The sequence below is a fragment of the Anarhichas minor genome, unplaced genomic scaffold (assembly GCF_050575085.1).
Source record: "Anarhichas minor isolate MPS153535 unplaced genomic scaffold, ASM5057508v1 ptg000033l, whole genome shotgun sequence".
Classification (NCBI taxonomy): domain Eukaryota; kingdom Metazoa; phylum Chordata; class Actinopteri; order Perciformes; family Anarhichadidae; genus Anarhichas; species Anarhichas minor.
Genome location: NW_027466479.1, coordinates 9,313,126 through 9,884,470, shown reverse-complemented (window position 1 = coordinate 9,884,470; position 571,345 = coordinate 9,313,126). Strand labels below are relative to the sequence as shown.

The 571,345-nt window shown below is 42.8% G+C and overlaps 31 protein-coding genes, 1 long non-coding RNA gene and 2 other non-coding genes across 58 annotated transcripts; 17 read left to right on the top strand and 17 right to left on the bottom strand.

The window, feature by feature from the left end:
• Window positions 1-22,120: 22,120 nt before the first annotated feature.
• efna3a (ephrin-A3a) lies at window positions 22,121-77,572 on the top strand. Its single transcript, XM_076106230.1, has 5 exons — window positions 22,121-22,287; window positions 69,065-69,366; window positions 69,639-69,704; window positions 71,243-71,320; window positions 77,454-77,572. Exons 1-5 carry the CDS (start codon window positions 22,178-22,180, stop codon window positions 77,570-77,572), a joined length of 675 nt encoding a protein of 224 aa, XP_075962345.1. The 5' UTR covers window positions 22,121-22,177.
• Window positions 77,573-110,055: 32,483 nt separating this feature from the next.
• efna1a (ephrin-A1a) lies at window positions 110,056-122,574 on the top strand. The gene is made up of 5 exons (XM_076106271.1): window positions 110,056-110,591; window positions 120,959-121,254; window positions 122,052-122,117; window positions 122,233-122,328; window positions 122,447-122,574. Exons 1-5 carry the CDS (start codon window positions 110,494-110,496, stop codon window positions 122,572-122,574), a joined length of 684 nt encoding a protein of 227 aa, XP_075962386.1. The 5' UTR covers window positions 110,056-110,493.
• Window positions 122,575-131,393: 8,819 nt separating this feature from the next.
• Window positions 131,394-132,773, bottom strand: dpm3 (dolichyl-phosphate mannosyltransferase subunit 3, regulatory). The gene is made up of 2 exons (XM_076106164.1): window positions 132,712-132,773; window positions 131,394-132,463 (listed from the first exon to the last, which is right to left on the bottom strand). The coding sequence occupies exon 2, from the start codon at window positions 132,414-132,416 to the stop codon at window positions 132,138-132,140; it is 279 nt and encodes a 92-aa protein (XP_075962279.1). The 5' UTR covers window positions 132,417-132,463; window positions 132,712-132,773; the 3' UTR covers window positions 131,394-132,137.
• A 10,558-nt stretch (window positions 132,774-143,331) lies between these two features.
• On the bottom strand, window positions 143,332-156,410 carry trim46b (tripartite motif containing 46b). 4 transcript variants are annotated; one of them, XM_076105905.1, is made up of 12 exons: window positions 156,336-156,410; window positions 153,285-153,546; window positions 152,883-153,072; window positions 151,373-151,571; window positions 150,318-150,464; window positions 149,824-149,919; window positions 148,625-148,878; window positions 147,773-147,894; window positions 147,201-147,539; window positions 145,503-145,732; window positions 145,013-145,080; window positions 143,332-144,289 (listed from the first exon to the last, which is right to left on the bottom strand). In XM_076105905.1, the coding sequence occupies exons 1-12, from the start codon at window positions 156,393-156,395 to the stop codon at window positions 143,842-143,844; spliced, it is 2,415 nt and encodes an 804-aa protein (XP_075962020.1). In that variant the 5' UTR covers window positions 156,396-156,410; the 3' UTR covers window positions 143,332-143,841. The 4 variants fall into 4 exon arrangements, with proteins under 4 accessions (XP_075962020.1, XP_075962016.1, XP_075962017.1 ...); XM_076105901.1 differs by having other exon boundaries at window positions 152,883-153,028; window positions 153,250-153,546; window positions 156,336-156,395; XM_076105902.1 differs by having other exon boundaries at window positions 152,883-153,029; window positions 153,281-153,546; window positions 156,336-156,395.
• A 3,373-nt stretch (window positions 156,411-159,783) lies between these two features.
• LOC142965397 (protein S100-A1-like) lies at window positions 159,784-161,735 on the top strand. Of its 2 annotated transcripts, none has more exons than XM_076106319.1 (3): window positions 159,784-159,916; window positions 161,180-161,341; window positions 161,485-161,735. In XM_076106319.1, exons 2-3 carry the CDS (start codon window positions 161,201-161,203, stop codon window positions 161,641-161,643), a joined length of 300 nt encoding a protein of 99 aa, XP_075962434.1. In that variant the 5' UTR covers window positions 159,784-159,916; window positions 161,180-161,200; the 3' UTR covers window positions 161,644-161,735. The 2 variants fall into 2 exon arrangements, with proteins under 2 accessions (XP_075962434.1, XP_075962433.1); XM_076106318.1 differs by having other exon boundaries at window positions 159,811-159,931.
• A 3,739-nt stretch (window positions 161,736-165,474) lies between these two features.
• LOC142965398 (ictacalcin-like) lies at window positions 165,475-167,429 on the top strand. The gene is made up of 3 exons (XM_076106321.1): window positions 165,475-165,543; window positions 166,809-166,954; window positions 167,119-167,429. The coding sequence occupies exons 2-3, from the start codon at window positions 166,817-166,819 to the stop codon at window positions 167,257-167,259; spliced, it is 279 nt and encodes a 92-aa protein (XP_075962436.1). The 5' UTR covers window positions 165,475-165,543; window positions 166,809-166,816; the 3' UTR covers window positions 167,260-167,429.
• Window positions 167,430-169,219: 1,790 nt separating this feature from the next.
• Window positions 169,220-182,624, top strand: snx27a (sorting nexin 27a). The gene is made up of 13 exons (XM_076105478.1): window positions 169,220-169,623; window positions 172,087-172,312; window positions 172,433-172,625; window positions 172,945-173,009; window positions 173,573-173,677; window positions 173,987-174,065; window positions 174,341-174,504; window positions 175,388-175,477; window positions 176,139-176,288; window positions 176,551-176,679; window positions 177,023-177,082; window positions 177,234-177,282; window positions 178,266-182,624. Exons 1-13 carry the CDS (start codon window positions 169,298-169,300, stop codon window positions 178,334-178,336), a joined length of 1,707 nt encoding a protein of 568 aa, XP_075961593.1. The 5' UTR covers window positions 169,220-169,297; the 3' UTR covers window positions 178,337-182,624.
• A 7,521-nt stretch (window positions 182,625-190,145) lies between these two features.
• chrna11 (cholinergic receptor, nicotinic, alpha 11) lies at window positions 190,146-201,517 on the bottom strand. The gene is made up of 12 exons (XM_076106363.1): window positions 201,466-201,517; window positions 199,273-199,412; window positions 198,998-199,042; window positions 198,572-198,681; window positions 198,399-198,478; window positions 196,023-196,190; window positions 195,735-195,929; window positions 193,555-193,641; window positions 192,255-192,364; window positions 190,717-190,868; window positions 190,599-190,635; window positions 190,146-190,508 (listed from the first exon to the last, which is right to left on the bottom strand). The coding sequence occupies exons 1-12, from the start codon at window positions 201,515-201,517 to the stop codon at window positions 190,146-190,148; spliced, it is 1,539 nt and encodes a 512-aa protein (XP_075962478.1).
• A 5,720-nt stretch (window positions 201,518-207,237) lies between these two features.
• LOC142965138 (small conductance calcium-activated potassium channel protein 1-like) lies at window positions 207,238-214,184 on the top strand. The gene is made up of 9 exons (XM_076105907.1): window positions 207,238-208,095; window positions 208,678-208,773; window positions 209,365-209,664; window positions 210,242-210,363; window positions 210,828-210,969; window positions 211,055-211,165; window positions 211,792-211,919; window positions 213,049-213,118; window positions 213,255-214,184. The coding sequence occupies exons 1-9, from the start codon at window positions 207,250-207,252 to the stop codon at window positions 213,480-213,482; spliced, it is 2,043 nt and encodes a 680-aa protein (XP_075962022.1). The 5' UTR covers window positions 207,238-207,249; the 3' UTR covers window positions 213,483-214,184.
• Window positions 214,185-215,854: 1,670 nt separating this feature from the next.
• On the bottom strand, window positions 215,855-220,683 carry rps27.1 (ribosomal protein S27, isoform 1). Its single transcript, XM_076105906.1, has 4 exons — window positions 220,548-220,683; window positions 219,806-219,914; window positions 217,262-217,372; window positions 215,855-216,110 (listed from the first exon to the last, which is right to left on the bottom strand). The coding sequence occupies exons 1-4, from the start codon at window positions 220,551-220,553 to the stop codon at window positions 216,082-216,084; spliced, it is 255 nt and encodes an 84-aa protein (XP_075962021.1). The 5' UTR covers window positions 220,554-220,683; the 3' UTR covers window positions 215,855-216,081.
• Window positions 216,416-216,545, bottom strand: LOC142965546 (small nucleolar RNA SNORA35). Its single transcript, XR_012957698.1, has one exon. It is a non-coding gene; the product is annotated as a small nucleolar RNA SNORA35 (small nucleolar RNA).
• On the bottom strand, window positions 217,496-217,625 carry LOC142965547 (small nucleolar RNA SNORA35). The gene has a single exon (XR_012957699.1). It is a non-coding gene; the product is annotated as a small nucleolar RNA SNORA35 (small nucleolar RNA).
• Window positions 220,684-222,591: 1,908 nt separating the features above from the next.
• On the bottom strand, window positions 222,592-229,287 carry lrrc71 (leucine rich repeat containing 71). 2 transcript variants are annotated; one of them, XM_076106163.1, is made up of 17 exons: window positions 228,031-229,287; window positions 226,832-226,870; window positions 226,609-226,743; window positions 226,138-226,227; window positions 225,890-225,965; window positions 225,730-225,804; window positions 225,511-225,579; window positions 225,219-225,378; window positions 225,047-225,130; window positions 224,833-224,907; window positions 224,513-224,623; window positions 224,377-224,440; window positions 224,197-224,270; window positions 224,070-224,096; window positions 223,880-223,991; window positions 223,302-223,393; window positions 222,592-222,796 (listed from the first exon to the last, which is right to left on the bottom strand). In XM_076106163.1, the coding sequence occupies exons 1-17, from the start codon at window positions 228,098-228,100 to the stop codon at window positions 222,707-222,709; spliced, it is 1,443 nt and encodes a 480-aa protein (XP_075962278.1). In that variant the 5' UTR covers window positions 228,101-229,287; the 3' UTR covers window positions 222,592-222,706. The 2 variants fall into 2 exon arrangements, with proteins under 2 accessions (XP_075962278.1, XP_075962277.1); XM_076106162.1 differs by having other exon boundaries at window positions 223,880-224,096.
• A 150-nt stretch (window positions 229,288-229,437) lies between these two features.
• Window positions 229,438-260,830, bottom strand: ash1l (ash1 (absent, small, or homeotic)-like (Drosophila)). 4 transcript variants are annotated; one of them, XM_076106158.1, is made up of 27 exons: window positions 260,672-260,830; window positions 259,588-259,685; window positions 256,077-256,886; window positions 250,932-255,285; window positions 247,308-247,980; window positions 246,966-247,139; window positions 246,739-246,833; window positions 246,138-246,211; window positions 245,922-245,967; window positions 245,576-245,684; window positions 245,202-245,408; window positions 244,877-245,023; window positions 242,294-242,402; window positions 241,995-242,144; window positions 241,451-241,518; window positions 240,830-240,996; window positions 240,574-240,726; window positions 240,263-240,317; window positions 239,722-239,854; window positions 238,231-238,500; window positions 237,734-237,820; window positions 237,550-237,640; window positions 235,056-235,194; window positions 234,737-234,909; window positions 234,191-234,357; window positions 233,149-233,653; window positions 229,438-231,875 (listed from the first exon to the last, which is right to left on the bottom strand). In XM_076106158.1, exons 3-27 carry the CDS (start codon window positions 256,689-256,691, stop codon window positions 231,784-231,786), a joined length of 8,853 nt encoding a protein of 2,950 aa, XP_075962273.1. In that variant the 5' UTR covers window positions 256,692-256,886; window positions 259,588-259,685; window positions 260,672-260,830; the 3' UTR covers window positions 229,438-231,783. The 4 variants fall into 4 exon arrangements, with proteins under 4 accessions (XP_075962273.1, XP_075962276.1, XP_075962275.1 ...); XM_076106161.1 differs by having other exon boundaries at window positions 233,176-233,653; XM_076106160.1 differs by having other exon boundaries at window positions 239,722-239,848.
• A 1,187-nt stretch (window positions 260,831-262,017) lies between these two features.
• On the bottom strand, window positions 262,018-267,944 carry rnf115b (ring finger protein 115b). The gene is made up of 9 exons (XM_076105884.1): window positions 267,867-267,944; window positions 266,061-266,119; window positions 265,816-265,873; window positions 265,518-265,729; window positions 264,644-264,712; window positions 264,456-264,534; window positions 264,107-264,200; window positions 263,104-263,219; window positions 262,018-262,705 (listed from the first exon to the last, which is right to left on the bottom strand). The coding sequence occupies exons 1-9, from the start codon at window positions 267,942-267,944 to the stop codon at window positions 262,583-262,585; spliced, it is 888 nt and encodes a 295-aa protein (XP_075961999.1). The 3' UTR covers window positions 262,018-262,582.
• Window positions 267,945-268,092: 148 nt separating this feature from the next.
• On the bottom strand, window positions 268,093-275,517 carry scamp3 (secretory carrier membrane protein 3). The gene is made up of 9 exons (XM_076105883.1): window positions 275,044-275,517; window positions 274,640-274,720; window positions 272,279-272,392; window positions 271,828-271,948; window positions 271,578-271,706; window positions 270,542-270,701; window positions 270,323-270,424; window positions 270,110-270,227; window positions 268,093-269,434 (listed from the first exon to the last, which is right to left on the bottom strand). Exons 1-9 carry the CDS (start codon window positions 275,101-275,103, stop codon window positions 269,285-269,287), a joined length of 1,035 nt encoding a protein of 344 aa, XP_075961998.1. The 5' UTR covers window positions 275,104-275,517; the 3' UTR covers window positions 268,093-269,284.
• LOC142965125 (uncharacterized) lies at window positions 274,954-278,192 on the top strand. The gene is made up of 2 exons (XR_012957639.1): window positions 274,954-276,564; window positions 277,778-278,192. It is a non-coding gene; the product is annotated as an uncharacterized LOC142965125 (long non-coding RNA).
• A 1,423-nt stretch (window positions 278,193-279,615) lies between these two features.
• Window positions 279,616-282,650, bottom strand: crabp2b (cellular retinoic acid binding protein 2, b). Its single transcript, XM_076106010.1, has 4 exons — window positions 282,563-282,650; window positions 280,501-280,682; window positions 280,057-280,173; window positions 279,616-279,904 (listed from the first exon to the last, which is right to left on the bottom strand). Exons 1-4 carry the CDS (start codon window positions 282,648-282,650, stop codon window positions 279,854-279,856), a joined length of 438 nt encoding a protein of 145 aa, XP_075962125.1. The 3' UTR covers window positions 279,616-279,853.
• Window positions 282,651-288,036: 5,386 nt separating this feature from the next.
• mrps21 (mitochondrial ribosomal protein S21) lies at window positions 288,037-289,411 on the top strand. The gene is made up of 2 exons (XM_076106322.1): window positions 288,037-288,154; window positions 288,865-289,411. The coding sequence occupies exons 1-2, from the start codon at window positions 288,072-288,074 to the stop codon at window positions 289,043-289,045; spliced, it is 264 nt and encodes an 87-aa protein (XP_075962437.1). The 5' UTR covers window positions 288,037-288,071; the 3' UTR covers window positions 289,046-289,411.
• Window positions 289,412-293,336: 3,925 nt separating this feature from the next.
• Window positions 293,337-297,224, top strand: ciarta (circadian associated repressor of transcription a). Its single transcript, XM_076105484.1, has 6 exons — window positions 293,337-293,525; window positions 294,472-294,822; window positions 294,928-295,003; window positions 295,118-295,196; window positions 295,332-295,485; window positions 295,732-297,224. Exons 2-6 carry the CDS (start codon window positions 294,472-294,474, stop codon window positions 296,089-296,091), a joined length of 1,020 nt encoding a protein of 339 aa, XP_075961599.1. The 5' UTR covers window positions 293,337-293,525; the 3' UTR covers window positions 296,092-297,224.
• A 1,102-nt stretch (window positions 297,225-298,326) lies between these two features.
• Window positions 298,327-313,286, top strand: rprd2a (regulation of nuclear pre-mRNA domain containing 2a). 2 transcript variants are annotated; one of them, XR_012957605.1, is made up of 11 exons: window positions 298,327-298,822; window positions 302,519-302,648; window positions 303,117-303,268; window positions 303,570-303,622; window positions 303,780-303,906; window positions 304,026-304,201; window positions 304,928-305,270; window positions 307,036-307,335; window positions 307,688-307,852; window positions 307,962-310,034; window positions 312,778-313,286. XR_012957605.1 is itself a non-coding variant. In XM_076105483.1 (10 exons), the coding sequence occupies exons 1-10, from the start codon at window positions 298,648-298,650 to the stop codon at window positions 309,668-309,670; spliced, it is 3,330 nt and encodes a 1,109-aa protein (XP_075961598.1). In that variant the 5' UTR covers window positions 298,327-298,647; the 3' UTR covers window positions 309,671-310,679. The 2 variants fall into 2 exon arrangements, 1 of the variants encoding a protein (XP_075961598.1); XM_076105483.1 differs by lacking the exon at window positions 312,778-313,286 and having other exon boundaries at window positions 307,962-310,679.
• Window positions 313,287-317,834: 4,548 nt separating this feature from the next.
• celf3a (cugbp, Elav-like family member 3a) lies at window positions 317,835-340,581 on the top strand. Its single transcript, XM_076106294.1, has 13 exons — window positions 317,835-318,078; window positions 319,723-319,805; window positions 329,549-329,597; window positions 331,239-331,367; window positions 332,494-332,573; window positions 333,191-333,334; window positions 334,347-334,491; window positions 335,986-336,135; window positions 336,389-336,448; window positions 337,014-337,121; window positions 337,569-337,712; window positions 337,875-338,007; window positions 340,262-340,581. Exons 1-12 carry the CDS (start codon window positions 317,934-317,936, stop codon window positions 338,000-338,002), a joined length of 1,365 nt encoding a protein of 454 aa, XP_075962409.1. The 5' UTR covers window positions 317,835-317,933; the 3' UTR covers window positions 338,003-338,007; window positions 340,262-340,581.
• Window positions 340,582-343,625: 3,044 nt separating this feature from the next.
• Window positions 343,626-355,011, top strand: cers2a (ceramide synthase 2a). Its single transcript, XM_076106485.1, has 11 exons — window positions 343,626-343,983; window positions 348,535-348,708; window positions 348,853-348,970; window positions 349,219-349,337; window positions 350,111-350,168; window positions 350,482-350,532; window positions 350,733-350,825; window positions 351,745-351,873; window positions 352,181-352,287; window positions 352,984-353,137; window positions 353,230-355,011. Exons 2-11 carry the CDS (start codon window positions 348,536-348,538, stop codon window positions 353,374-353,376), a joined length of 1,149 nt encoding a protein of 382 aa, XP_075962600.1. The 5' UTR covers window positions 343,626-343,983; window position 348,535; the 3' UTR covers window positions 353,377-355,011.
• A 3,828-nt stretch (window positions 355,012-358,839) lies between these two features.
• On the top strand, window positions 358,840-365,701 carry LOC142965510 (histone-lysine N-methyltransferase SETDB1-B-like). 6 transcript variants are annotated; one of them, XR_012957682.1, is made up of 9 exons: window positions 358,892-359,035; window positions 359,438-359,527; window positions 360,263-360,601; window positions 360,751-360,924; window positions 361,437-361,638; window positions 361,788-361,861; window positions 363,389-363,555; window positions 363,843-363,894; window positions 364,059-364,147. XR_012957682.1 is itself a non-coding variant. In XM_076106481.1 (8 exons), the coding sequence occupies exons 2-8, from the start codon at window positions 359,443-359,445 to the stop codon at window positions 364,447-364,449; spliced, it is 1,170 nt and encodes a 389-aa protein (XP_075962596.1). In that variant the 5' UTR covers window positions 358,840-358,989; window positions 359,438-359,442; the 3' UTR covers window positions 364,450-365,701. The 6 variants fall into 6 exon arrangements, 4 of the variants coding, with proteins under 4 accessions (XP_075962596.1, XP_075962595.1, XP_075962599.1 ...); XM_076106481.1 differs by lacking the exons at window positions 363,389-363,555; window positions 363,843-363,894 and adding an exon at window positions 364,345-365,701 and having other exon boundaries at window positions 358,840-358,989; window positions 364,059-364,249; XR_012957683.1 differs by lacking the exon at window positions 363,843-363,894 and having other exon boundaries at window positions 364,059-364,197.
• Window positions 365,702-365,844: 143 nt separating this feature from the next.
• LOC142965509 (uncharacterized) lies at window positions 365,845-372,822 on the top strand. Of its 2 annotated transcripts, none has more exons than XM_076106479.1 (10): window positions 365,845-366,979; window positions 367,928-368,102; window positions 368,726-368,829; window positions 368,928-369,419; window positions 369,584-369,700; window positions 371,123-371,327; window positions 371,472-371,545; window positions 371,920-372,110; window positions 372,235-372,356; window positions 372,445-372,822. In XM_076106479.1, the coding sequence occupies exons 2-9, from the start codon at window positions 367,933-367,935 to the stop codon at window positions 372,352-372,354; spliced, it is 1,473 nt and encodes a 490-aa protein (XP_075962594.1). In that variant the 5' UTR covers window positions 365,845-366,979; window positions 367,928-367,932; the 3' UTR covers window positions 372,355-372,356; window positions 372,445-372,822. The 2 variants fall into 2 exon arrangements, with proteins under 2 accessions (XP_075962594.1, XP_075962593.1); XM_076106478.1 differs by having other exon boundaries at window positions 369,539-369,700.
• A 543-nt stretch (window positions 372,823-373,365) lies between these two features.
• clk2a (CDC-like kinase 2a) lies at window positions 373,366-383,185 on the top strand. Of its 2 annotated transcripts, XM_076105923.1 has the most exons (13): window positions 373,366-373,524; window positions 374,539-374,744; window positions 374,918-375,188; window positions 376,345-376,435; window positions 377,302-377,368; window positions 377,888-378,004; window positions 378,231-378,397; window positions 378,734-378,828; window positions 379,011-379,140; window positions 380,955-381,037; window positions 381,196-381,275; window positions 381,386-381,476; window positions 381,664-383,185. In XM_076105923.1, the coding sequence occupies exons 2-13, from the start codon at window positions 374,539-374,541 to the stop codon at window positions 381,850-381,852; spliced, it is 1,587 nt and encodes a 528-aa protein (XP_075962038.1). In that variant the 5' UTR covers window positions 373,366-373,524; the 3' UTR covers window positions 381,853-383,185. The 2 variants fall into 2 exon arrangements, with proteins under 2 accessions (XP_075962038.1, XP_075962039.1); XM_076105924.1 differs by lacking the exons at window positions 373,366-373,524; window positions 374,539-374,744; window positions 374,918-375,188 and having other exon boundaries at window positions 375,220-376,458.
• Window positions 383,186-383,322: 137 nt separating this feature from the next.
• On the top strand, window positions 383,323-388,189 carry LOC142965149 (uncharacterized). The gene is made up of 5 exons (XM_076105928.1): window positions 383,323-386,032; window positions 386,143-386,750; window positions 386,960-387,312; window positions 387,608-387,695; window positions 387,777-388,189. The coding sequence occupies exons 3-5, from the start codon at window positions 387,089-387,091 to the stop codon at window positions 387,930-387,932; spliced, it is 468 nt and encodes a 155-aa protein (XP_075962043.1). The 5' UTR covers window positions 383,323-386,032; window positions 386,143-386,750; window positions 386,960-387,088; the 3' UTR covers window positions 387,933-388,189.
• Window positions 388,190-388,662: 473 nt separating this feature from the next.
• dnajc8 (DnaJ (Hsp40) homolog, subfamily C, member 8) lies at window positions 388,663-392,220 on the bottom strand. 2 transcript variants are annotated; one of them, XM_076105926.1, is made up of 9 exons: window positions 392,080-392,220; window positions 391,424-391,525; window positions 390,835-390,891; window positions 390,640-390,706; window positions 390,367-390,461; window positions 390,186-390,257; window positions 389,816-389,907; window positions 389,204-389,279; window positions 388,663-389,110 (listed from the first exon to the last, which is right to left on the bottom strand). In XM_076105926.1, exons 1-9 carry the CDS (start codon window positions 392,149-392,151, stop codon window positions 388,988-388,990), a joined length of 756 nt encoding a protein of 251 aa, XP_075962041.1. In that variant the 5' UTR covers window positions 392,152-392,220; the 3' UTR covers window positions 388,663-388,987. The 2 variants fall into 2 exon arrangements, with proteins under 2 accessions (XP_075962041.1, XP_075962042.1); XM_076105927.1 differs by having other exon boundaries at window positions 392,064-392,166.
• On the bottom strand, window positions 390,856-400,500 carry LOC142965146 (heterogeneous nuclear ribonucleoprotein R-like). Of its 5 annotated transcripts, XM_076105921.1 has the most exons (18): window positions 400,326-400,500; window positions 399,469-399,629; window positions 399,261-399,379; window positions 399,052-399,159; window positions 398,833-398,946; window positions 398,508-398,684; window positions 398,153-398,288; window positions 397,826-398,031; window positions 397,397-397,546; window positions 397,187-397,308; window positions 396,559-397,100; window positions 394,630-394,690; window positions 393,643-393,703; window positions 393,520-393,539; window positions 393,203-393,343; window positions 392,893-392,991; window positions 391,424-391,525; window positions 390,856-390,891 (listed from the first exon to the last, which is right to left on the bottom strand). In XM_076105921.1, exons 2-12 carry the CDS (start codon window positions 399,623-399,625, stop codon window positions 394,656-394,658), a joined length of 1,866 nt encoding a protein of 621 aa, XP_075962036.1. In that variant the 5' UTR covers window positions 399,626-399,629; window positions 400,326-400,500; the 3' UTR covers window positions 390,856-390,891; window positions 391,424-391,525; window positions 392,893-392,991; window positions 393,203-393,343; window positions 393,520-393,539; window positions 393,643-393,703; window positions 394,630-394,655. The 5 variants fall into 5 exon arrangements, with proteins under 5 accessions (XP_075962036.1, XP_075962035.1, XP_075962037.1 ...); XM_076105920.1 differs by having other exon boundaries at window positions 393,203-393,539; XM_076105922.1 differs by lacking the exon at window positions 393,520-393,539.
• Window positions 400,501-400,913: 413 nt separating this feature from the next.
• LOC142965150 (ATPase inhibitor, mitochondrial-like) lies at window positions 400,914-403,061 on the bottom strand. Its single transcript, XM_076105929.1, has 3 exons — window positions 402,909-403,061; window positions 401,875-401,987; window positions 400,914-401,220 (listed from the first exon to the last, which is right to left on the bottom strand). The coding sequence occupies exons 1-3, from the start codon at window positions 402,978-402,980 to the stop codon at window positions 401,079-401,081; spliced, it is 327 nt and encodes a 108-aa protein (XP_075962044.1). The 5' UTR covers window positions 402,981-403,061; the 3' UTR covers window positions 400,914-401,078.
• A 5,987-nt stretch (window positions 403,062-409,048) lies between these two features.
• Window positions 409,049-428,192, bottom strand: LOC142965061 (adhesion G protein-coupled receptor B1-like). The gene is made up of 31 exons (XM_076105776.1): window positions 427,490-428,192; window positions 426,424-426,573; window positions 426,228-426,326; window positions 425,953-426,117; window positions 425,377-425,541; window positions 424,338-424,502; window positions 424,055-424,219; window positions 423,852-423,953; window positions 423,628-423,734; window positions 423,295-423,489; window positions 423,088-423,156; window positions 421,836-421,944; window positions 421,182-421,325; window positions 421,025-421,094; window positions 420,693-420,795; window positions 420,237-420,280; window positions 418,181-418,307; window positions 414,729-414,832; window positions 414,502-414,604; window positions 414,207-414,357; window positions 414,016-414,085; window positions 413,835-413,901; window positions 413,636-413,721; window positions 413,277-413,448; window positions 413,048-413,143; window positions 412,887-412,926; window positions 412,071-412,693; window positions 411,914-411,949; window positions 411,683-411,787; window positions 411,424-411,474; window positions 409,049-411,191 (listed from the first exon to the last, which is right to left on the bottom strand). The coding sequence occupies exons 1-31, from the start codon at window positions 428,190-428,192 to the stop codon at window positions 410,994-410,996; spliced, it is 4,584 nt and encodes a 1,527-aa protein (XP_075961891.1). The 3' UTR covers window positions 409,049-410,993.
• An 80,634-nt stretch (window positions 428,193-508,826) lies between these two features.
• Window positions 508,827-515,803, top strand: LOC142965095 (homocysteine-responsive endoplasmic reticulum-resident ubiquitin-like domain member 2 protein). Its single transcript, XM_076105819.1, has 9 exons — window positions 508,827-508,933; window positions 509,396-509,755; window positions 510,868-510,945; window positions 511,469-511,582; window positions 511,779-511,897; window positions 512,204-512,317; window positions 512,404-512,691; window positions 512,818-512,932; window positions 514,826-515,803. Exons 2-9 carry the CDS (start codon window positions 509,609-509,611, stop codon window positions 514,991-514,993), a joined length of 1,143 nt encoding a protein of 380 aa, XP_075961934.1. The 5' UTR covers window positions 508,827-508,933; window positions 509,396-509,608; the 3' UTR covers window positions 514,994-515,803.
• Window positions 515,804-517,333: 1,530 nt separating this feature from the next.
• LOC142965120 (sodium bicarbonate cotransporter 3-like) lies at window positions 517,334-555,040 on the bottom strand. 4 transcript variants are annotated; one of them, XM_076105876.1, is made up of 26 exons: window positions 554,877-555,040; window positions 542,898-542,979; window positions 541,421-541,570; window positions 539,330-539,468; window positions 538,783-538,943; window positions 538,408-538,596; window positions 537,059-537,442; window positions 532,924-533,039; window positions 532,039-532,196; window positions 531,240-531,327; window positions 530,905-531,051; window positions 530,438-530,541; window positions 528,452-528,626; window positions 527,560-527,693; window positions 527,118-527,363; window positions 526,560-526,665; window positions 526,118-526,279; window positions 524,824-524,937; window positions 524,439-524,600; window positions 523,567-523,818; window positions 523,307-523,375; window positions 522,698-522,871; window positions 522,302-522,439; window positions 521,390-521,514; window positions 520,374-520,490; window positions 517,334-519,840 (listed from the first exon to the last, which is right to left on the bottom strand). In XM_076105876.1, the coding sequence occupies exons 1-26, from the start codon at window positions 554,916-554,918 to the stop codon at window positions 519,759-519,761; spliced, it is 3,816 nt and encodes a 1,271-aa protein (XP_075961991.1). In that variant the 5' UTR covers window positions 554,919-555,040; the 3' UTR covers window positions 517,334-519,758. The 4 variants fall into 4 exon arrangements, with proteins under 4 accessions (XP_075961991.1, XP_075961988.1, XP_075961989.1 ...); XM_076105873.1 differs by lacking the exon at window positions 537,059-537,442; XM_076105874.1 differs by lacking the exon at window positions 537,059-537,442 and having other exon boundaries at window positions 532,960-533,039.
• A 7,057-nt stretch (window positions 555,041-562,097) lies between these two features.
• eomesa (eomesodermin homolog a) lies at window positions 562,098-566,750 on the bottom strand. The gene is made up of 6 exons (XM_076105943.1): window positions 565,030-566,750; window positions 564,469-564,623; window positions 563,652-563,773; window positions 563,257-563,415; window positions 563,016-563,077; window positions 562,098-562,900 (listed from the first exon to the last, which is right to left on the bottom strand). Exons 1-6 carry the CDS (start codon window positions 565,737-565,739, stop codon window positions 562,150-562,152), a joined length of 1,959 nt encoding a protein of 652 aa, XP_075962058.1. The 5' UTR covers window positions 565,740-566,750; the 3' UTR covers window positions 562,098-562,149.
• Window positions 566,751-571,345: the final 4,595 nt, after the last annotated feature.

The window sequence follows — 571,345 nt, the reverse complement described above, 5'->3', positions numbered from 1 at the left end:
CGGTGCGCTATTTGAATGACATCTCGTGCCGAACGCACCCACGATCTCACACGCGTACTCTCACGAATACACCTTTTGTCCGCTGAGACACATTCAAAAGCGTCCTCAGATACACGTGCACACGCAAGCTTATAAAGTTCACAGATTGGCATTAATGTATGCAGACATAAGAAAAACACACAATGCCACAGAAAAGCAAAATGCTATTGATTGAATTTACAGTTTTCGAGGTTGGAATAAAATGAGATTTTGCCCTTTTGATCCTTGATTGATGACAGAGTCCTCCTCATTATATTCACCTGTCAAAATATGAGCTTGCCTGATTTATATTTGAAAGCATTGATCTGGAAAGAATTAGGTGAACCAAATATGCACAGAGTAACACAAACAAGCAATTACTCCAGTGGCTGACATGACATTTCTGCGGTGTTGGTTTATTCAGAAAGCATATTTTTCTTTGTGTCTCCAATCAGCACATCGGTTGCCTCAGTGTTTAGTCTTAAAGGAGAGTTTTTATCTTTGTTTTTTTGCAGAGGAAGAATATGTGGGCCGTACGTGACAGTATAGTAGTATCACTGCCGTTGTGTCATTGTTTGAGTTTGTAGTGTTTTATCATTAACTGTGCAGTGCGGTGGCAGGCAATCTCTTCTAGCTCTTGATTACTCATCACACTAAGTTGGTCCCTGCAGGATGGAGATGGGCAACAGGCAGGATCCAATATTCCACCTTGGAAGGCAACCTGCTCTGTTCCCATCATCTCCAGCCGGATTAGAGAGCAGGGTGTTTTCAGAGAGAAAGAGGGAGAGAGGGGGAGGTTGCACTGCCAAGTTTCCTCCCCCTCCTCCAAATGTATTTGTTTGTTGCAAAAGACGTGCAAAGTGCAAAAGACAAACGTGGACAAGACAGGAGGCTTTTTCTTTTTCCTCCTGCAACTTCTGCTCAAAGGAGGGGAGCCAAGAGACGGGGCCTGTCCGCGGGGAGAGGGAGGATTAGCTGGATTAGCCGAGACGCACCAGTGATAGGACTGGGCCCTCCTGGACGGACAAGCAGACTCTGGCAGCTGGGCCTGTTTGCAGGGGCCAGATGAACGGGGCCCAGCATTGTCTCAGTGAAACATTGCTCAGTACTGAGATCCATAGACCGTGCAAGTGGGGGGGACCAGGGGGGCCTGGTCTGATATGATATTCTAACAAAGAAAAGCCTGAATTGTGTCTTTTTCTGTCAAAACTTGTATTTTAAACGAGCCAAAACAATATTGGTCATCACCACCCAGTCTGCTGCAATGCAATTTGACATTTACGGCGCTGTCCGTGGTCCTGAAACAGAGTGGAGGCGATCCACGGACAGACAGACGGAACACGTGACTTCTTAGCCTGCTGTGGTTGTAAAGAGAGAGATGGAGAACGAGAACAGCTGTTTCTAGCTGCCTCCCATGATTTTGACAAAGAATCGTTTATAAATTCAAATATAGATAGCACTTTGATAGTGCTACGTCCTTACGTGAGTTCTCTGATTAATATATTTATTAAACAGTAGCCCCATGTTGTTGTTGTTATTTAGCTTTCCTGGGGCTATTCATGGTTGAATTAATGTCATTCTCGCAGTTTTAAACGGCCCCCTCGGTCACCTCATCCAGCGCTTGGCCTGATGTTCTGGTTACTCGATAATCCTGCATGAGTAATATGTTCCCCCAGATGCTCCGTGGCCCGTGCCGAGTTCAAAACGGAGAAGCCTGCATCTACTATTTCCCTCCCTCCTGTGTTTGCTTTTGCTGTCGGGTTCAATGATTTCTAGTTTGGGTCCATAAGTAGGTCTTTCACCTCCCCTTCTTTAGAGGATTCCTGTTTTTCAGCTTTGGTGCTCTACAGGGGTCTCGCTGAAAAAGCGGTATGAATTTGCATTGCATAATCTTATTCTCAACCGGCGGTCCAGGTATTGAGAAGAAGCGCTGCTATTAATCACAGAATTATTAGAAATGTATGCGAGGATAAATAATAAATGAATAAATAAAGTAGGCGGCCTCAAACACAAACCAGTAATTCATTTGCTTGATCGGTCTTGTGAGACTGCATTAATGACACACTGTCACGCTCCTCTGATTTTAACACGTTTCCCTCTCAGGACGTAAGATTTCCCTTCTTTTTGCTTCTCTGTACATTTTTTACGCAGACCTTTACAGTGCAGATGCTTTGTTGCAGGCATAATCCCCATAAGTCCTCTATAGCGGCCCGGGCTGCACACTGCTCAACATAAGCACTGTATAGCTATACCATCTTGTGTGATATGGTCTTGGCATTCATTTCTCCGCATGTTGCCTCAAGGGCTCCCTGTGGAATAGCTTTCCTACAGCCTATCTATAACAGAAATCACAGAAGAGGGGAACAAAACAGGGAGCAGCAAAGAGGAAGCAAGAGAGCGAAAAAAGAGGAAGAGAGCAGTGAAAAGATGGGAGGGGAGCAATTAAAACGAGTGTGGAGAGAGAGAGAGCCAAAATAGGAAAAGAGAGAGTTGTGGAACTGTGAAGAAGGAGGGGGAGGGGGGGCTGCATGTTATTAGCGATGCTGGTGTCACATTACAGCACAGCAGAGTTTGTAAAGTGGCGAGATAACTCTCACCTGAGGCCGTGTGCCGCCGCCATCCGTCACAAGGAAAATCATTGGGCGGGACTAATGCTGCTGTGCCTATACTCTTACCACTGCGCGTGTGCATGTGTTCCTGTAGCTTTGCAAGTCTGTGCACTCATCCCTGTCTGGGTCGTCGTCGACGTGTGCGTGCGAATGAACGCGGCGCATGTCGAGGACCAGAACTACAAACGTTAGCGGGCCTCAGCTGCTCCGCAGGACCTTCGAGGAGCGGCTGATTAATCCTCCGGTCTGCACGGCGTCCGAGGAGCCGGGCCCATGCGCTGTTGTTTATCTGCTCCCTGGTTTGTCCGTGGGAGGTCTGCCCCCTTTGGGCTGCATGAGACGGGGCCCCCGTCGTTGTTCACTGCTGCCTTATCTGCAGTCCTGTCAGGACCGAAGGGAAGGGAAGGGGGCAGCGAGGGGCCGAGCTTTACCCCCGGATTGTCTTTACTCCAGCTCTGCAAAGAGATTGGAAGTAAAGGGATACCGCCCGATCCCTGGGCTCAAACACTCCCGGCTAATGGAAGCTGTCATAAATCTGAATGTAGATTACTTCGGGGTTTTATTTTTTCTCTCTCTCACCGTCTTGGAAGACAACTCGATGAAATGGTATATCAGACACTCCAGATGTAACACCCTGCTGTGTGCATGACGGGGTTATGCAGATTTCATACAGGCATATTATTGAGATTTACTAGTGGAGGTGGTTGTGAAGGCTGATCTTGCAGTTCAATCCCACACATGCATTCATGGTGTTTTACATGAGCTGCGTATCACATGTGTGGTATATATGTATGTCCGTGTGTGTGATTGTGTGGTTGAGGGAGACAAAGACGAAGCCACGGGGGAGGAGAAAAGAGACGTACAGTAGTAGAGAATATGTTTGAGAAATGTTTGTTACAGCACATTATGAAGCATTATGGCTCGGGTAGCAGAGCCTCGATGATAAAAGAACAACAGCAAAGGACACGAACACACACACACACACACCTCATCACCGTGTGCGATCACACAGCTAAAGGGTAATTGCACATGGTAGGAAAAGTGCTGCAGCTCTTTACGGTATGTGCAGCACGTACTGATACAGGAAAAATGACCTCTACGTTCCATGTTCAGTCTCACCTTTTTTTTGTCTTCTCTCCGCCAACATTATCACCTACCTGCCGTGGTAAAGGTGGGCTGTAACTGCTCGTGATTTTACACAGCGCGGCTCAGAGCACCCTGGAAGCTGCTCACAGTAAAAAGGGAAGGATGGAATCACTCCCCCAGCAGAGTAAAACTACAGACCAATCACAGAATTATGGAGCCCAAGGGAGCACGACCTGTTTTCTGCTGGTGTTAAAAAGAGAAGCGATGAGTGCGAGCATCCCTTCAATCCTTTTTTGTTTTTGTTTTGTTCCTCCTCCTTTTCTTTTATATTCCAAACAACCTGTGTCGTTTATTTTTTTCTTAATTCTAATGCTGAGTGTTCTCCATCTCCGACTCTCTTTGTAACACCTAGCCTGATTATAGTGATGCTGGTAAACGGTGGCCCAGTTTATCCCCCCCCCCCCCCCCCCCCCCCCTCTTCCCCCACACTCCCGCTAGTGAAATTACCAGTTGGTTACTATAGAGACGTGTTTATAAATGCAGTTTGTGACTCCCTTTCTGCCCTTTCTCTTGCTGTGTTTACCACCCCATTCTCCATCTTCCCGTCTCCTCTAAAATCACATCTTTCTTTTCCCTTAAATTCTGTTTCCTGTCTGTCTGTCTCCGTCTCGCTGCTTTCTCCTTCATCTGTCCCTTCCATCGGGTTCCCTTGCCCTTTCTCTCATTTGCCTTTGTCGAAATCTCATTATTTTGTTAATTTCGTCGGCCAGCCGCCGTCAACGTGACTTGCTGTGCAAGTCTCATTGCACAGAATTAATACCTAATTTACCTCAATGCTCAAATGGGCTCCACTCTAGCAGCTTCCCCAATCTAGGTGTTTACAATACCACAGGGCTTCCATCTTTCCCCGAGCTCGGTGGCTCTGAGCTCCTTTTTCTACCGTGATGAGTAAATGTAGGGCTCTTCTTTATGATAATGCTTCTGTGTGGGTATGCGCCATACATCACTGTTTGCAAAGCACCCTTCTTACCTTTGTGACCAGAGAGGTAAACGTAAAAGAAATAAAAAGCTGTGGGTTGTCTTTCTGCTCCCTCATGAAAGTCTAATGGTGTGCTGATTCATTCTTGTATCTACCCAAGAAGACAATGGACGTATAGGCGTATTTAGACCACTCAAAGCAAAGTGCTGCTGAGGCTACAGTTTTACTCCCACCGGGTTCAGGTGTGGAGGGGAGCTAATGCACAACAAAGGGTTACGCTGATGTAATTATGTAATAACCAACCTACCTCCACTGGCTCCGAGCGAAACACTTATCTCCGGTTTGATTTTTCCACAGATTCTAAGTGCTTGTTTAAAAACACATTTACTAGTCTTGCAGTGAGGCGTCCTCCACCATGTGTGTGTTTCTGTGTTGTTTTTTTTCAGTGATGATGATTGGCTATGCTCTGGTTATTTCAGTAAAATGTCCTTCTTCTCTGCAGATTTGGGAATTTGCAACAGAGAGGAGATTCTGATGCTTTCTGTCTCTTAAGCTAGTATCACTTTCATTCATGGTTATTATTACAGTTAACTAATCTGGGTCTGTTTTGAGTAAAAGGAAAAGCATATTGGATGTCACCCTATAATGTCATCCAAAGGAAAACCCTTCTTGGTTATTTACTTTTACTCTAATGTAGGTTTTGATGTTCAGCACATGTCCAGAATTGTTTTTCAATGAAACACTGTAAATTACCATTGATACCGTTTACACCGTAAATGATGGTGTATCTGCTTTCCACCCACGAGCATCTCTGCACTTCTAATTTATGGGTTGGGTTTCTTTCTGTTTCTCAGTGAACTTGCATGCATTTGTTTGTTTTAGAGGTATGTGTGGCTATTTTTACACAATTGTGGAATTATTGTACTGTGTCTGTATTTGCTACCATGGATTTTTTTCTCTGCAAAAGTGAACATCAGAAATGGTGAACGCATGAAAAGGAATCCCGCTGTTGATTCTAAAACCGTGTGATGTTCGCCAAGTTTGAGTGAACATTCAAACATGTCTGGTATCAAACTTTATTGTAGCAGCACTGCAAACGCTCTGTGTGATTTCATACGAATTATGTTTGGCCATTTATCTGCGAATATCCGAAAAAATACTCCACCAAGCTCCATAATGGATCTGGAATAAACCCATTCAACATAATTCAGTTTGAGATGGATATTACTGTATGCATGTGGGGGGATACAAAGCGCATGTCTGATGATGTCGGTTTGTGCATCTGCCAGCATCATGTCCCCTGTTTTTTTTTTTTTCTGCCTTGTCATTGCAGCTCCATTCCAAGAAGCCATGTCGGCATGGCAGAAAAAGCCTGCGTTAACACCCAGGCTGGTTAGATTATACCGCACGAAACAGCGGGACGCGCTGCCATGACATCGATGACATGACGCGTGTCACCCCTCCGCTGTCTCTCTGCCGTTTAGCGGTGTGGCACTCGGCGTGGGGCCCTTGCTGTATTTCTCTCCCTCTCTCTGCTTCCGGGGATGGGATGAGGTGCAGTAATATATAAGAAATGACTTGGTGGCAACTCATCTAATATGATTTGTGTAGGAACCCATAAAAGCTCGCCAAGCGTAACTTTAAAAGAATGAAATGGAAGGAGGGCCGTGTTGACTCGACTCTCCTCTGTCGCATTGCAGGGATCATAAATGCGTCCACAATCGGGCTGTGGGACGACGGTTTTCTGTGAATTTCTATCGGAGCTAATGACTGCCATATCATTTAGTCATAAAACGTGTAAGCGCCCAACGTGTGTCATCCACACGCCACTTTGATTACAAAGACCTCTACCTGGGTAACCCTCCCTCAGCCTGTGTCGTCCTGTAAGGAAGCAGCGAGGCGTCTGATCCCCCCCCCCCCCCCCCCCTTGCAACGACTCTGGAAATAATTAATAAACACATTTAATTAAAATGAAAATGCGCTGCATTTCTGCGTTAATCCTAATTTATTCGCCTTAATTGAGCTTCCATTTGCTTTGCCAGCGGTTGGCAGAAGTGTTAATAAATAAGCCATTGTCTCGATGCCATGAAGCATTTAGCCGAGCAAATCCTAATACACTGTAGCACTTCACCTGCTTAATAAGCAGGAAGAAAACTCCTCAATGTCAGAAAAACGTCATGACACACACACGCGTGTGCGCGCCTGAGCTACACGTATGCGTGCACACGCACGCACGCCCTGGCAATTTTTCTGCAATAATTACATCCTTTTCATATTGAAGACCCACCCCGACATTAATTATAACGGTATAATGCAATCTTAGCAAACTGTGTGTTGTATAATGTGCTGTGATAATATTTCCTCACTCATTTATCTTCTTCCTCGCTTCCTCGCCCAACATTGGGCGTGTGTGTGGTTGGACAATCCATCTGTTTGTCCCCGTGTTCCTTGGCTCTCTGTGGTGCTTGTTAGTGTCGTTTGGTAAGAGGACGTCTCCCCGACGGCAGCCTTTACTCCCCACTCATCATCTCTCACCACCGCGTCTCCCCACTTTCCTCTTAGTGATTAAAAGCTATATGGCTTTCTTTTTCTCAGGGCTAGAATAATCATTTTTTCTAAAGCGGGGATTTAATTGCATGTTAAAAGTCCTCGTCAGAGTCTTTCACTGTTCTTGAACTATGCTCCTTTGACTGACACCAAACCAGACTGAAAGTAAAGTCTCTCTCTCTCTCTCTCTCTCTCTCTCTCTCTCTCTCTCTCTCTCTGCTTCTGTGTCTCTCCTTCTCATTAGCGAAGTTTTCCCTTCATTCCCCTAATGTCACAATTGTGTCTCTTTCTTCGTCTTTTCAGGAAGTGTAATTGGGCCTTTGCGTGTTGGTGCTTGTCTCTGTATCCGCTGCATGTAAAATCACCGAGAGTGAAATTTCACCTGGGGCATATTTTCACCGTCTTTAACCTCCCTCTTGGCTTCCTTGGACTCCTGTTGGGAGACGATGAATAATTTCTGGGAGAGCCGTTAAAGTCGGAGAGCATGAAAAAAAAAAAAAAAGTTCACTATGGGCAAATTTCCATCACTCCCATTCTCTGGCCCCTCGGCTGCCCCTCCAAATGTTTCTCAATCGAATACGGGCAGGCCGGCAACATACACCTCATGCATTCAAATGAGTGTTTATCCGGAGCACCTGATTAGAGTCCATGTGTTTTTCTAGGGGCGTAGCAGATATCTGCTGTATATATATCAAGTGGCATGGTCCTCTTCCATGTGGCTCCAGGCGCAGCATCTGCACACATCTGTAGAGTGCAGAGTATCCCCCGTTGCCTCGTTATCTCCTCCAGAGCTGCTTAGTGATTTATTTACCTGCTCGCCACATGCCGCTCAGGCAAAAAAAGGATGAGGGGAATAAAGGGAGAAAATGGAGGGAAAGGGGGAGGGGGGGGGGGGGGGGGGAGGACTGGTTGAGGACAGGTGATGGGAGACAGAGGAGAGGGGAGAGAAAGGAGGCAATGAGCGAAAAAGAGTGTTGGGGCGACGATAACGCGCTGATGATGAGGGGAGCAGGTGGGAGAGGCACATTCACACGTCGTTTACGGCCTGATGGAGCCAATGACGGGCCGGGGAGAGAGGAGGGAGGAGAAAATGAAAACAACAGGACGGAGATTCCGACTCTTAATTGTATTCAGGAGATTTGGTTTGAAGAATATAAAAAATCCACGCAAACCCCCGAGGATGCCACTTCATATTAGTGTGTGTGGACCCCCGTCATCCACAAGAAGACACCGCCAACAGCTGAGACACCAGGTGGTGGCAGACAAAAGGTATTAGTCAATGGAAAGTGACTGGTTGGTGTCGGGAAGCAATAATAATCTGTGTGTTTTGAATATGTAAACATACCCATACACACATTCCAGAGACGATTTCCAGAATAAATGGATATTTCTAAAGACGCAGAAAGATGCAATCTGTGGTCTAAATGTAAACAAAAACCTAAATGTAAACATCCTCCCACCAGCGAAATCCAAAGCTCTGTCAGTTTCAAATTGATTGACAGGTATTTCAATACAGGGACCACAACATTATCTGAATTATTCATAGTTTCTGTTAAAAGCTTGTTAATATATGATGTTTTTGTAAAATTGCCAATATTTTCAATGATGTTCAGTAGACACTAAATGCAGTTTTTTTTCTTTTACTTGGGGGGGGGGGGGGGTCTATGGGGATTGGCTCTCCTTTGGAGGAAACCTCAAGTCACCATTTGATGAAGTGACACTTCCACGTTGGCTTCATCTCTCTGCACCGGAGGTTGTCGCTTGCCTGGAACACCTGCTGCCAAATCTTCAGTATTTCTCTCTGACATGAAATATTCATGACTTAAAAAAAGCAACAATTGAAAGTTTAAGTTCAGAGAAAAAGATCTTTTTAGTGTTTAACAGCTGATCTGCTACATCCGGACCGTGTAGGTAGTTTGATCACATTTGATTGGCAAAGACCAAACAAGCCACCAACTGTCATATTCAGATTCCACTGTTGGTGCACGAACTTCAGTCTGAACAGAAATCTGTCGTGTGAAATTGTTTCATATATCACAGTTACATTTATTGTACTTATCTTTATCTCTTTATCTGTGGCTGTTGCTCTCTCTGTGCAATAAAAGTTTAATCTAATTGAATCATATCCTATAGAAAGCCCCTTTGAGCCTTCACACAATTAGTGAGCGCAGTCAATGGAGAAGCGGGTGGATGCAAATGTCAAAATGTTGGCATCAAACCAACTTAAGATGACTTGTTTCCCTGTATGCTGTGAGAATATCATTGTTTCGATGTGTCAGTTTTGTGCATGCACCATTTTAAACAGATTTTCTGAATAACAAACATGCAAAAGGTACAACCGCCCTAACCGTTACATCTCTATAACAGGCAGATGGGCTGGCAGTGAGCGCAGGCATGCCAAGGTCAACCCCGGGGTACTCTGAGATCTCGGCGCCTGTGAGGCAGCACTTTCATCCACAGCCAAGGCTCACGCTGCTCCCTGGAGCTCTGCCTCTGTCCCCTCTGGATCTGCAGGCTTAGCCAACTCAACCGTGTAAGCACATCCCCCCCCCCCCCCCCCCCCCACCCCCCCACCCCTGGAACCAGCCTCCGTGGGGGCCCCCGCGCTTGCTTTGCCACACAGCAACGCACCGGGCGCGCGCCGCCGCCATTTTCACTGGAAGCCAGACTGACGTTCACGGAGAATTCCCCCACAGCCACCCTCCCCGTGCTCTCAGCCCTTTCCCAACCCAGCATGCCGGTTTTTATCCCCAGAGGTTCAGTGCCAGTCATGTCACAGCCAAGCCCTAAACCGTCTGGGGGTCTTAGATCTTGCTACCTCATTCCGCTGATCCCTGTTTGCTGCAGTTCTGGGAGGGGGATTGTTCAGCCCAATCAGGGTTTTCGGAGCTGTAGTGCTAAATGGCCCTCTTAATGTCACTGGGGGAAAAAATGGGCAATCTCTCAATTTGGCATGAGCCGGTCCGTGGCAGCGAGGCAAGAACTTGATAGAGTGTGGAGGTTTTAAGCGGCAGGAAACCTGGTGACCTTTCCCAGTTTTCTGACGGGCTGACTCGATTGCCCTTTTGAAAATGCTAATACCAAATGGTTCTCTACAAGTCCTCCGAGAAGGCCCTCAGCGCGTCGAATGAAAGGGTGGAAGACGACCACAAGCAATGTGTGTTCAGAGGGCACTGTGTCAAGATCCGGGGGTTAAAGCCCTGTGTGATGCCAAACTGGCTGCATTCATTATAAAGTGGTTGTGTTTTTTATTGCAGAAGAACTAAATAACTTCAAACCCTCAATTAAGTTCATGCACAAAACAGAACTTAATTGCTCTCTCCCAAAATTTCAACATCTGATGGGCCAATCTGGAAATGTTATAAAATCACCATAAGCCTGCAGTTGATGAAACTGTCTTGTGTCTCCACTGAGAAAGTATTTTCTCCTCTCCTTATAGCACCTGAGCAACCTTGCACATGACACGTAGCGGCTGAGTTTGTTGATCTCTGCAAAAAAAAACACATAAAGAGCAACTTAATTATTTTATTCATTCAACGGGCCACAGAAGGTGCGCAAAAGGCAATAGAAAGCATAATTATTTTAATGGAAGACTGAGATGCATGCCCTTTGTAACACAAGCACCTCTTAACAGCCAAATCAATAGCACACTACGGCTGTGCCCTCAGCCCAGGAGTGGATCACCTCCATCTCCACTATCGAGCGCTGATGATCATAATAAGCTGCTTTGATGCGATTCACATCACCACAAATAATGAGGCATCCTCAATCCAGAGAGCGCTATTACCTTTTCCGACTCTCTCTCTCTCTCTCTCTCTCTCTCTCTCTCTCTCTCTCTCTCGCTCAGCAGAGTTCAACGTTAATGTAGCTAAACAAGGTTCTCTTCAAACCACTCCGGGGCTTTAAATCCCACTCAATCATTTACTTTCTCTCTATCTCGTTCCGTCTTTTGCAGTTTGAGTGGCATTTTTTGAAAGAATTGACATTTGGGAAAATCATGCCGTCGCGAGAAACTGTGTCTGGCAGAGCGATAGAGGGAAAAAAAATAGAACAATAGAATCTGATGACCGTCTCTCCTCGTCGACTATCAGCTCATCGGAGAACGCAGACAAAGATGGCCTGCATGCATCGACATTGGGCTTAAAAAAAATAAAAACTCTGCACAAAGTCCCCCCGTGAGGCATGTGTAACCACATACTGTATGTGACCACACCAGCCGCGTGTCACCGGGCTACGCGCAAGTCCCACCGATTGCTCGGTTCATTACTCCCCCTCACTGGACTGCTGGCTAACAATACTCCTCTGAGGCGTTGCACTTGGCCTTTGTACAAGTGCTTACAGCAGAGCGGACTGCTTGCTGAAATAGCTCTCCGAGCATCGGCTGATCCCTCTGTGGCTCGTACTGACGTTCACAAGAACAGAAAAAAACAAAACGGGGTGTTCGGGGAGAAGCCAGAACAAGGGGATTTAAATGGAGGCAGATTTTTTGCTTCGCGACTCCCAGTTGGGGAAACGGTGCCAATAAGGTCATTCAGGAAGAGCTATCTTGACGTGCAATCAGGAGCAGAACTTAAGGCGTGAGACCTCTTCATGGGGACGATGTGTGATTGGTTGACCCCTCTGTCCAGATGAGTCCGGTGGCTGATTCATGTGTGAAGAGCCGAGGCGTAGTTAAACCGAAAGCATTCATACTGACAGTAAAAGCAGAGGTGTTTGGGTTGTTCGCCCCCTATGATGGTAGTCTGTGTTGGTCTCAAAGCACTACTTAATCAGTGAATTGTTTTTGATACAGGCTTTGGGAAAAACTATAACATTAACATACCACTTCTATCCAACATCCACAATGTGTTTATGTGGAAGTGCCGTGTGGAACAGCTGGCTAATTAAACCCAGCAGGGATCGCTCGCTAGCTAATGATTTAAATCATCAAACTCCATGATTTTGTGCATTGTAATCCGAGGAAGATGCATAATTTCAGATAACACATGATACCCTAAAATTGGAATTCCGGGCAGGAAACAACATAGTAGCAAGCCAGCAAAAGATGGTCTGCAGGGCGGCCCCGAATATGTGGTTTGCTTGGTCTTTAGCGGCCCCTGGTTGGCTCAGAATGTGAGCAAAACGCGAGGGTTTGATAAAGAGAAGTATAAAAGTGGAGCAGAGGCTTGTGGTTTTCACCTTCTGTTTTCTTTTTTTTTTCTTCTGAAGTTAAAGTGTGTTGTTGGAGCTGCTAATTACAATACAGAAGAGAAAACACGTCTAGCCGTCTCATAAAACTGGACTACATTTTGTTAAAACAGTTATAACCCTTATTTTAATGGCATTTGATGACTATATTTTCAGCGTGTAACAGGTTCTATCCGCTTTAAAGGGGAAATCCTTTACAGGCACATACTTTGCAGCGTTACACGTGTGATCGCAAGTGAGCGACGGCTGTAACGGCGGCTTGTCTACTGTTGCCCTCAACCCTGATTTGTCTATAGCAATGAATGAAAGCACGAAAACACGCATACATCCAAATCAGCCACATGCCGGGCAGTACGGCAATTATTCAAACGGCTAATTAGGTCAGTCAACTCCTTTCGGCCCTGCAGGCGGAGGGTTGTGCAAGATGGTGCGGCCTGACACAGTGACCTCATGACGGCTTGCCTGGGCATCGCAAGCTGGGATTGGTCCACAGCCAAAGGGATGAGTGAACCGAGCGTCAGTTGGACTCGTGACTGAAATCCCGAGCATCAAATACAGGCCTTCTGGGCATGCTGCCATGTGTCGCTGTGATGCTGCACGGATGCAAGGCGACCAGGAGTGAAGTCCCTTTGAACAGTTGGACGGGTTTTTTCTTTTTTCACACCGGAGACAAACACTTGAATCAACGGTTGATTTGATTTCTGGAGATAAACGCAGACACACACACTACTTCGAATTTACTTCGACTACGGTTAAATTGTACTTGCAAACAATTACAAGCATTTACTTAAACCTGCGTGAAGGGCCTGATGGGAGTTTGCAACCTGCAAACACAAAATGACGATGAGCAAGACGGAGCAATAAAAAAAAGGAAATCGTGTTGTCTTTGAATCATATTCTCTAACATTCAATTACAACCAAAGAGTGTTTCCAACATAAAAAATATTTTTTAAATGTAATTTCTTAAAAAAATCAATTTTGTTTGTCATTTAATTATTGACCTTGGAGGTCCGTTTATTGTTCCGCTCAGTAGCTTGGTACTTATTTCAAACCCAGTTGCTGTGTTTCCTGTCCTGTACTCGTCTGTGAGCCGGCGGGTTGCAGTGGATGTGGATCCCTATCTGCGGTTCGCTACAGAAGCTAATACAGGAGGCTGGTTTACGCCTCAGATTACTGGTGGAATGGAAAAGTAGGGCGGTGCATTAGGACAGGATGCTGTTATAATAATTGTGTGAAATAAGCTACAGTTACTTGTTGCATGCAGCGTGAATACGGCATGAACATGGTAATGAGTAAGAGCCTATAACAGGCTTGTATACTGTAAATGACACAACATATAAATAATCAAAGCATTAGTTCTCAGCTTGATGAATATTGAACCCTCTGTGTCGTCATCCTCCATAATGAGCTTGTCTTCCTCCTCGTCTGTGTTAACAGTCCCTAACATGAAGACATAATCCAGCACACAGGGAAAGGTTGCTGTCCAGGCCAGGCCTTGCTCCGGTAGTGATTGTGACATTTCTCCTTCTCCCTCAGGGCTTTGTTGACCCCCCCCAAATCCTCTGCACACCCCTCTCATCCAAAATGCTCCAATTCCTCCGGAGCATTATCTCCTGCTCGCGGAGAAAAAGGTCACATGCTCCATTATTTCAAAGTGAACTTTCGACCTAACATTTACGGAGGAGAGCAAAAAAAATAGCCGTCGATGGGAAGACGCGGCGGGGTTCAGTGTGGATGTATATTTTGGGACGAAGGACGGATGCACAGGTGAGTGGAGGCGGCGCGTATGGATTGTCATCGTTTGACAACACGGAGCTAAGTGTCTATGCAGAGACGAGGGACAACGAGGCTGAGTGGTCACACATTGATCTTTTGGTCCCGGCCGCGCCTACTCTACAAGCTGTTATGGCATAGTGCGAGTCGTTTCTATGCTAATAATATCTGTCCTCCTTGAGCATTATGGGGCCTGTACATGCAGGATGCAGCCAACCCCGGAGTGACTATCACTGTCTTTTTGATTCACGCTGCCAGTCACTTCTCTCTGCCGGTGCGGGTCCACCTCCATAGCTTCTCATTAGAGCAGTGGGCAAGCACAGCGATGAGATGCAAAGGGGCTTTGCTTTTCTTCTCACCATACAGGGTGTGACATTAAGTGTTTACTGATGACGCCCTCCTTGCAGCCAATTACTGGCCATTACAGGATTTCAGAGACGCCAGCTTTACTTCCACCCAGCAGAGAGGGTGGGGAGAGAAACCGTCCTTTATGAATACATTGAGACGCATACTTAATTGCTTCCTCAATCGATGCTCGTCCTGCGGTCAGTCCAGGCTGCTGATTTGAGCCTGGCTATTGACTCAGCTGTTGTTTGCTTTGTCGTACAAAACCAATACCCAGGCTTTTCACTAAGAACGGACCCAAGTGAGAGAAAAACAACAACTTTTAGCCAGAAATGGAGCGTATGGTGGTGTTGTTATTGCATAAGGCTTGTGTGGGCATGTTTAATGCTTTGTGTTCTGTTACAAAGGGCTTCAACTAATTTCCAATTTTGTCCAGAGTGAACAAAACGCTTGCCAACAGGATTTGCCATTACTCGTATTGATTTGTTGTCAGTCTTGAAGAAGCAGAGAGATTTTTTCTGTCCGTCTCTCGTGTGCTTTTACAGCTACAATATGAGTCACATCGATATACAGTTCATACATTTAATAGTTATTAACTCATGAGAACATATCAATTAGGCAGTCGGTTCTGTGTAATGAACCCATTACAGGGACTTTCTTTACTACAGATCAATCGGATGAGTACTGAATTGCACCTATTTCTATTAATAATGCAACATTATGACATTACATTACATTAGTCATTTAGCAGACGCTTTTATCCAAAGCGACTTACAATAAGTGTATTCACGTATTCACATTATGATAAAAATGCCAGCTACATCTTTTCTGAGCTTTCTGATTTCTTCTGTGGATGAAAGTGCAACAGTTGAATTCTTTTTTTTTTTTGATCATTTGTTTTCATTCAAGACTCTCGTCCCCTCTTTGTTTAGCATAATACACTAAATCAAACTATTTATTTACCCATGATATAAGAAGCTAAACCTTTCTAAAAAGCCTTTCTGGATTCTTGAGTCGCCACAAACATACGAATGTTCTCCACCGTTCTGTTTCAGTCTCCTGACGGTTCTCTGTGGTGGAAAATATTCCTCTTTTTGTAATAGTCAAGCAGAAAATTGTCTCCAATTTTTTGTTTGCTTATCAGACACATGCTGCTTTGCTCTTGTTTTGTCTCGCCTCCCCTCAATGTTATCGACACCGCTCCACCGTTCTCCACCGTTCACCCTGCGTGTGCGGTCTTAAAATAACGGGTTGTGAATTCAGCTTCTGCTGGAATATCATAACTGTTGTCCGAAGGAAACATTTCACAATCGATATTCCAACAGCGGACTCCAGCTCTACAGAGTTCTGAAGGGGGCCCAACAGCAACAGGTGCTTCGGTTAAACAAGCGACCGTGTTAACTGGTGACGTTCAGCCAAATGCGTTTGTGGTTGCTCGTAGTAACTTGCATAGACGGTTGGTGTAGATAGTAAACACAGATGAGTATGTCATTATAACTGATTGAAGGCTTTTACGAGGACACCCACATGTTCTGTTGGTGTTTTCAACAGCTGCCGTCTCTTCGAGCAACCACGGCCTCACTCGGCTGAGAGTCATCAGTTAACATAGTCACTCGTCAAACCAAAACACCGGCGGCGTCTATGACTGCAAGCTATTGAACGTGTTGTTGACTACGATGGACTGTGAAAAATGCTGGTGTTTGTACGGTGTAATGGAACATTTCTACTTAGTATATATTTCTACTTAGTATATTGTGTAAATGCTTAAGTACTTGTACTTTTGCTCTGAACTCAGTAGATCTTCATCCGTTGTGTTAACATACATGCTCAAATGTATCTTACTGTTTGGGTAATGGAAATATTATATTCTTATCATAGTTTATATTCTTATGTGTATTTTATATTCTTATGAAATAGAACTGTTTTCTAACTTGTTGTGAATCAGACTATCATAAGCTTGCATCATGTAACTTGTGATCCATGCAGCTGACTGCCTGCACCTATATCCTCTTCTTCTTCGTGTTGGATAACAAGTACCTATTGTATGTTCACATGTTCTATGCCTTAAGGATAAAACGTATGCATCTGTGTGTCTGTTGTTGCACAGATAAAGCACTTCTTATACTTCTTTGACAGCATGGCCTTCATGGGATAAAACCGGATGCTCCAGTGCAGGCCCCCACCCTTGATTGTTCTCTTTATAAATCTGTACGAATTTTGATCTGGAGTGCACACTTCTGCAGACTCCGAGTGACTCTGTATAACTGTGCCTCTTCTCTGGCCAGAGAATAAATACTTTTAAAAGACAAGTTCTGTTTGACAATATTCTTCATTTAAGCTTAAAAAGTAAAATAATTTTCCACCACAACGGCCCATTTCATAACTCAATAAACACAACGCTCTGAGTGTATGTCATGGTATTTGACGTTGTGTACATGAGCGCAGGTGGTGTAACGTTACACGTATTATGTACCTGACCACTAAATATTGGGCCACTTGCTAATGTATTCCACTCACTCACTAACAGCAAATGGACCTGGAGAGTCGATTAGTTTATGTTGCATTTGTGATCTTTGGTGGTTAATGCTCTTTCATAGCTGAGCCAGTTATTGCACTCCGCTGTACTTCCGTTGCCAAACTGCGTGCTCACACTGACGTTCGTCATCAGTTTACAAACTGTAAAAGGGTCTTTAGTGACATTTCTAAACTTCCCAAAGGTTTTTTATTTATTTTTTGATCAGTCTGCATCAAATATTGTACAGTGCACTTAATAACAGACAAAAACTAAGTTGCTGTGAGTTGCTGTGAGTCTGAGACCAGGTATGGCCTTTTGTTATGTCGATAACTTGTCATTTTATCCAGTTTTCACAATCTTGGAAAATGTATTTACCTTGCAGCAATTATTCCAGTCAAGACGTATTCCATCCATACCGGGGCTCCTTGAAGACATACATGGACTGCGGCAATTTCTGAACTTCTGTAACTTTCCGCAACCGACAATCTGACAAGCAGTTCAACACCGCAATCGGCCAGGCGTGCAGAGGCAAGAAAGAAAGGTTTGAACTTGTCTCTTAAGCTCTCCTCTCTTTTCTTTCTTCACACAATTACTTCCATCACCTCTCGTATGTCCAACGTAGGACGGCAGGCTGTTCACCTCGTCTTTCAGCTCCATGTGGTCGGAGAACTTACCACATGAACAAGTTTGTTTTTGTTACAAATCCAGTCTTTCAGACCGGTGAAGTTTTGGTATAGCCTGATATAACGCATACGATGGCTTTAAAAGGCCCAACCCAACAAAATCCTGCTGCATCGTTGTTATTATTCTGCTGGTTTTCCAAGCCCTCATATGGTGACCATATTTGTTTTCTTAAGAGGTAATGTGCCCTTAATCCATGACAATTTACTCCAAACATCATTTTGCTATTTCATTTCTATCTGTTCCCTTAAACAGATTGTCCTCAGAGTTCATGTCCCCGCTCTTCCGGCCCCTCGGTCCTTTACGACCGTTTACCAACACATCGCTCCCCTTCCCCGGAGGCTCGGCCCTTCATCCTACAGCATCCATTTCCGGGCGCTCCCTTTTTTTCATCACTGCCCGGCGCTGAGGAACATTGTTCTTGATTGCTTGGCAGATGCCATTATCCTGGGCTTATATCTTCACAATCACGTTAGCCATTTGCACAGCTGGGTACTTACTGAAGCGCGGCAGGTTAAGCGCAACACTCGAGGGGACGAAACGATGGAGGCCCACCTGGAGCCTGGGCCAGGACTCTCCTCAGCACCGTGCCATTACCAAAAACACTGTTGGCCTTTCTTCCATTTAGCTAATGCCTCCATGTGTCCCTCTCCAGCTCCCCTCCGTAAACTCCTCTGTTTCTCATACACTTTCATCTTCTCTAACCTTCTCCACGTCTGCCGTGATTCCTGCAGTGTCATTTCTTCCTTCCTCCAGCCTCCAGGCTCGCTCTCTTTCTTCCTCTCTTTCTCTTACACTCTGAAACTTTTTGTCCCTTACTCTTTTTTTTATCCATCTCTCACTTTGTCACCTGTATGGGTGCAGATTCACATGCAATTGAAGAAGCAAAGAAAAGAGGAGGATGATGGGAAGTTGACAGTTTGCTAACGTGATGCTGAGCTCGGGCGGCAGGCCAGAGATGCGTCTTTCACACGCTCTCACTTTCACACGGAGACGTTCATTCGTCTGCTTCTCCAAGTTCAGAGGGCCGTTGTTATTTTTGTCACAGCCACTTTATATTCACGTTTTGACATTTCACTAGATTAACTGATTCATCAAATACATTTGTTGTTTACCGACACCGCCACTGGACATAAACCTCAATCAAGACAACCTCATTTTAATCCATTAACATTAAAGCTGAGATTAGTCTGAAGTCAGACGTGGGGAGAAGGGGAACAGATGGGTTTCGGAAATTAGAGATTGCACAGATAGAAGCCAGGAGGAAGAATAAAGAAATCCCACTGAGGAAGAAAAGCAGCACATTTGCTCCTGGAATATTGCTTACGCCAGGAATGAAGTCGGTTAAGAAATCAATATGAAGTCAACAAGGACATATGAAAGAGTCGAGGCTGATTGATGATAACAAATTATCTGAATAATCAATATGCCCATAGCTGCTGTTCATGAATTAATCAGAAAACGGAGCCAGAGTCGAGGTAACGAGCCATGGTACCGTTAGAATAGTGTGCGCCTGTTGCAAAAAAAATCCAAGCCCTGCTGCTTCAGGAGCACAAACAAAGTGCATCACATGGTGCAAAGAACAACTGCGCTCAATAACTTCTGACACTGGGAAGCTTCATTCAGTCGCACGTTCAAAACGCACACTCAGTACACACCAAGCACGTCATAAATATGCATGTGTGCCTCTGCCGGTTGAGACGAGGTGCAGAAAACGTATTAACTGTCACTCTCTATATTTTGGGCGCACTTTCATTGTCACTGTACGGGTCGGTGCGCGCAACAGGAAGCGAGGGATCATCCGATCACGAAAGAAATGGAAGAAGATGCTCCTCATATGCAGCACTTCCCCTGTGAGCGCCAGGCGACATAAAGGATGACAAATGTTGGAGCGGATGGAGGCGAGTGATCCACTGGAGCCGCACAGATAGGTGGTGGGACGGAGAGAGGGAGAGTTGGGAGAAGGAAAAAAAAAAGTGATGGTACTTGCTCTTTCATCCGCGCCTTTACTCCAGTCGCCACGGCAACATGCCTGGAGGGCACTCAAGAGAGGCGTCATCGCTGACAAAAACAACAGAGAGGCAGGGAGTGAGTGAGAGCAAACGACAGTGTGTGTGTGTGTGTGTGTGCGTGTGTGTGTGTGTGTGTGTGTGTGTGTGTGTGTGTGTGTGTGTGTGTGTGTGTGTGAGAGAGAGAGAGAGAGCCGAGAGAGGACGGCAGCAGATCCACAGCTGACTCCGGCTACCTCTCCTCACTCACGGGAGTGTGCGCATGACCTTCAGGGACTGAAGTGTAATGAACACTCATTCATCACTGGAGGTCATTCGGATTAATGTTTGGATCGCTCGGCTAAAGTTTCACCAACAGCGTCGACGGCCACGTTTACGGGTGTGAATATCACTGATATCCCCTCTAAAAAGGACACTATTATGAGATATGAAATTGGCAGAGTTAATCAAACCGAGGCTAATGACTAATATTTGGAATTAACTGAGCCATTAATACTGCCGGCTGCCGTTAGGCTAGATAGAGTGGTTAAACCACCACAGGCGAAATTAAACAGGTTAATTAAAGTCTCCAAATTTCCATGCTCTCTCCCTCGGTCTGTATTTCACTGTGAGACACACGCACAATCACTCACACACACACACACACACACACACACACACACACACACACACACACACACACACACACACACACAATCACTCACACACGTGTGTTGTGACTATACTCGTAATGACTTTCCACTGACTGTATTCATTTTCTAATATTAATGTAAATCCTGGCTTTAACCCTTGACCCCCTGCTGAATAGGGAATTGGAAATAATAATTTCTCCAAAATCTTTTACTCCAACAGCCTAAAGAATAAACGCTTAAAAAAAGCCCATACTGGTGCATTAAAAACAACAAAATCAATTTTCCAGTGTAAAATGGTGCCAAATTGCTGATGCTGTGCTAGCATCTGCCCGATGCCCGATCGGTACTGAGCATGTGCAACTCTCAACAGAGGAAGACGCGAGATGGCTCACTCTTTAGCTACTTCCATCATCGATTTAGGACGCAGTAATACTTTTTTTTCAGGAGCTGATAATGTAACGAGTGACACGTGTTGTTGTTGTTCTTGTATGATAATGTGATATCGGATCGGTTCATATGGGCTCACGTAGACGCCGATACCCGATCCAGCATTTTAGGCTGCATCAGAGGCATTTCCAGATGTATCAATACTCGGAACGACTTTAATTAAAATGCCTCAGATAGCTGAACGACGTAGATTAGCGATCGCCGAGTCTCGGCCCTGTGATGAGGCCTGCTAGACCACGCGATGGGCCCTGACCAATCATAGCTTGCCGTCTTTCACAATCTCAAATTGGCCCATTATCGGGTTATCATGTAATCTGATCCCAGCGCTCTCCACCACCATGGAGCTGTTTTTTTTCCCTTTAATTTGTTAAACCTTTCTACATCAAACAGCTTCCTCTTTCTTCTAGTTGTTGACAAAAATGTGAACAGCGTGCTTGTAATTAACTACGGTAATGATTCAACATGTGATAGTGAGTCATTTCACAGCTGGTGAGGAATTGAGTCTTTTTAGTTTGTTCCCAGTTTAATCCCAAAGTAAACCCTGAACCTTATAGATAAAAAAAATAATAAACTTTGTAGTTGTGGCCTGTGTTGTTTTATTAAAATAATAACATACTACTAAATCTCACCTCAAACGAAACATTAAACTACTGTTTGTTATTATTATCTTCATCTTAAACCTAAACCCTTACCTGATGAGTCACGTATTTTGTATTGAAGAGGACACGTTTTCGCCACACAGTTGCTGAAATACACGCAAAGACGCACACGCACGCTCTCACGCGGGCCGCATGGTTTGAGGGGGCGGGGCCGCCGCACGGACGGATGCGAGCGCATCTCGGCCATCAGAGGGCGGGTTTGTAGCGTTGTGTGCGCAGCGTGAGGCTGCTGGTGATGGTGATGATGCTGATGATGAGAGGAGCGCATGGTACACAGTCCTTCCAACGGCGATCCAGCGGCTTCAAAGCTGCGCAAAGAACGATAAACACCGAGCTCAGCCGTCAGCTGTGAATGCGGTAGCGTCGCCTGCGTTGTTCCTCTCCGATGAAAGCAAAGAAGCGCCAAACAAAACCAGGAGAGACTCGAAAGTGCGCAGCGGGCACGAGAAAAGAAGTCCAGAAAGGTTTTTAGGTAAAGATGCCCAAATGGCTCACGTCGCAATGGGATTTGAAGAACACGTAACCACGTAACCACTCCAGAAGTCACCCCGGTTCAACTTGAAAAGGCGTTTTTCTTTATTTTTCAACCGCTGGGATGTTGTGACCGACGCGTCGCCTGGGACAGAAGGAGCGGGGACGCAGAGGGACGAGAGGGGAACCAGGGGCGGCGGACGAGCACCGGAGGGGATTATGGCTCTCGCAACGTTTTCTCTCAGCCTCGTCACGCTGGCGCTTACAAACTTGCACCTGACGAGAGCCAACGACCGGCATGCGGTGTACTGGAACAGCTCGAACCTACTGTAAGTGGCTCTCCGCAGCGCATTAACTCGTGTGCCTCTTTGTTCATGCGCACCTGCGCTGATAACTTGTTTACAAAGACGGTGGTCGTACCTTCTTACAGACAGACGATGAGTAGAACAGTCATTTATTTCCACAGCTTTAAGATAAGACAGAATATCATCCTGATTGCCATCATTCAATATTTTTCATCTGTAAAATAATTCTCCTCTCCATGGAGTCAGAGTACAGTAATGCATCTCCAGAGGGGAAGTGTTCTATCTCTGCGCCCTGCATGCAGAGTGGCTGCTGTATAAATATTTCATTTTTTTTTTTAAACCTCACAATCAGTGTATGCCTCATTGAAGCAGCAGCCACCTCTTCATGTGTCCTGCTTTCACTTCAGCGTCGTCCGTCACCTTACCTGCAGCACAAATACACAAATCACCCGGCACCTCAAACTTCCATAAATCTGTGTAACTGTAAATTCGTGTGCCCGCCACACGGTCACTCGTGTTCCTCCCACAGCGGTGAGGTTTGTTACCTCGGGTAAGCTTCCCCAGGCTCTCTCCCATCTCCCTCTCTACCTGCGAGCTGTGAAGCCAGCGTGCTGTGTGGGGGCAGAGATCGATGTGGATTCTACTGCCTTTGTCTTCTCATTAGCCAACAGTGAATCCATCTTTCTCACATTTTTTTTTATCTCCTCTCCCCACACAACCTCCCCCTTCCTCCCCTCTGTGTTCCCTCCCCTGTCCATTTGTATGCACCTCATACACGGGTCTCTCCTATCGCCTCTCTGTATCTCATACTTGGTTATTTTCTTCCCTCTCCTATTTTTGTGCCGTGTCCCACCAGCCGGCCTGTCCCCTTCAATTCCCCCCCCCTGCATCTCACTAACCCCCCCCCCCCCCCCATCTGCTCCTGGTCCCTCATTCACCTCCCAGGCTCTCAGCTGAAAGTACACACATACAGTAGATGATTAGAAATTGCATGAAAGTCATTTGAATGCACACGGACGTGTGGGTTTCCCTCAAGTCAAGCAGTTAGAAAACTGCCATAAAACCTAATGGGAACGGTGCAGCACTGCCTCCTCCTCATTAATGTCAGCGTGTGGATGGCAGAGTCACATTCTCAACTATTCCAGATTTATAACTGCAGCTAATCCCGTTAGTGTGACGCGAAAATAGAGGAGTGGCATATTAACTGATACTTGCGTTTAAGCTCTGTTAAAGTGCCCGGGTTTTTGAGTGTCACAATCAGTATTATTCCTATCCATCAATTTTAATTAGGCCTTCGTGGTGTGCTCAGTCTAAAATTATTTTCGCGCGGATAAGGTTCCCAGTGTTAGCACATTTTGTGGCTTTGAGTTGACATTTATGTGTTAAAGTGACAAATATGTGCTCATATTAATGAATTCAGAATACTGTGTATGTGTGTGTGTGTGTGTGTGTGTGTGTGTGTGTGTGTGTGTGTGTGGGAGAGGGAGAGAGGCGGTGGTGGGGGGGATGGGGAACAGAGAGGGAGACAAAGTGCAGGTGTGGGTTGCCATGCCTGCGTGTGCAGAACCTCTCCTTTCTCCACAGCGAGATACACAACTCTAAAATAATAATGCAAAAATTGACCCAGTTTGCAGGTAGCAGACGAATCCTCAGAAGCTGTGGCAAGAATACCGACGGGCCATCGAGATTTAAAAGGCCGCAGGCTCGGGCCCACTTCTCCAACGCCCTGGCCACACTCGTGGAGAACAGGCGGACGGACTCGCAGCTCCTTCCCTCCTCCGGCTCGGGTTCTAGAGACAAACTCAGGAGGGAGCTGTAAGAAATGAAGGCGGCGACAGAGAGCCAGACACCCAGAGGCCTTTGGGGCCAAACTCTGGTCGGGGGCCTTAATGTTTTCCCCTTGAGCGCAGAATTCAGCGCTGATGGTTACAGCCCAGCTGCAAGAAGTGGCATCGCTTGGAAGCCAAGCTGTTTGTGCCAAAAGCCATTTATGATAATGCGCATGCTAGAAATGTCTTTCTCTGGTGTATTGAAAGTCAAAAGGGGATTGTCACGTCGCCGATAGCCAGCAACACTGTGCTGTTTGATTCTTTGCAGCTTGTCTGAAGTAAACAACATCCGAGGCTTATTAAAGCTCTTTTTCCTCTGGCTCGGACAATTTAAGGCGTGATGTCTCGATTATCATAACCCAAAGTAATAGCTCAGAGTGCTTTGATTACCTCCCCGGGTCCGTCACAATCCCCCCCCCCCCCTCCTCCCATTAGAAAGTGTTGCTCTCAGCTTCCGCTCCCAGCAGTGTGCCTGGCCAACTCGTTACAGATGTCCCCGCTAATGGCTGACTGAGGCAGGGAAAAAAGGAAAAAACACACACACACACGCAGCCCATTAAATCATCTCGCATCTGAGGCCATCTGCCAATTAGAGGGGGGAGATGTGGAACATCTTGAGAGCACGCGGGAGCAGCGGTGCACTGCGGTAGCCTCGCCTATCCAAATGCAGCGTCCCGCGCTCCCGCCACCTCCTCCCATCAGGTGTTTGGCCTCGCCGGTTAGACGGGGCCGCATCTCCATAATTGGGATTCCCATGTCAGCATGATCAAAACAACAGCGCCGCTCTCCCACGTCTTCCACAAGTCGCCCAGTGTGTCCACCGATGCTCATAACTTCGCGGGACACCAGAGTAAAAAGCCTTTGCGCGGGCGTGGGGAAGGAACAGGGGAGTGAGTTTGAACATGTGTCGCACATCGCTTTGCTAAATTGCCATTCTCTTGCCTGCTGAGCGAGATGAAAGTCTTCTTCCACTGTTTGTGGCTGAGTTACAGATCTGCGCGCTTCATGCTACACATCACCACCCTGATTTAGAGCTGACACAGTGTCTGTCGGGCCCCTGGACCACATGACGGGAAAGAAACAACCCAATCCTCGGCACACCATATCGGGTGCTACGAAATAAATTATCACCTTGACAAATAGCCTCCCTGAGAGTTTGAGGTGCAGGGACCTGGTGGTCAATGTTGAGTCGAGGTGCCTTCTTACTCAACATGCTTATTACTGCCAGGTCGGTCTGTGTGGGTGTGTGCAGACCCAGCTAGAGTTGGAGGTGGTTCCCTGCAGGGCAGAGCAGAACCCTGACACCCTGCATGAAAGGTTTGTAGATATTTAGTTGCACTTAAGGGAATTGTTACTGAGAAAATGAAGAAGAGAGAGAGAGAGAGATGAGTGATGGAGAGGGAGAGACGTCAGGAAATAGATGGAGGGAAAGAGAAGGATGCGAAGTGTGAAGAACATTACTGCAGGGGAAGAGGTGGGCGTAATGGAGAGATTGGAAGGAGAACATGCTGGAGAGGTGGAAAGCGGAGCGGTCTTTCAGAGGAAGAAAGTGAGGGGAAAGATTGATTGAGTTGGCCTGAAGTCAGGAGGGGTGAAGGAGAGCGCCGGTTTTACCGGATGTGGAAGTTGAGGTTATTTGGCCGAGTGTGTTGCTGTTTTCTGACGAGATAATACTCACGGGAGTTGATCCGTGCTAATGCCGACACAAGGCCGGGGTCATCCATGTGGATGAGACAATAGCACCCGCCGTTCACCTGCCCCTCTGCCCCTCTGCCCCCCCCCGGCCCAACACCACGCAGACGGAGCGTCGGCTGAAACGAGACGAGGCGATTTGATACCTGATTACATGCGCGTCCGTCTGCCCGCAGCTCCGTCTCTGGGCCGTCTCAGCAATTTTTGCATACAAATGCGTTTTATTCACCGCCATTCAATTTATTCCTTCACATTCATTGTACTGCATTAGATAGCGTGTATTTTCTGTGGTTGCAGTTGTGTTAAATGAGAATGTGTGAACACCACTGATTGAAAAGCGCAAATTGATCTTTTTTTATACGTTTTTGAATTAGCCACGTCTCGCCATCCGTGATGAAGTATTCCCCTCTCGAATTATTCAAGTTGTTTGTGAACGTTTGAATGCTTCATAGTCTTGATCGGCCTCAGACATCCAGGAGATTAGTTTGATGAACAGCACTTTTAAATGGGTAGTTAACTTGACATCATCACCTGGCTTCATTATGCCGTAGTGGTCTCTCAAACCTGATTGGTCTGCTAAGCGGCGTGCTGGCCATTTTTAGCTCATAGGAGGCTGCTATGAGTCACATAAATGGATGGAGAAACACTGAAAGGAGGTTTAATGGTTCGTATGGATCCAAGAGTGGCTGAGCGGATCAATACATTTATATGGAGAGGTGAGTGGGCCCTGGCCAAACAGAAAACACTACACAGTGGCTTTTTGAGCAGCAATCGATACGAGTGCATCAGGTGATCAATGTCCAAATGTATTTTTAATTGGATTTCACGGCGTGACAGTAAATTTCCATGAAGTATTCTCATGGAGCTCAGGAAGCTTCGATGAAGTATAGCCTTGGACCAGCATGCTGGAGAATTGATTATCACGGGCTTGTCAGTCAGTGCTCCGGGGTTCACGCTCCGCGGAGGCCCTGACTGCGTCTACGCTATAAGCGAGGTCTCAGTACAGTGTAAGCACGGGGCCGAGCACAGATAAATGGAAGAGACGTTTTTGAATACGTCTGTTGGACTTAAACAAACTGTAAGTTATTCCTCCACAAGATACGAATGAAAGGCTTTCATCCCGGCATACATTTAGAATCTGCCTGCTTCACAGATTCAAAGGTTAGGGGAGAACATCGGTGCACAATACTAAGTCAGAGTAAACAGTGCATCCCATCACTGTAGGTGTGTTGTTAAGGGTTCTCCACACTTACAGTCAGACTTAATAATTTGAATAATTGCAAAGACAAAAGGAAAGCGCACGGAGGTATTGATGTTCATTCAAAGGGCTGTTGCTCTTGGAAAACACTAATTTGACTCTGCTTTGAACGCGGGTTCAATTAAAATATGGGTGCGGATACAGATAGAACCTCAGGAGGAAACATTTAATCAACCTGGAGTTTAACAGATGTGGACCTGAAGGGAAATGATGAAAACTTCTGTCACAATAAAATCACCCATCTTGGGGTTTTCTTTATCTTCTCTGGTCCCAGTGGATCTCAACCAGGGGTCCGGGGACCCACAGGGGTCCTTGAGGGTGTTTGAGGAGGTCCCCAGAAAAATGTGGAATAGTTTATTTTTCGATATTTAATTCACTATAGGAGCGAATCCAGCGTGAGTAACAATCACAAGAGTGACTAATCTGATCATAGGTTTTACTTAACGCGTTATCTGCTCAACAGTTGACCACTATAATTATTGTCTTAATTATACCTAACAAGTGAAATCTTCAGAATCAGATGGAAGTCCCTGAAGGGAAATCTTATCAATTGGCGGTCTGTGACCTAATGTGCACCACTTTAAGGGTTCTTGACAGGAAACAGGTTGAGAAGGAATTGACAGGTTTTGTGGGCCGTTCCAGCCAGTGCTCTGATTAACCGTGGCCTTAATACAGAATTATGTTAAATCATGTTCGACGAATGAGTTAGCATCTGTTGTTATGAGAATTATATATATATATATATAGATCCTCTTTTAGAAGGATGTTTACCGGTGAGCTTGGAACGTAACAATATGTTGAATGAAGGTTTTCCTCTGACAGTAGGAAACAGTTGAAGACTTAATTTTCCTCATCAGTCATTAGAAATGTAAAGTAACTTATCAAACAGACTTCACAGTTCACTCAGTTCTTCTAATGAATGTGTCATGTTTCACAAAGCAGATCTCTGATTTAATGGGATCACATGTTATAAAAATAGATGTGCTGACTGGCCGGTGTTTCAGGATGTCGAACAGTGACGTCGCACAACTTACTTTAGTTTATTTAACTTAGTCCTCAGGAGAGCTGTTAAAGTTGGGTACCAGTCGAAATGAGAAGCCTTTATTTAAGTCATGCTTTGTAATAAGTTCTGATTTCGGAGTATCGTATGTGTACCCAGATCTGTTCAATTTAGCAATATGTTAACAAAGTAGTAAGGCCGGCTTGCAGTTCCTGGAACATTGCCCTGCAGTCAGCAGAGAAACCGCCTGGGACACCATGGTCGGGTCACCGCAGGCAGTTTCATTCCGTGAGTGTTTTGGCATTCATTAATTTTGCTAGCTAAACATCGGTAGTAATGATACCCATCTTACTTGTGCTGTGCTCGATTGCTCAATTGTACTGTAAATCCAGTCTGGCGATTCTAAGTTCCAGGAGTCTGACAGGTCTGTTTATGTTATCTGCGTTATGGGATGGGCGACGTTTGCACCGCGTTGGCATGTTATGGGTGATTTTAGGGCAATGCTGCGAGGCTATCGGTGTTATAGTAGAAACACAAAATGGTTATTCACACCGGCTGGCTCAAAGGGAGCCCTATAGCTTGCCATGGCCCGATAGTGGAAAAGTGTCTATCTAGAGCTACCCCAGGTGAGGAAGGCACTACTTTCTTTTGAGGAGTCCAAAGAAAGCCATCGTTAGGCCCTTCATATACCATCAAAAGCGATTAGCAATCCTTGCGCTCCAAGGTTATAAAAACTGCACTTAACTGTCAGTGGGAAGCCACAGGAGATAGTCCTGATCCCAGCCAGGTAGAACCAATTTCAGACTCAATGATTTGAATGCAAATGCTTTCTACAAAAAGGGCTTTCCAACTTAGAATGGGAGCTCCACAGTACATTACACTGGGAGTCTTCACTCCGGTGCCCGTTACCCACTGGGAAATTACATTGCCGCTATGATGGAAATGGCTGCCATGTAGGAGAAAGATCAAAGCTGTTGATGGGTGGATGGTCACTGGCTGGAAGTTTGATTATTTGGGAAATTGGCCTTGTTACGCTACACGGCCTGGAAAATGATATGGCAGCCACAGCAGTGGGTCAAAATAATTTGTTTTGTTATTGAAGCAGAAGGCCTCTTCTGAGGTATGGCAATTGGGGTGATATTTTGCACCGACCGGCGCCCTCCGAAGTTATCAGTGTCCCTTCATAAAACAGGCAGCGAGTGAGGACACAGGTTTGTGCCCTGTCATATCTTGTTCTCTGTTCATTCCCTTCAGGTCTTGAGCCGTGACAGGTCCTCCCTCTAATGCTCCCGGGTGCTTAACAACAGCGGTGTTACGAGAAGTGGAATCTGTCCTCACAGCTTAGCGGATGATACGGCTCCGGGTTTTTCCTTTCATGCGAGGGCAATTTGGAATATGGGCAGCGTAATAATTAGGTATTCTGTTATAATTGAGATTTTTCTTTTTGACGACGTAATTATATGACGGTGTGAGACCCTTTGGCAGGCGTCGTCCCTGTAATGAGAATATTTGAAGAAAATGAATATCGCTCTCTAGTGCTCTGTGCATCTAGAATGACTACAGGTAATGTGACCCCTTCAGCGGCGGCAGCCGCCACCTCCGGTGCCTTAATATATCCCTCTTATATTGTTAGAGGGAACATTTAAATCAGTACATCTTCAAGCGAAACTGTTCTATTACAAATATGAGAACAAAGTCTGTGGAGCTTGAAAGTGTGATGTGAGTGGATTGGACTGGAAGCTGTACCTACTGGCAGCCAAATGAGAGTTGTATTTTTGTGATGAAGCTGGAGGGCTGCTCAAATTTTTCCATTTGCAGATATTTTAATGCTCCTTCCTGGTGCTGCAGCTACACAGAGCATGGAGAGAGCATGTACCGGTTGTTGTAAACTATACAGTATGAACTGTCCACACAAGCCGTGATGCAGTGTTTGAGCCAGCATCACCTGTGAAGGGGTCAAATGGGCCCATTACTAGGGGGTCACTGCTCCATCCAAGGGCGACAATAAACAATAATGTGAAAGCAGAACACCCGGTGAGTGCTTCAAAAATGATATTGAAATGATATTACACGTATTATATAAGACATTATGACTCATTTTGATTTCGATTACGCTGAAGAAATAGAGAAATTTATGAAATCATATGGATGGAAACTAATCATCAAAGAAATCAGACCAATTTACTGTCGCTCTCATTCATTGATTACAGCTTCATTCCTGGAATTCAAATTAAAATAGCATATAAACATTGAATTGCTCCTTTTGTCACAGATGCCTGATCCGGCTGTTGGAGTCAGTATCGGCCTTTTGTCGGTATCGGTTCATCCTTATTGGTGATAAAATGTCAATTTGCTGTATTTAAAGTTCAATTTTTGGGTTTCTAGCGCCTTTTAGCCATCCGCTAGCTTTCTAGCTGACTTTTTGAATATGAAAACAATACAGTACATAGTGGCATTTCACTGCCAACACTGGCAGGGAAGCATGCAGTGAACAGGTTCATTTTATAGTTTGCCTAACTCACAAACTAAATGTTGATACAGCTTATGAAATCTAAAATTGAGAAGCCTGCTTTGACTCTGCCCTTGATTTTATGTGGGACAATTGGGTGCTGGACAGTCGTAGCGTCGGGACATTTTGTGTTTTAAAGGGGGGCCACTGTGGCAACGGCACGCTCCAACTCTGAATATTTAATACAAAGTCAGCGGATCAGAGTACAGCTCCGTCAGTGGCGCCACACTCCTTTCCTCCCGTCCCTGTTTCCGTATCTTCACCTCATCATTTAATCAGGTCTCGTGTTGGTCTGCATCAAAAATCTATTTGGAATTCATTTGCCGCCTTGATGTGTAAATTCGGTTATGGTTAATACATGAGCTACGGCACATGCATAATCATGTCTTTCTACTCGCACGCGTGCATTTCTTTCTCCCCCACTTCCTGGTGTTCTCACCCATTGATTTCTATGGACAATACGTGACTCATCTCGCACTACTGGCATTCTCCATCAACGGGGAGGTTTCCTCTCCCCTTCCTCCTCTCTCTCTGGAGCAGTGTGTCGTGTTGGAAAGAGAAACAGCCCACCAGGCAGTCTGTTATTTGCATTTGTTACAGCAGAGGGGGGGTTGTTTGAGGAGGGGTGGTGCCCTGCTTGTTATCACTACATCTTGAATACTTCACTATTAATGAGCAGATGTGATGTGTAGAGCAGGGCCAGTTGTCCTGTTGGTGTACCGATCTGCTTTGTTTGTTACGGTATTTGTTTGGTCGGTTGGTTCAGCTGCTCTTCGCTTGCTGTGGGCTACGTACATCTGTGTGAGACGCTCCCATGGACTTAGTAGCCACATTCTGTTGGCTTACAGTGTCAGAAATCTGCTTACATCATGATTTTTTCCTCTGATGGTAGCAACCTGTGTAGTGCTGCGTGGGGACCGTGTCTAGACGTATAGTTTGTAAAACTAGCAGACATACAGAGACCAGTCCAGATCCTCACCATGCTGTGTGTGGGTGTATAGAATATTAATGTCCTACTGAGCGCTCTCACTCTTTGTGTGTGTGTGTGTGTGTGTGTGTGTGGCTGCTATTAACTGGCCCTTACGGTCTGTCTGGGTTATTTGCGTGTGCACGCACACTGTACATGTTTGTGTGATTGATTGTTGGTGGTGTGTCTCTTATGGTCAGTCCCTTCCCGCCTGCGCTTCCTCTCCTGTCGTTGCGTCGGCCTTGTAGAGCAGCAGCCCTCTCCGTCTTTGTGTCTATAGTGTTCCCGCTCAGCCTTCTGCTCCCGCTCCGCTCGCACCTTGTGTGGAGTCGATGGGAAGTCCCCAAAGGCCGCTCCGCTCCACCGCATTGCCGTGCGTGGGAGGAGAGTGGGCACAACCACCCATTCATCTCCCTTTAATTTATTGCACCGCCGCCATTGAGAGAGTGAATCACACACATTGCATCATTATTTAGAAATCCCTTTTTTGCTCGCTGCACATGCATTTGTCCTTCTAGTACAGTGGAGGTGCACGCAAGAGAGAGGCTGCGTTTTCCCTTTTTCTCTGCAGCCTGCTGTTTGTGTTTTTGTGTGTAGGTGTGTCTTTCAGCCTCGCATAAAGTATACGTACAGTAGGAGATAGATGGTTATGATAAATGGATTTGCTTTTTGCAGCACTTAAAGGGATTCTTTGCCACTTGAGGAAGAGAGAGTGATAGAAAAAGTTACGACAAAAAACAACCAAAAGGAAGAAGATGAACTGGTTGGGGGAGGGAAGTGTAAAAAAAACAAAAAAACAAAAACAGGAGATGGAGGAGGGAGATATAAGGCAGTGCAGAGATGTAAAGGCAGAGAGTGGAGTGGAAGTGGGGATAAGGGAGGCGGAGCAGGAAGGGGGATCTTCGTATATAGAGGAGAGGAAGAGCCTGTATGGAGAATATTAATGGCGTGTCAGGTAGTGGAGTATCTTTAAAGACCTCAACCTTTTCTTCTGCTGCTCAAGCGTATTGTGTCGGAACAAGCAGCTTGGAGGCACTGCTGTAAAACCAGGAAGGAGCGCAGAATACGGAACTGCATCAATGGCAGAATTTCACCCTCCGGCATTCATTAAACCGACAATATCACATTTGGTGGATTTCTTTTTTTCCCACCCCTTTGGTCTGGCATTAGGAGCATGTGTTTGGCATAATACAACCTGTTTATTAGAGGTGACTTGTTTGTTTTTCTCCGCTTGCTGATTTAGCAAACATTTACTCTAATCTATCTATCTACTGTATCCATCCATCCATCCATTCTCTTCTCTGTCTTTCTCGTTCACTCTGCATCTCTTCCTTTCTGTATTATACGCACGTACTCAAACACACTCGCCAATTTTCACCGTTGCAGCTGTGTCAGGACTTTGAAATCCCTCTCAACACCTGTCAACGGCCGCTCTACTGCGAGAAAGAAGTGTGTGTGTGTGTGTGTGTGTGTGTGTGTGTGTGTGTGTGTGTGTGTGTGTGTGTGTGTGTGTGTGTGTGTGTGTGTGTGTGTGTGTGTGTGTGTGTGTGTGTGTGTGTATGTGTGTGTGTGTGTGTGTGTGTGCACATGCGTGAGAGGAAAGGAATCAAGAGTAAGGAGAGAGAGGGAAGAAGAAGTGAAGCTCATTTGCCACATGATTCAAGGAAGAAACATGGCTGACCTGAGTGGAAGCCTGTGTCAGTCAGTGGCAGGGCCAGGAGGAGGCAGGAAGCAATACGGCATTCCTTTTATAGCGACGCCACATGGCTGCAAAAGGCATACACGCTGTATGGTGGCAGGGTGAATAACAGCTGAGCACATTGTTAAGACTTAAATGATGTAGTGGGGAGAATAACATATACAGCCGGAGGTCGTTGTTTATGATGTGCAACGCAAGTGTGACACACGGCGACGGCAAAAGATGGATTCTTCTCGTGGAAATTGGTTTAATACCAGGAGGTTTAATACCAGGAGGTTTAATACCAGGAGGTTTAATACCAGGAGGTTTATTCCCTGTGAGCCCCGACTAATGTAAAAAACATTGTCGGGATTTGAAAAAAAAAAAAAAAACAAGAGACTGCAGATAATCAAATTCACATCTCTGGCGGTTACTTTTTCATTTGATCCCGAGTAATGTAAATTAGAACATCAAAGCCCTCTCGTTCTCGTCTCCGTCAACATAAATCCCGGCGGCTGAAAGTTTACTCGCAGCATTGTCACGATTCCGTAATATCTCTAACAGCGTCTGCCTTGGCATTTGCAATTCATAAACCAGGTTGTAATCCCTAATTAGCAGGCTTTAATTTCCCTAACGGGAATGAACTTTTGGTCAAATTAGAGCTTCCATTAAGTTTTGATTCTAACCTCCAGCGCCTGCCTTGCAGGGCTAAATTAGTGGCAGGGAAACCATATCTCCAGCTAATGTGCATTGCCAGGAAGATAACAGCGGTTTCAAAAATGCCAGCGACATTAGCATTCCTGCATCATGCGTGTGTGTGTGTGTGTGTGTGTGTGTGTGTGTGTGTGTGTGTGTGTGTGTGTGTGTGTGCGAGGTCTCACTTTTTAAATCTATAAGAAAAAAAAAAAAATTGCTGTTCGTCAGCAAAAACCCGACTCCCCCCCCCCCCCCCCCCTTGCCTCCTCTTCATTAGACAGTTCATCAGCAATCTATCATCATATGTATTATTTATGAGCGGTTCATTCTAAACACGCAGCACGGGTTTCTTTAGTTATTGACTTCTGATGCTTTTCTGCTTAATGAGGCCTCGGTCCCTGCCAGCGTTGCCAACCCCCCCCCCCCCCCCACCCAACCTGAGTGGAGAGCCAGGGGTTTGCTGCTCTGCCAGCCCTCCGCTCACTGCCTTGTATGCAAATAAGCATTTTTCAATCAACCTTGTGGTTTCATTGTGAGGCGTTCGATATCGGTCCGGCCTTCCGCGAGGTAATTTCCACAGAATTCCTTTGACCTCCGAGGTCGTCCGGTGGAATGACACCCTTTAATCACTAACCCCCAGTCAGTGTTCACGGCCTCCGCAGAGACGGGCGAGGTCACCGAAAGTAAACTGGCCGTGCGGTTGGATTCAGAGAAGGGACATGATGGGGGTGTGGCAGCGCTGACTGGGTGTTAGCCCCACTGAATGCTGGGTAATAAGGAAACATCAGGTGCCAGAGTTCGGGGCTTACCGAATAGGTTAATCTGCATTATAATAACATAAGCCCTGACCTAAAGTTGATTGACTCACCGGGTAGCTTCTCTCCAGAGGCGGTAGAAACTCACCCAGGTGTCATAGAGCACACATTGTAATATTTGTAACAACATACTGCCCAGATTGGCAGCAGCTCTAATGAGGCAATTAAAAGTGAACTGAACTTAAAGTTTTTATTGTCAACATAATATTAATATTGTCCTGACTCTTACATTGTTATAACTATTTTGATATAAGGTCTTTTTTTCATTCAAAATTGTAGTTTGTGAAACTTTCACGACTGCCATGTGACACAACTCTCTCAAACCTTCACAAACATTCACTCCATCAAGTCTCTGATGAGGAACGAGCCACTAAAGTGAACATCCTCTCATTCAGAAGAACCAGTGAAGCTTCCTGATGCACAATAAACACACGAGCTGCTTATTTAGCTCTTTGAAATAAAATAAAAACTATAAGCTAAACTAAACTTTCATTATTTAAACTACTGACTGTAGCGCTGTTTTAACCTGGATTGTTTTTATTGATCTTTTCAAACTTGACAACATAAACATTCTAAACGGGCCCGTTTGTATTTCCTGCTGCAAAGTTTGTCTAAGCAGTAGCTGGCAGGAAGTAAACCTGGACCAAAGCTGTTGTCCTTAGCAACAGAATGGCAGTTATCATTTTTTTTACCCCTTTTTGTCAAATAAAACAGCCTGATAAGAAAACAATAATGACTTCAAGTTAATAACGGTACACGTGCAAGAAATCCTCAAAATTATTCCCAACCCTTTTATTTGGACATACTGTGTGTGTGTGTGTGTGTGTGTGTGTGTGTGTGTGTGTGTGTGTGTGTGTGTGTGTGTGTGTGTAAATATATCAATATGTCAATATTTGCCTGAACGTTTAAGGAATTATGTCCATATTTGACCATTCCCCATCTCATGATTTATGTCCAATACCAGCTCTCGGTACCAATGCAGGAAGTAGCGTGCCCTCTATGTGGAGGTGGTGGGTGGTAGAAGGCCAGAGTTTGAGTCCCGTCACAACAGACATTCAATTAATGTTCATTGTATTAATGATTTTACTAATGGTTGGTGTATTGTAGTATAATTTCAACAATATCTGGACCATAGTTTATTTGCCGTGACCACAATCTTTACCTCGTCTGTTATGTGCTTGCCATTCGCAGATATTGAAGTGATGGGCTTAAAATAACTGGTTTTAGTGCCTGAAAGATTGACATTCCACCCTCTTTCATCATTTACTGCCAAGGTGCCCCTGAGCAAGGCAATAAACTTTAAATTCATCAAGTAATGCTGTTTACTGGCCGGTGGTACAGGACTGGTTTTACTGTGTGTGTAACCTTCCACCCCTGTGACTGTAAAAAATGAGTTGCGGTCTGCGTAAACAAAAGTAGAGTGTGTGTGTGTGTGTGTGTGTGTGTGTATTTATGATATGACATATGCAAGCTACGATATGATTCAGATATGTTATATCATATTGGAATCAGTGTCGGTTATAGCCGCTGAGCAGTTTGCACAAAGACTTGACGCTAAATCTCAGTACAGTCGCCTCAACTCACAAACTCAAATGCCAGATCTTGTTCTTTCCTCCTCTAAGCCTTCGATATACACCAAGAGATACGCTGTAAATCCACCAGGAGAGTCTTTACATCCTCTGTGCGAGCCAACAGACGTGGTGTGGAATGGACTCGGCAAAAGACTCTTAATCGAGGAGTAATTGTAAAAATGTTATTGAGTATTGAGAAATTATGCAAATGTAATTGTTCCATTCTTTCCTCAAGATGCATGTAGAGCAATCATGACTAACTGATTAAAGTTTTGATTGGGGAAGGGTTTGTCCCTGCTCTTGAGTTATTAGGGATGTGCTTTTATAAAACAGCTAATCAACTGAAAAAAGTAATTGTACGAGCTGAATAACATAACGTCTCACTAATCAAGGGAGAAGGGGATTACGCACACACACACACACATGCGCAGGCAGGAAAGCCGGTAACTCTGATTCCTCGCCGCAAAGCCCTGCAGGTGTGGTCCACTCCTCCTGCGCTGGCTATTAGCACAGCCTATCATTGGTATTCATTCCCCGCTCCTAATTCCCCCACAGTATTTCTTTTCCCCCCTCTCACTTGACAGAGGACCGTGGGTTAAACGCCGGGGGGAGCGCTCCATCACGACGAGATCTGATCCAATTAAATACAGATTTAATCAGCCCCACAGTCGGCGAGTGAATACGCAATGTGATCAGGCCGGTGGTAACTGGAGGCCCAGCGGCGCGGGAGCTGGTTTCCATCCGCGGGGCTGGAGGACTGGCTTAGCGGGTGACGAGACGCCTCGATCCTATCCGCCCTGTCAATTAAGCACGTCCGCATGTCTGCCCACAGGCATGTTGGAAAGCTGGTCCTGACTTCTCCGCAGTGCCCACAAACCTTTGCTCCGCCGACCCCTCAACCCGCTGGTTTAGAGTCGTGAGATGCTGAGGAGGCGAGGCGACATCTGCAAGATTTACCGTTGATGTAAACACACAATTAATTAATGATTTAGGGACTGGATTGTATCTGTGGCAGGTGGGAGCGACCTGGAGGAGGTTAATCTTTGGCTTGCTGGCAGAGCAGCGGCGCCCGTCTACCCGTGGCTGCGGGGGAGAAAACACCTCCCCTGCCCCCCTCGCCAGAGAAGGAAGATTCTCCCCTCCTTCCTCCCAAATGGCTGCAGCTGCTGATTGTTGAAACCTTTTACTCTGCAGAGGAAGCAGTCCTGTGATATGAAGTACAGCTCCCCAGTGCCCCATCAAAGTCCACTGTAACTGCTGTGTCACCTTCAGAGTTCCAAGGGAGGATCGCACATGCGGAGCTGCTGCAGCGCCTACTAATGAGAAGTCATTGGGAAAGGGGTTGCTTTTTTAACACAGCCCGATGTCCGGGGTCACTTCAGTTACGACCCGAGGCTTAATTACAAATCCTGCTGTTTGCTGTGTGGTGGCGCGTGCCAAGTCTGTGACTAGATACTGTTGTGAAAAAGAGGGATTCTGGCTGTCACTCAAATGTGCAGCTGTAAATAAGTAATGCCTGCCTCAGTTAAGCTGGTCCCACTCAATGCAAGCGTAACACACCGTGGCATTAAGTGCACTGTTTAGCGTCTGAACCGAATCCAACCTGGCAAGTAGATCACTGCGACTGGCGAATCTAACAAGCATGCCAGTCATTTATGTTAATGCAAACAAGCTCCCCTCATCCTCCGTCTCTTTAATGTTTACAGCGATGAATTATGTGCTATCAGATCGCAGCCTTGCAACCCGAGTGCCATTGGCATTCAAAGCACTCCTGCAACCTTTTATTGAAAAGCCCACAGAAGACAGGTGCCTTGAATTTGTTTTTGCATTTCAGAAAAGCTTATCTCAGTCTATTGTGTGTGTGGGGGGGGGGGGGGGGGGGGGGAATAAACCCCTGCAATTAATACAGCAATGACTTGAGGAGAACTGATAGTGCTTCCCAATGAAAGGTCTAAAGAGGTGTATTTGTTAATTACACCGCGAAATGATTCCAATTCTTAGTGTAAGCATTTCCGCCACATTCGGCCCCTGGGATGGGCATCGGTCTCTCTCTCCTCTGCCACCTCAGATCAGTAGTCTTTAATTGCCTCTTGTGTTCGGAGGAAAAGCCGCCTCGCTTGTCATTTGCAGGTGTAAATGAGTTAAGCAGAGAAAGGTTACTCTCGGCCCCCACAGGACCGCGCAGTCCTTCGGGGTGGTCCTTCCTCACCCCTGGCGTAGTCTGATATCTCAAACAGAGCCGTGTTTGAAGTGCTTGGTTGGGTGCCTCCGCTTTCCGCACCGGCGAGAGTCGCGCTGCTTGTTCAACTCCGGCAGCCCCTCTGTAAGTTCCCTTCCTTTTTTTATTTGCATACCGAACACACAGGAAATTGTGTTCATTTGTATGCAAATGTGTTTGTCCCCAAGGCTGGGATTTTGAATTAAAAGTTTTACCGTCCCATTAATTCCAAATTACACACAGGCACTGACACGGGCTCCTCCGCCCGGCAGGAGGGCATCCGACTTACCATCCAGACGCATCTCTGTCAGTTTGGGCTGTTTAGTTTGCCATCTGCGATAAGGAGTCTGAATTTTGGATTGAATCTGGTCCACTGATTTGCAGACTGATCGTTTGCGCCACGTTGCAATCTCCTCTTAATTATCTCACGGAAAATATGCAGAGATTTGGATGTGATTGATATCCGGGGATACTACGAGAGACAGACGCGAGGAGGCCTTGGAGTGGTTGACTGACGGCTTGCGAGGAACACGGTGAATGAGGGGGGGGGGAGTGGTGAAGGCCGTCCACTGTGCCGATGCAGCACACCTCATCAGCCCTGCTCATTAGAATACATGTACAACCTTATGAAAAATGCATGACCCCATCAATGACGTGGGGCATGTATGGCCTGATGCTGACAGTCAAGGTAATATGAAAAATCAGCAGCTTCACACGGGCTGCTGGGAAAGAGACTTTGCATAAAGGGCCTTGTCATAGTGTTGCAGATCAAGCACTAACATTGTTTTAAATCCAGCCGGAAATCCTGGCTGTCATATTGAGCAAAAGATGGATAGAATTCTGCCTTTTTAAGTGTTTGTTTACAAAAACAATACAATAAAAGAAGGTTGCAGTTCACCCCGGATGGTTTTTTGCTATTTGAATTTACGCAAGGGAAGCCGAAGCAGCCAGGGACGCTCAGAATAATGAATGAGAAAGTGTGAGAAGAAAAGAGGAGTAAATGAGAGAATGTGATGGATCAGTGGATGTTCTGATCCACCTGTCCAGTGCCAAAAAGGCTAGCATTGTAACATCCAGCTTTTTAATCAGGTTGTTTCAGTCTGGACTTAATGCTATAACCATGAAGTGATAAAGGCATTTTATTGGGCTGTTCTTACAGTATAAATTGCTCGTGTTCTTTTCTCCTCGTGCTCTTTATTTTTACTGCAACGCTTGTTAATTATTTATTATGATTTGTCCACATAGATCAGGATTAGTACTTTTACGCGTGTGCTTCTTCATCAGTGCAAATTTGGAAAAATACAAATCAAACCTGATTTTTTACAAAATTGTTGCAGCTGCCGGATGAAAATCACCATCTATGAATGTGTAAAAATGATTAGATTTTGCACACAGAGAAAGACACACACACACACACTCTCACACTCACACAGCAATGTTCATCCATTAATAATGCATTGAGCACATCGTGTACACATGCAGAGTTTTGGCAGACATCTGATGTCTCTGTGTGATGAGCCAAGGGGGACACATCATTTCTGACTCTCCAGTCAGAGACTGATGGTGGCAGAGTCTGGGTGCCAGGTTTGCTAATGAAAGGGGGAATTTGGCGGTGTTGTTTCAATGACTTTAAAATGGCTTATCTTCTTTGGAGGTGGTACAGAACCCGACCTGGAAGGAGCCAACGCTAAAAATGAGTGATGACTTACAATCAGTAATGTCAGCTCAAAGGGGAATTAAACTCCAACAAATCAACTTATTATGGCTTAGACTAATGGTCTTAAGAAACATTACTAGATTTTTATCAGACCTAATGTATTACTTGAATGTGGTTTATTGCTTTTGTCTTGTTGAAGGTTGCACATACTGTATCGTAGACGATATGAGAACCTTTCATTTTGTTAGAATAAACACATTTAAGTCAAAAGTAAAGGGAAAAAGAAGAAGCTACCTTTTCAAAAACTGATACAGAAATAAATTGTATATTGAATGAAGCACAGCTTTCATTCTGTGTATAACAATCTGTTATCTCCAGTGCTGCTAATACAAAATGTAATTATAGTGGCAATACTTTATCTCAATCATGAAACAATTCAGAACATCTATTGAGAGAAATTGGTTTGCACATTCATGCAGTTGTTTTGTTTGTATTTGTTACGAAGAAAATCAATGTGAGATTTATCAACAGATGGAATCGCGGTTGTTTTTGCACCTGAACGAAAATCATTTTTCAACACTCGGAGAAAACGCCAGGCAGGTTTCGCTTTTCATTAGCAGAACTGGCAACCGCACTCCCCCACCGCTCAGCTCGCCTCACATCACTCTGATTGCAAAAAGGATGTAAAATCCCTCGCCGTCGTTTGTTGTCATGTCAGACGCCCTCCATCAAGCTGTATCTGTAAAGAAATGTCCATTTAAATACAAACTGCATTGAGTCGCTGCTTTCTCTATATGTACGAAAACCCTTTTTGATTATTTTTATATGCGACTGAAACACCCAACAAAAGTTGCAGAACAAAAGATCCTGAAACGTTCATTGGATGGATATACGAGTCCATGTCCTGGTTGCTGTTCATTTTTTGTAACAGCTGCTGGTCTGGAATAGATATGCAGTGGATTTGCATTCAGGTAATTGGAGCAAATATTGAACGTAGATGTGATTGCTTAGTCGTGTTTCGCGCTGCACCCCCCCCTTATTGGACTTTTTTTCAGAGGGCCCGGCTGCCTTTGTACCGTGTGTGACAGAACGTATTGCTTTGTAATGAGAGCTGTTGATACGTTTCTGCACCAATGCCACTGAGACAAATTAGAGTGTTTATTGTACTTAGTGGACAAGGTGAATCCGAGAGAGTGTGAGAGGGAAAAGTAGAGAAAATAGTGTGTCGGGATGAGTTAACAGGCTACGTACCAAACACTGGAGCTTCGCAGTGAAAGACATCGACTTTTTATTTTTATGGGAAGCCAAACTATTTCTAACATAGAATAAAAAGCCGCTATGATCAATCACAAGACAAAGCAAATCACAGCTGATTCATATTCATCAGAAGAGAGAAATCCTCAACTATGCCTCAAAACTCAATGCAGCAACAGCAAACTTGATTGGTAACTATTTAATCCGTTAAATGCTTCATGTGCCTCCTTGCTGGTTCAATACCCTCGCTATTGTTCTGTTCTCAAATAAACTGTCACCGAGAACAATACAGTCGACAGTGTACATTTCAGACGGAGAAGGTTGTCACAATTGCCACACACCATTACGAGTCATTCTCTCGTGAGAGTTGGAAAGAAAAGCGGTGACTTGGACTGGAGGAGACCTGCGGGAGGCGTCTGTGGGAGCTCGAAGGAAAAAAAGAGGACTCGAGGTTAAAGGAGGCGGCAGACGAACGTGGCACGAAATGTACCAGCGCCATTATGGCGGCCTCCAACTTGGACACCCTGTCCACCTGTTATTAGCGCGGAATTGGGAGAATTGAATTAGAACGACTTGTCTTTAAAAGCTCCTAGAATCTAGCTGCCAAAGCCTTTCTGCCTTTTTGCCCGAGAGCCAGCGCGGGTCAGGGGGGACGCCTGAGTGGGCTACGACCGCCAGTCACAGCCACTCAGAGATGCCCTGGAGGGGGGGGGAGAGGAGAGAGCCGACTGCAGCCTGGCAGCTCCACTGGAGTCTGATAAGCTTTAATGGCACCGCCACAATGATTCACACCATGGGAGACACGCGCACACGCTCACGCTCACACCTCTAGCAGGCTTGTGAGGAATGATTTTTGGACCCTGGATAAATTTGCAGTAGCAGGGAGTCTCTATTTACCAGTAATTGCATTTCTCTGCCCTCTTTCAGCCCTGCATTCAAAACTGTTCCGTGCCTCAGGAAGTTGAAGGTGTCGGGGGGGGAAAAGCAACAGAACATGTTGTCGGCCTCACACGGCGCCTTGCCACAAGTTGACAGCTTATAGGCCAATCTGCACCATACATGAATACAAGCTGTGTGCGGTACATAACCTGTCAGACGGACAGGTTGCGTGATCTGCATTTCACGAAAGAACCGCTCAACCGAAACCGAATAGTGTGTGTGTGTGTGTGTGTGTGTGTGTGTGTGTGTGGTCACCATACAATGACTTAATTGATTAATTTACTCTCCATCAGCAGGACTTCATCCCAGCAAAACGAAGATGTTCAAACACAACATCTGTATTCACCGCAGCTGTCCGTTGGTGTAAATTATGATAAGCGGTCTGGGTATTTGGATAGTTTTTCATGGTGGAAGGAGTTCAAGTCTGCCTGTTGGCATCGAGGCAAACAGTGAGGGGAATAGCATCAAGCAGCCCAGCGTCCCAGGGAGTTGTGCTTATATTGGACAGCTCTGGCGCACAACGTATATATCCGATGCCAACGTTCAGTGCCAGCGCAGGACGGATGGATAAGAGGGTGGGATGCGTGGATGGGTGTGTAGTGCATCTAACTTTCATACTTTACATCCTGTCACAGACCAACAATTGATGACCAGACTCGTTCTCTAACCTTGAAAGGGTATTCCAGTGATATAATGGTGGAGGGGCATGTGTGGGGAATACAAAATACAAGTTGCAGAGGTAAAATCTACAGACTTTAAATTGAAGAAGGTGCTGTCATATAGCAAAGTAGTTCTTGCTAGTTCTTTATTCCTGCACTTCTTTAGAAGTGCTGCCACATTACTTCATGACTACATAGTTGTAGCTATAACTGTTAGTAGGACATCGATACACCCAATAGTACCAAAATGTAACTGTCTTAAAAAAACACTGGAGCATACATTTCCCATAATGCCACTTTGTAACATGTTTCATTAGACCAACCTGATAAACATCCACATTGTTTTTCCGGTGTGTTCTGTAGTCTTCAAGTCCAATCAAAGGCGCCATACTGTTTTTTGGCTTTGGAACCAGAAGTGACACGCCAGGGTGGAGCTAAGTACAACCGAACGCTGAATAAGACATTTTTAGGCAATCCATATGTTACAATTATTTTTCATGAACTGAAAGTTAAAGTTCTAAGATGAAAACACGGACTACTGCCAGACCGCCGTGGTAGCGACCCGTCATTCACTAAGTAGCAACACCCCAAAGCATGCCCCGCTTTCTCATCTATTTGACTCTAAATGGAGCATCATTTACTAAATGAACATCATGCTGTATTGAAGAAGACCTGAAACTAGCGATTGAAAAACATAAACTCATGTTCACAATGTTTATTACTGAGGTAATGAATCAAGTGAGAAGTCATTTTCTCACAGACTTCTGTACAATCAGACTTGTTATTGCAACCAGAGGAGTCGCCTCCTGATGGCCCTCAGAAAGAATGTTGCAAGTTTAAGGCACTTCCACGTTTCAGACCTGGAGGTTGCCGCTTGTACAAAACACGATTCCAACCATGTGGGTTAAACTGAGCTGCACATGTAAAATTGTACGTGTGCGGTTGCCAAGCACACGCCTCATTACATGTAGGTGGAGGACAGGGCTGGCCATTAATCATAAGGGTTGACGGCTTGGGCGACCTTGGCTCAGTGTTGGAGCGGATTATCCTTTAACCAGAGGTTTTGGCGGTTCGATTTCCCGGCTCCGCTAGTCCATGTCGATGTGTTGGGCAAAACACTAAACCTCAAATTGCTCCCGTAGGCTGTGCCTGTGGTGTATGAATGTTAGTTAGTCCTGATGGGCAGGTGGCACGTTGCATGGTAGCCCCTGCCATCAGTGTGTGAATGGGTGTGAATGCGCTTTGACTGGTCGTAGGACTAGAAAAGCGCGATACAAGTACAAGTCCATTTACCATTTTGATCCCCAGCTCCTCCTTTCTATATGTTGAGCAGGACACTGAACTCCAAAATTGCCTCTAATGTGTGTATGGAGAAGAAAAAAAAACCTCTTTTGATAAAAGCATCCTCATGGAGTGTAAAAAAATCAATAATTTAATTATTTGACAGTGAATGCAATCTGGCATTTTGCAGAGTCGTCTTATTATTAATGTTCTGTCAGGCAATACACTTGAATTAACAACAACGGAGAGAGAAAGCCTTGACATACATATCCGCATCGAGTGTCTCTGATCAAAGGGATTGCGGTGTGTGTGTGTGTGTGTGTGTGTGTGTGTGTGTGGATCTGTAGGATGTGTGCGGATGGTTGGGTACAAAGATGTACTCTCCTGCTGCAGATGAGTGAAGGACCTCCACTTAATCTACATACGGCCATGTTGGAGACACACAGGGAAACACCACATGGACAAAAAAAAATCAATCGATAGTCTGAAACAGTCACTTGAATAAAATCCCCAACTCTGCCCAGCTCACTGCAGTTTGTGAAGCTTCACCCTCCTTTAGACGAGGAAAATATCTGCTCCTTGTTAGTAGGAAGTCACTACAATGCAATAATGTACTTGGCAGCTTTGCCTGTAGAGAGTGATTGCTGGGCAGACTGCTACCAAATGGAACAGATTGCAGTATTGCATTTGACTCAAAATGTCCCATCTGCCCCCATTATGTGTGCAGTGTCTTTTTTTTCTGCTTTCAGCATTATGCTGTAAGTGTGCTCACACATTTCTCTGCCTCTGGGAGTTAAGTTTATTTTTAATTTTTTTAACATGCGGGTGGAACGGCCTCGGTACAACAGGTAATTATTTGCAAAGAATGGAGCAAGTGCGTGGGGGGCAAATTGCGTTGTGGGATGGCTCTGCGGGACTGGAAGATGTCAATTGTAGAGGGCCGCCATTTTTATGCACACCTCATTCATTGTTCTCGGTGTGGAGTAGCGATGGGGGTGGGGGGGGGGTGGGGGGGCACTGTATTCACATGTACCTCTTAGAGCGTGGGTGTGTTTGTTTGTCTCTGTCAGAGAGGATGATTTGCCCCTCGCCGGAGAACACTAGCTGTGCACAAACAGCCGGTAAATGGGAACATGAGTTTAGCAATAATGTTGAACCCCTCCCGAGAGCGACGCCGAGGTGTGCGGCAAGCCTGTCGCACACCTGTCATAACCCTCAAAACAGCAGGTAGGCCAGAAGAAAACCACCTGCCTGTCAGAACTCTCTCCTATCTAATTGTCAGGATTGCTGGTTTAATTCTGCTCTTTTTTTTTATAATCACTGCTCATTGTTCCCGCTTATTGTTTCCTTGCTCAATTTGTTTGTTTGTGTTCACACTTTGGCAACACAAATGTTCTTTTGTCGTGCCAACCAAGCGGTTCGCGTGCAAGGCAATTGAATTTAATTTAAGAGGAGAGTAGAGTAGAGGAAGAGGAGAACGGGATGGGGGAATGAAGAGGCACCTGCAGATGTAAGTGGGTTACGCAAAGTATGGGATGTGAAAAAGGAAAATTGTTTTAGTAATTATTTCAGGATACATAGACACTGTTTTAACCGCCATGCCTGGCAGCAAATGAGGGATTGTTCGTTTAAAAGGACACAATTGCGGCATTAAGTGGTGGGTCGGTTTTTAACTGGTGAATCAGGCTGCTACGTGTGGTGCCCATTCGTCTGGAGATGCAATACTGTAAGAACAAAGCGGCCCTATCACTTTTGGCTGCCCAGGCTTCTGCGTCAAGAGATGTGTTTGATAATCTCAGGTCGATGCTGCGCTCTTATCCATTGAGATCAAGCTCCAGGATCCAGTAATCCTCGATAGGATCTCCACTTCATTACAGCTACTACGCCGACGATCATGTTACAGTGTTTTCCAGTTGCAAAAAAAAAAGAAGATACATTATTTTTTCAGCCAAAAGCATTTAATTACTTCATATACAGAGGGGAAAAAAAATGCATTTGCAACTGCAGTATTTATAAAATATATAATGCCTCTAACTTTGTGATGATAGATAAGACACCACTACTACTAGAGCTATTGCTGTGCGTGATGCCGCACGATAAAACAGTCCAGTTTAATTTCCAGTAACAATCCAGTCTTCACAGTTGAGCTCATGGCCCCGCTGTTTGACCGGTTTAGCTGAGCTCGGTAGGTGTTTTCTGAAGTGTGACGCTCTACCGACTGGAACATGTCCAGCTCGCTCTCAGCTGTGCAGTTGGGTGGTTCAAAGCCCTTTGCCCAGTACGTAGTTGTGCCCAGGGACAGCAGGAGAGGAGACTGATCGAATTGGTTTTACACCGGGGGTTGTCAGAGGTCTCCTAACTTCCTCACAAATCGATACGGGTCTTAAACTGCAGCCGACCGGCTGAAACTGGCTGCCGTTTCTTCCCGACTTCGAGATCTGTCCACGTCTCTCATCAGTAATGACTGAGCAGTTTGAATTGAGCCCCCCCCCCCCCCCCCTGCGGGCCAAAAGACACTGACTCATGTTGTTCGCACACATTAATAATGCATTATAGCATGTAGCACAGGATAATTAACTCTGCTGCTAATTACGAGCTCAGTCCAAAGTGCCATTCTTCCAGGATGCAGTGTGCCCAGAGAGAGAGAGCGCAGGGTGATGATGACTAAGCCGTCCATCTTTGTTGTGAATGATTATTGGCTTTACCGTTTTTTATTTCCGGGAGGGTTTGCATTTTGTTTCATCACTATGTCAATGAGAAGTGCTACAATTAGATGGATATTAATCAGCTGCTCAGTTCTGAGCCAGACAGAACTTTTTTTTTATTTCTTTAATCAAACAATGTTCAGTCTCAGTGCAGAATTACAATGTGTGCTATTACAGCTCCAGCTCTACAGCGATCGGTGCTTTAGTACTGATAACAAAATGCTACCTTTTTTGAACATGAAAGAAGTGTTGAAACATTTGGTTCATTAGTCAATTGACAGAAAAGTAATCGGCAAATATTTGTTCTATATTTATTAATTAATCATTTTCTTCGCAAGAAATCTAGATATTCTCTGGTTCCAGCTCCTCCACTGTTGCATGTGATAGTAAAGAGAACATGTTTGGGTTTTAAACTGCTGGTAAGACAAAACAAGCAGTGTGTAGATGCTGGGTTTGTGGCATCATATGACTTGTTGAATTGATGAATTTGTCCCTATTTTAACGAATCAAAACAAAGATCAAAAGATTACTAGATGATACAAATGCGCATTAGTTGCAGTCCTGTGTGAAAGTTTATTCCAGACCTTGAAAATATTAGTTTGATAAGAAAAACAAATTCTGACTTTTTCTTGAGCTTTCAACTGCATCTTACTGTCTTTCCTAAACCTCATCTTCTGAAGAAGACTGTGAGATGTGGTTGAAACCTTTGCAAAAAGCTAGTAAGTGGACCTTGAGTTGAGATCCCCCCCCCCCCCCCCCCCCCCCCCCCCACACACACACACACACACAGAAGTTTAAATACAAAAAGCCGTCCAAGAACTTGAAATACAGAGATGTCTGTTAAAAGTATAAATAGATAACACTAAGAATGCTACCAACCATTAGACGCTAACTTTCATTACCTGACAGATTCTACAGACACATTCCGGTCGATTCTTGGAAAGATGTGGGTTTGATGCACAGCACCACCTCCTTACACACAGCAGGCCTTTTCCCCAGCACACAGGATGACTCAGCTGTTTAGGCTTCTGTACTTCACAGCTCGGTGTAGTGTTGTTTCCTTGTGCTGAGTGTGAAACCCCGTCTCTTTCACTATCTGCTGCTACATTGGCTGCACATTACAAATAGACTGAGTCTGACTGTGATTTGCATTCTGCCATCTCTAATCCAGCCAATGTAACAATCTAGTTGATCACTTAAGTGTAATTGGAATCATTTGAAGCTTTATGCTCCAATCCATGTTAGCCACGCTTCATTCCCCTTTAACACTGCTTGTTCTTCTCTCTCTTTCCCTTCCCTCTCGCTCTCTATCTCTTCCCCAGTGGTTCCGGTCCACTGCTCTCCCTCCATCTCAGTTGCTTGTTATTGACTGTTGAGCGTAAGGCGGTGTTAGACCAGCATCGACGTAATAGTGCGCATTACCCCCTTTGAACTGCCCTTAATTTGACTGTAATAAAGCCACATTTATTTCAGTGGCAAAGTTAGATTTTTCCCACACACGTAAATATTTGTGGGTAGATATCTGAAGTGTGTGAGGGAGAAAGCTGCACAAATGGCTATTTCTATGGGGATGGCATACCCAGCGCAAAGCCTGTCAAATGCCATTCTGCGGCGCGTTGCTCTAGAGCCGCGCTCTTTAATTGGAATGTAATTGGAGAAGCACCATTGACCATGAATCACTTTCAGTGCTGTCTCCCTCCTCCCTGAACTATAAGGGCTGCTCCGTTTTCCACTGACTGACTCCTCTCTCTCTCTCTCTTTCCACCCTTCCTCCTGTACACCCCTTCCTCCCTAAGGAGAACGTCAGTCATGTGCAGTGGAGCGACGCACAGGAACAAGGTCCCCTACTGGGTGCAGAGCGTGTGGGTCAATGTGTGTCTGGGGCACAAACGGCAAGAAACAGGGGGGGAAAAAAAAAAGCGAGGGAAGGGATGGAGGAGAGGAGATTAAGAGAAAAACAGAGGGGGCGGGAGCGATGAGACAGAGCGCACGAGTGGAATCATTTGTAATAGCCTGCGCGCTCTATTGCGCCATTTCATCCAGCATTTAGTTAAGCGAGATTTGTTTTGTTTTTGCCTTTGTTGGGTGGAATGCTCGGAGAAGTCAATTTGTTGGCTCATTTGTCAAACGCTGGACTGAGTCAGTGGCATCTCAGCGGTGTCATGGAGCGGAGAAAAGTGCTCTCACTCAGTAGATGGGAATCAGGCTTGTGGAGATTGCCTGTGTACCATTTTAAATGTGGACTGGAAAACAGCTAAAACTAAGGGCACCGGCGGAGCGCCTCTGTCCCACATTGATTCTTAAGTGGAATAGGGCAGCGTGAGCGAAGAGGTGGGAGGCAGCTAAAGAGAGAAAAAGATTGCAAGATACTGTAGTTAGGGAGCACAGCCCAGCCACTAATAGTTCTTCAAGTGCAATTTGAGGGAGCGTTTTTGGATTCCAAATACAACCTCACATAAATAACAGCGCCTTAACAAGCTGTAGGCGGTCAAAGTTTCACTTGGCAGCCATTAACTCCCCAAACAATAACGACAACTGTTGATGGCGAAGTTATTCAGCTGTAGCTAATTGACGTCAATGGGCCGACCAAACGCACTATTCTTGGCCGTGGTCTCGTTATTATGCTCCGTACACACTCGTGCCCAAAGGAAGAAACGCCACTCCGTTTAATTTGGATGTCGGGGGGGGGGGGGGGGGGGGATATAGAGTTGGCAACTTCCTCGAGACAAACAATTTCACTGATCACCCCGTGTCAGTTTCAGACAGGAAGCTAGCAGTGAGCTCGTTAGTCATCGGGTGTAAACGACAGGGCAGCTGGCGAACAGAGTTGTGGGAACTCAAACTGTTTTTTGCTGTAAATCTATCTATTTATAGATCCTCTTTTTCTTTTTTTACTGAAGATATGTTGACATGTCGCTGTAGAAAAAGCACAGGTGTAAATAATAAATGAATGATTCCATTTAGCTGCTTCGGTTTCACGGCCTTGTGCATGCTGGTTTACTGTTGTGGCTTAATTGGACATTGAATGCAACAGAGCCCCTCGTTAATGTCATTAGTAACACCTGTGCTGTTCCTACTATGACGAGTCAAAATCAGTGCTGTAGCAATGGAAGACAAAATGTGTCTCGTACAGTCAGTTCAAGGATAATAAATAAATATGTCTCGCATTCGTAATGAGATTTTACATTTTTGGCGCACAGGTGAGACGGTTTCTATTAATATCTGGAATTTAGGAGGCTTCCATGCAATATATTGAATTCAATTAGTCTATGAGATGTGAACTGTAAGAGGGTTTGTGCTTCATCCAAAAGGTTATTTAAATCTGTATCATTGTACTGCAGCAACTCTCCAGATCATTTATGTTTTATTACAAGAGTTTTTTTTCATAATCAAAGCAGTTATTATCAGTGGTTCATTAAAAGCATATCATACCAACTCTTTAAGCTGACCTCCAGGATTCAGGACTGTGAAGCAGCTGATGCTGTCACATCTGAAGCTCACATGAAGTCAAGCAGCGACAGCAGAGCTGTCAAACCTACTATTATGGGCTGTCCGTCAGACACAGTATCTAAACATTACTGGCAGACTTATATAAATGATGCATATGCTATATCTTTATAAATGTGGGCTAAATTGCTCTTTTTTAAAAAATAGAAAACTTGTTTATGGTTAATGCTTGACTGTGTGTGACAAAAGAATAAAGGTCAAAGGTTGTTTTCAACCACATGTGACTTTTTTCTCAGTAGTATTACACTTGATTCATGTTTGATACTACATACAAGATGCAGTATGTTCAGTGGTTATGCATGATACAAATGCATCTTCTTTATTCTACGTGTTCTACATTAGTACGGGCTTGGTGTAATATTGCTCCTGTTTGCATTGCAGTTAGATATTCCTTCATCGGCTCCAGTGAGGAGCGAGGAAGAAGAAGAGAGATTCCGATTGTGCTAGAAACTAGAGCAGGGTCAGAGATCCTCCTTTGGTATTTATAAGACATAAAGAGTGACATGGAAATGTGATCAAACGGATGAGACAGAGTGAGAGATGAGCGTTTGATAGAGCAACAATTACTGATGAGGGGCTGAGAACTGCAGCGAGAACAAGAGCAAACAACAAACCAACACCGAGCAATCAAACAGACAAACAGAAAAAGGCGACGAATAAGGAGCAGCAAACGCAAATGAATGAGGAAGTGAAGCGAGAGGGAGGGGGTCGTGAGGTGTGAGGAGACTAGGCGAGAGGCCGTGAGGGAGGTTGAGATGGAAGGAAGGAAGGATAGAGAGTGAAAAGGAGAGCAAGCAAAGGGGGGGAGGTTGTTGTTTTAAGATCAGTACGGATGAGTGCGCTCCCCCTCTCTCTGGGGAGGGGAGGACCTTCATCTCTCTACGTCTGTCGCTCCACTCGTTTCTGCCTCGCTCCGAGGGAGAGGTAAAGGGCGCTTAGTCGGTGCCTCATGTGAGAATGGGGGCAATTTTGAAAAAAGGGACTGTAATGCTCTTTTCATCACTGAACGAGTCCTCCCTCCTTTCATTAGGTTGTTTTTCTTCCCTGTTTTCTCGCCTCACCGTCTCTTCTGTCCTGTCTTGTTCTACCCTTACAAATACAGAATGTGCTGTTCTGCTTGTGTGGTTACTTACCGTCTTGTCTTCTTGAGAACATAAAGTACACTTTCATATTCTGCTGGAGACAGGCTTTGAGGTTTGGATGACCACTGTTTTGCATTCTTTTAATAATCTATTCATCTGTTGATTTCAATTCATCTCTGTAAATGCCCATAACTGTTACCCAGAGTCTTTGAATTAACTGTTTTGGCCAAAGAACAATCTAAAACAAAATATTCAGTTGACGTCCTATAAAACGGAGGAAAGTATCAAATCCCCACATTTGAGAAGCTAGAAACCAGTAAAACAGTCACTGGTTCCAGCTTTCTGCTTCAAGCCTGTTGCTTGATAAATGACTTTGATTATCACAATTGTTTTCAATTAATTTGTCTGTAAACGAATCAATTAATCAACATTTGTTTCAGCACCACTTTGGTTGCTGTGTGAGGATTCTGCACGGAGAAATAAAGGGCTCAGATGACTCGCTTACTGATGTCAATGCCATTGCACCTTTATGATGTTCAATTTAAAAGTATTGAGTCTGTTGATATTTGTTGCTTAGCTCTTTTATTCATTCATTCATTTATTCCAATGCCGAGCCATTTCAGTGACTTGAACCATTTGCTCTTCAACTCCCCACTGAAAGGTGGAAAGAGGAGTACAACAAGCTTTTACTCAAGTGAAGGTAAAAATCATTGTTTGGTTTTTACAAAGGGAATTTGCAGCAGTGATGAATGGTAATTGCAATTAGTCACTTTCCACCCCTGCTGCCTAAAACTTAAAATAATCAGCTGATGAAGGTGATTTAGAACTGGCAGGGTCTCTGCATACGTACTGCTTTTAAATATAGAAATATATTTAACAACCACAAGGATGAATATAAAGTGAGAATAAAATAAATGTCACTCCTGGTTTTACGGTCTGTTATTTAGTGTCCACGGAGGGACGAGACCCCATTATTTAATTTTACAACACAGACTGGCTGACATCTGATTTTTAATTAAAGGCCAGTATCAGTCGAAATATATTAGCCAGACGATTTATCCGTCAAACGCAAGATATAAGTAATATCCTCCCTGTCGTAAAATTAACACTAAAATATGGCTCTGTTTCAACGTGATAGCGCTCATTTGGCTTAAATTACAACGTGTCAAACGCTCCATTTTTGGTGCTAATAATTGTATCAGGGTTGTAACTAGCTGGCAGCAGCCTCTGAAGCCCCCCCCCCCCCCCCCCCCCCCCCCCCCCAGACACAGTTATCATTGTTTTTGCAGGTAGGCAGACCTGTCACCCTGAATGTGTGTTTAGCCCAGTTGCCATGAAGGTTATCAGACCAGCGCACAAACTAGACTAGAGGTGGAGGGGAGGGGAGGGAGAAGAGGGGAGGCGGGCTCCCCACAGGTTAGGAGGCATAAGTATGCAGCACCAGTTAGCTGCTTATTTTTACGTGTGTGTATTTACAGAGCTGTCTGTCCATGTGTCTGTTTATCCGCCTGCCTCTTTTGTGTGTGCTCATGTATTATAGTGTGTGTGTGTGTGTGTGCATGCATGCACGCAGAACCTCGCAGCAGGAGCAGCCAAAGTGCGTTCTTCTAATGTCATCCCGTGGCCGTCCTCCAGCTAAAAGCCAGCGGCTTGCTCCCCTCCACACTCCTCCCCCAATGTCACCTTTCCTCCCTCCAATTTTTACTTTCTCCTCCTCAAACGCCTCCTCCTCCTCCTCCTCCTCCTCTCCCTCCCTCTCTTTCTCTCTCTCTCTCTGTTTGTCATTTTTCATCATCTGTCCGTGTTTGCTAATCTCCGTCCTTTCTCTGCTCTCCGTCTCAATTCATCATCTCTACTTGGGTTTTGTGCTGAAGGTTACCGAGTCGCTGATGGGGAGAAGACGCCGAATAGACGATCATAAAGACTGACAGGGAGGAAGGGAGGGAGGGGTTATCCTCTTATCTCTCTCTCTTTCCCTCTGTCTCTCTTTTCTCAGTTTTCTTCTCCCTCTATCTGCATCCCTCTCTTTCTTTCCCTCTCCCCCTCTCTGCACCACCTCTCCTGATCTCTGCCCCCTCCATCTGCTTGGTCCTGTCATCTCTACCCCGACGACGCTCACCTCTCCCTCCCCTCCTCCCGCCTACTGACAGCCGTCAATTTCCGACAGACGGACACACTTCAGGGAAACGCCATGTGAATTGTGTGTCAGTTGGTTGTTTGCGCTTAATATGATGTGAAGCCTAGTTAGTGTGACCCTTGCACCAGGTCAACACTTGGTGAGCCGCGGGTTTTTACGAGTTGATTTGTGCATGTTGAATATGGTCGGATCACCTTGCTCCGTCATGCTTCAGCCCATACGAATGCAAAGCCACACACACACACACACACACACACACACACACACACACACACACACACACACACACACACACACACACACAGCTCAGTACATTAGGCGGTTGCGAGTATTCTATCTTTACACACATATGGTCGCATTCAGAGCTCCTGTATGCCTCGCTTCACAGGCCGGCCGCATTGCGCCCAGGAATCATGGCAAAGCGGCCTGCCGGTCGCTATCTGAAATTCTAATCACCGCTCGCAGACATTACTATTCCGCCTGTGCTCCCGCCGGCTGCCTGTACAGCGGCTAAGCTTTGCACAGAAGTTTTTGGTTAAACCGTGAAGGCCAAAGCCCATTTCATAACACCCACATTTGTATTACATATTGATAAACACAATCTGTGTGTTACTTTCTGCCCCCAATCTGCCGTCTCCCTGCTTCCCTCCCAGCCGGACTCCCATCACCTTGGCCTCCGCCGGTCCAACTTCCAAACAGTCTTTGTCGTCGTCCCCCCCCCCCAACATTCACGGCTCATTCAGCGGATCCGTTGCCTTTGTCACGAGCTATTTATGCATTTCACATCTTTTCTTAATAATCTCTCCTCTCATCTTTCAATTTTCCCTCCTTTGCCGCCCTCCGTCTCTGCATCCCTTTCTTCTGCCTCGCTTAAAGCGTTTCACCTCTCCGCTATCTTTATGCCTGGGCACACTCCCCCCACCCCGTTCGACTCAATTCTTATCTCCACCTCTATGTTCCTTCATCTCTTCTTTTCCTATCCTTCTTCTCTATCTTTCTGCCCAGCTACCGCTCGCATCCTCACTTCTCTGTGCCCTCTACCCCGCTCCCTCTCCGCTGAAATGAAACCCCGTTGGCGCGAGCCTGGCCCGACCACGTCTCCCACCGAGGCCCAGCCACACGGTCCCAAGAAACAGACCTTGAAAAACAAGATAAAGCACATCAAACCTGCAATGGGTTCAGCGCTCCATGGGCAGTGTATATTTTTGGATACCGTTTCCACATTTTTGCACTCAACTCCTCGCCCTGCTCCACCCAGTCTGTCTGTTTCTCTTGCTCCGTCTACCTCGCGCCGTCTCTCTCCCTCCCGTCCCTTCCTTCTCAGACAGACATTGTCGCAGTCTTGACAGTGAGGCGAGTCTGCAGTGATTAACATTGATTAAAGTGGCTAACGAGTCTCCTTCTCATTCTGTCGGTGTGTGTGTGTGTGTGTGTGTGTGTGTGTGTGTGTGTGAGAGAGAGAGAGAGAGAGGAGAGAGAGAGAGAGTGTGCCTTTAATGTTTGTGTTTGTGTGTGTGTGTTTTTGTGTTCAGAACGTGTCCATAAAGCTGTCACTCATCTGGGCCGGGTGTGAAGAAAGAGAAGCCCAGCTGTGACTGCTTACCAGTTGAGGAGGTGTCTGTGTGTTTAATGGGATAGTACACAAGCAAATACGTGTGTGTGCGTGTGTGTATATATGGTATACAGCGCACATGAAACACACTCACCGACTCAGCTGCCTGTTTAGCAGAGACTCTCATCCTTTGTTTTCCTGCCACATGGACCATTTTACCCACAGAACTGCACAGCGGGAAGCAAACGCCCTGCAGCTTGATTCAGCTTCCAATCAAGTGACCGATCAAATCTGTCATTTTACTCCGAGAGCACATTGAGTGTGTCATGGTGTTTCATTATTTGAAAATGTGTTTTTTTTTTTTTTTTATCTGCATGGATGTATTTGTTCACTTTATTGTACTGTTTGGTTTAGACGGCATCAATTCGGTACAAAATAAAGACAGGCATTGTTAGATAAGTTATTTTTTAAATCGATATTGATTTGAAGCTGATTTTATCAATATTTTATATTACAATGGATACATATGTCACAGGGCTCCCAGTGATGAACCCTCAGAGAATGCACCTGACTCTGCAGTTACCCTCAGCTCTACAGAGCATTTCTAGCATCTTTGTTTTTGGTTTTTATGCCTCGCAACTTTCACGTCTTGTCTAATTAGCATTATTTCCAGTGGCAGCTGTTTTCTGCAAAAAACAAACACTGTACACTACAATCCCCGCACCACATGGAAGACAACGTTTGTGATATGTTGGTAACATTGAGCATTTAGCAGCAAGCGAAGAAAGAGACCGATATATTTTCAGGAGATGGTGGAGACCAAAACAGAGATAAAACAAGAGTGAATATTGAATCAGCCAGATTGCCAGAAACTTCAAATGATTGCCAAAGTTGCTCTGTATCTGCTATAAAAGCCACTTTCACACGTTTGTATTAGGTGACAATAAGTTCTTATTGTGTTGAAAGATGGTAATGCTGCCAAGTGGCCAAAAACCCAATTAATGCAGGTTTAATAGATATTTATCAATCAAATATACATCACAATATGGTGAATGCATATACAATCACATATAAAGTATTGGTGAGGTTCAAGCATTAAGCTCTTAATATGTGTTTAATACAAACTTCTATTTTTAGTGATTTTTGATTATAACCCGCACAATGAATCAAACTCACATATTTGTAAAACAATAAGATGATACATGAAGGGATTTAAATTTTTGCCCAGCCCTACTGTCAGCTGCATTTAAGCATAACAAATTGAAAAAAGGTGGCCTAGCTAGTGGAGAGATAAAGAAAAGCAGAGATTTTGCATGTGCCGTTTGTGCTGTACGACCGAGGCAGGATTGCGTGAGTTGATTTAGTGTTGTATGGTACCTGAGCACAGCAGCTCGAGCTGTAACCCTCCCGGCTGAGGCGGAGTAGGCTGGGTGAGCCTTTGAGGCACACAGATTCACATCCGACACGGCTGCCTGAGCCATAAGAACAACTCCATGAATTATGAAAGGGCACAAGCCCATCGCTGGGCTGCTCTGAGAGGGGAAGAGATGGAGGGAGAGATAACTACGCATTGTAGATGGACAGGAAGATAGTGTGGAGTGAAGCAAAGTGGGGAAAAAACGAGGGAGAGAAAGATGCACTGGCACACGAGAGAGGGAGATAAAGTGTGCATGTGTAGTGGAGTGAGAGGGTGTTTGTTTTGGAGCAAGGAAAGAAGTGTGTGTGTGTGTGTGTGTATGCGCGCTGGTCTTTGTGTGAATTTTTGCCTTGTCTGTGTATGTCAGTAAGATTGACGCTGCATTGTTCCTAAATCTAACCAGCTGCGTAACTACGCCATTGGATTTAGGCTGATCACTGGGTCCACAAAGGCAACGTCTTCACACAGACATAACATACACCACACAGGCTTTGTTCCAGCCCCTTCAAACCGTTTCCACTGCGGAGGTGTGACAGCACGCCAGGCGGGGATCTGCTGCCCACCATTTCCAAACCGCGGCAGAAAACAGAGGAGAGACGGAGCGGGGGGATTTTTAAAATACAAGTTTTTTTACACCAATTATCTAATGTGTGATCTGTGGGCCTCGCTGCCCGTCATGCGCAGCATCTGGTTTATTCTGTCTTTTAATCTTTCTAGTAATCTTTTCGCCACTGCTGAGCCGGTGTCACAGCAGTGAACTCCAAGACGAGGCAATTCCATTAGGAGATGGCATGAGGCGGCATTCATTAAGGCCCCGGCCAGAAGCTGCGCCGCATATCGAACGGAGGCAGGCGGGGTTGGGTGGGTTGGGCGGGGGGGGGGGGGTTTGAATTTGATTTGACTCCTCGGGATAATGTAGGCCTATTGTGCCTCATCACAAAGTTGTTCCAGAAAGGGGATTTCCGTATTCAGGAGGAGGCTTTGTGGCTACAGAGAGGCATCATGGTGTGGTGAAACATCCCTCTCTCTCTCTGTTCCAGGCCTTTCTCATCGGAGCCTGCTCAGTGCTCAATGCTCTCTGCTGTCCACTCAAATCTCCTCTCAATCTATCGTAAGAGCTTAAACAGAAAACGGTGCGAACACGAAGCATTTCAGCATCCGGTCCTCCCAGATGTGGTGTTAGAAGAATTGTCCTGAAGAAGTAAACAAGCTGAAAGATGGCTCGCCTCTGCGGAGATGTCTCACGTCGAAGCGCTTTCACAACGCTCCCCTCTTTATCTCCTCGCTTACATAAGTGCCTATATGCACCGGCAACCTTCACAATTCAGGGCCTTGGGAGACGGAGAGTGATGGAAGGTTGAGGAAAGATGGAGCGGGAGGCGAAAGGAAGTATAAAAGAAAACACAAAAGGCAGAGAGAGAATGGAAGTTAAGAGGGGGGAGGGGGGGGGGGACTACGAAGGTTGATGCGGAGGATATCGAGAGGAGCGAGCAAACGTGGGCTGCGTTCAGTCAATTATTCAGATAGAAAGGTTCGTCGTACCCAGGGAGCTGCTGTGAACATGCCTGCCCGGCATCACCTGCTAATGGGCCACAGATTGACAAGCTACCTGAGCAGACCCCACCCCCCCCCAGGTGGAACCTGTAAATAATTACTCCATGACCACTCTGCTGTGCGAGCTGGAGGGCTGTTTGCGCAAAGAAAAGAGGATGTGTTTTAAAAGGGGCGACGGGTTATTTTAAGAAAGTGGGTGAATTATTCACGGAGGCCCGCGTCGAAGTGTTTCGCGCATTTGTGCGTCTGTATGTTCGCCGTGTTCGGTGAGATCGCGAGCTGGGAAATAACGTAGCGCGAGAGTGTTTATTGGCTAAACGCCGCGTGCACGTTGATTGTATTTGGCCTCGGTCATAGGGGAGTGTGTTCCTTTCTTGCTTTGACGTTTCTCAAAGTGTGTGAGCGAGTGTGTGTGGTGGTCTTTAGGGGGGGCTGCGGTTGCCATGGCTCGGAGATAAAAGAGCAGATTATTCTACTTGGCGCTCCACATTAGGGTTGGCGCTGGCTGAATATCGTCCAGTCTAAATCTGACCCAGAACTACTTTCCTTCATCTTTCTCTCTTGCTTTCCACCTCTCCCTCTCTCCCTCTCTCCCTCCCTCCCTCCTGCCTTTGTTCTCTTCCCTCTCTCCCTTCGTTCTGACTGAGAGAGGGATATGTGTGCCAGCCCAGACCAGGGGCTTAAACACTGAGGTTGTTTTCTTTGAAAGTGAACACCCTACTGTGGTTGACTTCCTGTGAGAGCAGCCGAACTTCAAAGCTTGCATACCGCACTCTGCAGAGATAATAGCAGTGGCTGAGTTTTCTCATGGCGCGCAGGCATCTCTGCGGATTTACGCTTGTGTCATATTTTATTGGTGGTTATTATTATTGTGGTTATTTCCTGTTCAGTGTTGCGCTGGTTTAGAATTGGCAGAATTTGTCCATTTCTTCTTTTAGGTCCATGAGCTGTTTGTGAACCTGTGAGTCCTCCTTTTTTCTCTGTCAGTGGTCAGACAGTTGGAGGTGGGCGAGATAAGCACTTTGTTTTTGGACATGGCCACGGCGGGCCAGCGGGAGAGCCTGGCACCCTCGCCGAGGACGTGTGCTGTGGAGAATTCATCTTGACGAGAGCTTCTTTTGTGTGTCACAGCCCCTCTGCTATCTCGCTCTCTGTCTCTGTGCCTGTGCGTCTGACGCCGTCTCTCTCTCTGAGGCCAGCACCCGGACAAAATACTAACTGGTGTGTTCTCAAAGGTGATGTGTCCGGTCTGTGACAGAAAGGGGGCGGCTGCATTTGGCCTTGATTGCCACAATGTGTCCACACCTCCGCTCAGAATCTATTCCAAGGGAAAGGGTATTGATTGCTTATGTCGATTGTCCAGCTTCAGGCTCATTTCAGCTCCTCCAAGAATGTATTGTCTAATAGCAGATTTATTAGATAAGGTGTGAGACAGAGCAGGCTGCGTCCTTGATTAAGGTTGTGAAGATTTATTATTCGCTTTTTGCCCGTTTTACACTTTTTGTGTAATTTGCTCATGATTCATCACTTTCCATACTGCAGCAGGCACCATATGGGCATCAGGTCCATTAGGTGAAGGGACTTATCAGATGTTTAGGAAAGAGTTAGGTTAGGAGGGGAAAAATCAATTCAACTAAGGATTAAGATTCTTATCTTTTAAGATTCTGAATCGATCCTAAAGAGTAATCCTAACCCCCAAGTCAAAGTTGTGTCAAGCGTTATTGGTTGATTTGGTGAAAAATCTCACAAAATCTTTTACCGTGTTAGTTTGTGTGAAATTGGCTCATTTGTGAGAGAAAATGCAGCTAGCCAAAGCCGAGCCATTTTATTCATGTGACAGGCAACATGTCTTTTATTGATATAACGTGCTGTTCGTGGAGCCACTGAGAATTAAGAAATGCCTCATTTAATTTCAGTAAAAAGTAATATTTCAAATATAATAACTCATTAATCATATACACTCTTGTGCGACTTGAATTAGCACCCCTGTATATTGAATCGTGACAGATAATCAAAAAAGAGTTGAATCGTTGAATATGGTTATATATGGTTTTTAAATTACTTTTGCGTTGACAGAAACGATGCTGATTTTCAGTTTTTTTTAATCATAAATACTTTTTCAATGGGATTGATTTCATTCTGAAAAGGGTTTGATTTAATAAAAGGTACTAATTTGTCTCCAAAAAGGCAAAAAGGAGATGAAAAACATTGAAATGTTTTGCAAAAAAAAGAGCAACCTCTCCATCCTGTTTTAATTTAGAGAACCCCGTCATCAGAACACGTCAAACTCAATCTCGTTTGAAGTAACCCGGGTCGGTACGGTCCATTATCCATGTATGAATGCTGGAGCTTCTCGGGAGAACAGGCTGTGTCGGATGAAGGAGAGAGGAGAGAATGAGCTGTGCTTTTTCATGATCTTAGGATCTTAGGAAGCTGGATAAATAGTGAACGAGAGGCAGGAGGAAGGCTGTGTGTGAGGCAGCAAATGAGCAGTGAGCTCGCAGATGTGGGCGATGGGGCCTTTAATGGCGAGGTACAATTACAGCCTCACCTTGAGAGAGGTGGACCCTTGTTATCGCGCCTCGTCGCAGAATACAGCCTAATCACACCACGAGCTCAGCAGGGACGGATGGCTTCTGAAGAGTGGTCGTGACCGCGGTCTGACATCGCCTCATCATACCTCTGAAGACTTCCTGCCAATCGGAGAAGAGGGGTTCCCATTGTCTTTTCTCTCTTGTGTGTGTGTGTGTGTGTGTGTGTGTGTGTGTCATCCATCCAATTTCTACATGACTATATTTTTGGACATTGCAGAGACCGTGGCGCATATATGTTTCGGCCACTCAAAATCTCAGTTGCATCAAAGTGAACCATAGCTATGAAAATATGGGGTTTAATTGACGGATACGAGTGCTCAGTAAAGTGTAGGCCGCATCGCTGCCAGTCCGAGTTGCCACACCAATGCAAAGCCCAAAGAACAGGCGCCAACTACCGCCAGCAAAGCATTCCCAAGTGCTCCTTGGAAACGATTCACTGTAATAAAAGGAGAAAACAAAAGGCCACTGTTACATTTATTATATGCAGTCTAGTTGGAGGACAGCCACGGTTTCATATTCACATTGTCATCCATATTTCTGTTTGATATTTAAACTTCCTCTGTGGATGTCTAGAAAGTAAAGAGCAGTTTAAGCCACAAAGATTAATCAATGGAATTTATGCCGGATCATATTTCCTCTGAACGAGCTGGCAGCGGCCCATAATGCTTTGCAAGTGATTTAATCAGAGGTTGGCACCGTGGCGACGGTGTGATTATGGTGATCATGATCAGTTCTGTTTCCCTCACTGCAACAATTCAAATAAGGGAGCCCATTGAGCCGACGAGCAAACACAAAGTGCTCTGTGCGGCGGGCCGATGTCTCCAGACTCCTCTCAGCAGATCTGCGTCGACCCGCGACCAACAAGCGGCTCTCATATTGTTTTGTTTCAAGGGCCTGTGGAGGTAAAACTTTCCACTATTTCCACAAGAAAAACAATGAAAAATGCATCTCAGCAACAAATATAACTGTGCATCACATAGTAGAGGAACAATTGTGAGGATCTGCTGATTTTTCTTTGTTTTGTATCATTGTTTTTTTAAATGTATTTAAGGTTTTGACTGCTGGTCAGACAAAGCAATTTGAAGGAGATTCGGGATATTTGACAGACAAAAATATGCATTGATTAACAGAAAACGTATAATAACGGAGAGATGAAGCCCTTGTGTCAGGCTTTTTCTTTCTGAATTGCTCTCTTGTGACCCCTATATGGAGGTCCGTAAACCCCCAGATTGGGATCGTTGTGTGCGTTTGCGGTCAATGCTGATTTAACCACCAGCCGAGTGTGGAGTCCTGACTCATCTCTGCATCATCATCCCCCCCCCCACCACCACCAGCTTGGACCATAAATCCTGGGGTGCTGCCAGAAATGCTGTGTTCCTTAATATGTGACACAGCATGCCCCTCTCATGCATTCGCCTCAGATAAGTTGGCTAATACTTTACATTTCTGAACGGGCCCCTCCAGCTCCTTCCCACCCACTTCACTAACGGCACGCCCGGAGCGAGGCTGGGGGAGACGGAGACACCAAGCAACTGAACTGCAGCGCGGAATAGTGAGCAGGTAGTCCGTCCTTTAACCGAAAGATCCATTTCTCAGCCTCTGTGTCGGCGCGCTGCTGGATGCTGTTCTTCAGCTGAGGCAGCACTGTGACCTCCCACCGAGAGAGGAAAGCAAAGAGAATCCGCTTATAGGAGATCAATAAAATATCACTTTTAAAGCTGAAATCCATAACTTTCTGCATGTTCAAACAACAGCAGCAATTGAGCCTTAAAACGCTGCTCGCATGAAGCTCGTTCACCTCGCTGTTGTTGGCACGCAGTGTGAATGTCACGACATCAACCCAGATGTACGAGTTACTGAAGTGATTCCTTCATTTAAACGGCACACTGTGGCTGTGGTGACAAATGAGATTAATTTTTTTAACAATCGTACTTTTACACCGTGCGGTTTTTGTGAGCCTCGGCCTGCTGTAAAGGTGACCGCCTTGAAAAGGTAATTGCTGTCAAGGTGTCCTTGGGCAAGACTTGTAATTTCTTATAGCAGAACTATATTCTGCAGGTGAGGTAGATGTGCGGAATAGCTCCCAGGGTGCGGGTTTCTGTAAATGTTAAAAAACCGTTATTGCAGAGCTTCCCTGAATTAGATAAAGGCCAGGAAAGGAATGTGGCAGAGCTTCTGGAACGAGGGAGGCAAAGGTGCGAGGGCCGGGGGAGGTTTATACAGCAACGGGTAAATATAAAAAAGGTAATGTTCCCCAATCTCTGAGGTTAGAGTGGACAGAGGTTTGCAGAGGGAACCGGTGGATGACTCCCAGTGGTCTAATAGTAATGGAGGAGAGTTGCAGCGTTTGCCTCTTCCCACTGACTGGCTCAGCACTTGTTTCCCCTTCAACCCTCCATTTTGGATCGAAACGTTGTAAACTGGGCCGTTAATTGCGGCGTTAACTCAATCAGTGACGACTCACAGGAGATGTTGTGATTGATTGTGCGTGTGTGTGTGTGTGTGTGTGTGTGTGCGTGTGTGTGTACGCTCGCATGCATGTCTGATTGTTTGTCTGTGTCCCTTTTGTGCGCATGTGTGCGTGCACAAGTAATGAGTTTTGGTGCTGAGGTACAGAGAAAAAACAGCAGAGCCCAGCTCGTCCTCGCCAGGGGACTCGATTGGACGAGTCGTGCCGGTAGTAAACAGATGATTGGTGAACGGCTTTTAAGTCACGCCATTTAGCGCATCGGTAGTTTATCCTCCTGACGAGGCTGGTGTTGATTACCCCAGAGAGTGTGTCTTTAAGGTCGTCAATGAGGATGCCGCGCTGACCTCATCTGTGCTGAGAGCAGCTTTCTGACAGTGACGCTGTGGAGGTACTCAGCAAGTACAAGATCTGAACGTCATTACATTAATAACAAGTTTAATGAACTAACTTTTCGTGGCAGCCATCTTGGAAAGCAGTAATGACAGACAATGCAGACATCAAAAAACAGAGTACTGTCAATCAGGCCGACATTACTTACTGTTGCTGCGGTCTGTGAAGGCGAGGAGAGAGTTTATGCCAAAGTCGATTCTTTAAATTGAATCGTGGCTCCACGTGTGTTGTCTTTGACACAGAAAAGCACATAAAGGAAGTTGGAGGACAAATCTTTTGTATCTTTGGAAGGAAAATCTGGCCAAATAAAAGTGTGGGAGGTAATAAAAAAAATGCTTTTCAACAGTTATCTGGCTTTCATTTCCCAGAAGGCACCTATGATGCTATTCCATAAAAGCAAGCCCGTAAAAGTTGCTGATATTTGCAAAGTAAACTAACGGAGTCATTTTATTATTTACAGTAGGTACACTAGCTATCGCTAAAAGCTTAATATTTAAAACACTTTGGCACAAACACACGTGGACGAGTCAGCACGCCTGACTAAATGCATGTTTGGGAAGAAGTGAGCCGAGGACTGGATAAACAAGACTCGATTAAACCGCACGAGTTGTGTGAGAGATTGTAAACGGATGTTTTGATATAGATTTGCTGTCGCTAAACGCGTCCCCCAGTTACTTCAATTCATCAAAACCTTTCTCCGTTCTTGTATTCTCCGTCCACGGTGGAGTTATTAGGGAGAAAAACATTTTCTTCAAGGATTCAATGTAACTTGAGGTGAGTTACAGAAATACAAATCACCTCTTTAGGGGCGAAGTATTCCTTTTAATACCTGAAGAGTTGAAACCCACGAGTGTTTTATTTATTTTCTCCAGTCAGAAGCCATTACCGTCTACTGCAAGGTTGGACTATGTTTGTCAAAAGCAACAACTTGTCTCTTCCAGCTGTTTTTAATGGATTTTTGAAAACAGTTGGAGCCTCTGGCAGTAATGTAGGGCGAAGCTGCAGCAGAACAAACAGCACTACCTCCAGACTGTGAAGAATACCTTGGTGGGTTTACACTTTTCATATCCATTCACGTCACTGAACAAAAAGCAAAAAAGTACAATTCCACTGCTATTATATTCCTTGAAAGTCAGTGCGGCTTATTCTTCTGCTTTGATGCTATCCAGCAAAATTACTATTCTGAAAAATGACAGAGGACATGGATTTGTTTTTGTATTTAGCTCAGTGACGCAAAACAAAATTTCCTCGTAATTCCTCACTTTTGTTACTCACAACAGACTATTTATGGTTGTGTTTTTTACTACAGGAATTATAGATTTTCTGTAGCTGTAGAAGTGTCTTTAGCTGTGGCGCTACCTCACCATTGTTATTTATTGATACCGCCGGTATTCTCCAAAGGACTCTTTTTAGCGCAGATGTGAAAGGTGCAGTGTTGCTATCTTTGTCTTCTTCTTCTTCCTCCCTACCTCCCCCCTCCCCCAGCTATCTGCCTCCCCTGGCAGTCTTCACCCGCTTGTGCAGCCTTTACTAACTAGCTGTGCACTCCCACTCATAGGAAAATGATGATGAGACAGCAAAAGCGGCGCAGAGACGATGCACAGCGGAGAGAGAGAGGAAGGGAGTTGGATGGAGGGGAGCGGGCTGCAGGAAACCGAGAGAATGAGAGCCATCGCTCTTTTCTTTTCTTTTTTTTATGCACTTTTACCACATATATGTTCATCCTCGGGGAGCACTATGTCTCTGTCTTCCTTTCTGCGCCTCTCTCTTTGTTGTCATCATTCAACGCATTTTCCTTCCTCACCTATCCCCCCCCCCCAACATTGTACGTTATTAAGTCTCCCCTCACCCCCCCTTCCACTGCTTCTGCTCTCCTCCCTCCGTCCCTCTCTGCCCTGCAACCTTTCTGTCTTGTGCCGCTAAGTGGACTGCTTATATAACGGCGTCCACCTAGAGGGACTCCTCTCACCCAGCCAGCCTGTTCTTCTCACTCCACCCTTTTAGTCTCCTGCTTTTCTCTCTCTCTCTCTCTCTCTCTTTCTCTTCTGCACCACTGTACCTTCTCTTCTTCCTCCGGAGTTGTTTTTTCCTCCTCCTCTTCCTTTCTTCCCCTGCTTCTCCTACAGCTGACTTTACAATTGGAACGAATGATCCTCGTGCTGTGTCGCTGCGTCTGCTGAGGCTCAGTGATAACCAAAACAGTCCGCAGTAAAGGAACAGGGTCGTTTGTCCAGGGTTCAAACAATTGGTTACAACAATTTTAATGATTGATTAGTTATTACTGAAGTTATTTAACAAGCAAAAATGATGAAACAAATCCCAAGTGTGATGCTGAAATGTGAGGATTTTCTTCTTTCTTTCAGTCTTTACACTATGACTTGAATACCTTTGGGTTTTGGACTGTGATTAAACACAACAAACCAATTGAAGAGGTCACTTTTGGCTCTGTGAGATTGTAACTGTCATTTTTAACTATTTCATGACATTTTAAAAACTAAACGCTAAATAGATTCATCAAAAAAATATATTTATTGATAAAGAAACTGATCATGGCAGCCCTAGATTCACCCCCACCTAGGACACTCAAGCCACATGAATGCGCCAAATAAAGTGTCCTCTTCATCCATAAATACTGTTGAGTGCTCAGACACAGTCTTCCTCCTGCTCTTGCTTCCTTGCATTCAGCTCCTCTTGCTCGCAGACGTCCTCTCACCTATTTCTCAATCACTGCATCACTCTCCGACTTTTTACACGCCACCCGCATCCAGGATTCTCCTCACGGCGCCTTTTCATATTCAACACAGCCGCTTTCTCCCACTTTCATCTTCGGTCTATCTGCTTACCATTCTCTCTATCCCACACCCATTGTACTGCTTTATCTATCTCTGCCCACCCCCCCACCCCCCCCGAATCTCAAACTTCCTCCCCTCCTCCTCCACCACCAACCCCCCCCCCCCCTCTCTAAATATAGTCCCTTTGAAGCATAGCTGTGTTGTCTCTTCCCGCAACACTGCAAGACAAAAGTCTGTCATCTGACATCTGAGCAGCGGGGATAGAAAGCACAGATAAGATTGATGGCCCCAAAAAGAGCAGTGGTTAAGAGAACTGATCTTCATCTGCCTGTGTAAACGAAGGGAAGGGGTGATGGGATGAGAAGGAGGATGGGAGTGGAGGAGAGGATCCAGGAAGAAAAAAAGCAACGGTTGTAACGCCACAGAGAGAAAGATGGCGAGATGAAAGAGAGAGAGAGAGAGAGAGAGAGGGAGGTGCTGTGACATTTCTGATCCACATTTTGTAATTGAATAAAAAGCTCTCTGGAGGCCTGACCTAGTAAGGTATGCATGTGTGCGCATTAAAGTGTGAGCCGCTTTGTGTGTGTGTGTGTGTGTGTGTGTGTGTGCGTGTGTGTGTGTAGGAACAACGTATACACAGGGAGGGATTGTTGTGTGTATGTGTGTGCTCCTCTGTGTTTGTGTGTAACAGAAAACGTGTAAGAAAGGAGACAACCAGGAGAGGAAGAAAGTGCAGAGGTTTGCTTTCCCAACACAAGACGGCACCATACCTCCACCTAGTGGTGCAAATGAGTCATTACAGCGGCTGTTGACGCACGTTACACATCACTGCAGCCAAGGACAATTCCCATCTCATCAGCTCACCTGCAGGAGCCCTTCTAATGACTTCTACTTTGTCTAATTACAGATTGTGTAATTTACATAATAAGTATATACTTAGTATTACAAACAGTGAAGATCGCAGCGTGGCAGCCGAGTGCGAAATCACATCACATCATCATCCCAGTTGTTCAGTGAGGAGCCTTGATTCAGGGTTACTGTACTGTCGTGTACATCACACACACACACACGCGCACACACACACTCAACCTCAGAGTGGCCTTCCTCACCAGCCTAGTCGTCCATCAGCGACGGTTGCCAGGGGAGCTTGGGCCATCATACGTACCGCGTGGTCGGTTCCCCCGCGGCCAGAGCATACATCGCCCCTGACAGGATCTCCTTCCGCCTCAGTGACCCGGCTTGTGGCTGGGGGCGGAGACAGGAGTGCAGATTATCATTCTCAGCAGCGTTCTCAGCACTCGCCACAAGGCGTTTAGTGTGGAAATGTGTGTTGTTATATGCAGGGGGGGGGGGGGGAGAGGGCGTTAATGTGCGCTGAGGGAGAAGTCTGCTCCTCTCTGGCCTCTTTGTTTTGCTTTTACGTTGAGAATTTGCGGCTTTTCTCTTTTTGTAAATGAAATAACTTTGGGGTTTTGGAGTGACATCATCGTGGGCTTTGGAGACTTGTGGTTTTCACTATTTTATGATGTTTTATGGACTGAAGACGTGTGTGTGTGTGGGTTTTAGGGCGATTTATTGGCCGAAACTGAATTTATTATTCATCTCAGCTCAGCAGTGTGTGTCAAGTTGTTCATTGTGATGATAGTATATGGTGACCATGTGCTATTGTATTGTAAACGTTGTTGTAGGAACTTTTGGGGATAATACCATTTGTTACACTGATTTGGTGCGATTTGGATTTTATATTCTCAAGTTGATCAAAAAACCCTCTAAAATACCTTCTGGAGATTCTTCTGCGATTGCAGGGTGAGCACTTCTGTTTTGTAATCTGCTCAGAAACCCCCACATTGTCCATATACCTGGGAAAGCCTCTGAATGGCCAAGGTCTCTATTTTGTGGTAGTAACGTTTCATCAGGCTGTCACTATCCTAGAGGTCACAACAGGTCACTTTATACAGTGACGTGAAGTTTAAAAAGAATGCTCTCACTATGTGAAACGGCTACTATGGTGACTAACGTCATCACACATGAATACAAATAGCTCATTGGATCCACACGAGTCTCAGCTTTCCAGTCAAACCCCATTTATGTAATTCCAAGACTGTTTAGGGACCCCAGTATGCAGAAATATTCAAATACCCATTCAAAAAACACATTTATAGCGCATGCAAACAACTGCATGGTTTTATCATGAAGTCTGCAAAGAGGAGACTCGTGGGTCCAAGGGGACCCCTCCGAAAATCGCCTACATTTTGCCTATGCTTTGAGTCCCTTCTCGACAATGGATTCATCAGGTCGTCTAGTTTCATATAATAACAGTATCTTCACTCCACCTCTAAGGCTTCGACAGCCTGCACTCCCGCGGGTCTCAGAGGGTCCACAACAAGTTGCAGTTTTATGGGGTGGTATGTGCGGGACTATTTAAGTGATTTTCCAGTGTCTGCTTGCCTGGCAGCCTCAGGCTGATGATAAGGCTTCAAACATTTTTTTTTTTTTTTTTTACCAGATAATAAAAAACAATTTATTATTTGCGGCCCTAGTTACTTATCCTCATTTCTTCCTTCTTTTCCTCATTCAGGCTACGGAGGGAAGGCTACACGGTGCAGGTCAGCGTCAATGACTACCTGGACATCTACTGCCCGCACTACAACACCAGCCACCGGGGGACGTTGGAGCGCACCGTGGCCGAGCAGTACATCCTCTACATGGTCAGCTACCACGGCTACCACACCTGCGACCCTCAGCTGGGCTTCAAGCGCTGGGAGTGCAACCGGCCCCACGCGCCCCACGCCCCCATCAAGTTCTCTGAGAAGTTCCAGCGCTACAGCGCCTTCTCGCTGGGCTACGAGTTCAACGTGGGTCAGCAGTACTACTACATCTGTGAGTCAGGCCAGCAGACACTGGTTCATTGTGATGGATGGGGGAGAAAAGCCTGAGAGTGCTGAGCAGCCAGTATTTTAATATCGTCTCCTCATCTGCTGTCACCCACATGTATTGATGGCATGTGGGTGTTGCTAATAGATTCTGGAAGTTCGGCCGAGGACAGGCGGCTGCTCAGCTGCAGAGCTGCAGTTTGCACAGCTGATTGTCGAGGGCGGTGTGGCCTGCAGAGGGCACAAGGTTGACGTGTGTGTGTTTGCTCTCTGTTTTAGCCACGCCCACCCACCACCACGGCCACAGCTGCCTGAGACTGAGGGTCTACGTCTGCTGCTCCACCGGTGAGACGAAACAGCTCCGTCTTACCTCGTTTCAAACCATTTCCTCACTTCATCGCCACTTTCTTCTCCCCTCGTATGTCTTTGCATCGCCCCGAACACACCGAGACACAGACAGAGAGACAGAAGAAGTAAGATCTGACAGTCTGGTCTCAGAGAGAGAGGCTTTTACTGCCGCGCGGTTTTGATGATGGCGTCTTTTCCCTCGGAGCGGCGCTTCGAGAGTGACGGCTTAATGTTATTCTCTGTCTCAGTGCTATTACAATAATGCTCTATCGCTCCCTGTGAACGACATGCTCTCATGAAGCCGTACAAAAGATGTAAAGGAGGGAAACTGATTCAGCTGCGAGATTCAGCTCTCCCTCTCTCCTCTAGCTCTCTTGACCACCCCCCCTCCTCCTCCTTCCTCTCCCCCACTGTCTATATCTCTTCTGTTCTCTTTCTGACTCTCTGATGCTTGCTGCCCTGTATAGTGTGTGTGTTATTTTTACCCTGGTAGCCTGCTCTCTCCCCTGCAGGCCTTTGATCAGGGAGCCCGCTGCCCAAAGCCTCCCCCCTCTCCTCTAACCTTGTCAGCTCTAATACATCCCACACTCAGGCCAGTGTCAGCCCCTGTGTACACATCACCTTAACACCCTCCCCTCCCCATCCCAGTGTCACGGCTAATCTATTGATGTGTCCACCACGTCTGCTTCTGTGCGTGTTTGTGTGTGCATCGCCGTGTGTGTTCGAGGTGTATGAGTTCGGTTGTGTGTCGTGTGTGTGTGTGTGTGTGTCTGCACATGGTAGTTTGCCGGCCGTAAATCTTATTATTATTATTATTGTGTGCATTGGTGCATTTAGTCTAGTTTACGATCCACAACCTTTACTCAGCAAGGTCATTTTAACAGCTTGCTATCAAGAAGCTGTTGATTTCAGCCGCCTCCAGACCGTTTTCATTTGTCTCTGCGTGTCTCCCACCTTAACCCGTACCAGACTTTAAGATAAGAAAGAGATGTGTGAATATTCATGACATATGCTTTACATCTGCAAAGAGCTGCGACTTGATTGCCGCCAGCTTTCTGTAAATTCTCCGTAATTCCTATTTCATCCTCCTAACCGTGGATCAGAATCACAGCTTCACTTAAACACACATATTTAGTTGGAAAATAAAAAAGACGCGTACACATCGACAAACCCACACATCTTTCATTCATGGTTAATTTGGCAATGCGGTCTGAATGTAATTCTGTGTCTAGACGAAAGGCAAATGTGAAAATGATTTCTGTCCACCGGTTCAGAATGCTTTTAATCTTTAGATGTCTGGATCTTCAGCCCAGGATTTCTTCATGCTTTCTCCGTGGCAAGGGCACAACTGCTCCATGTTCTGCTATATCCGTGTACAATTAAGTGGTGCCTAAAAATGCACATTTCACCCAGTCTTGTCATTTTAATGACGTGTTTTCTCTCCCTGTCTGTCCTCCCTCTCTCCATCCTCTGCTTTTTATTCCGCCCTCTTCTGTCTTTCCCGTCTCCGTGTGTATATGTGGTGTGTTTCTCAGTTTCCCAGGCAGATGATGACTCCAGTCAGACCTCTCCCGACTACACAGTCAGGCCAAACATCAAAATACACAACATCGGTGAGTGACTCTGAGTCGCTGAAAAATGCAACAGCAGCCAAATTGCCAGATGCTGGTCAATATTTGGCTGTGGCTGCACAACCTGATTTGTGTCCCAATCCTTGTGGAAAGGCACCAACCATTTGTTGGTTTTTTATTTCATGTTTACCAAAAGAATATCCACAGGCCATAGCTGGTTGATGAGTAAACACATTATTTTCTGTGTAAGGTCACAAATATGTAAACAAACGACGACACTTAACCCAACAGCAGACCCATGAACTATTACGCAACATTAACGGGTAACTCCAGTTTGTTACAATGTGGGTCTTATTTTCGTAGTCTTTTGATTATGATAAGAGATAATAATCACCAGAGTAACACGGAAGCACCGGGCCCGTATGTTGAAATGGTACTGACCTCATTATACAGTTCATTTGTCAGTGTCGTTGTTACAGAAATTCAGTCATGACGGAACGCTTACTCAGTTTTTAGTCCCAAAACAATCAATTGCCTCGTGTTGCCTTACATGAAACATATTTTAATGAGTTGCACTCAGTGAGGTAAACAGATCACTCATTTGGGGAGAACTAGAAAAGACAAGCATGAGTATCGGATTGATTCGATACTCAGCATAGCAGATACACAAAGATAAGTTTGAATTAAACCAGAAATACCAACAAAAAACAAAAGCTTTATTCCTTACAATGCATCTCACACACACACACACACACACACACACACACACACACACAGCAAAACCTCCACAAGGTCAGTAGATGTCTTGTAAGGAACAAAAGGTCCATGTCTACCTAAAGAGAAAGCATGTCAGCGAGCAAGTCGATTGTGCAGCTGAGTGGTTACATAAACCCTCTATTTTTCTTTCTCACAATAGCCTCTTGCCGGGAATCATTTAGTGTGCTTGTTTCTGGGAGCTGTGGGCAGTCTGTGACGAGGGCTGAGACAGTGTGACCTGCCTGAGATAGAAACTGAGACCAGCAGAGACGGAGCGTAGAGAGCTCTCGAGCTCATCAGCAACGAGTACCTTCAGAGAGAGAGAGAGAGAGTGAGAGGGCAGAAAAGAGAGACGGACAGGGGGGGTGAGACAGAGAAAGTCAGTGGGATGAAAGACAGGAAGGAGGCAGTGAGAGAGAAATGCGGCGGGAGAAAGCCTGACAGAAAGAGGGACAGATAAGCCAGAGAGAGCGAAAGAGAAAACCAGAGTGGGGGCAGAGAACGGGGGGTGCAGAGAGAAGGGGCAGAGGAAGAAAGAAAAGCTCAGTGGTGGGCGAATTGCTCAGCAGTAACTCAGGCTCGAGCTTACGTAGAATTTAATATAGAAGAAACACACACACACACACACACTGGCATGGAATCATAAAAAACATAGCCTCGAGCATTATGATGCATTTTGCTGAATACATTTGGAGGAATAACAAAAATCAGGACACACAGATTTATGCATGCACACACACACACACTCGGGGAGAACTCGTAGCCCTGATGGCCCTGCTGACCGCTGGACACCCACTCTCTGACTCACCCTCAGGACCAGACCAGCCCACAGACTGGCTTAGCATCAACACATCTCTCCCTCTCGCTCCACATATGTTTGGACTTGCTGTCAGCCTCTTTACTTTATTATTAGCTTTGCTTCTACGTCACACGTTCCTTATTTAACAAGGTGTTTGGAGGATAATCCCTCAGGTCTTGTTTTTTGTAGTTACGGCCATTGTACCAATGGGTAATAGCACGGCTGTTAAAGCTACTGTGGGGAACTTGCAACTGGTTTAATACTGATGCCTCTATTTGACCTACATAAGTAAACAAGACCGCCAGAGAGAGGATTTGCTATTTCTATATAGTTATTCTTAATGCTTGTAATCGATGCCACCGGTCCTGATGCCGCGCAAACGCAAATGAAATCATGCAGGTTCACCAGAAACTCCCTCAGCTCTGACTCCAGCGGGGCCTTCGGCAGACCCAGACCCGGCTTCCCGGCAGTCGGAGCTCCGGCGGGAGGTGAATAGCTTACCTGCCTGGCATCAGCGTCTCTTCTCCTCCGACCAGGAGCAGAGCTTTGCCTCGCTGCCCCTCCGGTCCCCGCTGGGAGCCAACCCACACTGCTAAAGACCCAGCTGGGCCCTCTGGAGGGAAGGGAGGCCCGGGAGAACCAGAACAGGACTTAGCGGGGCGGACTGTCGTACCCCTGCTGCAGTAAAATGGTGCTTGGAAACACTACCGCTATTGTCCACAGGGACCCACGCAATCTACACAATAAGTTCCTCTCAATAGCTTTCAGTTAGTTGCTGAGATCTGGAAACATGGTGACATTGCAGAAGTCCGACAGGGCAAGAAACACGAGCGGTAAGATGATTTAAACAAATCCTCGGATCAGCCAAACTTACTTGGAAGTAGAGGCCAAAGATATTTCTCAAGCTGTCTGCTGTAATCATCACAGTTTATCATTTGTGAAATGAGACGCTGTTGGCTTGTTTACAACCTGCCGGATCGCTTGTCTTTGTTGTCCCATTAGAAAGTGTTTCCATATCTCAGCAATTACTTTGGTGAGCCCGCTATGTAACATAAACTACAGAAGCAAGACCCAGGTTGTAATAAAGCAGAATCATCCTTTAAATGTGAATTGAGTTGATTTACCTTTGTTATGATTTTAGTTCTCTAAACCCTTTCAAACACACATCTGTTCTATATCGCAGAATAGCTGAGATTTGCGACAGTAGAGCGTCTCATAACGAACGGCTTGTTGCCACAAATGTGCTACAAGAGTTCAGCATCAGCCTTGCTGCTTGAATTAATCATAACCTTATAGTTTCCTGCAGCAAAGCTTAGTACACTCTGTTGTGCATTCGTCCAACTGTGACTTGCCCTTAAACACTGTCCTCCTACAGAGAGTGTCTGCAGCAGTAGGAGGGCTAAAGCCTGCCACATAAATAAGGTCGTGGACCGGAAAATGCAACAATAAATAGATCATTTTAAGATGCATGAATAGGCACCGGCACCCAAGACTTCTCTGTTCCGAGTGGCTTGTTATGTGCAGATTTTCTCAAAATCAGTGGTAAGATATACTTGTGATGCACTGTGCAAACCAAAACGCTTCATCCAACATGTGCAGTCTGGACACTTCGGCCAATTCACAAAGAATGGATTGCAGCCGCTGATAGCGCCGTAAATTGCACGTCACTTGCAATCGCTTAAGATCTATTACATACAATACGGGTAAATAATGGGTACATATTACATACAGTACATACAATATTACAGAGCAAACCAAGTTTTGCAAGTGCAAAGCCAGAGTGCAATTTGCCCTTTTTCTGCATTTTATTGCAACTGCCTTTGTGCCAAGAACACAGTTGGCAGAAGACACAAAGACAAAGGAAATGTTCAGACAACGAGCTGACTGACGAGGCGTCCCTCAAACCTTCAGGCAAACAATTTGAGCGTGACTGAGAGAAATCATTTGTCAATTAGTCAGTGCTGTTTTCAAATGCATAACTTCAGACTGCAAAATAATACTAATTGTAATGATTTGTATTCACAGAGCTCCTTTCAGGCTATAATTTCAATGTGCTTTCCAAAGTGAGGGAATTCAAAACCATAAGTAGGGACAATTGCACGAGGTAAATTACTTATTAATAGAACACAGTTTATAAATGTGCTTCACTTTGTTGCCACCAACTCTCTGAAGAGGCTAATAATTTCGCTTTAACTGCGTGTTAGCGCTGATCTTTCTTAATTGGACTGTTGTTTTCAAAGGGAAAGCCAAATGTGTGCATATGACCTAATTGAGATACGCGCAAATAGCACAGGAGCACCGAGACGCTATTTGCTTAGCAGCGTGCTTATTGGTGCTCTTTGAGAATGAAGTGGATTCTTTTTGGTCTCATTTGTGCAAAGTTAGCAGCTGTAAAGGCCGCTCAAAATCACTGGTTCAAAAACATGTTGGAGGTGCAGCCTCCTAGCCATTTTCAGTATTGGGGTGGGGGGGTTATTTTGTTGTGTTTGTGTCAGTAAGGAGCAATGTATCCATCATGGTATTTTAAACTGACAAGAAAGCCACCTTAGCGGTTGGCAGGTGCAATTAAGTTTAGTGTTTTCCTAGACATTCAAATACATTTTCATAGTAAAGAGTTGCTTGTTCTGTTTTTCTGGGAGTAGCTCCAGGCAGCTGTGGGGCAAGATTGCATTAAGGCACGTGTTAGCCAGTTGAATGGCCTCCACACTCTCACACCTCCCCCACCGACCCCTAGAGCTGTAACCGTGCTCGATGGGTCCGTCGCCTCATGCAGTTCACGCGTCGCTGCGAGTCTACCATCGTCGCGGCGCAGCTGGCACGAGGACTTATCAGACCAGACAGCCTCCCTCCCACTCATCGACCGCCTGAGAGCCGATGCTTCTTATCTCACTGTAAATGCCTTGGGCGGTTCGCCGTGGACAGGAGAGCTGCCCCGCGTGTTGTTATACCCCATACAGACGAGACTGCACAAGATTGCGCGCTCGGAAAATTGATTGCTGTATCCCACAATTGTACTGTGATGTTCGCTGTCATACTGTGGATAACTTGTTATGGCCCGAGGCGCCCGACGTCCCCCACATTCATCTTCCAAGGGCGGCCTCCTTGAATAGCGAGGGCTTTTGAAGAGCTGCATCCTGTGCAGCTTTCTGATTGTCGAAGCTCTTGGCGCCCACAAATAAAGTCTGCACCATCACACGAAATGAATCGGTTCACAACGAACGCGAAGCAACCGTGGAAAGGGAGTCGTGGCTGCATTGTGTAAAAATAATAGGAGAGCTCACCTCTTCTGCCGGGACGGGGCGTCTCCTCTTCTGGTCACTGAGTTTTCATTTTATTATCTCTGGTGAAATCTTTTTCTGGAGAGACAGACTGGGTGGTAAGGTGACCTGTGGCTCCACCTGAGGCAATGCTGCTTTATACTTTACCTCTTCGCCGACTGTGTTCCGTTTGAGTTCACCCCGGTGCGCCGCGGTGTTAATGTCAGTGTTGTGTGTCATCGGCACAGACGGACGCCTCGTGTTTGCAAGAGCCGCACACGACCAGGACAAACGCAGAGCGGTCGGATGGTTGACTCTCAGACAGAGACGGCCACAACACGATTCCGTACATTCATCAAACATTGAGCTGTCATGTGATTGTTGTCTCTATCTGTTGTCTCTTATCACACCCCGTGTTTCTCACTTGTAGACAATTACTGTCTCCATTATATTTAGCAAACCCCGGGCAAGGCTTCCACATCACGGCGAAACAGCTTTTTGAAGACACCTTGCCTCCTCAATTTGATGTATTTCCTGTTGAAAGCCACTTTGATTGGTTGGAAAACGACATGCCGGCTGCAACTTTTACACACCGGGACATTATGATGACAACATAATAAAGTGAAAGTAATGGGATTTTGATAGACAAACACAAGATTGTTGTCGGTGTTTGGGCACAATTTGTCAAAGTACAGCTTTCTTCTGCACTTAGTTGGATTACTTTATTGAAAAACACATCTCAATGCAGCCAGCGCTGGTTGTTCCTATAGTTGTGTAAGCAACAGAGCTCTGTTTGGTTCCTTTGGCTTTATTTTGGCATGTAATAACCCTCTAGATATAATGGGAAACATTATGTCGAGGCGGAGCATAATGGCTCAGTTTAATCCACTTTTTACATTATTAGAAAATGTGTTCTCCCAGCTCTTTCTCCGTTTTTCCCCTCCGGCTAATGTTCTGTTGTGTCTAATCAATAGCGAGGCCATAGTAATTTGGTTTGATTGAAATCCCGCTCGGATAAAAACATCATTAGTGTGAAAAGAAGAGTATGTGACAAAAAAAAAAAAGCCAGATCAGAAATAACAGTGTTTTTAAAGTTTCATCCCGCGGGAGAAATGGCCATATGTAGCAGTGCTGATGATAATTGGTGGTTTGATAATTGCATCATGTCTTTTTCTCTGCATATGTTAAAGCACAATTAGCATGCATCACACATTCCCTTTTAGATTGATGAATTAATAATGTAGTAATGGTTCGTTTCCCTCTGTCTGGCGCACACCATCTCTCTCTCTCGCTCTTTCACACTCGCGTTCCTCTCTTTTTCTCACTTTCTCATTTTCTCTTTCTGTGACTTTTTTTTCTCCAGATGAATTTAACCCCGAAGTTCCCAAACTGGAGAAAAGCGTCAGCGGCAGCAGCCCCTCACGGGACCGCCTTCTTCTCACCGTGGCGATGCTGCTCGTGTCTGCCGTCCTTTTGTCCTAGCGACTTGTCACCGCAGGTGACACTTCATGCAAAGCTGGGACCGCCTTGTCCGACGGGCTTTGTGTCCACCAAGCTGTTGTTGTGAGAGTTGGCAGAAAACACAGACGGAGGTAGAATAGGGGTGCAACAGAACCACAATCAAAAGGACACGGAAATAAAAAAAAAACTTGAACTTCACTTAACTAGACTTTTAAAATAGGAGAGGCCTTTTTGCTGTCATATTTACACCAGTGCATTTTGACGCTCCATGTGTTGTTGGATCGTCATCGTCATTTCATGCAGGTGCGACTTCCGTGCCACTGTCATGCCTGTCAGCCAACAGGCGAGTGAGAAAGTGGACTTCTAATGAGTTGGATATTGTAGCATGGATGTAAAAAAAACACCTGAGGAATTTAAGCCGCACTGTCTTTTGACTATACGCTTTGAAGAAATGTGGACTTTGCAGTGGATTTCTTTTAGGCCTTTGGACCACGGATGGATGCCGATGGATAGAACTCAATTTAGATGTAGTAAAGAGCAAGCTGGACTCTGGAACTGTACGGATCTCACCTGGGCCGTACAGGATATTTATGTAATCAGTCAGCGATGAGAACTGCTGCCATTATCCTGGACATTGAAGAATGTTTTCACACCGGTGCGTTGGAGCTGCTGCTTATAAGAGCCCGATGTGTTTCTCAAGAAAAGTGAAAGACTTTGTGAGGATATCCACGGGCCTTTTCAAGAATCCATTTTCAGCCGACATCAAAAATACCCCTGGCTTTTGTGAGATACAGATGCAAAGCCCGCGTTTCTTAGTGGACAGCGAGTGCCCTCTTAGAACTAGTCCTTTGTCTGCTTCCTGCCTTCTTCACACTGTAACAACCCGAGAAAACTACAGACCCCGGACTAGTAATTTGACGGCACTTAGGCGTGCTAGATGTGTGTTTTGTTCCGATGCGTTTTACCTTCAGCACTCTGCGTAGATTTTCCGGATGTCAAACCTTTCTCCTTCGCAGCAATCAGCAGTCATTCAGAACACCACTAATTTACGATTCTTAAGAAGCTCTCTCCGCACCGAGTTCCCATTTAATCCCAGAGAACGCCATCAATTCCTCTTCCACTTCAGAGGTTCCCAGCCAATCAGTGCTGATGGCCATTACAGCAGTCACGGTCACCATGGAAACGACCCTAAACAGCCGCCAGAGTGCGGCAGGTGCCTGAGGAGAAATTGTGCTTTGAGTCTCAAAGTAACGCTGCCGCCATTTTGTTTAAAAGGAGAAAAAAAAAAAACCCACACGTGTGAATGTGCAAATAAAGAGAAGTTCACTTTTTTTATATTGTAATACAGGACAACGTAGGATGGCATTAATCAGATTACAATGTTGTGCTTTTTGAATTTATTTACTTTTCAAATGTATTTATTTTAACATTAAAGTATATTATTTATCTATCTAATTTATTAATGTGTAATTGTAGGCCTTTGCTCAATAAGCTGTTGTGCCATTTTTTTATTCTTTTTTTTAAAACAGTGGAATTTTTACTGCAGCATTTTGCTTGTATAGATAGATAGGCAGATGTAGTTCAGCCTGACAAACAGAGGGGGTTATTGGTTGTGACTGATCAGTAGGGACGCACACTCAGTAACCCTACTCCCATGTAACAGACACTGATGAGCAGATTATGTTGCTGAAGCGCTCGTCATAAACCAACTGTGAATGCACAGACGGAGTTGATGAAGGGCAGCATTCCTCACTTGAGAAAACGAAGGAGTCTGCATTGTAATGTATATTTATAATACATGCCGGTTATTGAATGTGCGTGCGTGTGTGTGCACAAGCGTGTATGAGTGTGTGTGTGGCTTTATCTGCCTTCTTTCCTCTGTGTGTGTGTGTGTGTGTGTGTGTGTGTGTGTGTGTGTGTGTGTCTGAGAAAGAGAAAAAAAAAAAACGTGTGCACATCTGTGTGCGTGTGTATGTCGAATGTGTTTGTCCGCGCTTCTCGAGTATGTTGCATTTAGAAATTCCGTACCCGTTAAGGAGTCGTTTGTAGGATCTGAATATGCAAGTGTGTATGAGAGAACGTGCTCTTCTGTAATGTTGGTTTACGTTCCGGGGTTTGGGAAGCGGGGCGAAAAGCATTTACTGGTGTTGAAGACAACCACAAGAAATGTGTTTACCTTTGACGAGAATGATAAAAAAAAAATAAAAATAAAAGAACTGTAAATTGATCCAAGAATGATTAAAACAATGCCTATTAAAATCTTTTTGCAAATTTACTTGTGTGTATTCTTTTATAACTGTTTCTTTGCACAGAGGTAACATGCAGCCTTCTCCTTCGCCTCTGCCCTTTCCTTATCTCAACAGTGACTCCTTCACCTTCACTCCCGCTGCACTCACCACTGTTTGTTTCTCTTGAGCACCACTTGGAAGCAATGCTCTCCCTCCTTCCCTCACACTCCGCTTGTAGACACGTCGGCTGTGAGCAGACGGCACACAGTCTTGGTGTAAAATGATCACCCTTTCTCACATGGCCCATCCGTGCAGCACCTCGCGTCGGTTCTTCTTCTGCCATAAAACATAATGACAGCATGGGGGGGCGGAGTCATGGCTCCACATCTCCCACTCTATCCATCTCTCTCTGGGAAAAAAAACAAAACACCTGCAAGCCATTCATGTCGCCACAAATCCGTCTCTCCACGTCGCTCTCCTTTCCCTTCGCTCCTGTCAGCTTCTTTCTAATCTGTGTACGCAGAACAGACAGGAGCTGACAATGGGGAGGGACACCTCTCCCAAAATGCACCAATGTCCACGTCAAAAGGGACAGAGGGGGGCCGGATAAGATTTGTGTCTTTGATGTTACACATCAGGCCTAAAATCACATTAGAGAGAAAGAAGTAGAGCGCATTCTGCTCTCGGCTGTCAACTTGTCCCCTTCAGTCCTGTGTCAAAGACTATATGCAAGTGTGTATGTGTGTGTGTGTGTGTGTATGTATAGGGCTAGTGCCAACAAACTATTTGCGTTAATTTAATGTTCTTTATGTGATTGACAATTTTCTTGACAAAATGTGAACCATACTTAACCAAGCAGGTTACGGCGAAGTGATCGCGTCTGTTAATAAATGTTTCACAGCTGCTCGACTCTCCTGTGAGGGAGCAGCTTCTGATCCGGCCTGACGTTTGTGCGTTTAGCTGACAGATTGATAATTGTTGATTATTACTGTGGGACTTGGCTTACAGTCCCTCGCCTACTTCTAGGTTTGGACTTGCACATACGTGTTTCAGTGAACAGGGGAAGGGCTTTAGCTTCTGCTCCAGGCCCCGAGTTGACAACTTAAACCATCCTTTTTGCAGGAAACCGGCCTCCTTGGTTTTTGGCAGCGAGGCTGTCTCTGGATAGTTATGTAAGGGAATTAACGCTGTCATATTTACCCCTTAATTTCCTGCCTGGAAGGGCTTATGTTTTGCTTGTGCCTGAATCAAACATTAATTGATGCGCTTACTATTTAAATGAGAGAATCAGGAGTGTTGCCAATGAATTTAAAATGCCCACCTTTCCCTGAGCAGCTGACACAGAGCCTCACATTTTTAGCGTGAAATGGAGATCCCCCCCCCAAAAAAAGGTGCTCTGTCCAGACTCTAACTACGAAAGACGTTCCATTTGCAAAAGGACACGACCTCGTCTCCGTTTGGAGGCATGTTATCGTTTTCTGAATCATTTACTGTGAGATAAGCCATCTGTAGCACGGGCAGGCCCCGTGCCGTTGAGAAGAATTCCCCTGACGAGCAGCACCGTCTGGCCCAAACAATGAAACGGATGCCTCCTCCTCAGAGAACCCGTTACAGCTCAGGCCATCAGCGAGACAATCACGGGGACCGGTGCTGCCTTCAAGTGCTTTTTTTTTGGAAACGCCCGTTTTCAAAGGTTGGGAATCGTCAGAAAATGACTTGTGTTTTGTTCAAGATGCCTCGGGGCCCCAAAAAATGATGTCATTGACATAATGAAGGTTTTATTTTGGGAATCGTGCAGCACAAGAAATACATTTGGCAGAAGGTTTTGTCCAAAGCAACACATTTTCCTCGTCCAACACACATATCAGGGGGTTGCTAAATTAATAGAAGGGAGGCGGGAATCAAACACCAACTCTACAATTCATGGCTAGCCTGAGCAACCAGCAGCAAATGTATGAAATGCGTAACTCTTGTAGGCTCAGTGATCACTTTAACATGGTTTGCAGCTACACATTAAACAGAGTGCACATGAGAAGAAGGTGTGTCAAGCTATTTACTCACTTCACAGTCTACTTTCTTCGGTGCTCAGCTTGTATGATTGATATTTACTTTCACTGGAAATGTTTACCCTCTTTCTGCGAATCTTACTGCCATTCAGTGCATTCACTCACTGACACATTTAATACGCCTTTTTTTTCCCCAGTTCGTTTATGGATTCCTGATTCTTGACAGTACTTTTGTATACTGCATGTGCAACCATGCGTTTTTTTTTGTATATAACAAGTGAGGTTCAGTTTCATGGGCTCTCTTGTGTCAGACGCACGCACTGGTTTTCCAGCTACACTTTCAAGACAACAATATGATGACATGGGAAACATCTCAACCAGGTATCTTGTTTCCAGACAACAGGTTTTTATGAGGATGTTCTACTTAGTGTAACCACCTAATCTACCTTCCACCTACAGGTGTCGCCAAAGCTTCCTTTCAGCCCGTGTCTCTGCTGGGGAAACTGCCGGTGAGATGGACTACAGGACATTTGAAAAACATTATGCAACAGATTTACATTGTTTACCTATAGGATGAAATATGAATTTAGACGAACAATGATGAGTTGGTTTATGTATAAGGTCACCTGTGTACCCTGAACAGATTTTGCTATCTTTATTCTAAGCTGGTCTGAAAACATGTTCAAATGCTGAAGTCCAGCGGGACCAAAAGAATAATATCTCCTCAAACTCAAAAAAGTTTAGTGTGCCGTCGTAGAAGGCTGCCAGTGAGGCTGCTCAGGGACTTCCATTGTTGATGAATCGGTGAAGAAAGGCCATCAAAGGCAACATTTGCTAAACACGTCTCTTATGTAGCTGTTGAAAGGATGAGCTGACCTACTGTACCGACCATTTCTTTCAACCTTCAGGATTATATTAGTCCAGGGGTGAGTCATCACAGAGTGGGACAAGAATAAACTTTCCATGTAAAAGAGCTATTTCTGTTCTAACATGGAAATCTAAGTTTGTTAATGACTTAATCTGTGCATCCTGAGGACAGGTTTGTTGGTTGTTGTCTGGCACGTAATCCCACTTCACTTTGTGTACGGATCAAAGAAACACAATATAACATATCAATTTATGAGCTTTAGAGGTGCTAGATTATTTTACCGTGAGACAGACTGAGGGCAACTTGTTTCCCTCTGTTTCCAGTGTTTTTGCAATGCTAAGCTAGGCTAATTGATCACACTGTACTCTTACTGTCATATCACTGAGTGAACCCTAATAATGATGATGATCTCAGATCCATAGCTGCGGTATGTATCCGTTCACCTGGTCCCAGGTGGTATCTCAGATGCGTTTCCGCTGGTCTGAAAGGACCCTGATGGGATCTCCTCCAACCTTCCCAGGATTCTGGATGTGACTCGGCACTCCTCCAGCTTCAGGAGGAGTGTCACTGTGAGTCAACTCTCCTCCTCTGCGGAAGGAGACAAACCCAGGTGGGGGGGTTTTGAGCTGAGCTGAGATTAGGTAAGGAGACATTTTGGGATCCAAAATGGCATCATCTAGTCCCCTGGGAAATATGATGCCGGCTCTTGCGACTAAGATACTTGGCAGGATAGGGAGGATGACGTGACAGTCCACTGGTGACGTATAAGCAAGCTTTCAAGGCCGCTAAGACGTGTGATAAGCAGGTCTTCATTTTATTATATTTCACCATTAATGAGCTGATACAGAAGGAACAGTGGGGTCGGCATTCAATCTCGTTAATAGTCCCTTTTGAGCCTATAATTGGCCCTCGGTGGAACAAGGGTCACGTTAAAGTCAAAAATGTCAAATCTGCAAGCAGGAACAACTCTGCTTCCGTGAAATAGGCACAAGCTTGCATTTATTGAATAGTCATAATGGGCCTAAATTAAATGAAAACGTCCAATTTGTCAATGACAGCACACTGATTCCGGGTTTTATGAGGCAGACTTTCTTGGACATGTTGTTAAGAGAGGCAGGAAAATGTGAATGTGCATCTTAATTAGAGCGGCGTTAAGCTTCCTAGAGGGCTTTGCTTTTGCGCACATTAATTTGGGCTCTTGCCAATCCTCTCCAGATCAGTTGACTAATGTGTTGACAACTGGAGGAAAGTTATCGCAGAATATCAAACGTTCGCCGTCTGCAGCAGCAGCCTCTTGTACGCGATGCAGTCGCTCGCGCGTGTGAAAATGTGTTGAATATTAAACAGGGCAGGAGTTGACTGTAACCCTGGGCTGTAAAAGAAATAGAGGTAGATGTCAGGCTGCACAAGGACAAAGATTGTATGCCCTTAGTTGAGGTCTTCATAATGTATTTACATTCATAAACATATCAGTGAAGTCAGACAAAAAACGTTATCTATTTTCCCATTTAAAGCATCTTATGAATTATAGAAAACACATCTGATCATCTGCTGAAAGCTGCACTGTCCCACAACAGAAACTATGTTCGCAAAAACATCCCAAAGTCTCCGGTGTGTGAGTATATTAATGGATGTGAGATTTAAGATGCTTTAACTACAGCGTATTCTTGCCTGCATTAACACAGCCTCTGTAAATTGTGGAGAAAGTTGAAGAAATCAATGAATTTGTAATCAAATGGACTGTGCTCCAGCTTCACAGATTCCCTCCATGGAATAGTTTCTTTTTCCTATTTCTATTTTTTACGCCCTCCAGCTTTCACTTGTTAAAATTCTCATCTCTTTTGTCCTTCCTGTGTTCTTCCTCTTTCTTAAATGTTCACTACTGTACATCTCGCCCTCTGGCCTCTTACCATTTGTGTCTAATCTCTCCACCATCAGCTTGCATTTCCTCTGACCCCTCTTAACCCTTTTCTTCATTTCAGACTGTCGTACCTAACCTCCAGTCACCACATTGTTCCCTAATCACCTCACCCTCCTACTCTTCCCCTCTGCCTCCAGATTTAGCTGTAATCCCTCATTTCTGGTCGCTACATCTGCACAGCACTCAACAGCTGGGGACCCACTCACACAAACAGCCAAAGACCTTGTGCAGTGTGTGTGTGTGTGTGTGTGTGGGGGGGGAGGGCAGATATGTACATGTGCCCACACTTTGGACATCTGGTCAAATCTTAAACCCAGGAATAGCTAAATCCTTGTCTCCAAAAAAGATGTTGTGACGGAGTATTCGGAATCAAAGGAAAGATGATACTGTTTATAATTTACAGAAAGCTGCAGAGAGAGTACATCTAGTCTGGTTCGTAAACAAATCTAAAAAAGGAAAACCAGCCTAGAGATGACAACCAGGAAGCTGGATCTCTCACTCTGTGGTTCACTTCATAAAGCCAAAATCTGGAGCTTCTTCTCTCACACACACAATGAGAGACCTTCTTAGAGTTAATGCAAGTTGTTAAATTATTTGGTATTGATTTATTATTAAATTATGACAATTCTTTTCTAGACTGATGCCAGCATTAGGCGTAGCAAGACTACGAGACTGCTGCATGCTAGCAGCTCTGTGAGGTTGTACTCTGTACTTTGCACTAAATGCTAACTTTAGCATGCTAAAATGCTCACAATGACATTGCTAACATGCTGATGTTTGGCAGGTATAACATTTACCATAATAGCCATCTTAGTTTTGTGTGTTAGCACGCTAATAATTGCTAATTAGCACCAAAACCAAAGCACAGCTGAGGCTGATGGGAATGTGGGATAGTTTTGCAAGTATTTGTTTTTACCGATTAGTAGTATTGAACAAATTAGAACTTCTCTCTGATGATAGTGACAGATGAAAAGTCTGGGGATAAACCAGGTTCATCCTCTGGGGACCATGAATGTTTGTATAAAATGTCACGCTAATCCAACACAGCCACTAGAAATACGTCTGTCCAATACGAGCATAATGTTTTACAAGTGTACAGATATGAATTACATTGAGTAAGATCCAAAAGCATGAATATTTCATGGGGGATATTTGCACAGTGATTTTGTTGACACCCATTTTGAACATTTCGACTGCTGAACTCCTCAGTCTGATGACGAAGCACTGATGTGACGGGCCAATTTATTAAAAGGTATAACGTGTTGCACTTCATAGCTATATTCTGTACCTTGTGTGAGCAGGTGTCAGATCCACTCACTTCAACTGACTGCGTCAGATGTCACAAGGTATCTTAGCTCACTTCGCTCGGGGGGGAATGTTTCCCCAAAATGTCATATTGACAAACTAATTTTGCAAATGCCTTTCAGTTTCAGTATGCCTTCTATTTTTTTGCAGACGTTGATGCAAACTGAGACCGACATGCTGTGTGACTTAAAAATATATCTATAAATACGGAAACCGATCTCATGAAAACATTTGTGATTTCACAAACAACCTTTGTTCGTGAGTTGTCGGTGTTTTCATCGTCTTTCATCGACAGCTCTGCATCGGCCTCGACAGGGGACTGTTTCTCATTCTGGAGCATAAATAATCTTTGAGGCTGAAGCCAAATACCCGTTCACAGCACATAAGACTCGTGTGAGCGCTACAGTACACCAGCAAGCTGCAGAGTGTTAATGGCCATAATGATAGATGAGACGTTAACACAGAGTGGTGAAGCATTCAGATGAAGTGAAAGGACAGAGTGACATCCCGCGCTAGAACTTGAAGGTTTTGGAAATGCTCATTGAGAGTTTATATTTTTTATTAATTAACCGTATAGTCTAAAAATAAAAGCATTTTCATGAGTTCATTGTTTATTACAGTAGGTTATTTTAAAGCTGGACTGGCAACATATGTAGATGTCGTGTTTGCAGACATCGCATGTCCTACTTTCAATTTATTTTCCCCCAGCTGGCAGCTCGTGTTTACGGGAAACCCAACATCACATAAACGCAGCATGACTGTTGGTTGGGAGCCAGCTGAGGTCCAGCCTTTAACAAGAGGCCTAATCAAACCCCTCGCCTTTATATCTGCAAGTGTCAGTAAACACTGAGGGAGGCTGGGACTGAAACAATGGGACTGAAACAATACACACTACATGTAAAACTGTGGCACGCGTTGTATGTTTCACATGGTTCAACCCCTCCACACTCAGCCACATTGGACTGTTACCACGAGGCTTCATGCAAAGCAATTAACCAATAAAATCAAAGCAAACATTTAACGATCACTCCCCGCGAATCAGCTCCTTTACTGATATAATAACTTTTATTTGCATTTCTTAATCAGACAAAGTGGATCATGAAAGATGTGATTAACAGCCTGTACCTTACATACAAAATGAAGGCAACACTTCCCATGAACACCTTTGTTGATACATTTGCACGTGTGTGTTTTTGTGCCCTTTCACTTCCCTGTAGACAATTCAGATTTCTGAACAATCTGACATCGTTAGCAACTTTCATGCTGGAAAACGGTGATTTTAAAAATAATAATTTAAAACATTAATGGATAATAAATTGCCAGTTTGCTCTTCTTGCAATCTCTAACGACTTTTTTTCGTCTTAACATATCTTATTTCAATTTTATGAAGAATGATAATGATTTTCAAGTATTTCTTATCCATTATATTTCTGTGCGATTTAAATAAAACAGACGTCCCGGTTCATTTCCCCTTAAATGACCCAGAACAAACCGCACTCCCGCTGTGGCATCGAGGTCCCACAATGGGCACAAGAGTCAAGTATTGACAGACACTGATGACTTCCAGGCACAGCCTCAGTTTAATGCTGTTGTCCCCAACGACACCCTTTTAGCAAGAACTTTAGAGCAGGTTTTATTTTGTTGTTTGAATGGAACCCTAGATGTAGAGAGAGAGAGAGTGATTAAAAGACCTCAGCTGTCCTTTTAACCATTATCAACCAGCCCATATGAGGGAGGTGACCTCTACCCGGACACGCATGGGACTAAGCCCTCTTAGGCCATCAGGATGTGTTATGAAGTCCCGTTGATTTCACTGAGTGGGCTCAAGCGGAGCGGAAACTTACACACACACATACACACATCTGCAGTATCCGTGTTTAAATCTATAAATGGATATTGAAAGAGCAAATGAAGTCGATGCAGGATGAGTAAAGAACAACGACGTGTGTGACGTCTGTCTGTGTCAGCGAGGGCTCGTTTGAGTGAGTTGAGTGCAAATGTGGATGTGGATGTGCGTGTGGATGCATGCTGAAGGCAGTACTTATTCAAGAGAATGAAAACAAGTCAGAACATGGTTACATGGTTCACCTGTCCTGGCAGAGCTGTTACACAACCCCTGTTCAGTCAAAAACACATCACAGTGAAGCAGAATAACAATGACGCAGGCTTCCTGCTGATTTTCTCCTTAAGTTACTGGGCTTATTCATATTATATCATTTCCACTATTATAGTCCCTAATGGCAGTGGTGAATGGAAATTTTGTTTTCGCCTCACGTAACAGATGCCCCTCCTTGCATTGTACTCTGTCATAGATTATTTTGTCGCGCACAGAGGGAACAGATGATGTTTTTAGGCGTGTTTATTGTTATAATGCAAAGACCTACATTTGCTGTAAACGACTCACTGACGTGGTATTCACAATTTCGTAAGTGGAAATTTTCCGATGGCTCCAATTTGTGACACACACTAGTGTCAGAGCCAATGGTAGTTATTTTCTTAAATCCTCTTTTGTGTTGTTAATGACTTTGTTTTTCCTAAAGTTGGGGATGAAAAGCAAAGAACACCAAATGAATTACTTCTGTTTTTTTTTATTCTCCAGTGTTCCCTAGAATAAATGAAAAATGTGAACTTGACCTCCCATGTAAAGTGAGATCGGTTCATTTTGAAGGCAGCAAGACACCAGATTTAGCTACAAGACAACATTACCAACAACTGGTAGGAGTTCAACACAGTGAATTCAAGGCCAAAATGGAAGAAGACAGGAAATTCTTCTGTCTCCCACAAGTCACTACACAACCAAGCCTCCTGCACCACCTATTCTTTTCACGAGCACACACAAATTCATTCTGCTGTGCCACTCTCAGCTGTTACTTGGCACTGTCTCTGCACCCTGCTGCTCCAGACAACAGGCTGTGCTGCAGCGAGATCACCAATCCATTTATAGCGGATCACCAGCAAGGAAGGTCTTTCAAAGCTTCATAGTACCCACTACCCCACTGGCCAACATGAACACTCCAATTAATCCTTCACTAATACGATTTCTTTCACTGGAAGAGTGAAATTTGCCAATAGCAGCGGGATGATTTAGAGCACCCGACTGGGCTGAGCCCCTCATATCTCCTGAGATGAACATAGCTTACTGTGCATGCACTAATGCCTCCTTGAAGCCCATTGGTGGAAATCCAATTGAGGGCACATCACCCCAGATAGTATCCATATGTATCAGCCGACCAAGAGGTCCAGGAGAGGCTGCAAACAGACCATCCAGCTGTTGTGCCAGTTGTGTGGTAAACACAGCAAGGATTAGCCCCTGCTCTTAAGCTTGGAGATAATGATTTGAAATGCATGCGTCCTGTTCTGTGGGCAGCCCAATATGCTCCCTGTATCCTGTCTGCATTCAGAAATAGAAAGACCTCTGGTCCGGGTCGGCGCCCGAGCATCCACCGTCACACCGCAACTGCCAGGCTCACTGATGGACATTTTGGAAGCACACAGATGATAAACTAATACCTATGTTGCAGATCACACACACACACACACACAAACTGACATATGTACAATATACAGAACATAATTTGCACCTTTTCTCCCTGTTGATGAGCGATAACAGCAGAGAGTGACCTTACGGGCACTCTAAACCTCAGGATAAAGTGTAGCATTTTCACCGGGTCATAAGAGGTCTTCACTGCCATAATGAAGGTTAATGAGTGGTCTAATGTATAAGTACAGTACAGCACAGCCCATTAAGGTCGTCGACTGATGAATATGACCTTAACTCCCCTCAAATATTAAATACTATTGCACAATATCAATATTGGTGATGTTCATGTCCACCTTCAATGGCACACCTTCTTTCATATTATCACGTGTGCACAAAATGAACTGTTGACTTATCACATCCGGATAGTATAACGATTGTATCTGCAGTGAGGGGTTATAAATAGAGCTGTTAGATTAGTGCTGCATTACCCATTTAACATCACCGCTGACACAATTCACTGCAATCTGTCCCTGCTTTAGCTCGTCAACCACGTTTGATTGTTTCTGTGAAATTGGACATCTTGTCGCTTTCCTCGCCGGTGAGGTGCTTCAATGCAGAAAGCTACTAATTCAGTACACTCTGTTCAGCTTAAGGATTCAATGATTGGTTTGTTTATGTTCTGAGCACCTCTAGAATGCTAAGAAGGGTCAATTATCTCTTCCTGAAACTGAAACAATCCCAGCTCAAGGTCCACTTACCGGCTTTTTCCTTTTCTGGATGGAGTGTCCCTGGTTGTAATGGAGAAGGATGTGTTGTCATGCTAGCTTGATGGTTGTCATCAATATCACTTTATCCTTGCTGCTTAAAAGTCAAACATCAAACTTCATTTTTTGACCCTGGGAACAGGAGTTTGACAAAAATCCATTCACCTCCTGATCATCTCCATCATGTGGAGGATCATGTGCTTTGGTCGAAAACTCTGGAAAAACAATAGTATTAATACTTTTGTACATTTTACCTGCTTAACGTCAGCATATTAGCATCTTGCTACCATGTTAGCATGGTAGCACCATTTCCCCACTCCGTCACAGAAAAACATTAACAAGCAATATAAATAAGAGATAATTAGGAAAATATGAATGAGAATAGAATAAACCAAACTATGTTTGTATTAAAATAAAAATAATGGCAAAAATAGTAATTCATAAGTAGGCTGCCATATAAACATCGTTTTTTTTATTGACTAATCTGCAGATTTTTCTCTCAATCAATCTGTTGACGCTTAATCTTGTTCAATCATTTTTTTCTATCTGTTACCGTCTGCTTGCTACATTTATGTCCTACGTTTATGGACCTCCGGAGGATTAGCAATTGCATTTGCAGAATTGAATGTGAATCCTATATAAACAATATAAGAGTGATCAAATTCAGGTCATGTTTGTTTCCAAAAGGTGTTCAACATATTGCAGTACACCTCCTCGACAGTGATGACGGACGGGGGAACAGATGATCTCTTTGTCAACGCTGTCACGTCCAATCATTTTCTACTGAAAAACCTCAGGACTCGTCTCGCACTCCGCTCACACTTGTTTAGCTTTCCCTGCACAAACATGTTTCTTTTTAAAGAGTCTCCTCCTCCTCAGAGGAGGCAGTGAGTGAGCATGCATATTCATGACGGGAGCGTGTATTGTCAAGTTAGCCAAAGACAGGAAAGCATGTACCTTCTAACCCTTGCCCGGTCGAACGGCTGAGGGCTTTATACGCGCTAACAAACATAAGTTCACGATGCACATGGAGGCCATGCAGAAAGATAGATTTCCTCAATAATGAATATGGTGGTTCCAGCAGCAGAATGCAGCCTGTTAAAGAATGATAGCTGAAAGCCAAGCCATTTTAGGGGGGCGGATCCATAATACAGAAATCCCGAGAGGCAGCACCTGCCTGCTTGTACAGGCAAGAACACACACACACTACTTTCCTAAGCATACACACACACACACACACACAGACACAGCATGCAGGGCCAGTGGAGGCTGCTGCTGCTGCTGCGTCGGTGTGAGGTGCAGAGTGGGGCCCCTCTTGGGCAGAAGGGTCTTTGTTCCTCTTTCATGGGCTCTGCTTCCCTCTGATGATGGGCCCATTGTCCGTGCCTCCAGTGGACCTGCACCATTCAGGCCTGCTGATAAAGCCCCCTTTCACAAAACCGAAGCAAGGGAACAAGGAGGGAAAGGGGGAGAAAGGGGAGAGAAAGGCAGTGATGGAAGTGTGGAAAGGCAAAGGAGATGGGAAGGAGGAATGCAGCGAGAAGCAGAGAGGGTCAAAGGCAGGAAAGAAAGGATAGTGATGGAGGAGAGAGTTCTGGAAGGGTGAGCAGGACTGCTGAGATTTTTAGAGGATAGAGTTAGAAAAAGAAAAGAACAAAAAGGAAAACTGGATCGGAGTGGAGTATTTGAAGGTGGATGAAAACTGGCTCCTCATCTGCTGATCTGAGATTAGCCATCAGGCGAACAGGAGATCTTGTCTCTCCAGTTATTTCCAGCCCGTTAGATCACACACTGTGCAGTCAAAACCCAGCACATATCCAGTAAGCATTGCATGACTCTGAATGTTTTTCCATCACAGATTTTTTATTTTTTTCCCTGAACTTTGAGGAGAGCTTTGTACCACCCTTAATGAGAGCTAACATCAGCGCTTGACTCGCAATTCTCTTTGGCTGCATTTCAGCAAAACACAGATTACGTAATTATGCAGATTTGTTTATTTATTGCGTGTAACCATGCGACCGAACCAAACACGGGCTTATTTTTGCTCGGAAAGGCGGGCAAGGACGAGGAAGAGGAGGCCGAAAAGTGACCGCTGTCGCTGTCATGTGGAGCCGGAGGGGATGCTGCTGAGAATGTCACACAGCGTTCGGTCATACCAGCAGGGCTTGGCCTTGAGGCAGCCTCTCCCCTTTCTCCTCCACAGGATTAGAGGGGTGAGCAGTGAGCACTCATCGTGGTCATGTGTTTTTTACCAGCTTGCTACTACACAAGCGCGCACAGGGAAAAAAAAACGCACACTCAGACAGCAGGCAGAGGTAGTAAACAGTGGCCAAGTACCACAGGAAGACATGGATTGAGGGCACAGAAGGACAAGGAAAGAGGGAGGCAGCTGGTCACTTCAGATGGTTAACGATCCAGTCGCCTTTCACTCTGACTAAAAAGCAGAAATAACAGACTCGAGAGATGTAAAAGCAGATTTGCCCCAAAGATTTACCGAGATCTTTTTTTACCAAGAAGTCCATTAATCTGCCCTGAAAAGTAATCATCTAAAAATAGTTGCAATAACTATGATAATGTGTCGGAGCAATTCTGCGTACTACTTTTGGTTAAATCCTCGTGACGTGATGCATTGCAGCGGAGGTGGTCATCATAACATAATCTGTACTGAGCCCGTCCACATCGCTCTGAGTCGAAGTGTCATAGCTTGAACTGAAGCGTCACGTTTTTTAATGCTCATCTCCGGCCGTATAAACACACTCTTTACGTATAATGTGAAGTAGGAGAAGTAGAAGAGTCCCTCTGAGAGCAAGCTGGTCTGTGTCAACACACAAGATGAAGATGCCCTTCCAGACACAGAAGAGAAAAAAAAAATCAAAGCTGGTGACTCAGTTTGACAAGTCGAGCGCTCTCATTTGGGCTTTTTAAAGCTCGAATGTTCCCCCACATCTGTGAGAGAAAACTAACAAATTGCTTTTGCCATATCCTCATCAGAGGGAGTTCAAAGCCAGCCTGGTACGTCATGGCATTTAAGGGCAAACTTTCTGAAATGTTAAAAATATTCAGTGATGATTACAAAGGACTGCCGAAAGCCTCAGAGGGCGCATTAGTGTGCCAAGGCAATGAGCCATTGCAGAGGTGCAGTGTCCGTAGAGTTTGAATTTATTTTCATTCTGTCGTTTTAATCCAGCGACTGCACCATGTCTGATATCTCACAGACGTGTGTGTGTGTGTGTGTGTGTGTGTGTGTGTGTGTGTGTGTGTGTGTGTGTGCAGGGGTCATTCAGGGGGCCAGAATAGATTTAACAGGTATCCGAATGGAGCTGAGCAATTATGTCAGCAAAGAGGCCCGCTAAATGAGCATTTGCATAAATCCCTACACAAATAGACATCCTCTGAAAAAAACAAAAATATATCGCTGTCGCTCCGACTCAGATAAAAATAGCCGTTTTGTGAATGGAAAGGGGGATGCAAATCCATAGGTTACGATGGTAATTACAGGCGGTCTGGAGGGGGGAGACAGGAAGTGCTGAAACTGAGCGGCGAGTAAAGCCACAGGGAGGATATGTTTTTAGGAGAAGACGTGGATGTGTTCAGGACTTCCATTCGCACAGCAACAGGCACTGGGACAAATCAACAAGAGGACAAAAACAAGAAATGTGGCGGGAGGAGAGGAAAAGGACGAGGAGATGGAGTGTGAGAGGGGAAGACAGAGAGGAGCGTGGAAGAACTTGTGTCTTATGACTTCGATATGTCATCCTGACAGTTGTGGTGCTGTGTGCTACTTGGATTTAAATTGAATCACATTAAACAAATACGACTCATTCAAAGCACATTTAGATTCAATTAACGAAAAGCAGAATGAGGAATGCAAAGTAGAGAGACAGAAAGATTAATGTCATTTGAGCAAAGGGCGGTATAGAGAGATGGGAGGGGAAGTCAATGAAGGCAGAGGGAGAGGGACGGAGCAGGAGGGGTAGGTTAAGTACAAATCTGGAACCACACAAGCCAACCACACGCTGAAAGACTGTAATTTGGATTTTCCCAGAATAGCCAGTAAACGAGGGAGAGAGGAGGGACGGAATAACATAAACTCTTTAGCAGCACGCAACACGCACAACAACAACACACTCCCAGGGACGGCCATCATATCTCACACACACACACACACACTCATGTATAGAGGCATACATATAAGCAACTGTATTTATCTACAACCCTGTAGGATTACAGAGTTAACATGTACGGTACATGCACAAAAATACATGTGTAGATGGTAAAACTCTCCTCTCTCTTTTGAAAACATTCCAAGGAATAGTTTGAAATTCAGAGAAATTAGCTTATTGGCTTTTAGAGAGTTAGATGAGAAGATTGATGCCATGCTCTTAAATATGAAGCTACAGCCAGAAGCCAGTTAGCGTAGCATATCACAAAGACTGAAAACTTTGAAATGGCTAACATGGCTCTGTAAAAGGTAACAGAATCCACCTAGCAGCACCTCTGAAGCTCTTTCTTCTCACCTTGCAGACTCTACAAGTACGCGAGTATGAACCCAAAACTTCAAACTATTGCTTTCATCTTTTGTTTAACTCCAATGTGACTTTGGACTGGATTATATGGAATATACATAAATGTACCGCTACATTAGCCTTCGGCTCAACAGAATTTCTCCACACTCAGCCCCGAAAGAGGAAGTGATGTCATTATTGAGGAAACACCTCAGGTAGTGTTATATTGTACAAAACAAGTTAACGATGCGCATGTAAAATAATTTAAACAAATTAGATATACGTTGTAAAATAGTGATGCCTTTTCTATGTTTTACATTTGGAAAGAATCAGGCTAGCTGTTTCCCCCTGTTTCTAGTCTTTATGCTAAGCTAAGCTAAGCAAAGCTAAGCTAAGCGGTTGCCTGTGGTTTTAGTGTGTACACGTGTATGGTATCAATCTTTTCGTCTAACACTTGCCACGAAAGTGAATACACATATTTCCCAAAATCTAAAACTAATTCTTTAATGTTAAAGCCTTTTCTCTTTTCTGTTCCGAACTCCCATCAGGAGTTGGAACAACCAAACAAAATGCTCAGCTCCTCTCCTCCACCGTAATTCCAGCCTTACACTTTCCAATGGCGGTTGCTGTAAAGCTAACAACACAACTGATTAATTGTTTTTGTAGTTTCTTCTTGCTGGGGTCATTGTTGTTCTTTACTGTCACAAATGTCTCTGTAAGCGATCATGCCTCTCCAACAAGTAATTGATACTTCTGGTACGTCCTGAAACAGCTGAAAGCAATAATCTCATCAGCAGCAGTAGTGTCATGGCTGATTTATGAATCCGCGTTTAACACTTCCACACTGGCCCGCAAAGCGCCGCACACAAGAAAGAAGATATCCATCTCTGTGGAAGTCATGTGCTCGTCCAGACCCTTTCAGCTGCACGTCACTTACGCAGACAATGCACAGACATGCTGTCTGTCAAACTTACCAATAGCTTTCAATACACATGCATTCAGCATAACTGGACACAGATGTGAAAAACTCTGCAGGACCTGCCAAGCTGTCTAAAACACTAACAGCATGGATTGCAGTGAAGTATAAACAAAGTGTCATTCACCACACAGCACTGAAATAAGCTGAAAAATTACTTCTAATATGTCAAGCCGTTCCATATCGGTTCTTCACACAGCTTTATTTCATTATCATGTAGGGAGGGGATGTTACGATAGCACGATTCTGACTGGAAGATAGCTGGTTTCAATTCTGCCACTGCTGGGAAAATCGCAATGGGGAAGAATAAAAACTGCTCACTTTACTTTCAGTAACTGCTGCTAAAGTTCCCTTGAGCAATGTATTAACAGCGGTATGCTGTGTGTGAATGAGGCAGCTGTGTACTTGAAGCAAGGCAGCGCAGAAGTAGCAAGCTTTGTGGCCACGGACAAAGGAGTAAAACAAAAAGAGAGCTTTAGTGTTAGACTCGCCATTGTGAATTCTTTTTTTTTTGCTTTATTCCACGATGACTCCTCAAGGTTGTACATGGACATAGCTGCACATCGAAAACAAAAGAATCAGTCGGAAAGCGACACTTGGAATTCTATTCTATTCAAAAAATCTGTTTCTCTCAACGTCAAAACCAAAACAAACTAGCATAATGATACTTGAAGATCTTGATCTCTTGTCAAACATTAATTACATTTTCTTGATACATAGTCATGTTAATATGTCTTTAAAATTGGCAGACTACACGTATACATTTAGACTGATTATTAAGCAAAAAATAGTAAGCAGAAGATTTTAAAAACAAAACAACCGATAGTCATAGTAACAGAAGGTTATTATAAACCTCACCCTGCTAATCTTTGAGATCCATAACCTTGAGTCTAAGGTTAACCTGAAATTTAATGTATTCCTGATTGGTATCTCCACGTCCGTGCCATAAATGTGATAACCCATTCATTAAGATGAAGCCTGCTTATCTATGTTCAATGTTTGTGTTCTCATACCAGCAGAAATATGTACACAGTGACTGCTGTGCTCTCTCTCTCTCTCTCTCTCTCTCTGCAGTACAACCTCTTTATTTATTTCCACCTTGTCTGACTTACTGTGCATTCACAGTTAATCACTAGTTTGGACAGAGGATGAAAACAGTGAACAAAGCTGACGAAGGCTGTGGCGATGCCGTCAGCCCTCCGCACCATGCTCTGTTACAGCAGGTCAAGCGGAAGAAGCAGGTCAGCTGATGATTGAAACTGGGTCAGGTTGGCCTATTGCTGATGGCCCTTGGGCCAGCCAACGTGGGTATTAAGTGAACGCGGCCCTCATTAACGAACAATAATGTTCACTGCAGGATTATCACCCTGTGATCCTACTTGATGACTGTGTCATTTTGACTTCTAGAATTAGAGACTCTCTCGAGGATGGAAGGAGATTAAGGTTCATTTACATTTCTTGATTTTAAGCATGTAGCAGAAGCTCTAAAGTGCATCAGTAGAATAAGCTTCAATTCCTAAATCAGCATAATGACATGCAGAAATGAGTATTTCCTCACAGTATTCTTGGCTGGGTTGTGCTGTATTTATAATATTTATTATATATATATACAGTATGTATATATATATATATATATGCATATTTATTTTTCTATTATTAGCAGGGATCATATGAATGAACGACGTAGGCATAAATATCTCACCTGGTCCTGAAAAGTTGTGTAGATTTATACCACTTTCATGTCTTTACATTTCCATATGAAGCTACGGTCAGCTAGCTTTGCTTAGCTTAGCACAATGGCTGGAAATAGGGAAAATGACATGGCTCTGTCCACGGTTAGCAACAATGTTTTTGTACGGATTAAACAAATGTAAGTGAACTTTAGAGGTGTTTGTAGACTGATTTAACTGCTTCCCCGTTTCCAGTCTTTATGCTAAGCTAAGCTAACATGCTGCTGTCGGAAGCCTCATATTTGCTATACAGACATGCGATTGCTATCAATCTTCTCATCTTAACTCTCACCACGAAAGCCAATGAGCTCATCTCCCTATCTACGATAACATTAACACAAATGTCAAAGGAATCTTTAGAATAATTATCTTTCTGCCCTGAGCTCTGATCAGTGAAGATACAGAGTGTTTTCTTTGCAGTTCAGATGTCTTACTTCATTAGTGACTTCAACCACTGAGGAAAGCCTTCCTTCCTGTGGGATAGTATTCACTTGCTTAAACACATTTGTGATTTTTTTTCTTGGCACGGAGTGTGTGTATGTTATTACCGCAATGTTCTTCTTCTCTATGGTTTCTGAAAAAGCAGCTCGGAGTGCTAGTCACTGCTGAGATGAGTCAGCCCATCAGAGAATACCAGTAACACCACCAGCCATTTGTCATTATGTATTCCCTGAGCTTCCTCTCGTAGCTCCACGGCTGTCCTTCAAGGTGTTTCCAGATTTTGAAAGACATTTAACACATCTGTGATTTCCATCTTTCGTTAGGCAAAAAAAAAGCAAATAACTTAGAGCACCAGAGTTAAACCGCAAAGATATGGCTTCACTGGCTCGGTTGTGATTAGATGCAAGATTGACTTTCTTACCAGCAGCAAACAAGCTGGAGGGCACAGTTGACATCAGGGCGGAAAAATTAAAACTTTGGTTGTCATGACAAGTCATGGAGATCGGCTTCATGGCATTGTTTTCTTCCGCTTGGTTCTACATTTCTGCGATAATTGCTCCTTGACCGTGATGCCAAAATCAGTGAGGGGGTGCAGCGGATGAGCTCGATCACTTTTGTTTTATGCAACATGGCACATTTAATAAGGGCAACATACACCCTAATTGTTGATGAGGAGTCTTTGTTTTCATGTGGGACATCATTTTCCTCCTGTAGATTTGATCACATAATTTTGCTGTCTGTGAACGCTGTGACATTTTGCACTTGTACTACTAATAGTACAAGTGCCCCGTACACAACCAATTATTTCAGTTCCCAAGGTCATTTCATTCTCCAGTCCAGAAATTAAGACATTTTTGGCAAGCCCTGAACCACGCTTGGATGTGAATAAATCATTGTAATAGTGCGCACTGACGGTCGGGGTCTTTTAACGGCTTTCCTGCAGCTTTGAGCCAAATGTCCCGGCTAATTACACTCAATCCAGGGATCTCCTCATCACACTCTTTCTCTTTTAAATAAAAAGTGAATAGGGCTTGATGAAAGATTGTTATCACCAGGTGTGTTTGTTCTTCATTCTGCGGGCCATTAACAAGCCCATCAAACGCGCACGCATGCAGGCACAGCTAAATCTAATCACGCGAGGTGCATACATGTTCATACACATGCATGTCTACATTACACAGAGGCACATGATTTATCATCAACGCTCATGATTACATCTATAAATATACTTTTCACTTTCAAATATCACTTTTGCCGCAAAACTGTTTAGCTTGGTGAATACCTACACCGTCACCAAGAACAAAATACGATTATTCTTGGCAAAGGAACAAAACTCCCCTCATTTTTCCCACAGAGCACACACCAATGCATCACGTCCAACCCGTCGTCAAAGGTCCTGCCAGTTGCCTGTGTTTGCTCGAGTCCTGCTGTATGTAACCGTTGGCTACAGTCACACCCAACACTCTCACGGAATCAAAATTGACAGATGAATTGAACCGGTACTCATTTCCATCCATTTCACTTCTGCTGACTCCCTGCCACCGGCGATGCTGAGTATGTTTAATGGGATAGGTACAGTCTCTGTCGTGTCAATAAAGTTTTTACAGCGTTTTAAGAATAAATCCCAGCATGCCTGGGGGGTCTTCTGTGCCAAAACAACAAGATATTCTAAAAGTCTTTTAATGATGCCTCATCCATTGAAGCATGCTGGTCCTGTTTTCTAGGAAGACTGGATATGGACTGATATTCCAGGAGATTCAGTTTTTGTTTTGTCTCCTAGTGACACTCTCATGACTTTGTTGTTTCGGATGAAAGTCATTTAGCCCTGACCCATGACTGTATTTAGATAAGTTGGTTTCCAATGTGTTGTGGTCTTTTATGTTTGGTACTAAACAGTGAGTGTTTTGTTTGAGCATTTGTAATGTGGCCAGCACTCACACGAGAGACATGTCCAGTAGAGGGTGGATGGGTGATGTTTGCGACCGTGTGAACTGAGCTGGATGCTGCTGAACAACCGACTGAAAATTTCTGCATTTTTGTGTTTAGGTTTGTCCAAAATTGATGTGTCTCTATGTTTCTAAATGCATGTGTCTCTGCAGTTCTAGGAAAGCCTGCTTCTGCTCTCTGTCTCTCTCTCTTTTTCTTTCTCAAAAATTTCCATCCGCATGTGTTTGTATATGTGCATGGGGAGAACAAACCTGGGTAGGGCCAGCGTCTGGAGAAACCGGGCAGACAGACGTATGAACATGCCAAAATGTGACCAAGAAAGAGGAAGGCGATGTTAAAAAACAAGGGAGGACAAGAGGAAGACAAGGCAGAGAGGTCTTGGACACTGGGGAAAGTGGAGAGAGACGGGGCCCCTGACTTGACCACATACTGACACACTCGGGTCCCTCTCTCCCCGCCAGCTGTGCATTGTGGTCGATTCGGATAGGACACACTCGCGCACACATATATTTATCTACGCATGCTGGCGATGAGGACATACTTGGCCTGAATGCATGTGTGTGTTTGGATGTGACAGCCTATCCATGCATGCTAAAGAGAGTGTGGACGCTACCAAAAAATCCTCCCGTCTGTGTTTGTTTTCCCTCCAGCCTCTATGTCCCTGAACCTGTATGCACATCTGTGTGTGTGTGTGCACACGTATATTTACACGTCTGCTGGAGTGTGCTGGTGCTCATTTCCATCTGTTTTTCTTACTCGGCAGCCTGAGTGGGCAGGATATTGGCGTGTAGAGTGTCCCCATGTACCACTCCATCATCTCAGCCTCTTCACTGTGTCTCCACATGTGTGTCACGTCTGCGAACCATTAGCGATGTCGAGCACAAACGGAGTAATTAGGAATAAGTGCTCAAAGGTGCCACAGTTAGACCACGCAACCCCCCCCCCCCCCCCCTCCCCAAATATCTCTTCCCACAATCCTATGCTGCATTCGCAGGCAGCCGTTCCCACCACTGGAGTCTGTCTGTTACCCAACGCGCACGTCTCTGCAAATAGAAATGGTGCTGCTAACAGGCGATGTGGGCACCCTGTGTTTTCAGAGCGGGCCCCAGCGAGTGCTGACTAGCCCTCGGAGGGGTTATTTTTACTGTGTGTGTGGAGCTCTGCAGGACTGGCAGCGGAGAGAGGTGCAGGAAATGCAGCGTGGTCAAAGAGTCAAGGAGGGGAAAGTTCCCTCTCAACACAGCAGTTTGTCATGTCTGCGTGTCGTGCACATGGTTATGTTTCTGTGCATCTGTGGCTGTGTGTATGTATGTTTCACTGTAACCAAATGCGGGTGGGCTTTTACAGTATGTGTGCGCTGGGTTTAGACAAGGAGAACTGCCTGTGTGTTTGTTTGTACGAGTGTTGTGTGTGTGTTTGTCTCCCCATTTTTAGGAAACAGGCTTTCCTTGGCAAAGCCAGCAGATCTGCTGCAACCTCTGTAACCTCCACCCACTGCAACCATCACCACCACCTCCACCCTTCCTCACCCTCCAGGAAAGAAGCTGGGAATCGATACTCCGCAATCTGAGGGAGTGAGCGTGCCAGCATCCGTAAACTGAGGTTTTCGGGCATGGAACATCAGTCAGATACGCGCGCACGTCAGCATCCTAACAATCGCACATAAACACACACACACACAGACACACACATGCATGCACGCGCACACACATGTTGATGTTTGCGTGGACGTGGGGACTTCCCAAACAAGCTCATCATGACATCTTAATTCGGCAGCGCCAAGCGCAAAGTGGTGCTCAGCCGAGGGGAACAGGGATGGAAAAACTGTGTTGCTCCAGCTGAGGTCAGTTCTGGAGACAAACCCCTTGATGATCGAGCAAAGTAAAAACCTGAACTATGTGCTTTAATCGTTGTCCTCACTCTGCCCTCCAGCAATACGTGCTTCTGCTGGAGTCACACAAAGGACGAAGAGGGAAATCAGCGTGAACATATTTGCATATGCTCACAGTTTACTCTTGAGCGTGTGCAAATGTTGCATGGAGAATGGTTCCAAACAATTGTTGATGCAGTTTAATTATGATAACGCTTTTTTCTTTTTTTTTTATCTCCATCGGTTCCAAACAGTTGCACACATAAACAAATCTGCCAGCTATGCATAGCTTTTATGGACGAACGCATCTACTCATACACACACTCCCACATACACACAAACGCAAACACACTGAGGCCACCGTAAATTACAGTCATCCCATCTGGGAGCATTAAGAAGCTGTTAATGAATAGGGTGCTGGAGCAGCAGCCACAAGTGGAGCAAGGCAGCTGGAGGAGGGAGGTGTGGTGGAGGCAGGGAGGATGGGGGGGGGCTGGGTAGCATCTGGGCAGCAGATATGTGTGTAGTCATGTAAAAAAAAAAGGGCTTGCGGTAACATTGCACGTCTTGGGGGAGGAGAGGAATCAAAAGATGTGTTTTGAAGCCAGTGCTCTCTGTGACCTGCCTGGTGGAGAACGCTCTCTGTGAGTGTAGCAAATGCAAATAATACCCATAATCAAAATAATGTTTTTTTTTTGTAAAAATAAATTCTGCGGAAGGTCAAACGTGAGTGCTCACATTTTAAGCTGAGACGTTTAACGTTGTATTAACAAGATCAAGAATCCAGATAAACTCAGTAACCCTGCGCACTCCCCCGTACTGCTGAATGGGTTCACGCAGAAGTGGGGCTGCAGGGAAAGGGCAGCTCAGCTCCACACTAATGACTGCACCTTATCTATGGGAGGTGTCGGAGGAGGTGTGGCAGCAGAAGGGCCGGCTATCCTAAGTGACCCTTTAATACCCTCTGCTCTCTCACAATACCTCCACTGGCGGGCGTTGAAAGTGGACACATGGGCAATATACAGAGCAGAAGTGTGCCTCAGAAGGAGACAAAAGACGCCACCTGTATGCTAATGCATTGTGAGGCTTTCAGAGAGGATGAAGAAGGATGAAGCGTGCCGCTCCTCTGGAGAAGGCCCGGGGCTATAAAACGGAAGCAGAGGCCCAAAAAATAGATTTTGGACCCTCTTTTTTTCAGCAAGTAGAAAGGGAAGAAACAAGAAAAATCTGAAGGGTGCCACTTTATGGGGGAGAGGGGGCTGTAAAATTGATTTTCTCCTTCTTTAAGGCTGCAAAGGAGAGAGACAATAAGAGCAACGTGGATGAGCGACTATAGGACGGTGCTGAGGAGAGAAGAAAGGGCATGGGCAGTAAAATTCATTTCCAATCTTTGTGTTAAGTAATGAGAAAGAGGGAGAGTGGCGGAGTGTGCCACTTCGGATGGGAGGCGAGGGGGGGGGGGGCGCGACAGAGTGAGGAGACAGATAGGACCAAAGGCTGTAAAATTCATTTTCCCTTCCTCTCTTTAAGTAATGGGAGAGCAGAAGTCGCTGAGGGTGAGTGCGGTGCCTTTGTCAATAAGCAGAGGGAGGGAAATGGGGTAATAAAATTCATTTCCTCTCATTCCGTATTTTCTTAAAGAAAGAGAGAGGTTTGGCTGGCGGAGTGTGCCGTGGCAGAGGGGCGGCTGTTCATATGGAAAAAAGGAAGGGAGGTCAGAGGCTATAAAAGTCACTTGTTTCCTCCAGTAATAAGGCAGAGTGGTAGCATGTGCCAGCTTGAATGGAGGGTGGAGTAATTGCTATTAAGCAGATTTTTATTTTAGCAAGGCACACATGGCAACAGAGACAATTCCTCCCTTTGGAGCCCTAGACCACATGTGCCTACTCTTGGCTCATTCATAAACAGACTTACGTAAACACATCTTCAGCATGCACACAGGCACTGCATTCGTGTCAGTAGGATTTACCGCTATCTCTGTGCTCCTCCAGACATCGGAGCGTTTTTTTCTTCTTCACACTATCTTGTTTCTGCTGAAAAGCCCCGAGCCATCTATTTACCACACTGTGTCTCAGTGTGTACACACCCAGACCTCTTCACTGCATCTTTTTCACACCATCTCTTGCTATGGTTCAGCTGCAAAGCCCCAAACCAGCTTTGAATATATAACGCACACGGTTTTTTCTTTCTCTGCAAAGCAAGTCGCGAAAGGCAACTTCTGAAAGTTGCACGAATACTACTTCCCATCTGTCAGCAGCAGTCAGCGGCAATGCCACTGCCAAGCCGTTGAGCGAACGTGCATGTTAACTATAACTTCTTGTTAGCAACAGTGTCACTTGCTGTCAGTGTGACCGTCAGGATGGCGCTATTCTGGGCCTGCCAACTGCCCATGTCTCCTGTCTCCCTCAAGGCTCCCCAGGGCCTATCAGAGCCGGGGAGGTCTGGGCTCTCCGGACAGACCGCTGCTCTTTGGGGGGGCCGCAGAGCATGTCACTGTCATTTGGACCTATTTCAGAGGGTAATGAGCGAACGTGGACGGCTTCGGCATCCTCGGGATTGACAGCGTGAGAGTACATGCTGTTCTTTCCTCAAATCTGGACTCTTCTCAGGTGCATCTAGCCTCCAGCTTCTTCCAACAACAACAACAAAAAGCATGGCCCTGCAAACGTCATTACTATTCAGCTTCCCTTCCTCCTATTTCCTCTGGAGAAAGGTGCTCAGCTGGCCCCTGTGAGATTGGTAGAGCTTTTCTGTTTAAAACTCCATAGTATAAGTGTAACGTGGTGCTGGGTTGTATGCATTGTGATGATGTAATAGTGCTTTGGTCAGTCCTTGTAATTCGGCGGGCCGGATATACACACCGAGCCGCCTGTGCCATGCCAGGCTGTTGTGTTGTTGCGTCGAGGGAAAGCAGGGGATGGTAAACAGAGCCCCTGGGTGGTCCCCTTTCTCTGGACTCCCTGGACACACTGTAAAGTCTGCTGACAGGAGAGCAGCTCTTTCTTTTCAACACAACCTGCTCTGTCGCTCTCCTCTCCTTTCCGTTCTGTCGCTTGTTTGTGGCTGCCGCAGTCTATGGAGCTGCCCTCATACATATTGAAGGGGCTTTTGAGGAATCCACCAGTGTGCGTCTTGTTTCATCCAGCCTACCCTCCTCTCCCCTATTTACATTTGAGTGTCAATCGCACCCTCTTTTTTTTCTCTCTCTGTGTCTGTCTGTATTTTTCTAAAAAAAGTACTTTCGTATTCCACTATTCAATTTCTGTTTTTCTCACTCTCTTCCACCTGCCCACTTCGATGCAACCCCCCCCCCCCCCCTCACTTTCTCACACCACTTAGCTCCAAATTTCTCTCTGCCTACATTTTATTTGCTGGCTTTTGTTTTGTAGATGAAAACTCTTGTGTGCATCTCTCAAAGCCTCTCTACCGCAACTCACACTGCTCTCCATCTTTTTTCTCTCTAAATGTCTCTCCACACTCCAAATGTTTATTTCACTATATCTCTGTCTTTCCCAACGCCTCTATACCTTTTATGCATCTTTCTTTCTCATCTATCAGCTATTTTTCTCAGACTGTCTCTCCTCTGCTCCAAATTTCCTCCGGTAAATACAGTGATAATCTATTTCTGCTTAGCTAAGTCATACTCCTTGCTGCTGCCACTACATAGTCCTCTCTAATATCTTGTTCCATCTCTCCAGCATCACTCTCGTATCCTGCGTCCATATATTTCTATGTTAATCCTCATCTGACCATCTTATTACATCTTGTGCCTCTCCTCTCTCTCTCTGTCCTTCTTGTTTGTTTCCTGTCTATTCCTATCTTTATCACTCTCTCGCCGGCCCCCTCTCATTCATTTGGCATCCGTCCCTGCTTCCGCTTCTCCTCTGCACTCACTTTCGCCTCAAATATATTTATGTTTACACATTAAGTCGCTTTTCACCTTTATTTCAAACCTTCCTCCTTCTTATCTCCTCCGCGTTATTAGACTTCCTGCAGATTTCCGTCTCACATGGAGACATTTTGGTGGTTTTTTTTGTGCCGCTTGAAGCTGTACTGGACGGATGAGGCGGACTCCCTCCATTTGTTGCTGCTATCCAAATGACTCTGCGTTTCCCAAGAGACGGCCCGGCATTGTTCATTTGTTTGTCTCTGAGTCGCCTGCAATATCTCACACACCACTTACTAGATTTTGACAGTGTAAGGGAAATGATGCATCGCACCTCTAAAAATTCAATTTGCCCAAGGGAGGGAGACATAATTGCAGGTCGGTAAAGGTACCATGTTTGCTAATAACAGGCCCAAAGGTTTTCCTGCATCATTAATAGGTGAAAACATGTTCATTGTTGCTTTATGGTGTATCCCTCCTTTGCACTTTTTCTCCTGCGTCTTTTCTACTTTCCATATTCTCCTTCTTAAGAGCATCTTTTTTTAAGCTCTTCACTCTCATCTCGCACGCCTCCTCACTTTTGCTTTCATTCTTGGTCTTACACTCTCGTTATCTAACATTGTGTTTGCATTTCTCCTCGATTCTCCTCCTCCTCATCCGCCTCCTTCTCAGCTGCTCTTTGTCTCTCAGTTTGGCTTGCATGGTGGGTATGCAGGCGTGCATATTTGTGTGTCTGCGTGTGTGGGTGTCTTCCCTCAACGTCTAAGCACAGCGACTGCCTGGCCGTCAGCAGGGCCACTCGCTACGACGTCGTCTTAATAGTCTGAACTCCAAATCTCTCAGCCGACACGCCGATCATTGGATACGGCTACGGATAATCAACCACCTCTTTGTTTACCTCTGGTAATTAACTACAGCTAATTAAGAACTGGCATTTACCACTTCATCACTTTGCTGTAACGCTAGGGTTACTCACTGATTACCTTTAAAATTGCTCCACCTAATCATTAACTTTGCTTCCATTGCCTCAGGAAAGCCGAAGGAAAATCAACAATTGTGCCAGAGAAAGCAAAAACAAGACCATGAACAAACTTGTTCTTGGCAAACCATTTAGGGAAGGATGGCGATGCTATCTTTACAGTGTCAGTATTTCATAAGAGGAGGTAGACCTGTGCATTGCTAATTACAGGAAACACTTCTCTTCCATTGTTTGCTAAGAAAGAGCTCACAGGTTCAAGAACACCTCCTGCAGAGGAGCTATATTGACAAACAATGGCGGACACAAACCAATGGAGGCCGATGAGATGAGACACACACCGGACCGAGCACTGCTGGGCTGCTGCTCAGTTCACATCAACACAGTTCTCTTATGTAAATAGATGGCGGGGTGTTGTTTGGGGATGGGAACATGATGATAGTCTGTCGTTAAACCTAACATTTGTATTCACAGTGAAGGGGCCACACACTTCTCCTTAATGGCCATGCTGGAAGAGCCAGAAGGAGGAAAGTGGCAACAAGCTGACTCAAGACGACTCTCTGCACATTATATATGGTCTGAGATGTTTCTATGGATGTCAGTTTTTTAGCCACGACAATGGCCAAAATGTCGACTGCAGCAGACGAGGTAAGGCTTGTTTTTATACAGCCGATTGTGTCTTTTGCTTCTAAAGCATTTGTTGGTTACATGCTGCCCCTACCAGCTCTTTAAGAGTAGTGAGCAGTCAGTGAAGGTACAAAACAGTCAAGTACGTTTTTCAAAAAGTGTGAATCACCGCAACCACAAGAGGTCTTTAAACATACAGTCATAAATGAGCACAGAAAGATGTTAGGCTGATGGTACCAGTAGTATGCAATATTGACTGTGGACAGAGGCAATCACACACACACACACACACACACACACACACACACACACACACACACACACACACACACACACACACACAAACGCATGATCTTCCTACACGCTTACGCCTGGCAGAGAGACAATTAAAAAAAACATGCATGTAGGTTGTTCCCATACAGAGGAAGATGTTCTTTCTACTTTTTCGAGGTAAAAGTCCTCCGTGTTTTGATTTCTCTTTTCAGGATCACAGAAAGTGCAACTCTATGACATCATCTAATTACTCTGGTTAAAATGGATGGAAAAAACAAATTATGGACAGTCAGTTCCCATGCCATACTTGAGACCGTTTCCCCTATCATTTTCCTATATCTTATTTTCATGCCACAGAAGAGGCTCAGTGCAAATTCTGTCAGGATCTGAGGTGGATGGGGTTGTGTTTATGTGTGTTCGTGCAGAGATCCATGCACGCGTGTTTGTGTGTCTGTCTGTCGAAGAAAATATAAATATCAGGGCTTGAGCTGCAGTTTTGTCCCACTTCATCTTTCTATTTACTCATTCAGTATTTCAGTTTGAAATTAAAGGTCTACTCATTTGGCTCCTGATAGAGTTTGGACATAAATGTCTGTGGCGCGGCGAAAGCTTTTCCGCAACAAATTTCCCATTGCAATGCAAATGACAATTATGTTGGCAGTCCCTCTCACCCTTTTATCTTCCCACCGAGCCACAAAAAACAATTGGACTCTAAAAAATTGATCCACCGGGATGAGCGCTCTTCATGAATACAAAACACATTATTTTGGATGACCTGCTTGACACTGAGTAGCACAAAATTACCATATATATGTGCCTTTCTGCGTTTGTACTATTAGATCTGAAATGGTTTGTCAGTTTGGTCTGCATTTTTAAATGCAGATTGCTTGAACTGTGACTACTCAGAACCACTGAACATAGAATATATTGGCTGCAAGATACAGAGGACTCCACTTGAGTCTGCATAAAGTAAACAGTAAAAGTAAAGGCCTTATGTAAAACACTTGACAAAATAGTGTGGGTGTCTGTTTGAGGTGATTATTAACACAGCACAGAGTCGGACCGGGGTTAACAGGAGATGGAAATAGATATTAGTCTGTCTAATCTGCTTGGAGCACCAGGTGAATGGTATGTAATTGCGCCGTGACAATTAAACTGTCAGATAAACTGTTGATTTGCAATCAGTAGTATACTTGACAGTTTAATCGTCTTGCGAAACTGTCAGGCCCTCTGTGACAGCTGCCACCGTCTAAAATTTCATGCACCGTCTCCTCTGGCTAACCTGATCTGAGATGACTTTAACAAAAACATAACATCTTAAAGGCTCTATCTCAGGGCTGCACAGAGCCTCTTGTACTGTACGAATGCCCGATTTCAGTTGAAGTGTTTGCTTACATCCGGAGAGTATACTGCTCTCTCTGCCTTCCTTCGCTCTCTTCTTGAATATGGACCAAATACCTGCTGAGTTTATCCGATCACATCAATGAATCGTATCTATGTCTTGAAATTGAGTCAATGCTCCAAACTCTCAGCTGTTTGAATTTATTATCCACAATGGTCGCATCCCCTTTTTTCATTTGTTTGTTGTTTGCTGTGATACATTTGAAAGCTGCTGTTCTGCTAAGCAGACATAGCTAATAAAGTGCCATGTCGAGCAGAAGAAGCAGGCTTGAAAACCCCCTCTGGCAATTTGGCTCACTAGACTGAACAAGCAGCTCGCGGTGCAGATTATCCATGTCAATGGAACAGAAAATGAGAATCGGGATTTGCAATGTATCTGACAGCATGGAGGTTATGAGCTTCCAGCTGAAGGTAGAGTCTTTGTATTTGACTCTCTCGGTTTTACGTTTCATGTGGCCTATCATTTCAACGGCTGAAAAACTCATCGCTTTCAAAGTCACGGTGGAATCGCTTCCATGTTGATATTACAAATGAACACCCTTAAAATAAGATTCACACATAGTGGAAAAAGAGCCCTGTAAGATAAAAAAAAAAAAAAAAAACTTCCCTCCAAGAAATCACTGTACAAACAAACCAGATGTTGCTCAACCAGTACTCAAGCAAGGGTGGTGCATTTCAGTGATAGATAAGAGCTCAGGAAAAAACAGTATGAATGCTTTCGACATTGGACATAATAACTTATTGTGCAACAACAAGGGTGCAACATAATGCATTAGCCTTGCAACAGATACAAGAAAACAGTGTGTGGCAGCTTTTAATGTTCAAGTTTCATTTACAATGTGTCGTCTGTGTGTGCGTGCGTGTGTGTGTGTGTGCGTGTGTGTGTGTGTGTGTGTGTGTGTGTGTGTGTGTGTGTGTGTGTGTGTGTGTGAAAGCTGGTGTTCATTTATATGTTGCAAGTGCAATGAAATAGTTTATTTGACATGCACGCAAGTAACATTAAAAAATATATCATGAATAAATGAGCGGTTTATATTGTAGTTTTAGTTCTCATGAACTGATACCAGAGGTATCCTTATCCTAAAGGAAATGTTTTGAACGTAGGGTACTATAAAATTGTAGGTATACTATAAAATCTGCAAAAAGTAACATTTTATTAGCTACATTAAAAACTACCATGAAGTATGATAAGGTTTCTGTAAGCAGACATGTGACTGCTTTCAGATATTAAACTGCAAACATCTAGCGTAAAAATCCCAGTCCGCTGTTTCTGAATGTTGTGTTGTAGACCTACTCGGATATACTGTACATGATGGAGTTGTAATATTGTGCTCAACGCGTAAACATACAGCAGGCCTACATAGTAGAGAACGCTGCGGAGCTCGCGTCTCTCGGACAGCCCTCTGATTGGTCCCCGCTGGTACAAAGGCGGGGCTCGCGGCTGTGGGCATTTCACAAAATCAGCCACCACGCCGCTCGGGCTTTCATTGACTACGGATCTGTCGAGTTAACCTGACCTCTCTACGGTTTTTTTTTTTTATTGCTGCGCGTATCTACTTGCGTTTTGTTTTTCTTTTAGATTCGCTACATGCGTAAAGTGTTTTCTTAATCGTGCAGTCTCGAGGTGCGCGGACGAGCTCCTCTCGCTGAACTTTTTTTGTTGTATTTTTTTTTTTTTTTTTGCACAACCTACCTGAGTTGCGTTTCCTCTTCTGCACGCCTCCACTCCTCTCCACCATGGATTTGGTCTGGATTGTGGGCTTCGTCGTGAGCGTCTGCGCCTGGTTCGCTTCAGCGGAGCGGCACAGCGTCTACTGGAACAGCACGAACCCCAAGTAAGTGTCTCTTTTCCTCTGGGTTTTCCCCATGCTCATGCAGCGCTCCTGAACCCACCTTTGCGCTCACTTCTTCCATTTGCCAACGCAAACTAAAAAAACAAAGATTGGTTTGGCATCTTGGACATAAAATAACTTTAAACCTAATTCTCAGTGCAGATTACATCATTGTGATCCACACTCGCATGCGTTTGGATAGTTGCAACTCATGCATATTCAGCGAGCTACTTGTGATGAATCTGTGATGGAGGACAACTGGCTGCTGTTGTCATGATAATGCAGGACAGTTGGGGGAGTCTCTCTCTCTCTCCCTCCCCCTCCCTCCCCCCCTTTCTGGACTCGAACCTGTTATTACGGTGCTGTTTACCTGTAATACTTTGTCTAACCTGTTGAGATTTAATCCGTTTCGCAATCTGTGTACCAATGCTGCGGGATTAGTTACACCATCTATTTGTCTTTGTGACGTGACAGAGTAAACAGCTCGTACCTCTGAGGGAGAATGGATGAGCGTGTTTCATTAATGCACCGAGAAATGCATTGATTGTTTTTTTTCTTCTTTATTTCAGGACTTTATCAAACTATGATCTATGAACACTAAAATACATTTCCATATTTGGACTCTTTATGCACACGTTTATGAGTTTATTTATTGTATGAGGGAAGCAACTGTGTATCATTTTGATAACAATTAAAAAGTGAGTGAATTCCTCTTCTGTCTGATGCTGTTGTATCTTCATCCAACGAGCTGACATCCTATAGGGGAGGGTGTTTTTCCCTTGCAAGGGGTTATATATATATATATTTATATATATATATATATATATATATTTATATATATATATATATATTTATATATATATATATATATATTTATATATATATATATATATATATATATATATATTTATTTTTTTCCTGGTCTGACTCACAGCACAACGTGTTGAAATATCATATCCTCCCCCATCTGACAGAGAGTCCTAACTTTCTGTGTGCAGTGGGAGGCTGCGGTGTCTCCTAAATCAAGAGATATCACATGGGGTTTACGCGGCTGTCAGGGAGACATAGGGGTGTTCATATTTCAGGTGGTAAGACGAGTAATAATGGTGTGTGACAGAGACGGAGGAGGTAACTTGAGGCCTGACCAGTAGGTCACACTGTGGGGGAGAGAGATGGATTGCTCAGGGGAGGAGAAATTGGAGCTCAAATTGTCGGGGTTAGGGGCCATTCAGAATAAGTGGGGGTCAATTAGAATTGTGTTCGATGGTGGCCGGGTGTACGGGGAGAGTTAAATTTACACGCCACAAACTAACTTCTACACGCACCCACATACAAACACACCCACTTGGGACGGGCAAGCATCAACAGGGACTCCTGGCATACAATCCCAGACCAGGACACTCGATCACACCAACTGACAACACCATCTAAATCAATCAGTGTTTGGGCTCTCTCTCCAGGAACACATGTCTTGTCTTGGTTGCAAACAAGCAGATATTCAATAACTCTCCCACCAGCTTACATTCAACCGCTGTTATCCTCCCGATCTCCCCTGTGGTTGAAACTACAGCGTTCACTGTTGTCAGAAAGGTCACAATTACAGCGTCAAATGCACTGAAAATCAGAATCTAGTCCCAGATGGGAAGGCGTTTTGTTGTTTTTTTCCCCCCGCTGTGGAACGACAGTGATCATGCCTGTGTATACATAGTAATCCGTCCTTTTGCACTTGCTATTTTTTCTCCGGATGACTGTGCTAAATCTCCCCCTTTGGCTACTCTTAATCCTGTATTTGCGGAAAAAGCACCGAGCCTCTGAGATGTTTTCATCATTCCCAGCAATCTGCTCTCCCCTTTGACCCGTCACTTGATACAGCGTGTTGACGTCCATCTTTTCTCTCGTGAGATGTGTTTTCCCCTCTTTCTTTTTCCCTTTTTATTGTTCCACCTTGTTGGTTAGAAAGCTGTCATTAATCAAATTGATCTCAGTTTGATCACTGGGGTGCATGTGGTGCAGGCTCATTTCCTTTTTCTCCATGAGTTTGTTGAGGGATTTAGCCACACACACACACACACACACGGGTCTATACATGCACATGTGTGTGACTGACTTCCAAGGTCATCCCTGCCTGTACTTTAACGACCACTTTGTTCCAGCAGGAGTGAACTCTATTCCTGACTGCGTGTCTTTCAACACTCTCTGACCTTTTCACTTGTTAGCATATTTGTAACCTTTTGTGTGTGATTAGCAACAGCTTAATCACCAGGGCACGGTTTATTCCCAGAAAGAGGCTCACCAGTGTGCCCAGTCAGTTCGGGCTCCTGCATGCCAGTGTGTGTACGTGTGTCTTGTAAAGGGAGTGTCTGTGCAGAAGAGTGTGTGTGTGTGTGTGTGTTTGTAAGCACTCACAACATCACCAGATCTGTGTGACTCTTATACACATTAACCTCAGTCATCCACTCACACACATGTGCCACACAGTCGTGATTGATGTTAACATCGTCCCAGGAGCCCTCTGGACTCCAATAATCTGCTCCTTCCTCCCTTTCCCCCCTTTTCCCTGCTGACAGAGCATGAGTACACCCCCCCACCCCCCCCCACCCCCCCCCCCCCCCCCCACACACGCACACACCTCCTCCTCCTCTGCTTTGTACCTGTCTCTCCCTCTCTCCAGCAGCACCTCCCTCCCCCTCTTCTTGGCCAGGTTCCCTTTTCAACTTGGTTCTGTGGTCTCCAGTCCTGTGAGTCTGTTAACCGTTTCATGGCTCTCTCATGCACATGTTTATTTTGACATCATCATCATAATGACAAATTTTTTTAGCTAATCTGTTCTAACTCTGAAGTCTTGACGTGGCTCTGCCTTTCTAACAAGCTTTTTTTGTTTTTTATTTAGTTAAAACGGCAAAATACGCTTTCAAAATGTATTTCGCAGACCATCGCTGGCACAGTGGTTTAATTCCTTTTAATTGAATAAGCTTGTTGAGCTGTGAAGGCTTAAATGAGGGAGTTACTCAAGGTGTGTTTCATCCATGTGAATGTTTTTTTGTGTGTGGCATTTAGCCAGTCAATAAGGGTGTTTTGTGATGCTTCCCATACAAATTGGGGAACGGTCTTCACGGTGAGCCACAGAAAGAGAATAGTAACTGGTGTGACCGATCGGGGGTCAGAGTTCGCTATGTGATGAAGTGGCACAGCCTCTATCAATCTGTCAGTCATTCTGTCACGGCGGTGGTCCCTGAATGCTGGCTGCCACTCAGGCCGGCCCCTCTTCACACGGCCGTGGCTCTGCCTCTGGGAAACTCTCATTCTTCCCCCCCCTCCTGTCTTTTCGGTCCCTTTCGCTCCTTCAACCGGCTTTTATCTCAACTTTACAAGCTGTCCCTTTTCAGTCTTTTATTTCCTCACCTCCAACTCTGTCTCTCGGAGAAGGAGGGAAGCGCGCTAAGAGGTGTGGAATTTTTTTATCATTCTTGGCATCCATGGCGATCCGACACAAGGCACTTTGCCCTTTCCTTCACGCCCCCCCCCCCCCCCCCCCCTCCCCCTCCTCATCAGCCCTCTTTCTTAAAGCTTCCTTCTCCAACCTCCCTATGAAAAGCCACTCTAGTCTTCCCAGCAAACAGGTTTATTCTTTTACTCTTTTTTTCCCACTAGTCTGTCCGTGTGTGCTTCTCCCCTCTTGAGTCTGAAGCGGTGGGTATGGAAGTGGTAGAGCCAGTCTGAGAACTCAAACCGTGAAAGGGCAGGACTTTTAAATAAAGAACAAAAACAAAGGAGTAGGTTAACGTGTCTGTTTGACTCCCGTGCATGTGAGCGTGAACATGCTTAAGAGATGAAAGATAAGACTTGGTAGTGAGCGGGTGTGATTACGTGGACGCAATAGATATGGGATTTCTGCGATTTCCAAGTATTCTGAACCGAAGCTAGTTTCCTTGAAAAACATCCCCTTTTCCCATTTCCCTTCCTAATCCAGCTTTTGCTCCAAACACCCCAGCCCTTCTCTTCAGTAAATTCCTACGTCTATCCCCATCTTCTGCTCGCATTGTCTGTCCCCTCCCACCACCCATAATCTGACCTTGTAATCTGTCTGGTGAATTCAATCTGGGGAAAATACTCGGAGATTGTCAAACCGATGGTAATCGCCTCTTATGGGCTCAATGCTCATTGACGTGTTGACGTTTCCGATCTTAACAGTCTGTAATCGTCTGTAAGAAGACTTTACCTCATTGACCACATTTACAAGAGTCTCTTTCCCCCCCCCCCCCCCCACACACACACACACACACACACACACACACACACAAAAATCGCTGTTTTCATCCTGTTCGATATTCCAACGTGTTGTTGCCATTGTCAATGGCTTGTTTTATTGCCTGCACCAGATAAAGAATTGGGCCAAAGGTTTTACCTTCCTGCAGGCATGCTCTCTGTGTGTTTCCCTGTGAAGTGCCGCACTTCCTGGCTACGTCTTTTCCCGGGAAAACAGCGTATCCTGTCTGCACACTAAACAATACAGTTCTCACACCAGCACACGTGGACTCTGGGAGTTGCTTGACTTTCCCAGGCTTTTTTTGTGGAATGAATATGTTTGAAGAAGGAGAATAAGTATATTAGCGGTGATTAATTGTTACCGTGAGGGTATGTGCTCAACTGTCGAGCCGTGAGGATGATTTGGGATCCGCCTCCCCGTCTGCACTGCTGTCAAATCTCTGCGTCTCTATTTTGGATTCTCCTCTGATCAAAGTCAGCCCAGTCAACCCTGCCAGTGTTTCTCTGCCCCATGCCCATCCTTGTGCCTCTTTCTTATCTTCGCAGCAGACTTCCCCTGCTCCTCCTCAACCCTCACAAAAATCACAGAGGATGAAAAAAGCATTAATACGCTGATTTATGAGTGGAGCCTGCACTTTCTTTCTCAAAGTGTGTGTGTGTGTGTGTGTGTGAGGCAGAGATAAAGAGCATGTGTGTCCTCCTCCAGACTTGTTTGTCAAGTCTTGGTGACACTCAATGCACGACAGTGTCTGTGCGTTTGGATGAAGAAGAATTAGTCTGCAGGAGTCAGATATTATCTCTGAAAACGAAGCATTGTGTTTGTTTGGTTGTGTAAATAAGGCTCATTGTGTAAAACTTTTGTTTTTCTCTGGCCTTTTTTTCTCCCGTTTGTTGGATGTCTGGGTTCAGAGTGTGTGAACATGTCCACACAGCAAATACTGCCACCCCCTGGAGGTCAGTTGTATTATTACCATTGGTAGTACTAGGTAGCTGTAAGCTGCTACTACTACTACTGCATTAAAAAGAACTGTGGCTTGAGCTCACATCGTTTCCCCGTGGATTCATTAAGCCACCGGCTCAGAAAAAAAGAACATGAGTGTGAACGTTTTGCTGTGTGGAAATCAATCCAGAAAAATCAATTTTCTTGTACAGATATTGGCCTCCTGAGAAATGTCATGTCAGTGGTGACCTTTGTGTTCTGGCCCTTTATAAGATACAAATGGCTCGGGGGACAGCGTGAGACAGTTGGAAAGAGCATATTCATCTAAGCCTTCTTAGTGCGGCGGAATCAGCCAATTATTTCTCTGCTGGACTTAAATCTTTGTCACTTTGCCGGGTGGCAAAAAGGAGCTTTGGCAAGTTCAGCCGGGAACGCCGGCGGAATGACCAATGATCCGGACGGACAAAGGTTGAATGACGGGACGGGAGACAGCTGATTGAGATGGATGACAAAAAGTCAAACGGTGCGAAGAATGAAGGTTGGAATATTATGTTTAAAAAAGGAGGAGCCACATGAGTTGGACCATATTCGTTTCTATGACGACCCCAGCGTACCCACGCGGCATTGTGCTCTGCAAACGGCAGGTCAGGAAGTTGCATATTTGGAATACCATCTTTGTGATTGGTTCAGCAAGTCTGGGGTTGGGGTTGGGGGGGGGGGGAGGGACAGAGTTGACATGAGGATCTGGTTTCCTTATTGAGTGATGAAAGACGGACAGAGAGTGGGAGGGGACGGCTGACATTGATGGATGACTAGATAGACGAATGAAACAGAGTTTGAGCAATAACGTTAAACCCTCCCGCTTAACTTAACTCATGATGCACCGCCGAAAGGCTTTCACCTCTCTCTCTGAAGTGCCACCTCCCTCGTGGAGTCGCGTAGCTTCAGATATATCTTGAACGAAATGGCTCCCTTGTGTCTAGTGTCTTTCATTACTCTGTTAACGCCTCTCACTTTCCCCTCTGCAACCAGGGACACACACACACACACACACACACACACACACACACACACACACACACACACAAAAGTCACTGTGTCTCTTCTGAACTCCAGAACTCCAGTGTAGAGTAATAATACCCTCTCTGTGTGAGAACAATAGTAGTGTCCCCACCCTGCCTATCTCACCCCTTACTCTGTCCCCAGCCCCTCTGCCACGGCTCTGGGCCTCGCTGTCCACTCTAAGCCCCCGAATTAAACAGGGTCTGGTGCTGATGAATGGACCAGAGCTCAGCCTCTGCTCCACCATATAATCCAGGCTTGGATGAGCCGATTAGGTGGTCCCTACATTCTGGTTCACTCATCTGTGACGCAGGCCAGTCACCTTTTGGGTCACATTACTGTCGTGCACAAAAACCCGGGAGGAAAATAATCATGTTTATGTGGTTTGGGTGACCGCACAGGTCAAGTAGACCAGAGCTCCTGGTTTTAGACGTGGCCTTCGTGGACCTTTTTTTTTTTTTTTTTTAAAGTAGTTCTGCATCGATCTTTAAAGTGTGCGATTCCCGTCTGAGCAGACGTCGCTAGAATTTTAAATTGCACAAGGCCCCTCCGGTGCTGACTTGGAGATTGTCCGACCTTTGATCCACATTGCGGCCTCTTCGCCTCAGAGGTCCAGCATTCCACAGGGCGATAGAGTGCAGAGATGAGAGGGTGATGGATGGGTGAGAGGAGGGGGTAGAGGTGGAGAAGAAAGCCAAACGCTGGCCAGAGATTAAAGAAGAGAGCTTAGACTTCTGCTGCTGAAGAGGCTCCAGTAAATCAGAAATTCCTTCTTCGGAAAGGAGGAAGAACAGCCTGTAGTCTATTTTTTGCCCGATTGTACATACACGCATTTCCACATTCCCTCACTGCTATCATCGCTGTCCGTTATTGGCATTTATCATCCACCATATCCCGACTGAAACGCACTCCCAGATTCCTCAGAGCTCTTCAGACGCGACACACACACGGATCCAGTCCAACACAAACAATCACACAAGTCTCTGGCTGAGACGGACACGCATGCACACGATCCCCGCTGCATATCTGCCGTTGCTCCACAAATCATCCTTAAGTACAGAATGCAACTCTTCCATGCTGTTGCTTCAGCTGAAGCTCCAAGCGGCACCGTCGTAAAGAGAAGGCATCTACGGAAGAACAATGGGAATAAATCAAGACCGCCTATTGACAGAGAGAGGGGAACAGTCTGGAGGAGGGAAATAACAAGGGACACACACTGGGGGAGACGGAGCGGGACTTTGTCTGCTAAAGTGAAGGTGGCATGATTTGACTTTGTTAGCTAAACCTTTTCACACCGAGGCCTAAGCTCCCTTTGAAGTGTGTTACTCCGATCAGTTAATTAAGCAGATGATGTGGAACGTTTCGATGCAGAGGCGTTGGAGGGGAACAAAAGGCAGCAGGATAATTAAAACTATTTGCCATCAGTAAAAGGGGCTAGCCAGCCTCCCCGGTGTGCGTATTCAACCACTGTTTTCTCTGCTAAGTGAGGTATTCCATCAGTGCGGGCATGTTGTGAATAGACGCACTGTATGGAACGGTGGCATTGACAAACGCAACTGTAGCACTCGCATAGATACTGACTCTGACTGAAAGAAACTTCAAAAGCCATTTCCCCCAGCCCACGCCTATTCATTCCCCCCCACCCCAAAAAAACTCTCAGCCTGAAGGGACTGGGAAGTGGGGAGCGGGAGGACATAATTACCCCCCTCCGGGGCAACTTTAATACCCCTTTTTTGTGTTTTAATTGCACCCCCCTTCGACCCCCTTTTGATGAACACATTGGGAGCATACCACAACTGGTTTGAGGGAGAGAGGGGGGGGGGATTGGCTTTCGGGAGTTTGTTTGTGTGCGTTTTCTGTGTTTGCGGCGGGATGATAACTCTGTCAGGCAAAAGCAGACAAGAGTGTTTGTTCAATAGTGTTATCGATTCGACTGGAATTGAAAGTGGCAGGGGGAGAAACACTTTAGCGCCAATCTGGTAAACAGAGCGTGGCGGGCAAACTGCAGATAAGCACACAGCTGTCTGGACCATGGCAAAATGATAATTATTGCCCCCCCCCCCCCCCCAAAAGTTGGCAGGGGCACACTATTATCAGCACAGTTGGATGTAAGTTTCATCAGTATACTAAAAAGGTGCTTGTTTTCCAACGTGCCTGTGTTGCTGTTATAATGGCTAATCTGCTCATCAGCATTGAGGGAATGCAGTCAGCCGGCGAGAGGTGTGGGGGTGGGGGGAGGCAGGCAGGCAGGCAGGCAGGCAGGCAGAGGGGGAGCAGGAGTCAGGACCCGGTGTTTGGAGCCACAGCGTCTGTCCTTTTTTTCCAGGCGGCACCAGAGAGACCACTGGCCAAAAACAACAACAGCAGCTAACGAGCGGCGGGGGCCTGTGCACTTTGATCGTTCGTCACACATATGGACCTTGTCACACAAACACAAAATCCCCAAATGCTGCTTGTTGCATTTAGGTGTTTTATGAGAAAACGACAGAATTCTCAAAGAAAAACCTCCTCCAGCGGTGAGGTCTTTTTTTTCTGTGCTAAAGGTGTCTGATTGGCTCCCTGTAGGCTTTTGGGAACTCTTTGAGATTTGCAGATCTGATTTAAAAGCAGTCAGAAACTCACACTGGCTGTCTGCCTCTGTCTTGGGGTTGGTGAAAGTATCATGAACCAGCCATGTATTCATTGCAAAAGCAACAAAACCTTATATTAGACACACATTCTCCTTGTGTGTTGTGAAAATATTGAAGTCTTGTCAAATTTCATCCATTCTCAGAGAACCCCTGGTGATCTAGAACAGTAGGAGACGGTAAACTGATAGGCATTGCTTTGGAGATCAGTACCGGGGGAGGACGTGTGTGTGTGGGTGCAAATGGTAGGTAGCTACTGCTTTAGGTTGTTGATAGATGGGAATTACTGGGGTGTGTGTGCTTGTGTGTTGCTAGCGGCCAGCTACCGCTCCAGGCCGGTGATAGATGGCTTTGGCTGAGACGAGAGCATTAGCTGTGAGCTGCCCCCCCCCCCCCCCCCCCCCCCCCCCGAGCAGCCACTCAGTCAGGGGGTAGGGGACAGAGCTGGAAAACCTTTAATGTCAATTCCCTGGAGATAAACTCATAATATCTCTGATAAAAAGGAAATCCATGAGGGGGAAGTCATCATGGACAGTTGAAATAAGGCCAATTCAAACGGCTGCTAAATTGTTGTTTTTAAGTGTTTCTGTAATAGTTAAATCGTGTTTATGGGGCCATTGGAAGCAGGTTGAAATGCTAAAACGTTGTCTGCGATTGCTCCTTTGACCTACGTCCAAGGGGAAGGGAGGGAGTTCAGTTTACTTTGAGGACCCTCGTAAAGAGGGTGGAGGAGTGGCGGGAGGGATGCAGGGAGGAATGGAGGGGAGGGGAGGGGAGGCAGACAGTCTGACTGTGTCTCTGTGTTTGTAATGAGAGGGAGTGCGGTGGGAGACGGTTACAGGCCGTCACCAGGCTCATTTTCTACGTGTCCGCCCGTCTCTCTCACCCTAATGAATGGCTTAAAAACACACGTGACCTTCATTTGAATCCATATCGCTAGTCGACTCCGGTGTGTGTGTCTGCGAACTCGTCATAATGCATTCTGCCTCTTTATGCGTGTGGGTGTTTTGTGTGTAGCCCTGCAGATGTCGATACTCATCTCCTGTCTTGACGGGCTAACTGACTGCTAATGTTTCTCTGTAAACATCACTCGACTCCTGAGAATCGTGGGATCAATGTGCACTCAGTGCAGCGAGCAGCGGCAGATACGCTGGCCTCGCGTTCCTCCATATTTATGCACATGTTCTCTGCAGATCATTCTTCCCCTTATTGCGTTTTCCCTCTTCATTCCACTTCAACACACACATATTTCGTCACTCACAAACACTCTCTCTCTCTCTTTCTCCTGCTCTATACGTCTCATTGCCAGGCCTCTCAGACTTTTCTCTGATTTCCCTGTTGTACTGTGGCGTGTAGCCGATCAATATATAATCAGAGCTTTTGAGGCTTATATTTATTACTGCTCCGACGCTATAAGCACGGTTATCAGTCTCCTGCCACTTGAATAACCGTCCTCCTCTGCCTCCTCCCTGCAGGTTTCTATGGGACGACTACACCGTGGAGGTGAAGCTCAACGACTACCTGGACATCGTCTGCCCCCATTACCCTCAGGGTGAGGTGCCACTGCTGGATGCCGAGCGATACGTGCTCTACATGGTGGAGCGCGAGGACTACGACTCCTGCAAGCCCCAGTCGTACGACCAGATGCGCTGGGAGTGTGGCCATCCGTTTGCTCCTCACGCCCCCGAGAAGTTCTCGGAGAAGTTCCAGCGGTTTACTCCGTTCACTCTGGGAAAGGAATTTCGGCAGGGAGAAAGCTACTATTATATCTGTGAGTGTCAATATAACTTTCTTTTCAGAGTGTTTTCTTTGTATCTTGTATTTCAATCAATCCAACATTTTCCAACAACGCGGAGAAAATGGAGAACTTTGAAGCCTGGTTATACTTTCTGCGAGGACGGTCGCACAACTAATTTTATATTATTTTGTATATAACATTTTCAAAGCACTTCATTTTCTCTGGCCAACTGCGTAGTTAGAAAATGTTGAACGTGAACGGACAGGCGAAAACCTGTCGCTAACATCAGCACATTAGCATATCATATTTTGACTAGATGATGACTAAATGAAAAGATAAGTGACCTTCAAAATTATTACAATTCATCTTGAGAGGCAACCCATCCAAAAGTGAGATATTTCAGTCTGGTGTCAGACTGTCCGACTGGAGGAAGTGAGGGCAAACTTCTGCAGTTTAGTTTAGTTCTTCTACTAACCGAGCTCGGTGGCCTGCTCATTTAAGCTCAACGTGGACATTAACTGGGGTGTTGGCTCAGTTTGCCAAGTTTATACAACACTTGCCCTGCTAGAATGTAACCACAAAGAGCCAGCAGTGTTGTCGCCCTGACCACGGCTGTAATTAGATAAACTGCAGGACAAGACCCACTTCGCCTGGTCACAGATGGCCTCCTAAGCTTTGTCCCCTCGTCTGTCTGTTGCCAAGTGTTTGTGTGTGTGTGTGTGTGTGTGTGTGTGTGTGTGTTGGCGCATGCATGAAGGTGAATTAAGGGGCCAGTGGAGGCTAAGTGCATTAGTTAGGATTTTAACGCCTGTGTTGTTTCTTCCCGGCAGCCAAACCTTTGCACCACCATGGACAGGAGTGCCTCCGGCTCAGGGTGGACGTCGTAGCTGCTGATGGTGAGTTTAATCGCCCCTCCCGGCTGTAAGGAGAGCAGCACAGTTCTGATAGTCGTGCTAGGCTTTTTGTGAGACCCAAGCAGAGTAATTGATGGTATTTTTGTTTTTCTTTCAGGCTCTCAAGAGGCCAGAGTGGCTAAAGGAGGCACAGCTGGGGCTGAGGCCGGAGCCGGGGGTGGGGTTCACAACCCGTCCAATAGACTGCCTGCAGGTATGTTTACCAACCCTGCGTCCTTTCTAATTATCCCTGATCTTAAAACAGGATTCAGGATTACGTCCGAGTGTAAATATGTGGTGCTAATGTGACTTCTTTATCTCCAAACTTCAAGCAGATGACCCAGTGGTGATCCTGCCAGACGTCCAGAAGAGTGTACGGTCAAACTCTGTGGCGGCGGCTGCGTCCCTCTCAATTCTCTCACTGCTGGTCCCATCTTCATTACTGCTATTTTTGCACTAAGAGTACATGAAAGGACTGCTGTCGGCAGACTTTCTATTCAGGGACTACAATGAAGACAGTCCGTGGGGATGAGACCACTGACTCAAAAAGACAGTTTTCCATGCCCAGTGCTGGCCACCGGGAGAGACTTTTGAAGCTTGTAAAGTACAGATGAACTCGCTCGCCCTGAACGTGCCGAGTAACTCCTGAGCATTTGAGACGAAGTACGTGTGCTTCATCTTATTTTTCAAAAAGGGTTTTTTTTTTTCTTTCTTGGAAAGACCAAGCTCTCCTTCATTTGTATTTCTTTAGGGCTCTCTCCAAAAAAACATAAAAACATGAACTTGTTTGGAGGATAACCCTAGAGCAAAATATGAAGACGATAAAGAGGGACCTAAAGTGGCCGAAGAACAATCGGGAGCAAAGACACCAACTCTGTTTGAATTCTATCAATTTAGATGGGATGAATCCACATTCTGTGGAAAAGTAATCTCTCACCTTTTTGAGCCAAAGATCAGTCATCTCTCCAACTTGTACACTATTCCACCCTTGAGTACTGTGTGTTACTTGTTGTATTGTTATCGTAATGGTATCGAGTGGCATTTGGTGTCCCAAGTGATTACTTTCTCTAAATGTAGCATTGACAGACTTGGGGGGGACCGTTCTCATGACTACCAATCCTCTGCGAACTCGACCATGTGCTTATATACTGTAGCACTACTGCTGCACAGTACAGACACAACAACATACACCCCATTACAGTGTTACACAGACACACACACACACACACACATCGGATGACATGAGACATGAAAACACACTACATCGAACTGTGTTGCGTGTACATTCTGTGAAGATAATTTATACCATTTGCAGCTGAGAAGTTTTACTGTATATACCATGTGCTCACAAAGACAAATGTTTACTGTTGGCTACGGGAGAGCTTCTCTCTCTCTCTCTCTCTCTCTCCGTCTCCTGGTAGAGTTAGTACTTGTGTGTGAAAGGGCAAACGTGTGAGAGTAAGGAGAAAAAAAAGGGAGCGATTGATTGAAAGAGTGACGAGACAAAATGTTTTTCTGCCAAAAGCGAACACTGAGATGTTGTGTGTTGCGGAGAGGCTGGACTTCTCTGTTTGTTGGATCTTGCCGCTGTATTGGTTAAGCTGTCTAACATGGAGTGCCGGTATCTTTTTATTACTACGGGACCCCGACCCTGTGTATCATGGTGCTTTCCTCTCATGTTTTAAACACAAAGTTCAGTTATTTCGACCTAATAATTCCCACAGTTTTGGATGATTTGAAAACGTTCTAGTCACCAGTTCACAAGAGACGAGACACGGCATCAAACCAAGTTGCCCGAGCACATCTTCACCTGACAGGCTGGCTTGACCAACAAAGCACAACGGTGTATGACTACCATTGAAGTCAGTCTTTTTTTAATCTGAATTCTTGTTACCTAATTTTGTACATGTGTAAGTAAGAAAACTGTGTATATATGTATATATTTATATATATATATATATAGAAGATTATATAAAAAATGTTTGATAACTATGCTAAATGTGAAAATTTCATGTGAAATAAAAAAAGATATTTTTGGGAAACCCGAAAAGCTTTCTTGTGTTTATTTTTTAGCCACGCTTGCAAGTCCAGGCAGCCATCTCTCCAACTTGTTCACTATTTATTTGGTGATATTGGTCAGTTTTTAGCCTTTTTTGTGCTTTTTAAGGGAAATATATTTGATGGACTGCTTAAGTTTGGTTCAGACATTCATATCCACCTCAGGATGAATTGTAATAACTCTGATTATGCCTTGATTTAACATCTAGCTCCATCATTAGATCAAAATGTAAATTTGTCTAGTACTAACTAGCAAATGTTAGCATGCTAAGCTTTAAACTGCTAAAACATCATGTTAAAACTGCCATTGTAAATATGTTGACACGGTGGCTTTGACTTAATGCTGCACCAAAGTACAGCCGTAAAAGGACGAGGAGTCTTGTATGCACATGATTTAATTATCTACCCTTAGAAAACAATTATCCAGTTTCCCCAGCATCATCCTAAATTAAAGATCACACTTGCCTCTTGAAGTAAGGAGTTTTGATGCTGAAAAGCTTTCAGGAAACCCAGCCCATTTCTACTCATGATTACACTCCAAAGATATCCACAGAAGGAGCCAATAGCTCAGATAATGAATCACACACACGCCAATGTGACAGGAGTTGAATATAATCAAGGCCAAGGTGGCTGGAGACCAGCTACAATGGAGAGATAAAGGCAAAACGATAAGAGGACTATCATTACCGTTAAGGTTGCCTTTCGCCATGAAGACTAAGCACACAGGTGTGATCCCTCTACTGTCTTTATCTCAACCTTCTGTCGAGCCTCCACCCTGAGCTACAACACCCCCGTCCCAACATACACCCACAGCTCCTCTTTTCTCCAGCCGTGATACTTTGCTCGTGTGCAAGTTGCATGACAAGCGATTGTTCCCGTCTCTCCTCTTTCCCAGGGGAGCTTTACGGCCGTGACAGTGAAAACAGCTGTTGCACCAAAAAAAACTGGTGCAACTCCCTGATGTTTTCAAAAGGATGGTCATAAATTAGGGCCCGGGGGACAGGCCCCTTAACCGCCCGACCCCGAGAAGAGGCTCCACTGAGTGGTAGTTCGTCAAGAGCAGACAATTCATTTTATTTACTCGCTCGTTCTGCGTACCAGCTTGAGTAAATGTGAACAGCAAGTGTGAAACCTTTAACGCTGTAGTAAATGTTAAGGGCAGTCAGCAGATAACCGGAACAAACGTGGAGCACAGAAAACCTCCCGAGGGCAACATGTTCACAGGCCTGAAAGAAGAAAAATCTCCATATGATGTTCACACAAGATTTAAAAAAGCCCAAATTCATAGATCACACGCATTGCAGGCGGTAGCAAGGAGAGCATGAATCAAAATCTCTGAATATTGGGAATATGATCAAAGAATGCTTCCAGGATACTGTATAGTAGAATGTATATTAAACCAAGCCTCAGTTTTTGCCTCATGTATTACCATTGCATTACATTCATGCATAGAAGAGCTGTTCAGAAAGTATTTCTGGAATCCTCAAAGACTCTTTCAATCATCTTAATGAAAAGGAAATAGCCAGCAGCATCATGGAAGATATTTTTCTCCCATTGCTCTAGCTGTTGCTATATTTCCAATTCAGGTAGCCAGAAATGACTTATCTCTTTGCTTTCTTCTCCCTTTGTACAATCAAAGAAAAACATAAACATGTTTTGCATTAAAGTATAAAATGATACAGCGTAACATCAATAAACTGTGATTATTTCACTCTGTACAATTTAAGCATGGTGTTACAGTATGTCATTTCCAGCTGCCTTTGACTGGATTTATTAGCAGAAATGGAATATAATATTCATAACTATGTTTTCACAAGTGTATCAACACCTGAAACTAAGAATCATGGTGTTTTTGTCAGCAAAGAACGAGCAGCTTATATCTACATCGGGAGCGGGTCCTCTTCATGGAGTCAGCCGTGTTGTTCCTACAGTAGCCCAGAATGGACAAACCAAACACTTTTGCATTTTTATGGCACCTGAAGGCCACCGTAGTTCTCCAACATGCTTGTGAAACTGCGGTAAAACGCGAGCCGCAGAGCGCAAAATCGTGGTACCGCCAGCTGCCATCGGACTTTTGCTGCTCCTGAAGTAGTGTCAATATAGTATGGATGGCCTCTGAGCGAGCCGAACGACGTTACCACAGTTTTGCACTTGGAAAAGGAATAGTGAGCGGAGGGGTATTCAGTTGGTTGCAATAATCTGTAACACAATCATGGCACAATCATGGTCACAAGAAGAATCTGATTGGATAAAAGCTCAGTTTAAAACAAGCTGCACTGGAAGCAGAGCAACGGAGGAAGACAGTAGCTGTGCAATGAGAAAATAAGATAATGGGGGGAAAAAATTATAATACATGTAGTGTATTTATGAAAAATTATTAAATTATAAAATAGCTGTAACTTTGTGATTCTGTCTAGGCCAGCAGAGAAGGCCTTGACGGCCCACCACTGGATGTTTGTATGCAGATGTTAGCATTCAGCAAAAAGCACGACTGTGTCTAAATAAAGCCTGACATAGCCGCTAGACTGGCTGTAAATTCAGACTTTATGTTTGGCATGACAACTGGTCTATCTCTGCATCTCTGGACTGATTCATGCCTCACTATCAGCAGAACACATGATCCATGATCCACAGGACAAGGCCCTCAAAAGACTTCATAACCTGACTTCTGTGGTCTTTTGACACCCTGCAGTTTGCCTACAGAGCCAACAGGTCTGAAGGCGAGGCAGTCAACATGGCCCTTCACTTCATCCTCCAGCACCTGGACTCCTCAGGAACCTACGCCAGGATGCTGTTTGTAGACTTCAGTTCTGCCTTCATCCCGTCTCTGCTGCAGGACAAGCTCTCCCAGCTGTACGTTAACCCGACTCCACGTGCAAGTGGATCAGGGTGAGGTGAGGTGTTGATGAGGGTTTAGAGATGTCCCACTGTCAAATCGTTGCGTGTTTGAGGGCTCTCTCGCAGACATTTTCAGCCCTTTATGAACCCTTTCCGTAAGTCATTAGATACAGACATTGCCCAAGGGATTTACCCACAATCCATTGCAATGGGACGTTAAACAGGGTAACCAGTGGAAGCATGGAGACGTAAAAAAAAAAAAAGGGTAAACAAAGAGGACGTCCTGTCATTAAATTTACACAAAAACATTATGGATTAAAGATGGAACAAAAAAAACCTCATGAAATCAGAGGTTATTTATTTATTCATCAAATATAAAATTTTGGCATTGAAGCTGTTTTGATAAAAACAAGTAAATAGATTATCTAAAATTACCTCATCTTGTGAGGGAAGAGCCTGGAAGACGTTCAAATCAAGGAGTAAAAAGTATAAAATAAATACCCACAATTCTACATCATATTTTTTGACGTCACGGTAACGTGATATGTTGCAGCAAAGTGCTGTCCATTCGTATTTACATCATTTCAAGCCCTCACAGTCTCTTACACTCAACCATTTACCAGGTGACGTCAGTAAGTCCTTGAGGGTTCAGGGTTTGAGGCTTTGAGGTTTAAGGCTGTGTTCTGTCCCCTCTGCTCTTCTCCCTGTACACCAACAGCTGCACCTCCAGTCACCCGTCCGTCAAGCTCCTGAAGTTCACGGATGACACCGCCCTCATTTGACTCATCTCTGGTGGGGATGAGTCCGCCTACAGGTGGGAGATTGACCATCCGGTGACCTGCTGCGGAGTTAACAACTTAGAGCCCAACGCTCTAAAGACAGCAGAGAGAGTTATGGATTTCCGGAAGAACGCAGCCCCACCAGCCCCTATCGCCCTGTGTGACTCCCTCGTCGACGCTGTGGAGGCCTTCTGCTTCCTGGGCTCCATCATAACCCAGGACCTCAAGTGGGAGCTTAACATCAGCTCCATCACCAAGAAGGCTCAGCAGAGGATGTTCTTCCTGAGTCAGCTGAAGAGGTTCATCCTGCCACAGACAATAATTTCTACCCTGCCATCGTTGAGTCCATCCTCTCCTCCATCCATCACCGTCTGGTACGCTGCAGCCACAGCCAAGAACAAGGGCAGACTGCAGCGTATCATTCACTCTGCTGAGAGAGTGATTGGCTGCAACCACCATCAACCAACCATCAGGACCAAGACCTCACGCCACAGAAACCATTTGCAGTTGGGTTCATCAATAAAGCCTGGGACCCCCACTGACTCAGACACTTGAATCCCCAGGGCAATTTCTTACAGTTACACACCCATCTTTTATCTGTTAATATACACTTGCCACTTTAATAATATACTTGTTTTGTACTCTTATTTGTTTGTTTACCATATATTATTGTAAATTTTCATATTTTTAAATTATGTCTTATTGTACTGTTTATTGTTACGCGTCAATCACCTAGCCAGGTTCCTTGTATGTGTAACGTATACTTGGCAATAAATAGTTTCTGATTCTAATTCTGATGGGCAGTCCCTGTCTGCCTGCCAGCACGTGTTACTACTCGGAAGAGCCAGGACTATCTGCCTCACAGGGCCTCTGGGACATTACCTAATGTTATTGTAGCTATTTGTAGCATTTATAAGCCTCCATGCTGCCCTAGACCGGGAACCTGGGGTCCTGTAAGTATCAAAGCAGCTGTTTATGAGGAGCGAAAGAAGAATAGACCCTCACCCCTCAACTCACTCAACCCATGAGTGACTTTCTAACCTCGTTCACATTTTTATTCAGCGATGATGCACGCTCTGATTACATGCCGTTTTTATTAAAGCGGCATATTTGGAAGCTCCTTTTATTCCCTCTTTAGCTTGAGTCCAGCTTTAGAGCCTGTAAAAGCTTTAGATGACAGCCGGGGCTCATTGGAAGGAAACACCTTGGTTACACAGAGGAGGACTCAGCCTCTGGGCCAATCAGGACACATTTTGGTCCCCTGCCATCTCTGGCGGTCAGGGTGTGGTCTGCTCTTCCCGAAAAAGTCCTGTCACACACTCTCTGCTACGGTCATTTGTCTTGTTCCAGCTCATGCTTTGGTTTCCTGTCCGTGTCACTCGGTCACTTTCCCTTTTTCTTTTTTTTTAATGTATTCTCACTTCCACACTTCTTTTGTTCTGCCCCTTTTAAACCATTCACTCTCTGTATCCATCTCCTGTTTTTGTTCCCCCCCCCCCCCCCCCCCTCCCCTCTTTTGTCACTCTCTCATCTTATCATTACTGCTCACCCTTTTCTGTATATGTATCAAATCTCCATCTCTTTCAGCTCTGGGCCTCGCTTACAAACTCCATCTCTCTTTCTGTGCGTCTGTAGATGGGTTTGAGGTTTTGCTGTGAAATGTGTGGGTGGGGAAAAAAAGAAGAAGTATTTTCTGTGCAGAAAAATGATAGGTTTTCAGTTTTGGTTCTCAGCCTGTCGAGATGAATTTGCTCCGAGCAGTGTCACCGAGTGTCTCTCCAAATGTTTTTTATAGTGTCTGAAGGTCTCAGTGAGGCCATCCTGCGGGCACAACCCCGTGGCCGCTCTCGCTGACTCTATCTCCATTAGGTTTCCTGCTGTTTTTCAGCTCCTCTCCCAATTTATCGGACTCCTCTCACCTCACCACTTCGCAACAGAACACAAAGAACATTCTGTGCACGTTTGCCATCTTTCTCAGCCAGTCGAAGGCAGACAGAGCAATTATGATAAAAAAAAAAAAAACAAGTGTGTGGCTAAGTGGCTCTCATACTCCAAAACCAGAAAAAAGAAAAGAAAATTGCAGCGAGAGGATGTTGAAGTTGCCACTTAGACATGTTACATCACCAAGAGATTTTAGATGACTTTGACACGAGTCAAGTCGACAGAACTTACCACTTTGGGGCACAAGAACGGATAAATAATGTATGGCATTCATAACAAAGCTTCATATTTTCAATAGGAAAAAACACTGAATCTCAACTTTGGTTTTGTATTATTTCAGGTAATTTTTTTTAGCTCAAAGTGATCTTAATGATATAAAGTATGAAGGACCGTGTGAAGGTTTGATTTCTACAGGAACATATGAAAGATCGTCATGAAAATCTTGACAGGCGGGGATACAAAACTGCCATGAAATTATTATTATGGATTTTGCTCAGTGCTTCAAGTCACTGTACTCTATCAGGTGCACCCTCTCTTGTAAATGCTGCCACTCACTCGTAAAAACAACAGCAGTAGTGATGTTTGTTGTCTCACATTTGCTGCAAAAGAAATGCACGGAGATTTAAAAAAAAAGAAAAAAAAAAGCTTGAGCATTTGAGGTTGTTTCTGATGGGACGGCTTTTGATACATCTCTGTCTGTACATCAGATTATACTTAATTACATTTGCTACCATGTAAAGGGATAAGTCTGCAATGAAGCTTACTGTATGTTTGAAACAAAGGATTAAAAGGACAAGACACAAAACTACTTACTGCCGTAGCTACAGATACACACGCGCTGTTTATGGTCTGGAACATGTTTGGCCCATTCTCATTTATACTTGTGTCTGATAGCCTGCAGGATACAAACAGATGGATGTCTTCAAAGTTCGATATGGGCAGAATGATGACAAAGAAAAGCGATTTAACTATTTCACATGTGGTTACGAGTGAGAACATAACTGCCTACCAAGGGAAGCCTTTGGTGTAATTGCCAAAAGTAGAAGATTTGCTGGTAGATAACGGGTTGCCTTTCATCCAGTCTGCTCGTTCACAGACGTTCACAGGGGAGGGGGGGGCTGACGTTGCAAGGCATGATGGGGCTGCAGCCAAACGGCACAACAGGCAGCGCGTGCACACAGAGAATCGCCAACTCTTTCGCATTTGTTCTTAAGTTATGGGAGCTTTTGAAACCCTGTAATGAGGCCTTTGGCCAGGCTACGCTTTGTTTATGCCCAGCGGGAACTCACTGAAAATGAGCATAGGCAGCATTTTAACACGCACACAAAAGAACTGTACTCGCCAACATCAGATTAGTTCAGGACTACATACTTTAGCTTACATTGTCTGATTGGAGCAAACCTCTGCAAGGGAAGCAAAGGAAATGCTGTATAAAGTACATCGCTCGTCGTCAAACTACAAAATGGGACAAGAGAGATCTGTCTGTTCAACAGAAGGAGGCATTGAGAAGTTGATATAAAGCCCTCGGGTCATGTGGGTAATGCTCGGAGAAGGAATGCATCATATATGTAAGCAGCCATGCACATACTCGCATTCCTCCTGGCCCTTTGCGAACCCCCAACCCACACACACACACACACACACGCACATCTGTAGGCAGAAAAACTGAAGAAAAATAGACTCCAATTTAATTAAGTTCCAGCAATAGCCGCAGGGCACAAGTATGAAATTGGACAATGGAACGTACACTTTCCTACAGATAAACTCTCGTCCATACAGACGAGCAGCAGCCTCCAGACAGTATTTAATGAGATTGTTCCAGTGTGACCTTTTGGTTTCACTTGTTGGCGTTTCATTGATCGACAACTTGTTACAGATGATATTTTAGCTGACCAGTGACTCTCAGGGGTATTTAACTGTGTGCAGTTAGCAACAAAAGACATCATCATGTGTGTTAACAGTTTTTCTTATTTTTACAGAATCTGGTTTGGGTTTAATCAGTAAATAAATGAGCTATAAACTGATTCAAACCAACTGGTGATGTTTAATATCTTTCACTTCATTAAACATTTATCTTCATGGCGCAAATTGCTGTGTTGTCACTTATAAGTAGCCCAGAGAACATCCATCAGGCCGTTCATTTCTAATTTCCTGAAGCACATTTGATCGATATCTAATCTGAAAGAGGCGACACTGGATAAGAAACACGGCTGCATAATGGCTCATTATGATTGATGTTCTGATCATGTCTGCTGGAAACTAAACCAAAGAAAAAAGGTGCCAGTTCTGAGAAGAGTTTCATCCAACACATTTCACACATAAACAAGAACTATTGGACACTTGGTTGCTTGTAAAACTAGTCCGCGCATCCCTTTCAGTCGCTCATAAGTTTCTAAATAGTCAAGTGCTACATCTTTAGGCCCTTTCTCCTCAAGTCCTCTTTGGCTTCCTTTATCTGCCCCTGCAGCTCCTTTGCCGCCTCCTCGCAGTCATTGAAGGTGGCGACCCTGTATCCCACCGTGGCCAGGGAGTAGCATCCGAATGAAACCAGCAGGTACAGAGGCATCGGCCAGGCGACCTCTCTGTAAGTCTGAGGCAGGCTCAGGTCCAACAGGTCGAAGGAGACCAAAGCCCAGACTGCGCCCACCAGCGACACGCCGAACAGCCACTCCAGAAGTTTGGTCATGATGAGAGCTGCCGCGGGGGATTTCAGGTCAGCAGCCGCAACACAACCTGAGGCAGAAACGGACGGTTACAAAGGCTGTAAACTCAATTAGCTTAGCTTTAGCACACCAAGGTAGCACCGTGTTAGCTGTTGAGCGTTATCGTTGGACACAACACACGAGAAAGACAAACGGCAAAATAACATTACGCAGCCGGAATAAAAAGTCGTACGACAGATACTAAAGAGAACGATTCATTCGTTTAAATAGCATTTCGTTCGATAAATGCATTTAGAAGAAAGTATCCGATGTGTTTACCTCTCGAAAGCCACCTCAGCGCAGCGCGGTTTTATGACGTAAGCCGTGACGCCTTATGGGAAATGTAGTCTGTGCTGTGTTGCTCCAGAAATTCCAGCAAATCTACTGAATTGTGATTAATTAAGGTCATATTTTTCGCAAAAGTCCTTATTCACAATCAAAAACACCTTTTATTAAAAGCTTAAATAGTTATCATTAATAATTAGTTGATCTCAAATCAAATACAATCTTTGAGATCTAATAAAAAACATAAATAAAGATATTGTTTCACGTTTTTAAATGTGTCGATGATAATGTTTACATGTAAGGCCTGACGTTTTTTATCTATCTATATACATATATATTACTGTGTTTATGTTACTATTGTACTACTAAATTCATACTTTATTGAATGTGTCCTGTTTTGTTGTATATTGTCCTCTCTGTAAATTGAGTGAGAAGAAAGTGGTCAAAAAAAATGAATCACTACATTCCCTCATTATACTTCTCTGTAAATCTCAACGTTGTCGCTGTTTATGTTTTTCATTAAAACGCTGCCCTAGACTGTTGGCGGATGTATAAACAACACTAGCACCCTGTCAGCTGAGAGACAGAAAACAATTTGTTTCAACTGAGTCTATAATGAGGCCCCCAGTCAGGCTTTAAACTCACAGTAGACCTTTAACTGTTTCTCTGTGCCATCCTCTTAATTTAGAAAAGCCATTTTGGAAATTAATTTACCATTAGCGCTTGCTGAAAGCTATCCATAAATACTAATGTTATTCCAAAGCGAGGAATCCAACAACAATTTCATTAGGGGCCTCAGGGAGCACACTGTTGTTTGATCTCTGTGTCTCTTTAGGTGCTATGGGCCGCGTCCGTTCATTCGGGGAGGTGAACTGTCCAGGTGCAGAGGGCACAGACCTCTCCAGGGTGGAATCAGGAGGAGTGGGAGACGTAAACATCATTCAGTTAGCTGGGGACAGGGACGCAGTAAAGAGTCACTGAGAAATAAACATCATTCTTTGGGGAAAAATGGAGAGTTATTCTTAGGACGGTGGTGTTTATGTTTGTCTGCACCAGTGTTAATGGTGTGAGTGACGATCTGTGCGTCTGCCAGAGGGGTAAAGCCTGTTGCTTCTGTTTATGGAGACTGTTATATGCAAGACTGGAAGATAGTCAGGGTTTATGTCTGTTTGCTGAAACATAAATCTTGAAATCCTGAAATCAACAATTATCTTTCCAAGTCTGCAATGTTGTTCAAAGATGCGTTATCTTGTGAATGGCTTTGTGTAACAGCCAAGATATGTATATGCTGCGCCCTAAATGTTTGCGACCGTTTACTTCGCTTGAGTTTCCTCACAAGCAGCTGCGACACAAGAAGCTGCAGCTAATGATTACTTCCATTATTGATCGATATGTTGCAAGTGTTTAGGAAGCTTTCAATAATTTCCCCATTTAATCAGTAAGGAAGGAAACATCTTCACATTCATAAACATCCAACACAGAATTTAAACCTGGGAAAAGAGATCGCAAAATATGAGAAGTTGAACTCAATAAATGTTTGGCATACTTTTGCTAGATGAATTGTGGTAATTTCTTTTTCTGTGAATTCTATAATAACCTAATGCCTAAATGCTCATTTATGTCTATAAGAAATATATTGGTAAATTAAAAGGTGGAGACTTAATATGTTGTGATATGATAAATATCATCCTGTGATGGTCAGGTTACTCCACTGCATCGATAGAATAAACTGAATCCAGACGGGATTACCCATGACATGCTGCATCATGACATACATCATAGCGTGTGCTGTGTCCTGCCTGTGCCTCATCACTATGAGACGCTCAGTGGGAACAGTCGAGCTGGCGTTTCTCAGTGTATCTCCCTGCCAGCTCCCGTTCCGTTCCAGAACTCAGGAAACCTGCGCTCCAGCCGAGAAGGCCTGGCAGACACAACACAACAGCCTGCGAGCGGTAGGGGCATTGAAACAGAGAGAATGAGAGAGAGAGAGAGAGACATACAGATAGAGGAGGGAGAGACAGATAGGGAGACATGCAGAGTGAGACAGAAAACGAGACAGGGATGTAGGGAGGCAGAATGAGAGAGAGAGGAGAAGCAGCAGCGGCAGCAGTTACTCCCGATAAAGAACCAGAGAAGAGAGGGGGGGCGGATTTCATAGTTGACAAGAGCGAGAAAGCTGAGAGGGCCAGAAATGAAAAAGAAAGGGAGAGCTGAGTATTTGGACGAAAGAGGAGAGGGCATCAGAGAAAAGAGGAGAGGAGGGAGCAGACAGGGGAGAGAGGTTTAGACAGGGGGGTGGGTGGGGGGGTGGGGGTGAAATCAGGGGATTTGCAGGTGCAGCTTGAACAACCAATGACCTTAATGGTGCATTAAATCCAGCTGTTGCTTATCCAGACTTTTCCTCAATCCCCCTAACACCTTCGACTGCGCAATAGACTGAATGCAGCACCTCGGTTCCCACAAAGGAGCGAGTATGGCAGCAGAGGCTGAAGGAATGAGAAAAGAGCATGAAGACAGTGAGGGATCGGTGGCCGAGGAGATACTTGATCCTCAAGCGCAGAAATACGATTGACTGTGTGAGACTCCATCCACAGAGCGAAGATAAGGCACACAGATAAAACAGGAAAAGTGGTAATGGAGGGTTGTGTTGACTCTCTCTCTCATGGCTTTGTCAATATTAGTAGAGTGAAAGGTCCAGATAAGAATGTGTGCTACTAAAGGGCTGTATGGGAATCAAGATTTGGCTGGATAATAACTGGGTAATATCTCAAGGGTGTGAAGCAAGAGCTGGGGAGGCTGAGAAAACCAGACAGAAGGAGAGAGCGAGAGAGAACATGTACGACTGTCAAAACGCTGTTCAAGATAACAATGGACCTTGGACTCAAAAACAGGAACCCTCTGTTTCCTGAGCTGGAGACCATAGCTGTGTTGTGTTGTCATTAGATGTGTGTGTGTGTGTGTGTGTGTGTGTGTGTGTGTGTGTGTGTGTGTGTGTGTGTGTGTGTGTGTGTGTGTGTGTGTGTGTGTGTGTGTGTGTGTGTGTGTGTGTGTGTGTGTGTGTGTGTGTGTGTGTGTGGATATGTTTGGGAAAAGGAAAGAGTGACTAAAAGTGCGTCACAATGTCCACGTTCCAGGGGTTTTGTCGCTGGTGGAAGAGAGAGAACTGATACTCGTCGGGTGCCCAAAGCACAGGAAGGAGACGTGAGCCTGGCAAAACCAGCCGAAATCTTTGAAAGGTTCTTCTGGGAAATTTTGGTCTGGGAAGAAATTAAACAGACTGAGCCTGGCAGCTAAATGTCAGACCAATCGGTGAACTAAAAAGTAATGTTAATGGCCTTTATTGTGTCAGGCATAATTGTTCACAACGACAACCAAAACTCAACCAGTGGCAGGCTCCCTTCCTAATGCATGTCTTTAGGTCGTGTGTGTGCCTGTGTGTATTTCAGCCCTATTGTGTAATGAATTATAACAAAGTGTGAAAGATGTATTTCCCCAATGAGGGATTAATAAAGTACTTCTTTTATAGAAAATACACTAGAAATAAACATGATTCCATCACATAATGAAGTGCCCAACAAATAAAGACAAAACCGCTATCAAACGATTATCAGGTCTGTCAATGCTGAACACAGCATTTGAAGATTTTCCCTTCAAAAGCTGTGTTAAAAGTTTCCTTTTACGACATCAAAACTTTAGACTTGATTGTCAAGTTTTTGCATTTTGAGTTTGACAGTCTCATGTCTCAAGCTTTGACTATTGATAGCCCAGCAAGTCCTTTGTTCTGCCAATCAAAGGTTAGGTTTGTGTTGTCTCCTTGAACGAGAGTACTTCTCAACACTCTTTTGTGTGTCCAACTTGAAACGTCACCTGGCCCTCGCGGATTCCTTTTGTGCCTGGACGGACCATGTTGAGTGAAGCAGAGTTTGTGGGATGACTTTACAAGAGGCTCCTCAGACAGGTGAGGTGACCACAAATCAAACTAGAAGCATCGGCCTGGAGCGGCCCCGTGATACAGCTCATCAGGGGTCCCAAATTCGAAGCAGAGCTGCCGAAAGTCTTGACGTTGATACACCGCTCATGAATATCCTTGAGCCAAGTTTATATTATGGACAGGGAGAGTCTGTATTAAATTGCAGAGATAATAGTTGTGAGACCCCTGCGCTACTTAGGGCCTACTTAATGAAGTCCTGGGCTACGCAAGTGGGTGCAAGGTCAGAGTGCGGTCAAGTGTGACCAGTCTGAACCATGTGAGAATAGCACTTGTCTTGCCCTCGGTGCCCCCCGAGTAAAGACACGCACCTGTTTCAGCTGCCGCAGTGAAACAACAGAGGAATGCGCCCCCCCACCTACCCTTCTCTCTCTCTTTCTCTCTCTCTTTCTCTCTCTCTCTCCACGCTGTCCTAATGAATCCCATCACACGGCTTGTGTTTGTCCAACTAGTGCTTTGTTTGTTGACCTTTATAAGACGTCATTACTTATTATCTTCATGGGTTGTGTAATTCTGCCCCTTAACACAACCCCCTCAACCACGTCCACGGACCACAATGAGTGTGTGTGTGTGTGATCAAATGCTTCTTGTCAGTGTAACAGCCATTAACAATGAACAACGGGTATAAGCTTGATGATGTCTCCCTCCTCCCTCCATCCTTCCTCCCCTCTCACCCTGGAACACAATGTCCTTTAGCATTACCATTATTGACAGTGGAACTAATTGGCACATGGTTATGGAAGTTCCCCCTGGGCCATTTTAAATTGGACTGCACAATTTCCTTCGAAGTCTGATGGGCGAGTCTGTGCACGAGACCTGGGGAGGTATTGATTATAAATGTATTAATGTGGGTCAGTGCTGTGTGCTCGGCATGGGGCGGATGATGTAGGGCTGCATGTCTAGACTAGAACAAACTGACTTTATCTTGTGTTTACATCACGGATGGTAATGGGAGAAAGAGGGGAACGATGTCCGGTAGTTGTGTCTGCTCACTACATTGTTTTCCTTTGATAGAAGCGTTGCACACAGGTGTTGGGGAGAAGTAGCTACTGTATGGGTGAATCTGACTGCTTGCCGTATGCAGCTGTAAACCATCAACAGGGTAACACATCTCTTGCCAATACCACATTGATTTCAGGGCAGACATTGCCAACTTTATCGCCTCATTTCACTGATGTAATGAAGGGGCTCTGGAGAAAATGGGCCACGCGTTAGATAGCCAAACGCGGCAAGCTAAACATGAAGTTACATACAAAAACTCATTAAGTCCAGTCAGCATCACTGCCTGCATTCAATAAATTGCCTTTGGTCTCTCATTATGCAGACGATGTCCTTCGCTGCTCCACTAGATTAGGCCTGGCGTTCAGGGCTGGAGTCATGTTGCTTTGCATGATCAGAGGAATCATGGGGGTTCAGTGATCCGGGCACACATCGATATGCTGTTGATTGATTCTACAGGCTAATTACAATGCAATTTGCATTTAAATAAGCCACAGAGTTTAATGATTGAGAAGTATGTCAATAACCGCCACTGAAAGGATTACAGGTCAGTTTAGCAATCGGAATCACACAAATTCACTGTACATTTGTCGATGCCCTCGTGACTGTCATCGACTTTATGTTGGGAATGCAAAAGGTCAGGGATTATGGATTTGTGGTGGGCAGTGGGTAATACCCTGAAAGCTGATTGTGGTCTGTGTGTGTCTGTCGATGCCCGTAAATGAAGTTGGTTTGGTGAGACTATTGCTCTGTGGTCTCGTCTATCTCCTGCTCTGGACACTAGCCATATTGTCCCCCCTCTCACCCCCCCTCTCTCCCCGCTCGTTCAACTCCAAAGTCTGCGACTGCTTGACCTCTCAGCAATCTGACCCCTGAGGCTCCTTGCCGCTCCCCCCAGGCACCTGCCAACCTTTCACCCCTTCACTGCGTGAGCATCTGGAAGGTGAGGAGGGACAGACGAGGCGGCCGGGGTGGGCCGTTGTCAAGTATTGACATGGTAACAGATAGGACCATGGAGTTGTCAGACTTCAGAGACATGGTTAGACTGTTTTTCTCTTCTCACAGATCAAGTACCAACTCCCCCTCCTCCTTTTGTGTACGCCTGTCGGTATGTGTTGTTTCACGTCTGTTTCTGTCTTTGTTTCTGTCTCCCCCCCCCCCTGTCTGTCTTTTATTTCTTTCTTTCTGTACACACGGATCATGCAGGCTATGATGTATGCACAGCTGGTCTTGACAGAGCCGTCCAGGAAACGTGTGGTTTACGGATCCCCTGTTGACACACTGATTTGACTTGCCTTTCACTTTTCAGAGACCTGGAATTTTAACAGTGCAGGGGCTATTGAGGTCCGACTCAGCATGTTTTTGACCACGGTGGAGAACCACACAAAATATGCTGCGTCCTGACTTACTTACTCCCTGAATGGATCTGTCACATAGTACGTAAAGCTCAACCAGAAATCATGGTTTCTAACCACACGTGCAATGGTCCCACACCTGCTCACGCCATTTCTTACAAAGAATTTTGTGCCATTAGTCTGGCTAAAATGTTATTCCACACCTCGGTTTTATGGAAACAATAATATCCTACAGACAGACTGTAGAGATATATATCTGAAGTTACGCCAGCCTTAAAGGTACACTTTAGGGCCAAAAGCTGTGTAATATAGTTTGGTCCACTTCACACTCGTGATCCAAAAGACAGATTTTAATGGTTCAAACCAGTGAACCATTATTTTGGGTTCAGAATTAAATCGTTTCTAAAGGATAACATCCCCACATTGCAGACTGTAGTTAAACCTGAGATAGCTTTCATTTGAGTCACTTGGAGGCAGCGGGAACATAACCTCAACATATCATGACCTTTCTAAAAGGTAACTTTGGTATTTTTCAACCTGGACCCTGATATGGAAAGGAAAGGAAAACGAACTAAAACGTTTTTCTATTACGTTTGGCTTGATCCGGTCTGTTTGTTATTGTGTCATGTGAACAGTGGAAAGTGAGAGTTGAAGAGAGAAGTGTTGTGGGGGTTTGTTGTGTTGGAGTACAGAGAAAGCGTAGCTTAGTCTGAAAGATTTTCAACGTCATGGTTGAATATTTAGGTGATTTCGACAGCGTGACCTCTCCGAAGGAGACTTTGTTAGATACAAAAACAAACAGACCGGATCAAGTAAAAGGTAAAGGTAAAGAAAAATGTTTTATTTCTCTGTAGGGTCCAAAAAGGTCTCTCTCTTGTCCGCCCACTTTCAGCTTCACAACGACTCTTCAGAATGGGACCACGTCCATATTTTACACCATCTACGGTCTTCATGCTAAGCTAAGCTACCCAGCTGCAGACCAAACGACTCATATTTAATGAACAAACACGAGAGTGGCATCGATCTTCTCATGTAACTCTTAGCAAGCGGGCGAATAAGCGAATTTCCTGAGATGTCAATCTATTCCTGTAATGTGGCCTTTGATGTCAGAGGGCACTCTAATTGTCCAATTGTGCACTGTGTGCAGTTTGATTTATGCAGTAAACTATCAAGCATTGCATAATACTCATTGCATCATTAAGCAGAGAAAAACAAAGTGCAATCCAATACAGGAGGATATGCCACTGGAGCGTAAATGTTAAACTGAATTAGCCCTGTGTCTTCTCTCACATTTGCAGTGCACTAGGTTACAGTATGTGGCCATATGGGCTCAGTGTAGCATTACTGTCACCCTTCATTTATTATAGTGAGGGAAGACGGCCCAGCCATGCCCCTCAAATCCTCTTTGCCAACATTTAGCTGATTGATTTTTTTTCCCCCCCTTCTACCTCTATTCAGATTACCAATGAGATAAAAGCAGGAAGTAGTATATTATTCATGCCGCTCCGTCTCATGGGTGGATGGATGGACGAGAAAGAGAAAAATAAATGTTTCAGCTGTGGCCACGTCTGGAAGAATAATATCGAGGCAGCGTTATTGAGTTTTAAGGCATGAGCAAACCGAGTAAGAGAAATGAATGACGTGAGTGTGATTAAATTGCTCCAGAAATAACCTGTTTCATATGGAGAGGCAGAAATTAAGAGACGCCACCTCTTGTGATTGTAATGTGGAGGTTTGTGCTTATGAAGATGAATAATTAATCTTCAATCGAATGAAAAGTCCTCGGCTATAAAGGGCAGGGAGCAGCTGTCATGAACTGAGCTTGCAGCGGAAACACATTTCCAAATTTTATTCCACCCCCTGCCTACTTAATTCCTACTGCAGGCCTCCACCGCAGAGATCCACGTTAATGGTCTCAACTCAGCAGAATAGTTTCAAGCAGGTTCCCCGTAAACAACGTATTCCTCTTCGGGCTGTAGAAACCACACAGCGGATTCAACAAACAAATCAGGTCTTGAACATGTGGTGTAGCTTCATGTCGCTTAAGACAGTTGGGTTAGAGGATTCCGACAGACTTTGTCTATGTGTTCTCCAGATGGCACCGCACACTGTCTCTCACAGATTGCATACAGCTTTTAGATCCTTCATATATTGCGATGATTCCCCCCCCCCCACGCTCTCCCACTAAACCATGTTAAATGATGATCATGGAGATTATGTATTGGTAATTCCTGCCAGCTCTTTAAAAGAATGCCCATGCTGTGTGCTTAATACTTCGTGGAGGGATTATGCAGACCCCTACATGTGGTGTTGTGGCTGCATACCTCCAGTCAGACTAAACCCAATCTGTTACAGATTTGGACTAAAGAAGAGAGGTGCAGCAAGCTCAAGGGGGTGGGTGGAGGGCTGTGCCGTGCTGTATTCATGCTTTACTGTACATTCCGCTTCTTCTCTATCATGGGGGATCAGAGCTAAACCTCCCTTTGGGGGCAGTACTTTTATCTGTGTGTATTAGGACGTTAAAAAAGAACCTTGGCTTGTGTCAAGGCTGTGCGCTTTAGATATATTTTTTCTCGATTCAACTCTTTTTTTTTTTTCTTCTTCTTCTACATTTTTATTTTCCCTTTGTGGTCGAAGCAAACCCAAATCCCCCAACAGTTTCCCCTTTAATGTTGGTCCAATTAAACACACATGTGGATTTTCATATTGAAGCTCATAAAAGGTAAACGCCAGCGATTTACATTACATTTACATAAGGAATGCTAAGTACCTACACATGTGAGGTGTTAATATCTCTATCAAAAGCAGATGGTCATCACTATTCATTATCCAAGGTGTTTCATTGAGCCAGACTCTCTCCGTCAAGTCTGTTTCCTATTTTAAACTGTGATTAGCCAATAGGTGGCGTCTTTTGCAATTTATAAAACTAAACTGATGTTCTATTCAGTAGATCAGAGGCCATGCAGGACTCAAGGACACGTATGTTACGTCTGCTGTTAAGTGAACTTTTTATTGCATGTGTGTAAACAATAAAGTTTGATTCATGGTAATTCCTACACATGAACTCATACATTCATACAAGAGACCTTTTGGCAGGATATGCTATTCTGTATATATCAAGACTTGGCATGAATCGTCTAGTTTTACTTTATGATGGTTGTCCAGATCGGCCAACAAATGTAAAGGTTTGTGTGCTGGTATAGAGTCATTTGTTATTATGGCTATCAGTGACAATCAATCAAAGCATGGCAATGCATATATGGTAATAGTTAAACATATTTATTTTGTCAACGACTTTAAATTCTCCCTCTTTTCTTCGTATCATTGTCTCATATTGCACCTTGTGTTATACACAGTACCTTTCAAAAGAATAAATAACAAGTGAACTGTAAGTAAAGCCAGAAACGGTGCTGTTAAATGAGAACGTAACAAAAAAAGGCAGGTAGTATATACTCCCACTAAAGTAAGAGATCCATAAAAGCAAATGTATATAGTTTTAAGAGGAGATTTGGAAAACGATGCCAATTTTTCCAGTTTCCAATTTTTAACAGCACATTTCAAAGTGTGAGGCTGACAACATCCTATAGAGAAGGACCATTTGATTGGCAAATGGGTCCAATTATTTTTCTTTCCAAATATAAATATTCTGACCATTACAATAGCTGCAGTGTGTTCAGATGAGGTTGGAGATATCGGTCTTCTACAATGACCTGCTGCACTCTAGTGGTGAAACAGGAGAGCGCCATCCTCTCGGAGAAGATTGCAACTGTGAAAATATGGATGGAGCAGAATTCAAATCAGGCAAAAGCAACATCAAAAGGAAACAGAAGGTGTTTTAGTAATTCAAATTTGCGTTTATTTAGTGTGTATGTACTTAGTTCATTTTTCTTTTGCAAATATTCTGCCAGCAGGTGACGTTCACATGGATTTAATCTACTAATCGTTTCATAAGAAGCACTGCTCATTAACTTACAATCAAGCGAGGTTGAAAAAAACACCAAAAAAAAGTATTGTTTGCATGAAAACAACTTTTCACTGTCAATCAATGCTGTTATCAGTCAAACCACACGCACCCATGCGCATAGGCAAGCAAACACACACACACACACACACACACACACACACACACACACACATCAGACTCATGTCTTTGAAACACAAAACAGCAATGCACAGAATCGCGGGAGTGATTAGCTGTGCAGCAGAGGTATAATTGGAGCTTCTAATTACAGTATTGTTCTTCTCTATCTCTAATTTACCACATTTACATCCCAGAAAAATAATAACTTTGGTTGGGGATCATAACGGGTGAAAACTGTGTCGTTAAACACAAGTTTAGTTATAGATTCAATAGTCAAGGCCTTTTATTTTTTTTACACACACACATATATATCTCTAAAACATAAGAGTTCTTAAGCTTTAAACATTAAGGGCATGAAATAACAGAGTAAAAGCTTCTACAGGGAGGACGACATTGTGTGGCGCTGTATCTACATTAGCTTTATAAATGTATGCAATATAGCCTGGCTACAAGTGCAAGCATCAAAGATATAACGTAATAATAAGTAATACTTAAGCAATAACTCTTGCAAAACTTTATATAACAAAAATGTTGGAAACTTAATTACATTGCATATTTGTTGCTATAGAAACATTTTCTTGTACAAAGAAAATTAAATACAAAACAAAATCGCTGAGATTTCTAGCTTTTCGCTCTAGCTGAGTAAATACTTCACAATTACCAATTACATTCCAAATAACCATATGACTTCAGATCAGCCGTCAGTTGTTCTGTGAACTAGAGACCCGGGGTTGGATGGTTACCCTTCTGACCGGAGTCTGGTCCGCATTGCGATTGGCTACCAGCTCCTGCAGCTGCAGAGCCCCCCCGCCAATGAAGCAGAAAGCCGGGCACACGGGGCCGGAGCAATCCACGTGGCCTTCCCACAGAGGCCGAAGGGAGTGGGCGTCGTAGTAGGTGACGCGACCCTTCTCAAAGTCAAGGCACATGCCGAGCCGAGGGGGCAGCGGGTAGGTGACGCCCGCGGACGAGGAGGGGCCGTTGCCGTTGGTGATGGGGTCTCGGATACCGTTCCCATGGCTACTGTGGTGGTGGTAGTTGTGCTGGGGCAGGTAGATCTTACCCATCCCCATCGTGAGGAAGCAGAATGGCGGGGCGGAGTCCAGAGCATCCTCTGCTCCGCTGTCATGACCACTGTCCGGGTCGTAGCTGGAGGGAGAGCGCAGTTTGAAAACAATTATTATGGATGAGTCATCTGCTTATGTTACACTGCTTATTCACTTGTATCTGTTGTTACGGACAGTGGCAACGAAACATTCAGTTCCTTTACTTAAATATAAGTACCAATACATCAAGGTAAAAATACTCCAATACAGCAACGTAAAAATATTCCAAAACAAAAGTCCTGCATTCAAAGTCCTACTCACAAAAGTACTAGCAGCAAAATGCACCTAAAGTATCAAACAAAAAAGTACTCGTTCTGCAAAATGGCCCTTGTGAGTGACAAGTTATTCTATGTCTTTATTGCAGAAATCTGTAATTCAAGGGCACCGTCTCTGCATCCAGCTCTCAGTGCCGCCCAAGACGATTGTGATTGAGTGCTTTTGAACCTTGCCTGATATTTTTGAACTTTAGATTTTCTTATACCCATTTGGAATTGTTTGCCTGTTTGGACTGCCTTTCCAGGTTTTTGACCAGTTTTCATGCCTTAATGTGCTTTGTCTGCATTTGGGTCGTATCCCTGTTGCCTCATACTCACCAACTGTGACAAAATTCAATTTCCTCCAATGTTTTTTTTTAAAATGTAAAATCTTAATAGGAAAAGTTGCTAGTAGCTCAATCTGTCAATTCAAATGTAGAGAATATAAATGCATTATATTCCCCCCTGAAATACCCAAGTCAAGTACCTGAGCTACTACTACAGGTACTCACCGGGGACTGGCCATGTCTTGTGGAAGGTGAAACCACTCCTGCAGTTTAGATTCCAGACCAACTCCCACCTGTTCAAAAAGAAAAAAGCAATCAATTTGTAATTAACTAAACATTTATCTTGTCGAAAATCTTTACACAACAGATTGATGTAGTTCTCTATTTCCCTATTTGGTTATTTTAGGGAAGCAGAAACACAAACATCATCGTTCCGTTCTACTAATAGTAGAAACACTAATTTTAGAATGTGCAGTGGTACAATGCAGGCTAGGTTACTGTCAATCGAATCTGATCAGTGATGGAGTTTTAAATTTGTAAAAAGTAATAGTTTTGTTTTAAACTTCAACTATAATTGTTGCTTATATTGTCAGAAATATTGATTATCATCGAGAAAAACTTGAAACCAAACCTTCCACATACTGTCAGTATGCACTAATATTGTGTAGTATTCAGTACATAAGATATGTAGAATTTACTACTAGACTTGACTAACCTTCACGAGGTAAGACCCAGGCTCCACTGAGCATGCCCAGTAGTGCCTTCCCTGTGTAATAGCCACATCCCCCACTAGGAGGTCTGAGGTCAGGTGACAGGAAGTGAGGGCGTGGTCAGCGGCCTGCAGCAGGGACAGACCGGGGACGCTGCGAGCACAGCGCTGCTCTTTACTGACCACCAGCCGGTCGGCATGAAGACCCCAGCGAGAGTCCAGGTAGAAGTTGAGCACTGGGAGGAGACAGGGAGGTAGGACACAGCAGAGAAAAGGAAAAGGGGGGGGGGGGGGGAATAGAGAGAGAAGGGAGGGGGGAAGAATTAGACGTGAGGGGAAGGGGAGGACAAAGAGACAGGTGCATTCAAAAATGACATATAGGGGTTTTAGTAACGGCAGGAGACGTTTGGGAGGCAACAAAGGGAAAGTGGTACAGATTTACAGTCCGGAAGCAGCAAGGAGAAGAGAAATGAGGAGAATAGGAAGCAATTGAGAGGAGAGACTAGGGGGAGAGGGCAGGCATGCACCTCCTCACAGCAGCACTGGAAGAGAAAGGGACACTCCTCTATAAATTGATGACTCGGGGAGTACAATACAGAAGGTATCACAAAGAAGCTCCGGCTGTGGGGAGTGCAGATTTTTCCAAAGTAAGTACAATTTACTGAGGGAACATACGCAGTAGCAGGGAGGAAAAACAGCCTACTGGGGCACAAGGAAGTCACCAATCACTCAACTCAACCAATCAAAAAGCCCCGGATCGGATTCCGATCCATGTTGTTAAGCCTTGCGTCTTAACAAACTGCAAACCTCATCAGCGCTCTGACAGATCTCGCCATAGAGCGGGAAGCTGAGGGGTGAGATTGGGGTTCTAGATGGGGGTGGAAGAACAGAGGATGCATGGGATGACCAGGAAGAGAAAGAGGAGAAGAGCATGAGGATACAGCGGGGTGGTCAAGAGATATGAATGCACTTCTTACGTTCTGTAGGAGGCATGTAGGTTGGCAGCGTGGAAGGAGCGCGGAAGAGAGTGACAAGTAAAAAGCTGTGAAATGGAAATAAAACATGAGAGAGGGATGAAGTAATAAAAGAGTGAGAAAGTGAGCATGTGAGAAAGTGGTGGACGAAAAATTGGAGAGAATGGGCAGAAAAAAAGAGAATGAATTATTAACTGCTCATCATGGAAACCATCCCATATGCTTTTAAATAATAGCAGGTGTGAAGAGATGAATGGCTCCTGGGTGACAGAAACTACAGCTTGCTGTTTGGTTATAATGACATTTTTTGTAGCTATCATACACGTGTCACTGACCATTAACCAAAAATAGAAGAAATACTCTTGCATAGTTGAGTGGAAGATGCAAAAATAAATGTATAAATAAGACATTCTGGACACTTTATGGTGGTGAGGGACGATCCCGTCTTCAAACTCTGTCTTCATTTGATCTCAACTACACACCTGTAAAATTTCATGATTGAATCTTGTCCGGTTGTGACGCTATCGCAGTGACACAATTTGTACACATACAGACATACAGAAATATAAACGCCTGGCAAAGTACTCAAAACCGCGTCGTGGTAGTTCCGCTACAGTAGATGTCTGCAGGACCACATTTTGCCATAATGACTCACACACACACACAGTGGGGTACTACCAAACTAGGGCAGAGTTTGACCCCTTCTTAGACCGAAAACGTGTTCTCTCACCTGGTGCAGGAGGGGTGTGCAGGTACACCTCCTCGCTGTACTCCCCGTAGCCGGCCTTGTTGCAGCCTCTCACCCGCAGCACGTACACGCTGTCCATCTCCAACCTGTCGATCACCGCGCTGGTCCCGCTCACTTCATCCAATCGCTGCCAGCCCCAGCGGGCGGCGGACAATCCTCCTCTGACGCCGCCTCTAGACGCTCCTCCTGGTACCACACCCCGGCGGCGATACTCGACGGAGAAGTGCCAGGCAGACACAGAGTCTTGGGGCAGTCGCCAGCACAGAAAGAGCTGGTCATAGGCCAGGGTGTGCTGGGTATCAATCACTGGAGCCAGTGGAGCTGTGACAGAAATAGTTTTAATGTACACGAATAACTCAAATCTAGAAGTTTAACGTGTGATAGTAGGTTAATCAGTGAAGTGAAGGTGGTAGTACAACTATGTTACTCTTCTTCATAAGACAGTTTAAGAGAGATAAGAAAGCTGTCAAAAAGCTCCTGTCGTCTTCTACTCCCTTCCTTTCTTATCGTGTTCCCCACCCTTTCCCTTCCGCTCCCATCACTCCCTTCCTCACCCTGGATGAAGTTCAACTCTGTCAGGAGTTTGAGTTCTTTGGAGACGTCCAGCTGGAAATGTCTGAAGGATGGGTCAGCAGCCAGAGTGAAATGCTCGAGATTCTCAATTGCTTTGCTGAACCTGATGCGGGGGGGGGGGGGGGGACAGGGAGAGCAGTGTTAGAATAATAAAGGAGGAACAGTGAGGGCTGAAACAGACTGATGAGGAGGAAAGGGTGTATGATTACCTTTAAAAGATTAGGCTGACGTCGTTCTTTGTTATTCTTAGTGTCAACAAATACCAAAAAAAGATTTTAAAAACAATAATGCGTCTTTGTCGCTCAATCACAAGCCATTACATTCTACTAAAGATGGGTTACAAATGTATTGTTTTATTAAGTCGTTATTTACAGCTGGGCACTGTAGTTCTTCGCTAACGTTTCTCAAACACAAGTACATCGTGCATTTCTTGGGGACTATTTTAAGCTGCGGATTCATACATATTTGGTGCACTAGTGAGTATTTATGTGAGAAACACGTCAGCCAGTGACACGGTGTGGCACACTGATGTGGAGAGACGAATGAGCTTTATTCAGGCTTTGGCTACAGAGGCGGTACTTGTTAGTAGGATCAGTTTATTGCTGTTTTTATATGGATTTGTCGACAATAACAAATATATAGATTATCATTTAAGACTATTTATTTTGTTTTTGAATGCAAAATAATCACTAACTAGGTGTGAGTAAAAGCTGTACGAATGGGCGAACAATAGAAAGGAATCTAACAAAGGAAGAAAAACTAACCTAAGATCGGTTCAATGGCAGCAGAGAGCTATGCCAAAACAAATAAGATACGACAAGCAAATAGAAAACCTGTTATGGGTCTGGCGAGCGGCCTGCACAAAGCAGGGCTGGTCTGTCTCTTTCAGCAGCTCCTGGGTAAACGCCATGAGCCCCGTGTGTTCCATCAAGCCCCGCCTCTCCGCCACTTGAGCGGACAGCGCCTCGCCCCGTTTCTTGCGCGCCACCTCCAGAGCCTGTGTGAGCGAAGCGTGGCGCTCGGCCAGAGCAGCTGTCAGATCCCTGATGCTCTGAGCCAGCTGCTCTCTGGCTGACACACTGTTCACCTGTTGAAGAGCAACGCAGACGGACCGGCTCAAACGTTTGGCAACATCCAGCTTTCATTGAGTGAAAGTCGGATGCTGAGGTGGACTGTCGAGTCAGACAGGTTCGATCACACATAAAATCGGACGATGACATGCCATTGACATTTTATATTCGCCTATCCTATGCAGCACTTATAAGCAGGAAATAGACAATTAATAAAGATTTGTAAACACACTAAAATTTAGTTGCAGTCAGATATAAGGACATTATCTTATTACTATTGTATTCGTCAACAATCACGCCACAACTCCTCCTGTAAAACATCAATTACTGGCATGTAAATAGATAAGCAACAATGTAACATATAATGAATATAAAAGGTACAGTATTTCTACACATGTATTAATATTAAGTATTTATGCAATATATTGATTAATTGAAATCCGTTCTTTTATTCGAGACCCTTCTTCACTCTCATGACAACTTAGCAAACCCAACCAGCAGATGGAGGCCATGATTTAAAGCTTAAAAAGCTCCAGCAGGAAGTAAGTTACTGTCCTCGTGAGTTTTGAAAACATTTATAAACCATATTAAGCTGGCCTATAAATTATTTGTACATACGTAAAAACTTTGTTATCAGTCTATAATTAAAGGTTAATACTCCAGTTATGGGTGCTTCACAGGAGGAGTCACAGGCTTATTGTTGATAAATACAATAATAATACAAATACAATAATAAAGACTTCAACAAAATCCATATATATGATTAAAGCTATGAGTAAAGCTTCATAATATTGTGTTATAAACAATGTATGAATTTTCAAAGGTTGTGTGCGAGGTCGCAAAGAAAAGACAAGTCTGTCAAAGAAGCTGCTAAAAAAAACAACTCTGCAGTTTTATGGTGTTTAGCTGCTGACTGGTGTTACAGTAATTCCATGTTCAGCAACATTTTAAGAATTAATCACCTCAGTCTGAGTGATTGAGCTCTCCAGCTGGGTAATCTGAGCCAGAACTGTGTCCTGGTTGGACAGAATGTAGTTCATCTCCTTCGTAATCTTCTCCTGTCAAATAAACAGCAACAACACGAAATGCATACAACAAATACGCATCAGACGGCTTAATGGTTACACATTAACTCTGCAACACTTACTGCACTGCTCTGTAGTACTGTACGATGCTCGTCTCTCATACACTGAAAGCTGTTTTTCAACATTTTGAAATAAAGCCTTACTCATAAAAAAGTATTGCCTGGGTCCAGAGGCTTTGAATTCCTCCACTCCAGCGAGTATGTGCCGACAATTCTGTCTGATATTAGGCAAATACAAGTATCAATTTCAATCTTATATGTCTACTTCTATGTTTAGCTGAGTTTGTCAGAACTATCCTTTGTATCAAGCCTTTCATTTTGCAGAGCATTTAGAGGAACCCAGTCCAGACTATGTGGGATTCAGAGTCGTACCTTCAGGGCTTGGTATGCGTGGGCCACTGGCAGGATCTTGTGTCCTGTGTGGACGCGGCGCAGTTTGCAGAGAGGGCAGAGCAGCCGCTGACAGGACCGGCAGTAGAACTGCAGCTTCTCCTGGTCATGCTCCGGACAGGTCAGAACCTGAGGACAAGAGCTAAATTACATCTCAACGTATTTATCTACGGCACATTTTACCTCCAGGGAGAAAGAGCCGATTATTATAAGGAAGTGTGTATGTGTACGTAACATCACAGCGCCACATGGCCCAACAGCAGTCAGAAGGTCCAGAAAAAAACATAGTTAAGAAGCTAATTTTAATTTTAAAGTTTTAATGTATACATACATATTTTTGTTCTTGTTTGTTATTTCATCACTGTGGTTGCTGGCCCAACAACCTGCCGCAAATCTATTACAAAAATATCAGACTTTTGTGTTCAAGTCAGAAAATAAGATCTGTGTCATATTTCGAGTGTACAAAAATCTTGGAACCGCTTTCTAATAATGCACCGTTTATAAGTGCTTTACAAGTTGTGAGAAACTGGTTCATTGTGTTGAATGCATCATTTCTGACGCTTTATTGATCTGCTTTTGGTCGCCAGGTTGTGAAAAATGATCTCACTTCAGGATTACACTTTATATTTTCATCTAGCTCTTTTATTAATCAGTAGGACCCTCAAAATGCATGCTGAATGGCTTATTGGAAAGTGAGGAATCCATGAGTAGTTATTAAAATATTACCATGATTTGTACTTGGATTATTAACACATAGAAAGGATCACAACACCAATCAAAGAAATGTCTTCACAACCTAGCAAATTGTTTTATGTTTGGCATACAACTTATCTGTGAAGCATGAGTTAAGGATACATCAACCACAATTGAAGCCAGTAGTTATGACTTATACATCTGTATAAAGGGTGCCTTATTACAAAGTTGTACCAAAGGTTTTAAAATGTTTTTGAAATAATTGGTTTAATCTCTGTAAATACAAGTTCATGATATGTTATTATTAAAAATGTAGATTAACAGTGATTGTTCCAAAGTCTTACCTTTGGTCTGAAGTTGAGCGTCGGCTGGATATGTTCGTGTTGTGCTCGTGGCGTCCCCCACGGGTGATACAGCTTGAAACACTCGTTACAGAAATTGGCCCTGCAGTCAGCGCAGCCCTTGGTGGCCTCCAGAGCTTGAGGAGGTTTACAGAACTGGCACATCACAGCCACACTGCCCAGACTCACTGTGTGTCTGTACCTGGTAGTGATAGAAAGACGGATTTAACCTTTAAGCAGGCTTGTTCCATTGTGATCTCATGACTTTTTATGAAGAGAGATCTGCCAACAAACAGAAAGGTGCACTCAGTGCAGATCTACTCCAGGTGTGTCTGCAACAACCACTGCTGTAATGTTTGATGTAATACAACCCACAGACGGCTAAACCCCCGACTAGACTGAAAGTTATCTAGACGCGCTTTTCACCTGCGTTTTCCACCTGTATGTCTCACACAACAGATACACTATCATTTAATCTATGCAGATGTCTGCACCGGCTGTGTGCATAAGCGCATCTCAGCTTCATCTCATGGAAGCATTTATTTAAGCTCCATGTCTATTTTTTCGGCAATCTGCCTGTAAACGTGAGGTTCATGCCCAATAAAACAGCACAGCATGACTGTGTCTCTGGCTGCATAGCAGCTGCATGGCAGCCGCAGAGCGCCGGTAATGCAGTCAGCTGTGTGTGTAGTTCCGTTAGCTGTTAGCCAAACACACCATCCAAAACAAAGTGTGAAACGGTTTTCCCTCACTCTGTCTCTGGCCGCAGAGCAGCCGCAGAGCAGCGGTGATGAAACCCTACTGCCCAGGGGCCGGTTAAGAGTAGTGATCGAGCAGACAGCAGTCCAATCAATGTCAGTATCAAACAAGCAAAGAAAGGTGTCCTAACAAAGTGTGAGTCACTGCAACACCGAGACGTCCTTTGAGCATGCAGCCATAAACGAGCATCATAAAATATTATGCAGTTTGGTGCAGCGGTATGTGAGATTAGCCATGGACAGACACAGAGATGCGCACTTACATTCTCTCTCAGACACACACACACACACACACACACACACACACACACACGGGTTAAAGTCAAAAGCTTAAAACTATTATAGACATGAGTAAAATTCTAATCAAAAGAAATGTAAAGGTTTTGAACACAATTAAATGAGAGGGCAAAAGGCCCACTGTGAGAGAGAGAGCCAAGTAGTATTGAATGGGTTATAAAGTGAGCACGAAGCCACTGGACTATGGAAGCACACAGTCAGCCTTGGTAGCTACAATATGTTGCAGTGCACACTCCGCAGGATTCATCAACAGCTGAGTTGCTGCTGAATAATTACAATCCAAATTGGACATGTTCCCACACCCTCTGTTTTTCACACCCAAATCAACTACTCATGTGCATTTGGCACAAAACACCATAACCACTGAAGGACAAGATCCCTGTGTGGGTACTTTTGTGCATATTTTTGCATTTCACTTTTTTGGCTGAAAAGGGTGTGTGTGTGTGTGTGGTACCTACCTCTCCACTATACGCTCTAAGGTGAGGTTGCGCAGACAGTCAGTAAGGCCCTTCTCTCCCAGCTCCACATCTCGGCCGCACGGGATACAGGGGAACATCATCACCAGGGGTGGGCCCTCCTTACGGCGCCGCCCCGGATACGTGCCGTATCCCGGAGACCGGGGCATGGATGGCGAAGACGGGTGGGGACCTCAAACCAAGAAGAAAAGCCAGTTAGGAGCAGAGGGAGACAGAAAACGACAGTGGATCAAGGGACGGTTTGCGTGTAATCACATGGTTTGCATATCAGTATGCAATCCAAAGCACTCGCATCAAAAAAAGCCTTTATTTTTATCCACACAAGACATAAATATCCCCCTCGACAGATTAAATTGATATGGCGGAAGAAGAAGCACTCCAAACCTGCCCGCAGCACGCGGTCAATAGGTCGCTGCTCAGCTTTAGGTGTAGGCCTTCGGGCCTGACGGGGGGAGCGGGTGTTGGGTGTGGAGGCTGGGGAGTTTGGCTCTGGGGGGAGATCCGGAGGCGGGTAGCCGTTTGCCACCAAGACCTCCGAGGCACACATGAGGCAGACACTGTGCTGGCATGGCAGGACCACGGGCTGTTTGACTATGTCCTTACACACGGTGCAATGCAGCTCATTCTCCAGGCTCTTCATGTTGGACTGTCGGAGGCAAAGAGGTGAGGGGTTATGATCTGCACAATGTAAGAGCATGTAACACACAGAGAGGTAGAAATGTGCACAATTAGCCTGTAAGGGGAAAAGTAAAGCTTGCAGGTATCTTTTTAAGTTTTTCACTAATTATATGTTACCGAATACCGAACAATATTTGTACGAGAAATATAAATCCCTGACCCTTTAAAAAATCATTTTCATTTAACAAAAACAGCAAAAGCTTTGAAAAAAATCTAATTTTGTGTGAACAAGAAAATCTGCAACATTTTGATTTAAATCAGAAAACTATCTGACAAAAGACTAAGCAAATTGTTAAGATTTTAGGAATCTGACCAGGCACTCAAAGCCAATTTTCTGTACTTGACAGTTTTCTGTACACATTCTAGTCGGTACCACCGAGGAGGTTCAACATCACATGAGATAGAGAGACTGAACTGAGAGAGAGAGAGAGACGTGGCAATGGGAAAAAGCTGTCCCAGGCGACATAGGGCATCATTCTTGTTAAATATAGAAAAAGGCCAGGCATTAATTATTGAACCACTGCAGAGTGCATCCCTTAAACCGCAGCTCTGCATATCAACATGAGCTCTTTAGCCATTAGTCACATATGCTTTTGGATAAGCAAGAGATGGCCTTTTCAGTCTTCATGGCATATTTTTTTTACTCTGTATTTACTCAGAAGTAAATACTGACCCATGATGAAATCGATAACAAGGAATAATTCACTGTACAAAGACACATTTGTCATATAAGATTTGCCACATAATGTACAGATTATTGGAGTTGTTTCTTTGTATTTGGGCGAGCTTCTCAAGTATACCTCTCTGCTGAATCAGCACCTTCAGTACTCGATGTAACCACAGTGGCCAGAGGTGGGGATAGTTGGGGGGGGGGGGGCGGGGGGTGTGAAAAGCTGCACCTCTGAGGCAGTAAGCGTGTTGAAGTCCTGCTCAAGGACATTGGATAGAAAAGGACACTCTGGCTGTTGCAGTAACCTGCACAGACTTCACAGCTACAGTCGGTCCAACCAACAGACTACCGCGCCTCATTAACAATGAGACGGTTGAAGGGACCTGTTCCTTTAGCCATTTCTCCTCGCTGGTGTTATAATTACTCAGTTTTAGTGTTCAGTCAGCATCTATTTGTTGCAATAGGATGCCCTTGACTCACAACCTCAACCTGCAGCCCATAGTGTTTGCAGGGCCAGAGGCAGTAGGCTCCATCACTGTCACTATGAATTAACTTCAACACCAGGACAAGACAAACTGACAGACGGTGCTGCTGCTGCACAGACGGGTTTGGGGGGCTGTGATGTGATGAGATCCAGCATCGGGACAGCTTATCACAGCACACCAGAAACCGCTGTTAACACCCCTGATTCTGGGGATGTGGATGCAGAATTAGGGGATAATACAGAGGGGATCATACAGTAAATGTATATTTGATTTTAAGAAGGCCAGGAGCTCACACAGTGTTACACAGCTGGACGAAAATTCACAAATCGGACTACAAGTGGATTGTGGAAAGTAATATCTTACTTTTACCAGTTTACATAGTCGAATATAATAACAGCTGCCGATACGTTTGAGACAGAATTAGTCTGCAGCGGGAGGAAAAAAAACCCTCTTAGACCTATATACCCTATACTGAAGCGTTACATTGGAGTAATTGGATTAATCAAAATAACCTACATTCCTCCTCAGTGAAGCTCAGTCGCTCTGTGTCATTCTCCAATGTCAACTCCGGCCTGCCTTTCTCTTCTCTAGCAATCGCAGTTTCAGCCTATTACAATCCCAGCAGGCTACAGGCTATGCAGCACGACGGACTGTGGCTTTGTTGTATACATCGCCGGTGGATAGTGCGCACTGCTAGTGCTGAGCCCAGCGCGGTGAAGGCGTGAAACAGGCGATGCGACATCCTTACCTTCACCTGGAATCTAGGCGCCATGGCAGCAGACTACGTGTGTAACTCCAGCATCAACGGAGCGCTGCGCGTCTCTTGGAAAGAAGGGGAGGGGTTTGAGGCATGATTTTATCGCGAGCGATGAGCCCTCCGCGCCGGTTAGATGGGTTTTGCACGAAACGACCGTAGTGGCTGATTCGACAACACCAACAATCATGCTTATTTTCTGAGCTGTTTTAATGTGGTATGTGCTGTAACATAGGGTGCTGCAACATATAGTCGGCCCCGGTGCTCTATTTGTAACCATCTGCTACAACACGCTCAGAGCCTTTTTTTTCCTCCCCTTAATTGCCTCAGCATCCGAAGGTCCTGCATCCCGTCTCCATGGAAACGACCATCCCGCGAGCCCCCAAAAATAGAAACGCGTCTTTTCACTCTGCACTCACGTTGTTTTGACATTTAATAATGGAGCACGCTGTTATATAATTAGAAAAAGAGCATGCTTTCCTCCATTTCTGAGGAGCAATTTAGTCTGGTGCACTGAGGCATTTTAGGACCTCCGTTAACGTGAGTTTCAGCATCAAGACAACATAACGAACGATTGTGTACAACGATTGAGGATGGACAATATGTTATGGCTATTTTAGAAAATGAATAACATTTTATTTCAACAGCTTTTCTCCTGGATGCAGAAAAATATATGGAAGGCCAATTTGACATAAATGGATGCGGCAGGTGAAACATGGAGACGTGCCATCCAAGCGGTTCTCCATTTCAAAATGCAGGCTGTATTCGAATAAGAATTTCTTTAAAATATGTATCGTAATGTGATTATACAACCAGTGACAACACATACGCAGTCATATTATACTCACACTTATACGAACCAATGCTTCCATCGTTGATGTGGCTGTTTTTAAATCCATCTCTGCCATTTTAAGAAAATAGCTGCCTCTTGGTTTTATCATCTGGACACAAATCGCGATGTATCTAGGCCATACACCATACGGTACATATACAAAACTATTCCCTATAATAAAATCTTTTCCCGTTTACCGTGTGGTAAATTCCTTGTTTTCTTAAGATTTTTTTTCAAAAGACACTCGATCTGGGGTTTTTACGCACGAAAAACCAAAAAGCAGAAAAACATCTTCTGAATAAAAAAAAACATATGAAGCCACCGTTTTCTAAATATGTTGTTATGTATATCCACTCTAAGAGATGCCTGTGGCTTTATTCCTCACCCAGACATCCTGCCCCCCACCCTTCCCATCCCGCAAACCGACGCCTTCAAATGATGTGGCACACAGCGGGCTGGAAGCTTGATGCCATAGCGGTCTGAATCCAATATTATAAACAATAGTGAATCTCTCATCAAGCTGCATATTGTTTCCTCAATGACATCTTCGACTGTTACAGAAATGTAAAGCCGTGGAGACGGAAAACGTTTTCAGGATCCTCAGAAAAGAATCTGTTAGCCCCGCACAGCTGTGGGGAAGAAATGCCCCATGGGTGTGGAAAAAATACAGTTTGGCCACCATGTGGCGCTGCGCCTCGGGTTTAACTGTAAACACAGAATGTCACTGGCAGCATTACCTGGGATGAAGCGTTATGTTAATAATATATCATGTGATTATCACTACTGATGCAGTAACATGTAAACAAGACTTTACTACAGCTGGTGGATGTGGAGCGAATTTGAACAAGGTTTTAAAACTCACATGCAGTTTAATCATCAGTGCATCATGCACTATACAATTATGGCTTGTACGCAAAGTAAGATGTCAATTAAATTGCAAAAGGTCTTTTTCATATTTATGTATTTATATTTATTTTATTTTATTGACTTAATTAGTAGACATTTGGATGTTTTCCTATATACTGTATAGCGGAACAAGATAAACAAAGATTACTGGGGAAAGTAGAGTGTGACATATTCAATGTTCATCCTTTCCAGCAATGTGGGGTCAAGTCCACATCAGCATGTGTGGTTACTTTTTAACTTTCACAACAAAAATCTTTTATGGTAAGATTGATCAATATGTTTGTCCACATTAGGAGACTAGATAGCGCTTAAACACTGTATGCACATAACATAACATTACGATACTTAATATTGTGTATTCTTTTTTTTTCATAGTTTGATGCATAATAGACAGTAATCACAGCTCTTCACTTGAACGTGTAATTCACGAAAGGATACATTCAATCAAGCCACAGCAGACAGATAGTACGAAGGCCAATTTGTGGGGAAACATTGCAATAGTTCTGTATTAAATCATACTCTCTTGCAATATCAGAGCCAGACTGCACAGAATGTAGAAACTCAACGAAGAAAGCTTCGTGTGAGTGGAAACTGCTGGGTCCGTCTGCTGGTTTAGCCCAATGGACACCAGAGAATACAAAGACACATTTGTGTTCTAGTTTGCTAGTTCAGTTAAGCTGCTGCTTGTGCAGTTAAGTTGGATTTCATTGACCGTGACACAAACAGAATAGCTCTTGCATGAGTACGGCTTAATTCATCACAAGACTCCTGTGGAAGAAGTACTGAGACTTCACTTGAGTAAAAGCAAAACCATACAAATATCAACAATGTTTTACAAAGTAAAATTCCTGCTTTCAAAAGGATACTTAAGTAAAAGCACAGACATATTGTCAGCAAAATGAACTCAAAGTATCGAAAGTAAAAGTACCCATCATTGATCATGGTCATTTACAGTGTAAGCAACATTTTAATGTTGTAGCTGGTTGAGGTTGGGCTCATTCTAACTGCTTTATATACTGCTGGGTTGTTCAATCTTTAACAATGCATCATGTCATATGAACTCATCATATGTAAATGTTATATCTTTAAAGTGTCTGTATAGCTGTCAGATAAATATGGTGCAGATAAAAAAATAGCTTTTTCCTCTGAATTTTAGTGGAGTTGATGTATAAAGTAGCATCAAATAGAAATACTCAGATGACATACAAGTACCTCCAAATTGTTCTTAGATTTGAGTAAATGTACTTACATATACATTCCACCGCTTGAGTTTGCATTGCAGAGAAAAACAGCAGCAGCAGCAGCTCTGGGTATTTGTGTTTTCAATATGGGAACAAAAACATTATTTGTCATATAAACACAGAAACACATCCATTGACCATGATGTTGTAGAAACTAAACAGTATGCCGGTCCTCAGTCGTATTACTAATTATATCCACAAGGTGGTGACAAAGAGCTCTATTCAGGCATCTCCTCAATCCATTGCAAAAGCAATGTAAACGTTTACCACTGCTCTTGAGTTATCTGACATATTTATTCACTTTTCAGATTCATATTTTCCAAATTAGTTTTCAAAGATATAAGTTGAGGCATGGATGTAATTGTTCAAATTAGAGACATTAAAAACAAAGCTTGCACATTAATGCATCACCAATCCAAGATTAAAATATACAAAACATAATGCTGACAGGGCTTATTATTGATAATAAGTAGCCTACTTTTACTTGGGAAGTATATCTTACTGATAATAGGTTACTTTTGAAGATCTTGAATACTTTTACTTGTAATGAAGTGTTTATTTTATATTGCAGTATACCTAAGTTAAGCGTCTGGATACTTCTTTCACCACTGCTAAGGTCCACATCTTATCGTTACATTTGACATTTCTCAAATCACCGCTCAGTCAGTCCATGAGCACGAGAGGAGAATATCACTCATTGGACAAACAGACCGCAGTGCAGAGATACTAATACTGAAGTAAGAGCCATGCATTTACATTTTCCACTTTATTAAAAGTACCAAGCATTAAAATATACTTAAAGTACCAACAAGTAACAACACTGTCAACTATTATTGACTTTAGCACACTGTGTACATTGTTGCATGTGTTGGCAGTCACTGAGAGACTTTGTGTGGTTAAAACAAAGCTGCTGATTACATCGAGCCCCATTCATTAACTCCACCAAGCTGTTGTTGAGTCCAGCAGGGTCTCTATTTGACTCTTTGCTATTTTCTGCAATTCATCATTAGTCGACTGAACAGATAGCTGATAGTATTGGTCTTGTGTTGCAGCATACCAGTGTAAAAGGGCGCGGTAAATGACTTCTAGCACAAGAACACATTTCATGTGAAAGATGATTAATCGATTAGTAATCATGTTGTGATGGCATTTTTTCTCCTCTACACCTTATACATGATATCTTCAGTTGAGTTTCTATATTCAGTCGTTGTAAGTTAGTCCAACATCTCCCAAAACCTAATATGAAGTTTATTACTATATGGAGTTACCGCCCACCACCGTCTGCACAGCCTTGCTTCCAGTCGATAGGGTCCACTGTCCACACCGCAGGTTGACTCACTGCTCAGCAGTCAGGGCGGCGTCTCACTATAAAACCTCTGCTGCACTTTTTCCCGACCATTACACATTCCCTCCTCTCCTCTGCCGACGACGTCCAGCCCCGCCCTGCACGGTAAGAACTATATCGGTATGTAACGGTCCTGTCTAACTCCGGGAGGATTTTCATAAATCCTGTAACTCTTGCAGCTACACGCAGCTGGGTGGGGAAGATCAATGAGGATTAATTACTTCTTTTAAAATCTGCCAATCAAAGTTTGCCTGAAGGGAAGCATGTCTGTGTATTCTTAATACAGTTTCTGTTACATAATTATTTTACTTTTTGTGCTATTATGTAGACTAGTATTCTTTATTTCTATCTATTGAAAAATGTTGCAATGTATTGATATGATTGTCCTTTTTTTTTTTTTTACTTTTGAGCTCACACTTTTTTTTAATAATTATAGAAGATTTATACATTTAGCTGATACAATAAGCACTTACTGAAAATTGGCTCCTATTTCTCTCCAGTTTATCACATTTTACTCCTCTTATTCTTGTGTAATGTCAACACATACACATCACACGTCCCTGTAGCCTGTATAGGTGCTCTACAGAGGGTGTGGTTGGACTGTGGACATGTGGCTATAGCGTCTCCTCTCATTTGCTGCACAACCACCATTTTGTCTATCCGCACATTTTTCCCCTCATTCAGCTAAAGTTTTCCATTCCCTCTAACTCACATAACACTCAGCCCCTGTTTTCCCTCCCACTTCTCCTTTTGTACTGTTGTAATCACAGCAACAGTTGGAGACAGAACAGACTCTTTTGAGTTTTGTGATTTCTTTTTGTTGTTGTTATTCTAACAACCTAATAGCAGAGCTCACACTCCCTGTGAGTATTACACATTGTGTGGAATGGCGTTGGAGTGAAGAGAAAGGTGTTGCATTGAGCTACATGACGTCCTCATTAAATGCAATGTCCACTTTTGCACAACAGAATTTGACCTTCAGTTCACCCATAGGTGATGCAACTAGTAGCCAGTATTTTACTGTGAATTTACAGTGAAGTCGTTTTCAGTGCAAGACACGGAATATTTTCTTTGCAAGATCCTCTGATGAAGCTCAGTCTCACTACAGGAGGGGCCGATTGTAAATCCAGCTTTTGTTTCCTGCAAATAAAGGAGACTGTTTACACTGAGGGGATCAGCTCCCTGGCTTTTGAACCCTCCGTGCCCTTTCATATCCTTAGCTCATCAGTATCATCAAGTGTCACAAAACAAACAACCTCTTTTCCATTTTTTTATGAAAGTTGATCCAGAATTGTCCGCTAAACTCTACACTATCACCGATCATAATCAACAATTTATTCTCTGTTTGGACTTTTTTTTTTTTTTCAGTCCAAACACACGTCAGCAGCCATGCCTTCAGAACTGGAGACGGCCATGGAGTCACTCATCAAGGTGTTCCACCGCTACGCCACTAAGGAAGGCAAGAAATACGGACTCAGCCGGGGACAGCTCAGACAGTTGATGGAGAACGAGCTGTCTAACTTCCTCAAGGTGAGACGGGACCAACGTGTTAAGTGCATAATCACAGTGTCCACGACTTAGACATGATGATTGTAAAATAATTCATCACATAATACGGTATAACCCAGAGTTTTCTTGTTGAAGCTCACCTCACGACCCCTTTTTTAACCCAGTCTCAGAAGGACCCTGCTGCTGTGGACAAAATCATGAAGGACCTGGACAGCAACTGTGATGGCCAGGTTGACTTTGAGGAGTTTGTTTCCCTGGTTGTTGGACTTTCCATTGCCTGTGAGCAGTGCTACCAGCAGGAAATGAAGATGGGGAAGAAGTAAACGACAACAGCTGGAGAAAAGAAAGAAACCAAAAAGCATGTCAAGTTTTGTAAAGATAGTTTTGTTCATTAAATACACTGAAGAATTTCAAACCTGTTGTGTCTGGTGGTTATTGTATGTGTTTATGCAAGTTACATATGTTTAAGTACACGTTTGCCTGCAAGTTATCATCGGCCTGCATTTTTTTTCTCATTCAAACATAAAAGCACAACTGCCCCTCTTTTAGTTTCTAGTGTTTTTTACGCGTATAAATATAAAAAATGGACACAAAGCCCTTCGTTATTGCTCTTCCCCATGCGGAGCATTGTGCTGAATTCATGCCCTGGAGAAGCTCATTCCAGAGATCACAAGTGGACTGACTCCCTTGGCAACTGTACCATAAACACTAGGTGTGATGATGTAATTCCCACCTGTAATTCATGCTTCCCTGAGTGTGAAAGTCCTCCCTCACTGCTCCATAAAGTCCTGCTTATCGCTGCTCTGAGGAATCTGCAGAATGTTCAGGTCGTGAACGCGCCTCTCTGTGAAGCAGGCCGTTGCAGTTCTCTGAATCATGATTCTCATGAGCAGATAAATAAGGTGATCGGGTGCTTTGTAACTGAATAAAGTTTGTTGCATTCTTGTAGATTAGATTTGATTGAGCCGGACGTTCTTGGACACGGTGTGGAAATGTGGAGTAACATGGCACAGCGCGACAGTACACCACTGTTTCCACCAAATTCTTTTCATTTTGTTTCATGTCTGGTGAAACGTGGATAACACAAGAGATGACCAGGATAACCCCCTCCTTCTGACTCTTCCTGAACTGAAGAGTTTTTCTTTCTAAAATAAGGTTTCTCAGGCAACACTTCCTCTCAGGCTTTGTTCTGCCACTGACAAGCTCCTCCCATCAAATATTTTAGTCATAAATGATTAAGATATGACTCCTATAATTATGGGTGCAACTGTTGAGGTCAGGGTCTGCCAATCCCAGTGACTCCTCAGAGCCTTTACTGCCTGAGGAAGGCCTGCCTCGGAGGCAAAACTCAGGGGGAAATGGTCTCCTGAGCCCTTCACACACACCCTTAAGGCAGAGCCTTGCTCTGTGGCCTACCAGAGTGCATGGTTACAGGGGAAACACTCAAGTTGCTAGGTTACAGGGGAAACACTCAAGTTGCTAGGTTACAAAGCACGAGTGTGTGTGTGTGTGTGTGTGTGTGTGTGTGTGTGTGTGCGTGTGTGTGTGTCTGTGTCTGTATCCCCCCCCCCTTCCCTCAGTTTACAAAGGCACCACACCCATGTGACCTACAGCTGAGGCTACAGCCGGGATTTCCCACTTTGTTGACTGTTTTCCCTTTTGTGTAGTTAAGCAAAAGGTGCACTAAATTCATTGACGTTACATGATACGATACATGCTGTATGTTCATCATGCTGCCTTAAACAATGCAATCAGTATTTGTGAGGATAAATAACTCTCTTCAAGCATGAAGCAAGCGAGGTAAATGAAGAGGCCCATATTTGCTCACTTAGTAGACTTAATTATTACCTTTGTCACAAGTGGGATGAAGCCATGCTTAGTATGCTTACTCTCACAGTTTTAACATTTCTCGAACTGACACAGAGTGAAGGTGTGTATTGGTTTGACTTCAGAGATAAGCGAAAATTCGGGAATGAATGTCGCACCTTCCTTGGACACACACACAGGAAGAACAGCTCCTCTATGTGGACAATTCAATTTGTTAAACAATAACAGCAACGTTCTGAACCCAACAAACCCTTCCAACATCCGGTTTGTAGCTGCTGCCATGGAAAATGACATCAAACTATTGTGATCTGGTTGCAGCGGATGATATAAAAATGTGAGCCAACACTTTTTTCCTTGTCATTCCCAAACTTTTTCTCCTTGTGTCTCTAATAAACCCTTAAAATGCTGCCTATTAAAAAGAATGTCAAAGTCTTCTGAGGGTGGTGCGGGGAGTATTGTGGAGCCTCATAATGACCGCAGTATTTCTCAAATCCTGGGTGGATGTTACATTAAAAAGTGCAGTCGGTGGTAATATGAATCAAGAAAAGACTCATGGCCGCAAGTGAACCCTCTGAAAATACGCTTTCTTTTCAGTGTACTTCTGCTTGACCACTAGATGGCATAACAGTAACTATAATCATAATGTTGGCTGCATGTGAACATCTGATAACTGCAAATACTTTCATATGACTCACAGCTGGATTACAAAATGTGGTTTCCATGGATACTCCCCTCCCTGTTTGGTCAATCTGAGTGAGTAGGACGGGGAGGGGAGAAGAAGACAGGAAAAAAGTTTGACTAAAAGTTTCCACACAGTGAAAAAGAATGTAGAAATCCTAAATTCAGTTGCAGACTACATGAATGTTGGTGACTTGACTTCCAACCTATCATCAGTACTTTGATTGAAGTTGTTAATTAGAGACCAAAACAATTGCACTTTGCCCAAACAGGAGAGACAGGAAAAGGCCTTGGATATCTCCAAAGTCATGCGACGGACCACACACACATCGCACCGAGTTGCCACAGTGCTAATTCTTCTGTCTCTGATTTCTGGTCTCTGCAGCTGACTCATGAGCTTCGGGGACATGATTGTGAGTCACAGCCTCCACCACAAAATTGCAAGGAAGAGAGAGCCCACTCAGGACCATAACAGTGAGTCACTGTGCCTAAATGTTTTCATTTAGGAATCATGTGCATCTCCAACAATTAAATGAAAATAGAAAAAAATATCAATTATATACACAAAAACAAAAAGAAATGAGTGAGTACAATATACAATTAAAGTATTATCTGACACACATTTAACTTAAATGTACATAACTGTTCATTTCTTTTTTGTTTCTGTTTTTCAAGATTTTAAAGAAGGGCATTGCAGCAAAAGTCTCGTCACATTTGGTCTTCGTCTTTAGAAAAGTCAGAAAAAACTCACAATGTAAACTCAAACAAAGAGGAGGAAGTAGAATTATGATTGAGAATGCATGCCCAAAATATGTAATGATTAAAGTTAGTTCTTTGGGGGAGAAAAAAAACAACTAAAACTCCTCCAGCATTTGTCTCTTGACTCCAGAGTTGCGTGTTTTCTTTTAAAGGATTAACAAACGTGACCCTCTAAATAGAGCATGCTGTATGTGACCACATCAATACAAGTGGTGATTCAGTTCACATAGTAACTGCTGCATCCTTCCATTCATCAGTTTATAAAACTTCTTCAATGAACAAGAGAAAAATGCAATCTGGTTTTTGATGTTTCCCCGAAATTCATTTTTTAAACAACTAATAATAGCAGTTCATATTCCGTTAAGAGAAGTTTTTATCTGGAAGAAAAACTATGTACTTTAATACATTGCATCAAAAAGTGGAAAAAGCTCTTTATAATTTTGTCACGTGACTAAATTGGCTTCAATTATACTGTAGCTGTAAGAAGCATGAGGTAATACAAAACATCCCCTTTTTGCTTTGAAAAGGACGGTGCATCACACTGCTACACTTCCTCTACCTATCTAATGCTTTCTACAGTCTTAATAACAATAATCACAAGTTCAAATGTAATCTTGTGTTCATAACAAGAGAGATTGTTTTTGATGCTCAAAGCAGACTCCCAAACAACCAGCATGCATAATCATTAGCTGTTTGACGGTGATTTTCGAAGCAACAATAATAAATCCACTGTTTCTTAAAGAATAACTTAGGAAATGACAAAATTCCAACAGGCCACGAGAGGATAGTGGGAGTGGTTGGAGATAAAAAAAAAAGAGGGAGGGAGGAAGGAAGGGAGGGAGGAAGGGAGGGAGGAAGGGTGTGGTGGTCTATAAAGCACCCTTTGCATCATTTTCCATCACTACAGCTCCTCTGACTTTTACGCTCCGGTCTCCTTAAATCTCTACAAATCAGCTTTGGTGAGTAGAAAATCTAAACAATATTATTTTGTTTGTTGTTTGATTTCATTTACTGACTTAAAGAAATGCACCAAAAACTTTTTCCAAGAGGATATTCTTTTGAACTCAACACATTTAATGTCAGTTGTGTTAAATGCAACTTCAAAGTTACCGAGTTACCAGCTCAGTGTGCATTCCGGGGTTTTGTTTTTTCCTTCATTTCTTGTGAAACAAATGTGGCAACAAACGCTGCTCGTTTAGCTCTGAGGCCAGTTATTTGGCAAACTTCAGCCTGGAATGTCCTTCCACTGATGCATTGTTCATTCAGAGGTTAGCGTCCAGCTTTCGAAATTTGCTTTGAAATTAAAAGCAAACAGAAATATGATATTCGTTTCGCTTGCACAATTCCCCTCTGTTCGCAAACCCTCTGCTGCCACAGTCTCCTCCGCTTGCCACACCCCAGAGAGGGAGCGACACCAGGTGAGTCAGAATGCGACCACAACCAAATCTCTTGTGTTCATGGAGTCAGTGGAAAAAAAAATCTTCTTTATGTTTGACTGAGTTACCCGCAGCAACTAAGCTGCTGCCACAACAATGTCCTGTGTCAGTCGGCAGAGAGTGTGCGTTACAGGCCGTTGACAGGGGGAAAGAAGAGTGGCTGGGCCCCGGTGGAAACCGTGGGTTTATTTTTATCCAGCTGCACGGAAAGCTCAGAGAAAAACACTGGCAGAGACAAAACCAATGATGTCAGCCACTGCCTGCTGCTCAAAACATCTTAATCAATAAATTAGTTTGCATTCCTTTATATATATATATATATATATATATTGTCTCAACAATTATAGTATATTAATAAATTAGCCAGTTAAACTGCAGTAGGAGTAAAAAGTAAACAAACAATTGGCCAACACTGGCGCAATAGTGAAGCAGACTTCATGAACTCAGATGTTTTCCCTTTTCTTCCCCTCCAAACCATTCCCACATGTTGTGGATATAAATGTTGTCCTTTGTTAACATCCCATTTTTGCCCACAATGCCATGTGATTCCTTATGAGGCGTGCCAGTAAAAGTTACCAGACCTAGACTCTGCCTCTAGATGGAGTCACAGCAGCATTAAATGAGAGCATCATGCTCAAGCAACTTCTTCAGTGAGTCACCTGAAGATATTTAAGGAAAAATACTAACCATCTGACCTGAACCCGTGCAACCATACCAATGCAGAGACATGAGGAACGATTCCATGTGTCAAAATGAACTCTTTATTCTTTCTGTCCCTTTAAAACCAGCAATCATCATGTCTGACACCCAGAAGGCTATGGCCCTCCTCATTGCCACCTTCGATAAATACGCCGGCAAGGAAGGGGACAAGAACACCCTGACTAAGGGAGAGCTGAAAGAGCTGCTTCAGAGTGAATTTGGGGATATGCTGGGGGTAAGTGACCTCTGGCCTCTCTACTGTAAATGGTGGTGCATTGTGTGGTGATGCATTGTGATTGGTAAATGCTTGTGGTAGAATGTGTACATCATCACAGCCTGTAGAACTCTCCGGTCGTGCACATGCCCAGTGACAATTTTCCACGCATTTGTCACCTGTAGAAAGCCTCTGACAAGAAGGCTCTGGACAGCCTCTTCAAGGGCCTGGACGCAAACCAGGACAACAGTGTGGACTTCAACGAGTTTACCAACTTGGTCAGCTGCATCACCGTGATGTGCCACGACCACTTCTCCAAAAAATAAGGATCCAAGCGCCACCTTGGGGCCAGCATAGAGAGCTGCCTTCCCGTGAAAGAGATCCCGTGACAGCTGTTCTGTTAAGGAGTAAATATTAACTCCAATTAACTAAATTAACATAAAGGCACAAAACATTATATTGTAACGCACAATGAAATAAACTTCTTACTTTGAAACACTTTGTCTGTGACTGTGTGGTGAGGGGAACAGCTCGATTAACTTCAGGAAAGGAGCAATACAACCGCAGGTTAAAACAGAAAGGGTGTCATTGATGTTGCTTATCGTATTTAGAGCTAGAAGTGTAAAGTCATAAGCAATAACACAATTCGATACAGTTTTCTGTTACGGCCTTACTAGGTCTGGTATATTGCAGTAGCTTATGGTGGATAATGGTTATTTATTAATCATTATTAAATGGCAAACTTTAGGTGTTGTTGTACAAGCTGACCTAATCATACCTAACCCATTTTAGTTCAAGTAACACAGTCTTGCTTTATGGTTTTAATATACTATTGTAACTTTACTTGAATATTTTGTTTTGTTATAGACTCCATTATACATATATGTGATGGCTTTCTTTTCTAAAAAGAGGTTAAACACGCAGAGCTGGCAATAAGTAATACAAATAAATCAAATATGATGTGTCGGGCCAGCACCTCATGGGTCCTGGGTTCAAATCTGACCTGGCAGGCATGGGGCTTTTCTACATGGAGGTCTGCATGTTTTCCTGTGTGTGACTCTCATGTGAGTGCCCCAGTTCCACTGCGCACAGCCACAAGACATGCAGGTCAGATGAACTGTCAATTTATAGGTGTGACTGTGAATGCAGTTGTCTGTATGTGTTAGCCCTGTGAGGGACTGGCGACCTGACTTGTTTACCCAGCCTCTGCATGTCAGCAGGGGCTGCCTTGATGAGAGGCCGTAGCGTGGGGATGGATGGATGAATGGGATGTATATGGATTATCACATGGGTTGATGCAGGAATGCTTTAACATGATGAACAAATGAATACTTTTATTTGCAGTACATCAGTACATTTTTTGTTTTCTAGTTTTCTAGCAAAATGAATACGAGCTTCAAATCAAGTATTTTCAATGGTAGCATTGGTATTGTTACTTCTTTTTTTTAAATGTCCATTGCTGATTTTCTTTTACTGTACACTTTTGTCCTTGCAGCTTCTTCAATCAACATCAATGTTTTGGACTGTAGTCCAGGATCACTATCGGTGATGTGTGTCACTGAAGCACTGTGAAGCCTTAACCCCAATATTATTTTAACGCCGTGCATTTTGGTAATAATGACTAGCCATGTGCCTTGAGGACTGACAACCTGCATTCTTCCATTCCTAACAAACACAGCAGCTGGTGACTTCACAGATGACTTCTCCCTCTCTGTTTTAAAGTTTGTAATCAGCACCTGTACCCTGTACAGCACATGATTGCCTGTCCCAATCATATGGATTACTCAAGATCATTTGAGAAGAAGCAAAATGATATCAGTGTTTGTGTCTGTGTCACAAGGCAGCAAATCAGGGAGTGGGAAATTAAAAATGAGAGGGGTGAGAGAGAGAGAGAGAGAGAGAGAGAGAGAGAGAGAGAGAGAGAGAGAGAGAGAGAGAGAGAGAGAGAGAGAGAGAGAGAGATTTCAAAAATAAAACAACATGAAGTTGAAAAGAGCCATATATAGGTGGATTACATATTATCTATAGTCTCCCTGAGAGAGTTCAATCAAAAAATGAAAGTTAAAAACAAGTTACTTCTAAAAAAAAAAATCTTCTTACAATATATAAAATAAATCAATAAATCGTGTCTTCCTATGTTGTTTTTTTTGTTCATTTATTGTCAATTGAATAACTTCGCATTGAAAAGATCAACAGACCAGACTTTGGGTGACGCCTCCGGCCAGTCACGTTGTGAGGCCGTGTCTCGTGACGCTGCTGAGGGGCGGGTTATCAGGACTGTGGTGCTAACGTTTACTGAGGGACAGAGCTCGAGTGTTGTTTTGAATTTACGATAAGACACCGATCGGAAGGGGGCTAGGGCCTATGGATAAGATGGCGGATGTAGAAGACGATGAAACTCAGTCTGCTCCCCCTTCGGCATCCCGTAACGGTCCGGTTGTCGGTTCGTCTGCGGACACCGCGGGCCAGAACATAGCCAGCATTACGGTTACGTCAGGTCCACGGATGGTGAGGATAGTCAAGTCGGAGTCCGGCTACGGGTTCAACGTTCGCGGTCAAGTTAGCGAAGGAGGACAGCTCCGGAGCATCAACGGAGAGCTGTACGCTCCTCTTCAGCATGTCAGCGCTGTTTTACCCGGAGGAGCGGCAGACCGAGCTGGGATAGCAAAGGGTGACAGGATCCTGGAAGTGTAAGTTCAGCCTCTATCTGTTCAACATGGCCAGGTAACGTTAGTTAGCAAGTGAGGCTAGCTACCTAATTTAGCCCGTGTTGATCCAAAGCATGCGTTAATATGAGCTATCATCAAGGTATAACGCTACGTCACATGTCTGTTATGACTGCACACGTAATGTAAGCCGTTTACCAAGCTAACTAGTTATTTGTCCAGGTTATGTGTTAACGTAACTAAACACTTGGTGTTGTAGCTAAAGCTAACGCTGGAGAGTTATCCAGAAAGCTAACCGTCTTACATAAGTTGGACAACAGGCTGTGCATGTTGATTAGCTGTAGCTAGCTAGCTAGCCAGGTAGCTAACGTATTTGTTGTTGGCTCACTTTGCGCAGTGACTGCTTCAGCGTGGTGGTAATGACGGGAATCGAATGACAATCTTGTTGAGGTTGTATTGTCATGTCCATAATAGCGTGGAGGTGTGTTTTAACCCTGTCCGGACACAGTGGATGGCAGTGTTGTCACGCACGATTCAATATCAAATGTTCAGTGTGCACGCATCTTGTCTTGAATATAAACACAACTGGCATGATGCTTACATGGGACAGTTCTAGTCTTTTGTTTTGACCCTTTATTTCAATAAGTGCACGTGATTGGCGTTAATGTACATGACTCGAAAATGCTAATGAACTGTTAATAGTAAATAATTATGTACAATTATGACAGGTATGTGAATCTTAGAAGTATATATATATATATATATATGTGTGTGTGTGTGTGTGTGTGTGTGTGTGTGTGTGGCCTATAAGCTGTAACATCAGGATTTGAACATGTTCATGTATTACTGTGACTGGGTCACAGGTTAAACTTCGACAAAGGGAGAAGAGGAACAGAAAAGAAGGATCTACATCTACTTGCTGAGGCACCAAAAGAGTTTCACTCAGCCTTTGTTTTCTTCATGTTTACTGCTACAGCTCTCTCTGGTCATGTGACTATACCAGTGCTTATCATGTGACTTATTAACCAGCTTGATCACTTCGGAGAAACTCGTAAGAATCCTCCAGTTAGTTATGTCCAATGTCAGCATCTTACTAGTTTTATGAACAATTAAGGGTAACAATGCTCCACCACCGCTGGTGATAACCGGCTAACTTTAGCTATTTCCTGACTTCACTTAGTAAACTTTACTGTGTATAGTTTGTGCAGAATCAGATTTTTCAGAGTCACCTTTATAAAGCAGATAATATTCTCATCAAGTTTTGATTATTGATTCTCACAATTTAAAAAAGAATGATTTATCTTATAGTTAAATCTTTTATTCAGAGAATATACCCAATATCTTTTAAAATAATATGAAGACTTGCTTTGCTCAAGTTCATGTTCACTTTTTTTCTGCTTTAGGCCATTGTAAATTGTTACAGGAATGCGTCAAGGTTCCATTCTTTCATAGACTAAATATTTCATTCAAACATATTAACTACACATTCACTTAGCCTAATTCACATTCATCCAACCCTCTTTGTAGCTGATCAGCTAGTGTGACACCTTTCTGGCAGACATTGCTTTGCTGCTGTTGTGTCTAATAAGAGGATGATGGGATCAGATTAGTGTTGAGACCAAAACTTCTCCTTTTATCTTTATCTTTTTGGTCGCCTCCTACTCCTTTGCTGTCTAGTTGAACAACTCTGAGGAATCCTGTCATGTCATTTTCTATTCCCATTCCTTCCATTGTTGACTATTTTTAACTACGCCCTCTTTATCCGTTAGACTTATTCCCACTTTGATCCACGATGCTCGACAGATAAACATTTATAAGCAACAAGAGAGGCATGGCATATGGTGGACAGACCAGTGATTGGACTCTTGCATGCTCCATCCTCTCCTGTGTCTGCCCCGCTGTTTCTCTTAGGACGATTAGCAGAGACACCTGATGCTGGGGCCATCTGGCCTCAGCAAAGCCAAGAAGGGAGGTGTCTCACAGCACCAAAGGAAAGAGAGACATCAGACCTGACCTGGTTACTCAGCACTCCCACCATTGTGTTTATCAATGGAGGACAAAATGCGCTGACATTACCACACACCGTGATTAGTAAAACAAGCAGGATGCATATTTGCAGCTCTAACAGAAGGACACTTTCATTGCAGATCTGCACCGTATCATTTATTGTTAATATATTTATAAATGCAATACGGACCTTATTGTGTGGATCGGTTATTGTGACACACATGACTAATCATTAGAAGTTCAGCGTTTGCACTATTAGTTGCATTCATTCAGTCAAAGCGGGCCGACAACTGAGTCTTCAGTGCCACAGCTATTCGTGGCCTCGTGTTAACTTTACATACAAATTGTTACCTGCTGCATTTCAAATGAGTTTTAAAAAACTGGTGGGAAAAGAGGGTTTTTAAAACTTATTGTCAACTTTACTTCTGTCTCTCCCTTCCTCCTCCCTCCACCTTTCTCTTGCTCTTACTTTCCCTCCAGTAATGGGGTGAGTGTGGAAGGTGCCACCCACAAGCAGGTGGTGGACCTCATCCGTGCAGGGGAGAAGGAGCTGGTTCTGGCTGTGCTGTCGGTTCCTGCTCAGGAGGCAGATGGCTTGGAAGGAGGAGATGAAGTCCAACTTAACTATGACTACAGTGACAAGCAGGCAGTGCCCATTTCCATTCCCACGTACAAACATGTAGAGCAGCACTCTGAGAGGTTTGTGGTGAGTACCAATCTGACACACAACTTTTACAACCTCTTGCGGCTGCCCCTCAAATTTAGATTGTTAAAAATGGTATTGAAAACCACTTGTTCTGTCCTGTCTTTGTCTCAATGACCGTAGGTGTACAACGTGTACATGTCAGGTAGACAGCTGTGCTCAAAGCGCTACCGGGAGTTTGCCATCCTGCACCAGAACCTCAAGAGGGAGTATTCTAACTTCAACTTCCCAAAGCTTCCTGGTAAATGGCCCTTCTCCCTGTCCGAACAGCAGCTGGATGCTCGCCGTAGAGGCCTGGAGGAATATCTCGAGCGAGGTAGGCTCATATGGAAGGTCACTGGCACGTAAACCCAATTGTTTGCTGATTTTCAATGATTGTCTCTTACCAATCCACATGTTGTTTAAGAAGAATTACAGCTTGATTTTCCATGGTTGAAGTATAAGTACGATGAGCTATTCAGCCCCATCAGAGTCCATAATAGTCCTACGAAGGAATGATTGAATGTGTACATGCAGAAATCATGTAGTTAGGATATAAAATAGTTCTGGCTGAGAAAAATAAAACAAAGCATGTTTATTTGATTTACTTTGACCTCCCCCTCTTTCTCTCCACCTGCTTCTGTATTTGTCTCTAGTTTGCTCTGTGCGGGTCGTCGGGGAGAGTGACATCATGCAGGAGTTTCTCTCTGAATCAGATGAGGTATGCATCTTATTTATTATTGTTCTGACATGGACTGTAATAGATTTGGCTTTTGCTATTTCTGTGTGAATTTTGATTCTGAGCTTTGAAACGTTGTTTGTCTTGTGAGGAAGAGGATCTGCACAGTGCCACGTTTATCCATCAACCTCCTTTTTAGTCTTTTAGTGCAAAAAGAAGTAGGCTATTTTCCATAAACAAGCATCAGTAGTCAAGTTTAATTCCTTCAAAGTAGCTGTCTGCCATCATGTCTGCCAGCATGGAGTTTAAATGTGAGACCCAAAACAATTTAACAGTTAATTGCATTGCCTTTCTAGTGTTGAATGAATGACAGCATCAGAGACAAATGCAATAGCACTTAAAGAAGCATAAATAGGAGGAGCAGGACCAAAACTGATAGTAGTTCTGGTTTAGTTGTGTCTTCTTTGCTTATTTTTTTTATAGTTCTGATGTAAATGAAGCATTCACCAGTAATTCAGAACAAACGCACACTCAAACAAGCAGGCACGCACCCTTGTTAAGCCAGCTCTACAGCTGTTCTCATTACGTGTTGCTTCGCTGTGCAGAACTACAATGGAGTGACAGACGTAGAGCTGCGGATAGCCCTGCCAGACAAGACCACCATCTCTGTCAGAGTACGCAAGAACAGCACCACAGATCAGGTGTACCAGGTAAGATCACATGACATCTGCTGGGAGGATGCTGTCATACACTGATATCGTACAGTATATTGCCCCGTTGTTTTTGGACATCTGAATTTGTCTCTGGATTCAGTTCTTAGCTAGAATTATGACACTGAGAATTGCTAAATTAAATCATATCTACTGGTAAATACATGATATTCCTTATGTGTAGAACATGCATTCATAGTGAAAGGACAAATAACAGACACACTTTATAAAAGATCAACTTTCATGGTGCAATAAAAAGTCTCAAACATTGTTTTTCTGACATACGTGACTGTATCGTCCTTTCTGTAGGCGTTAGTGATGAAGGTTGGAATGGACAGCATAATGGCGAGCTACTTTGCCCTTTTTGAAGTCATCAACCACTCCTTTGGTAAGAACCGTGTGTGTATTGACATTGTATGGAAATTCACAGAGCATTGTTTTTCTCTTGTTTGATTCTAAAAGCCTTGCTTGGGTGACTTATCACATGAGTTTTCTAAATAAAGACCTGTACCATTCCACTGGTTATTTGAATGCATTGGGCCTAAGGGTATGCACAGTTTTGGACAGCAAGGGCAGGTAATGTTGCACAGGAGGCCAGAATGAATTATTTTCTAGTGACTGAACGGACAACCCTCCCCCTCTCCTTTCTATTATTTGTTGCAGTGCGGAAGCTGGTTCCTAATGAGTTTCCCCACAAGCTTTATGTGCAGAACTACACATCAGCAGTGCCGGGGACGTGCTTGGCGCTCCGCAAATGGTTGTTCAGCTTCCAGGAGGAGGAGTTGCTGAGAGACAACCCGCTGGCGCTGCACTACTGCTTCCACCAGGTGACAACAATAATTTAACCCCACTTGCCACGGACGTCAGGGAACGTGGCTCAAACTGTGTTCTTCTGGGCTTTTCTTCTCAAGAGTTCATATACTCCTCTCTGAGTTGAAGCTGTTCAAACATGTTTTTTTACATGGATTATTTCTGGTATAATAACTGTATTTCTCTCCTCTTTTACTCTAAACCACTTAAACTGGTTTTAAAATCATCCGGTTCAGTCTAGTTCATTATTCCCACAGTGAAAATGTTTTTTTACCGTGGCTTTTGAATATATCTGCATTCAGTGTAAACACACGCACACAGGTTCACTCATGTAGATCAATGCGTACTTGTTATTTTATCCAGCTTTCCTAGACATTAAACACAATCTGATTATATAGTATCTTGCAGTCTAGGCTTTGAAATGCCACCACTCATGTCCTTAATCAGGACCAGAGAACCATAATAATCTAGTATAAGTATAACGTGTGAACGGAAATAATCCTCGAATGGAAATGCACAAAAACAACAGCAGCAGCAGTCTACAAGCTGTCCGCTGACTAATAAAGGTCACTGCCTGAAGCGTTTTAGGCAGGCGAGGTTCAGCAGTGACCCATAACAGCAGTTTCTGCTTTAAAGTCAGCCGACGAGTTTAAACTTGTTGTTAAGCTCTGTTTAGCTGATCTTAAGGCAGCTGCATGAATCACTACGAACACGACCCCCTTTCACAATGATCGTTGGTAATGTAGAAATATTGATTACAGCCACTTTAAGATGTACACATAAGTAACTGCTGTCATTGATTGAACGTGGTTACTTGAGGCATAATGTCCTTCTGCTCAATGTTTTTAATAGGATAATCATTTTTGTGCAGTGACCTTACATAATACCCGTCTGTCCTAGGCATTGGAAGATGTGAAGAAGGGATTCATAAAAACAGAGGACAAATCCTACCAGCTGCAGAAACTGGCAGAGCAGCGCAAGATGGCCACGGTCAGTGCTACAGACCACTCTTTGTTCGGGGAGGGGATTGGGATGACTACACTTTTTGCCTGCTGACCAGAGCCATCACCAAAACGTTACCAAATAGAAATGGACAGAGAAGTCAGAAACCCTTTTACTTCTGTGGTTTAAACGGAGATAGAGCCATTGAGTTAAATATCGATGTTTGTTGAACATTAACCGAACTGTGGCACGTGAGAGTCTGAAGGCTTCTGTGTGCGAGTCTAACTACAGTCATTGCTATGCAGCCACCCAGCACAACATTTCCAAATGTTAGGCGGTGTCTTAAATCAGGAATGTTCACGCAGATAAGAACATTTGCTTCATCCGGATCAACTAGACGGAGAAACCTAAATATTTAGAAATCGTACACCCTTACTCGTATCTCGGAAAAGGTCAGTATCTGCATGAAAGAAGCACAGGACTCTGAATGTGGCCATATCACAAAGTAGTGGAATAGAAATAGAGATTGTTGCAGGTTGCTGTTACTCAGCATTACTGCGTTATTCTTTCTGTTACAAACCTAAGAAAGTCCTACTTATAGGTAATTGTACTAAGGAGAGAGAAGTAAACCTCATCTTGTTTAGATTGCTACAGCCTGGTTAATTATAGGATTAGTGACGGATGTGTTTGCTCTGTAATACTCTGGTAGTACCTGAGTCTGCTGCGGACATGTGAGGGCTACAACGAGGTGGCCTTCCCCCACTGCTCCTGTGACTCCCGGAGGAAAGGACATGTCATCACAGCGATCAGCATCCATCACTTCAAGCTGCACGCTTGTACCGAGGACGGCACGCTGGAGGTGAGCGTTTGTTTTTGCTGGTTTGATATAAAAGTACAGCACAAGTACATCACTTTTTAGGGCAACACAGTATGTGAAAATAGAGCTTCTTACATTATTGTATAAAACAATTTGGGCTATAACGTGTATAATAAAGTACAATCCTGTATTTTCCTAAATGGATTTCCCAGATAGTGAATTGTGAAGCAAAGCAAATGTTGAGCTTAACATGTAAATGTCTGTCTGTGCACAGAGCTTACCTGCTGTGAACTCTCTCCCACAGAACCAGGTGATCGCCTTTGAGTGGGCGGAGATGCAGCGTTGGGACACTGACGAGGAGGGGATGGCTTTCTGCTTTGAATACGCCAGAGGAGAGAAGAAGCCTCGCTGGGTCAAGATCTTCACTCCATATGTAAGTCACCACGTGTATTTGCAGGTTGTTGTGTTCTTTGTTGTTTGGCTGTAGTCAAAAGAAAAGCTAGCTGGACTGAAATTCTTTCACCAATTCTACCAATAAGAATATCGACCAACCGACGGCCGGAAGGGGTCAATCCTACTTTGTTTGAATTTGCCGTTTTAGAGTGACATATGTTTTTTTTAAAGAACAAGTTCTAATTGGTTTGATAGTCAACACACTTTCCTTCAGATGCAATAATAACGGTAATAAAAAGCAAAACCTTGTCGCTGTGACTTTGCAGGCTGATTGTGGTGTATAAGAAGGCTCGCTTGACATTCTCTGTTTTTTTCTCTCCCAGTTTAACTACATGCACGAGTGCTTTGAGCGGGTCTTCTGTGAGCTGAAGTGGAGGAAACAGGTAAGGACCACTCCTTTCCTCTTTCCTTGGGGGAAGCGCATGACTCCGTGCCAAGTTTGATATTCTAAACATGGCTTATGTCTTACGTTTTTCTTTACAAATACAAAAAGATTTCACATTTCTTGTGCATTGATTTTTTTTTTGCTATCAGGTTGAGGAAGAGGCATCTGACAAAGACAACAAAAACTGCAGTAACAATGGTAAGCAGCAAGTATCTTTTTTTTGTCCTAAATACAACAGCGTTTGTAACACGCGTGATAAAACACAGCACCGACACTGAATGGTAAGAGACTTTATCTAGGGCAAATTATAAAGAAATATGTATTCAGGTGTGGTACTGAGTGTCACCCATCAAGCATCATGAATTATGCAAAGGACCCTGACAAAAAATAAAAGGGCAAGGGCAGGGAGAGGGGTTTAAGTATGCTACCTTCTTCTTTTTTATGTGTAATAAAGGCAAAAATATATGTGCACGTTTTCCTAGTTAATAAGTAACTTATGTTCAGTGACATTGAACCACACTTGGCCCTAAAAAGGTACTTTCAGATACGCTTGTGTTTCATTGTCTCTCTTGTGCAGCAGCTCTTATTGCATTATAAGGAACCGCACATAGTCGAGGAAAGTACGAAGCAGAGAGAAGGCTGCGTTTCATGGCCAACTCACTTCACAGTGTACTTAACTAAGGAGAGAGTAAATTCTGCTCCAGTGCTATCCGATCACTGTAAGAAGTGTTCAGATTAGATACATGCAAAAGACACGTGACTCGCTATCAGGGCCATCTCCAAGAGACCCACACAGTAGAAGGAAGTTGAAACTATTTGTTCCATGTGAGACAGCACAAGACCAGCAATACAGGAATGTGGAAAAGCAGCTTGAGGCTGAGTCAGCAACCTCTTGGAGATACAGGAACAGAGATTATGTCAGCTGAGGACTCAGAAAATGAGATGGCCGATGCCGTCTATATATTAGACGAAGGCTTCAGCGCGCCACAAAGGCACTTGTTGAATCACTTATAATCAAGCAGTCGGAATTCAGAGAATGTTCTTAGTGACGGTGCTGAGAAACTGACCGCTGTGTGTTGTGCTGTGGCAGCATGTTCATAAGTCACGTGGCATTCGGAGAAAGAAAGAAAGAAAAGCCCGTCATTCAGACTTGTTCCCTGAATCGTCTCTCTGTGTTCCAGAGTATCTGCCTCCTCTGGAGACGCAGCAGAAGGGATGGCGCCACCTAGGGGGAGAGATCGCAACTTCCTAAAAAGAAAATCATCTGTCATCACACGGAACTAGAACTGGTCCACTTGCATCATCACAGCCACCCCAGAGAGCGCCCATCGACAAACACAGAACCGAGTGGAAGACTCGAGGCGATCCACGCCCCCCCCCCCCCCCTGAAAAACAAACCGGAAGTGCACCGGAAATGGAATCGCCAGACTTTACCGACCCCCAGGGATGCACACACCGCAAGAAGAGCGATGCAGGATAAATCAACAAAAGCCAACTTCCATGTCATTCACTAGATCTCCATAGCGTGTCTGTTGTTTTCCTCCATGCATCTGCCCTGTGATGTGTGGCAGGACACCGGTCGAGATGTAACACACGCAGACGTGTGCAGCGCGTGGACCGGTCCGGGGTCACCACAGCGCTGCAAAGGGAGCTCTGCGATGAACCGCCGCTTGGCGCGAGAGCCAACACGTGAGATAGAATTGTCCGACGCGACGGGCTCAGCTGCAAAGCGTTCAGCCTGGCCCTCGTCTGCTGAACTGAGCTGATGAGAATACGACTGGAGACAAACAGGAAAATGGGGGTTTTCAGTTCTTTAAATGTTAGAAAGAAAGAAAGCAAAATCCTGCTTTACACGGATGATGGACAACAACGCAAACATGTTTTCTATCTGTAAGGTCGGACGTATTCTGTCTTTGTCAAAACAAACATAGTCGACACAAATGTAACTGAAAAAGGATGTCGGGGGATGTTTCATAATTGTGTGTATCTTACTTCTGATAAAATATAGATTAATATAAGAGCTATACAAAAACATTGTTTCCTGATCTAACACAACGAAACACTTACTGGATCGCATTCAGCGCTGCTCTAACAAATTTAAGTTGTTCCCCTTTTGTTCCGGTCTAACCCACGCGACCCACAGAACCACGTCTGTTGTCTGCCGCTGGTGTCGGTTTGTGTGTTCGTCCCCCTCGCAAGTGTTTCAATGTGGTGATTTTTTTGCAGAGCTCGTAAGTCGAGAGGAAGAGGTGTTCTCCGTCTCTGTGCAGGGAGGAACTCTTGAACAAAAAGTTGACGGGCCAAGCGTTTTTGAAACGGCACACGGTGTGACTGACTGATCGTGAGTATAGAGACGGGACAAGAGAGGTATTTCTGTTGAGTTGCAGTTTTCTGAACAGGCAGCAGAGAGCAGCAGAGTGCAAGACGTGTTTAGTCGTCGGCTTTGAGGAAAGAAATTGAAATTCTCAGCTTCTTACAGAGCGATCCCTCCGGCTCTGTAACCTACCCAAAAGTATCACTCCTCTTCAGGTTGTCCAATAACCATGTCAGGAAGACAGAGTGTGTGTGTGTGTGTGTGTGTGTGTGTGTGTGTGTGTCTAGAGTAGATGGTGCATACAGTTGTGTGACTGCAACTGGCATACATAGCAATGCAGGCAGCTGCCTGCCTCCTACTGCACCTACATTGGTACAGTATTAGTTGTGTGTATTTGCACATGACACATGATTACATGACAATTTACACCGATTTTTTTGTGTGTGTTTTTAGAGCAACACGTTTTTCTCTTTGTAGATTTTCAGTTTGAAACATTTTTGTCTCACTTTAAGTGTAGAAAGCAGGTTTACACGCCGGCGAGAAAAATACCTTCTGAAAGGAGACGATGTGTGTAAATGTATTGATTTCCTCTTGAATGCAATAGAGTTTTGTTCATCCCACTAATGGCGAGTAGTTTATTGCGGCTTATTAATTACTGACTCATTCTTAAGCTTCACTCGCTGTCTGGCAGCGACCAAAAACCTGAAACCAAGAGTAACGTTGGTTTGTTTTTTATTCACACCGACTTAGAGCACAAGTTCTGCTTTACTCAAAATATATATATATATATATATATCTACACACACACACACACACATACATATATACAGTTATTTACAGTTGAGCTTAGTTTTCGGTTCAATAGAATGGTTAATTCATGCCTAGGTTTAGTCCTGATTTGCGTGCGGCGGGTTACCTTGGAGCATGCGTGTTGGTGTGCGCTCGTCCTCTGTGTTTATCATTGACATTGCTGATAAGCTCTTCGGCTCTGGTTGGACGTGTCTGATGAGCTGTTGGTGTGAGAGCCAGCAAATGAAGATGGGATTTTGTACCCGCACGACAGCAGAGACGCCAGACAGATGGAGACAAATGGGAGGCGTCTCCTGTTGTCTACTTAAACATTCACAGGCGCTCACGTGCACAGAACACACACACACACACACATACACACACACACACATCCATCCCTGTTTCCATGTTTACTCTGTTTGTGGTTTGACAAAACTGTAACATTACAAGAGATTTAGTTATTTGTCATCCTGTTGCCTCTATGGACAGGCTTTTGTTATACAACAGCCTAAAGCAATACATGCGTGTGTTTTACACACACACACACACACACCACGGATAGCTGGATTGTGAAAAACTCTGCAATGTGCAGATTGCTGGACGGTCATTTTGACAGCCAGAGTAATAGCCAATTTAGAGATGGATGACATAAGAATTGGAGCTGTTCAACCATGATGGTTCTTTATAAGATGTAGAGGGAGAGGTGTGTGTGTGTGTGTGTGTGTGTGTGTGTGTGTGTGTGTGTGTGTGTGTGTGTGTGTGTGTGTGTGTGTGTGTGTGTGTGTGTGTGTGTGTGTGTGTGTGTGTGTGTGTGTGTGTGTGTGTGTGTGTGTGTGTGTGTGTGTGTGTGTGTGTGTGTGTGTACGTGTACTCTCTCCAGGTTGGTCTCCCGTCAGCCAAGGGGGATGTGGTTGCCGTGGCAGCACCACGTTGGCTCTCTGTTGGTTTGATTCCCGTCAGTCAAATGACTCACTCCCCCAATATTGTATTCAAAGCAGTGTGTTTTTTTGTGTTTGATGTTTGTTCTCTGTCCCCGTGACTCATGCTGCTGTGAATAGGCTTTTAGAAAGCTGCTGTTTTTTTTTTCTTTCTCTCTCTATATATTTTTTGTGTTTTTCGGGTCGTCTTGTCTGCGCCAGCTGCCGTCTTCCGCTCCGTCTCAGTCACAGGCAGGTGCGCGTACCGTCAGTTGTTGTGCGTTTCTGCCGTCGGTGAGATAAATGTCATTGTAGCGTGTGTTTAGGTGAACGCAGAGAGATGACGGGAATGTTAAGATGGTCGGCCCGTGTTTGTTCGTCCGTGCTGTGAGCTACCTGTGTTGGTGTTTGAGAGGCTGGACAGCCTCGGCTTGTCAGGGAATGATTATTTACAAAAAGAGGATTAAATTCCACACAGGACTTAACAGATGAAAGAGTGCTTGATGGTACAGCAAACAGGGTGGCAGTAGAATAAAAAAAAAAAAAAAAAAAACTCAGGCTCAGGAAGTTTGTGTTCATCACGACCGCCACTGAAACGCTCGTCTCGATGATGCTGTTGCTATAGTAACGCATCAGTTTTTGGAATCTCGTGCCAAATCGGCGCTGACTTCCATCACTTCATTCAGTGGCAGATGTTGTGCAAGATGTTTTACCGTTGGCTCGAATTCTACAGCATTTCAGAGTCCAGTGTTGGAAGTGGCCGCTCGGTCTCTTCCCTTCTGACGCCGTTGGTTCGTCAGAACCGCTACGTCGTCTCATCGTCGTCGTCGTCGTCATCATCGGCGCTTTTGTGTAGACGCGACGTTCCTCGACCTCTGGAACACACAATCCGGCTCGGAGGGCATTAGCTGCTGGTTCCTCCATTTCAGCTGACTGGTCCTCCCTATGACGAACGTGAAGGGTGGATGTACGTGCAGTTTTAAGAAGTGTTAGCCTCTGTGATATTGATTTCTGCTCATTGCTTTGAAACACGGGGCTGTTTTCATGGCAAGTAGGCAGTGACATTAATTAAAGACCTACGCCGTGTTCGTCTGTCTTCAGCTTAACCTGTAAATAGTTGTTTTTTTGAAAAGAAAAAGAGAATATCTCTTGGACAAAATGCACTCTTGTTTCTCCAACTCAAAACTTTTATTTATTTTAGCAGACATTCTAAAGATTGGGGAAATGAAAGTGTACACAGCTAGAGCCACCGTTGATGGTTAGTTTTGTGCGTGGGGAACGGCTGTACGGAGTATAGCTCACTACGAACTGTTTAAAAGAGTAGGCAGCGTCTAAAAACACCATCAATTAACACCTGATGCAGAAGTTGGCTACTAAATGGAGAGTTTTATATCTTAAAAACAACAACACATGAAGGTTTACTAACCAATATAAGAAAAAGGAAAAAAAAGGTTTGAAAATGTTGTGTAGAGTAATAAATTGTAACAATATTTTAAATAAAGTTATATATTGGGAACAAATGCTGACGGTCTGAATTTATTTAATCCCTCCATGACATAACATGTACGTGGACTCGGTGTCTTTATGGTGTTAGTAGTCTGAATCATCTTCCAGCTGGTAAACGATGGAGCTCTCAGGTTGTGGTTATCAATGTACTGAGTCTCTTCCTTTCCAGCGAGACGTGACCAATGTCAACACTGTCGTCCTATAAAGACATAAAGCAACAGCAGTGCTCATCTGAGACCAATTCACTACTTGAAGGGGGGGAAAGAAGAGGAGGAGGAGGTGTGCACCTAACAAGCTTTTAATGTATTTATATTTCAATTGGTCTAAAATGTTACAGCCATGCTGAACAAATTGCTTTTAATGAGTGCTCCTTTTGTGAGCTGCCAAGCAAGGAGATAGCAAAGTGTTGAGGTTTATTTATTTTTTATACCGCCTCGCGTTTGGTGAGATAAGTAGTTTGTGCCTGAGTGGGAGGCATTTATGCAAATGTGGTTCATATTGAGTCGCTGGTCGTAAAAGTTTCAGAGCTAAATAGTTTGTCACAGAATGTCTGAGGTAAAGCTAATGTGACAGCCATTTCTTTTGTATTTCTCAACACTTGTTATACAGCCGTGCTCGGCCTGCTGGAGGAGAAGTGACACGGGACAGATGTGGCACGGAACAGATGTGACGGTTTGCTGGCAGGAAACATTTCCCTTATGCACATTTCTGTAGCTTAAAGGGGTTTACGATGAATAGAAATGCAGAGTGCCACTACTTTTTGTGAGCTTAACCGAATGATGGAACAGACCAAAGAGACTGTTCTTGATTTAATTTATGGACAGCAGTGCTTTGCAGCAGTGCTTATCTTCCCTAGTATACCATCCACTCTTCCATTTAATAAAAAGCACTTTTTCTTCCTGAAAACAGCCCCAGGTCTGCAGGAAAGGGAGTAGTGCTGTGCAGTACATAAGGGGTCCCGTGGCAGGGGGCACGGCCGCTAATAAAAGGTCCACAGGCACCTTATTCTGGCCGAGCAACGGGAAAGGTGACATTTTGACGGTCGCATGCTGCACAGGTCTTTATGGCGCTCACTGTGCTCAACAGGAGCCGAAGCAGTCCAAGAGGAGGTAGGTAGCGAGGTGAGGCATTATTCAAACCAAAAATCCAGAGCCTGTTAATGCACCCAGTGGAGCCAAGCCTATGAAATGTTGTGTGCATCGGCACTGCTGAGGTGGAAATACTCATCTCATTAGTGCTGTCTCACATGGGCACTATGTGCTGACTGCAGGCTGCCACCCTGACGCTACCACCTGCCCTCACTTCACATTTCTCTTACGTCCAACTCGGAGAGAATCTAGAATTTAAACTCTCTTGTGTGCATACTCGGTATTTATCAGGTGTGACTATTTGAGGTGAACGAACAGTTTTTATTGTACTGATTTGATGATTTGCAGGTCAAAGAAATGTCAAGACGTCTACGTTAAAGCTAAAACAGAGGATGTACAATCCCTTGAGTACAAATTTGAAGTACTTGACATATACTTTCAACTTTGTGCTTCTTCTTCAAACTGACTTCAACAGTAAAACACCGCAAATTAATAGTTTTAATTATGATACTAATAACACATGCAAATAGTAGTTTTGTAAAAAGTCGAGTGGAATTAGGAGCTGCTTCACATTGAAATGTAGCCATTTATATGAACCTGTACCAAATCAATCCTCACTAACAGCTTGTAGTGTACTAAGTGATTCTTAATGAACAGTCTAAATAAAGTGAGAGCAGAGAATTAAGACCCAATAAGAAAACCTTTTTTTTTTTTTTTTTTAACAGTCGACTGATTTTAACTGTCGGGCTGCAATAATGTCCTCCGGCTTGTGGTCACACCTGAGGGGAAATGTGTTGAGTCCACTTAACGTCCACTTGTGTTGAGGCTCCAGTGGAAACGGTGTGTGTGGGACTCTCTCCCACATTCTCAGTTTAACTCAGAAGCAGCTGTGGTGGTCCTGAGCCGTTTGGTTTATTCTTTGTCCGTCTTTCGTGTCTGCTTCTCAGAATAGAAGGATGGATCTGAAATCTCCAATAACGTTATATAACAAAAACAACTCGCATAATTATGTAATGTGTAATTAAAAGGCACAACAGCTTCAAATCCAGACTCCTAACACCCTTCGTGCAGAGACGTCCTGGATTATCCCCGTTTGTTTTTCCTCATTTTAGCAAAGCCAATTGAGTTGCAGTGAATTGCAACATTCTCCTGAGAGGGGCAACTAAGGACAAGTTAGTTGCATAAGATATGAATATGTGCATCAAACTTCAGTAGCGTCTCATGAAATTTAAATGCGATTTTATGCTTCTTCCAGTGCTGTGGGTTGCATCGAATTCTAACACATTTTCATCAGGTATGCTTCACCTCAAGCAATTTCTGGGACATGCCTCTTTTCTTTCATATTTTGCTCACAGGCCTTTGATGTAATTTACTCTAGCGCTGTGATGGTGAAGGGTTGAAGAAATAATTACTGTCCGTTTAAAGCTGAGTGATGATTTTCAACCTGATTGCAGATCCATCACACGAAATTAAAAGTATAAAGAGCTGATTAACCATGACATTCATTTTTCCCCTCATTCTGATCATTGGAATTAAGCACCGTTTAAAGGGACACTCAACCTATTTTACACCCAAGTTTACTCGTCACAAGGATTTTTCCTCAGCGTGAAACGGTTGTTATCTCGGCCTCCTTTATGTTTTGATCATTCTTGTTTTTTTTTTATCTGACTTTTGTGAGTCCCCGGACTTCATGAAAGTGAATATAGCTTCAAAGAAATGAATGAACAGATGAGACTTCGTTCATTATTCACGCCTGCAAGTGAAGTGAAACTTCATTGATTTCCTCGTGTTGGAAAGTGAGTAACATTCCTCAATAACTAAACGTGTGCCTTTGCCAATGCTGGCAGGTCCTCTGGGTAGAAATCAGTTGGAAGGAACTTCATGAGGTTATTTGTAGCTTTCCTTGGCATGTTGGGTGCATTATATCCTAATATCAGCAACCAGTCAAGTAATAAACCAGAGTGCTGCAGCCAGAACTACAGAGAGCAACCAGCCACTGTTGAATTATTGTTTAAGAGGTCTGTGCTCCTCTGGTCGGACACCTCGTGTCCACTTAACCTTGTGACTGCGGCGGCCCAGGCCGGTTATACGGCGGTCTGTAAAGTGAATGAATGTGGCTTGGCAGGATTAATCAAGCCTAACGACACATCTGTAGGTAGGCTCGGTGGTAGGCGTGAGCATCAATCACCGTCTGGAGCATCTCCCTCTCTTTCTTTCTTTCTCTCTCTCTCTCTCTCTCTCTCTCTCTCTCTCTCTCTCTCTCTCTCTCTCTCTTTCTCTCTCTCTCTCTCTGCTTCTCGTCAGCTGTATCGACCAGCGCTTTGGGCCCTTTGTAATTAAAAGGCATTGATCGGCATCAGCCGCAAGATGTCGGGGAGCTTTCATGCAGCAGAACACACTGGGACCCTTTAGAGAGAACAGGTGTGCACGCACATGGACACGGGTGCGTCTGAATATGTGTGCGATGAGTGTGTTGTGCAAATGTTTAATGTAGATTATGAATTAATGTGCTTTCTTGCCGTACGGGACGGCCCCGTGTAATATCTCTGGCTGTGTTTAGTCTTTGCTTAGGTTGATGTGTCGGAGTCTTTCTGGTTCATTTGTATGCTCTGCAGTGATTGCATCTTTTTAGCTTACATATCGCCACCTCATGTACACAGATGTAGAGCTGTGTGAGGCCGAATGGGGCCTCCAGTGAGGTTCAGTTGAATTACACATCTGGTAAAATATCTGAGGCCTGCGAGAAAGCTTTAGCGAGCTCTTATTAAATCAAAATTGTGGGGTGAGAAAAAACAACAACAACTGATTGATTCTACGCATACGCAGACCCTGAGGCTCATCTTTCCCATGGACACACACACACACACATTCTCACATTCTCACTCTTCTTTTATTCCATCTGAGTGAACACAGTAAATCTAAGTGCTGCTAGATTGCTAACGCTGCACATTCTTCGACCTCAGAGAGGAGAGTCAGCCCGTCAAACAGAGGGGCCTTGGCTGAGCTGAATAAGGACCAGCACACTGCTATAAATACACCCTTGACTCTTTACTCAGTCTGGCACACTGACTGAGTGACACAGTGAGGGCCACACATCAACCCCACACAGCCCCCCGGCTTGATTGACATATAGCTGCATGAAAATGTGTCTCTAATTTCTGTTTATTTCTGTCGTGTATATTTTCCCTTGTAGTGTGATGTACTGCAGTGGCCTTTCGTTTGATGTCTGTGACTGAGTTATGCTTGTCTGAGCACCCATCTCCCCTGCCTCTGTCCCTCATAAATCTGATGAATTACCCGATATGCCCCCCCCCCCCCCCCTCCTCCATTTACCCTCCCCTCTTCTTCTCCCCATCTCATCCCTTCCCTCCCTCCTCTCTCCTTCCTGAACGAGTGATCAATTAAGGCCCTGTCCAGCTCTCACTGCGAGTCAGCACTTTCTCTCCTCCTCTTAGCCCCTCTCTCTCTCTCTCTCTGTCATTTTTCTCTTCTTTTTGGGTGTAGGGCCAGCCACTGTCAACAGAGAATGATAGGGAGCAGACCAAAGGTGGTAGAAAAAAGGGAGAATCCTTTATTTTCAGGATGAGAAATGTACAGATGTCAGGGTTTAGGTGTCAGTATGTGCTGGAAGGAAAACATCCTTCTACAAACCTCCCAGCAGGAAGTTTACTTTCCGCCTGCTGGGAGACTTGACTTCAGAGAGAAAGAGAGAGGAGACAAGATGAAGAGAGGTTTAGAGAGGAAGTATTTGTACATCTGTCTCTAAACTCTCTATGTGGATAGTAAAGGTGTCAAGCCACCGGAGACAGTGTAGGTCAGGAATGTATTAAACGTACTTTGTCCTGTTGGACTTCAGCAAACATTAATGAACTCCTTACAGGATCAGGCTGCCAATATTATATACTTTTCTCATTGTCATCAAGTCCCCTGAAAATACCAAAATCAACAACACACTTATCCTCCTACTAACAAGTGTTATCTGTGTAGCCATAGTCTGTAATCGCTTATTCCTCCGTAACCACATAGACCATTCTCAAAAACTATTAAAAACACGTCCTACATTGACCAGTTGTCTCCTCTTACACACCTTTAAGCAGGTAGCCCTGTTCTGTTGTGATGGAGATGCAAATCCCTGCCGTGCTTGACTGACGCGCCAAGTCAAACCGTGTCAAACCGTGTCAAGCCGAGCCAGCACGTGTGAGCTTTAGAGTCAGTCCTTCATACACCTGACTACAAATAACTTAACATGAAACTATACGCTTGTGACCTGATTTTAAGTATTGGAAACACGTAGGCATGAGGCTGTCTGTCACAGACAATGTAACAAAACTTATTCCAGGTTTAATATTTTTTCATAGGATATGTTGACGATATAAAATATATAGAGCAACTAGTGAGGGTTGTTTGGTTTTTGCACACTTCCTGCGTATCTCTCAACTGCAACAAAACACACTTCATCCAGTTTTTAATGCTTAATCATTTGTTTTCACCAGTTATGTGATGTGTGTGGGCATGAATCAATACACTACTATTTATTCTACCATTTTTGCATGTAGACATTTCCACATTTCTTTTCAGTGGCGGTGCACACTAGCTGTATCCACATGAAAACTTATACTGAAGACAATGTGACACTATCTTGGAATCAGTGAAGCATTGAGAGACTCAGCGATTACCTTTGCTGAATTGTGCAGAACAGAGTTGTTGTAGGTGCACTTTCAGCTGGATCTCTGACTCATGACGCATCCTTTTCTTATAAACTTGGGCCGTGTCCAAAAACACTCAATTATTGACTCTTTCACTATTCCAGTATTCAGTATTTTGGTATACTGGGATTGTTTGCTGAAATGTTACATGCCACAGACATTCCTCTCTGGTTTAGGGTTAAGAAACTCTATATAATGAAATGGGAATGATTTTGAACATTCTACCATAAAAGGTAGAAAAAAAAGTAGATTGGAAGTTCTCTGCTTATTGTAAATTGTGTAATACAGCTTTTAGACAGCCATCCTTGAATTGAGCTAAGCTAGGCTAGCCTTGCATTCAGGACACATTCAAACTGCTAGCAGACGACTCAAATCCTCTCAAACCCAAACTAATTAAAGACATATTTTGTCAAACCTTTTAATTCAACACTTTATCAACTGGACTCAATTTCACGAAAATACAGCTCCATTAAAATCTCATTTTTCATTTTAGATATGTGTGAAATCACTCTATAGCTATAACCTCTTGAAGGGATCGGACAGACATTTGATAGGCTGTTGCTTCTCCATATCAAATTGGGGATTTTGAACGATTTTTTTTTTTTTTGTCCCTCTCGTGTTCTTTCAAAGACCTGACCTCCCATTTCAGTTATTAAACCTTTAACATGAGATCCAATGAGATCTGTTGGTCCATTAGGACCTGCCAGATGCAGTTAGGTAACTGCTTCGTGGTGATTATTGGTTCAAGCCCCCACTGTGCTGCAGTTACTGGCCATTGCGTTGTTGATGACCGGTTAATTCAGTTTCCCGGTCGTAATAAGCGCCGCACACTGTGCCCGCTGCTGAGGAGCTTTTGATCTCTGCTGATTGTTGCAGATTGGCAATCGTCTCAAAGAGATAAGGCCTTTAAATTTAAAGTGGTTTTGCGTCGAGCTGAGAGGGGACTTCATCTTTTAAAAGCTTATTAGTCCTAAAGATTATCCAAGGTCTTTCATTTTGACGGTCTTTAGATGGATGTGATTGAATAGTTGATGAGATCCTCTTCTGTTCATCTCTGCTTCCTGATCTTCTGTCCAACTTTGTACATCCGAGCGTCAAGCTGTTTACTCCTCCTAACCAATGTCACAAGCTATGAAGTCTCGTTCATTCAACATCGCTCTTTGTCTGTAAAATTACTTTCGTCCTCTCCCCGCGCTCTCTTCCTTACACCACTTTAAATGATGCCGTCCGTTCTCAACATGTGGGAGTGACCAACTGTCTTCCCTCCTCAAGAAGAAAGAAAAAAACAGCCAAATATCTGTCTTATTTATCTGTCTCGATCTATCTGCCGTCTCTTACTCTCTCAATATCCCCATTGACTAATAATCTTCTCTTGCTTCTTCTTTCTTTCTCCTCATTTTTGTGGTTAAAGTCTTTGAATTAACCACAAGAATCCATTTCACCGTGTCAAGAATCTGATAAAGCACCCTGCTCACCCTAATCTCATTTTAAGTTGACTCTGTACCCCTTTCCTCGTCTGTTTTCTTCTTATAAATCGGTTACAAAACAAAAAAAAAATCATTTTTTTTTTTTTTTTTTTTTTTAAACTATTTCCAAGTTCCTTGCAATCACAAATCACAGAGCTTACAGTCCGCTGGAAATTGTGTTTCCTTGGATCCGGGCCCACTCGATCCTTTATCCTCTATTTAATTCCCGTCATCCTTTTCTTCACGCTTCTCCTCCTCCTTTTCCCTCTTTGCTTTCAAACAAAGTCTTTTGAAATGGCGTCCGCAAAGTTGGGAGCTGACATGAGGATAGAGATGGTGCATATGATGTTGAAAACGCTGAACGCCACCAGGCATAGACGATCGATCACAGCCCCTGCAAATTTCCACTGGTCGGCCACGCTCTCGTTTTCGTCCTGCTCCCGGAAACGGTCTGCCATGTAACGCACCTCCTCCAAGATGGCCTGTAGCTGGGGGTCTCCTATCCCCGCAGTCGAGCACCCACCAAGTCCTCCGGGTCCACCTCCAAAGCCCCCACCACTGGAGACAGTGCTGGGGCAGCCTACAGTGTCCATATTGGGGATGGGAGGTGGTGGGGAGCTGCAGAACTGAGATGGGAGGTGAGGAGGCGGGCTTCCTGGTACCCGCAGAGGCCCCGTGCAGATGTTATTTCTCTGGAGAGGCTCTGAGAGCATTGAAGGGTCCTCCATGCTCTGGTAGCCCATGTAAAGAAGGTTCCCGTTGTTGTTGGCGCTCGATTGGACGTGGAAGTGAGGATGCCCCGCATGGAGAGGAGCCAGGTACTGTGGGTGCAGTGGATGGAGGGTGGGGTCCGGTGGATTCGGGATGCTTCCACTCTGGGAGGCCGAGGAGCAGCGCCGCAAGTGGGGGGCACACGGGGGCCGCTCGGGGTCGTCATTCTCTCCCGGTCGCTTCATACGCAAGAACCATGCTACCCACTGCAGCAAGACGAGCTGTACCTGTAGAGAGAACGAGAGAGCAACTGAGATATGTAAAGATGAAAGTGGAGGACAGGAGGCAGAAGAGCATACGAGGAAGCAAAGGAAAATAATGAGAAAGCATTGAGGGCCACCAAACAATGATAACCACCTACACATTTTGACCTTCACATGACACCAGTTAAGCCGGGTGAATAGCCTCATTTGTCGTGGATTGATGTTCGTAATATTTCCAACCTTGCATCTTGTTTCAAAATGCAGCTGCACTTGCATAAATAGAAGTATGAGATCCTCACCAGGGACGCCCAGTTAAAGTGCCTGAGGCAGAGAAGATGTTTCGCTTTAACTGTATTTGCAGCAGAGAGGATACTTCAAAAGACAGCATTACATTCAAACGGTGGAATTATTGAGATTGACTGTCAGATTACAGTGTAATGAGCCTCCAATATTGTCTCCGTTAACTGCAGCATTGGAATAAAGGGAAGATTAGCTGCTTGCGAGTTGAGTTGAGTAAAGCTTGTTCTATTCTTCTCTTGTTTCCTCTCGTCTCCTGTTCCTCAACATGAAAACAAAACTCCCTTGGAAAGAGACTACATGTCCCCTGAAAGGGTGTTTTAGTCCAACAGCTGCCAGATGGGCATCTAATGAGAAGCTAATGTCCAGATGACTGCGGAATAAAGTCCCCACCGAGTGTGTTTACTGGCTAGGTAACAGTCCCCGTTGCTGCTGCTGTTGATGTTGCTTTTGTCCAGGCTGCAATTATCAACTGTGTTGGTTCAGTGCTCTCATCCGGACCATGTCAATTAGCTTGTTAATTGGCCGTCGGACTGTCTTAACAGGCCATTCATCAACAGAACGTCCTTCAATGTGTCGATAAATGCGGCATCTGCACTCTCATGCAGCCTGGCTTTTTGTGCAAATATCGAATACCTGTCAATGTTATCCTATATTTCATTTGTTGATTGAAATGACAGGGTTTTTAAACAATAGCATATCATTTGTATGTGTCATGTCATTATTTCAGACCTTTTTTTTTTTTATTTTTTTTTTTCACATTTCAAATGTTTTTGCGTTTAACAGAAGGCAAGAAAAACTAAGAAGAGGGAATGAGTCAAATCAAACCGCCTACGTATCCGGAGCGCTTTGAAAAACACTCCTGTTAAAGTCAGTGGCGAGGCCGTTGCAGACCGACACTGACGAATGAGTCATAGCCGAGGAAGTCGGAGAGTGAAAAGCGGAAAGGAAACTGGCAGAGGAGCGCAGGTAGCACTGACAGATGAATGTAGAAATGAAAATGGCAGAGCATGATACGATATTGAATAATAAGGATTAACCCGCTGGACAGCATGACGTGTGTAACTGATAATACACTTCAGGTTATGATGAAGAGTTTGAGCGAAGACTCACCCATTTTGGCATGTTGCCCCCATTTGGATCGTGGTGATGATACTGCAGTACCACCACTGTGGCAATGACTGACATCCCAACGATGACCATTATACTGGCGAAGTACTGACCTGGGCGGAGTAGATTATGGTGTTAGGTTTCATTTCACACACAATGTAATACCTACTTGCATTATTGACAGCAACGTTGGCCAAAGCCGGTTCTCATTTGACGGACAGACCAATAAAAAGTCCAAAGACAAAAAAATATTAGGTTATCATAAAAACATATTTTCATGTTCAGTTTCTCCACTATTTATGAATACATCCTTTGTAAAAATATCCTCATGCCGACCTGTGAGCTGCTACCGACCTGCACCCGTTGCCAGTCTCAACACTGTGTTTGTAAAAGCAAGATGAAGGCTGCATATGGTTAGCTTTTTAATTAAAGGAAGTATGCTAAAAGCAGCCCTCCAGGGAAGTTTTCTGAAGTTTTTAATGACCAGGATTTGTGTCTTTAGGCAAATGCGGCCTTGCATCTGTCTCTGGCTGCAATCTCAGCTGGCAAAATATAATATCCAGCCGTGTGCAATCAATTCAGCCAATTCAACTTTAAGGCGAGCAGATGGTGAAAATTATGTTTTTTTGGCATTTTGTAGCTTTGCCACTGTCTAGTAATTTGTTGTAATTGTGTTTTTGTGTTCCGAAGATGAGTCTTTGAATAGAGAACGTGATTCCCTGGAAAGATCTGTCAGCTCAGACAGAAATAACTCAACTACTGGATGGATGCAATGCAACCAAATATGGCAAAACAACTCTTGCCATGACATTTTGTACAGTCAATGTCCCCCTCAGGATAAATTGTAATAACGTTTTGTGTTGAGCCATCATCACAATCGCAAGCCATCAGAGTGTCAATCCATCCATTTTGGTTTATTAATTGATACCTGCAAACATCATCATTATGCTGTAATGCTGATGATATTCCCATTAGCCTCAGCTGTCATTTTTGTTTAGCGCTAATTAGCACACGTTATCATGCTAACACACAACCACCAGAAGCTAGTTCCTTCTGTGCACCTCTTGGAATTACTACGGGGAGAATTAACGCTCAAAGACCACACATTGATTTATGTTTCACTCTCAGATGGACACTTCTCTCTAACCAAGAAAACATCTTGATTTTATAACATTCATTAAATGTTGCTGTAGCAATGTGTCATATGTCGAGTTAAAGAACTTGCTCATAAAGGACCATGTGAACCACTCGTGAAAAACATGCACACACACACACACACACACCGACACCGTCTGTCACATACCTATAAGAGGGACGGAGTCAGATGTGGCTGGCATGATCTCTGCCACCAGCAACATGAAAACCGTAAGGGACAGCAAGACAGTGATGCCTGCAGATAGAGAGATAGATAGAGAGATAGATATATAGATACATAGACAGATAGATAGGATCATGTTGGAACTACATTTAGTTAAGCAATCAATATCGTGGTTTAGTCCCCTCCCCTGAGTAGTTCTGTAGCTCTACAACAAAAAGCACTTCCACGCAGCAAATAGACATTTTTTAAAGTTGTCCAAACTCTGCTTTCTATATGAGAACACACACACACACACACACCTCACACACTCCTGCACTGAAACTCATCTACATCTTCATTTATCCACCTCCACACTATCTGTCTCACTGAATTTAAGGAGTGCTTCGTTGGCATAACTGTCCCCCACACAGAAGCAATGAATTAAACTCCTTGGCCGAGAGATAAAATATGAACGTCATAATGGAAATTAAAAATGCTTCCTTTATGTTGCGTTCTGTCTCATAAATGACACTTCTTTTTAAAAGCGTACCCCTCTCACCCTAAAGGCCCAGCCGTTTGGTCTGGAAGGCCGTGTGTAGGCTCTCTCTAATCAATTCACTAGGCTTAATTACATCGATAGGTTAATTGGCCGTGTGTGTAAGGCTTGGCATTATTTTCTGTGGAGAAATGCCGCGTAATGCATCCTGTATTGAGGTTAAGGATATGCTTTGACAAAGCTGCCACGGCTTCCCTCTGAGTTCCCTCTCAGTCAGACATACGTATCGACGAAAAAGCATTTATGATTCATTATTATTATCATTATTATGGTGCATGGTGAGTGATCGGACTGGTACAAAGACCATGCAATATTCTAATGTCAGAAAAAGGACTGCAATTCACTTTTTTTGAATTATTATTAATCTGCTGACTATTATCTTGATAAAGTAATTCATTGTTTTGTGTATAAAATGTTATAAAATAGTAATAAATTCCATAGTAGTTTCCATAGCCCAAGTTGACATTAAAATGTTTTTTTTGTCTCACCAACAGTGAAAAAACCCTGAGAATTTTCAATAAACATTTGAGAGGACGAAACCAGATAATTTAGCTTTTTTTTGTTTTTAAATGGTTGAAACAAATAATTGATTATCAATATTGTTTCCAATTGTATTGCCTCTATATGATCAATGGAACTATCCTTTCAATGCAAGGTCAGGTAATCTGGAGTCTGGTGTCGGATGAGTTGAACATCATCCATCTTGTGCGCTAAACAGGTTGGGACGGATATTAAAATGTATTTGCAGCTCCTGTTTGACGGCGTCACTGCTTCCTCTCTCTCTCTCTCTCTCTCTCTCTCTCTCTCTCTCTCTCTCTCTCTCTCTCTCTCTTCCAGCGTATTATTGTGCAATTTGGTTGTCTCCCACCTCCCATCAGTCCTCCCTCTCTCTTTTGTGCTGTCCTGTCTCAACCTTTTCAAATTCCTCTCCTGTCTGCCTTCCCTTTTCTCTACCTTCCCACACCCATCTGTGCCTGTTCCTCCTCCTCGCATTTCTCATCTTTCTATTTCATCTTGTAATCCCTCTCCTCTCTCAGCTCCACCCTCTCTCCCTGTGCCTCTTTCATCCCGCCCCGCATACTCTTCAGCACCACCGCTTCCTCTCTTTTCGTCGGAAGGTTTCCTTTTACAAACCACGGAGCATGACAGCTCCCAAGTTGGAGATATATGGCCATGGACACTCCATGGGCTGGCTGGTGATGGAAGGGAGTGTTTTTGCCTTTTCAATGTAGATTTTACATTTAGTCCGTGATGCAACTCTTCTCCTGTACGCCATGTTTTATTAACCTCACCAAACTTCTAATAGTGTTATCTGAGGTTGTTTTCGGTTTCATGTGACTTATACAAGAGATCATAAAACACACACAGGGTACCTTTAACACTAATTATGAATGGCCGACGGACTTTATGTGATGAAACCGGAGACAACCTCAGACACCACCGTGATGAATGAAACATTGTGCAACGTGTTTTCATTTTGAAGCTCACATTTTGTCTGCACCTCGCTGTGTGTGCGTGTTAAAAACACAACATGTAAATCGAACTAATCTAGCTTTCTTTTCCCGCTTCTTGTGTGGTTGTTTGCCTTTTGTCCATTCTATTTCCTCCACCATCTTTGTGATCTACTCACCCAGGGAGATCTTCTCCCCAGACTCAGCTGGCAGCACAAAGATGAGCAGGGTCATCGAAGACAGCAACACACAGGGAATGAGCAGGTTCAGGGCGTAGTAGAGCGTCCGCCGCCGTATTGTCACGACAAACGTCACATCCGGGTAAGGCTCCTTGCAACAATCGTAGAAGTTCTCGCTTCTGGTGCCGGGAACTCCTGGAGGAACATTGACAGAGAGAAATGGACTCCTTTGCTCTGTGACTGGATGTTTTATATGAGGATGCGATGTAAATGTTTCACCGTTCTCACCAATTAAGTCCCACTCTCCATTGGTCATGTAGCCTGAGATGTCGGCGTCGTTCATCTGGAGGTCCAGCAACCAGCCGTCATACGTCCAAGAGCCGAACTTCAGCTCACACTTCTGGATGTCAAAAGGGAACCAGCGAACGTCCACGTTGCAAGTGCTCATAAAGATTCCTGAGAAGAAGACAAAAGAACAGGAGGCAGAGGGTTAAAGCGCTGCAATCAATGGACCAAATGACAGCGTTGACCTCTGCATTTTAATGCAGAGGTGACAAGGTGAAAAATCACCCGGAGGACCACTTGTAAAGAAAACCTGTCCTGAATATCAAGTAGCTTGTCAGAAAGAATCATTCACTCATTTCATATCCATCCAGCTCCAATGAACTCAAGCACCTTACATTGTTATATGGTGTGGAATGTGCTGCATCACAACCAGGAGTACCCACTGTCATAGGATTTGTATTAACATTCTGCAAGTCTACAGAGTTTGGAGGCTAGAGAGGTGAAAGCAAAGACTACATTACAAACAACCAACCATCAAAGAAATGTCTTTAAAAAAACAACAACTTGGCAGCAGGGTTGTCACCCGCAGGTTTCAGAAACACATGCTGTTTCTGCGCTCACAGCTGTTAGCTGAGCCTCGGCCATAGAAGGAAACATCAACAGTGACACTGCAAAATGAGATTGTGCACCCTGCTCTAATCATAATGCCGCTTTTATCATGCAAATCAAACGCCCTCACATGTGTACGTGTACACTTGTACGCTGGTGTCCAACCCACAAAAACGAAGAATCACAAGGATCTTCGCAGTGGTCGCTGGCAAACTGCAGCCCTTAAAGTAATTACTGAAATAAATGAATCACAGGCCTGTTGAGACGTTTCAGAGGCACGCAGAACCAAAATGCCATCGAGGACTTACAGCCAGAGACATTCGTTATGAAGCTGCCGATTATGCAAATCAGCCTCCAGAGTGGAGGTTAGCGGGTTGAAGGCTGCTCTCAAAGCAGAGGCTGATCACAAAAATGACACCGACGTAAGTAGTATCAATACATTTCCTTTTTATATACTCCTTGCTCTCTCAAATAAATCCAGTTACTGGCACCCAGTTGTTGTCTTTGCTACATGAGGACAGTGTCTTTATAATTACTGATGTTATGAGCCTCTGCGTCACTAAACCTGTAATTACACTAGTAGTTCTGTGTACCTTTCTGTGTACCTTTGCAGTCCACTGATCCGTTCTCCTTCATGCACAGTGTGATGTTGTACCCGGCCTCTCATCACAGATATCCGGTAACCTTGAAGCAACGCTCACAAAAAAGAGACACCTGGATTTTTCTGCGACTTAATAATCCCTCTCTCTCTCTCTCTCTCTCTCTCTCTCTCTCTCTCTCTCTCTCTCTCTCTCTCTCTCTTTCTCTCGCAGCACGGCTCCCAAAATAAAACTCCATCATTCTGAAAATCAAGAAGGCATTACAAGACCGGGAGACAAGGTTGCCCGTTTGCAAATGTCACTCAATCAAGATAGGAGCCAAAACCTGTTACGCCTTATCTCCCGGTATATACCATTAAACCCAAACATGGCGCCTTTACCTCTGCAGCTCGGTTTTTCTACAAATGATGGTGTGCAGCAGACACCTGAGATCCTTCACCTTTAAATTATTTACCGTTTGTCAAGCTCCTTCTCCATACCCACAGACCTGTTGCCTTTTATCTACTGATCATAACAGCCCAAAAAGACCTCACGAATTGCAACCAGGCTTGTGTGAGGGAGTCAAAAAAACAAGCTGGTTAGCTGCATATTCTCTTTCCCTTTTCTCTTCATTTTTTTTTTTATTTAGTCCATCTCTCCCTGCTCTCTTTCTCATCATCTTTTCTAGTAAAATCTCTTTTCCTTATTCTACCAAAGCAGGGCACTATCTCTCTATTCTTTCCCTGGTTGGCTCTGATCCAAATCACAGCATGAGGGAGCTGTATTTACATTCAGCAGCACCCTATTGATATTGAATAGAATTGATACGCTGGCTTTCTGAGCAGAAGTAAAAAATCCGTGTAAACCCAGGGGAGCCGCTATGTTACTATTACTGTATTATTTTCACACTTGCACAGGTCTTGCGTTTGGGTTATGACAGAAAACGGAGGAAGCGTGCGCCTCCTATTTATAGGTGTTGCTCACAGCGCTGAGAATCTGAAACCAGTGAGAAACAAGCCATGCTGTTTTATTCTAATAAAATATTAATGTTAAATGTACAAACAGTTGAGACATGCAGATATCGCAGAATGAGATGCTGCCTCTGCATCGGATAGGATGATAGGAAAGGGAGAAAGGAATGAAGAATAGTGAGAGCGTGAATGAATGAAAACAAATAAAGAAGTTACTTCACCTGGAGGCAGGTACTCGGCGTAGCCGCTGGAGTTCACCAGAACATTGGTCTTAAAGGTGGAGTCAAAGTCGTCATCTGCACTGAGGAAGGACAGGGAAGGAAGTGACACTACTTGTTGAAATGTAATGTGTGTTTGTATGAGGCAGGAGTTGAGTTGCTTATCCGTGTTTTACCTGTTGTAGAGCAGGATGTCTGGTGTCCAGACCTGGTCTGTGGTGAAGCGGAGGTTTTTCACTCCGGGATGTTCGCTCTGGTTCCACTGGAGATAGTGGTCGAACCAGCCCTTAAACACACAGAGGCAGATACGGTCCGTGTCCCAATGCACTGCAGTACAGGCAAGCTACTTTATCTTCAATCCCCTCAGTTTACAGGTAAGATTCATATTTATCAAAGACATAAATCACTTTTGTATATTATATATATAAAGGTGAGCTGTTTCTGAAAACAACTCCACTTTCTTCTACGTTTTAGAGATTCACATTTTGACCTTAATCTTGAAATCCCTCTTCTCTCAATCTCAACCATGATCTTAACTTACTGGTTCAGATAAAAATCACCAAGCAACAAATTCATTATCGTGTCTTTTCAGGGGTCCTTACCATCCGCAGCCACATGTTAGTGGTGAGAACCTGGTTCTTCTCATCCTACAAAATATAAATGAATAAAAACAATTGCATATTTATTTTTCGAATCATTTGTTCTCGAGCCAAAGAGTAGAAACTATTTTTGCATCCCTATTTAAGATTAAAGAAACATTTTTATCTCCAAATCCCAAAAAACACTGGAAAAAGTCTCCTATTATTATTGTTCTCCAGGAAATTCTTAACAACTTTAAAAGATCATCGTATATTTGATGGCGGCTGTAGACACCTACCACGTCCATGATCTGTACCATACTCAGGGTGAAGACGACGGTGAGCGGGTGGGAGTCGTTGCCCACCGGCCGCTCCATCCGGTTGTAGTCCTTCAGGAGGTTCTTCAACAGGTTCCTCTGGTGAGGACCCTGCAACGACACTAAAGAGGCAGAACAATTTATAATATTTATATAAATCTGGGAAAACAAGCTGCACTCCACACTATTGAAAACATAAACTCTGTATGTTAAAGTTGAGGTCCCCTATAAAGCCCTTAATAACAGATTAAGTCTGTGTTTTCTGCGTATAGCGAATAAAAAGGACACCAATCTTCAAGAAGAACCTCCATCAAAAACCTCACGAGGGAATCAAATGAGACTTTTGGGTGGGAGTACAGTCAGGCAGGGACGGATACTCAAAATAAAAAAATGAAAGTAATGTTGCTGATCAAATCAGAAGATTTAGCCCTAAGGAACTGAACTCCCTTATCTATGAGCAGCCGAAGAACAAGACTAAAAAGATAAGCGATAGATGAAAGAGAGAGAAACGGGATTTAATGATGAAATTTGCAGAAATATAAAAAAAAAAGATATTTTATCACCATTAGTCACACTTATCTTGACTTTTATGGTCAAAGGAAGAGAGATCCAGCATCTCAGTCAGATTTAATTATTAAACATTCATTTAAAAAAAAAAAAAATACAGAAGAAAATCGACAAACAGGAGAAAGATTCAGAGAGAGCGTGCAGAGCAGTCGGTAAACAAAAAGTAATTAGAAATAGTGGGAAACCTTATTTGGGGGTAATTGACACTAATGATTGTATAATGAGGTTAGTTTGAAGTGCTCAGACCTAATACACATACAATATTAAATAGATTCATTTATGCACTAATTGAAGCAGACTGCACTGTGAACCACAAATGTGCAGACCAATTCAGAATGAATTAAGAATGTTGCTGCAGCTTCTTCTATGTTTCCAATCAGTGGGTCCATCATAACACAGACAAGCTTTTAAAGGTTTCTTAATCCACCATTCATACCACGCTTAAGCACAGGGAAGTTATTATTAAATGATTTAATTTAATTTTTTAATTTATTATACTATATTGATCCCTTTAAGGGGGAAATTTGTCTCTGCATTTGACCCATCCCTGTATATAGGGAGCATGATGCTCAAAAGATATAAGATTTCTCCAGTCGGTGCAATAGTAAAGCAATTAAAACATGCTGTTATATAACCTCGAGAGAGTGCTTATAGCCAGATGCTGAACATACTGTGTGTGAGACATTGTTGAACAGTGTGGAAGATTCCTTTTGTTTCTGACTTTGAAGCTTATTTGTGGAGATCGTCAGGGTTCAAGGGGCTCTAGTGCAAAGAACATAACAGGTTGAAGTCGCGGTAGCAGTGGCAAAATCTTCATGCATTGAAAGATGGTTTCAGTCAAAGCAAAGTCATGGAAAAGCCCTGGAGCCCTGTCCTTCCATCTAGTGTCTTTAAAACTCAGTGTTCATCAGTATAGTCTGAAACTCTTTTCCCCTTGTCTCGTCTTTGCTGCACTTTCTGGTACGAAACCTCTTGAAAACACAAACAAAAAGAAAAGCATTTCATCGCTGGTACTTCTGCCTGTGGGGAAAGTTCGCCTGTTTTTCCTCTCAGCTCTGTCAGCCTTTATATTCACTTCTGTTGCTTATAGAGCCCCGTCAGCTCAGCTGCAGTAACGCGTCCTCAACACAACAAGGGAGGCAAGACAGAAGAGCCGATCTATGTGTGCAATTTGATTGATCTGTGAACTGCTTTCTGTGGGGGTAAAATCTCCTGTCACGCACACAGATTCAGACGGAAAGAGGCTTGTGGAACGAGGAAAGAAAAGCAATGAAATGTTAGGACTGCTCAGATATTTCTACACAATGTTTCTGTCAATCGGCCCGTTTAAACATCTCCTGTAGTGGCATCCATCCACGAGGTCATGTACATCCAAAAAAACAAGAACATCATTTTGGAACAATCCTAGAGATTTCAACAAAAAAAGCAACCAGGTGAGCCAGTTTTCACTTTTCTTCTCCTGGAGTCTTTTTTTCTCTACTTTGAATTCTTATTCCAACACAACTGACTCCAATTCCTGAATTCCTTATTAAATCAGACTTTGAGAAAACATCAAATTCTGAAAACATCATGAAAGACGTAGAGAGAGAGAGAGTCGTTCAGGCTCACCGTGAATCAAAGCAGAGAATCCAGAGAGGAGCAGAGCCACCGAGTGCCACATCTTGGTGGTGGGGAGCAGGAGAAAAGAGGAGGCAGAGGAGGAGAAGCTCCGGATGTTGAAGGAGGAGGAGGTGGAGGAGGAGGAAGAGGAGGAGGGGTGGGAGGACAGACTAAGGAATCTGCTGGAGGTCCCCCGGTCTGCATCCAGTCGGCATCAGAGGGAAGGAGTGTGAGCGTGTGCTGGAAGAGAGGGAGCGCAAGGGGAGGAGGAGGAGGAGGAGGAGATGATGGCAGTGGGCTCTCTCTCTCTCTCTCTCTCTCTGTCTCTCTCTGTCTCCTTGTCTCTCTGGGAGGTGGGACTAAAATGGAGAGCACGGGGGAGAAAAATGCCAGTGATGGGGGAGAATGGGGTTGAAGATAGAGCAGGAGGTGGAGGAGGGAGAGCTTTTGATTGGTCTGTCGCCATGAGTTGACCTTTTTTTTCAAGACAATAGAAACAGATGATGCACAACATTTTAAACGCCACCGGAGAATTGATTGAAAAAGTGTGATAAGGAAAAAGGTTTACGTCCAGAAGAACGTGGTAAAGCAGCTCATAGAAAAAAATAAGAGAATGTTTTAAATATGCTTTTGCCTCTCAGTGCCATTTTTTTTTGTGTAAAAACTGAGCACAAAAAACAGCAGTATTGGACAAAAATGAATCATCTCTGCATTTAACGTCTCCCATCCCCTTTTCCCTTTTAATATCGATGCGTTATGGCTGGTTAACACGTGCAGCACAACATGCATCCCAAATATATGGCAGCTGGTTACACACACGATAACACACCACAGTGGTTACGGCCACGCACTGCTAGACTGTAAATGTGTGCGTCTGTGTGTGAGCGGCTCCCACGGTGGGGGGTGAGCTTTGAGTCATAGGGGCGATGGACTCCAGTTTAATTGCGAAAGTGCTGGGCTCTGCAGGAGGGCATCAGGAATGTGCATAGTTAAACTCTACTTCTCATTTGTCCTCACGAAATGCTGATGCAAGGGCAGAGACAGCGAGAAACCGAAAGACTGGGAGAGTGAGGAGGGAGGAGGGAGGAGGGGGGGGGGGGGGGGGGCAAGGGGGCAAGAGAGGAGGAAGAGTTGGACTGTATAATAGATTACCCTATTACTTGCTCTGCCCTTCGGAATTACCCCTCTCCTAGGCAGCCTGTCGCACATCCAGGGCGCTCCCGAGCTACGGAGTCATGCTCGGCTGCACACACAGGATGGAGAGTGGCCCTCGGAGGCGAAGAGAAGGATGGCTAAGTCACCGGTTTAAAGCAGAGAAAACTGCATCAAGCCTGGAGTGAGGACATACATTGTGCATCAGCAATGTATCATGAAAGGAGAAGAATCCTGTTGCTGCTGCATCCTGGCAGTATATTGCTGCTTAAACGTGTGCAAAACTGACTTTGAGTTCATCTCGTGAAAGTCAAAAAAAAGAAGCAGCTCCTTGTGCTGTTATGCGCCAAGCACCAGTGTGACACACTGCCAAAATAACAAAATTCATTAGGCTTCATAAAAACACAGATTAAAGGCACTGAGGCGTGTGTGACATCTGGTGGTTCGTTTTCAGACTGCATGCTGGCTGGAGCTCAGCGACACTGGCAGAGAGAGTGAGGCCATGGTGTAAATTAACGAGGAAGAAACCAGGCTGAATGAAACGAGAACATGATGAGATCCAACGCTGTGAAGAGGCTCATTAGGACACAATACAGGCAGATGAATGGAAACACTGAGCGGGGTTGTGGACTGAAGCCATATTAATGATGATGCTGGACGGAGATAATGAGGATTGTGAACATCATGTGGACGATAATATGGTGCCACTCTCTGAACAGCTTTTTGTTGTTGTTGTTGTTTTTTGCTGTTCCTGATTGTGATGCTCATTGCACCGCAGCAGTGATGGCCATCACTCTGACCTGGCTTGACTGCAGCTCATCCCTCACTGGTCTAAATGCTGCATGCCGTCCCTGACATTGCAGCCATCAGGGCTGCTGTGCTGTGTGGTTTTAATTACTCTGCTGATTGGATTAGGCCCTCTCCTACGCTGACACGTCCCCTCCACTTAATAGGGTATTATCGACAAAACCAGCACATACTGTACATCCACCCGCCTGTGACGTCTGATTTGCCGAGAGTGGCCTTTTTGGTCTTGAATGGAGTTGAGTAGATGAAGTTCTCTTCTAATAGACAGCTATGGCCTCCTGCACCAACACGCCCTGGAGAAATTGGGAAAAAAGTGGACTGCTGTCCACCAATTTAGCATCGTACTGCTGTGTCAATGTGGATGAGGCAGAACCAGATGTGTTCCCTCTTTTCCTTCCACATTGTCTTCTTGCTTGGCAAAACCTGAACACTATAAAGCTACAGCCATGAGACAGTTAGCTTAGCATAAAGACTGGAAACAGGGGGAAACAGCTAGCATGGTTCTGTTCAGAGGTAAACAACTCTACCTACCCTTTAAACTCGGTAATTAACATGTTATGTCTTGTTTCTTTAATATGACGTTTAAAAAGGACAAGTTGTGGTTTTATGGTGGACTGTTTCTGGGCCGGGTGCAGTGACTTCCCGGAGTCTCCGCTGGTTGAATGGCAACCTCACAGTAACGGATTTCCTGGTTGTAGTTTTCAATGATAAATTAGACATGAAGTCATTTCTGTTGAGTCTGCTGGTTAATATTTGTTCTCCAATTTCTTGATGAATATTTTGCTATTGGATTCAAATGCAGATTTACTTTGAAAATACGTAATGTGAATACACTGTGTTGTGAAAGAATCATTAGTTGTTTACATATAGTGAGAGAAGGATATTCAACCTTTTACCCATTTACAGTATAGATTCAAATGAAAAAGTGCTTGTTTGAGATATGTTGACTGTAATGTCATACTCTCTATTTATGGTCATCGATATGTTCTTGCAATTTTTGTATTAAATGAGGGTAAATAACAGAATATTGTATTTCATTTCTGGTAAATAGCATGTGATCTTTTGAAAAACCCAAAAGTTAGTTTAGTTTAACAAAACTTACTGTTCTGAAACTTTTTCTAGAATTCTTTTAAAGACTCTTCAAACCATGTGAAGAAAAAAAACACAGTTCGCTGCACAATTAATACAATGTTTAACCAGTTCAAAAAAATTAACCAAAATGTAACACATTAATTATCAGTTGTATTTGTATATAATTTCTATATTAATAATACTTTCTATAACTGTGTATTTTCATGCAAAATAAAGCTTATATATGTGACTCGAGTGTAACGGTAATGCGCAAGGGGCAGACAGATATGAGAGTGGTACACATTGTCTTATCTAACTCTTGGCAAATAAGGACATTCCCCAAAAATGTCAAACTATTCCTTCAAACCTAATCGTGACGTTTGACCTTTAAAGCACAATCATTTCTTACTGCTGTTTGCATCCTAATGGGACGTTTTTTATCTTTTGACCGACAGATCAGACTGAAGCAATTAATATCCTGACCAGAAGATGAAACTGACACGCACTCAAGATTTAGCGCAAAGCAGATTTGCCATAGACCACCCACAGCAATTAGTGGCCCTAAAATACCAGTTTAATTTCACTCTTTTAGCTGCCAAACGATGATTTGCAATGGAAGATACTAATTGAAAACCTCCTGGCGATCGGCCACAGAGGCAAAAAATAATTGACAGACTTAGCCACCGGCCACAGCGGCCAGGATTTACAAGCACATGGCTGGAGGCTTGAATTAATCTGAAGCCTTGCAGATGTGCATATATCCTTTCAGCAGCTTGTTATTTAAAGGACAACTTAATTCAAGGAGATTTTGCAGTCTTTTCCACCACAGCAGAGTGAGTCTTGCTTCAGCAGAATGAATTTTAGGATCTAGTTCTCTGCAAGGATGTGAGACGTGGTCTGTATTTACCAGAGACCATCCGCAAGGGTTTAGTGTTGACAGTCACGCTCTGAGGCACAGACAGTTGGGAGCTTCCTGCCCGCAGAATATCAAAACAAAAAAATCGAGACAGCATCTGGCTAAGTCTCAGAGTGGAACATAGTAGTTGTAGCATAATTAATCTATTTTACATCTGGAAGGATGTCAGACTGTCTAATCAGACTACCACCAGGTTTTTGCTCGCCCACATCTGCAAATGAATACCCCCCCCCCCCCCCCCCCCCAACCAGCCTCCTTCACCCTCTATAGCTCTCTTTAAATACATGTCTTCAGATTAGATGATGCCTTTCTTTATCCTGCTACTACCCATATGCGCTCCGCCCACCCCTTTGCTTCTTAGGTCTTTCCATCCGGAGGGGGCCATGTTATCTGTAGACCCATCTGCCACAAGGATTTAGATAAATAAATGATGCTGAATGTCATTGTTAGGACTTTAATGCTTAATACTCCACCCTCCTCTGTGCATATTGTTCGCTTAAGGAGTGACACATTTGATATTTCATAAGCTCATAAGTATATCAGATCTCTGTCTCACTTGATTAATCCACAATACTAATCTGCTGAATTGATATTGAGTAAAGTTATTCTCTTTTGAAGGTTAGATTTATTTAATTAAAAAATGAAAAAGACTATATATCCTATAAACCACTTGCCATTGAAGAAATTACAAATGAAAAGTGATATAATAGCATTTCTTCTCAGAATGAATTTCAGGCAGAGTTTCCAATGTATAAGCGGATGTGTGCCCCCCTCCCCTCCCCCCTCCCCACACACACACACACACACACACACACACACACATACACACACAGGAAATCTGCCAATCCCAGCAAAAAAAAACAGACAGATGACTCATTCTTTGCCTTTGCTCAATGCAACATCTGCAACTTAGATGCTGTGCAGCCATTAAGCCCCTCCAGCTTTAAAGGAGGATGTCCTGATGGTGGACAATCGTACAAAGCCAGACAAGGAAATACATGCCTGAAAATGTAATGGATTTCTACAGGTATTTACCTCGTATGGCGTCATATGCAGGAGAAGTTCATAACCTGAGCTTGACTCTGTGGGAGGGGCTCCGTGATGCTGAGGCAGCTAAAGGATTGCTGGAAAGTTTATACACGCAGAGCAGGGATGTTTGAAATATTTTGATTTGATCCCACCGGGGTTCATTAGTGTTGCAGCTTGATCAGTTTTTGTGGTTCGACTTTGAATTTAAACTTTCCGGATGAAAGTGGTGTGTTTGAGTTCGCTTTAGGACAGATCTCTTTGTGACTCAGGCAGATGTGACCTTCAGGACCGTAAGAAGATTGAATACTAAAATACTTTCCAGATAAAACAGTTGCTGTAAGAGTTGAGGCCTTTTTTTTTTTTCTCACATACTGGAAAACCTGACTTGAGAAGGTAAGAATAAAAACAAAGCTGTGTTTGAATAGAAAATATTTGAACTGCTTTCAGTTTACACTCCAGTAAAGTTTGTGACTAAATCTTGATTACTGTATAAAACAAACATTTGTGAACATTTGAGATTATTTTGTTGCTCTACAGATTTTATCATAATTCGAAAATTATATAATAAACAGATAAATACAAAATAATACAATTAAGAATAAAAATGCACATCAGCAAACTTAACAAGTATGACACATTTTGGAAAATGTCTCTGAAGCTATTGATCACAGAATTAGTCTTGTAGCTGTAGTTTTCTTTCACAGTGTTGTTCTTATCTGTTAAACCTCACTCGCCACTAATATTGTCGTCTGTCCCTCTCACTCCTTCTCCGTTCAAACCTCTTAAAAAGATCCGGTGAACCTGGAGACTCTCTCGCCATGGAGCACTCACCCTCTATGAACACGTCAGTGGTGGATGGGGACGATGTGGAGGACCAGCGTCCCCTCCTCCCGCCGAGGATGGTTCCTCCAACTCAGACCTGCTCTCTGCAGTGCGGGATACACCGCACAGTCCAAATGTCAGCCGATCATACCGTGTGGCTGGACAGAACCCAGGCCATGGCCACCACACCTTTATACAACGGCCACCTTTATGTCACACCTTCACCTCGCTCCAACAGGAGGGGAGACAAAGGCAAAGAGAAGAAGTGTGAGAAAAGGTCAGGGGGGAGGAGGCAAAATCCAGCACACAAGGAGTGTAATCACCAGTGCCAAGCCAAAAACGCAGCAGCTCACAGACTCCAGGAGAAAGTCACCTCTTTCACTGACGTCCCCGTATCTCCCTGCGGGTCACCCTTTAAGGGCCCCTGCAGGTCCCACATAGAAGTCAAGGATGTTGAGTGCAGAGGGCGCCGCAAGTCAGGCAACATTTCTTTGGAGATGCACGACCGCCAGAGTCTACCGGAGATCATCATCACCAGCAAAGATGACGACTTCCAGCATCACAACGAGACGTTCCAGCATCGCCAGGACCTGACTGACGCCAAAGGCCTTCTGCCAGGAGTCGAGTGTCCCGGTCCCAATTCCCAAACCAGCCCGAAACACAAGGAAGACTCCAAAGATGACTCATTCTGGAAGACCCAAAACATCGGCCAGCGGCTGGTCCGCAGGAGGGCTCTCTTTTTGAGGAGGCAGCGGCTGAACGACTGCGCCTTGGCAGTGGGGATATTCGGGATGTTGTTGATGGTGATGGAGACAGAGCTCTCCTGGAGCGTCTACAGCAAGGTCAGAAAGACAGGAAACCCCACACTGAGACCCTGAGAAATCCTTTGAGAAATGTGAATGTAAAAGTTTTTGCAATAATCAAAAAAAGGATTTTTCAAGTAAAGAAATCAAACTGCATCAGTAGTTATCATCTTTTCTGAACAGAGTCTGCCAGATAACTAGTTTTTCTCAAAGCCTTACTGCCTAAGAAATTGGATTTTGAGTAATAACATAGCACACTTTTCACTTCATTTGTCAGAGAAAAAACCCCGTTAATTGAATTTTTGTTGTACTTTTTGGATCTTAATATCTGGGCCGCACTGGAAAATATGTTGAGAATTGATCTCCCACCAACTGCAGGAAAATGAACAGTGTGCCCATAAGATGGTGATTACATTATGCACATGGATTATCAAAATGTATGCAAGATTATAAGGTTATAGAGGGTCACGGATGCCATTTCATAGATTGAGCTTTGTAATGACAAACAGTTTGACAATGATGTCATGTGTGTGTGTGTGTGTGTGTGCGTGTGTGTGTGTGTGTGTGTGTGTGTGTGTGTGAGTGATTGTGTGTGTGTCTGTGTCTGTGTGTTACCCACAGAGCTCCGTCTACTCCCTCGCACTCAAGTCCATCATCAGTTTTTCTACGATCATCCTGCTGGGCCTCATCATAGCGTACCATTGCTGTGAGGTTCAGGTAACTTCTGTTCATAACGGTTCTATTAATTCTCCTCCAGGGACATCCTTTCAAACTGAGGCTTTCTCTGAAAATCTGTGGCTGAAGCGGTACATATTTGTAATGGAGGAATCACCTCCTATGCCTTCATTTTGGATAGTCATTTCATGGGGAATAGTACCATTGAGAGGCTTCTAGGTTTCTACAACAGTGGTTCTCAACCTTTTAGTCTGTTAGCCTCGTAAAGTTGAGAAAAGTCTACTTATGCCGACTCATCACCGGTCATGGTACTGTGAGCAAACCAAACAGTGATTTTTCATTCTCACTCTGCTTCATTTGATGGATTTTTAGAAGCGAAAGAGTGCAATATTTTACAAGCAGAAAGCAAACAATGAAAGGAAAGTCAGAGAAAATGAAAATCACTGTGTGAAACAGACACATTTTATTTTTTTAGTCCTTTAAAAGAGTACAAACATTGCCAGACTCATGTTGGGCAGTTTAAAAAGAGCCGAAGAACCAGAATTCTTTGTGACATCACTTCTTTGTGAAGCTCCCTCTGGATCCAGGTTAGATGCTCATTTTCACTGTAATGCACTCTTCCCATCTCTCTAGCTCTACGTTCACGACATTGGTGCGGAGGATTGGCGGATTGCCATGACAACCAATCGTTTGGCTCTGTTGGGCCTGGAGCTGGCAGCGTCGGCCATTCATCCGTATCCCGTGGGTCTGAAGGCGTACTTCCAGGAGACCTTCCAACACTCCACGAGTCGCCTGTCCCTGTCGGAGACGGAGCTGGAGATCGTCCTGGCTCTGCCCATGTTCCTGAGGCTCTACCTGCTGGGCCGCGCCATGATGCTGCACAGCCGCCTCTTCACTGACACCGCGTCTCGCAGCATTGGAGCGCTCAACAAGGTGGGAGGTCACCCGTAGGCTGCCTACAGAATGAAAGAGGATTTGCACTGTCAATTTTGATATCATTTTTAAAAAACTGTGCAGAAACCTGCTAAGGGACATGATTCATGGGATATTAAAGTTTATATTTTGGACAGTGATTTGGGCTGGGCTTCCTCTATGAACATTTCATGCACATCTGTTTATGTCTTATGTCTAGGTGGGCTGAGGGGTCTGTAGAGGTGTGGCAATTGAGGTGTGACTATGAGAGTTTCCCAGTGGTTTCAGTGGTCGATTATGTCCCTCGCTAGCTCTCCTTTGCTTGTCTGCTTTCTTTTCCACAGTTGATAATATGCACCTGGCTAATCCCTTCCCTTATAAATGTATTTAAGAGTGATGAAAATGACCTTTGTCTCCCCCACCGCAATGCCAAACCTACGACCCATGTCAGCCAGACTGACAACAAGTTTTCTTTTCCCTCATCTCCTCCTGTATTATATAATCACAATCTGACAGGTGCTATCCTGAATAGTCCGGCTAAGTAGGCCCCTACTGTCACAAAGTCATGACGCAAATGTATCCCGTGTGTTGTCTTTAGATACATTTCAACACCCGGTTTGTGGGGAAAACACTAATGACCACCTACCCCGGGACTGTGCTGATGATTTTCAGTGTCTCTCTGTGGATAGTGGCAGCATGGGGTTTACATGTTTGTGAGAGGTAAGTGGTGATCTGCCAACTGCTGAATCTGTAGTGGTGTCTATAATGCCCAAGGCCTACACATTTAATATTTCATTATCAACCAAATATTCGCATATACACAGCATTACTTCAATGTTTCAACTGCAGCAACAAATCCAATTTTCACTCTGCTGTGATATACTATATGCACTGGCTATATGGCATTGACAAGATCAAATATCACCTAATCTTGACTTGGTGTTGATAATATGAGGTTTTTTTAGGATGAATATTGGTGGTTTTATAATATGAAATGCAAAGTAAACTAGGAGGGGGTAAAGAAAAAATCTTCAGTAATGTGAAAGTAGAGTAGATATTAATTTTCCAGGTTCTAGGGCTCATTCCTGCGGCACTCTATTCAGCTACAGCAATCAGATAAGTTCATTTAAGACCAGAGAAAGACATGAAAATATAGTAGTATAATATCCTTTTAATTCCTACAGACACCACAACTACAGGGACCTGAGTAGCAACTACATGGAGGCCTTGTGGATGGTCTCTGTCACCTTCTTGTCCATCGGTTACGGAGATGTGGTGCCTCACACCTACTGCGGTCGCAGCATCTGCCTCCTCACTGGGATAATGGTGGGACAGAGAGTTGATAGTTTGTTGATAGTATCACAAAACGTCTCACTGTAAATCCTAATAAAAGTGTCTAATTCTGTCATAGGGAGCTGGCTGCACAGTCCTGGTGGTGGCGGTGGTTGCCAGGAAGCTGGAGTTGACCAGAGCAGAGAAACATGTTCACAACTTCATGATGGACTCGCACATCTCCAAGAGGGTATACAGTATATACCAATATCTCCCTCAGTGAGGCTTTATTTTCCATATTAATAATAAATAAATAGGCCCAAAAGTGAGAGAGATTTTGTACAGACTATGACTAAGTCTGTTTTTGTTATGCAACAGCTTAGTGTGTAGTTTTATCCTTGCACACTGACACTTCAGATACCACATATAAACTCAGATTATTAAAAAACATAAGGTTGTCTGCACTGTAAAAGTAATTTTGCATCTTCGTTGAGTTTAGAATATATACAGTATATACATGATAAAGAAAGAAGCTGCGAATGAAGTGAAACAGGTTTACATTGCTTTTAGACAAATTAATACGCATTGTTTACAGAGTACTCCAGCAGCATGTCAACTTTTAGAAACAGCCGAAAACCAGATCATTTCATTGGAAAACAGAAGAATTATCTCACCTTACAAGCAGATTTGTTTCTTTTGTTTTACAGTGCAGAACAAAATCCGGCTTGAAAGTGGAATATGGGACAAAAGGATTGTAGTGCACTGAGTTTCTGACGTTGGGGTTGTTCTGTATTTGCAGTAAATAACAGTGCTTTCAGGTCATATGCATAAACATAAAATAACAATCCTGACTGATTTTCTTCATCCTTTCTCTAGCTAAAAATTGCTGCAGCAAATGTGCTGAGAGAGACCTGGCTTATCTACAAACACACTAAGCTGTCAAGAGAGAGAGACGACAGCAGAGTCCGCATGCATCAACGGAAGCTGCTTCTGGCCATCCACCAGTAAGACACTTAACCCTGATATCAAGCTGTTTCACCTGCCTTTTCACTTTACTTTGCTCCATGTGCTACATGCATAATAATAGTAGCCTGTTAATCATTGAATGCCTGATTAGTTCTACACCCTGACAAATAGTGTACCAATGTAAACATGTAAAGGAGCAGTGTGTAGTATTTTGTTGCATCTAGTGGGGAGGTTACAGATGGCATCCAACTGAATACCCCTCCGCTCACCCTTCCCTTTCCACGCGTGTCGGAGGACTACGGTAGCCTTCAGGTACCGTTAAAAGGCGATATGCTCTTGCTAGAGCCAGTGTTTGGTTTGTCCATTCTGGGCTAATGTAGAAACATGGCGGACTCCATGAAGAGGACCCGTTCCCTCTATAGATATGAACAGCTCATTCTAAGGTAATGCAAACACAACAATTCTTAGTTTTGAAGATTACACAGTAATCTTATGAATAACAATATGTATATTATTTTGAAACCCCCTTAATCCTACACACTGTTCTTTTAACCAATTGACATGAACATATGTTTTTTGTTATTTTTCAAAGCTGTCATAGTTTATTATGCTGTAGTATTTTTATGCCATAAAAATGTCATTATGTAGTGTGCCATGAAAAGTAATCAAAAAGTAATTGTATAATATGCGATAAAAACAAAATGACTGTCATAAAAATGCCATAAAGACAGTGATTGTATCGTGTGTCTGCGTTGGTAACGTTGTGTTCTGACTTTTGTCTAGGGAAGTTCCCTTAACCGACATTCCCCAAACAGGGAGCACTGTTTGTGTACACTGTGAACCAGAATGCAGCTATGGTTATTGTGCAATAATGATGCCATATAAAAGTCATAATGCCATTTAAATATAATGAAAAAATTCATAGTATAGTATGGCATGAAAAAATCATAAAAAGTTACGGTATAGCATGCCATAAAAAGTCATAAAATTAGTTTTAGGCAAATTAATTCATTCATTTAATTAGAAATGTGTTAATCAACAGTACACTCAAAAATCGACTGAATGTATTTTATTTTTTATTATTTCTCTTCTCATCACATTTTTTACATCATAAAAGTAGCAATATCATACTGACCTCCTGTAGCACCTAAATAATTGTGTCTGCAGGCTGCGCACGGTGAAGATAGAGAAGAGTATTCTGGTGGACCAGGGGAACTCACTTGTGGACCTCGGCAAGGTGAGAGAGGCAAGTCAATGCATCGTTTTCCATCTCAAACTGGAAAAAAACGCAACAAAGTAGCACCTAATGGCTTTTCTTTTCTCTTCTCTATATGGACCTACATAAACCCCTACGGACATCAACCCCAATGTAGATGCAAACCCTGATGTATGACGTGCTGTCAGAGGTGCAGGGCTGTAGGGGGGAGCTGGACACTCACATCCACAGCCTGGAGAAGCACGTGGAAGAGTTGAGGGAGGGCTTCAGGAGCCTGATGCCGCTCCTGTCCAGCACCTTGTCTACGCAGAACTCTTCCATCCGCCACCTGCTCAGGGAGAGAGAGGGGAAGACGGAGACTGCTGGAGCAAACGTAGAGAGGTAGAAAGAGGCTTAGGGAGGTGATGGAGACGAAATAAAGGCTTCTCAAGTGCTCCTGGGGGAGTTATCTGCCTTTAATACAGCTATAGCAATGATGTTGGGACATTACTCTTACAGGAGGTGAACAGATACATGTATATAACAAAATGAAGACTGTACAGAAGTATGTAAATTGTATAAAGAAATAGGTAGCACCCATTTCTGTGGCAGAAATACCATGAAACCAAAATGTAGAAGTCAGTCATAATTCCCTTCCTATGAAGGCTTTTTACATATTAGCTGGACTGACAGAAAAAAATAAAAAGATGGTGGTAGTAAAATAACAACTTGCCACCAAACTGTGACCAATGAGTTGTTTAAGGACAATTTGATTTGCTGTTTTTCTTGGTCTTATATGTTAGTAAATTGATTATTTTGGGCTGTTAAAATAAAGATACAACTTGTGATGGCCATTCTTCACTGTTTTGTGAAGTTTTATGGACGAACTGTCACAGCCCTAATCAATACATTAGCTCTACCAAAAAATAAACCTGGACAGCTCAGGAGAACTGTTATCACTTCCATGTTAGTGAGTAGCTTTACCTGTAAAGACTGCACTTTCCTATTATCATGTAATGGAAATTGAATACATTGAAATATGGTTTGGTGTTGTAATATTAATATGTAATTTGACAGAATTATGGAGTTAATATGTAGTACTTTCTAATAAAAAATGATAGAATTACTGCCTTTGTATTAAGTGTTTCAGACAGTAAAGGAATCTCTTCCTTCAAATAGGAAACTAACCACAAACAAACCACACTTTAGCCAAAACAATATTTTATCAAGGGTTGGAGGGAAGAGTTAAAGCAAATAGTGGGAATCCATTTGCTGTCCAGTTTGTCTTCAGCTTTTATTTCAGATCAGAACGTTGGGACCGCCGCCATCTCGGGAGGAATAAGTTGCTGATATAACCCAGAGCATCCCTTCTCTCGCCTTCAGCACCGGGGAGAACAGGGAGTGCTGCTTCCTCCTGGATGAGCACCCTGATAGAGGAGACAATGACAGACACAAAAAAGACAGGACTTAAAATACAGAAATACTGCATACTATTCGGAGACTAAAAACTCATAGTATATACTAGGATTAAAAGTCATAGTATATAGCAATACTGTATATATACTGTGACTCAAAAGTCATAGTATGGTATGTCAAAAACAGTCATAAGAAGTCATGGTGTTCTTTATCAAAAACAGTCATAGTATAGTCTGTAGAAAAAAGTCATAAAAGTATTAGCAACAAAGAAACACAAAGAAAAGTGTCATAGTATCACTTGTCAAAAAAGTAAATAAAAAAAGTCATAGTATAACATGAAGAGAAATGTCATAGTCATAGTATAGCATGTCAGAATAAGTCATAGTATTTCGAAACAAAGTAATGGTATAGTATGACATAAAAGGTCATAGTATAGTATGTCGGAAAAAGCCAATCATATAGTATGTCAAAATAAAGCCATATAGTGTCAAAAAAGTGGTAAAAAAATTCAGTGTATTATGATGAAAAAGCTGTGGTATAGTATGTGGAAAAAGTCCTAAAAAACGTTTTAGTACAGTATGTCAATAAAGTGGTAAAAGTCAGTTAGTATAGTGTGTCAAAAGAAGTCATGAAAGTCTAAATGAGTACATCAAAAATGTCATATAGTACATCTCTAAAACACTTTAAAAGTCACTGTATAGTACTTCATGGAAGTAAATTATATAGGTATAGCCATGCAGATTGTCCCATCCAGAGGATTTTAGATATCCTCCAAAATGAACTGTGTTCCTCTGAAAACAGAGCACATCCCCTTACAAATGAGAAGCTGAACTCATGAGCAGTCAACACACTGCTGCTCTGTTCAGTACTAAACCTTAGTGCCGTGTCCCAAATCCTACATATAAATTATATTTTATACAGTATGTACTACAATAAAGATACAACATACTACATATGGCATTTTTACTGTCTTGTGACATTTTTACTGTCTTGTGACATCCTATAAGTGAATTAAAGGAGAAAATACTCCAATTTAAATATAATGCAAATAACTAAGTCACAGCCCTGAATAATACTTTAACTCAAACAGAATATACACCGGACATTTTTTGGGTAACCATTATCACTCCCACGTCAAACAGCCTTACCTAATAATTGTGCACTTCTTTTTGATCAGGTAATAGAAATTGCATTAATTGAAGTACAATTTGGTGTTTTAATATTAAGATGTAAACCAACAGAATTATGGAGATAACCTCCAGTACTTTATAAAATAAATGATGAAACTACTGCGTTTGCATTCATTGAATCAGAGTAAATAAATCCTTCCATTCAAACAGGAAACTGACCACGCACAGACCATTCCATTAGCCAAAACAATATTTTATTAAGAGAGACAGGGATGGAGGGTAGAGTTACAGAGACAACCGATCTGTCAACCGGAACAGTGGGAACCCATCTGCTGTCTAGTTGGTCTTCGGGTCTCGTTTCAGATCAGACCACTGGGTCCGCCGCCATGTTGGGAGGCAGAAGGCGGCGATATCAACCGGTCCATCCCTCCCTCTCCCCTTCAGCTCCGGGGAAAACAGCTAGTGCTGCTTCCTCCTGAATGAGCACCCTGATAGAGGAGACAAAGACAGTGAGACAGAAGCCTTACAGTACAGAAACACTGCATGTGGTGCACACCGCTATTGTGCTACATAGTGCTGATTCAAGAGCCATCCTTCCCCACCATGTGCCCGATTAGGTCAACTAATCACTTCCCAGTAAGAACTGCAGTAGCTAAAGCAACACATGGCTGGTGGAAGCGTCGACAGCAAAACCGACAATAATTAAATCATGAAGATAAGACGAGCTACGTGATGCTAACTGGGCCCCCAACAGTATCGGGGTTAAACTAAACAGTGGCTATAAAGTAGGTATTTGTGTTCTCCGTCTTCGAAAGGGGGGAGCCATGAGTCTAGCTCAACCCTTCTGCAAACGGAGGTTGATCTGGCACTGGAATGAGATTGGAAGACCACAGGAGAGGAAGTCCAGTCACTTGGCAGTGCGGCCAATAAACTTCAAAATGTGTCACATGAATTTAATTCATGCACTAATAATCCCTGTTTTTAGGAGTCTGAAGCACCAGCTAAATGCTGACAATCAAATGCTACCCGTCTGTCACACTGGGAGAGATAATAAATCACTGGTTCAGTAAGATGTATTCACTGGTTTCCCTTTGTCCCTGGTGTGAGTTCTGAGTCAAATGCCTCCTAAATACTACTGAACAAGAGAATGTTTTCACGAGGCGACCACTTCAATACATGAAAAACAGTCAGACCACATGATGATCAGTCCTATGCAGAGGACTAGTGGAACTATTTGGCTTTAAACTAACAAACTGCACATTCAGGTTTAAAGAAATCCTTGAACGCCTTCTAATAGAAGTTATTTTTTGGTTAATCTAGTGCAGATAAATGTGTCTATTGTGGAAAAACTAACTGTGCACTGTATTGTAAAAGTAAATTACAAGGCATCACGTTGGTACTGCATTATTTTAGGTTCTGTTGCTGTTGAAGGACACTTACCAAAAGATTGCCTCAATAAATTATTGTTGAACAAATTGAAAAACATACATTTGAGGCTCCTACAGGACATACGCCGTAGTTCTGCAACTTAAAAACGGTGGGCGTGCATGTATGATGCCTCGCCGCACCAATCAACTTGACTACAACTGCATGTGGGTGAGATACCCGTGTGACGTGCATGTGGTCGGTGAATACTGACCCTCTGTGAGACGGGCTTTGCCTCCAGTGGGCTGACACAGGACCGTTGAACAGCCGACACACAGCACGACTGTCTGAGCGTGGCTGAACACCGTCGTGATCTTGTAGCATCCTGGAAGGAGGCAAAACGAGACACAGGTTACAACTCACGGTAGAAGAATAGACAACAGTCCTCCCAAATGACTGGGCCCCCAACAGTATCGGGGTTAAACTAAACAGTGGCTATAAAGTAGGTATTTGTTCTCCGTCTTCGAAAGGGGGGAGCCATGAGTCTAGCTCAACCCTTCTGCAAACGGAGGTCGATCTGGCACTGGAATGAGATTGGAAGACCACAGGAGAGGAAGTCCAGTCACTTGGCAGTGCGGCCAATAAACTTCAAAATATGTCACATGAATTTATTTCATGCACAAATAATCCCTGTTTTTAAGAGGTCCGAAGCACCAGCTAAATGCTGACAATCAGGTGAATTTAGGCCATGTTAGAAAATGTTACCCGTCTGTCACACTGGGAGAGACGATAATAAATCAATGGTTCCTATAATGAACATGGTCCTGGTTGGCTGTCAAGCACAGAGTTGTAGCATCTGAATCAAATATTGGTTGACATTCAATGAAGTGTGAGGCTACTGAACAAGAGAACGTTTTCACGAGGTGACCACTTCAATACATGAAGAAACAGTCAGACAACATGATGTTCAGTCCTATGCAGAGGACTAGTGGAACTATTTGGCAGTGGTGTATAAAGTACCCAAAAGCCATACTTGAGTAAAAGTAAAGATACCTTACTGGAAAATTACTCCAGTAAAAGTAAAAGTCACCTATTAGAATACTACTTGAGTAAAAGTCTTAAAGTATCTGATATTTATTGTACTTAAGTATCAAAAGTAATTTTCTGATATTAAATGTACTTAAGTATTGAAAGTAAAAGTACAAGTAAATGCTGTTAATAAAAAAGCAAAGGGTCAGAATTTTGAGAATTATGAAGTTGATTCTTTTAAGTGCTGTGGCACCATGACCAAGGACATGGAGCTGTGTTGAACATAATTGTGTTGGCTGTGATCCATCCAGGAGCAACAATGTTCCACATAATATATTGTACATAAGTATACTTTTGCATCTACTATGAACTTATCATCATAATTCTCCGAAAAGCAATATGACACTATGAAGGAGTTGTAACAGTGCGTTTATAAGTATGCTCATTCCGACTAGAGGATGTAGAGGCCAAATGCATAATATTGTGTTCAGCAAAAAATATCCACTTGATGCATCAGGTCAGTGTTGTGAGAAAGGACACCTGCCTTGTGAACTCCTATGGGCCTGATTTGAACACAATAGGCAAAGGTTTTGCTCAAGCTGAATCTGCAATTGGGCGACTGCTACCATCATAACTCCATCTGATCATCCACAAAATGACTCAAATATCAAAACATGATCAATACTAAAGCAGCACCGAAAGTAACAACCCAGTCATTACTTGAACCTGAAAAATGTCCTGTTCATCTTCAAAAGACAATTCTAATACAATGTAGCTTCTTTACATTCTATTAGAATGTAAAGAAGCTACATTGTATAGAATGATTCTATTGAAGTTATTCCTTTTTTAAATGTTTTAGACGAGTCACTAATCACTTTAAAAGAGTGATTATAGCTGATTTAACTTACAGACATGAGATTGATCTTCTCATGTCACTCTCTTTATACAATGATATAAATTCATCCCCGTTTTATTGATATCTTACGAAAAGTTACTCCTCACTTTTCGTGCGTTTTTCCTGTAAAAGTCCAGCAACATGAGTCTGTTTTCGCTTGTTACATGCATACTGTCTTTTCAAAATAAACTTCCATCTTCACAGGAAACAACTAAGGTTTAGGCGATGAAACTACTTAGTTAGGTTTAGGAAAAGATCGTGGTTTGCGTTAAAATATCTACGGAAGTGGCGTTGCTTAAGTACGGAAGTCACGTCACAAATAAATCAACATTGGCTTCTCGTTTCACACACGGCACAAACTGCGGCCTCCTGGAGGAAACACCAGTGTTTGTTTGACCCATCCACCTCTCCTCATCCCACCGTCCTGTGTGGAATTCTACTCGTGTTGTCGCTTGCTAGCTATAGCATATAGCATCCTGGGCATCACTGGGAATCAAAACACCGCGGCTTTGAGAGCGCTTGTTTGCAATTGCGCATTAACGTGATTAACCAATGATTTAACTTGCAAGCTAGGACCACTGATTCACCAAACCTGCTTGTTGCAGTCTCTGTTCCACCACAGTCCCCGACGTTGGTCTCATGATTTATTTTGTTTCTAAAGATAGATTTGATTTTGTAGCGAGTAACGAAGGTTTCAGGGGAAATGTATCGGAGTAAAAGTATCAGTTTTCTTTGCAAAATGTAGTGAAGTAAAAGTCAATAGAAATATAAATAGTAAAGTAAAGTACAGATATCCAAAAAAACGACTTAAGTACAGTAACGAAGTATTTCTACTTCGTTGCTATACACCACTGCTATTTGGCTGTGGATCTGCATGGAGGAAAAAACCCGTACCTGGACATTTCACATCCATGAAATAAGAGTTTGGACTCTGAACAAGACGCTTCTTCTTGTGCCTCCTCTTCTCATCCTCAGGGGACGGATGCAACAAGTCTTTCGCGAGCTGCAAAGAGGAGAATGAACAAAGGGTTGGTGAACCTTAGTAGAAAACCGTAAACTGTTAGAGCAGTTAAAGGTTAAACTGTTAAACTGTTATTTAAGATAATGCACGGGCTGTTAAAGTAAAACAAATAAACACTGGTCATTCATATATATCATAATGCTTCAACTGTAGAGTAGGCATTGTTTTTATTCGGTAGGTTCAGGCTCCTCGGCCGGCCTACATGACTTGGATTAGGTAACGCAGGCTATGCATTTTACGTAAATCGCGGGTAATACTATAAAGCAGGGGACCAGTTGAACATTAGCCTAATCATCGACCTATCTACATCAAACGAGAGGAAACTACGACTGTTTATGTTAAATTCATGAGGTTATAAGCACGTTCAGATCCTCCGTTCAACTGGCTCCATGTCTGCGGAGTGCGCGCGGCCATCTTGTGTCACAACGCGCTCGCAATGCGCTCTAATATGCGGAATTATTTGTGTAAAACCGGGACCAAAACTGAACCAAAGCATCTGAAACTGACACCAGTCGATTCGGTATTTTATTACGTAACAATTGAGCCGTGGGGCGGCTCTCCAACGCGCTATTATATGTTAGAAATGTCATTTTACAACGGCCTGCGAATACTCACTGGCATGTTGGCGAGGAAATAGCCGCTGCCGAAAAGGAGGCATTACCGGAAGCGACGGGTTGATATCGGTGGATCCTTTGAGCACGAACCGGATGTGACGAATTCACAGGACGTACGCCATATTGGTGAGGTCCAAACTCCACCCTGCTCCCTCTGTACACCAACAGAGTGCTGAAGGTATATAAACGTTTGCGCTCCCTCTGCCGAGCAAACGTTTATCAATTTAATCCCCAAATGTCTAACTATGCACAACGACACACAACACACAACAGCTACTATTTTGACAAAAATAAGAAAACAATGTTTATAGTATGAAAAATAAAAATAATTTTAAGACACACTCCCCCATTTTGCGAGGGTAATCACAAATCACAAAATGTAGCCTATTATTGCACGTCCAATTATTTGCCAATATGCTCTGTAATAGTTTATGTTGTAGCTATTTATTTGATATTAATATTTTGTTATTTAATTAATAAGTATTGTTTAATTATGCTAGATGTTTGGTTATTTAGGTTAGATTGATTGTTTGATATATTAAAATGGCTTTTTCTCTTTAATAGTCATTTGTTTAGTTATATTATTTTTTGTTGTTTAAGTATACTTAGTTTTGGGTTAGTTCGTTTGTTAGTTCTTTGGGTAAACACTGTGGGCACCTGTGGCTATATAGGAGTAGGTAGATAGGACCAGCATGCACCGAGGTGGGCTTATAGTTTTCTTACCAGCACAGGAGAGACAGCGTAAGACAGGAGTAGTATTTGTTATTTTTGTTTGTTTGCTTGTTTTGTTTGGCTTACTTAAATAAAGAAGAAAAATCAGAATCCTGTATGGACATTTTACTCTTTTCTGCCTGCGTAAACTACAAACCATGGTGCATCAGTGGCCTTTGATTATTGTTTGTTATATTTTTGATTTATTGGAGAAATGGCCACTACAGTTTATGTTTATTCACTTAAATGAAAATGAACAGTGTTACCTACTTCATATTTGAATTCCCTTTAAGGCCCCCTGGTGGCTCTTTAAGGCCCCAGGCAGCTGACAAACTTTGTCAAAATTGAAAGAGTTCTGGTTGAATGTGTTTCTTTCTCCGGTTCACACTGGCCATGAAGCGATCCCTTCATAGCTCAGCTTCATTATAAGAGATGGGGGACAAAATAAATAGCTTCTATGAAAAATAAAGATATTTACAGTTCAACTGAAGTAATATCAGGCTATCAGCAGCCTGGAAACACAAACTATGAAAGTAATAATGTAACTTGACCTCACGCAAATGGCAATAAAAGCTATTTTACTTGCATCGAACCCCTAAAAATATCCTCTTTGACATACAAAAAGTGTTAATGAATAATCTCAAAGGAAAGTCTTGAAATCCAGGAAATAAAAAATGGCCAAGTGAAATTATTTGATATTTGCAAAGATTACAATCAGAGGTGGCCAGTATTTCTGTTACTTGTTTTTGAAATACAATTACTTTTGAGTGTTCTGTAATTGGTATTTGACAGGGCAGATCGGGGTAGAATAGGATCAGCTCTGGGTAGAACCAGACCACATCTGGGAAGAATAGAACCAAACCACATCATGGTAGAATATAACCAGATATAGAACCAGACTACATCTGGATAGAATAGGTCCAGATCTGGGTAGAACCAGACCACATCTGCGTAGAATGGGATTAAATCTGGGTAGAATAATACTCGATCTTTGTAGAACCAGACTGGGTAGAATAGAATCAGATAAAACAATAAGTACCTGTCACACTGGCTGACAATTGTAAGATATGATAGCAATGATTCATCGACTTGGTTCTTGGTATCTGGCAGTTCTCTTTGTCCTTGATGTAAATTCTGACTGTGAGCAAAACAAAGCAGTAAAACGGATCTGTAAACAGGGTTCTAATTAGCTGTCCTGGGCAAAGCATCTGGAATTTAATGTGCCACACTGTCCTTCTGTTCAGGCACTGCCGTTTTATGTACCACAAGGCTGTTTCTCTTGATACTTCACTTTTTTTATCTCATGTGTTACAAAAGCACAACAGAGGGCAAAATAAATGCATGTCTTTTAATGTTATATACCAAAAGAAAAGTACACAGTCAGTAGAATTAGATTAGTTCTCTCAGTACTAGTATACGCCCTAGTAACTGTTCCTCCTCTTCTGTCTGTTAGGAGCTGTTTTTCTTGAGTGGATCTCTGAGTGTTATCAGTTCCATTATCTTCACATAATACTCACACTCTGGTGGGAAGCGGTTTCTCTAAAAGACAGATCAGAAATCATCACGCACATCATCTTCATGTTCCTCTGCAACTGTTAGTTAACACTGTAGATTCCATCAAACGTGGCCGTGGTGTATTGACAGTATATGGTAAGTCACTGATACACCTAAACTAATATCTTGTCCAATATAATTGAAATAATCCACAATAATAAAATACTTTACTTCAGCAGAAATACCATTAAACAACGCACTAAGTGGGGCACTTTAGGTGCAGATTATTTCAGTGAAATTTAAATTATTCTATCAAATGATATGCTTTCATAGACAATAAAGGAAAGTAAAAACAGCACATTTAAAATGTACCTGAACCAATGTTCCCACATTCCCAGATCTCAGTAATTAACTTGGCAAGTACAATAATATCATTACCAATAGGAATGATGGCCATTTTAAAATAAAGCCCAACTATGAACTAAATTAATTGTGCACAGTTGCAGACACACGCACACAAATACACAAAGTGTTGGCATGAGACACACACCTGCAGACAGAGACGCAGCAGGCGTCGTCCCTCCCCCTGCATCTCTAGTGATGTCAGGAAAAGAGGCAGCGACTTCTTTGTAATTCTGTTTCCTACAAATACACACAGTACACAACCATTTCACTTGAATCCTCAATAGGCCTTGTGAGGTTTCATCATTTATTACACGCATAGTCCTGCAGAAGCAGCTGTTAAATAGCGACCAGCTTGTACAAAACAGATAATAAATAGATTTCATTAATGTAATGTGATCTGTAAAGAATGAACCTTTATGTGTTTTTTCTAAACAAATGACAAATATTACATGTAGGACTTCTGAAAAAAAAGAGTAATATATTAGTTAATATAAAGTAAACTAAAAACGATACCATCTGTGATAAAGGATTTTGAAAAAGAAACCTTTGCACGTTGATTCTGAGGAACTCTCAACATAATTGATGTTCAACATTTATGAGTTTAGCTGAAAATGTTCCTGTCGTCAAACCTAACTGTATCTGTGCTGGAAATACCTTGATGTGAAAGGGTTTCGGATTCAATGTCTCGTGTCAAGCTGAGAGGAACACCCCACAGTTACTGACCTGCCAAGTTGAGGGAGGCGAGAGCCTTGTTTCCAGGCAGAAAAAGCTCACCATCCCTGTACTGCACCGGCTCGTCCAGCAGGGGGTTCACTATCTCCACCGACTGTCCCTTCTGATGGAGAGGGTGAGACGTAAACAAGTGTGTGACAGGACAAGCTTTTTGCTCATCAGAAAATTGCATCAAACAAACCTCGGTCTGGGCAGTACTCAATGTATCCTGCCCCCAAAAACAAAGTAAAACAGCTGAATTATTAAAAGTACTGTACTGTGTCCATGTGCTGCTTGGTACACAGATTCAGAAAGCATGTCTCTGGTACCTCTTGTGCATGTAGTGGTTTCTCTGGCTCCCCTGGCTCTCCGGCTTTACTTTGAGTCAGCTTTATATCAGAGACTGGGGGAGATTTAAAGAGACAGCAATGAATGAAAATGAGAAAATAAACATCCCAGCTGTCAGAGGATAACAGCAAAAAGTGTTATTCTGTGATGGAAGCGATTACGTTTCTTGTTAGACTTTGGGTTCTCTTTGTTGGCAGCTGGTTTCTTGTCTCTTTTGGATGTTATCTGTTAGTTAAAAGATCTCAAGATTACTAACCACAGATACCAAATGAGTTACACAGATTTTTGGCTTGTTACCTTTTTTTTGCCTTTGTTCCCCCCTTTGCTGACGCTCAGTGAACTGCGGCTGGCAGTGGCTACTGAGAGAGGTTGGTCAGCAGGCGGGTCAGAATCCACACTTGAAGATGACTGTGAGAGTATAGTTTAATGTGTTTATTAGAATGTCTCATACATGTCCCTGCACTTCTATACTTGTGAGAACATGTTTGAAACCTTTCAAACCAGAGGATTTTTGCAGAGTTATGAATATCAATTTACTTTTTCACCCAAGACCCTTTGATGTTTAGGATTAGGATTCATTTTAAGGTAGAGTGGGTATTTGATATTGCTGCACTTACAGATTGTGTTCTTTCCAGAAGCATCTTCCTCCTCTCCACAACTTCTTCATGAGTGAGAGCGAACTCGCTAAGAATCTAAAAACGTTAGCGGTAAAGGGGTGGAGGCGTATTAAATTACGATATAATGCAATTATCTGAATATAATTTGAAACAATGTAATCACTGATTTAAACGCATTATGTGCCAGGTTAAAATCGTTCATGTAAATGGATACCACAGCCAGATGAGCAGCACCGGAGTCTCCAATCTGATTGTTGCACAGTGAGAGCATGAGCAAAGCACGGTTGAACCGCAGGCCCTGAGAGACGAAACAGGATGAGGACTACACCTCAGCAGTCATGAGGGGAACACATAGGTGCAAACATGGGGTCCGTTCTGGGTCATACCTGTGCGATATGTGTAGCACCTGCATCACCGATACAATTGAAAGCCAGGTTGAGGTAAATTAGGTTCTTGTTGGCAGATCTGGCTGTTGAGAGAGCCGACCCAATCAGATGAGCTCCCTTGTCTCCAATCCGGTTATTTCGCAGGTACAAGTGGGTGAGGCTTGACCAAAGAAACACACAACATGAATCAGGCATGTGGGTGCTTCTTTTTGTGTGTGCGAATGCAAGTCGGGGGTCTATTTGAACAGGTTCTATATTACTATGTGAGATGTGTAAACACTTGGTGACTCACACGCTGTCTTCAGAGAGAAGAAGGTGGTAGCTCCGCTCTGGAAGATGGTTGCCCTCCAGTGTAACAACTCTAACATAAAACAAAGAGGAGGAGAACCATCAGTAAACCCTCAGTGTGTGAATGATAATGTTAAAACACATTGGTGTAAATTTCCTGGCAGTTCTACAACCTTTTTTGTCAACAAGTCTCACAGTGTGAGTGCCAGCAGAATCCGCCCACCTGAGGTTGGAGCACAGTGACACTGTGTTCACGAGGGAGGTTACCATTTGATCTGTCAGTCCTGCCTGCCAAAACCTGCGACACAGAGGACAAGATTACACAAACAAACAAGAACAAAACAGGGACGGCTGTAACAGGAGGGTATCAGCTCATTACTCACTGAAGGCTCTGTAGCTTGTCCAAGGAGGGAAACATCTTCAGCAGCACTCGGGCAATCTGCTCATCTACCTTCCATCCTGTGTGTATTTGAAACAGATTATTTTATGTGTTCTCCAACATCCAGCAGAAATATTGGGGGGCATTGTTGGTTGCAGACTGCTCCCCGGGGTAGCCAAATGAGAATTTAAGAAGAGAAAGAATGTCAAATATGGCTGTAAATACTTTTCTGCTAATTCTTTTTTTTCTTACCAAAAACCGTCAGTTTCTTGGCGCTGAGGGGATCTTCATTCTCCATTTCCACTTGGAGGCATGCTTTAGACCACTTTGGTGCAGCTGAAGCTGAGATTATAAGAAAGGACAGTGAATGTACATTCAGACTTCCAACATGATGAGCTATACAGTACCGGGAGACATATTTCTAGTGTACCAAGTGTTCCTAGGTCGTCCGGTTTTCTTTGGTTAATATTTTTGGATTACTCCTACAAGTGTCTGTTTAGAAAATCCAAAATTAAATCAGATTCAAGGTACGTTAAACTAGAATTAATATAGAATCTTATCAATGTTTACTCAATTAACGTCCATTCACAGCAATTCACAATATCAGCTGCAGAGAACAAACAATTCCATTTATAAATTAACACTGGAAAACATGTTTCAACAGGGTGCAACAAGATAGTATGTGTCTGCCACGCGTTTAGATTAGGAGCAGCTCTGGTTTACCTGTGTACTCTTCTTCAGTTTCAGTGGTGGATGAGGCTGCTTGCTTGGTGCTGACAGTTGGGATATCCTTCATGTCCAAAAGAGCACAAAGCCCAGGGAAGTCAATCTCCACCTTGCCCGAGCACTGATATTCGTCTGTGTGATGGAGGGTTTAAAGCAGTGACAATACAACTCTCATTTGACAAAAAAACAAAAACAACAACAGTCTGATAATGTTACTCACCAAACTTCTGATCAGGCAAAACTTCATTTGGAGTACGCCCTAAAAACAACAGAATGAGTTTAGCAATTCTCCTTTTTATTGACCACTTGTGAATTACCATATCATACTTTATGTCAAGCAATGTGACTAAAGCTAGTGAATGTGCGAATGCTCAAGTTGTAGAGGCATTAAAGCAAAACAAAAGTTATTATTCTTACAACTTTATAAAATGTACAAAACATGATTTCATGATGAACAGACATAATAAAATGATTAAGATGACTTTGTTTGGATTATTTTAAAAATACTACTTATCTCCAGTGTGGAAAGTAACTACGTATCACACCTAAGTACCATTTCCAGATATGTGTACTTAACCTAATTATTTATATTTTAATGTACTTTATCATTGTGCTTCAGTACATTTCAAAGGGAAATATTGCACTTTTTACTGTAACAGGGGCCATTCTGCCACCACATGAGTATGCTAGGCCTAACCTTTGATTCTGCTGAAGTATGTTTTGCTTCTCATACTTTTGCTTTGTTTTACAAAGTTATACATGCTGGGCTTTTAGTCATAATGGAATGTTTATAGTGTGTTATTAACTACTCTTAGTAGCCTACTTCTGCCACCAATGCTCATTGTAAAAGCTGTGTATTTACCTAAACCTGTCAAAATAAAATCCCAGTTAAACAGATAAATAGTACCATATGCCATCTTTTTATTAACATATAATCATTGAAAGCCTATAAAATTTACAGAGAATCTACATAGAGAGATTCTAAAAGTTTCAATGACAGCTGACATAAATGAATAGTCTCGTCAGTGAAGGGGGCTGCTGCTGATACTTTATTGATTATACATATATATATATATTTATTTATATTATATTGCAAGCCAATAGGTATTATGGGTTCTCATCATTCTAAACAATACAATGCATCTTATCCATATTTACAATGTGCATTCCTTCAGCTCATTGACTGAAAGTGTTTAGCTTATATTAGCTTAGTTTAATCAAAACGATTAGTACATAATATTACAATTTGTCATTTTTTAACTAAACCAATTACAACCACCAACAGTCATACTCTCAAGCACCTTAATGTGTTGTCACATAATGTCAAAGTACGAAAAATAAAGGCTTAAAACAGGCAACAAGTCCATTTGAACCAGCTCCTACTTTATTCCTGACCTGCTGACGATCAACTCATCTAACCTGTATGTTTAGAGGCCTCGTCCTCTGCATTTGCCTCGTCTGTTTTCTCTTTGTGTCTCTCTTTGGGCATTGTTGTGTCTCGGAGTCAAAATGTAGTTAAACAACTGTAGATACGTGAGCTAACGTCGCTGTATCCTGGGCTTCACTGGCGTTACTACGGTAACCAACTAAACCCAACTTGTAGGATTCATCGCGAGACTTCTCGTAAGGTACTTGGAGGCTTTCCCTTCGCTCTTGGTATTGTTTGAAAATTATAATTTTTCAATATTTGCTTTTTGGGAAATATTACGTGTCCTTTACGTTTGTAAAAGTGCTGAAAATATCAACATTCATGATAGCGTGTCGTTGAACCATATTACGCCGTAATATCGCGAGAGTTGAGTCGTCAATTGACGGTGCCAAAACAGTGAGAATTCAGCTGACTGTTCCTCTTCAATAGCATCAACTGGACTGTCTCTGGGACAGGGCCGTGTGCAAGACCGTGCAAGGCCCACTTCACGCTAAACTTACGCCCACTTTCTTAAAGTGTATGGTCACCCGAGGGAATTCTGTGGTGTTCTGTGAAATTATTTTTGTAAATTATAGTTTATCACACAAATTAAATTGATACATTTTATAATCTTTCATAATTGTTCATTAATGGTAATTCATCAAATCATTCTTTTAATAATATTTTAACTATGTGTAGTGTTGGGATTATTAATCATATAATTATTTTCATAATATGTACAGTGGTTACAATTATTATTATATGTACTGATAGACTAACGAAGGGAATTAATATCAGAAATAATTGATGGAAAATACAAGATTACATTGAGGAATCTGCTTGGGAAGACATCATGGAATGTACGTAATCTTCTAATTAATCAATTGAGAGTAACAGAATAATATACTTATTATTCCTGCCAGTCTACAGTCCAGGAGATGGTGGTAATGCACATACAAGATGGTGATGAACCCATTAAAACTCAAAGGAGAAGCATGGTGTGGAATTAGCGAGCTAGCTAGCCCACCGCTAAATGAGTAGACATTTAACAACTTAATGTTTCATCCACACACTCTTGTCACAGTGTAGGGAAGCACATTGTTATTGCAAGATGAGTAACAACTTTGTCGGGCCCATTTTCTGTAACCGGTGTAGCATGACATCACGCTGTGGAATTAGCTAGCTAACTAGTTAGCAGCAGATGCAACTTCAAGTAACTCCCCTTTCTTGCACTCTATATCTAAAAAGTTGAATTCCTGCATAATGTTTCACTCTGTAGAGCTCACTGTCTCTAGTCAACCATCTCATGTCCAGCATTTCAAACGTCCTATTATACCTTAATTTTAGGATACAAGTAGCTTCGTTTTTGCATTTTTTGTGAACTATCTAAGGAATATTAAAAGCACAACAACATAAAGTGTATTCACAATAATGTAGTGCTTTTTATTAAAAAAACAAACAAACAAAAAAAACAAATATAAAACAAAAAGTAAAAACCAACAGCATTTTTTCATGACTTAAGAATCATAATTACAAACTTTTAACGAGTGGAAGAAGTTTTTTGACAAACTGTACACATCACAAAATGTCCGCCAGTCTGCCATTTACAATGCTTGCATCTTATTTTGTGATTGTCTAAAAAGAACTAAACGAATCACACAAAAACACACAAATACAAGTACAAGCATCATACGATGACCGCTATCACAAAACGGAACCATTTCCTATTAGAAAATAAAACAAAAATAATAACGTGATATTGGGTTGACAGCTTTACTTTTGTTTCCGTCAACGTTTAAAAATATCATAACATTTTTATGTTGGTTTGTTTTTTTAGTGTTCAACACTTTGCAGCAAAAAACAAGGAGTACATTTCTCCTTAAAAAGTAATATTATTAACAATATTCAGTGACAAAGGTGTCGTTGCGGAGTCACTGTGTCGTCCCAATGCCTTCTGTGTCCACTTGACATTCTTCTCGCTCATGCAGTACATAGACGAATTTCATTAATAGGCAACGAAAACTCAGCTTAAGTATCTATGTCGTCCGGACAGGTCTGGTGAGCTTTTTCTGGACATTAAAAAAATCATTTTCCTCCGAGCTTAAGTGTCTTCATTATAGTAATACAAACGGAAAGCAATTATAATATTATAATAATCATAATACATTTAGGGCTGAGTCCTGTACAGTACAATAATAAACAAAATCCATTTTTCAAGATATTGCTTTTGGAGACACTCCTCAATGTAAGTGTGTGTATTTACATAACTTGGCACTGTACAGCTGTCCGTTCCCCCGCTCTCCCTCCGTCAGTGTCTCGTTCTTGTTAACCGCACTGGGACATTGCAGGCTGTCCCTTTTCAGCAGAGGCATTTTGGGGGGAAAAGAAATCTCATTTCTTTTTAAAACATTCTCCATGGCAATCAGGAACATATTCTAAAGAAAGAAAAAGTCTCAAGTCTCAAGTCCCTTTGCCCTCCCAATATACACCGCCCCACCCGTCTCACAGGAGATAAGAAAATATGACCATCACGATACATTTCATGTTAAGTATTGTTTCTCCATAGTTTTCTTAAAACTGTTAATTGCCATCGAGCCCTTAATTTTTTTTTCTCCATTTTTTTTTTGAAAAAGGTATATCTTCAAGAAATCTGGCAGAGTACAGACACACGTTAAGTGTGCACGCGCACACACACACTCGCACACAAGGCAGTCGGAGAGCACGGCTGTGTAAGGCGTTACAGTTGAAGCCAGTGTCCCCCCGAAACGCCTGATTTAGTTAAGCTGGTGAATCATGTTAAGACGGGCGAAGCTGACTGCCTCGTAAGAAAATCAAAAGATTAAAATGAAAACCTCAACAAAACACTTTGACTGACTAAAAGCGCACACTCAATCTCCCCCTCCCCCTCCCTCAAAAAAAAACCCAAACACGCCCCCTCGGCTTCTTCTGTTCCTAAATGAGTTTCTACTGTATAACAGGAAAAAGATAATAGACTTTTTAAACTCGCTTTTTTTTTGTATTTTTCTCCAGACTGCATCATCTAATACTGTGAGAGTGTTAGTGTGTTTTCGTTATAGATACATTACACAGAGCGTCACAATATCCATGGTACCAAAAGTGCAGTTCACCACCCTCGTTCTGTCTTTCTCATGAGCAGCATGTGAGCACACCGCTCACCTTACATCTCTCCTATGCCATTCTCTCCCCCCATGTGTCCCGGCGCTGATCTTCTCTCCTCTGTTATACTTTGTCATTGCAGCTAGGTCCCACTAGGGGGAACAAATCTGCAGCATTCACGTCCCCACTGACTGAAACCATCACTCCCATCTATCCCTCCCTATTCAGTACCACTTGGTTCATTTACGATGCTTGATAGGGGAATTCATCTGCCCATGTCTGTAATATTCAATGCAATTAAGTGCATGGGTTATTTCTCCTATGGTCATTAAAAAAAAAAAAGGTTTTGCATCATACTACTTAAACAAGCAAGAAGTCTGGGTCAGCTCTCTCTCTTCTGGCTCCTTGAGAACTCTTGAAAAGCTGAAATTGCCATGGAGTCAGCGCTTCCAAACCCCCTCCACCCTCTCAGAGTTGAGATGACCAGTCTTGGAAGAGGTAACCTGGAAGGGGCCCCCAGGGACGCATTGTGGTCCTTAATGGTCGGCCAACCAACAATGCAGCGTTTCCCTTCTCGCTGTCTCTCCATGTTCTGCCCCTTGCTCACAAACAGGAAAGGCAGTGTGCTTGACAGGCACGTAGCAAAGTTATTTTCTGCCCACGAAATCACCGAATCCGAGCGTCCGTCGCCGTAGCCGGCGGCCTGCGCCCTCCTCCAGGAGATAGGAGACATCTATGGCTGTTGGAAGAACAGGAGGGTGGGGGGGGGGGGGGGATTAGAGCTAAGAAACAGCTGACACATAGAGTAATTTAATCAAAGTAATCAAAGGTAAAGGTAAGCAAAGGTGTCTCTTCTTTTACTGGTGTATCAAGCTTCAAAGTGCTCAAAAACTGTTTGTGGCTATCTGAAACCACCTGACAGGTGTGCTACGAGTAATCCACAAATAAGAAATAGAAATGAATTTGTTTCTTTGTCAGCAACCGCTACCTCAGTGCTTCAGGCAGCTGCATTAATGTGTTAGTCTGTTGCCTCGTCACACTCCAGTCTCTGAACCCATCGGCTATCGGTCGGAGGACGGATACGCCTCTTAGGACAAGGGTCTATATTTCTGAGGTTCTGGTGTAGCCAGCAGATATCTGGGCCAAGACTTCCTAATCCATGCACTGCTCTTTGTTTACAGTCCGATTAGCAACTTGAGATGCAAGACTAGAGTAGGAATGAGGAAACGTGGAGGACTGGGCTGTTTCACAAGCAGCTGTTTACAGGCAAATATTAAACAAATAAAAAGCTAAATCATCACCGGACGACAGCCGGTGATGATTTAGCTAGATAGTTCCAAGATTACATTTCGACCAATGCGTTCCTGCTCTTTTGCTCTCCAATCGGACTGTTAACCTGCATTCTATCAAAGACTGCTCGCCAGACTACAAACGCAAACGATCTATGCCAAAATGTTGTCCCATTGCCTACAGATTCAGCCACCGTTTCTCACAAAGAATAGTTTTTTGAACAACGGTAGAGGTCTAAGGCACAGAGGAATAAGTTGTATCAGGCATCGGCTACACCAGCAACACTTGTCAGCAGGATCGATTCATTGTTGGTTTTCGGTCACCAGACTATTTCTCGATATACTAAGATTAGCTATTGAATGTTAAGTGTTAAAAGTTGGTCTAGATTTAGATACTTCTTTGTAATACTGTCAGCAGATTGAAGCAATGACAACAGACTGACACACTGCATGGGAGGGAACTCAGAGAAAGCAACAGATCCGAAAACAGAGACTGCCATCTGTTAGATGAATGACAAAAAGAGTTTAACACAAATATGAATAACAGCTAAATGTGAGCTGCAGATGTTGCTCCCTCTCTATCCCCCACTCCCTCTAAAGCAGTTATTTGCCCCAACTTTGAGTTTAACCATTTAGAAACAGTGTAAAAGATGTTTCATCCAACATGTTTAAATAATGCAAGTGATGTGAAACTTAAAAACCCTAAATTATCTGATGACCTACCCCCCTGCTTTGTTCCCGCTCCCTCACCATTGTTGTTGGGAGTTCTGTGCAGCAGATCCAGCAGAATTTTGTTGAGACGTTCCCTCTGGGCCTCCCTCCTGCCCAGCACCGGGTGGTGCAGCGGCGAGGAGGCGGACGACGACGGGAGTTCGAGCATCTCTCCTATCCTCTCTGCGGAACTGTCCTCCAGCTCCTTGCACTCCTCAGACTCCTGCCCGTCCTCGTCGTCCTCGTCGTCCTTCTCGTCTCCGTCCTCGTCGGCATCCCCTTCCCCTTCCCGTTCCGCTCTTCTGGGCTTAGCTGAAAGAAGTTCAGGTTCGTCTGGATTCGTGTCCATGTCGTCCTCTTCTCCTCCTCCTCTCCCATCTTCAGCTTCGGGTGGGAAGTCGTCGCCCCGGTCGCAGGAAGAGCCGTCATCCTCGCAGCCTGCGGCTCCTTTGGGTTGTTCGCTCTTCCAGGCAGAACGACCTCCGTTCCTCTTATAGTTGTCAGGAACGTAGTGAGGCTGCAATAAAAAAATCACAATTAGTCCCGGGTCAAACAGTATTTGCAAGTATTTTGTATCTAATTTAGCTGACTTTGGTTTCTGATGGTTAGGGTTTGCAAATGGACAATAAAATCAGTGCATCATAGTTTATAAATCACAGGAGAAGTTTAGGAGAGTCGTCTTAATTTAGTTTTCTGTGAGGTTTACCCGACACAGCCCTGGACTAATTTAATGGAGTGAAACTTATCCATCCGGTCCTCCATGAAAGCAAAAACAAACTAAACTAAACAAAAACTCTCCTCAAGTCTATTAGCATTACAATTTACATGGGACATAATTAGTTGTCAACATAACAAAATTCACAAAACATTCCACAGATACTTGAATGTGGCTCACTGCAAACAACAAAAAGCAGTTGCAGGTTCTCTCATTTGTTTTCTGAGGTGCCGAAGGGAAATGTGCCCTGGGCTGTAATATTACCTCCACTCTTAAAATATCTTTCAGTGTTTATAAATCAGTAACCAGATCCCAGTGCAGCACCCCCACCACTCTCACCGAGAAGTCTCTTTTGGGTGCGAGCCGCTTGGGGAAGTGGTTGAAGGCGTACGGCTTGGTGCAGACTGGGAAGCGGTTCCGATGGATCTTATAGAACAGGTGAGCAGACTTGTCCAAGCGGTAATCACAGATGTACACGTCCTGCTCTTTTACGCTCTTCGGCCGTCCTGTAGGAAGGAACACATTTTGTATTAGCCAGGAACTCATGTCATTAGAAAATGTGAAAACAGTGTATAGTTGTTCCGCTATGTTTTTGTTCGAGCATGTCTGAGGTCAGTGGTGTAGTGGTTGTTGATAAGGTGGGTGTACTACTTGGTAGATAGGTAGGTTATGGAGGAGCAAGTGGGTATGCTCTCCTATATATTACAATTATTTTTTGGCCGAGGCGGGTATACCGCCAGAAAAAGAGGTGGGTATAACCCATATACCTGCGTGTACAATTTACTGAGCTTTACTCGAGCAACAAAGAAACCTCAGAAAGAATGACTAATTCAATCGGTAAAAAAACACTCCATCCAGATGGCTCATGTGTGAGTTTCCTCTCACCTTTGCAGTAAGTGTAGAGATCGAGGACACAGCAGGTTGCCACCACTGCCTCCAGGGGGATGATCTCGTAGAGCGGCATGCGGAATAACTCGTTCTGGTAAAATCGCCGTGATGGAGAGTGATGCGTCTCGTGGGGACGGAAGTAGTGGTGGCCAAAGGCAAATCTCTCACCCCTTTAGAGTTTGAGTGGACACAGAAGAGACCAGCGAGTTAAACACCGTAATGCAACTTGATGAGCACAATAATAATCTATTCTCGCCAGCAGGTATCTACAGTACTTCATGCTAGTTGTTCAAAGTCCTACATTTGATGAACTTACTTTTCATTCTTCCAGAGTTTCTCAATTCGGAAGATGTCGAGTTTGTCTCGGTTGACGTGAGACAGGAGATGGTAAGACTGTCTGACAGGCTGTCCCTCAGGTGAGCGCCTGCTGTCTCTCATCAGATACACACAATCACCTGCACACAAGACACAGACAGGTTTCTGGTCTGCAACGGTGAAATATTACAAGAAGTTGGCTCCTCGATACAGAAGTAAACTGACAGGTTGAGTGTTGAACGTCTCAGTGCAGTAACAATTGTTTTCCGGAGTTGGAAAGGATCACATTTCGGCACTTCAAAACGTTTATAGGTAAAAAAGGTTGCATAGGAAACATAAAATTCACTTCAACCCTGTGCTACAATACAAGGCCTGTTGTTTATAATTAAATGTAATTGAATTGACTAAATGGCAGTGGTGTATAGTAATGAAGTAGAAATACTTCGTTACTGTACTTAAGTCGTTTTTTTGGATATCTGTACTTTACTTTACTATTTATATTTCTGTTGACTTTTACTTCACTACATTTTGCAAAGAAAACTGATACTTTGACTCCGATACATTTCCCCTGAAACCTTCGTTACTCGCTACAAAATCAAATCTATCTTCAGAAACAAAATGAATCATGAGACCAACGTCGGGGACTGTGGTGGAACAGAGACTGCAAGCAAGCAGGTTTGGTGAATCAGTGGTCCTAGCTTGCAAGTTAAATCATTGGTTAATCACGTTAATGCGCAATTGCAAACAAGCGCTCTCAAAGCCGCGGTGTTTTGATTCCCAGTGATGCCCAGGATGCTATATGCTATAGCTAGCAAGCGACAACACGAGTAGAATTCCACACAGGACGGTGGGATGAGGAGAGGTGGATGGGTCAAACAAACACTGGTGTTTCCTCCAGGAGGCCGCAGTTTGTGCCGTGTGTGAAACGAGAAGCCAATGTTGATTTATTTGTGACGTGACTTCCGTACTTAAGCAACGCCACTTCCGTAGATATTTTAACGCAAACCACGATCTTTTCCTAAACCTAACTAAGTAGTTTCATCGCCTAAACCTTAGTTGTTTCCTGTGAAGATGGAAGTTTATTTTGAAAAGACAGTATGCATGTAACAAGCGAAAACAGACTCATGTTGCTGGACTTTTGCTGGAAAAACGCACGAAAAGTGAGGAGTAACTTTTCGTAAGATATCAATAAAACGGGGATGAATTTATATCATTGTATAAAGAGAGTGACATGAGAAGATCAATCTCATGTCTGTAAGTTAAATCAGCTATAATCACTCTTTTAAAGTGATTAGTGACTCGTCTAAAACATTTAAAAAAGGAATAACTTCAATAGAATCATTCTATACACATTCTGATACAATGTAGCTTCTTTACATTTGTAAAGAAGCTACATTGTATTAGAATTGTCTTTTGAAGATGAACAGGACATTTTTCAGGTTCAAGTAATGCCTGGGTTGTTACTTTCGGTGCTGCTTTAGTATTGATCATGTTTTGATATTTGAGTCATTTTGTGGATGATCAGATGGAGTTATGATGGTAGCAGTCGCCCAATTGCAGATTCAGCTTGAGCAAAACCTTTGCCTATTGTGTTCAAATCAGGCCCATAGGAGTTCACAAGGCAGGTGTCCTTTCTCACAACACTGACCTGATGCATCAAGTGAATATTTTTTGCTGAACACAATATTATGCATTTGCCCTCTACATCCTCTAGTCGGAATGAGCATACTTATAAACGCACTGTTACAACTCCTTCATAGTGTCATATTGCTTTTCGGAGAATTATGATGATAAGTTCATAGTAGATGCAAAAGTATACTTATGTACAATATATTATGTTGAACATTGTTGCTCCTGGATGGATCACAGCCAACACAATTATGTTCAACACAGCTCCATGTCCTTGGTCATGGTGCCACAGCACTTAAAAGAATCAACTTCATAATTCTCAAAATTCTGACCCTTTGCTTTTTTATTGACAGCATTTACTTGTACTTTTACTTTCAATACTTAAGTACATTTAATATCAGAAAATTACTTTTGATACTTAAGTACAATAAATATCAGATACTTTAAGACTTTTACTCAAGTAGTATTCTAATAGGTGACTTTTACTGGAGTAATTTTCCAGTAAGGTATCTTTACTTTTACTCAAGTATGGCTTTTGGGTACTTTATACACCACTGCTAAATGGTAATAAACATAGCTTAAAGAGAAACTTAAAGGCTCTCTGCGGAGTTTCTGACCTCTAGTAACACCATGGAGCAGATTTTTCCATGAGTGGGTCCCCGTTTTGTTTGGCATATGCACACTGTGTATTGCTTCACGTGGGTGATGCAAGACACAGTCCTGCCAATGGTTTCACACTATTTCACTAGTCTACAACTGGCTTTAATGTGCCAAAAAAATACAGCAATGGACCAGAAAAGGAAGATCACAGCAAGCTAGTAAACATGGATGTAAACATTGAAGGATTGAAGGACTGGCTTCTATACCTTGATGTAGCAGCAGATCATCTCGGAGGAGGCAGATGTAGTAGACAGAGCCCGCCTGGGCGTAGCTAGGCTGGGGTATCATGGGAACTTCCTGTAACAACAACACATATGAGTGAGATCAGATGGATCAGGGTGGTGAGACTGAGGTTCAGCATTCACGGCTGTTTTGAGGGGATAGACGTACCCGCTCTACAGGCCGAGGGTCACACTGCTCACACAGGTAGTGCTCCACCTCGGTCTCCAGCCGCATGCAGTCAAAATGCTGCCACACCTAGAGAGACCAATCAATTGGTGAATCACGTGAATGCAACAAAAATGCAGTTGAATCAATTACTCCCGAGCTGGTATCGACAGTGACTCACTCTGACAAGAATAACGGTTATGTTCTGAACCTGCATTACTAACAAAGAGAAAACACATTTGTAACAACCTCCTTGATTCGCAACTGTGGTCGTCTCAATCAATATCTTTAACCCTCGTTGTTTAATAAAAATAACAGGAGGACTGAATGCACTCTCTCCTCTAGAGAATGCGCTCACCAAAACAGGTGCAACTGATTAGCCAGTGAGACAAAAGAGATATGATGGGAAATCCGACTTTCTTTCTAAGCTACTATAAATGTAGATTTGTCACCCAATCTTTTTCAGTTATGTGCGTTAGACACCTCGCTTCGCTTCTTACCATGCACTTTTCACACTGGATCATAAGGCCTTCATCCTTGTACATTCCACAGATGCAGCGGATGACGTCGTCGTCCTTGTCGTGCGGCCCTGGACCTCCTCCTCCGTGGTGGCCATGGTCACGCTCCAGCGAGTCCGAGCTGTCGGCCTCGCTGGCCGTCTCGCCCACGATCTCGTCTATCTGGACAGCAGCTTCATGACGCGCGCTGTAGTAGGCTTTACGCAGGCGACAAACGTCCCTGCCGACCGATGACTTCCTGCCGTAATATTTCTGGTGGGAAAACAAGACCAGTTTTAAATATTGTTTTTTTTTTGCCAAAAACAATGAATTTACAGGAAATCATCTTTATTAATTTGTGTGTTCTGACGTACGACACAAAGACAACAGACCTCAAAACTGTATAAAGAGATATCATGTATATAAAAAAGCAGAAGCATGCACAGAGACATTCAACGCTGTCTCTGCAGCCGCCAAAATTTCACAGCTCTCAAATTTAACAATAAACCACTTTCCCCTCATGCTATTTTTAGTCTGGCAGGGTCTTGGAACCAAAGGGTGAATCTAATTTAGACGTCCACTTCAGACTTCTATGACTTGAAGAGTAAACTCCTCAGAGGTTTCAAGTGGCACTTGTTTAAACGTTTAAGCTATACGGATGTAAATCAAAAGGGCCTGTAACATATAAGCAGAGGATCAGCAGTCAGGAAGTTGTATCCCATTTGGGAGGTGTTTGTGTGCGAGGCAGGAAAAAATAAATGAACTGAGTGAGTGGGAGGGAAAATGTATTAGAGCTGCACAGTAACAGCTTGAATGATGCTTTTGATGAGGCTTTTTGATATTGATTGGGCTCTTAAGATTCTGGGATTAAACTCGAGAGACTCGAGTGTTCTTGTGATAAGTGTTATTAAATGATGAAGACTGGATGCTTCAGCAGCCTTAGCCTTCATGCAATTATCACACTGATCTTTCTAATGATTGTTGACATAAATCTGACAGGCAGAGAAGATCTATGACATCGATTAAGCATTTAGTTTGATAGATAACTTATAAATGATGACTCTCTAGGCAGTGGGTTTACCCTTTAGAGCCTTTTCTCTGTAGGAACTTTCCAAAGCGATCAAGATCATCTTGGACTCTAAACCTGGATCTAAAGCTGAGCTTTGGCCAGAGGAACCAGGGACTCAATTTAGTTCCTGTAAGATAGTTCCAACTGTAAAGTAAGCCCCTGCTCCGGGGGAAGTACTTTCTTTCTCACAAAAACAGCTTCCATTCACATGATGAATGATCTGTTGGTACCTGTATCACTTTAAGGGTACTGGTATTGGTACTGGTATTTTAAACGATACCCAGCCCTGCTAACTTCTAAAGTCTCCTTTCAAATATTCAGTTCTCCTACCAGCAACATTTGCAGCTCAACTGACAGAGCTATGAAATGATGTATGTAAACAGACACAAACAGCAATGTTAGCAACCGGTGGGACACCTGCCTACCTCAGCATTTCGGAACACTTTGAGCATGTCGGTGTCAAACGCCTCTACAGTCTTGTAGTGGCCCGTGAGGATTTGCTTCTCGATGGTGCTCAGGTCCAGAGGGTCAGACACCTTCTCATAGTACTGGCTGTTCCTTATGGTACACAAAAAACAACAGGATTAGTCTCTGCATATCTGGTTTGAAAACATTTAAGACCTTTTGTCTGAGCATCCACAAAATCAACACTACTTAAAAAACATGTAGTGCTTGTAAATCATTGAGTCTATAGAGATGTGAAGTATGGCTCAGTGGTGGCCAACCATGACAGTATTTGTACCATGTAGCCAAAGGAGCTGTTATTGTTTTGACTCAAAGTGACGCAATACTGGAAAGAATCAAAGCACAGGCTGTCACGGCTGAAATGTGTGGCTCGAGATAAAACTGTGTGGGTGCTGTACACTGATGGACCAGATAAAGCAACAACACTGCTGTCTGGTAAACAGTAAAATATTATGAATGAACCAGACAAAATGCAAGGTCTGCACTTTTACACACTCTTACCTCTTCCTGGATGGGAGGTTCACCAGCGGAGCAGCAAGTGTCTGGCCGGCTGAATCTGAGGGAAGACAGAAGAATAACACTCCTGTCATCGTGTTTTAATCACAGAGCCTAATCATTCAGTGGACATTAGGTATTAGAGGCGCTAACAGATGTGTTTGGAGGACTGATGAGACCTCAGATGAAGCTAGAGGTCACACTAATGAGAATATTTAATAGAATAGTACAATAGAAAGGGCTCTACTGGTGCTTACACACACACACACACCAGTGTGGGCACATACTGAATATATATCGACACTACAGACACTAACCCTTGTAGCTGGTGATCATGTCGCAAATCTCCTTAAAGATGTGTGCGAGGCGAGCAGTGCGCGTGACTTCCGTGTTTTCCTCAGCGGCGGCGAGTCTCCGCGTGCGAACCGACCGCGACGTCTGCAGCGCCGAGAACTGCGTCAGGAACACGTCTAGAAACAGGGCACGAGCATTATGGGTGACGTTTTTTTACACAATCTCACCTCATTTCAGACCACATGCTGTATGTTTACACCTCTAAGGCTGTACACTCACCTGACTTGATGTTGCCATCGTCACGGATCACTCCTCCCCAGCGCGTGTACAAGGACAGGCTACTGGCGTCCCTCTCTCGCTCACCCTCTCTCTTCAGCAGCTCCTGTTTCTCCCTCATCTTCTCCCAGTTCCTCAGGAGAAACACGCTGTGCTTCAGCACAAAGTTCCTGATGATTGAGGCAGAGGGGACAAACGTGTGAAGGTGGCATGTGTCTGTGAGTGCCAACATCAACTCTCACCACACTTTCAAAATCTTAATACCACTCCACCATTCTGTTAAGGAAGTACGGAGATTGAGAGCAAAAATCACATGCGTTTGATTTAATTGATTCAGAAAATGTAACCAAATGTTGTTTTGTACTAAAATATTTCAGAAGTAATAGTTCAACAAGTTATATTTTGCATTTAAATTGAAGAACTTAAGAAATGTGTCAGCTATCTACCATCAATGCGCATTTTTTAACCACTTTGTCAAAACGTTTGACACCTAGTAGACCTGAAACGTTAGCAACAGAATAGAATTCCCCTTGTGTCAAAATTTGAAACGGTTTAGTTTTGTTTCACTTATGTATTGACTGTGTGTGTGTGTGTGTGTGTGTGTGTGCGTGTGTGTGTGTTCACCTCTCTCTGTTGGACATGGGCTTCATGAGATGAGGGTAAAACTTGTTGCTGTCACTCGACTCCTCCTCCTGCAGAAAGAGACGGTTGTGTTACCATGATGTTTACTGCAGAAAGCATGTTGGAAACATACCATGGTATACTGTACATTTTAGGTCATACCACTCAGCCTCAATTCAAAAGACTACCCCGAGTTACTTTTTGAGACACCTTGTGGCCCATAAGAGCACCTCTGAGACACATACACATTCATGACCTACATAGGCACTGCGCCTGATATTTAATAAGACACTAGCAAACTCTTTACAGCCAGGCAATGGCTATAGTAATACAACAATATACATGAGTTTACAATCAAAGTCTTAAGCAAACCCTTATGGTGGAATCTATTCAGGTAGGTAAGAATAAAACATTCAGGACTCATTTTTCCTTCTTTAGAAATGAAAATGTCGAGGGTTGTTTGCTATTCTCTGGTATTATAGATCTATTATAGATCTTACGTAAGGGTGAACAGATAAGGATGCATTTAAGTACATTGATCACTCACTCGTTTCTTGAGCTGGTGTTTGGACTTCCTCTTCTCCTTGAGTCGACCCAGCCGCCGAGTCCCTCCGGTCTTCCCAGGCAGGCCGTTAATACGCTGGCTCTTCCCTCCGATGATGCCCCGGCAGCTCTCTGAGCCACACTGACACACTTGCTGTAAAATAAAATAAAAAATAAAAAAAGCATTAATTTGTACAAAGGTGAGAAAAGGGCCGAGCAAAAATAAAAGAAGCAGTGATGATAACTCCAAACATGAAATATACAAAGTGTTATTCCGTGAGGAGCTGGTTGCTGGTGATTCACCTGTTCTTCTGTGTTGAAGGAATGGAAGTTGTAGTCATAAGTGAGCTCCGTGCCGCTGATGACGTCCTTGAGAGCAAAGAGACCTATTCTGTACACCCCATTCACGGACCTGAGAGAGAGAAGTCACAGGGAGGCGAAGTGAGTGGGCGCAGCATTCTTGTGATAATAAAGCATGAGAGTTTATGAAAACAAACAAAAAAACAGGATTCAAATTAACAACTGTAAATATAACAAATTGAAGTTAAAAGATCATTTATTGCACAAGACTTGGGAGTGTTTGGACCTGTCAGGAGGTTGCTCTTTGATCTTACGGCGTTTGTTTAGAGTAGTATTTTACTGATAAATGTTCAAGATGACATCATAGAAAAACTATGTTTTATTCATAAACAAAGATAACACGGGGTGAGTAATTGATATACAAATGGTCATTTTAATGGTATTCCATTAAACAACGTTATAAATGTAAAGGGAGATGATATTATTTTCAGGTCAAGCTTTTAACCCTTTGGTGAAGTTTAAAGTCAAGTTTCTATATTGACTTAAAACAATGTTAAACTAGCCCCGTTAGAACGACAATTAAATTAAGGCATTTTAAATCCATGAAAAAAAAAAGAGAAGAGGACTGGCCCCGGTTTTTATTTGCTCGATTTGGCAACCGCTCAACACGTCCGTCCTCCCCATTATCCCCTTCTCCAAACCAAAGCTGTGCTCCAGCTTTCCACCATTCTTCTAAGAATAAAGCACACTATTCTGTTTGCCAGCCACTTGATAATTTATTCCTTCTATAGGGGTAAAAAGCTGGTTCAGCGCATTGTCTTCAGGCACTACAGCTGTATCTAAGGCCCGGGCTCCATGTAATCTCTCTTCTGTGACAAGATGGATGACTCGTCAGGCTTTGTGCTGAAAATCCTCCATCCTTGTGGAGTCTTTTATTTCAGCCTGGCCACTCTAAATTATACACACAAGCAGTCACACACACACACACTTGGACCAACCGGTGTCCTAGATTATGAGCTCGTCTGTGCTGGAGGGCAGAGGGTACGGTTTGATAGTGGACTCTCTGGAGCTCGTTAGATGTCCACAATCAAACCCTCTAAACTGTGCTGACACATGTTGCAGATTTACCGCACGCATGCAAACAACATCTTAAAAGAAAAACCCAAGTAGGTCTCACATATAGAAGTCACACACTCAAGAGGCCTGCTCAGCCAGCTCTACAATAGCAGTGGATTTAGCCATGCTGCGAGAGCAATCCCTCAGGAAACCAGTGAATTGTTTTGGCCTTTAAGCCATTTAGGTCTGTGAACACTGGCAGAGACGGACCGAGTTGATCTCATCAGATTACCACCACGCGGCCGCATGAATAAGGTTGGGGTTACAAGGCAGCGCTTTCTCCTTCACAATGAAGTGCACCTGCTACACGTGTCCCTTGTAGGGCTTGCGTAAGATACCCAAACAAGGGCAGTCAAATATTGGCAAACGTACACTCACTGTGTGTGGCTACTTATCATGTTAAAGTGGTTTAACTGTAATAAATCCACGAACCTTCAAAAAAAAAGAATTTCTGCCACATTGAGGGAATCTAACACCACAACAAACACACAAATCTACATGCAGTAAAGTGCCCAAACTGTATTTAATAGCTATAAGATTACTAAGAACGCGTGGTTACTTATAATGAAATCCTTATTATCTGATAACATGAGTGAGAAATCATAAATGAGGAGGCCCTTTGGTGGCTTGACTGGCCTTGTCTCTGTTTGGAAAGATCATATCTTACCAAAATGAATGTCTTTCTCTCCTTTCTGTTTCATTCATTATACTCAGTTTGCCTCTCACAGAGAGAGAAAGACATTACCCAGCTCATCCAAATCATCAGGCACACGAACAGAAAGCAATTAACTGAAACTATTAAAAGGTAATAGGCTGGCATTTTCCAGTTTGTTAACCATAAGTGACGAAAGCATTTCGAAAAGAAAACACTGAATTATCAAGCTGGAACATTTTCCAATCAGCTCCTCCCGCTCTCCAGCCTCCTTAATACACTGTGTGACTGTTGATGCACCGGACAGTCATTAAAGGCTCCCTGTGGAGTTTTAGATCTCGAGCAGAGCCACAGAGCTGCGTTTCCAATGCGTGGGTCTGTGTGCACACAAGGACACACATGCATGTGGGTGACGCAATACACAGTCACATCAATGGTGTCACACTATCCCGCGGATACATAGGTGCTGGTAACACGCCAAGATATACTGAACTGTGCCAACGAGGATAGGAAAGAAGACGACGGCAAGCTAACAAACATGGACTTAAAATACTTAAAGAGGACATGACACATGCGTGTTGTGACACTTGTAGTGCCCAGATATATTAGAAAAGCCACCTTGCATAACATCTGGTAACAGTGATTGTTTTGGTAACTAATGCCGAGTCAGTAGCTAGCTACCGGAGGCTAATGGCACGTTAAATGTTTACCAGCGCTATAACTGGTGCCTGAAAAGCCAAATCTGTGCTTTGGTGAGAACCCAACATCACAACAAGAACATCAGCAGGGAACTGGTTTGAAGTTGCCATGACACCCACCACTTCTGCATTTCACAGTTGGGTTCACAGCTGTGGTTTATGAAGCGTGCCTCATTGCCCATTCTGTAGCTGTCGATCACCATGCCGCTATCCAGGTTCAGACAGTACTGGCCACTGTGGGAGAAGTACTGCTCCATCATCCGGCTCCTGGAGAACGGTAGGAGAGATTAAAAGAGAGCTTTTCATTCATTTCCATGTCAAGATAAAGTACACCCTGAATGGAGGAAGCCTAACAGGCAGAACTGCAGACGCAGAATATTCTAAATCTTCTGAAATCCACATACCACAAGAATTTCATGCATCATAAGTGATCCGACGGTCTCACCTAAACTCCTGTTCGCTAACCACCTCGCCCAGGTACTCGATGATAAACTGTCCAGAGCGAAGTGTCTCCTTGGTGCGGATGCCCCAGCCCTTGCCCTCAGCACGGAAGCGCTCCAGACACTGGACCCAGTCGTGTCTCTGGATGTGCTGGTTGTCACAATGTTCACCAGTTGGACAGGTGCTGGGAGAGCACTCTGCAAAACTCATCCTGCAATGTACAAAATGAGAGTGAATGACTCTTTACTAAACAAACGTCTTTGCAACAACGGTCGTAAACAAACAAGACTAACCCGAGGACTGATTTTTGTAATATAATCAGATGTCCAATGGGAAACCTTTCGAAAGTGGCCATTGCATGGTGAGGTTTGTCTTTACCTGTTCAGACATTCATCCAGGCAGCCCTTTTCAGTGGAGTCCTCACGCGGTTTACAGCTGCACGTAGTTGTTTCATAACCAGAGAGAGGCTTCACATCCACATAGACATCTGTGACACAACCGGGGGTTTACAGTTTTACATTTACAGTTATTGACACCCTCGTGAAGTGTGACCGGCAGTGGGAACATCAATCATGTTTAATTCCTGGTTTGCAAACAATGCATATCATTGATAACAAGGACTTCAACAGTCAACACAACCAATGTAGTACAACACATGTACAAAAATTGATCCGGCTCCAAATTACACTCTGGCTGAGTCACTGGAACAAAGCCGGATACTCACTTGATCTGATCTTTTTATAAAGGGGGACATCCGGCCTCTTGTAAAGCTGAAACACACAAACAGAATGGTAAATATAAAAAGGGCTTTAAAGGCAGAAACAAGTACTTATGTGGGCCTCCACTGGGGCTGTACATCTTGAAACTACCTGTCAATAATAATTCACTGTGAGCATGGGAAAACCCTAAAAACCACTTAGTGCTCAACACAACTGCTCACCTGATCATGTTTCCACAGCCATAAGATGTCGTAAGGCAACTGGAAGTCAATGCGCTTCTGTCTCAGGTACTTCCCTGAAAAAACAGAGCAGGGGAAATTTAGGAAGGAGAAAATGAAACTGAAATGTACGAGAAGAGGGGAAGCAATGTTTGACCATATACATAAATCACATTTATATTCACATACCATACGTAAATGAGAAGTTTGACCTCTTGATGAAACATATTGTGTTTTTCATCTACCATAGCTGGATATAAAGGCCTGTGGTTTCCTTATCCCAGAAGCGGTTTACTGAGTTATCTGGGGAGTTTTGATGAGTAATCCCTGAGGCCCTTCAGATGTAGAACATGGACTGAAGTAGAAAGAGTGGTTGTGGCTTCTATTCAGCAAAAGTGACTAATCAAGCTTCACGAGACAGGCCAATGTAATACCTCCGCATATAGAAACATGACTGATGCTGTCAATTCTTTAACAGCATGAAGAACATAAATAACTTGGATTAGTTTTAAACGACTGGTCAGTTAATTTGGTTGTAATCAAATGAAATTCTGTGTTTTAAAAATAGGGGGGAGCAAAAAAAGTGAAACAATTTGAGACTCACCAACATGTATGGGAGCTGGAAACAATCCAAACTCATGTTCCCCAGGTATGTATTCAAGCTTCTCTTTCTTTAGCTGCAGAAGCTGACTCCGGGGGCTACAAGGTGCGGTATAGAAATGGTGAAATGTAATGGTTTACAAGCACTTCAGAAAAACTGTTATTTGGTGCGTTGATCTAAAATAAAAGTCAATATCAGGAGATGTAGTTTAAGATTTCTTTGCAACTCACTCTTCGGTCTTGTACACATCAGAGTAAAGTCCCGCCTTCTGAAACTTCTTCTTTGGAGGTCTGGCTGCTCTCTTCTCCCGTTGGGTAGTTATGGGCATGGGCGGAGCTTGTTCCTGGGGGACAGTGGCTGGGCGGTCCGGGGAGCAGTGACCATCTGGCTTGCTTTCCATCGAGCTAAAAATAGAACCAGGACTTGGTTTCTAGTGAGGACTGGATTTAATAATACCAGCATTGAATCCTAACATGAATACTCAGTATAAATCTGTGTCAGTGACCCAGAGCTGAGGTTCTACAGAGAAGTATAAAGGTTAATGTGCAACAGTGTAATTAAAATTGGCTTACCCACGAAAGTGCTGGAGCTCGTCCTGGGTAAGCCAGCTTCTTCCTGTCCCAGCTTTGGAGCTTGCTACTAGGTTGCCGAGGTTCTCCTCTCTGTCTGGCAATCGCTCCTCAGTTTCTTCTACCTCCCCGTCCTCTTCTTCTTCCTCTTCTTCTTCTTCCTCATCTCCATCCCAGCGCTTCTTCTTCTGACTTTTTCGACGCAGGCCCTGGACTACCGCCTCAATAGCATCTGTAACAGTGTCGCCCTCCCAACCTCGGCCCCCCGCTGGCCGTTCAGTCGCCCTGTCCCTGTGCCGGGTCGGATTCAACTCAACCACTGGTGGTGGGGACGGCGGCGGGGAGGGTAACGGGTGCTTCCTGGGACGTCCGGGGCCCCTCTTCTTCACCACGTTGTTTCCTGTGCGCGCCTGTCTCTGGAGCTTCTTGGCACGCAGGATTTTGTTGACGTGGTGCAGGCTGTGTTTGGACGGCTGTGCCCGATGGGAGTGGTGGGGCAGGGAAGCATCTAGGCAACAGTCCTGTGAGGGGGAGAGGCAGGAGGAGGAAGCAGAGCCGTGGGAGTGAAACAGGGAGGTTTGGTGATGGTGCTGCTGCTGCCGGTGGTGCATGGATCCTTCGGGCCCTTCAGGGGGCGAGAGGGCAACGCCTCTCGTCTGGATACCTGATGATGACCCTAGTCAAAGAAGAAGAGAAAATGAATAAGTATCAAAGCACAGAGTACACATTCCTAGCAATTCTTAGCATTTGTAAGTGTCATTAGAACAGGTGAGACGGTCAACAAACTGTGTGATACTGTCCTATGGCTGTCCCTAAGCTGAATGACAAAGTAGTCTATCACGGATGTTAATTAATTACAAATTTTACAACAATTTGGAGCTGAGGTAAGAATGTTTGAAAGAGTTTCACACCTCCAAATACAAGTAATTGGCTAACACACCATCAAAGACCATGTTAGCCCTACCAGGCTGGTATTTGTAACACAAATTAAATAGTAAAAGCGGCCACAAGTACATAGAGTAGTTTTCTCTTAATCTATTCACCATTTCCTAGCTGCTCTCTCCTCTTGCCGCTTTACATCTCTTTCCATTCTCACATCGCTCTTTAAATCTCTCCTGTTTCCTCATTTACATGATTCTTAAACTCGTATCTCACCCTTCCTCACCTTCCTACTTCCCATCCTTTGACATTACAAGATTTTCACACATCTTCCTCTTTCCTCTTCTTGTCTTTTTCTTCATTAACATTGTTCTCCTCACCCTCTCCTTCTTTCCTCCTCTTGCCTGACCTTAAAAGACCTCTTCCTCCCGGTATAATTCTAAATCTTTGAATTCATCTCACACTCAACCTTGTGACCACCTATTCCTCCACAACTGCAAAATAAAGATGCACATATCAATCGGCTGCCAAATCTTTTTTGCACTGGTTTCCGGGACAGTGGTGAAAAAAAGCTAGTCTGGAGACTTGTTGTCAATTATAGTTTTTAGGAACAAAATCAGAGTCAGCAAAAATCTGAATCAGCAGGTAAGACTTTTAAAACTTTTTGCTGCTTGTTAAAAAAAGTTTCCATGCAAATGTTTAACTTTTAATGGAATAAGATTCAGAACGGAAATGCCACAAATTCAAAGGAATACTGAATATTACAAACACGTCTAAGGTGGAAAAGCCGCAAAAAAGCAACTGTAACCGACTAAATCATGACAAATAATATAGATTAATACATCTATACTATACTAGTTGTACTACTGGCATACCACATGCATGTGTGTCCTTGTGTGCACATAGACCCACGCATGGAAACACAGCTCTGTGGCTGTGCTAGAGATCTAAAACTCCACAGGGAGCCTTTAATGACTGTCCGGTACATCAACAGTCACACAGTGTACCTCAAATACGAGACACGGTGGGATCAGGGATCCTACTCGTGACCCAAGTCACCAGGGAAAGACCGGGTCAAAGTTGGATGACCGATTAACTAGCTTATCAGAGAGGACAACAGTATTAAACACTGCATGACCCCTGCGCCCCATTACCCTGTGTTGTGTGAACAGCTTGGCATGTGGTCATAATGGGTTATAGTGCCTGGTGTGAAACAGGCATCCAGAATGAATATGGCTCAGTTAACACTGGCTGACATTTTGCTTTTTCTCCTTTTGATTTGGGCATTCACTTAGAATCTGAACATTTGGATGTATACCTATTCACACCTGCTCTTTTATGCTACGTCTTATCCTCGCCCTCCCTTTACACCTTCACTCTCAAACCTTCAGACGCTACGCATCGATCTACGTCCATCATTCCCCACTTGTCTTGTGTGCCAGCCCGTTCCCCACCCTTGGCCTCCTCCACCTTCACAGTCTGCAACCGCTGGGTGACCCCGAGTCCTGAGCTGTAATCCAGGATTACCCTGCTGTGGTTTGAAACGGCAACCATTATGCCTCAACTGGGACCTTACAGCTTCACAGCTCACTAGTCAACACGCACATAAACACTAACACCCACCCTGACTGGTGCTCGCACATAAACCCACGTAAGCACATCGGTCTTTGTCAGAGGACATTCAGAGTCACACTGATGAAGGCCATTGCTGCGGCCGCTGTGTCTTACATCAGCAACATTAGCTCAGCCCAGGTGCTGGGTGTACTGAAGGATAGGACGAGGCCTCGCATTGTGGGCTTTTGAGGGAAATGTCTACTAAATATAGCATGTTAACAAAACACTCCACCCCTTTTGCTCTGGCAGGAATGCTATATCAACTGTGGTCAACTGCGACTATCCACTCACAGAGGAGCCAGTTTAAGTCATTATTTTTTTGCCAAATCCGTAACCGCTAGTAAGAGCTACCAAATGTCAGACAGTGTAAGCACAGGCGATGTCGCTGTCTTTCGAAGGGGCTTTTTTCACCAAAATATAAGTGGCCTATTCCACTTAGTGTTTTCTTTGTACAGAAGGGAGAAAGCTGAGAGGCATACAGAGACAGAACAGATCATTTTCTTGCGTTGTTTGATCTAACCATGACTGAGGTATGGATGGTTCCACTTGTAATCACAAAGGAACTTCTCAGCACTGTGAGGGATTTTCAGGAAATATACAGGCTTCACTGAGCAGAGATCAAGCGAGCTTTGAGAGCACACTTGGTGTGCCATATGGCAATGTCTGAAACGGTTATTGCCCAAATACATAGTTCTGGAACCAGTGCTGGATCTAATGGATTGCCCGCTGTGCCCGTTTCACTATAGCTGTGCCAAGCCATGAGGCTCATCAGACATCAGCCAATCATATTCAGCCACAGGATTCTTGATACAACTGCAGACACAGAACTATTTTTGGAAAATGAATTTGGTGCACAATTGACTCCAATAACCTTTAACAATGTCGAATTTAATTTGGGTCAAAAGATTTTCTGCGCTGAATAGCTCGTCAAACGTACAGGGCTATAGGAACAAAATGGGATTTAATGCAACTACTGAATGCAAATAGGTCCCTGCTGCTATTGTTACTGGTTACTATACAGTCTTTTCTTTGTTCAAAATTAACTATGCATATGCTTTTGTCCCCTATATCAGTTCAATGGAGCCTCTGCTGTACAGATCCCTTTCAAATTAAACTCAATAAAATTAGACTTACCCAACTCTCTCCTTTCTGCTGATGTTGAGCGGTCCTTCCTCATCGGCCGGTCAATGCGGGAGAAGGTGGAGCTCTCTGAGACTACCTCGGTCTTTCTGTTCCTGCCCCCTTTCAGCGTAGTGCGGGTGAGAGCAGAGGCAAACAGGTTTGTAAGGTTTGGAGAATCATGGGCTCCGGGCTCCGCATCCTCCGTGGGACTGAGAGGCTCCTCGTCGTCGCTGTCTGAGCAGCCTGCTGGGTCTTCAGCCTGTCCGTCGGAGAAGGGACCCTGTCCAGGTGCCACGTGACTCCGTGAAAGCTTAGAGTAGCTTGCCTTTGAGCTGCCCATCCTGAACCAAGACTCTACTGGGTGGTGGCCTTTTGAGCCGCTACCCAGTGCAAGCCTCGAGGGGCCTAGACAGGACATGGAGCTCTCTTTGCGCTTGTACCTTTCTGCAGATGAAGATGAGGAAGAAGAAGGGGAGTTGGCAGAAGTGGAAGCAGTTTGCTTGCTGGCACTGGTGCTGGCGGTATCTCGTCCGAAGCGGCATCGTTGTAAAGACTCTGCCATTCCTAAACTGCCAACTCGCTCACCTTTCCCTGATGTTCCACTCTCAGAAACCCCTGTACTTGCCCGGCTCGCTGATCCTCCTCTTGCCGCCTCCTCTCTGTCCTCCTCAGCACAGCGCTCTCTGTGTTTGTGTCTGTGTTTGTGTTTGTGGTGCCAGTTGAAGGAAAGCTCAGAGGACATGGGTGGATACAGGACAGGGGACCTTCCTCCTCCATGGTAGTCCTGCCTGAGAAGCTTGTGTTTTTTCTTGTGAAATTTAGAGGGGTTCAGCAGGAGATGTGAAGGGTGGTGATGATGCATGTAAGATGTGGGGGGAGGAGGGGGGAAAGACGGCGAGTGGTGAGAGTGGTGGGATGGGGCTGTGTGGGGTGACTGGTGGTGTGGGTGGGGATACAGAGCACTAGCTGGGGGATAGCCTCTGTAATAGCCCAAACCCAGGGGCCCAGAGGAGTAGGGGACGCTGTAGGAGGGGTGGTAGAAGCCTCCACTGGAGAGGTGGAATCCAAGCCCAGGTACAAAGGGAACGTCGGACATGGTCTCCCTCAGTTTGGGAGGCCGCCCCCGTTTCTTCTTCATGTCTGGTTTACGAACATAGTGCAATGGGTCACAGGAGTATGCAGGATGGGAGTAGAAGCTGCCGAAGTTTACCCTGAAGATTGTAGGCAGTAGATCCCTGTGGACATAATGGTGTGGAGGAGGGCCACCTGTGCTTCCTATGCCACCACCGGGCCTGCTCCCCACTCCTGGCACTCTGCTTGTTCCTGCTGCCATGCCTATTCCACTGCCGAGCCGGTGCCCAGTGGTACGGTGTGCTATCCGTATTTCACTCAGTCTCACAACAATCTCTTCCAGCTCAGCAAGAAAGTCTGGGTCGTGCCGCCGGGAGCGCAGCTGCAAGTACTTCTTCTTGCGTTTCCTTTTCTGTCTCTTTAGCTTGTCATAGCCGGGGCATCCATGGGTGCGGCGTTTGCACTTGTGCTTATGTTTGTCCTTATGTCCTATTAAGGAGGAGGCGGGAGCTGCTGGGTGAGGTCTCCTGGGATCTGGTGATGACCTTGTCCCTTGGGGTGATGGAGAGGGTGAGGGATGTTCCATAAGCACAGCGGAGTGACGCCGCCTACCTCTGGAATTAAGGCCCACCCCTGGACCCATAGCTGAACCAATGACCCCCGGCATTAATAATCCACTGCCCATTCCAGTCGGCATCCCAATTCCACCCAAGCTACCCCCAGCTTTCTCACCACGGTCAGAGGTGCTGTTATTGTCCGTTCCTATACCACTGTCACTGGGCACGGTCTCCTCACTGTGCGACTCACTGACTGGTGACGGAGTGGCTTCTTTGAGCTCACTGAGGGGAGCAGGGGAGGTGGGATGGAGTGGCCGAGAAGGTGAAAGCTTATGATAATGGTAGTGCTGCCTGTAATGGTGGTGGTGCTGGTATCCCCGGCAAGATGACTTTTTCTGGGAAGCTGCCGTGGCCATAGATGATGAGCCGGGGTTGCGAGGATTAGGGGCGGAAAAGGTTGGGGGAGGGAAAGAGAACGTGTTGTGGCTATGATGGGGGTTAGAATAGTGAGAGTGACCTGCAAAGTGCACTGAGCCTGGCTCCACAAAGCTGGCATCGCTGATGGGACTGTGGCCTCCGCTAGACTGCGAGAGGGAGGGGGAAGGAAAGACCTCGGAGGAGGAGAGCTGATGCTGTTGATGGGACTGTGATTGATGGTGATGGAGAGGGGAAGTGGTGTTTGGAGATAGGAACGGTTCTGGTGGGGATGTTGTAGCTGTTGCATTATTCGCTGATTTTGGTTTGCGGCCTCGTCTCTTACCCATGTATATTGTGCCCTTTTTACTGACATTAATTTGTGGCCCTAGTTTTCCCCCAAAAGAAGCAGCCAGGGACGACAATGATTGGGTTGCAGCTTCCACAGAGCCGACCACCCCACTGGTGGTGCATTTAGGGGTGTCTTCTGGTCTTGGGCCTAACAAGATTTGACTGAGAATACGCTTCCGTTTCATACTTTTCATCTTATTGATCTTGCCTATAATAGTTTTCATGATAAGCTGCCCATTTCCTTTGCTGCGGAACCGTTTGTCTCCCATGTCCCCTGCCTCTGGAGCCAACGTGGGAGGCTGACCCTCTTGGGGTAAGGTAGGAGGAAGCCGCTTGGGGCGTCCACGTTTTCTAGGCATAGGTTTAGGGGGGTTCAGGTCCACCTCAGGGTGAAGAACAGGGGGGTCCTGCTCTTCTTTAGACTTCAGTAAAGAGGAAAAGACCTTGGAGGGAGCCAGCTTGTTAGGAAGGCACCCACGGGCCGGAGCGTCAAGCCGTGGCATTATAGACTTCGGTCTTCCCCTTTTCTTTGGCTGGGGTGGGAAGAGCTGAGACATTGGACCTTGTGGCACAGGATTTGGTTTGACCTTATTTGGGTTTGGAGGCCTGCCCACAGGTCTCTTAACTGGTGGCAACAGGGTTTCCAAGCTTGACGATAAAGGCAAGATGGTTTTGCTCTGGTCGAAGGGACTGTCCAGGCCTGCTCTTTGACCCTGCATCTTGTTCATAGGACGGCCCCAGCGGGGTTTCCTTCCCCTGCGTTTTTTAAGGGGTTTGCTGTCCTGCTCTGCTGGAGAGTCTATGGATGAATCAGGAGAATCATCTCTCAGGGGCGTTAGTGGACCTTCGTCATCATCTGGCTCTGGTGAAGGAGATGCCCTTTGTCTGTAAGGCTCAGCGGGACTGCTGGTCCGACCGGATCGGCTACTATCCCGATTGGGACTGCGCTTATTTGGACTAGAGCTCTTCACCCTCTCAACTCGCAGTGACTGATTACTAGCCCCCTTGTCTTTCCCTTCTGGTTTTCCTGGAGGAGGGCACTTGGTTAAGTCTCGAGGGCTGTCACTGCCCTGCTCCCTCTTATTTGCATTGCTTTCTTCTGCCAAGGCGGGACTCTCTCGTGCATGGTGTGCTTGTGAGAGAGCAGGGGAGCACAGGTGTGTCACTGCACTCACTGTCCTCTGCTCAGCTGAGTTGGTGGAAGAGGATGAAATGGGACAAAATTGCAATGTGTTGTGTGGTAGGCAGTGACCTGGACGTGACTGGGGCTTAGAAATGCTACTGTTGTCGTTGCTGCAGTCGTTTGACATGGCTGACAGGCAGTTATTGCTGTTGCCGATGCCGTTATCGCTGCTGCTGCTGCTACTACTAGCTTTCTCATCCCCGTCTGTGTCCTCCTGGCCCAGTGGTGTCAGAGCACTTGAATTTTCCATCACACTGTCTTTGTTCCTCGAACCATAGGGCCGACCAGGCGGTCGTGATACAGGAGGTGGTGGAGAAAGGTGTACCATTCTTGAATACGTGTTCCTATTGGCCATAGCCCTGTCTCGTTGCTTGGCTGTGGGGGCCATAAAGCCTGAGTTTGGGGGAGGAGGAGCGGGGTCAATCTTTGTATGTTTGGCGGGCTTAGGGGTCTTTGATGGTGGGCAAGTTGCTATGAGTTGAGCCAATTTCTCAGTGATTTTGGGTGCTACCCAATTTTGAACACTCTTGTCCTTGTCTCTCTGACTTTCAGTGCTGAAGGTGTATTGAGCAGGTTTAACAGCTTCAAAGCTGGCTTCCTTTGATGCAGGTAGTGGTGGAGAAGGTGAAGATGTCCGGGGGTTGGGTTGTGGAGTTGGTGTTTTCTTCCCAGATGGATGCGTTTTGCTGTCTGGTGGAGGGCGGTGAAGGTTGAGGGGTCTCTCAGATGTGGTGGTGGTTGCTTTCATGTCTGGCTTTGTATCAGACTTGCAATCCATCTTTGGTGAACCCTGGAAAACAAAGAACGAGATGGCAAGTTAATTATGGCGTAATAATTTATTTATTACATTTAAGAAATACACTGTCAAATGTCTATATTAAATGTATGCATGCAAAAAGTGTTTTCCTCTAAATGCTTGAACACATTTTTAACTAAAGTGATACGCTGATATCTTATGACAAATTTGAGAAAAATGTGGCAAAATTTAGAGCAGCTATGGTGCTATTGAACCTAACACATCTGACCAGAGACAGCCCCAGCTAGAAATACAGTCTACCAATCAGAAATACGTTGCTGTACCCCCTTTACAAAATGCAATTCATTGATAAGATTTTCTGTCTGCTGCTTCCCGGGCATGCCGAGGGGTGAAGTTAGACTCGGCTCAATAACACTTATCAGGGTCAGATTGGGGACAGAAGGGGAGAGCTAGAGAGGGGGGTGGAGAGGACATGGCCGTGCAGAGACAGAGGATAGATGACACAGACGAAGGGAGATTGGAGGGGGCGGTGCATGATGAATAGGGACACGCCAACAGAGAAAACAAAGAGAACTAAAGAACAATTTATGCTCTGCTCTTTATCTGTGCAATAACATGGTCATTACAGCGGTAACCTTTTTGTGGAACGCTGCCTCACTGACGACTGACTGATAACATTTTAAGGAAGTTAGGTAAACGTCCACAAGTATGTACATAAAACAAATATAATACAGTGAACATGCTAGCTGTCAATACTGAATATTTACTTTTGGCAGAGAGTGAATCCATTGCTGAATCAAAATACATAAAGTGACTGTTCTTACCCTTTTTGCCGGAGTGCTCCCGTTCACTTGGGCGGGTGACAGGGTGGTAGTGCTGGAGAGAGGAGGAGCAGGAGGAGGTGGCGTAGGAGCTTTAGCAGAGGGGGTTGATGAAGACGATGAGGCCGGCCTGTTGACACTGGATTTCTCTTTCTTATCTTTTTCCCTGCCTTGTAAAGGACTCTGGCTCTGAATGCCTGCCCCATCACCTGTAGCCGCGGCACGGTTTCCACGAGCACCGCCTCCTCCGCGTCCCGTATGCCTCACAGTGGCCCTGAAGGCTGGTCGGCACACGTAATTCTCCAAGATCTTAGGGGGCTTCTTCATGCGTTTCGCTTGAAGGCCAATCTTAAGTTTGACATTGCCCTCGGAGAGGCTGCTCTCTTTGATGGAGAAATGGGACTGGTCACCGCCGGCACCTCCTGGCCCACTTGCTCCTGCCCCTCCTGCACCAGCAGAGACAGTGGCAGCTCCTTCCTTCTCTCTGTCTCGCTTCTTCTCCTCCTCTTCTTCTTCTTCTTTCTTTCCACCCCCTACCTCCTTCTCTCGTTCCCCCGAGGGGACTCCTGAGAGAGGAGGGGGTGGAGTTGCAGTCCCCACCTGATTTTTCGGATCCATAAGAACTTTACGGGGTGTGCAGGTTTACTAGGGAAGGGGTGTTGTGGATACCAGGTAGAGTTTTTGTTGGGGGATGGGATAAGGGTTAAGGGGGGAAAGGGGGAGGGGGATAACGGTGAGGGTTGAAGCTCTCCTTGTTTTGTGGTGGCTTCTATCCCTTCCTTGGCAGTCCAGCCCTCTTTCTCCTTCCTTCAACTGTTGGAGTAAAGACAGGTATAGCAGGGAGAGAGAAGGGAAAAGGAAGGACGGAGGGGGAAAAAACAAATTCCACATTAGTCACCGCAACACAGAACATCAACCAAACAGTGACAGTTTTAAACATCACCCTACAACTGTATAAAATGTCTTATAATGAATGAATGATGACGGAGAGCAACAATTTGTATCATCTTTTTGGTTATAGGCTGTCCTTCATCCTGTCTGGGTGACTTTTTAATGGTGTGTTCGTCCTCAGTCTACAACAATCTGTGACCTATTTACACAAGCACGGCTCTTCTACCTGAAAAATGTAAACTGTGCTGCCACATCCTTCCAAGGCGTATCAGGATAAGATGCCAAATGAGCAATCCCTTAAGTTCCCTCATTAGTTGCAGTGAAAACTGGTGCCTGTGGTGGTGGCAAAGTGCTCATACCCTACGTTAGCACAGCAGCAGCATAGAGCAGCATGTTTCTTAGCTGTGCACCTTAGAGGACAGCCCAATTCAATGAAGTTGTCTACCGCTCCCCATGGTCACTGAGTGATTTAATGCGGATTCACCCCCAAGCAGGTGCTTTCTCTGGATGAAGTCATTTGGAGGCAATTCAGAACTGTGACCTCAGCACATTGGGCCCCTCAGGGACTAGACAGAGGATCCGGCCGCCTTTCCCAGCCTTCGCCAGCAGCAACAGAGAGTGAGTGATAGAGCGTCAACGTGCCGGCGGTTTCTCTGCGCCCTACATTAGTGGAAAGCACTAAAGGAGCCACTTAATGGAGCCTGAGGAAAGTCATCACTGAAGTGTCGCGGCAAGAGAAAAAAAGAAATCTGCCCTACACAGAGTCTTAGACCGTTTGTTTTGGATTATGACTGTGCAAAACAGTAGTAGTGATTTTTTTTTTTTTGTTGTTGAACCACAAGATTCACGCAGCCTGATTTTTTGAGTTTGGCCAATAGTTCTCCCACGCCCTCCTTTTCTGTGTTTACTTCAATTACTCACTCTATTTCGCCTGAAAACGGCAGACTCCTCCTCGCTACACATACCACACTCAAATCACACCTCCCTCCTTTCTGTAACACTTGATCAATCTCCGTGTTCTTTCGCCGTCTTCCTGAAGCTTTTCCGTCCTCTTCCTACTCTATTTCGCAAACTTAGAAAGCAGTAACAAGAGCACAAAGACTAAAGTCACTGTGTTCCTACTTTAATCAAAAACACATTTCAGCCCGCCCACCGCCCTAAACTCTATTCCCCGTGTCCTTCTCTCACCGAGTGACAAATGTTCTCCTCATTCTTTTATACTAAGCGCTCACATTGATACTAGCTGCTTCCGCCTCGACAGCAGCTTTGCCAAAAAGTAGTACCGAACTCTTTGAAAAGGCTACAAGTCTTGAGAGAAGCCGCCCGGGGAGTCAAAACATCCCCCTCACCTCCAACAAGCTACGCCAGGTAATTTACTGGCACTTGTTCTCCTGTAAATGATCCGACACCGGGCCAAATCGCTGTCTAATTCGTGATTGATAAGTCGAAACCCTAAAGCATATCACTTTCATGTTTAGCATCAAGGTGCTTTTGTATTTACAAAGCAGTTAACACTACTCTGCAGTCATTTCGTTGTTTCACAGTCATACTGAGAATGACAGCGCTACTGGTTTTAAAAGACAGATATCAGTCATGCCAGGAGTTAAAGAAGACGGACATATAAAACACAAACAAATGTCAGAAATTAAAACAGTAGAATCGATAATCAATATCAGGCCACCAACCTAAGAAATGGCAGAGCAGGCAGAGACGTAGTAAACAACTTCCCGCGCCCCCTCCAATTTCTTTCCTCCCCTTACTCCCTCCCTCCTCACTTTTTGCACACGTTGTTCATAACTGCCGATTTCCCCTTTGGCCATAGCAATAGTATCCAACCAACCCACCCCCAACATCATCCACATGAGGGCTGGTGTCCGCCCTCAGAGCTCCGTGTCACTTCAGGGGCTTTTACTCCATCGGTATCAGCTACAGAGCCATGCTTCGGGAGGGGGGGAAAGCAGCCACATTCCTTTACTACTACCATTAATTTGTATCATCTAACTGAAGATGCAATAACCCACCATGGCCTTAAACTAAAGAGGCGGATGTAATGTTTAAACCTACAATAAATAGGTCCGGAATGAATGACAGGTGTCAGAGCAGCATCATGAAAACATGCCAAGTCTGTAGCAGCCCGGGGAAGTTCCTCTAGTGTTTTTAACTGCTTTAAAATAAACACACGGCATAACATGTGTGTATTACATTTCAGTTAGTTACACTTTCCTTCATATTATGCAAAAACGTGGCTGGTTGTCGGAGGGCTGAACAAACCCAAAGAACCGTTATATCTGCTCTCGGTTTCCTGTACAGTCAACACTGCCCCTAAAGGACCCATCAGCTCTTATTTACTCGCATTCACTCAGTAAATTCATCCGTTTAACCACACTCATAATTACTGACTCAATCGAGAGGAAATCCGGCCTTAGATACGCGCTGCTGTGGCTTCTGGAGCCGTGCAGGTGACACACTGCAGTGCATGCAGTCAAGAAGCAATTTAGCTTCCGACACGTAAACATCAGATTGACACCGGCTGAAGGGACCGATAACAGGAACAGTGAGCAATCTGATTGCTAACAACAGCAGCAATAAATCAGCAAATACATCAAATCATATATTCACTCACCTCTGTAATTGTCCAGAAACGGTGTTCACATTATTTGGCTCTGTGTCCTCCCTTCGTGTGTATCAACGTGGTGGCCACATATTTTAATCTTTCAAGTCCTGAATTGCCAAAAAAAACAAAACATGCAAAATGTCAAGGCTTGGGCTACTTCAATGTTGTCTTTAATGATATCCTGACATCCTGAAATTAGAATGTTGTCTCAAATATTTAAGCTACAATTGCGTAACAAATATTGGTGCTATTTTCAGATGAGCCAAATAGGTTATAACAAAGTAGTACTCCTGCACGCAGACACAGAAATCACTGCACACAGCTCTTGACCGCGTACAAACATGAATTGTTAACCTTTCCACCTCCAAAACACAAAGTTGCGATGGTGTAAGCTGAGTGTCACCATGTAAAGCATCCCCCCAGAAAAATGTATCTCCAAAATGTAATAACAGACAAAGCGGTTAATAGGCATGGCGTGGTCACTAGTAATCTAACCCGTGCATTGTGAAAGGTTTATGTGTATTTTGTCACAAGCTAGTAGCTACCATCCAATAATAGACAGCCTGTGCTACGCTGTGTATCAATGGCACTGGCAGCAGCTAACTAGCCATCTATCAGCAGCCCGATTTAGGCAAATGTCGCGCGGCACAGCTTTGACTTACACTGTGTGCAGTTCTGCAAATGAGTAGCGAACACCTTCAGCTCTCAAACCCCGTCTGTAAACCGTGTGAATGTGACACAACAACGGGCAAGTGATGCACATAATCTTACATCTCCGTCACATTCTCGTATGCACTCGTGTTACTACATCTCAGCTACGACGGCTAGCGATGCACTAGCATGTCAGCTAAAGCAGAAAAACCCTTCCGACGTGGGTTCAGAGACAAACGCGCAATTAGGTCGACAGAAACACACGCGTACAAAATGTGGCGAATGAAATTCCTGTGGTTATAAAATAACAGACGCAGCGCCGTGTAGGTTATTAAAAAAACACTAACTGTCAACAAAATGGCGGCTGCGTTGAATCAACAGAGACCCGAAATGGATATCCTTCTATTTCTTCTTCCTTGGTGTTAAAATCCCTTTTCCTTACAGCAACTGGTATCCGTAATATCTCCCGAGATGCTCCAAAATCCACTCCCGACACGCCGTTAGCTAGGCCGGGATGTGTCAGCACGGGCCTCTCTCGTTAATTGGGCCTCCATGTCTACTCAGCCCGTATCGCTACTGTGTCAGTACAACACGGGCATTCTCAGTCCCAGAGAGGAGGGAGGGAGGGAGAGGAGGAGGACGGACCGAGGAGGGCGGAGGGGAGAGGAAAGGAGAGGAGAGCAAATGTCGGTCGGTTCCTGCGGTCCTCGGTCATTGACAAAAAAACAATGTTTGTATTTCATTCTTTCTGTATTTGTCGGTGACTTGGGCAGCTGTGTTCTCGGCCGGTTAACGGCGTGTTTGCTGGTATGCAACAACAGTCAACTGTCAGCCCGGCGGTGCCTGGTCCCAGCTGCTGCACCGTGTGTCAACATAACGTTACAGTATAAACACAGCACAGACAGGAGGAGGCACCGGGAGCACTTCAGCCTATAAATAAATAAAGTCTTCTCCATGAGGATGGCATTTCTTCTTTTCTGTTGAAGCTATTAGTCCGCTAATCGATCCGTGTATTGATTTTAAAAGTCTTTTCAGTCTTTTCAAATGTGAGGAATTGCTGCGTCTCTCGTTTTTTTTAATCACTGTACAATGATTTGGACTATGGGTCACAAAGAAAATGTTCACTGAACATGCCAACTTGGGGATTGGGATAAATTGATGGACATTCGTCAGTATTTTTTTGCCAGTTTATAAACTAAATGATTAATTGATGAATGATTAATAAACTGCTCAATAATTTAAAAAAATAATAGTTGCAGTGCTATATTCTATTCTTTGTTGTTGCATTTGTCTTTTGTTAGATGTAGAATACGATATATTCTACTGTAGGTTGTGCTGTATTAGTCACATATTATATCCCTTTAAGGCTGCAACTGCTTATTGTCATAAGATTCATTTGTCCATGTCTTTCTCAGACCAATTGACAAGTCTATGAAATAAGACAAAGCCAATCACAAGTCACCCAAGGTGCAAAGTGATATAATTTCATCAATTTGCTTGTTTTGTCTGATTAACAGTCAAATAAAATCATCAATTTACAGTGACAGAGAAAAGCAGGGAATCCTTACATTTGAGAAGCTGGAACCAACACCTGTTTTGCATTTTTGCTTAATAAGTGACTCAATCGATTATCAAAATTGGTGATGATTAATTCTGTTTCAGCACTATATTCTACACAGCTGTATTCTGCCCCATAACCAACAATTCCTCTACTGTATTGAAACAGAGGTGTATATTTTATATTCCTGTCAACTTAATAGTGCACTTGTCATTTTTATTAGTTTATATTTCATTGGATTAGGCTATATTGTACTGTATTTCACATATTCCTCCATATTCAAGTAAATGTTTCCATTGAGGTTCAAGAGTATTTAAGGAGAAGGTGCAGAGGGCGGGGATCACAGGAGGCTTTAATATAAACGCTGAATCAGACTGGGTGGAAAAACAAAATATTCAGCAGTAAGAAATCATCTTACTAAGAGCCTTAATACGAAAGCGTTACTTCATAACTCTGTGAATTCCCATCACTTTGACAAAGGCAGCTCAGCGGTGATTAGTTCATGACATCAAAGTCAGTCATTCAGAAAAGGAAGAAGAAGGACACATCACCTCCACGTCTCGTCTGCAAACTGCACGGCGCTCTTGTGTGTAGTGTAGCTTAAAAATGGTGACGATGTTGGGAAAGAGAACATAAACGTCCTCAGCAGGGATGAATAAAGTAAGAGTAGAAGCTGCAAGTTATGACTGTGATGTATGTAATGTATTTTATTTAAAAGCAGTGGGTGCGGAGGGAAAGGTCTGTGGTGAGAAGCATCTCTTGGAAACAGTGAGGTAGAGTTGCTTGGCCCGTGTCTCAGATCGCCTGCCTCTCCTGCTGCTCTGTCCTGATGGAGCGAGCTTCTGGGGGTTCTGATGTGGGCGGGAGGCTGTTGTCGACACCGTCGAGGCTTTTTCGGCACACTGGGCAGGTATCATGCTGGGGGAGGGAGAAAAACATAAGTGGTATAACAGCATCTCCAGTACAACCTGAGACTACAAGTGCACCTTGCAGTCGGGTGCCTCCGCTAATGTCTATCCAAAATGTCATCAGTTCATCAATTTATCCCATTAGACATTTGTGTGAAATTGTCAGAATTAGCATATGAATTATTTACTAAATAATTATTCACAAGAATGGACCGGAGGCCAACCCGAAAACACAAAGACTTCAGCCATAGCTCTCGCAGGCGCAGAGGCATAAAATCATTTGGTAACAAAACATTGTCTCTGTGTTGTCGTCACAACCCTCAATTCCGGATGTGTGACACTTCAAACCTTCATGACAAATCTAACAGACCCTCAAACCCTGAACCATCATCCACCCCTCGTCCTTACCAGCTCCAGCCAAGGCACTATACATTCACTGTGGAAGTAATGGAGGCAGGGTAGCTTCCTGACAGATTCACCTGATGAATACTCCTCCCTACAAACTGGACACTCCAGTCTGCAGTCTGAGGGAGACAAACAAGAAAAACAGAAAGTATGAGAATGTGTGCAAGAGAAACGGATACAGAGAGAAGCAGACACAGAAGACCCATCGTAACGTTTTCGACAGGTCTCTAGGCCTTCACAGTGTAACACAGTGATACTTCTCTGTCATTTTATGTAGCTAACCCAGTTAAATTATTTGTGAATTAAGAGTTAGAAGCTTCCATACCACTTTCACTACTTTTTAGAAGTACAAAACATGTATTAATTACTTACTAATACTCGTAACTAGGACAGAGAGGATGGAGGTATTATAGGAGGAGGGAATGAAAGTAGTGAAGAGGTAAATAAAAATGGATAGTGGACAAAAAAGATAGGAAGAGGCAAAGAAAAGATAGGAGAAGGAAAGGAAAGAAAGAGGGATGCAAGGAAAATTGAGAGGAGGCAAGGCAAAGTAGGAAGAGGAAAGGTGAGAGGAAGATAAGAAATGTAAGAGGAAGTTAGGAGAGAAAGAGGAAAGGAAACATAAGAGGAGGGAAGGATTGATAGGAGGATGAAAGGAAAGAAAAAGGGATGCAAGGAAAGGAAAAGTGAAGAGGAAAGTAAAGATAGGAAAATAAAATATATAGAAGAATAGGAGAAGGGGAAAGAAAGCTGGGATGAGGAAAATAGGAGGAATGGGAAGACAAGATAAGAGGAGGGAAGGAGAAGCAGGAGGAGATAAAGAGAGCTTAGAGACAGGAAGCAGAGACAGGACGAGAAAAGCACATACAAGGGGAAAAAGAGTGAAGGAAAGCTATCAGGAAAAGAGAGATAAGAGGAAAAACGGAAAGATGGAAGGAAGGAGGAAAGAGAAGGAAAATAAGAGGAGGGAAAGAGATGTGTGCAGTATGCCATGCTGAGTTGCTACCTGTCTGTTCTTGAGAGATACAAACTGTTGGCAGGGACGAGATCATCTCCTTTTCAGCAGGGGGTGGACCTGTGCACTCCAACTGTCCTAACAACTAGGTGTAGGAAGTAAGGATACATAGGAGACATGAGCGGCAGAGAGGGGAAACGAAGGCAACAGAGTTCTAATGGAATGGTTAAAAGAATAAGAAATGAACAGTTTGTAATTTAATAATAACAGACTTTGGGGGTTTTGTGTTTCATTATAAAAGGTTGATCGAGATGGAAGTAAAAGAAGAAGGAGGAGGAGGAGGAAACCACACTAAAACTAAACACAAAGCTTAGAAATCACCACCTCTGATGCCACTGACCTCCGTGATGACAGAGTCCAGACCTCCCTGACCCCACGCATAATCCCCGGGGTTTGAGTGCAACTGTAGCATGCTGGTTCTGAGACAAACAGAAAGAGAGCAAAGGAGAGGGAGGGGGTGTTGTCATCACACAACGCTAGATAAAATCAAAAGTAAATGATGTGAATCGAAAATTAAAAAGCGCTTACAGTGCAGCTGGTGCAGCACCGGGGTTTCCGTTGTTGGCAAACAGGCCGGCCAAGAACTGCTGCACAATCCTTGAAGGGGCGAAAACAGACAGCAAAGATGTCTGCCTTATTGTGCTTTGAAAACACACACTTTACTGTATTTACAGCAGTTTAAATTCATGCCAGGCCTTCATGATTTTATTTGGAGTTGGTATATAATATATTTATATATAATATATAATATATAATATATTTATATATATATATAATATATATATATATATATATATATATATATATAATATATATATATAATATATATATATAATATATATATATAATATATATATATATATTATATATATATTATATATATATATATATTATATATATATTTATATATATATTTATATATATATATATATATATATATATATATATATTATATATATATTATATATATATATATTATATATATATATATATTAGTCTGATACTGATACTGCATGACTGCACCAAATGCAGAGTAATGATTTTACAGAGATCCAGCCGTAGGTATGGAAGCTTACTGAAGCTTTACCGACTACAATCACCCTTTGAAGCAAATCAATCACATAAGGAAGTGCTTACATTATAAAAAAGAATGTGTAAACTTGTTGAAACTTATAAACATGTACTATGAAAGTTGTTTCTGTTCACAACAAAAATATAAAAGAATATCTGTGCAAAAACACAGCTGTTGTATGTGTTTAAGCTGTATATGTTGGTGGTTCTTCATTTATGCCTTTATTTCCTTGTACTGCAAATGACATGACATAAATAGAAAGAAGTATTTTTTGCACAGTCAGAGTCAGAGTACACACTGGTGATGGTTCTGTGTACCATGTCCACACACCCTTCCACTGCAGGCCTTTGCTCAGGCCTGGGCAACCTCTCTTGCTCAGGCTGGGGAGGAGAGTCTGGTTCCCCGGCCTCAGCGGCGCCCGGCGACACTGGGGAAGGCCGGCTCTGACCTGCAGATACCTGCTCGCTGTCATCTGGGTCGGACTCTGAAGACGGCGGATGTGACAGCAGAGCAGAGCCCTCCATGAACAGCAACTGCCATAACTTGGAAGAGAGACCAAGTAATATGTCAAACAGAGCTTCAGAAAAAGAGGAGTGTACGTTTTAAAATGCCATATGTAGGGACGCACCTCTGAGAACAACGAGTTGGAATCTTCACTGGCCACCGATGTGCTGTTCTGCAGAAGACTAGGCAGCAAAATATAAATCGGTTTTAATATCAGTGGTGTAAAATTAAAACCATAACTCTTAAGAGCCTGACACTGCCGCTACAGTGACCATCATGCATTTTAATGCTTAGGAGCATGCTTTAAAACATTTTATAAACCGTATGATATAAAGCACAGTAAATATAAACACCAAAACGGAGCTGTACCTGGAGTCTTCTGTCACCTCCTCAATGAAGTCAGAGTCACATCTGGGGCAGACGAAATCCTAGAGAAAAGAAAAAAAACATGCACTACAAGACCAAAAGAATGCGGGAACTCCAACTTCTGAGTTCAATCCAAAACGATGATGATTAATCTGATGCTATAACCGCCTACATTCTTCTAGTAAAGCTTTTGATGAGATTTTGGACCTGCACTGTAATGAATTGCTGTAAATCTACGGTGGATTTACAACAGTATCTTACAGTATTTCACAATGACTGTAACATACAGGTAATATTCATCCTTACCATGTATATTAACAGTTAGTTAACCATAGCTGCAGATAACTGTATTTTATCAGCATACAGTATTTTCTGTTCAGTGAGTCACTATAATATTCAGTGAGTTCAGTGAGTCACTATAATATTATCTGTCTTACAAAGTCAGCGGTATGAATGATTGAGGACAATTAATCATATCAATTAATCATATACAGCAATATTGTACTGTATATGAATTCTTGTGTTTTCTACTTTTTTGTTATTGTTGTGGGGAATTAAATGCAAAAGTAGCAGATTTTATTACCCTTTGTAAATAAACGGTAACATGCTTGTATATACTGTAGAATTACCTTAAAGCACAGTTATTCTACTATCAAATACTGTTATCCAATATACGACAAGATACTGTTAAAATAAATTACAGTAGCTGCACCGTAAAAAATAACAGTAAATTACTGGCGTCTCTGCTGCCAGTATTTTACTGTAATTTTATGGTAAAATTGTGTAGAGTGTGGCTGCAAAAGTTTGCTTTTATTTTACCACAAGAGCATTAGTGAGGTTGCCCACAGTAGGAGCTCCAGTCAATTTCTGCAACAAGGTTGCAAGTCAGAATCAAACCAGCTACATTGAATTGATATGGTATCTTAACCACCAGGATGGAGCTACACAAAAGTACAAACATGAGACATGTGGGTTAGCGGTGAGGCACTCTGTTATTGCAATTTCCCCGGTTTGATTCCGGCTGGGGGCCTGTTACATGTCATCCCTTTTATCCTATGCCAAATAAATAAGCTTTAAAAAATAGAATACAAATGTATCTGCATTAGGGTGTCCACATACTTGTGAACATGTTGGCCTAGTGCAGATTAATCTCTCTCTCTCTCTTAAACACAGACACACACGTGCTCCATCATGACAACATGCGTGCGTTAAAAGTGGCAGCTGCACAACAAATGCGCACCAACAGCGTCTCTCACAGCGCGCTCCGAATCGAGCAACCAGGAGAAATGAATCTCCAAGTTAACGACTCATCTTTCAGTTGGGCTTTGCTGATGCAATATGCGGACATAATAAATCGGGCTGCAGGGGTTAAAGGCACATTTGCGGCTTTAGGATCTACCTTTAGGAAGCCCTGCAAGCGCTGCTGGCGCATGTGGCGTCACCCAACCAGCCTACGTCTCACACGCGCAGTTGACAGAAGACAGCTGGACACAGATTGTTGCCAACAGTGGTGCTTCTAAATATGGCAACGTGAATCACCAGATTGTCTGTCTCTCTGTCTCTCTGTCTCTCTCTCACTGTTGTAAGATCCTGGCGCATGCTTTACGCAAAGAAACAACCACAGGCAGGCTGTCATACGTGTGCTTTTGTGGTCCCACTAATTTAAATTCGAGAGCAAAGTGAAATGTATCACTTCACACAAGTTTATAAAAAGAAAGAGCTGTAAACATCTTAAGATGTCCCTCAACGTCCGCATGGGTGATTTCCAGCTGTACGAGTTGAATAAAAACACGCTCCAAAGTGACTCACCGGGAGTTTGGGGTTTGTTTCACTTTTACAGCAGTGACAGAAAAACCGGTGTTGTGGTGTGTCCGCAGCCTCCGCCATCTTCACGGTGACGCCCAGTGCCTGACGTCGGTGAGGCAGCCCATAAAGGTCTCCGACGGGTCAGAGCAGTCCCGGACGGTTTGGTGCCCGTGACAAATGTCAGAAAAGCGGCACATCAATACCATTAAAGAGCAGGCAACACTATCACTCCTCACAATGTCATTTTTAATAAATAAAGTTTATACAGGGTAAAAAAAACAATACATTAACCTGCATCTTCATGATCAGATTTGCTTCGGTCACCGCTTCAAAGATCAAGTTGCTAAAAGAAGCCAAGAGCTCAAAAAGCAACAAGTTGGATCACGGATGCAGTTTCATTGGAGCATGGCGGGTGTCGCCAGAGAATAAAAAACGTTCAAGTAGGATCCTCTTTTTTTTTTTTTTTTTAAACACAAACTTGGTTTCGAGCAGCACAATCCAAGTTATAAAATGCAATTTAACGACATTACAGGATACTGAACTTGCTGAGGTTTGACTCATTTAAACATGAAAAACAACATCAAAATACATATCCTGTTACTTAACTTGACAATGAGCTACAGCAATAATAACTGTGTACGCATGACAATATATTTTTTATTAAAACCAAGACAGTGACGTGTAATAATCATAAGAACCACAAGCAGCACCAACAGAACAGTGACAGATATATTGTAACAGAAACACATAATCTTTACAGTATGAGAGGTTTTGCCAAATAGGTATCGAGGCATTCTCATTTGAAATGATAATAACAAAAACGTGTTAGTTTGCAGTAAAGCAACAAAAATATTAGCATTGAGCCACTCAGTTATGGATCGAATGTTAGAATGGCAACATTTTCAGTGTTCAGCTCCAACTCAAGCACTGGCTCTTTGTAAACACATCCAGGTCATTTAAAAATGGGAACTATCCGGACCAGAACTTTCCTACTTGGCACACAGCTCGTCTTGTTATTAAAAAAAAACAAAAAAAAAGAAAAAAAAAAAAAACAAAAGTAGCATTTTCCCTGCATTCACTGATACTGGTAACGAGTGCGCTAAATTTCATACAGCGTCAGCATGTTATTGTTTTCACACCATCTTTCTGTTTCCTGAATCAATATTTAGGATTTTGTTGACTCCCGGTTTGGCAATGTAGCTAACTTGTCCTGTACATGGATAGAAATTACAAAACCCCACCTTTGTCTCATGCACATGGCCTGATGTTCAGTTGCTCAAGGGGTTACTATACAGACAAATCCCCCCCCCCCCCAATCAAATTCTAATAACCTGTGGGGAAATAAATACCAAACAGATCCTGTATCAAGAGGAATGGGCCCTCCTTCACGTCTTACCCTCCCCATCCCCTCTCGTCCCGCTCTACCGAGGCGCGGTGAAGGCCCCCTGGGCGGCGCTGGTGGCGGCGCTGGTGGCGGCCTGGCGTACGGCCTGATTGGACATGACTCCGGTGGCGAACTCGGCCTGGGCCTTCTGAAAGCTGGCATCGGTCTGCCTGTACAGGCTGTGGACCTAGAGGAGGGGAAGAGCAGAGCGCGCTGACACCCGATACATGCAGCAATTCATCCTCATACCATGCACATTGTGAGGGTGAATACGATACGCAGAACCCGATACCGGGGCCTATTCTTCGGACCGTTTGTTATCTACCGACTGCTTCGTGGTAGTTGGACCACCTGGGCACAGCGGGTGCGAGTATTTGCACAGAGCAGGTGGAAAGTGCGAACACAGCATGACCATTTTGCTTTCGCTTTCTTCCCTTTGACTTCTTTCCAGAAATGTGACCCACTCATGTCACAGTATCTCCCGACAGTCTACCATTCATTAGTGTACATTCGTATTCAAGTCGACTTAGACCTACGTGTCCTTTCCCTTATTAATTGGATTTAAATGAGTACTTTACATGGACTAACAATGATATTTATTTTTCTGCCTTTTGTGTGTGATTGAGATGAGATGTTCGGGATTTCCGACACATCTGCCGTCAGATGATCAGAAACCTGGATATGTTCATGATCATGTGTGTAGGGATGTGTATAACCAGATTTCATGTTCCATGAAAATGCCACATCCTGAGTTAGATACAGGGGGAAGTGTGACTGACACCATGGCAGAAACTCAACCCTAATCTGAGTCACTACCTGTAAACATTTTCCCTGCACGTAAACAAAATGATTCAGTTTTCACCTTCTTCAGCATGACGAACCCCATGGCGGCTTGGGCAGTAAAGAGGACGGCGTTCATCATCATGATCGCACCAACGGGGACGCTGGTTTTCAGAGCAGCCAGGCTCACGATCCACCCGCTGAGGGGAAGCGACAGGGGAGACATAAACGGAGGAAAGAACCTGGATAGAGTCATGCATCTGTTTTGAGCGGTGGTTTTGTTTATTCGTCATACCTGAAACCCCATCCAGGGATACCAATAGTCATGATGACCGAGACGACCACTTGGGCAAAGAAAACGAAGAAGAAGACAAAGAAATTGAAGGAGCTGTCACTCCTACAAGGGAGAGAAAAATATTGTAAGTGAGCATAATGAAGCAACAGCTCAATGCCACGTATGCTTTATGCAGCTAGCGAGCAAACGGGCCAACACGTTTCAAATGGCGCAACACACCTGAAGGCTTTGTACACGGGACGGTACCAGCAGAGGAAGGAGCAGGGGGTGAAGAGGAGGGCCCACAGGATGGCCAGGCCCAGGCCAACGCCACCCGAGGTGTCCACGCAGAACATGGCCAGGGAGGAGACGAGGTTGAGGAGCAGCGCACAAGTGCAGACTGGACATTGACGAGATCGGGTAAAAAGGAGACAAAAAGGATGAACGGGAGCGGTTGGACAAGAATGAACAGCGGTGCAATCTGAGTGGAGGGATCAACTCTTTGTTGCTGTATTACAGAGCGGTGGACTAGAACACACATCCAACGCTCCCCTCCCCTCTCTACAGTGGGAGCCAACTTGTCAGGACTTTGGCTGATGCAATATGACGCTATTTATCCTTTTCCTGCTGCGAGGTTTGGAGTTGGCTCTTTTGGTATTTCCCTCGGCCCAGGCCTCAAGATTTGTTCTGTTTTAATTCATTTTTTATGCTCGCCCACTCCCTTCACTTATGCGGTGACTTTCTGCCTCACTTTCTCGCCCTCTCTGTCATTTTTCATAATCAGTATCAAGGTTAATTTCATGCCATAACCCGGACTTAATCCATGTGAACATGCTTGGGACACAGACACATTTTAGACCCCTGTAACGTTTTTCCCCCCCAGTGTGCATGCTGACGCCTGAAGCTTTGGGTCGTTTAATAAGAACAACTTAGTTACTTCCAACAATTTGAAATGGTTGTTGGGTGCAGCAGATGCCCCGGGCGAAGACCTCTGAACCATCTTCACCTTTTGGCAGACCCTGATTTCAGTTGGTTCCTCAATCTGGCAGTAAAGTGTTTGTGCAAACATTCCAGCTCTTACTCCAGACAGTACAGAAGGAATCCCACAGACATGAGTCAGGAGTGCACGAGTTAGTGACATCTGGTGGTGAGGTTGCAGATTGCATCCACCTGCTCTCCCCTCCATTTTTTTTAAAATGGTGCTTAATGGTAATGATGTTGCCAAAACAATAATGGGAATTCATACATCAGCGCGTAGTGAGAGACAGGAACTCACACATCCAGAAGTAGTACATGAAGGTGACGGTGCGCTGGAAGTGCTGCGTGATCTCCACATTGATGTCCTGGTAGAAGCAGGGGCCCACGGGGCAGAATGAAGGCAACGGGGGCCAGTTATTCTGACGGGCTGATAAAAAGAAGAGTGGGGGGAAAACGTCACTCGCGGCAATGTCTTACGAAATCATTAAATCTATAAAACATTCATGTATCTCAGATATTTATATCGCCTCCTATCCTCCATCTCTTACAGGCTCCAGGTCCCAGGCTGTGTAACTCGAGCTCCCTCTCTCTTCTCTCCAGCTCCTGAGCTTTCTTCTCCAGCTCCTCCTGCTTCCTCAAGAGCTCTGCTGTGGTAGCATTCACCGCAGTCTAACACAGCAAGACACGAAGTGAAAGGATGTATCAGAAATGCAAGTCAAGTTTAAAAGAGAGAGGGTTGTGTGTGTGTGTCATGAATAATGAAAAGGATTATAGAAAAGACCTGTTATCATAAGAGCTCCACAGAGGACGTGCTTTCAACGTACATATCTGAACATATCGATATTGGCATCTAGCGCACATTTCTAATTTTAAAGACCCAACAGTGTGCGAGTACAATCCCATTTTTGCAGCTGAATGCGCCGATATTATAAATCAGATGGTAATCACTAGTCTAAAGTGAAGCATGCAACAAGTGTCTCCGCATTGCAGCACGTGTACCTGCGAGGTATAGGAGCCATAGTTGCGAGGCTCAGTGGGTGTTGTTCTACTGGGTGGGGTCTGTGCAGGCACAGATGGAGCAGAGGGAGAGGTGGCTTCATACGGAGGAGGAGGCTGGTGAAAAAAAAAAAGGAAACAGACATCATACATGAGTTTGACCTCATCCTGTAAGAAAATCCAGAAAAAAAAGTACGTGCACCATTTTCCACATTGAAACTAACTTATTGTTTTACATACATTCACATAAAAAAACATTATACTGAAGCTACAATAATGTGGCATGAAAAGGATAATGCCAAAAGGAGAATTTTATGTAATGACATAACATTTACAGATATGCGTGTGAGCTTCGTTCACTCTAGAACAGGGGTGTCAAACTCATTTTCACTCTGGGCCACATCAGCATCATGGTTTCCCTCAAAGGGCCAGTTGTAACTGTAAGACTGTATAACTGTAAATACTCCTAACATATTGTTAAATAACTGTCTCTGCTTTTGATTATTGTTTATTCAAGTGTAAAAATATTGTACATGCAGTTATATAAATGTAAAATGATATTTAAGCACATTTCTAACATAAATCATTTTAATTTAGGGTTAAGAAACCCACATTACTCTATCAAAGATCAAACTATTAAAGAAAATAACAAAGACAAATATCATCAAACACAAGTTATTACATTAACTTTGTTCAAAGCTATTTTTGTCACCTCTCTGCATCACTAATGTCCCTCCCTGCCGTCGTCCCGCGCATGGCAGCTACATCCGAGAGCTCCTCACTGACAGTCAGGTCTGCCTTGAGCCTCTTACAAACATTGATAGATGATGTATCTCGTCTCTTAGCTAGCTGTGTTGTTAGATTGCTTTTGTAAAAGTCTGTATCTGGTCGGAGCTCACCTGCTCACATACCTTTAGCAGCACTGGGCTGTAGCTTCTGTAAATATATTCTGCTGTGATCGCAGTCTGCCTTTTAATTCTTGGACAATTTTATGTTTTCCTTGGAGGCTAAATTTAGCTCCGTGTTTGGTGTCAAAATGCCGACGTAAATTGTATCCTTCATCACCGACACGCATCATAACACAGAAGACAGACCCGTTTTTCTCCCTGAAGCACAGACATGTATTCGCTTTCCCATCTTAAATTACATCTTCTTCCCTCTGCATCAATTTTTCTCTTCGTGGACATTTTGGGATTATTTGTCGATCTTTTTCAACTCAATCACTTGTTGGAAAACCGCTTTACTGGCTGTTCCCTCTCCTGTCCACCTGTTGTAATGTCACAGACAACATGCTATCTCATAATTTCAATTTTCTATCTCATAATTTCGACCATGGGGATATTTTTATTTTCAAGTCTAACTTAATTATTTTTTTTTTGCTGGTGGATTCGCGGGCCACATAAAATGACGTGGCGGGCCTTGAGTTTGACACGTGTGTTCTAGAAGCTACGGCATGAGGCTTGTGGTCATGCACTCGGTCTGAGATTAAAGGGATCTGCAACTAGAACTAGACTCCTTCAGTTTCCATGTCCAAGTTTAGTTCCTGTTGATGCCGTATTTGCCAACAGCAAAAGCTGACAGGAAGTACCAAGGACCCAAGCCGTTTCCACGCAACAAAAACACTAAACATGCAACTGAGGTGTGAGATGTACGTCACAAGGCAATGTGTATATTTTGGTCTTAATGTAGTAATAATGAAGTACGTTTGTGTCCAGTCCTCAGTAAGGCTGGATAACTAAACGACTGACTGTGTGTCCAGCAAACACACATTTTATGTCTGTTGATCTCTTGCACCACTAAAGCACAATTTCCGCTGACATATTAAGGAGGGCGCAGTTTTATTACCCACTCTTTCTCTAGCCTGGCTCCAGATCACTGAACTGACACCATCATGTGTGATTTGATCATTAATTCAGATAAAATGAATGAAAGAAGTGAAACTAAATGGCAGTTCAGTCTGATCAGCAGGCTAGCAGTCAAAAATGCAGTCAGTTAATTTATCTGGAAAACATTTAAACAGACCAGTCTTTGACTTATTCATCACAATTTGTTTCAAATGCTCTAATTCTCTTTTAAGGGATGAGTTTATTCATTAGTTTATACAACAGATAACCTCCCTCAGATTGCAGCCATTTCAGGGAGCAGGCTGAAAGAAACTGTAAATATAATAAACATGTGATGAGTAGAAAAACATTAAACTAATTTTATACTTATACGTTTGTAACAAATCTTAAATGAGGCATTTCAGACAAACATGACTGGATTAAACGAATTATATGGGAATGTGTGTGATGCTGAATGTCAAGTATACATATCCCCTATAATATATCTATATACCCCATTGTATTTTATAGCAGTACTCACTCCAGTAGTATTATCAAAAGGGTTGTACAGGTCCAGTGTTGCATATCCTGTGTTGCTGCTGTGTTGAGTCACTGCAGGGTCCTAGCAGACAAAAACAAAGGCAAACACATCGCTGTTAAAATGATCACAGTAATACATTCCACTGTCTGCTGACACGGCAATCCACGTTTAACAAACCCGAGTGGCTTCTACTGATGTGTTCATTGTGAAGAAGAGCCACAAGTGGGCAAAGATTAAGGAGGGCAGGAAGGCCCAGAAAAAAGAAAAAAGCCACACACGTCACATGAGCAACAACACGCCCGCTATTACACAGATGTTGGCTACATCGATGACTTCCATCAAACACGCCGCGACGGGCTGCACGGACACAGGCTGATGTTAGATTCATATTTCATTTCACCCACTTGGAAAGGGTTGTGGTCGTCCGTCCCCGTCGGCTCGGCGAAGCTTGTGTATTTTGACATGTCGATGGCGGTTTGTTTTGGGGGAAAGAGAGCTAACGTCAACTAGCCACCACTTGCTGCTAATGCTAACGTGAGTCACGAAGAGGAACAAAAAAAAACGAGCAGCTGTCTCTGTTCCAGCAGATGAAGCGCTGCGTATTTTTCTAAATGTAAAGGGCGGGCGGGGTAGTCGTGTTATCCTGTCAACTAGCTACCCGCCCCTCCGGTGGGCATCTCCCGTTAGATAGCAGGTGAACACGATGCACGGACAGGTTGACGGTTGTCTTCCCCGTTTCTTTGTTTTTGTTCCCGTTCAGTCCTTACTGTCAGGTATCTGGGTTAACAGTCGCAGGGATAAGCGCTACAGATCCGTTATTTGCCTCCCGCAGAGAATAATAGCCGTGGTACAGGAAGTAGCCAGCCAAAGACTCGGTCATGTGACTGCTGCTGCGGCAGAGAGAGAGAACACGAGGGGGCGTGGCGTGACCTGGCTGTGCATGTGCGCTGCCAACAATTCATCAATAACAACAAAAATCTATGATAATAGATTAAAAAAACAACAACAACAACGCACAAATCCAAAACTGTAATAATATAAATAAATATATAGAATAAAATGTTTACACAATTATATTTTATCTCTACAAAATAAATTACCTTAAAGGAAACATTTCATAGGAACCTATAAAAGATGGATTGTCATTACATCACTGAACTCCCATCGGTGCCAAGCCCAATAGTATTCTACATGAATTTGATTATAATAGAGCGTCTTTGTTATCAATAACTAACCTACTATCAAACTGTTATTTAATTATATGCAGGAGCTCTCTCAATGATGTCTCATATTATTGTCAGGAGGTGTGGCTAATATTTATATACATATTTTATATGCCTCTTTAAATCTGGGCCGTTATAGCCTTTATATCTCTACTTGTTACGTTGTTTGTCAATTTACTAAATTAGCATTTGCACATTGTTTAGCCAACGTTAGCCGACAACAGTTCTGCAGAGAAGGCCTACATTCATTGTGAGATAAAACCGTTACGGTTGGTAAGAAATAGTCCTTGTGAAGGTGTAAAAGAAGCAGACAGGGAGCTGTGGTGTTGGCGAATGATGGGTCAAGTTTGAATGCCGTGTTTAAATATTATACCTTTAATAAAAGTACCCAAAAAGTTGTGTTAGGCTGAACGCACCCGAGCACCTGAGTGGACACCATCCCTTTATTACTAGCGCTGTCTGCTGAAACCCTCCATCATCCTAATTTGCACTCCACAGCATTTAGCTGTAAGCTAAAGACAGGCTGGAATGTCTGTTTGATCTCGGTCTATGGTTTCTTGCTGGTGTTTTATAACTGTTGGTTAATATTCATGTTTTGCAGTTATAAAAAGATACTTCCCTCCTCTTCCAGTAGATGTCACTCTTGTGTCTTGACAGAAGAATATCCCCTCACTTCTATGGGCTCAGAATCTCAGAAGGAAGGTGAGATTTAAACCTCAGGGAAATGTTCAGGTGCAGCAAAAGAAACATTGATCCTATTTTTTTTTTTGGGCATGTTTTTTGTTTTATTTACATTGGACACATTCAAAATTCATCTTAAATCTTTTTTTTTTGCTTCGAATAATGTTAATTTCCTGGAATTTGTTAAATGTGAGTTTTTTGTCTCTTTTTTTTGTACCGGCTTGTATGAATGCATGCTCAAAGGGCCTTTTCATAGGTTTGTCTTTGTACTTCTCATATACCCTTGCAATCACATGTTAGACTTACACCTTTAGTATACACACTTCATGGCCTCATGCCCTCGAACAATACAGCCTATAGTCTCTTTTCATTCTCTTCTCCTACAAGTCACATGGGGTCACGTGGGTGAGGGCAGTCATATGATTTCATTACATACACGTAGGTCACGCTCGCATACAGTACTCACACACTGCTGTTCATACTGTACATGCCCTGTTTCTGGATCCTCCTGTTATTTATGAACATATCTTCACTGTCTATTTATGCAGGCGCACACTAACTAACAATAAATATATATATATGTGAATAGGTTTTGGCGTGATGGATATCATCATGGAGTCAGGACTGCCTTAAAGGGTGACGAGATAAAGGCTTAGCATCCAGTATTCTTTAATTTCCCATTTGCTCTATGGTCAGAAAAATCCTCTTGCTCTATACTGTACGATGTTTACAGAAAGTGAAATATTAAAACCCAGAGCTACATGTTTCTATGGCTGTTATCTTATTAAATTTAAGCAATAAAAAAGATGAATCGAGAAAATATGACTGATTGATGAAAAGAATCCTTACAGCCCTATAATGACCATAGAACAGGTCAGATTGGTAACTGGAGGCCAAACTTCTGATTTGGACTCTGTTTAATATTACTGCCACTGAAAGTGGACTTCATAGATCAATGCAACCATTGAGACTAACTGATGTTTTTGCGGAGAACCAGGAAGAAACAGAGCTCATATTGCTGAGGTGGAAATGGATGTGGCATGGACAGCAAAAAATGAGCGTCCATTTTTACACCAAAAATCAGTGATGAAAGCTTTTTTAGCTGAACTGAGTGATTATGTATCCGTGCTTGTGTCATCTGTCTGAACCTGCTTCCATCGTTCGTCGTCTGTGTTTGTCAGCTGATTCCTGTGACTCATCGTTTCCTCTAATTGCCGCATTGTGATTGGTCCAGATGGCTCCGATTCAAAGGCTGGACTCGGGTGCCTCCCTGTCCTAAAACCACAGCATTCCAGCAATGCAGGGCTCCATGACATCACTGCCTGAGGAATGAACTGGCCTAATAAGAGTTGTGTGTGGAAAGTGACCCGGCTAACAAGGAGGGACTGGGTGGTTTAGACTGCTCCTATGAGGCCATTTCAACCATCAGTCAAAGGGGTCATTTAGACAGAATCAGCCGTCTCGTTTATTTGGTGTGTGTGTGTGTGTGTGTGTGTGTGCGCTCAATGCCAATTTTCTTTTGGAGCAAATAGCAGGGAACTTTCCATCCCTTCCAGAGTGCAGTTAAGGCTCTGTGGTTTTGTTGAGTGCTTACACAATTACATGGGTTTCTTTCTGCCGAGGAGAAATAAAAGCACATGATGAGTGAAGTTGTGTAAGTCATGCATACTTTCTATTACAATTCCCATCTAAACTTCTCACATGGTTTCATTCAAACAACTGTTTGAATTGCGCAATATTTCACCAAAAAAAACAAAGATTTGAGAGAAGTCCTAAATCATCAAGCAATTTTGTGATGCAGATCTTTTCTTTCCTTCTTTCCTCACTAATCATCTCCGAACACTTCACATTTACCTTGTGATCCCCTGGGAGGAGGCCCGACCCCTAACATATGTAAAGTAGTTAACAGTTACACCCCAACCTGATACAATGACGCATCATGCATCAGTGTCAACAATCTGATAATTAAATATATAGTGCTTTTAAGAAAAATGTTGAATGCCTGACATTTAATGATAATGGAGTATTTTTTACACGTGGTATTGATACTTTTACTTAAGTAAAGGTTCTGAATACCTCTAGACACACACACACACATAAACCCACAGAGGTTATTGAGAACATTCATCCCGGGGGAGGCCCAGTCCTCCCACTGCTTGCTCAGCACTGTATATAAACTGGGAAGCACTTCAGAGGGTCACTTGTCTTCACACTGTTTGAAAACCTGGAAAAACCATCACTGCCTGTGAACCGCAGCAGTTCTCTCCTCAGTGCCTGAGAGAACCCGAAGGACCATTTTTCACAGCTCACAGTGAAGTCCACCTCGGACTGAAACAGCAGTTGATTTTCGGTTGAGTAAAAGAACGATTTTAGGGAATTCAATTTTCAGCTACACATTTCAAGCCCGTTTGCATATTTTGTGTGCATCCATTATGTTAAAAAAGTGGGTTTTGAGAGGGAGCAGCTGGAAATATCCATGCACCGTGTAAGGAGAAGCACTTTGTACCTGGGTGCAAAGCCAAAGCAAAAGGGGGTGGGGGATTTTTTTCATCGAGCTCACTCTATAAGTAGGTGCAGCTGGAGACGTGAACATACAAAGTATAACCTCTCCTGATGCTATGAAATAACTTTCTCATGACCCTCTCTCTGGCCTTAACTAATTTTCCTTTCCATTCCCTGTTTCCCTCTTGTCTTTGCCAAATGTCCCTCAAAGCGAAGTTTATAAAATATGCATTGTCTTTGGGAGTTTTTTTAACTAATTGAATACATACTGTAGTGGGCTACGATGACACAAGAGCACACAGAGGACAATGTCGATTGCAAGTGGAAAAATAGAGGGGAGGGGGGGGGGGGGGATAACCAGGAGAATATGAATGGCAGGCAGTGATGTAAAGTGATATGCAGACGGACGACAAGGGAATGGGAGGTGCAGTGAGGAGGCAACATAAAGAGTGAGTGTTTGAGAAGGAATCATCAAACAGGGAGTTCATACAAAACAATTTATTAACACGTTGAAAAAAGATGAAAGCAAAGAAAATGTAGACACAGCTTTTAGAAAAGGAATGTGTGACATTTCTATATGATACATAAAGGAGCACGTTCAGGCATCTTTGGTGTTCTAAAAGCAACTACTGTGCCAACATACATTCATGTAAACCGAAGCCTTCTTCTACACGGTGCACTGTTTGAGATCTGACCAACATCTGACTGGCTGGGAGGAGGACGAGGAAGTTCAAGCAAGGCGAGTAAATGTAAACCATGCATGAGGCACAAAACAAGGGTATTGCATGACAGTCTTGAAAATGTTTCCTCATTCCCGCTCATAAACTCTGGTGCAGACAACATCTCCTGCAGTCATTGTCTGAAAGAAAACAGCGACAAAGGGACAGAATATTAACTTTTGGTGGCGCTTTCTAATACGGCACACACATTATAAAGGGGTTATGTATTGCAACTAATGGAAAAAAAGCAGCTATAAAGTCATGTATTGGTTGCTGTGCACAAAATAATTACCAGTATCAGTACTCCATCGTTGGTCAGCTCTCGGGTCCACGCTGTTCTGGGCCCGTCGCCTTTCTGCACAGTCTGTTCACAGCTGATCTTGCTGTCTGTTTCCCACTTAGGACAACTCTGCAGGGAAACATATGCATCGTTTTAGTGCCTTGGATCCTATAAAGTCATATCAAAGTTTGGGTTTTGTCACAACTGGAGCTCCCGTGTGCCGATCGCTGCATATCAGATTTTTTTACATTTTTTTTTATGTCCTTCACCACTCACTCAGCATGAACAGATGAAGAACAGATCCACATATTATCACCAGCACTGACTCTGGAGTTGGGCTGAAATTGTTTCCATATGGTTTCTCTCGTGCATAACTCTGGCTCGTTAGTCTGTCCTTGGCCAAGATCTGGTGCGCATGTATTGACGTTATACAGGAATGTTATACGGGATGTGTACCGTGCAGGGACGTCCATCCACCGTGGTCTCATTGAAGGACTGGCCCACGGTGAAGGAGACATGGGTGGTGCGGACGCTGGTGGATGTCTTGATGGACAGACTCTCATCCTCCTGGGTGATTTCCACTGCCGGGCTGGAGGCCGCTCTCACTGCAATCTTCCTCAGGAACACATTCACACCTGCTCACACACAAACAGGACTAATATCAAACCACCAAACTTTATCCAGGGCATGTTATGTGTTCTTACTCGGGTTTCCTAACCTTCCATGCAGCCGGTTTGAGTTCATTCAGTACAACATTTTCACTTTAGGGAATCCATCAAAATGAATCTTTCAGAAACTTTAGTTTTTTTGCCAATGTTACAGTATCACTGTGCGGTAATGCAGCTGCAAGCAGGGAATGTTTGGACTATTGTTCCTTGCTTGGCGGCCATTGAAACTTTGTCATCTGATATCTGAGAGTTACACAAGTATCAACTTCATGTAATCCTTGTAACAATGTGTGTCTCTGCTTATTAGTTGTCTTCTCAGTTTGATTTCCAACAACAAAGGTTAAGAATGCAATGCTGATAGTTTTCAGAACAGCCTGTGCTGCTGCATTGCCACACAACAACAACATCACGTTGATGAAAAGAAAAATAAGGCCGTGAAATGTTCATTGTGTTTCATTTCTCAGTTGCAAGTCTCATCACGCTGACATTTTTTTCTTGCTCTACTGAATGAACTTAAACCGAGGAAATTGATCTAAGAATTTATGGTATGCTTCAGAAAATGGTTGCCAGTAAAATGGAGCATACAGCATTTGTACTTAATGTGTTACAACATGCAAAACCACTGGTATGATCTTTTAAACCACTAATTACTGTGGCATTGTTAAAGACATAGCTCATCCTGAAATTAAAATTTAGTCGATATACACCCAACTCGAAACTCAGCTGGTATCGTACTTGTTAACCCCCAGCCTTATCCCAAGGCAAATTTGTAGTTCTTTTGCATCTCTATGAGGTAGTTTTGCATCTTTTGTGGTAATTTTGTGTCTCTTCAGTCGTTATGAGTTTTTTAAAATCTCTTTGCATCTAATTTTGTGTAATTTTCTGTCTCATACGTTTCTCCATATATTGGTGATGGGTCAGTAGAGATGTGACGTTTTACTAATTTAAAACAAACCACCTTTTGCCATTATTCAGGTGAACTGGACTGCCTTCAGAAACATCCAGACTACCCCACAAATCAGATCCAGATCAGACCGTATTTGCTCATGGAATGGTACTAAAGGAGGCAACACACATACATACACACACACACACACACACACACACACACACACACACACACACACAGCCGTAGATTGGGTCAGGGAGGCCCAGGGCACCGAAGGAAAGTCAGTCTCAGATCCGGCTGGCTGCTGGGGCCCATGTCAAGGCTTAGTTCCGTTTACACTGGCTCTAATTACAACCGCATGAGGAGGACCCTGCTTCAGATGAGTCTAATCTAGCATTCCTCCACAGGCTATTTGTCTTCAGATTTTTAATGGATGCCACTGGCTGGCCCTCGCCTAACCTCTCTTTGTCCTGTTGTCTCTTATAACTAGAGTCCATAAGCAAGACCGATATTCCCATGAACACTGGTTAGCAGGGCAGGAGCAAACCAATGGAACCACAGAGAGCCACTTCAGACCACTTTGGTTCTCCAGTTGACCTCTCAGCCAAGTGGATTTCCAGTAGATAATGCCACTGTCAACCTGATTGACAGGTCTTTGTGCAGAAGATGCCTGTCTTTCCTTTTCTAATCCTGTTTTTTGCATTTTCACAATGGAGCAGAATGGTTGATGATAAACCAGATAACAGCAAGCAGCTTGACTCTAAACCGGCATCAAAGCTTGACTTTTTGCATGTAAAGCATTTTAATTAAGGTAGTGGTGGTGGACGGGGGGAGACAAGATGCAATCCTTTCTTGTGTTGGACATTTTTTTAAAGAGAGATTAACAACTTTATTGGGTATTTTTAAGCAAATCAAATATATAATCTGTCTATTCATAAAATGCCTCAAATGCATGACTCACCCAGAGCTTTCAAAAGATCCTCGAAATTTTCCGAAGACTTCATTTTCCATTTTCCTGAGAAGTCTGTGCTTTTCTTCTCCATATCCATGTTTTTTCTTTTGCAGATTAGAAGCAGATTCTGACTGCAGACTCGCGCTCGGTGTCTCTCTGTCCCCCTCCGTTAACCGGTTTGCTCTGCTGCCTGCATCTGCGCCTCCATTGATTGGCCGACAGCTCGCCTGAATCTGATGCTGGTCCAGCCAATACAGAGGCCGGCGGCAGGGAGGGACTTTCCCCTTCTGACTGTTTACCCGCCACCTCTGTCAGCATGGTGAAAGATTTGGATATGAGCTGGAAAAAATGCACTTCCAGTAAAATCCTTTGAGCAGCTGGCTCGGATATTAAGTGTTAATTCTATTTCTTTCTCAAGTTGGTGTCGAGAAGTCCAGAAAAGAATTGGGTGCCTGAATCAGTGAGCAATTAAATGTTAAAAGAAATGGATAAAAACTATTATAAAAAAACAAATACAATTTAGACTAGACATGTGTTAAGTTTTCCAACATCTGGAATGTGAAATTAGATATCAGGGTTAATGTGTGGAGGGTTGTAAAAGCTGGTGATGAAAGAGCAAAAAGATAAGACTCACAGCTGGAGGCTTCCATCCTGGAAGGTGCCATCAGCATTTTCACTCTACAATTACACTTTATTCTGCAATCAGGGAGCACATCGGCTATCAGTTTATATACCCAACACATCTCATCCTGTCTTTGTCTGAACGGGACAGGGGTGGGTTACATGTCTTTAGGGCTCTTATTTTTGTAAACAAAACCTCCTCAGTGAGGCAGTGTCAGTGTAGGCTCTACAAGCATACATGTTAATGCCTCAAATACTTCCATTCTGACATACCTGAGTCATTTATATTTAGGCGGTTTTGTTTATTAAATGATACATTAATTATATGTACTAATAATGTAATTGCACATTAAGGATGTACAAGTGGTTAAGGAATGACCAGCGTATACGTTTTGGTACTGTGTTACTGTAAAAAAGAGAAATGACTAAACTTGTTACTTAATTGACTGGTTCAAAACTGTCCCTCTCTCTATTTCTCTCAAATTTAAGTTTACACTTCAGTCAAAATTGGTGAAAATGCAATAAAAATGAATAAAAAGAAAGAAGGAATTGGAAAGATTTGAGGGAAATTAGGTTAGGCCTTTAAAGAAACTTGCCTCTGCCCTGCAGTGAACTTAACATCTTGTCCTTGTTTGAGGTGCTGGTGCCTTTTGGAGAATTTGTCATGCAAATATCGGACGTATAATAAGGATTGCTGTGCGGTTAATTGTAAACCAGGCATCCTGCCTGCCGTTATGCGGGTGTTGGATGATGGACTGCAGCTGGATGACCTCTGTGCTGCCGGCATCAGTTTTCAAAGGGATAGCAAGAACTTGGCTAAACCCTGGAACAACTGTGACTTTTTTTCTATTCATCAATCTGACAGAACAGATGACTGTGGCCAAAATAGGGAGGAGGTGTGAGCTTTATGGTGAATAACGAACTTCATTGTTCTTTGAGCTTCATTTTGGCTCCTCAGAAACCTATGGGTGACGTCACAGAGACTATGTCCATGTTTTATAGTCTATGGTTTTAACTTATGGCCCCTACCTGAGAGTGGTGTGGGAGGAGTTAACAGGCAGCCAAAATGTGGACTTGATCTCAGCCCTTTTTTGCAGGCTGATTGGATGAAACCTCAGACGATTACAGAAGTGAGATGTGACCGTAAAAAACACGTGAGCACAAAATGGACGTGAAAGATTCCACGGTTGTTTCGTCTCCAGGTGCATGTAGTTTATAGGAGATCATCATTTGAACGAAAACGAAGCTTCCAGTGGCCAAGAAAAGTATTTTTAGCAAGTTTCAATTGACGATTTCATTCAAATTCTCGCTTCTACTGAGGACTTGTTGCATCCTGACAAAGACTAAAGACTTTGTAGCATAAGGTTAATGTTTAGGCCTATCTTTACAAACTACATTGTCCCTCATGCCAGGAGGAAATAAAGTATCAAGAGTGCAACATGCTAATTCATCTTTTATTATTAATCTAATCTTTAAAAAAAGAAATCCCCTCGAGTACTGTCAGGGAGATGTATTTGATATATTTAACTCCCAATAAATGTAATTCCACTTGCACCCATTAGTGGAATACAATGTATTGGCAGACCCTCTCAGTGCAAACTTAATTTTCTTTAGGTTATAGACTCTCTTTCTTTCTTTCTTTCACCCTCACATGCGCTCACACACTGCCAAGAATATTTCACCAGGTCTGGATCAGAAGGGATGCCTCAGGAAACATGATGCATTGCATTCACCCAACAAAAGGAGTCGTGATGTTATCAGCGCGGGTTGTCTCCAGCATTCCTCCCCGTGGCACCATGAAGCTACTGTACCCTATAGAGTTACAGCAAGGGGATTAACCTCATCGGGTGTTTTAGACAGAGAAAGCAAATATAAAAGCACTTTTGAATGCAAATTAGACATCCATTCACCGCTGGCTGACCTCAGACTGAGAACACACAGAGGACAACAGCAGCTCGGTGAAGAGAAGAAGAAGAGGAGAATGGCCCCGGTGAAAGGATAACACTGGACACCGCTGTCCCTGTTGCTGTGACAACGGATGTAGTTTCATTAATCTGTGATTCACCTGAAAGCAATCTCCCTTTAAACTATGATAACTGCTGGTGGGTTGCCTGTGCAGATGTGTGTTTGTCTTTCTATTTATTCAGTTATTATTATTATTTTATACATTCATTCATTTAGGAGAATCAGTTTTCTGTCATAAAATGTACTTTTACGCAGGCCTTTATTAAATATTGAAAAAGATCAGACCTGCAAACTTTCAAGAAGTGCAAAAGGTGACAGGGTACACAACTAAAATCAGGTGGAGGGTTCTGGGGGCATTCTCCCCCCCGGAAGAAAATATAAGTGATTTTAATAATGAAGCCTATTGGAGCATTTTTGAGATTTTAATAAAGAGAGATAAAGAGAAAAAAAACATGTTTCGATGAATAACACGTGTTTTTGCTGCATAATATATATGTATTAAATCATTGAACTTCAATTATTGATGTATTACTGGGTTCATCGCTTTAATGTTGCAGCAGGTAAATGTGGAGCCAATTTTAAATTATTTATATATTACTTAACATACTGCTGGGTAGCTTGTGCATTTTGCCCTGGGGTACAATAAAGCCTTATTGGTATAATAACATCATGAGCTATTTTTTAAATTATATTTTGCATAGGTGATATGAATCTGCTAAGTAACTAAAGCTGTTAGATAAATGTAGTGCACTTTTCTCTCAGGTGTAGTAAAGTACAAGTGCCTAGCTCAAACTTGTGCTTAAGTAGACTTAAAGTAGCCTACTTGAGTAGCCTAGTAAATGTGGGCAATAGTTACTTCCCACTAGTGGTAACTGATTTGTAAAAACGCCATAAAGATAGCTTAGCTAACATTACATATCAGGAAGGTGGCTTTAAACAGTCAGCAACGCTATTCAACAACGGCCTTCAGGTGTTAAGTCAAAGTTTGTTCCCTCTTCGAGTAGCAGCCCACTTTCCCTCATGTTGAAGATAAGTGAAAGTAAATTATAAGTAAATTAATATCCACGGGAACAGCTTTTCATTTTTATTTGATATTTTGTTATTTTTCCCAAATTAGCACCTTTGCACAATTACCAAAAACCACACAAACAGCCAAATATGATTTCAACAGCAATGCCATCTTGAACCTGTAGGAACATGTTCATGTACATGTACATGAACATGTATGTACCCTCTACGCACCATCACACTACAGATGTCCACCTTCTTCAGTACCACCTTGTGAGTTGGTGAGGACGAGTCCAGCCAGATGAAGATCGCCTATTCATGCATTCCGTTCGTGCCAACTATCAACTGCAATCTGGAGACGGTCTCTTCAAATCCCAGCCATCTGTATCAGGCCCCAAGGACCACAGGCCATTAGGGGCAGCTGGAAATCTAATGAATGCACGGCTCCCCAGCACCACAAATGACTGAGGTTGTGCAAACCACCAGAGTGCACATGTCTCAACAATGACCTGAACTGCACAAACTGAAAACATGTGCCAAGCAACGCAGTGAGGAAGATCCTGCAGCACAGCGGACAGACTCAGGTGTGGATGACAATGATGATGTTGATGATGACCAAGTCGTGGGTGACATGGTGTCTCAGGAATAGTAGATTGCATTGTCCTAACATTGTGCTGAACAAACTGAATGCAACTGTTCATGTACACATTAACACAAACTATTTTTGAATGAGAGACTGGCAATTTAGTAGACCCTATATAGCATAGTGTAGTGTGACATGTTTGTTAAACATGTTTCTACATGTATTACTCCCAAACAATAGTCACAACTAATAGTTGTTATTAAACACTGGAAAAATAGGGAAAACAAACTGCATCTAAAGGCTACGGGTACCTGTTTATAATTTATGGCCAATACTGTATTACATGAAACATGCCAAAGATTGACGTAGTCGTACTGCAATGAAGTAGCCGATATATCTCAATAATTTTGGGTGGCATGAAACAAACAACACATGTGTTAAGTGTATTAAAACAATTAAATAAGCAATAAAATGGTCAGATAACATACACACATATGTGTTCCCTTCACTTTCGTTTGGCTCTACAGAAAGTGAAAGAAAAATGTGAAAAAGTACCCTTAGTTAGAAAATACATGCAATAACTTAATTATCGCTGTGTATTATGATAGTTACTGCAAACATTACTCAGGAGCTTATTACAAGTATCTGTGGGTGGCCATAGTCCAGACACACCCCAGGGAAGGCACATTCCAGGTTTTGAACGACAGCCGATGGACTAATTATCATTCTAGGGTGACAAGTTTGCAGGTATAATTATAGTTTATCATCGGGTGAGTTCAGTTTATCCATATGGCACAGAGTTCAACATCAGTATGTTTTCTTTGTTTGTTCCATAGGTTGTGCAACTGTGTGTGTGTGTGTGTGTGTTTGTTTCCAACAGCATTGTACTGTTCTTCCAAAATACAGCAACCATCCACATAATTTATCATTGTTCATCCTCTTTTCTGGAATTAAACAAAGAGATAAGTTATAATGAAGGTTAAATCTAGCTAATTCAATTAAAGCCTAGACAATTAGAAAGAAAAACATATAGTTTAGACATTATTTGTATAACTGCTTTTCTCTAGATTCAGTAAGCTAATGTTAATTAATTAGGTTAATTTAATGTGATTTACTGATGTATACTGATGTATGTTATTTCTGTTTAAAATGCTGTGTACAATACCTGATATTTGTGTCACTCAACTAAACAATTCTCCAGAATACAAACGACAAAAGGCATTCACAAGAATAAAGAAAAGCGTCACCTAGCGTTGATTTATGGGCTTGAGCTTGAATCCGGAACTTCCTGTTGTTACATGTTTCCAGCCGGTCGGCAGTTAAGCAAGCACCGGTCACATCATGTCGAGGCACCTTCGCTTCATCGCGCGGACAGTTATGGTCCAGGACGGCAACGTTGATACGGCGTATAAGACTTTAAACAGGTGAAACTCTTGTGTTTAATAGAACATATATTACAAGAGTTGCTGTTATCCCTGAGAGGACAAGCTAATGTTGGCTAAGTTAACGTTAGCCTTCCGCTCAATGTCACAGAGCTGCGTCTGCGCAGTGGTGTCACAGCTTAACGAGCTAGCTAGTAGATAAACACTCATTTTGATGTTTTGGTGGTTCTCGGGATTTCGTTAGACGGATACAGAGGAAGATAAAATAACGTCAGCACCACATTAAAGGGTTTAAAGTCTGCAGCAACATATCATCGTATGTACTACTACTACTACTACTACTACTATTAAGTCCGGCCGGCAGTTTTGGGCAGTTAGGTGTGTTTTATCACTAACACAGCTTCAAAGAAGACGGATCACTTGCGCCAAAGTTGCATATTCAAAAAGTATTGATACAGAAATCAAGGGGAACACTCATCACGGAATAGGCCAAACAGAGGAAATGACAACAATCTCTAATTTAATTAGAGAACAGACTTAAACATACTTCAGGGATCTAAAACCTTATTTTCATGTGTACAATAACATAATTGCATGATTGGTTGTTTGTTGTTTTCTAATAGGCTCAACTGTCTCCTTTTTACTTAATGGTAAAAATGTGTACTTCTGCACCACTGATACTTTTTTATTTTCAGTTGCAAGTGGTCTGCCAGTGTCAATTGCTAGTCACACGTTTTCTCTACAAACTCCAGGTTCCTGACTCAGGATGGAGTTATTCAAACAGTGAAAAACAAGCGCTACTTCGAGAAGCCCTGCCGAGAGCGACAGCGGAAGAACTTCGAGAACTGCAGGCGGATCTACCACACGGAAATGGCCAGGAAGATTGCCTTCATCTCCAGGACCAACCGAGAGGATCCCTGGCTCGGCTGCTAGTGGTGCGATGAGACCGGATCTTATCAATGGACTTGTTGAGACACGGCCAGCAAAACATAAGAGGCATTCAAAGACCCAACACATGTCTCTGTCACATCTGAATGGACTTTGGAAATGCTTTGAGAAAAGTGGCTTTCATTGTTAAAAAAAGGAAAAAGACATTTGTAGATGTGCATTCATTGTTAAGTCAACGCTGGACATTTTTTCCACTTTATCCACAAAATCTGGCATGAAAAGTGCTCGTACTCATTCTTGGTTGTAATGTGCAGGCTAATGAATACTATGTTGATGACATTTTGTACTTTGAATCTTCCCACACAAACTTGTTGAGGAAAAAGCTAATAAATGTGTTGCATATTCTAAAAATCTCAAGTTTGTGAACATATTTAATAATACATTTTATTTATATATCAAATTTCTTTCTGGGGAGTAGTACAAAGTGCTTTACAACAAACCAAGCATTAGAACAATAAAACATGTAAAAGATTAAAACAAAGGAAGAGTTACAGCAGTAGAGGATTTAGAAGGCTGTAAATAATTATAAAGCAACAAATAATCTCAGGCCGGTACCAAACCATATTTCTGAAAGGAAAGAAAGCTGCTTCGGTCACCTTCTTATGTGGAATTTGATATTTAAGTCTGGGTCGAGGTTGATGCCCAGGCTTGTGACTTCTGATTTAACCTGTGGCGCTAAAACGTCCACATTTGGCCAGAACTAGCTCTCTTTTGTTTGTGGACCAACTAATAAAAATGTCTGTTTTCTCACCATTTAATTCAAGAAAGTTGGTCAACATCCACTTGTTTATTGCAGCCAAAGAAAATTGTTAAATGTCAAATTGTTCTGTCATCACTTTGATCCGAAAAAATAAGTAAATATTCATTTATAACAGTTAAACCTCTGTTCAAACACACAAACTGCTATCTAGTGTAGAATACGACATACAGTGATATTTTGCATGGACGCTTGGGAAGTAGTGGGACATGACCTCATTTGCTGGCGGAAGCTCAAAACAATGCGGGGGATGTTTTTGTGGGAATGGGGTCTCGGCTCAGCATCATCTCGCTCCTAATTAATTCAATGTCACGACTGCACAGTGTGGTGTAAATGTCCACTGACGATGTCGGCCACCTCCCGCAAACGCGAGACACATCGGCCATGCACATCTGTCAGACCCCGCGCTTTCACCGCGGGTGGACTTCAGTGTTTGCACTTGCTCTCGCTCCCCTCACAGGGAAAGTTAAACATTTGCACCAGGCTCACTTGTCTCAGAGGTTAGCAGGTCATGTTGATATCCTGTCCTGTGGCTTCAGTCAATGGGTGGCATTGTAAGGACGGAGGGAGTAGTCTGATAGATGACCTATATTGTTACACGGAAAGAAGCTGGCTGCTGTCTCTGATTCCTTTTTTAAAGGGTCAGTTCATCTACTTTTTAAAATCTCTGGTAGTTCAATAATGTCTTTCCACAATATGCATTGTTAATGTGGCTAATCCAGTGTGAGCAGTTTTCATAGGAACTACTTTTTGATGGACAAATATTCCCCATGAAAACATGAACATAACTTAAGTTGCCTAGCTAGTTACTAAATGTTACTGCGACAAACTGCGACTTTCTTGACTTGCCAAACTATCTTTTAAATTGACAAACATATCTGTAATTCATGGTGCGGGGATCAATAACTTATTTGTCTTTTGCCGTTGACCATTGTACATATTTTTTTCCGAAATAAGATCCCATGAGGGACACTGGAAGGGGAGGGACTATGTGTAGACTAGTCCGAAACCAAGATGGCAGACTTACTTACTTCAACTTGTCAAAGGCAGCGCACACCAGTTCCACTCCTTCCGTTCTTACCTTTCATAATAAAAGCCTTAGATATATACACTGAGCAACTGTTCACCAGAGGGAACTCATTCACTCAGCATTTCACGAAAGGGAAACTCAATAAGACAGTTTCCAGTAGTTTAGGCTATCAGACAGGCTGCCAGACGCTGCTCTGGGTCAATAGGAACCAGGTAGTAGGTCCTCTGCCTGCATGGATCTATTCACACCTTTTAGTGGTGTAGTATTTCACATTTGCGTGTCGTTCATTCGCCATGCCCTCTGGCGCATGAAGGCCTTAACAGGGATGTTGCTGTTGATTCTTTTAATGTAATTCTTCTGTGATGTGAGCTCCACAGATTAATTTTTCGTTCTGCTCCGCTGTATTGATCTGGCAGAGACAAATATCAAAAAAATATATGGGAGAATTGTATGGTCACATGTTAATGTTAGTGTCATTTAAAATCCAATGAGTATTTTGTCAGCACACAAAGGTTTTAAGTCTGCAAAACATATGTTGTGCAGTCAGTGTGCTGTGATTGTGATGTGATTGTGAAATATGCAAAGGTTTTTGTTGGCCCCTTCCCAGCGTGCAGACTCAAACACACTGGCACTTCCTTATCACAGGCGTGGCAAGACTTCATTGCTGCATCACAACTTTAAATATTCAGCCGTTTGCTGTTCAAAGCCCCTTTACATACCCCACAGCTTTAACTCATGCAACAGCATAACATATTGGCTTCTGCTAATTTGGATGATATCAACAGCAATAACCATGACATGAAATGTGCCTCACTTGTTCTCTAACTGTGTGAAGAGCATAATTTGTAATTTCCTAAAATATTTCCACCTATGTAAAAAAAAACAAAAAAAGGTATGTGGATATATGCGGCAAGATCTGTTTGATTTTCTTATCGATATAATCTGCAGCAATACAATCAACCAAAGTTGCTTGAACTTTTTTGTATTATTCCCACTGCCAAAGCCGTCCTAACAGCAGAAGACACGTTCAGGTTGACCTGCATCTTTGTAATTGTATGGTAGAACCAGCCTTTACAGACATACTTCTGCGTAGAGAGCTGATGGTATTGGCCACGACTGATTGTGTGGTTTCTTTATCACCTTCTAATAGTATTGGCAAATGCTTTTTGCTTCCGACAGGATTGACAAAAACAAATCTCTGATCTGCTTATATGCATGAGGACCCAATAAGACTGCTTGAAAAAAATGGGCTCTTGCGAGCTTTGTCCAACTCTAATCAAGTAATGTTGCACTAAGGGCAATTCGTTACTCTTCTGTTGAGCTGTTTCATACCAGTCTCCACCTGTGTGTTTTTCCGCCTGGCTGAGAGCCAAACTGAGACTGACTCCTCCACACCCACAATTGTGTCAACATCTACTTGTTCACGCGCTTTGACACTCCCTTTTTTATTTTTGTACCCTCAGCTGTCATGTGTACCCTAAATTAACCATACAAATTATTATTATCATCATTATTATCATAAGCACGTGGCTTTTGGTTGTCGTCTAATCAAGTGCTTAGTGCAGGTAACAACACCCTATTTATTTCATTAACTGAAATAAGTGATTCCCTCCTCAGCATATACCAATCTTATTACCAGTGTAAGACTGTGTGGCCAGCTTTCTGTCTCTAATAGGCCTATGATGCCACGTCTCATAATCTTGTCTGCCTTATGTGCGTTCGCTTCCAGAACAACATGGAGCTTCTCCTGCACAAACAAAAAAAATCCCATTTGGCTGAAGGTGTACACTATTCCTTAAAAACGCAGCTATGAATTAATCTTTAAAAGCTTTTGTATGCCCCTTCTTCTGCTGGGTTTTGTGTCGCAATTTGGAAGAAGGGGGAGTAGAAGGATGGTCATGTGTTAAAAGGGCTTGTCATAGATGAACACCTCGTGTCTTTAAGTATTGTGAAATTGGACAGATCTGTCATATTGTTTTATATTTGTACTTTGTCTCATACAACACCGCCTATACACACAGCCTGTGTCTTCCTACAGTAGGTGTCTTTTTAGAGAAATAGAGGAACACTTTTTATAAAGGTAAACACAATCATTCATAACAAAAATGACACAATGAAAAAGCAGTGGGGTCTAAGAAACAAATTCCACCAGCCAACACCTGTAGTTGCTTTGTTATTTCCCCCTAAAAGTGTTGTATCTGTGAACGAAGGCCAAATGTGACCCAATTTGCATACCAACATTGTATGCACATGCTATTTGCCGCGTGCTTCTCCTCTCGTTCTCCAGCCACACCACCAACACGTGCTGCAGATAGGCGTGCGGCGGGATCTACGCATTTAGCAGCCAACTGGCGCTGCGATTGCTGCCGATTGGCCAAGTCTCTGAGCCAATGAGGAGACGATCAAACCTCTCTTCAGCCAATCGCGGCGCCGCATCTCACCAGCACGTGTAGCGTCCGTTGGGCTCCGTGGGTACTGGTCGAGCGGGCTTGAAAATCTGACAAAGTAAACGAAACACGGGCAGAGATAGCAGCACCAGGGCGGGACAGCGCGTGTGTACACTTCTACTGTTGGCGTTTTAACGTTACTTCTTTACGACTTGAATTCGTTTGCTTCCTCTAAACGTTACCGTTTTGTTTTGACCGTTTTTGTGAATCCAGTTCTGCTCCGACTAGAAGGTAATATCTCTCTCCTCAGACTCTTTTCTGTTTTTAGTGAAAGTCTGCTGTTTGTCTGACTCCACTTATACATTGTTGCACATTAAATATGAGTAATGTGATATGATAGTAAGCTAGTTAACTTTAGTTCTTAACTTCTAACATTACGTATTTACTATTTCGGACTAGTTCAGGATCAAACCGTCGTATATTCTGTTTGTATTCATATTGTCTTTGTTTTTATTGCAAATATATCATAACGTCCAGTGGATAGCAAGTTAAGAGTTTTATAGTAATAGATTGATTAAGATGTAACGTCAGTAGGAGCTGAACGCGTCATGAAAACACGACTTCCAAAGCCAAAACACGCAGTAGGCTAAAGGTGTTTTTGCTGGTGAGGTTAGATGAGGTGGCGTACTTAAAGTAAACAGTGGACCAAAACATCTGTCCTCAGATGACCGACTTTATACACGAGCACTGAGCGCGCGCACACACATACACGTGCACACGCACACACACACACACACTCGCGTGTCTCTTTATAGGGTGACTATCGGAGAGTCGTGTCACTGCATGAGTTTGTTTGCTTCGTCATATAGGAGCAGGTCTTCCTCTGTGATAGTCTAAGAAGAATAGATCGGTTACCTTGTCACCATCTCCATTACATTGTGCTTGCTGAGACTTGGTGAACACATCACTCGCAGCTCTTTTTTTAATTACACTGCATGACATTGACAAAAGGATCGTGTTTGGTTGCTTTTGCTGTATATCGAGATCGCGATATGAAAACGGTTTATATACACTATGTTTAACTTAAGAGTAGGGCACTTTTATATAAATGCTTATTGCAATTGGAAGACATCAACAGATGTCTTTTAGTACACTGATAATATGATACTCAACCCTGGCTGTTGGATTTTGCCCAGTGTTGTTCTGTTTTGACATGATCATGTCTCTGTCTCCACAGATGAATTCATTGGGCAGTTCTTCCAAATGGCCGTCTTATGACTCGCTAAGCTCCACCTCTAGCCATCTCTTGAGTGAGAGCGAGCCGACTGAGGATGAAGCAGACGTCTTCTCAGAGGGAGAAGGCGACGGTGGAATGAGAAAGAGTCTCCCCGGTGACAGCGGGATCACACTCTCCGGAAAGTATCTGGGTTTCCCGGCTCATTCGGACCAGCTGCACTCGAGGTCCAAGAGCGAGCAGCCTGATCGCTGCTCTGACGATACCAAGCGTCCAGACCCAGCCTCCTCTCACGGAGCTGCCACGTTAGGCTCCTCTTCAGCGACACCCGGCGACCTGGCATTCGCACAGAAAGTGAGTGTCTTAAACCGATTTCCCAGGTCTTCCCTTATAGTATTTTTGTCAACCAAATAGCAGATCAGTCGTACTAAAACTAGATTTTTCTCCTTATTTTCTCAGTGCGCAGATTTGCGGAGGTTCATCTGTCCTTTGGTGGAACTTCTACACGGGTTGAAGACCGGGCGATTTGACAAAGGTATGTGGTTGAGCGATATCAAACATGATTTATCGTCGTTTAAGTTTTAGTGCTTGCTGTCAATGAAGCGTCTATTTGCCTTGACATTTGGGTGGTATCTTTTAATTGCTGCAGGTCTATCCAGTTTCCAGCAGAGTGTTGCCATAGACAGATTGCAGAGGATTCTTGGAATTCTCCAGAGGCCTGAAATGGGGTAAGACGAACACAAGTAGCGAGCCTAATATTGTGACAGTAGAGAAAATGGTGATATTGTAATGGTTATCCACACCCAGCTTTGTCGTTCATGCTTGTCGCCTAACTCCTTTTCTTTCTTTCTTTTTTCCTGCAGGGAGAGATACCTCCAAAACCTGCTGCAGATAGAGATGATGCTCAAGATATGGTTCCCTCAGGTGGCATTTCAGTCCACAGTTAAACCAAGCCAGACCAGCACTCCCAGTCTCCGACCACACTGGTGCCAAAACCAGCTCCACATGCCAGTTAAGGTGAGCTTCATAATGGATGTTCCCTTTGTTGACATATGACAGTGCCTTTACAAGCGTGCATTAATAACACCGTGGGCCTCGTGACTCTGAGATGTTAAAATACCAATACTAAAAGTTTAAAAGAGTGGTTTATGAGTAAATCTTGGGTTAGATTTCGTACCTCAACTCGGCTCAACTCAAGTTGTAATAAACTGTAGTTTTCTATTAAGGCCTTGGTTTCTTATGGTTGTTTTTTTTCCGCTACAGAAGAGAAAGCTGAGCTGGTCTGACCCCGAGGAACCCAGCAAAGTCCCAACAAAGCAGAAGTGCTATCAACACGGAAAACATGGGAGCCGCCAGGCTGCGACTCCACTTCCCACAGCTTCCACATGTCTACCAGGATCGCCTAAGAAGCAGAGAGCTCCAGAGGAAGGAACAGTTGAAGCTGAGCACGACTTTACATACAGCACTGTCACTTTAAGCAGGCCCTTATATTCAAGTAGCACGAGAGAAAATGAGAATCGGAGTCAGTCTGATATTGCTCTGCCCAGCGCTTGTGAAAGCCCGGCCACACAGGACAGCTCCGTGTCCTCCAGTGACATCATGACTACAACTTACTCGACTTAGCTGTCCTTAGATGCCCTCGCTACCACGTGGAGGTGCCACTGCATGAGTGAAGAGGGCGGACTTGATTACATAAGGATAAAGTTTGACGCAGAGCCAGTCTGTGATGGCTGCGAGGCATGTAAAACAAGATGAGGAGGAGGAGTAATGCAGTGGCACACTCGTTAACCCTTAACTCTCCGGTGTGTGTTTTTTGTTTTTTTTATATTACACCAGAGTTATTGCTCTACAATACCAGGAACTGTGTATTGTCTGTCTGTAAGAGTATCACTTTTTGTATACATTGACTTTTACAAAGTTAAAACCATGTTGGAAATACTTTTCATGTGTAATGTTTTAAAGCAGTCCGTGCTCTGTTTTGTATTTTTTCACATCATTGGAACGCACTTTGACAGTAATAGTATAGGGTTTCACAACACTTGTGAAAAACTTATATCGCTTTTATAAAAGTGAGGAAACACAGTTTAAGCTGAAAACATTAGTCAGTTGTCCATAAAATATTATTTTCCAGCAGAAATGCCCCATATTTGCTAGTTTCAGCTTCTTATATAAGAGGAACCGTTTTTTTTTTTTTTTTAGCCCTACTACACAGATGATTTAAAATGTAATTTAGGGAAAGTTACAACTGTATGTTGCCAGCTGACTGATTGTAACATATGGTGGAGCAAAGGCATGTAGCCGCTGCCAAAATGTGCCAAACCAAACCACATTATCATATCATATGCAACTTACTTCACTGTCACCACTTCTTTATTTATTACCACGTAACAAACATACACACACAACATTTTAGTTTCTATGTAAATAAGAATAAATGTAGTTGCACTTTTAGTTAAAGAGCAACATGTTGCACAGGAAATACCGCGACCTGACTGATCAATAAAGATTGAGGCAGTTGAGGAAATATGAGCTCCGTGGCTAGAAGTTAACATCAGTCAGTTACTCCATCAGTCAGTGAGTGAAAACTTAACATTTTATTACACAAGTGAGATTAAAGTGACTTTATTTTTATATTTTATGAACAGGCATAATATATTTGATCCCTTGTACATTGGAATGGATTTACCTGCATTTTGGATGATAATTTGTTAACATCAAAGAGTTGTGATAATACTTATTAAAGATGTTGAAGAGGATCAGTCCTTGAAAATGTTGATTCCATCGACAGGTGGATGCTTCACAGGTCCTTGAGACTTATTTAGATTCAATTTAGCTTATTGTTATTACAATTTCCCCACAAAATACCCCAAATGCAAGAACATTATGAGGGGAAGATCACTGACTTGCTGCTTCAAATTTGTATCACTCAACGCGCTTTACTATTATTTATATGCTACAGAATATCATGGGGATGTGATAAACTAGACTATTTTCATTCTCGAGCACATCACTTCTTTTCTTGATAGCATTTGGCCGCTTGCACCTCCACATTTTAAATCCGATATCATTCATGTTGAATGGTGTTTCATCTCTGGTGGTTTGTCACCAGTCAGCCTTACTTTTTGTTAGAACTCAAGGTAACCATAAACTTGCCGGAAAACTCCATCATTCGTCATTCAAACAGTATAATAATTATTTAATGATGGTAAAGTCTTTACCGTCATTCATCATTTCACCACATACGTCATTGCAAACCAAATGTGCTACTGTGTAGATGTAGCTGTAGAGTCATGTTATTTAAAATGGAAACTGTAGGTGGAGAACAATAGTGTAGTGTTGTTATGGAATATAAAAGGTGGAATCCCACAGCTCAGGTTTTGCTGTTCTATGTTACACAACTTTGATTTGTGCAATGGGAGAGAAACTGAACGTAGAGTCACAATATTATTCCCCAGTTGTACATTTTTCATTTTTCTTGTTTTTATTTTCATTTGTTTGATGCTCTTGCTTTGTTTCTTGTACTGAAATTGTCACTATTGGTGAGTGATTGATAAACACATATTTTCATATATTAATTGAATGGCGTGGTTCATATAAATACAGTATGTTTGTTGATTTCTGGAATGAAAAAAACACTGACAGTCCAAGCTTGTCTAAAGTCGGTCAGATTAATTACATTTGTTCTGTTTTTAACAATTAAAGTGTACAATAAAACATTTTTATTGTACATAAAAATAACTAAAAGTCAAAAAAACTAAAATAAACCAGAAGCTACCATTAACACGCAGCAGGTGGCGCTAGTAAATATCTACTTCCGCGGCACTGGGTGGCGCCATAATCATATCGTGTTTGCGGAAGTGTCCTTCATCTCTTCACTAGCACGAGTAAACAGACCTCCAGGATGTCGTTAGACGCTAAGTTTTAGCATATGTTAGGTTACATAAACGACTATTTATGGTACCGAACCTCACGGGGGATAAACTCTAGACCCACAAAGTGATTGGTAACACATCATACCGACTATTTAAGATTGTGTAAGCTTTCAATGTGCAGCTGATAGGCTGCTGAAGGCGATGATGTTCGTGCTACGTTCGGCTAGCATGCTAAGCTAAGTGCTAGCCCCCAGCTAACTTCGGTGGGTGTTTGGAATGGTAGAGCGCAGCGCGAGCTCCTCCGGACATGGCAACGGGAGCACGAGCCGCTTCTGGCGGCTCTCTGGAGTCAACTTTAGAGAAGAAGTTCAGAGGTGTCTCCAACACTATGGACTCGATCCAAGGACTCTCGACGTGGTGCATCGACAACAAGAAGTACCACAGTGTGATTGTGCGACACTGGATTAAGTGTTTGAGGAAATGTGAGTAACTAACTGACGTTACTGAGTGACCGGTTCTGAGGTTTGATTGTGGGTCCTTAGCTGCCCTCAACACTGGAGTATCAACCCGGAAAAGCACCAGAATCAGAACCGTTTATTATTATTTATACAAAGGAATCTGACTAGGTGACTGGTGCAGAACAATAAACATAATAGACATAATTTAAAAATATTACAATTTACGATATAATATATTAAACAAGCAAATAACAGTACGTTAAAACAAGTATATTATAAAAGTGGCAAGTGTATTTTATTGTCCTGTGGATGTCAGAGTCAGTCAGGGTCCCTAAACAAGCCCCAAAAGTCCCAGGTTCCCAGGTGTCAGTTGTGTTTTGGCAGTTTAATAGCTATACATTATTTTGCACCACTAAAGTGCAAAATATTTTAAAGCTGCTATCTGTCGTGATTTGTGCACAGGGGCCCAAAACAGCTAAATCCATCCAAGGTCCACTATTCTGTGTTGTGTTGTTCTTCTGAGCCGATGACCGTCACGTAGTTGCAATAATCTCATACTTTAAACAGTGTTGATGAATGAGCTTTATAGTGTACTGACTATAACTGACGGTTGAAGCAGATAAACCATGATCTAATTGTTTTAAATGTATCTCTAAAACAAAACATTTGCTGAAGGTGCAATAATCTTCAGTCTGGTAACTTATGATATCATCTGTTATTATGTTTTGGTATTTGATAGTGATGAATTGGTTGGCAATAAAGATAACCGATACACCAGTTGATGATGCTTTTGATGTTTTGCCAGGATGGTAGCAGAGGGAGTGATAAAGAGAGGCCGTTACATTTTATTTATACTCGCTAATCTAACCCAATTGAAAAGACTGAAGCATGAAAATGAATTCAATAGTCATTTGGCACTGCAAAGAGTTGGGAATACTGTTATTTTTCTATAACAGATGCAAATGAATAGTATATTTGGGATGTAGAACATTGCCTTTCAATATTTTCCGAATGTGAAGGAAGGAATTTGCCATATTACTGGTGGAGCAGCCAAAGTTGCCAGTTTAGATTTACAGATAATAAGTTAAGAAAATTGTACAAAACATGTAATTAATCTTTTAAGAGCAAGAAAAGCCAACATTTACCAAAGGGTATATAAAGATACAAATACACAGCTCTTCCCAGCGTTGTACCTTGTGTGGCGTTCACAAGCGCTCTCTCTGTTGAGTTGAGGTGTTGAATCAATCACCGTCTTTGTTTCTGCATCTGTTCGGTGGTTTGTCTTTGTGTCGCATGCTTCTTAATGTGGACAACACACGGTCCTAAAGACGGATCATAGAGTTTGTCACGGGTCTTCTGAGACGTTGTCTTTTTGTTGGCCTTGGTTGCATAGCTGTTTATTGGGTATGTTTTGTCATTCAAAAACAAATATTGAATGAGCCTTTACTACAGGATTTGGCAATATGTAACTTGTAGACCTTTTTTTCTGTGTATGTGTTTAAACGGTGTTTAAGAGGCCTGCTGCTGGAGTTGTTAAAGAAAATGTTTTTCATAACATAAGTGAACAAAGTCAACTCTTGAGATGGTTAAAAGTCTTCAACTCAAACATGAAGTCTGCCGATATAGTTGTAAAATATACATGTTGTTGCAATAAGTAGAGATTGATTACATGAAGAAGTCTACACTTAACAATTAAAATAACAAAAAAATCAAAATGACAGACAAAACGACAATGAACATGGTGGTTAGTTGAGCCCTTAAAGAATACAATACATCCACAAGAATCATTTAACAGAGTTCAATAAGCTTTTTGGTGATTAGTTTCAACAACATTCTCTGATGCTTTTTGATTTCCTGTGTGACGTTTGATAGAGGGTTAATGACCTTAAAGGGGGAAAACTGCTAACGCAATAGTTGTATTTTTTAATCTAACCTGAAGAGCTCCTTGTTGTTTTAAATTGAGAATCGTCTGGTTTCTGTCATAGAAACAGGTGTTGATTTTAAATACAATAAAGTAAATAGGTGATTGACCCACTTGCATTTATTGTGATTTATGCAGGAAACTATATTTTGTGTTGTGACTGAATTTAGTGTGTTTTGTTTTTATTATTCAATTTGTGCACTTACAGACGCCAAAGAAAATGGCCAATAGGTTTATAATACATTTTAACAGGTACTGATGCACAACATGAATATGTGTTGTATTGTTGTTCGTGTTAAACGTTGTTTAATGTCTCGAGAAAAGACATTTTCTTCTGCTCTTCTTCGCCGCGGTTGACCGTTGACTCTGGTTTTCCTCCCGTATGTTTGTAAAGAGCGAGGAGGCCGTGCCTCGTTGTTGTCTGTCTTTCAGATCGCGGTTTGTGTTTCAGGAGTGTGTTGTGAGTTTCAGTTTAAATGTAGTTTGAATAAGTCTCTGCTTCTGTTCTGCTGGATAGATCACACATGTACTAATATCAATGTGATACATATTTGTAGCTGTCAGATTGCTGTTCATTGACTTGATAGCGATGGTGTTTTGATGAACACTTGAACACAAATGACTGAGTACCTGTAGATGTTTGGTTTGTCCTGTTTTGTAGTTAAAAAGTTAAAACTCCTGAAGTTTGAGTAAGAAACTCTTTTTTTTTTTCTTTTTTTTTATCTCCTGGAGGATTTAAATGAGTCAACGGAAACTGTGTTTGCAGGGATTTACCTCTTTGTGTACATATACTGGCTGTGAGTTTCTCAATGGTGGTTTTTGAAGATGTGATGGTTCAACCTTCGGTCACAGTCGATGTTTAAAGTGCTTAGTTTGCACCGTGATAAAGTGTGTTTGTTTTAAACAAGATAGTCACTTTCCTTGAGGTCTTTTTTGCAATGTGTTGCATTGCAGTGCACTAATTGGATCTATTAATTGAGTTATTTATCATTTGTATGGTTGCTCGTTATTCCACAGTACTTTAAATGCACTGAATTATGTGTGTAGCACATTTACCAGTACAGATTACACAGAACGTTTGGTCCGATCATCAGGTTTGTTCACACATTCCTTGATGAGATAATTACATTACGCAGTTTGAGTTTGATTCTTTCTGTGAATTAAAGAAAAGGTTTTGTGGGAAAAGCTGTAGTCAGTCAGTAAAGTGTAAATAAAAGTATTGATTTGGAGTCTGAACCAGAACTTTAAATTTGTGTGTGTGTGTGTGTGTGCGATTATTTCACTCCCTCTCTTGAAATCTCTTTCTTTTTGTGTGATGTGATGGTGCGTCGTGTGATGCTGGTTTAATGTCATGTAGCCATTGATCTCTTGCATGACTTTCTCTTTCTTTCTTCTGACCACTTTGGATCTCTAATAAAAACAAGTTTATTGATTGATCAGTCACAATTTTAATAACTCATGAATGGTTGTTATCATATATGCGTCTGTCAGAGTGATTCATTAATTGTCATTTGTTAAGTAAACATACCAAACATTGTAGATTTACAGCTGTTTACAGTTTGCAAAATGAATTTGTTTTGATTTGTTTTTGCTGATACTTTGTTTAGGTTCTGGTTATAAGTGATGGATGCTTCTCATTTTGGACATTTTACATAGTAGACGATTAGTCGGTTAATCATAATAATAGTCGATATATTGCAGCACTTCTGATATCTACAAATGTTTGAAATCTGTTGAAAGATATTGGCCTCTTTGCCGACCAGTCAAACTAACCCGATTGTCTCTCTTTCCTCTAACAGCTGATCCCTCGCACAGACTCAACCTTTTTTACGTCGCCAACGATGTTATTCAGAACTGTAAAAGGAAAAATGCCATCGTTTACCGCACGGCGTTCGCCGAGATGCTCCCTGAAGCCTTCTTGCTGGTCAAGTAAGTCGTTGGTAGAGATGTGGTGTTGTGCTCTGTCAGCAGTTACTGTCATTGTCTGTTCCTTATGTGAGGAGTCCTGATACATGATGATACATGATGATACATGCACATACATGCACCTGATACATGATGATACATGATGATACATGATGATACATGCACCTGATACACTGTACATCTGATACACTGTACAGATATACTGATACACTGTACATCATGTACTGATACACTGTACATCATGTACTGATAGACTGTACATCATGTAGAGATATACTGTTTGTGTATTTTGCCCTCGTCTTTCTCTTCAACCTCATCTTTTGCCGTCGTTGTCTCCTCTGTCCTTGTTTTTATGTTTTATTCATTCAATGAATTGCCTCACACATAAAACACGACCGTCATTACAACAGCGCCATATAAATTGCTTCGCTCCATCCTTTCTTATTCTGTCATTCCTTCTCCTTTCTCCAGCAATGAAGCTGACCCCAAAGTAGTTAAATCGGTGGAGAGGATACTGACCATCTGGGAGGAGAGGGGTGTGTATGCAGGGACTCTTATCACTGAGCTCAGGAGCAGCTTAGTCAAAGAGGAGTCTCCTCCTGAGACACCTGTAGAGCAAAAAAGTGAGTCTCTCTTTATGAATACCTCATTACAACACCAATCTTGCAAAGTTTATATTTTATTTAAATTTTGTAAACTTCTTTAAACACATTAGATCCAGACTTTACACGCACTGTGGTTTCACTAGTCACAGTATGTTGTTATTCTATTAGCTACTATAGTTTATTCATATGTAACCCTGTTTTTACCATGTCTGACATTATATTTAATTATATTCTATTTTCTTATCAAAATACTAAGATTGCACACACGTGTGGGACGCTAATTATTTTGCTGTTTGATGTGATCTCTTATTTTTTAAAGCTCCAGTTGAGTCTAAAGCAGATCTACACTCCAAGATTGTTGCTGAGTTTGTGGTAAGAAAGACTTTAAAGCTGAAGCAAACTAAACTCTCACTGAACTGCAACATTGTTCATTTACAAATTAAGCTAATAAAATCTTTTATGCTTGCAGTTGCCCCTTTTTCTCTCTCCTTTAATCTAATGTTTTGTTGGTCTGCTCCCCCTGCTTTAGCCCCAAGCACTAGTGGAGGAGCTGTCCAAGTACAAGAAGTCTCTGGAGGAGGTGGACCAGAGGGAGAAACAGCTGGCAGCTATGAGGATCGACATCTGCAGCTCTGATGCCCTCAAGAGACTCAAAGGTTCCTGCTTCAGTCTTCTTCTACCGTTGTATCGTTGGTTCTACTGCAACACACAGATGAGTCCTGGTTTCTCTCTTGCATTGCCTGAATACTCATCCTTACATGCCTTATTCTCACAGATAAGGCCGGAGGAAAGAAATTCTCCAAGGACTTTGAGGAAGGAAGTGCACAGCTACAGGAGTTTGTTAAGTTCTTTGACAAACAAATCGAAACAGGGCCCCCTGTCATGGAGGCCCTCAGGAACGCAGATATCTTCTACGAGATGCAGTACAAGGAGGTCAAGATTGTTGCTAATGTGAGTGTATTTGTGGTCAGATATTTGTTGAATCACTCGACCTGGCACAGCGACACAATGGTGGATATGTAAGGAAAGCTGAAGACAGCGTTGGAGAGAGAGAGAGAGAGGTAGAGAGAGAGAGAGGTAGAGAGAGAGAGAGAGGTGGAGAGAGGTAGAAGTAGAGAGGTAGAGAGAGAGAGAGAGAGATGGCATATGAATAAAATTGAGTGAGAGGGGTTATAAGTGCAGGTAAATATGGATTATAGCAAACATACAAATTAATTTGTTGAGCACAGAATAGATTTGTTTTTGCTCAATTATTTAACTGCGTATAATTTCTCTTCAAATTGTGATTTATGGGCTTGCAAAATATATTGTTCTGTGCTCCAAATCTCCCAGTGCTCACTCAGGCATAAATTTAAAGCCATAAAGTTGGTGCATAAAAGCTTTTAGTGGACAAGGACGATTCAAAAGCAGCACTCCATGATATATGTACAGTAGACACATCATAAGTACAATAGTTTAAACTTATTAACTGTGACATGACAGGAAGGTCCACAGAGGAAGAAATATACAGAAATATAATTAAAATGACTAATGTGCTGACTCGACATGAGAAATAACAGTGATATTTAATCATTTTCTGGGTTGTGAGTTGACTTGTAAGCTGGCTATAAAAGCTGTTGGTGGGCCGTGTTTTGTTTTGCTTTTCACGACTGACGCTCCGTGACTTCTCCTCTCAAGGCCTACCAGACGTTTGCCAACCGCGTGTCCCATCTGAAGCGTAAGCTGGACACCCTGAAGGCCAACCTGCCGGACCTGGATGAGTCGCCCATCCCCTCGCCCTCTGCAGACGCACCGTCTCCGAGCGGATCGGAGTCCCCTTTCCGTGGTCTGGAATTGGCCCATCCCGATTCAGACCTCGATGGCTGCGCTATGGACGATGAGGCCGAGCCGCCGGCCCCGAGCCCTCTGTCCTCACCGGGAGGGTCCCCCAAACACACGGCGACGCTCGGGCAGAATGACAACCGCGAAGTGGAAGACATGGAGCTCTCTGAGGAAGAAATTGACGGCGGTGGCATTATAGGTGAGGAGTGGGCTGCTGATTAGCGACTTAAAAGGGGCAGTTCACCCCAAAATCTAAAAATACATATTTTCCTTCTTAACTGTTCTGGTGTTGAGTTGCCTTGTTTTGGAGATATCGGCCAAAGAGATGTCTGCCTCCTCTCCAAAATAATGGAACTTTAACTCAACAGTAATGTCTTCTTCCAAAAATCATGACCCGGTTTCTCAAGATAATCCACAGACCTTGTTGTGAGCAGTTCTATGTAGGAACTATTTTCTTTTTCTACCGAAGCCAAGTGCATCACCGTGCAGAAGGAAGCGTGCATCTACTCATGGACGAGAGGCTTGTGTTTATAGTCTATAGCTCACCAATACTGCTAACTCGCCTAGCAACAACTGAGCTAGCAAATGCTACTGCTCAGCCGAGGAGGACGCAAGAAATGTTTACATCTCGATCTGTCGCGAGCTCAAGCTTCTCGTCTGCGTGGTGATACGGTCGGCGAATGTAGTTCGGTAGAAAGAAAATAGTTCCTACGTGAAGCTGCTCACGACAAGGTCTGTGGATTATCTTCAGTCACCAGGTCATGATTCCTGGAAAGAGACATTGTTGTTGAGTTTTGCAAATGTGTTTTTGAGCACCACATGCTAAGGGCCATATAGTCCCATTATATTCTAGAGAAGGCCGACATCTCTATAATAATAATAGGCAACTCGCACCAAAACAATCTAGACTGACAAATAGCACTACAGGTAAGAGGAAAGAAATGTATTTTTAGTTTGAACTTTCCCTTTAATGACTGACCGCACAGTGAGGGCTATTTAAGCGCAATATTAATAAATGCTGAATGTGTCTGGCAGTGTTATTATGTGCAGAGAATGTTTTGAAATAATGAAAATGAGAAGCACACAACTAAAAATAGACGAGTGAATCATGCAGAAAAGTCGCACAGAGCTCCGATCACAGCCTTCACATGTCAACGAAGACGATCCAAGTATTCCTTCCAGTGTGTGCTCCAGCCAATTTGGCTCCAGCACTTTCCCCACCCGTAGAGCCATCTAATTAAAATCAGATCCAGTTCCACCACTGCAGACCGCCACGTGTCTGCTGTTCTAGTACATCTTGTGTCCAGGTAAACACCTGCTGCTTACCTTATATATGATCTTTGTTAATAACCACACTCAACTCTGATGGGTTGAATGTATTAGTTTACCAGTATGTATGTATGTATGTATGTATGTACATGCACTTACATTTTGTATTTGTTAAGGATTTACACGTTTGTTTAGCTTTGAGCTGAAACTGGACATCTAGTATTTATCATCTCATAGAGGAAAACAATCAATTGATTACTTGAGAATATAATCAACAGATTAATTGATAGTGGAAATATGTATTTTTTGCTGCCGTTCATTATTTAAACATTACACATAATATCTTACAGACAGTACAAGATTGTTTTTCATTATGATGTCGGGATGTTAAGAAGTTTTGTATTTGAACTTGGTTGCTCTTTTTCTTAATCTCATTCTTTTGATGGATGACTTGTGTATTGCAATTTTGTTTTCCACAGAAAGCTGGACTGTTTCATTGCTTTTGGCAGCATTATCCACTCTATTCATTTATTAGCATAGACTTCCTGGTCTCATAAATTATCTGCGCTTGTAGAAAAACAATGACAAAATAAATTGTGTTTCATAGAGTACATATCTAATAACATCAAACTCTCTCTCTCTCTCTCTCTCTCTCTCTCTCTCTCTCTCTCTCTCTGCTGGATTTTTCTCCTCAGTGGAGGAGCAGAGTGAATGCCGCACCGACCAAAAGCTATCCACTTCAAAAACAGAGACATCAGTGGCAATAGAGCAGCCTGTCACACAGGTCACGGCCCCCGTAGCGGTCCCTGTAGCGGCCCCTGTAGCGGCTCCTGTAGTGGCCCCTGTAGCGGCTCCTGTAGTGGCCCCTGTAGCGGCTCCTGTAGAGGCCCCTGTAGCGGCTCCTCTAGTGGCTCCTGCAGCAGCAGTGGAAAGTGTCGACCTGGGTAAAATTGGCTCCATCCTCAACAGTTTAAACTCCGTCATGAAGAACACGGGTGAGCTGGTGGCTATTCAAGCATCACAATTCATTTTCTTTCAAAAGAAAATGAATTGCAAAAAGAGTATTTATTATGCCATGTACCTCATAAGAAAAAGAAAATCTTAGCCCTGGTGACTGAGAGGTGTTTCTCAACGCCTGCAGTGAACTAACTTTGCAAATGAGCCTTTAAATATCTGCAACATAGAACTGAATAAGTCTGAATTCTGATTTACCGTTGTTGTCCCACACAAAAGATGATCCCAGCATCTTCCTGTAATAGTTCTGAATTCTCCGAAATCAAAAAGCACTTCCCGTCTAATTGATCAGTTATGATGGTTTTTAAGTGAGTGTCCCTCTTTGTCTCCCAGGACCATTAGTGGAGAGTCCTCCTGCAGCTGCTCCTGCTGGCCCCTCAATGAAGACTACACCTGCTGTCTCTGTGGCCCCTCAGGATGCCAGTTCACTGGTTAAGCTCCTCTCAAAGGTGGACGTGAGTCCTTCCGACCTCATCGGCGCTCTCTCCAAAGTCCAGGGTGAGAATAAGGAGTCCTTTGTTTGATTCTAAAAACAAAAAAAAACGTTATTTTGTGCCATGCAAGGTTGCTTAAAATAGATTTCTATACTCTCCATTTCTTCACTTAGGCATCACTTCTCTTCTGAAAAGCCCCGCTGCAAATGTCTCCTCAGACTCCTCCAGAACAGGCAAGGTTCCTCCTTCTCCCTCATCCACATCTGCTTCAGCAGTACCCTCTCAGAGCCCGTCTCTCTCCTCTGTCGCACCTGAGCCTTCTGCACACAGCGCCACTGCTCGGCAGAGTACAAGCTCTCAAGCCCCCTCCCAGACTCCCAACCCGGCCTCTGCCCTGGTCCAGGCTCTCCATAGAGAAATGGATTTGACAACGGAGACAGAACCGTCCCTGTCTTCTAAGAGTTTAGAGTCTAAAATCCACAGCTTCCTGCAGGGCAACCCCGCTTTCAATGCATTTGGCATCGGTCTTTCGACTACAAACCCGGCGCCGGGAGGAGATAACCTCAGCCCGGTAACTGGGACAGACACCCAGGGTGGGACTCCGGTGCGGGATGAGGGCGGGGGCACCCCAACTCAAGATGAGATCATGGACAAGCATTTACCGGTCCCATTCACTTCCAACGCAAATCAGTCGTCGATCGGAGAAACTCTTAAAGCGGCTCCTGTCCCATACCAGAACAGCAGTCAGCAGAACCGCAACAATCCCCAACAGCCGGCTCACCTGCAGCCCGGCGTGGCTCAGAATGGGCAGCTCTACCAGCCGTACCCGTACGGCAAACACAAGATGTCCGAGCACGGCATCACTGCACCTGTTGCACATTACCAGCAGTTTTCTGCCCAAACAGGAGGGCCAATGCCTGGAGAAAGAGCCCCAGGCAGCGCCGGTAGCACACAGACAATGGAGGACTTTCAAAGGGTGAGTGAGAGGGGTTGGTATGGTGACGCTCACCCAGAGGGGAACTCTCAGCAGCCCAGGGGCTACAACGTGACGGCGCCTGGAGGGGCTGGAGAAAACAACAGGTCAGGACTTTATCCGTACCAAACGGAGAAATTTCAGGAACCTCAAGAGTTTCCCTGCCAGCAGGGCGCCTCCGCTTCCCCTGATTTCTTCAGAGGCAACCTCCCTCCTGTCCCAAAGTTCCCTCTCCCTCCTCCCGCGCCCGGCGGTATGATGATGCCGCCGAAGCAGCAGCAGCAGCAGCCGGGGCCCGGCGCAGACCGAGGCGAGGGGATGGGGGCCAGAGGCGACAGTGTCATCAGCGGGATGGTGGTCCACGACCATCAACACAAATCCATATTTCATCCCGATCAGTCGCTGTATGAGCACGACCGACCTCCTCCTCCTCACCCTGAGGATTTCCCCCCTCACCCAGACGACCTCCGTTACCAGGACGAGCACCATCACCGCGACGCACTTTTCTTTCCAGACGACGCTTACCACCACCCAGAGGATCCGTACTACGGACCAGGCAGCCCGCCGCACCACTTCCCCAGAGTTCGGGGGCGCCTCACTCCCCCTCGCTCACCCTCAGAGGACCCTTACTACACCCCTGACTACCAGCGGCACAGCCCCCCTCCTCCGCACTACACTCCGAGGAGGCCTCCACCTCATTTTGAAATCCGTCATCCCGGTCTACGGCCTCCACATCGGCCTCCCCTCCCGGGACACCACCCGCACCCCAGAGGCCCCCCACGCGCACCATTTCCTCGGTTCCACGGCCCCAACCCAAGGTTAAGAGGCAAGCGTCCGGGTCCAAGAGGAGGCGGAAATCCGGGTCCAATGTTCCCCCCGAAAAGACCCTTTCCACCCCCGCGGTACTGACCGGACATGTAGCTTTGAGCTCTTCAGATCTCTGTGGACGTCACGAGGGCGGGGCGGGGCTTTTTAAGACTGTTCAGTAACTTGCTAGTCACTCAGTGTTGAAGTATATACGCTGCCATGAGAAACCTGTGAACATCCGGGTGCAGATACTGAGGGGTGGGCATCTGGAGACGAAGCAGACTGACTCATACTGAAGAAGAATCCATTCAGCAGCTACCAGATGAAACGTGTGAATGGCGGAGAATTTAAGGACGTTGAGGAGAACAAGAGACAACAAGCAGGAGAGGGAAGAGAAATGTGAGGCTCTGAGAGGGCTGCTGAGCTGAAGAGTGAAGACCGAAGAGAAGATTAAAGAAAATAAGAGGTGGATATCTATATAATTCACTTTTTGTGTTGTTTGCCCCAGTAGGAAGCATTGCATTCTATATCTGTAATTTGAGCGTGAGTTTGGCAAAGGCCAGAGTGTGTGCATGGTACGCGTGTGCATGTAACAAAAGAATGTAGTTGGTGCAATGTTTCCGCTGCTATTTAGTTTTTCAGTGAGCGGTTTTGACTGCTTCTCTTCATATCAGCAGCCCCCCCCCCCCCCCCCCCAAGTAGCTTTTGGTAAAACATCAATTTCAATCAAATCACTTTGGGTATGAAGAACTGAGTGTATGTTATAGAAATTACGTTTCTTCTACAATACTCGTGAACATATTCAGGGAAATTTATATTTCATTGTTCCAACTCCGAATGTGATCTATTTGTGAAGCGATGCTTTCTCGACCAGTGCGTGAGATCCCTGCGGCGATATTTTCACGTCTCGTTAAGTTTCCTCGGAGGAGAGCGGCACATGTCTACTCAGAGTGAGAGGGAGAGAGAGAGAGAGCGGTGTGAGAGGTATTTTTTATTTTTTTTTCTGCCTCCAACACCGATGCAGAAGAAGTGCATTTTTGGAGGGGATGAAGATGCTCGTCTTCAGTTTCGTTTTACTTGTACTGATTAATAAAAATCTGAGTTTGAAAAACTGTGTTGTTGTTTTTTTCCCCTCTTTCATCCTTTGACTGTTGCATCACCGCCCTGAACTATTAGTCATCACCTATACATAACATTTAAGTGTTTTAATGAGTTTTATGCAATCATGCTTTCTATTTGAGGCAACAGTTAATCACTATTTTGAGACTAAATTTGTCAAAATTCAAAGTGTCACTTTCCTATTGCGTGTAACATACCAGATAGGTCAAAGAATACAAACAGGCCTCACACTTATGTTCATTTACCGTATTTAAATGGTAACTAGTTAAATATAAAGGATTATGTTTTAATGAAGACGCTGCCGTTTGAAAAGAAAAGTAAAAAATTTCACAGGTCACATTAAAATCCCTAACAAATAGTTTTTGCTCTATTTATATAGTGAATGTTGTTTTAAACTAGAGCCACGGGCTGATTAACAATTCCCTTAAATGTGTGAATGTTCCTGTTTGATATCAGCTGATTTGTTTAATTGGTCATTAGTTTCAACGGCTTTCTCAGACCACAGTCAACTGAAGTGACCCTGAAAGTCTTTATAGCTTATTTAGTAGTCGATAGAAGACAGACAAGTCTTTGTTTAGCTTTTTATTTCTTTTGCAATTTAACATTCGTGGTTTTAATTTGGCCAGAAAACCATAATAGATTTGCTGACTGGTACTTTCAGTGAAGTCTATTACGGTTGAACTTATTCTCCAGTGATTTCATTGTTAAAACATTTCTTATGTTAGTCTTCTCTTTGAAACTCTAATGATTTATTTATTCTTTGAATTATAAATCATCTTTTCTTTCAGGCAGTTAAATGTCTACCAACCGTATCTATATGAGGCTTCACTGCCTCTGTGAATATGAAGTATTCAAGCTTGGTCCCACTTTTAAATCCTTCCCCACATTCTCTTTACTGTTTTCTGTGCCGCTGTTGTGATGAACACATTTCCAGTTGAGGCGTCACTGTTTCCCTTTTGGGAAAACAGATGTTTGTTTCCCTCGTGGCACTAGAAGGCTTCCTGACTCCCAAATATTCCTGTCTCTTTAATGGAAGAGGGGAATGTTAGGGACTTTAATCCGCACTGACTCCATATGGGGAACCAACAAAGTGATTATCAGTAAGATTGATTAGGCAATTACCAAAGAAGTATTAAAGTTCTGCTTGATTAATTAATTTGCACACAAAAAATCTAATGTTAATTAGATGTTTGGACTTGAACACCCGAGTACCTTGTTGCATATTAATCTATTTTTTATTTTATGCTCTAAAAATAAGTAGATTTCATGATTTCTTCTTGGAGGCTCTAAATTAATTGAAACATCAAATCAACCCAATTAAGTTAATCTTATTCTCCCAAACTTAGATTGATCTGGATTCGGTTAGTTTAGTAAAGAAACAAATAGTAAACCTTAACAAGTAACCCGCAGGAATTAATGTTTTACGTTCACACTTCAGCTTTGATTGCTTTAATTGCTTTAATAAGGCTCCAACTGATTCATTAATTCGGCTGAGATTGGCTTTAATTAAGACTAATCATTACAGCTTTTCGTTGAGGAAAATTTGTATGGATTTTAACCAGACTCGTGCAACTTTGCAAAACCCGTTGTTAGATGAAATGATCAAAGGGAAATACAAGTAAAATCAACACATTTCAGTTTATTCGACTTTTTTTTTTTGCGTAATAAAGTAGGGCGGCATTATTTCGCGGAATGTATTATTAGGAGTCGGGAAGCGGTGAATCAGATAAACATGATACATGTTACTGGTGATAAACAGCGCAATAAGTTCAGGTGAGCCAACCGTCGCCAGATGTCAGTAGATCTTTCCAGGATCACTTTCACTTTACCGGGCTGCTTTGAGAGGCGAGGAGCAGCCATAGCACCAAATGTATATATAGATATCTATACATATATAGATATACTATAGAGCGAGATTGTTGATGTCATTTATTGCGCTAAAAACACTGAAGTGCGTCATGATAATTCACATTTTATTTGTGTATCCTGAGTTAGAAATAATGTGTTATTTCTTAGACAAATCGTCTCTTCCCTTGAATTTTAACCTATTTCCTGTTTCATCCCCTCCTTCCTCCTGTCGCTATCCTCAGGGACCCAGAGCTTCACTTTGATGTGTCTGATGTGATGGGAACCTTTTCCAAACGTTAACTGAGAGGAGGGGGGGTCGATGCTGTGGTGGCTCACCCCTTTGAATCCTGCACAGCTCTCCCAGTGATGGCTCGTCTCTTCATGGTCTGACACCAATGAGTAAGCCCTCCAGTTGAATACATAAGAAACGGAGTGCCACCAGCAGGAAATGTATTGTACTAAAACAATCAGTACAAAGGTTTGGGAAAATAAAATGTTTCTTTCTTTCTCTGTTTGTTTAGGAGGAAGGAGGGGGGGGGGGGGGTTGGACAGAGAGGCCCATGTGAGTAAGTACATTCAGTATTATTAGATATACTTTTTTTTAAAACATATTCTCTCACTCATATACAATCACCTCAGGTTGCTCTCAACAAACCCAGGTATTCACATGTCTCCAATATGTAGCCTACAAGATGTCCATTAAATGCACGTTGTTGTGAAATAAAGAATTGTTGTTCATATCAAAATAAAACGAGGTTGTGTGTTTATTTATTCATAATATCTCATAACAAGGCATATGCATCAGCTGTGTCCTGTCAGAGCCATTCATCTCCGCAATGTCAGCCTCTCCTGGAGCTAAGAAAAAACGTTCTGACAAATTTGAAATTGGAGACACATTGACTTCACTACAGAAGAAAAAAAGGAAGACCCTTGATGACCTCGATCAGGCTGTTTGTGGAGTATTTTACTGCTCCAGGAAACACTTCATGTCATTCAATTAAACCCAGTTGTGGAATCTCAAGTACTGTACTTAAGTACAATGTGAGGTACTTGTACTGGACTTTAGTATTTCCATTTCATCTAATCCATTCTAAGAAATATATCGTACTTTTTACTCTCCTACATTTATTGAACATCTGTAGACTTGTGAGTTTATTAAGATTTTTCATACAAAACATATGACCACTTTTTAAATTACGAATCATTTGTTCCCTTAAAAAAATCTTCTTATACTCCTATAACTCATTTCCAATCTTGTTTCCTAGATTTAAAAATAGTCTGCCTGCAGTTAAATGCAGTATTTTCCAAAAATCAAGTTTCATTTTTCATGAAATGCGCCTTATACATCCTTGTTTAAATGTGTTCATTTTAGAACTTTTAGGACTCAAATAAAGGCAGACATGCACTCAAAGAGATTGAACTTCCCAACAGGCCTATATGAAGTATAGTTAAGTAGTAGTTAAGAGTAGCTGCACCTCAACCAGTTGCAACAGTAAAATGCTCCTTGCACATGAATCCACCAGTAATAGTAATCCAACAATAGAGTCCTTATATAAAACGATGACACTGGTCCTTCTACAGCACTATTACTGTTGATACTTAAAGACAATTAGCTTTTTATTGGAGTTTTTTTTTTGCATTGTTGTATACTTTTACATCCGCATTCTTCCTCCACCACTGTTTGAATCACGAAACCCCATTTAAATTCCCAGATATCTTTGTCATCGTCATCCACATTCTTAAAGCAATAAACACGAGCACCGGCATCAACTGTGTTGCACCTCGTCACCAGATGTCGTTGTTGGTCACACGAAGAAATTAAAAAATTAAAAGAAAACGACATCCATTGTGAAAGAGACACAGATACGTTTTTTTGAATCGTCTAACATTTATTTAAATGAGGTTAAAGTCAGATGAATGGCTGCCTGCGCTGTGGGTTTATATTGGGGTTGGAGGGCGGGAGGCAGATAGGATTTAGTGACTGCTGGCAGATGGCCGCCTTAGAATAAGAGACAAGCCGAGGAGACATTCTGCTGTTGGAAATAAATAAATGAAGGGTTCTGTGGTCGCAGGTTTGACGTGTTTTCTTTTTTTAAATAAACGCTCTAATGTTGCTGGAGCCGAGCACGACCAGATCGTGACTCCTTTGAAGTGTCACCGTGTGCGCAAGTCGGGTGTGTGCAGCCTCCTGCGTGTCATGTGGGCTCATTGTTTACATGCTGTCGAGATTTCACACAGAGGGCGTGTGTGTCCCAGATTACGGTCCGTGCATGTACGAGCGTATTCATTGAAAACATGTTGCTGTTTCATTTTTTGTTTTGTTTTTTTACTCGGAGAGAGAATATCGTGGCCGTGATAGTGTGTCACGAGTTGAGTATAGACCCATTTCAGCACCATGGCCAGCTCCACGACGAGAACAAAAGGCGGATTTGCGTCGCTTGATGTCAGGGACCGTCTGCTTTTTAACCGTCCATAGGAAAAACGAAGAATTAGATAAATCCCTCAGATAACCCCCCCACCTCCTGCCTTCTTTAGAGATCTATCTTTTTAAAATCTTTTAGCCACATTTGATTACCTTATATCTAACATTACCTGACATATAGTGTATTTTTGCTGTATGCCTCAAGCTTAAAGTGCCTTTAAGCTTGATTTTAGTCTGCATGTTTGTGTTTCAGACGGTGGTAGTCATGTAACACTCTTGCAGTGGATCCATTCTCTGGTCACTGAACATTACAGACTTAAGATAAGATATCACCTAGACACTAGTTGGCCTTTGATGGGTCCACCTCAGACAATGTCTTTCTGTGTGGAGTTTGCATATTCTTTTGTTGTTTGCATTTTCACCCTTCTTCCAATTAATTGCTTATAAACACATAAAGTATTAATTAGATGTTACGATTAGCCGTCCACTAAAGTGAAACAAGGTATGAAGGTGGTGCACCCTGTTAGCTCACCGGATAGAGCACGGACTACCAAAGCTGAGTCTTAGAAAAGCGGCCCGAGTTTGAGTCCGGGCCTTTTGCTGCATGTCATTCCCTCTCATCTGTCACCATCAAATAAAGCAGAAATGCCCCCAAAAAGTATACAACAGGGTAGAAGTAAGAAGAGCAAGATGAACCAAAAGATATTTTCCCTACAACAATCATTACAATTTGTCTTGGATATTAGGGTCCGACAAGTTAGGCTAATGACTCACATCCCCAAGTCTGATAAGACTGATATGCAGTTAGCCTTTTCTTAAGCAGAAATGTCAAAAATCACTAATCTTCTATAATATTAAATTGAATACCATTGACTGTCACAAATGGGTGCTGTCAAAAAGCCAGGACTGTAATACATATGACAGTCATGCAACAGTGATAACAAGATAATATGAAAATTAGGTAACGCTTTAGAATTCAGCCAGCAACGTACAGCATCATTCTGCAGATTTACAGTGTAATTTCATTTCAGTTTACAGTAGCAATTGGGAAAAAGTTAGGAAATGAGGGGGTAACAATCACCATGTGTGTACATATGCATATATATATATATATATATATATATATATATATATATATAGGTACTTAGTCTTGTAGTATAAGAGTAGAAATGCCTTTATTGATCACCAGAGGGAAAATGTGTTTTTTGCAGCTGCACAAGAACAGAAATAAGTATATAGAGAAATGCAGCATTACCTACTGCATAACAATGGTGTTTTGGGGGAATTATTATAATATTTGTTTTGGATATTGGGCCATCAAAAGATATAGAAACAGTGCACAATCTCCAAATCCGCAAGAAGTCAGTAAGAACAAAAATTGACCTTAATGTGAAAAAGCTTTCATTTCAAATTGGCAAAAAAAAAAGCCCTAATGTACACAGGAACATCCAGCATCACATTTTGCAGCCATGACTGTGTTTTATGTGCTGTCTCTTTCGTTACCTCTTTCCAGCCTCTCCGCCGGTCACAGGGCTGGTAGTTTAGCGACGGTCCCTGGCGGCAGACATCACGGCTCGTACAGCCCAGGGGAGGAGGGATGGAGCTGAGATGGACAGGGAGGGAGACACCGGCTTACGACGTCAAAGGAGTACAGACACACACACTGGGAGAGGGAGAGGAGAGGACAGCCAACCAGACTGCCAATTCCCCACGGTCTGCTGAAGGAAGCCTACATTCATCTACCACAATACTCTTCATTCAGCCTAGCTAGAGAGATAGAGAGACATTTCTTTATTTTTGTATCAGATTTATTTGAAAGGGAAAAATCACGGAGCATCTGTCAGAGGGGGAAAAAAACAAAAAGCAGGTCTAGAAAAACACGCTCATGCCGAATAAAGGACCGTCGCCGGATGCTACTTGTGTTGTTATAGTGGAGGTACAGGCCTGACTTGTTACAGGATCCAAAGGCGCTCTTACAGACAAATGAACTGAATAATTTAAATTCAACAACTAAATAACAGCGGGGGGAAGAATAAGGCATCCACTCATCGCGCCGATTTTTTTGCCACGAACAGCACCACAGGTATGATTGTCTTCTCTTTTTTTTTTTACAACTCTTTGTTGTTCTGTGTTTTTTTTGGGTGTTTTTTTGGACAGAGGTGTAAAATCATGTTCGGGTCATTGTTGTTGTCACCCATGTTTTGACAAAGAGAGCGCGGGTCTCCAGCTGTGTTGACAGACACACTGTCATGTTTCTGTATGAATACAGGCGGCCTAGACCGAATACCAGTGCATTAAGGATTGTGTGTAGCCGACTATTATTTGATGGACTTTTAAAAATAATTTTGATGTCAGGCATTGATAATATATCTTAGCTCTGTAGCTATGAATCATGATAATAATATATTATACATAATGTTCATATAGCTGCCAATAATATGAACGTCATGAGATTATGATCTCATTTTCTGTGATTGATATGTTTTTAGTATTCTATGCAAATGATACACAACATGGTGGCCTCAGCTGTTGAAGTTATATTGAAAAATAAAAAGATGTGTAATTGCAAAGAATCCCCACTAAAATAGAATTGCATCACTCTCACTACTATCACTATTCCTATAGGATTCATAGTGCTTAGCGCTGACAATGTATCTGTGTCAACAGTGAACTTAGGTTATTTTGTAATATTTGTTATTTGTGATAATCATGTGTGTTTTATTGGGATATCTATGTTCAAAAATCTCAAAAAAATCTCCCACGAGATTACTACCATGTCTACCAGGGTGTAGATAGTATTTCTGCCTCCCATTCCCACTGAACGCTCCCATCTGCACCTCCATCCCCGGCCTCCTGTTTGCACCTCCTGTGCAGTGTGAATTTAAGCCTGCAGGCTCCTGTCTGCTCCTCCTGATCGCCACCTCCAATCTGTGTGTGCGTGTGTGTGTGTGTTATTATTCCTCCCCAGACTTCTCAATGAAGGAGCCTGACGCAATCAAGCTCTTCATCGGGCAGATACCCCGAAACCTGGAGGAGAAGGACCTGAAGCCCATCTTCGAGCAGTTTGGCAAGATCTATGAGTTGACGGTGATAAAGGACAAATACACAGGGATGCACAAAGGTGAGGAAGGTGTTGCCAACAACTCCCATTTGATAAGATGTTGTCTCAGGGAGCTCATATGGGGGAAATATTGTCAATTTAGTATTAGTTATGATGAGAGCGAGGCCTGTTAATCGTATATGTCCTAGCTCGGTTTTAATTCTCAGTAAATACCAGTAGTCCTCATTCAGCCATGGTCTCTCTGGAGCCTCTGTGAGGCCAAAACCTGATGTTTAACACTATTGATCTAAAAAAGAAAACTGATTCACAGTTGGTGATAAGTTTGAATCGTCACTTGGACTGACTAAAATATTTAAAGTATTGAACAACCTTGAATAATGGTAACTGGTAATATCCTTTCTTTCATTTAGAGTCGTCCACATATCAGAGTGCTGTATCATATTTTCACAATGCCATACTTCTACTTTCAAGAGCAGTTTGAAGTTCAGTGTCCTGACTGAGGAGGAGGAGCCACTGCTTTCTGCCTTAGATTAATGTTTACTGGGCACTCACATTGTGGAGCTAACTAACTCTATAAAAACAATTGAAATGTGGAAACATTGTTGAGCACAGTGCAAAACACAAATCAAACACATGAAATGAGGATTGTGTTCACGAGACCCCCTGATGCATGCTGGGAGGTTTCCCTCCACGCCTACCTCTGGATGCTACATAAAAAAAAATGCAAGAAAAAAAGCGAAGAGATTTCAGGGTGTTGGTATTAAAAATGTTGCACAGCACGCTGCATTTTTTTTCAAATGTTCGCAACCAGAGAGCTAGCCGTCAAATCGATCTCACAAAAAGTATTTTGTCAGTTCATAATTGGACTCACATGGTGATGTCAGTCACTTTTTAAGAGTTAAGTGTCACCCACTACTAAGTAATGTCCCAGCACATTCAAAATCAAAATCCTGCTTGACAGATGGACTAGAGCTGGCCAACGTGATCTAAGCTAAACAATGATCCTTACTGTCATTTCTAATGCAAATCTGAGCACAGAAAACAAAGGCCTTTGTAAATCCACATAAACCATCAACCGTTTGGGAGACGTATAGGCCAGGTGGTATCAGTCCTCTAACACCTATAACACCTATTCTGCATACATTTGCATATTCATGATTTGTGGGAGCCCTAAAGGTTAATGAAGGCCTTTCTCTATTATGCGGGACTGCATACATTTGGCCTTAGCAGCGTGATATTAAATACCCATTCAGAGTGTTTGTGTCTGAATAGTCTCCAGGCATTATGATTTAATAATCCCGTAGATCTCCAGTGCTGCTGTGAGAAGTATTTAGCAAAATGTTAGCTGTGCGTTGTTTTATTTGAATTCTTGTCTCTGTTTCATGCCGACTTAAATACATTTTAAACATGACGGCCTGATTAAAGGCGGGAGGCATTTTTTTTTTTCGAAATGTTTAACGCATGCTGACCCAGACCAGTTGTTAAGATAAAAGCAAAGCACATATATCAAATGGAAGGTTAATAACAGGACAATAAACTCCAGCAGCATGTTTCTGCCTACAGGCATTCAGGGGCAAATGGCCAATTAAGATTAAGTTACAATAACATTGCACTGCCGACTCCACACATTATTTGCAGCATATGAATCTGACATTAAAAATACATAGACTTATGGCTCTCTGATCTTCTAACACTTGTCTCCAGGATGTGCCTTCCTGACATATTGTGCTCGTGAGTCCGCCCTCAAAGCCCAGAATGCACTGCACGAGCAGAAGACACTACCAGGGGTGAGTCCGTATTTTTAAGATCCTTGCATCTATATATATATATATATATATATATATATATATATGTATGTATAGAGGGAGCAGAAAAACTGGCATGCTGGGCTATCTGAACGCACCACGCAGACACACAGTGACGCCAGAAAATTAACCGAGTTTGACATGCAGGCCTGACTTCCCCCTTTAGCTGATATGCTCCAATAAAGGTCAGAGGCTGCTCTCTCTCTCTTATTTCATATGTGATGCATCCAGACACATCCATCCAGTTAAGGCATGAGTCATCTTGCTGCATGTCACGGGTCGAAAGAGACAGCTATGAGGCTCGCTGCTGGAGTGACTATTCCAGCTCTTATTCTCTCTGATGTTTCTCTTCCTTTCTGTGCCCCCCCCCCCCCCCCCCCCCCACCCCCCTCTTTCCATCCATCTCTCCCTCTGAATTCTAATCAAAGTTAAACCTAGCTTTATTAGCATAGCCAGGCAGCAGGTGTGCTGCCAAATGACATTTCCAGAGCTAAATATGACATGACAGCCGCGTCTCTATAATAACCGGCTATATGAGAGACAAGGCGACAAGGCAAGGAATTACTGAGACAGAGTGTGCTCCCAGACTTGCTGCTGCTTCCTCTTTGACTAACAAGGCCTTACCCCAGTTTCCTTTTGGTTATTTTTGTTGAAATCTACATCATTCACTTCTTTCTTTTTCTCTCTCTCTATCTCTCTCTCTCTCTCTCTGCCGAATGGCAGCGCATGACCATAGTTTTTGAGGAAAGAGAGGAGGAGCAGGAGAACAGTGTCGGGCTGCACCTTACGATTCATTTCAGTATTGATTTATCCGATGAATCATTCATTCAGCTTTGTGATGTGATCAAATTGCTTGTTTTAATCCTACGAACAGGCCGAAACCCGCTGGTATTCAATTGGGTAATCTTTCAGACAAAACTGCAAAACATTCTCTGGTTCCAGCCTCTAAAATGTGAGCTGCTTTTCTTTGTCTCGTGTGATAGTGAACTGGACATCTTTGAGTTTTAGGCTGTTGGTACGACAAAACAAAACAAGGCAGATCGTGATGGGCATTTTTCACAATTTTCTAAGACATTTTATAGACAACGTAATTAATCGGTGACACCCTAAGGCAGACAAATAGCCCCAACCCTCACATTTTGAGATGCTTGAGCCAAAAAATGTTTGGAATTTAAGCCGTGATAAATAAACAGTTACTCAACGATTAAAAATGTTGAACACTGACTTATCGATTGTTTCAGCAGAACAATGTCGTAATGGCAGGCAGGAGGTTATCGGGGGACATGGAGACAATTGAAGGAGCAGGCTGGTACTAGGGTGGCAACAAAAGAAATCTCATTGTTAGCGTGACAGTAGCGTGACCTTCCTGACCTCTCGTAGGGGATCAGCAGGGCCCAATGCCCCATGGCTAAAGCCCTATCCCCCCTGCGTTTCAACCCCAGCGGCTCTCCTTCTCACAACCTCTTACCTCTAAGCCGTGTGGAACAAGCTAAACCCTCCTGTGCTCTCTCAATCCTCCCCTGCCCTCCCCCCCTCCCTTTGCCGAAAGAAGAAGAAGGGAAAAAAAAAAGGCGAAAACCATATTATTAGCTCCACACACACCCACGCGGACTAGAACTGCCTCCCAACCCTGCTACCAGCTGTGGTGTAATTGTCATCTAATTGCACCTGCACTGCCAACGAATAATTAACTTTGGCATCTCATGGTTCGGCCGATACAAAAGAAATAACATGAAACACTCAGTGCTGCTTTTCTGGTAGCATTTCTCCTCTCTGGAAAGTAAGAGTTGGAGCTTAAGGCTTTTTTTTTTTTCTCCTCGCTATTTTACAGATTTTTCTCTCTCTGCTAACAATGGGAAAGAAGAAAGAAATAGAAAGAAAGAAGTCAGGCAGGGGCGAACAGATGGTAGTTTCGGAGTGGCACCTGGCCTTGTGTTTAATTTCAGGTGAGAGAGGCCGTCTCTAAGTGAGAGGGGGAGGAGGAGTGTCAAAAGCACATTGAGCCGAAAGTGAGAGAAAGATGGAGTTGGAAAAGGGAGGAGAGAAAAAAAGAGGCAGGAGTAATATACCAGATTCACTCCGAGAGGAAGTGTGGAAATGGAGGTGGGCGGTACTCGCGTTCAATCCTGTTTGGACATCTTGTACTCTTGTCCCCTCTGTTCACTTTATCTCTGCGCTGTCTCAGGTCAGTTCGTCTGGCTAAGTCAGCTGCTGTGAGGCTCAGTAGAGACAATAACATCCAGATATGCCACGTTAAAAAGAAGCCATTTTACACCGCCACCCCAAACTTATATTTCAACAACTTCAAATAGATAACTGTTGAATGAACTGAATGACTGAATCTCGTTGCTATCTGCCATTAAAGGTCTTCAGACACAAAGGGATACAGCAACTATTTTCATCATTCCTTAATTAATTAAGCATCCAAGTAATTTTTCAAGACAAAATATCAAATATACACTGTTTCCAGCTTTTTAGGAGAAAATGTTTTCTGGTTTTCCTCTGTGATCGTACACTTAATGTATTTGGGTTTTGGACTGGTAACATTTCAAGTTGTCCCCATGGACTTTTCTGGCATTTTTGGAGATGATTAATTGAGAAAATAACCAGTTGGTTGAACGAAAAGTTAGACATTTTGGGAATTTTGCTTATTTGCCTTCTGATACCACTCTCATGTATGTCCAGTAAATATGAAGCTGCAGGCTGTTGGCCTAGCATAGCATAGAGACTGTAAACAGGGAGAAACAGCTGGTCTGGTTCTGTCCAGATTTACCAAAATCCACCTACCAGTACTTGCTAATCAACACATATCGTGTTTGTTTAACAGCCAGCCTAACTGTTTCCAGTCTTTATTCTAAGCTAAGCTAACATCCTTTAGCATCATATTTAGCATCTAGACATAGAAGTATTCTCCTAACTCTTGGCATGAAAGCCAATTAGCGCATTTCCCAAAATGTCAACATTTTCATTTGATCGATAAGGAAAGGAATTGTCAGTTGCAGCCCTGAAGCTCATATCTGCATCAGTAGAGATACTCTAGACTACCCCTCATAACACACTGTCTTGAATTAATATTTGCAACAATGCCTCACAGTTCATTTAAAATGCAATAAGTATTTAATAGTGCCACTGTGCCCAAGTGAGAAAGTAGCCGCGCGGGTGTATGTGTGTGTGTGTGTTTTGGTGTATATTTGCATGTGCAGCGGGGGAAGGGAGGGCAGGTGTTCGCACTAACGCGGTTTAATGAAGGGTGCGTGTGCTTTTGTGTGCGTGCATGCGCGGCTGTGTGTAAGTGTCTGTTTGTCTTTGTGTGCACGTGTTTCCATGGAGAGTACACATCCAAAGATATGGATGGATGGAAGTTGTTGGGTTTATTGTAGGCTGCTCTCAGGTTTCTTCATTCATTATCTACCGTGTGTGTGTGTGTGCGCGCGCGCGCGCGTGTGTGTGTGTGTGTAGAATCTGAGCGACGAGGCCTTCTGTGTTTAAGCTGCCCATACGAGAGGAAAGAGCCCTCTTTGAGTGGAACATCTGACTAAGCCTGACATTTACTCAGCCATAAGGACTCAGACGGAGCAGACAGAGGGGTTTTATCAATAGTCTGAAATAAATACATATGCTAAATATAGCTCAAGCTTTTCACGCAGGATATGAGATGGGAAGTTGTAGTGCCAGTTGTGTCCTTAATGTCTGAGCAGACGTTCTGCTGTAGAGACACATGTGGGCCATGAACAGTTGCAGGGTGATGTTAACAGTCACTTATTACATCTTTGCATTTTAGTCTCTTTTCTGCTAACTAGGCAGAAACTGACATTTTTGCGCGCAACGAAGGCAAAAAATTACACAAAATAGATTTGTTTCACTGCGGCCCTTAAACATTATGATGTGAGCATGAGCATGTAAACCTGCTCACATGTCGTTTCATGTATCTGACTATAAGCAGATAAAGCAAGGCCTCCATATGTCCTGATGTCAGTGAGTTGCGGCGATGGTGACGATGATGATAGCAATTAGCGCGGCCTCGGAGCAAATGTGTTCACTTGATGAATCTATCTGGAGTTGAGTGTGCATTCAGGCGTCGGTTCATTTACATATGCATGCATATCAATGCGCGGCGGGGACGACGCAGGACAGGCGGCGCTGACTGACAAACAAAAAAAAAGGGCCTCTGTACGTCACTCTGGGGCGACTGTTATGATGAATGCAGATTGGATTTATAAAGGTGGTAAATGGGTGTGAATTAGAGAGAAATTGGATAAATGAAGGGGGGGGGGGGCAATAAGGGAGGGAGGGGGAGGGGGAGGAAGAGATGAATGAAAGTTTGAGATAATGAACAGTGGGTGGCAGTAAGGGTGGAGGGGGTTGGAGGTGCATTGAGGCAGTGTGTTTATCAGCTTAAATACAGACATCTGTTACTGAGAAATAGTGTGTTTTGGGGGTTAGGGAGTGTGCGGTGGTATGGGAGCACACAAAAGTGGGAAGAGGCTGTTGTCTCAAAACTCATTAGTCTCTTTGAACTACATATACACTGGACTATGGTGGAGTTAAAAAACAACAAAAAAAACAAAAAGAAAGTAGGACATGGACCCTATCTGTACCCCCCCCCCCCCCCCCCCCCCACACACACACACACACACACACACAGAAATGTGTCCTGCGATTCAGTTCTTTTCCCCTTCTGCTCCACTGAGTCGAGTCAAACAACACTTGACATGAATATTTAACAGTCAGAAGAGACAAAACAATTGAGAGTCAACTTGAGTGTTGTTAGAAATTTACTCTTTGATATTCAGTTTCTACACTTTGAAGGATTTTTGTTGGCTGTCTGACAAAAAAGGCTGAATGTCAGCTTCAATAGCTGTCATCTTCGCCTTGATACTGGACAGACTACTGAACCCTGTAGGGGAAGGAGACAGCACTGGGAAGCAGCTTTGACACCGAAGACTGGTTCATTGATTAAATATTATTGAACTGTACAGGCGTGGAGCTGTCAGTCTCTGTGTGTTTGATTGACTTAGCGACTGGCTGAATTTAGGAGAAGGTAGGCTTTCTCCCTGCTTTCTGTGCTTGCCCGCTCATGTGTGTGCACATCTGTGTGTGCATCCACGTGCGGAATCATTAACAGACCGTATACTTGTGCATCCCTACTTTTCTTTTTTTTTGTCCCTGCCTCTGTCGCTTTGTTCCAACTCTTTGTGCGAGCTCATAGTCATCTGCGTCTCTTAATCTCCCCTTTTTTTGTTTGTTCTTTTCGTTCTTTTTTTTTCCTGTGAATATACCAATTTCCACCTGTGCTTGTTCTTTTCCCCCGGGTGAATTCACAAGTGCGTCCCAGCGTAAGTGCATTTGCGGCGAGGTGGTGGATGGAGAAGCGAGGGAGCAAAAGCAGCAGAGACGGGAGAGGAAACGGAGCAGGGAGGGGAGGGGGGGGGGGGGGGGGGGTGGGGGTGGGGGGGTGGGGGGGCGGGGGGGGGGTTGCCTGGAGACGGCGGGGACAAGGGATGCCAGGTTGCTAGGCGACCGGTGCGATGCAATGACCAGCCCTGTGTGATGGAGCGGAGGGGAGGCAAAAACAGAAAATTGTCTTTGTGCCCCCCACCCCCCAAGCCCCACCCGACTACACCCCAACCCTCCACCTCCAACTCTGCCTCCCTGCTGTAAATGTTGTTGAAAGAGCAGCGGAGATGGTCTCTGCTGATAAATTTAACATTCAGAGTGGCTGCTTCTCAGGGCAGAATTCATGGATTGAAATTGGAGAGAAAACAGACGATAGAAATGTGTCACCCTCACGCAGCAGCAGCAGCAGCAGCAGCAGCAGCAGCCTGCTATATAGACTCAACAACACTGGCTGCGTTGAGCTAAGAGCGCAGAGATTATCATCTGCTCTGCGCGCATAATGGAGAAAAATATCATCATCAATATGCCTTACTCGCTCCGGCTGTAAACGGTCCTCTATCTAAAACACATTTAGGTTGTTGTGGTAGACGAAAATGGGAGCCTCTCCTCGGTGCGTATGGACGTTGACGTTCTCAGGGCTTCATGCATGATTTGATTAAATGACCTATGGATTTAATATCTCATAATCCCAGGAAAATCCCCCGTGGCATCGCAGAGCGAACAGATTATGTGTCGATGTTGCTGTGAGCGACAGGAGCAGACAGAGCGAGTGTGTGTGTGTGTGTGTGTGTGTGTGTGTGTGTGTGTGTGTGTGTGTGTGTGTGTGTGTTTGTGTGTGTGTGTGTGGGAACAATAAATGTGTGTTTAGTCGTAGGATGATTGTATGTAATATCTGTGTGTTTGGAGATGGAGCACATGGGGGAGAAACAAATCAGAAACACACTAGTAAAAAGGGCTGTAGAAAGGTTTCGCCTTGTGCTGTCTGTGCACAGTATGGGACTGTTTTTGTAAACAAGCCTAAGAGAGAAAGGGGAGGGGAGCAACAGGAGGGGGAGGAGGGGAGAGAGAGCAAATTACTGTAAAGTGTGCGTTAGTGGTTTAGGCTTAGAGGGAGATATTTTTCTCCCTGCTTCTGCATCTGCTCTCGAGGCAGCGCCAACATTCAACAGGCATGAGCGCTCCCTCCATCATCCTTTTTTTTTGTTGTTTTGCGTGCGGTGTCTTTCATTTTTCCTCTCCTCCTCGCCTCACCCCTCCTCCCTCACACGTCTAATCCCTCTATCTCTCGACCTAGAAGCACCCTTTGTCCTCCTCGTTTGTTTTTCGCCCGTCTCTTCCGCACGTCGTTCGGGGCAACCTTGTTTACCTGATGTGGAGTTCTCATCACCGGGGTTGTCATGGCGATGGCCATGCGAGCGCCGTCTTCGTCAGAGGAGTGGGGCCGGTTGCCGTGCCGATGTGAAGTGGCACAGCCTCAATGGCCTCCACTTCTCACTGTTTTCCCTCTCGTATATATTCTAATTCCAATCTCCCGAGCCGTCATCTGCTCTTCTCTCGATCGCCACCGCCGCCGTGGCCTTCGCTGTGTCCTCCTGCAGTGAAATATGGGCCACAGCATGTTCTACAGGCGTCATTCAACCATAATGTCAATCAACGATGTCACACAAAGCTACTGCCATATGGTTGTAGCATCAACTTTGACTCCTTAACGCAGCTCAGGGATTAGACAGGATACTACACCAAGACTTATCTTTATCTTTGCATTGAAAAAGTAATCCATCTAGTCTCGTTCTGAGTCTGGTTTTGCAGTAGATGGTCTGTCATTTTTCATATTGAAAGAATTTGCGCGCGTATTTGCTGTTAGTGTATTGCATGTGGGGCAGGAGCAACCACAGAGGACACTAAGCTCTTGTTGTCAGTATCGTGTTTTTGACGGCTGTGCCAGCAAGAATAAGATAGATTTGTTAAGTTATCCAACCGGTAAGTTGGTGCAAGGGCAGAGTGTGCAAGGGCAGAGTGTGCGTCAGGGAGGCAGCTGAATGAATTGATTGATTTTTCTTTTTTGTCAGAGCATTTGATTTATTGATGGCTGTCAGGATGTAATACAAACAAAAAAAGGTTTCTAACATACATTACCTACCCAAGCTTTAAATGTAACTTTGATGAATACTATGCATGGGGAAAAAAACACAGGAATAAATGGATTTGAAAACATTAACCAATATTTTAAGATGTAGGCCTATACTGTGTGTCACATCTTATTTGTATGACCATATCGGACCATGCACCGTGTCTTGGTCATGTATCTTTTGCTGTGGTTAAAATAAAACTGTCCCAACTGCCTGCATCCTTCACCATCAGCTTTGATTAGAATTTCTTTGTTTAAAACTGCCCTCTTTGCGTCCCAAAGAAATTTATATTTTTAAAAATACTTTCAGGTCAACCATTTTTTTCATAAAATATGGAATGCATCCTCAACTACTACGACCTCTAGTTGATGACCTTTTGATGAAAACCAGCTTCATATTTGACCTGATATCCACATACAAAAATCCACAATTAGATAAAAGAGTGCAAATAAAGAGTGCAAATAAAGCAATGTGTAGTTTGATATTCAACACACTTAATATACGCCTCAACGGGCAGCAAAACAGAAATGATAAGGTAGTAAATATATATAACATTGCATGTAGGCGTATACAAGTGCAAATAGCATAAGAAATGATTGGTATCGAGGTAACCGGTGGACAAGATGCAATGAATGAACACTTTATAATAACATAAGTCATTGTTGTTGAGTGCTTTTTTCCAGAGCACCCTACAACTCCACGAGTACCTGACGTCTAGCTTGTGGGCCCTGTCAGGATGAAGTTCTCTTTGCTGCCAACAAAACTATAATTTAAACAAAAATTATTATTCACTGACTGCAGGAGCAGACGCCCACACTTGCTTGACTGATTGGAAGATGGTTTTGAGACGTTGCCCCTCCATCTACTCTATCATCCCATTAATTGGTGCAATCAATTGGACGCTCTCAGTGCAGGGGGGCACAGGGGGCCTCTGCAGCAGTGGTTGGCGGTATCTCAGCCGGTGTTTAGGTACAATGGTGGCGACAGTGTTTGTGCATGCGGGTCCTGGCGGCAGAGCGACCGTGGCCCCAATCGATAGTGTCTCCTGGTGACCGATCACAGCGGATCAATCAGTGACACAGGATCAGTGACTGGCTGAAATGTCACCGGCTCCATAATTAAGACCTTCATTAAGCCACAGCTAACAGAGTGTCACTCTGTTGCTCTCACCTCGACTCCTCACCGACATCACCCTTCATCCTCCTCCTCCCCTTCACACGCACTCACATCCCCCCACCTCCGTCCTTTCCTCCATATGCTCCTTCCCTTCCCTCTCAATCCCTCTCAATCCCACCCTTCTCCCTTTTTTGCCCTCTCTTGTTCGCTCTTTTCTTCGTTTCACTCAAAACCTCTTTTCACCGTGCTCGATACATTTGAAAGACGAGGCACTGATGTGTGCACAATTTCATATAGGGGTTTTGTTAAATAGTGCCGAGGATAATTAAAAAAAGGCATTTCAGCAGCTTGTCTTTTGATGAATTATGAAAAGGTCGCCTAATCCCTCTCTGTGTCGTGTGTGCTCTCCTTTTTCTTTGTCATTCTTTTATTCTTTGTTGTTTTTCTACTTATAATTCCTTCCTTTCTAACCCTGTGTACCCTCATCTCTGTCTCTCTGTCGGCCTCAGAATCTCTCGCTATTCTGATGCTGCGTGCTCCTGTGATCCAGATTAGCCGGCGAGTGTTCTTAATCTTATCACTTCCCCAATCCTGCGTGGGTGGGTGCTTTTCCTGGTTTTGTGTGATAGGGGGAGAGGGAACGATAGACGGCAGGATTAGAGCAGATTCTGAGAGAGACTTGGAGAGAGAGAGAGAGAGAGAGAGACACACACACTGTACGATAGTGTGAATGTAAAATCACACATATCGGTGTCAGCCGTGTTCTGCTGGAGTAGAGTTGGAAAATAAGAAATTAGTGGGGGATCGTAGGAGGCTGGAGCTCAGCCCAAATTCACTAACATCTGTACATGCATGCATGTGTCACCAGCTTACGTCATACTAAAGCATTAATAGCATTTCTAGGTCGGTTACAGGACGTCGGTACACATGCACGTCATCTTTTGCAGTTTACATGACAAGTACTGGCCACATTGTGATGAAGTGCCATGGGTGCATAGATTCAATTGTTTTTCTTGTGTTCGTGATCACTTCTGCTGTCCTGTATTTAAAGCTGACCCTGCCACGTGACCGCTTTCTTTCCAGATGAACCGTCCAATCCAAGTGAAGCCGGCGGACAGCGAGAGCAGAGGGGGTAAGAGACACCTGTCCCCATCTAGAAACACAGCACCTGTTCAAACAACACCGTCACCGTGCACACGACCGACACAGTCATTCAGTCTTGAATCCACACGGAAACACTTGCAACGAGTAAAATGCAATGTTTTTTTTTTGTGTACAGCTCTTAAGACTGTGACGACATCTCAAAATGTCACCATCAGAATCTAGACAGTGCCAGTTAATGATTGAGGGGATTTCTACAAACAAGCAATTGCAACAACAATTTGCATAGAAAATATGCAAGAGGTTATCAAACAGCTCAAAACTATGATTCAAGGTTCAGATGTTAAAATGGGTGTTTTGTTGCAGTCAAACCACACCAGTGCCTCAACAGCCTCAACAGCTTCAAAGCTGCAGGTTTAAACTACCACAGGTGTGCTACACTGGTCGATCTGACTCGATAGATGCCATTAAAGAGCCTTCAGCCCTAACATCTAGTCACCTAACCACAGCTAATTTTCACACGTTTGTGAGCACACTTATAAATGTAAACTTATTTTGTATTCATTAACTACAATTCCTATATACTTTACGTTATTCTTGCCCATTACTGGGACACTTGAATAGAATCTGTTCTATTCAAGTGTCCCAGTAATTAGCTTTCGCTAATGCTATTAAACACTTATGTAATTATCACCTTTGCTTTTACTACTATGAAGTCAGAATGTCAGATGTGAAAAGGGCCTTTTCATTTTCTCCAACATTTTGAGTACGCATTTGTTTTTCTCTGAGAGTTTAGTGAAACATACTATAGTTTAAGAGGGCCATTCCTTTCCTTTAATTTCAATATTGTATGACAGTGAGTTTGCTGACACTTGAAATTAGCTTGATCCATCACAGTCAACATAATGGTAATGCTTTAGTTTGAAATGTTTGCCGTCAAACCACAACTTTACAAGAAATACAAGAAACGAGTTTGATGGCATTACAATCATAGCTTGTGAATTTGAATGCTTAATGGCAGCCAGCTCTCGAATCCAAAACATAACACCACATCTGTAATCTCAAAATAACAGAGCATGACATGCTCACTGTGATTGATTCTGTACCTCAAGCTTTTAAGTCCCGGGATTTACATACCATACCAACATGAAGGCCAAATAAATTACAATCTCATGTTATGGGAAAAAATAAATAAAGAATTAGGCTCTCTAAATCTATTGGCATGTTTTGGAGAACGGTCCGCGGGGATGCAACGCGCGTGCGATTGGTAGTGAATGGGCGGAAACACGCAGAAACACTGGCCTGATCCTTCACAGACGGGGACAGACGGAGCAGCTTCTCTGACAACACAGAGGGTGACAAACATTTGAGTCACGGCCAGATGCTGTTTGTCTCTTGTCATGTTCGTGCTGCTGCACTCTGGTGGCGCTCTGAAGCATAGCAGGCTGATCCCTCCCACGTTGTAGCTGCTTATCACACAGTTGTCCTTTATTATTCATGCATGTACGGTGACATGGCACCCCCCCCCCCCCCCCTCTCTTTTTTCACTGCCTGTATCACCTCTCCCATAAAACATCTGCTCCCTCTTTATTCCCTATATAACCTCACTCACACCATCCGCACATTGTCCTGTTTCTCTCTCTCCCAATCTCGGCGACCTCCTTCCCCTTAGAAGACAGGAAGCTGTTCGTGGGCATGCTGGGGAAACAGCAGACGGACACCGACGTGAGGAAGATGTTCGAGCCGTTCGGCAGCATAGAGGAGTGCACGGTGCTCCGCGGGCCGGACGGCACCAGCAAAGGTAACGTCAACGTGTGAGAAGCACACGAAATAGGTTCAATCCATTGAACACGTAGAAACACAAAAACGTTGTTATTGTTGTTCATGTAATCAAAGCATGGCACGGGGTAAAAACAATAGTAAGATAACTTATTTCCTTATTTCCACTCAGGATAACAACAAAGACTGCTGTGCCTCTGCTACAGTGCATTCAACAATCACTTCTTTTAGATTCTTTGAATAAAAAATATAAAAAATTTAAAAGCCCACACATTAAAGGGATGAGAGGCAAAAGCGCCACATCTATGGATTTTGACTACTATACCCATGTAAGCCTGTAGTCCACTCAAACACCTGCAGTATGGTGCCTGGACATTTTTATACACAGGACTGAACAAAGTTAGATATGTTTAACCATTTGAGTGATTTCAAATGTCCTATACTGAAATGGATGGAAAGCTAACTTATTCCTGGTCTAAATTACCCACAGTGATTAGGCTTTACCTAAAATCCTAAAACACTACATTTATATTTGTTCCAGTGAATGATAATCCCCCAAGCTTTACTTGCCACTATTTCCAAAACACCCGTAACTCAGTTTTCCTTTAGCTTTTACAGATCTCTAAGATAAATTGATCACAAAAAGAGTCCAGATCACGACTGTTAGAGTGAAACTCAGTGAAACAAACTTTGGTTGACTGTTTGTGTTTTTTCCAGCCTTGAGAATTAAGCCTTCAGCACATTTACCACCACGTGAATGTTAATTTATATTGTCACGAACAACAAAGCTAATGATATTTGCCATGTAAATCAAAGTCCGGCGACAGTTCAAACACAGATGCTAGATTTTTTTCTGCGTTTGGTGCATGAGGCATGACTAATGGTGCAATAGGTTTTATGGGTCATGGCTAATGATGCGTTTGGTGGTTTACGGACTGTGATTGATGAAGCAATGAATGTTTTGTGGACCATGTTTAATGATGCCACGGTAACTGATGAAGCGCTGGATGTAAGACGGCTCCTAATGTATTTTTAAAGGGAAGTAGTTTCTGTATACCATGAGTGAGTGTGTGTGTTTTTCCTGTTGTCTGTCTGTCTGTCTGTCGGTCTGTGTGAGGCCACGTTTAACGGTGTGTTGTTTCATGTAGGGTGTGCATTTGTAAAGTACCAGAGCAACGCAGAGGCCCAGGCCGCCATCAACACTCTGCACGGGAGTCGCACTCTACCAGTGAGTCCCCCCCTACACACACACACACACACACACACACACACACACACACACACACACACACGTGTGCACACGTGCAGAGAAACACATGGTCACACACATACTGAAATACAGTATACACACTTTTAGATGCTCCAAATCCAGTCATTTAGACACTCAACGTGGTGACTCAGCTAGCAGTCACCACTTCTCATTTATGTCCCCCTCCTCCACACACACACACACACACACACACACACACACATACACACACACACATACACACACACACACACACACACACGCACACACATACACACACACACACACACACACACACGCACACATACACACACACACACACACACACACACACACACATACACACACACACACACACACACGCACACACATGTCTAACTAATATATTTAATTCAGTAAAAACAGGAATTATTAAAACAGTAAACAGACGTTTGCATTTATTTCGATGTCAGACAGTACAGAACCGCTAAGAAATGAGAGGAGACAGAGGAGAAAAATGACTTTCAACAAAGGTTGGAACCAGGATGCAGTGATTGTCTTGATCCTTAGACCACCAGGATGTCCAGTTATATTGAAGTGTTCCATTTCCTCCGCAGGGCGCCTCGTCCAGCCTGGTGGTGAAGTTTGCCGATTCAGAGAAGGAGCGAGGTCTCCGGCGGATGCAGCAGGTGGCCTCTCAGCTGGGAGTCATCAGTCCCATGACCCTGCACCTCGGGGCCTACAACGCTTACACGCAGGCTGTGAGTATCCACAATGAAACACAGAGAAAACAACGTTTCATGTTCTTTGTGCCTACTGGTTGTCTGTGAAGAACAATTACGCGATTGAAGATTAGTCCAGTACTGCAGTAAGAGCTGATGTAAAAATAAAAAGTAAAAAATATTTGACTCAAAATCTACAGAATGTTCTGGAGAGCAAACTTTACTCAGTGTGTTCCATGTGATTCTAATAGAAGCGTTTTAATGTCATACAAGAGGATTTTGACAGGAAAGATTTCGAGTGAAGCCACATTACTCCCGTTGTTAATTGACCGTTTACTGCAAATGGTTTCAGATTTGGCTCATTTACAGTCGTTCAGTTTGTGATGCTTAAGGAGGCCTGACAACGCTTTTTTTTTTTTTACCTGTAATGGATGTGTTGATTTATAGCGACATTCTTTTCTTCAATAAAAAGCTAAACTAAAACCCCAAATAAAATTGCCATCTGAAACTATTTACCAATTAATACCAATTCTAACCTGATTCAGCACACTGACTGATTAGGAATATCATGAAGCGTCTGGTCAGGTCTGAAAAAACGAGTCACCAAGGACAATTTGACGTCTGTGTCATGTTGCAGCCGCAGCGTATACAGAGCTGAGGTCTTAAAATATATTGACTCATGATTGAGGTTCAGACGGGAGCCATTATAACTATATTAAATATGTTCGACTTTTATGACGAGTTAATAACATAAATGTGAACAAAGTGTGTCCATCTGCAATTGTAATCTACAGAAATCACTCACTAAATGTCTGAAGTTGAGCCTTTTCACAATGTCTTGGATGTGTAAAGTCTCCTGGTTTAGTTTCTCTACTTTACAAGCCTGAGATTACACTCAGGGAACACACACCTAAAGTCTGCACTCTGCACACAAAGAAACACTGTCAGATCCTGCACATCATTCTCCTTACTCTAAACACACAATAACCTGACTCCCTCTCTAACACAACCTCTCTCTCTCTCTCTCTCTCTCTCTGTCTCCGGCCTCCAGTTGATGCAGCAGCAGGCCCTGGTGGCGCAGTCGGCCTACCTCTCTCCTGTTGCCACCGTGGCGGCGGTTCAGATGCAGCAACTCGCCGCCCTCAACCCCAGCAGCATCATTGCCACGCCGCTCTCATCCATCACCCCCTCCTCAGGTAATGAGAGGCAGTGATGTCTGGGCCCGTTCGGCCCTGATTCGATTTTTGCCTGAAATATGAGCGCAGCTACACAAAGAGAGGTGGACCTAAGAGGACAAAATAACAAACATCTATTTTGTAGTTTTTCTTCTTCTTCCTCAGTCTGCCATGATGTTAGCCATGTCAGGTTTTACGTTTAATGTGGAAAAGGCAGTAAAACGGTAAATGAGTTAGAGTACCTGCATCCTGCAAGTACTTGGATAGTCTGTATTATAGCCAGATTAACACTGGCGATGCCAATGTTGATATCTGAGAGTTTGGAAAAATACAACAACTCAGTACTCAATTTAGTATGATATGAAACAGACATAAGCAGCAACTTTTAACTAATGAAACTGTAAACAGCAAAAGTACAGACATTGATGTCCCCCTCAGGATGAATTGTAATAACTTTGGTGATCCCTTAGCTAATTAATTTAGTGCCATCATCAGGTCAAATTTGATTGTGTCCAATCCTGTGATTCATGACCAAATACCTTGCTTTGGCTGTATTTTAGCAAATGTTAGCATGTTGAACTAAGATGATGATCAGAGTAAACATCACCTGCACCCTGTGGAGTTTCTTTTTTGTAAACAAGCAGAAGTTATATTGAGAGTGAATGTTACTCACCACAACGCACCGTGTTGTCTCCTTTAGGTCTACAAAAATAGTGTTGAATGCATTTCCTCTCTTATAAAACATTTGCAAAGTTGATTGATAGAGAACATTTTTAAATCCTGCATTGTTTGCATCCATGTTTACTAGTTTGTTTCTTTGCATTACAGCCACCTGTAGCTCAGTGGTGTCGTGTGAAACCGTTGGCAGGAACGCGTATCACTACTCTCGCGTGCGTCATTAAAAAAAATATGCTTCATAGCACTACTATAGGTCAAAAACTCCACAGGGTACCTTTAACGTCAGCATGTTAGCCTCGTCATTGTGAGCAAATTAGCATGCTGATGCTAGCATTTAGCTCAAAGCACCGCTGTGCCAAAGTGCAGCCCTCTCAGAGCCGCTCGCCTGGCTGTGAACTCTTACTCTTGTTAGAGCTTAGTTTTTCTTCATACATGTTTACATTCAATTTTTTTGTCTATTGCACATCTGTTCATCGTGGGAGAGGGATCCCTCCTCAGTTGCTCTTCCAGAGGTTTCTTTCTTTTTTCCCCAGTTCAGTTTTAGTTCAGTTTTTTCCTTTTCTGGTTCAATGGGTTAAAGGACAGAGGGTGTCATATGCTGTACAGATTGTAAAGCTCCTTTAGGCAAATTTGTGATATTGGGCTAAATAAATAAATTGGCTTGACTTGAATTTAATAAATGACTAAAGAAACAATCATCAAAAATGGAAGTCAAATAATTTTCTGTTGATTGACAAATCTATTGATACCCAGCACAAATCTCCTCTTTGTCTTGTTTTTAATTCCGTATTCCTGCTGTTGATTGGATTTATTTGAATAAAAATAAAATGTCTCCAGGTACCAACACTCCACCCTCCATGGCAGGCACACCTCTTCCTGCTCTGCCTCCACCGCTCACATTGAACAGCTACGCCTCGCTTCCAACTCTGTCCAACGGCCAATCAGCAACCGAGGCCCTGTACACCAATGGCGTTCATGCCTATCAAGGTATAGCCACAACGTCCTTAACAGCAGCTACACAAGAAAGTAGAGAACAACTGTGTGTTGCTGTGAAAATTATATTCATCCACAAATTCACAGGCTTCCCGTTTTGATGTGCAACCGCGAGGGCCTAATCAAGAGGAGATTAAATTAAAGCACTAAATGTTATTTGGAGCGTGCTGATGTGCCCCAAATAGCATTCAGGATTTTTTTGTGTGTGCATATAGCAGTTGTTGACGATGTGTTTACTCTGCCACAGCTCAGAGTCCTGTCCTGGACCCCATGCAGCAAGCTTATACAGGCATGCAGCACTATACAGGTGAGCCTCACTGTCTCAGTGTTAGATGTGTCCGATGTAGCGCCATAAAATGTGACATAAATTGCCATTTATTCATATGAATGTATCGCTATATACTTGCCTTACTGCTGCTACTGATAATAAGTTTGCATATCTTTTTTGAAGTATCAATGTTTGTCGGAGAAAAAAATTAAATAAAAAATAATCTCACAAATATACATTTCACATAAAGTTTGACTGGACTTCAGATTTTGATTCCTAGAAATATCCTTCCAGTCAGTGTAACCAGAATGCAAAACAGTTTTATGTAACATAATGGGATGCGGCTACATTACCCAACACGGCATGTGTAAAGTAGAAATTGACATCCAAAGTCAAAACATGCACATATATTACAAATTGTAAATACCTGCAGCCCTATCTGTGAGTCACAAACTAAATGCAAAAGCATCGCCGTGTTTTCAGCAAATCTGTAGGTGGGAATGCAGCTCTGTCAGATGTTGTTTTGAGGAGAAACTGATTAGTTTGCAGTCTCTATCGTGCCTCACCGCTGCTCTCTGCTCACCTGTTCCTCCTCCCCCATCAGCCACCTACCCTGCTGCCTACAGCCTGGTGGGACAGCCGTTCCCCCACCAGCCCACGCTGGTGGCTCAGCAGCAGCCGCAGCAGCCGCAGCAGCTGCAGCAACGAGAAGGTAAACTCAAAGAGCTGTGCACAAATATTCATATCTTAGAGAAACATTCCAGTGGTTTGGCATGTTTTAGCCCATTCACCACAAATCACACACACACATGCTTAATGTCACAGATAACCTTTCTAGGTATCTGTTAGTTTTCATTCGTGGTTTTCATGATGTGAAAATGTATTAGCAGACTTTTACAACTCATTTGAATGATGCCATTTACCACAGTGAAGATAAAGACTGCAACGACTGATTATTTCCATTACTGACCAAACTATACAGTATTATTTTGATTATTTTGTTACTGTTTAGCGTATAAAATGTCCATCACGATGTCCCAGAGACCAAAATGTATTATTACTGTTGTACATTGTGTTACTCACACGAACTCACTGATTGCCTAACTTGTCTTGTCGTGTCATGTCACGTCTGTGTCGTCGTGGCTCTATTTGTGTACAGGTCCAGAGGGCTGTAACATCTTCATCTACCACCTGCCACAGGAGTTCACTGACTCTGAGATACTGCAGATGTTCCTTCCCTTCGGAAACGTCATCTCTGCAAAGGTGTTTGTGGACCGTGCCACCAACCAGAGTAAATGCTTTGGTGAGTCACTGGCATGGCTGAAACGTTCTTTCTTATGTAAAGAAAGATGTGTTTTCAGATCATTTTAGCTTCATCTACTTTCCCCTCTTTCTTCCCTATAAATGCTGCTGCTGTTGGCGAATGTTTGTGTTTGATTCCTTCATCCTGTTACTTCCCCCTCAGGTTTTGTAAGTTTTGACAACCCATCCAGCGCCCAGACTGCCATCCAGGCCATGAACGGCTTCCAGATCGGCATGAAGAGACTGAAGGTGCAACTGAAGAGGCCCAAGGATGCCAACAGGCCTTACTGAAGGAGGTTAGTTATTGTGTATTGACATGCTTGAGGAGATGGGGCGGGCTCGGGAAGGGATTGATAGACAGCCGAAAATGTGACTGGAAGTTAAAGAGACAGAGTGGATGTAATTGGGGGGCTCAGTGCTTAAATGGCTGTCTTTCATGTGGAACTGAAGAAGTCAATAACCCTACAGTAGATTAACTTTAATGAGGTGGCAGCACTCATCAATTTGAAATACATTGTGTGCTCAGTATGTCGAGGGACAGTTTGATTGAGAAGTAGACTTTCACTCGGTTCAAATGTTCTGTCTAACCAGTGTTCTATCGCAGGGTTGAATGCCAACTACTGTTCGTCATTAATTTTTGTTTTACTTTTCGTTTATTGTTTTTGTGCTGTGCCATATGCCATTTTTCCCGAAAAAACATCACACCACTCTCAAGACTGTCCCGTCCATACATATATCGTGGAGACGTGCGTCGCTATGGCTACGGTTGCCTAGCAACCGCTAAAACCTCCCCCCCTTCCTTCTCACTGCGTTGTAAGTTAATTGGCCTGTGTTGGTTGCTGTGGCGATATTGCCTGTGATGGTTGCCATTAGCGATTTTTTATTTTGGGCCGTTGCCTTGATTCACCATGCTCCAACTGCATGGCGGGTTACTGTGGCGACCATGAACTGTGTTTGGTGCGTTGTGAGTTTCCTCTTATTATTTTGTCCTGGTTTTATTCCTTGCAAAGACTGATCAATAACTGTCACTTTACCTCAGCATTTGTAAGTAATTGATTATCATGACATGCTGTTTTTTTCCCCCAAGACCTCTAAAAGCTTCAGTGCTAAGAGCTAAATTAGCCTGATGTCCATCAATTATGGATACATTAGATTTATTTTTTCCTTTTAGACTTTTTGGTTTTTGATTAGTTTCCTTTTTGTCTGTCATGATTATCATTCTTACATATTCCCTCTGTTTAGTTGGTTGGTGTGGTAGTTTTCGGTGAGTGCGGGGTTTTTGTTTGGTTGTAACTCAATTCCAAGTGACTTTGTGCCTGAACTTTGTTGTTTTTTTGTGAGATTGGAAATGTACTGAACGTGCCCCTGTAAATGGTTGACAACATAGTGTTTGTGTGTGAATGATGGTGCATTCGTGGGAGGCCCGAGTGTAAGACAACGAGATGGTGCGTGCATTTATATATCCGTGTTTTGTATTAAAAATATTCATGTACGTGTGTGTGTGTGTGTGTGTGTGTGTGTGTGTGTGTGTGTGTGTGTGTGTGTGTGTGTGTGTGTGTGTGTGTGTGTGTGTGTGTGTGTGTGTGTGTGTGTGTGTGTTGTACCAACTGAGACACTAACCTTACTTTAGAAGGTTTTGGGTAAAGCTGTTTGGTTCCTGTGACACGTGCTGCTGGCTGAGGATGTGCATTCCTCTGTAGGAATTCTGGGACTTCAAAACCATGATATGCAACACCAAAAAAATACTCAAAGTGTTATAGTATTCAAATAGTGCATCCACAAATGTCCACTTAACATTTCTAATAACCAAAAACACACAGTAAGTGTCTTATGCAGGGTTTCTGCAGTTCACTGACCAAGTTTGAAAAGGTTAGATATTGATTATCAGAAATAAATCAGAATTATAATTTAGAGAAATTTAAGAAGGTTTGAACAAAGTTTGAGGATTAATGACTGCTTGTTAAGGAGTTTTTAATTTAGTCAATATTTATAAGGGACAGATGATTCACATTTTTGTTAAATTGTTCTATTTAGATAAACTGCCATTAGGTCTTAAAATGTCACAAATAGATTGTTCTGGTACCTGCTGATGCCCTGTTTGCAGCAACCTGCATCACAAATGGATGATTTGAATACTCTTACCTCCCTGAGAAACTACAGTTTGGTGAATGACATGGTTCTGAATACATTAGAATAAATGTAAAATGAGCTCCAACTGTTTTCTAAAAATTTGGAGGTTATAGTTATCCCCACCAGAATTCCTGCTGTGCATGTTCTGAATTAATTTGCCTGCCAAAAGAGATAACAAACTATTTTCTAAGAACGTGCATACACTTGCAGCAGTATGACTGTCACTATTTGAGTTGCATGGACACTATTTGATTACCGAGACTCCCCTGAGGCATCAGTGCAAGCAGTGTGTATTGCAGACACCACTCCACTTCCAAAGTCTTACATTTATGTGTTTGATGTGTGTGATTTGGTTTAAAATGCTCTGTGCTTTTTTTTCTTTTTCTCTCTCCTCTTCTTCTTCTTCTTCTTCACCTCCAGGAAAACCTAAGAGTTCAATCAAGAAAACCACTTGGGATGTCCCAGCCTTTTTTGGTTGTTTGACCAACCGTATAGCACAGGAGCAAGACTTCACAAAAAGCAGTATCACGTGTATGCGCTTTCAAACAACAACAAACAACAGCAGTAATATCGGCAACAGCGTACATCTACAGAATCCGCATCCGCAATATCAGAAGTGCTCCAGATTTCCTATCATTCCACAGCTGGATTCATTTATATTATGTACATACTCTATTGTCAGCAACAAGATCTACATGTTAAGAAAAAGCATATCACTGATGTTATTCTTCTGAACAGGGTTCTACTGTATAGTGTGATTTGTGGTCTATGGCATTAACAGGAGGCCAGTCTACACAGTCGGAGAAAAGAGAAAATACTATTCTGTATTATTACCATTGGTAATATTGTTATGTAGAGTTAGTTTTATTATTTATACGTAAATTAAAAACATGGGGTAATTAAACTGGAAGAGATTTGAATTTCCTCTCACTGTACATACCTTGGTTTAAAAATGGAGTTGAAGGACTTCACGAGTTAAGATTCTCTGCTGCCACTACTTTTCAAATTAACAAAGCTGAAGGGATGGCTGGGAATTTTTCTATCTTGATTTTTTACGTTTAATTTATTTGGTAATCAATTTGATGAGGGTGGGGCGGGTTGGTGGGGGATGTGACAATTTCTTTTTTTAATTTAAGAAGAAAAAAAAGAGGATTTCTGTGGTCTTCAAGACAATGAACACACTTATTATAGAGTTTTTAATTGCATTAATGTACCTATGGAAGTAAAAAAAAAATAACAACATAATGTTTCTTTATTTATTCTCTACAATCGCTGTTTTAAAACATATGTCTTTAAAAGAAAATAAAGTACAATTTAGAATTAAAATGTGTGTCTGTTCACATCATGTGATTTACCAAAAAAATCCCATCTTTCCTCTGCATGATGAATCAACAATGTTAGAAGAGATGAGAGAATAGACGATGGTTGTGTCAAAGTTTGGGTGTTGGATCATAAATGAGCTATCCAGTGTTTGCTGCTCTCTATAGGCCTGAGGAAGTATTGCGCAAAGTGGAAAACATCTGGCCTCCTGTGTTGGTTGCATGTGAAACTGTGGACCAACTTTACCAAAGAACAGGAAGAAAACTATTTTTGCTGATTTATTGTTGCTACTTGAAGTGCAGTATAATTACAAGTCTGTACAAAATGTCCATTATAATGTCACACAATGATGTTAAATGATTGATAACCCAACCTTGGCCATGAGTTATTGATGACACAGCATGCAAAAATATCCAGGCCAGGTATGGAGAGGATGGAAAAGGCTGAGGTGTCTGTCACCACATTCGGGCGTGCACTGAGTCCGTCTGCACGCAGCTGTTTGGTTTAGATCCGACCCGTCCAAACATGTCTCGGCCTCCTTTGGCATGCATGAATGTATGAAGGGTAATTAATGCCATAAACAGATACCAGGATGAGGAGAGGGAATCTCTTATCTGATGAGGAAAACAGCGGCAAAAGACTGTAGCTTGATGATATACAATTATAACTTATGTTGCAAAATATAAGCCAGATACATGACAGGGTATAGGTGGAGATACAACCAAAACCGTTGTGTGAAGTTGACGGATCCTATTAAATTCTATGGAGAGCAGAAGAGTCGGCCCTACGCTGCACGATAGACGACGCAACGAGTTGACTGACCATTTGCCGAATCAGAATTTGCATAATTCTGACTTTACCTCAACTTTATGCAAATAAAGTCCGTCCATCATACACAGATCATACAGTCAAATTGGGCAGTGCTTTACAGAAAATAATCAATATCCGGTTACTCTATTGTCTATTTCCTATTCAGCTGTAAAATGAGAACATTTGTCACCCGGCCGCCATAAAACAGTCGAATCAAAACTAAGCACCGGCCAAAGCCTGGATATAGTGAATGAAGTCTCCCTCTGTTTGTGTTGTAATCCGAACTTCTCCGTTCTTTGTTTACATAGTCGAGGTGGCCACGCGTGCTTTTATTGCATGTGAGCGTGCCCCACAGGTTATACAGTGGTTACAGCTGATAACGCCGTCACAATGTCGCGGAAGCATAGCACTCAACCTCAGGTTGTCACTCAGGTAAACACTTTTAGCTCCGTCAGCCCTGTTGCCGTTGTTTGCTCTGTTAGCACCGTTAGCTGCGAGCTACTGGAACAGCCGTCGCCATGTTGAGAGCTGTTGAGAGACAGTCGTCATGCTCCTAATCTTGTATACAGCACCTTTAATGTGTAGGCTAAGTAAACCACTTAGAGACACTCTTCACTTTCAGTATGGATATGACCATACAACAATGTTCAGTAGAGCAAGAAGAAGATAACAACAATTGTGCATTTACACAATGGGAACGATAGGAATAGCTACATGGTTAAGACACTTGTAATGTATTTTTATTTATTACATTGAAAGTTGACCTTTTAAATCATAATGATGCTGATGAAAAAAAAAGAACAATATGTAGAGTAGGCTCAAGAAAGTAGCACATTGATTAATTAGGCCATCTAGGTAAGGTCAAATGTATTTGGACTGGGCAGCTTTCCAAAATAATGGGCACAGAAGACAGAAAACAAGGATGATTATGCTTATTACATGAACATGTCCTCTGTGCCATCTAGAGGTCTTCATCAAACCTCTGGCAACCTACCTAAATTCAATGTGCTTAACACATTTTTTTAAAACAGTGACACCATATTTGAAAGGGATTCACGATATATAATTGAAGCCTTGTTCAACTTGAGTCATGGCAACGAGCACAACTGCCTGGCTAAACACGACTTAAAAATATATATATTCATAACATGCCCAACCCTCTTGGCTTTATAAGATACCAAAAATACAGCTGCAGTGGAATCACATTTCATTAAGTTTAATTCAATAAAAAAGTACAGCGGTTACTTCACCGCTCGATCAACCTTCTGCCTTCTCTCCCAGGCCTGGCAAATAAAATCTGCTTCAAAAACCTGCTGCCATAAACAATTCTAATAAGGAATAGCTCACAAAAATGACGTAATTATTCTCACTTGTTGTATTTCAACTAATTATATCAGGTCCTGTACTTGACTACAGTCAGGTTATTTCTGCAGTAACACTGAGGTAAATGATGTGCGAGTATGTTAATGAGTGAATACAACATCCAGTATACATTACACATTTGTAGTAATTCCAAAATATTAACTCCACTCTTTCCACTGGAGGACATGTCTCTCCTCGTCAGCCGCCCTCTCGTGGCACTAACCACCCCTCATACATCGCTCACGTCACTTTAAGCCCCTCCCCCCTGGTCCTATCCTAACATACTACCCTAATATCCACTATAACCGACCAATTGAACGACCCGGCTAAACGGCAACAAGCCGAGGTCCACTGAGATTACTTTGATAGGACGGAAAAGTGACAAGCATTTGTCCTCGGTGGACAAAAGTGTTTTCGGGAGAAAGTGCGACACAGTTAGAATGTGGCAAACCTGAGGTTGTCGGGAAGAAGGAAGACAAAAGGGGGTTTTGCAGCTCAGTTAACGACCGACAAGTTGGAGAGTGGTTTTTTTGATGGCCAGAACTAACGCTACATGAAATCCCCTCCGCGACAACCGGAACAGAGGACGAGCAGCAGCTGCGGGAGAGAGGAGACATTTTAAGAGCAGCTACATTACCGGATACAGTGAGGTGAGTCTGCTGCACCGTTAGCTCACGTTACACCAAGGACGTGTCACTGGAGGCTGTTACAGCGTCGGTGCACGCTACTTAAACGCAGTTAAGCTGCTATGTGTTAGACGGAGACGGGAGGGTCTTCCTCTCTGGAGGGTTTATGTGAAGTTTAACCGGAGCATAACGTTACGCGTTCAACTTCGCTGACATGCTCTAACGTTGACTGAAGCTCCGTCGGATTCAGCCGTTGGCAGACGTCCGACTCGCTCATCAGAGTTGAGCTAACAGGCCTTGCCCTGGCGTCGGCGGTGTTTGTTTAGGAACAACCGCGATTAACGGAAGGTCGTGAAAGCATTTCACACTAAAAAAAAACCCAGCGGAGCACAGGTCGCCCCGCGAGGAAATACAGAAGTTGTGTGCAACAGATAAACGGCCGTGTATATCGTGCTGTGGTGCAAGTTGTGAATGCGCTAAAAAGTTTTCCAACGTAAACTGTGCAGATGTCGCCAAGAAGAGTTGCCCCTGCGTTATGTTGTTGACACTTGTGACACAACATAACGAGTACACGTGTCCCTCCCGTGAAACTAAAGCATACAACGTGAGTTAGTGGACGATTGTTGGGACAGTGTTTGGGGAAACTTTTTTTTTTTTTTTTTTCTTTTTCAAAGCTCCATCTCACTGAGTCAGGCAGTCTGTTCCGCTATGTCCGGGAGACTCCCCGCTTGCGCCATTCATGCGCACTCAGCCACTCCCTGCAAGAGTTTACGCAAACAGCGTAGAAGGCCGTGTGACTGACTTAACTACTGAGTTGTAAATTGGGACAACAACCCTGATGTTGAAATCATACAAAGGCTGAAGGACGCTGTCTGTCTGACGTTGTTTTAGATATTAGATACGAGTCCTTCTTTTTGTGTCCTGCTGTAGTCAAGTCAGTCTGATCTTATTAACCTCTCTGTACAACAGGAGGAATAATCCTTCACGGTTTTATTAAAGAAAGAAAACCAACGTCATACAGATCCCCTTTTTAAAGCCCCATTCCACTCGTGTTTACACATGCAGTGTGGTTTACCTCTCCTGAGGAGTACTACTGTTATGTTTGTGCCTCGGGACAGAGCTTTCCAAAGGCTGAAAATTCCAGGCCTGGGCTATCTTGCCTGGACTTGCGGCTTTAACACTTTTTAAAGGTGCGTCTTGTAATTGTTTTGGAACATTATGAAACCTGCAGAGTTATGCACATCTATCCAAAATCTATTTAGCTGCTTCATAATTGCATATCTTGGTGCATTACCACCACTTTAACCGCCACATTTAGTTGTGTGAACGTATTGTCAGCTATTGCATCAGCCCATGCTCAAAAACCACACATTCTACCTATTTCACAGGAAACCGTGGGTGTAGAGAAGAAGCGGGCATAGAGTGGTGCAGGGATGACATGTTTTTGTAGGCCATCCGCGGTAGTTTGCATCATACCGTCACGCAACGGTGTATTTCCACTGGAGTTTGAACTATTGCAGAAAATAAACTCTAAAGCAAACAAAAGTTTCCTTGGCAAGATAATGTTCACAAATAAACACCACTTTTAGGATTTCTGAAGCGTGAATCGGCAGAAGTAAAAAAGTGTTGTGTGACGTTATGCTATAGACGAACTACATCACAGGTGCGTGAGAACGAGTGTCCACAACGAGGCCGAAAAGGCGGACTAGACGACGTGCTGATGTGTTGTAGTCTTATTTAGCAGCCGCCTTTTTAAAGACGTAAAATTCACGAGAGGGATATTTACTGAGACGTTTTATGTCCTCGAACAAAACGTTAAAATCTCTGAAGCTTGTGTTAACCACAGACTTGACTCATACTAGGGACTAACAGTCAGGATATCTCGGCCTCTGTGCACATAATTTGACCATTATGATTTAAATCTGTGTCTTGTTAGTCCTTCAACTAAACAGATGTTTATTACTAACATAGGAAAACAAATATATCTATTTGAAGCATAGTTATCAGTCAAGACATTGCTCAAGGATGGACTGTAGATGGCCAGCAGTGAGTTTATTAAGTCTTTCTAGTACAGTACATACTGTTGCTGAGATTGGAGAAAATAAATGTGAATTAACATTATTAAGACAAAGTCACTCTTCTTGGTGGCTTTCCATAAACACCACTCCTGTTCCCTGACATTGTACCATCAGTGGCACAAGTGCACTTTGGTCTCTCCAAGCACCGTCATGAAAATGTGGCGATGTGCATGCACTAGCTGAGTGGCGAGTAATGATAATGGATTAGCTGATAATGCCAGAGAATATATGAGGGACAGTACAACAAGCCAATTAATACAGAGTGCAGTAATTGCTTCACTAATAGAGTGTGCACATGCCTGATGTTTCGTTTCCAAGTGGAATAGCATAAATGTTCAGAAATAGCTTTTTTCCCCTTCTTTTTAAAAACATAAATTCCAGAATGTGACTCATTTGCAGGTCTATGCTAAGCTGTTTGCGCCAGTCTACAAGTCTTACTTGTTTGTAGGGTTGTCCTCGACCAAAGACATTCTTTAGTCGACAGACTAATCGATTAGTTGATACAATAAACAGATCTGTAAAACAACAAAGAATCACACAAAAGCACCACTTTAAATCTAGGTTTCTTTAAAATAAGTCATTCGACCAAAGCAATCACACTCGACTAAGACCAAAACGATCGACTCTGAGGGGGCAGCCCTGCCTATTTGTTACTCTTCATACTGGATGATACGTTAACACAGCTTAGTTGACTAAATTAAATGGAAGTTTACTTTAGCTTGCAGCAGTTGCAGCTGCTAAACCGCTGGTGCCTGACCTGTTCTTCTGTAAACTAAAAGCAGCAGCTGTTAGATAACGTACATTTCTGGCTGGTGCTGCTTCAACATCTCGCAACACAGTGATATTTACTGCGTTATAACCTGTGCACACTTTACTTCTGGTTGCTGCGGTTTGGGGAATCTTCATCTGCTGTCACATGCAGTGATGGTGAACGTTTTAGCTTAGATCAGCTACAGGCAAATAAGTACTCTGCATGTAAGAAGTGGGATGTACACCTGAGAGCTTTTGCAGCCCCAATGGGTGGTTTCCAGTTCCCCTCCTGTTAGACAGAAAAGAAAAAATCTGTTTGTTTACCCAAATCTCATAATTCACTCCAGGACTGAATACAAAACTTCTACTCATTAACATACTTTAACACTATTCACAGAGAGCCCGTTCTCTTTGACGCATTCAAAAGAGTTAACGGGGTCTTCTGTCATCTAAGCGTGATGATTGGACACATGAAGTAAAGTTAAGACATGTTCAATTTGACAGTTTTGTGGAATAGAAGTAAGAGCTTATGGTAGATCGCTGACATGAGAGGTGACACAGGAGGCAACATCCCCACACTGATTAACTTCCAAAGATAGGAGACGTCGACATATCTCCGCCGTGGTTTCAAGGTTGAGGAGAATCCTGTCGAAGTGGAACTCCTCTGCTGACAAAAGGCAGCCTGCGTGAGTTACTGTGCATTCGTGGTGAGTTTATAACGGGTTGAAGTCCACACACCCACACTCATTACTAACAGATCTGTTAGGAAATGTGTGACAAGCAGAATTTCCCCTCTTAAATGATTTGCCCCAGAAAGACGGTCATACTAAAGACACAAAACTTTTACTGAAAAAGGGGGATACGGGGGCAATGTGACGTGATCTGATGATCAGACTCAAAATCAGCTGATCCGACATTGTAAAAGGTCACATGTGACTTAATGTACGATTGAGGAGTTGCCAGTGATTATAGCATCACTAATGTCATCTTCGGTCGTTTGATTGCGGATCTTGTTGCTCTTTCTGCACTCTCGGTAACAAAGGAGTAAACAAGCGTGAGGCTGTACTTAGGAACCTTGAATTACCCTAAAAGATAACGTTTGCTAATTAGAGATAAGCCCAAAGTACAGCTGACAGGTATTTTGTCATAAATATTGGTCAAAGTTGAATTTTGACCCGATGATGCAGCATGTGAGAAATCATTAAATCAGGTAAAAAGACATAATTGCAGCTTTTTGTTAGCTTCTAAGGCCCCTTTTTTTCAGCTGTTCAGCAGCTGTTTACTGCTCCCCATCGAGGTCACCGTTGAGCGTTTATTATACACGGAGTGATTTCAGACACGTGTCTGAGTAAATATGTCATCCAGCTGCAGGAATTTATCAAGGAATGGGACTTGGTGCCAAGCTGCAGTCTGGTTTAGAGGGCCTAATAAAATGCTCATGGGCTTTCTGATTACATTGTGTGCAGCATAGCCAAAAAAAAAAAGAACTTCATCATTCCTCTTCATCTGGAATAGGAAGTGCCCAGATACGGCGCCTGTAGCAGATGCCCACTGAGATTCATCACCTCCAATCAATACTCATTCCTCTCTGTTTCCTCTTCTTTCTCTCAGGATATTGTCACAGCTGAGAGTGAATTGTTATATTTATCAAATGGGGAAAATCTGAATGGATACGAAACATGATGATGATGGACATGATACGAAAAAAACCACAAATCCTTTTTCTCCCCCCGTTCCATCTTTTTAGGATGTTGTCCCGGCTTCGTGAGCAGATATGGGCGGACTGGATTTGGTTTCCTGAAGGCCACGGCTGGGCTGACCTGAAGGACCATGATGGCCACGTTTTCCCTAAAATGCAGGACCTGTGGGTTACTATACCCATCGCACTGTGCTTCCTGGTCTGCAGACAGATATTTGAGAGGTGGGTCGTCTCCAGCGGGGACTGTTTTTTAGGATTTGTCACAGTGTCGTTTGCCCGTTAATCTGCCTCTCTACCTTTCTGACTTGCATGTTTCTTCCTGACAAATGTGAGCTGACGTTTAAAGCGCTGTTTTTCTCTCTCCAGGGCGGTAGCGACTCCTCTCGCCTCCCTGTTGGGAGTGACTGACAAGCAGCGTGTTCATGCTCCTCTAAATCCCGTCCTGGAGTCCTATTTCTGCAACACATCAAAGCAACCCACACAGGTGAGGATCCTGCCTACTTAAGGAAACTAGCACTGCTTCATACATACCGTGTGTCCTCTGGCAATAGCACAGCTTGAGCCTAATCACAGAATTCAGAGATGTTTGAGGGGTAAATGGATGAGAGAGACGACATGAAATATCCTAGATCTTCAAACCCCAAGCCTCGTGTAACCACTCATCATTTTCTGACTCCAGACATTAAAGACGGTGCTGACTCTTCCTTCCTTGTCCTGCTTTTTTGTTCTTAGAGCTCCGTAGAGAGTTTAAGCAAACACACCGACTGTTCAGTGCGACAGGTCCAGAGGTGGTTCAGGCGGCGGAGAAACCAGGACAGACCCAACAAGCTCAAAAAGTTTCGGGAAGCATGGTAGCTAAACATCCTCCGCCACACAATACACCCCCAACCCCATTGTCTGTCTTTCATTGAAATCTGTGTGCATGTAATAGCCTGATTCTATTTCATGAATTGTTTTGATTGAACAGTGAAGTCACAATGACACAATGTCTTTCTGGGCCCAGGCTCACTGAAGGCGGACCGGCTATCGTTTTATATATTTTTGGACGGATAGCATTAATGTGTCAAAATAATTTTTTGTCGGTTAACGATTAAACGGTTAATTATTCACTACCATTGTCATGACCTGCTTTTGGGTTAGGGTTAGGATTCTTTAAAGCAGCGTTTCGCCAGCTCGGGGTCAGGACACCGTCAAGGGCTCGCAGGTTAGACTTCAGGGGTCATGAGGTGATTTAGAGCGTTTAGCTCTTTTCACGGTGGTGTGAAAGCAGCAACAAAAAAAACCCCTTTGACGCACCGCACCCAAGTATTTTTTTTGTTGCAAAACAAGGATAGGAGGATGCATGCTGTGCGTTCAAGCAGGAAAACGCTGCAAACTGTAAAACACATTGATCAAAGGGATTTATTTTCTGCCCAATGCGACTCAGTATTGAGTTTGTTGAGGTTCAAACTCCAGTGACGTGTTTGTAGTGATTACGGTTTTCACTTTGTCTGTGACATGTGGTTTTAAAATGTTAGTCCGTTCATCTTTTCCTTGTGATATAAAGTAAAAGAACTGTATCGTCCTCATCTGTCTCTCATAACCCCACATTGGATTTCTGAGACCGCTGTGTGTTCTCTTACAGTTGGAGATTTACGTTTTACCTTGTTGCTTTCTTTGCTGGCCTGGCGGTCCTTATTGACGTGAGTACTGTGTCAGAATCACGAAAGAAAATCACTACATGTGTCACTTTGTGAAATCATCTCGTGTAATAGTCATACACTCGTCAATAACTTGAAACATATTATTGTTCTACCGGCAACTTTTGTCTCCCTGACTTGTTGGGATCTGTTTGCTTCATACAAACAAAAGTAGGAAGTTGTATGTTGGCATTGTAACTGTGGTGGATGCCACAAAACCGCTGTTTTCCACTTTGTTCTAGTTTGCTGTTTGTGCTCGTGGTGCTGTGTGGGACACTTAAACCCTCATTAATATTGAGTATCCACTTCTCCTCAGAAACCATGGTTGTATGATATGAAGAAGGTGTGGGATGACTTCCCGAAAATGGTATGTCAGTACAATAACCTGGAACATCTTTTCATTGAGTTTAGATTCAAATCATTTTCACATTTATTCTAAATTTAAACAAGCCGAGAGAGCACGGGAATTGCAGAACCTTACTCTTGTTTAGCAAATGACTGAACTAATAGATAGAGTTATTAGTTGCATCATATTCTAACAGCTTTGTTCTTCCTGTTTTCTTCCAGCCACTGTTGCCTTCACAGTACTGGTACTACATGATCGAACTAGGCTTCTATGTCTCGCTGGTTTTTAGCGTAGCGACGGATGTTAAACGTAAGGTAAGTGAGCTGCATCTTAAGCTTTGTTATCCCGTGTTTGCATCTTTACAGCCCCTCAGAAACCTTCCATCAGGAGCGATTGCTCTCAGAGTGCATGACATAATGAGAATGACCTGTTGTTGGCAGTGTATTTTGAGGTTTGGATATTGATTTCCCCATTAAGAGGACCTGACTTTATGCATCGTACTGAGTGGAGCTGTCAGCGTTCGGAACATTATAGATAATGTTAGATAGATAACTCCACTTCGTCAGTTTGGTAAAGTCGGAGTGATTGAGCAACAAAACTAAACTGTCTCTCCAGTCGGGGCAAGTTGCATCAGGAGGCACCCTGTGGGTTAATGTGTGACCGGCTCTGTGTGGTGAAATCACACCGCGGAGAGACGGCTGCACCGCTTTGTCCACAGGTCTTAAGCGCTGTTGTGAAAGGTGGCTGACCTTCGAGCCCGCCACCTCTGTGCCACCTCTTGTTTTCTAACTCAAGCTCACCAAATACGAGGAACTAATCTGTTAAACCAAAACAACAGTTTTCTGGACTTTACCAGCGATCCCCTGTGTTGAAATCCAACGTCTAATGTGAGGATTTGCTTCTGTATATGGATTTAGTTTCTTTTTATAGCCTTGAAGCCATATAATCTGCAATGTGCAGTGTTAAGCATTTGTAAATCCAGCGTCAATCAATCAGAACACGCACTGGTCGATCAGTGACCAATGTCTACAGCTCGATCAATAAGTGACCAAACGGGTTTTGATTTTTGCCTTTAAACCCTCTCTCTCTGTCTCTCTCTCTGTCTCTCTCTCTGTCTCTCTGTCTCTCTGTCTGTCTCTCTCTGTCTCTGTCTCTCTCTCTGTCTGTCCCTCTGTCTCTCTCTCTGTCTGTCTCTCTCTGTCTGTCTCTCTCTGTCCCTTTTTCTCTCTCCAGGATTTCAAAGAGCAGATAATTCACCATGTAGCCACCATTTCCCTCATCAGTTTCTCCTGGATGGTGAACTACGTCCGGGCAGGGACTTTGATCATGTTGGTGCATGATGCCTCCGACTATTTCATGGAGGTATGACAACATGCTAATATGACAGAAAGAAGGGGTATTTCACTCATAAAAGTTGGCCTGAATGGGTTTTTATTTTACACATATTTGTTTTTTTTTGTTTTTTTTAGTCGATATAAATAATTTAATGAATTGTTAGTGTTTTTCCACATGCCAATAACGGGGAAAGTGTCTTTTTATTTTGAATTTAATTACAATCACACAGCAGTACACGCCATTAAAGCAACACTTTTGCTGCCCTCCCTGCGGTGCCCTCTAGAGGAGAATGTATGAACCGGTGAAACTCTGATCTCTCTGCCTTTCATTGCAGTCAGCCAAAATGTTCAACTACGCAGGTTGGAGGAAAACCTGCAACTTCATCTTCACGGTGTTCGCTGCAGTTTTCATTGTCTCCCGCCTCGTAATCCTCCCCTTCTGGTAAGAACGATGTTACAGGATTCACCGTGTTAGTCACTGACTTTACTGTATGATGGGAACATTTGAGAAATGTGTGCATCATTTTGACACACATTCTTTCAAATATGTGATTTACAGGCAGGAATTTGAAGAAAAAAATGACATATCTCAAAAAGGCTTTTATTCGTGGAAAGGCTGGCATATCTATCTATCTATATATATATGTATATGACATTTTAGCTGGTAATATGAAAAATATAGAATAATACCAGCATTATCCTTTATAATATTTAAGATTAACACATTCATGTTAAGCTGACACTATTCAGAAAACCGTGGGGTGGATGTTCATACAACAAAGTCCCCCCCATCCCTCTATCACAATAGCAGCTCAAAGGAGAAAAAAAACATTCATTAAGAAAACAAAAATGCCATTGACCTGCAATGAAAGGCCATGATGAGTTACTTCTGCTCTATTTTAAGTATGCAATTTGATCGTGGCCTCTTGACTATGTTAGCATACAGGTAGCTGATGGAAACATGCACTGATTCCTTTTGCAGAGATGTCATGAATTAGCTTAAAGCTAGGGCAACAAATTAATGGAAATGTACAATGGACACATTGTGTACAGTTCTGGCTCCTCTCAATGGGCTTTTGATGAAGACTGTAGGTGGCTCTGACTGGACTCTCTGTTCTGCCTTTGTCCTCTCGTCCAGGATCATATATACGACGGGTGTGTACCCCCTGACCCTCTACCGCCCCTTCCTCGGCTTCTACTTCTTCAACGGGCTAATGCTCGTGCTGCAGGCTCTGCACATCTTCTGGGCAGTGCTCATCGTGCGCATGGTCGTCAAGTTCCTGCCATGCAACGTACGAACTGCCACTTTCGCTCGTTCCGCCACATAGCACGTTCACCTGAAAGCAGCTACTGTACACCTGTTGTGTCTTCTTTTACCCAATAGGAAATTGTCGAGGACGAGCGGAGCGATAAAGAGGAGACCGAGTCGGAAGATGAAGACAATGCTCACGAGCAGAGGGGAAAGTTTCAGAACGGCCACGTGCAGAACGGCCACACTCTCCTGAACAACAACCACAGTAAGGCGGACTGATTGGACTGTGAGCGCTGGAGATGAGGCTGCGTGAGGAGTGATGATGGGCCCTCACATGTGGCCCTCACCTGAAAGCCAAAGAACGGGAGCGTGGCATGTTGACAGTGCAACAGGCGGCAGCACACACACACACACACACACACACCTACTCATTTCTTTACCCTCCTTTCTGAAACCCTAGTAGTCCAAAGTGGATCATTTCACTTCTTTGTGGACTACATTAACTTAAATGGGGAGACGAAGACTGTGGTGCAGAACCACAATGATCTGCTTAGCACCTAAGCAGCAGAGTGGTCATCTCATTACACGCTCACACCTTCTCCTCTTTTCTCACCTCTCTTGTCTCCTTTTGCTTTATGCTAAGATTTTGTGCTGCTGACCAAGTTGCCACATGCCAAATCTAGCTTTATGTTTTGTGCAAGGGAGTGTTTTAAAGAGCTGCTGTGGTTAGGACGGGCACTCCCTTCCTGCACAGTCAGTTAAAACTCTTCTGAGTATTAGCGCCCATAAACCTGACTGAATTTTGGTCTAAATAACCACGCTGAAGTCAGTGGCATGGTGAGGAGATCCAAGGTGATGTCTTTTCATGGACCATACGCTGATTTAAGTCTATTTCCTTACGGTTAATAACAAATTTGTGCGATTCAGTTATTGCAGCTGCCAGTTTGTCATTTTGTTTTTTTCTAAATTTCATTTGTTTGGATGTTTAAAACAAAATAATCTGAGGTAAATAGTGTTTTTAACAGTCTGAGAAACATGCGATAAGGTGCTACATCTGCATTGCGTGTTGAAATGTGCCTTAAATGGAAGTTTGTCTTGAATGATTTGCAATTTTTGAGAAGCAGAACGCGCCGAGATCATTTTAAATGTTTTGTTTATGTTTAATATGGTTTTTAGTTGTATGATTTTATTTTGTTTTGTTTTATTTGTTTTCAGTCTAGTCAATGGTTTCAATTTGGGAGCAGTTTGTATCCCAAACCAATCGGTAACTGTTTATGAATTCTTTATAGGCTGAAAGAGTCGAGAGCATTTCCATTCAGTGTTGTTTTTTCCCATCCATCCAAAGATGCACTTTATGGTTCCCTCTACAGATCCTTGGCTAAATATCTTGTAAACAAGTTTAGTAATAATGTTTGATGTCAATTCAAACCAGATTGCCTTTTTAGTTTAGAGGGTATGATTTAAATTTTTGTCATATTTATTCTTGTTATTATCTACCCAAGATGTTTCTCGTTGCCAGTGTTTTGGTACATTTTGTAAAAAGAAAATAAGTTGAATGAAATCTTAAGTAAAGAGGTAAAAATGAAACACCAAAGTATGGTTTACATTATTTACTACCTTGTGATTTGCAAGTGCCTTCATCATTTCAAGTGTTTATTGTGAAAAAACATGTTATTTCTCTCCCATTTGTCTTTATTTCTGCTGTCTTTGTGCCCCATCACATCCAACACATCCAACACTCCATGCACTGTAACGCTCTGGGCCTCTAACTTTCCTGCATCGGCTCACGACAACCAATCACCTGCAGCTCCCTCTAAAGAGCTTTGCTTCTACAGAAATGGTTTTTAATCTGCATTACATGTTGCTGAGATGTAACATCATAATGACAATGATAAAGATAATTGTGGATAACAATTCTGTCTTTTACGGTTTTCTTTTCTCCGCCAAGATCTGAAATGACAATTTTAACGTTCAACGTCATTATTAGTGCTTCAGGAAATCCAGGTTTGCTTTTTTAACCAATTGATTTACTGAGAAAATAAAGGATGAAAAAAGTGTTAATTCCTCTTAATAATGAAGGAGATGCAATCTTTGTCAACAACTAAGGGCTGCTACTGGTGATTTCATTGTCAACATCTGAGTGTTGTTTTTATGTTAAATAATTTGTTTAGATGTTAAAATGTCACACTAGTGAAACTTTTGCTTGTTTTGTCTGACCACCAGTCCAAAACCCCAAAATACAGATTCACAATGGTTTAAAACAAAAAAAACATGATTTAAAAAGCTGGAGCCAGAATAAGTTTAGCATTTTTGCTTGATATAAATTACTAAAATGGTGAATTGAGTATTGTATGTCAACGAACTAACTGATTAAAACATCACTATAGCAATTTAATTCTTTAAAACCAGAAAAGGCTGAAGTCATAATGCGGTTATAAAGTGGACTTTTTTGTTTTACTCTAAATACTAAGGACTTTTTAGTTCCGGTTATGTCTGTTGGGTGTCTAAAGGGTAATGCACATTTCAAGTGAAAGGCTACAGCCTATAATTCAGGAACTGATAAACGCGCCTCTCATTGGCTACGCCAACATAAACGCACCGTCTTGGATTAATTGCGTCACTGCGGAAGTGGAGCAAACACAGTCTGGCATGAGCACCATCAATCAGTCATAGCTTCCGCTGGTGTAGAGTGGCCCTGAAGGCACCATGGAGCGATTATAATATCAGATGGCACAGTGTGGCGACACGCTGAGCCGCACCTGGCTGGCACACTTTTGGGAGGCCCACTGCTGCCAAACATGTCTCGAATGCTTTTTATAATCATCCTGAGTGGAGCAGTTGGTCTTCATCCAGCTTGAAAGTTTGAGAGAGTTCATCAACTTCTTTTTCCATCCATCCTAAAAAGAAACCAGTTCTCGTTTCTTCCTCCTTTCCTCTACCACTTTCCTCTACAGTAGTTTTGGCTTCAGCCGAAAAGACCTTCTTGGCTAATTGCATATGGAGCGGGATCACTTTACCCTGGTGCCTCCACGCTGTTCTTGTCACTGGCAGCCTCACTGTAACAATCTCCGCTCTAAAGAGGCAGGGTCAATTTCCACCCTGCTCTCGCATCTGGCTCTGTAATTTAATTGCTAATGCGTGTCCTGTTTCTGCTGTTCCGACGTCTGAGCTTTCCTTAACACGTCCCCCCCTTCTGTGTCCAGTCTTCCTCCTCCTCTTTAAATCTTTACCGTTCCTTTCACATTACGTTTCCCCTCCTTCCTCTGTTCCCTTTTCAGCCGTGTGTAATGAATAAGCTCAGTGTCGCCTAAGGTGCTTGAGTTCTCGTGGTGTGAAGTCTAATTGGTGACAGCTATGGAGGTCCTTGTGACAGGAGAACAAAGGCGCTGGGGTGTTTGATTCACTTGTGAACTGTGTAGACTGTTATTCAATTCCTGTTTAAGTATTAATACAGGCTTTACATGCCAGGGGGAGGTTGGAAGGTGCAAGTGTATGCTTGGGTGTCTCACATGTGCATGTGTGTGTGTGTGTGTGTGTAAGGCTCACACATACTCTGCTCATTTTTCCTGTGATGATCATGAGAGGAGGGGGACAGTAAAGTCTTTGGTAACCGATGACTGTCTTGTGTAACTGGAGTAATGAGGAACCAGAGGGAGCCCAGACGGAGATGCTATGAAAGCTTTTAAAAGCTTTGGATGAGACTGCAGCGACAAACACCTGATGACAATGCAGAATGGTGAGTTTGACAGCTTATCTGTAAAATGAAGTGATAGTATGTTTCATCAGTTTTCACTAATCTGGTTCTCTTTAAAATCATGTGCCGCTGTCAGCTGTTACAGTGATTAAAACTACTTCATGACCCTGTGGTAATGCTGAATGTGTCTTTAAACACATTTCAAAAGTATGAGAGATAATTGTTTCTCACCATCAAGCCGTCATTTATTTTGTGATCTAATCTATCTGTTTTATTAAAACCTGAAAAGCTTTGCTGTATTCCTGTAAATATGCAAACAGACAGAAAAATATGTTATGGGTGTATTAACTTGACGAATATAAAAGCAGTAGATTTAAAAAGATTAGTGGATTAATCTAAGGGTAAACTCGACAAAAAAGGTATAAAGCACATATTTTGATAATCAATTAAGCATGTAAGTCATTTTTCAAGTGAAAATATCAAACATTCTCTGGTTCCACGTCCTATAAATTGAGCATTTGAACTGTTCTTTGTTTAATGTGATAGTGATCCAAAACTGTTTGGGGTTTGGACTGTTGATTGCACAAAAACAAGCAATATAGAGACAATATCTTTCCAGGATGTTGTGCTGGTAATTTTACAGACAAAATGATGAATCATTTATTCAAGAAAATAATCTGAAGATGAATCTGTAGTTGTTAATTACAACTTTAAAGAAAAGAAGAAGTGAGAGATGAAATGCAACAAAAGTCCCTGACCAGAATCAAACTAGGGACATAGATACTAGCCCACCAGGATGCTGAGGACCATGCTTTTTAAGTAACAGGACTTCTGTGATGTCTCTGCATTCAGAAGCTGTAATTTCTTTAATCTTTGTATGTTTTTCTGATTTGTATTTCTGCCATCAAGTAGCCTAATCACCATCATCTCAAGAGCAGCCATGCACACGCCTGTCCTTCTCCCAGAGTGGTGGTGCTGAGCTGACAAAGAAAACAGTGAAAGAAGGATCAGCAGTCGCCATCGCCCACATGGACCAGGCTCCTCACGCCGCACCACAGTTTGAGGTGGACGTGGACCTGGGCTTCGCTCTCTTCTTCCTCTTCCTCCTGTGTTTCTTTCTGCTGGTGACGGTGGTGCGCTGTGCCCAGACTGTGGTGGATCCCTACGGCTCCATCTCCACCTCCAGCTACCAGGAGGAGCAGATCACCTGAGAGAGAGAGAGAGAGAGAGAGAGGGGGAGGGGGTGGTAGTCCTGCAGGACTCACTCTCACCGCTATATTAATACATGTTTTTAGACCATGCAGTTTTGAATGGATTTGAAGTCTACATCACAGACAGGAGACAGGCCACTTCTGAACAAAAGGGAGTCATCGTTAGGCTTGCTCACGGTAGTCACAAGACATGTATCAGGTTTTGTGTGAGTTTCTGCTATACCTTTCAAATAACCCATGGGTGGATTATTCAATGGACCTCCCAGGGGTCCAAGACGTCAAGAGGCCTGAACCAGCCAGAAAGTCAAAGAGCTCCGTCAAAAAAGCAGTGTCCTTATCACGTTTGTTTGCTCCTGATAATGATCTGAGTCTGTTAATATTAAGCCAATCTTAAGAGCAATCATATATCCATTTTTTATTACATATTTCTTATTTCTTTTTTTTAAAATATGTAATACAGCTGCATTGTGCATAGGTAGGCAATACACCTACATTCCTATATTTTGAAAAAAGTTACAAAATGTACATGTCTGTGACCACTCACTGTAAATGTAATCTGTCCAGGGAATAGGAAACAGCAGCGACTACTAAATGTGGTTCTCTGAAGAGACCTGAACCATCCTCTTCAGTAGCAGGCCTACACACATCTGTGCAGCTATCCTGCTAATCTTACAAATCCTTTGTCTGGGAGGAAATTTAACCTGCATTTGCTGTCTTGCTCATAGAAAAAAACATCAACAACAGAAATTACATTTATTATGTTTCACAATAAACTGTTTGCATGTCATGTAACCTAGATATTTGTGAGATATTATTTTTGACTGTTTATAATCCGGAGCCAGCCATCCGCTCCCTACCAGCTGGTGGCGGTATTGCGCCATGTTGGTGTTTGCTACCGCTAGAAAGCACAAGAAAAAGAAGAAGAAGAAGAAGAAACACCAATAGATGCGGAAACCCGAAGAAGAAGAAGAAGCAGCAATAGCTACGGTAAAAACAGAACAACAGAAGTCCAAAATGGAGGAAGCTGACGTGGGTGTGTTAATCTTGTGTAATTGACTTTATTAGCAGAATCTATTTTCGAATCATTTTGCATTTTTTATTTCTACATTCGTCACACAAAACCAATACAACGGTTTAACTGCGAGCTTCTCAAGTGAACCTGGTGTATTTTCTAGCTAGCGGTGTATGCTATCGTTACTAGCCTGAAAGCTAGCTTCTGCTTCTGCCACATTTCACCTTTATAATTACACAATCACACAAAACAATTCGCTTATCTGCACTGTGCTGCGAAGGACACAACATCAGGTGAGTTGCGAATGTTTTGTATCGTATTGACCAACGCAAAGTCGGAACACACCGAAGCTCCCGTAACGTTAGTTAGTAACAAATTAACGTAAATGTCTCTTATTTTACACCGTGTGATTGTGTGTTGCAGCTATTATGGAGGTGGACGAGATGGAGCTCCAAGAGTCCGACAAGAGGGTCGAAAACCAGACAAAGAGAGATGAAGAAAGAGACGATGAAGGTACAACATAAACGTTTTAATTAAAAATGAAACATGGTAGCCCTTTACCAAGTTTAACTTCAACCTTGATGTCCGAAAACGACATTATTGACAATAATTTGTCTCGTCTATGACGAAGGTGTCCTTAATTTGTAATGGAAAAGTTAAAAACAATATATCTGAGATGCAAACTGTGGTGGAAAAAAATCTTTTTAACCTCTCTGTGAGAAATAATCACGATGGAGCTTCTTAAAGTATTAAAACATATTTAATGAACAGACACTTCAATCAAAATTCAGCTGAATGGATAGAGCTCTTTCCCCACGAATGGTTCGGAGGTCTAACCACGATTAAAAAGACAAAACAGAGTATATATGCGCGTTATCTCGTCTCCTCTACCTTCACCCTCCCCCTCGCAGATGTTGTTGGCCGCTGCACCCATCAAGGCCAGGTTCCCAGCCTTTTCGTGGGAAGAGGGTTAGGGTGGTATAGGCAGGTTTAAGCGATACAAGTTATAACTAAAAGAACCATATGATAAATTTCCACAACACAAACAAGTTCTAAATTCTCATATAGAAGAAGCCGAAACCAGCAAATATTTGGCATTTTTGCTTGAGAAATGACTCACTCAATGAATCGATTATCAAGATAGTTGCCACTAATTTACAAATCAGCTCAAGTTAGAACACAGTAATTCTGCTCTAGGTTGTTTTGTTTCAGCAAGCCGCAATTTCATCAATGCTCTTTTCTTTTCAGAGAATATGTCAGATTTCCCATGCAAGTCTGTTTCCTCCACAAATGAATCTCCCAGCAAGGAGACGGAATTGAAGGACGGTCCCGACTTGCTCAATGTAAAAAGAGCCGTGGTGGTCTTGACCCGACTCCCTGACTATAAGATCAGCGCTCTGCGACCACCAACGCCTCCGCAGTTCTACAGCGAAGACGACTCCCTCAGCAGCTCTGACTCTGATATGCAGTGGGAACCAGAAGATGATTCTAGTGACGCTGAATTCTCGCTTTCACACAACAAAAAGAGAACTGGAAGACACGCTACTGCACACACAAGCAGGATGAACAACAACAACAATGTCAATGGTAATGCCCTGACCTGACCACTGTCATTTATTTAAATGTGATTTTTAGGTCATAATTATTTCCCTGAAAATTCCCATGACCACTCATTCATATTTTACCATCCCTCAAGCTCATACATTTTAATGTACACATTTTGTGTTTTTCCACAGCGCCAGAACAAGCCCCTGTAATAATATCATCGGTTTTCGCCCATTGCTCCAATGAAACCACGAAGGTCCGCCCGAACTTGCCAGAAGTAGAGGTCATAGTGGACACGGTGGTCCTGGCCAGGAAGAGAACCATGAGATGGCAACGTGGAAAAATATTGGATATGGTGACGAGGGGTAAGACTGTGCATCTTTTTGACAGGAAATTGTGCCTTATATTCAGTGTGTATCTAACACCTGAGTTTTTACTTGAGTATGTTCGACAGACTTACTGTTGGTTGAACTTAGTACAAAGGAACTTTGCTTTGTGAAGACTCTAATGTATAATTATTTGTGCTGAAATCAGTAGCTAATTTACTGGTTATTTGAATATCTTTGAGTTTTGGACTCTTCAAAATACAATTTTGAAGACATGACAATGGGGAAAATGTTGTGGGGCCTTTTAAAAACTATTTTATAAACTAAATGACAACTGACTTAAAAAAAAAAAAAAAAAAAAGGGCAGGTTAGTTGACAACACAACTAATTGTTAGTAGTGGCACCAAATTATTTTAGTTTGTTTTCTTTATACACACACATGCAGATGCAACACTGTATGTTCAGAGAGAACAGTGTTCACTTCTCTAATTAATTTGAAGCAAAGAATGAAACACTGGTGGTTTAACTCATTGATGTTTTGTTATTTGCAGAAGATGGACGGTTGAAGTACAAAGTTGGTTTTGATGAAAAGGGGAAGAGCCTGGTGTCTGGCCACCACATCGCCTTTGACGTCACACCGAAGCTGGAGCAGCTGTATGTTGGTGCTCGCGTGGTGGTCAAGTGTCAAGATAACACGTTCTTCTACCGGCCTGGTATTTTGGCAGAGCTCCCCAGCAGAAAGAACCGCTTACGGTGTGTGTTTGAATGAGTGTTTGTCCCTACATCTATGAACCACCATGTGTTTGGGGAATTTTTAGAGGAAACTAATGCCTCTCTACAGAAAATCAAAATGCTTTAGGTAAGATTTGATTTGATGAAAAACATACTTTTGTGTTTTCTAGGTTCTTGGTCTTTTTGGATTGTCACGTGGCGGTCTATGTTGGCTTGCCTTTATTCCACCTGGTGTGCAGACCGCGTAAGTTTGGCAGTTTTCGCACTCACTTTCTTTTCACACCCAAATACAACTGTCCTGTGCGTCACTGTAAATCCTCATCCCGTCCGGGGCCTTTATTTATCTCTACTGCAGAGAGAACAAGACTTTACTGACCTTTATTTATATTTCCTTGTTTTGTTTCACTCGTCCATTATTTATATGATGTCAGCTGGTGCTTTTAAGGTACCGAGGAGAGTTTTTGATCTTTAGCAGTGTTATGGTGCAGGTGCCTGTTTTGTACACATGTAATTGCTGCGTCCCGACGTGTGCGACTTACCTAACCAATCACTAGAGACCAACGTATCTGGCTGAATCCAATGGCATTTTAAATTGACACTGATACTAATTTCCCTGTGCTTTTTGTTTTTTTTTGGAAGAGAGGAGCGACGCAAAATTAAAACAAACTACAATGTCGGCGATATTGCAAAAACAAGTCCTTCATAGTACTACAGGACACGCCTACTACAGGACACGCCCCCGACACGGTCTCAGTTTGGTTAGGTTTAGGCACCGAAACCTTTAGGTGCCCAAACTACTTTTTTTTAAATATCCGTAACTCATTCGGTCTCTTCAAACTCCTCAAATTAGCTCGTCCATCCAAGTGTCATGTTTCCATCACTGCCGATCAGCGCTGGAGCTGATAAATACCTGTGACTCTACCAGAGTCCTTTGTCCCGGGAATGAATGCAGATGGTAGCCTTTCACACGGCAGACAAAAGCCCGGTGTTATTGCGTGTTAGTGTTTTGTTTTTGGTCAGTGGGAACAGGGTTTAACTTCTTTAACACTGGCCCTATTTTTAGGCCTCTGGTCGAAAATTGCATACCCATACTAAAGAGAGTGTATTTCTGCAACTACAAGGTCTATTTTAATAATTTTTTGATTGTATAATACAGGTAACACTTGGAAGATGTGCTGATATGTGTAAATATTGTGTATATGTTACTGGTTAATAACATATTTTCACATATGGCACAGCTCAAATTGAAAAAGTTGCAGTTTCGCCTGAAAAAAAGCACTTGTGTCTAAAATATTACTTGAAATAAGGCCTAAAAATGTTAATGGCATAGCCAAAGTCATAGCACAACAGGTTTTACAGTCTCTAAACTGATTTGACTTTGATTGAGTAAAGCAGGCCAGCATAAACCAAGCAACGGCATGCAAAATTCTCATTTTTGGAAGCAGCAGTTGCATTGCCGTATTCTAATTGTATATACTATATAACTAAATATTAACTATATATTCACTTTTCTTATCACTGAGTGTTCAATAATCCTAATAAATCAGTTTGATACCATTTTGAATAATTTTGAGCAGTTATGATGTGTCATATCTGTCATTCATAACAATAACTGGCTCATAATGTGTGTCTATGTGACACTGGTAAGGCCTGTGATCGGCCGATTTACAAGTGTGAGACCATTTTAGATGTGGGATAGTCCAACGGGAGCCATGCGGGGGTGTTTGAGAATCTCCGTTTCTCTTTACTGACTAAAAATCGCAAAATGCAGGGCAAACCCCCCTCTCTACATGGATTGGTCCACCTCACAGAATCGGCTGCCATTCATTCCGCCCGCGCATTGATACCAGTCACAGTCATGCAACATAGGATGGAGGACACATGAGCGTCGAAATCAGTTGGAATAAATCCATTTTACATCGCCAAAACCGTCAAAACGTAAGTTTTTTTTTTTTACCCAATTTATTTTCTCGTGACCAGTGGCTGATGTTGGCATGTATACCCATAACCTTTGAACGGTTTGAAAGAGTAATTTCGACGCCGCTGCTCGTTTCCGGGTCGAATCACGAGCCTGCTAGATGTGCTCATCCGCCATGTGCGATCCGTGCTTCGTGATGAGAGATCATACAAAGAGCACAGTTCGTCGATTTTTGGCCAAAATTGTGGCAAATCTTCTAGATATCTTCCAGATATGATCTTAGTTCATGTATAATTGTGTTTTGCAGTGTGTAAAATGGCTCCCATGGTTGTTTCGCCCAGAATGTCTTTGTTACACAGGTATTATTTATTTATTTTTTTATTATTTTATTCCTTTCGCAAAAGTGAATTGTACACATGTACACCACCCCCCCCCCCCCCGCCCCCCTCTAGCCCCCTTTAAAGGGGGCTCTCGTGTTCAAGATGAGTTTCAGACTCTTTCTTTCTTTGTTTTTTTTTGACAGTGGAAAATGTGGTTGACGACATTCCAGAATGTCCCCACAAGTCTTTCATGACGCAGTACCTGAAGGACTGGCCGTACCCACATCTAACCCAGTACAGGCCTGGACAGAGCCTCAATGTCGAGTTCAGTGGAGTCCAGCAGAGGTGTGAGGTGCAACTGGTCGACAGCAGCTTGATGCAGGTTCTTTTTCAGGTCGGTATCGTATAGCACTGCTGTTGTTTAAACTACTGATGTTATATTTGTTTAAATTTCTGTAGTAAAATGTAGTTTTTTTTTGTCACTCTCAGGATACTCAACACAAGGAGTGGATCCATCGAGGCTCCATGCGACTTGAACACATGGCAAGATTTTTGGAAATGAAAGCAGAAGAGCACAGAAATGATTCTGACTAAATGCCCACCGACAGAAATCATGATACACGATAATGTGGCTAACACATTTATAGAAAAAAAGAAATGAATTTCCCGTAATATCCATCATTATGCTGAAGGAATGTGCCATTGTTTTTTGTTTTTTTGTTTTTTTTAGGCATCATTAGCTGATCTGTTACAGCCCAAAGTAAGATTTGTAAATTATGAGGTGACTGACTCAAGAACGACATATATTCCAGTGCTTTGTTTTCTATCGTTAATACTTTCATTTGTTGTACATATGTCAAGATGTAGCTACTTGGTGGATTGTTGCGCTTCTAAGTAAAGTTGTCCACCATTAAAACATAGTGAACAAGTTTGTCCAGAAATGTAAATGTATCTTAAGAACAGTTAAAGGTAAGTAATATTTAAGGGAAACTATCCATCATCGTCCTCCTACACGTTTGATACACAGGAGATGTTGCAAGCTAGACGACGTCAGATCCTACAAACTGCACCTTTAAGTTCAAACAAGCAATTTAGCATGTCGCAGACAAGAATATTAGCTTCCTATTTTAGTGTTTATTTCGCTTTTTCACAGTGTGACACTCCCAGATTGATGATTTAAATAATGCATTTAATGCAGACTTTGTATCGGTCAAATATTTGTAGTGATATTTGTTTTGTAGATGTTGATGAGTTCCGGGAAGCTGGAAATATTTTTGCATAAAATTCTTCAGTTGTATAATTTTATTTGAGTATGTCACAACACATACAATTCATTAAGATGACATATTTATCCAAAACGACTTACAATTGGTGCGTTCGACCGTGTGGGTACTACAACAAAAATGTGCAAAAAAAATATTCAGGTATATCAACTTCATCAAATATGCTAAACTGCTCCATTTATTTAAAATGTTCTGGGTGATGGTGCACAGTGAGCAGATGTGTTTTCAGTCTGCGATGGAGAGGTGGAGCTTGTTCCATCATTGTGGAGCCAACACAGCAAAACGTTTTGAGCTTTTTCATCTGCATTTTCTTTTTTTAACCGTTTAGTTCTGGGCCCCGTTCTTAATACGTAAATAACCGTGTTCCAGTTTAGAATGTTGACAATTTGGCTTGAGTCTATTTTTTTTTTTTTTTAAGCTGTTATAATCTATATCAGGGACACGTTCTCTTAAGGCTCAATAATGACCCAGACGGTCTACTGTGAAGCATTCATGAATGGATTTTTACATACAAATGGCTTACCTTGTTAGATTCATAAATAAAGACTACTCATGTAATGATAGATTAGAATGTGCAGGTTATTGTAAACCCACCATCTGTAATTATCACAATTACGATGTCATGTCACTTTACCCATACTTACACATGATACAACTAAGTAGGAATAAATACAAGTTTGTAAGCAACAAACACAAATTTGACAACTTTTTTATAGACCATATCAAATTTTCTGATTAGACTGCTGAACTCACTTTTCTGAAAATTCTTTATGCTTTTAATCTGGATTTATTTTCATATCAGGCTTATGATTCACACCTCGTGCACCAACATCACTCAGACATGAAAGCGGGAGCACAATGTAGAACATGATTACACCTGAACTGATGCAGGAACACATAAAATGAGATTATGAATGAATCTATTGCCTCAGTGTAGTTGTGGTTACCTCATGAAAAAACACCTGGGCCTCACAGAAGAGCTGTAATGATGCACTACATACACATTAGATGAGCAAATACATATCAGGAGCGGAGAGGACACATTTATTGAAGCCCACTGTCTTAAACAAATTAATATTTATAAACAATAACAAATATTTACCTGTTGAAGTGACAGTAAACTGAGTGAGACAAGATCATTTTTAATGTTCAGTTCTGACACTGTGTTAAGAGAGGTGTGATAAGTTGTGGAAAGTAACGTATATTTACTAGAATACTGTTCTTAATTACAATTTTGAGGTATTAGTTATTATTCCACTATATTTAAGATGGACATATTGTACCTTTTACTCTCCAACATTTATTTCAGAGTTAATAGTTTCCAGATTAAGGATTTACTTACAAAACATACATTTCTAAAATATGATTTTGATATGATGAGCGTTGTTTTACATTGAACTACCCAAGAGTACATAAAGCATTTAATTAACTTCAACCAGCTAACAACCAATATATTGATGCATCTATTATAATGATCCAATACTATAATAGTATAGCATAAAAATGTTATATGCATATTGAGTCTTTTTACTTTTGATACTTAAACTGGCTAAGTGTTGCCATTCTATATTTTTACGCAAGCAACATTTTCAATGCAGCAATTATACCTGTGGTAGAGTACGCCTTTCTCTACATTGTGGGATTGCTTTTTTTAAATTATTTGACTTCAGTTCTTTTGATCCCTGGTTTTGATTTATTTTGAATAAAGTGAGAAAAAAAGCCATGTCGAAAGCCTTGTCTTTCCTCTGGGGGCAGCAGTGAGCTAACGGACTGCTGCAGCAGCACGAGACGAGGAAGACACCGCTCTCCAAAACCTATGTAACGCTGTTCATGCTACACAGGTATGGTTTTGTAAACATTTTGTTTACTTTTACAAGAAAAACCCATCAGCAGTCTGTCTAACCGTAGTCATGTAACGTTAACGTAGACTATTCCTGTGGACATCTGTGCGTTAAAACTGATAGTATAGCTGATAGTATAGCTGAGAGTATAGCTGAGAGTATAGCTGAGAGTATAGCTGAGAGTATAGCTGAGAGTATGTCCTGAATTGTTTATTATAAATGCCATCTGAAATACAGGCCCGTGGAAATTAGATTTAAGTTATGGGCTGATGTTTTTGTTGCCCCATGTCTACATGAGACAGTGAGTCGGAATTTCGAGATAACAGGATCTTTATTTGTTCTCACAGTGGCGGGAATGGGCTTCCATAGGTCCCTCTGTCGTCACACATTCACAAACATGACATTAGAGATTTTCAGGCTGCATCTCATATCAACTGTGGCTAATATGATTCTAAGTGAGCACTTGCATCACAGAAGACATTTTAGAAATATATACATATTTTTGCATTCATATATATCTAAAGTTACATTTTGGGTTGGGCTGATCTTTAACAACTGGTTACCTTGAGCTTATCTTAGAAAACATCAGACCATATTTATCAATGTTTTCTGTTCCTCTCAAGGCTACCGCCCTATTAACCACCTTACGACGCATTATGACGAAGAAATACTTTTTAAAAGTGGCAATGTGTTAAACTTTGTCCAGAAACATAAGCTGCTCATGTGGATAATGGCATGTGAGCTGGTGATGTCACTCTACAGGTGTGCCCGGAGCCCTAACTGTCATGGCAAATACCGGAAGATTTATTATTCAAATTTGAGTGTTTAGTTTGGCAACGTGCATCATGAGCAACAGAATGTCCTTTTGTAAGAAGAATTTAGGAACGACAACCCCCCCTGCTGTACACTGTACCATTGGCACATGATTTCACACGTTGTGTGTTGCAGTGATCATGGAGGGGGATGAGATTGAGATGAGCACAGAGGAGCTCCAAATGTGGATCAGAGAGAAGGTGAAGAAGAACAACCTGATGTCCTCAGGTGTGCAGGAGAAATGCAACCTGCTGCAGTCTCTGCTGGACAGGAGGGAGAAACAGTCCGACCACCTCCAGAGGCTCTACCAGTGAGTGTTTGATCTACTCTATGCTCTTGTTTCCACCTCTTGTATCGGCCCTTTGGACGATAATCAACCATTGTGTCCTGTGTGGTTATCCCTGTGGATAACGACTTCTCGTGTGTTACCACAACTGTCTGTGTGTTGCTTGCTCTCAGTGTAGAGTCGTCTGCTGTCGTTCTGATTTAGATTGCTGGATATAGCAAACTGAAAGGAAAGAACTTCTGATCAGACAATTGCAGCACTAACTAAACGAAAAACACCTCAAACTCTTAAGAGTCAACATGGGACTGATAAACAGGAGAAACGACTACACCCTGGAATATAAATGCAGCAAATCTGGCTATCCTGAAGAAGACACAAACCGTTTTCTTAACATTACTTAACTGTGTTCTTATAATCAAAGACCCAATAGTCCAGACTGTTGTAATACACCCTGCTTTCAAATTCATCTATCCATTCTAGCTAGGCCTAACCAAGTCATCAAATGTGTGTTTTAAAGAAGAATATATTTGTCTTAAAATGTCAACTTGATTTCTTTTATTTACTTATTGGTCCCTTCTGTATGAAGTACAGGGTTCCTCTATGTTCTTCGCTTGGTACATGTTGTCTTTGTCGTTGGTGTCTTTCAGGTCTGTGTCAGCATGTGAAGCGATGGTGAAGAAACAATACTCTTTGCTGGGGTGGGAATACAGAGACACTGATTCTGATGATGACGATAATACAACAGGCTGCGGTAAGAAAACACCTACTCTTTGTACGTCTGTGTTTGCTATTGCAAACTGGTTTATCCTACTTTGTTTGTTTGACCTGTTCTTTCTTTTTCCTTTGTAGGAAATGCTGTTCCCAGCCCTCCAGCTACTAATGGCCTAACTTCTCTGTTACCAAAGCTCCATGGAGAGAAGGGCAAAAATAGCTCTATCAGTCTAAAGAGAGAACCAGTTGTGGTCTTGACCAGGCTTTCTACACATGAGATCCAATCTATTTATCCTCGGACGCCTGAGAATCACGACAGTGAAGAAGAATCCTCAAACTATTCGGATTGTGATATGCAGTGGGAACCAGACGATGAATCAAGTGATTCCGATTTTAGTTACTCAAGTAAAAAGACTGTGCCCAACAAGAGGATAAAAATAGATCAAAAGAATATAAAGCGTGCTAAGAGTCGTGCAACGCCCAAAGCTGAAACAAATACTAGAGCCAAAAGCAACGTAACTAAAACGTCAACACCCCATGCCAGTACAAACAGCAATGCTAATAGCAATGCTAATAGCAATGTGAAGAGCAACGTAACGAAAACATCAACACCACAAGCAACCACTAACGGTAATGGTCACAAAAACATGAACACCCCTACTACTCTAGAAACAACAGACATTTATTTAACTTATTTTAATCAATGTTGATATTAACATATTGTATTTATTTTTCAATGACCGGAGTAGGGCCCGTGAACATAACAACTGCTCTTTCCCAAACCTCTGACGAAGCTACCAAGACCCCTCCTAGAGTGCCACTAGGAGAGCTCAAAGTGGACATGTGTATTCTGGCCAGAAGGAGGGCCATGAGCTGGCAGCAGGGGAAAATCCTAGCCAAAGTTACAAAGGGTAAGAAAAGAAGAAAAAAAAGATCTGTTCTGCACAATACAGAATACAATGCAACATTCGTTGTCCACGTGACAGGTTGTCCGATAAAGGGATGTATTATGCAGTTGTGCCTCAGCTAGCAAAAAACAGGTTTGTCGAAATAGTCACCTGTGTATACACAACAAATGTTCATCTGTGGAATCGGTTAAATATAGTTCATACTAGCTAGCTATCCAGTTCCATGTTTCCGTGCACATCTAAACATACATGTAACTAAGATAAGATACCAAAGTACATTTGTCTTGGACACGTACAGCATCTGCTGTTTAGAAAATAAAAAAAACATAGCGCACACCTACTGTTCATACACAGACTGCCACCAACCAACAAATTGCACACTGCCTGTCATACGACACACCACTAGTCATCATAAGAGAGTGCATTATACTGTGCAGTCTAACTGCAGCCTAACTAAAAATATTGCTAAATATATCGGCATGCCCAACTTTGGCTCGTTGAGTAAAAAGGATTCTAGCATAGCAAACTGATTGTACTACATTTATAGGATTAAATGTGTATAATACGGTATCTTTGTTTGAAAGTACTTTCATGTGTAACCTGTGACTGAGGTCAAGTCCACACTAGTACGAATACATCTGTAAAACGCATATTTTTATGCATCTGCGAACCTCTGGTTTTCCGTCCCTCCGGTCCATTATTGTGAATGCAATATCTCAGGAAAAACCGGGGCAAATTTGGCAGAAACGTCCACCTGGAATTTGCCGGTAAAAGGTCACTGTGAGCTCACAAAACATGTTTTTGGCCATAACTCAAAGAACTCAAATGCTAATCATGGCAATTTCACACATATGACAAATAGGATAAAAATGATGACGTGATGGCATTTTAGACAGACATGGATGTAAACTGCAACGTGATTGGTTGGGGGAGGCATACAACTGCGAGGCTGTAATTCTAGCTTCCCTTTGTTTTTGGCCATCTATTTACACTGAGCTGTTTGTTCACCCCAAAAATAGACTGTGGGGGCAATGGCTGCACCACACAGTATCATTAATTGGCCGTCCTTTGCCCCTGTCCCGAACCAGTCAATCTGCCTCAGAACATACGAACACTGTAGACGGCAACCCTGTATAAAATGAGTTAAAACTCCCAGCGTAGATGTAAAACTTGAACTAAACGCTGTTCTATTGGGATGTGTTTGTAGGCCCGTAATGCACAGCCCTTTAATCAACTGAATTACAAAGTTCTCAAGTGTCGGCCAAGTTTAAAACATCACTTATCTTTTGCAGAGGGCTTCCGTAACACAACAAAGATGAGGAATTGGCTCATAAAATGTACCCACCACAAAATACAGGTGCAGAGATATGACTTATTTTAAAAAGGGCTTTGCTTATTAGAAGTGTTTTTTTTTTTTTTTTGCAGAAGATGGTAAGTTGAAATACAAGATCCATTTTAAGGACAAGGGGAAGAGCCTAGTCTCTGGTCACCACATCGCCTTTGACTACATGCCAAAGGTGGATCAGCTGTTTGTCGGTGCTCGTGTGGTGATCAAGTTTCCAGCAGAAGACGAGTGCCGGTATAGCCCCGGTATCCTGGGAGAGCTCCCCGGCAGAAGAAACTGCATGAGGTTCGTGTGTGTAATGGAGAACCGTTTAAGACAAAGTCAGTTTAAAATGTGGATGAAGTCACAGTCTCCTAGATAAAATGCAGTTACGTTTGTCCAAGTAGGTTTTGGTGTAAAAAGAAAAAGAAACATGTTTTTATTTTCCAGGTTCCTGGTCTTTATTGATGATCACAAGCCGGTCTATGTTAGCTTACCTTTACTTCGCCTGGTGAGCCGACCATGTAAGTGTGGGTGTTTTATTCACAGACAATGACTGTTTGGAAGATTTATTACAGGCACAAGATCGTCTGATCTGAAAGTTACATACATTTGGTCAAGTTTGAAAGCTGTTTGTTCTGCTCTACTCTGGTCTAGAACATCAGTTTGTGTCTGTTCTATTCAAATGTTCCAGTAAGCCATGACAGTGTGACAATGAGACGGCTTGTACAGCCCGGCTATGATCGAAATGATAAACTATGGACAGGTTTTAGACAGGTGACCCTGAATGGAATCAGAGCTCAAAATACTTGCACCTGTCAAACAGTTGTCCACTGTAAGTACTATTATACCGCCAGTAAGCAGAGTGACAGACATTTTTGACTTTTCCCTGTGACAGTGCAGGACCCTTGGGACGATATTCCAGATGGCTTCCACAAGAATTTCATCCAGGGGTATATGAAGGTCTGGCCTTACCCGCCCAAGACCCAGTACAGGGTTGGACAGACAGTTAATGTAGAACTTAATGGAGTCATGCAGAAGTGTGAGGTGCATATGGTCGACTGCAGCTTGATACAGGTCGTTGTTTCGGTCAGTATACGAAGAAAATCATTCTTTAAACTCTTTCCAACTGGATTCTTGGTGAATTTTTCCCTGTTATAGTTATTAAGACTGCGTGACTCATAATAGTGTGTGTGTGTGTCATCAATCTTAGACAGATCAACATAAGCTGATGATCTACCGAGGGTCCACATGCTTGGAACACATGATTAATACCAGGGGGTCTTTGGAGTTGAAAAAGGACCAAGACCAGAAGAAAAAATCTCCAAGTTGATGGTAAATTAAATTCTAACAGTATACATTTTGTTATTTAAGTTACTCCATACAATCGTATTTACCGCTTCTATATTTCTCTGTCTTGTAGACTTCAGAGTCATCACAGTCGGCACACTGATGGGACCGTGAATGTGTTCAAGAGAAGTGGATGCTCTGTTCCAAGATGGTGTCCCATGCATTCAGTGAAAGTTGCTCACCAAGAATACAGCTTGAGTTGTCCTCTGGCCAAGCCCGGTTGAGAGCATTTTTATTTTAGCTTTAGTATTTACATCGAAGGTCTCCTCTTAGCCAATATGGCTGTTTTTGTAACTCCAGAGGGGCTAGTATTATTACTCATCTGACTCGTTGCCACCTGCCACGGTCAATGCCCGTTCCTGAGCAGCGCAAAGAGAATGCATTGTTTTTTTATAAGTGTATTTGTATTGTTGCGTTTGTGTCTTAAATAAAAATGAATTGTTTAATTTTCACCAAAGTTTATTGCATCTTTTAACTAACAAAAACATCTACTTCAGATGTGTGCTACATGAGCATAAAAATGCAAACCATGGAAGAAATAATTAGATGAAATGTTGGACATGATGAAAACAAAATCATGGCAAATTATAAAAAAAACAGTCCAAATGATTGAATAAGTCAACTATAAGTTAGTAAAATTGTGAGATAAGTAAAAAATAATGAAATAATTTAATGTGCCCAACTTAACAGTATAGACTTAGTCAAACTTATGATATTTCTATTCAAATTTATTTGATGAACAACTCTGATTTAAGAACAAATTGTACGGAAGCAAGTTAAAATTCAAATTCTGACTAAATTATACAATAGAATACAAGTAACGTTAATGACAGAGTCTGGCTAAATATATCAGTCACATTTCACATTACTCAAAACTTTGCAAACTTTCCATTTTGATTATTAAAAACATGAATTAATTGTGTCTTCTGCAGGCTCAGAGTATTGCACTAACTCGTCATGTGGTCGTGTGGTTGTGAATGACGGAGGCGTTCCCACCAGTCTGAACCAGAACGAGCTCTACAGCGAAGGCAACAGAGAACTGCTGCTAGCAACAGAGCTTTGAACATCGAGCTAGCGAGAAGATAAAAGAGAAAACTGGATCGCCATCACGGATTTCTTGTGGGACAAACGCACAGGCCTCGCTGCTAAAACGGTAAAGTACAGTTACGAGCAGTTTTGTGCCGTTACGTAAGCCGCATTCCGACCATACGGTTAGTACGACAGCTAGCGAAAGTGTCTGTTGTGCTAGCTGATGAACGTAGCTAAGCTAAGATGGCGGTCAAAGTATTTACGTTAGCTTATGTTAGCAGAGCATGCTAACAGACAGTGAGTCGCCTGTTGGTCCGTTAGCTGGTTCGAGTTTAAAGCAATTGTGTCTGTTAATGTGCTGGTGTTGGAAAACGGGACATGTTTATTGACTGTACGTCATGTCTCGGTGTTAACAGACATTAACAGCGTCAACGGCAGTGTCAATAACGCATCGTCTTAGCGTCACCGCTGTATGTACGCTAACCTGTGGTGGGTTTTTTAACAGTTTGCTAAATATGATCAACAGGGTTTAAAAAAAAAATGCATCCCTGCAGTTGATCCCTCTTCTCTGTTCACATACTTTGAGGCCTAAAAGTTGTCTGTCTTGCTGCAGCTGTTCTTGCATAGTTTTGTAGACTGCATGCTTCATCTGTATGCTCGTAAGAGTTGGTGTTAAACGAGTGTTTCTGTGATCAGCTTATAACGCAAATGTAACGTTTGGTCTCCGACACAACCAGGTTTATTAAACCAAATTTGTTGAGCAAGCTATTGTCGTTAATCAGCTTATTTGATCTGATTTTAAAGAGCCATTTGATTTTAGCTTTAATGAACAATGTAGTACGACTTCTCATACAAATGAAAAGGTGTGTTTCAGGCTGGTTATTCAGATAACTTTTAATGAAATTTGTTCTTTTTTGTTTCCTACTATTGCCCACCTACTGACTACCACACATCACTTAGTGTCTGGCAGTGGACAGCTGTCCCACTGATGTCAATATTTGGCAGGAAGTAAAATGTGAACAGGCGTAAATATTAAAAGGGGTCTTCAATTGTTCCCTGTAGTTTTTAATTTAACAAGCATTTTATGAACAATTTTTGAATACTCAACAATGTTTTGCTTCTCCTAATAATCACCCAGATGCCTCACACGAGACGGTACTCGTCTTCGGACAGAGACAGTCGAAGCAGCTACCAAGACCGCTACAGAGACAGAGGACGAAGACACCGGCACAGAAGATCACCGTCTTACTCCTCCAGCAGTGAGCGAGACAGAGACCGAGACCGAGACAGAAGGGGACGGGGACAGGGACACAGACAGGAAGGAAGCTTTGTACACTCAAGGAGGTATGTTTATGTGTATCGTGAGACATATTTAGTTTAACTGTTACACTATAATTTTACTTACCATGATAATTATTTCCTACCACAAGTACAAACTGCAGATCTTTTTTTGGGGGGGGGGGGGGGGTTTGGTTGGTAGTCATTCTTACAATGTACGCCTCTGTCCAATGATCCAGTCGTAGCTATGACAATCGCTCAACGGAGCAACGGCCATTTGACCGAAGATACTGCGAGGGATACCGGCGCTTGGATCAGAACCGAGATCAAGACCGCGACAGAGAAAGGGAGCCGCACGGAGCTGCTGAAAGTTACTATCCACGCGACTTCTCCCCAAACATGTACGACTACCGACGTGGCCGCGAGAGGGAGTCGTACCGGCGGAAAGGCAGCAGGCGTAAGCACAAACGAAGGCGGCGTAGAACCAGGTCCTATAGCCCATCCTCCTCGGTGAGTACAGCCAGTCCCGAGATTGTGTTTTAACTCTCCTCATCCTCTTTCCTTCCATCTCTGTCTCTTCCAATCAGCTCTTTCTGTCTCTGTTTTTCTCTAACCATTTCTTCCCCACAGCCCCAGGAATTGGTAAGTAGTAAAATCTTTATGATTTGTTTTCATCCTTTCAGAGGGGTTTTGTTTAATTTTTTTTTGTTTAGGCGGGTTTTTGCTTAAATAGGCATTTCTTTTTGGCAGAGCATTTTCATTTTTATGCAGATACTTTTTCAGTAGTTCATTAACGATCAAGTGCTAATTCTTGATGCTCTTCAGATACATGCTCATCACATCTTTCCTAACTTTTTGTTTGACAGCCTAGTTACACCGGGTCACACTTCATTCCTGTCAGTGGCCCTACCTTTCATAAGATTTAATAGTGTATGTCGTCACTTCTTTTGTAAAAGGCCTAAATGCCCGTGGTAACAGTTGGCTGGCCACTTGTGAACGTTAGTGCAGATAGGCTGAAAAAAAGTGAAAATGTTCTACCAAACACTGCAACATTTAGGTTGAAATAGAATGCAGACTTTTGTTAGAACTCACTGACATTTGAAATGTCTTTGTATTTTTTGTGTGGGTTGTATTTGACCACACATGTGTTTGAAGTAATATAAATTTAAGTGAGCAAGGGGTTGAATTTGATTTAGTATACATGCTGGGGGTTATCTTTAAACAGTACCTGCTTGATTACATATGGTCCTCCTCATTTTATTTTCCATCTTGTTTGCTCTGAAAAGTCAACCTCATAAGTTTGCATTAGTTCTGTTACTGTTTTTATTGGTTTTTGCGTTGATGAATGGATATGCCAGTTGCTTCCTTGTTTGTAAGCAGCTGTGGTTTAAGATAGAGGGAGGAGAGGAGCAGAGGACAACATGTAATCTTTGACTTGTTCCCTTGCACTATATCCCTATCGTTATATATTTCCTTCACGTGGTGTCATGCGTGAATCGCCCCATGACCACCAAACCCACCTACTACTACTACTACTACCACCAACACCACCCTCCTCTTCCCTCCTCGTCCACCTGACGCCATTGCTGCGGCTGCCCCTGAAAACCCCCCCTGTTCCCTCCGGTCGTGTCGTGACCTGCTGATGGCGGTTTGGGTGTGAAAACAGCGGAGCGACAGCCGGACGCGGGCACTGAGTGTGAGGGACGACGAGGAAGGGCACCTGATCTGTCGGAGTGGGGACGTCCTGCAAGAGAGATGTACTCACTGCCACTACTCTATCGTAACCATTCTCCATATGAGTATTAAAGCATAGAGCATTTACATGACATGGGAGTGCCTGATGATGATGATGATGATGATGATGATGATGATGCCTTGCTAGAATGCTCTTCGCTCTAGCTGAAATAGCAGGGTGGATTGCAAGAATGTTGAAGATTTTGAGAGGGACTAGATGCCTTCTCCGTTTTGTTCTAGGATTTTAAGCTGTGGAGCATTTTCTGTGTTTCACAGGTTACTTGACTTTCCTAAACATAGATTCCCATTTGCAGGCATTGTCTCTGTTGCGTTGCAGATTAAAACTCGGTTACAGTTCTATATCTGTAACTTAAGATAGCTATTTTCCACTGTGAGGGTTCCAGGGATTTTTATTTTTTATTTTTAGTAGAAATCTAACATGCACATCACTTTTAATATCTTCCTAGTACAACCAGCGCACATTTAGACAGTGAATGTAACCCGTTTGTCATTTTCAGTATCATGCGACTAATCATGTTTCCTGTTTTACTCAACACCACCGTGTCCTTTTGGGGAAAAAACGGCCACATCTTATTTTTCGATGACTGCAAATTGGTCATGAACGGAATGGAGCGCTTTACATACGCCCCCTTATTTTCTTCACATGTATCATAGTGCAATGCATTTAATTATCATAGATTACCTCACATTGTCTCAAGCCTGCCCGATTGAATAGGCGGCCATTTGAGGAAGGGATGGGCGCTAGGATTGATACGCCTGTCTACACTTTTGCATTATGTATTCCTGCTTGAGGCCACATGTCTAATGCTTTCGTTCTTTCTTTTCCCCGCCCTCCTTCTCTTCCTTTTCTCTCTATGGTGTGTTGCAGATGAGATTGTCAACACTTTGGGCGAAGGCACCTTTGGGAGGGTGATGCAGTGCATAGACCATCGCAGGTATGTGTCAGTTGACATCAGTTGAAAAGCTGTCACCTGCTCTGTGTCTCTGTCTCATGCCTTGCGAGAAAAAAAAAATCAGCCTAATTAGATCGTGAAAAGAATATTTAACCATTATTTTCCATCTTTACAGTGGTTGTTTTAATTTAACAAATGGCTACATCAAGCAAGTTCAATTTAATTTTCATGGTCAGGGCCTTAAGAAAGTGACACTTGCAGATTATTTGTTCATGCCTGGTCACCAACTGAGTTATCCTCATTATCAAGATGCTTTTTGCAAGCAGGGAGTTCTCATATTTCCATCATATACTGAAACTATAAAGGATATCAGAGACTTTGTGGTCACGGTCATATTATTAAGTGTTATGTGTTTACTGTAAAGTGAAATCATACCGCTTTTGTGTCTGAAATTCAGTTAGGCCCTTTTCTGGGACTCAGTGGCTCACTGTTAAGTTTTTTTTTTTGTTTTTGTTTTTAAATTTCATTTCCTGTTTTTGGCTTCATTCATATGTTTCACAGGGGAGGAGCCTCTGTTGCTCTGAAAATTATCAAAAATGTGGAGAAGTACAAGGAAGCAGCTCGCCTGGAGATAAATGTCCTCGAGAAGATCAATGAAAAGGACCCTGATAACAAATTGTGAGTTCTGACTTGAGTATAACCAAGACCACTTTCATTATTAGAACTTGGCGACAAGCCATAGAATTTACCTGTGCTCACATTAGGTATCCCCATTCCAGTTTTGCTGTTCAATAAAAGCCTCATTGTTTGCTGGCAGCTTTCATCAGCCAAGAAGAATATTTGATTTAGTTGAATGACCCGCTACCTCACTGTACCACTTCCTGTATCTTGTTTATCTTTGCAGCCTGTGTGTACAGATGTATGACTGGTTTGACTACCACGGTCACATGTGCATCTCCTTCGAGCTGCTAGCTCTCAGCACCTTCGACTTTCTAAAGGAAACCAACTACCTGCCCTATTCAATTGGTCAGGTCAGACACATGGCCTACCAAATCTGTCTTGCTGTGAAGTGTAAGTTTTATGTCCTTTTATTTGGTTTTAGTACAAAGGAAACTTTTCTGATTTGGGAATTAAGAATGCAACAAATGTACTGTATTTAAAAGCAACCAATTTAGCATGTTCAGTGTAGACAAAGAGACTCTCATGACTTGAACTTCTGTGTTTTATAAGTTTAGTTTTGCAACAAACAACAATCTATTCCAGATCTTTTTCCTCATGCCCTTTTTATTTATTACACCATATCTATATTATTATTATCATCATTATACATCGTCTATTGTAATCTGAAATAAATTAAGATCAGCACACTGGATGATTAACCTCTTTACTCATGTCTCTTCTCTTTAGTTCTCCATGACAATAAGCTGACACACACAGACTTAAAGCCGGAGAACATCCTGTTTGTCAACTCAGAATTTATAATGACCTTAAATGTCGAGAAGGTAAGCAGCAATAGATAACAAAGGACAAAGGTGAAAGACATTCATTGTGTATTGACTTTAGTGGCCAGCAGTTTAATAAAACTTCCATAAACGGCACTACTTACAGACACTATTTACATAATACTTTGTAGGAAAGTCCATCAAAACAACTGTTCTGAGAAACACTGTCTTCTTTCTTGCAGAAGCGAGAGGAGCGGACGGTTAAGAGCACGGCAGTACGTGTGGTGGACTTTGGCAGTGCTACTTTTGACCATGAGCACCACAGCACCATTGTGTCCACGCGGCATTACCGGGCCCCCGAGGTCATTCTAGGTGAGGATGTCCACAGGCTCTGGGCCAGGAAACGGTTGTAAACACCACTTCTCAGAATGGATTTTATGATTATCTCGGTTCCAATTAAAACAGTCTCAGGCTGTTTGTTTCAGTCGGCACAAGTCGGTCGTCGTTCCTACTTTGCCAAAGATTTACCTGCAAGTTCTTCTGGAAACGTTCTACAAGTTGATCCAAGCACAGTTCAGTATTTCTCTGCTGAGTTGATGCCTCCTCTTTGCATCCATCATATATTCGCATTCGGTCTGCCGATTTAAAGAATCTAATACAGAAAGTGCTGCTTGAGAAATTCAGAAATGATATCCCATGGTTTCTCCAGCAGAGTGCACTACCGCTCACAATACAGCGACAGGCTGCCTGCTAAAAGCAGATACAGATTACAAATACCAAGAGAAGTAATGTTTACTCTTTGGAACAGAAAACGGCAAACCTAACCAACCGGCATTAGGCAGGCATGATGGGAAATGTGAGCCGCCCTGAACGCTAATCACCACGATGGCATTTTACTCTGCTTAAATTAGCCTACTGGCTAGCAGACCTGTCCTTACTCATAGCTCTTCTCCTCTTACTTGTTTTTAAGTCGACGGAACACCACGGTTGAATTTTAGCCTGCATGCAAGTTTTTTTTTTTTTTTTTTTTTTAAGCGTACCTTAATTGAAAAAGACCAGCTAGTATTGTAAGCGAGGGCAACAAGTTAAGGGAGTGCTAATCGTTTGAATGCTGTCGCTCTCACTCACTTTGTGCACAAAGCTGCGCCCTCAGTGAGACACAGAGGGAGGAAAGGAGAGAAACTAGCGTGACAGTAAAGACTCACAATGAGCTGAAAATAAAACGAGTGCACATAAAGTAGGTCATTAACATATTTCATTTCTTTCTGTCTGGCAATGTTAGGGGAAAGACTGAAGTTTATTGTCCCTCTATGAATTAATGCCCTCTAGGTTCCAATCTTTTCTTGGAAGCACATTCATGGTATTCATGCAATAAACAGGATTGCCTTATGTAGCCTAAAGGCTGAGTCACTTGAACAATTCTTTGTGATGTTGGCAAGCGTCGACTCCAGTCCGGAGTAGCCTCCACATATGACACATTTTCATGCCTTTAAGCCGGCGACAGCCGTATCCAGAGGCATGATGTATTCGTAGGCCTCGAGCTTAAGGACGTCCTGTGGTCCCGGGGGCCAAAACGATAGGATCGGGGAGAATAAAACACATTGTTGGGTTGAAATTCACATTTCAAAATAAGAGTTGAAAAGTTAATGAATGACAATGAAAGTTATATTTTGTGTAGCACACAGTTCTTATTAAACCGTGACAACATAAACACACACAAACACACCTAAGTCAACTCAAGTCAATGTGACAAGCTTGCTAGTGTTGATGGTAACGTCACCAGTTAAGCTAATCTTAGACTGTTTGATTGTAACTCTAACATTACAGTTAACACAAGCTGCCCAGTCAGCAGCCGATGTTTACCGTTACAGTGAGTGAAGTGACCACAACGTTGCTTTAACTATGAGGAGTCAAAACTCTGCAACAGCAAAATCATGTTACTACGTACTGACTGACTTACGATGATGATGATTGATGTATGATTTTAACTTGTGATGATATATAGAAAAACGTTCATTTCGGGACAGCAACAAATGTTCAATCGGATAAAACGATGAAGTGATGACGTTTTGGACAGACATGGATGTAAACTGCGACTTGACTGGTTGGCGGAGGCAAACGTCCACGAGGTGGTTATTCTAGCTGTTGGTGTTTTCATTCATTCAATGCGTGTGGTCGTCCCTCAGAGCTGGGTTGGAGCCATCCCTGTGACGTGTGGAGCATTGGCTGTATCCTGTTTGAGTACTACCTGGGCTTCACCTTGTTTCAGGTACAATTGCACCCTGCATGCAGCGAAGAGTCTGACTGTGTCTTTGAAACTATGTGTAGCAGCAGAACCAGCTGCAGTTAAACCCTGATTATCTTCTGAATCAGTCTTTACATCTCTGTCTGCTTGAATAATGGTTGTGTAACTCATATTTCCTTCAGACTCATGACAACAGGGAGCATTTGGCCATGATGGAGAGAATCCTGGGACCGGTGCCCTCTAGGATGATTCGTAAGACGAGGTGAGGGAACATACAAACTCAGCAAAGTAATAAAAGTGCCTGTAACGCACATTAATACAACTTTCTTTAAATACAAAACAACATGCTCACTGAACTCTGAACCTTCTCAGAAAGCAGAAGTATTTCTATCGTGGCCGTCTGGACTGGGACGAGAGCTCCTCAGCAGGGAAATACGTCAGAGAGAACTGCAAACCCTTACGGGTAAGAGGGATGGATGTGGAGGGGAAAAGGATGAAATATGTTTGGCAGGACTGAAACATGAAAATGGTGCTTTGTACTGTATGAACAAAATCTTTTTTTAAATTTTGTGCTGCAGTTCTTCTCATGAGTGTTTCTCAGTGTTCCTCTTACTCTGTTTCTTGTTACCCTTCCTTCTTCCCGCCATCAGCGGTACTTGCTGTCGGAGGTGGAGGAGCACCACCAGCTGTTCGACCTCATTGAAAGCATGTTGGAGTACGAGCCCTCCAAGAGGCTGGCGCTGGCCGACTCGCTCAAACACCCTTTCTTTGAGAACGGAGCGATTAGCGAGGCAGGAAGCGGCAAAAACTGGGAGGGCAACCGGGACATCAGCCGGTGACCCATGAGCCTCCAAAGACTGAATGACAGGAGAGATCAAGTCTTTTCTATATGGAGCGGGTGAACTATTAAATTATACGGAGCTTCTGGTGTTTTCTGTCGTATGTCATTAAAGCATGGACACCTTAACTTCTCGCTCCTCTGATGTCCACCTCTGCAGCCACAAGAGGCATGTTTTTTTTTGCAGCAGAGAGACCAAAATAACCCACAAAAGACTGCAGGAGAGTTGAAAAGAATAAATCTTTTATAGCCGTCACAGCCTGAATAGAGGACAATTATATGGAAGATTGTTTGTACCCAAAGTAGCCCTCTATGCAGCGCCTGTCTTCCTTTTGACTTCCGAACTACCTTTCTCCCTTCCGTCCGTCCGGCTATTGTTTTCATCAGCATGTAAAGAAAAGAATCCACATTTATAAGGAAATAAGCACTACAAAACCGGTTACACCAAAACTCACTTTCGGAGAAGAAATGTCTTCCTATTCTGAAGTCAAAGGAAAGGGTAAAAAGGAGAGAGAGAGCTGTATGCAGCGCAAGTCCTCACTCGCATTATTCTAAACATGGAGACATGCAAGATATTCTATTATGCTAACATCAGATTCAAATTGAATGTCATATTTCCTTGGAAATTGCAAGTATCCCCAGCAGAGACGAATGTCTCGGGTTTTTGTTTACGTTTTTTTGTTAAGTGAACACTTGCTTTGCATATCATTGTTCATGTTTCTGTTTATTTTTCTGAAAGGATTATCCCTTATATGGAGACTCTTAATCTTGGGTCGATGGGTCTGTTGTTATTCGCCGATGAGATGATGTTGACGGACACCCCGCACACACACACACACACACAGGCCTATTGTCTTATTGATAGTTATATGTTTCTTATGATATGCAATGCTTTGTGTGTGTGTGTGTGTGTAGGGGTGGGATGGTGTGAGTGAGACGTTCATGTTTTGCTCAGTGAATAGTTCAGCATTAGTCATGGGAATGTTCTCGCATACTTTTAAACACACGAAACATAAACTGCCTTTTCCGTGTGTGATTTGGTCGGGCCTGAAGTCTCTTATTTAGGTTAAGCACACAGCTCCTGGTTGCAGCCAATGAGCCACACACAAGTCCTGTTGCCGGTATTTATTTGATTTATAATAGGTCATATTGCCCAACCCCCACCTGTACATGACTTGTTTTTTTTTTGTATGAAATTAAAGCGTATAAAAATGTATATATGTACGATTGTGTAGAATTAAAGTTAAGTCCTCCTGACCAAAGGCTTTATGGTGCTCTGAGTATCGGTTTAGGCCTCTGGTAGCTAAAGGGAGGCGCTCTGTCTTTACATACCATCACTGTGTCTGAGTCCGTCTCTGAGCTCTCTGACTAACACCACTGCTGGAGGATGTTCAAAAGTCAGGTGTGTCTGAAATGTGCAAGTGAAGGTGGTGTCTACATTGTTCTAGTCAAAGTAAACTCATTAATTGATCTTTAAAATCAATACAGATCAATATATTGCTTGAAGAAAATGAACATTACTTAAGTAGTATTGAGAAAAACATTATTTTTCACTACATTGTCTTTCTTGGAAGCAGCTCAGACATGCAGACCAGTATACAGTTAGGTTAAGGTATTTATTGCCATATTTCTTTCCCCTCTTATTGACGGGTCTTAAAATATTGTTTTTTTATTAGTGAAACTACTTTTGATTTTGTTGGCAAGTCCCCCTGGTGGTCACATGTACAGGTATTGTATGCTTCCTCTTATACTTCATTTCTTGTTAGTCAATTACTGTTGGGAGCTTACTGATCTCTCTCTCGCCTCTTTCCAAAACTTAAGTTAAGCTGTCGCCCTGTCATTACAGGAGTGTAAAACCCAGAAAATCTGCTGCAGCAGGTGTATCGATGCCTCGTTGCGTAAGCTCGTCCCATTTGTCGGTGAAGCACCGTTTCTCTATTCGCCTCAGTCACTGTCCCCATTCTTTCTCCCTCCACTGTCCTGTGAATGAATGGATTATTCTAGGCTCTACAGTCCTAATTATTATCTGCGGCTGTAGGGCATTAAGAACAGATATTGTCAAAGGACAGGACTTGAGACTGAACATTTTTTTATAGGGCCCCCACCACTGGGTCAAAGGTGTACTTAAATTGGCACAGTAATGCTGGGAACCTTAGGGCCCCTTGAGGTTAGTGGTCTGGGTCAGACTTATTTTATTGCATTTTCTTACAACATACTATACTACACATTTTTATGACATACTATACTATGATTTTTTTAAAAATACTTTTCTATGCTAAACTATATTATAACTTCTTTATAACACCATGCTGGCTGGAGTCATTCTGTTTTCAGGTTGTCGGTAATAACATCCCATTTTGTGAATGTGATATCTCAGGAACGCCTGAAGGAAGTTTCTTCAAATATTAAACATCCACTTGGCCTCAAAGATGAACTTCACAGAGCAAGTTTTTGGCTATAACTAAATAATGAATGTGCTAATTACAACTCTTCGCTAATGTCTAACAGGATACAATAATGACTTTTTTGGATAGACATGGATGTAAACTGCAGTTTGACTGGTTGACTTTTGATGGCCCACTATACTATCAAGATGACGCACTAAAGAAATGTTTGACATACTATATACTGTCTTTTTATGACATACTGACTAATTTGACATACTATACTATGACTTCATTGGCAGACTAAACTTTAACTTTTATGACTTTCTGTGACACTATACTGAGTTTTAATGTCTTTTGTCAACATGACATACTATGACTTTTTAAATGACATAATACAGTGACCTGTTTGTCCTGTCATGACATACTGCATTTGCATGACATTTTCGACATACTATACTGTGACTGTATTTCGACATACACTACACATTTTTTAGAAATGTTTCGAAATACTATATTATGACTTTTTAAGGACTTTTTTTAACATACTGTACTATTACTTAAAGAATTCACTCTTCTATTACTTTTCTTCGACATACTATACTGTGAATTTTGAATTACTTTTTTCGACGTAGTATACTATTTCATTTTTATGACATTTTTCAATGTACTATACTATGACTTTTACTTTAATATGACATTTCCGACTAACTATACTATGAAATATTTTGACATATACTATGACTTTTTGTCTTTTTTTGGATATACTATACTTTGATATAGTATATGCCTTTTTACGTACACTACTACAACACTATACTCTGATTATTTTCCGACAAACTATGTACTATGACTTGTTTTTTTAACTTTTTTCGACATATAGTACTATGACATATAGTACGATACCAAGAATTTAAAAAAAGACTTTCCGACATTCTATACTACGACTTTTTTTTAAACGTTCATCTACATTCTGTACTATGACTTCTTTCCACATACTTTGACTTTTTTATTTTTTGCTTTTCGACTTGCATTACTATAATTGTTTTGATATACTATACTATTACTTTTTCCAACATATAAACTATGAATTGAAAAAAACTAAACTTTTTTCAACATACTATACAGCATGTCGAAAAGTCATACTATAGCATGTCGAATAAGTCATAGTATAGCATGTGGAAAAAGTCATAGTATAGCATGTGGAAAAAGTCATAGTAGGCTATAGCATGTGGAATAAGTCATAGTATAGCATGTGGAAAAAAGTCATAGTATAGCGTGTGGAAAAATTCATAGTATAGCATGTTGAAAAAGTCATAGTATAGCATGTTGAAAAAGTCATAGTATAGCATGTTGAAAAAGTCATAGTATAGCATGTTGAAAAAGTCATAGTATAGCATGTGGAAAAAGTCATAGTATAGCATGTTGAAACATACAAAGTCATAGTACAGCATGTGGAAAAAAGTCATAGTATAGCATGTGGAAAAAGTCATAGTATAGCATGTTGAAACATACAAAGTCATAGTATAGCATGTGGAAAAAGTCATAGTATAGCATGTGGAAAAAGTCATAGTATAGCATGTGGAAAAAGTCATAGTATAGCATGTGGAAAAAGTCATAGTATAGCATGTGGAAAAAGTCATAGTATAGCATGTGGAAAAAAGTCATAGTATAGCATGTGGAAACATACAAAGTCATAGTATAGCATGTTGAAAAAGTCATAGTATAGCATGTGGAAAAAAGTCATAGTATAGCATGTTGAAACATACAAAGTCATAGTATAGCATGTGGAAAAAAGTCATAGTATAGCATGTTGAAACATACAAAGTCATAGTATAGCATGTGGAAAAAAGTCATAGTATAGCATGTTGAAACATACAAAGTCATAGTATAGCATGTGGAAAAAGTCATAGTATAGCATGTCGAAAAAGTCATAGTACAGCATGTGGAAAATACTATATTATTACAAATTTTTTATTCAATTTGTATACTATAACTTTAATGACTTTTTGACATGCTATGCAATTTTTTTCTGTTATACTGTGACTTTTTATAACTTATTTAGACATACTATACTATGACTTTTTATGGCAAATGATACTATGGCTTTTTCTGTTCAGCTTTAGTGTTCCCCGCCAAGGAGTGCACTTGTTTGAACTTTAACCTTTTTTTAATACTGTACTATAAATTTTGACTTTCCTGAAGTTGAGAATGTGACTTTTGAACTAAGACCAGCCAGCCTATTTGAAGTCAAACCTGCAACTGTAAACACAAGTTTATGAGAGCTATTTCAATGGTCTAATTTAAACAAAGTGGCTGTTTTCCTGCACAGCCGTTAATGAGATAAACTCCTAAGTCTTCAGCTAATCTTGTTTGTTTCAGGGAGTCATCAGTCAAATCCCCATAAGACCAGTCGGTGACAGCGGTGTATAGCCTACATGTACTGAAGTACTGGAAGCAATGCAACGAATGGATACTATCAGCTGATTGTGTCTACAGGAGATACCACTTGCAGGTGAGTCCCATGGTTTTATTATAGGCATGTACAGTGAATTGTGTTCATTTGCACTTTTGCACAGAAACAAGACGGATTTGTAGAAGACTATAAGTTGATTTAAGGTGCTAACTGTAAATTGAGGTATATGACGTTCGGGTACTTTTACTTCGACATGTAAAAGAAGAAATGAAGGAAACATGAGAAAATATTGTGATTCTGTGTTGCAGATAAAAACCTCATTCCTGGACTTTGAAAGAGTCAAGGCATCAGCGTATAATCCCGTGAGCTGTCACAAAGCCTGGGAAACCCCACCTGCTACTCCACACAAACAACATCCGCACGGGACAACTCTTGAAATGGATTCCCTAATGGCGCTGGGTGCCCCTCTGAAGCAGTTCACCAGCTGTGTGTCAGGGAAGCGCACCTCCACCAAGAGAGCGGCCAAGGGTAGCCAGTCTGTCCGCAGGCTCAGCTTCACCCGCAGGAAGAGCGTCAGTAGGAGGAGAAGCCTTCCCTGCAGCAACCAGAAAGTCCCCGACTCCTGGCTGAAACTGTACCAGGATGACCTGAAGAGAGAAAGGTATAGGGTAACAAGTATATTCATAGTCATTCGCTTTGAAACAGGCATTCTAGTCTCAAACTGATATTTTGTCATCCAGTGATTTATCCATTTTTGTGCTAATTGTTAAAGAATGGGTTTTAATACTTTTCTGACAGTCTGACAACTCATTAAGAAATTCAGTTACTGTCTTGTTATCCAGCTGAGACTCTTGGCAAGGACACATTTGGATTAATGAGGATAAGGCTGTAACTCACATGAATAAGCTGCTTGCCCATGTGCTGTTCTTAACGTTGCTCTGTGCCGTTTGCCAAAGGAAACGTCAGCAAGCCATACTGGCCAAGAAGAACGCAGAGAGGACAGTTAGAAAAACTCACTTCAGGAGCCACCACTGCCTCCCAAGGGTAAGGGAACAATAACATCAAAGACATTTGGTTGTCAGTATATAAAATCTTTACATTCATTACCTTCTCTTCCACGTGCAGCAGACCACCACTGCCAGAAAACCAGCCCCAGTGAAGGACGAGTCCTTCTTCGGAGCCTTCCAAGGCCTCAGTCTGGATGGACTGCTGGGAAACGGCAGCGGGTCTCCCGCTGCCTCGATGCCTGCCGTTAGTGGAGATCAGTGCAATGTTATGTGAGGAACATTTAAGGACAATCAGACTGTTCAAATGATCCGAATGCTCAAGAGATTTGAAGGACAAAGGGCTCATGGAGGGAAGGTGTTTTGAGTTGAAAATAAACCTGTAACCCAAGACAAAGGGGATTTGTCTACCCGTCTTCATTTCTTTTTTTTTAGTAGACAATATTGCTTTTTGTTCTTGATCCCTTGGTTGTTTTGCGTTGCACTCTGTATTAGTCTTTGTAAAAATTAATACATAAAATTAAGCAAATGGGACATGTTGGCCTTGAGTTTTATTGATCCAGTGTTCTCACTGAGCTGCTTTCATTATGTGTTATTTGAAATCCAAAGCAGAAACTTAACAGGTAATTGGATTTTATTCAACATAAATAGGAAGCTCTGTGCAACAAACACCAGTCGGATGTTTTCATTGACAGTATTTAAATGAATACATTCAAGACATGCAGAACTAAGACACAGAATGCAAAACCTGCATTTATACTGTTGGACTTATATTTCTGTGAACTGCAGGACGGTCCAGAAATATCTTCCTATTCTGCTCCGATCTGACAGCATAGGTGGTGCGTGTAAAACCGGTCAGTGTTGCATCTGCTTGGTAGTATCTGTAATTACAACCAGATTCTCAAAATGAATGCCTCATACCTTTAGACATCATCTCCCAAATCTAGTCATACCTACCGGTTTGACTCCTACACATGTTAGAATCAGCTTTGAAGACCAGTGTAACGTAGGCTTTTTAACACCAAGCTTTATTTAGTTAAAAAAAATAAACAAAAACAAACCACATTTTTCTCATCAGTTATGGAAGAGGAAGATCCATAATTTCTCTTTCTTACATGAGGCAGGTGTGATCTCTGGGTCCCGATCACAAATATGTACATTAGAAAAACCAAGTACAAAACTACGTTTGTCAGGATGAGGAAGTTTTCGCACGACAAGTATCCCAATGACTGTGATGACGACTTCACAGTGGACTGCAGACGACGAGATGAGGACACAGAACTGGGATTTTTCATAACAGTGGGTTTAATCTAAAAGTCCCATTTTACGGCATCATTCCCGCTGTTCCATCTTGACTTTCGGGGGCTTGAGGAAGGACCTGTTCTTTTTTTCCTTGCTCTTTTTGCCTTTGGCCTGGAAGCTCCTCCAACTGTCCACACGCCCATCTCTCGTTTCCTGACAAAATGTGTTGCCAAAAAATGGTCATTTAAGGAATGCCAAAAGCAATCATGTTTCACTTTAAACGTAGCCACAGTTACAAGAACGCACCTCAAAGTTTTTCTGCCATTCTCTGTCCCGCTTTGCTTTCTCTGCCGTCTCGATTTCTTCCTCTCTCGCCCGTTTCCTGGTAAATGAAGAGAAAAAAAGAAAAGAATAAACTAGAGTTTCCGCCAGCACCAACCAGTTAAGTAGCAGTTTAAATGAATGTCTGTCTAAAATGCCATTACTTCATCATTTACCCCTTAACGAGACATTTGTGTTAAATTGTTGAATTATGGCCAAAAACGTGTTTCATGACGTCAGGACCTTCAGGACCTTTGACCCAATAATCGAATCGATTCATTCTCGAGTCCAAGTGGATGTTTGTGCCAAATTTTAAGAAATTGCCTCCAGGCCAGAGGTATCTCGTTCGCACGAATTCTACGTACGCACAAACGGACAAACGGAAAACATAATGCTTCCGACCACAGCTGTAAGGGTTAAAAAAAACAAACAAAAAAAAAAACTCATGACGTTCTGAATAACGTGCTTTTCTGTTTCAATAGTGAAGTCTGTGACGGCATTTTGATCAGATATTAGAGTCACAATTTACATGATTCAGACAGATTAAATCCTAAAGGACAAGAAACAGGTTGTAAACATACTGCGTGTGTTATTTACCTTTCGTGCATGTCCTTTGCTTCCCTTTCCTTCCTCTTGATTTCAAGCTCTGCGAACAGCTTCATGGTCTGTTTGTACACAGCCTGCTTAAACTGGAAAAGGACAAGTTAAGTCTTATAAAACCCTTATTTAGTAGCATGACAAATATTTGCTATATTACCATTGTGAAAATCCTATTAGTCTAAAATAATCCACTGATAAAAATACACGATGCTTTAATAGTTTGACCGCTATAACCAGTTGCATGTCCAATAAAACCAATTACTATCTTGACTGAAATGATGTCCAATAGATATTATTTTTAAAAAAAATTAAATTTCCTTCACTTTCAATTTATATTCAACACTAATGTCCCAGTACGTTGACTTACCATGTCAGGGTCGTCCTCCTCCACATCCAATGACTTCCCATCCTTCTTCAACTGTTTCTTTTTCTCCTTTACCTGTTGGCATCACATGTTGGCAGAATATAAAATGTTAAGACAAATACAGCTCAGGAGATCCGAGTAACGTTGAATGTTTGAACGGTGAGGATAAGTGTTTAACACTCACGTTATGCTCCACATATTCCTGTCCCGCATGGACCACATCTAAGGCTCTCTTCCTCTGCTCTGGTTCCAGGAGGAGTTTGTATGCTTTGTCCACAGCTACAACAGAGAGACATTCAGGGGAAATTAAAGTTCATTTTTCCATCTACTGGCAGCAAAGGAAGGAGCTGGATGTCCTATGTTACGATGTCGATTAACATTGGGCAACATGAAACATGTTCCTCGGTTTAAAGACAGCAGATGTATATCAACAACATAAATGTAGTCAGGGATGTACCTTCAAAGGATTTCTGTGCTCTGAGTTGATCATCCTGATTTTTGTCTGGATGGACCAAAATGGACAACTGCAGAGTTAAAGGAGACCAAATATTAGGAATTAGGAAACAAAATAACATTATGGCACTATTACCAAATCAGCAGGCAAGCCAGAGGAGAATGATAAAATGTTTTGGCGTTTTTCTTTTTCACTCACCGCCCGAAATCTTTTCTTCAATTCATCATCTGTTGCCTCAGGATCAATTTGCAGCACCTGGAAATGTTGTGAACATTGTTATGTTTATTCAACAAAAGGTATATTATCCAAAGAGAGAATCTAATAATGATTATGCTAGAATCAAAATAGTTATGAGAGCAATAAGGGCTCGTACTTTCATGAGGGCTCAACAACAGCATGTTTGTCAGCTTATTGTAAACCAAATCCATCCAAAAGATCAACACGTGAGGTATTTATTTCTCCGAGACCGTTCTGGGAAATATACATGGTTGCAAAATCATGTAAGTAACAACAAAAATAAAGATTTTTGAACGATTAAGTCAAGAATTTAATTTCAATCAATATAATTTTACTGCATTGATAGTCGTTTATTAAATAAGGATTAATTAAGGATTATTATTATTATTATATAGACATGATGCTTGTTTTCCTCACATTTGATGTCATAAATCAGTACTTGAGGTTATTCGCCTATTGTTACCTTTGTGTCTAGTAACTTTGTGATCGGCATCTAACAGGCAAACTTACAAAATAATAACAAAAACTACTTTATTGGTGGCACACTTACCTCAAAAGGATTGAGGTTGAAGTAGGATGCTCCAGGTCTGAGCAGTCGTTCAATCTGCTGCTTGGAGGTTAACACGGAGTCTCTCTTCTCGATCTGCTTCACCTGTTAAAGACAATGACAACTTCCAAAATACAGCCAAAGTCAAAATGCAAAGTCCACCTGAAGCCGCACTTACTGGTGCTGCTGCTAATATCACTTTATCCCGATGATGCACTGGTTAAGCCAGCATTCAGGAGTGACATCTGATCAAAAAGCAGGTTGCTCTGCATCTTTTCTGGGAGTCAGACCTCATTCATTTGATATCCATGAAACTGTGACTAGCCAAAGCGTAACGCCAGACACTCGACCCGGCTAACGTTAGACAGAGGGCTGAAATCACCTGCCTCGAGACGCATTTTAAGTTAAGTGACTTGTGGGGGTTGAGAAAAGGAAACTAAAAGACATAGACGAGCTTTGGCGGTGTCCTTATAACCCCAGAAAGACGTGTCTGCTCACAAAACATCTCTGGGTAAACGTTAGCTCCTGATCGTTAGCTGAAGGTAATGTCTGTGAGGCCTGTTGGTGCTCAGCGCGAGAGCTGTTGCGTAACTTCAGTTGATGCACGGAGAGCGAGCGGCACTTTAAAAACACATAAACTCACATAAGATGTATCGTACCTCCGTGTAAAAGTTTTGAAACAATTCATCCGACACATTTTCGGTAGAAGGTTCTCCTCCGGCGGCCGCCATCTTCCCCCCCTGATCTACATGTGACGTTGTAGCATCACGTGACCATGCGGTCTCCTTAACGCTAATCGTCTAACAGTGCACGCTCTACTACACAGAAGACCATCTTTATGAATGCGTTTAACGTTATCGTTACTCGAAAATATTTAACTCTCGGTTTAAGCTGGGATTAATATAAACGGAAGGTTGCGTTAGAATGGCTCGTTATTTTCGTTTCATGGTGTTAAATTAAGAAAAATGCAGGATAATAAGTGTGTTGTCATGCATTTGTTATCAACTTAAACTTTACAGACGATATCAATTTGCGAGGCTTGCATTGTGTTTTCTCTGGCATAAATCTATTACTGCATTTTTTGAAAATGTAATCCGAATTTTAAGGCCCCTAACCCTGTTATACAGCTTTAAATAAACCATGATTATGCAGGAGGGGACAAGCACAGTGAACAGGATCGGTACAGGTAGACCACTGACCATTAGGTTTACATGCCCACCCACATCTCCATCTGTTTGACTGGTGAGAAACATGTTCATCATTTACTATAGGAACCACTACTGAACTTCATAATGAACTCCAAGACATTGCATTTTGAAGACCAGTAGAAGTTGTGCCAATGCTGTAGTTTTTAAATTACCAATCAGTAGGTCCATGTGAATATAATAATAAAATAAACATACATACACAAACACACATTTTTACTTGGGTAATAACATGTATTGAACAATCAGGAGCAACAGATCATTTACCTTTACATGAATACTGATTTAAACTGGATAAGGAAGGAGCAGTCTGCTGGATGGAGCTCTTGATTATGACATGTCCATCAACTGTATCCTCCTACGCTTCTGGAGTAAGTGGAAAGACATTAACCGTTAGAATAAAGGCATTTCAAGACTAATGCACTACTCTTCACACCTCTTATGAATCCCAGTTATGGTTGTTACAACTTTTGTTGAAAAATCAAATCAAAAAAAGGTTTTACGTTTACATTGATTGAGACTTGGGAAGTTTCTCCTACACATACGTAGCTCCACTAATCCAAAAATGATTCCTCACCTGTGCAGTCTGCTGAGCTGGGAACAGGGTAGCCAGTTGGTGTTCCCATGAGTACCGGACCTCAAGTGTACAGTCCAGTAAGTGTGGACCCTGTGACGACGCTGGCTCGCAGCTCGTTGAGGACGGTCTCCTGACTCGGAGCTAGAAAAGGGCCACACAGACATGTTGACAAATCTTGGGTCAAACAGCTTCCAAGCATCAACATGACCAGAGAGACAGACTGTATTGTCTTCAACATGATGTAATGCATCTGTAACTGAAAAAAAGAAGAAGCCAGACTTGTGACTCGATGCAGAGTTAATATTCTGAAAACTAACCTGAACAGAAGGAATTGGCTCTGCGAAGCAAAGAGGTGGTAACATTCTAAATCATATCAAAAAGTACAAGTAGAAACATGTTGAGACCTTCTGAGCATTAGTACAGATAATGAACAATCTTACCAATCAGTCCCTTCCATTTGTATGAACTCATTGACATGGATGGGGGCAGCTCCTTTACTGCCTAGTGACAAGAGGCAACATATAAAAGACACAGTTCTGAAGTGAGAAACTGTAAAGGAAACTCCAGCATTTGATGGCACTTCAGTACAAACCAAAATGTGCGATACAATAAGCTTTCTGATGCAACGCTGTGCTCCCTGTTTCAGTCTTACCTGTGCAATATGAACACTGTAGCACTACTACTGCCATCGTGTGGCGTTCAGGGGTACAGACATCTCTTTTGATGCACAGCCATTGTTCCAACATCAGCCAATTTGATCCGCTTTTCATTTACTATCCCGACTACTATTTAAATCAATGTCAACAACAGCTCCTCTACTTAATATATGTGTATTAATTTACACCGTTCCAGCTCAGAAAATGTCCAATAAAAGCAGCGTTGGATAAAGGAACAATGGATCTCTAGTCGTGCTCGGTGTGGAATTGGTACCTCTAGCGGCATTGGAGGGGAAATGCCCACCACCACCACCACCCTCCATTCACAGAATGTGTGCAGACAGCTGAGGTGTGGTTTTGGTGCAGTGAGCAAAGACAGGCAACAGATGTTTGCAGGGTTTTGGGGTTTATAGCGCTTACCAAATCCTTGGCTTGTATGCCTTCTGGCTGCTTAATCCAATCTAAAGGAACGGCCATTTGGCTCTAAATTAATGTTTGACTTTTCAATTGGCTTACAGGGACACATATGCAGCAGACACATGCTGGGAACACAATTAATTTGAACATTTCCAATGATTCTCGGGTGAACTTTAGTGACCCGTGTTCTTCGTATCCTGAAAAAAGAAGATCCCACTACTAAGCTTGATTCGCAGTGCAGTAAATTAGGAAGGAAACAATAAAAAGAACAAAGTATAATTATGGCTAGTGTTTCTCGAGTGATTACAAGTAGCTACAGGAGAGGAGACAGTACTCTGTGCAAGGCTAGCTCACCCTCGAGCACCGTTCAGGTGAGTTCCTCATTCTAGCGGTGCCGCTCTCATTGCTTCTCCACCTAGGCAGGTTGGAATAAGAGGACAGACACATGAAACAAAATACAATGATACCATGGTACCAAATGACAAAAACACTATTTACAGTAAACACATTCTGACAGGTGGTCGCTTGCTATGGCAGAAGGCACATTTTTTAAATTTTAACCCCTTTGGATGGTCAGATCCTTGGTGTCCTCGAAAAAGGAGAGCAGATGGTTGAGATGATGTGCAGATTCTTTTTTAGAAATTAAAAAAAATGAATTGGAAACAACTCGGCACACAAGTACAAATCCATTCAAAGTCAAATGTGTTGTAACTGTTAGGGTGTCCGTATCAGGACCATACCAGTGCAAGTGACATCTCACCATTATACAGGACTGTCCATGCCTGTAAAGTTTGTGTCAACAGGTGAACATAGTATATGCTTCAGTAAACGTCTGCCTTAATAAACACCATTCAGGTTAAAAAGGTGTAAAACAACAAACAAGGCACAGCGACTTCACACCTGTGGCAAGAATCCATGGTTTCTTCTACTCAGTTACTTCTCTTCTTGAAGCATTCTCAAATTTAACAAAAATAAATCACCCACTCGGTGTTTTCCTTTTCTTCATGAACGGTGGAGAACCGCATTTAGTGAGGGTGAGCTAACATTTACTAAAGCATACACTGTTTACCTGTGCACACAGATTTTAAAAGACAGGTACAATCTTGAGTAATTAAAAGCCAAAATTGCCAAAAGTTTGGTCCTTTAACAGTTGTTTGAATTTCTTTAATATTCACAATTTAAATTCTGAGTGCAGGAAATGACAGTAGTCTGATGTAACATGCACTGGAAATTAAAGGGTTAAAATCCTGTGTTCATCCAAACACCTTTCAAATTCTCTTGTGCAATTTCAGTCTTTTGTAATTATCCGTTGAGAATTTGACTTGGAAAAGAAGATCTTCATCCAGATACGGGAATTGATAATCAAATAGCGAATGACAACACTGAATTTGAGTATCTGACAATTGACTGATGCTCAGCTTAGTTTTATTGAAACGGAACAAACGTAAAAGTTATAAATACAAAGAACATCAGAACAAACTGCTATGGCTCTTAAGGTAAGCCAAACCAAATGCTATTGGGCAAGTTCAAAGAAAACATAGGAAGTTATGGTATCAGTTTAAAAAAAACACAATTTGTCTATCTCTAGAAATACTAGGCATACACTTTGAACATTACAAAACTTTGATTTCTTCCTTCCTGTGGATTCTTTTCTCCACCATTGCAAAAAATGAAGTATGAAGCTCTAACCATATGCATTTATTTACAAGCAAGTCCCTAAGCAACTATGAGAAACCACAAATAAAGGGAGTACAAGAAGGGGAAGGAGGAAAGGGGCACGGGGCAAAAACTTCCTGCTAGGCAATATCACTATTTAATGTCCTCTCAGACTTTTGAGAACGAATGTCCACTTTTTTTTTTTTTTTTTGTAAATGTTCATTGTTGGCTTTAAAAGAATCAGGAACAAAACGTAACAATAAAAGTGTTTTGTGTGTTTTTTTTTTTTTTTTTTTTAAAGACACATGTCTTTAACCGTAGGAGTAAGAAATGATTCACCACAACGGTTACGTTCCCTTCTTCAGCCAAAAGGCTTTCCAGCCAATCACATCGAGCCAATTCTGGGGTCTGTCCGTTTTTTCTGACATATATACAGATTTTTTTTTTCATGAGGGGTGAAGAATAAAAAGTCAATCAAAAAATTGTGGCCAATCTTTTTTTTTTTTTTTACTCTTTTTTTTTTTGTTGTTGTCACTTTGCCAAATACCTTTGGGTGCATCTACTTCCACTGCTGCCCATAAGAATCCTGTGAAAACTCCATGGTGTCATTACTGTAACCATAGTTACCAGAGTAGTCGGCCCCTTGCTGCAGGGGCTGCTGGGCGATGGGCTGGGACCCCCAGTTCTGTTGGTTGTTGGTCTGGCGGCGCTTGGAGTCAGGCTGGTTAAACACGTCTGCCTTCCTCTTTCCGCCGACGTTACCGCCACGATTGCCCCTGGCCCCACGAGGACCGCGACCCCTCTGCGGCTGGAAAGGGGATCCGCGCCCTCCTCGGCCGCCCCTCGGTCCACCGGGGGGGGGCCCTCTTTGGGCATAGCCCCCACGACCTCGTGCCGGGGGTGCTCCCCCACGAGCTCTAGGCGGAGGAGGCCCGCCCCTGCTGGGACGAGTACCACGGCCCCTCATGCTGTACACATCTTCGTAGCCGTAGTACGGGTCTTCATAGCCACCACGGTAGTCGTGATAGTCATAGCCATAGTAGTCATCATAGTAGTCATCGTATCCATAGTAATCTGGAGGATAGGCATAGCCCCCTCGGCCGCCACGACCCCTGCCTCGGCCAGGTGGCGGCATGCGTGGAGGTGGGTAGTAGTAGTAGTCGTCATACCTGCAGAGGAGAGGATAGAGTTACATTTAATGCGTTCCTTATGAGAGAAGAAGTCGGGCAGTAGACGAGTCACACGTCTCCCTCACCCTGAATTCCTGGTGGTCTGCCGAGCTGCTTGGCGCTCTTTCCTCTTCTTGTCTGGGGGCTTTGCCAAGACTATCTCAATTTCCTCTCCCCCTAGCTCCTTCCCATTCATCTCATCCATTGCCTGGACAAATAAAACAATCCATAACTGTAGCGTACATAACAATCAACAGACATGCAAAATATCTCGTCCAAAGCATGAACACACTCACCTTTACGGCAGCATCCCTTTCTTCGAAATGGACAAAAGCGTAGTCTTTCAATTTCTTCACTCGCTCCAGCTTTCCAAACTGAGAGAAGGTTTTTTCAAGGAGCTCTTCAGTCACTGCTGTGGCCAGTTTCCTTACGAAGAGCACCTTGACCTATAAGACAAAAAAAACAAACCCAAAAGGTTTGTTACCCTGACCCACTGGGGCATGCTCACATGCACCAACAGTCACTAACTGTCACAGATGTGCACCAACATGCACGCACGGCCCGTCAACACAGTAAGGAAAGCTCGGATAACAACACACACAGAGGGAGAACAACCTCATTCTCTGCTCAGTTAGACATAACTCCACCATATCTCACCATAAATAGTTGTTTGCGGCTACATTAGTGTTTAGAATGTTAAATACAGCTCAAGACATAAGACGAACCTTGGCCATCACGTCCGGGTCTGGCTCAGCCACAGGGTCGGCCCACTCAACAGTGACGGGGTTCCCCCACACCTTGACCTTGCCACTCATTAGGCGGCGGCGAGCCTGCGCTGCGGACTTGTGATCCTCGTACTCCAGGAAACAGAAGCCACGGTTTTTCTTCTTGTCATCTGGCTGGTGGTACAATATCACCTCTTGGAGACCCTCTGTGCAACACAACAATATCATCTCCAACTTCCAAAACAGTTGTCGTGTCTATCATCCTTTAATGACTGAGGATTTGTTTTAATGGGTTTCTGAGACAAATTTGTCTCTTTTGAAACTGACCTGTAACTTTTCCAAAGTCTTCCAATATGCTTTCCCTTGTCTTGTTCTTTGGAATTGATCCAACAAACAGGCGATTGTTTGCAACAGATATACACACTCCCAAGTACTTGCCAGGGCGGATTTCATGGTTATCACACTGAAAATAAAACGGGGAGGCCAAAAACTGTGAAATTCATTGTACATGAACAGTACAGTAAAGCATAAAGCAATTTGAAGCTTGAATTATTCTTGTTTTTAAAGTTACACTCCAGAGATCAAGTCAGACTCATTTCAATGTCTAGAGTAGTCCTTTAAAACTAACTCTGTTGTTATATGGTTTGAGACGCTTCTTCCAAAGTCGTGCTATTCTACTTACAAGCTTTACAGCCTTTTGTGCATCATCCTTATTGCAGTAGGTAATGAAGGCATAGCCTCTATTCTGACCAGAGAGAGGGTCCATCATTAGCCTGAGGTCCCAGATGGGACCAGCAGACTCAAAGAGCGGCACCAGCTCATCTTCATACAAATCCCTCGGGATTTTTCCGACAAACACCTGATGAAGAGGAGAGAAACAGGTGAACAAGTGTAAGGATTTGTTAAGTCCAACATGCAGCATGTTCTGCAGGACTCTGAATGTTACTGCAGCACAGACATATATATATACACACACACACATATATATATATATTTATTTTTTTTACCTCAGTTCCAATCCCTGGTTGTATTCCTTTGAACACCTCCTCAGGTGGGGGACCTCCATATTTTCTCTGCCCTGTGGTGACATCCAGGGTATATCCAGTCCGCTCCAACAGAGCCTGAAAAACACAAACACACAAAACATTAGCTGGGTTGCATGGCTGCAGAGGCATGCTTATATGACATTCGTGCACAACAAAGCTCAGTCACATGACTTTGTCTACCTTTATTTTTGCTTCATCTGGGCCCTTGGTTGACTCTTGCACTTTACTTCCTTGTTTTTCTCTCTGTCTGTAAGTCTTCATCACTCCACAAAGGAAAGCACTTTTATTCTACATTTAAAAGAAACAAACAAATGAGGTTACTTATAGTGCACACAGACATACAAAACCAATCAAATCCCAAAAAAGATGCCATTGATCCATGTGGTTACCTGTACGTGGGACAGGTCGCTCTCTTTGAATTGTTGCAGCACAGTAAGCGCTCCCTCCTCATTGAATTCACGCAGTGCATCAATGGCCCTTTCATCTAGGTCAACATACTCCACCAAGCCTACAATTACAAAGCATGTTCACCACCAGGCTCAGCTACAGAAGTGACATCTCACAGCTCCTCTTTAAATCAAAACAACTATCACCCACCTGTCTGGAAGATGTTATCTAGACTTTCGGCTACTTTCTGGGGCAGCCCAGCGTCAACGAGCGTCTGGTAGTTCTCTGTGTGTGTTGTAGTCACATCCATGGGCTCCTCTTCTTCCTTAGGAGGAGCAGAGCCACCGTTCACCTCCGCAGCATCCATCGTCCTGTAATACAGCAACGAAGAAATACAATGTATTTAGTAAACGTTGAACAAATTAATGTATTATTCTTGATAAGGACAGATCAACAAATACTGGCATTTTCATTGTCATTATCCTAAAATAAATGTGTTTAAATTAATCTTTATACAACGGCTATAAAGCGAATTGTTTTCAAACGCATGGATGTGATGTTTATTTGATGGCCCATATAACGTCACAAGCATTGTTACTGTCAATAAATAACAATAGAGGGCATTTCTAAAATCCGTAACACCTGTCTAGCAGTAATAGTATTAGTATTAGTTAAAAACACAGTTCCTGATAGATTGATGTGATAACAGCTATCGCGCGGTAACACAACACGGGCACTTAAAGAAAGCGCCAACAGCTAACGTTACCGTCCCGCCCCCCTCACATGCAGCTAGCTAACGAGGACACATTTATCTCCACATCTACATGCACAGGGTCTTATATGGCGAACGCAGCTTTCAAAAGTCAAATGCATTTAAAAGAAAAACAAATTTCAGAGCAAAATTGCTCTCAAGCATGTTTTATGTTGAGCTAACAATAACAGTGGTTAGCAGGCTAGCTGCTCATACTTTAGGCCTCATCGGGCAGAGACAGCTTTCATGCACACACACACACACACACAAACACACGCTCCGTATAAGGTGCAAACAGATAGTTAGCAAAACTCACCGGTCTAATTCGGGACACTAACAGTGGCGTGTGTTAAAATGTGGAACGATTATCTTGTCGCGCGTACAAAAAATTGTCCTATATGAATAATACGTTTTAGTCTAAACCACGAGACAAATTTCCAGACAGCTATGGTCTCGTCGTCGGCTCGCCCGAACAACGCAACCGCTTAGCAAACATCGCGAGATGTGAACAATACCGCGCTGAGGGGCGGGTGTGTTCGTTTTGACTCATTGTTTACACACAGTGCTCGAGTCTGACTCATGTGGCTTTATGTTGAGCACGTAGCTGATCCCAATACAAATACAATCCCAATCTTAACGGCTACACAAACACATCTTACAAAATGTATGAGACATACGCTTACTTTAAAGATGCATCCCAGCTAGGTGGCTGCCACATTCAACGTGAGCGGGAAGCGCGGTGATTCAAAGCGAGCGCCTCATCAACTACATATATGCAGTCTATGTACAGGTCCAGCCTAATTATTCTAACAACTAGAGCTACTCAAACCCCAATACACAACTGACATTTGACGATAATCAAGAGTTATACAAAGATGCACAGACATGTTCAAAAGTCTTCATGAAATATCAAAAATTAAGGGCTTTATTGGTTTATTGATATTCATGATGTCAGTATGAAGTGTCATACAGGACCTGCCTTGACAAGCAGTAAATAAATCAATATTGGATTATGATTGACTTGTCAATCAGATGGTCGGAAGGAGAAATTACAACAGGCTTCCCAGCTTTAGTCATCATGTTTCAGCTTTCTGATTTTGCCCTCGTGACGGTCAATCTCCTTTTGTAGGCGCTCAATCTCCTTTTTGTGGTGCTCAATCTCCTCCACATGATGCTTCCTCAGCGCCTCCGTCTGCTCCCTCTCCTTCTGCCTGCAGGTGGAAACACAGTGATGAAAAACTCGGTTCAAAACATGTGGAACCTGTGGTTACCATCTTACTACTAATATAATGGCATGCTTTTCACCAGTGGCAATTTTAGACTCTGGGGGGCTCTATCGAGGCTGGGTGTTTTTAAATGGTAAATTAAGTTGCATTATTGAGCACTTTTCTAGTCTTCTGGCCACTTCATTCACACAGCCGAGGATGTCATACAAGGTGCCACCTACACATCAGATTTTAATCTCATCATTAAAACACCGATGGTGCAGAACAACGCTTGGAGCAATTTAAGGTGCAGTGTCTTGCCCAAGGACACTTCAACATGGGGACTGGAGGAGACAGGGATTGATTAGTAAATGACCTGCTCTACCTGCTGAGCAACATCCGTGTATGTGTACGATAAAGTTGTATGTATGACAGTTACAAGTAGCTATCTGACTGTCCTAAAGGTATCCAGCTGTCATACACTGTACAGTAGCCTAAAAGCGCTGGTGCACTGTATAGAGCCTTTATGGGAGGTTTAAGGGGGTTTATAGTTGTCATTACAAAACATTACAATGAGTGGCCATCGGGGAACCCTTTTTTTGGGGGGCCCCAAACCTTTACCTGGTTAGCCTCTCCTGACGGTGCGCCCCTGTTACTTACCTGAAGTACCGCTCCTCCTCTGCCACTTCTCGCTTTCCAAATGCACCGCCTGCCGCCCTCACAGCGCCTCCTCCGCCTCCACCTTTGCCTGCGCCCTTGCCCAATTCGCCAAGCTGGAATAAGCAGAATGAATCCTCACATTTCACATACAAGTCACCGCCCGCCACCATCAGTGTATGAATGCGTGTTTGAACAAGTGAATGAGAGGCAAAGTGTAAAGCAATAAGGTGGAAAGCTGTCACATAAATACAGTCCATTTACCAAACATATTTAACAAATTAGAACATATAAAAAAGGTATTTCTCCTGTTCGCTCATTGAGTAAACCTAAAACAATCAATGCATTTATTGTTGTAAAAAGGTTGTGTCTCTTTGTTAGTTGCTTCAGTAAACTCATTCATTTATCTGGATGCATGGTATTGTTTCTATCGGCTCATACTGACAATAAAACAATTTAATGACAGTCTGAACTTCTTTATCTGTTAAGGAAATATATCTTATAAATGAGAAGTTTGACTCTTTATTATGCAATTAAAACAATCTCTGCAACAGCACAGGAAACAACTCCATCGCTCTTATTTAATGTCTTATTAATTCATTGCGTGTTTACGCTGCCTGTGCTGAAGGTTACAAACCTATAACCGATAGTTAACCTATTCATTGGTCGGCGCGAGACACTTTGTTTGCTCCTCGTTCAGATAGGACTGTGTATGAATACAGCCAGCAGACCGTGACGGGGATTTTTCATAATTTACCAGTTACCAGTAACACAGAAGCTTTCTTTTTTTTTTGTTGAGAATGATGATTAACAACGTTTCTAACGCTACATTGCATTCAATGCAACATGCCGCAGTCCCGACGTGCATACGCAGAAAAGTCATCAATGACCCCGTCGATCCCTGACAGCTCACGTCAACAACTAGCTCTCCGGGCTAACTTCGTCCCACACCAACAACTTTACTGGCATTAGCAAGCTAACGCTAACATTCAAGAAGTCATCTGACACCAGTTCACCACATTTGGACGTTGTGTTACCTGATCAGACGCCATTCTAATCTGAGAGGCGACGCATCTCCTTATGTTTGTTCTAAGAAGAAACCTTGACATTGTGCTGATATTATTATTCGCAGCTGCAGCAGGGCAGAGACCACTGTGGTGTTTCTTCCGTCCGAGCTCGAAATGCGGAAATGTTAAATAGACGTCTCCCGTGGGTGTGGAAAGCATGGATTTATAGATGAAGACTCCGCCCGCCTGTTGCTGCCGCCAGGCGGCGAGGGGTGAGAACAGCAGGAGTTATGTGCGGTGGGCTCTGCACAAAGATATACTGTGTAGGCTACACTTGAAATTTGCAGCTGGGATCATGCAGCAGCACTTGCCAACACGCAATAAACTGCCAACTAGTTAAATGTAATATATTAAACCTCACGCTCATGCAGATTAGACACAATTATATTTGTAAATGATCTTTGTTATATTGTCACATGCTAGTAAATAGATTTTTTTTTCTTTGAAATACAACATTCATACTTAAGTAAAATGTCCATACTCATTTATTGTTGGAAAATGAATTATTTTGAATGATTTGCCCAAAGAATAAAAATCATATTTTTACATGTTCAACTGACCTGCTCTGCACTGACTTAAATGCTCTCTGGCTATCACAAGCAATTCACCTTTTCAACCAATGAATCCCGTTTAAAAACCTAGCAGCATAAACAGATCTTCAAAACAGGTCTAAAGTCCAAGACAGATAAGTGTGGCGCCATGCAAACAGTAGGAAAACAAGCACACGCCCATAGGCTTTCACTGATTTAAAAGCCCGTCTTATACAGAACATTACCTAAGCTTTCTAACAATACATAACACAAAAAAATTATAGTAATTTTTATCTTTTTATCACTCCCAAAAAGCTGCACAGACCTATCTAATTAATTTCATGCTCATATATTCTGTCTGCAGACCTGTGACATCGTTGTGTTGTGGGCTTATTACTTAAAAGGATAAGACCCGGTGCTCATCTGTGGAGTGCTGGATGAGGCACACTCAGCAGCACAAAGAGAAGCTTTGCACAGTAAAGAGAGGTCAGTGGGTGTTTAGTACAGATGAGTCATAATGGAGTCCCATTGAAAAAGAGTCCTCCCTGCTAGACAATGCACAGCCCAGCACAGTGTCGTACGAGCTCACCTTTGGTGCCTGACACTCCCCTTTCATCGTCTGAATCCTTCAGAGCTGATGGTCAATGAGCAAATGTAGGAGGGGTGCTTTTGTGATGACGTGTTGCGTCCTGTCAAGCTGTTTGAATTCGGCAATGACCATGATGATCCGGAAGCTCCAGTGAAAAGAGAAGCATATACTTGTTGAGCAACTGTGTTCTGCCATGCAACAGCCTTAAATAACATGCAGGTGCACAAAAGAGTAAGGACAGGGTCAATGAGAAAACACTTGCTTTTCCAGGTTAGATTTCAACATTAAAGATACATTTTGGACATTACCTTACATGTTGCACATCAGTAAGAGAAAACTGCACAAGAGAGGTAGTAACACCCTTGCAACAAATGGTGGCAGTATACTCTCGTACAGAGGGAGACCATCCGCTTTTGCAGAGAATATGTGATAAGCTTCATATAGCGTTCATGTATAACAATTCCCTCTTCACTTGTAATGGATGTGCTGCACTCATTTTGTTTCACATAGAACATTGAATATATATGTATCAAAATAACAGAGGTTGCTGCATTAGAAAACAAAATTACAGATACATCTTTCAAAAAGGAAAATACGAATAACGAGGGCTGCATCCTTGATCCTAAACTGATTGACACTTATATTATTCCCATTTGAATAAATTTTAATGTAAAATTACACCTGAGTATACAATTAATTCTTCTTGAATAGAACCCAAAGTCAATTTGTCGTGTCTGGGAGAAAATATCAGCTAACACACGAAGGCCAACTGAACTTTGAAGGGACTTTTTTTGTGTGTGGCCGTGCACGTTTGGGCATGTTTTTCTATGGTCATGTATGGACATTAGGCTATTCACCGGATTCGCAGGCAGCCTTGCAATAATTAACAGTGAATTGACTCATTTAGTAAACTGATTACAAGGTGTTTAAAGTGAGTTAAACAGACAACCAGTTCTTTTGAAAGTTAAGGTGGCCGACATCACTTTTTCCCCAACTTGGCAGCACAGACTCAGACTGCTCCCTAAAAGTGCTGCTGTAGCATTTACTAATAGATTTAGCTTTGCATCTCATAACATTGATAATTAGCCACTTTGTGCAATCACAGAATTGACTGTAATAGTAAGACTCACATGTATATCAAGTTGCTCTGTTTGGCTATAATTCGGCGCTAAATGCTAGTGTCACTATGCTGACATGCTTATAGCAGGTATAATGTATACCATCTTCAACGTCTTGATTTGGCGTGTTAGCTCAGCATGCTAATATTTGCTGATTAACACTTTACGCAAAGTAGACTACACCTGGGGCTTGTAGCATTCCCTAATAGCTGCATTATAATGTTAAAGCTTGCACTCTAATTACATTGATACTTGGCCATGATGTACAATCACAGAATTTTCTGGACAAACAATTAATAAATTAAATTATAATATTCTATATTCTACAGCAATGCTTTGTGACTCTGTTACTTCAGAGCTAAATGCTAATGTCACGATGCTGGCATGCTTATAGCAGGTATAATGTTTATCATATTCACCATCTTAATTTGGTGTGTTAACTTAGCATGCTGCCGGTTGCTAAATAGCACTACACATAAAGTAGGCTATAATTGGGGCTGATGTCAACAGTCTATGGTAATTGGTCATCTTGACCTGAAAATGGCGCTATATGAAAAGTCAAGGGATTAGAAAGGTATTACCAACATCCTGAAGGGAGCATGAATATGTGTGGATTAACTGCAATTAACTGTGGACTGCTCTTGCAGACTCACTATTGTCTCTTGTGACCACATTGAGCCTCTTTGTTCCAGCTGATTTTACTGGACAAAATGTCATCCACAATTCATTATTCAAGCTGTCTGCGTTCCAGTTCAACCCCTGGGGTTAGCATATGGTCTGAAGGTAAGACTAGTGGTAATACCCTACAGAAAAAAACACCTCTCAAGAGGCTGCTGGCATTTAGCTATGACGCACAGACACAGCTGTAATCCACCATATTTGACTTCTTGTCATTCAGAGGTAAAGGAGCCACATCAGGAGGGAAAGTGTGAGAAAAAGAGAATGTGTGTGTAAGAGAGAGAGAGAGAGAGAAAGACACACCAATAGTGTTAGATATATAAGTGCTTATTTCAAATTTGTGAGTGACCGTATAAAATCAACCCCACAGTCCTTATCATTCCTGCTCCCTGTGCTGATTTCCTGAGTGGTCCGTGATCGCTTTAAATATGTATTGGCAGTCAAGAGAAACAGACAAGCCTTGCTTTCAGGTCTGTTGTGCTCCGAGAAACAAGAGTATCATTTGAGCTGAGAACATGCTGTGCCACAGCTGAAAACAATGGATGTAGCTCATCTTCAGAGCTCAAGTTTTGTTCTCCAGCAAGGATATGAAACTCACAGTTTTGTAACAAACACAGCAGGACACACAGTACCTTGTTATTAAGACTGGTCATCTCTGAGTACTTCTTTGGGGTGTAATTATGAATATTATACATTTTAAACTCATACTTTCAATGTTAATAATATGAATATAAAACCTTATAGGATTATAAGATAGTTCTTATGATATGGGAGTATGCATTACATCAACACCACGAAATAATTCAGAGTCAAGAAAACTATTTCAGTATTCTATTTAGCAGCGGTTCATATCACATGATCTTCTTTTCCCAGTTTTGTACATTCTATTTCTCTCTATACAAATCTTAAAATCAATTAATTTTGTTAAGGGACCAGAATTGATGATGTCTGATTATACAATTCCATGACAATGCTGACGAACTTGTGTGTCATGTGATTAAAAGCTCCAAAACAGCTACTAAATGGACCTTGTGACGAGAACCTGTTGCTGTTTCCAAGTGTTATTGCTGGAATCGTGGTTTGTGATACTTTTATTGTGCTCACACCTCCATGTAAATAATAGTGTATTACATAACATATACAGGCATAAAGCTGATGTTGAGTGAGCGGGTGGAACTTTAGTGACTTGCTTGTCGACAGGTTGCACTGATACTACAAAAGACATGACTGGTTCCAGAGATTTAATCCATAAACCAATCCATAACTGTCTCTCTAATTACTGATTCTGTCCAGCAGCTCAGATAAAATGTCACCTCACAATGTCATACAGGTGACATGCAGATCGCAGCATTAATACATTAAAAATACATTAAAATACCACCTATGAAATTAAAAATTGTTATTCAGGGTTAACTAAAACGATAAAATCAAGTCATCTCTTTTTCATTGTTTTTCATTTCCTCAAGTTTAATAACTATATTAACTACAGGAGATGAAAACAATTCAGAATTCAACTTTGCTGCTGCGCTCTACGCGATGATTATAATAATTTCATGTACTGCTGACAATCATTAACAGGACATTACTGCCGGTGGAAAGAAATGGCGCCTCCTCTGTCTGTTCTTTCACTTCTCTTTGGGAGTTTAAAGACCTTCTCTTCTTCGCCCGTCTTAAGGATTAGCATCTGCTGTTTCTATAGCAACAGCCTTCAATTAAGAGACAGCCAGCACCTCGCTGTTACTGCCAGCAAGGTGCTAATTGATACTGGATTTCACATCGCGAGGGGTAGGGGGTTGAGATGAGAAGTAAGAGTTGTGTGTATGTGTGTCGGATGATGGGGGGTGGTTAGTCATCAGCTTTAGGATGTTATTAGCATTGGGACTCTGTTTTTCACACACACACACACACACACACACACACACACACGCACACAGAGAAAGAGAAAGAGACAGTATTTGCATATACTAATTATTGTGATTTTGATTGGATTTGATTTTCTAATGGCTGTTGAGGAGAGAGAGGCTGCATCCGGATAGATATTAAACATGCAATAGTCTAGTCCTCTTTGTAGCTGCATACAAACTGTCTATGTGTGTTTATGTTGGTATACACTATAACTGACAGCTGCAACCAATTGTACCTATTAACATGGGTTAACAGATTATACTTGTAAATTCCCTTTTTCTGCATGTTATCTATTCTGTCTGTCTCCAGTTCATCCATTTTCAGTCAGTCTGTCTTCTTGCTCACTGATTGCAACTTCCTTCAGGTCATGACATGAAGAAAATACAAATAATGAAGGGCCACTGTCACTCCGATGGTATCTTTTTGGAGTCACATTTCAGATGCTGCAAAATTGACTCCAACACGCACAATAGTGCTCTGATTTGCCATGAGCAGGCTGCGCAGACTTTACACTTTTGGTGTGAAAATAAATTAGCACAAAATGTTCCATAAAGCTTTATAAATATAGCTTCATACGCAGTGAAATGCAGTGAACGATGGCATCTACAGTAAAGCATAATTTGCACACAAGCCAGTCTGCTCTCCAGCTGACCTCACAAAATGAGCAGCGCTTAACAAATGGAGGATGTAAATCTCCTTTTGCGTATGCCTTGCAGCAGAATTACAGCAAACTGGTTCAATTAAAACGAAGAATGAGAGCTGATTATATGGAGGAGAAGGAAAGCAGAGTGGCAATACTGCAGACAAAACTAAATTTATACTGTCGACAACATGTCCTATTTTTAAAGAGATCAGGCCTCTGTCAAATTTGTTTGTTTTTTCATTACTCAACTTCACAGGTTTGCTTCCCCTCTGTAATGATTTGCCTCCCTGCAAAGCATGAAAATAGAACAGAGGAGAATTGCACTTTTATCATCTTAAGAGATTGCTGTTTCTGTACCTGCAAATCACGACTATATTTAGACAGCAAAACGTTTGCCAGAGGCTTTAAAACAGCGTGGGTTCAAATTCCATTTCTACTTGTAATGTCTCCAAGCATATTGCCATATGACATTTAAAGTTAGTAATTTCAGTTCGTATGATTGTGATTTCACTTTTTAACTTCTACTTTTAGGTGCTGATCTGATTTTCGTGCTTTAGATATCTGCAGGAGAAGTTGTTTGTTTCAACTTGTATTTCATCATTATAATGAGTCTGCCTACCAATAATCAAGGAGTCTTCATGTAATATAGTTTTGTTTTTATTAGAAATAAGTCACATTCATTTTGTGCTGTGAAAACTGTACCAATACAGGAGGTAAAACAGAACACAAACAATGTTGTGACAAGGAAATACAAATGGGTATTCAGTACAAGTAACTCGAGGTATGATTGGGACACAGGACTTTGATGGGGAAGGGAATTTGGCTGGTAGTACATACTATCGAGTTACTGACAGGGTTATCAAAAACATACTGTTACAGAGACATAAGGTTCAATTACTCATCAAGGCGGAGAGTAATAACAAATATCCTGAAGCACAGTTTATATTCATAGGCTATCATTCATTCTATATAAGTACAGTTATCTACCTGTCACAGAGAGCTCCAAATATGGAGTCTTGTGCTAACAAATCTCTAGTGAATAAATTCCTTGAATTACTAATACAGATTTGTTATACAATATTCTCAGAATGCATCTATATGCTCTGTAAATATGAGGAAGATGGTATAAAAGTGTTGAAACATTGGTAAGAAACAATTCTGCCTAAATCATTAAATCAGTCTTGCTTGAGCATCAAGCGGCCATCATATTGCGTTATTTCACACTGATGGCGGAAAACACAAATGTGTTGAAGTCTCGAGGACCTGGCGCTGCAGTGGAAGTCATATCAGCGCCAGGAACCTCTGCTCGGTCCAGGAGTCCTGCAAGGCTGAGAAACCAAAAGGGCACTGATGAAAGGTCTCGCTGACCCCTTGAATCCACATGTATGACATGGAAGAGCCTGCATCTTGTGCCAGCTGAGAGGGGCTGGGTTTCCAACCGGACCACACCTCCTCACATTTCGACCCAGCGTTTCCCCAGAGTGCACTGCTCTTCCTGTGTGAGAGTCTGTGTTCATCCTGGTGCTGGTGTTTTGGTATTGAAGCAGAATGCTGGAGAAACCAGGACATTTTGGGTAACGAACCAACTCCATCACCGCTCCGTATGTTTGTCCCGATGCAGTCCACATGGGCTCACAACACATTAAAGATGCATTGAATCTTTTTTTCTTTTTTGGAGCCTAATGCTGTGGGTCACAGCACAAAAACAATATAAATTGTGCCTGACAGTCATGAAGGGGAAGAAAAATCTAAATATAGACTATAAAGTCAATAATGACAATAACAATGCTAATCATAACACTGAAAATAATCATTGGAATAATAATAACCAAGGTGAAAACAGCGGTGAGACGCTCCACCAGTATGATTACGCCTGCTCTCCAGAAGAAGAGTCATTTTCTCAGTACAGAGAGTCTCATGGAAGAGGTTCATTTTAGTCTGTTTGAAGAAGTTCCAGGTGTGAAGTAGAACAAACAAACAAATAAACCAAAATATGTGTGCCCTTGTACCAAAGTGCAGTGTGTTGGACTCCAAGCATGAAACTGGTCCCTTATGCTCTTTTGCCTTGTCCTATTTTGGAAGGTGAGTTGGCTGGAAGAGGAGCAGCCAAGAGTTTACGGTTGTTCCTCCCGAGAAGCGGGGAGGACACGCCGCTTTACATCATCTACTTTTTCTCCAAAGTTCAGTTGAAGGAAGAAAGAAGCAGAGACATGTTAACCACATCTTCTGAACCCTGGCTGAAGAGATCAGGAAACTCCCAGTGAAGTGGTAATGGAACCATAGCCAGTCCCGGTCAATGGAAACCACTGATCGCTCTGCTAACCCTTTGACATTCAGAGCACTCTGACACAAGATGCTCTAAGTCCGCACAGAGACGCTACATTAAACATCCCACCACTACCACCACATCCACTCCTCCAGCACTCCTTCTCTCCCTTCCTTCCTGCTCTGGTTGAGGGTTTGAAGACATTGATTCTGGGACCTACTATCTCCCATCCTCAGTTTCCTTTCTATCCATACAGGATCCAATTCCTAAACCAAAAAGTTGAACGAGGTGAAATCAGGTGGCTTCTCTGGCCCCCCTCTTCCCCCTCAGACCTCTGTCTGCAGGTCGATGATGTCCTGCCCCACCAGAGGGATGGTGGTGCCGGCCTTCTCCCACTCCACAGAGTGCAGCTCCAGAGGCGAGGCAGCAAGGGGCTCCAGGTCTTTACGCACCCATGCAGGGGGCGACTGCTGTATTCCCCGGACTCCCTCCCACGGCCTCTCCAGAGGACCCTGCTGTTTGTCCTGTTGAGGAACAAAGAGGAGGCACTTTAACACTGGTGTCAGCCATCAGCCCATAGAAAATTCCTGATTTAATCAAAATGAAATGGGATCCATTACATCAGAGGTGATTTTCTAATAATGAAAGTAATTTTTGTGATTTGGGGAAATTATTCCTCCTTGAGGCAAAGTGTAATATCTGATTATGTGTCTGGCAGTAAAATTTGAGATTGTGAGTTTGTATATAAACACTCACGCTGTGGTTCGTTTTGTCACTTCCTCCTGAAGACACACTCCATCTCACAGACTGTAAGAAGGAAGGAAGGAAGAGAATACATCCTTAATCAAATGACCTCAAAGTAATGACAACCATAGTTTAATACACAAATCACTGGTTGTTTTATAAGGTCATTATTACAACAAAAAATGTTGTTTAACGTTAGAATTGCCTCTGTTATCTCCTGAAAATGAACGCCTATGCAAATGGATGATCAGCTCATATAATGATATGTTACCTTGCTGTCAGAAGCAGGTGACTCCCTGTCTTTCTCAGCATGATGCAGCTTCCTGTTTAGGTCCTGGAACATGTTCTGGTGGCGTTTCTTTGTGTGCATTATTTTCTGGAGAAGACAATGAAAAAAAAACCTGTTTTACTCTCAAAATATAAATGCTTGCTATGAAACATTCAATATACATCACATTCCATTCATAATGTTTTTAAAAGCCAGATTCTAAACAATATTTACCTCAAAGTCCAACTCAGCATAACGGGATTTCTGTCTCTGCAAAGACAACAAACGACAAAGAAAGTTGGTTTAGCTTCAGATAGATGTTAGAAACATTGCGCACAAATGCATAAAACAAGTATTCTGCAAGAGGTCACACTATTCCATCTCCTCTTACCTCCAAGGAGCTCATGGACAGCGTGGAGATGGTCTCACTCTTGGACATCATGGAGTTCATGGACTCAAAGGTGTTCTCCAGGCTGCTGTGGGTGATGTGAGACTCACTGGACATGTTGTGAATGTTCTGGATGGGCGAGTCTCTCTCTGAGTACGACACGCTGACCTGGTCAAGGGGGATGGACTTGATCCCGAAGGCAGCCTGGGGCTCGGCAAAGGGCCCGCTGAGGTGCATTAGCCTGGCCTGTGGCAGCTGCTCCACGCTGATGTTGTATTTCATGGGGTCATCCTTGGGCTTGGACCTCAGGGTGGAGGTGGTGTTGGGCATGAGGACGTAACTGCTGCCATCGGAGATGCTTCCCTCGGCCTGAGCCCGAGCGAGATCGGCGTCCAGCTGCTTGAAAAGCTCCCCCTCGCACACGTACACGGGTTTCCCGCAGGATGGGTCGACTCCTCCCGCCAGTCGGCTCTTCTCTCTCTTCAGGGTGAGGGTGTGGCTGGAATATTCGGGAAGTGCCTGCATGTGGCACTTACTCGGGTTGGATGGCAAGGTGTGGAAGTTGGAGCCCATGGGAAGAGGCAGCAGAGGTGGAGGCATTTTCTCTTCAGAGGAACTCTTCATTCCTTTTAAGAGAAATGGTACGAGAGAGTTAAAAAACAATAAAGAACCACGTCACACCTGAAAGATTGGTCAAATAAATATGTTCTCTTTTTATGCATGATCAGATGTTTTAAGTGCAAGGCTGACAGAAATTTAAATGCAAATGGCAAAATGGTTAAGAGCATGAGGAAAACGCTGATGTTAAAGGGTCTTCACCTTGTCTGCTTGAATCTCCATCCTTTTCGTTGTCAGACTGCTGATAAAAGAATAAAATAATTCTATCAGTGCATGAAATGTATTCAATTTTCATATTCATTTTGGGATAAAATGCAAGAGGCACTCAAGACATTAAAAAGGCAATAAGCCAAGAAATTTACCATAAGCTGATTGTGGCCATTGTGAACGGAACTGCCAGAATCTCCATTGCCGTCGTCCTTGCGGTCGACCACTCTGCACTTTACAGCTTCTTGAACCTAATGGACGGAGGGAAAACTTCAGGAAATTGCACTCTGATCACAGCTCATGTGACATCATCAAGAAAAACAAAACAACTACAAGCAACATTCCTTTTTATTTACTTCATCTCGTCTAAATGTTTTTCCTTACCTCTCTGCGCAGGATGCAGTGAACCATGACAATGATGAAACCCTCCAGAGAGTCGAAGACGGCAAAGAGGATCTGGAAGAGGGCAGAGCGGCGGTCGGTCATGGCCAGTACGGCAGACATCCAGGTGAGGGCCAAGAGGGGCAGAACCACGCAGGAGCTCCACAGTGATGCTCTGCAGGAAGAAAAACAACAGATTAGAATCAAGGCACTTCTGTTTCTCTGCTGCCAGAGCTCTATTCCCTCCTGTTGTTTGATTGTGAGGCTTGATATCAAAGCACATCATCAATATACCAGTAATGGCACTGATGAGGGCGATAAGCGCAATACTCTGGTGTACAGAGAAGATCAATAGGACCTACCCTGCTCTCTCCTTCAGCTTCACATCGGTGATGCCGTCCTTGGATACCAGCTTGTTGAAGACCAGAATACCAATGACCATATTCACCTGTGATTGCAAAAGGAAAAAAAATGGATGAGACAATGTAATAATAGGTAATGCATTTATACAAGCAGACTACGTATTGTGATGGATTGGGACGTGAAAGTCAGAAAACGTACCAAAACAACAGCTGCAGCAGGGCCAACAAAGGAGTAGAGGAGTCCGCCCTCAAGAGACAGCCAGCAGCTACAAAAGAGAAGGAGGAAGAATGTTAATGCTTGTGCTAAGGGAAGAGCTTTTCAGAATAAATGCAGAGAAAAGAGACAGCCCGAAAAGGGAAAAGGTTGAGACGAGACTCACTAGTTGACAGTGCCGTATCCCTTGGCTTTGGTGAAACCCACAGACACAGCCACCACCAGTGCAGGAAGGCCTGCAAGATAGAAAATATGCAAAGAGGAGGGAGACAGTTAGAACCCGAGAAGATAAAAATCCTGCGAGAAAAATGATGCAACAGAGGTGGGAAAAAAAGAGAGAAAGACAGATGCTCTTACCCCAGCCTAAGCATAAGAAGCGCTTGCGGATGATGCGGTTGCGCAGACGACCAGTGACAGCCATGTAGGACTGCCAAGCTTCTGTCAGCACCCAGCAGAAAGAGGAGAGGAAAAAGAAGTGCAGGAGAGCAGCAACGAGAGTGCACACCACCTGTAGGATCCCAGAGGGAACGAGGGATAGAGAGGAAAGATGAGAAATCTGTGTCATTGGCGCTGCTGCTTCCAAAATCCCCAAAGCAGTGAGTTTCAGAGAGGTTTAAAAGAGAGGTTAGGATAGGCTGGAAGAGTGCCTTACCTTGTTGCGAGCTTGAGTTTGTCCGATGAGAATGAGGGCATTGGAGCATATAATGGAGAGGCAGAAGTTGATGAGGATAACGGAGCGCTCGGAGCGGATGTACCTGGGGTTTTGAAAAGGGAGAGGAAAAGGTTTAGGGATGAGTGGGTAGAGGAGAGAGAAACCAGAGTGTGCAGCGTATAACATTAGAGGCCAACATGGCGGACTTTGCTGGTAGGGTTACTTACTTCCACACGGAGACGTAGATGATGATGAGGAGCAGCAGGGTGAGAGAGGAGACCCCACAGCCAACGATGAGAGTCACGGACGGGAGCAGTGACTTGTCCATGATCTACAGAGAGGAGACAAGACCAAATATGCCGGTTAGAGCTGATTACAAACACACACGCATTCATTCAGAGGGGAAACCAACACTGAGATCCACACACACACACAGACACACATGCGTGCACGAGCGAAGCCTCTGGGTGTGCGCTATCTGGAAGAGCAGACGGCTCCCTGTAGGCAAACCGTTGAATGGCACAATCAGGCCACGGCTGAGGCAAGGTGACCCCAAGGTGAACGTGCCAGAAAGATGGAGCGGCAAACCAAACAAATGGTCAGGGTCACTGCATATCTCCAGCGAGCTTTTGAGTCAGCAAATGAGGCGAGGAGGATACCGCACATATATCTCTCTCCACTAAGCAAAGAGGGGGGTTGTTAAATTCCCAGGGGCAGTTCAGGGGGGGGGGGTTGCTGTGGCCAGTCATTAGTATGAGCTGTAACAGCAGCCGTCTAATCATAGACGGACATCGTGAATGCCTCTTTTTCTCTCGCCTTTAGCTGTGTTTCAGCATTTTCTCGCTAGGCTGGTGTTTCTGTGCCGACCAGCGTCTCCTCGCCCGTCTCTGCAGGAGTGGACAGGTGGACCATTATCACCTGGGCATTAATCTGCCACCACCTGCCCTCTTGATCTCTGACAGCAGCTTAGCGCCTGCCACTGCCAGCGGCGGGGACCGTCCCATGTTTCAAACAGCCGTTGCACCGAATCTCTGGGGGAGGAAACCGAGGAGGGATTGTCTTTTGCCCGTCTTCCCTGCTGCTCAATCATCTGGAGGGCTGATGGGTCACACACAAATCTCAGCTCCTTGAGACTTCACAAAGCCCTCGCTGCCTGGCTATCACACCTACAATCCCCCAGCAGCTAATTGTGTGGTTTCACTGCGCCCATAATCCTCATCCGTCTCACACCTACACTCGCGGTTTTAATACGGTTTTGAGTTAATCTAACACCTCTGATCATGTTGTCATCACCGCAAAACGTGCGAGCTGGATGAAAATGGTTCAGGCTTCAGATAATTGACAAATGTCTGATTATATTTTTGATAATGCATTGAGGGTGGAAAGAGTGGTAAAGGGCTAAGTGGCTCCAAAGGTGAGTGAGAAAATGTCCTCAGATCTAATAAATCTGCAGGTATCAAATTAGCACGGATAGAGGGGGAAGGACCAGACACTGCTTTGGCCTTCATTTGATTCATGACGGCCATAAATCCTCATATTGCAAGCGTATGTGAAGCCTGGCTTCAACTACGTTTGCCATTGTTAATAGAGAATGGTGCAACTCTGAGCCTCAAATGACTGTTTCTCTCCACCTCCATATGTGCTCCACATAGGCTTTTCTGATACCCAAGCACAGCTGGTGAAGTCCGGCCGATGGCAGCCAAAGACTAATTTAGTGTGGCAAATTTGTTTCAAAATCTATCCAACAACATCAGAAGCGCCCCAAAACAGATGGCAGATAGCAGTGCGGTGAGCTGTCTTTTTGCTTCAGCCTTTACTGAGTCTGGGGAGAGAAACAAAATAACAAGGGCGATACAGTATGTTCTGTTCCCTCTCTTCCCAATCTCTATATCTGGGTTGATGCTTGCACCATGGGCCTCCGAGTGAAATTCAGACAGCCAGTTTGACCTAAATATGAAGCCTGTCTTCTGCCTGTCCTTGACCGAATCACATGTTCTCATTTTAAACAAATGTGCAGAGAGACCCGTAACCAATACAGATTTTCTGCTGTTTTTTGTTTTTTTAATTGATTAACTCAGTGGTCAAGGGCATCTGTTGTAACTGTGTGGGCTGCTCCCACTGGACCATCATGCTTCCAACACACATGAGGCTACAGGACTCCTGAAATCAGACCATATCGAATGAGCGCTAACACACTGCAGTATCTGACTGTTTTTCACACCTCCTTTTTCTCTCTCTCTCTCTCTCTCTCTCTCTCTCTGTCTCTGTCTCACGCGTCTCGCTGGTGTTCTTCATACGGCTTGTAGAAAGACGTTATTGAAAATGTCCCCGGCACACATCAAAGGATGGCTAGAGAGGTGGTAGGAACCATCTATGCATTACCAGACGTCTGTCTCTCATTGGTCCGCCTCTCTGGCATTTTCAGCCTCTCTGTTGTGGCCGAAGAGGAAGAATAAGTAAGGGGGGGGGATGTAATCGAGAATTCTGAGATACTGGCAGACTGGAATGATTGGCGCAGCCGCCTTTTTACTGTTGCAGGAGGTTGAAAGGAGGGGGTATGTGCAGCATATAACAAATATGGGAGGAGCTGTCCAGACTGGCAAAAGCAAGACAAATCAAATCTTACATTTAAACAACAGGTTGGGGAGAAAGAAAAGCAGTAGAATGAGCTTAGCAGCAGAAAAACACTGCAGTCCATATTCATGAGTTGTTTTGCCACTCACAGCACACTAAATAAAGGAGACAATTAACAAAATGCACATTTAAAATGTACATTTCCTCAAACTAACAGACATCTGTTGATTGTATTTTGTGTGTGTGTGTGTGTGTGCGTGCAGCAGCAGTCAGATGCACGGCGGAGATAGACAGATCATTTCCTCTGTGCTGGGGGGCTGTTCGTAGATGGTGTGTGTGTGTGTGTGTGTGTTTCTCCTCAGACTCAGTTATCAAGAATCAAACAGGCCGACTTTGCGCTGCAGAAGCCGTTGCCACGGCAACTGGAGAACGAGCAGCTCTCGAGCCAACACAGTCTACGGGGAACATTACACATTGTCTTTGCGCATGAAACACATCGATGCGTAATGACAAATTTCGGTAATAAAAGCATTCGGAGCCCACAAGTTTCCCCTGCACTAACACTGTGTACTTAATTTGACATGCATTAGTCAAAAAGCATGCATAATCAGACATTACATAGAAACCCTGATTGCACAATCATTTAAAAAGTAATTTTGAGTGATTGAATAAAACAATTGGGGTTCAATGTTTCATATGTTTCATGCAAGCAACTGCATTCGTTATTTCCCATATGGTCCGATAATATGTATTTAGTCGATTATGCAGCTGATTGCAAGCAAATAAGCACCAATTAACGCGCTCGTGCACAATCGACACGCCAATGTGCAATTCATTACGTCTTCGTTTTAAAAAACGAAATGCAATTCTTCCATATCAACATGTTGCTCGGTTGTTTCCCCTCAATATATACATTCAGGCTGTAATTCTCCGATCGGCAGAACCTGCACGGAGACAAAGAGCTGCTGGCAGGCAGCGCTACAGCAAACCGCTCGAAAACAACAAGTCCTGTCCGTTCACAATGCACCGCATTCACACGCAACACCGCACGAAACATTAAGACAAGAAAAACACGATCACTTTTGTTAAAAGACAGAAGACTTACCGAGTCGAAGTTGACGCGCGCTAAAATGGCGAAGGTGGAGAGGCTGTCACACACGCATTTGGTTCTGAATGAATGAACGGGGACCGCTCTGCAGCTCCGAGCAGACCAAGACCCAAGCAGAGAAGAACTGCACAGGGAAGGAGTGGGAAAGGACGGGTTAGGAGAGGAGAGATCTCACAAATCTCTCATGTGAATGTCACATTTTTCTCATAGGCTGTATGGTGGAAAACATATATTTAGAGCATGGCCAATGAGAGTTGAATGTTAATTAGCCCAGCGCAGACAAACACACATTGTTATATACAAATGTAATACTTAAATATTTGTGATCCAGTGTGATAAAAATAAACATTATTTCCAATTAACTGCATCTCATGCAGGAAAGCCTTGATGATGGCTTTTCACATTTATGTGATTAATAGCCACCTGCACCATGATTAATGATGATAGGCCTCCATAAATCTCATTATTAGCATAATCTGGATAATTTATTGACACAGGCAATCTTTGCTCAGCAGACATGAGATGATTGGCAACACTTGGCCTGTGCACTGGGGGGACAAAGGACAACATGTTCCCTCTTTTGAAAAAGATGGTGGGGAATGTGAAGAGCATCTAATTTCCATAGGTCTTCCATAATCTACACTCCAACTGATTCATGATTGTATTTATGCAGTCTATAACAAAATAGAAATTACTTTTCACATAATACAGCTGCCACGATTATCCTCAATAATACTGTGCCAAGCCCGATCAGACAAAATGATTACCTTACAAGCAAAAAGTAAAATCAATAAGTGTTTCAATTGAGGCCATCTTTTAAATGACATGCACTTAAAGTCTGACATCAGCTTCTACAAATCACTGAATCCAAAACATTTTGTTCAGAACTTGTACTGAGATCTGCCTTTGTGTGTGAACAGCATTGGCAGCAGATGCCAGTGAGCACAGAGGAGGTCGAGGCCATGAGCGGCACCCTCAGGCTCTGACTGACTGGTGAATACAGAGGGGCATCATAGCCAGTAGGTCCAGCCTGGTGCAGAGTGTCATGGGGCGCTCAGCCTCGGGGCAAAGGCGTCGTGGCGGTTAACTGGAATGGCGTCTAAGCAGGCTTGGCTGCACAGTTTAATGTGTGTTATGTTCGCGCTGTCGTATCAGGCAGATGGGTTAAATGTTGCGTGATGCAAAGAAAGCCAAAAGAAGCAAGTGTGGCCCTGTAAATGGCTCCATATCTTTTGTCACAAAAAGCTGCGGAGCATTTTATCTGTATCCATCTGGTTAAAAGTTCATTGGCGGAGGAGATAATGGGGCACTTCCTGTTATCAGACATATGCGGCTTCAATTCATTTTTGCTTTTGCTTATGTTTGGACTCTGGTTATGTAAAAAGGTGTGTGTGTGTGGGGTGGGGTGGGGGGGTGGGGGGGTTATTCAGTTGCATTTTCATTTCTTATCTGTCCTCCACAAGTGTACAAAACTATCTAAATGCTAACAGTCCCCCTGTGTATTCTTCAGGAGGGCAGAGTGGACCTGGGGCTGATTGATCCAGGCCAGCAGGAGCTCCTGTCATAAGTTGTTCAAATGCATCTAAGCATCTTTAAAAACTCCCACGTGACAAAGCCATTAACCCCGGCGATGAGATATGAACATGACTTAGAGGCGAAGGAGGGAGGGCTGTCATTGTCTTTAGATTGACACTCTGCAGTGTGACCTATACGTACGCTGCGATGGGTTTGCATTAAGTATGTCAGACAGCCGAGGGAGGCCTAGTGCTCCTGGCTTGGAGAGATGGGTCAACATGTTGTAGCATTGCTTTGTCCTCCTTGTCGGCAACGATTGACATGAAAAAAAGGATGAAACACTACTGCTCTCTCTGAGGTGAGTGTAGTTCTGGGGGGGTTTACATGTTCACATGCAGTGACAGATGCATGACTGATGTCAGCTACAAGTGAAGAGACAAACAACAACAAACAAGTGTGGCTTACAAGGCCACCCGGGACAAAAAATAGATGGTTGGACGTACGTTCAAGAAGAAAAACAACTGTGGTCAACACTTACGTTTCACTGTCGTCCCATGAGAGGCATGTCTCATTCATGGTGCCCTAAAAAAAAAGAGAGGCAGATGGAGAAGTCAGTTTGAGGAGTCTCTGCAGAAAAGGGAAACGAGTAGGTTGGGGTGGTGTAGAAACGTGCTAGATGCAACAACTTGCTGCCAGCCACCTGCCCACAGTTCTCGTCACCCTAACTGTAATGCACGCACAAAACTAAAAACAGCTCGTTCTCGGCTGCAAGGACTAATTACTGCGCATGATTTCTCATCATCGTCAACTGGCCGTTTGGTTCAGCTGTGATCTTTGCCGGGTTTCAACCGACACAAGTATAAGTAAAAGTCACAGTGTCACTGCAAATGTCAACAGAATGTCAGGCTCCGTGTACCGCGGTGAGCAAACACCCAGAGGGGGGTTGATATTTTTCATAGGGCTCCATTAGATTGGGTAACCATTTGGGACTTACATTGAGGAGGTGGGGGAACTCGATCTCAACGGGGGTGGACAGGAGAGCCGGGGTGGGGCTGACGATCACTGTCACCACCTTGGAGTTGAGGAGGGTGGTGTTGCTGCAGAGAAAGAGAACATTACACAGTCAGCGTCGTCCATGTGAGTCATCGTGGTTGAAGGAATATGGTCATGGTGTGACATGAGCTACCTGCAGGGCCTTACAATAAAAAAAGTGTAAGCGAGAGCACAGGAGTAAATGTGCAGTGAGTGAGGCGCCATCTGGTGACGATAGAATATATTTCATGGAGGGCCAGTTGCATACATGTAAAAGCAGAGTAATCGAATTACCTCTGGAAGGACAGAATAGAGCCGAGGTTTCTGTAGAGGACGATGCCGGTTACAAAAGCCTCGTTGCCATCTGGAAAGACCAAAAAGTCAGCTTAGACTCAAATTCACAAGACTGCACATTGGTTGACGCAGAAAAATGATATCTGTCTAATCTTACCAGCCTGTTCAATGGACAGAGCATCACGGGACACTGAGATCTTCTCTTCAGAGGTCCTGACCCAGTCTAGCATGCCCCTCCAGCCCTTCACGGGGAAGGTGAAGTTGGAACTTGTGGTTGTCGGGCGCTTGTGGATGCTCAGCACTGAGAAGGACATAGATAGAGAGAGGGGGGGGGGGGGGCTTTGTTAGTGAGCAGCAGTTAGAGGTCACAGCTTTTTTGTACACTGTGTTAGTTGAAGAGTCGACTAATGCCAAGGACATTTTGGTTTGATACGTCATGTGTGTAGTCGTTCTCAATTACATCCTGTGAGAATGTCACCTTCACTGAGATCAAACAGTCACACAAGTCACAGAGAGTGGCTCAGAGTGTGAAGTCTACAGTTATTTGCAGTATTTGACAGATTGATAAGTTTGTGTAATAGCCATGTTGTGCAATGCAAAAGATACTTGCACAACATTTTTGGAGATGGCACAAGTAATATGGTGTTGCTGATGGACTGTCAGAGTGATAACTGATGCATTCTGCTGCTGCCTATATGGACTCAGATTCTCAAGCGAGATTGAGATTGATGCATTCTCCGGCTGGCGAGGGGACAAATCATCCTGACTAGACATGAGCAGAGAGCAGCTGACAGAGGAAGTTAGGGCTCACCTAAATTCTCGGTGACTTCGTAAATGTCCTGAAAGCCGCTCATTTGATTACCAATCATGTTCACAAAGTCCTCAACAAGGTGGAGGAACTGCTTGATGTTGGCACCCATCTGGATAAAGGAAAAAAAAGAAAAGAAAGGGAAAGGAGGAAAAGTCAGAAAGAGGGAAAATGGGTAAAAAGCAATAGGGGCTCATGCATGATATGCAATTTACACAATTAAGGTAATTAATTAACGTAACTGAGCCCTTTGGCAAGGCTCCCGTATATTAATAACATGCCCATATCTAGATTTCCTTTTCTCATGTCAGTCCAGCTTGTACTTTCAGTGCACTCAGCAGTGGAGTGAAAAAATAAAAGCACACCGCTTGCTGCTATGCAACCTCAGAACTTCCTTGAGGCCATAAATGGGCAGACTGTTGAATCATACTCGTTTTTTTTTTTTGTCCTCTCCCTCTCGCTCGGTGGAAGGGAGGGCTGCCTGACGTGCATGTCTGACGCAGAACTGCAGCGATGTGGGCGCAAGGTGTGTGTTTGTATGCGATGTGCTGTCCGTGTCCCCTTACAACAGCCATCGGTATGTGGGATGACATGGAGACTCACAGATTGCAAAGTGGGCGTAGTGATTCTCCAAGATTCAATCTCCCTCTTTATCTCTCTCTCTCTCTCTCTCCTCCCCCCTTTCACCTTGAAGTGTTCTCTTATCGCAGAGGCCTTTGAAACTCGCAATCCAGTTTTCAATTTGTGCACAAATATGTGTTTACCTGCTGCAGTGGGAGTTTTTTGTTTGTCTAACTTTTCTACACTTGCTCATCTTACTCAGGGAACTCAATTAACTGTTAGCACTGAACGTAAGTCCTAACCTAAGTGAATTTAACACTAATTTGATTTGAAGAAAGTACATCAACAGGTGGTCGAACAAGTCAAAGTGTTTAGTCTGTAACTATAACTACTGAACAAATCTAAATAAAGAGCTAGAACTAGATAAGAAATGGTGCTTCAGACATGTAATTTAATGGTGTACTTGTCTATTCTGAGATCATTTTAGCTCTTGGTGGAGCGTTAATCATTGCAAGTGTACCAGTATTGATACTCTCACATTTTTCACACAAACTTCGCATGCACACCTTGACAGTTCTCTCCCAGAATTTGTCCTGAACACAGTCATCCCATCGCAGGGACGGTAGCATTAAAAGACTCCCCTGCTCATATTCACTCTGGATCACTCACTCACACACACTCTCTTATCACGTACCAGCTGTGCCTGTTCCCATTTGTCACGATGCTCCTCCTTCAGTAAGTTGCTGATTGTCTGGACGTAGTTCTGCAGATCATTAAATGGAGGCAGAGGTGTAAGAAGGTACCAAATCTAGCTTAATTAGAAACTATTTTTGGTCAGAGAAGCATGTTTCAGAGACTGCTGCATTATATTATTCACTGATATGTACACATTTCAGCTTACCTCGACATCAGCGTTACTCAATCTCATTCTGGTTCCCTTGAACTGTTCAGTGGTGTTCTTCAGGATCTCCATGACAGCCAAGAGGTCTCCGCTGTACTTGGCGCCCTCATCGGAGGAGAATCTCAGGCGTGAAATCACCTCGGCGACCCCGTCCACGCTCTGCCCCATCTGCGCTTTGGAGTTGTAGTCCCTTGACTGCAGAAGAAAGGTCGAGAGGTTAATCTGAATCTTTGACATTTGCTGGTTTGACTTCACTACTGGGAAATTAGCCGTATGAGGACACAACAGATGAGGCATTTAGCATTTTAATTAGGCTCCATATGCGGGGCTTACCAGCATCTGAATGTTCTCGTAGTTCTTGGAGACACACTTGATGTGAGTTGGGCTCTCCCAGGAGGCAAGACCTACAGCGTCCAGGCTACACCGGCGCAAAATCAGACCTGTTAATGAGAGAAAGTACAAACTTGTAGTTGGCATCATGGGGGATGACACAAACAGTCTCACATATACAAATGAAAAACAGACAAAGTGTAGCCCTATCCTTGCTGTCTCTGTACCTGAAGCATCAGCAGGGCAGGCAACGGCGGCCATGTCTCCAGCGGGGGTTTTCTTCCACACAACATCTCCGGTGTTCTGCTCAGGGCAGATCTCATGGGGCTCTGTAAAGTAGCAGGGATAAGTAGAAGGATAAGTACTCTCTTTCCTGATTGAATAGTATTGTGGTGCCGCCACCTTTATGCATAGTAATGGAGTCACTAACCAGGGCATCTCTTCTCATTGCAACGCTTCTGCTCTCCCTTTTCACCGGGGCAAGGCTCTCCACCAGAGAAGGGCCCCTCGCAGACTCTCTGTCTCTGCTGGATGCCGCCACCGCAAGTCTTGCTGCAGGTGCCCCAAGAGCTCCACGCATGCCAGCGTCCATCAACTAAAGAGAACATTTCACACCATGAACTCTGCACTGTGATATGTCCAATTAATTCATCTTTTATTTGGAGAGTGACTCTTGAACAAGTGAATTTTTTTTCTTTTTTCATTTTTCTTACTAGGGCATTCTTTCAGGAAGCAGGTGACTGACTCTTTCCAGCCACCGTGGCACTCGGAGCCCCCGTAGGACGGCCCGTTGCACTCCCGTATTCTCTGCATGGTGCCGTTGGAGCAAGAGGTGGTGCATGAGCTCCATGTAGACCAGTCATTCCATGATCCGTCCACTGGAGGGAAGCAGAGGATACACAAATACACAAGAGCGTTACAGCGAGCGCCACTACAAGACGGACCTTCAGGCCAAAGGCATCACGGCACACTCACTAATGCTATTAACGATTCAAAAGACCCACATAAGCCGAGGTTATGTGAAACAGAGAGTTAGAACTTGGTTATAAGTCTTAAAACAAGTCAAATTGGTCAGAATTAATAAAATTCTATCATGCTAAAAGGGCCTTTATGGACGACTCAATTTTTTAAGCCTTTCAGTTTCAAATGAAAATCGTAATCATCCCTCAGTAATGACTTTGCAGATCCTCCCTTTCAGACACTAACAGTAATTCAGCTGTAGCGCAGAGAGACACCTGTTGATGGTAACATGCAATTGCAACAAGGAAAGATACTGTTGGATAGAAAGAGAAATCCCTTTTTGGAACTACTAAACTTGGTGTGGAAAAAGCAGGAAAAAAACTAACTGCAAAAACTGCAGCTGTGACTTCAAAATGAGTCAAGTCCTTTCTGCACATGAGTAGGTGGCAGAATATGAAAACTTCTAATATGTTGGGTGACCATGAGCACAGCATGAGTCACCTGCTGTTATTACAAAGCCGCTGACTAATACCCAAAGAGGCTTTTATTCTGTCAATGCGTCAGATGTAATGTCAACCTGCCACTGCAGTTGCTGTTTGTGATGACGGGGATGCCAATGCGTGGCTTAATTGTCGCTCATTAAGAATCAGTTAGCTGAAGTCAGTTGTCATGGATTTTTAAACAAGAAGAAACTGGCACAATATTAATATATATATTTTTTAAATAATGTGATTTTTGATTCTGTATATCATCAAACCACAAGTCTGCAATAAGAAGAATTTCATGGCTCACCTGGGCAGACAGCGATGTTGCAGAACTTGGTTTGTCTTGTAGGGCCGCGGCAAGGTTCTCCTCCATTCTGGGGCTGCTTGCATGTGCGGGTACGATCACGATAACCACGACCGCATGTGGAGGAGCACAGGCTCCAGGGGGTCCACTCATCCCAAGCACCATTCACTACACATTGGTAACACAGAGGGATAATATGAAGATGGAAGTTAAGAAGTGCAACTGCTTTTTTTAATTTACAGGCTGCACACAACAGGTACGTACATTGTTTAAACTCTCCACTAGGCAGAGCAGTCCTTCACACAATCTCTGTTATCCTCGCACAATCTATACAGGAGATTTACTTGCTTTTGGATTGCAGCCTTTTTTCCCACAATCCAAATCTCAGTTAGTGAAAGCTCAAAAATGCCTCTCTGAGTGCTTCTCTTCATCTACTTTCCCCTTTTGACTGCTGCTGGGGAAATCATTAAGGGATAATGGCTTTTCCCTCCATTGTGTACTTCAAAGACTGTCAAAATTGTTTTTCTCTTTTTCTCCCCCTGTCATGCTCAAATCTGAGAGGAGGAACCAGGCACTCACCGGGGCAGACGACTGTGTTGTTGCAGGGCCGGTTCTCACGCAGTGGTCCCGTGCACTGAGTGGTGAAGGAGGAAGTGGCGCAGACGCGGGTGCGGCTCTGCCAGCCCTCTCCACAGGTGATTGAACATGCGCTCCAGGGGGACCACTCATCTGTCTTAGAATCTACTGCTGAAAAAAATCCCCAAAACATGAATTACAGGGTCAGCAAACCAGGCCCTCAACAGTTGCATTGCAGATATTGTGTAAAACATCCATTAACGAGACCTTCCTCTCACCTGTTTGGGTTGCAACAACTCCATGGTTAGAATCATCAGCATTGTCTCTCTTCAAACCGACGATGGCTCGCAGACCCTGGCTCCTGTTGCGCTCTTTGCCTGAGAGAATTGGAAAATTGCACGATTATTGCACTGAATCGGAGCCACCTGCAGCCGAGTGCTCCCAACCTAATGACTAAATGGCAGGTGGGCTTACCAATGCAGGGCTGAGGGTTGCAGGCCCGACCCTCTTCAACGGTTCCCTCGCACACGCCGTCCTCGGGCTGGCAGGCTCGGCTGCGCAGCTGAACTCCACCATCACATTCCTGGCTGCATACTGACCAGCGGCCCCAACCTGCCCAGCCCTCTGCGAGAAGGGAGAAGAAGAGGAGAGATATTGAGCAAGGTTGGAAACTGACATTGTTGCAAGGAATTACAGTTACCCAGTTAAAAAGTAAAAAAATACAGTTTATGTGTACAAAAGAGTGACTCAGCAAATATCCTCCCTCTATAACCTCAAATATAAGAGCAGGAAGTGAGTTTAATCTTTCTTATGTGCAGAGAAAGAGCAAGGATGATTCTTTGTGAGCAGAACGAGCACTCGATAGATGATGCATTTGAAATGGTGATTGTTTGCTGTTAACCACTTGGTCTGAACCGGTGCAGAGCGGTGTGTAAGGCTGACAGGTGCGTTGCTATGACGACCACAAGTGCTGCACTTAGAGTTCCGCTGCCAGCTGACTGTGAGGTCTTTGTGCTCTTTCCCGCTCCCCCGACCCGACACACAGACATGCCCTCTATATCCCTCCCCAAAACCCAGACTCCTTGCCAAGCGTTAAACGAAACATGCATGCCTTATACAAAATGGAGAGCCGATGATGTGTGCGGTTCAGGCGGTCTTGCCAATGAGGCCCGAAGACGCACAATTACTCTAACGCCTTTGATTTACTTCTCATTACTTTGTGGCGGCGGAGTGCACATCCTCCGCCTGTGTCTTTGCTCTACAGACATGGATCATTATCCTCAGCATCTCCTAACACTCAAACGCGGAGAGAAAACAGGGCTGGAGACCACCTGCAGAGCCGTGGTGACCTGGAGAACATGATCTCCCTTATCCAGCCTAATGGATGTCATTACAATAACACAGCAAATGGAGAGGGAAAAGACTTTCTGTTTGGTTCTTTAAAGGTGAGATTTTTGGAGAATTTAGTTTTTCTTTCAGTCTTTCACATTTTACTTGGGTTCACTCTACAGGTAAATAACCAAACATGTTACAAACTTACTGATGATCTCAGCATCGCGTCCGATGTCACGGGGAATAGGAATGCATTTCTCAACGTAGACACCACCTCTGTAGCAGCTCCCTGGCTTCCTCTTTGGGGCTTCCCAGCACTGGCAGGGTGTGTTCATGATGCCACAGGGATAATCATGGGTGCTACTGGACAGGCACTTCTCCAGCCACTGGCACAGCATCTGGCAGGCAGGCATGCTTGGGTTCCTCTTCCCCACGACCAGAAACTCAGCCTTGAACTCACTGACATCATTCTGCCCCTCCAACATCTCCACACCGTTTCTCGAGGCCACTTTGCGGATCTGCAGGAACTGCTTGCTGGACTCCAGGTAGGTGACAGTGGTGGATGCGTCGCACAGCTTCACAACCTCGTCGAAGCTCTCCATGCCCAGATAGGTGCGGGAGGTCTCGATGAAGGAGTCGAACTGGAAGGTCTTGATCTGGCGGGGCACGCAGGAGTCGGTCGGCTTGGTGATTTTCATGTAGACGTTGTAGCGGCGAGGATCAGGGTTCTGCAGGGTCCAGGAGCATGGCGTGGAGTGCAGGGTGGTCGTCGAGGAGAATACGCCAAAGAAGCGACTCTGTTCCAGGGTGGCGCAGGTGGCAGAGGCTGGGCCGGAGGGAGTGCAGGAGGCCAAACCGAAGAAGAGTAGTACGAGGGCCACACAGGGGCCGGTAAGAGCTGACCACGCCATTGGGTCGGCTTATATGGAGGATGCTGTCGTTCTTGTTTCTTTGATTGCTGGTTTGACCAGGTCTTTTTTGATGCAAATCTGTATCAATGAGGCAGCTGCACAGAAACAGGGGATGAAAAAGAGGAAACAAATCTGTCAGAGTGCTCCAACATCTCAATAATCCAAACAAAACTCTTCACATCAGTATGAGCCCTGCAAATGAAATGCATTTTTCCCCCACAATATTCATGAGATGCATTTTAATTGGACCTGTTGTTGAACTGATATTTATGCATTAGGGATTTGCCGCTGATCAGTATCATAGCGTTTCGGGGCAGATTCAGTGATCTGAAATGCCCAGTTCTTCGGGACATAATTGCTCTAGCACTGCAATTACAGTCCTTCACAGCAGGCTGGTATTTCCAAGCTCTTGCTCTTTCCTCCCACACACCGAACTGCGAATCATGTGCGTCAGTCTGACGTCCACAGAAGCATTGCCACTGGCAACCACAGACGCCTATTAGTTCCACTATTTGTGCAATGCACTCCTCCTATTGAGCAGTAAACTAGAGAAATAGTTACTACGTATCCATGGCGCAGTGTGAGTGAATACACTGCAGTGGCACCTCAAATTACTTTGGAAATATTCCCTGCATTGCATTCCAGAGTGCAGAGTTAAATGAAACATGCATCTAGAGTGACAAATGACAGTCACTCTTGCATATTAACTCAAATGCATGCAGGGTAACGAAGATGCATCACTAAAACCTACTCAAATGATACATATTAATGCACGAAATTCAACCTGCTAATTTGCTTTATGTGAACTTCCCTTGATCTCAGAGAAACTCTGAATGACTAACCCTGTCTGGAGAGAGAGAGCAGAGTCAATATCAGGATCTTTGTACCTGACTGGACTGGCTGAAATTATGCTGGATGCTCCTTGGAGCACAGAAGAGAGGAGGAAACAGTGTTGCTCAGCAACATCTTTCACAGGCATTCAGTATTCTTCCTTCTCGTGTTTTCTGTTTTATTCTTTCCTTCGTCACTGATTTCTGTCAGTGAAACAGAGAGTGATGTCTGCATGAAGGAAGAGGTCATTTAATGCTCAGCAATAAATGCCTGCGTGTTCTTATTGTGAGGCTCGATCACAGAGAGGGGGCATTGCACACAGCAGAACAATTGATGCCTACAGCGACATTCACTGTGAGAAGCACCTGCACTTTTCAGGCAGAGAACTCATAATTACATTCCTCACATCTCTCCCTCCCTCTGTGCCTCGCCTCTCAGTGAGCAACACAGCAAAGACCTCTGCTTTGTGTAGGTGCTCACCCGCCTCCCAACAACCGGAAGCTCCATGAATGGGCATCCGATGAGGCACACAGTGACAAGAAAGAGGTCCAGCTGTCGTAGGAGAACTCTGTGTTGCTCATTTTTCCTCTCGCTTTTCCCTCCCTCCCTCCCTCCCTCCCTCCTGACCTTTCTGTCCCTTTCTCTTGCTTATCCATTTGCTGTCGTCAACAACAATTCTGCAAAGCAGGCAGCCCAAAAAGTGGGCCGTTTGTTGTATGGAGACAGGGTTTCTTTTTTTGCAGATTTGGTTTGAAAAACAGTAAAGAACTGCAAAATTGTCATCAGCGGCATGCTCTCCATTTAAGCTGCCGTGCACAGTTTTGCAGTAGCCTGTCTCAGCACAGATGCACAATTCATAGTAGGTGTATAACTAAAAGAAACAAGTTGCAAATTAGAAATGTGCAGGCATTTGATGAGATGTGACATTTTTTTCTGGCTGCAGATAACTGTGTGCAGATTGTTAAGTAATGTGCATGACCGAACGAGAAAGCTGTGAAAAGATATGACAACCTGAAGTGAAAGTAGATTAAGACAAACTGAAACTATTCGTCTGATGCATAGGCTGATATGAGTCGTATGATTTTCCAGCCTGTAAATTGTGACAACTAAGATAATCTATCCGAATGACTTCATTCTTTTCTTTGCAAGAATGCTCTCTTTTTTTACTGAAGCAAACTTAAGAAAAGACAAGTTTACAGCCATTACAGGTCATCCTTCATCTACAAATTGCTCACGCTCTCTCTTCTACTGTGCCCGGTGCAGATACTTGCACATGTGTGCAGGAAACTTGGTAGCTTTGTTGCAAATCCAGTAACAGCAAAAACAACAAGCAGTAAAACTAAACAAATCACTGCAGATTGCTGACAGAGACTCCGTGCCTCTTGAGACAAAGTTTAAAGAATGTGTGTGTTTGCTTAGATTCAGATTTCAGTACAGAGGCATTTAAATGAATCATGGCTATCTCTATGGTGTATGCAGGATTCTTTCCCTCCTTAACTACAAGGGAAACAAGCAGAGGAATTAAAATCCAGATTGCAGTGCAAGTTTGTGAAAACCTTGATTAAAGCAGTGTTTAATTTAAACACCTACAAGGAGAAATGTTCGAGGTTGTTCCAAGACATCATTGCAAAAGCATCCTCATTGGACAGCAGATGCCTGACATGAAACTTTATGGATTCATATCATACAGCTCATAACGTTGTAGCATCTTCCACAAACACGACCATGTCAAGTAATCAAAGTGATACGAGAAAATCATAAAGTTCTAGACAGCAACCTGTTGCTGCATTCTAACTCTCTGCTGCAGAGCTATGAGATCGTCACAGATCGGCATCACTACGTACTACAGCACTACAGTAATGGTACGATATGGTGCTGAAGCTATCGATCAAAAAATAATAATTACAAAAAAATGTGAAAACAAACGGACGTTATGGCCATCAGATAGCTCAGATGTATGCAAAAAGCAATGCAATAGATGCACGCTGCTCGAAGCCGGTCGAGAGAGTTTCAGCACCACGGACAGCGACAGACGAGTTCACACAGACAAATCTGCTGAAACAAACTCCGAAGCTGCAGGACAACATGCATACAGTCATCCTCACTGTGTAACTTTCGATGTTCCGTCCATCAACACTTAAACATTCAAACCCGTATTCACAGGAAACAAACATTTACAGGTAAAAGCAAAGACACAAAATACAGGCTGGTTGTCTTTCCTTACCTTAAAAACGTTTCTTGGACGTCTTGTCAGTGGTTCTCTATCCGGTCGCCCGGTAGCAGCTGCTGAGCGTGTAGTCAAAAGTCTGACTCGACTCGAAGTCTTCAGATCTAGCCAAAACTTTCGCAGTGTTCAATGCCGCAGAAAAGATGCGGCAGGTCCAGGTCCGACCCCAGACGGGTCGATCCCAAGTTTCAGTGCAGTCCACTCTCACAAGCGAAGAAATAATAGTGACTCTAACCAAACTCCAAAGAGTTTACTACCAACTTTGTTTAGCTGCTATGTCCAGAGAAACTGGTGTATAGCGGAGTGACAAATTGGTTGTATCGGAGCTCCAGCAGACAGTCCGTGAAACCAAACGCCGTGGTTTCGCTTGTCTTTTCTATCTAGGCTCCAGAATAAATGTTGGTAATTCTACTCCCGGCTTCGGAGTCTTCTTGCTTGAGGTCTTTGCACTGCAAGTGGGTCCTGTCTCAGTGTAGCTTGTGGCCTCCTCTCCGAGGTTTATATATCCAACCCCGCCCCCCCTGCTCCAAGTCGGAGTCAGTGCGTGGATTGCGTACTGAAGTGAATGAGACAGCACCAAGACGGGGGGAGTGTGCGGGGGAGAAGTGTTTGTGTGCGCGCAAGCGCGCGCGTGTGTAAGTGTGAGAGTGACTATGTCAGCGCACACGGAGGAGGGAGGGAGAGGAGGGGCTTTGAATGTGATGAGAAGGGAGGGATCTGTGCATGGAGACAGAGACAAACGATTATGAACAGCAAACTACGCAGATATCAACGCAGAGCCAAAGGTACCGGAAAGAGGATCAGCGGAATCGGGGAGCAGTCAGTGCAAAGGGGATGAAACAAGGGACTATTCATTGTTCAAGTGACATTTACATTTTGCGAACACTGCACAGAAAGCTTTGCTCAGCCTTGGCAACTTGATGATATATTAATCGTGAAATATGAATAGCTCATTTGTTAATTAATAAGCAACAGTTTTATTTCCAAAGTGCATTTCATTTAATACACACATACATTTTGAGACACTGTTGGATTCTGGCTCACTTGCCAGTTAATTGTGGGAATGAAGGGATTCTGTCCTTCGGGTTAATTAAAAGGCAATCAGAGTTATTGAATAGTCATGTTGGGGTGTTTCCTAAACTCGGCTGTGCAGAGAGCATGCCTTGTTCCGGCGGCTGTCATCGTGACCGTATCTCCTCGTCCAATTGAAAGAGGCGAGGCGCAGACGGTTCAGTAATGCAGGAGAGGGAACACACTCCCTCCCTCCGCCTGTCTGTCTGCCTGTCTTCTCTCGCTTTCTCAAAAAAAAACCCATACACACACACACACACACACACACACACACATACACACACACACACACACACATGCACAAACAAACACGTGCACACAGGAATTATGGTGACACTCTCCATTCCATCCCTCCCTGTTCCTCTCTCACCCCATACTCTCTCTCCGGGGATGTGGGCGGATCTCTCAAAGTGAGAAAGGGATAACCTAATGTGGGCGTCTGCCTGTTGGTATAATGTTGGCTCGTTTCCTCTTCTATCTAAGCTATAAGAGAGAGAGACAGAGAGAGGGAGAAAACAATCTAGAATTAATACATAACTGTTGAAACAACGTGAGTCAGAAAAACAGAGGAACTGATTACAAGCGATCATCAGTCATTGTCCTTCCTCATTACTGTCCCACCGTCTCCTCAAGAAAACTGAGCCTGCTGGTAGTTAGGAGTCATGCTGTGCTGTGCTGTCATGGGAATTTTTAGATCCTACTTGTTGGGGAAATTACAGTAGCAACATCAACATGAAAAGAGTAATTTCCTCCTCCAATAATTAGTTTTCCTGGTGCATTTAAAGATATGTACTTTTAGATTCAGAGCATGTACCGGCAGGGGATTTTTCACCTAATAGCTTTGTACTTATGGTGACTTCCAGGACTGGAAATTATGCTCTATTTTCAGCACATTTACCAAATGTGGACACTCCACACAGTGTCAGGATGCTATTACAGAGACTCAATTGTTTCCTGATTGAACTCGGTCAAAATAAACATTTATTTTTCCAGAAAAAAATCTTTGCATCTGTTCTTGGGGAAACGTAGACTATATGACAAAGCTGTAAAAGTCGTTTGGGGACAGTTGCATTAAGTGCCCTTTAAGACTTGCTATATTTTCAGAAGTTCAGCCAAGTTAGTGTCCACTTAAGCTCTTTTAAAAAAAAAAAACTTTATGAGTTCCCTTCAGAAATAAATAAAATGTAGAATTGTGTGTTCTTTGACTGCTGAAACAGATCGTCATCAACTATTTTGATAATTCGTTAGATAAAGATTTTTGCTTTCCTCTGCTTTATATCATTGTTAATTGGATATCCATAGTTTATGGACTGCTGGTCAGACATAACATGAATATATGCGTTTTAAGACAAATTGTGATTAAAGTCCAAACAATTAACCAAGCCCCCATGGTATTATCTTTGAATTAATGTCGATTTGTATCACATCACACACAAAGTATTATTGTTATGATACTTTTCTAAACATTAAGAGGTATCACTTGTTCTAATCATTAAAACTGCCACTGTCACTTTAAGCAATGAAAAGTAATTTCAAAGTTGTCTCTTTCACACTGGTGCAGTGAATGTGTCTTGTAGAGTTACTACTCCATCTTGTCGCCTTATTGCCACCCTCACAGCGTGGACATTTCAGCGTGCAGACAGCCAACCCAAATCCCCTCAGTGAGTTATGAGAACAGCTGCAGCAAAATTGCATTCACCATTTGGATTGGAGCCAACAAGCAGGGTTATGACGTTGGCACCATGATAGAAAAAGAAACTGGTAATACTTCACACAGCCTCAGAGTAAAATGTGTCAAAAACAACTTCCACAATAAGTAATGTCTTACTGCTTGTCGCAAATAATGACTTGATCCCACACATTTGTATTGTACTGTAAAATAATTTTCAGTTCATTCTAACCCTGCTGGTGATGTGTACATTAGTCATTAATGTACACATCACCATCTCTGTTAGTGAGCTGGGTGTTTCTTGCAGCTTGCGGAGTGGAAAAGATCTATCAATCAACAAAACAGTGTGTAATCTGGTAAGCGACTCCCCCCATAAACTGGTTCATGCCCCTAATAATATCTCTGTAGCATGTTTATTTATGTAGATTTAACTCACAAACTAGCAGGCATCATCTGTGGCCCCAAGAAGAAATCCTCTTCTCTAAATTTTAGCTCACATTTAGCTCACATTTCTTCCGCTGTTTCAGCAGAGAGCTTCTCAATGGATGTAGGTCCAGTTCTGTAATCAGATGAACTGACACCGGGGTCACAGGTGACCAGGAGTAATAACGAGTTGTGACGATAAACTAATGTTTATTATGATAAACTGGACAAACGGTGGTAGTCACTCTGGGGGCAAATGAGTCTCTTTGTTTACCGTCTACTGCTAAAAACCAGGGCTGCTCAGTAGCCAGAGCTGCTGACTGGTGTGAGCATGTAATGCATGAAGCTAATGTGGGTGTAATTACCAAATACACACAACATGCATATAAACATTAATATAATTCCAATAAAACCGACACCCAAGTTGTTGCACCTGCTTATTTGAACACTGACGGCCTTCTGGTTTGTCAGAGCTCACTTTAGCGGGAGGCGTGGGCCGCTGCAGGCACAGTTACATAAACAAATGCCCATATAAGTGAGTGTAAGAGAAAAAATGTTTCGAGGAAGCACCACTGACCCTCTTGCCTCCACACTCCTTTCCACAGGAGCCAGGACAGCCCTCTCACTACATAAGTATTTTGGAGGCAGGATGAAGCGCTCAAGGACCCAGAAAAAAGGCAAATCCCCACATACTGCTGAATCACAGGATGTAGTTTCCTCACATGAGGTGGGAGAGACTTTCTGGGATTGTTTGATTTTGGTGTAAAAACGGCAACAGGCTCATACAATCATAACTGTGACTATGACAAGTAGTTGTTTCTCCATCATTTCATTTTATTTTCTGACAATGTGCCCGTGTCGTTCCGTCTGTGACACCTTCAGTACGCGTTGTGCTTGAGTTATACCAAAATAAGTGATACAATTTCTCATTCTTGCTTTGCCTTCATGGACCACGTTCCTTGCAGCTATGAGGGTATCTGGGCCCTAGATGGTGCTGTTTTTAGATGCTTTATGCTTCCCGAAGTGATGAGGCTGCAGCAAGTTGTGCCTGTGTTCTGCTCATGTGTAAACCAGCAGAGAAGAGAGGAGAGTTACTTGATCAGAGAGAGAAACCAATATATAGAATATGGAAATAAATTGTCGTAAAGCAATTAACAAATATGTATACTGTATATAATCAGACAGTTATAGTAACATTTAAAAACACACAGTTGGCTGTTCCCTCACATGTATACTGTTAAGTATGGAGAAAAAGAAGAATATTGAAATACTAAGATGTACTAATTTACTTTTACATGCAGAATCTAGGTCACTTGCATGGCGAGTATAGTGAGATGGTAAATGAACATTTGTTGGGGGGATTATTACCAAATACGTTGCACAATCTGATGGCTGCAGTTTGACACAAGAGCATTTGAAGCACTCTATGCTGCACTTTAAGGGAACACAGAGAGACTTAAAGAAGCTTAAGCCTCAATTTTGAGGTTGTAGTCTGCACTCACATTTTTCCATTTGCCGTTGACTTAATGGTAGCACATCTAGGGTAGCAAAGTATGTATTTTACAGGTGCTTGCATAACCGATTCAACTGTGTCAGTGTGTTGAACCCCTGTGATGAAATGTACAAGAGGCAGATTGTTTTAAAGTGTTTCATACTGCACACCTGCTGCAGCTTTAATATGACCGGTAATCTGCAAGAGGGAGACAGAGGGTGAGTCACAGGAAGAGTGATTCAGAGGACTTTTTAAATTCACATTTGATATACATTTCTTTTCTCACTTTTCAACAGTAAAGAGCAGAAATACAGCAAACACGGTAGAGGGGGAAAAAAGGGGGACAAGTTGGTGCTTGTCCAAAAAACAATTACCTTGACCTGTGTCTGCAAATCACTACTCACCAACAAGGCAGAGCTCCACTCTGTTAAGAGGTCTCAGTCCAGTTGTCAGTACAATAAAGATGAACTGCAGCAGCTCATCAACCTCCTCCTCTAAGGCATCCAAGTTACCGGCAAAACGTATACCTGGGATAAAAAGTACAATTTAACAGTAAAAGTTTGAGTAGTTATTGTAAAATAAGGTACAGCAGCTAACAAGTAGTTCCTGGAATCCTCCTAAAAAGGAACTAAATAATGATGACCCACTTAAGTGCAGACTGTTAGACATCATAACGAACCTGTGTCATTTCCCAGACACTGCATACTGACCAATCTCCTAACAAATTTATTCTGATTAATGTCATTAATATTTAATGTCATTGATCAAATTAACCACAGCCTCTTCATTATGTACATATTCAATACACAGCTTCATCCAACATCACCCCATCCGACTGGCAAATAGCTACCGAATGTTATTGACCAAATGGCGTATGAATGACACAACAATTTGTTAGTCATTGTGTGTGCATTTCAGTGGTGCACGAATGAGTTCGCTAACCTTGAAATTTGTTAACATTTTTGAATTTCCGCTTCCCTTATCTTGAAGTCAATGGGTTATTTGATTGGGATTTTGGTTAGATGCCTGGAAAAAGGTCTGTGGTTAACACCAGCTTAAGAGACTTTAATGTTTTGTTCTACGATATAAAATACGTCAGTAAATACCCCTCTCGTGAATTTTGCAGCTTGGATATGTCAATCAAACACAGGACTTGCAACCAGGAGACTGGTGTTTGAGACCGGTGTCTCAAAGTCTCGTTCTTTTTTAAGTTAAATTAGTGTTTTCCTTTCTTATGTTTAGTTGATTACGTACGTATTTCACTTCATGTAGGTTTTTTAAGCCCAACCATGATATTTTTCCTAAACCCAACTAAGTGGTTGTGTTACCTAAACCTAACTACGTCTGTTACTGTTGTTTTATTGACGAAACATAACGGGGACAATTTTGCGCTTACAACGTAGCGTTGAGTGACACGCAATTATCCATTTCCCAACATTAACCACGTGGGGTTTAAATGACACGCTAAAAGCCTAAAATGGACACTAATGACATGCGGAAATGTCGGAAAATGTCATGCTATTTATACGCCTTTCCATGAGATTGAGCTCCAGGACGTCTAGTTTGTGAACTGTCAAGGTTTTGCAGAACTATTCTGTGTTTCATGTGTATATGTGTGGTTTTATGTTAAGTGCTGGCCGACGATCATAGCAACGATTTAAGACAAAGTGTGAAACAAAAGAGAAAAACAGAATTATTGGGTGGGTGTTTGCAGGCGTGAGAGATCCTGTAGTCCTCCAACTGCTTTGCTTTGCGTTGCACGGATTTATAATGCTGCTAAAACATCTTTTGTGATATTTTTTTATGTGATATTCACTTTTGAAAATTAATTTCCAATCTTGTTTACTGTCACTGGTGGAGGCTGAAAAAAACCCTAAAAACTAGCTCTTTCCATCCCAAGAGACGGGAAGAAAATTAACCACTGCCTAATTTCACTTACAATTACCTGCTCCTCCTTCCTCTGTTCACCCGCAGTCACCCTCAATGAGGCAGGAGTCTTCGTAACAGGTTTATAAGTATGATTAGGGGTACAAGATGCACTCTTTCTTCACTCCAAGAGCTCTCCTGAAAGAGCAGAACGTGGGGAAAGGTGACCCAATTTCATAACTACGTTACATACAAATAAAAGGGAATTGTACAAGATAGAATAGAAGGCACAGTGTGTTTACAAATACAAGCTAAAGGCATTTTTTTTTATAAATATGGGATCATACTTTCAGCGACGAAAGGAGCCTTCTTAACGACTAAAGCTGAGAAATAGAGAGAGAGAGAAGAGAATATCTTCAAAAGGCTGTCCAAATTATATCTTGACACCTTCCATCTCTTATCCAAGTGAAGCCACAGTCACTGCAGGGCAACTTAACTTCTAGGGGACAGAGGCATAGTGTTTAAGCATTAAAAACATTTTAAAGGTCTAAAGATTCATATATTTTCAGACTCACTCAAATAGTTCAGACCCAGCTGGACAGACACTGAGACCTATCTCTTATAATCAATGTCCCACAGGGCTCATCAGCTGGTAATAACCTCTGCCACTGTCTCAGTTTCCCATGTAATGCTGCCTCTGCTGAACATCCTGGGTGGCAGTGCAATTGTTTTGGCGATCAATACGGATGCATTGAAAAAAAACCAAAAAGAGCCCCGAAATGCTGCCATTTGAGTTGAGGCAGAAAATTGATTTCTTCTGAATACGTGAACCCCCTGACTTTTTCTTAAGAGCAGGAATGAGTTTACCTGGCCTGTCATGCCTGTCAACAGGGCAAATCAGGGCTGCAGGCAAATGCGTCATATCGGGTTGTGTTGGTTCATATCAGGACGTCAAGGGTTCTGCCAAGAACACGAAGCCCATTTTAATCCAGTGGAGGCTTCCCTGCTGATCATCACTTCCCTGCTGTTCACCAACAACAGCAAGCTAAAAACACACACTGTTCTTAGTCACTGTCACGTCTATGAAAGTGACAAAATTTATTAGCAATTGATGGGGTAGGTGTGGATTTAATAAACAACAGAGAGAGAGATATAGGCATGTAGCAGAATGACTCACAGGAGATTCGATACAGTGAGTGCCAGAGGAAGGCCTCTCCACAACAGGTTCCCATGAAATAAACTGATATGGCTGCAGGAAAGACATACATTGTGTTACCTGAGGATGAGTCCCTGGAAACTGAAGAAAGCAGTGATAAGCTGAGCCAGGCTGACCTCGATGCTGCGACTCTATAGTTCTTGAAAAGAGTGACACAAGTCTTTGGGACCAAAGAGACACTGATGAAAGAATTTTCACTCACGCTCTAGAAGATCACGTTTCTTCTTTTACTTCAAACACATCATGAACAGACAATAAAACTGGAAAAAACGCCAAACAGTAAAAAATGACACACCCCAACATTAAAATGAATACCATAATGCTTTTGGAGATATGCTATTTAACTTTCTGGTGGAGAGTTAAGTGAGAGGATCGATATCCCTCTCATATCTGTCCATTAAATATAAGGCTTTATGGTTAGCTTAGCTTAGCATAAAGACTGGAAATAGGGGGAAACAGCTAGCTCGCCTGGAAAATTGATTTCAAGAGGAATGTGACATGAACAGCCTACATTACTACCAGTATTTTGTAGAAGTACAGTGGAAAGTAACAATATATAAAGGTTGGCATCACTAACAGGAGGACAGGCTAAAAATATCACAGACATATCTAGACGTAAAAGTGTGGAATGAATGTCTGTAGCGAGACAGCGTCACCTCTCTCTGGGTATACCTGTAGGCATCAAAGACTAGAATTGGCACTCAGTCCCTCGCTGCTTGGCTTTCATCCCCAAAGACAGACTGTAAGAGTGATAAAACACAGTGTACCTGCGATGACCAAGTGTCCCAGCTTGGTAACATTCTGTTAACAGTATAATATTGTACAGAGAAACCAGCGGTTCAACAGGAATTACACGTATTTTCTCCAAAATGAGGTCTATGGAGTTAAAACATGACTACTGACAATTATTGATTGTGTAATGTATCACTGAATTTCATAAAATAATTTCCTGTACTGATGCGAGGGTCCTGAGACAGAGGATGTTGTATATGTACAGATTCTAAAGGCCTCTGAGGGAAATTTGTGATTTTGGGCTCTTCAAAATAAATTTAATTGAATAATAAATACTACAGAGCGTCTAACCTTCTGTTTGCATTTGGTTCCATCTAACTTTGAATCAGGGAATCTCTGTCTGTCCGTATCTGGGTATGTCCTTCGAAATTCTCGAGAACCGTGATCTATTTCACACCTTGCCATGAATTTTGGTGCAGACAGCCATGGTTCCCAGATAATGGATGTTAAAGCAACAGTTCGACATTTTCGATATATGTGGATTCACTGTCAGATGAGAGGATTGATATCACTCTCATGTACACATACACTGGAAACGGGGAGAGACTGTTAGCCTTGCTCGGTTCAAAGTTAACAAAATCTGTCTTCCATGACGTCAAGCTTCCTTATCCCTATCTTGTCATCACTGAGAGGTTGCCAGGCAACCAGGGAGACCTCAGGAAGTTATTGCTTCAAGCCAAGAAGTAGTCCGTCACATAATCCTCTGTAAAACTGTGGCTTGTTCTTTCTTTGAAAAGCTAAAGAAGAAAAGGACTTTTCTTATGAAAGTAAACGTCTTAAAATGCTAATTGTTAGCATGCTAGTTTTAGCCATTCGTCTCAAACCCCTAAGTAAGAAATAATGAGCTTATTTCTCTCGTCACTCAGGCCAAGATTGAATGTTTCTGTCCCTCTAGTTGTTGGCTAACCATCTAATAAAAGAAACATCTTCATTTTTTTAATCCTTTTTGTTTTACAGTGTGTACAGACTACCATTCTCACACAGCTGCTAGCATGGTACACCTTTTATCATTACTGCATTTGGATATCAAACTTTAAGTTTTAAGAATCTATAGTACAGGGAAAGGTGGTAAAACTGAAAAAAATGTCACTCTGAATGATCATGAGATTTTTAATTTAGTCTTGATTGCACAAATGGCCAAAGACTTTTCATTTTCTATTCTGCATAAATGCATGACACATTAAAGTCAAACAAAGGACCAACAAGCAGCTGTTTTGTGTTTCGGGGTAGAACAGGAAGAGGGCTCATATCACAGAGTGCAGAGAATAATGTTATTCACAGTCCTTGCTGCTGTTCTCTGATCTCGTTATTTCCTCAGTGAAAATGTGCGGATGTCATAATGTGAACACCATTACTTGGTGTGCAGGTTAGCCCCACACAGCTGTTGCAGAGCTTTTATTCTTGTATTGTCTTGCTGTCTCACTCTGCGTTCTCTACCTCTCTGTCTTGCACACATGCAAGGCCGGGTACTGTGGGAGTCTGAAGGATGACTCATCTGTTGCACACCTCATCGTTGCCTGGCCATATTTGGGCTGCCCGGAAATCCATTTTTCTGCACATGTTTAGTGGAGAGAAGCAGACAGAGCGGAGACAAAATGAGCTCCTTTCTACTTTCTCTTTTCTTCTGTGCGATTTTTCAGAAGAATGACCTTTATTGAGGGAACATTTGCAGATTTTAGATCAGGCAGGATAATATGCACAAGTGTTCTCTCTCACACACACACAAACAGATGTAAACTCATGCATGCATAAATACAGTGCATGTGCTGTCTCTAAATCTATCGCCAACATAAACACACCAGCTAAAAACTGATTGAAAATCAGAATCACTCCATTCATTAGGCAGATAAGCAAAACATAAACAACAGGCTGTCCATATTAATGTTCCTTTTTAAAATAAATCAGATTTACTGAATCAATTTGTTCCAACCTGATTTTTTTTGTTGATGGTAAGCCATATTTCTGATGTTTTAAAGAACAACTAAAACTAAAACACATTTTGTGCGCACACACAGTGGACATAACAAATGAAAGGAAGGAGAAAACAGAGAACTAAATAGACCGACACATTTTGTTCAGTTACAGGGAAACATCGAGTATTCAAAGCCTTTTGTAGCAACACGTCACATGTTCACATCTTGACTCACAATGGGACGAAACCGTTCTGAGCACTAAGGTCATACTGCTCTATCTGCTTCATTTGATATAATTGTCCACAGATAAAGAAAGCTATATGTTTACACACAGATGCACACAAACAAGACTCTGTGTGGATTTTTCGTGTCCGGTGATATGTTTTCTCCCAGCAGCCCGGTCTCCTAAAAATGACGTTCCCGTACAGCACAATTGCATTTTCTAAACAAAGTCTTCGTCGGGAGGCGGTCTGAAGGGTCAGACAAACACGGGGCTTTCATCCTCCAGACCGCTGTTTGCGTCCCGTGTGAAACCACTTACTTACATATCAAACATATTTGAACCCAAATCATGATCTTTTACATTAACGTCAAACTCGTGTTTAAAAGTACGACCGTGATCTGTTAACAAATACATTACCCTCAAAATGTAATTGACAGTGAAGTTTTGTTGTTTGGGAACATCATTTTTAGAAGAGAAGGTTGCTTCAAGCAGTCATTTCAAGTTATCGCACCTTTGGGTTATTGCTGTATACTGTAGTATAGATAGATAGATAGAGCGATAGATGTCTTTATTTTTGTGTCATGCACATAACATGCCCAACCCTCATGGGTTTATAAGACACCAAAAACACAGCAGTTGACACACATTTCATTAAGTTAACAAAATGACTCAAAATGTCTCCCCGCTCGATCTTAAACAAAGCATTCCGCTTTCTCTCTCAGGCCTGGCAAATTAAATCTGCTACAAAAAAGGTTCCTTTCTTGAAGCACAACTCAAGTTTTTCATAGTCATCCAGCCAAAAGAAATCAACATAAATGGAAGTCATTTTACTAAAGAGTACATCCCTTATGTACTCGTAGATAGGAGAGTATCCCCAAGCTCACAAAACAAACAGATTCTGTCTGGAATTAAACCTACCGGTCTCTGGGGCTAATTTGTTCTTACATCTTAGAAATTATTTTTCAGCTGAATCTTGGTTCCAGTAAGGTTTGTAAGATATGCTAAAGTCTTTATTGCTATTAAATCTTCTCTTAACACATTAATTAAACGCTGTAGAGCCACTCAATGTATCATACCAAGCGTCCAAATCCATTTGGTTGTCTTTAATACATCCCAACTGCTCAATTATCTCCAGCAATATGATGTTAAATTGGTTAGAGGACAACACTTAATCAGGGAGTTGCCTTTGTAATGCAGTTTCTCTGGTGTATGGTAAATGTGAATCATCTTTCACAAAATAAAGTATTGCTTGAAACTTTAACGTTATTAAAGAATGGTCAGATATTTTACATCTATCACCAAGTAAAGAGAAGCCCGCACCTCCTAACCTCTGGATTAACTCGGGGCAAAGACACAGAACCTGACATAATTGTTTAAGCCCTCATGTGGGGCAATAATGTCAGACAGAATAAATATCTGAACTGTTAAATGGTCAAAAAAATAAGTGAGAACTAGTTCCCTTCTGGGAGTAAATAGCAGCTAAAAATAACAAAACATAATCCTGAACGCCCTTTCTTAAATTTTAGTGCTAGTATCCCTTCAACCGTTTTATCCTTTATTTTAACTTCATACGACTCAGTTTGTTCTTAACTTGAAAACCAACTCCCCAGATCCCTTAACTGCCTTTATGTGCATTGCTCGATTGAATCCAAACCACCCTGTAAGTGAATGACTTCCTTTCGCTTTAAATGCATTTCATTAAGTGAAATAATATCAGGGTTATGGTCAAGTAGTGTTTGTTGTCTTAGCTCACAGCTCCTCATCTTTTGTTATCCCTCAGACGAAGCACAGCCACTTTATCCTGCTGGGTTCAAAATTCCCCCTTGATTACATCTGGATTTGGACGTTGTGTTCCTCTATGCCTCATCCGTTCCACATTAACGATCTCCGGTACAAGCTCACAGTGTAACCCGTCAGAAAGTAAAGATTTCACTCTCTCCAAAGGGATTTCCCCATTGACTAAAGGAAGGCCCACAATGACACACACATCTGACTGGAATTTGAAGGCCGGGCGCTTTGCTTCATCCAGTTTAACCTCCATCCTGTCCATTCTAGCAGAAAGCTGATCCAAATCATTGTCTTGAATTTGCCTCATTTTGTTGCCCAACCTCTCGGTTTATTGGTGTTTCCTGTGTGCACTATGAGGAGCATTGTGTCAAAATGACATTTGATTAAATGCTTTCAATCTGCATGGTGTCCGACTTCCTGCAGGTCAACAGCTCGGGGCGCTCTCAGGTATCCATATCACAGAGACAAGCTGCTGCTGTGACAAACAACCTGCAGCGGAGCAGACAGCAACAACGTCTGACTGTGGCGAATAAACTGATGGGCATCAACTCTTTGTAGGAATGAACGAATCAGATAAATGACAGTATTACGTCTATATCTTGATTCATTCAACTTGGGCCGACAGCGGCGGAAGTCACAAGTCCAAGCCAAGGTCTGAGTGAAAAGGGTTAGCCAGCACAGCGGACAGCAGAACAGGTGTCTTGTTTCGAGACGTGTTATCTGTGTGCTCCAAACACAGAGATTTAAAAAACGATAGCAGCAGTTAGCAGCTAACATACCGCAACAGAGAATGGCAATGAATTGGGGAGACAACGGTGTCCGAAGTTCCTTACCCTTCGAGCAGAGGACAAGATCTACCGGCATATAACAGGTTGGGTATGGACGGATAGATGTAAGTAGTTGCCTGATGCGTATGTTATACTTATACATCACACTGGACGTCAACGCTGTTGTGTTAAACGTCAGCCTCCTTGGCTCCCGTGATCCCAGCGTGCTCTCTGAAATCCCACTCTGTGGCGGCATTATGCCACCGTTGTTTAGTTCTGTGTGAAAGAGCAAAGCCAGCGTAACGGCTGCTCTTCTTTGCAGCAGTATAGTCAAATCCATATCACAAATGTTCATATTTTTATTATGTCTTTAGACAAATGTACTGTGTTTATTATGCATCAATCACCAAGTCAAATTTCTTGTATGTGCAAAAATACATGGCAATAAACTGTTTCTGATTCTGGCTCTGAAAGGGGCTACTGTCTCCTAACGGCAAGGTGCAAAATGATTTTCATGCAGAGTCTTGGGTTTTTACCAGGTGATAAACTTAACTGACACAGTCTAAAGACTTGCCAGGGGGTGAAATAAGGCCTCTTAATTGGCCATAATGCATTTGCCTGGTGTGTCAGTCCCAAACCACAATATTTTCTTAAGAGAATAGTAGAAGGCTGTTCAACATGTAGGTTACTCAAAGCTGTACTACACAGTATTACAGCCTGTAACAAACACATTCACAAAGTTGAAGACCTGATTGTGGATTTTCACCCATCATCTTACTCATAAAAATAACGCATTTAGTCATCTGATCATATTACGTCTGTGTGGTAAAAATATAATTTGGTTTGGCCGCTTGCCGAACCCACCCACCGAGACTGGTGTGACGTGGGTGGCAGAGAAAAGACTGCTGAAAAAGCCAAACTATTTATTTTCCTATGATGTTCCTGTTTTGTCTTCCCCTCCTCCTTCTCCTGCTCAGCTGGGTCTATTGTTATTGTGGCTTTCTCCTTTTGTTCACTAGATTGATTTGACATCACATGTTCTTCCCCATAAAGTTCCTTGATGCCATTTTTAACTTGAGTTTCGATGCAATTCATCTTTTTTTACAAAGACAAAAATAAAATTGTGTATCAAACTCCACACATAGCTTTAAACAGCACACATAGGGAGTGGAAAAGGGAAGCAGGGTGCATATTATAACATAAAAACACTTATTTGTCTGTTTTTACCATTTATATGTGAAAAATAAACTTTAGGAGGTCTACTTTGAGTAGATTGAGTAAGATGCAAAAGTAAGGTTGGACTCATTTGACTTGTTTACATCTGAATGGCTCAACCTAGGTCAGTTTAGTCACAGTGAACTTGACTTTGCTATCTGGACTCCATAATCTTCTTTTGTCTATTTTCAGAAGTAAACACAAACATTACCACTGATGGCACAGAGTGGTGGCAAATCAATTACTCTGTATACTCATTTTTCAGAGCCAGACATTTTCCTTGAAACAGTGTTCTTCAAATAACATGTTTAGTTTGCAGAAAAGATGCAAAAACAACAAAACAAAGTGTCAGGACATCAACACAGCATCTGTGAGGTACAGAATATTAGAAAACAAACACCAAGGGGGGCCGTTGGTAGAAAAACAAGGCTGTGGCGGCTGTCTCTTAAATCAGCCAGTATTGGATGTGGAAATGTTGTGGCATCGTGGATTTATCCAATTTGAACAAAGGTCTTCTGTCTCTGTCTGATCCTCTGTCTCAGCATGTTGCCTGTGAAACAATAGGGAACGATACCCCTGCGTTTTGTTTGTTCTCTCTGGAGTATACGTTTTGAAGCTAATGAAAATGCTGAGAATAAACATGTATTTTTAACTTTTCTTTTAAAAACATGTCAGTCTTTTGACTGTGGCTCACTGGGTTAAGCGGGTTGTCTGGTAACCGCAGGGTCAACGGTTCGATCCTCGACTGGGACGTGTCACGTGTCGTAGTGTCCCTGAGCAAGACAAGACACTGAACCCCCGGCTCCCCGGGTGCCTATCATTGGCAGCCCACTGCTCCTCCCTATATACAGGGATGGGTCAAATGCAGAAGGCAAATTTAGTGTATATGTATATGACAATAAAAATGGTTTCTTTCTTCTTCTTTTGAAAGCCACCAAATTTCACTTGAAATTCATAAAATTGCATTAATGAGGTCATTACTGTTACACTCATTTCAAAACAGCTTTTCATCGCTCAACATGTTAGGAAGCATAAAGACACATTGTGAATGTAATATAATCACACCCTGCATTCAGGCTATGAGAACAAATTGAGAGAAAGAGTGGGAGAGGACATTTTTAATAGAAAATAGGGTTGCCAAAGCACATGCATACAGCAATGAAATCTAATAGATTAAGGTCTTCAGACGCATATCTCAAAGTGAATACTGAAACCCATGGTTGAATGAACCTGTTAAGTGGCTCCGGAGCAAAGATATGACTGATTAAGACAAGCTAGAGTTGAAATGTTCAAAAGCTACTTATCAATCAGTGTGTCCCTTTTTGTGTATGTACTCTGTGACCTCCATGTTCCCAGTTAGTTCAGTGCAACCACCAGTGCACTCCTATACTGGAGTACTTGCTTCACATTTGCACGATATAAATAAATATAAATAAAATACTAACTAAAATAATGCTCTAAAAATAATTTTTAGAAAATCTCTTTGATATACTGTGCTGAAGGTGAGTGTAATTCCTGGCTCAGAGGCCTTCTCATCCGTCGCTGATTCATCTAGTTGCTCCTACGTGCACATACTCTTGCAGAGAATGAGAGTCGCTACGACCATTAAACCCCTTGATTGAAGCAGAAGCAATAAGTACGATGACAGCATCTTTAAATGAGCCAAGAAGGGAATTTACCTCAGCACTCAAGTGTAGCTCACCATGACTGTCCCTATTTAAAGGTGCCGTTGGCTCTTGGAAATGTGCGTCATGACTTCCCATCAATTGACAGCCAGAAAAAGAGTACTCTCTGTGCAACTGATGTCATGGTTAGTGCAATTACATATGTAGTCACGTAAAAAAAGATTAAGATGCATATGTTAGAGTCCAAAGGGCCTTGAGAGAGCAGCACAAGGTGTGTTGTTACTGATGTGATGCAAGTTTATCAAAAGTGTGTGCGCGCCATTAAAATACACATTTTCTTTAATAAAAATATAATGTCACTCATTTCTTATGTCTTACTGAGGAATATAGAGTTAAGGGATGATATCAGAAGATAGTTTGACATTTTGTTGAGTATGCATATTGACTTTCTTGTCAGGACTACGATCAAAATATCGATGCTCCAAACGGCTACAAACCGAAATTTGCAAATGACAATTTGTGAGTTTTTTAGAATGCATTGTATGGTGTTTTTTGAGGAACAGCAGTTGATCCATCTATCGAGCCATCACTGCGCCCAGCTGTTGTTCACCAAGAAATAGTTACAGCTCTAGACTTCCTGTAAAACCACACATTTCTGTAGGTGTACAGATTTAAAAAAGATTGATATCACTTCTTGATTAGTGAGCTTCAGAGGTTTTGGTTGGTATATCTTTGAACTTCAGGCTGGCTCTAGTCTTTATGCTAAGCTAAGCTAAATTACCTCTGGCTCTGTATCTCCAAAGTCAACATTCCAACATTACAGTGGTGTTGAAAATCTCGGCAAGAAAGTGAATAAGTGTATATCCCAAAAAGTCTAAAAGTCCCTTAAATAACTGACATTATTTCCTTCTATTTAAGGGTGTTTTCACACCTGTTTTGATTTGGAAAGCTGAACTACAAAAAAATCCATCTGCTGATCGTGAAATGTTCAGGAAGCGATCTTATTGATCTGTATAAGGCCATGTAGTGTATAGAACCTATTTATGCAAATTCAACACGTATATGCAGGTCAGTGCGGGTATTTTCTCTGATTATTCGGTCAAAAGCAGTTAAAACTGCACTACCAGTACTCAGTGTACCGTCAGTTCATCAAGTCCAATAATAAAAAAAGTTTGTGACAGCAATTCCATAGTAATACGCCTCACGCACGCCGACGTTAGCGTACAAGAAATAATACTTTTAATGCTTATAATCAGATATTTCTTCATGAGCTTTGCAACACTGATTTGAGCAGAACCTGACTTCCCTACATGCCCCATCATGCAGGATGTCAATTGCTAAAACTGTCCAATCAACAAGTTACCTTTCAGTCTGTATAACTTCATGTTTACTCCTCTTGGTCGGTTGGTAAAAAGTCAATGTGAACAGGAACCAGACCGGAGCTAAAATGCAACCAAGTATAATTTTTTCCCCTTGGAAAAATAACCGAACTACAGGTGTGAAAGCACCCTAACAAATCCTAAAGAATCATCTGCCACAGCTTTGCTTTACACACACACACACACACACACACACACACACCATCAAAGATTATGAAAGCCTGACCAGCATGGTTATACAAAATACTTTTACTCTCTAGCACATAAAAGGTCACATGATTGGTCACTTGTCTCGCTAGGTGTGGGTAAATATCAGAGCCATACACTGATTAAATATCATTCTGACAGTTTCTCAGAGAGAGAACGTGCTCTGAACAGTTCAGAGTATCAAGTCATATTCCTAGACTCACTGCAACTGCGCAAGGACACTGTATATTTATGTATTATGTGTATCAAATGTGTTATATAGATAGATGTCCTTATGAAGAACAGAACATAAAACAAAACTCTATGTCCTTTCAGTTTGGTCTGAAGAAAGATAAAGAGGCCAAAAAAGACTTGTGTTAAAGGACCTGTGGACAAAAAATATTAAAAGTACAGCAGGATACCGTTGTTTTTCAGCCATTTCAATGAATTTATTTATGTGGTCACAATATTTAGAATTTAGAATGTTTTGTCAAGGAAATCAAATCCAACCACTTGAACCTTTCTCTATGAAAACCCTGAAGGTATTTAAATGTACTAGATGTGGCCAGACCAACATTTCATCGCAGGACTTCTTCCCCTCACAACCCCACGTCAAAAAAAAAGAAAAAAAAGAAAAGATTGTTTGTCTCTGTTTTGGCGCAATCGGTCAAGTGTTTCCAATCAGTGGACGCTGCCATCTGCTCCCTGCAGGGTCAAGGGGCAAATTACACACAGCTCATTCAGGGGCCGAGTATTTTTGGACTTGTTTGTGGTCCAAGGAACACATCAGAAGTTGTTCTCAACATATTTGTATTTATGTAATGTGCAAACAAAATGAGTGCCGTTTTTTGATCTAACTTTGATTTGTTGTGTGGTATATTTTCAGGTCTTGCACAATACAGCGAAGACCCCAAGTGTATTTGTCTTAGATGAAAACCAGATGTGCAGGAGACCAGGGGCAGAAGGGTGGATGTGTAGAATGAGGAGGCCACATACATTCTCTTACGTTCCGCCCAGATGTTGCATAACATGTACCCTATATAAAGATGAAGCGAGAGCCCTAGAAGCAGGGACTTGCAGATTCGACTTGAGACCTCCGGGCGATCTAGACGTCCGTAATGGCATGTGTTGCTTGTTTGTAATAAACTTTATTATACCAGCAAGAACAGTGTCCACGGAGCATCCTTCCTCATCACTTCAACAGCACTGTCGCATGAAAGATACGACAGTTGTAATAGATGCAATTGCTCTGCAAGCAACTGGTGAAAAATCGACACACAAACACACAAGAAATGCAAACACTTATACAAATAAACACATGAATCCAAGATAAAGCTAATAGTTGAGACCCAACTCATGGCAAAAAAAACATTAAGCTACCAGTTTGTTAAAACCCCTTTTGGCAGGTGTTTATCCTCTCCGTTTGGTAATAATTCAGATATAAATGCTGGTTTTTGCAGCTTCTAATATGCCATCAAGTCTGTAGTCATTCATTTTAACTGTTATTAGGTAGAGTACAGACAAGGGTTTGTGCTAAGCTAACCTTAAAATACATATTTCTGGGCCATAAAAGTAACTTTGTTTCCTTGATTTGTTTTGCCCACACTGTGACGTCCTAAGTTACTCTGACCCTCCTTACGCCATCATCCTACATGTGTATTCTTCCTCTTTACTGTCGTGTTCATTTACGCAGTATGTAAATGGAATATCCTACCACGGCCAAAAATAACAACATGGCCATACTGTGAGGTGTTGCTCAGACAACCAGTGACGAAGAAGTCTGCCCCGTGAGCCCCTGTGTGGTGACGAAACACAACAGTGGGGAGTAAATGTTTTCGTTTACACCTCTTCCCACACTGTCCAAGGCTCAGGCCTGACTCGCTGTCCATCTCAGCCAGAATACCACTTGTATGATACATCACATGGCACCCATCGGACCATACACGTGGTTTGTGACTGATAACTTGGCCAAATGCCCAGAACTGGATGCTGACGGCTGACAGGTCCCTGATACAAGGGACCACTCTAACTTAGTCGTATTCCTTGCAGAAAGTGCCATAAGGGCTGAATCATCAGTGGGTTTGGCACACAATGGCCGGGGCCTCCCACCCACACAATCACCAAGAGTGGGTCCAATATGGACTCCTTTGAGTAGACAAGACGTCATAGGGAGCCACCCACTGTATTTCCTACGGTTTATCGTACTGTTATTTATGTTCAGTATTCATGCAGTCATTAACGTGGTCTTCTGGGGGACCTGAACTGGATGCATTTATTGCTATTTCATTTACCACCCACTGCTCTCTCACTTTGGGACGCAATCAGGATGTAGAACTTTCTGAGGCTGCTATGCTAAGGAAAATTACACAAATATGAACATGAAATATCCATATTGATAGATGTTACATATAGAAAATAGTCCACGTACACAACTGAAAGTTAAATGAAACAGTTTCTGTAAACTTTCTTGTCAAGACTAAAATGAAAAGATCAATACCACTCTCAGAGAGTGGTACCAATCTTCTCATCCAACTCTCAGCACGAAAGCATAGAAGTGTATTTCCCAAAATGTCATACTATTCCTCTAAAAAGATGACCCTCAAAGCAGTCTGGGTGTCCAACAGTGCAATCAATCTTTTCAAAAGTATGTTTGAATTAACTGCAATGTCACGGGCATGATGGAGGACTCAAACGCTGACCAGGCAGAGTAGCGTGAAGCAGGTGTTTATTAACACAAATAGGAATAGTTACCAACACAACAGGGAGTCCAAGCACAAGACAAGACATGAGGGGGAAAAATCCAGCAGGAACTAGACAAGGCGGGGAGACCGGGAACAGGACAAGACAAACGGGCGGGTAGAACACAATGATCTGGCAGTGGGTGACTGGGAGGCAGGGGTTTAAATAGTGGCTAGAACAGGTGAGGAGAGTTGTGCTGATGAGGGAGTGCTTGATTAGTGATCAGGGGCAGGTGAAGGGAGTTGGACTGGTGCTGAGGGAGTGGCTGATTTAGACTGGTGCTGGGGGAGTGGCTGATTTAGACTGGTGCTGGGGGAGTGGCTGATTTAGACTGGTGCTGAGGGAGTGGCTGATTTAGACTGGTGCTGGGGGAGTGGCTGATTTAGACTGGTGCTGAGGGAGTGGCTGATTTAGACTGGTGCTGGGGGAGTGGCTGATTTAGACTGGTGCTGGGGGAGTGGCTGATTTAGACTGGTGCTGGGGGAGTGGCTGATTTAGACTGGTGCTGGGGGAGTGGCTGATTTAGACTGGTGCTGAGGGAGTGGCTGATTTAGACTGGTGCTGGGGGAGTGGCTGATTTAGACTGGTGCTGAGGGAGTGGCTGATTTAGACTGGTGCTGGGGGAGTGGCTGATTTAGACTGGTGCTGAGGGAGTGGCTGATTTAGACTGGTGCTGGGGGAGTGGCTGATTTAGACTGGTGCTGGGGGAGTGGCTGATTTAGACTGGTGCTGGGGGAGTGGCTGATTTAGACTGGTGCTGGGGGAGTGGCTGATTTAGACTGGTGCTGGGGGAGTGGCTGATTTAGACTGGTGCTGAGGGAGTGGCTGACAGGTAGAGTGAGGAGCTACATAAAGACACACACAAGCTGTGTCTCAATTCAGGGTCTGCATCCTTCGGAGGCTGCATTCGTAGACCGGTTGCCTCACAGCGCTGCGACTAGTGCTGTCCCATTTCGCATTTTTGTTGAAGAGTCCTTCAATGCAGCCGACGAATGCAGCCTTCTCGTCGGAGATTTGGAGGACACATCTGATGTATGCTTCGCGGCCCAGCATATCCCAAGATGCATTGCGTGCCGGTGCACTATTACCGGCAGCTCGGCTGCCTGCATCCGACCGTAGTTAAGCCTTGTAAAGTAACTTTTAATAACTTCAGTTTCAAACCTCAGAGGTTGAATAATATCTTACTGAGTTTGTGATGATTTTACAGATGATTTATACTTCATATCATGTACATAAACGGACCAACGTGAGCTCAGGTAGACCGGTTGTGAACCTGAAATATCACTTTAAGTCCGGTAACGTTTCAAACGTTGAGATTAACTACACGAACACACTGAATTTGAGTATTTTGCTGATTCTGTTCATGTTTTGTTACAGAGAGCCAGGAGCTGAGGGGAGAACGATGGACAAACATTCAGCAACCACAGCTTTGAATTAAGACATTAGTCCATTTGTAATGTCTCCATTTGACCATCCTGTACTTCAGGTTACAGTTACATGAGCTCTCATCCTGTACAAAGCCTTCACTAATAACACAACCAGTAGATCCTTCTCATGTGTTCATGTTAACTGTCTTGATTGATTTCCTCTGCCTTAGGATTGCTATATATATGTACATGTAAATATATATGTATGTGTGAATGAAATGAAATGAAATAAAGTTATTGATAAATTAATTTAATTACAAGAACTATAACTGATTGAAAATTAGTTATTAGTAACTGATTTAATTAACTGATTATTAATATAGAAAAACAATATTATGAAAAAGATCTATGAATTAATTATTGAATATATGATAAAAAACTGATTAAAGCACTAAACTAAAACCTTTCCAGTAGTTTAGTTTAGTTTAATGTATTTATGTGTGTGTATATATATATATATATATATACACACACTATAAATAAATATATATATATATTTATAATCCTGTTGAGCAGGGATTTTAGGGATGGGAGCAGCAAGAGGGGGGCGGGGCGGGAACAGCTGTTGACGCAAACAGGAAGTCCTCTGTGGCGTAGGCCGTCTCATTTCGTAGACCACACGGTCTAGCCTACGCGGTCCTCAAAGGACGCGGCCCGCGAAGGCTGGGTCCTCCGAAGGATGCAGCCCCTGAATTGAGACACAGCTACAGAACACAGAAGGCAAAGCCTGATCGTGACATGCAAGGGTCTACCAATTACAAATAGTCCACTTGTTTTACTTTAGGTGGGCCGCCCCCCTTTGCTAAAGGGACTAGCTGACTATATCTGGTGTTGTCGTGCTAAAATAAAAGGTGGTTGATGCATGCTAAAGTACAACCTGCACACCCACACCTGTGCACACCTCCATACTGACACTCAAATATTTACACGAATTATCAACACCCACTTGTGCAACGAACCACGCACACGGAGTACAAAGTAAACTCAAACACTGAAGCAGACATTCAAAGGCCATCACTGTAGAGACTTTGATTTAATTCAGTTGTTTGGAGAAGAAGCAGTTGTAATCTGTTTAATCCTTACGACTTCTTCCACAGCTGGTGGTCCTTGTTTGCTCTTCCTCTTGATCTTGCTCCGTGTCTGTTTTGTCCATCTGCCTTGCATTACTGTCTGCCAAAATCATAATTGAGATGTGGATCGAAGAAGCTTCCTCCAACTGTTCTGTAAGATGCTAATCGAAATAATGAAGCAGGTTTGGTTAATGTGCCTGAAAAACTGAAGCCCTTCAAATCTGCAACATCTTACTGCCTGAAATTAAATATTTTTCTTTTCTTTTTAGTGGTAATTACTGTACTAAATAACCTCATTTTCCAGGAAGAGAAGATGCAATGAATGTGAAGTCAGTGTATTCAGGACATTGAGAGGGCGACTGCCTTAGCTTTACACCAAGATTACCTGTAATGGTTTTGCTTTTCTGTGCTTGAATTACAGGTCGTGGTGCTGAAAACCAGCGCTTACATGACACCTGGGTACTTACTCTCTGCCAGACTCGTGACTTCTGTCCTTTTGTAATGCCCACACGCTCTTTTTGTCTTTTTGTAATGGAGTTGTTTATTACCGAATGGGAATCCACTTTTCCATGGGAAAAGCAATAATGTGCTCTCTGCATTGATTTTAGCTGAATTTAGTGACAGTCCAGCCTTAGAGCATTACTAGTGGTACCATCCCTCCTGTCCTGGCTGCTGTATTTCTCCATATTTGATATCAATGTACCACCAAACCAACTGCCAAGCCCTAATAAGTGACGTACAGTAATTGTGTTGAGATCTGTCCAATTGACAAAACAAGTCTGTCCTAACAAGAGCTAATGATGGAGCAATATGCAGCGGTAAACATGATAATGTGTCATGGACCAGTGCCTGAGTCATTCACATCTGCTGCCACCTTGACTCACTCCCAGCGTTTGACTCCAGTTCTGATGTACGGATAATAAGTCTGTTGTCCTTTATCACCCTGTTCAGGGTGAATTCAACTTAACCCAGAAGGGAAAGTGCAACAAATAATTGTAAAATCTATATATTTTAGAAGGATGACTTTACTTGTTCCAGTTTTGATAAATAGCTTCTCTGATCTCTAAATGACTTATGTGGCTCAGTCACCACACATTTGAAAATCATTTATGTGTATTAACTGACAAAAACAACCATAACTCTTTATTAAAGCATCAGGCTGGCATTATGTTATCTTTGTATTGTTTCATCAAAAAAAAAACCAAAAAAAACCTAAGTGGACCAAAACCAACAATAACTTAATCCTGGTTACACATATCCTTTGTGCAGCCAAAGCCAAACATATGTATGTGAAGCCATGGCCACTGCCATCATATTCCCTAAATACAATAAACATGGTCTGTGTTTTGTTTTTTTGTTACACTCTCCATCTTTGTCGAGCAGCTCTGTGAGCCAAATATCAGTGTGCTCAGGTCCATTGTAATGAAGCATTATGTCACCAGATGTGTCTCTTTTACGGTGGATTCTTATTAGTAAGATAGATTCAATGCAGGTTTCTTTTTCATGGGATTTGTTGAGAATAATAAAAGATAATGCATTAGCATGTAACCTTATTGACATTTTAGATCCTTAACAGACCTTTTTGTAATCAAAGTAATTTCCATGTGAATAAATGAAAGGTAAAGTGTGAAAGATCAAAACATAAATGGCCCATTCCATTATGTCAAATTAAGCAGCGGTCTAAAGCAGCACTGGGACCTCAGATAGGGGTCCATTCTGTGCCACGTTTATCCTTCTGCTAAGTTCCTCCCCAGTTGTGTCAGAAACATCCCACCTTTCACACGTGGGTGTAGAGAACAGCAATTTGCCGTTTGGGACAAGCGATGCTCAGACAAATGCACAGTGTTACTTCTCCCCAATCTGCTTAAACCAGCAGTAAACCACAGACTGTGGCAGGATGAGAACATGATGCGTCATTCTTTTAATGAACAGTGGGAGTTCAAATTCATTTGTTCTTGCCAAATTAACGTCTGATGCATCTGTGATTGGCAAATAACTCATAATGGGTCTGACTTTATCAAATGCATCATGGAGGACCCAAGAACAAACAGGGATGATGCACATAAAAAAAGAGTTGCTGAAGTTGTCCTAATACCAGGGTTTAGGCAGTACAGGCCTTATTCGGTCATCTCATCCAGTCGCTGAATTTCTTTCTTTGTGTTTTTGTCTCAGTGTTGTTTATAAAACCTCGGAACACCACTACCGGTTAATCTTCACAAAAGAAAAAAAAGACAAATGTTTTTCAGAAGCTGAAATCATTTTTGTTTTCAAGGTCTTTTTAAACTTTTCACACCACCACCCAAAGCTGTGAGCAATGCCCCTCTTTCCTAACTGCATTGCATGGTAGGACAATTGGGTACACCTACATACAGCACTGCTAAAAAATGAAGCATTTTTTAGGATGCATGATAACTGTTTCTTATGTATAGTCCGTTTCAACGGAATCGCTTTGCCGCTTGGGTCCATGTTTACTTCCTGTCAGCTGATGTCATTCACATACACTGACACAAGGAGCCTATGAGAGTGCAACAGGAAATAAACTGGGACACATTAGGAATGTTTACATTACGGCTGTGAAATGGTCTATACATACTACATTCGGTCAGTTTCCTAGTGTATGCTGCTTACCAGTATGCTGCTTATCAGTACCTTTATTGTACAACTTAGTCTATATATCACAGTCACACATGCACACCCCAGCTCTTTCTGTTACAGCCAGCTTTTTCTCATTATATGCCAACCGTAAAAACATGCATACATTAAATCCATCAAGAAAAATGAGAAATACATAAACTGATTTAGCACAAATAAACAAAATTACTTGAATTCTCAAGGAGGAAAAATTGCTCTTTGTCTTTGGTGTGGCCTGGAAAAAGCAAACTTGATTAAAAAAAACCACCATGTGCACCATTCATGTTTCCTTCATACTTCATCATACTTACTGCAGGTCAACAGATCATTTACATAACATTTATTTTTTTCAAAATATCATGTAAGGGAGTTGGTGATTTATCTGATACACATACCTAAAATAGTCACTTAGGAATCCCCCCCCACACACACTCACATGCGAATCATTCAAAAGCAGAATGTGTGTAGGAGACTCAACCATACAAAGAGATATCCGGCTCACACACATTCTTATCAATTCCAGGGTGATGCATCTTTTTTTCCCTCTCACCCTCCTCCATTCATACATTTATCATGAGGTGTCTTTATGTTTGTTGTGCGATTCGTCATAGATGTGTGCTAACTATATCTGGGCTCATGTGTGGGTCGCCTTCATGAGATGCCCACTATGCGTTGCGAGGGCAGGCAAAGTCCTAGCGGGTTGAAGCAGGCGGTAAGCGGAGGAGAAGAGGACAGAGGGCAGGTGACGGGGTCAGCTGGCACACACACTGAAGAGTATCCTATTTTTCATGCTGCAGATCCAGGATATTGCAGTATGGGCTTACAAGAATACAGGTTTTTAATCATATATCAATGTGTGGAGGTTGGACTACAAATGCGAGGGAGAGAAAAACAGGAAAACTGAGAAAGGGGGATTCGATTGTTTTCATGATGAGGGCCACATTGAGAAACAGTGATTACGCTCTAATGGCAATCAGCGTGGAGGGGCAGAAGTAGTGTGGAGCACCACTTGAAACAGAGAAAGCAAGACAGATAGGCTGTGGGGGGGGAAGACGAGCTTCATCAGTTTGCCATGGAATCTCCTGGTGATGTCATCTTCCTTAATGACATCACAGTGTGCCCTCGCAGCACTGGAACATTACAGCCAACAGCAGAGCGGGAGCTTCCTGGTGATTAATTCAAAACAACCTCCTTCGCTGCCTTCTGATATCAAGACAACAATGACATGTTTAAATGCAAAGCAGTAGTTCATCCATAGAAATAGAATAGGAGTAGTCTACGGTGCCTCCGCCTCACTCCCCGCTGCTCTGGAGAAGGAAAAGCTACCCAGCGGACTAGCCAGCCACCCTTCTCCTCGGAGCTAGGTCCGCTCTCTTCCTGGCCAGCTGCGACAACTCCTTACGGCCCCTTAGACATGTCACCATACCAATTATGAACAAACGCCATTTTCTTTTGTACTGGTCAAATGACCACGGAAAACAGTTTAATGTCCATTCTACTCCGATTCTATTTCTAAAAATGTTTAAGGAACTGGCACGTTTACAGTATGAATTAATCGTTTCTGTTCTTTCCGGCAGCCTGTGGTGGGAAAGACCCAGAAGGCATCTCAGAATAAGTTGCCTTCACAGCTCATATCTATCAGAAGGGGATCATGTGTGAATTGTTGTTTTCCTTTTGAAAACAGTTAAAAAGCCCCTGATCTGCTAATAGCAGCTTTCTTCAAAAGTGTTAGGCTGTTTGTCCCTAGAAGTTGTTGTGCCCAGCATTTGATGTGTTATCAAGTCATTTCTTACTGCTTTATGGTGTGCAATCACATCTCTGCTTTCATTTTTGCTTTGTAATTGAACTGCAACCTGTTAATTATGCTCACCAAAATATAATCCTTGTTGCAGCAGCAGGTGGAGTTATCAAAGTGGGGGTAAAGCTAACAAAGTTACTTTTTGTTGTAACGAGTAGCACAACATATTAGTTTACGATTAAAGTTTTCAGTTATTTAGTTACATTTTAATAAACAATAAACAATGTTCTGTTTACTATATATACAGTAAACAGAACATTGACATATTATCTGTCCACCTGACTAGTGTTAGAATATTTACTCTCCTAATGGAAATATCTTCAGCAGCTAAATGCTTCACTATTTACTCAATTAACCATTTGCATTTCAGTCATTGTAACTCTTTGTGCAGCACAGTTGACCTGGGATGCACTGATATGCCGATACTGACTAAAATAGCTTGATCGGGTACCAGTGGCAATGGGGCAATCTATTCAATTAAAGTCTTGTATACTATATACATTAAATACTTGAATTTGTATTGATCCGACAAATGAAAATGTCTGTTCAGTGCATCCCTACAATTACATAATCCACTGACTGGACAGGACTGAAGAGCCTCATCCTCCAATCAGCACTGGAGAACTTTAAACTCCCGCCTTCCTTGCTGGAAGTCAACAGTACTGTATGTAACAAAGCATCCATTTCTTCCGTTTCAGTCATCATAATTAGATAGAGTGTTTAATTTGGACTCGGAGATATTTGTCTCAAAAATGAATTGCATCAAAGTTCTTTCATCTTGGGTTTTCCATTCACAGAGCTGATTAGATGCACCGGTAGACACAAAAGAGTATCAATTGGAAACTTGAGACTCTTGAGAGATCCCATCTGGTGAGCAAAAAATGTTGCGCTGGCTCTTTTATAAACCTCTTGCTAGCTCAACATGATAATACCATTAGGGTAAGTCCATTAAAAATAACTGCTGGGATGTTATTCATAATCCAGTTGCTAAGCCAACCGGGACAAAAATAATGTAAAAATAAAACTTGATGACGAGGTGAGTCAGCAGGAGAGCTTCCTGGAACTGGAACAGCAAAGTTAGCTTATAAAAAAACTATGAAAGGTTCCATGCTTCTTACTTTTGAGCGGTCCAAGTAAACATGGGGACTGACGTGTCCAGCCAAAGTGACGAAAGCCTAGCCTCCTCGCTTCCAAATCAGAAAAAAAGTGATTTAAGTCTAACAAGATAAATGGCTGCAAGACAAACACACCTGCATTGACAGATTAATAGTGGTGGCCAGCCTGCAATGTTTTGGAAAGGCAGATATTACTCTGCAGTATTTACAGTCCCTGTAAAATGAAAAATATTTTTTGTTCTTTTGTTCCTGTGTTTGTTCATTTGTTGATTTATTATTTGATAATATGATTATCAAATATTATGATTTGGCATATAACAAAAGTTATATGCCAAATCATTGTGAAAAAAACAACAAAGAAACAAACATTTGAGACAAGAGTATTTTTACATCAAATTCTGTCTTTTCTTTTCTGTAAAACTGTTCCAAATGTTTGCTGAGTCATCCTGCACTCGGGGGCATTTGCAGAAAAAGTCATCCTATCAAATGAGACTTTGGCCGACTAGCTAGCCACGCCAGTCATATAAAGCTGCACTTTGTGGCTCGCAGTAGCTAACGGAGCAGTATGGACAGATAGGCAGAGATGTGTGTTTGGATATTGGTGGGCAAAAACGTTGTTGCCATTTCCAGAACAATGTGGCTGAGGACTGATTCTCAACCGCCTCTGTCACTGCAACACGGGCAGTACATGAAGATGATGCAATAAGACCGATGGAGTTTGGCCGGCATGGAGGGAGGCCAGGAGCCTTTCATCTGCATTTACTGACCCGCGTTGCAATGATACAGAGCCGGTTGAAAATAGGCAAAGTTTCCCTTTTCATCTCTCCCTCGTCCTCCTTCTGATCTCACAACAGGCGAGAATTGCGCTAAACTCGAAGCACGTCCACTTTTCAGCGGTCCAATTAAATGCGTCTTTAAAATATTTCACAGCCATCTCCAATGATGCAGTGGTTGATATGTAGTGGATCGTTAGCATCACTAACATATTCTTACAATATTGTGAAATGAATTGCCAGGTTAGTTTAATATGCTTTATCAGTTTGGTAGTTTGCACTAAATGTTAACGTAACGTTACTGTTTGGAATTTAATGAAATTTTATCTATGTGATGGAAAATTCACTTTAACTTAACTCTGCCTTCATTTATGTTTTGGCCAGAACAACATTGACATATTGTCATCTTATCGGATTCATATGACAAACATGTAGGCAACTAGTTGCCTATTTGGAGATTCAGCAGATACAGAACAACATTGGAAATGATTGCGTTCCTGGTCACCTGATGAATGTAAGTTCAATAATAACTCTCTTTAAACTCTGTTTTGATCTCCACCAACTCCTGATGGAAATACCTGGCTCTCTAGCTGCTAAATGCTCCACTGATGATAAAACCAACCAGAGTAAATCATGCATCGTACAAGATTGGTTAATGTTCATTCAAATAACAACAAACTGTCCTCAAATACAATTAATTAAATGTAGGCTTGTGTGTTTACACCAGGGCAGGACTGTGTAACGAATGGTTTACTGAGGAACCAAAGAGATATGAAGGTGTTAAAGAAAAAAGCAGAGGCAAAGCGAGAAGGCCTTTGATGAGAACACCAGGCAGAAAGACAGGCCTGGCCTCTGCCGGGTCATTAGTTGTTCTTGTGTTTGTAGAATAAAATGTCTGTGCCTGTGTGAGAGGTTGCAGACACATGTTTGGATTCACAGTCTGGTTTTCAGCATTTCTGATCTGCTGGCACCAGACATGGTGCTAACATACGTCCTGACAGGCACAAAGTCAACATCTTTGATAAACTCCACAAACACCGCCTCCCCGGCCTTTTAGCATACTTATGCAAGGCTGACAAATGTCACAGGAGGCTTTTTCCTCTGTTAAATATTAATTGATGACAAAATAAGAGCAACAGCAAAATATTTGGGGTTACACAGTCAGGAACGGTAATTGTATGGCCTGGTTACCAATTGTGACGTGCCAATAGATGGATTCAAATACAGAATACTGTATTACCATTTATTATTCAGAGTGACGAAGCTACTGCTACGATTTAGTGCTCAGAAATAGAGAAGAAAAATACTGGTTGTATCATCCAGCTGCATAACTCCATAACTTCCTGTTTGACTTAAGAGGATAGTGACTGCAATAACATTCTCTCTGAAAAGAGGGGCATGATTTTACAAATATAAAACGATCTGGGTTTTAGAATGCTTTGTTTTAGAAAGCTGAAACAAACTGAAGGTACTTTAGTCAGTTTAATTGACTGGACTTGAGAAATGAACTGCAACAACGGTCCAGCTATTGCATGAATACCATAGGTGGGGAGCATTGCCAGAGGGGGTACAACAAAAAAAATACTATTACAAGTCCTACATTTCAAAATCCTGTCAGTGTTATATTACATTATTAGATTGTTAGTACGGACTCAACACTGACAGAGACGGTAATGAAGGTACGTAAAGAAGAAAAAAAATAATTTTACTTCAAAATTTGTAAAGATTTTTTGCCTCTAGTTTTTCTTAAATATTGGATTCATTAAAATGTACCCTTTTGTTATGCTTAGAGAGAAAATCTCTCATTGGTAGAAGTGATAACTTACTTACTCACGTTACCATAAAGGTTGCACTGGTTTAATATTTAACAAAGCATGGGTGGCATTTTTTACTACTGGGTCCAAACAATCAAAATTTACAGCCATTGGTTATTTAAAAAGTCAACTACTAACTAACAGCAGGGCAAAATTCAACTAAACTCTTTCAACTAGAAACTCTGAGCTGGCCAAAATAACACCATGTGCTATTTCATAATCTTGGTGTGTGCCCTGACTCGGTTAATGGAAAACTAAGTGGATCGGACCGAGCCACTAGAGCTGTATCGAATGTCATATTTTTTTACATTCAAAGCTTCTATTGAGGTTTCGAATGATGTTTCGAATGTCTGTTAATACAGTAGTGTGCCTCCCTTTGTGTGTAAGTGGCAAGTGGGAGAGTAAACTGTTATGGATTGTGGTGAAAATTCGACTTTTACTTTCGTTAATACATTTTGAGTTGTGGATTGAAGACTGAGAAAGCGACACACAATGCGGGGTAACTCCCTCTGTGTGTGTGTGTGTGTGTGTGTGTGTGTGTGTGTGTGTGTGTGTGTGTGTGTGTGTGTGTGTGTGTGTGTGTGTGTGTGTGTGTGTGTGTGTGTGTGTGTGTGTGTGTGTGTGTGTGAGGGCTGGTGGAGCGCTGGGTCTAACCCGTGTAACAGCAGCAAGAGAAGTTTGCCACACGGTTTACTCCCGGAGACGCGGCCTCCCGGTGGCAGAGATGATGAGGCGGAGATGCGAGTCGTTTTTCTCATTTCTGCCACATTGGATGAAATAATGTCATATCATTTTATGTAATTTAATTAAATTTAATCTAATCTAATCCAATGCACACGGACCATGGATGTATTATCGACAAGCCCTCAGTCCAGCTGTACTTCTCCGTTCTTTGGACTGAAGCAGGCACTGCAGTGACTCACTATCACCTCTTGAGAAACAAGTAGTAAACGGGGCTATCTGGTAAGCATGCTCATTTCAGTAGAAATCTCTAGAACTGTCACGTAGGAGAAGAAAAAGTACACTCAAATTGTAGTTGAGTAAAGTACTTTCCTACACTGGCCTCCATAATTTTTTATGGAGTTAGATTCATATTTATGTATCACTTACGCACAGTACATGATGGCTTAATTTGAATTGCATCACTGCGTTTGTCTTACTTTGCAATTATAAGCACAACAGTGGGTACTACAAGTGGGTTGTTCTTTGTTAGAAGAGGTATCAGAGTTTACAGCAAAGTGGTGAATGATTATAATTTTTTTCAGCAGGAATGACTAAAGCAAAAGCTTACAAATAATCATTCAATGAATAACCCTCAGTCTTGCCAAACAGACTGCAGTGGGAGGAGGTAAGGTAATGCGCTCACGTCCATGACAACTAACCGGGATTGTCCATGTGTTGAAGTGCTCTTATCTGCATGTGAACGTAGGAGGTGACTTTCCGGGATCACCTGTGGAGGTGCAGAGCTCATCAGATGGTAATACGGGCTGTGTTCAGGAACAGGATATCCCTTTAGTGCCATGGCAACGCTGTGCACCTGCGTCGGAATGGCGTCAACGAGTTCCCTGAGCCTCACAGCAATGTTCTCTCCTTGTAAAATCAAAGAAAAGCTTGTCCTTCAGCTTGATTCATGTTATGACCTGAGAGTCAACAACAGGATGTGACAGGATCACAGTCCCTTTTTGCTCTGATTACTCCTCTTATCGCCAGTGGTGGAATGACTGTGCCCGGTATTTTCCAAGCTACTCGTTCAATCCTAATCAATAACAAAGAACTCAGCTACTCTGACCAGCTTTTCAAATTTAGATTTCTGAGTTAATAATGAAAAGTCAATTTGTTTCTCTATCAATCCCTTAATCTCCTTTAAAGTAATTTATTCCTAATTGGTTTACAATAAATGCAATGTGTGGAAGTTAAAGTGAGAGACGAGGGACCGTTGATTTATGTGAGACAGTGATTTTCCACCAACTTCCTTCATTATCCATCAAACCTGCTCTCGCCCTGCTTGCACACCTTAATTTGTGGACAGTGATTGTTACCAGGTGAGTTGTGGTCCCTGACAAGGAAGTCTCAGGGAGTCTGTAGGTGGACAAGGGCCTCTTTGACACCTTCGGCTCGGTAACCTTTTTCCTCAAGTGGATCCCTCTTAATTAGAGTCTCAGTAATGGCACAAAGGGCCATCAACTCTTATCCTTTTTGTACTTGGACATTCATGCTAATCCCAACAAACTACAGTACAACATGTTTTCTAAATTGCCACTGTCAGGGAGTGTTTTCAGGTAATGCCTTTCTTGAAATTGTGTGTAAACAATGACGTCCATGGAGTGTGAAACATTGCTTGCTTCATTTAGTTGTTAAAGTTATGGCTCTTTGTAATTCCGACAAGGTGACGTTTACATAAATATTGCTAATGGATTTATTTAGACGCTGATGGTATTTACAGAAATTTCCACATACTATTAATATTTGTCTGGAAAACAGAGGTGAGTTGATAAGTTTAATGATAGAGAAGAAAGAGTTGACTGTCCTCTCATAGCTGATGGATTCTACAACAATGTTTTGCCATTGAAGCAATGACAATTGTGAGTTTGAGGGCTTGCCTTATAGACACTTCTGTAATATGTTTTTCTCACAAGTGACTGACAATTTACAATTTACACATAGAGACTATTACATTAACACATCACGTTGGGATTCCAGTAAGTCTTTTTTAACATCTTTGTCCTGCAGAGCTTCTTTTTTTTAATTTGAAGATGTGCATTAAATATCTGTGTGTTGAACCCTTTTCTGCTGCAGCCGTACATGTTAATCTAACTGTATTAATTTCAGGCTGACGGTAAGGTAAGTGGGTCTGACCGAGTAAGAATGCCGTAATGACTCTTATGTAAAAGTGACTCAGGCTTCAGACGTGAGACGGACATGGAAAATTACCATGATTTTTACATAAAGAGGTGCATGTATGAAAAGGGCTATATTCAACCTATTTAATCCAAAGGACATTTTAGAAGAATCACATTTTAAATCACTATCATCATCCTTCTTTGAGAAATGCTTATTGGACCTTTGAATGTCATGCAAGTGGTGAGTTGGATTGAGTCTCTCGCAGTAACATCTGGACACTCCCACAAGACCTTCACACTCCGCCTGGTGACTAGAGCCTCACCGAATGTGCAGTAGACTCAACCTTCACACTCACATGTAGATCCAACACCCTTCCCACCCTCAGACTAATGCCGAAAACTCACAGTAAAGACCCCCTCAGTCTGAACTGTGGGTGAATGCAAATGTGATCATGCAATTTGTTATCTTTCATAACCCTCATTTCTACTCCTCATGTCTGACTCACTTGACCTCTTCATGCGTTTCATCGTTCTCTGCCTTTCAGACATGTATGGGTTTATGCTCACACTCGCCCTCATGAACATAGTCTTTCCAGCTGTACACACACACAAGACCTGTTTACTTTTTTAAGCTCATTGCAAAGTCTGCTCAGGCTGTGAGGGTTTTGGTGGAGATGAACAGAAAGCAGATGGCCTAAATTGAAGATGATAATCTCTCAGAGAGCACGGTAAGCATGGTGGTAAACAAGCGGAGTCGTGGGTACAGTAGCAAAATGTTAGATAATAACCGGGAAGTGGGTATGTGATGATTGGCAGGGGAAAAAAACTTTTGAACTTTTGCTGAAAGTGTAAAAAGGAGAAAAGCAAACTAGATGATAGAGTCGAATGCTGCAAGTACATCACTTAGCACTCACACTACTGTAATTTAGCTAAGTGGAGAAGCATCTGACACCGAGTGTAAACGCAGTCAAATCAAATCAAGATTCAGTGTAGATGCAAGTTGCATAAAACTGTTGGCCGAGTGTAAAATGGTGCTAAAACACGTGCCTTAGCAGCTTTTAATTGACGCACAACAGCACATTCAGACTGCAGAGGTGAGCGCATTTAATGCCATTAAAATGGAAAGAACTTTGCCGAAGGCTCCATGATTCAATGTTTGACTCCCAAAACATGCTCACTGGCCTGACAAAACAAAACACTAGACCACTACCTTTGTTTTATTGTCATGGTTATGTGTGTTTGGTCAGCAAACGCAGTGTGTGGGATAGATGGGCTGCCTTAATGTATTCCACTGCAATTTATATTCATTATGCCACTTTTCCTGCCTGATTATGATTGTGAAAGAGGGGCCACAGAGTGACTAACACTTTGTCTGACTATCCATCTCTTTCTCTCCTTCCTCTCAATTCAAATGTGACCTCTCTTTCTACCTATCTTTTTGAATTTGCATCTCTCTCTGCCTCTTTTTGTTGGTCTCTCTCATTATCACTTGCTGTCCAGCCTGATGAAACCCAAGCATCTCTCGGAGGAGCCCGTCGGTAATGTTCCTGCCGTGGGGTCAATAAGAGACCAAAACCTAATAACGAAGAGTGGGCAGCCATGTGGACTTCGTTGATCCTTCCCCTGACAGACACTTCATATGAATACTCACTGCTCGTACACACTCACACACCAGGCCGTGTGATTAGTCAGAAGCAGGGGAACTACAGTGCCCTCAATGTGGGTGAAGTGGAGAGAGCGGAGGGAGGGATGGGAGGGGAGCAACAAGGCGGATTGCAGGATCAACCAGTGTGAGGGGAGGGAGGATCAGCGGTGCCGAGATCAAAGCAAGAGAGTCCAAATGGTTGAACAAAAAGATCAGTTATCATTTCCTCATGATTAGCATTAGCACATGCACGGAGCAGTGAGGTGATATAATACTCGGGGCTCATCATAGCCGTGTCCACAGTTTGTCATGGACTGCTCCCTTGCACATACATCTGAAGGCCTGCTGTTCTTGTGTCTCATGTATGATCCATAGAAAAATCAATGTCTTCTGCTTCCTACTACTATGTTTGACTTTCTTGCAAAGAATTAGGATGACAAGATCAAGACAACAGGAAGTCACTGCTCCGGGCCAAAAAACAGTCCTGCACAAAATCAACTATGAAACCACGACTTTACGAATTAAACAAACAAGATATAACATGTTAATCAGCGAGCTGGTGGATGAATTGTGTTAACTTCAGATGAAGCCAGGCTTGCCGTTTCCCCGTTTCCAGTCTTACACTAAGCTACACTAATCATATCTTGGCTCTTGCCTCATATTTAGAAGACAGATATGAGAGTGGCATTGGTCTTTTCATCTAATTCTCAGCAAGAAAGTAAATATTTTCCAAAAATGTCAATCTACTCCTTTAATGCAAAACTACTAACCAGGCCTCTGATAATCTGTGCATGAATGTAATTTCTCAGTCTTCACTCAGCAAATTCATTCAGGACTTCTTGTCCATGTTGGCCCAAAGCCCCTTATGACTTTCCAAAGGTTGCAATACTGTATGTTTTCTGAATGACCTCCCACCTTCAAGGCAGCCGTTGGTTTCCATCTGTTTCAGGTTGCCAATAAATTCAACATGCAGAGACTTGACATTTGGTACTTTAACACAATCAGCAGTTTGTTGCCTTGATCATAACTGTTTAAAACTCTCTTGGCATTTTCCAATCCGAGTCCTTTCACCAGCACTTCACTGCAAAGTGTCACTCAACCCACCTCGCTCTATAGGTTCTCAAGGAGCTACATTTGGTGCGCAATGACCACAACCATGACAAGTGAATTCAGTCACCTGCTACTTTCCTACCACAAAGCAGATCGTGCATCTGGCTGTTCCAGTGGCAATGTTGATCCAGATTCCTGGAAATCAAACTGGGAGGATCGCCATCAACTGGAATCATTCTTCGATCGAAAAAAAGAATACAAAAAAAATTAATATATATATATATATACACAGTATATACACAGTATATGTATAGATCAACGTTTGGTTAATGAGGGTCCTTAAGCCCTGACACATCAACCTCTGTTGTTTTTTTTATTAAGGAATGCAATACTATTTCATTGTCTTACACATTTTATGTGGTTGCTGTGTTAAATTAATATCATCTATTCTGTTGAGCTGTCATTGAAATTTCTGTAGTCCTGCAAAGTGCAAACTGACTGAAAACGATGCAGGGGCGCTGTTCCAGTTACGAGTTTTGAAAAAAACTATAATTGACAACAATTGTGTATCATCTACCACCCTCCTAATCCACCCTATTTACTATTTAGTGTCTCTTTCAAATAGCAGCCAAGAGGATATTGGCTTTAGCCAATACCAGCACATAATATTGTCGCCCACATCTTTACATCATCTCCCTTAAACCTTCATACATACGCACTTTGTCTGGGTTTGGCGAGTGGAAACAGCGTAACATTTTACAAATCAGGCTACCGCGTAGAGCCTGGGAACCATCAGCCTGCCAACCCCCAACTGCTCTATGGAGTTTACATGCGTCATAGCGGGAGCTGGCATGCATCTAGTGATATTCATATTCCAATGGGAATGATAAAGACAAGTGAGACAAAAACAACTCAACTTAGTCATGCTTAAATTAAATCTCTATTTCTGTTTCTTTCTAACTATTGCAGATAAAGGCCAATTTCTAATAAGTGCAAACAGATTATTACCTCAACAGGATTGGTTGCTTGTCAAAACAGTCTAGATAATCCATAATTATGTTTTCTTGACAAACAACCTTGCAGCCCAGCGAATAGTCAAGGTCCTCAAAGGAAAAAGGGATCTTTGGTCACTTCGTTGGATTGAGAAGTAGGCTCACATTATGAGGCTCACACTATCAGTTTTGTTTCAAAGTAGTGATGTTTGTCTAAACTCGGCTAAACTTGAAAAAGAGTCCTGCGTTTTATGAATGGGGGACCGGAGCAGCAAAATGCAAAAATTTGTCATTTTGGAATTAATTGAGCTTCCAATACAGATGTTCAAATATACACTAAACCAACTCATTTAGACTAAAAGATCTATAACTACAAAATGACTCAACACTGGCGCGGGCATACAGCCAGACAAGTTGAAACTAATTTTACGCAAATCCTTCTTTTGGCAGATGTACTGCGACCTTAAGACAACTTTTCATGAAATATTTCAGAGTAAAGTAAATTATTTTACATTTGTTTAGATAAAGGGCTATGCAGTAATGTATGATTTATATCAATGACCGACAACAAAAGCTACAAAATCAGCAACACTTTCTCCTTCTACACAGCAACAACCTGTCTCATCTTTCACCTAAACGATTATCATTGACACCTAAAATAACACTTGCTGTATTATTTGTAGCGACTTTAAATACACACTTGTTCCAAAAGAGTGATTTTGCTGCAAAGGGCATTTGGCAGCTAATAAGTTGTATATTTGTGTATGAATAATTCACAATATTAAATGTGCACGTATCCAACATGACTGTGGAACTGCAGGCCACACTAAATTGTGGGCAGGAAACAATGCTGGATAATTACATTTGTTCACTTCTGTATGTTTTCTTGTGAGTGACATGGACGGACATTATACAGAAAATATCAATAAAGTAATATGAATAGCTCGAAGTCATTAAAGGGGCTAAAAAGGTCCCTGTGGAGACCTGCTTGCCGATCTAATCATCCCTCTGGAGCAGTAATTGAGTTGACAACTAAATTATCCAACAGTGCAACACGGTTTGTTTTATAATCTACTACCATTAACATAATGCCTGCCGAGCCTGCCAAGTGTCATATCTAAGCCGGATACCTTTAACGGTATTCAGAGAGAAAAGCAGCTTTTTTGTTCTTTGTGATACATTCAAAATGGCTCAGTGGAGCATGACAGCCACGTTTAATGGGATTACTCCCTCATAAATATGCATAAATACGCATGAATCACTTTGTGAGTGGGATATGGTCGATTTTTACCCATTGTCATGTCTTCTAAAATAACACAGGAAGGAACTGGATGTAGATGCCACTGAAATGTTAACGATTCAGCCTTTGAAATGTCAACTTCCATAACAACCATGCCAACGGAACTTACAGCTCGTCTCGTGAAATGAGTTTGAGAGTCATGCGGAAGGAATTTGTAAATGAAATCACGCCGCGAGTGCTCTGGACATTTTTTAAAAATATACATTTCCTTGAATGAGCAAAATAATAAGAGAAACATGTGAGTTGCATAAAGGAGCTGCAGTCTGTTTTGAACCGCTGTGCAGGATTGAGTGTTCTGGTGAGGTGAAGGCCGCTTGTAAACAAAGAACTTGTTTACCTCCTGTCCATCTGGGACCAACAACGTGAGGTTGCAGTTGTGAAGGATAGAAATGGCATGCAACCCATTACAGCACAATCTGTCCTCAACGTGTTATAGAAAACCTTTGAACGCAAACTTCTCACTAAACAATAAAAAGCTTTTAAAACAGCAATTTATTAAGACTTTCACTGTTACAGTACATGCAAAAGCTTACTCTCTGACACACACTAGCATTTGGGCCATAGATCACAATTATAAGCACACACAACACTCATTTAAAACACCCATTTACCAGCAGAGTATGAGAAAATAGAAGTGTGTATGAGCAAGGATTATATTGAAAGGTGATGTTGAATTTGTTCATATGATGAGGTCCCTGGCTGGCTTGCATTCTTGAAAGGTCGTGAATAAAAGAAAGAAAGGGATCCTTAAAAGCAGCTGTAGGTTGATTTAAGTGTTCATCTGAGTCAGGCTGTTCCCAGCAGGCTGTCGAGCAAAATGTCTGTGAGGAATTGAGAATTTGAACCTTCTTGTTCAAACAAACCACCCTTCGTTTTAGTTATTGGCGTCCTGTGGAGTTGTCTTGAAACGAACAAATGTTAAAGTCTTCATTGAGAGTATTGAGCTCAGTGAGATGTGGATAGGATGTGGGCACAATCTGGATGATGTATGGAACTTTGGTTTCTCATCATCTTCTCCCATCAATAGGAGAGGGAGAGGAGGAAAACCTGGGCTGAAGAACAGCTGAGACCTGTATACAATATGGACATATCTCCATGACGTCACCCATAGGGTTCTGAAGAAGCCTCAAGTTTGGCACCATTGAAAAGAGTGTAACCAGGGCCTAAGTTATGTTGAATAATTTTGTCTCACTATGCACTGCTATACACGGGTATAATGGCGTATGTGAAAGGGCAAATCTGTGTGTGGAAGGTATAATTTATAGCCTGAGCATTGATGCGAGAGTGTGATTGTGTACGTAAGTCGGGTGTGTGTGGGGGTGTGTAGCGTTGTATGTGTCAGATTATGATGGGTGTGTGTGAGAGCACGTATGAGCTTCACATGTATGAACATGCATATGTGCACACCAGCTTGTACTCAAACACACACACACACACACACACACACACACACACACACACACACACACACACACACACACACCTCTCTAACCCAATCTGCTCCCCCCAGTGAGTAATTCTTTGCAGCTCTCAGGCTGAACTCTACCCCATTTGTAAAAGTTCAGACGGACCGTATGAGAAAAATGTTGATCGCTTACTACGCCTCCTGTTCAAATTATGAATAGTTGTGATTCTATTTTCCAAATCAATATTCCATGATAGTACATGCACGATCATAAGAAGAACCCTCAGCTCACATCCTCTAGCACGATGAAGAAAAAAATCCTGCACACTAAAAAACGAATACACAGCTAACGTCTGACATGCAGACGAAGAGAGCCTTCAGTTCACAATGATCAAAACATCAACTTGTTTATCAGCTGATGACTCATCAAAGGTCAGATTTAATCAGACTGCCAGCCTACTGTATGTGATGTGATGTATCTAACAAAGACAAAAATGATCTTTGACATTTGAATAAGCAAACCTTCAGCCTCAGCTGCACTGTTATCATCCCGTACCATCTCAACTGCTCGTTGTTGTGACAGTGTTTACACAATCTCCCCGAACTTATTCACACATGGATTTGCCAGTAACAAGAAAAATAAATGAATGCATCTTGGACTTAATTGTGCTCTATTTTGAAAATTGTGACTCAAAATGTCAACCTTACTGGAACATGTTTACAGTCCCCAACAATCTGAGTCAATTGTTGCAAAAAAAAAAGCTGCATTACATACACAGTTACTAAAACTGGAGATGCCCACAAAGTTCTGCTCAAGGCAACTTGTCAAAAACTGCAAACAATGACTTACTTTTACAACTATTTTAAGATACTTCAGCAAGAGCAGCTGAGAAGGGATCCCTCTCCCAGGACGACAGCCGTTCACTAGATGTTAAGTGCGGAATAGACTGACATAATAACATTACAGTATAGACAATCCAAATGACCAAACTATACATCCAAGTAAAGAAGTACTTTCTCTTATTTCATGATATTATTGGTGAACTTGCTCTAAATATTAAAAGGACCAGGAGGAAATATTTCTAACTAATCAATAAGCTAATGTAAAACCAGCGTCTTTGATTCACAGTAAGTCGGGAACTATTGTTGCTTTTCGCATCCACTTACTGCAATAGTTTAATTGTTTTCCTAACAATGCAAAAACAGTAGAGAATGAAAAGCAAAACTTCTATGAAATTGCCTGTTAGACATGCTCACCATTGTGAAAATGTTGTAATATTTGCTGGCTATTCTGTTGAGCTGTGTACATCTACTTTGAGTACGACTGTGGCGACTGTGGCTAAGTGGATAGCAGGGCCGTCTTACAATCAGAGGATCGGCGGTTCAATCCCCAGCTCCGGCTCTGCTAGTCGCATGTCGATGTGTCCTTGAGCAAGACACTTAACCCCAAAATTGCTCCCGTAGTTGTGCCTACGGTGTAGAAATGTGATAGAATCTGAATTGTAAGTCGCTTTGGATAAAAGCGTCTGCTAAATGACTGTAATGTAATGTAAATGTAATGAGTAAATTAACTATAATTTCTCAAATAAGTTGATATGGAACTCAGTTTCAAAATCACAGGTATGAATAAAAGTAAACTTAACTTAACTCAATTTTCGGTCATCAACTCATTATTAATGAGACCAAAAAAAGGCCCTAAATAACTTCCAATGAACCTGCAATACGTCACTGAAAGTGAAGAGGTGTTTTGAGAATCATCTTATTTTCAATTTGCAAAATTATTTTGAAATCATGGCACATATTCAAACCAAATGTATTCATAGCCAATGGCTTAAAATATCAGACGAGTGAAATTGCAGTGGGTGTTGAATTGTTAGTGCAGTTGTAACTCTTCCAGTTTTAGCAGTTTTGTTTTTTTTATCTCGAGGTGGAACAGAGTCAACAGGAAGAGGTTCTGTGATTTCATGGAGAGGGTGTAAACTTGTTGTGGGCTCACCAAGACTGTGGTTGTGGAAAAGGCTTCACACAAGGGGAATAACTGGGGTATGAATGCCCTTCATATGGCTTATATATATTTATATGATTGATCCATACGGGTCAAACTAACTTTATTTAGCATTTACAAGCACTATATAAACATTTAATAACCGTTTTATAACATACTATATTGAGATATTTTTGTCTCTATGAAATTGTCAATAATTACAACTTACACATGTATATGTTTTACAATATTGTCATTCATTATCATTTTATCCAATAGTTTCTACTTATGGATGCCTTACAGGAGGAGTTATAGTTGTTGACAATTACATTAATAAACACTTGAAAATGTTCTAATATTTGCAAAAATAAATTATTAAATGCTGTGTTATAAAACATAGATGTTTTTAAACTACTTATGTAGTGGTTAAAGTAGAGTGTTACCGAACTACGTTTCCACTCTGAACTAATGAGGGAGACGATAGCAGCAGAGTGCATGCACTAAGAAGTGTGTTTACAGGCCTCCCAAAAAAGACCGAATGTCACAGTGTTGTCAGAAGATAACAAAACGTTTTTCTCTTACTTATTCTTTTTATATTGGTATTGATCTGCTCATCCCGACTGTCAGCAGGACATGAGAGACATTTGGGATCTGCATTCATTTGGTGCATCAACAATCTGCAGGCTGCAGTAGTTTGAGTCTTTCTGCCCTTTACAGCCGCCATCGCCGTCACCCCTCACCCCCGACAGGAACAAATCTACACCGGAACCACACATACACACTTCATGAGACTGTCAGCCACACCAGCAGGTCAGCTCATTGGTACCACAAGGTCGCGCAGTTTCACACCTGCACTGTATACATCTACCCACTGGCACTGGACCGTATTTTGTATCGTCGCCAAATTAGCCTCCTCCACAATTTTTCACATTATTTCATCAATGTACTATTTAGCCGTGCGGCTAGTTGTACAGAAATAGAGTTGTAAATCTTACTGACGTCAATCGCGCTCAGTTTTCCACTAGTGAACACTCGGAGACACAATGTGGGTTTTGTTCTTGAAGGGAAAGTGCGACAGAAGAAGAGGTACAGTACACAGCGACATGACTCATCTTCAGATGCTTTCTCAAAATAGATATTTACCCCCTTTTAGCAAGAGAGAATGTAAAGCAAACTATATAAATAAATAAAGGAATATGCTGTCATTCATTCATCCTCCTCCTCTACATGTCATTCTGTAATGTATCTATAACTAAAACAAGCCAACAAGTGGCTCCATTATGTCCATTCAGCTCATGTGAACTCTGTGATCTTACTTTCCCCCATTTGGCAGCCTGGGAAAGTGGTTTACAATGTGCAACTTTGTAAATTCACACCTTGTTGAGATCCATTAGGACATCAAAATATACCACTTCTGAAAATAGTGCAGAGTACGGATACAGGGGAGCTGCCACGCAGGATGATATATTTGACTGAAAAGCAAAGAAGACTGGTGATGACGTTTGGCGGAAATATGTCTATAGAGCCCTCTGCTCGTCCACTGACATAATGTTGTTGGTGTGCAGCAAAATGAGTGTGTCAGTACATGAGAAACTGCTCCTGCTGAGTCGAAATTACACCATTTCCAAAACCCCTAGTGTCACTAACACCAGCACAATAAAATGCAATCCACTGCAATGGTCCAACAGCGATTCCATTTGAAGCTTATAATGTTCAATTTATGTTGAACAGTTACAAAACAGTGTTGAGTGTTTTAGGTTATTTTTCAGACACATACTGAAAGCTCCAACCGATAGTCCCCCATCATACACACCGTTCGTGTCACTGTCTGGTAATTAGCAGAGATAATGTGGGGATGTGGGGGGGGGGGGGGGGGCAGAAGGTTCATTGTGCAACGCAATATTCAACTGTGTCACAGTCTCAAAAAAAAAAGCAACATCATTTTGCAAAGGCATACTTTCTTGCAGGTCTACTGTACTGGATTCAATGAGGTCATACGGGTGTTTGTAATATCATCAGTTAGCTGAAACATTTAGGACATCAGAGAGTGTTGAAGATCTGTCCCAGTGCTTCTGCGATGTTGTCCAGTATGGATGTACATGTTACAATATTGCTCAAGTTAAAGCAATATTAATTAATAAGCTAAAAACAAAGTGTTTAAGCGGCGGCTATCCTGCAGAATAGTGCTCAAGTAAAAGTACTTGTGTAAAAATGTTCTAAGATTAAAAAAAGAAGAAAAAGTCGGTCAGTTGAAATGTACTCTCAGTAAATATGACTACGTTACATTTTTATTTTTAAAAAGGGAGGAGGGAGGGAGGGAGGATAGGCCAACGCTGAAACAACATCAGCAACAAAAGCCCATTTATCCTTTGATGGCACTTTGCAGCCTTTTCATACAGCACAACTGATTCTTAGTTATAATTTAAAAAAACTCCCTCAGCTGTTTTTGCTTTACAAGAACTCACCAGAAAAGACAAAAGACAATTAAGCAAAAATGTCCGACCATAGCCTGTCACTTTTTTTTTTTTATAGAATCAAAAGCAGAATAAAACATCACCAAAGCAGCAGGTTCCAGGTTCAACTCCTCTGCTCGTTCACTCTTTATACATATAATCTGTCCACTAAGCCTCTCTGTCCCAGTAAAGCCAGTCCAATCGTCCTCTCTGTCCCACTGAGCTCCTCAAATTAGTCTCACTCCCAGTACAGTCTCAGACAGCAGCATGTTAGCTAAGCGTGTACCTGAGGACACATGATGGGTGTGTTTGATTTTGGTCACTTAGCATTTGCTTGATTGGCATCTTAGCTTAGATTTTGTGGCCGCAGGAGCTGCAAATATGGCGGCAAACTGAGACTGCAAAGAGAAAGCTTGCTTTGCTGCAGAGTATAATATAAAATCACTGTCAACATAACGATCTGTTCCGTCGTGTGAGAGACAGTGAAGGATAAAGCATCAGAGAGAGAAAAGTGAGAGACATGCCAATATAAAAGAGAATTACGGTAAAGCAGAAAGAAATGGCTCTCAGCTGTGGGTAGAAACAGCGTCACATTATGCTGACATCAACCTGGCTGTGAGACAAGAAGAGCCAAAGCAAAAGGAGAGCGATGCACGAAGGGAGGGAGAGTAACCGGGAGCGAGCGGAAGTGGTGGGCGAGGCAAAGGCAGACAATAGTGTTGAGTTTGTGCAAGACCGAGAGAAAAGCAGTGATAAGAGTAATGGGAGGCTGCTTCAGAGGAGGAAGTAGTGACATGCAGAGAGAGAAAACTAAGCAGGCAGAGCTGATGAGAATTTAGTGTCGGGGGATCAAAACAAAGAGCTCATCAAGGACGAGAGAGCAGCATGCTGGCAGGGAGGTCACTCACTGTAATAGATGCATTATGCACGGAGATCAATTGAATAAAGACGAGATGGGGAGGGAATGCTATGTCTTGCGGGCGTGAACGTCTCTAAATCCACTCAAGGGTGATGAAAAGACTTCAATACATGGTTTTGATGTTGTCACTTTATATAATATGTGGTTCGGAGCATTGTTTTGATAATAGTGTCACTGAGTAGATAGAACACTTGTGTCTACCTGCCACTGAGTGTAATGCGAAACAAGTCTTTCCTAATGACAAACTTTTCAGGTACAACATAGAATTCATCTTTTTTTTAACACAGACTTTAACTTTTCCTACAAATCAAATCAAGTGGTTGAGATGGAGGAGTTGCTTTCATAACACCAACACTGATGCATTACTTTCTCCTGATTAACAAAAGACAATAATAGGCTTTCATCATTCTTTTCACTCAATGCTGTAACAGTCTGAGTGAATGATGAATGAATTAAAAGCATGTGGGGAGAGACCCATGCCACGTCGGTGTTCTCCTTGCATCCCAAAAACAGTGTTCTCCCTCTCCTCTTTCTCCGTCATTCTCTTTGCCTCACAAACTGCCTGTTTCTCTCTCTCTCTCTCTCTCTCTCTCTCTCTCTCTCTCTCTCTCTCTCAGCTGTTTCCACAGCGACAAAATATCGTTTTGGAGGCAGGTGGTGAGTTCTTGAGGACTTGTATAAGCAGTGAAGTTTCCATTTCCGACAGGTCAATCGGATCTCACAGGAAGGAAAAGAGACCAAAGAGCCGGAGAGAAATTCATATAAAATGTTCTGGGAAACAGCTGTGTCTGTCAACATTAATGTGTGCAGCTGATGCACGTCATCGCTTGTTTTAATGTGAATTAATGTGCGCACTGCTGTCGCTGCTTGGTCCATGGTATCAGTGAGGTGCTTAATTATGCAATCCACTACCACAAGTAGGTTAAAGGACGAGCTCAGTAGTAGTAGCACTAGTGCAGACAGTCCTATTTGTAATTGTTTAAACATTGCAATTCTTAATTTTAGGTGTTTATACACTAATCAGTTATGAATATAATATTCCATTTATGCTAATTGAAATGCTACACACTGACCTCTTAGTTGGACACACAATTGGACAAGTATTGACACACATTGTCCACTTGGAATAGCGCAGTGCTAACACCTGTTGGGTTCATAAAATAAACTGAGATAACAAAAGGAAATTGAACCAGCTGGAGCTCTGTCCTGTCCTTTTCGATACTCAACAGCAAATCCAATACCTACTGTGCAAAAGTATTGACCTTTACTGGCAAGCAATCCAGTTTTTTGTTCCATTGACACACATTAAACAATGTGCAACCGGCAGTATGCATTTATGTGAAAGGGTAATAGCTGCTGCTGAAGACACCAGTGGTGCTGTAAATGTCTGGCTCCTATATATATCCCAGTATCTGCACTTTACTCTGTCAACCCGGAGTGCATCTCCGGGTTAAACTAGAGGCACATAATCATTGCAATTTACATTGCAAATAACATCAAAATTGCTCTCAAGGCTTTAAGTGTATCGTGATGATGGTGGAGTAACATTATTTTCATGTGTGAAAATGTATGAGTCCTCTTCCATCTTCCATCTTTGAAGATGGAAGATGACCCATACGGAGCATGACGCAGAGAAACAGACTGTTGAAATATCTTCACTGTAGCCTCTCTGCTGTTTTTTTCTCAAAAGTACAGTCGCTAAAGCTTTTTGCAGCCCTGTTGTTCAAGAATGCCACTGCAGAGATCCAATAAAATATCAAATAAAAGGATGCACCGAAGAGCATGTTGCATGTCAGCTTTTTAGAATCTCCCAGTCGTGTCTCCTTTTGCTTCTCACGCTCTCTTTCTCACATAGGAGGTTGAAGTTGGAAAAGTACTTCCTGACATGACAAGGATTTGGCTGCGGCTGCTGTTGGGCCCATTCTTCTGAATAATTCCCATCGGCCTGTCCCATTTGTGCTGCACCAATGATCCAGCAGCAGACTGAAGTCTCTGTGACTCACGGCGTTGAATTTATGCCTATGTATGCACGAGCAAATTACACTTTGATCCTGACATGATACCCAAGGCATCACAGAACATTTGCCTACCAAATGTATAATATGATTTTAGTCCAAATCCAACAGCTTTGATCAGATTCCTAAGAGAAAAAAAAGATGGTTGTCAGTCTTTTGTCTGCTTTTGATGAGAACCACAGCGTGCTTGCACAGTAAATGTTTATGTTTCTGGATCTGAAAATAAACAGCCTATCATTAAAACTCTATTCCTGTATGACACAGAAGTGTCTTGCTTGATCAGTTCGGGTACTGCCATAGCAACGACGGAGCAAAAAATAGTGTCAATTTATCAGACCAGGTTTTATGGGAGAGGGTTTCCAAATTCATGACATCCAATTACCAACAAAAGGACCTCTAGTATGAAGAATTATTATCGTAGCATAGAATAGCATCAATCTCAGTCAAGATAGATATAACATGATTGGTTGCGCTTTGAAAATTGAAATACAAAGTGCAGCCCATAATTTGAAAGCTATTTTTGCTTGATTCGCCATTTCAATATAAATGCAGAAAAACCAAAAGACAGGGAGTGTTTGCAACAGTTTAAAGTTGCAGTAAATAAACATTAAATAGCATGTTGTGAACTCAAATTACCTACTGTTGTTTCTTTGGCCGCCTCTTTATATAACTTGTAAGAGTTCATGTACCTCTATTAGAGTGTTTTGTTTGTTTATTTTGCTCATATGATGTTTGTTATTCAACCCAAACATGTATTACAGTAAATATATATAAATATTAATACTGCTGTTCGTTCTAAATGGAGAACAATGGATATTAACTGCAGCTCAAACAGTGACATATTACCTTATAAAATTATAGAAACTTATAAAGTTAGCAGACAGTATTCACACATTCAGCAGATACAGAGCTATATTAGCATGTACTGTGTTTGCAGTCATGTTTCTGGCCACCTGATTAGTGTAAGTTCAGTATTAATTCTTGGTTTCGGTCTCCACCAACTCCTGCAGGTAATATCTGCTTCTTTGGCAGCTAGAAGCTTCACCTTACTCACGGTCACTGACTTTCTCTGTTGCCATTTGCTTGATTGATGCGCGATTTGCAAGGTTGATGAGAGTAATGACATTAAAAAGTATAGTTGTGGGCCGTAAAACAAAATAAAGTAAGCAGATGTCTTGGAGGAGTCGTAAGCCATCTGTGTCCTCATATTGAGCGTGCCTCCTGGCTCATTCTGACTCCCTTTCATGTACCCCATGTCCTGACACAGTATATTTGAAGACTTCCACACAAACAGAGAAGGATGGCAGGGATCCCGCTGCATTGTTTCTAATCCCCAAAGTTGGCAGAATGTTCCCAGTGAACACACTCACTGTGCAACTTCTCAGAATATGAAGAGAAAGGAAACTCGATCTTCAGGCTAATTTCCCAGTATGTCATGACAGAAAGTATGAAATAGAAGTTGCTGTGTGTTCCCCTTGCTTGTGTATATCAGTCAGTATTTAAAGTCTCTTCCAGAGTTGTTAAGACTAATGTACACCTAGCTTAAATGTGAAGTGTGTCCTTACATGGCCAATACACATGTTATTGACTTGATGGCTTTTATTTTGTAATTGAAAGCTCAAAACAAGTGAATGGCAAGATTATTATGTCAACTACTTTTTCCATAATCAAAAATGTTCTTCCAATCTCAGCTTTTAAGGCAGCATGGACGGGGAGTCCTTAAAATTCTCTTCTTCTTTAGTTTCCTGACATCTGTTTAATATGACCGAGGCTTTCAGAACAGCTACTAAATCGACCTCAAGCTGCCATTTATTTGCCTCGTGTACACTCCTGGGATTTCCTGTGGTTGTAAGACATATGCGTTTGTTTTTTTCCTATTTGTAAAATTGAGTTTCATCACTACAAACCTCATTCTTCCAGCCCGCTGCAGTGTTTGTGTTCCCCTGCTCCTTGATCTCCCTCTTTTTACGAGGCTGTAATGCCACTGCCTCAGCAGCGGAATAGCTCGTTATCTCTGCGTTTGCTTCTGTGATGTTCTTCCAAGTAGCACTGACAACTGACAATACTCAGCACCAACTGTAACAATGTGCCAAAGCACCAGACAGTTTAACCCTTACACAGCCACTATTAATACAAACTCCAAACATTACCAGTGCCATCACTGTAAAAATCATCACGGAATCTTGAGTGCCGGATCAGAACACAGTTTGTAAAATAAGACAAAAGACAACCAGAAGTCATGTTTCTATTTGATTATTGAGCCACCACTACAAGCCGTCGTATGAGTAACCGCTGACACAACACCCACTCCCACCCAGAGCCCCGGTGTAGGCTCTGGAATGGGCAGGCCTGAAGCACGAGGCACCTGGGCTAAAAATTATTCCCACCTGCTTGCCCAATTGGCGAAAAACTGTCACACACCCCCACACACATACGGAGCAGTATTGCACACTCACCGCCATCACACACTCACTCCCCCTCACTGTGTCCTCCCTCTTTAAGTCAAAACCAGCTTTGTTTATTATATACAGGGAAAGAGGCACATGTTACCGAAAGACTAACAATTCAGGTACATTCAATTTCACATTAACCGGCAGATATTAGCAGGTGAACAAAAACATATTCGCCATCTGCAACAATACAATAAACTCTAAATATGAATTCAGATCAATTGTTTCAACAGTTGTATTCAATTGATTATTATAAACAAGTTGGATGAAGCTGTTGAGCATACAGTGCCACTGCAGGAGGCGACAACATCGTGAGCTGAGAGAAAGCTTTAATCTAGATTTCAGTTGTTCCCATTCCGATTGTTGAGGAGACCTTGAGGTGATGAATGTGAGACTTGAAAGTATTGATGTCATCTTCAATACTGAAGGAGATGTGAGTCATGGAATTAAGGTTTTACTCAGAAACATCCGGTGTGTAGCATGTACATGTGTCAATACATATATGTATATAAAATGCATGTGCACAGTGAGAAGATAATACCATAGACACTGCATGAAAACCTTTTACTTAAAGTAACTGCATTACATTAGAGGCTTAGCACCATTTTGTGTCTGCTAAATTACAGGCTGACAATCACCTCTGTTATACGAGGCATCTGAGGAAACCTGTAGAAGCAGTGCCTGAAGTCTAGTTGTATGAGCAGAGAGATGTCCTCTAGTAACCTGGCAGCCTGTACTTTCTTTAGTCAGCGTGCTCGGAGGTGATCTCCAGCTCTCTTCTGCCCCTCTCAGGCTGAACTGGGAGCAGCAGCACTTCCGGTCGTCCTCATCTTTTGTATTCCTCTTGTGGTGCAGTCCTCCTCCCTCTCTCAATTTCCCAGCTCTTTACTGAAGAGACATCTGCACACTCAGGCGAATGGATGCTTGCCTATGTTGTGGGTGTTGAAGTTGGTAAAGAGGGAAGTCATACTGGTGTATAGATTTACATTTTAGGGACTCCAGAGTTAACTTCAAAATGGGTGAGACGGTACAATGAGGTTATTCGATTATCAAAGCCATAAACTTTGCACATGTCAATGCATTTGAGTACCTTTGCAATGGTATTATGGCAAAAGAGCTGTCATAGCAGAATGAAAGTTAACGTCTCATTACTCTTCCTGCTGCTGGAAGATCCAAAAGGTCATCAGAGTAGGAATTAACTCAGAGGAGATGCAGCTGTCACATTGAGTGAATGAATAAAAGTGACGTGATGAACTGCAGGATTGGCTAAGGCAGACATATGCTTTGTTAAAAACAGTCCACTGGATTGTAAGTATCTTAAAAATGTGCTCCTATCCACATCTAAATGTATAGTAAATGTACAGTGCGTGCATTATGGTTGTGCAATGTGCAGATATTTGTTATCCAAACCAGTATGCATGAGGAAAAAAAGTATATGTAGATTAAACTTGTATGCTTGTAAATACATACACTGCAGATGCTCTGCAGCTTCCCCCTGAGCTCATGCCGTCTGCACAGGAAGTGTTGCACAACGTGATGGCACAAAGCAATACACAGAGCACTCCATGCGCCACCTTGAGGGGAATAGAGCCGAGCCTGATGGTGAGATCCATCGCTGCATTGGTATAGTGGGCGGGAGGTGATTAGACGGAATTCACTGTTCTCCCTGTTTTCAGACTCAGCACGGTGTCAGAGCAGTCTCACTGCCTGCCTCACTCTAATGCTACACCCTGTAAGCAGACTTCTGCAAGCACCACAATGCAGCAGACACAATGTCAAGCCCAACAGCCCGGTGTTGTCGTGTTGAATAAACAAGAAGAAGAGGAGGAGAAAGTTGAGGAAGAAAAGTTTATTCTGCTATAAATCCCTCGGTTCTACTTTGCTGCTGACGTACATGCATCCCCGTGCACAGTACTGGTAGCTGCTGCCTCATCTCCACCTCCTCAACCCCGGATGGTGACAGGCGTCATCGGCGTCCAGCTTTGTTGGGAAACCACGACCAGCTTCTTGGTCTCACTGAGCTGCAATCTGCACGTGGTGCTTTGCAGCTCATGTTAAAGATATCCACAGGATCACGGGATCACGACATCCCTCCTACTCTCCCTCGCTGATATGGACTTCAGCACCAAAAATCTAATATTTGCCTTGTAGACAGTGCGCAAGAAAGGTGATGGATGTGGGCGGCTGGTGTTGCAATTTGAACAGACAGACAGAGAGAGGAGGACAGTAAGACGAAGAAAGATACATAGAGAAAAAGTAGGAATAACCGGAACATAGTGAAATATCAGATACACATGCTCCTTGGTGCCTGCAGATAAATGAACTGTACATATTAATATCTATACTAATGTTGAAGTTCAAGTAAGTTACAAGGAAATGTTTCTCACACTGTTTAATTTGTATGATTAGACTCAACTCCCTGTCTCTGTGGAGATTATGAGTCTGAAAACTCAACGTTGAACATTGCTGGTGGCAATGGTTGGTATGAGAGATCTCATCTGCTGTGCTCAGTAAAGCTGAGCAGTCAGAAGTGTGAGGGCTCAGTGGGGGATCGGTTCAGAAAAGAAAACATTTTACAAACTGGTTCAATAAAATTGTCGTTTGCCAATAATTATCCTTCACAGCTAAACTTTTAACCACCAATAAAGACTTTCTAGGTGCTGTTTTTTAATTGATGCGACACACATTTTTCAAAATTAAAAAACAACCTTGACGGAATTATGTCAACAACTTTTGGATGGATTGCTATGAAACTTTGTACAAACATAATAGAGACAGAATGAATTCAGCCGTTGGTATTCAGTAGTAATCCTGTAACCCAATAACAGATAATCGTATAATTTGTAATCTGATGCAGTAAAATTCTCACTAATGGCCTCTTTTAATTAACAGGAAATGATAATATTTGCACATTACACTTTCGTATGCAGAAATGTCCAAATGGACATCTTGAATGGCACAGACATTACGAACAGTACTTCTTACCTTTTCTTTTAATTAATGTCTTTCCCCGATTTTGTGTGACATTGTTGTTATTCATCCATCTTTAGCACAAATACAACAAAAACTAAATAATACAAAATCTTCTTAGTCTTTCACGAATAAGAGATTTGGTTTCCATAGACGTGGTTCTAATGTGTATAGGATCAAAGCAAGGACACAGGCTACTCTATCTGAGAGGCCTGTTGCCTTGATGACGACCTGGTGACGTTTGCAAAAGGCCTACGCAAAAGAAAATCTTTGATACGGGATTTTCTTCTGAATTTATTAAATTGTCCTTTTAACACAGTGTAAGAATGATGGTTATTATCAGCAAGGGGACAAGTCCAACTTGTTTCTCCTTTAATGACTGCCATAAACCTGGAAAGACTCAGCAGCCCCCAACTATTATTATCACCTGTTTTCCCCTCAGGGTTGAATCACTATAGGCCTTGCTCAACACTTACAGCTGCAGGCAACAGTACGTACGTAAGAATAAGGGCATTTTAAATGATTGAAAACATAGAATTCCCATTCCTTAATTAAATAGTGATGTCGAGCATCACACAAAATAAAGCACCACCTTCTTTTAAACCGATATGTGGTCTAGTAACTTTTATACACTGTGGAATTATTCCACGTTGTTTCTTTCATTTGCATACGTTTTCTAGTTTTTTTATGTATTTCAAATGATCAAATTGCTTAAAAATACAGCACATTCTTACAACCGTTTACTGGCAATTAATTATGAGCAGCCTTCATCTTAATAGCAAACATTAAAGAGCATAAAGTAGATGCTGTATGCAATAGTTGATCATATAGGGAAGTAATGCATTCAAGGTCAGAGACATACGAGAGTGGAGGGCGTTGTTAGCCCCGTTTAGAGCTGTGTTGCTGCAGTGCAACGTACAGTTGGAAACACAGAGCTGGTTGCAGTTGCTTGTTGCTTATTAAGAAGATGAAGCATGATGACAGTGACAACAAAAGCTTAGCGTAAATTCAGTCCTTAAATCCCAGACAACTCTGGCTTTGCTTGACAAGAACATCACCACCACAATCAAACAGATAACAGCAGGCGGAGACAGCAGTCAGTCCACACAGACGTTGCGTTGGGTATATCCATGTGTGCATCACATAGACACGCTCGGAGTCTCACTCCGGAGCTATGAAGGCATTATAAAACGGCTGCCCCGGGAATCAACAGAGCTCTTATTCCACACTGGAGAGGATACTTGGCTGTTCCTGCGCCTGCAAAGCTGTGATTAGAGTCAAGAGTCAAGTACAGCAGTTCAGCTGAAACTCCATTCCACAGACTAATCAGGGCTGCCCAACTCATTTAAAAAAATCTTCAATGAAGAGTTTCCGTTCCTTAACTTGTTAGTGCTGTTTCAGAGGCCTCTATCTCCATCCCACTGGTATATAGTTATGCACACAACATCCCATTTGTCTTGAAAGTGTGTTAGGATATAATACTAATACCACAATGATTACTAATGCAACTTCTGCTTAGTGGGGAAGAAGGCATTTGTAATATGTTGCATTAATTCCACACTTGGAAGCTACTGAGAGCTTTTTTTTCAGTTTCTCACTTCATGCCAGGCAGCTTGTTACATTATTAAGACTCTTGTGAATATTACGGTCATTAACCCAGATTTTTCTTTCCTCTCTCTTGTATTTGTATTTGTTTTTGTATTTCCGGTTTCAGCGGTTGTCTGATTACAATGGCTGCGTTCAAAATGATCTGGATCCATTATTCCCTTAAGTCAATAATGGCATAAAATGGCTAAATTTACTTTTTTTGATAAGATGAACTGCAGGAGAACATGATAAACACTGTTTTCCAGCATCACAATATTAACATTTCCTACCTCCCAAACAGTGTCTCTATTTCAGCTACAGAAATGTTATCATTCTGTTAAAATGGGTCATGTATTAGTAGGTGTTGACGTAGCGTCACTGGATGTCCTGAGCTTTGTCACTGAGCAGTAGTGTTTGGACGTCCTCTTCTATCCCGAGTATCTTACTGGGAGTTAATGAAGCTCAGAGGAGCATTCAGCATTTCACAGTCCGCGTGTTGCACTGAACAGAAGAAAACAATTACACTAACCATTCTGATGAATTGAAATGTTTTTTTTAAATTGCAGCACAAATATAATAAACCAATTAATAATATATGAAAACATCTGATCAACTATGCTTTGGCTTCATTATTTTGTATGTTTGCTCTTCTTCTGGCCTAGAAAATGTATTTTTGTTTACTTTTTTTCATTTCAAGGTTAGTTGAAAAGGTTCTGTATCATGCAGAGAGGATGTGATGTTTTCCTCATATTTCACTTGTAGTATATTGAAATGGTGTCAGGTCAGTGGCCACAGGTGTCTTTCAATGATTCTGGACACCATGGCAACAGCAGACTGCTCAGCTCAGCCAGATGGCTGATAAACTGAAAACCCTAAACCTCACATTTCACCCACATTTTACTTTGATAGTGCAATGATGATACCTTCATGAGACAAAAAGCATATGCTCAACCAAGTACTTCCTGTCTACTTATTGCAAACTATAACATTTACCCTGTCATTGATTATGTCTACACGTGGTCATATTGCCTTCTAGAAACACATTGTTGTAACTTAAATATCTGCAATGTGGTATTTTTTGCTCCTAAAGAAATATAAGATTTAAGTTCAATGTTGTTGTTTTTTTGTCTTTGTCGTCTTGTTTCTAAGTTTATTTTGACACATTGAAGTGTGATCGATTTAGAACAAAAAGAAAACATGCAATTTATTATTATTCCATCACCGCCTTCGCTCCCAAAGTCATCTTCAAGTTTTCGGCTGTCACCATGTCAGTCACACAAACCGTGACAGAATTCATAGTGTCTTTATTGAATGGACCATGATTCACAGAGAGGCTATTTAAAGACCGTGGGGGATGAAATGTTCTTGTTGTTGCTTTTATATGGGAAGACACAGCATCTTTTTACAAATATAATTAGACAAAGTGCTGCTCAGTAAGGGACACAGAGACTACGTTGTGATTCACAGCAAAGTTCTTAAGAACGTTGTGTGCGGAGTTTGAATTTTCTATTCTGAAAGTATTGTGCTGCTCTTATAATGGCATTCTGGGAGTAAACAGAGAATCTGACTTCTTTCTTGTGTGAAATAAATGAGGCACAAGGCATGATGCTGTTGGACAAGACTGTTAGGCAACAGGCCCGATCTTTGTGTTGAGCTTCACCGGTGCTCTTATGTATCATTCATATTAATTGATTTTAAGGTCAAAAATAAGGTATCCAGGAGGTAAACGGCCTCTGAACATGGTGCTGCAATCACGAGGTGGATCAATTTCCTGTACTTTTAGATGATATTGAGGGGAATGCTTTTCACCAGGTAGCATATTGCTAATGGCTGTGATGTGTAACTGTTATCTCTCACATGGAAAGTTTATTGTCAACAAGACGGTGTATTTTTATTATACCACAAATGTTCCAGGCCTTAATCTCCCAGAAAAGTCTCCCAAACTTCTTAGCAATTTTTGTGTGATGTGTCTTGGGAACCAAAGACGAGGTTGGTATCACTCCTTTATCGCTCTTATTCACTCTGAATTCATCTAGTGGATGCGACACATCAAATGACCTCAACACCCACTCCCCCACAGATTCCTTCATAACCTCACTTCCTTTGTCTGTGTTCATCATCAAAACCTGCACTGGCCTTTACGTCTGTGATGCTCTATTAGAGTAGAAGGGATGTGAAGACAGACACAGGTTGTGGGCTGGTGGAGGCGGGAAAATAAAATCTTTGTGATGAAGATCTTGTTAATCACATAAAAAGAATACTTAATGAGAGAAGAAATGTACTGCGAGAAATTCTGAAATGGCAATAATCATAAACGTGGGAGGAGTCGTTGAGTACAGAAACACTTGGCTTGACACTGTTTGCTTACGTACACAATGATCCAAATGCATATATATACACAAACACACACACAGTACAGTAAAAACTATACTTTACGAGTCATGTGCCACATGGAACACACACCCACGTGTGCACATAGAGTGCTCTGGGTTTTTCACAAACAGGCTTTGAGGTACAGAAAGAGCATCCCTTCCCCCCTACACAAATAAAAAAACATTTGATCAACTGTGCATTAACACCTGCTCACATAGACAAACGGGCATTCAGAGAGACATCTACGCACAGGCATAAACACATTTTCCAACCTACGCCAGCACGAGCGTAAGCATCGTCTTTTCTTCACGGGGTCCACTCACATACAGTCGAACACACTTAAACTACAGCCACATATTCACAACAAGCAAAACAGCTCATCTTATTAGATAATCAATCAAGTACAAAAGAGAAACAAACTGTCATCCTTTCAATAACCTTTAAGCCAAACACCTAATGAATGTAACAAATTCTTCAGGAATTCATATAAAACTAAATTTTGTCTTATAAATAGTCCTTCTTAATGAGCATACATCCTTGTTTAGACAACCTTAAAGGTGCAAGATCCGAATTTTAGAGCATCCCGAATGCCTGCGAGCTGGCGGCTCACACAAACGATGCTAACAGCACTAACATTGCAAAGCTAACAGTGTTTACCTGAGGGAAACGTGTGGGGCGCACTCAAATGCACGAATATGCACTAAAGGCATGTGCAGCCGGCCCGGCTATGTCAACAAAGTAAGCGTGGTTCCTGAAATGTTTGGAGATACTATTTTAACAATTCTTTTAAACAATCTTTACTATTCCCTAGAACAATATCCACCGGCAATGAATTCCACCAGAGCATGGCTTTGAACACAACTGTTTCCTGTTTCATACTTGTTTTTGCTTTAGGTCGCATGAACCTTCATTCTGTTCATATCATGATCGTACATTATATCTTTGGCAATCGTTTACAGTAGATTTCTGACTAAATTTAACAAACCATAGGTGGATCTCAGTATGCCAACTGTTCTGTAAAAACACTGTACGGGATCAGTATGATCAGTTTTCCATTAAAGGCCTTTTCATCAGACTTTTTGCAAGTTTGTGAAAATGTAGAGTGACCTTCTAGACACGACTAATAGTCTGGCACATAACCTTCCTTAAAACCACAACATGTCACTTTTAGGTTTCGGGAAAAGAGTGATGTATTCCTGGGAAGTAATCACACGAACAATGGTCACCAAAGAGCCATGCAGAGAGCTGCCCTTAAACTTGTCAATGCTTCTATGTTGAATAACTTGTTCCGCTGTTCTCAACAGCAAGCAGACAAAAGAGAGGAAATGCATCATTTATTTGGTCTTAAGTATGTGTTTAGGTGAGAATTGTTTAATTTCAACAAAATGTGTTTGCCTGGAATGAAAACTCCAAAGAATAAAGTTTGTGTTGCAGAGAGTTACAAGGCCAGAGTCTAGACGATACATATCAAGACATACTCTGTATTCACACTCATGAAATGTTCCACGTGAGTTGCCTGGGTGAATTATTGTTAATAATGAAAACACTCCAACAATGATAGAAAAACAAATAAAGCAAGAAGAAATATAACTCATTTAAATATCTCCACCTCATTTCCATATGATTATATAATATATTAATAATGCTGTGTTTGGTATGTTTGAATGATCCAAATCATATTTTGTTCAAAAGTATTGGAAATATTTTCCAACTTTTTTAATGTCCGTTAAAAAAACAATTGCTTTGGCATTGTAACTTTTTTATGTATTGATATGCAATAAACCAAATGTCTTTCTTTATTGTTAGAAAGGCAAAAGTCAAAAGTCACTAGCTGTTCACTACTTAAGGATTCATTTTTAAAACTTTTGATAACAGAGAATCCACATACCTATTGTAATAACAATCTAAGTTATTTTCTTTTTGTTGGCAAGCTATTTATTTGTTATAGCCTGATGAGGTAACCGAAACATATAATATACTGATTAATTAAATATGAATGTAAAACACAGGATTAAAACCTACTGGGCCCTTTGCAATGCCACAAAGCTGCCTACTGTCAATTCTAAGAGCCAATGTTCATGTAATAACAAGGGGAACAAGAAAAGTGTGCGCACTGGAGTGCAGCTCTCTGCCAGGTGTGTCTGCAACGACCAGTACAGATACAGTATGTTTGATGAATGAATAAAACCACAATTGCCCCCCCGTCTAGACCACAAGCGTATCAGACACGTTTTTCACGTCTTCCGCAGCAGATACGCTCCCATAATAATCTATGCAGTTGTCTGCACCGGCTCAGTGCAGCTAATATGTAGTTCACTGTGTAACTCTTTATGCTGACAGTCCTGTCATGTGTTTAGTTCCTATAGCCGTTCACTCCGTTAGCTGTTGGCGCTGTTTGCCAAACGCACTGCAGGACTTTGCTGACCACCAGCTACAAACAGTTTACAAATTCACCACCTACCAACACGAAATTCTGCCAAGGGACCCTACACATGGATAATCATTCAGAATGAGGTCATGGGACCTTCCCTTTTTTTCCTACTGGTACCCACCAGTAGGTGGCTATTATTATTCAGCATATTGGACAGGAGTCACTAATAGGACCGCGGTCCGGGTTCGGACCGAGACGCCGTTGTATCTGGATCCTGGACCTACAACCGATAGATAATTGAGAATTATTTAATTTTGACGGAGCGCTTATGTTCGGTGGCTGCGTGCTTGAGTGTGGAGTGTTTGCTTTTTTAAAACAAGCAAAAAGGTACAGCTGTACTCCACTGAACTGCAGCTTAAACTGATTTATGTCGTTTCTAAACAGCAACGGAAATAGCAAAAATCTTGCATCTTAGAATAAAGTACAACATACAACAGCAGTTAAATGTCAACTGATGCCTGTAGCACACATACGGGCAAAAGAAGTCAAAGTATGCTTGACGGCATCTGCCGATTTGTGGATCTAATGGGATTCAATCGTTTCTTTTTCTGGAGAGCTTCGATGCAGGGAAACATCACAGTGGTGACATCCTGACTTCAGCCTGTGATAATGTGAGTCAATACACTGCCAACCTGTGTTTCTCTGGACACTTACCTTTAGCATATTAACTAGGTTAGCATTTTTGCTAAGTACAGAGAGGCTGACAGGAATTTGGTTATTAGAGGTATCCTGTTGTGATATGAGTGTTGGATATGGGGAAATGTTGACCTGTTGGGGGCATTAGATAGATCACCAAAGGCATTAGGATAAAACATCTTCAGACAATAGATGGGTTTCCATCTACAGCATGATGTTCATTCAGTAAATTATGGTCCATTTAAAGTCAAATAGAACATAAAGCTGGATATGCTTTGGGGCGTGGCTACCTTATGATTGACAGGTCTTGTCAACTCCAACTTTAACCGTTTCACATTGTACTTTCAGTTCATGGAAGTTAATTGTAACATTTTGGTCACCTAAAAATATCTTATTCCTTATTGGTTGCACTTAGCTTTATCTTTAGCCAAAATGCTTCAAAACCAAAGTGCCCAAACTAATGGGTAATGTCACGGTGACTACTTCCACTTCTCAAATACAGTCTGTGGCCAGTAACCACCCCTTTAGTGTGGACAAGAGAGAGAGATAGAGCATCCGAGATATATCCCAAGCTACCAACAACTGCAGGATCAGGACCTTGGAGAGCGACATGACATGCAGTCCTGACAGTCACATCCAGATCCTGAGGTTTTCCCAGGCTCCTTTTTTAATGGCAGACAATGTACAAATAACTGGTGACAAAGCTCCCATTCATCTTTATTTTCCCATGAACAAGATACTTGAACTCCTTCACTTGTTGAGTAGCATGTTTTTGCTTTTGTGGCCACAGGAGTTGCAGTTCTTCTGACCAGAGATTTAGATTCAAAACGAGTGTGTCATGCTGCAGTACAATAGATTTAAATTGTTTTTTCGCTTGCAGGAACTACCAGTGATATAATCACCTTTTTTCAGGCTACGTTCATATTCTTACGTTTAAAAATGAGTCAGTATTGCCTGATGTGCATACGTGTGTTCATTTATACGTGTGTGTGTGTGTGTGTAGGCAGTTATTGTAGAGCCATCAGGTGGGCGCATGTGTCAGTGATCCAAACTGTACACAACAAGTGGTTGCAACCTCACAAGTCCTCAATCGAACCCAAACAGAATGAGAAAGACAATGACGCACAGGCCTTCCCCGACGCCATCTCCTCCATATTCATTACGAGTTCTAATGATGCATAACTGAAGTTTTAATTGCTACATCTAAGGAGATGGGGAGATTCGTATAAATATGCTAATAAAGGGAAATCAGGGAAAAGAGTCAAATTAATTTCCGGTCCCCCTGAGAAATTCTGGAGCAAGAATTGTTAAGTGGCAGCTTAGTGTTATTGTTTGATGTTTAGGACCTTGGTCCAAAAAAAATGAAATGAAAATTAAATGATATCCTGCCCCATCTGCAGTCAGGCTTCTGTTCCACATCCAATCCACAAGGTTTTTTTTTGCATAGCGGGTTTCATATTACAGCATGCTGTTCATAATTCAAGCCAAGTATAGCCGTATAAACTCAGCGCAAATTAAATAAAAAACATCCGTGGGTTTATTTCTCCCTATTTTTCAGGGTCTCGGTGTAATTGTTTTTATTTCAGGAAGTGAGAGCAAACAGGGGAGGTGGCAGCTGACAGTGACAGATATCAGTCCACTAAAACCCAAATAGAAATCCAATAAGTTCACTGACGTCAATGCCCAGGTTCAGAAGGTACATGTTGATTGAATCAGCAAGGTTGTTGTAAAATGTTTGTTGTGATAATGACTGACTTCAGGCTGCAACACCGACACTGAGTTAATAGGGATGAGACAGGCTGAGTTCACCAGGAGATATCTTCACAACAAGCTATCAATTTTTGGGAGAATAGGTTTTTAGGAAAAGTGCAGTGCACAATTTTATGGATAGGATCGGTTTTAGAGCTCAACTAAATGAGCATCATTGCATCATGAGTCATTTGCCTTTCCCAAATGCCATAATATAATGACATTATGAGGTGGCATTAAGGTGTATCTGTATTTCTTTCTATTAGTTTGTTTCTTTAATTTTCTGCATTATTCAGCAAAAATGACAGAGTGTTTAAACTAGCTGTACTTTTGATTTAGCTTTAAGTGGTTTAAGAAGGAGACTTTTAGAAATTGTTAGTTATAAAAGTGTGAAAGATGCTGAAAACGATAGTTTCGGTAGTATCCTTAGACTGGTTGCTGCTTGATTCTATTTTACATTACATTACATTAGTCATTTAGCAGACGCTTTTATCCAAAGCGACTTACAATTCAGATTCTATCACATTTGAACCGGTCTTGTGATTTGCACTTGATTTACTAAGTCGGTTACTTGAGCTTAACATTCTTCACCTCTGAAACAGCAGTTGACAAAACAATCGCAATTGAAGGTCCTCTTACTCGCTTTCAATTGCCACACGGTTTTCATCCAGTGATTTGTATTTGAGCGTTTTCAGGTTTTTATTGCATTCTATGAGTCTTATTGGATCACTATTGTGTGGATCCTTGCTCATCTCATAAAGTGTATATTTCTCAATGATGAGTCTATTGCTTGAAAGGGCAGTAGAAGTGAAATATTTCTCTTCCAGTATAAGTCGTGCTATATAGTGCAGGACTTGCTATATTTGCCACATTCATTGCTCCAAGAGGATAAATCCTACTGATTTTGACATTTGTGGTTTTAAGTGAAATGTCTTGACAACTATTTCATGGCTCGTCATGAAATTGTATATTCAACAACATCTCTGTGAGGCCTATTTAAGGCTTCAAAGAACCTGACATCCCCACCAATAAGATGAAAAAGAAAGGATTCAATTTCAGAAATTTGCTCAGAGTCATACTGTCTACACAAACCGGCAGGTGAAAGCCTGCAACTTGTGGTTCGAAGGATTCAGTGGCCCATCATGGTTGCTTACAATGTTCTGACCAGACCCCCTTGATCTCCCTCCACCTGCCGGTTTGCGTAACAGACAGAGAGCGTCGGAAGCTGTGTTCTTGGACAGCTGCTATGACTGAGCAGCTGAACCTCTAATGGTCACTTCCGCTGTTGAAAACCGAGCCTTCACACGGTCACACTCCTCTCACCTTTATTTAAACTAGAGGACTTTGTTTGACTGAAAACACGCACTCCAGTGGCTCCTCTATGGTAAGTAGCTGGGGCTTGCTCTGGGAACAGAGAAGCTGGTGAAATGCTTTCTCTGTCTAACAAAGATGAATAACTGAATGTCGGCAGAGTACTACATTTCACACAGGAAATCCTTTAACAAAAGCAAAGTCGTCTGAAGGTGTTGATGTCCGGAAAAGCCTTCTGTTAATTACAGGGATTGAAAAAGAAAAACCTTTTACTCAAAATCGAAGCACTCAACACTTCATTCTAATTGCCTCGGCGAGCTGGTATACTTCCAAGAAAGGGATTGCTGTAGGTGTTAATTTTCTGTATTTGCTGCATTGGAGTCATTGGAGTTAAAACAACAAAAACGGCTAACCTCAACAATTTCTCCCCGACCATTTTCATTTCTAGTCAGACACAAATTAACAGTGCATACATTCACAACCGTGCACATATCCAGCACAGAGAGAATACGCAAAGTGTGTGGGCTAATTGCAGCTATTGAACACAATGAAAATATGAACGACAGCACTTCAGCAGCCCGAGCAGAAGCAGACATCATTAAACACTGATGGAGAAGAGAGAGACAGAGAGAGTGCGAAACAAAATGAAATATTTAATTTAATTCTCAAAGGCAGGGGGGGATTCAAACCCTGCATTATGAAATGTACCTCGAGAGGTGATCAATGAAACTCACAAAAATGATGCCAGCTCAACTGCCCCCCATTCATCTACAGGAAGCGTGGATCAAGCATGGATCTCTGGTCTCCTCTGTGTTTTGGTTTGTTTATCCACCTCCTGTCTGCACACCAACCTCACATATCAGGAAAATAAGAAATTGAATTTAATAACTGAATTGAAAGAATCAAATATGCAGACATTTGTGCAATGTGGCTTCAATGTGTGCAGAAGAATATGGTGTCATTCTCACAATACGTATTCAGCTATTGACGAATGCCTCTCTGCACAACAAATGCCTGATACACAGACTGAAGGTTTAGTCCAGGAGAACAGTAAATTATATTTGAATACTTTTCTGTAAAGCTATTTCCTCTTTGAAAAAGACTAAGTGCTGCTGTTGCATCGAGCAAACAGGAAATACCTCCTTTAAGCAATTGCACTGAGTATTTTCTCATCTTTGCACCTCTGCAGTCACTGACTGAGATCGGAGAAAACAAGCAAAGCAATGGTGTTTTTACAGAGCGAGTGCGTCTGACCAAATGATGGAGAGAGTCTCTTGAGGCCATGGACGTGTATGTGTGCTTGGCACTCTGCCAGGTTGTGTAATGATCACATGCTCGAGACTACAGATGGATTTTCAATTTACAGGTAATGACATGGTGCCTTTGCAAAGGGCAACAACTGGCATGTGAGAATCACAGAGGCGTATCCCTTTTAACCAGATCATTGTCATCACTGCCATTGACGAGCTCAGAGCAGTCATTTCAGTGTTTTGCAGTGTGATCCTTTTCCCACAGGAAAAGCATAAACAGACATTTTAGAGCTTTGAATAAGTCCACTATATAATGCAATAAAAGCATTAATGGTTACCAAAACCTTAAATGGACCTAAAGAAACTTAGGTTTCTGCAATAACTGACAAACTGCAATTTTCCTTTCCCTACCTGCGGTCACTATGGGGGTATAGGAACTCACTTTTAGTTACTTATCCTGAGGTTTATTTTTTTTAAACCTTTTTAAAGAGCTTTTGCTTGTGTCAGAGTGGCCCAACGAACGGAAATATCAGGTACACTGGTACCAGCAGAAAGATGACTCAATAACTCTACACACGTAGTCACTTGAACACAGGGTTTGGAACACAGGTAAACAGTCCAAAAATACTGGCACGGGTTTCCAAAAATCGTAAGCAATGTATGAACTAAAGAATGGTTATATGACCACTAGGAATAACATAAGGAATGTACAGCCGGAAAGCTAAATGAGACAGAGAAGACGAACTAGGAGGGTGATAACGAGGGGCCTGTGACAGCAGGGCTAATGAGGGACAGGGGAGAACAATCAGGGCGGGGTAGATAATCACACAGGTAGGAATCACACAATGGCAGGAAGTAAAGTATCTGAAACGTGAGGCAAAAGGTGTAAATGTATGGGATAATCCCCAAAGAAGTGTCCATTATCATGGAGGTAACCGTCCGATTCTGGCCTCCCTGTCGTCCATTAATTAATTGATTAATTATTGATTATTGACACCTCAAAGGGCATTATCCCGCTTATACCATGGCAAAGCAAATGAACGTCCGACCTCCAAGCGTTCCAGGTGCCGAGGCCAAACATAATGTCTGGAATGCAGCATAACAGCTGAGGGAAATATCTGGCTCTTTAGATGCAAAATGCCCCACGTTCATCAGCTAGCCGCCAACAGGCAGACAGCACACAGAGGTTTTATCAGATCATTTTTGCTAACATCTGCTCTGGCTGAAACGGGGTTGATGAGAGCAGTGAGAGTGAACCAAAGCAGTACAGTTGCGGTCTGTCAAACCAAGACAATGAGCTGAAGGATGCTAAAAGGCTTCGTGGACCTGAGTGACACTGCAGAGTCAGATGATGATCATCCGTGGGCCCTTTTGCATAGTCATTTAATCCACTGTCGATACAAAAAAATGTTGGTCGATGCAGCTTTAAAAATACAGTGTAAATGGCCATGTGCAAAAGGCATATAACCAATCTAATTTGATTTATTATGGAGCAATGAATAAATAACTGTATGGTTTCTGTAACATAAAAATAAGTAATTTGTGCTTTGCAAATACAAGGCATGTCTATGCTATTATAAACCCCTTCTACTGGAATGCTTGAGCAGTGGGCTGCACAATCTAAACATGCCTCACAAATGCTCCTCACAACAACAGTGATTGTTCCCTTTGTTTATTGCAGTTGCCTCCAGCCATTAATGAGCTAATTGTTCCCCTTCTCTGTTTGTCCAAAATATGTTCTTCACCTATAAATGTGTCAGTCCGTGTCTTTCATTCACATTGAGACGCAGGAGCATAAGACTTGGTCACAAGAACCCGGTGACAAATCCTTATGGAGCGAAGGATGTTGCTGCTGAGAGATTAGCCTCACGCAGGTCTGATGACGCACGTAACTCTGAAAAAAAAAAAAAAAAAGGTATGCTCGGTGCGGCAGAGAGGGAGGTGAACAGCAGGAACGTGGATTAGTGAAGCTTTCATCCATGCAGGAGGACAGAATCATGGTCTGCATGCAAAATTATTAAAAATGAAATCATTTGAAAGTTTCTGCAAAAATGGATACCACGTGGATTCTGTGCACACAGGCGATGTCTGAAAACAGCAATTTAAGAAAGCACTGCATAACAAAACAAGGCTTGTTTATGTCTGACAAACTCTCAGAATGACACAACTGCCTTTGGCCAGGTCAGCACGAAACGCAGGCTGCAACAGATCTCCTGCGTCACTGAGTGAGCATCAACCACTCTGATGTTTTGAATGACCGCCCACGCCTCTGCGCACTGCAGCCTTTCATACGCACATGCATGTGCATACAAACACACACCCTGCATAAGCACATGCATGCTCTGTTTGACACAGCAGGTCTCTGCCGGAAGGAAACACCAAATTCAGAATGTTTGTCTTTTTTTCTGTCTCACATTTTCTTTTTGGGTATTCTGCATGGAGATGCAGGGAGCTCCTCTGTGTTAAACATGTTGTCACGGTAACTGAAGTCCGACATATGAAGGAACCCTGAGCTCGTCACAGCCCTGTTGCTGTGGTGATGTCCTTCCTAAAAAAAATGTGATGAATTTGACAAGTGGAGTGTGAACGCTGAAGGCAGCATTCAAATGAACAATTAACAACATAAAATAGATAATACCAATGCACAAACACAGAATGTGACTGCAAACGAGGTTATATAAAAAGGTGTCAGTGCAAGTCATCGTCACAAAAAGGGATAAAAGAACTGATAATTGATCATTTTGATATTTTACTTAAACTGTATCTGATTCCATATTGCAGATGGTACGGCTGTGTCCTGCTGCACACACTAGTTAAAACAACTTAACTCCCATTCAGTCTAACCGACTATTCCCTTGGTTGATGGCACTTTCTTCTTTTATGATCTTGCAAGATCAACAGGAGGCACAACTCCGATATAGAGTCAAGTAGAAAGGTCAGGTTGAGAAATTGGGAATGCATTAAAAAACGGAAGCTGCATTGGTTTGAGAAACTCAGACAAAGAGTACAGAGAGTCTCTGTGGTGTTGTAATTACTATGGCTTGCACTGGCCATCGGTGTATAGAGCGTCAGCTTCCGGCAGCAGCTCAATACAGAATACTAATGCTGCAATTAGTGTTACCCAGCAACAGGAAGTTGGCTGCCCTTGAGGGGAGAAGAGAGAACAGAGCTGAACACATCGCTCTGATACCGACGAGCTTTAGTGGCTGCTGTCAGGTGGGCCATGCTCCCTGCTCAGACCTGAGGGAAAGAGCTGGAACAGTAAGGCTCTGCGGGCTGCCTGCACTGACAACAAGGGAGGGGGGGGAGGGGGGTAAAGCTGGCATATCAAGGTTAAGTGCTGCAGGATCATTACAGGTTATCCCTATGATAATCAAGAGAAAAAGCCACATCCGAAGGTTCCCACATCTGTTTGAATGCTGCCCTGGCATGTTCTGACCCTGCAAATTTGCATTCAGAATATGTAACAAGAAGAAAAGTTGCAAAGCTAGGCTGAGTGCAGTCTTCTTTTGCAGACTAAGGCAAGTAGCATGCAACTAGGAGTAGAATAAATAAAGCATATATATGTTGTGAACAATTTACTTGCACATGCTAAACAAAATGACAAATAATTACACAAATATGCTGGCTGCCCACCCGCGTCCTAACTCCATATAAAAGCATCTCTCTTAACAACCTCCAAAACCCTGGGGTCTCCCTGAGACTGCTTGGCCATAATGAACAGAGTAAGGTGTAATGTAAAGTGTTCCTCTGTTCACAAGCCACGGAGCTTATACCTTATTTGCAGTGCTGCACACATCTCCAAAAAATCAGACTGAGTCGTTGAAACAATGGGGAGGTGTGTGCAGCCATCCAGAGGTCTGAAACCAGGCAACCTCTCTAAGTATTGACCTCCAGATATTGTCTGTCAGATATATGGCAATTAGTTAACTCTCAGATATAGACAGAAGCCATACAGCGGTCTGCTGTGGTGTAAAAGACCATTAGGACTAACTATCCAGACAACAGAGCTGAAGTTATCGGATGCCTGTTAATTGGACTTAATGGTACCAATTGTGACTCTGCAGAGTGCATCCATTCAACTCTCACATCTCAAGTGGAGTTGAATGACACGTGTCCTGCATTCTTATGAGCCCATACGGAAGCTCGTCCTCGAGTGGCAACTTGTTCGATACAACACACTCTGAGCTTTGCACGGCACTTTCACTTAAGTGCAGCTTTCCGCTTGACACGCTCATTTCTGAGGCCTTGCACCCATTATCCCAATGCTGAGGGACAATCAAATGACAGACACAGTGTCTGTTTTCAACAGTTTGTATACATTTTTTTATTTTCTGAATGAGTTGTCAAGCCCATTGACAGTGCTGACACGTCGGAGTCCGTATCTCCATTCATGTTTTGAGTCTTGGCTTATGGAAAGGAGGACTAGGAGGAGGGAGGTTTACTAGTTGTCATGCCTCGCACTACCAACGCTTCATTTGAGTTTTATTTTTGCCCATCAGTGGGATGACAGTAAACATACTTATTAGCATAATATTTTTCATTGAATAAAACTGGGAGTAGGATAACATGAATGGGATGTGACTTGACACGGAACGTGGTCGTACTGTTTAAGAACTGCAGCTCATGACAACCCTCGGACAATCAGGTCACCTTTTATAAAAGTATAGACCCTTACATATTCAATCACCGGTTACCTGCCGTTTCATTTAAGAGGTGTAAATACATTTTGAATTAAATCAAAAAGTGATTGAGGCAATGAAAGTACAGCTCCAGAATGTCCTTTAAAGTAAGTTACTACACTTACTTTTATGTTCATAATATTATTTTGTGTTTGTACTAGAACGTGTTTACATAATGCAGCCATTGCCAAAGACTGGGTCAGGACCCACAGGTGGGTCGAAGGAGATTTTATTAGGGTCGCCAAATAAATTTGCAGAATATTCGCAGAAAGAAAAGTCTTTTGTTAAACATTTATATCTGCAGTAAACCTTTGAGCCACATGAGGGTTGAATGTTCGTATTGTCCTGATAATTGTAGCCTAGTTATAACGTTGAATCTAAAATGAAAGGCTAGCATACATTCTGTTTGTTTAACGGATGAGAGGAAATTAAAAGTATGAGATGGCCTCATTTATAAAATATTTATGTTTTCAAGAACACATGCATGTAAGAAAGTTGTGATTTATCGAACATATTTTTCATAGAAATGGCGAGATTACCTTTTCAAGATAATATCAGGTGATGTGGAAATGACGTTAAAAATTCACCATTTACGCACTTACGATTTATAGATATTTATTGTGATTTGGGTCGCAATGCTTTGTCATTTTTAAAAAGTAGGTACCTATAAAAATTACAGTTTCTATTTTATATTGACTGTGCTAAGGGCCATGATTACCGTCAGGGGCCCCGATTTGCCAAAATTGCACCGCAAGAGCAACTACTTCAGACAAATTGCAATTCAACTGAGCAACAAGATCAGGTTCAGAAAAATATGTTTGCAAATCAAGTGATCAGAAAAAGTCACCCCCAAAATAACCGGTAACTTTGCCAAATCTTTCTGTGCAACTGCGTAGTCACACCTGCTGAAAGGGTGCTCACGCTGGGTGCACTTTAAAATACACTGAGATGTGCAGTTTAAACTGATATGTTCAATTTAGCTGAATGGTTTTTAAAAGGTATTTTTAGCCTAGCTTATTTTTGATTAGCCTTCCAAATTAAGCTAGAATAAATTAGATGCTGTCATTAAGGTTGTCAGTTTTGCTGTTGGTTTTGTTCATGGTGGGTGGTAAAACAACAGTTGGCACTTATCAGGGAGAACAGAACATCTTTTGTATTTTAGTGGGCTGAGCTGTCAAATGTTTTTCCAGTCAACTCCTTTTAAAGTATCCTTGTGAACACCACTGACAATTTGGCAAATATCTAAATAAACAAAAGTTTTGTTGTAACTTAGTTTGTGTCACACTTTTCAAAACCAGACAGGGCTCAACACTAACCTGAAAGTGGTTGCCACCCTGGCGATCAGGCACCAGCTTTTGTTTACTGAAAAAATGGTTGCCATTCTTAGTCACTTTTTATTTCTTGTGCTCTCCACGTTTCAAATGTCGGTTTTCTGGACATTTTTGCTGATTCCTACCACAGATCCATTGGCCTTTCAGCATTGAAGTCTTGGATTGTGGGTCCCTCCAGTGACACCCACATCATCTTGTCCTTCACCTATAGTTTCAGACATGACCTGTCTTGATTCTGCTCAGACAGCTGAAGAGACTGGGATGCATGTTCTGCTGTTTGATGGCCCCGTTTTTTAGATGTTAAAAAGTGGTTGCCATTGATGGCAACCAAAATGTCAAGAATCGTTGCCAATTTCTCCGAATGGTTGGCAATGGCACAACTTTGTTTTTGGGACGACGTGACGTTAAAATGAGACAAAATCACTTTGTTAAGTTGATAAAGAACATCATGGTTGTGCTTGAAATAACTACAAACGTTTAGATTTAGGCAAGAAAACCATGAACGGTAAGGTTTCGGCAGCAAAACCACTACCACATATCTACAACGCCGTGTCGAATATCGGTCTCCCGGTTCAGCTTTAGCGTGCTCATTTTAGATCACAGTTCCCTATAAATACATGTCTTCAAAATGAGCCACTGGTTGCCCACCACCAGTGATTATCATTATTGCCTGGGAGTGGATTCAAGGAACTATTCTTAGTTGGTGTAACTAATAATTTACCGGCGTGGGGAACTATCTTTGATCACAATGCCTCTGCAAAGATGTTTCACCCAGAGTCTGCTTAGTACATCATTCGTGGTTTGTATAGGACCATTATGAGCTTGCCAGAAATAAAACTAACAAAGGCAGTGTTACAGACCCACCGGTGGCACATGCATCAATAATAGCCCCTTTGGGGTGACATGGCACTGGGTCATCATGCCTTTGATGCAACGTAATGACCCATCCCAAGATGAGAAGAGGAAACAAATACCATTTCTGTGACTTCATGGGCAATTTACCTTTCCTTCATCACATCCGTTTTCAGCACTAGCGGGGGGGGATTTATTTTGCTAAATAGCATGCAATTGACCGTGCCTAGTTTGTACCTTTTTTCCTTCCTGCGGGCAGAAAGCACGTGCATAGAAAAAGGTTTGAGTCATTCTTATTGTCAGGTGGCTTAGTTCACCACCAGGAAATCATTATATGTGCAGTTATTGTATTTACTGTAAACGGTGAGGCATATAGAGTATGTCATACATCTCAACTTTTGAGTTTTGTCCTCTCTCTCCCCTCTCTTCTTTTCTCTCCCTCCCTCTCCAACCTCTCCAGCAGGAAATCTCTTTATGGACCTCCAGCAGATAAGAAAACCTGTTTCCATGGGGACTGCAGTCTTTTACACCGGCTAGACATGTGTGCGTCACGCAGCTCGAAAAGAATAAAGTTTTCCACTTTGATATACCAAGCTATTGGCACAATATGAATTGCTCAGGCTAATCGACCAATGTTACCGCGACTAATCGATGGCCTACTACAGTGTAAATTGAGAGTTTAAATTGTTTCTGCAGAGTGGATCAAAGGGCACAAGGTTAAAGCCAGCTGTTGCGAAAGATACAGACAATGCAGCCATTGTCACAGGGACATCCATTTAAGACTGAGCAATATGTCTTTTCTTTGTAAAAAAAATATAACAGTGGATACATCCCAGACTCACATGCCAAGGTATTGTTTATGTATGCATGCGTAAATCAAAGCAATACTGCACTTTGCATAGGCAGCGAGTACACAGCTTGCCAATGTTGGAGAATTGTTTGCTGCAAAAAGTATTTTTTCCACTAAAACTCAGGTCGAGGATAAAGATGTCATGCACTGGATGTATCTAACCCTAACCCTAAGCATGGAAATATAAATATATACACTTAAGTGTGATCAGATCGGAGGTTTGGGTGCAGGACATATAGGAATGCTGCTCATCAAAAGTTAATTTACTGTTTGGTTTTTCTGTAAAAATGAATGCATACTGCCACCCAGTGCAAGCAACAGGTTTTCTCAGAGCAGTGCATGACTCATAAAAAGCTGTGCTTGTAAAATAATACTTTTACATCTTCATGAATTAGATTGCAGTGCTTTGCTGTCAATTACAGCTGCGTATGTTTAGACTATTACAACACTATGTACAGTATATGTAAAGACAATATTAAATGATAAAGTGAGACCGTTCAGGCAGCAGGATATTCTGTTAATGGCCCCAAACAGTGAAGGAGCTCCACTTATCGGTATGGCACAATCAAGGGTTTTACCAAGCTTGACTTAGTCTTTAACAGTCAAAACCGGATATGCAATTAACGCCTCCTCCTTCCCGAGCCAGTGACTTTCTAGCAGTGACTCACTAATTGCAGACAACCATCGTGAATTACACCGAGGGGGCACGAGGGCTTCAGAATCTATTCAGCACAATACAAATGGAAACATAAACTGACAGTATTGACAAAGCTTTCCTTTTCTTCTTTGAGACAAATGATATTTCAAAAGGGCAAATGTCTCAATTTGACCAAAAAACACAAAAAAACAAAACGTTCCATCTATCCGCAAAGGATTTGTCAATAGCTTAGTTCCATATGAAATACTGGATCAATTTAAATTGACTTTACTCCATGGTCCACCTCAGTGAAACGTAAATCTCAATCACTTCATAAACATAAGCACCATCCATTCACAAAATGTGCAAATACCTTTGAGCTTTGATGATTAGCACTAGAGATCTTGGCAGACACTGTAACATCCTAGTAAGCAGTGTAGCTCTCCATGTACTGCTCTTGTAATACCTACGTCAGAGTTGAGCTGTGGAGAGATCTCTGGACAGACAGACCTTGAACCTGCACCAAAGTGACGGACTAGCAAGTCTCCCTGAGTGTATAATTTACAACACAGTCAATATCGATCTCTGTCATACAGTACATCATCTGCCGAAGGATGACTGAGATATTTGACCTGGTACTGCAGGTAGAAACTTTAACTAAAGCTCCTGCGTAAGCAAACTCGTTTAATCTTTCATGGCATGAGCCGGCTGCTCTGAGACCAGAGTCAGGGAGAATATCTGGAGTGTAGAGAAATGTCTTGAAACTTTTGGCAAGAAGGTAGTTGTAATCCGGTGGAAGTTTACATCACTTTAAAGTGTCTTACTGTCGACTGTGAGCTCTAAAGCATCCTTGCCTAGACCTCGCCGCTACACGCTCCTGGTGCAACTGTCAACTGGGGCGGACCGTCCAGTGCATGTTTCCAAAATGATGATGATTTTTGCCATAATCAAGCAGCCCTACTCTGAGGCCTTCAGCAGGGCCGTAGCTAGGGTTTTAGAAATACTGAGGCAAGTCCCCTCCTCACTAAAGAAAAGATTCTGGTGAAAAATAATGTATTCTTTATTTATTTATTGCCCTAAAAGTAATCACAACGAGCTGAAAAAACTCAATACGTTTTGGTTAATTTTTCTGATTTCCCAAATGAATTGGAACTATACCGGATGTGCGGACGGATGCATGGACGGATTAACAGATCGTTGGACGGATGGATTATGGATTCAATTTAACACACAGAGAACCCTTCTTGTTACGGCTTTTTTAAAACCTCCTCCAGGAAGTGACCTTTTCACACTAGTGACTCACTAATACAGACACTCAATATAAATCAGAGGGGGCAATCTGTTCCGTTCAACAGAAAAGTCAAAGCATTATTGAACAAATAACAGCTCTTTTCTTTCTTTGACTATTGATATGTCAAAAGGCAAATGTTACAAAAGCGATTTCATGAAATCATCATTGATGAGACTTATTCCTCGTATTGCTGAAGGAAGAAAATGATCCAAGCTCGGTATCTGACATCAGTTATCTATAGAAATTGACATGCCTCCTGGCCACTGAGGGGCAGATAGACTAACTGTATGTGTGTATGAATGAATGAAATGGAAGAATAAGATGGCAGAAAGCATTTTTATCTGCCGTTCTTGGCTGGATCAAGAAAGAGTCTCCAGTCTGCTGTGTAAGTTAACAGTTGACGATTAGCCATCGTCTAAAATCAAAAGATGAATACAGGATGCTTTGAAAACACTTTACCCTCATATTTCGCATTTATAAGCAGTAAACACGTAATAAACCGTCAAACTTTCACAATATATTCATAGGCAGCTATAAGGACATTTGTATTAATTGCTACATATATATAACTCCTTGTATGAAACATCTGTGAATGGTGTAAACCAGGCATGTCCAAAGTCCGGCCCGCGGGCCAATCACGGCCCGAGGTCAGATTTTATATGGCACGCACCTTCTGTCTTAAAATGCATTATTTATGGCCCGCCAGCACAGTCAAAACGGAATGAATAAATCATACAAATGCAACATGCAATTCCTCTTTTTACCTCATGGTGGCAGCACCACTCTGTAACTGTCTGGCTGTTTGAAATTGGCTCTGACCCTTGACCTGTCATGTTACGGCAGGTCAAAAAAGGAAAGTCGATGATGAGGGCCGCCGCTTCCAGGAGAGGTGGAGATCGCAATATGTTTTTAACCGAAAACCGAAACAACTGTGTCTGCCTCATTAGTCATGAGACTGTTGCCTTGTTTAAGGAATATAATGTAAAAAGACACTACGAGACCAAACATGCTAATGCTACAACAAGCTATCAGAGAGCGACCGAGCTAGAAAAGTGAAGCAACTCCAAGATAACTTGGCCTCACAGCAGCGGTCCTTTTCACATGAAAACATCATCAAAGTAAGCTACCAAGTGGCCATGGGAATTGCTAAACATGACAAACCTTTTACGGAAGGTGAGTTTATCAAAGACTGTGTTATGAAAATAGCAGAAAACATATTTGCCCCGAGAAGAAGACCGAGTTTGCTAATGTTTGCCTGGCTCGTAACACTGAAGAGCTATCATCAGATACTAAGAGACGACTTGATGTGTTTCGTTAGCCTGTTTCATGTGTGTTGAACTTAAATGTGAGACAACTTTTCATTACCCTCACTAAGTCATATTTAAGATTGTCTTGAGGTGAGAACATTGATCGGTTTCTATGTAATTAGCTTTTAGATGGCTCGTTCTTTGTGTTATGTGACTTTCAAGATGTGAAAGAAAGGCAGAATAGTTGTTGAGATGTGTTCATACATGAATGCTTACATTTGGTTACATTGCTATTTGCTGTCATTGAAAATAAAATGATTAAATAACAATGTATGTATAGGCTACTTGTATTGTTTAAAATAATGTCAGCAGGGACTGTTGGCCCTTGGGCATTTTCACATTATCAAGTCTGGCCCTCTTTGAAAGAAGTTTGGACACCCCTGTGGTAAAATAACAATGTCAGGAAGTAAAGTGACATTTTTTTATCAACCTGACAATTACGTTCTTGTGGGAAGAAAAGAAAAGAAAAGGCAACACTGTAACTTCTTTACATTCTAATAGAATGTAAAGAAGTTACATTGTATCAGAATGTAACTTCTTTACATTCTAATAGAATGTAAAGAAGCTACAGTGTATAGAATGATTCTATTGAAGTTATTCCTTTTTTAAATGTTTTAGATGAGTCACTAATCACTTTAAAATAGTAATTATAGCTGCTTACATTTGGTTACATTGCTATTTGCTGTCATTGAAAATAAAATGATTAAATAACAATGTATGTATAGGCTACTTGTATTGTTTAAAATAATGTCAGCAGGGACTGTTGGCCCTTGGGCATTTTCACATTATCAAATCTGGCCCTCTTTGAAAGAAGTCTGGACACCCCTGGTGTAAACAGTTAATAAATGATTCATAACACTGTATAACACACCGCTATGATCATATCTGATGATAGACGAATACACCCAAGAACAAATCCTTGCAGTGTCTAATAAAACATTTACATATTAACTGTTTGTACACATGTACAGTTAATAAACGTGTTCTAATCTGATAACATTTCATCTCATCAGTGTATTCAGTGTATGGAGTTTGCTCAGTTGACGGTTGAGAGTGAAGTGTTTGTGAATAAGTATGTACTTCATTATTGAATACAACAATTATGATAAGTACTTCCTCAATGGATGTGATATCTGATACAATAAACAAACAACTGCCCAGTGGTTGCTGTGGTGTTTGAGTTCGTTGCTGTGACGCTTCTAAGTGGGTGTTAGGCTGTTCGTGACGGCTACTGAATAAATAATTAATATGTTGTTGATTAATAAATATTCATACGGTATATTATCAACAACTGCTTTACTATATTGTCAATCATCCATTAACTTTTTATCCATCAGGATCCAGTCATTCAAATGAGTTATAAATGATGTTAAAAAATAAACTTATGTACGAGTTTACATGTAAACTGTAGTGTATTTAGCTATAATAAGATTATATAGATTATTGGGAGGGATTAAAACAAAGCGTATCCGTTATAAGTTACAATCACTCTATGAAAAGATGAATGATGTCCATTTATATAAGGTGCAATCATTATTAGGGGCTTCACGAACCCCCTGCAGTACCTCCTCGGACCCCCTAGGGGTCGCGGACCCCCTGTTGAAGACCTCTGCTTTAGATCAAATAGGGAACAAGAGTGATCGAGGCCGTGATGTTACGCTGTGCCACCACCAGATGGCAGTCAAATTGAATCACCGCAATGGATCTTAGCCCATCATGGGATACATCCCAGCCCTAATCAATCACTCATTCAGCCAGTGATACATTTTTGGTGTAGTTGATTAACGTGCTTGCATGCTTATCGTTTCCAATATTTGTTCTGGTTTAAGACCATAATCATGTTAAGAGATTTAGAAAAGATGCCTATAAACATATACTCAGCTGTCAGTTTACGTGGTGCAGACACAGGAGCTAAAGCGAATACAGTCTACAACAGCCACGCAATAAATCTCACCCTCATGAAGGTGGTTTGGTTTTTGATTTAGACTTTAACTTGGCAATTTGTTTTTTTTGTATGCTGTAGTTTGTGGCTCTGTTCAGTTGTATAGCGTGATACAGAGAAGATGTTTATATTTTTTCAATCCAATTTATATAATTGGGCATGGTTCTATTTATTAAATTAATAACGTAATTATCGTATTAAATCATGGTCATAAACTGTATATATACAGATATATTGTTATGGCCCACGTTCGATTTTATCATCACTTCTCTGTGCTTGTAACTCAGACTTCTACCAGCGGGTGGCGGTGATGCGCCGTTAACATTGAATATCGACAACATCATGAAATCCAACGAAGAAGACCGACTCCCCTCCGGGTTCAGTCTGGGCTTGGAGTTAAAAGTAGGCTGCATATTCCGGTCACTGGGGGGTAAACAAGGTAGGCAGACAAGACACGTCTCCCCGCTCTTTGACACGATCGTCTGTATATAACTGTATCCTTTTGATTTGGGTGGCTAAGTATGCTAGCTAACAACTTTTTTCTGCTCGAGTTGACTGACATTAGCTGCAAAAAAAGCCTGCCGAGGCTAACGTTAGCTTAGCCAGTTAAATACTCCTAACCAGGGCAAGTTAAAGGTATCTGTTGACAAACGCTAATGAATCCCACACATGCAGTTGCGTCTCCATCCGTCTGTACGAGCTCTTTATAACAGCGTAACGCTAGTTGTCATTAAACGTTGGTCGTGTTAAATGTCTGTCACTACACAAAGCATTCGCACCAGTAATGATTCATTATTTGATATTATTGTAACGTCTTATGCAATGCCGACAGTAGCACACATTACTAATCTGTAATATTACTATTATGTTGTTGGGATCACGTTTTCCTTTCTGCCCTCAGGTTCCAGCTGTGTGCCGTCTCCACAACATGACAGGAACCACCTTGCAGCTTGCAGGCGAGCAACATCAGACTTGTGAATAACATTACAGCTTCGGTCCGATGTCAGGAACACACTAGAAAACCATCTGGAGGACTGGAGCCGATATACCCCCGACAGGACAGGACAGTCCGGATCTCTCTTCTTTCTCCACTTGAGACAAATGGTTTTGAGTCATGGATCAAGGTGTTGTGGACGGTCCTGTTACCCTGGTCATCAGGGCACCCAACCAGAAGTACAATGACCACACCATCAACTGTTGCCAGAACTGGACTGTGGAGGAACTCAAAGCGCACATCTCAGATGTGTACCCAAGCAAACCCGTGAGTATTGTCTTTTGCTCCAGTCCACCAGGACAATGCGTTAATGTCTGTGGTCCTCTGGTCCATCCTGCTGCCCTTTGTCATTCAAGTCAGCTGATCACCTTTTGTTGAATCACCAGAAAGAGCTCAACCTGTGTTGTTGTTTCACCTGTACTGGGCAGCCTGAAACATGAAGTGAGAGAGAAACTGGTGACATAACCATTAATACAATGTTCCCAGTCAGAAACAAACATGTTCCCATGACTGCTGGGTCCCTCCCCTCATGTGATATGTATGATGTCTATCGAAGTTAAACCCAGGAAGTGAGTTGTGTGAGATAAGATCAAAAACACTGTTGCCTCCTGTTGAATGTCCACTCGGAAGAATAATGTAGAAGAAATGGATTTGGCTGGTATTGTAACAAGAGTCCAAACATGTTCAGATAGCCGTCCCTCTGAGTTCATTAGCGTTGAATTATCAGAGTCACACAGACCGTTGATGTTGATCTATTCCCTGAAGTGAAAGTTAGGTTTCCAGAGTCATAGTAGCTGAGAGAGCCTTGGCGTCTCAATGAAAGGAAGGCGTTCAGACTCCTGCTGTATTGTGCAACTTGTCACATTTTGCTCCCTTTCCTCACTGCCCGGGAATAGTTCTGATGCAATCGTTGTATGAAACACACAGGAACAAACGGCTCCCTTAGAAAGCTCTGGAGTAATCTCTGTAAGGGCTGCACTTAAGTTAGCGGACATTGACTGTGACATATTTTAACAATGAGGCATCTTGAACCCAGAACAAGTTGGCCAGGATTTGAATAAAAAAGGCCATTCAAATTCCTGAATGGTCGTACAGTGAATGCAGGCTTGAGGAGGACACACTCTGACCTTGTTCCACCGCCAGGTTAATCCACTGTTAAAACCCACTTATTCCTTTTGAGGTTACTATAATCTCATCCTCATTACTCGCTCACACAAAGTATCTGCCTTTTGATGTCGTAATCTACATTTCAGAGTTTGCCGTTTTTCATGCTCGTTGTTGTTGACATTGTTGTCAATAGAAAGGTTGAAACTAAATTGAATGAACTGTATTCTATTATCTCCCGTGACCTAATTATCCTCACACTTCTGGATTTGTAGAGCTCCAAAGACCAGAGGCTGGTGTATTCTGGGAAGCTGCTTTTGGATCACTTTACCCTAAAAGATGTGCTCAGAAAGGTAGGTTCTCTCTGTGGAGGATTTCGTATCCATTCGAGCGATGCTAGTTCAGTAATTCTTAAGCTACCGAGAAGCACACAAGCTGCCTGAATCTCTGCTTCCACCAACTGCATATTATCAGCAAGTGGACACCTGTCAGACTCCCATGGTTTGTGCTCGTAAGATAAATCTTACTGATACAATGATATATTTAGACAATAATGTTTGGCGGTCCCGTCCTCTTTAAACAAGACAAAGCGAGGTTTATAAAGAAGCAGTGTTCCCGGTTTAGTCGGGACTCTTACTCGGAGCCCTGACCTCTGCCCCGTGGAACACCTTTGAAGCTGCTACATGGTGGTATATGGTGGTATTTTATTGAGAAAATCAACTAGACATGTTGTTATACTGATATTACAGCAACTCTTTTTAATTTCAGTTCCTAAAGCAAATGACACCGTACATCCATTAAGTTCAGAAGTTTTATTTATTTCAACATGCAATACTTGGACTGTGTTTTAATAATGTGCTGCGTTTGCTTCTACAGCAGGACGAGTACCACATGCTCCATCTGGTGTGCGCCTCACGAACCCCCCCCAGCTCCCCGAAGCCCCCCCGCAGCCACAGTAACAAGCCTCGGGAGAGCTCGGCCGGTCCCGCGGTGGGTCCACCACGCGCTCCTCGCACCTTTCCATTCATTTCATCATCAGCGCATTTCCTTTCATCATCCAGCTCACTGCTGTGATCTACGCCTCCTTGAGGATTTGGAAAAATTTAAATGAACAAAAAAAAAAAAACGTGGCTTGCCTTTCTTTCAAGATGAACCATAACTTTGGAACTTTTTTTTCTGGTTTCAGCCCCTTCAAAACTCTACTGGTCCACACAGCCAGCCACCTCCAGCAGAGAGCAGTGATGGACTCAGACAGCGAACCGGACCCTTCCCTTACCAACAGATGTATCCACAATTTATGCACAGGTAGGCTCACTACAGCAAGTAAGGAGTTTCAGAACATAGGAAAAATAAACCTTTTGAAGAGCATTGCTGCTCCAAGAAAAGTCCTGGAATGTCTGAATGATGTCACAAGGAAGATTAGCATAAAATACTCTTCCACGGATTTATGGATCAAACTGTACTGCAGCGTATGTCTGAAAAGAGCTGTAGTTGCAAAGACCTGCTATTGTTTTGAAATAGAATTAGTTTAGCTTATTTTCCAGTGCAAAGTTTGATTTTCTGTACATTCTGTACATAATTACCTTTTTGTAACACAATGTCTGTTTCCAGCTGGACTCAGTACTCCCCACAGTCAGCTGCTCCCACTAACATGCCCGCATACATCAACCCCATGACGCTGATGTGGTGGCAGCAGTTGTACGTCCGGCAGTACTACATGCACTAGTGAGTCCCCTCATGTTTCTTAATGCGTTAAACCGATTCCCTATCCAGCCAATAGTAAACGAGCCCCCCCCCCTCTCTCCCTCCAGTCAGCTACTGGCTGCCTCCTCTCAACACCTCAGGCCGGACCAGCCCTCCACTCACTCCAACCAGCCCGACCCTCTGAGCCAGCGACCTCAGGCGGACCGCCGAGGCAACCCGGAAGTCCAGATGAACGCCCAGGGAGGGGAGGTCCTGAACGAGGAGGAGCTGAACCGGGATTGGCTGGACTGGGTGTACACGTTCTCACGTGCTGCGATCCTCCTCAGCATCGTGTACTTCTACTCCTCCTTCAGCCGCTTCGTCATGGTGATGATGGCCATGCTAGTGCTTTACCTGTGAGTCTTCCTGAGTTATGCTGCTGTAGATTGATTCGGCAGTCCGGGCTTTTGGTTAATATTGTACATCCACCTCCCAAAGTGATGCCTGTCTTTTGTTGTAATTTTGTTGTTTTCTGTCTGCAGGCATCAGGCCGGCTGGTTTCCCTTCAACCTGGAGAATGAGCTCCAGCTTCCTGGAGACGGAGCCAATCAGGACGACGTGGAGGGAGAGCTACAGAACCAGGACATACAGGAAATGGTAGCGTCTCAGCTTTACCAAGAACATTCTATCTGTAGCAAAAGGTTGTATTTGAAGTGCAAGTGATTCACTGAGATGCCAGTTTATAGAAAATCTAAACAAATAAAAGTGTTAGTCGGGCTGGAATACCACCCACTATTTTTATCATCTATTTATCGTTCGAACCATTTATTAAGAACATTTTATTGTACCAGTTTCCCGAGATGGGATCATATCAGTTAATTTATTTGGGTTTTACATTGTCTGACAAAAAAAGCGATTTAAAGATGCGAGAATATTATACTCGAGTAAAAGTACTGCAAGTATAAAACAATTTTACTCCAGTTAAAGTACTTGTGTAAAAATGTACTCAAATAGAAGTTTAAAAACAGAACTAAGTTTTATTGCTGTTTAAATAAATTGCATTAAATGTCACCGACCGCACCAGTGTGACACATGACCACTTATTTCCGAACCAACAATAAATGCCATTGTGCGTCCAACAGATTATCAATTCTAAATATATGACCGCCTTCCTCAGTGCTTCCTCGCTAGAATTAACCAGAAAAGAGACCGAACTCAGACAATTAAACTGAAGTAACCAAAGAGCTATTTACACCTCGGCGGGTGCAACAACAACAACAAGAATTATTAATTCAACAGCCTAACGCTTCTTATACAATCAACAGCAAAAACAAACATCACCAAGATAGACAATACATAACTCCACAGCAGCTGCAGCCACAAACACACATATTAAAGCAAAAAGAGAGAGACTGCACAGGTTCTACACACCATGTAGCGCGCACATACAACACTGCTAAGCAAGACAGCGGTCGATGACATTCTCATCTGAAGGAGTTTCATTTGTCAGGAAGTCTGTTGTTGTACTCACCCGTCTCAATGTCCTTCTGCGAGGCACTGCAGAAGGACTGCACTAGAGTCCTTCTGAATCTGCTTCTTTGCTGGATCATTCTCAAAGCATGTTGTAACCCGTCCACTCAGCCAGTCTGTCCCACTATAACTAGTCCACTCAGCCAGTCTGTCCCACTATAACTAGTCCACTCGGCCTCTGTGTCCCACTATAACTAGTCCACTCGGCCTCTGTGTCCCACTATAACTAGTCCACTCGGCCTCTGTGTCCCACTATAACTAGTCCACTCGGCCTCTGTGTCCCACTATAACTAGTCCACTCGGCCTCTGTGTCCCACTATAACTAGTCCACTCGGCCTCTGTGTCCCACTATAACTAGTCCACTCGGCCTCTGTGTCCCACTATAACTAGTCCACTCGGCCTCTGTGTCCCACTATAACTAGTCCACTCGGCCTCTGTGTCCCACTGCGCTCCTCAAAGTTTCCAAACGTGTTGACTTGAACGTGGCTCTGCAGTCACTTCAGTGATTATCGTCCAAAAACAGCAGACGGTCTCACACTCCTCACTGAGGGTACAAGCTCCTAAGTGAACGCAGGAGTCACTGCTGGAGGATCCACCACGAGCGTTTCAGCATTTAGCTCGTTAGACAGACCCAGCATGCACCTGTTGATGAAGCAACGTTCATCAGGTGTTTTAGATTCGGGTCACTTAGTGTGCTCACCTGGTGGTTATTAGTTAGAGGGTCAATTCATCCCAAAATCAAAAATACATAATTTTCCTCTTACCTGCTGTGCTGTTTATCGATCTAGATTGTGTTGGTGGGAGTTGCCTAGTTCTGGAGAGATCGGCTGTAGAGAAGTCTGCCTTCTGTAGAATATAATGGGACTATATGGGTCTCGGCTCGTGGTGCTCGAAGCCCCAAAAATTACATTACATCACCCTTACATACACCATACGTGATCCTTCATTTGATTGCCTTGTTGTCCATTTTTTTTTTTAACCGTCCATGTTCCTCTTACAATTCGATTTCGTCCCGTACAGGAAGGAGTGATGGACGAAGGCTCGGACGACGACGGGGAAAGTGGAGAGGAGGGAGCGGAGGATCCAAACAGCGCCCCCCACGCGGGCTTCCTGTCCTCCACGTGGTCGTTCATCATAACCTTCTTCATGTCTCTCATCCCGGAGGGACCGCCAAACGCTGCTAACTGAACCACGAGCCACCACGGGTCTCCACAAGGGCACATTCTTTCTTCTTCAAGAGGACGAGCATCCCGCCTGCTTAGGGAAACCGTTTCTGTTGCAGCACCGTGTTATAGTTTCCCATTAGTGTACTTTACTACCAAGACTTTGAGCCAAAACAAATGACTGATTAGATGTGAAAAGAGGAAAAAGGATCAGAACATTTTGAACTGTCACAATGACACGATAATTAGTTTAGCTGCTCTACACAAGGATTGCTAGTGATGCCATGTAAACATAGTTCAAATAATGATTGATTCTGCATTATTGAAATAGTGACAACAGGCACATTTATACAGAAAAATAAGACCTTTTCTTTTCTTTTTTTTTTAAAGGGCCACTTTAGTCCAAAAGCTAAACTTCAGAGAACAATCCTGAGTCATGTAGCGCCTGTGATAATTAACATGAGTGATGAAGTTCATAAAAATGTGTCTGAACACATTGTGTACTGTGTTGAAGTGTATCTCAGAGTGATGTTGGCTACAGAAGTGTGATTTCTTTTTTTACTGGAGTGAGAGCTGAGTGAGGTAGAAGAATTGATCTTCCACCGTTACTGGAGTATCCAACAGGACGGTCGTTGATGGGACTGGAGTCACGTGGCATCGAGCGAACACTTTGCACTGCCAAAGTTCACATTTCATGTTGGACAAAACGCACACCTCTCTCGAGTGTGTGAAAATGGCTGACGCTGTTACCTTTTGACATGTTCTGTACCAATAATAATCAAGTTCATTAAACCTTCATTCATGGCAATGTAGTCATGTGGATTAAGATGGATAATGCTGTGTGTGTTTTATTCCTCCACATTATAACTTTAGCTAAGAGCGACACACACAACTACTGACTTAATTGCCTTTGGCCACAGAAAGACAGACGCAGATATTTACTTCATGGAGTCAGTTAACCTGTAGGTCCACTGTGCAAAGATCTGGTCTGGACGCATGGGGGTTAATGTTGCGAGATTCCCACGTGAACAGGTTCCCTACAAAACCAGAAGACCAGAGTGTGTGTGTGTGTGTGTGTGTGTGTGTGTGTGTGTGCCTCACCAGGCCTTAGTGGGTGATGGCAGGAAAAGTGCGGGTGTATTTAGTAACAATGATGGCTGCATTCCACTTCCTGGGACACTCCGGGGCACCGAGCAATCGTTAATGTAATCAATTTCACTAATGTGCTTTTTTTTCTACTATAAGTTTAAAAAAAAAAGTCTGCTGTGAATAACAGTCCATTAGATCTCTCTGTAATTGTTTGTTTTGCTACAACAGTGAGGGAAATGTCAATCAAACACAACCTGTAGCCTTCATGCCCACACAGGCCTGAGAGGTGTAATTAGTCAAATAACCAGGATTACACAGAAACTCAATGTGCCAGCAGTACTCAGCTGTGGCATGTCGGCAGGGTTGGAGTTTTACTTTTTTGTGACGGCCGGATTAAGAAATCTGGCAGCCACAGAATTAGATTAGCATTGTTTTTATTGGCTGGCTAGAATTGTTTAGTTAAAATCTAGCATTATTTTTTAGATTTGACAGGTGGCTGCTGGTGTGTAAGACAGATCTCTGCTGCCACCTTTTGTCTTAATGATGAAAATGTTACAAATGGGACGGTCAAGAACTTCCCTACAACACACACATTTTCATAAAGACTGCTTCGGATTGGGTATTTAAGAATTGTGACTAAGATATGTACTTTGTGGGACATTTTATATACATATATAAACTTTTAACTTGTCCTTAAACTGCAATGTAGTTTCTAAACCTCAAAAATAGCTTTTCTGTGTATCAGTCTTATTACTTATTGGCCGACATCTGACACTGAAGACAAGTAGTATTATATCAGATTTTATTTTGTTACTTTATTATTTATGATCCGTGTTGATCACACCTGGTTCTATTATTCTTAACTATTGTCGGCATGTGGATTGTGTGATGCAGCGGTTTGGAGCCCAAAACAAATTTCCCTGTGGGACAATAAAGTATATCTTATCTTATATATCTGCGTTAGCTAAACTAGAAGACATCTACTGATGAATCTGCAATAAGAGACATCTGCCTGATGAATTGGTCCCATCGTAGTTTTGACTGTACAGTAGCCTGTAATGTACCTTACAGGTATAAACTGTAAGTACTTATAGACATGTCTTTCCAGAGTTACCCATTAAATAGAGCATTTTTCTCATTGTGATGGAAGTCCATAATCTGAAGAACCAGATTTTAAAAGTGTTCACTTCTTCACCAGCTGAGAACACAATTACCAAACACGTAAGAATCAACGAGCATCGTCTCCATAAAGCCAACAAAAGACAGAAGAACGTCACCATGTATTCACTTTTATTGCTTTGCACCAATCGGTCATGACAGAAAATGCATCATTCAGTCGAACAGGACGCCATGTGCTTCGCTGATGTTGTGCGTCTGTACATCAGAACTAATGCATTTTTACCAAGTGATGGTCGAGTGTAAAATCTCCACATTTGTGTTGTTGACATAGAAGATCCGCCTCTTTAAGTTTATACAGCAACGTTAAAACCGATGTCATGTGAAAATAGGTTATTCTTCATCAAAATAAACATTCTGAAATGATAAGTACTTGGTTGGTGGATGTTCACTTCGCTGTGTTGATTCTACCGATCGACAGCTCACACTTTCTTTTTTTCCCCTCAAACAATGAGGTAAGGAAAGAACTTGTGCAATACCTGTGACTGAATTCAAATTAAAGATCTTTTTGAAAATAGAGGTTTGGCAAAATGTCACCGACTTCATTTTTGACGGTAGAAAAAAATAAAAATAATTTGCCATTCACTGATCGATTCCAAAAAAAGAAACAAGTACCTCAATATCGAGAACGGAGCGTTTACATGTGAGCAAATACCAGAGCTGCGACAGTAGAACACACACGCACGCGCACACACACACACCAGGAAACGGTATCAGGAGTAACATTTGCAAATGGAAGATAATTTGAGTTAGATCGTTGGCTCTGGCTGACGACTTTCTCACAGACGTGGAACAACACTAGGACAGACTGGTTCACTGGTGTAAAGTTATGATGGTCCGTCTTTGGCATCTGTGTGCCATCGGGTGTTCTGAACACATGCATCATCAGTACGAGACTTCAAACATAAAGCGCTTCGACAAGGCACGTAAGCGACTGTCCGTAGAGTCGCTGTAGCTACACACACACACACACACACACACACACGGAGCCGCTGAAGTGGACACGAAACAATCATTTCAACATTTACTCTTTGCCTGAATAGTAGCCAGGTTCATAGAGTCCATACATTGCACGGTATGGAATACTTATTGCTAAAACAGGACTGCACTTAGCAAAATAAGAACAACTTCATAGAATATAATAGTTTTTTTTTTTTTTTTTTTTACATTTACTGTAGAAATATTTTGCATAAAATGATTTGCAACGCTAAACATACCGAGTTATCTTTACGCCACGCACACATACAAACTATTACCAACAGTAATACAGACAGTATAAAAACTGGTGCATCTAGCTGGGTAACAAATACTCGGTGTTTTTTTATTTTTTATTCAACTTATTATATTTTATGATTTACAGCATTTGTTAAAATAGTTGTGATACCAGCGATGAAAGGAATACAGTAGACAGTTAATTCTCACTGCCTTGTGACAAAAAAAATAAATATCAAGTGACCACAGTCAGAAATCATTCAAGATTCCTGAGTTGTTTAACTGACATTTGAACAACAGCTCTAAAGACAATTAACGCAGATATTAACACACTATAATCCGTTTTTTGGTAAGAAACTATACTGGCAAAGTGCTTACTGTACAGTACAGACTTCATATGGCCTCTGAAGTAGGTTTCCTATAATGTTACAAATTAAAAGAACACGTATACATACATACATACATACATACATACATAAATACAGAATATTTCTATAAGATAACATACAATATCAACAGTGAGGTTTACAGTGAAAACAACCGACCAACGTATGAGCAGCGACGTCAATACTGAGTGTTCCCCGGCAGACAGAGATGATTCATGAGCAAATTCTACAAAGATGTGTGTAGTGGAGTAGTTTCTATCTGAATGTACCTCCGTTTTGGTTTGGTTCCTATACTGTGCCATACAATCTGCGAAAAAGAATCAGCTGGCACCGACAGTACCTGAATGGCTTTCATCTGAAGCTGGTGTAGTTGGGCGACGGGTCTTAATCCAACCGAAAACACATGGAAACAAACAGCGCAGGGCAACTCGTGGTGTATGAGCTTCGAAGGACCCCAAAATGTACAGTACGGTAATCAGCCAAAACAACAACAGTAAACAGAAATCAAGAATATACAGCGGGATAAAAGTGAAATTCAATTCAACCAGTCCACGATCCTCACCAGTGAGGCCCCTTCCTTTGGCATCTGTGGTTTTAATGCGTGATGAAATTGCTAGTTTGAGAGACTTCCTAAACAAGTGAGCGTCGGTGGGCAGTAACAGCGGGATTCCTTCATTCCTCGGAGATGTGCGCTCGGCGGTGCATCGCGGCAGCCATAGTGTACACGCGCTGCACACTTACAAGACTTCAGGTGGAGGAGGACTCACAGCCCCGGCGGAGCTCGCCCGCTGCCCCCAAGATGGGAACGCTGTAGTGCTATGCCCCCTTATGCCATTAAGATGGTGATCGTCAGCGGGGTACGGTGTCGTGTGTTGGGGGGGGGGTTTGGATGGGGAGGCGTCAAGACGGGAGGAGGGCCTCCGTTTATCACAGGAAGGTCTCGTTAGTGGAGCTCCTTCCTGGTGTTTCGGGGCTGACGTCGACTCTAACGCAGGCCATCTTCTCCTGGCTGTTACAAAGAGATGAAGAAGACAGAAATGATGAGCGCTTGTGCTAATTCGTGCTGCGGCTGAGAGCAACTTTTTTTTGTCACGGAGAGGAGTGATGGCGCCCAATTGGCAGTGCTCTCAGAACAAGCTTTTACCACCAACAGTACACCTTGAGGATGGGGCGTTATGTGAGGACTGTGTTAAAAATATGCAGCTCTTAATAGAGACAGTTCTAGATTCAATTTGTCAATGTTTTATGGATTTCCTCATAAAGTTTGAAAGTATTCATGTTGACATAATCCAATTAAAAGCTTTAGCGACAGGAAACAAGAAGGAACGCTTATCTTTGCTTTTTCCAACACTGTATGGACAGTTATCCTGCTTTACATATTAAGCTGATCTATCTTCCAGGCAGCAATAGGCTTCAATTTATTTCGGGGGAAATAATCTAACAGAGAACATTATTTGCCGACACTACATTATCATATCAAAAGTAATGCAGTTGGGAGGGGAAGGGGGGGCTCTGGGAAACTCCAGCAGATGGCATAGCTACCTTTCACTACGCTTCACAGGTTGGATACATGACTCTGCACTCGAGTTCACTGCTTTCCACGCTGACGTTTTGTCCATTTCATCAGCGATATTTACAACCAAGGGGTCAGTATCAGAACTGCATGCGAAAAATGCAAACACACACACACACACACACACACACATGCACAAACACAAAGAGAAGACAGGCATGTAGACGTCAAATCAGCGGGAGAGTTGAAACAAGCGGACACAAACATGCATAGAAATCAGAGATTAAAACAAATCACCAGCACAGAATGGCTGAGCAGACGGGCCACACAGTATGTTCCAGGTTTACGTGGGTCAAGAAATGTGGGCCTTTTGCATTAGAGACAAACGTTATTTGTCATGAGTTGATTGCGTACACATTATTAGTTAGTTAGACACGGATACGATTATTTTAACTAGACAAACGTTTGATCACGGACCATTTTTACCCTCAACATAAAAACAACACATCAACACACACAGCAGTGTGTTTTAAAAAGCCATTGTTTCTGTTTTGACTGACAGTTTTGGCCATGCGACAACTGTCTGAGTATCAGTGAGGAGGGTTAGAACGCAGCCATGTGGGTCAGATGTTTGCCATCAGACACACAGCCCTGCTACCTCTTCTTCCATTGGGAGGCTGTGGGTCACTAGTCCTATTCTGTAAGATCTGTTCAAGATGGACATAACAACACACAGCTGACTACCAGTGTCAGAATTGCCAATACAAGGTGTACATGACCACATGATGCATCAGAAAATGTGCTTACAGCTCTAGTTTATTGTTTTCTCTAAGTTTCTGGAAAGGTTTTCAGCCATAACAACTATTTTTATTAAACGTCGTCCATAAAGCATAAAAAATGTGTTTTGTTGCCTCATAAGGGTCAGACCCTAAAATCTCCATCTCTGTGTGATTCAAAATAGAATAGACTTGACGCCTCACTAAGCCTTTGAAATAAAATGCTGCTTTGGGCGTCACAGCGTGCTCCATGGCGTCGCACCACTTACCTCCCCGAGAGTGCTTTCACCGGGATGTTGAGAAGGTTCGAGTCTTCTAAGTTGACCTTCGGTTCCCGAGCCCCTTCTTTGTACAGACTGGACTCTTTTTCCTGAGTGAAAACAGCAGCGGAACCCTAAATCACAAAACCACAGTGAGGCACGTAAAATACAGGTACGGTATCGAGTCACAACTGTCATATTCACATCTTCTTAAACATGGCAAGTTTAATAATCAACTCTGAAGGTTGGGTGTTGCGAGAGCTCACATTACTTTTAGTGCACACATAACCACAGGACAGAATGTGGAGAGGTTACAGTGTTAGCATTATGTTAAAGACGTTTATGCATCATAAGGTCCCTCTCCCGAAGCCGTTTCATGTTTCCTGCGGTGAAACGAGTCTTCTGGTGGCAGGAAAGACGAAACGAAAAAAACAAGTTGTTTCTAGTTTTTACCATTTGGGATTCAATCCAATAAACAAACTATCAAAATGTACACGGACCATACAGACCCCAGTCAGCAGCAAAGTAAACACGCAGATGGCTAAACGTAAACTATAACCGGCTGTCAGAGTTTCAGCAGTTTGGTTGAATTTTGCTTAGTCTTTTCGTAGTAGTAGTAGTAGTAGTAGTAGTAGTAGTAGTAGTAGTAGTAGTAGTAGTAGTAGTAGTAGTAGTAGTAGTAGTAGTAGTAGTAGTAGTAGTAGTAGTAGTAGTAGTAGTAGTAGTAGTAGTAGTAGTAGTAGTAGTAGTAGTAGTAGTAGTAGTAGTAGTAGTAGTAGTAGTAGTAGTAGTAGTAGTAGTAGTAGTAGTAGTAGTAGTAGTAGTAGTAGTAGTAGTAGTAGTAGTAGTAGTTTTTTTGGAGTGCTCCAAATGTCATGTTGCCACTTTAAAGAATATAAAAACTATACATTCCAGATTTACCAGACTTTCTCGAGCTTTCTTTTTCTTGTCGTCCTCTTTCTTCTTCTTGCTTTCTGGTATCAAGTCATCGAGCCAGCTCAGCTCTCTCTTTGTGAAGAAAAAGTCTAGAAGCTTTCGGATAAAGACCAGCGCCAGAACCTAAAGACACATGGAACAATGATTTAACATCAATAAATATAAATAAAATGCAATAAAACGGAAGAAAAACACACATATTACACTGAGAAAATATTGAATATCTTAATTTCATCTGAAACCACAAAGAACATCAATGATGTATGGTGACATTAGAAATATCTCTTACAGCTGAACACACGCTCTGTGTTGTGACATATATCTTGATATCTTAAATCTGTGTCTTCAACACATCATGAAATCTGAAGTTGAGGTCATTACCATCATGGGAAATACGACAGCTGCTGAGGAGGCCTTGATGACCCAGAGCAGCACCAAACAGGTGAGCTGCACCAGAGTGAAGACGTGGACCTTCCACAGCGGCACGTAGCGCAGGTAGATCAGGTCGGGCTGGTGCTTGGCGGGCATGCCGAACAGCTTGATTCTGTCAAAGAACTGTGGAGGACACGAGAGGCTCAGTGAGAGAGATAAGAAATGCTAATGAGAGCGACGAGGGGTGGTGAGGAGAGAGGGGGGGGGGGGGGGGGGGATTCAATACCGTAGTCAGAAGACGGATTCTTCTGAATAACCATCAAAGGGTTGGAACTACAAGGGGAAAACTTATCTTTACTAACCGCTGATGACTGCTGTTCTGTTCGGGATAAAAGGGCGTATTATCTTCAAAGACCAGCAGAGTCGAGTCTGACTACATATTTATATCAATGTATTATTACATTGTGTATGGCTGTCTTAGTGGTCCAGCACTTGGGAGACAGGGGGCATTGGAAGGGATGGATAAGAACTTGACTCAAGTGTACTATGTTCAAGTTGTATTTGTCTTTTGTGATGTATTTAATAAAATAAAATAAAAACTTGATCTTAGAGTCTTACTTGAATGCCTTTGAGGGAAGAGACACCCATGTAGAGAAAGACTCCATACAGGACCGGCATAGGAATAAACTGTAAAGAGCAGAAGTATAACAACAGTATCAATTATTCAACTTGCAGTTCAGGAAAGGAACTTGTATCATGCCATTTGTTGCACCAGGACATGTAGTGAAAACTTGAAAATAATGACCTGATATGTAGCTACTTAGATGAACTTCTCATTGTGAGGCCAGAATCATTACAGTGCCTCTCCCGTATCTCACCTTGAGCACCGATGTCATGAAAACAGAGCAGCCCATGAGGACAAAGATCATAAATCCAGTGACGCGCTGCTCCCGGATGCCCAGAAACTTGGGCTGCTCTCCCGGAGCGGAGCAGCCGGACTCCACCTTCAGGCTGTTCACGTGGGAGATGGAGAGGACGGTTGCAGCCACGAACCACGGCAGGCCCATGATGGAGCACACACCCAGCATTATCGCCACTATCAGCAAATCCAGGTGATAGCCACAGCCTTTCTGCGGGGGACACGGAGACGAGAGACCGCAAATACGTTTGAGAGCCAGTGAAGCAGTAATGAGTGGTTGTAACTGGAGAGCAAATGTACTTCAAGTAAAAATAGAATTACAAGACTCAGGAGTACAATCTTTGCATAATTTGCTCATCCACTCTTGGAATACTTTCTAATCTTTGCTTTATGTATTTTCAAGGTGGATTAAAAGTATTTTTTTTATAAATGGTAGCACTGCTAAACCCGGAGGCATACAAATACCTCAGGAAAAACAGAGCTGAAAGAGATTATAGTTGAAGCATTTTTGTGAGATGAGCACAGCAGAAGGACAGACAGAATTAAGATGACGAGGGGGGGGGGGGTTTAGAGAGAGCAAATTAGGAGAGTGGAAGAGCTGGAGGCGGCACCAATGAAGTTAAAAGAGAATTAAAAAGAATTACAAGGTGCATTTTAATACATTTGCTTACACATACACCAATTCAAAACATGACTTCTGTCATAGATGCTGCACAGCTACAGTTTGCACAGCTGGATGTTAAGAGAAGGGATGAACGCCACCACAGAAACTCTGCTTGTAACTCTAAGATGTAACTCTGGCAAAAGTAAACCTCCAGCGGCCGGTCTGACCTTCAGCTTGTGCTCCTTGCGGTTGATGATGACTGCAGTGATCTGCTGGTCCATAAAGATGAGGATGGTGCAGAGCAAGGCAGGAAGCACCGCCACCAGCAGCGTCCACCAGGGATTTTCTCCTAACGGGTCCATCAGCCAGCCTCGGTTCTTTGAAGTTGGCTGTGAGGGAAAAGCAGGAATGGTCTACATTTACTATATTACGCACAGCTTCATTATTTGAGAATATTTGAACAACATTTAAGGAATAGTATACTGAGCTTAAATGTATTTAAGTACAACATTTAGACCTTTGCTTACATAAGAATGACTTTACAGAAGTAATAATGTGTGACGTCCCCTTGAAGACATGAAGACAGACAGACGTGCTGGAATAGATGCCTACCTCAAAGCGGTCAGGGACATTCAGTTTAGGAGAAGGGATCCCCATTAGATAGTCCACCAACACCATGACCATGATGGTTATAAACACAGCGAAGTCGCTGATGGTGGATCGCACCTACAGAACACAACACACAAGCAACACAGTTATTATGTGTTCTCTATTGTCTCACACACACACACACACACACACCCAGCCTTTTACTTAAGGTCACTGTCGAGATCCAACAAAGTAATAATTACATTGATGTCAACAGTGAGAAGCGTAACAATACCAGCACCTGCCTACACAGAAGACCAAGTGATAACAGACTAGCTGGTGCTGTGTGGGCGGATGCAAGGAAGTCTTTTCTTTCTGTACATGGGACTGCTCCAGCATGCTAATGACTGATACAATGTAAACATGTACATAGCGTGAGAAGCTTTAAGCTCGATCTGCACAGAGGAGTAGAAAGAACACCCTGCTCTCTCATGGGAATTTATTTGTTTTATTAACCAGTCGTATAAAAATGTATTTTACTTTGTCACGTATGTAATTCATTTCTGGACTTTGAGGACTTAGTGTGGGATTAGTGGTAAACAATTATGATAATTATCTAATTGCAATTATTTTGACTGATATTGCAATTTAGATATGGAATGCGATAACAGAGGGAATGCTAATTTTTACATAATTACTCTAATTGTTATTGAAAAACTTGATTACGGTGCGATTTGTGACGGGATCTGTACCAAACAAAGATGTTTTGTCTGAAGTCTGAGGAATATGATGTGCAGACTCAGAGATCTCTGCAGCTCGACAATATTTTATGAAAAAATTGTATTTTGGCACACCATATTGCGATTTTGATTTGTGCAGCCCTATAAGGGATCATGGGAGTTGTTGTCTTCATTGTTGAAACAACAACCTTGACCTTGATTCATGACTTCATAACTAGCACTGTAATCTACAGCAAATTCCACACTGCATTCAAATTAGCATGTAAACATGTCCCACAGAGCTGCCAATGCAACAAACAAGGATTACTCATCATTACACGTATGAACTTAGTTTGACACAAGACGGATCCTTTCCACACATATTTGGGGTAAAGGGAGCATGACACCATTGACAGGCAACCAAATAAAAACACACCGTTACCTTGAACATTGTTGGAAACATTTAGGCTAAAGTAAGAAAATATATAACGTATACGTTTAGGCATTTCATTTTGGAAATGTTACGTATTATACCTTTAAGAGTAGTACTAGTAGTACCGAGAAGAGAATGCAGATAACAAATGAAGCAAACACCTCACCATGGTGGGGAAATATCTCTCCGTCTTGAACTGCTTAAGGAAGGAGCACAGACAGAAGGTGGTGAAGAAGAGGATGACGGACCAGAAGAGAACATCTGGGATGTAGGGCCCATGATCACCGCAGGCAGGACCCACAAACTCCCCATGGAGGGTATTACACATCTAGAGAAAAAAGGAGTATTGGGTTAGTATTGTAAAACAATTTGAGCTGTTCCAGTACTGACAGTACTATTGGTTGCAGGTGTTTTTGTCAGGCCAGTCACAGTTCTTGTGGTGGTTGCAGTTGTTGCAATACTGTTAAAGTGTCTGACTTAATCAGTGTGAATTAGGGAGTTGTTGCGAGTGTGAGAATGTATGTACATAACAGGATGTAGGCCGATGATCCTATACATGAGTGTGATTCCTGCACATGACAGCGGAGATCATTGTGCGCTGGTCTCACCGAAACATTGAGGCTGCTCCATGGGATAGAGTCCGAGCCGTTTCCTGTGCTGTTCCACTTCTGCACGAGCTCCTCTGAGGCATTGACCGGTGGAGAGCACTGACACCTGGGGACAAGAGAACAAATGCTGAGCAAAGTACGGATGCTTAGCTTAAGTTTGGCTCATTTTAAAGTCAATTAAAAACACAGGATGCAGCAAATCTGCTGGCATCGGTTGTTTTTAAATGTGTTATTTTGCACGGGGGTAATTTCCTCTCTGGGGAAGACATGAACTGGGAACAGCTCGAGCCACTGCTATCACAGTTTTCAGCAGTTTGTTCCTAACGGGATATTTTCATGTGCATAATATGCTGCTTTATGCAACTCTTTAGCATTTAAAATGACATCCTGATCTAAAGAGTGCATAAAAAAGGGACTTTTTAGCTCTGACTTAAACAGTAAATACATACGCAGTAAATACATATTAGTTATCAGAGAATTTCATAGTTTATTCAACTCACTCTTTGAACAAGACACATAAAACCTAAATATTAAAGGAACAGTAATTGTAGTACTCACGAATACAGGGTAAGGTTGTCCAAGTTGCTGTGCATGTTGACAGGGTAGTGTTCTCCCAGGTGAAAGAGCTTCTCGAGAGCCTCGTAGATGAAGATGATGCAGATGAGTGCAGCGAAGGCCTCCTCTGTGAAGCGGGTGATGTAGCAGACCAGGGAGCTGGCATCTGTGGCCACCAGGACCAGACACATGAAGGCTGTCCACAGACCAATGCTGGTCCGCAGCGACAGGTAGGACAGTCCGTAGTCACTGGGAAAGAGACAGACAAAAGGTGACACGGAGGAGAATGGACGCAGGTACACACACGCACATTAGGGCCAATTAGACGATTGGAATCCATAGGAAAATGTATTCACTTAGAAACAAAATGCTGCATACTATGTAGACTATTTCGTCTTATCAGTATTTTGACTCCGTATCATGAAGCAGACTTGCTTGAACGTACGCGCAGAACTTGAAGAGGATCTTCTCAAACACTAAAACCGGGCCCGTGCTGCCAAGAATCGTGAGGGGCTGGCCTGCGAAGAGGGAGTAAGCCACTCCCGTCAGTGAGGCCCCAAACAGAGACTCTATGGCACTCTGTAGAAACACAGGAGAGGGAGGGAGTGAGGGAGGATGTGGGAGGTGAAACCAGCCAAAGGAGGATAGAGAGGGAGAGACTCAAGGAGGAGAGAGAGAGAGAGAGAGAGAGAGGTGAAGAAGAGACCCCCCCAACAAGAACACAGACACTTTTGATTAAACAGACACTCGGGGCTACGTCTGAGAGGCTAGACAAAAACAGTTTGAATGCTTCCGCCCCCGCTGACTTGTCGGAAGACATATCTGTGTGTAGACCTCGCTTGCTGAGTTTACTCAGATGCATCACACACACCAGCACACAGACTGTGCCTATGCAAACAGTCCATGTCCTAGTAAGGACATCTGGTTAAACAGGAGAGAGAGAGAGAGAGAGAGGCAGACAGAGGGAGCGATAGAAAGAGAGACACTATAAAGCTTGCATTATGATAACAGATGCATGGTCCATGGGAGGCGGATTATTCATCATATCCTATTTTGGACAGTGAATTAAGACCTCACAGTGAAAGACACCCACCTAGATGAGAAAGCGATAGCACGGTGAAGGGGGTGACAGATTATGGTGACTTTCCTTGACACAGTGCCAGCACAATACTAAGAAAATTAAATTATATACTCACATATGATAGCAAAATTGTACTATGTTCTGGTTGTTTAAGTATACACGGCATACAGACAACCAGGGGTTAGGGGTTTGAGTCCCACTGGGCTCATGAAAAGCACAAAGTATTGACTTTTGAGTGTCAAGCTTTCAGACTCACTATGTTGCCTTTTGTTGCCTCCCCGAGCAGACCCCCAAATGTGATGACGGGGGACATGCAGGCGCAGTAGAGGAACAGGACGGAGGCCAGACACTGCAGACTGAAGGAGTCTCTGATGTCGCTCCAGTAGAACGGCAACTTCCGCTTGACGTCCAGGACCAGACCTCCAAATATCCTGGAAGAGGTAAGTTATGTTTGAATTTTCAAGTAGGAGTGCACAATGCTATATTATATAATAACGTACATTAATCAATAGTACATCAGTGCGTTAGGTAGGCGGAATGGCAAGAGAACGCACTTAATTTAGTCTCACATAAAACCCTTGAATGTGAAGCAGTGGTCCATCTATTAATTCCATAGAGATTGTTTCAGATATAAAAAGGTAACTGTAACGGTTCTAAAGTGAATAATAAAAATGATAAATGTTTGCAGCCATTTAACTAAAGTGGCTCTGCAGGTCTCTTAACACCAACACCCTGTAAATTGTCATTTTATGGTCATTCAACACAAGCTTCCTTGTTCTCTTTATAGTTTGTTATTCAAATGCAGTGTTTCTTAATATAATGTGATTAAAACTGATTTAGCATTAATTCATATTTACTAGGTGTTGAGGCCAGTTTGACACAGTTAACTGGTCAAGACTGTTTGCTTGAACACTAATTAAAAAGGTATTCAAATTGTTTTACTTGACGCTGAGGCTTGAGTATGCATCTTTATAATACTCAAGCCCTAAACCGAGACACTGTGATGGTGCTGCCTGTCATCTCATTCCTTTTCTCACCGTGTACATCTTGCTCTCTTTCCTCTGACACCTGTCCAATTGCTCTGCTGAGAAGTCTTCTTACATTTTCTTTCCCCCCCCCCCCCCCCACACCTCTGGAATAACCCTATTGCCTGCCTCCACAACCCCTGCTGTCTCTTCTATACAGCTTCTGATAGCTTTTCCTTATATTAGCCTCTTACACTTCCTTGCACTCTTTTGTCCTCCAGTAGCTCCCTCATAGCATGAGCCTTTTATAGTAGCAGCAGAGTGGAACTGTAAATAATACAGTGCCTCGCAACTGATGTGTGTGTGCATTTCTGTCTGAGGTTTCAAATAATCTCTCCCTCCCTCTCTCTCTCTCTCCCTCCCTCCCTCCCTCCCTCCTCTGTTTGTTCCGTCTCCAGAGACCCAGCATGAGTTACCCATAAATGTCAGCAACTGACTTCACAGAGTACAGTAGACATGTACCTGCTTAAAACACAGTGATGTTGAGCTTATCAAATTGGACATTTCATACACATTCAAATTCTACTTTAACGATATGTGAGGAATCTCAGAAATAATTCTAAAAGCTTTTACTGAACGCTTATAGATCAAGTGCTATTACGCTCTGGGTAAGGAAGAAACACGTACTGTAAAAATACTGAAAATATCTCATGGTCATTTAAGAGTGTTTGCAGCGAGGAAATTCAAACTATTGTAGCCACAAATGAGTCGCTGTAACTTAAGAAGATACAATGAGGTCCTTAGTCTCTCAAGTCCCTTTCCCACCGGACAAAGTAGAAGATCAAGCCTCTCAGTACACGTCAAGTTCGACGCCAGGAACCTGATTAGTAACCAATAGAAAGCAGCTGGTTACTTATTTTTATATATATATATCTGTTACTCATTCAGTCTCTTTGAGTGTTACTTGGACAGAGACAGACTGAATTTGTGGCTGAGATGAGAAAGAAAGCGCCGTACAACAGGGTGTCATGTTTCCATAACTGCGGCTCGGAGCTGGAGCTGATAAATACGCACAACTACTGAAGAGTCATTTGTCCAAGGAATGAATGCCGGTTGTATAACCTTTCCCACTAAAGCCAAAAGACAGCTGTTAGTGGGTATTAGTGGGGGGTTTCTTGTCCAGAGGGAAAGGGGCTCGATGAGTTTTCTCCTGCAGCTCTTGTTAACAAGAAGCACTTGTTCCACAACTCATTTAAACTCAATGGTGGCAAACTCACCTCCCGGTCCTCTGCAGCTCAGGTCCTGCGTGGTCCTCAACCTTTTCCATCTCTCCAGCTGGAGACGCAGTGCCGTTTAGCTGGGTCGGGACCTTCCTCTTCATCTGCAGGTCAAGTCAAGACATTTAAAAAGGACACAGTTTCACACAATTCAGTTCCTTTGCTGTCATGATGCTTTAAATCCATAAGGGGGCACTCTCATTGTGGTTATAGTGGCGTGAAGTAAAGTGTGAAAAACACTTCCGTGTGTTTACAGAAAAACACATGAAGAAACTTCTAGGTTCGTGAGACCAGACTTAAATATAGTATGTGAGGTGTAGTAAGTGTGTACTGTGCTAGCATGCAGCTGGTAAACGATCTCTGCATCAGTTGTTGTACATGGCATTTTCATTTTTATATGTCTGTAAAACACACACACACACACACACACACACACTGAACAATCTTTGACAGAGAGAGTCATTAACCTGAGATGGGACATTCTTGGGGGGCTCAATCCGGATGGTGGGGTCCCATTCTCCAGGAGGCAGGACAGTCACTTGATCAAGGAACTCATCTATCCCCGAGAGGAGATCCGTTCGGTCTTTGGCCTTGTATGCCACATCGTGGAAAATCTACATAATGAATATTATTCGGAGTTATTAAACATCTCAGCAAAAAAAAAAAAGAAAAAAAAAAAAAAAAAAAAAAACAACAGCCCAAGATACATCTTTAAATCCCTAAAATTGTAAACTGAACCTCATCATTTTTTGATACAGTTTTCAAGCTGAAATAAGTTAAAAGACCTCTTTCTTTGTCTCACCTCGTCCGTCATTAGTGTGGCCATGGATCTGCCAATCTCATGGTACTGGGGCCCTTTGCCATGAGGACCCAAAAGCAGGAAAAGAAACCTTTGAAAAAGACAAATAATCATGAAATGCACCATGAATAACACTGATCTCAATACTAATCACAACAGCACATATTCACTTAGAAAGGTACTCTGTGGAGTGTACACGTCAACAATTAAATCAACACTCATTGTTTCTCACTTAAATTAATTGTGGATATCCTTGAGGATGATAAACATTAAAAACTACATAATTGGTTTTGCAAAGTTAATTTTCTCTCTCTCAATATTTTGATAGCTACATTGTTTACATCTATGTTTGCTAGCTAGCAGTCTTCTTTCCTGCCTTCGCTGACTGACACATTGCTATGTTTCTTGACATGTGACAGACATGATTAGTTGGAATAGTGAAATCGTCTATGGCATCACCCATGTGTCCATGTACCATGCTGAGGCCCAATTTAAACATTGTTGCCAAAATATATGCAAAAGCAAACCAAAGTTGTCTCTCTGTTTTCCAAAGCCACCATCTTGTGACTGGTGTGTAATGAGCATTGGAGCTACAGACTGTAGAGAATAAAGAGGGAAAACAAGGTTGTGGACACAGATTTACTGTATTCAGAACCACAGTAAATCCCCAGGTCATATTAGTCACATGTGACTGTTGAGTTCTTATTCTCCAGCAGCAACTTAAAGCAAACTGACGTGAGTCAGAATTTTTGGAGTAAAAGTCTCAGTTATCATGATATCGTTCAATTCAAAATGAATGTACCTCGTGGGCACCGGCACCTCTGTGAGGCCTGTGATGAGGACGGCAGGGGACAGTCGTACAAAAGCAATTATGGGCTTCTCCAGGAAGTCCACTTCTCCCACCAGTACGTTGGAAGCTTCAGCACCCGGAGGAATCTTTTTCATGAAATTCATGTCCACCTGAAACAAATGGAAGAAATGAAATGAAAGAGTCAGATAAGCAAACTAATACTAATGATAAACAGAGAGAAAGAATGAATGAGGGACTCGTTTACAAGGACACACATGCAGGTGCACTATGATAACTAATGATGATAACTACAAGACAAGGCAAGTTAGTAGCTACATGTAGGACTACATAGTACTGTGCAAAGAATGTCAGTTGCCGTCTTATTTTCCTGAAGATAATCTCTCTTCTGTGTAATGCTATATACAGATTTGAGCATCAACACATTCTTTATCTCCGAGTAGAAAAGACTGCCTTCATCCCTCCTTTGTATCCTCTTACTCATAAACACTGCACCTTATTTTTGGCAGTCATAATGGATGCTTTCATAATGATAACTACTTCTGGCGGCCTGCCATCTTACTTAATGGATGAAGAACAAAATGGTAGGATGACTGGAGGCCATGCGAGGGAGGACTTTTTCCAAAACTAAACACAGTTACGTAACGATGAAAGACTTTTACTTTGTTGTTAATTCTTAGTCCATTAGCCTAAGCCTCTTACTGGGACTGCAAGAAAAGCGCTGATGGGTATGTGATGGTGGCCTTCAGTCAGGCAACTTTCAAAACAGACCATTGAAATGTCTGTGGAAGTCCAGAAACTGAAGAAAGACACTGATGAACCCATGGGCCCTTCCACCATGATGGACTGTTTCTGTGCTCAGTACTGTGGTTAGGTTACCTTGCTGAAGTCGACACTGCCGCTTTCTCTACTGACCCCTACTTTGGAAGGTCTCCTCTCCACTGCCTTGCTGCCATCCAGGTTGTTTGGGACAGAGTTCGGAGACACCAGTGGTCCTAGGGGGAGGGGACAAGGGGAGAAGAAGGGCAGGAGGGACAAAGTGGTGATGGACACTGCGTCAGTACTTGGAAAGCAAAGACAGGTCGAGAAGTTGAGAATTGCAGTGTGCGTCACCATGATATGCCATTTCTTATTTCGTTACTTAAGGCTATTTATTAAATGCGTTGCGTCTTTCATTTTTCTCTCTACTAAAATAAATGCCCGAGGTATTTTCATCGTTGACATACAATGCGATGGCATTTCACAGGTGTTGTACTCATTTTTGATCAGAGGCGAGTTCTTTGCAAAACAAAATCCCGAAGTCACAATGCTACGAGTTAAACCGATCAGTACTGTTTTCGTGGGATATTTACATTCTGTTTTGGTCATATGAGCAGAAAAATTAACCACTGCATCATATGCATGATATGCAGCTACTTAGCCTCATTAGTTAGTCTTAGTGGTCACTTTACTGTTAGTGCCAGAATGTCCCAAGCTCATTTCTTTACTTCTCAGGTTAGTATAAGCTCTAATATATTCCATTATACCATCTACTTTACCAACCACATTTATTTACAATTAAATGTGATTAAAATCCAGTATTCTACAATGATAAAGATTAACTTAAATACAACAAATAGGCGATCAAGCTCATAATAAACATGTAGCCTAAATCAGTAGTATTTGGATTAGCCTTTTAATATTTCACATGTTTGGCTGCAAGTGAAAAGACTTCTTCCACTACAACCATCACTAGATGTGATGATTTGGTACAGAGCAGCAACACTGTGACGTCTCTCCACGGGGAAGACGATAGAGTTCACAGAGCACTGTTCCTATTTGCTGCCCATCTGTTGAGCTCATAACTCTGATGCTTAAGTCAGTCCTGCTTTGCTTGAATTCATGTCAGCTTTGAGCTAAAAGGTGATGTGCCCGACAGTTCAACCTTCCTCAGACTTCAGCACCTTCAAGTGGTGATGCTCCGGTATTTCTGTGCATAATTGGCTGCACACTTCAACATTGCTTATGCGATTTGAGCCCTACCAGACACAGGAAACGCTAGCACTTGAGGTGACATGAGAGCGGGAGATGAGATGAGGGAGGCGTGTATTTGAATCAAAAAGGATAGCATTTGCATTCTATCCTCTGAAATTCTGAAGTAACACTTCTTTTACCAGGGTTTCCTTCTTTCCCCACATGCACACATTTCTCATTTTGCCATCAGGAAGTAATCAAGCCAACGTCAAACAAAATACATTAATAAAGGCTTACGCAGTATGCTGCATTTTAATTTACAATAATCCCAAACAAAATTAAAATGTGACATATATAAACAGCATGTGGTCTGGCCAGTGATCCATACCCTTGAACTGTACCACGGAGTAACCCCAGTGGATGCTGGGAAGCTGCGACTGCTGAACACGAGCATGATTGCTCACATACCCGACAAAGCCTCTTGGAATAAGGGAGGGATTAGCTTAGGTTGCAATTGCCAACATGCTTCATTCAGGAAGCTAAGCCCTGGAATGCTCCCCCAAACGTGGCGTCATAGCGCTCCCCCATTCATATGCAAAACAGTAACATAAATACCTAAAATGATACAGCATTTCTGACGTGTGGAGCTGATAGCACTGGGACTTTTCTGATTAAAAAAGGTGAAAAGATTTTTGTCGTAGTTGTACGGACGTATTTAATGTACAGGTATTACGTAAAGACACTAGGTTCCAATAAGTCTAGATGCAGCCATTTATAAAGAATCTTTAATAAGATTAATGTTTTAGAAAACTTTCAAAGGGAAAAGCTTAGACTTTAAAAAGCTCTCACACAGGTCTAGAATAACATGGAGCGAGTGTACCAGTGAGTCCCTGCATGGCCTGTGTACAGGTATTCCACCCATGACTTCATGCTCAATGGATCCATGGCCTGTATATGTATAAATAGCCAGCGGTCAAGTCAATACCATTACAGCCCATGTCTAAAGAAATGGCAAGCACACCGTCGACTACTAGAATTATGTCCTCACTCGTTATTAACCTCATCCAGACACATTGCGTTCAATGGCATATTAAGGGCACTTGACTGTCTAACGCTATATAGCTGTTCAATACACAGTTGCTATTTTAAGTCAACGTTGTACAATAGAGCTGATTTAATGACATGCAGTGTTATTAAACTGTGATGATGAAGGTTTGAAACTCCCCCTCTGACTAATAACCCACGCACTGATGTCAAGACGCTGGCTTCTCGTGAAATACTGAGTATTTTCCTTGAAGAGGGTACAATTACAGAAGCTTCTCAGCTATAATAAGACCACCCCGACCCTTCAGATACAGCTCCCACCAAGTGATCGCTATTGACCCAAACTTTGAAATGGAGCCATTCCCAGAGTGAGACAAGCACAGACGCACACTGAAACGCAAACACAGTCTATTAATAAACTGAGCAGGCTTGGTTTTGGGAAGAACAAAAAGTCACTGCTGGTGCCAATACGATGGTACATACAGTACCAATACGCCCACCCTGGTCTCTGGCTTATATTACTACTCTTAAACCGGGTAAAAGAATGTTTACACTTAGGAATCGATGAGGACGAAGAGCATGTGTGCCAACTGAATCAATGGGGAAAGCACAAGTTGCATGACATCTATATCGGTGTGTGTGTGTGCTCAAAATGGGTCACCTGGGGATAAAACACGTATATTACAGGGATGTCCCGAGCCTATCTGTAAGATCTGTGACTGAGACTAAAGGTATTTCTTTTTACATTTATCGGCATCACTAATTAAAACCCCAATCCATTTTTAGTCCTTCATATTAAATTGTGCTCTGAAAATGTAGCCTATCAAAAAGGCCCCGATGCACTGAGCTTGAACAAAAATAACTTCCTCTAAATACATTGAGTCTTTCTTTCACTCACTTGCAAAACAAATGCCTGTGCTAGCCAGAACAAGACCTTTACAACAAAAGGGGTTGATGCTCATGTAAACACTACCGCTTTTGTCCACAGGTGTCTCTAAAATCCACACAAAAGGTTCCTTGTTGTTGCTTTAAATTCTGTGGGAAACTACTGTATAATAGGAAAGCACTGATGCAGATATCAAGCTGTTAAACCAGTCTGGGTTGGCTTTAATGATTTGAACACAGGCCTCCTTGAGGTTAAGTTCGTATTGAGCAACTGTATAATGCACCTATCTTATACATATGATAAGTACTACAGACACCCAAGATTAAATAACACACAAAAAGTGAGAAAATAGTGAATTTGACAAAAAGTCAAAGTAAAAATGATCGGGACATCCCTTCTAGCAGGTCTTACGTGAAATGCATTGACTGAGATAAAAGAGATGGGGGGAAGCTAAACGTGGCAATAAAACATCACATGATGCAGGAGGGGAGAAAGACAGACCAAGACAATTTGGAAGGCAGCCTTGCAACGACAATGTCGGAGGTGTGAATGGGGACGGGGCCAAGCAAGTCATAGACGCTGAGGAATGTCTTGAAAATGTGTTAAGAGACAGAGAGGAGTTTGAACGGCAAAAACAAGTAAAGAGTTTGGAGAGAACAGAGAACGAGTGATATTAGTAGAAAAGAATGAGTCTGTGGAATAGATGCACACAGAGAAGAGAGAGAAGCAAGAATCATGAGGCAGAGAGAAGTGTCAAAGAACGGTGGATAAATAGAGTGGGAAAAGCGTCTTAGTGAGTGAGCCTTGCTTGTTACTGATGAGATGACCGCAGGGTTGGAAGTTAAAGGGACAGTTCAACCCAAAGTCAAAAAGTCATGCTATTTATCAATCTGGATTATTTTGGTGCGAGTCGTCTAGTTTTAGAGATATCAGCCGTAGAGATGTCTAATAATTGGGCAACTTACACCAAAACAATCCATATTGATGAATAGCACAACAGGTAAGAGGAAAAATACGCATTTTTATTTTTGGAGTGAACTGTCCCTTAAACAGGGAGCAGAGCTTTCATGCTAGTGCTAGTGTTCTCTGTTCAAGCCGTGACTCACACTAGCAGGCTACACAGATATTTGCCTTCTAAGGGCATCAGCTCGAAGCCATGGGATGCCGAGGATGCCGAGGATGCTCGCCGGCTGAGCTCCGGTGATGAGGCCGCTTCTTCTGCAGAGTTTTGTGGGTCGTCGTCCTCGGGAGGCGATACCACCACTTCGGGGATGCCTTGAGGGCCATGGCCTGCGCCGTGGGTTTGGGAGGAGCGGCGGAAGGCGGATGGGGTATTTTCAGGGGTGGCGAGGAGCGGAGGGCCTGGGGCGTGCCCAGAGTTGGAGGAAGAAGAAGAGGGCAGGAGATTGCTGAGCAGGACGGAGATCCTGGACTCTCGTCTCTGGGAGAGGTTGGAGACAGAGGAGGCTTCCCCTGGCTTGTGGAGAGAGAGACGTGAAGAGGACAGGCCCTCTCCTAACAGAGGAGACAATGGCAGACAGGGGATAGGAGGAGGAAAAGGAATAAGGGATGGAGCAGAGAGGAAAAACACGTGAAGTCGGAGTACATCACAGAGGTGGTATCTGGAGGAGACACAGCCAGAAGGGGTGGGCAGCAGGAGCGGGGCACGAGGTGTAGTTAGAGAGAATCGTGCTTGAGTGGAAAGCATGGCTGTGAGCAGAAGACACTAAGAATGATTCAGTGAGGCATGTGGGAGGGTCCGCGAGGGCCACAACAGCTCGTCTCATTCAACTCCAAACAAACGGATCATACGACACGTCGGAGGTGAGGTGAAACGCGGAGTTCAGAGAGACGTGCATGCAGGAGAGGATGAGTTAGCGCGATGTCAGTGCACAGTAAGCAAACGTGTGCTCTACCACAACGGACCAGTCATAAATCCTACACCGTACACACTCATTTGACACAAGACATACATCATCACCAGTCATCAATGTGACATATGTATTTTTGACCTTTGACATTTGCGTTTTTAATGAGATTAAAAATGCAAGCTTAACAAAAACCACAGGCACGGAGGTGGAGAATGTGACATTTCTTTCATTCTTAGAAATCACAGGATCTTAAAATGCACACCACACAACACCACTGCGGCCATGCCCAGTTAAAAAAACAAACACACAATGCTGACTCCAGTTGCAGGTGAAGCAATATTTCCTGAGTGTCAACCGTTGGAGTGAAAACAATCATTAATTCAAAACCCCGAGCCAGGCCAGCAATACAGGTTAGCACAGTCAGTAGCACCCAGATTTCTCTTTCATTTTTGGGGCCGACTGAGATCACTCTCTAGATTTTACTCACTTTTACCATCCACCTTCTACGATGGCATTGGGGGATTTGAACAGTGGATTTTTAGGAATAGTTCCACCCAGCGGTGGAAAGTGTGGAGGAAAAAGAAATGCGAGTGCGTCGTTGGATCTCACCGTTTCTTTCAAGCAAGAGCGGGTCAGAATGTTTCTTGCCTATGTCAGCGAAGGAGCGCACCAGAGGGATGCGGTTGCTGAGTTTTCTCTCGTTCTGGTGGTGGTGTTTCTTCAGCATGGCTTCCCGGACGTTGTGGCGCAAGTCCTCCTTCAGATGGCCTGACGCCACCATGCTGTCTATCAGCATGTCTGAGTGGTACAAAGACAGGGACGTAAACACACAGCAAGATACGGACCACTGAATGTTATATTACTATAGTGACGAAAAGTTATTTGCATTGTTTTTCTCATACTAGTCACCACACGGCTACAGAAGAAACACAGTAAAATGGTGAGAATATGTCATGCATCTTTCAGTGAGTATTGAAAATGTACCCGCGATGTCCTCGATACTGTTGGCCCTCATATCCAGCATGACGGTGCCGTTGAGTATGCAGCTACGCAGTTCAAACAAGCTGTGTAGTGACAACGTGGCCACGTAGGGCTTACTCCACCTCTCCCCGCCGTCTTCCACGTCCTCCTCAAACTTCAGCCACCTGTAGGTAAACATGTCGTGTAAATGTAGCCACTGAGGCTGATAGTGACTAATAACCATGATCATGGTACCTAAAATCAGGGTTTCCACCCAATAATATGCTTTAATTATGCTTCAAAGCTTTCGTACAGATGAATTAAAAATAATTCTGAAGACTAATGTCTGTACAAAAAGCCAACAGATCTATAAACCTTGCTAGGGCAATAGCTTTGGTCCAAGTTTACTTCCTGTCAGATTTTGCATTAACAAGCATTTCAACAGGAAATACAAATGGGGGCCCATTTAAAATGTTTATGTTAAGTTTGAAAAGGTCTATCTTTCTGCACTGCTTTCACTTTATGCAGTTGCCGTCATGCCGTTTGTGCCTCGAGTTGCTTTCTTTCTGACCTGGCCGTCTCCTTCCATTCAGTGGCACCGCCATGTCTGAAGGAGAGCTCGTCCAGCTCAGTGAAGAGGTCGTGGGGGACGTGCTCCAGGTCATCGTCCTCTGTGCCCAGGATGAACTGGACCCGCTGGGATGGTGTGTCTGCACAAAAAGGGAAAAGGTCATATTTACAATGTTTACGATAACAACAGTACACCTCTTCAGGGATTAGGTGTTATTAAAAAGGTAACCTGTGGAGTTTTTGACCTTTGTTCGCACATTACATGCACAGTCCTGCCAACGGTTTCACACTTTTCCACCGATCTGCAGGTGGCTGTAATGTGCCAAGAAATGCAGCAATGTGCCAGTAAAGGCGGGGAAGACGAAGACTGCAGGCTAGTGAACATGGGTGTTAACAATGCATGTTCCAAAATGTTCTGCTTTGGAAATGTTTGGCGAGTAAGGAAATGTATTTTGGTAGTTAGAGCTCAAGGGGACACACAATACATTTCATGTAATGCTGAATGTAAAGATAACTTTGGTCAAACTCCACAGAGCATCTTTAAGTGGAAACAGGGATTATATCTGAGCATAATAAAAGGAAATGGTAGTAGGAAGAAACAGAATTCTTTGAATCACTTTTTATTAAAAAGACGTGTGTGTCGTTGGCCAGTACAACTGCCCTAACGTCTTCTGAAGATGGGGAGAATACTTTTTTGGGGTAGGGTGCAATAAAAAGCACTACACCACTGTAACTGCTTTCATTATACTACGTAAGAAGCAACACATCTGCAGCCTTGATGCTGAGAAAGTGTGCGAGAGAGCATAATGAAAACCTGCAAGCTTTACAGCAATTTTCTATTCATGTCTGATTAAATTAGAGGGCAGATATCGGGATATCTGGAACCAGAGAGAGAAAACGGAAATCGATAAAGCAGATTACAAAACTAAGCGTCGCAGGGAGGCAGAGATGGAACGACTGGGAACAAAAAAGGGACAGATACTTTCTAGAGGCTTGCCGGAGGAGCTGTAAGCGAGCAAACACTGGTGTATCCTCAGTGGAAGTGTTTTCCTGACCCGCAACGTGTAAAACAGGTGTGACACACTGCTGGAAATAGCCTCAAACCGTGGCAGGTTTCTACAAACGTAACTGTTCCTTCTGTATTCATAAGTTGTAGTTACTTGAGACGATCAACTTTCTGCTCTTCACTGTTGTAACCTTGATATTACTTTTTATCTTAAATGTAGGCTACATACAATTCCACTGCTCTAATCGTGACATAAATATGTGTTTAAAAAAAAAAAGGGAATTAAATTATTAGTAAATATATAAATTGTAATGAACGCGGTTATGCTACGCATAAGATACAATGACAGCTGATGCATCCTCAATTCCTTTTCTCGCCCCCATCTCCCGTGAGTGGGACTAAGACGCAAGAAGAGGAGGCGAGGAAAGGAATCGGGGATGTAGAAACAGGGGAAATGAGGAATGCCCTAGATAACCCTTCAGAGTTCAAAGCATTGTTTGGGTGCGCACAAGTCTTGCAGTTGAGGTGATGCACCAATTTCTCACACAAACGCACGCACCACTTTATATGTCAGTGCCTTCGATCAGTGTCAGAGGCCAGCTCACGGTGGCCTTTGATGCCTTTTAGAGCCGAATGTTTTGTTCAGAGCTATTTGAAAGATAACAGAAGAAACAGAAGGCTAAAGCAGAGTGGTGCTATAACCCGGGAAGCTGTACATTGTTGAGCAGCTTTCAGCTTTTTCTGTGGTTTAAATGAAGATGTCTTAAAGCAGTCATATTGCATTAAAATTCCATGATCATGGCCATTAGGAGCAGGCAAATCACAGCTTTATAACTATTTACAATGAATATTTGTACAGTTAATGTGCTGGGAAATAAATTGAAAAAGTATTGCTAAGGCTTCTGTTTATAGTCTGAGGCGAGTCCTGTGCTTGTATGAATAAGCACAGTTGAAGGCTCTAAACGTAGACATCAACTGCAAGGTAGAGTACTGACTGATAGAAACTCAGTAGAGACAGGGACTTAGAGAGAGAAATAGAGTGTGGTTTGGTAGTAAATGGGGACATTTAGGAGGAGTGTTTCCAACCATATGTGGGGGATTCCCGGCCATCCTCCTTCCCCTCCTCAAAGTCTCTCTCTTTCTTCTTTCGGTGATGTTTGTGTCCTCGGTGGCGATGCCTCTTTTTGCTCTCCCTTCCAAGAGGAACATGGACGCCTACGTACACCGCTCTGTGGCCTGGAGAGAAGGAAAGTGCACCAATAAGACACCTTTTCCTCTACGCCCACTTTCACACAATTTGGACAAGGAAACAAAGCAGCAAAGCATCTTGTAAACAAAATAAAAGGTTAAATAGCATAAAACACAGAATACAGTTCACTGTTTCAGTTACATCTTCAGTGTTATGCAATCTGAATACCACTAATTAGGTGGTAAAGAGAAAAAAAACATTTCATGTTATTTGAAATAGAGTAGAGCCACTGATGGAAAGTGTTCTACTGTAAAACCTGAAGCCTCCCGTCTATTTCTTGCCCATCACACACGCAGATGATTTAGTAGAGCTAATGAACTGACAAAGCAAGCACTAGGTCAGATGATTCCCAGAGGACAGCAATAATATGAATGGAATTCAAAATGATTTAAGCCTACAAGAACAGTGTCACTGTCCCAGTCTGTTACAACTGAAGGAAAAGACAGACACGCTAAGATGTTAGGCCGACGACAGAGAACCCATTTCCATTTCTTTTTAGTTCTCATGACAATCGACTTGAAGGAAACCAGAGTACAACGTTGACATTTTTCACCCCTCTGCTTTCTCCCGAATGTTTACTTCCCCTCATTATTATTACTGCCACACAGAAACTGTGTTCTGAAATGCAAACGCCCTATTTCTGCCCTACATTCTCTGCAAATACTCATTTTTCACAGATGAGTCATCTCTCTTTGATTTGAGAAGGGAACCCAGAAGGAATGAAACCAGGATGCAGCACTCAAGGCACAAGTGACATACAGTACACATGAGCCGAACAGATGGAGGAGAAGCAGAGATGGAGAAAGAGAGGAAGAGGAAGAGAGAAAGAGGAGATGAAAGAGGAGGATGGAGTGAAAATAAACAGCTTAGCCGGACAGAGAGCAGGGGGCTCCAGGGGTGTCACAAAAGGGGAGAAAGGGACAAATGGAGATATTATTGAATAGAGGATGGAGGATATGAAGTGTGGTGGACCCACATAAAGAAAGAGCAGTGGGCTGAGGGAGATATTGTGCGGCTACGTGCTCTACATGTGAACAGCATTGACACTTCTGATCCTATCAATTATTTTACGATATTCATTGATTCATCATCTAATCACATAGTCGATAAAAATATATATAATAATATTCAATTATAGCAGACTTAAAGTGACCAGCAGCAAGTGAATGAATGCAAATCCAATAAAGCATTGATTTAATAGAAGTAGAAAAGGCAACAATCGTTTCCACTTTACATGTGCAGGCTAGGTACCCACCCGTACCATCAATCTATGACACATTCGTGACAGGAAGAATATTTCAGCTTTAAACTTACTTTCCAAATCTTCCCTTTCATAGCTTGTGAGAGTGGTGAAGCTGGACTTCCCATGGTCCACTAATGCCTCCTCATCTAGACCCTGAGAACGACAGGAGGAGAGAGAGAGAGAGCATAAGAGACAGAAGGAATATAAAAAGATAATAAGAGACACATCAGACATTTAATCAGACCTCTCATCGCTGCAATGGAGCACAATGTTAGGAACAATGACATGAAAATATATCAAAATTAAGCTCGAGTCCAATATACTGTCATCACAAAGCAATCAAAGCTGATAGGTTGATGAACGGGAATGACAGATGTAGGATCTAAGAATATTATAATCAGAATTTACCAGCAAGCAGTGATTATTCAGAGTTTTGGCCATTTGAGTTGCAATGCCATCTGACCTGCATGTGTTACCCTGTGACATGACTTTTTCACAACATAACCAAAGTACAAACGTTAATATGATCCCGATCATAGGTCAGCCCTTTCAGACGGCAACGTTATCCATTTTTGGGGGGGCTCTGATAGATAGGAGAAAGTTTTTCAGGACATTTGACCTTTTCTCTCATTTTCCCATGTGTTTTCTGTGAATGGAAAAATTGGTCAACTGTTTTCCAGGTTTTCCAGGACGTGTGGGAACTCCGTCTATCAGACTGCAGGTTTTCCATTAAGCCGAGTAGCTCGGCGGGGATTGGCTCGGCTGTGATAAGACTGGTGGGAACAACACAGCATGGAGAGAGATCCTTACGTTTCCTTAAAAACACTTCAAATATGTTAGTCGCCCTGTCGGTTTTGTGGAGAGATATGAAGGCAGTGCTGATGTGTTGCAGTAAAGAAAACAAAGTGCTTTTGGTTTTTACAGATGGCCAACACCAGCAGCCTATTTCCACTCCCCTGAAACATGATCATGGAGGAAAATAAAATCCAGTGTTATTGATTAGTGTGATGAATCATATGTAGCCCAGAACACAATGAGGCTACATACTCTGACAAACAGGTTAGATTCAGCAGATTGATAACAGCGAGTTTATCCAGCAGATTAACCTCTGGTGGTTTTCTTTAATAACTTGAAGTTCGGTTAAATGCAGCGAGGCATCATTGGAACTTCATGAGGGTTTATATACACGTGTTATTTTTCGCAAACCAATTAGTCCGTATTGGAAAGTATATTCATTTGGTCCACGCAACAAAAGGTCGAATTTCAAGAGGCTGGCTACACTCATTAAAAAAAAGAGGTCATGACCTTAGTGAAAATAATTAGCCTGATGTCATGGAAAAATCAAAAGATGGAGAGATCCAATTAGAGGAGACATAAATCTGCCAGGAGGCAAGACGGCAAAGGTGCATATTACTAATATTCTTTATCGAATTATAGTGCCTTCAAACTACAACTACAGCAACTAGACAAACATGCAATTGCTATACTTGTGAGGACACTCAGCCCTCAACCGCAGCCTTAACCATAAGCAGTACAAGGTTAACCTCAACATTTAAGAAGAAATTAGCCCAACCGTAGCTTACTTTTAACCTAAACCAAACTTTGCTCAGTTTTACACTCATAACCAGTTCTCACAAAGACTGAAGTATAAGACAACACTTCCACAGACAGACAGACAGACAGACAGACAGAGAGAGAGAGAAATCCAAGTGAATGTGAAGGACTTGATTTAACTCCCTCTTGTAACTGCACACCATTCAAATATTCGGTTTCACTGTGAACTATGTAAGAGGATAGAAGCTTCAGTTCCTCTAACTTCCGTTTCACTGGGACTTTAAGTGCCAGAATATTTTTGGCGGCAACTGTCTCCAATTACTGCTGCATGTGTGGCCAATAGTGAACTTAATCATCCCCCCCCCCAAGACCACACAGAGAGAATCGATAGAAGTCTGGCCAGCTGTGCTCCGCGATCAGTGTCTTTACACTCGACATGATTTATTGATACCAGGAAGGAAACGCTTATTTTAGACACACATTCATACCGGGTCTATAAACACTACAAGGTGGCAGTGAGCCAGTGGTGGGTCGGACAGCCAGGCTGATAAGATCAGCCTGAATTAGAGATGAATAGTATGTTTGTGACAGTTATGGCCGATAGTAAGGATCCTATCTTATGGTTTCTTTTAGTCCAGTTTTTTGGACAGCTTATATTTTAATAACAGGATGGGACAAGTTGCAAAATAAAATATAAAAATTAATTTTGGCGTATTTCAACTGAGCCTAAAGTGATGAAAAACATACACTTCTATGATTTGTTTTTTTAAATATCCAACATTCGGTCTTCTACATAGGCCATATAACGGGATCAGAGACGCGCCGCAACAACTGCAAATGCGCTGGTCCTCCTGCCTTGTGTACAAACTCTTTGATGCAACACAATCCCCCAATTGGATGAACCTTTCAGTTCCTTCGACCAATCGCAGAGAGGCACTGCTGCCAAGCAGGAGTGTGGAAACAAAAAAAGACGAGGACAGCCGCCTGCTGAAAAGACACGGGATACGTGGATGATATCTGGGCCTTGTATGTGTCTTAGCCCCAACATGACCTCCAACACCGACCAGAAAGCACAGGCTCTATCTCCTGCTTTCCCTGTTTCGTTACTAGTTTCCTACTATGGATATGTCAATGACATTCAGATTTCCACACAACATTACCATAATCATTCTCCTGTTGGTACCCCACGTAGGATGAATGATGCCATCTGTGATCGTGTCTGCGTGTGCACTTGTGTGCCCGTGTTTCTCAGTTGCTAGTGGATTTGCATGATAATGAGCCGTGTTGCTCTCTGACGGTGCCTTCATGAGTGGCGGTAATAATTCAGCTGCAGGGAGGAGAGCCGAGAGAAATTAATCTATCTCTAGTTACTGGAGTTCTCCCCCCCCCACCCGACCCCAACTACGGCACACCAAGGGCGTGTAAAACTGACCACGGGTGACTAAAACTGGACTGGTTCCTCATGAGCATTTGTGTCAGTCACACTAGTTGATGCATTTAGAGATTACATCTGTACTTGACTGAGTATTGTGTAATTACTTTTAATTAAAACAAAGATTTAAAAAATAAATAAATAAATAAAAGATTAAAACTCTTATTGATTTAAAATAAAAAAAACTCTTTAAGGAAAAAGATTTTTATCTTTTAATAAAAGAAAAAAAAAAAGTAAACTAAAGTAAAATAATTTAATGGAGCAACTTTTTGAACAGTTTTTAGCTACCAGCCACAGTTCTAGTTTCCCAATCTGCCAGAATCACATGTACCAATGTTTACAAGCACAGCACACAAAGCTGGTGTGAACATATTCCTGCTTCATGAGTGTTATTCTTAAGCTTCTTAAAATACCACTTCTACAAATCTGTTCATTTCACTGTAAACACCAGTTTACCTCCCGTTATCATGTACTCTATGCATGCCCGTTTAGTGGAGTGTGTGCACATGTTAACTATCTGTTGTGCCCTCAACCCCACATTGAACATGATGCAACCTGTCACATAGCTTTGTCCAAAATAAACTCCTAGTCTATCACCCACAGTCCCCGGGCCTGGGAGGCAATCGGCCATTATGCCCACGAAGCACAGCTGTGGTTGGGCTACAGGGGCAGTGCCAGTGGGGAGGGCAGAAGAATTGCCAGCTGGGTAAGAAAAGCCACCATCCAGCGACATTAATAGAGGTTGTTGACAAAAGGCAGATGCATCTCTGGCTACATGTACACTCCCAGACTGTGGGCCTACCACTGCTTTCTGTCCTGTGTGGATCCAGAGGGTGTCTAGTAATGACCAATATTATACGATAGCGTTTGTTTTAAATATGCCACCAAACCTGTCTGAAACTAATGAGTGTTAAGCAGAGCTGCAGGTCACATTATCCAAGTAGATCTGGATCAATACAACAGTACACTGCACAATTACAAAGATAGATGGAAACCAATAGAACCATGAGCTTAATCTAGAAAAACGATGTAGCCGTAAATGTAAGCACAATGTCTCCTAGCCTGTCCACTGAGACATGTGTACTCGTGGGATGCGCTACATTCTGCTCCAACTACCACTGGCAAAACAGATGTGTAGCACGGTGGGGAATTCCGATCACAAGCCCCTCGATTGTCACCAGGGAACATCACGTCACCCCTAGTCTGAGTTCGTAAGAAGTGAAAGCATGCATGGAGTCTGGTGCGTGATAAGCCCGGCCTGGCTTTTCTCAAAACACTTGAGATAGCAATCAAAAGAGAGGTAGGCAACACCAGCAGGAGACCTGCCAAGACAACACAATCAAATCATGAAGTAAAGTGTCACTCTTCATCATTTCTTATCTTTCTGTTCTCCGCTGCAGCCCCCTCATCCTCTATTCTTCCTCACATGGCCGTCCTGTGGAACTACCGTTATAATAAAATGGTGAAGATCTAGAGAGGGGGGGATTATCAGTATCATTTTTCTTTCAGTTTATTCGCAATTATCTTGCCATGTGATTCATATGCAGAATCTGTTTTTTAGAGGGCAATTGTTTTAGGCAACTAGACAAGATTTAGGTATCTGAAGCGTGCCGGTTTCCATTTGTATACCGTGTAGTATTATGTTCCAGCCGGCTGTGGTTAAATACAGATAACAGTCCACGTGGAGAGCAAAAGAGGTGGAATACATTGGCTGAAATGCAAAGGCAGAACCCACCGGCTATCGTCTGACGATGATTTCACTTTATAATCAGCATGTAAACTGCCAGCTACATGCCGTCTCTCAACTCCGACTCATGCATCTCATGTTGCTAATTGGACTGTAAACAAAGAGCAGGGCATGGAAAAGGAAGTCTTGGCCCAGATATCTGCTGGCTGCACCAGAACCTCGGAAATATAGCCCCTTGTCTGTCATCAGATGACTCAAATTACCCTAACTTACCTGCTCCCAACCAGATCATTCAGCAAAGAACAATATGAAGTTGAGCTTGTATCATATAATGATACAAGTAGGCCAAAGATGACCCCTGTTGCTCTTAGTTTTACAGTTAAACTCCACAAAAAGTATTTTGAGCATGAAACTCTCACCGCCTACGGACTTGAAATGTTGCTGCAAAAGTTTGTAGTTTGATTTAAAAAGTAACTGTGAAGACTAGGTGATTAAAATGCTGTTTTTTGTTTTGATGAATTGTATTGCTTTGAAGTGGGTCACTGAGGAAATACTTAGGTGGCAGCATATTAAGTGGTAGCATCCCATCAAACCCCAAAACAATCTGTTTTCATGACTGCTCATCAGAGAGAAAGACTCGCTCAATAAGTAATAAAGATAGAGACCCATTATGTTCTAGACAGTACAAAACAAATTCAATAACATTAATTAAAAAATATAAATGTTCCACAATCTACTTTATTGTCCATGCTGTATCCATAAAGGAAATCATAAAGGGCTGTTAAAATCACAACTGTAATCGTGTATGTCAGTATATGAGGATAACAACAATAATAACAGCTGAGGTGGTACAATCAACGTAGGGAATTATGTAGGAGGGGGATTTATGGTTCACGTGAAGCTTTAAGAGTAAACAAGGCTCACCATGTGTCCATCCAATAGCAAAGAAAACACTCCATCTGAACTCAATATTGAACTTTATACGAGGATTTCCCAAGTACACGATGAAGGTTGTGATACGCTCAGGATAGGCTTGTTGGGAAATGCTGTTAATGTATGTATACAGGGGTGTTTGTCATCAAGATATGAATAGCTCTATGGCATTTGTTGTGTTGTATCATATCATTTTGTTTTACAATATCTGCAAATATTATTCACGTACAGCCTCAGTAATTACCAGAGTTGAATAAACATTTCATGTGTCATTTTTTTGCTGAGAAACTCAGTTTTACAGATCTGTCGATTAAATCAACTTATCCTATGTGGAGTGTTACTCGACTCAAACTTTATTCGGTCAAGGACGGCCTCATTTACATGCTTGTGTATTAGAGAGCAGTCTACTTCTCTCCTGCATTTGCCAGCGCACTGCTGCACATCTGGGCACAGACTGGGCACCTGTAGATCAGTGGGATAGCATGGCACCATTGGCAGGAATATGTGTCATGTCACACACTTGCATGTGTATCCTTGTGTGCCTGCGTGAGTATAACGTGACCCACTCACAGAGTGAAGGCGCTACTAGAGGGCAAAAACTCCACAGGGAAAGCATTTGGAAAATTGTGATTCATCTTTTCATTTTTTTGTGTAATTTTACTGACAGAGTTGAAAGGGGCACATTTGGCTGAATCACTCATAACTCATAGATGTTTATTTTTTTTATCTTATACGTTATTGAAATGAATAAGTCCTCACAATTGAGCGGCTGGAACCAGAACTTATTTGACACTGTTGACTTCAATGATTAATTGATAAAAAAAAAGACAAGAAAAAGTAGTTGCCGACATATTGTCTGCCGATCGACTTAATCGCGTCATCGTTGCATCTTTTACACTTCAAAGTCATTTTCTTATTCATTGACAACGTGAAGGTTAACCTCTCTTCTGTTAGTGCGCTGGCGTGGGAGTGATTCTAACCACGCAGCTGCCAAACGCCTCTTCCGCCAACCAGACAGTGAATAACACAAGCAGCCACCCAACAGGCCTGGTTCCTTGCCAGCCTTGCTTCACTGGGACCCGATCCAATCGATGGAGACTGACGTAAGAGAGGTGTTACATAGTGAGAGACCTGTCCCTCGAGATTACTGAAGATCTCTCTGTCTTACACTGCCAAAATGGACAATTGCATACTACGTATGAGAATATTGACATTTATTTACTGCCAATTAATGGTAAATTATGCAACCAATTAAATGATGTCTGAAAACAAAAAGACAAGTAGATCTATTATAGATGGCTGGTGACCAAATGATGTACATTAAAGTATATGCGCAAGTAATATGTAATTTGGGGAAATCTTTTCAGGAAGGCACAAACATACATTGTGCTTAGCAGGGGCTGGATAACGAACGTAAACACAGATAATAATTAAATAATTTGATCAGGCAGCAACATTTAGCTTTCGCAGACTAGCTATTCAATTATTTACCTCCCTGGAACCCATCACCGTGTTTGGACAGGGCAAAACTAACAAGGCAGAGCTGGTGACCCGTCTCTGATGTCTCCAGAGTGAAGATGTAGTTTAATCTTATAGTTTAAACAGCTCATTAGGCAGAAAACAAACAGATACTAATCATAGTCTCCATTGGATGTAGTCAATACTCCCAAACATGCACAGACTTTGCAGACAAACACAAAGATGGAAACCGTCGCCTCTCTCTGCCTCACACATATTTTCCTTCTGATTCCAACGGTCCCTCCTTGAGTGTTGCTCCCACTCTGGGCATAGTCATTCTGTAATCGAGACTGAATGGAAACAAGCGTTTCTTTTAAATTCACTTCGGTCCATAAACGTCATCTCTATTGACAGCATACACCTTGTTTTGTATTCGGCTACCTCGGCAGACCCATTTTCCACCCTCCTCTCCCTCACACTCCTCATCTCTCTCCTCTCCTCGTTCCTGTTCTCCTTGTCCCGCTCTCCTTCAAGCAGCCATAACGGTCTCCGTCCTCGCTTTCCTGTTCCCCAAAGGCGATTAAAGAGTAGAAAGGAAACGTTTCCATTTCAAAAGACACATGAGGCAACAGCTTCTGTGCACCGACCACCTGCCCCATTCATCGGCACAGACCAGTGCACTCTACCGTGGAAGAGCACAAGAGGACGAACCGATACAAAGCACAACTATACCAATAACACTGTCATGTTCTACACTTGAACAGGATCCAGGGGCTCTGTGCATGCAAATTGAAAACCACACAGGCGGGACCAGACGTACCGTAAGCACATGCTGCCCTTCGCTCTGTTCATCCATTTAGACTAAAACATCGGCAAAGCACAGGCAGCGAGGACATCAGCCAGTTCCTTCTTTGATGGCTATCTCTGTTGGGGAAGCTGTGTGTGAGCTGAGACGCTGTCGCACTTGTCCGTTCCCTCTTCCTCCGCTCATCTCTTTATACAGAAAAGGGGAGAGACAGAGCGAGAGAGAGAGAGAGAGAGCTAGCCGCTTCTGAACACACGGTGCTCTGCTCTACCCTGTCAGCGCGGTCTTTGCTTAGCGGCCAATCCCACCGTGCCACCATGAATATTTTATTCTCCCGGCCAAGAGCTAAAAAACGCACCCATACACACACAGAGGACGTACACGCACATTTGGAGGACATTCAAATGCTCACCCGCTGAGGTATTCAGGTCACAAATGAAGGCACACACACACACACACGCACACACACACACACACACACACACACACACACACACACACACACACACACACACACACACACACACACACACACACACACACACACACACACACACACACACACACACACACACACACACACACACACACACACACACACACACACACACACACACACACGTTGCACTGAATTGAGAAAGGACAGATAGCTGCGTATTCATTGAGACTTCAAATGCGTCTTTTGACATTCACAGTCCTTATCGTGGCCTGAAGGTTGCACACGTCTTTCGACAACCTGTAATTTTACAAAGAATTACGTCTCATTTGTCAACTGTTACACGAGTAGGGCAAAAGGAACATATTCCTGAAACATAAGCAGTAACTATTCTCTAATTGACGGAAGCGCTATAGATGTCGGGCCTGAGGGACCCTTTGGATGCCAAACAGGACCAGTCAGTTCCAAGTAACCACAAAACCATAAAGGCAAAGGTGAAACCAAACCTAAAATTAAGAGAGCACAATGGTGCTGAGCTTGAGCAGCCAAATATGGATACGATCCGACCAGCACCCCCTGGTTTATTTGCTAACGTATGGGAGCATTTCGCTTTATCTTCTTCCACCCAACTCAGAAAGGGTGAAGCGAAACACAAACTAGATTCCTACTTTTTTTTGCCACGGATTTGCGCCCCTACTCACTCATTGAGGATAGGAGCTATCGCGCTATGTTGCACACTTTGGAACCGAGATACAACATTCATCTCTACATTTTTACGGACACAGCGATACTCTACAACGAAACCAAAGCTAAAGTCATGGAGCCACTGAGGAAAGCAGGTCGGATGGTAGTAACACGCTATGAGTGACAACAGAATATAGTGTCACAGTAACCGCACACTTTATCAAATAATCAATCAATTAATTGACGTACTGCTTGCGCTCTAAACATATTCATCCCTTCCATACAGCCTTCAAATAAGTTCTGCTTCTCTTAAGGTAAAGAGATTAAAGATTTCTCTGGCAAAGGGTAGCATGTGTACAGTCCAGTGTTCATGCACAGGAAAGAGGCGTTGGGACCACGCTCCCATTAGATGCAACTACCAAGAGTGACAGACCACACCTAGCAGCATGGGGTTGATACGTTTCCCTGTAATTGGATGAACTCTCAAATCCTCTCAGTTCACATGGTTGGCAAAACCATACTACCATGCAGATTAGTACAATCCTGGGCCCTTTGATCTGCTTTTCTGTGTTTTACAATCATGAAATGACCTTTACAGCAGTGACGGTTACTCCCGGCAGTATTCTCGAGGCTGCTCTGTATACCCTGTGGACGAGCAAAAGAATCCCAAAACTTTTTCTTTGCGTAAGAAACAAAGTACAGGACGGGACACATAGCTGGGTCACGCTCTAACTTATGTAGTGGACTTCATTGAACGTTGCCTCCAACAAGCACTTAAACGCTTGTGGTATGTTTAATCGCATCGTACTTTCTGACAGTAGATTTGATTCTCGCAGAAAGTAGATCGGGAACAATGTAAACAAACAGGCTCTCTGTTGTGTACGCCAATTAGCCTATAGCTGGGTACGGTGGGAATTAATTATTTCTATCGTATTATCTTAATAGTGTAGCTGAACAGTACACGGCACCAGCAGACTGGCAAAGAGGCTCATTGTGTGTAATTGCCCATTCAAAACAATGTCATACAGTGAGTAAGCTGTATGAAACACTCAATAACCCCGGCAGTAAGTGCTGAGCCAATAATAGTGCAGCTCATAGAGCCTACCGTGGCTGAACTAAACCCCCTTTTTCACTAGTGGAACAGCAGGACGCACAAATCCCTCTTCACCTGATCTTAAATTCAGTGAGAGATCACACGTCAGAGCCAGATTAGCATAGTCAAAATCGTTGAAAAAACAAGAGTTCGAGGTGTCAGTGACAAAGCAAAAGTGTGCATTTATTAAGCAAACTATGGGGCAATCAAATGGTCAAAGCAATGAAACCGCTATTGTAATCCTTCGGTTTTCTCTCAGTGTCTCGATCCTCAGCCGTTCCACCGCCAACCCGTCTTTCCGATACAACCATATCGTCGATAACACTCTAGTGCGGATACGTCTAATCTTTGGCCACTAAGCACTCATAAGGTTAAACATGCAAAACACAGGCAGGCGGAGAAAGAAAGCTCATCTCCAACTCTGAGGCTAATACCGGTCACTTAAACACAAAGCTAAAGCCGTCTAAGCAGCCTTCTATAAATGCCACAAACAGCCTGCGATGATAATCGGTGACATAAAGGCAGGCGAACAACAAACGCTCAATGACATTGCATGCCGTGTGTCCCCATGGCCTATTGATATGACCCCAACACAGTTGTTCTAAGTGTACAGAAGTTGAGGCCAAACTAAACAGCGAACTACTCCGTTCAGAGGAGTCCCATTGGTCAACCAGCAAGCCTGAATATAACAAGAGTTTCTGTTTGAAACCAGATTCCTGTGTTAAACATGCACACACCAGCTAAATGTCACACTCAACCGCGCAACAATGGCGATTATAGGCATCAAGCAGTTGAATGTCTGTCTACAGGGCTCTGTGTCACAGTGAATGTATTGACGTCCATGAAGTACACAACTCCTTTTCATAGGGCAGGGGGGGGGGGGGTCAAGTTTCCTCAGAGCATGCACGTGGATGACCCTAACAAACACAGTAGTGGATAACCCAACACCAGCATTGATGTCAGACAGCCAGCACGCCTTTTAAACTTAGCTCTCCAACCAGTTTTTTTTTTTTGCGGGGGCTCGCTAACACTGCTGTGTGTGTGTGTTTGATGCTCATCGTTCTCTCTGTGACAGGTAAAGTCGCACCAAACAGACAGGATGTGAGTCTCGACTCAGCCACAAGTTAAAATAGCACACAGAAGAGAGTTTGGTGGATGTGACCAACTTTAACCGACGTGTCTGATATTGTTCAAACACAATTCCTCTTTCAGCTCCATGTCTATTTTTTTCCTCTCTAGTTGGACGAGCACCTCGTAGTAAAATTAGGAGCGTCTCCAGACTTGGAAATGTCACACAGGAAGGCTGGTCTATTTTAGGCGCATTTGATATGCAAATGAGCCTTTTATTTCTGTAAATGTACCAGTAGATGGTATCGACTGGCTGGGACACATATGTAGTAACGGACCTGTTGAACGTGAGGGGGAAACGCTACAAAGCTGGGTACAAAACGTAACGTTAATTAACTTACACGGGCAACACGAAAGGCACGTGGTTATGTGCACGTTTTAGTTGATTAAAGCACGTGGGCACACACTAACGTCCAAACAGGACATCTATTACCTTAACTAACGTTAATAACGTCACTTTATCAGGCTTGACTCTTGCTCGTGCACCCCGGATATGCCATTAACGTTAGCAGGTGCCATCTGAAAACAAGTGAAGATGAACTAAAGAACCTAAAACTTCGGCAGAGGAACCCATTGCTGCTAAAACTTATGTTTGAATGAACGCTTTGGTTGAATTAAACGGGAGACCCGAAACACAACTTGTACCCATGCCACGTGTCAGAAGTAGAAGAAGCCGGCTAACAATAGCAGCCGGATGGTGCCTTACTGAATCTGACTCCCAAAGCATCACTAGAACACGTTACTTGTGCGGCTGCTGGGCAAACAAGAGGCAAACACGGACAAAGAGCCGCACAGATGTAATGGTGGGCTAACGGTTGACTGTGTTGGGCGGGCACTTACTGTTCTCAAAAGGGGCCTCATTTGTTCCGACGGTTCGTCCATTTCATCTGCAGCTGGTCTTCTGCCCACTTGCTCTTTTATTTTTAACAGTTGATGTAACGGAAGGTCCCGGGCCGGTAAAGACTAGTGAACTCACTGTAAGGACTGGATATGGTTTCCCTCGATGACGGTGAGGACACGCCTCTAACATGATTGACAGGAACTAATTGCCAATTCGCGCGCAATACCCGGCGTTCTCAGCCAATCAAATCTAAAGACGTCATGAGGTGGGCGGGGGGGGGGGGGGGGGCTGTTTTCCGGGCTCCCGCAAAGTCTCAAGCGGTTTGTTTTATTTTTTGTGTGTTTTTTTTTTTTTAACTCCGATAAACTTGCTGGGACGGTTCGCTTCCATGGGCATTTGAAATAAGTTGTACACATGATGATTGTTGAAATAAATACAACTTATTTAGAAGTCTAGATTCCAAAGTTTCATATCTAAACTAAATGGATATGAAAATGATGCATGTCGCCGTAATAAGGTATCTTGGGTTTGAGGTTTTGGGCACTATATCCTGAATCAAGACTAAGAACAATTTTGTATCACTTTTTCAATTGTATCTTACTTTAGAGCTACTTAAAGGCAAAGTAACAAAAGCAATGGAAAGGAATACCATTACCAACCGACAGGTCTAAGACAACAACCAAAATGTAGCCTTAAAGTTATTTTGATCATGTTAGAGATTTATTTACACTAGCAGTATTAACACAGTCAAATAATACCTGTATTCTCAACATTTCACAAATACACACAATTGTATGTACATAAATGCATATACAATGTATCTGTACAATGTACAATGTAATATTTATATTACAATTACATTGTTATAAGATGTTTATTATGACCTGAAGTTATTCGCTTCTAAGTTATTCACTTCTAAATAAAAATAAATCACAAATGTTAGATAACGGACAGACGAGAGTAATAAGGTTGTAATAAGTTTGATAATGGCTAAGCATTCAAACACTGTAGATTTTTAAATCTACACAGACTTACTTTATAAAGGATTTCAATATAAGAGTTTACTGGCCTTTTCCGCCAAAAAATTACATGACCTGCCATGACATGCCTGCGAATCATCCGATATTGATATTACAGTACATTCAAATTATTATAGGCTATTATAATGTCAAATTTTAAAACAAATCAGAAATTTGAAATTAAATCCTTATTATCCCACACCTTCCTGACACATGCTTGCCATCCACCTTCCACAAAACAACCTTTGCTTATCATGTTGTTATAATTTCTTACTATGTAATAACTCCCTTCCACCAGCAGATGGCAATGCTGTATTAACCATTTCTCCTGTGTAAGAAAGCAGTCGACCACCAGACGTGAACATATTTAATTCACTCTTTAGAGGCAGGCAACCCTTTCAGTTTCACTCTTTTACTTCTGGTCTTTTATGCTAAATAATTAATCAATTAGCATCAGACATTTGTTGTGATTGTGATGTGATGGATCACAAACTAAACATAAAAAATAAGAAAGTGTTTTGAGCCTCGGTGTAAAACATATGGTTGGTTAAGTTGGAGTGGATACACAATATGGTGCTCTTAGTCTTTGCAATTACCTTTAATAACCTTATAGGAATCAACTGTAGGACCACCCTTCTTACAGAGCTGTGGGATTTGGTACATATACTTTTTTTTAAATAGAAAGTTAACTTCCATTACAGTGAACACCATCAGTCAGTAGCATTATGCCAAAATCACTTTGTGATCGTGTCATACATTGTATTGCAATGGAGTACAAATACCGTCAGGCGTGGGCAAACAGCAAAAGTAGTCTGTTCTTTCTGTTCATGGGAGTCTTCCTTTAAATAGAGGCCCGTTCCTCACCCACCCATCAACCTCCGGCATAATCACGCGGCAGCTCAGAAATAGAACTGCGAGGTGGGAGATCAAAATATCACCTCTTAATTGTACCCCGAGTCTTAAAGATGCTGAGAGCCCATTAGCGCACAACGAAGAGTGCTGTGTACTGCTCCTGAAACATGCATCTGCATAATGAATCTGGGAGATGAGTCAGAAGTTAGACAAGTGGAAGAAGCGCTACACTGGCATCCACCTGTGCTGAGGGACTCACGCAAAAAGATGCAGACTGCAAGGTGTGGTGATGCTGAGAGAGAAAGTTTTCTTTTCCGAACCTTCAGAAAGAAAACAAGAAAAGCAGAGTGAAGAGTGTAGTCGTACTGAACTTACCGTAGCGGAAGAAATACAACCCTTGTCTCTTAATGTAAAATGTAAACTCCAGAACTAATGGCTGCAGAACTTGTAGAACGTGTGCAAAGGTTACACAGGCATTTTGCATTTAGCTTTGAGCAGCAAGAGGCGACAGTTCGGAGAGAGTAACATGTGAGGTGCAAGCCACCAAATTAATATTGACTGTGTCATGTTTGGTCCCATGGCTGCAGAAATGAAGAGTCCCTCTCTCCCAGAAGGTTTAGTGGATGATGTTTTTTCTCCTGTGGCGAGGCCTTCTGATGGTGCCAGGAGAGAAAGACCAGAATGTGACATACCCAAATCTGTCGGAGCGCTCCATCAAAGTGCCAATGCATTGATTTTGACCACAGATCTATTCCACGCGGCTGCCTCTGCACGCCCTGACCCAACACATCGCTCTCAAGACCAGGGTCCTGCTGGAGCCTTAGTGCCCCTGAAACCTGTTCAACTCCTCCGGGACACTCAGAGGAGGTGGAATGGGAGGGAGGGGTAGAGGCCAGTGACCAGCATGGTGTACCCAAATCGACTCTGGGATGGGTAGATGGTGGGAGGGGTAGGCTGCGTAGATGGTAAATGGTGGTGGTGGTCAGAAGGGGAAAAGAAAGGGAGGGGGGGTCCGGCCTGTTGAGGTGCGTCCCACTGCCCTCGAGAGGGAACACGGGGGTTTGAAATCAATGTGCTGTTAAGTGCAGCTTAGCCGCGGGATACTCACTCCAACGTTATCCACGCACCAGTGAGTCCGGGCCCTGCCTGCGCGCTGCACACGCCGTCTGAGGGCAAAGACACACGAGGGCCCGGCCTGGCCTCCGGTTCCTCTCACCTCCGTGCTCTCTGCCAACACTCAACGCCCTTCTGCAAACAGTTGTGGCCCCGCCAACTTGAGACTCATCTCACACCAGGGTCTCACTTCAGCAGACCTGCGAGCATTACACCCGCACTTAAGTCAGCCCACCCCCCCTATTTACTGCTGATTAATCAGGTCCAAATAAAGCATTGTGTTGTGTACATCGACACCTGGGGCGAGCTAAAAGGAGAGCCTTTGTCAGCATCATTAGGACTGTAAATGCCCATGACCTCTACTTGAAAACACAAAGAACATGTGCTCATTACACGCAAAACAGAACATTGCATCGCGTGCCAGAGAATATCTACATGTACTGTATGTGTTGGGCTACTTTTACAATATAATATAGCACACTGGACCTGGTTCCTGGCTTTAGTGTGGGCCTGCGTGTGTCTGCAGTGTCCATCGTTTCCCTACAGTTAAAAAGATCTGACTCACGTCGACTAATGACATTAAACTCAAGATGTTTGAGAAAGTCTTTGTAAAATAAAAAGCCATTAACTAGATGATGCGTGAATACATCACAAAGCAGCAGAGTGGCCATACGAGGCTCAAACCGTCCCTGAGGAACAATTCCACAGTAATTCTAACTGGCTTGATAAGCATTTAACAGAGGTGACATTTATCAACACATCAAAAGGGGAAATGTAGTGTGAAGAGGAAACATAATCGCCACCGTCTCACTCGTGCTCGTCTGTGGGATACTTAAAAAAAAAGGGGGGGGGGGGGGGGGGGCGTCTTAAAGAAATGTTGACCCAGACACACGTCTGCCTGTGGCTGCATTTAGCCAGTGAGAGCAGTAATAGTGTGTGACTGAAGGTGAGGAAACCGCCTCAGGCCTTCATCTGTGTTTAGATGTCAGCCCTCCTTGGGTACAATGTCTCCGTAGCCTCCGTGGCCTTTCCTACATCAACTCTCAACGTGGTCGCCAATGGGCGGCCTGGGGGAAGGTTGGTCACACACATGAAGCAAGAAGAAGTTTTGCTAAAGCGCTTTAAATCCTGCAAACCTCTGGATTGTTTCTCCCAGGCCTTACTGACAACGACAGCAGAACCCAGTCAATTACTGAGATTGTAGCCAGCAATGTTAACAACGGCAGTCAATTCTTCAGGCCTCATCCCGATGCGCATAGAGCGAGTCAACATGGTCTGAATTTGCGGTAGCATGCTGTAGAGGTGTCTATTGATTACTGTACTTCTTGCATGAATGGGTTGAGAAAGACACAATTTATCGACTTGTTGCTCGGTTGTTGTTTTGGAGTTGTCGAGAGCTCCCATGAATCACCTGGAATATCCTTTGAATAAATAATACGAGGATTGTTGAGAGAGCTGCAGTGGAGACCGAGGACGATGTTTTGTAGTTTAGATGCAAGATGCACGTCCCTGTATGTGTATGGAAGTCATGCTGTCGCTGGGTATGAGGTTGCATTCCAGTGGGAGGACGGCAGACATTACATATGCAGTGCCGTCATGCGTTTGACGAGCCATTCAAACAGATAGATGCACCTTGAAGCGTGTACGTGTGCTTGGGTTTGGTTGTGTGTGTGCTGGAAAGACAAATTCCAGCAATCATGTGTTTATTGGAAGTTAAACTGCAGTATTTCTAATGATTGGTGTGAAATACATATCACCCATGCAAATTCGTAGGTCAATACAAAGCACTAGAATTGTGTTACTAGCATCCTAAACACTGCATTATTTTAAAAGCAAGTTGTAACAACAGGATTAAGGACCATTAAGCGCTGAACATTGTCCTGACCCTGAACGACAATTCTTTGGTTGATGCAATTCCCTCGTTTGATTTGTCGCCTCTTTAACTTCTATTGTTGTTTATACAGCTTTTTGCTGTTTTGTTTTTTTAAGTTTGTCATTTATGTTTTTAATGTGGCGCTCGTGTGAACCTTTTACGCTGCCATCTTGGCCAGGGCCCCCTTTTAAATGAGACTCAAAATCTCAATGCGATGATCCTAACGGTTAAATAAAAATAAAATAAGCGGACCTTATTCTGAGATTTGCGCCATTTCCACTAAACTGTAGGTCAGTTATGGGTTATAAATTAAGGGCGTGTGAAATTCTAATTGTTTTTCCCCTCCCATCGTCAGGGTGTCAATTACTGTCACATCGCTGCAACTCTCTTTCGCTAGTTGTCCACTCATAATCTTGATTCTCCACCTCACCACCACCGAGGAAGCAGAGGTCAAGGCAGCATGAAAAGGAGAAGAAAAACATCGTCAGATTCTCAGAAATACAATTTGCTGACACGCACAAGTGCAAACATTTATACTCTCTCAGCTCGAACATCCCCCCCCCCCCCCCCCAAGAGGCTTTTTCTTACAGCTTTCCTGAGAGGCCAGGGCAATCAAGCACTCTACCTTGTTAGGAGGTGTTAATTGGAGTTAGTGAGACTCCTCACTTTGTCAAGGAGTCTGACAACAGAATTAATTAGAATTCCAGTATGCAAATCAATTCAAACTGGAGTCGTTATGGGGGAGGATTCAAAGTATTTTCACTTGAAGAAAAACAGGTGTTGAGAACATGAGCCAAGTAGTCTCTGTGTGAATATTATGACTTCTCTTTTCATGAGTTTGAACTCCACTAATCCACTTTTGAGAGGCGTATAAATAGAGGTGTTTGGCTGTGCGTTGCCCTTAGCTGGGTGGCCGACGGACCGTTTTTCATTTAGCCTGTTTTCATATCTTCTAAGTACACATGCCTCGCAATGCAGTTGCACTACTTGGGTAAATGATAAAATGCGTGAAACCGCCATGGCAACAACAGAAGGAATGGTAGGACTGTGTGCTTTTCACCTAGCTGGGTCTATGTTGTGAGTCATGTCATCTAAAAAAAACATGTAAATCTCTTATTTAAATCACACTTCGCTCACTTGAATTGTGAGCTGTGGCGTTACCTCGTCGCACTCATTTGTTGCTTGAAGAGGATTGCTCAGCTCTTTTGTGCATAAACATCATGGGCTCTGAGAATTTCAATAAAACATACCAAAAAAACAAAACAATAGTGCTTACTGACTGTGACCTTAAAACAGAAAGAGGCTTTCACACACTATATGCCCTTATCATCTTCTGTTGTTTACTATGCATATGATTATTTGGATTTATGATACCCGATTACAAGTCTTTACATATGAAAATATTCTGAAAAATGATGCTACATGTGCTTTATTAGCAGAGAAGGGTGATAGATTTAAGACAGCAGAAGCTTATCCAATTCTAAGTGACAAAGGAGCGTCGCTTGAAATTAATTCCGTACTCAATTGCAGTTGGTCTCAAATCGCTTACAGGAGAAATGTTGATTAATAATCTTTAAAAAATGCCTTAATTTGAATGCAAAATTGGGTCAATTTTACCACTGCGCCGCTCCATTTGAAAGCATGGTCTTATTCATATTTTATAATGTAGGCTTGTTGCTATGTCAACTTGTTTGCAGCAATCACACAGGGGAGCCTTTATTTTAGAGGCCCAAATTCATGGCCTCTATAACAAGCCATAAAAATACAGCATAGGGTTACAGGCACCGCCACTCATTCACTGCATAACACACACTTTTGATTTGTTTTCATCAGAAAATGTATCAGATCCAGTCATTTCAGTTCCAGCAGCGACTGTACATTTAGAAAATGCATGCGTAGACTTTTATCTACAGCTGATACAACGTATAGATTATTTTAAGAGCTGCCAAAGGCCCGTCTTATTCATTCACTGTGGACATGGGACGTTAAAACATACCGAGGCAGACATTTGGACAGCTGCTTTGTGAAAAGCCGTTTTATTATCCATTTAATAACACCTCCATGAAGACAATTTGTACAAGATACATCACATTCTAAAGTGCACGAATACTGTACAACGGAAATGACTTAAATACGCAGGGGGAAGAAAAAAAAAGAAGAAAATTCACATTTGTAAAAAAAGTAAAAGTTGTAAAAATAAATGATTAAAAAGGGACATGCTTTTTCAAAAAACAACAATCACTATGCATGTTTTTGCTCAGGTATGTGAGAGGGGCTGGCCTGGGAAAATAACCGTGTGCAGCTTGCTTGGGGGGGGGGGGGGGGGGGACACTAAGCTTTGGCACCTTTAGAGAAAAGAGAAAACAGACATTAACAGGGAATGAAGAATTATATTTAGTTTAAATAAATACAGTCTTAGGGGCTTGTGTAGAATGCATAATAACCCATGCCTTTTGGGTTGTCCTTGTACTCTTCTGTAGTCAAGTCCTCACACTTGATGGTGGGGGAGTTCTCTGTGCTTGAGCCCCCAGGGGACATCCTGCGCCGCTTGCACACCACGGAGTACACGCCGGAATCGCTAGAGTCCACCGATTTCAGCGAGTGGGACGTCTCGATCCAGGTCGAGGCGGGAGGCGCGCTTTCCTCGGGCAGCTTGTCTTTTGTGGCCCCCAGCTGGTCCTCCGGGAAGGCTGGGGGGCTTGGACGAGGGGACCAGGGCAGGCCCGTGGTCATCTTGCGCTGGTAAGAGCTTCTGGTGCCCCAGCCCGCAGCCATGGAGGCGAAGGCCGAGTCTGGGTAGTAGCTGAGGGCGTGGGATGTCTGCAGGGACAGGGGCTTGATGCCGTAGGACAGCAGGCTGCTGGTGGAATAGTCATTCTCGTAGGACAGATCCAGCTTGTTGGAGCCCGGCTGCTGGACTGGGGGGACGAACCAGCGCTGGGCAGAGGCCGCAGCGCTGACGTCCTCGCTCTGCGGGGAGAGGAGGCTGTTGGTTTGGGGGACGGCCCGCTCACTGGCGTAGAAGCGGTTCTGAGGCAGGTTGTTGACGAACTGGTCCTGAAAGAAAGGCTGCATGGCGTAGCGGGCCCCGGGCACAATCTGGGTGGAGCGGGGGGAGTCCGTGGGGGACGGAGTCAACCGGTCACTCTCTGGGGCCGTGTACATCCTGTTCGACCAAAAAACGAGAACACGAGAAAAATTCAGCATCCGAGACATGCATCAAATAGCGTACCACAGGAAAAAACAGATCAACCACACTGCTTGAACTGCAAGACACGTACGAGTCATAGTTGTCCCGGAAGCCTTTCGCAAAAGGGTTGTGATCTATCTTCAGCTGTGTGATCTAAAAACAAACAAACAAAAAAGAAATCTTGCATCAATAATGTGAGAGAGCAATACTAAAGAATGACTTTTTTTTTATAAAACTAAGCATAAATGCATGCATTGCATCTAAACAGCTAAATACATTTGAATTCTAAATCACAAATAATAAATGTATAATGTATACATTGCAGTGCTTACATCTGTGTTCTGGTACGCAGTGACGGCTATAAACTGGTTCTCTGGGAAGGTGAAGGTCTGAGTTCTGGCCTCGTTGCTCATGTCCTCCACTCCGTCTTCCGTCACCTCCACAATGTGCAGTCGCGGTTGGTATTTATGAAGCGACTGCAGGACGATCATCTGCAGAAGAGAGACGTGTGATGAGTGCAACGCCGGAGATTTCACAACAGGCTGCGTGAATTGATTTGTGCTCTTTTTTAATTAAAAAATAAAATGGAGTGCTCAAATATCTTTGAAAAAAGACTGCAGTCATGCTTGAAAGTTATAGTACTTACACAATTATTTGCAGTTAGTTAAAATCAGAAACAATATTGGCGAATGGAAAATTTGGAGCGTGTCAGAAATGCACATCTTACCTGTGTGTTGTTGTTGTTGGCCCCTTTATTGTTGGTCAGCTTCAACTTGCCAAAAGAGATTTCTTGCCTCATCCAGTGAGCACCAGTGTTTGGAGATTCAGGATGAACATACATTTTGTTACCTGAAATTGAAATAACGCAGTTAGTAATATGCAAAACAGAAAGAATAATACATCATATCCTGCTTTTTTTTTTACATTATGCATATTATACATTATGCATAATAATAAAGATCTTTGGGGAAAATCGAATTAAAATACATAAAACAGGAATTATTATTAAATGATGTTATTTTAATGAAAACATTAATTGAAAGTAGATTCAAGACAGACTAATGGAATTTATTGAAATCAAATTCAAAAGTTCCGTTTTAAAAGATGCTGAAAATGATACATTTTCTTCTCATAATATTTCTCTTAACAATAAATTATCAAATGAAGAATAATCATTTTAATCCATCTAGTACTAGTCATTTGAAAAGACAAGTTTCACACTAGAGTTGGTTCTCTGAGATGAGTCTAAATTATTGCATTATATGCATTTATTAAACACTACAAAACATTTCAAAACATTTTGCAAAAATGGGTAAAAATAATTATAATAAATTAAAAGAACCATCTTTATTTCCAAACAATCTTAATCTTTGACACTCAAATTTGATTCTCACTTCATCAAGCTCTCAGGACTGAATGCTACATTGTTGTATTATTTATTTCTAACCATGTTTCATTCCTTTCCCGATTTCTTTTTCAATCTTTTATTTAACAACATACATATCTGCCAGAGACAAATACGTTTTCTTGAATCTCTAACTCACCTTGCATATTATTGTCTGCTTTCCCACAAGTGACCCACTTCCCTCCCTGAAAGCGCCAGTGATTTGGGTCAGCCAAAATAACTTCTACAAAGACATTGTAGTGGGCCGTGAGGTTGAGTCCAGTGATGTTGAAGCTGAGGAATGGGAACATCCGTCTAGAAAAGACGAAAAAAAAAAAAAAAAACAGGAGTAATTAACAGATGTGCTCATAAAAGCAGGAAAACAAAGCTCATGTCATGTGTGGCACTTGGCAAAGTGCCTCTCTAATATTAGATTTTAAATAATTGTACATTTCATCATTGTCATGTTTAGTCTGCTGTGTAGTTGTGCATTTACAATTTACCAGAAACGAAAACTTGCAATTTAAAAGTTCAGAACCACAAACAAAATGCGTAAAAGGAAGATAGGAATCCTGTGCGTAAAATGTTGGTCATGCGTAAAGAAGTGGTATGAAAATGACCGGTGTCATGAGAAATAGAGTCTAAACAGGCTGACGGGAAATATTAAAACGAATTTCACATTCTGCACATGTCGTGTGCTTAAATTGGGCCTTCTGCTTACCTGCCCTGTTTGGTGATGATCATCTCGGTCTGGTGCCGGTGGAATTTCAGCCACAGAGGTCGGTTGCACAGATAGACCTGCGCTCTGGCTCCGGCGGCAGACCCCGGCAGAGACATGGAGCCAATGCCCGTCCCCGTCCCGGGATAGGAGGGGTACAAACAGCCCGGGCCCTGGCTGAACTGGTACCCTCCGCTGCTAAACTGACTCCGGCCGGTGCACATGGACGAGGAGGAGAAGCCCGTGGGCGGCAGGACGGATCCGTAATGAAGTGAAGCCGGGTACCTGGAGCCGCTGGACCCGGTGTACACCGAGCCGGTCTGTCCTGCGTAAGGAAAGAGGGAACAGGGGCTTGCCATGTCGGAACTCGCCTGTGCGGACGAGATGAAGTATCTGTCGGAGCCCAGTTCTTCTATGTTGTAACGCCGACCGCTCGTCAACTCGTCCTCGCCGAGCACCGGGGAGCCTTTCCTCCCATCGGGCCCGGCTTTAGCGAAAGTGTCCCCCTCTGCCTCACCCAGCATCCCGTTCCCTACCCCGCTCAGGTACTTCTTAGGGGCACTGATGGATTCCGATTCCGTCCGGTCGACTTCTTGGTAGTCAAGCTGCGATGACGGCCTCGGGCTGTTGTTGGCACTGTCCGACGACGAAAGATTGTAAAAGGTCTTGGGTAAACTGATGCTGGCGCTGGGAAGGATGTTCTCTAACTGCATTGTTTAGACCTTGCAATACAATAAAAAGAGTGTCGAGAGTTTCCAGAGGAGTGAATCTCAGCCAAAGGAGGCGACGCGACCAACCGGCGCCCTGGTAGTTTCTGGCTCTGCACGCCTCCCTCCCTTACGAATGATGGAAGGAGGTTAAACCGGCTCCTCGCCTACGGACGTTCGGATCAGATTCTAGGCTGGACACTGAGTGTTCAGCGGCTCTTATAAAGATGTAGTTCTCCACGCACCCAACTGATTGTGAGCGAGAGGGGAGGAGCTCTTGGAGAAGCACGCGGGCGCACCAGCCCGCTCCGCAGCCAATGGTCGCACCACTCTAATTCAATTAGAAAGCGTTTGGTGGAAATAATATCAGGAGGAAAAATGTCTTTACGAGTGTTGTTACGTTTATTTTCACTCTCACGTCCCGGGTGCAGATTTGAGCGAAGTGGCGATCGCTCCACGCGCCACGCATCCAGGATTTTAAAAAACAATAAATTACAAGAGCAAACAAGCTTCAGTTTGCTGTCAAACATGAGTGAAAATCATTTCTAAGAGGCCAAAACGACAACCAGTGTCTCTGCACATTTTACCCACAAATCAAGTCTCTAAAAAAATAAGTCGCACTTCACCAGTCCTGCATTCCCCACCGCGCACGCTTCTAATCCTCGATAAACTTTCGGCTTCAAGTCATCACGTAAAATGTACATTCACATACGGCTTGTCAGATTACTTCCACACTCACTCAACCAACCAAGACGTATCCTCGATGAATAGCAAAACACCGAGACCCGTTCCCCTCAACGTGTCGTTGAGAATGAAAAAAAAAAAAAAATCCCATGTGCACCTTATTTCCTATAATTGGCCTCTGTCGCCTCTTCCACTTCTTCAGTATTGGCTCTAGTAAAACAATTGACCGTAAAAATGGGCTCAAAAGGAACACCTGCAAATGAAAAAAGACGATTTTTATTTTGACTTAATTTGTTTCTGCTTAAGAGGGAAAAAACGGCGAGTATTATTCGAGCTTCCTTCTCCCTTTCTCAGGTGGCAAATGCATGTTTTTTGTTAGAGCTTTAATTCCCTTCAGATACTGAAAGAAATAGAAATTGAAATTAATCTTATTTTTCTTATTTTCTACCTTTTTAAGTTTTAATCCAATATTTGAATTATTGTTAAATTGGTCACTAAATAAAACGCCAAAAATGCTTTACTTATATCAAAGATATTAACAGTAGGTGGATATTCTTAGACACAATTGGATCTATTTCCTAATTTAACTGAATTAAAATACAATATGAAACCGTTCAAATTAGTTTGAGTAGATTTAGGATGTAGGAAATCAATGTCATATTAATAGGCTACATATGGGGATGAGCTCTCTGAAAGCAGACAAGTGATTTTCTATTTTCTTTAAAATTTAGCATTTAAAGTAACGGGGTTAAAAAAGAGGCGAACTGCCGTTTGTAAATGATGGTAAATAAATGGCCCTTAAAACCACTGAAATTCGGACAACGGTAGGCCTATATACTATACAGGACTGAGAGAACGGAGAGAACACTGCACAAGTCTGCTGCATGACTCCCGGTGAAGAAACGATAACGACAACAACAAAAAGGACACATAGTCACAGTTGTTGGGTTATAATTCAAAAAAGAAATGAACAAAAATCAAACCTGTTTACTGAACATAAGGTCGTTTTAAATTGCCCACGTCTGTGTCTGAAACACAAACAACAAACGCGCACACACGCTGAAGGAGCGAGTGAGAGAGACCCGAAAGCTCCCGAAACCAGAAATAATCAAAGAAACATGTCGCACCTCAAACGGCGTTCATACGGCCCCCGGACATCATCATAAGCGGATTTGTCAGCAGTGGAGCGGAGACAGCGCCCTCTAGTGAGCGACCAGGACAACTGGGGAAATTTCCCATCGTTGGTTATATTCAAATAACTCAACACTGTAAGAGAGGTGCATGCAGGCTCTCACTTTCTCCACTTGCATCTCTCACTTTGCAGCATCTTCCACTGCAGCGAACTCAGCTTGTGTGTGTGTGTGTGTGTGTGTGTGTGCCTGTGTGTGGGCAGTCTGGGCATTTGTGTCTTAAAGTAAGCTGAAGGGAGAGGAGGGGGTGAGATGAATTTGGGGAAAATGGGGATACAGATCTGTGAAAAGCTGTGGGAGAGTCTCTGCTGGAGGCAGATTGGCTGGTGTCATAAATGGGACAGTGGAGCTGGCTGTTGGGCCATCAGGGGACCAGAGCTACATGCACACGGCACACAATCTGTCAATCAAAGACCGGAGAGCCGTCCCAGACTGCCTTCACAGAGGCGGGGAACACCAAACATTCGACAATAGAGATCAAGCTACTTCTTTTTTTTCTCTCCAAATGGCTCGGGGAAGAAAAGCAATTCTATTATTTATTTTTTTGACCTGTCTCTCCAACAGAGAGTCTCACTTATCTGCAGCCATGACCAAATCCTATGTTTTCCCCAGTCGTCCTCCTTCCTTCTGCTTTTTGCGACGATTGCAGAATTCCACAGGGGACATTGTGAGAAAGTGCCACCGGAGCAGCTTTGGGTTTTTTTTTTGTGAAATGTAAAATTTCATTTCAGCAGAATCAGAAGGAGCTACTGTTTGTGAAGGCCCGTTTTTCCATGAATCCCGAGGGCTTTGATGCAAAAAGGAAAAATTAACAAGTATGCATTGTGAGGATCACCATGGGCCTGATCCAGGATTAAGAATGATATACTTTATGTCAGTGTGTTAATGTCCTCTCTCTCTCTCTCTCTCTCTCTCTCTCTCTCTCTCTCTCTCTCTCACACTCACACTCACACACACACACACACGTAGCAGAGGTGCTGCTCTCTTGACTCAGTGTTGCTGCAGTCGTTCTATAATTGGAGGCTAAATCTCTAGTTCAAAGGAAGAACAAAAGTCGAGCATTTCACACCTGAGCTGTCAACACCTCGTTAGTGCAATCTCTTATTCGATGGACCCTTGCATGATCAGCAACATTCTAATAAATGATGTTAAGAGCAAGTTTTTATTTGGCTTTCACGCCACCCACAAGATGCCATGCAGGCACCTGAACTGTTTCGCAACTTTGAACTTTGAAGAGAAGAGAAAATCCTGTCAAAACCAAACTCAGTGCCGTTGTTTTAATGGCCCCGCTTTCCAAAGCAAAGTAGGTTGGTTTCTCTGAAATGACCCCAAAGACTCAGCCATTTGAAAGCAATGTAGAAAACAGAATAAATGTGATTTACAGGCCGCCTATAAATGAACTAATTCCAAATGAGGTAGATGTTTAGGCTCCACTCATAAAGGAGCTCCCACTTGTGACCTGTCAGCGTGTTTCTTGACCACCTATAAAAGCCCAAGTGTGTCTGAGATGACCCTCCTTGGCCCCGGGCCAGGGCCCGCGCGACAGGGGAAGGGAAGTCCTACCATATTGTTGTCAGAGTAGATCATCAACAGAGCACATGAAAGGCATACATTCCAGGTTTTATGGGCCAAGGTGGCTGCTGAAGCCTTTGCTCGGGAGTGAATTCATGTACCCCATTGCAAGGATTAATAACGCAAGTCTCATTAGAGATCCTCGCCACCGAGACCCCTGGAGGGAGTGGTGCTGGGAAACGAACCGAGTGCAATGTGCACCGTGCCAGCGTCCTGCGCTCCTCCGCAAATCATCATCCTCCAGAGCATTTTTATTGGAAAGAATTTATTTCACAAGTTTATCAAAGATGTCCCCCAGTATATTTTCCAGTTTTGGGGGGGGGGGGGGATTGCTAGCGTTTAATTAAAGCAGTGGCCCTCCGCGTGAGGAAAGCTTATGTTACAGACATGCTGCTGTCTTCAAAGATACAAAGGTGACAGCTTTCATGAATTTCCATTCGGGTGCATATTGCTTTCATCAATTACTCCCTTTTTTTTCTTATTTCCTTGTCCCCGCCATTTTCTTCATGATTTAAACAGCACAAGGTTCTCCCTCTAGCCTGGACAAAAACGTGTTTTGTATTCGCTTCTTTTTGTTGTCATAATGCATTTTTTTTCTTAACCCCTACTCAGAGAACATTAGAATATGTAAAGTATATTCATGTTCGATGTCATGTCGGCTATTTCACATATCGTTCTAGCAAAGCAAATTATCATGAAATGGGAATCTTTCCCATCTGCAAGCAGTCAGTTGGTGAGACCCGCGGGAATTCTCTCTATATATGCAGCACGTTTGAATTTTCTCAAAATACATTAAAGTACGCCAGATTGCATAAAACCATCAGATGCTACTTTGCGTCATATCAACAGATAAGTCTCAATGTCACCATGTTGCATGTTGTGTGTGTGCGTGTGTTGTTTTTTATTGTGTGTGTCCGGCCCGTGGAAGGAGCGGTGGATTATTGTAGAAATGTATCCGGGGATATGTGAGCTAGATGCTTCTGTGATGCGAAGGGTTTTCAGGGGGCAATGATAATCCACTGTGTTAAGACAAATCTTTGAAAAATAAGGTGTACTGGCTGCATTCAGGGAAATAGGATTGCACTCACTGTATTTGACTCCCCAAGGCATGCTAACATGATTTTTGGATTACTGCATTATAGAAAGTGTCACCCAGGGCCTGTGGGGAAACGCGGCAGCTACACGGTATGGAAGCAGGGTGAGTTTCAGGTAGCTGTGCTTCTCTTATCTGACTTTTTATCCTCTCATAAATACATTATCTCCTGGCGCATGCCGTGCTGGGTTCTCACGGAAGTTTTGAATTCTTCAAGTCTAGTGATGTTTTTCCAGATACTGAGAAAATGGGAAATAAATTTAACCCTAAAAAAGAGATTGCCTACAACAGGGTGTTAACTTCATGATGCTTTTTTTTGTTTTGGTCTTTGAATTGGGTAAGCAGATCATTGAATTGACTCTGACACATCCACCATTTTACTTTCACCCACTGTGTTGTCACAAGCAAAAAGAAGAAAAAGCAAAAAAAAAGAAGCCAACAGCGGACGATGGCCCGAGTCTCACCCTCATCCCCATTTTAGCATCAACCTTTGTTGACCCACTTCTCCCGGCCCATCCTCCTGAAAACACCAGAGGCATCGACATAAGGGACCGGAGCAAAATAGCAGGTGCTAAAAGTTTGACAGCGTAGACTGGATATATGTGTTCCCTGGAACGTGAGGTGTAAGGGAGGGTGGCGGAGTTGTATCGACTCGGCATTAAGCATCCCTCTCTGGATAGGCACACGAGAGTTGGGGTGAGCTGGGGAGGGGAGTTGTGTGTGTGTGTGTGGGGGGGGGGGGGGGACAAGGTCCCACACTCGAGCTCGTCAACCAACCAGCCAGCGAGACGCAGCGGCCCAACCCAGCTCACCCCTGGTTCTCCGTCCTTTCCCATAGCACTATTACTGCCAAACAAGCTGGGCTTTTATCACATCGCCAACCCTGACTCAGAAACTGCATTTCAGGAGGACCCTTTCTTTCTTTCTTTCTTTCTTTCTTTCTTTTTTCTGTTTCCTTCTTTTCTTTGGGACAGGGAATACAAACAGATTTACACCACAGGAGTATTCTGCTGCTGCTCCTGTCTCAATGTGGTTAAATCAGTGAGTCAGAAGTGAGAATGTAGAGTTTTAAC

Excerpts from the sequence above, each read along its gene's own strand:
- ash1l (XM_076106158.1), bottom strand. The coding sequence starts at position 256,691 with ATGGATCCGAAAAATCAGGTGGGGACTGCAACTCCACCCCCTCCTCTC. Across the intron at positions 240,727-240,829 it reads CGATGGCAACATCAAGTCAG|ACGTGTTCCTGACGCAGTTC; the intron begins GTGAGTGTACAG and ends CCCTGTTTCTAG. Across the intron at positions 239,855-240,262 it reads AACCTCCCATCCAGGAAGAG|GAACAGCCAGTACTATGAGA; the intron begins GTAAGAGTGTGT and ends GTGTACCATAAG.
- efna1a (XM_076106271.1), top strand. The coding sequence starts at position 110,494 with ATGGATTTGGTCTGGATTGTGGGCTTCGTCGTGAGCGTCTGCGCCTGG. Across the intron at positions 110,592-120,958 it reads TGGAACAGCACGAACCCCAA|GTTTCTATGGGACGACTACA; the intron begins GTAAGTGTCTCT and ends TCCTCCCTGCAG. Across the intron at positions 122,118-122,232 it reads GGACGTCGTAGCTGCTGATG|GCTCTCAAGAGGCCAGAGTG; the intron begins GTGAGTTTAATC and ends TTTTTCTTTCAG.
- scamp3 (XM_076105883.1), bottom strand. The coding sequence starts at position 275,103 with ATGTCAAAATACACAAGCTTCGCCGAGCCGACGGGGACGGACGACCAC. Across the intron at positions 272,393-274,639 it reads CTTTTGATAATACTACTGGA|CCTCCTCCTCCGTATGAAGC; the intron begins GTGAGTACTGCT and ends TTTTTTCACCAG. Across the intron at positions 271,949-272,278 it reads ATGGCTCCTATACCTCGCAG|ACTGCGGTGAATGCTACCAC; the intron begins GTACACGTGCTG and ends TTGCTGTGTTAG.
- cers2a (XM_076106485.1), top strand. The coding sequence starts at position 348,536 with ATGTTGTCCCGGCTTCGTGAGCAGATATGGGCGGACTGGATTTGGTTT. Across the intron at positions 348,709-348,852 it reads TGCAGACAGATATTTGAGAG|GGCGGTAGCGACTCCTCTCG; the intron begins GTGGGTCGTCTC and ends TTCTCTCTCCAG. Across the intron at positions 350,169-350,481 it reads GCCTGGCGGTCCTTATTGAC|AAACCATGGTTGTATGATAT; the intron begins GTGAGTACTGTG and ends ACTTCTCCTCAG.
- chrna11 (XM_076106363.1), bottom strand. The coding sequence starts at position 201,517 with ATGTGGCACTCGGTGGCTCTGCTCCTCTCTGGATTCTCTGCTTTGATT. Across the intron at positions 190,869-192,254 it reads GGGGCAACATGCCAAAATGG|GTACAGCTCGTCTTGCTGCA; the intron begins GTGAGTCTTCGC and ends TTCTCTCTACAG. Across the intron at positions 190,636-190,716 it reads ATCCCGAATCCACCGGACCC|CAACAACGGGAACCTTCTTT; the intron begins CACCCTCCATCC and ends ATCGAGCGCCAA.
- lrrc71 (XM_076106162.1), bottom strand. The coding sequence starts at position 228,100 with ATGCCCAAAGAGAGACACAAAGAGAAAACAGACGAGGCAAATGCAGAG. Across the intron at positions 226,871-228,030 it reads CGAGGCCTCTAAACATACAG|GGCGTACTCCAAATGAAGTT; the intron begins GTTAGATGAGTT and ends TGTTGTTTTTAG. Across the intron at positions 224,908-225,046 it reads GTGCTGCTCATCTGGCTGTG|ATTCTTAGCGAGTTCGCTCT; the intron begins GTATCCATTTAC and ends TAACGTTTTTAG.
- clk2a (XM_076105923.1), top strand. The coding sequence starts at position 374,539 with ATGCCTCACACGAGACGGTACTCGTCTTCGGACAGAGACAGTCGAAGC. Across the intron at positions 378,829-379,010 it reads TGACCTTAAATGTCGAGAAG|AAGCGAGAGGAGCGGACGGT; the intron begins GTAAGCAGCAAT and ends TCTTTCTTGCAG. Across the intron at positions 381,276-381,385 it reads AGGATGATTCGTAAGACGAG|AAAGCAGAAGTATTTCTATC; the intron begins GTGAGGGAACAT and ends GAACCTTCTCAG.
- efna3a (XM_076106230.1), top strand. The coding sequence starts at position 22,178 with ATGGCTCTCGCAACGTTTTCTCTCAGCCTCGTCACGCTGGCGCTTACA. Across the intron at positions 22,288-69,064 it reads TGGAACAGCTCGAACCTACT|GCTACGGAGGGAAGGCTACA; the intron begins GTAAGTGGCTCT and ends TTCCTCATTCAG. Across the intron at positions 69,367-69,638 it reads TCAGCAGTACTACTACATCT|CCACGCCCACCCACCACCAC; the intron begins GTGAGTCAGGCC and ends TCTCTGTTTTAG.
- trim46b (XM_076105905.1), bottom strand. The coding sequence starts at position 156,395 with ATGGCAGAGATGGATTTAAAAACAGCCACATCAACGATGGAAGCATTG. Across the intron at positions 147,540-147,772 it reads AGAGTTGAACTTCATCCAGG|CTCCACTGGCTCCAGTGATT; the intron begins GTGAGGAAGGGA and ends TTTCTGTCACAG. Across the intron at positions 144,290-145,012 it reads CAAGACATGGCCAGTCCCCG|CTACGACCCGGACAGTGGTC; the intron begins GTGAGTACCTGT and ends CTCTCCCTCCAG.
- mrps21 (XM_076106322.1), top strand. The coding sequence starts at position 288,072 with ATGTCGAGGCACCTTCGCTTCATCGCGCGGACAGTTATGGTCCAGGAC. Across the intron at positions 288,155-288,864 it reads GCGTATAAGACTTTAAACAG|GTTCCTGACTCAGGATGGAG; the intron begins GTGAAACTCTTG and ends TACAAACTCCAG.
- eomesa (XM_076105943.1), bottom strand. The coding sequence starts at position 565,739 with ATGCAGTTAGAGAACATCCTTCCCAGCGCCAGCATCAGTTTACCCAAG. Across the intron at positions 563,416-563,651 it reads CCAACAACAACAACACACAG|ATGATCGTCCTGCAGTCGCT; the intron begins GTAAGATGTGCA and ends TCTCTTCTGCAG. Across the intron at positions 562,901-563,015 it reads TTCCGGGACAACTATGACTC|GATGTACACGGCCCCAGAGA; the intron begins GTACGTGTCTTG and ends TTGGTCGAACAG.
- ciarta (XM_076105484.1), top strand. The coding sequence starts at position 294,472 with ATGAATTCATTGGGCAGTTCTTCCAAATGGCCGTCTTATGACTCGCTA. Across the intron at positions 294,823-294,927 it reads ACCTGGCATTCGCACAGAAA|TGCGCAGATTTGCGGAGGTT; the intron begins GTGAGTGTCTTA and ends TTATTTTCTCAG. Across the intron at positions 295,197-295,331 it reads CTCCAGAGGCCTGAAATGGG|GGAGAGATACCTCCAAAACC; the intron begins GTAAGACGAACA and ends TTTTTCCTGCAG.
- LOC142965061 (XM_076105776.1), bottom strand. The coding sequence starts at position 428,192 with ATGGCGTGGTCAGCTCTTACCGGCCCCTGTGTGGCCCTCGTACTACTC. Across the intron at positions 426,574-427,489 it reads ACGCGATGCTGAGATCATCA|AGGGCTGGGCAGGTTGGGGC; the intron begins GTAAGTTTGTAA and ends CCCTTCTCGCAG. Across the intron at positions 414,086-414,206 it reads CTTCTTATGCTTAGGCTGGG|GCCTTCCTGCACTGGTGGTG; the intron begins GTAAGAGCATCT and ends TCTATCTTGCAG.
- LOC142965510 (XM_076106480.1), top strand. The coding sequence starts at position 358,948 with ATGCGGAAACCCGAAGAAGAAGAAGAAGCAGCAATAGCTACGGTAAAA. Across the intron at positions 359,036-359,437 it reads AATGGAGGAAGCTGACGTGG|CTATTATGGAGGTGGACGAG; the intron begins GTGTGTTAATCT and ends TGTGTGTTGCAG. Across the intron at positions 361,639-361,787 it reads AGCAGAAAGAACCGCTTACG|GTTCTTGGTCTTTTTGGATT; the intron begins GTGTGTGTTTGA and ends TGTGTTTTCTAG.
- celf3a (XM_076106294.1), top strand. The coding sequence starts at position 317,934 with ATGAAGGAGCCTGACGCAATCAAGCTCTTCATCGGGCAGATACCCCGA. Across the intron at positions 319,806-329,548 it reads AGCAGAAGACACTACCAGGG|ATGAACCGTCCAATCCAAGT; the intron begins GTGAGTCCGTAT and ends CTTTCTTTCCAG. Across the intron at positions 336,449-337,013 it reads AGGCATGCAGCACTATACAG|CCACCTACCCTGCTGCCTAC; the intron begins GTGAGCCTCACT and ends CTCCCCCATCAG.
- LOC142965509 (XM_076106478.1), top strand. The coding sequence starts at position 367,933 with ATGGAGGGGGATGAGATTGAGATGAGCACAGAGGAGCTCCAAATGTGG. Across the intron at positions 368,103-368,725 it reads CACCTCCAGAGGCTCTACCA|GTCTGTGTCAGCATGTGAAG; the intron begins GTGAGTGTTTGA and ends GGTGTCTTTCAG. Across the intron at positions 371,328-371,471 it reads GGCAGAAGAAACTGCATGAG|GTTCCTGGTCTTTATTGATG; the intron begins GTTCGTGTGTGT and ends TTTATTTTCCAG.
- crabp2b (XM_076106010.1), bottom strand. The coding sequence starts at position 282,650 with ATGGATATGGAGAAGAAAAGCACAGACTTCTCAGGAAAATGGAAAATG. Across the intron at positions 280,683-282,562 it reads GGATCTTTTGAAAGCTCTGG|CAGGTGTGAATGTGTTCCTG; the intron begins GTGAGTCATGCA and ends TTTGTGTGTGAG. Across the intron at positions 279,905-280,056 it reads ACGATGGAGTACTGATACTG|ACAATGACTGCAGGAGATGT; the intron begins GTAATTATTTTG and ends GTTTTCTTTCAG.
- LOC142965149 (XM_076105928.1), top strand. The coding sequence starts at position 387,089 with ATGGATTCCCTAATGGCGCTGGGTGCCCCTCTGAAGCAGTTCACCAGC. Across the intron at positions 387,313-387,607 it reads GATGACCTGAAGAGAGAAAG|GAAACGTCAGCAAGCCATAC; the intron begins GTATAGGGTAAC and ends CGTTTGCCAAAG. Across the intron at positions 387,696-387,776 it reads GCCACCACTGCCTCCCAAGG|CAGACCACCACTGCCAGAAA; the intron begins GTAAGGGAACAA and ends TTCCACGTGCAG.
- LOC142965095 (XM_076105819.1), top strand. The coding sequence starts at position 509,609 with ATGGATCAAGGTGTTGTGGACGGTCCTGTTACCCTGGTCATCAGGGCA. Across the intron at positions 509,756-510,867 it reads ATGTGTACCCAAGCAAACCC|AGCTCCAAAGACCAGAGGCT; the intron begins GTGAGTATTGTC and ends CTGGATTTGTAG. Across the intron at positions 511,583-511,778 it reads AGAGCTCGGCCGGTCCCGCG|CCCCTTCAAAACTCTACTGG; the intron begins GTGGGTCCACCA and ends TTCTGGTTTCAG.
- dnajc8 (XM_076105926.1), bottom strand. The coding sequence starts at position 392,151 with ATGGCGGCCGCCGGAGGAGAACCTTCTACCGAAAATGTGTCGGATGAA. Across the intron at positions 390,462-390,639 it reads AGCACAGAAATCCTTTGAAG|CTGTGGACAAAGCATACAAA; the intron begins GTACATCCCTGA and ends TCTCTGTTGTAG. Across the intron at positions 389,908-390,185 it reads AGGAGGACGACCCTGACATG|TTTAAGCAGGCTGTGTACAA; the intron begins GTAAGTCAACGT and ends GTCCTTTTCCAG.
- LOC142965398 (XM_076106321.1), top strand. The coding sequence starts at position 166,817 with ATGTCTGACACCCAGAAGGCTATGGCCCTCCTCATTGCCACCTTCGAT. Across the intron at positions 166,955-167,118 it reads AATTTGGGGATATGCTGGGG|AAAGCCTCTGACAAGAAGGC; the intron begins GTAAGTGACCTC and ends TGTCACCTGTAG.
- rprd2a (XM_076105483.1), top strand. The coding sequence starts at position 298,648 with ATGGCAACGGGAGCACGAGCCGCTTCTGGCGGCTCTCTGGAGTCAACT. Across the intron at positions 303,269-303,569 it reads GACACCTGTAGAGCAAAAAA|CTCCAGTTGAGTCTAAAGCA; the intron begins GTGAGTCTCTCT and ends TATTTTTTAAAG. Across the intron at positions 307,336-307,687 it reads CTCCGTCATGAAGAACACGG|GACCATTAGTGGAGAGTCCT; the intron begins GTGAGCTGGTGG and ends TTTGTCTCCCAG.
- LOC142965138 (XM_076105907.1), top strand. The coding sequence starts at position 207,250 with ATGGAGCACTCACCCTCTATGAACACGTCAGTGGTGGATGGGGACGAT. Across the intron at positions 208,096-208,677 it reads CCTGGAGCGTCTACAGCAAG|AGCTCCGTCTACTCCCTCGC; the intron begins GTCAGAAAGACA and ends TGTTACCCACAG. Across the intron at positions 208,774-209,364 it reads ACCATTGCTGTGAGGTTCAG|CTCTACGTTCACGACATTGG; the intron begins GTAACTTCTGTT and ends CCATCTCTCTAG.
- snx27a (XM_076105478.1), top strand. The coding sequence starts at position 169,298 with ATGGATAAGATGGCGGATGTAGAAGACGATGAAACTCAGTCTGCTCCC. Across the intron at positions 169,624-172,086 it reads GGTGACAGGATCCTGGAAGT|TAATGGGGTGAGTGTGGAAG; the intron begins GTAAGTTCAGCC and ends CTTTCCCTCCAG. Across the intron at positions 176,289-176,550 it reads CCGAGGACGGCACGCTGGAG|AACCAGGTGATCGCCTTTGA; the intron begins GTGAGCGTTTGT and ends TCTCTCCCACAG.
- rps27.1 (XM_076105906.1), bottom strand. Across the intron at positions 217,373-219,805 it reads CATGGATGTGAAATGTCCAG|GATGCTACAAGATCACGACG; the intron begins GTACGGGTTTTT and ends GCCTCCTTCCAG. Across the intron at positions 216,111-217,261 it reads CAAAGCCCGTCTCACAGAGG|GGTGCTCATTCAGGAGGAAG; the intron begins GTCAGTATTCAC and ends CTCCTCTATCAG.
- dpm3 (XM_076106164.1), bottom strand. The coding sequence starts at position 132,416 with ATGACCAAACTTCTGGAGTGGCTGTTCGGCGTGTCGCTGGTGGGCGCA.
- LOC142965146 (XM_076105918.1), bottom strand. The coding sequence starts at position 399,625 with ATGGATGCTGCGGAGGTGAACGGTGGCTCTGCTCCTCCTAAGGAAGAA. Across the intron at positions 398,947-399,051 it reads CAGATGAAGCAAAAATAAAG|GCTCTGTTGGAGCGGACTGG; the intron begins GTAGACAAAGTC and ends TGTGTTTTTCAG. Across the intron at positions 398,289-398,507 it reads CACAAAAGGCTGTAAAGCTT|TGTGATAACCATGAAATCCG; the intron begins GTAAGTAGAATA and ends TTTTATTTTCAG.
- LOC142965120 (XM_076105876.1), bottom strand. The coding sequence starts at position 554,918 with ATGGACGAACCGTCGGAACAAATGAGGCCCCTTTTGAGAACA. Across the intron at positions 521,515-522,301 it reads AGAAAGCTCGAGAAAGTCTG|GGTTCCGCTGCTGTTTTCAC; the intron begins GTAAATCTGGAA and ends TTTGTGATTTAG. Across the intron at positions 520,491-521,389 it reads GTGAAAGCACTCTCGGGGAG|TTCTGATACTGACCCCTTGG; the intron begins GTAAGTGGTGCG and ends TTTCGCATGCAG.
- LOC142965150 (XM_076105929.1), bottom strand. The coding sequence starts at position 402,980 with ATGTCAAGGTTTCTTCTTAGAACAAACATAAGGAGATGCGTCGCCTCT. Across the intron at positions 401,988-402,908 it reads TTAGAATGGCGTCTGATCAG|CTTGGCGAATTGGGCAAGGG; the intron begins GTAACACAACGT and ends TGCTTATTCCAG. Across the intron at positions 401,221-401,874 it reads GAGGAGGAGCGGTACTTCAG|GCAGAAGGAGAGGGAGCAGA; the intron begins GTAAGTAACAGG and ends TTCCACCTGCAG.
- rnf115b (XM_076105884.1), bottom strand. The coding sequence starts at position 267,944 with ATGGCGGAGGCTGCGGACACACCACAACACCGGTTTTTCTGTCACTGC. Across the intron at positions 264,535-264,643 it reads GGTGCTGCACCAGCTGCACT|AACCAGCATGCTACAGTTGC; the intron begins GTAAGCGCTTTT and ends TGTTTGTCTCAG. Across the intron at positions 263,220-264,106 it reads TATCTCTCAAGAACAGACAG|ACTGCAGACTGGAGTGTCCA; the intron begins GTAGCAACTCAG and ends TGTCTCCCTCAG.
- LOC142965397 (XM_076106319.1), top strand. The coding sequence starts at position 161,201 with ATGCCTTCAGAACTGGAGACGGCCATGGAGTCACTCATCAAGGTGTTC. Across the intron at positions 161,342-161,484 it reads AGCTGTCTAACTTCCTCAAG|TCTCAGAAGGACCCTGCTGC; the intron begins GTGAGACGGGAC and ends TTTTTAACCCAG.